Genomic DNA, 410,155 nt, shown 5'->3' on the forward strand with positions numbered 1-410,155 from the left:
GTAACACACACCGCCACGGGCGTGAAGCCAAATACCCGCTCCGGCGAGCTGGGCAGCGTGGTTACGGGGTGGGAGAACGTGAGGGCCGGGGGGCTGGCAGCAGGAGAGATGCTGGGCTCGAGGAGGGCACATCTCAGCAGGAGCTCAGGGTCGGGCGGGGGTCCTGGAGCTCAGACTGCTCGGGGGGCTCAGTAGCACCCTGATGGCTCTGCCCCAGTGCAAGGCTCCCAGCACCCATGCCGGGGAGCTGGGGATGCTCCGCTGGCACGGGATAGATATGTGGGCTTCAGAAATCCCTGCTTGGGGGTGTCTGAGGGACAGACGCATGCTGCCATGCCCCTTCCTCTGGGCTGTCATGGGCAGGAGGGAGCAGGAGTGTCCTACCTGCCAGCTATCGCAGCTGAGCTGGATGTCAGCAGAAATCCATCTCTGAATTCCTTCAGTTCGCTTGCCCTGAGCCTAACCCTAACCCCGGCCTGAACCTGGCCCTAATGCTAATGGCAACCCCAACCCCCATTCAAACCCTCCTGTTCATATGGTCCTGAACCCTCAGCACTAGTCCTAACCCCAGTCCTAAATCTGACCGTAGCCCTAACTGTGAGTCTAATGCTAACCCCAGCTCTAACCCCAACCCTAACCTCTTATGCTAACCCCAACCTTAGTCCTGCTTCTAATCTCAGCCCTAACCCTAACTCTAACCCTAAACCCAGCCCTAACCCTAATGCTAACCCCAACCCTAGTCCTACTTCTAATCTCAACCCTAAACCGAATGCTAACCCTAACTCTAACCCTAAGCCTAATGCTGACCCTAAGGTTAACCCTGACCCTGATGTTAATGCTGACAGTAATGCCAACCTGCACCCCAACTCTAGGCTGCAGCAGAGCCCTGGGGTTCCCCTCTAAACTCCAGCCACGGCTGATTTCACCCCAACAAAGCCAGGCCGAGGCCAGCGAGCCTGTGGCGCTGCTGGGCTGCCCTCCTCGACAGCCCCAGCCCCACTGGAGAGCCAGACCCCAGCACTGAAGTCAAAGCTGTCCCTTCTCCTGGGAGACTTTCCCACGCTTAGCAAATGCACGGGATTAGCCTCATCCTGCACGCCTGCATGCCGGGGAGCCCCGGAGCCTGGCTGGCCATGGGGGGAGCCAGGAACCACCGGTACTGTGACAGCCACCGCCTGGCCCCAGCATCTTCTGGCCCTGTGACATGAAAGGCCCCAAAGCCTCTGATGTGCAGAGAAGGAAGGGAAGGGAGAGGCTGGTGCCAGTGCCAAGGGGAAACTTTCCTACTGCTTGGTCTCAGCCAGGGGAAAAAACAACAAACACACAGGCACGCGCCGCAGATAAATCCCAGCGAGCTCAGGAGCGCGGCTGTGAGTGAGCGGGGCAGAACCGGACCACCAGCGTCTCGTCCCTGCAGCCTGCGTGGCTGGAGCCAGCCCCAGCACAATGCTCCTCATCCTGCTGCCAGCCTGGCTGGCCCTGGGCATCCTCCAGCTGCCCCTCGGCAGCACCCAGGTAAGGACCCTTGTGCCCCCCCCTCCAGCCCCCTTGCAGACTGGGGACTTCTAAGAACCCACGTCTCACACCCCAGCACCCTGAGGAGGGGAGGGTACAGCGTGGCCATGGCACTCATGGAGCTGCGCAGGGCCAGAAGGGACGGTTGTGGGGCTTTTCCCCTGCAGCAGCAAGATGATGCTAAACTCACTCAGGGCGTCCGAGCTGCTCCTTGGCATCCAAATGCTGGGGCAGGACCGAGCGGAGGGGCTGAGGCTGGAGCAGATACAGGGGCAGGGGTAGACCCCGCACTGGGGTGGGGAGGAAAGGGCTCTGCCCAGGGCAGGGCATCCAAACCAATTCCAACCCTTGGAAGAGTCCCCTTGGGCTGCGGCAGGGTGGCGGGGGAGCCAGGCCAGTGACAGGGATGTCCTTGTGTGCCCCCAGGAGTGCCTGAGCCCACAGCAGGTGCTCAACGTGGTGCGGCAGATGCAGAGGCTACTGGCGGCACAGGAGACTGCCCACCTGCAGGGCACGCGTGGTCTCCGGCAGCAGCTCTCTGTCCTCCAGAGCCGCCTCCAGAGACAGACCACCAAACGCAATGGTAAACCTGGCTGGGTCACTGCCGGGGGGGTGACACCCCCACGGGGCCACCTTGGACCCCCAGAACTCCAGCAAGCAGCGTGAGCAAGGGACCCCCTGCTCCTCACCGGGGCTGGGGTCAGATCCAGTTTGGCGATGTCTGTCCTCACCTGTGTCTGTCCGCAGAGACCTGTCCGCAGCCGGTGGTGCCCCTGAACGGGCGGATGCTGGGCCGGAGCACACGAGTGGGCCACGACGTTCACTTCATCTGCAACGCCGGCTTCCGGCTGGTGGGCTCGGAGACGCGCGCCTGCCGGCATGACCGCACGTGGAGCGGCACCCAGCCCTTCTGCAGAAGTGAAGTGGAGCAGGGTCGGGGCGTCAGGGGCTCAGCCCTGCCTGGGGGCTTCTCCACCACCCCGAGCTGCAGGGTCCCATCGCTCTGCTCCCCTGGCTGCAGGGAGAGCAGCCCAGAGGCTGCAGCAATGGGCACCGAGGCTGGGCAGCAGGATGGGGTGAGGATGCGCCTCTCCAGCTGGTGTTCATGAGCTCCTTCTCCCTAGGTATTGATGACTGTTCCAGCAATCCATGTGCCAACAGCGGGACCTGTGTGGATGGCAACCAGAGCTACACGTGCCTCTGCCCCCGGGGCTGGTCAGGCCCCAGCTGCCAGAGCCCCATCTATGCCTGTAGGTGCCTGGGTTTGTGCTGCAGAGGATGGGGATGCTCAGGGGGTCAGCACCTGGCCATGCGGCACATGTCTCCTGCTTCCCTGGCAGCCCCCTGGGACCTCAGCCCTCACCCATCTCCCTGTGCCCCCCACACCAGTGGTGACACCTGTTTCCCCCTGCAGACTGGGTGACATTGAGCAACGCCTCCTTCAGCCGCCAGCCCCGCTGTGCCGAGGGCCGCGCAGGTTCCCGGCGCTGCAGCTGTGACACTGGCTTCCAGATGCGAGCCAGCGGCGTGTGCCATGGTAAAAGGGGGTATGAAGATGGTGGGGAGGGGGAAAACTGAGACTCAGCGGTGACGGGACCCCCAGCCATGCCCCACTCTGTCCCCCCAGACGTGGACGAGTGCCAGCTTTTCCAGTCCAGCCCCCAGACACGGCTTTGCCTCTATGACTGCCTCAACCTCCCTGGCTCCTACCGTTGCCTCTGCCCCCCTGGCTACGTGCTCCGTGCTGACCGCAACACCTGTGAGGGTAAGAGTGGTGGGTGCAGGGCACGGAGCATCCCACAGGACCAGGGGTGCGGTGGGGAGCAGCAGGGACGGCCCTGCTCACCCTATGCCACCTCCGCAGACGTGAATGAGTGCACTGGGAAGCAGCACAACTGCACCCAGGGTGACCTCTGCATCAACACCTTTGGGGGCCACCGCTGCCTGCGCCCCAAGTGCCCTCCACCGCGCCACAACACCAGCTACATCAAGACCTCTGCCTTGTGAGTACTGCGCATGGCTTGGGCTGCGTCACGCTCTGTCCTCCAGGTGAAGTGTCCTACAGTGCCCTGGGGACCATATCGTGTCACCCGCGGGCAGCAGGGAGCGTGCCAGCCAGCACTGGTAGCAAACTGCCATGTGGGGTGACTGGGTGGGCTCAGCATACTCTCTGATGGTCTCAGGATGCTGGTGGCTGGGAGTGCAGGTGAGAGCACCCCAATACATGGGCTTTATCCAGGACCCCGTCCCCGCAGAGCCCCAGCCTGAAGGGAATGATGCTGTCTCCCCTCCACTGCACATCCATGCAGTCCTGTCGACTGCCATTCAGCAGGCAAAACCCCCTTGGTCCCACTCTTGAGACTAAACTGTGGCCAAGCACAAGCCACTGAAGCAGAGGAGCATCCCTGCTCCAGACAAGTTCCTCTGTGAAAGCACATCTGAGCCTGCTTCCATCCCTGGCCTCCAGCTGGAACTGTGGCACCCCCAGTCCCAGCCTCAGAGCGTGACCCAGAGCAGTGTCCCTGCAAGGCATCTGCCTGGCAGAGGCAGGGATGGGAGAGAAATCTGCTGCTGCACACACTCGGATGTGGCTGCCTTGGGTTACTCTGCCACAAGACAGACACTGGGACTGGAGATGCTGTCTGCAGCACAGGCTAGGCTTGTTTTCAAGGATGTGGGCAGCTCCCTGAGAGCCAAACCACGGCACTGAGTGGTGGTACCCCTTCTCTCCTGGCAGCCAGTGCGAGAGGAACCCCTGCCCCATGGAGAGCCGAGCCTGTCGCCTGGCCGCCACCTCCATCTCCTTCCACTACCTGCCGCTCCAGGCCAACCGCACCGTGCCCCGTGTCCTTTTCAAGATGTCCACCACCCGCTTCGTGGGCGACAGCCTACGCTTCGCCATCATGGGCGGCCGGGGACAGGGCGTCTTCGCCGTGCGGCGCTCTGACCGGCAGATGGGAGAGCTGGTGCTCACCAGCCCTGTGGTGGGGCCAGTCACACTGGAGGTGGACCTGGAGATGAGTGAGTTCTCCCGCAAGGTCCTCTTGGGCAAGCACATCTTCAAGGTCACAGTCTTTGTGTCCCCATATGAGTTTTGATCGCCTTTGGAGGTGGGTGTGCGGCTAAGCCAGGGTCTCTCCTGAGGAGTGATGGTACGGTTTCAGCTCAGCAGTTGCAGTTCTTGTCCCATTGGAGACATCCCTCTCCTGTAACGCTTGCTCATGGTTGGTAGGGCAAAGCCACCGCAGCAGAAACAGTGCCCGTCACAAAGGGTGCAAGGAAAACCCTGCAGGCAAGGAGGGGACCAGCCTGGGTGTGCCTGCCTCTGTCAGCCCCCCTCCTCTCTGCCCACACGGCACACGGAGGGGCACGGCAGAGTGAGCTGACGGCATGTGGTGTGCAGGTCCAGCTCCTTGTATCTTATTAACCTCTAATAAAAGAAAAGTGGCTGTAGGAAGGGTGTCCTCCTTGCTCTATGCCCGCTGTGTGGGAGCAGCCCTGTGCTCCTGTGACAAGGCTGCTGGGGAGAGCTGGGGGCTGTGGTCACAGCAGGGTCCCCTTGCAGAGCTCGGGGTGTCAGAAGAGCTGCCAAGTCCACAAAGGATCGCACAGTGTCCATGAGCATCCCAGCACCACTGTTCCTGGGGACCACGCTGAAGAGCTCCCCAGTGCAGGACAGGGAGATGGGCTGAACACGCTGTCCTGTGCATCCTGCACAGCCAAGGCTTGTCCCCAGCCCTTTGGCAGGTGCCAGGAAAGCACAGCGGGGCTCCCTGGCACCAGGTGAGCAGGGGACGCTGCCCAGGGGCTGTGCTTCCCTGAGGCCAGGAGACTTCCCTCTGCAACAGCTCTGACAGGAGCCAAACGCATGGGCGGTCAAAGCTGCAGCTCCGCAGCTGGCTGAGCACTCCAGCTGCTCCCCAGCTCCCGCTTTGAGGGAAGGTGGGCAGGGAGGATAAAAGAGGTGCAGCCCTCCACGGTCCTTGGGCACCACCAGCACAGCCAGACCCCTGCGCAGGGAGAGCTGCCAGCAGCTGGAGGTGAAAAGGTGATGAGGGCCTTTGGGGACAGCGAGTGAAGGACATGCTGCTCCCAGGACAACCTTCCCTCTGCACACAGAAGCCTTCTTAGGTGAGTGTCTGGCTGCCCCGTGCCAGTGCCCCTTGCACAAAGCAGCCGCTGTGCAGAGAGTGCAGGCGGCTCATAAAGACCTCCTTATGCACCCGCAGCCAGCACCGGAGGGGGAAAAGCCTCCCCAGGGGCAGGAGAGCTGTGGGCTGGGCTGGCCATGCTGCGTCACAAAAATCCACAGCTGGCCAGTGCCGACCGAGGAGAGAGGCTGGGATGCAAAGTAGAGAATTACAAGGGTAAATATTTATTCCTGCACATGAGGTGTCCCAGCCAAACTGGGCACCCCAAATGTGTTTTTTTACAGGTTTCTTATACCTTTCGAACCTTCAGGTACAACATGACTTGACTAATCACTAACACCCACGTTACTTATTACTAATCATAGTAAAACTTTGCAAAGCAACAATATTTTTCCACCTTTCTTGCTGCTTGATCCAGACGTCCCAGGAGTCAGTCTTGCTGGAGTTACTAATCTGTGACACCAGACAACGCTGGGACATGTCAGAGGGGCTGAGATGCTGGCATTATCTTGGTTTCCAAGGACTATCCTTTATATTTCATGGAGAAAGGTTCCATGAAGCAAGGTCCTTATTTCCAGGGCTGGGCTGTCCTTTAGTTTAAGCACAAATAATACTGAAGTCTCCAGTAAAATTCCACTACCTCATTACATCACAGTGTATAATCTGAACTGATATATATATTGACAAAATTAATACATTGTCATACTATAAAGATTGGTTGATATAATAGTTAGGGAAGGGAATTTTCCTAACAGCTTCTGGGGAGCGGGAGGGCTGGCTCCAGCTCACAACCAGCCTCCCACCCTTCCACCGTCTGCTCCCAGAGCCTCTCCAGCCTCTGCCACCTGCAAAGTATAGGGTGTTTTCAGAAAAACACAGCCAGCCCTACCAGTAACACTTCACAGGTGGCTTTGCAGGGCGGACACAAAGGGAAACACAGGCACCCTCCTCTCCTCCCATGGAGGCCTTTTGAAGGGTCATGACTTTTCTGGCCTTACCCGCTCCCGGGAGGATTCGCCACCTCCCTTAGCAATGAAAGGCCGGGACAGAGGAACGGTGCGGGTCTTTCCAATCCAAATTACCCAGTGCTAGCAGTTATAAAGCCCTTAGCTTGTAAAACCCCTGCCTCCACCTCAAGCCAGGCAGAAGGGTTTGTCCTCGCGGGGGGGGGGGGCGGGCGGGAGGAAGGCTTCCCCTCAGACAGCTGGTGCAGTAGCCAGGCTTTCCCCCGGGTGTGGGGTGAGGCCCCGCTCCTTCTTTCCCCGCCCCGCGGAGCGGCCGACTGGCGCCCGGCACTTTTTGTCCCCTGCGCCCCGCCGTAGCCCCGTCGGTTGCCATGGCGACGGGCCCAGCGGCCTGAGCCCGCGGGAGGCGCCGGGAGCCGCCGCGCCGGCCTCAGAGCGGGGCCCCGTTACCCGCCCGGGCATGAGGCGGGTACGGGGCCGCTCTCAGCCGCCTCTGCGGGGAGAAGGTGAGGAAAGGGCGGTGGCGGAGCCGCGGGAGGGGTCTGACCGGCCCTCCCCAGAGCGGCTGCCCGGGACCCCGTTGGCCCGGCCCGGTCTCCGGTGCGGCCCGTTGCGTGCTCCCTCCCGCGGGCCGGCGCTCGGCTCTCCTGGGGTTGAGCATCCGAAGGGGGTGAGCCTGATAACTCCCGGCTGACTTACAGTTAACTAATATAGTTAACCAGCGTCAACTCAGTTACCTCTCCTCTGTCTACGGCTTACTCTGACTAGTCAGAGTAAGCCCTGATGGTGACTTTGTGCCCTGTTTTTTATATTCGGTGTTTTCTGTAGCTGAGTAGAACGGAGTGCCGGGTGTACCCACAGCACGGGGCACTGCACCGGGAAGGGGAGATTGCTGTATACTTAATTCTCTTTACATATAGCTTTGTTTTTCATCAGTCTTGGCAGATAATCGGTGTGTCAACTGCAAGAGAAGCCATCGAGTTGTAAGGGACAGGCAAGGGAACTTCACTTCTGAAATGGGGCAGATGAAACGTTACAGGCGACTTTCTTCCTTCATGAGAGATTGTTACCAGACAGACACTGCTGTGGGATGATGCTGTGGGCCTTAGCTTTAGGAGTAGCTTACGCTAGCTTTCACCACGTAAAAAATTCTGTTGAGTTGTACTGAAGTTTTTGATATTAACATAATGTTAAAACCATCTGGTGTTACAAAACAGCACAATCTTGCAGCAAAACAGGGATTCCAGGGTCTGGGCGGGCCTGGCTCCCCTGGCCAGGGTCTGATTAGGAGAAAGGAGAAACCTGGGAATTTCTTAAAGTAATCTGAGTGGTTTTCATAACAGGTAGCTCAGAGTGATGTGCAAGCAACCTAATGCTAAAAGTGTCACATGATTAGTAACTGTTGCTCATGGTTGAAGAGCCGGTTGCCATGTAGCAATTTAATGCAGGTGGATACTGCTAATTTCTTCAAAGGCTGAAGTTAGGATTTTTTTTTTTTTTTCAGTCTGCTTGTTGATAAGATTGTGCCAATGAGCATAAATGACATTCTTTTGTATTCTTACCTACTACTTCTCTACCAGTTAACCACAAAAGACATTTCCAGCCCTTTGCCTGGGACTGAGGCAGGACCACTAGTGTACCAAGATCTGAATCATTCCGCTCGCTCTTTCGGCATGTTGGCATGCTTGCTGTATGTTGGCATGCTTGCTGTCTTCCAGCCTTTTGGCACTTTTCTGGTACTGGTACTGTTATCAAAAATAGCACAAGTGAGCTAGAGACCTCCTGCTATTCTTTCAGCACGCTCATGTGCAGGTTAATCAGACTAATTGAAGTTGCTTATCCCTGTTGGATGTTAATTTAACATCCCCTTTAGTTACTAAGGAACAGTGAGCATGGTGCAGAGGTACCTTGAGTCAGCTCAGCTCCAGCAGAGCTTTGTAGTGCTGATTTTGCAGCGCTACCCCTGACCTGCTGCCAGTATTGTACTCCCTAGTATCTGTTGCACCCAGGTTTTCCATGAAGCAGAGTAGCTCTGTTAAAAGCTCATCCTGGTTCCGTAGCAAGCGAAAAGCAACAACTAATAATCCAACACGAATTGAAAAAAGAAGAAATTGTTTCTGGGCTCGTAGCTGTGCAAAGAGGAATCGTAAACATCAGGAACTTTCCATGTTATGGTTCGTAACTCATCTTTGCAGCTAAATCTTGCTTTCTCCTGCCAGGAGTCCAGACATTGTAGGACAGCTGAATAATCAAGCTGCTTCCTGCATGAATGGCCTGCATATGTAACTTTCTGTTCTGTTCTTCTAGGAACAGTCTGCTTTATACTTATGTTGCAGAGTAACTCCTGCTTCTTTTCCCTTTTTTGTCGTTAAAGTTCACTTTTTCAACTTCTACTCTTTCCACTTCCTTTGTTGCTGACAAAGGAGTCTCTGTTTTCTTGGATGCTGCGCAATGCTAAACTGCGGTTCCAGACCACGTGCTCCAGTGGGGCCACCCGCTCTCACTACACTTCTCTGCACTAACTGGAAGAAAAACATGGCATATCTGAGACAGGTGAAAGCCTTTGTTCTGCAGTCATCCATGACAGTGTTCTGACATGAACACATCCCCAGACCAGAGCATATACTCCATCTCCAGACTGCCACCAAAATGCCCTTTTTTCTCTTTTTACTCAACTGAGGTCTAGATCCATTTAAAGACTGGCAAAACCTGCAAGTTTCCCATAGCTGAAAGTTTGGGACATTGTTGTTTCATGCAGACATCAACACTTGCTTTTAGAGCGTGTAATTGTTTTTTCCCTTTTGTCACTATGGATGATAAATCCCCTTTGCAGAGAGAAGTCTCTCCTCAGATGTGTCATCGTTTTAGTTTCTCCAACTTTCTATCGACCTTGAAGCATATCTCCAGGACCGTGGCTCAGTCACAATATTTTTGTATCACATGTTTTTTGTTTTCCATTTTTGATTTCTGTAGATGAATATCTGCAATAAACCTCCTAATAAGACAGCTCCAGAGAATTTGGGTGAAGCTGTTCCTGAGGTGCAGGTCCAACGCGCTCGAAGGAATGGCTGGAGCTGGCCTCTACACCTTTTCCAGATTACTGCCTGGTTGCTGTACCTCTTCTTTGCGCTGGTTGGCTTTGGAATCCTGGTTCCTCTCCTGCCCCGCCATTGGCTGCCTGCTGGCTATATCGTATCCTTTGGTCAAGAGGAGAACATGGACTGTAATAAACTGTCATTGGGAATTTAAAAAAATAGTTGTTAGGTAGCATAGAAAGCATAGGAGAAAGCAGCTCAGCCAGAATCTTTTTGTGAACTATAACCATAATCTTGATCTTCTCCTGCCTACAAAAAACAGTTATTTTGAATCCTCTCTGCCCTTCAGCGTTAGGTAGGTCACTAATGTTCTGTTTGTCTTCATCATCTCTCTCTGCCTCTGAGTCTCTTCTGCTTTCTACTTCTGCCTATGTGTCTCCTTTGCTTTATATATTCTTCTACAAGTATGCTGCAGGATTTGAGGGGAGTCATACTAAAAAAGCCTCTCCTGAAACATCCTTGCCGCGATGGGCAGCCATCTTGCTTGACTGACTGAGTCCTGGAAGGCAGCTTTATATGTTTATGATTATGCGGTGTGGTTGCTTGTGATAGCTGACCACTGATCTTCTCCCAGGGCCCTCCCCTGTCCTCTGTAGAAAATCTGTGAGTGAAAGACAAGGTGGTGTAGTGTGAACTTCAGAGGAGTACTCTATCGTGGGACAGTCTTGAGCAGCAGTTTAATACATGTCTAATTGTCCTGTAAATGTAGGCAGTATCAGAAGATGATGGTGCTTATACTGCATAGGCATCTTGGCTTGTGTGCTGCCCAGCAAAGCCTAACTCAGACCAGCCCTATGTGTTTTCTACCTCCTGTCCTCAACCCACCTCCTTAGAGCTGCATGTGCTTGCTGCTCCTGGAAGGAGAGGTACCAGAGATGGGATGTGCTGGGGAGCAATCCCAGTGCTCCCAGTGCCACCTTGTACTGTCATCTGTGCCCAGGGAAGGAACTTCCTCAAGGCCAGGTCCTGGCTTCTGGTGGACTAGATTGTCTGGGGAGTGACAGACTGGAAGTGTGTATCTTGAGATAGAATTTAGTATTTAACAATCTGCTGAGGGTTTATAAGTTGTGAGCAAGTGTTTGCTTTTGTCATCTCTCTGGTGACATCTTCCTGGTGAAAATAAAATGGTTCAGTGCCACTTACTGCTTTCTTAGCAGAATCAGATAACCAAGAAATATTATAGAGAGAGTCTTGGGAAAAGTTCTGAAGAGATGGGATATGCACTTACATCATTTATACATCTGATTTATGTATGTCCTTGGAGCCTTTGATATGTTTGGTATGCTTTTGCTTGTCATTGTTTTCGTTACACCTGGATGATTTAGGCATTAATATCATTAGCTCACAGTAGTCTTGCATCTACTTATTTTACCCAAATCCTTGGTATTATCACAGTTCAAACCTTGTCTACCAAATATCTTCATAACTCAATCTAAAGTCAGTCTAATTCAACAGATTAATGTATCCCAAAGTTTTACTACCAGTTAGTAAAGTACTAATGTCTCTTTTGTGTCAAAGGCAAATCCCTTCCTGTAGTGCTACACCAGTCATGAGAACTCCAGTCAGCTAGACCTCTCAAAGACCTTTTCAAAGACCTCTTTTTTTTTTCCCTTAGTACACTGCCCTGTTTTCCACGGGCCTTAGTATGATCAATGACATGCACATCTGTGTGTATAACAAATAAACTGGAAGGTTGATTTTTGCATGCAGGCTCATTCAGTTGCAGTATATTGAGAGGCAAACTTTCAAGCGCAGTGCTACTCCAGGCACACAGGGTTGCTGCTTTGTATTTATATATTCTTACATATTAGTATATTCTTTCCAAATATCAGCAGTTACTTCAGGTGTCTGATCAAAAGTCCTGCTAAAGTGTATCTGCTACTGTAAGAATCCAAACATAATATTTCAAGAAACAATGTTAAATCCTGGATACTGTCTGTAAGTTGTGTAGGAGCCTTCTTTAAAGGGGTGATCCTCTTCCTTGGGATTCTGACTAAGGAAAGCAAGGTGATGAGTACTAATTCCTTGATGTGACTTTTTTTTTTCTTTCTTGGAAGTTTGTTCTTGTGAAGGGGCGTGTGCACAGCCTTAACTGACTGTTCCTTTCCAAGGAGTCTGTATGGACTAAGAAACGTGGACCTGTGTCAATAGTCTGCACGTGAGGTCAGATTCTGGTAAGTTAAGGTAATTTTTAAAAACTCCTGTGGTAGGAAGGACATTTCTGTGAGGCAGAGTTGTATGAAATAAGAAGAGTTGTTCCTGGAGATATAGTTATCTTGTTCTAGAGGATATTTATTACAGCACAAATGTCTCCATTAATAAAGTTCAGATTAATGTGCTGCAATCCATAATATAGTGATTTCTAATTCTAAGCCTGTATTTCTTATCTGTGGGCTTTGTGTCTTAAGGATAAAAATATACACATTAAATCACTCATACAATCCTTAACTGTGTACTTCAGTGTCCAGGAGTGTGTTTTATCTACCATTTAGTTGTTCATCTTACTGCAGTCTCCATTGATCCTGCGGATGCAAATGTGCGAGAAAAAAACTATCTAGGGCCTCTGGCCACCTTCAATCGTAATCAACATGCACATGTCATTGAAAACCATCATTGCCATGTCTGTGATGTAGATGTGTAAGTATCTCCTCTTTTCTTTCTACTACTGTGTCTTCTTCACTGTTACACTTCACCATTACTCTTTAATGTTAGGCTGCAAGGCTGACGTTGAGCCTGAAGCTCTATAGCACAAGTTAAACTTCATCCTGTGGCAGGGTTCAGTTAGCTGGGTAGGTGCCTGCTGTCAAATGTGTGCATGGTTCTGTGTTGTGTTTAATTGCTCCTGTGTTGTGTGGAGAGGACCATGCTGTTCCGTGTTACCTGGATGTTGGTGTTTGACCTAATGACGTGTAGCTTGTGCGTGTGTGCCTGTATCTGGCTAGATGCTAATATGGTAGTAGGAAATACTTGGAGGGCAGACATTAAGATCCAGCTTTGTAGAACTGCTGAAGAGTTTCAAGTAAGAAATTGGTGATCTCCAAATTAGAAATCATGCAGTGCATTGAAAGGCAAATTTTGCAGTGGTTGGGATTGTGGTGCAGCGATGGCCAATATGGCTGATATGTTTGGGTGTTGAAGTATTCCTGATGTAGAAGGTTTTCTTACTCTTACTAGGATCTCTACTGCTGTGTCCCCCTGGATTTGTGTCACTGGGAAGTCGTGGTAATGAGCTGGTGCTGCCGTGCTAACGCCACCCTTTCTTTGGCAGGGGTGCCAAGTCAAAGCACTGTGGAACTTGCAACAAGTGTGTGTGTGGCTTTGATCACCACTGCAAATGGCTCAACAACTGTGTAGGAGAGAGAAATTACTGGTAAGAGCCTGGCATTGTGACAGGAGCGCAACACGGCTTTAATAATGTCACCCCTTCTCCTCCCAAGATTCTCCTGCGTCTCAGTCCGGTCTGTACTCAGACACACAGAACCACTTTTGTTTTAGACCCTGGCTGAATAAAACCAGTCATGAGAAAACTAGACAGAAAATGCAAGCATGATTATGTCATTCAAATAATCAGGGATAAAAATTTTACACTTAGAATTTTGTAGCTGAACATCTACGAGTAAATACAGAGAACATAATCTTATTATTTGGTATTAGGAAAAGCTTATGAGATGTTAATTGTGTGTTCTTAATGCTTCTGTGAGCTGGAGCAGGAATAGAACCATGATCCTGCTGTTCCTGTCTCTGAAACAACCTGCATCTAGATTGCATGCTTTCCCTACAAGACTTGCCAACTGGCAAGAATTATAGCAGCATATAGGTATACCTCTAATCTGTGCCAGGTTTAAGATAAAGTATAAGGAGGGTATCACTGACTATTGTTTCTCAGTTTACTTTCCTTCATGAAAACCACACGGAAAGCAAAGAGTTGTTACTGTTGGGTGCCATGTTACAGTGCCTTCAGATTTTGTGTGGGGAGCTCTTTGTCTGTCCAGATATACTTGATTGTTTTGTACCCACAGTTGCTCTAAAGGGTCACATTTTAGTCAAGGTGACAAATCAAAAGTAAGACTGTTAACCAGTGTCGTAAGTGTAAGGAAACGTCACAGGAATTTGTGATAGCTGTCTGCGTCTCTGTCTTTATTAGAGGTCGGGATTTTGAATTTGTTGTGTGATGTTATTGAAGATACTCAGACTTCTCACCTTCTTGGCAGGCTCTTTTTGAATAGCGTGCTGTCTGCCATTCTGGGCCTTGGGCTTCTGCTGCTGGTTGCTTGCTACGTCTTTGTGGAGTTCTTCATCGACCCCACGATGCTTCGCTCCGACCAGCACTTCGATGGTACTAGCAGTGCTTCAGTTGAGCATCCTGTGAATCAGCCAGCGTATCTTGATATGGGGTTGGATTCTGTTAGCTCTCCCACTGAGGAGCAACTCCATTCCTTACTCCTTTAATTTCATATTTCTGCAAGGGTATCTCTGCTCAGCTGGACGGAATGTCTTTTCTTACAGAGCTAACTGCTCTTCCTAAAGACCTTGCAGACGCAAGATTTCTGTGGCCTCCAGTGCATAATGGGTCTGCAGCTACTTTTAAGTTAGCCATATTTCCAGCTGTAGAGCTTAGAGAAATTTAATACCTGGATAATCTACTTACCTCCAACTCTTTTTGTTTTCAGCTCTAGAGAACCACACAGACCGCTGGTTTGTGTTTCTTCCTGCAGCTCCTGTTGAGACTCGGGCATCTGCCATTTTGGTCACAGCTGGGATTTTTATTCTTCTGAGCCTACTGACCGTGATCCTGCTAGGCCACCTCTTGACCTTTCACATCTATCTTAGTAGGTATTATGTTCTTGTCATCTGCATCCCCATTTCATTTTCACTTCTACTCGTTCTGCATTCACTGTGTGTTTACCCATGTGACAAATGTACACACGTTGTACAAGATTGCTGTTGAAAAGGTGGAAAACTTGTTTTCCCGCCAGTACCAGATAGGCTTATCACTGCATGTGCAATATGGGGCTTATGTTGGGCCTGTGCATTCATGTGTCTAAGCTGTTATCCTGGAACTTAAAGCATGTGGGAGAGTGGTAGAGAGGCCAGGTGGGATGAACTAATTAATTCCAGCTCAATGCCAGCAATGGCACATTCAGACTGGCTCCTCATACGGGCTTTTGTGAGTCTCTTCACTGTGCTCCTCAGTACTTCTGTTGTGTGAGAGAGCCTGTTTCTTTGTTACCCCATAGAAATGTGCATGATAATGAGCTAAATTTCTAATAGGAGGCCTGACGTCCAGGTCAAGGTCCCTTTATGGAAGTTGTACTGTATCTGTGCAAAAAGACTTGTGGAATTCAGAGGAGGAGGTTTTCAGAAAGGCTCCTACTTGTTGCTCAGTCAAGAAGGGATATTTATGATTGTTTGTGTACAGATGGGCATCAAAAACCTTTTTTCAGCCATCGTTTAAAACAGAGCCAATGCTATTTGGCTGCCTGACGTAAATCATGATGAGAAAAGATCTTACACTTGCAGTAGTCAGTGGTGCCAAAACTAGGAAAGAAGGGATGTGTGGAAGAGAAATGAGGACGGCAGTTACAGAGGATCCTTGGATGGATTTTTGGTGTCAGTTAACAGCGATGCAGATGCCAACACAAACTAGGTCAGCACAAACCAGTGCAGCTCCAGAAGCAAAACAGTTGCACTGCTGAAGTGTAGCATTTTGTGGGTGAGTGTTCCTCAGCTGGCATTAACGTTATGGTCAGTGAGGTCATTGACTGTTGTTTTCCTTTTACAGTCTCGTTGAGTTTAACCTTAAATTTGGTCACGCTGCAATTTTGCTTTCTTGGTGGAACTGAAAGTTGGTTTTGCTGGGGTTAATGGCGATGCCTGGAGATTCCAACGGTCGATCTAGTACTCTAGAACGACTGAAAGCATAACAAAGCTGGGGCCGCTCCAAGATCTCTTTTGGATAAAAAAGAAAGGATTGTTTGGTTTAGTACTGAGCGGTATTTATCCCGTCTTTGTGTACAACTTCCACAAGAGGGTGCTCCCTCCTTGGGATAAAGACATGCTTTCTCTTGTCAAACAGAAACATGCACGTGTCACACTAGTTCTGGTCTGGGTTTGGGGGATTTTTTGTTGGTTGTCTTGGGTTGATTTTTTTTTTTCCTCTTTCAGAATAAATTTCCAGCCAAATTAACTTTTATTTCCGGCACAATTTTAGATCTTTATGGCTGACATGGAAACAGAATTTAATTATTGTTAATTTTTGCTTACGTTTTATTACATTAAAATCTGCTACTCTATTGAAACTGGTTCCAGCTGTGCAGAAGTGTGGTGTGTAAGTCTTTGCTTAAAAGGAGCAATGTTACCATATTGAAGCCTATACATATGAGTATCCAATTTAGAACTGGGATTCAGGGAGATAGACAGAGTATGTCTGGTTTAAATTTCTCTTATTTCACAGCTGTAATTGTCAATAGTCTCATCTGAATGCTTTAAGACAGTCAGTGTTGGAATGAACTGTCTATAACCTCTTCTGGGACTAGTTTACCAATTAAAATATAGTCATGAGTATTTCTTCATAAAACTTTTTTCTTTAAAATAATTAAATTGCAGAAAGAAAAAAGTGTTATTGACTTTCAGCTTCACATAAAAAAACCTGGCTTAAGTCAGGTATAACTATGAAAATTTTAGAATCTGGTTTTGTTACAAGCACAGTGAAATTTTCAGAATTACTGCCCTCATTTTAATTACTCACTGCTGTCACTCAAAAGGAAGGAAGTAGGTTATTCTCAAAATAGTATATCCATGTATTCAAAATAACCAGTCCTGATTGAGACCCAGTTCTAGAGTCATTCAGTGAAGCATGGCACTTCATAAATTTGGAGGGAGGATTTATTTTTTTTCTTCAATACTGAGAGGCCAATAGTAAGCAGCATAAAAAGGAAAAAATAGTAGGGAGTATAGGAAAGGAATATAGGAAAGCATATGGGCTCTCCACAAACTATGATTATATATTGCACAGTATGTGCTGCAGTGTGATCTGGCCAGACAAATGCAGTATTTTTTAGCTAAATAGCTCTATTAAAATACTTTAAAAGTTACACTGTTAAGTATTCAGAAACCAGCAAACTCTAAATTAGAAATGATTCATAGGCCTTTGCTTATGAAGCAATGTTCTGTTTCTCAAATAAAGCACATGGTACCATTCTAGGAGCATTTGCCAGCACCCTGCACTGTCCCTGTTAAGTGCATTCACCATTCACTTGGCTGCAGACTCATTTTCATTTTTATGCTCTGTCTTCCTGGCCAAATGGATCTTGAATTCTTATTTCTTCATAAGGTCATTGCTTTAGCAGAAGGGGCACCTTCTCTGCTCTCTCCCACTTCCTTGTGAAGTAATCCCGTGTTTAGGGCATGGTTTTGAGAGGTAGTGTTTTACTCGTACAAATGTCTTCAGGCAGAGGAAGGACTTTAGTCAAAATGTTCCACATCCTAGGCATCTGCTTTGACTACTATGAGTCTGTAAAAAGGAAGAATGACTACCAGGCTGTGCACTAATAACCTTCAGCATCCATTTCTGGGTTTTGTGCTCGAAAAATACCTACCATAACAGGATCACTGTGGGAGGAATGTCTGAGTTTTGGATCCTTGTAATGTTTTCGGTCTTAGGAAGAAACCAAGCTGCTCAGAAATGTCACATTGCTTTTGGTCATTCATGGGAGCAGATGTGTTTGTGTGTGTGACCTTATGAGCACATGCACTCAGGCACATATAAACTCTGGGCATATCTGTTTGGCATGAGGCAAGCTGTGCATTTGATGCTCACTGTTTTGGACATTTAAGTGTCTCAATCTCCTCTACAGGACACACTTAACCTGCTGATTTTCTTTTCTCTGTTTAGCATCACATACCTTCTGACTACTCACTGAGCTTTCTGTACAATGCAGATCTTACCCTTACTGGGTGTGAATAATGGATTTGCTCTGAAATGAGATGAAGAAATTACTACAGTATAGAAGGCTGTGCCATGTATGACTGTAGAAGAGTAGTAGGACTAAGAAAAAGTGTTGTGACGATGACAATAAAGGATATAGTAAGATGTACAGTGCAAAGGTACTTTTGGCTCAGAGTATCAGTCTTTTCATGTTTATAGTTACTATCTGATTGTATAGTTATTGAGACTGTTTGTGTAAGTGTAATCAGGGAGTGGCCTTTCCTGCACTGACGGCTCTTTCTTTCCTCCCAGTGTGGAACAAATTGACTACGTACGAGTATATCCTGCAGCAGCGTCCCCAGCAAGAGGCGAAAGAGGTAGACAAGCAACTGGAGTCTTGTCCCTCTCCAGTGAGACCCAGTCAGGTACTTGTACTTTCAGTCCATTTCTCAAAACCAGCCTTGCTTATCCTCAGTGTAGTTTGCTTCACTTTTGTGAGCTCCAGATTTAAAGGCAATTGCTGAAGATAAGACTTTAGAAGTACTTTGGTGGAGTTGAGTAGGATGTCAGAGAGCGTAAGGTCTGTAATTTGATGAACACTTTAGGCATAAGCAAGTGCTGCTTTCAAAGGAACCAATCCCACCTACTCTCTTCCTCCACCACTTGTTTTGGGCCCTGCACTATCTGTTCCTCTCTGCCAGCACATCTGTTTGTTACAGTCACGCAGTGAACGGGGTGGGGGAACTCATCTGGGTAAGAATATTTAAAAAAAAATAGTTGAACTCGTGTTTAGCTGGCCCAGCTCCCTCCCATTTGGTTCACCAAGCAGTCACATAAATGCCTGTGTCAGCACAGACAAGGATGACTGAAGAGTGGGAAGTCCCTTCCAGGGACAGGACCATCTCTTTCAGTGGCAGTGCACGTCTGGCTGGCTTTATGTGAGCGGTATCGCAGGTCCTGACTAAAAGTGAGACGGGCTCTAAGGCTGGAGAAGCTGGGGCTAATCATGGAGCAGCTAATCATACCAAATAGTTTAAGCATCTTGAAAAGGAAAAGGACACCAATCGTGTTCAGAAATGACCCAGATATCTGCTTTTCTTTGAACTGAGTCTACATAGTGACAAGGGTTCTTGTGATTACTGTGATATTGAGCTGTATCTCTGTAAGAAGAGCTCTACAAGCTCTTTAGGGCTTGTTACACTCTGCAGTGGCATATATATTCCACTGTGAATTGAGAGGTTCAGTCTAATTTATTTTGGTGCAAGTCAACTCTATCCTCTGGAGTTACTCAAAATTTGACTGGACAAATTCTGTACTGGCTTTGACAGGGGATTGGACTAGAAACTTCCAGAAATTTTTCCCAGTCTAAATTATTGTGTGATTCTGCGATCTCATGTAACTTTTAGTTTTATGCAAGTAAGTTACCTACTATACAAGCAGTTTGATATTTCATAAGAAATTAATTAAATCCAAGCTTTGTCCAGGTATTCTGTGTAGAGGTACTGGGATCTCTCTGGACTCATTCAGTTTTTCCCTATCAAAGCCAAGGGGAAAGTGAGCTAATTCCGTTCCATATAATATGGAGACCCCAGCTTTTCATATACATTTTTTAACTGTCTTGGAAAAGTTGAGCTTTCAGTTTAAACAGAGGTTTCCATAACAACAAAAATATTTGGCACTTTGTGTCATAGAGCTTTGCTTACTATGAAAATTAAAACAATAATAAAGCATTAACTCTAATCATTTCCTAGTTACTGAATTTTGCTTGATACTGAAAATATATTTGAAGAGGGGTGGACTCTCTGTGTATGCACATTTGGGATGTTGCCATTCAGTGATGTTCTCCTATCTGTGCTGGTGCTTATCTAGATGTGTGTGAATATGGTTAATTTGAAGCAGCAAACCTGCAAGAAGCAGGGTGAAAAGGAGTTCTGTGTTTCAGTTCTGTCTGCAGTTAGTACCTTGGGGAACAAGAAAGACTGGATGATGCCGGGTAACATTGTCAAGAAAAATGTTAACCCACCAGATTTTCCTTGTTTCTTACATAGCAACCAGAGATAAACACAAACAAATAGATTGGAGTAGGAGTACACCAAGTGACTTGCCTTTTGTAAGCTCTGTTGACTACAGCCTTCTTTAGCTTGAACACAGAAATCCTTTGTAATGGATCCAAGATATTGCAAGCATAAAATGGGAATCATCCTCTTCCCACTTTTGTCTTAAGTGTTCATTCAATATAGGGAGTAAGAAGAAACATGCATTTCCCCTTTAATCCTTGTTTTTGAGCCTTACTCAAGCTTGGGTGTTGGTTTTGGCTTCAGTTTTCCATGTTTGTCTGTGCTTAAGTCTTTGGCTATGTTCAGGTTAAAAGATTCTTGTTCAGGTTAAAAGATTCTTATGTGCTTGTAAAATCCTTCTCAGGACATGCACAAAGTAAAAGCCCTAATTTTGCCCACTTGAATGGTTTGTATGTCACAAAAAATGCAAAACAGTTGGACATATACAGCCTTTGCCTCTATTACTATACCCAAAATGGCATGTGCAAGTAACAGGCTTTTTCTGTAGGTGGTTGCATAGCAGTCCAAAGAAATATAAACTAAACCAAAAATGATGCTTTATTCTATAATTGCATTCATACCAGGGAGCTGGCTTTCATACTGAGGCCAGCTGGGATGTGATTTTTTTTTTTTTCCATGTTCCTGAAGCTTTGAACTTGCTTTGATTCAGGTTGATGAGGTTTGATTTTAAATAATAAACATGGATTTTACTCAGCTTCCCTCACATTTCAATATTGCTTCTCTCTTCCAATGTCTGGTTAAAATGAACCTAGTCTTCACTCTCAGCCTCAACACATGCAACAGACTCACTTTCCCTGGGACAAACGCCATTTTTTTCTGTTACATTCTGCCTCCTTTCCAGCCAGGCAACATTTTAGGGCACTTGCTGTCACTGAAGTGGATGCTAAGAGCTGCTGCAGCAGGCAATGGAGCTGAATTCACCCCAAAGTTGTAACCATGAATCTTGGGGTGGATACAACTGGTATTCAGCCTCTAGAGGAGGTCGGAGCATGCCCAGGATTTGCAAGGTGGCAGTGAACTTGGGTGGGCTGTCGATTGAGCAGTCTGTTTTCAGCAAGAGTGAGAGCTGAATCCTAACAACCCGATGCAAAGGTTGGCTTTGTCTTGCTGTTGCAGTTGAATGATGCTGGCAGTCCTGCTAACGGCTGTAGGCGTGGAGGGAGGCTGGGACTTTGTGCTGTGGTTGTAGTTTTGTCACACTGAGAGAACATTGTATTTTCTATTGATTGAGACTTCTTTCATTTGTCTCTGCTAGTCAGCTCTAATAGTTTCTTTTATGTAGCTGCTTTGGTTATACATAATTTATAGAAGGCTGAAATGAACAAAATGGATTTTAAAAAGCTCTTTCACTCCTTGCTTGGAAAGAAGCTGTTCGTGTTATTCTCAAGATGTATCATTTATTAATCTCATTTGACATTCCAGTCCTGCAGTCCTGTTTGTATGCTGTGGACACTGAATCCTGATCGTTTTCGGTTACTCAGCATCACAGTTTCACAATTACTCCACACAGTCTTACGAGGATGTCTGCTGTTGCAGCTCATTTCAGCAACGGTGTGATTTCCTCTGAAAGGACCTATCACCTGTGTGCTTACAGTGACACGAATTTGTCACTGATCTACTTCATTTGTGATGCAGGTGCATGAGGCTTGAATGTACATGTTAAGAATTCGGTCCCCGAGGAGATGTGAGGAAACATTTATGTACATTTGGTGTTCAGCTGATGATGAGCAATGATCTGACTTGAGTTACATGTTCTATTTGAAATATATGTGGTCAACTTCTGCGGGTTATTAGTCCTGCACTTGAATAAACCCTGCCTATAATAGCTCCAAATAGCATAATTCTCAAATCAGAAAGTTCTAATGTTTAGGACTGCTAAACCAATTCCCTTTAAATTTTATGTTACCACCTATAAAACAGCTACAAATTCCTCTCTGCCTTTTTTTTCCTTTACAAGACCAATGAAACCTAGAGCATGTCACAAAATGCAACAGTCCTGAAGTCTTTCCAGTTTGGCACTCTCTTATCTAACAGTCACACATTCTGTTAGATGGTGAGTTCTGAGACTCTGGACGTTGATGTCAAGATATTCAAAAGCAGCTAGTAATTTTGGAAGTATCTCTTCTGGCATGTAGAGAAGGCCAGCCAAAGTTGATCAGGCCAGTGTGCTGACTGTGACACTGGCCAGTTGCGGATGCTGAGAGAGAGCAGGAGCTGTACTCCCCAGTACCCTCTCCCAGCACTTGGTGATATGTGTCAGGGGCTTCTGGAGCACAAAGCTTCACATGGCTTTGTGTTTGCTGTTTTTTCACACAAAGTTTTCTCATTTCTTCTTGAATCCATGTAACATTTAGCACCTGCAAGCATTCTATGGCAGAGAGTGCTACAGCATATTTCCATGCTGTGTCAGAAATGAAGCTTTTCTTCTGTTTCTTTTGAAACTACTACCTGATTTTTTTTTATTTGATGCTCCCTAAATGTTGTGTTAGAGAGATGGTAAACGATTATTCCCCATTTACTTTGTCCACTCAAACCCACCCTGAGTATTTCCTCTCCTGACTGAAGAACCCTGACCCATTACACTCTTTCTTGCACAGAAACTGCTGCATGGCTTTCATTGGTCCTGTCACTCTTCTCTGTACCTTCTTCCAGGTCTTCTGTGGGGAAGATGCTGGAACACTATAGAGAATCCAGCGTCCAGGCTGCTGCTGAATTTGCTGAATTTATTCAGTAATATAAAACTATTTTTTTTGTTGTTGTTGTTTTTCCCTTTTCAGTCCTATCATCTGAAATGATTTCTTGGCTGCCACTGAATGTACAGCTCCATGAGTTCTTTTCTAATTCAGAGACCGTTGCTTTGTATGTGAAGTTTATGCTACTTTTCCCACGTGCATCACTTTACATCTAGCAGTACTGATGTTTGTGTGCCTTTTTATCACCCCGTAATTCAATATTTCAAGAATCTTCTGCAAGTCTTTGTGATTGGCTTTCATTTTTATTGCCTTACGTGAGGAGTTATCATCACCAGACTTCATCTTACTGTTCTGCTCTTTTGTCAATTGTTTATGAATTTGTTGAAGTGCAGAGGCCCTGGGTCTCTCAGGAACCCATTTGTGGGATGTCCAATTTTGACTTCATTTTCCCAAGTTTGCTGTTCAGGCTGTTCAGATGAATAGGTCTTCCTGAGTTTGTTTAGTTTTTGGAAGCTAATACCTATTGCATTTAAAATCTGTCTGTCTTTACCACCTAAAAGTCGCCTTAAAATGTTTATATGTCTTTATAGTCACTGCACACTAAAATGTTTAAGAGGAAGTTGTCTTGCTAAGTATTCAAGTTTAAGAGCAGCTGAAAAGTAGTGTCAAGGTTCTCCTGAGCAGGGTTTATCCTTTTTGACAATAGGGCTTCATACCCTGCATCCCTTGGTGCTCTGACCATCTTAACTGTGTCCTTTTGAGGGAAAACTGGGAGCCCTTTTCTGTAATGCAGACACTTGGATTTAGGAGATTTATTCACTGAGTCTTCTTATGTTTATGAAAGTATGGAATTTTAAAGTTCAGGATAGCATTACTTTGAATTCAGCTATACCTGAGGCAAATGAGCAATATATCACATTCTTTTTGAAGAGCAGCATGTATTATCCATACAGGATTCACTCAAGAAGCAGAAAATACATTATGTTTTTCTTGTATGTTGCATGTTTTCATTTTCCTCACCACCATTTTGAATTCAAAAGTTTCTTACATTCACGCTTAGCTCTTATGGTTGAACTGTATAACTGATGAGGGCTTTAAGTGATACTTTGAATGTGGTCCCAAGAAATGATTAAGCTGGTCTCCATAAGTGTGCTCTGATTTGATTTTGAGTCATATGAAATACTGTATGGACTAAATGAATGAATCAGGGACTTCTAATTGTCTCAGTCTTGGTTTTCCATCTTCCTAAGAAGCAGACTCCTGCTGAGTTTCAGCTGTGGTAGCTGTAAGGACAGAAAATATCTGGCATGTGGTTGAGGAAGGAGGAAGAAGACATCTCTGTAGTGAAAATCCCTCTTGTCCACTCTGTGTCGATACTGGTCTGAAAATGTTACTTTTTTGGGTTTTGTTTTTTCAGGAAGCAGAAGTTTTTTCAGGGAACCCTGGCTATACAGACCCTGGTATTCAAGTAGAGGAATTCTCAACAGTAACTTCAGGAAAAGGGTGAGTAAAGTTGTAGATAGCAGTCTCCCAGCAGCATGTATGGTGAACGGGAAATTGTCATCAAAGTCACTGATGGACCCTCAGACAAAAGTACTTAGAAGGATAGGGAGCACCAATGTTTTGACCAAGGCATGGTGAAATCTTAGAGTTTCAGGAGGGTAAATATCTGCAGAAGTACTTGCCTCCCCTCCCCTGGGAAAATATCTTTTCTAGAATACTCTGTTTAGGCTGTTTCATATTAAAATTACTGCCTGATTTGTCCTGTAATTCCTGTACTGAGCTCATTATAGTTATATGATTTCAGTTTGTCAAAACGTGAATCACAACAGCAAAGTTTTTAACACAGGCAAGCACTCATGGGAAAACAGCATCCTTGTGTCTTAATTAATCCTTGCCTATTAATGTATGTTCCTGGGGAAGGGAGAGGAAATCCTTCATATTTTGCACAGTTGTGCAGGAAAAGTTACCCTTTTTCTGGAAGTGCTGTGCAAGGCAGGGAATGCTTCGGTCAGGCTGGTGTCTATGCGCAAGCAAAGTAGGCAGCAAAGTCGTGTCTAAGAGAAGGATCTTGTATATCTGCCGTGTGTTTTAGCTTTTCAAAGCTCTATGTCCGCAATGACGAAGCTGACCCTGAGCAGAGCTCCTCTCCTGACCTCCCATCTCTTCACTTTGCAGTCCCTTCTCAGGTAAGCAGGAGATCTCTGCTGCTGACAGTTCACCACGGTGCGTGGGTGCACGCTCACTGTAGTGCAGACTCTGCTCACCCCCTTCCTGTCCTCGGCGTGTACCTGCAGGTATGGCCATGCCCTGCAGTCGCTGCATCCATGTAACGCGTGTCTCGGCTCACACATGCCATCAGATATATTCTGCAGTTCCCTCGTGAGCTCATGGCTCAGCTGTAATACAGCTGCAGTACAATGTCTTGCTGCTCCAGTGCCGTTCAGTGACTGTATCTATACTACGTTGTTGATGTAACAGGCTGTGCATGTTTCTGTCGAGCAAAATCCACCAGTTTATACATTCAGATATGGATGCAAAAGCATCTGCCCAGGGAAAGATGGTGTGTGTGGATATGAAGCTTGAGTGTATGAAACAGCCGTCCAGTCAAGTTTTCTGTGCTCTTGATATTCATGCAAATCCACATTATATATATCTATCTATATATTATATATATTATATATTTCATATATATATATTCATACATCCAGATACTCTCCCACCCTGCTCAAATGGCAGGTGGTGGTGCTCTCCCCCTTTTCTCCAAGTTTATTAATTAAAGTTCTTACCATCTAGATGGTAAGAAAAATTCCATTTCAACTATACTTGTATTTTGGACAAGAGCTGTCTCTCTCTTGGCATATCCTGTGTTATGTGACTTTTAGTCCCCACTTCTAGTTTGGCTCAAATGGATTTGTCCACCAGTATCTCATACATCTTGGAGCTGTATGAGACAACAGCTTAAAGGTACCTACACCCAGAGGATCACTGTATGCAAATAATTGTGTGCATTAAATACCCGTTCTCTATCATTGCTTTATAGTAACTCACATTGTAGAATATTCTTGGTCTTTGGTCATACCCAATGCTCATTATTAAAAATAGGAGGAATTAAAAAGAGGTAGCAATCAAAAAAACCTGTCTGTCTCATTACTTCGGTCTGATGAAGTGACTTCCCTTCTCTTGGGCCACTTGCTTTCACAGCAACAGAAAAAAAGAAGAAAGAAGACGCATAAAGCTTCTTCCTCAGCAATGGAGAGCAGGTCTAAACCACACCCTAGACCTTGGCCCTCTTTCCCAGACCCCCAGTCAGGTGAGAGTGCATCAGTCAGCTTCTGTGCTTCTGGACTGCAGTTCTGGTTGCTGGCACACAGAAAAGTGTGTCATGAAAACCCAGCAGTGACAGAAAATTAACTTGCCTAAGAAGGGAAAATGAGTTCTTGGAGATACTCTAAAATGATCAGAATTAGGTGCACTGCTGAATGTAGAATTCTGTACATTTTCATATCTATTTTGCATAAATAAATGTATGATTTTCTTTAGCAGTAGTGGATCAGCCATATCAGAGTTCCTGGGCTTGTTGATGTCTTTGTGGGGCTGAGGGATCTGTCCCTCTCTCTCCTTAAGCTTTCTTCTCCCTTTCTTTCCATCTGTAGACTTCCCAGCCACGGCTGCTGCCACCTCATCTTCCCACAGCCTTCGCCTCTCAGTGCCAGCCTTTCCTCTGAGAGCTGCTGTGCCCCCCGGCAGCATCGGCCCCATCCAGGCAGCGGGTCCCCCAGTTGACTATCACTCAGAGTCCGCCGAGTCCATGGATGAGATTCCTGTCACTCAGACTCGCCTTGGGAGCACGGCCCTTCGTGGGCCTCCTAAGAATAACTTGAGCAACTCTCAACACTATCCCTTGTCCACAGACAATCCCAGAGATAACAGGAAGAAGAATCTTTATTCTGGGCACAAGGTAAAAAGGAAAAGCTACCAGCAAGACAGATGTGCGGAACAAGACCTGGAACTTTTTTCTAAGATTCCTGCTGTGAGTAAGAGCAGTGGAGAACCTCATGTCTCTCAGCCCCAGCCCAGGGAGAGCACATCCGAGCCACACCACAGAAAATGCACCAGCAAGCAGCATGTGGGCAGACATGATCCATGCTTTAAGGACATAAGGACAAACACCACAGTGGCCTAGTGATCAGCTTTCCAAAGCCATAGCCTCTGGGGACAAGGCAAGAGGTTCTCTTTATATTTGTATGTTGTGTTCAAAGATCCTGACTCGAGTGGCTTGTCTTTTTCCCTGGAGGTAGCAGCGTCACCTTTACCTGATGCTGTCCATCTTCCAGCAGAACCAGCTGAGAGGCAGTAAAAACCCTGCTGCATCATTGTTTCTGTCTCTTGCTAAGCCAGGAGTGCCCCTGCACCCAGTTCCATTCTCCTTGTCAAGGAGGAACAGTTTTCCCTGAGAGGGATGTGTCCAGGGCTGCCGCTGGTTAAGGACTGCAGTGTTAGGACTCTGTGGAGTGCTGAGGGGACTCATCCCTGCACTGTGTGCTTGCTGTCAGACTGAGACATTTCTTGCTACCCAACCAAAGAGAGGTGACAATAATGGCAAACCTGAGGTAGGCATGTTGCTAGAGAACACTCGAGTGCTTTCCATAGGAAAGGGCTGTACCTTCCTGGCAGCCTGCACATCAGTACTGCAGTAACTTTCTGGGAGAGCCTGTGGGGAAGAACAAGGCTGTGTCTCTGCTGTTCCCTGCACCCTGAAAACTAAATTTCCCATCTGCCTACATCCTGTCAGTCTTTGAATCATGCCCAGGGGCTTCAGCAGGTGGTCAGGGAGTAACCTCAGGATTGCCCTGTCCCTGTAGAGCTTCCCACTGCGCACCCTCAAGCCAAGTCCACCACCAGCCTGTACTCTGTAAGACGGCGTAGTTTGACCTGCTCCTCCTTCCCAGCAGCCTGGGGTGCCCCCAGCACAGCTTTCCCATCAGGAGCGCTGGGATGCGGCATGTCCTGAAACCTTTCCATTCCCTGGGTTGCCAGATCCACGTTAGTCCACAGCACAGTCTCCTGAGAGCAGAAAAATCCTGTAGTAGACACTGGGGCACATAGCCAGTGCCTGGAGTCACAGCACCCTGCGCTGGTGGTGAGGGGCAGAGAGCTGTCTGGGCCGCCGTGCTGCAGCGCCTCGCCTTTCCCTGCCCTCGGGGATGATCCAGATTCCTGGCTGAGCGCTGAGGCCGGGGCTGCCAGCCAGCCCAGATCTGCCTAGCAGCCAGCTAACCTCAGAGCCCAGGATAGGAGCCACACACACGTCCTGACAGGCCTCGCCACCAAAGCGGACGTCCCTGACACCATTTGTCACTTGGCAGTCGTGGCACCTGCGCAGCCACTGCCTCCCTGGCGTGGCCGGTGCCCTGAGCGGTGGCGCCTGCCTTGGCCCCTCGCACCGGTTTGGGACAGGTCCCTGACACTGCACACTGCTGGTGTGCACCAGCAGAGGAGAGGAAGCCTGGGAAGTCTTTATCCCCCTACCAGATGTTTTGATGTATAGAAACCAGAACCAACTCTTTCTCCAGACTACGGTGGGTGCAGGTTAGGGGAGGACAAGACGAAGCGGTGTACTATGTGGGTGAAGCTAAGCTGTTCCTTCCCTTGCCTATCTCAGACTAGGAGCATTCATTAGGAATGGTTCAGGACAGGACAGGACAAATGCCCCCTGGGCACAGCCAACATGGGGCAGGCAGGCTGGACTCCCAGGTTTGATGTGCACACTTCCCAGCCTGGCTGTTGCCCGTCATCTCAGCACTCACTGGCTTCTGTGCTGCTCTGAGGTCCACGCAAAGTCCACTTCCCCTGGAGCTTTAGGCCCAGACAGATTTCCTTCTGGAGAGCTCATGTCAACAGAAAGGCAGGAGGGTGGCTGCTGTATGTTGAAAGCCTCAGCCCATTCCAGGAGCACCCCTGAGTGCTGGTAGCTGGCCCAGCTCCCTCAGCAAACACACCAGCACCGTCACCTGGCCAACACCACGCTGTGTGGGGCTTATGCAGTAGACATTTCAAGTAGCTCTTGCCTTCAGGGAGAAGAAAAAGTGCTGTGGCTGCTCCTGAAAATACATGATCCTCGCAGAGATGAAGTTGGAGCCCTCCCTTTGCTGAAGGGTTTATGGGGTAAGTGTGGCTTAGAGCCAGGACCATCCAGGCCAAGCCCTCCCTGGGATAGTCCTTGGGAAATTCTGATGAGGCAGGGTAGAGACAATCACTGACCCTGGACTTCTTTAAAGGGCTCTCTTACCATCCTTTTCTGTTGTCTGATTTTCGACTCCTGACAGAGCTGGAATGAGGAGCCTTGACTCTTCATCAAATTACATGAGCCATTGATCTGCAGAAGTGAAGTCTCCTGTTGAGGTCATTGTCTCGATTTGCAGGAAGGGTTGGCCTGTGGTCACACTCCTTGCAGCTTCCCTTGCTGCTGTGGCCAGTGGTACCCGCTGGCAGTGTGACCCTTTGGAAAAGGGTCCAGCCCTTGTGGGCCAGCAGATGTGGCACCACTTGTCTGCAGAGACCAGGGCATCTGCTTGCTGATGGATCCCACTTAGACAAAATCTGTCCCGTTGTTTTTCCTCACGTCTACTGTCATCCGAGGAAACTACACCCTGCAGTCATGCTGGGCTCGGGGTTTTCAGCAGCCAGCTGTGCCCCCACCAAGCAGCCACTGGTAAATTCTCTCCAGTCCCTCATGTGTTTTCTTACCCTTTGTCCATGCAGAACCAGTCCCAAAGTCATGTATGGAGCTCTTTAGTAGCTCTATCCACAATAAAATTTTCTACGCCCTTTGCTAAATTGTTTCCTTCTTTTATGCAGTCATTAATTTATCTGCCCAGTTACAGGATCACAGAATCATCTCGGTTGGAAAAGCCCTCGAAGCTTCTCCAGCCCAACCATGACCCTCCCCCTGAGCGTTCCCAGCTCCACCAGATCCCTCAGCGCTGGGTCAGCCCGACTCTTCAACCCCTCCAGGGATCCCGGGGACTCCCCCCCTGCCCTGGGCAGCCCATTCCAACACCCAACAGCCCCTTCTGCACAGAAATCCTTCCTCAGAGCCAGCCTGACCCTGCCCTGGCACAGCTTGAGGCCATTGCCCCTTGTCCTATGTTGATGGTCCCTACACTTTTCCCTGCCCCTCTGGTGTCCCACCTGGGCTTAGCACCTTAACGTGTGCAGGGGTGACAGCGGTCCCACTCCGCAGGGGGATGTTAGATGGGAGTGCCTTCCCCAAGGTTCTGGAGGGGGCACTGCCTTCTCCCAGAGGTGCGTAAATCCGTTGGTTTCGGTGCGGCAGTGGGGTGAGCACACAGGGAGGAGGCTGGTCCAGCTGCGCACCGGGCTGCAGGAAGGCTGCTGTGCTCTTTGGGGCGAGTGGAGCCAGGTTTCCTGGTCTCAGATGTCCAGGGAGAGAAAAGTCTGGCATGTCCTGAGGTAGCAGGTTCTGAGCACAAGCTGGGAAGGAAGGGAATGTCCTACAGTTTACTGGGACATGACCCTGTCCAGGAGCACAGGGCTCACCCTCAGGTTCAGCATGTAGTTGTCCTCCCCTTCCCAGGCTGTGCTCACCTGCTCGTTGTCCTACTGAGAACGGCCTGTAAGCCCCAAATTCCCCTGCCATGCACACAGGCACCCACCCGAGAAGGGTTTCTGCCCCCGAGTCCTCAACAACCAGTGCAGAGCCCCATGTGCTGCTGGGCTGTACTAGTTCTGTCCTGCCCTGCAGCCTTCTCCACAAGGAGCAGGAGCCCATATTTTTTTTGGAGGCCAACAGGACGACCTGGGGACCCTGATTTGGGTGTTTCTCTGGGTAGGGGAGACATCCTTCTGCTGCCTTCAGATGAGACACGGAACATTTCCTCCACTACATCAATCGCTGGAGGAGGCAGAATAAATCCGGTCTGCAAAACGTGCAATGCCTTGTCGGTGTGTTGGGGAGCTGGGCGGAGAGCCGGGCCCCAGCAAGACGGGCTTCCAGTGCTGCAAGTGTTGGACTCTGATCCCCTGAAGCTCACGGACGGCAGGCAGGATTGTGTATGCCACATGGTGTTTGATTTTGGCTGGGTTTTAAGTTTTCACATTAAAGGACTGTTGAAGATGCATACTGGGCACCCAAGAGTGAAAATGATGGGGCTGAGAGGGTTTTAGCTCCTGGGCGAACTGCTCTGCCCCAGATCAGCTCCCAGCAAGGATGAACCTTTTCAAGTGCTGTTCAGCATCTCAGCTGAGCTGCTTCATGCCGGGAGGGCCTTTTGCAGAGACCATTTTGCAATATACACATGCCCTCAGGACCCTGGCTTTGGGTGCTGTGTGGGACCCCACAAAGCTGTGGAAGTTTTCCATGGCAGACAGTCGGTACCCTTCCAGAATGGTCACAGCAGGGGCAGGCATAGCCTGGGCCCTCTCCTTCCCCACCTTGTTTCTGTCCTTTTGGGATCCTAATGCTGATACCCTGCGGGTTCAGGTGCCAAGCGCGTTTCTGCTGCCCTGGATGAAGGTCTGTAGCTGAGTGGTGGCAAACAAAAGGAAGGAATCGCATCAGGGTACTGTTGCAGAGGCCAGCATGCGGGCAGAGCAGTCCTCTGGCACAGAAGACTGCAGTGACCATGAGCTAAGCCCTTGCTACAGCCCAAGACCATCAGAGAGCTGGGTTAAGGTGACAGTAGGAGTCCTGACACCTTCAGCTCCCCACTGCTGCAGAAACATTGAGGCCTGGCATTCCCTCATAAAATGTTTTTGCCAGGGCATGAACTCTGCCATCAGCAGGAGGCAGTGCCATGGACCGGTCATTTCCACCATGAGATACTGTGGCTTTTTATTAGGAAGAAGCAATGCAGCTGCTGGATGGTGACAGCTTTCCAAAGTCCTCTAAAATCATAAATCACAGTCCCTGGCCACTCATCAGCAGCTGTGCCAGGCCCTGCAGTGCCTGCTGTAAGCCTCTCAGCCTTGGTGTGGGATGTAGGCCCTGCTTGCTTTCATCTTTGGGCCTGACTCAAGTTTCTTCCTTTTCTCTCTGAAGTCAAGGGAATTTTCCTTTGGGAAATGATTTTTGGTGAGTCTATTCCTGGGCTCAGCTTTTGGCACATCTTGAGAGCGTCTCAAGGGAGTGCCTTGAATTGCAGGGGAGGGAAAGGAAGCTCCTGCCAGAAGACAAAACTTTTTTTCCCTCCTCCTCTGTGCCTGGTGCTGTGCATCGCAGCTGGGACCCCATCTTGAGCAGCAGATCCCCCTTGGCTCTGCACGCCGCTGGCACAGCCGGCACGCACACCCGCACGCCGCGACCTCGCCGCTCATCAGCCACAGCTAAGCCCCGTTAATGCCTTGTGGACACGCTGTTGCTGGGGTTACCGTATACATATTGCACAACCTCTGAAACACTTCCCTCTGTTTTGTAGCAACTCGTGCTAGAGAAGCAGCTAGCCCACATAACCTCATCCCACCCCAGATGCGGCTGAGCCAGCAACTCATTCCCGAAACAAGATGACTCCAGGGAGCCTGTGGTGCCCAGCCCCAGGGGAGGCAAGAGGCAAAGAGGACGGAGGGTGAGCACAGAGGGTGCTCCGAGGTTGTGCTTGTGCTCTCATGCATGCTCTGAGCCGCACCCTGGAGCTATCGCAGGGCGCAAGGACTCTGCGTGAAGATGGGGAGATAGGCACGGTCCTAGCAGGGACCAGCCCCTCCTCCGGAGCTGTGTCTCGGTGACACTGAGCTGCGAGCCACGGTGAGCGCTGGAGTTAGGCAGGTCATTAAAAGCTCCCTGGGGCGGAAGACAGCCTGGGAACATCCTGGCCTTTACTGGAAATCACAAGAAGGGAAAGGTCCCTGGGGAGCAGAGTAGTGAGCCGTGTCCCTGCTCCTCCACGACATCACAGGACCTGTGCAACCTCCTGCTCAGCTCCTGCCCATGCCACGGGCTCCAGACCAAGTCCCAGCCTCCTCCCGGGCTTCCTTTTCCGGGCTGCGTGAGGAACATCAGGAGCTGGCCAAGGACCGTGCTCCGTCCCAACAGGGCTGTCATGGTGACAACAAATGCACAACAAACCCCAGCCCTTAGGAACCAAAACCTGACCTACTCAACCTGACCCTGTGGGGCAACTCGCCAGCCCTGGCTTGGTGCCCCCACTCGCCTGGCTCTCCCTGTGTGCTGCCTCTTGTCTCATTGGGCCCTGCAGCCCCCCGGCACCGGCTGGAGCTTTGGCAGAAGAGCTACCAACATGCCCAGCTCCAGCTCAGCTCCTGCCTGCTGCCAGCTCCGTGAATCTGGGCTCTCGTGCCGCCTGCTGCTGCCAAGCCCTGCCAGAGCTGCTGCCGGCTGGATGCTCCAGCCAGTGTTACCTGGGCTCCTTTCCGGAGCTGTCGGCTGGAAACAAAACCAGAGACACCTGCTTCTGTGGGGAGGTGCAGGGCAAGCTAAGGACAAGGCAGTACCTTCCTCAAGACTTAACCACTCTCCTCAATACGGCAGCCCCAATTATTGCCCTCTCCTTAAAGCAGAGAGCAGGCGAGCAGCTCTTCCCCCCTTTCTGCAGGATGGGATGACAGCCTGGGTCCTTGCTGGCCCAGGGGGAGGCTGGTTTAAGTTCCCACTTCACAGCCAGCCACTGTAACCTCCGAGCCTCTGCATTTTGGGACCTGCTTTCACATTTTATGAAGAAAGGGAAGCCTGTGTGTTCAGGACTGAGTCCTGCTGGTGCCAACTCCTCCATGCAGCGCCCAAGCTCTCTGGCCATGTCCAAGCTCTACCAGGATGAGCTGGACAGAGAAGAAATGTTCGTTGGTGAGGTCTGCCTGGACTCTGGCATCAGGCTGGTCCAGCCCGACTAGGTGAGGCTCCACACCTGTCCTGCTCACCCTTGACTGTCCCCTCCAGGATGTCCTTGCCACCTGGCAGCCATGGGTTGCCACTCTGCCTCTAGATGGCTGTGAAACAGCAGCTTCTGCCGATGGAGGGGTCACAAGGCTGGTTGGGGGACATGACAAAGTGGGGTCCTTCATGGAGCTGTGAGCATCTGGGGCTACCAAAAGCAGCCAGGTGCTGTGGCATGCCTGTGGCCTCTGGCACCAGCCCCTGGCACTCACCTCCAAGATGGGAGGTAAAGGTAGTGATCCCAAATCACAGACTTGTAGAGTTAGCTGGTGGTCACCTCTGAAGGTCTCTAGACCCTGCTCCAAGCCAGGATCAGTATGAGCAGGTTGCTCAGGGCTTTGTCCAGTCAAGAATTGGCAACAAAGTCCCAGGAAAGAAAATGTGTCCCTCAGCCAAGAGCGGGAGGTTTTCACTTTTCACCGCAAAGGGCTCTGGGTGCAAGAGCAGGACTGAGATGTCCATCCTTGCCCTGCAGCTCCTCTGCACAGGGACCATGGCAGACAGAGACCACAGGGTGCCAAAAGCTGCCTGTGTTGTTCGAGCTGCTGCCCAGCTCCCCGAGCTGCTGATCTACCCGCAGGACCCTTCACGGCAGCAGCAAACCACACTCTGTAACATCGTGTGAAGAATTCCTGGTGATGCTGCAGCGAGGATGGGGAGTGCCAGGGGAGCGCCGAGGCCAGAGCGGGCCCTGGGCAAACAGCTGAGGTGGGGCCGTGAGTAAGTGATGTGGGTTGTGTCAGGACTCCATGGCAACCACAATATTTGGGTGCTGTTTCAGCCTGCAGCGCCCGCCAGGAGCCCCAGTGTGGTCGGGCTCTGGGTGGGGGAAGCCAGCAGCCACGATGGGCAGCGGTGGCATGTGGCGGGTTGCTCCCAGGGTGTCTCACTGGGCCGTGCAGAGGGTCAGGCACTCGCTGTGGTACCCAGCATGCCAGGACGGTTGGCAGTGGCCTTCGGTCCATGCCACAGCCTGGGCAGTGGCCTTTGATCTGTGATGTCACCCACTGAGAGGGGCCAGTTCCTCTACGGAGGGGCACGCTGGCTGGCTGGTGCGGGGGACAGGGCTGCGGGGCAGAGCCAGGGGGTGCTGCCAGGGGGGACCCTGCAGTGACAGGGTGGTGCAGACACCTCGTGGGGTGATGGGGCCTTGCGGGGTGGAGGAAAGACCTTGTGGGGTGATGGTGGGTCCCCGTGGGGCGGCGGTAGGGACCAATGGGGAGGTAGACGGGCTTCAAGAGGTGGCGGAGAGGCTTCGTGGGGTGGCAGAGGGTGTCCCAGAGGTGGTCTGGGACGGCTGCCCGGGCTCCGTCTCCCCGCCCCGAGGGCGCTCCCCGCCGCGCCGCGGCCGGGGGAGGCGGGAGGGGGCGGCCCGGAGCCCCGTGCGGGCGCGGCCCGCGGCCCCTCCCGTCGCCATGGCGGCGCCTTAAACAGGCGGCTGCGGCCGCCCCCCCCGCCTCAGAGCGCGGCGCCGGGAGGTGAGTGAGCGCGGCCGCGGCTCTCGGGACCCCCCACACCCCCCCGTCCCCCGTCCTCGCCTAGCCCCGGGGAGCGGCGGCAGCGGGACCCCCTGGACCCCCGGCTCCGGCCGCTGCCCGTCCCGGGGTCGGTGTCCGGGGTGGGGCGGGCGGGGGCCGCCGCTGCCCCGGCATCCCCCGGCCGCCAGCGGCGGCGGCCCCCTGGCGGGGAGGGCCCCGGCTCCGTGCTGCAGGGCCCGGCGGCGGCGGGTGTCCCGCGGGAGCCCCGGGCCGGGCGGGGACAGGCGGGGACCAGCGGCTTCCCCGCCCCGATGCTCCTCCCTAGCGACGGTCGCCAGGCAACGCCGCTCCTCCCTAGCGACGGTCGCCGGGCAGCACAAGGGCCGGCGGCGCAGCAGCCGAGTCTCCCTTTTCTCCTTCGTGTCCGCTCTCCCGCTCCCGCCAAGGCCCGGGGGGGGGCCCACCCTGCCCCGGGCACCGGGCGGGGTACCCGCTCTGCGCCTCGGGGTGCTGGAGCCCCGGGCCGGGTGTGCTGCGGCGCCCGGTCCTGGCCGAGGTGCTGTGGGTGCTGAGCTCGTGGCGAGGGATGCTGAGCTGGCAGGGCGAGGCTGGCGAGGCGACGGCAGGCGGGGAGCCGGGATGGGGCCGTGGCTGCAGCGCTGTGGGGGGTGCAGAGGCCTATCTGCCCCTTGGCACCCCAGCGCTGCTGGCTGCGGGGCACCGTGTTCGGCCCAGCCCTGGGGGGCAGGTCGCAGAGCGGGGGCGCGGCCGTGGGCAGAGCCAGCGGGCAGGGGGCGGTGGGTCTGGAGGCAGGCAGCGGTGCCATTTCTCATGATCAGCAAGGGGGAGGAAGGCGGCCGCATTGCGTCATTCCCGGAGAGTGTTCCCGAGGGGACAGGCTGATGCTCTCACTCCTCGCCCGGCCCTGGAGCAAACAGCCTCGCTGCTGTCAGCTCTTCATCGGGAGCCTCCATCCCCCAAGACACGTCTCGGCTGTTGGCCTCGGGGCTTGTCCAGGCGGCTGCCAGCCCTTGCCCCACGCCCGCAGGCTCTGCTGACACCCTGCTCCTGCTGCAGCCCCTGCACCCTCGCAGCCCTCGCAGAGCTGCGAGGAGAGCCGGCTGAGCTCCGCCGGCAGTAACAGGCCCCTCTGCCCCCGATCCCGCAGCCCCATGGCTGGCAGCACTGAGATGGCATCCCTGGAGGAGAGTTTCCGCAAATTTGCCATCTATGGCGACACCAAGGCTACGGGGCAAGAAATGAATGGGAAGAACTGGGCCAAGCTGTGCAAAGACTGCAAAGTCACCGACGGCAAAAGCATCACCAGCACGGACGTGGACATTGTCTTCTCCAAGGTGAAGTAAGTGACTCAGCTTTTCTGGGCCTCCAGTTGCCCAGAGGGTGGGGATGCCCTTGCGGTGCGGGCAGGGTGGTGGTGCTGGGGTGTGGTGGTGCCCGGGGACATGTGGTACCCCAGCTGCATGCCCAGGCTGTCCATTCTTGTCTTGCTCTGGGCATGGAGCAGCAGGTGCCACCCTGCCGTGTCCTGCCTTCAGAGAGTTTGTATGGCTGCTTCTGCAAGACCTAATAAGGAATTAATCCAAACATGGAGGGTGGGAGACAGATTTTGGTGCTCCCAGGCATTGGGGTGGGCCCATCCAGTTCTGCCAGGCTCCTGTCTGGCAAGAAGGTGCTGCAGGGAGCAGAGGAGGGTGTGCAGGGGTTGTTCCCCGTGTGATGTGGCACAGCCCATCCCTGGGCCTGGCCAGCCCACCCCTGAGCTTGGAAAGGACACTGGTCCTTGGAGGCCATAGGGCCAGCTGAAGAGTTGAAGGTGCCTGGGGCTGGTTTTGGGGTCCCTGAGGACATGGTGCAGGACCAAGGATGAATAGAGAACCTGCTCCCTCCACACCCTCTCTCCAGGCATCCCCTTGTTCCTGGTGAGGAAAGAAGGGTCTGAGCACCGGGAAGTTTTTGGCACATGGGAGGGTGGATTGTTGTGCCGCCCCAGAGATGAGGACCAGGAGAGATGTGGGAGAGATGCTCTGTGGAAATTCTTCTGAATCTGACCAGAAAAGGACATGCCTGCTAGGGGAGAGAGGGCACGGGGCATCCCAGGCGTGCTGGGAGCAGCGGGAGTGGACGCTTGTCCCCTCCTGCCACCAGCACCCAACTCCCAGGACATTTCCATGTAGGGGTGGGGTTTTGGCACCAGGGACTCTAACAGTATGTGGCTGAAAAACTCCTGGGGCTCAGCACTGGCTGTGCCCAGCCCAACCCATTCAGCCGGGATTGCCCAGGCCGTAGCTGCTTTTGGAGGTGGGCAGGAGGCCTGAATCTGGTGGAGGACAAAGCTGGGGTCTCCCTGATGCAGCTCATCCTGTTGCAGCCCCATTTGGAGGCCCAACCTGAAATGTGCTGACGGCAGCCTGGGTTTTGTGCTTGCAGAGGAAAGACAGCCCGCGTCATCAACTACGAGGAGTTCAAGAAGGCGCTGGAGGAGCTGGCCCCCAAGAGATTTAAGGACAAGAGCAAAGAGGAGGCATATGAAGCCATCTGCCAGTTGGTGGCAGGGAAGGAGCCCATTAACGTGGGTGTCACGGTGAGTGAGGGGTCCCTTGGCTGCTGGGAGCAGGGGGAATGGTTGGGAGGGGAGGACGGAGCTCTGCCCATGGTGCAAATGCTTTCTGGGGGACCCCATGGCCTGGGGGTTGCATAGGTCTGCATGGGCATGGGGGGCATGGCAGGGCCTTCAGCGGGCGTCAGGAGCTTGCATGGGGCAAGGGACAAAGGGGATGGGGCATGTTCTTGACACCCATGTCCTCTGTCCCCACTGCAGAAAGCCAAGACGGTGGGGGCCGTCGAGAGGCTGACGGACACCTCCAAGTACACAGGCTCCCACAAGGAACGCTTCGACGAGAGCGGCAAGGGCAAGGGCAAGAGCGGGCGGGAGAACATCGTGGACACCAGCGGCTATGTCAGTGCCTACAAGAACGCGGGCACCTACGACGCCAAAGTGAAAAAGTAGGGACGGGTGCCTGTGGCACCCACCGCCCCGGTCCCTGCGCGTCGGCCGCGGGGCCGGCGCTCACGTCAGCCTTGGGACATGCCCGTGTGACATGGGGCCCAGAAGGCTGCGCTGGGGCCAGCCCCAGGCTGGCGGGATGTCGTTCGCCCCGCGCTGATGTGATTGGGAAAGTCACCGGGCCATGTGCTCTGCCCCAGCACTGTCTGTGTCCCCCCTCCCTGTGCTGTGACCCCCCGGCCTCTCCTGTCCCCCCCCCCTCCCCGTGCTGTCCTCCCCAGCCCCCTGCCACTAGCAGCACCCACTGTACTAACAGCACTGCTCCTCAGGGCTCCCTGCCCCGCTGGCACCCAGAACTTCCCTACCTCAGCCCTGGCTTTCGGGGCACCCTCCCTGCCAGTCCCATGAGGGACCACAGCCCATCTTCCCTGCAGACCTGCCTTAACCCTACGCCCATTACACCACAGCCGCCTCCTTCCTTCCCCACTCGTGCCCTTGCCACAGGGCTGCCTGGCTTTGCCGCTTGCCCACCACGGCAAGAAGCTCAGACCCTGCGGTGCCATCAGTCTCAGAGCTGCCGGGACACTCCTGGCCCAGCCCTGGGATTCACCTCCCGAGACCTTGGTGTTGCCTGGCCATCAGCAAAGGGCTCTGACCTGAACCCCCAGCAGCCTCCCGCTGCCTTTGTGAAGCCCAAACCAAAGGATGCTGCAGACCCGCGCTGTAACCCGGCTCTGCAATAAAACCCTGTCCGCACTGATGCCCCCGGTCTGGTTGTGTTCAGTGGGACTGAGCAGTGAGACAGCGAGAGCCCCTTGGCCCGCCCGCCCAGGCGGGCAGCGGGAGGCCTGGCTGGCTGTGCTACCCCAGAGCAGCCGTGCTGTGGGCTCGGCCTTGGCCGTGGATGGTTTTGGCAGCTCCTGGCTGGCCCCGAGTTGCCTGAGCAACCACAGACACACAAACACGAGCGCCTGGCTCCCGCTCCTGCTCTGTTTGCAACCAAACACATGAGCTCCTGGTAACGATCCCTGGGAACAGGCTGGGCTCCAGGGTGGGACGGCAGCTCCGGGATGGGATCGCCGCTCCGGCGGGTGTTCGGGTGCACGAGGCTGATCCCAGGCACAGGCAGAGCCTGTTGCAGCGTTGCTTGAGTGGCAGTGCCAAGCTTTCCAGCTCGATATCTGCCTCCATGGTCATCTCTTTGGAGCTGGGCTCCCGAAATAACCCACAGGGGTTATTTTGCAGGTGCCTCAGCTGTGGCACTGGCACTGCCCACCCCACGAGGGATGTGCTGGGGGCACTCCTGGTGCTTGGGCAGGCTTGCTCCCTGCCCATGTACAGCACTGCACCTTCTGCATCCTAGCCACCTGCTTTTTAAAACACAGGAGAAGGAAGAGGTTGTCTTCTAGGTTGGTTTCAGCCTCACCCTCAGTGAGGGATCTACCAATAAGTGTCTACCAGGGGCAGGTTGGGGGTGAGGGCTGGAGGGATATTAGACCTCCTTTGAGCAGATCAGAGGGAGTTCATGGCTGTCTGTGCCCTGAATGCTCTTTCTGAGATCCAGTGTTCCTCCTTCCAAAAGGTGTTGCTGGGGACCCCAGCTGCAAAAATGAGTTGCAAAATTTGCAGGGCAAGGCTGTCCTGCATTGCCTCGCAGTCTGTGGAGGTGCCATCCATGGCCCCATCCTTATGCAGACTTGGAGGTTTTGTGAAGGGAGAACATTCTGTGAAGAGGTGAGCAGGACAGGTCTTGTGGGACTCATCGCCTGCCTGTATGTGGCTCTGGTCAGGGCCTGGTGGTGGAGCAAAGGGAGGGTACCTGTGTTGGGGCAGCTCTGAAGGGAAGCTGTCATGCTTTTGATACTGGGAAACCAAGACTGGAAGGGGATTTCTGCCTGGTTTTAAGCTTGCATGTGACAAGAGCAGCAGCTCTGGCATCCCCATGTCCAGCAGCAGAGCACAGTGTTCAGGAGCAGCAGTTGTTCCTCGCCCAGCTGCTCACCCCAGCTCTGCCTCTGCGGCTGGGGACTTCAGCAGCTCAGCTGTCCACGTAGCAGCTGCTGAACGCCCACTGCCTGTGAGTCTGTAAGGAGGGTGGATGGCTCCTCTCTTGGCGTCACCTCTGTAAATTCATCTAGAAACAGGGGGAGCTGAGCTGCCACTGCTCAGGCAAGGCAACGCAGCAGCCAGCGCAGGGTCTGCGGCACCTCCCCTGGAGAGCCAGCCTGGCCGAGCCGTACCATCAGTAAGTTGCTCCCTGTTCTGAACCCTGAACAGAAGCAGCTTCTTTGCAGCCTGTGAAGCCATGGCAGAGGTCATGCAGTGGCTAGCAGTTCCCATGCACTGCCAAACCACCCAGCCTAAAAGTGCTTCTTATCTGCTCCAGTCCCTTTTCATGTTCTCCACTGCTTACTCCACAGCTTACACGGGACTTTCCCCCTCTGATCATCCTTGTTCCAAGGAGGCAGCTACAGCACATCCTGTTCTCTGCATGTGGACAGGGCTGGGTGGTGAGGCTAGCAATGGCCAGACCACTCTGGCCAGGCTGGTTAGCACCACCTAGTCTGTTATCTTGGTCCTGTCAAATCAGGCCCAGAAGAATTAGTGTCAGTAAAGACCCAACAGGGCCTAATGGCTGCAAAGTGCCTAAGAACAACCAGAAAAGAAGTCACTTCCCCTGAAGTGATGGGAACAGCTTCCTGGGAACTACAAGATGTTGATCTGGGTCTTCACCAGAAGTGGAAATCTTTCTAAATACCAGTGTAGTGATTTCCTGGGGAGCTGCTGGCTGTGTATATGTGTACAAGGCTGGCCCTGTTCATCCTCCTAGGAGGTTGTGAAAATCCTTTTAGAAAAAGCACCCAAAGCACTGTGGCTGTGATCTGCATTACAGATACATCACACAACCCCTGTGCGTGGTCAGAGACAGGTGGAGACTTGGCCTCGCGGGGAAGTGCATGCCAAGAATACAGCCTTTAAACATCAGTCTTCATGACAAATGTGGACAGTGGAAACGAGTCCCCAGGACAGCTGGCACTGGAGCACAGGACTGACAAGGAGAGGCCATGTTGGGGTGCTCAGCCCTCAAGAAGACCATAACCTGAAGGAACTTACACAGGACCAGCAGCTCCAGCTGTTTTCCCAGTGAAGTTTGAAGTGGTGCCCCAGGCTGCTGAGACAGCAGAGACCTTAAAATATTAATCGCAGAACAACTTTCTGTGATAAAAAGTCACACAGCCCAAACAAAAGAGCTTGCAACCATTTCCCCTGTGCTAATGAATTTGCTCTGGCCAAGCATTTGCTTGAGGTTGGTTCCACACCAGCTCAAGAAAGACATTTTTGCAGCCAGTGTGTAATTCCCTCGCAGTGGAGAAGCCAGCAGGCGGAAGGTATCTCAGCCAGTATTTATGTTGTTTGCATTGATCCAAGCCCCAGACATGAAGCTTTTTTCTCCTTCCCATTTGTTTCTTACCCTTGGCCGCTCTCCGGCCCCACTCTCGCAGCAGAGGGGCATGCCAGAGCTCATCCCCAACCCTGCCACCACAAACGCTCACCTGCTCCAGCGTTTTGGACAAACCCAGACTCTCTAACAGGCTAATGTCTCAGCTCACCAGTGAGCCGTGCAGCCCAGAAGGCTCAGCTGAGTGGTTATGATGAATTTAGCTGTAAAATGTGTTCTCTGCCCCCAGGGTAATTTCTCTAGAGAGTTTCCAAAATCATCTTTGATTTTTCACACACTTTGACAGCAAGTTGTGTGCCTGGGATGAGGGATCTGGCTCCTCTGAGAGGTCATTTTTTTCTGGGATGAGTGGTTTGACCAGAGATACTGATAAGGACTGATCACTGTTCCTCAGGGACATAAATTCATTCCCAGAAGAGCAAGACAGTGGATGACAATAAGCCCAGCAAAGTCTTACCCTTTCTGTCCCTGTGTAGGAGCACCAGGAAGAGCTCACAGATGTTGCTGTTCCAAAAAACTGCTCCACCCATGAGCATCCTTCCATGGAGTGGGTTGTGCAGGTCCTTGGTTTCAGGCCAGGGAAAACAGCTTCTCCACTGAGCTGTACCTGTGCTGCCTTCCTCAGTACTTTTCCATTTCACTGCTAGTCTGACGGACAACCATTTCCAAAATACACAGATGAGGCTGTAAATCATGTTCAGACAAGATTCAGAGAGCAGCTTGTATCCTGGTGCGTCAGGCACTTTTTCAGACATATAAATCTAAACCTGGGACTAGAATTTCAAATCCTTGCAGTCAGTGCCCTGAGATATTGGTTTGACCATGAATGCAATACTTTATTTCCAGCTATGTGTTGCTAGCACTATGCTGGAATATTGATTAGGTACCATTTTAGAGGGAATTCAATTAACTAAATTACTGTCTTCCCAGCATGGCATGGTTTCAGATAAAATGTTATTATACAGGAGTCATCCCCACTTTTTGTTAATATAACAACTGTGACAGAAGCATAAGAACACGGGAAGATAGATGCAGGAAGATGCAGAGAAACATAAAAAAAAAAAAAAAGAAGCGTGGATTAGATTCACCAGCTTTAAATGCAGCATGAGATTTCATACAAGATAGAACTGAATGCAATCCCTATTTAATGTCTATTTTCTTCCCTGTACAGAGGACAATTGCATAATAATTGCTCTGAACTGCAGTACTGACCAGAGCCATGTGCTGATGGTACAGATGCAGTTCTTCCTAGTGGGGATGGTATCTCATGACTGGTGCATGTCTCAGCTGGAAGAAGTTTTGTGAACAGTGTGGCTGCTCTCTTTAGCCAACTGCTGCAGCAGGGTAGTTTGTGGACACCAAAGACCCGGGCAAGATTGTTGGAGAAAAAAAAAAATAAACTATGAGCATGCATTCAGGACAGTGAACCTGCTGTAAATTTTTTCCAGAACTGATATGCTGATTTCCATTCATTCAAAATCACATTTTAAAACATTTGTACTTAGAGCTCTAAGTTTGTAGCTTCAGGCTCTATATTTCAAGACGACTATAACTACAGCTATGATTAATTTCAAGATTTCGTGCATAGCTGGCTTACAATGGTTAATAACTGATAGAAACCATTCAAAGGGATTGGTAGCACAAGCTAAGACAGCTGGAAGCACATCAGTGGGGTGCTCTGGTTGCAAAAGACAAGTCTCCTTTTGACCTGAGATACGTTTTCTAAAAAAAGCAGTTTAATCACACGCAGAATATTCCTGACCTTCTGCTCACCAAACTGGCATTTTCGTATCTTGGCTTGAAAGTCTGTAACCAGTTCCAGCCCTCCGAAGCATACAATGTATGAAAAGGATCACCAAAATAGCTCGCTCATGTGTCAAAGCCCTGAATTCATCCATTTGCCATCAGCGCAGGGCTGTGACAAGAGGCATACATGACTTAGGACCGGAGGAGTTCTGCTGAGACAGAGGTGCCACCTCCTGCCCTGACAGACGAGGTGTGTACCCTGCCTGTGACCAGCCATACCTCTGGCTGTCCTGCAGAAGAGCCCTGGTCTTCTGAAGTCTGGTAAGTTTTTCAGTTCCTGTCTTAGAAATTCCACATGGGAACTCAGGCGGTCATTCTTCCAAAACAACCCATCTGAAGGAAACACGGGGAGAAGGCTGAGCTTACAAGTACTGCTGTACTGAGCATCTTCTAACAGGCGGGGCTGCTCTGAGAGACAAACGGGGACTGTGGGATCCAGCAGCTGGAAGTTATGCTCAGCAAGAAGTCTTCAGAGCTGCCTGTGAGGGGTTGTGGAACATTCTTTGTTATGTGAAGTCTTTAAAACTCAGGGCTGTAGGAGTGGCTAAAGCCCACCCTGCAGTTCCGTGCCACCTTCTCGACCCTGCAGCATCCAGGGCACAGCTCTGCTCCGGGGCAGGTCGGAGGAGATGCCCGACCCTCCTTGGCCATCCAACCCGTGAGGCTATCTCAGATTACACTGCTCCTCTTATATACCGGGATTGAAGTGTGCTGGACAAAGGGTGATGAAGGTTTGGATTGCTGTCAGTTTGCCTGAGGGCAAGAACAGACTGAAAATACCTGATAAACACATTCAGTTTGTAGGAAAGCTTGTTTTGGTCCTTCAGCTGTTCAGAAATCCGTCCTGTGATGTTACCATTACAGGATGCACCAGATAATCCATTTGTGATGAGACAAGACAAAAAAACAAAATAAAAACCCCCAAATCACAGAGGCTCATGAAGGTTAAGAGAAATTAATCACTTTTCTAGAGTTTTGCTAGTGCCTGGTTAGTCCCTAGGAGCCTTTCCAATGATGCTGGTGAGCCATCTGAAGAGTGATAAATGACAGTGAGTGCAACATGGGGTGAGTTTAAGCAAACCCTTATGACACTGCTTTAAAGTATTTGTTTGAAACACACTTATAAAGGGGAAAAAAAAAAAAAAGACATTTTCAAAGCATTACTGCATAGGTGTGTAAAAAATTAACCTAAACAAACAGCAAAAGCTGAAGCACAAAAAGATATTCAGGCATTTTGGCAGCAAGCTTAGGTGATGCCAGAAAACAAATCTAAACAGAAATGTTTCTATGGATTTTATTTTTTTTTTCCTGAGTCCTAATTGGAAACAGATTTTAGCTTTGGATTTAAACATTTCCCTGCATCATCTGCAGTGCTATCCCTACATTAGGCATTTTAGTCTCAAGGAGCACAAATATGAAGCTGTTGAGCAGAAGAGGGAAAAAGCCAGCATCCTCCTGCTCACAGTATTGCTACAGGTTTAGCCAGCGGTCTTGGGAAAGTCATGAAACCTGAATCTCCTGGGATTCTTACCCAGTAGACTTCAGGATAAATTACAAAATCAAGAGACCCCCCCCTTCCACTGATCTCTGCCTTTCTGCCCTCATAAATCCAGCATTTCTTGCTCCACTGCGACAGAGATATGAGAAGAATGAGTTGCTCAGGGTGGGTTAACATCACAACTGGAGCAGCTTGGGCTCTTCTCTAGGTGGACCGTGTAGACTTCGAACTCCTCTCAGGATGGGCATCTCATTCAGCCCACATATCTCATTTCCTGACTGAGTGTGTTAGAGAAAGATCCACTGAGAAAAAGATGATCATGTTTCCACTGGATCAAGAGTCTGATCAGATGTGAAGCGCTCCACAGCCATGAGTTTGTTGAACCCAACCTGAGGAAGGGAACAGGAGCACAGCTGGAGGCAGCATAGGGGACCAGGACCTGTGACAGGCTGTAGTGTGATCATATCAAATAAAACATAAAACCACAGCCCAAATGCACATGCAACTTCTGGGAAACACAAATATTTGAAGAATTATGGCACTTGGCCCTGAAGGTCATCTAGAGGATGACAAGTGCTGCTATAAGTCTTACTCTGGAGTGGAGAGACCCAGGTCTTCCCAGGGCTGGACATGATACAAAATCACTACAGCAGAGGCCAGCAGATGAGTGTTTGCTGTTTGCTTGTTTTCCTGGGAACCAGGAGAGGCCAACTGACAGCTGAGCAGCTCCCCTGCCTGGCAGCTGCCTGGCCAGCACGGATGGGCAGCAGGGGATTTTAGTGTGAAACATTTAGCTGAATGTAGATAGAACTCCACAGGCACCGTTTAAAGATAGGAGCTGTCTGACAGCAAAGCTTTTGAACTGTCAATGGGTTCACACTGTACAGGCAGAAGACGTCAACAGTGACCATCCATTTGTTTATGCAGTATTTATTTATCAATGGCATAATAAAATTATCCTTGTTTTATGTTTCATTTATCAGAAAACAAACTCTCCCCTTTCCGCCTTATGTCAAAATATAGTCCAGCAGCCCTTTTTTCACCCTCCCTAACAGATCTGTCATCTAAGAGCATCCAACAGTGCTTCCATATCAATGTAACATTTTTGCAGGCAAGTCTACTAGGATAGGACGGCAGAGAAACCAGCAACTGAAATCAAGAACCTAACACAAAAGCTCGCCTCATAGCAGCCTCCAAATGGCTGACTGGGAAGATTATTCATGAAACAATTAAATAAAGTTGTCTTCATGTCAGCTGAGACTTCCAGTAATAACATACAGAGCTGATAATGGGTGAATATTCACCTGAGTGATATTAAATCCCATCAGTGAGGTGTGACACCATCCCTGAATGCAGTTATTATTTTACACATTTATTTATATATTAACATTTACTATATATATTAATGTGTGGATTTAGCCTGCATTCATATCGATGCTCTTTCTTTTTTAAATGCTGACCTTGTCCCCAGAGAAACTTAAAAATATCGATCACTCCTATATCTTTATGTAAAGCCCTCCTTAAATTATTATTTTTTAAAACTAAAAATCCTGCATGATAACAATGATTGGTCAAGTAATGAGCTATCATATTCCAGATTTCCTTGGTGGTTTTTATTCCTTGGGTCTTGCTTCTCACCTCTTTCCTATTTTATCTAAAGGAAATTATACAAACAGCATCTAATTAACAAACCCTTTCACATTACCGTTGTGTTAATTGACTTTTTAAATAAATTGCAACTGCACCCTTTCCCTGGGGGTTTTGAGAGGCTCAGCCCTTGCAGGGATGCTTATTTGGGAGTTCCCTGGTCCTAGAGCTATCTCAAAACCCTCAAGTGCAGATAAAATAAAGTAACTCATGGTGAGGGGATTTTTAAAACCAAGCCTCTCCACAGCACTGTCAGCTTTATATTAAAAGAGTGGCACTATGCTGTTTATAACTAAAAGATTGATTTTTTTTAAATGGAGTCTGATCACCAGGTGTAGAAGCAATGTGCTATGATTTCACTGAGAGGTATAAAACTGAGGATCTTTTCTCTCACTGGATCACTTCTGAAATAGGAATTATTTTTTTTTAATTGTCTTGAAGTTTATTTCAGTCAGCTGTAGATCCAGGCATGTGCTTGTCCTCCTCCTGCCTGCAGGTGGTCACCTATTCCAACATCTGGGCTGGGAAGGTGAGCCAAAACCAGCCATGCTTGACCATACATCCACTTCATGCCATCAACTTGCAAAGTCACGCACAACGAGAAGTGGTAACCACCTTTTACCTTTTGCTGTGCCGCACAGGACCAAAGTGCAGATCAATGAATTCAGGAGGAAGGCTTAATTATAAAGCCACCAGAAAAAATACTGATGTTCTCACCACTATTTTCAGCAACGACAGAAGAAATGAAAAGCCAAGCTGAGGTGTGGTTCCTGTAAGATTCCTCCTTTATATTTCACAGCTTGTCCTGTTGAGTTTTGTGTTCTGTTGTCTAATTTACTGGGTGAAATAAGATGTTACCCCTTTTGCTGTTGTTGAGGCATCTCAGAGAGACAGTGGCAACTGGTCCTGGCACATATTTTAACTAATCTTCATAGCTGTAACCTGTGTTTGATCAGAAGCCACTGAGACAGTAAAAAAAAAAAAAAAAAAAAAAATCCCTTTGGTGTTATTTTATGGTTTTTTGTGTTTTCTTGTGGTTTGTATTACAAGGAGTACTTTCAAGATCTTTGAGTAAGCACTCATAGTGATGACACACTTTTATGGTGAGTTGCTTGGTAGCAGTAACAACAGGATTATCACCAGCTTTTTGTTAAAGTGCTGGCTCACAAAAGCCCGATTAATCTATGTCCTGAAGATGGGAAGTATATGAAGCTGAAGCTAGGAGTACTGAAACTGGAAGGAATTCACCTTCTCTGGCCTCAACTGCCAAGGTGGGCACCTACCTCCACTCTGCAAATGAATGCAGCTAATGACCCCTCCACCGGCCTTCCCACAGCAGGTAGGTGCTCCTGAGAAAAGCTTAATGATAATTTGTTAATCCTGTTATCACAGCATCCTCGGGGTGTGCAAGCAGCCTCCGCTCCAGCTTTAAATCCATCTCTGGTGGACAGGTAACCTTGGCAAGCTCATGTGCCCCTCGTCACCCCAAGCCCCTCAGCTGCCCACCACCCCCCTACCCCAACCACCGGGCTCCTGTCACCCACCACCCCTGATTTGTCACCCTCATCACACCTGGGTGACCCCCCTGGGCCTTTTGCCCATAGCCTAGCGATGCTGCCATGCACTGCACAGTGGTGGGCTGCTAGCTTGAGGCTGATACCTGTCAAATGGCAGCCTGAGTTGCATGAATTGCCTCGAGCAAGTCTGGAAGTAGTTTTCTTGGAGCAGTGGTATTGATGAGTGGGTTTTGGTGGTGCTGGCTCTCTTCCTCTGGCCCCCCAAACTGGAAGGAACCTTAGAAATATCAAGATTTTAGTATCCTGTCATCTTTCTTTTGAATTTTTTCATCTTTCTTGCTTGACCAGGGTGTTGGGTTTTTTTCATTTATTTCATGTGTTGTATTCAAATATTTAATTTGTTTTGAAACTGCTGGTTAGTATCAGCTGATGATGAGAATATCTATGAAAAAGTCTTGGCTAAGCATACTTTGTGGGTAACGTAATTGTGATTCTCTATCATCAGTTTTGATTATGAGAGCTCTCTAGAAGCTACTAAGTTCGATTCTCGCATTCGTTAAGAGTGGGTGGTTTTCCCATCCTTTTCCAGATTTCCTTTCGCCTCCCTTTTCTGTAACCACATATATGAGAAATAGCCTAAAAACATCCAAGACATCAGGTATTACCTTCCACCACATTTTTTTCTGCTGTAAGGATTGTGTTATCCATCTGTCTCCTTGGCTCTAGGAGGCAGCTGCTGTGGTGAAGGCAGGCAGGCTGTTTTCATTTTCAGGCTTGAATTGACTTTTCTGCCCATTTCAGTAGGGCGCAGACTAATCCATATCTCAGTGTGGTACAATAACATGAAAAAATTGTCTACAGGCCTTAACTGCGTGTTCTTGTCCTGCTTCAGGTGAATTTTCTCTCTGCTTAGCTCGCAGCCACGTATGTGCTTATCAAACATGCTTTCACTGTGAGCAATTATTTTCTTTCCTGTCTTGTCAAAAGAATTGTGACCCACATAGTAATAAATATCTGCACCTTAAGATAGTAACTAATGTTATAGAATGGTGTGTCCATAGGTAACAGGTTCTCTGAGAGGTTATGCCACATTTATTTTCATTTTATTACTTTTATTTGTATATTTAAGGCAGACATTTGTCAGGTTTCATTTGCTGTTCTGTGTAACAAACTCAGTACACAAGTACACCAGGTTGTTCCAAGATTTAACTATACGTATTACGCTATGTGAAACCTTGCAATTTGCTGATTTGTCGTGATCCTTGACCATAAACTCATATTAACTAAGGAATATGCATGCACAAGTGAACAGGAAGGTAATGCTCTAGGTGATTTGTCCCATGCTTTATTTTTTGTCAAGCTACCGCAGAATGAAAAATAAAATGCAAAGTCCAATGTAGTTTTAAAATAATATTGTTTCAGAGTTTACAGGCTCATTCTTGCCTCTTGATATGCTTTTCTCTTCTGCTTGAAGGAACCAGACGGTGTCACGGAATCTGCAGAAGAAGAGTTAATTAATTTTAATGTTGGTGGCTGATATTTCTCAATTCCCAGAAATAAAGTCGCGCAGTTTCCTGAATCTCTGTTGTGGGAAGAAGCTTCTGTACAAGATCAGTCTGAAAATCTAAGATTATTCACTGACCAAGAGGATTTTGTATTTAGGCACCCTCATTATTACATGCAGACTTCAAAGTTATTTTTTTCAGCTGTGCTAAATTGAATCTATTGTTCGAGCAAGCATTAATTTTGCAGCTGACACCTTTAATACAGGTGAAGTGGGCTATTCTATGTGGCTTTACCAGCATTCTTTTTTCATTCTTAGAAAATACTGTCTGTAGAAGGATGTCAAAGACTTTGTGAATATAGCTTTATCAATGCTGGTGATAGGTATCCAAACAAATAACTCATCTGCTTCAGTTGATGAGTACAGAAAATGTTACAAATTTCACGCTTGACCTTTCTGTAAGAGCTCGTTCAACAGTCACTACTTGCTTTTTTTAACTAAAGCTAAAGCAAGCAGAGGCTTTCATCTGCCAGCTGTTGTGTCATTATACTGCCCGATCTTGTTTCACATCAACCTTCTAATCTGAAGGGGGTGGGGCTGCCCTTTCTGTTGTTCCCTGAGAAGGTTCAGTCTGTGTGTGAAAACAAATTCATCCTAACAGGACATCACTGAATGTACTGTCATGTGAAACGGGGAAATGACAATTCTTCCTCTCCCCCTATTCAACAGCTGCATAAACAGAAATGTTAAATGGATATCTGCAATGAATATTTAATTTAGATACAAGTATTTTTTATTGTAATTACACTGTAGTTTTGTATTGTGCCCAGTGACAGTTGAGTACACACTTCCTGGCTGGATGGAATGTGTGGTTTTGTACATTACTATTTGCATTTCCTCTGAGTTTAATCTAAACTCTGAGTTTCTTTTGGTTTCTAACACTTTTTTTTTTTTTTTTGTGGAATTGTCTCAAAAATGCTATGACACATGTTATTTTTAACTCAAAATATTAACATTTTGCATTTAACGTGAACACTTTTGGATTTTCTTTTAGGACTGTGTTGAAAGATGTAACATCCCCAAATAGGTCAGGAGAGGAAGACCACCAAACTTCAGTATTCTGTTATATTAACAAACTGAACGTGATCACGTTTAACATGGACCTGTTGTGGTATGGCCAGGAACACATTCCACTGAGCTGGACTTCTTGCCTTTTCTGGCTTTTAAGTGATTGTCAGTGTAACCTTATTAATTCATGAAGCTATTTTATGCGTGTTCTTTAGATGTCATAACTATGGCTCTAAATTTAATATCCTACAGCAGTATGTAACCATTCGTTCCAAGTTTAAAATAATCTGTTCATCATTCAGTAAAATATTGGGAAATACAGACTTAATCATTCCTATCACTGAGACAAACATCAATTCCTCTTTCTAATGATCATTCATAGAGTTTATTGTAAAGATGTTATTAAAAAGAGCCCGAAAGGTCTTTCAGGCTTTGTGTTGGGCTCTTGGCTATATCTACTGTTGTATACTTTTACATATGCCAGTGTGATGTCTTGAATTCCAGAGCCAGAATACAAGGAAGTGCCATTAAAGTCAGACATTGAAAAACAGTTAGCTTTTTTTGAATATACAGACGGCTGTCATTTTATTACAAGTTCTTATAAATATTCTCCGCAAGTTCACTCCAGTCACCTTAAGGTACCTAAAACTTAGGAATCTAATATATGTTTGTTCTTGTCTGTACACAGTATTCCCTGGCATATTTTAGTAGATGTGAAGTGCAACATAGCATGGCTTAGACTCTTTCCCATGGCTGCTTTTGATTTTTGTATTAATTATTTGAATTCAAGTTAGTAAATAGAAAAACTTTGTGCCTTGACAGATTTTAGATAATTTGAAGGAGGAGAAATATAATTTACCTGTCCAGCCTGCAGATACACCAGTAGCTGGCACATCCTTTCTGAATTACTGGAGAACACAAGAATGTGCCAGCAAGCCATCAGAGATTCCTCCAACAGCCCTGCATTCACAGGTAAGTGTCCCAAATGGACAAGTTTTTTCCCCACCCTTAGGAATGTCCACAGTCTGTTGTCAGTTGTTGCAGGCCAGGAATGTTTTAAGAGTCTTGCAAAAAAAATTTTGTGATTTTTTTTTTATTGTTAGTTATCTTTATTTAAAAATAGGGAACCCCATGCAAATGCTTATTCATTTGTGCTGGGCTGTAAGACTTTACCCCTTGGGGAACATTAAATTTTGCACAAGATAAATACACTTTTACTGGCTTTGCTGTACTAGTCAGCTCTCCAAAGTGTATATCTGAGTTCCACTTTTCTTTACTTAATCCTTGAATTTTCTCTGATTTTATTTTCCTAGGGTTACACGAAAGAACTCCCCTAGGGCTAGTGGATACACACTTACTAGATACAGAACATGAGGCCAGTTAATGGTTTTTGCCACTAGATTTGTTGGCATATCTTGTACTAGTTAATGATGTCAATTTGCTGTGGCTGCTTGAGAATGCAGCCCTGATCAAGTGCAAGTGCAGTGAGTTTCGTTTCACACATAACTGCTCTTTTTTATTATTATGCTGACATGTCTAAATATTTTTTTATATTAAACTGTTTCTGTCTATCTTTGATAATACTTCTTTAAAGATCAGAATCTTTTAATCTTTTGGTTTGGTTTTGCTGTCTGCCAGCTGTACTGCCCTGTTTATCAGTCAAGAAACAGAGCCTCTAGAGGGTGGCTTCCAGAGTACATGTACCTACATTTACCCACTTATGGCCCTACTTGTTTGGGTTTTATCAATCCACTGTTTTTCTGAACTAAAATGCATTAATGACATCAGGTACCAGAACGAGTATTAACAATCAGTAATTAAGTTAGACAAAGCTTACATGGTGACTCTAAATATCTACCCAATCTTCTATCTTCTCATTAGTAAAAAATCATGTTTCATTCATTAAGTAATCTTCCAGCTTCAAAAGAAGACAAGTACTTTTCAAAAGTATGGCAGGATCACCTGCCTCCTCCATCACCATAGTTATCCTCTGTGAACTTAGTTAAGATGAAGTAGACAATGGAGTCACTACAGTTTTGCTCTGCCAGTCCTCTGATGCTAGCATATGGGAAAACACATTTAAATGCACAGTGGGATGGACTGTGCCTAGGGGAGAAAAAAGCAGCCAGACAAATAGGAAACCTCTTACATGAATCCCTCAGGATGCTGTGATAAAACTGACCTAATGCTGTATCTAGTCTCCTCTAGCATAAACCTCGGGTTTAGGATTGTGTTTTCAAAGACAAAGTGTTCCCTGCTGTCCATTTACCCACTGTGCATGTGTATGTGAATAATAATGCTGAAGGAATTAAGAGCCTATTGTTGCTAGATCTGAGCAGTGGACGGAAGATGTCAACACACACTTCCTATGTTTTATTTTTATTTTCGAGTTAATTTTCTTCGCTCAGAGAAGATGTTGTTGCCTGATAACTTCTCTGACATAGGTGCCTTGGGGGAAGAAGTTTTAATTCTGGGAATTTCTGTGTTTATGGATGCTGTGAAGATCTATAGAGGTAATAGAATGTACATAGCTATGTATTTTCTTCCTTATATGCATTGGTTTTAATGTTATTTTGTGAAATTGGGTGTTTGAAATGGAAATTATATTAATATGATCAAGACTGAGCTGAGTAGTCTTGGCAACTCATTTTCATAAATGTTGAGAACAGTGGACAATATGTCAGTGATTATTAAGCACTGACCTTCTGGGGCGCAGTCTCGACCTCCTCTTCTTGCAGGCAACTGCTCCACAGGGGATGGGGGACGGTGGGGGGCAGCAGAAGTGGGGTCCCCACTGCAGTCACCACTCCATGCCATGGCACTGGGGCTGCTGGCCAACCGCCCGGAGTCGGCTCTGGGACAGCACCCAGCTGTGTGGGCAGCAAGTGGGCAGGAGCTGCCTGCGCCTCTCCGCCAACAGCGTCCTCTTCCAGCACACCAGGCACCCACCCTGCCTTCACACCAGACAACATCAGTATAACTTTCTAAAGAATGATAAGCTATCTAATGTGTTTGAAGTTGAAAAGGAGCCCTGTTCTCAGCAGCTTGTCCTTTAGTATTTGCAGTATTCATTTTCAGCAAAACTTGCAGATAACTATGGAAGCTGGCAGTCTTCTATTCTGTTGTTAGCTGGTAAGCCTAAAATGCCAAAGTAATATATGTAAATATTTTAATAGTCACATGCTCTTAAGATTTACCATGCATTTAAAAACGTTTTCAAAAGCATCTAAATACCTGTGGGTACGAGTTTCTCTGAAGTCATAGAAAAGTCACACTGCTGTGCCTAGTCCAAGAAGGGATGTAGACTTCTGAATACTGGGTTTGAGCTCGGTTCTTTGAGACCTACTTCTCCTGAGTCTCTTTAATCAAGTAATAAGTGATAGAACAAGAGAGAATGGCCTCAAGTAGTGCCAGGGAAGGTTTAGACTAGATATTAGGAAGTATTTCTTTGCAGAAGGGGTTCTTGGGTATTGAAATGGGCTGCCCAGGGAGGTGGTGGTGTCCCCCTCCCTGGAGGGGTTCAAGAGTAGGGTCGACACATTGCTGAGGGATCTGGTGGAGTTGGGCACTGTCAATGTTGGGTTGATAGTTAGACTGGATGATCTTCAAGGTCTTTTCCTACCTAAACAATTCTGTGATTCTGTGATATTAGCATTATTACTCAGACTTACCATATCAGTGTACAGGTTTAAAAAAAGCCCTGTCATAGAGGAAAATGAATCAGTGAATCATTCACCTGCTTGTTGTGATTTGAATTAAGAAAAGTAAACTAAAAGAAATCACAATGAATCAGTTGGTTGCGATTCAAGCCTGACATGCAATGAGATGCTCAGCCACACATTTTTCCATTCAGCCACAGATTGAAAAACTTCCTGCACCTTTTAACCAAGTTTAAATCTCGCACAAACACACAATATCCAGTCTGTAAAGGATGATAGCATCTTGTCTGCACTTGCTGTTGGCACTAGTGAATGATCCAGTGTAGGAGAAATACCATATTAAAAGCTTTATTCAAAACTATTACAGATTATTATTTGATGGCTCCAGTGCAGTAGCTTTATTTGCTGATGTTGGATTGTTCAGGGTTCTCAAACAAAACTGATGTGGTAAGTTGCAAGTAAAGCTCAGTAGGTGCAAAAATACATTTTTAGGGGAATTCGTATTTCCTGACTTGTACTCAGGAATTATTAAAAATAAGCAGTAAAAATATTTTTTTGATAAAAAGTTTAGTGATTTCCTCTTCTTTGGATAGGAATTTGGATATCATCCTTTCGGACAGGAATTGGCTGGGAACTGGCCGACTTCCTCTCACTGAAAATATTTCTGAAATCCAAGAGCTCTGTGCTTATTTCAACCAAAGGGACACCGCATATAAGCCAATGAAGGATGCTTTATAAAGCTATCTGAAACAACAGATGCCAGCAGAGCGCAGAGATTTCTTTCATTTTAAAGTAGAATGAGCAGTGTTGCCTGAACACAATCAGTCAATGATCTACATTGGCTTTTGAGGGATTGTTACAGTACAAAAATAACCTAAAGGTCTCGCTGACTGACAGTGCTGGTTTTCCTAAGATCTACTGCTACCCTGTTGCTTTATTACCTGGCTGTTGCTGACCAGTGAACACTAGAGTAGTACATTAGGTTCTAGGTGAAATATAGAGCAAGTCTTCACTGGATTTAGGTAGTACTATTCATGGTTTTGAATAATTTTACTTGCTAAACTTGCCAGTCTTATTCATCACTGAATTAATTTGCTGAATCCAGTTCCTTCGAGCTTAGACCATCCAAGTTACTTTAAGCAGAATATGTTCTTCCTTAAAAATATGACGTTTCTTTTGCTCCCATTCTTCTGGTGTGGGACTGTTCTTACAACTCTTGCTATTGAACTAAGGAATCTATTTCTAAATTCCAGCCTAAGTGCATTCACAGCCACATTTAGCTCTAGCTAAAACACCTCTAACTTAAATGCTTCCACTTTGGCTTATCCCCTCTTCTCCTCTAATGCATTTATAGAAAAATCATGACGTTTTATATCAGCCCTTATTGTGGCTTCTTAACAAGAGTTAATATGGTTCCCCATATAACCTAGGGATTTTTCTTTTCACCTATCCCAGTTTCCCCATATTCACAGAATTTAGACCAGAAGAGATCTTTGGAGGTCTTTTAGTCCAACTGTCTGCTCAGAGCAGGGTCAAGTAGGTCGAGTTGCTCAGGACCTTGCCAGGAGAAGCTTTGTGTATCTCCAAGAATGGAGATCCTGCAGCCTTTCTGGACTCCTGTTCCAATAGTTGACTATTTTTCTGCTAAATAAAGTCATACACGGAATTTCCTGTGTTCCAACTTTTTTCTGTTGCCTCTTGGCCTAGCACATTGTACCTCCAAAACCAATATGTCTCTGTCTTTCTTAAACCTTCCTTGCTGTAGACAATAAGATCTTCCTCTAACCTGTTCTTCCTAAGCCAGTTCTTTCCACCTTTTCTATTATGCCATGTGCTCCAGAAAACAGAAATATAATCACCCTTTGTACAAGGTAATCCAGTTGAAACCTCCCCAGTATTTTAGATTATGCTGCTACTAATTCTACTGGAGTCAGCTTCCTCGGTACATCCAACAGTCTCATTTGCAGTTCCCCATTCCATTTGTGACAAACAACCACTTTGTGATCAATGAGTGCAGATATCCCTTTTCCCCATCCAAGCACAAGCTTCTTGGTTCAGACTTCAGCTTGTAGGATCCTAAATGTAATCTCTGTAGCTAATTTGCAAGTCTGTCTTCTTATTTTGTAGTAGTGACCTTACTTCTAGTTTAGTCCACCCTCAGGGTCCTCTGAGGCTTTCTGTAGGGGATGATTACCCTTCCTTTTTTGGGCCATCAGCATATTTCACAAGAACAAGGTGAAGGGGCTGATGTTCAAAGTATTCTTCCCTGTCCCATGTGAAAAGTGTGTATGCAGAAAGGAGTGAATCTTATCAATTCTTAGATAGAATTATAACCCTTGAGAAAGAAGGATTTGATCTTAAATTGCAGCAGCAGTTAATGAAGTCTGTCATTATTGTGTAGGCTGGTGGATAACACATGCTAGAAAAAGTAACTGTGTGACTCAAATGTCTTAGCAGTAAATGATGTCTCGGTGGTACATATGTTACGGAAGATGGATCATCCCATTATAGTAGCTACATCAGACGGGCATATGCTTGTTGGCTCATTGTTTAGAGATAGTAGAATCTATTTATATCACTATCCATAGCCCTATAAATGATTCCTTTAAGAGTGTGATTTGTCTGTATTCTGTAAAGGCCTGCGAAGGTTATTGTAAGAAACACAATTCTGCAATCTGGACCCCCTTCCAAAGTTGGCTGTGTTTTGGGGTTCTGTTAAACAATTCTTTTGACTGCAAATGTATTTTGATTTTCCTAAAACAGTGTCCCAGAACTTACGGACAGTAAATAGTAATGCGATCTATGCTATTAAAGATTTCAACAGAAACTTTCCTAGATCTTTGTTGCTGCACTGAGGTAAGACGTGGGCTGAACCCAGACTAAAATACATCCAAAGCTGTTGCGCTATATCTGCTCTTTGCGCATAAGAGCTCTCTGAGGCTTGCCCCTGCCCTGATACTGTCACCTTCAAGGGAAATAATGAAGTGGGACTCCTTGCGAAGATGGGAAATGATGGCAAAAAAGATTGCCCTGGAATTCCGCCAACTTTACACTTGCTGACAAGTTGAATCTTCACTTTCAAAGACCTTTCAGATTTTTTCCCCTTATTTCCATTACTTTGGAAATAAACTATTTATATCTCTGGAATGTAACAGCGTACTTAGATTCACCTGGTTTACGTGACATAAATGATCAAACATGACTGTGCTACTGCATATGGCCCTCTGGATATTATTTTAAACCTATTGAGGCGAGGTGGTTCGGCTGCAGCATGGATGGACCAGGTTGCCCATACTCTGACCTTACATCCTGACTTCCCTTTTGCTCACAGTTGCATATGACCACTAAACAAAACAGAAGAGTTCCAGCTCTGTGTGCACAGAGTGCGCTCTGTTAATTCACTATCTCGAAGAATTATTATTTGCAATATTTTGATGTAAAATCCAATATAATCTTAGCATAGTATTTGTAACAAAATAATTACCACTTGCAGTTATTTTAGTTGTCATCTTTCTATTTGTTACTCCATCCCTAGATGCAGACTGGACAGCAGAAGTATCCGTATGCTCACTCCATCAGACTGTATAAATTTATGTAGGAAGTAACTGGTATGAAACTTATTTACAGACTTTATTGAAGGTGTGGGTGATTAATTGTCTTTGCCTTGCCTTCACATGAACCTTCCTACACAGAATTTATAATTCTACAGACTAGAATTTATATTTCTAGTAGTAAGAATTATCAGAATGGTTTTGACAGGAAATCTTGGAATTATCAGAGCTTCACATGTAGACTGAGCATTTTATACTAGGAAGTATGCTCAAGTGCCATGGGGAAATAAATCTTGGACCTCCCAAGAAAGTACTTTCTGGGCTAATAATGTAAGTATTCTGACTAATTATATAAATAGACTTGATGAAACTGGTTTAATTCTTTTACTGAGAAAGGAAAAATCCTGTTTGGATTCTTTCTCCCTATAACTAATGCCAGAAATCTGGTCTTAATGTATTTTTATTTCTGTAGTACCCAGAACTGCTGTCAAATGACAGGAAAGTTTGTTGGATCACATGTTGTCAAACTCTTCTGATCTATGGAGATGGGCAAATGTTTTGGCAAATTTTCAACTTCCTAAGACTTGGGAAATTCATTTTGCCAAATGAATTTGTGTAAGCAGAGTGAATTACTGTGCTTCTTTCATATGATTAGGTGGTTGCAGAGTAAGTAAGCATGAGAGTTTGTCTTCTGATTTTTTGTAGAGGTATTGTGCAAAAGAATTAAGACTTTTATTTTTTAGTCCTGAAGTAAACTGTTCTATCTAAACATAAAATATTGAGATTTAGAGATTGTGAGATGTTTTTATTTCAGTGTGTATGTCTTTATTTTAATGATCAATACACCAGGCAGTTGTACTGCAGGGCGTATCACAGATTGGTGTATTGTGTGCACAACTTTAGCAAAAAGGAAAATGTTTTTACTGATGGCACCGTTGAATCCATCTTCAGATTTTTGTCTTTTTATATGCAGGGACGGCAAAGTCTGGCTAGCCCAGCTGAAAAATACTCCATCTGCCCCCTCTACTGGTATCTCTGCTCTAGTGCTGAAAAATACATATTCCACAACTGCAGTGGTACAGGAATGGATAAACATGGGGTGCCTACAAAGAAGAGAGCACTCTCCCTCCGTATACATATCAGTCTACTAGGTTTCTAAATTGTATCAAACATCAGAAATTGAGATGTCTTAAAACACCAGTTTCCTAAGCATATTCCTTCAACGTGTTTCACCATCCCTTTGGTGCTATGGCTTCTTGATGCAGTGTCCCTGCTGCTTCTGCCACCACGACACGTTACAGCTCTTTCGCATTCAGCACTGAAGGTCTGCCTGGCAGCAGCAGATCTTTTGGTCTTTTCAGTCCCTGAAGCCCTTGTTTGCTGGATTGTTTCTAGTAGGCAGAATATCTTCACCACAGATCACCAGCTGATGTAATCATTTTTAGCACATTTAGCTGTATCCAAGAGGAGTATGTTTTTTCATTCTTTTCCCCAAAGTCAATGGAAATGTTACACCAGTGGCTTCTTTGATATAATGGCCACTGGTTGCTTTCATGTCTGTCATCAAAGGCATAGGAGGCCAGATGTCAGACACTGCAGTTACATACACCAGCAAACTAAATACGTCTGGGAATGTTTCTGGTCAATGAGGCCAGCTGCCTTTCTTCTACTGATCTTCTTTAAGCTCCCAAAGATGGTGGCTTCACTCTTCCTGTCCACTGCAAAGAGTCCCAGGAACATGTGAATGGCCAAAACATGTCTGGGAATTGTTGGAGGGAGTGTGAATTGGGTAGCACCAAGCACAACGCTAATAGCTTACTAGCAGAGATGATCGTGTTCTAGGGCTAAGAATATTTCTGGGAATGGTGGATGTCCTAGTAGCCCATCAAACCCATGAACCTTCTTTATGGGATTCCCTAAAGAAAATGCCGTGGTGAATTTTCCACATGAGAAAAGGGTCATGAGTGTCACAGTGCAGAGTAGGATTCCTGCTTTTCAGTATCAGCTTTTATCATCAATACCCATGGTTAATTAAAGAAGAAAAGAAAAAAAAAAAAAAAAAAGAAGGAACAGAAGTTTTCACTTAACTAGAAAGGCAAAAGCTGGAGAAAGTATTGAAATTAGCAAGTTTCACAAAGATTCAGAAGGGTGCTGCTGAACACCTCTGCTTTAGGAACTTGTTTATTTTGGTTATGCCTTAAAAATTGTGTTACCTAATTTTGGATTCCCGACATAAAATTCAGATTCTGTGAAAGTCAATGGTAGTCGATAGGAAGATTTCTATTTACGTCAGTAAAACCAGATATTTTTTTTTCTCGTTGTTTGAATGACAGATATGAAACAGCAAAAAAAAACGCTAAAACTGGTTTGAAAAAAATGGCTTGAGTATTTTTCGTTATTTAAAATGATAGGCTATTTATCTGTTAAAAGAAAAATCACTTGTGTGAATGCTTCTTTCATTCTGGGTAGTGACTGCTTCAGCTTCCAAAATTAATATATATTTATAAAAGATAATCTGGTAAGATTGATTTTTAGTGATTTTTCAGTTCAGTTTATTTGCAATTTACAGAGAATGGCCTCCCTTTGGTTAAGAAGCAGAGGAGTACCAGATCCCTTCTCTGTTAGAGGCTCTTTATCACTCTGATGCATACAGGTAGATAAAAATTCTTTTCTTTCTTTTTCTTTTCTATCATATAACATCCTTTCATCTGACCTAGCAGTGTCTGTCCTCTGAAAGGAGCACAATTGGCTCCCTTCCTTCTGAAATGCAGCCACTGGAGGATGACAAATTCCACTCTTTTGGGCAACATTTTTTGCCATCAGTTATTTGGGTTCTGGAACAGTAACAGAGTAATCCTCGGCCAGCTCTCCAGTAACCAAGGAAAATGGCAACTGACCTCCTAAGTCCAGATACTGAGAATATTGCAATGCACGCTGGAAATCACTGTACAGAGACACCAGACTGAGCAGAAACACTCTGATTTATCACCTTTGGCTTGGCCCTGGCTTTGCCAAGCCCCAGCTGGTTTCTGCAGACCCGCTGGAGGATTCACCAGCACTGCAGAGTGGAATGGCTCGTGTTCGATGCAGCATCACAGAAGAAGATTGAGATGAGCTGGAATTTAAATCTAGACAAATTAATGTTGAAAACAAACCATAACTTTTTTGTATAATAATTCATCATTGAACATTTTCTCAGAGACTTATTTCTTCGCCGCTGACAGCTTTAAAAATGAGATGGGCTGGTTTTCTAAAAGATATTTAGCTATTAAAACAGAAATTGGCATTTGGTGTTACTGAAGACTTCATAATTGCAGTGGTCTTCTCTGGCCTTATAAAATCTGTGAATCTGCAAACACTAGTGTTTTATTCTCTACTGTGCTCATTAGAGGGACAGACAAAACGTTAAAATGTAGACCTTTTGGAAGGCCCACAGAACTGAGACATTTCAACTCCTGAATGCAGAGTACTTTAGAAGATGACCTCGCATGGCCTTCTCTTCAGTATTTTTCTAACAGAGCTCTGGAAGTCTGTGTATTCTTACTTAGGCTACTCACAGGCGGTTTAGGCATTTTAAAGTGAAAATATATCCATTAAAATCTTCCCAAAAGACCATGAGTCACTACAGCAGGTTCTGAAATACCAATGTCATGGTCTGTTTGCATCAGGATTTTCAACCTTGTTGTACCGCCATGGGCAGTAGTAGGACACACTAGTGGCAGCTACCAGTATGCCATCAGTGGTGACAGCAGGTCCTAGATTTTATTGCAGATGTCTATGAAAAAGAAATCCTAAATGTTATTCCTCCACTTCCTCATCCCAGTGCAGGAACCTCATGTTCCTATACCTGTAGAGCAAGGGGAGGATGTCAGAGGAACTCTGAAGCACTCTAGATGTGAATGGCAAAATTCTATATTCCCTAGGAGGTTTTAGCTAAGGATCAGTGCTACTCTAACATAGACTCTTCCACTGCTCATTGGTGCTTTCCCATCAGGGAAGGTGTCAGCATCTCTATCATACACACCAAAGGCCTCTAACAAAGTAACCCAAGGGGGTTTGATTCCTGGAGTTCTTTGCCAGGTCATCTGTCAGCTCCACAGGCAAGATTAGCACATCTCTGTCTATAGGAGACAGAGAGCAGCAGCTACTCTGTGCTTCCAGAGTTATTTCACCATTTCAGAAACTGCTGTGTAGCTCAGGCAGTCACTGTCAGGACTCGAGTTCCTTGAGTGGACTCAAAATTCAATTCTGAAATGTTGAATGTAGGTGGTTAACCTGAATCTGAGTAACTTGCTCCCCAAAGTATCTAGAACCTCTTCATAAAAAAGAGAGAAAAAACTCAAAATCTGATGTCAGGTAGACATGGCTTACGTAAATCTATTGGTCAAGGTTTTGTGGATACTGGAAGAGATACAAGAAATAATTTTTACCTTCTGTGTACATGCAGCATCACATTTCAGAAATTCTCATCACAGGAGGTGATGGAAACTCCTGGTCCTTTGCTACCCTCATATTGTGTACTAGTGATAACTGAACTCTTTCCATTCTCAGTAGTTTAAAAGTAACTCGTAATAATAATGCGTGTGATATCCACAGATCTGATGGTGACTGGAAGTCCTGGCAGCTCCTTTTACAGGTTGACTGGATGTCACCCCGGAAAAAGTCTTGTAATCATTGTAATTATTCATTTTCTAGATTATGGATCCAAGACAATTAATGTACAAAGAATTTTCTTTTCCATGTAGAAGACTAAGTATCATGTCTTGGAATGAAGAGCATGAGTTCAGCAAAGACCCAGAAGAAGTAAGATTTGGTTGTCAAAATACATTGGCGTAAGGCATTTCTAAAAGCAATTTGAACTAGAAAAGTGCCGAATTTAAATTTGCCAGTACCATCTTGCCTTTTTTTTTTTTTTTTTTCTCTCCAAAATAATCTACAAAATTAGTCTTGGAAATCTCTCTCTCTAAAAAAAATAACATCTTCATTTTAAAAAGCTGGGCTTTAAGCATCAAGAGGGAACAGAGAACAGCAATAGACATTCTGTTTGCATGTCACAAATCACGAGAGAGCTCCTTCTATAAAGAGATAACTTAAGTGGAGAACCACACTTAATTTCCCAGTGGATTTCAAGGCAGGGTCCCTAGCTGAGTGCTGGGCTTTTATTTCTGTTTTTATCCAATGACTGTATACTGTAAAGTCATGCAGTCCAAAGCATAAGGTCAAGATCCTCTGGTCTGTGTTAGCTTGGTTTAAACCTCACAAGGCCACAGTCTTTTGGAGCCTCCTTTTGGTCTTGTGATTCACATTCCTGGTGACTTAAGCAGTCCCTGTCACCAAAGAGTGGGAAGAGCTTTCATGCAGACTGCAGTGTGGTTTGGAAACCAGGACACTTTGCCTGGTCACGGGAGATAAAGGTTCTGATCCTGCTGGGCAGGGAGGACCTAGAAGGCAGATCTCCTGGTTCCTAGGTGGTAAAGATGGCAGCAGCAAGCTTGAGCAGTGCACTCAGGCAATTTAACATCCTGTAGAATCTTTATCTAGTCTTTGGAGTCAGTGGAAGAGAGAAAAGTTCTTCCTGATCAAGTCTTTGAATAGTTTTAGTCCTTGGTTGGACACCAGCAGCTGAAAGTTGCCTTCAGTCTTCTAAAGAAAGGAGAAATTAAGGTGCTATCTCTGTAACATTCACATCTGCTAACAAACTGGTCCACCCTGTAGCTTAGCACTGGTGTTCGTGTGGTGGAGTGGTTGCACAGCTTGCTTTAACTTGTCAGACCATCTTTCTTGTACAGAATATGCTGCTGTCGGGTCAGATAACCACAATTATCTTAGCTGTAGCATTAGCAGGGATGTTGAGGTGCTGCTTGTGTGCCTTGGCCACGCCAGTGTCCATCTTCAGGCTCAGCAAAATTCAGTGCTAGGAACTGAGGTGATTGAGGACACCAGCACTGAATTCTCGTGGCTGGGTTTGGGGAGCCTTAAGGCCCCACAGCCAGCACAAAAGTGAGAATGCATTTTCCAGGATTAAGAACTCAGTCCTTAAATACTTGTATTATAATGAGTAAAATACCTCAGTTATTAGGAAAGGCAAAACTTACACTTCCTTCCTTCTCAATTAGAAATAACATTTCACTGTATCTTTAGGTGTACTCATGTGCAGCTGTGGATTCCACAAAATGCTGTATTAATATGTGGAGTAATACAAAAGACCTGAAGCGAAAGCAAGAGACCAGTGTGGTGAAGTATTCCGAAATGTTTTTGCAGGTTAAAGGGATAAAGCGGAGGAATCCACTTGGAGGATACGACACGTGCTTGGACAGGCTGGTAAACTCCAGCTTTTACAAACATTTGGGAAGCCCTTTGAGGAAGAGAGGAATGAGAAGCAGTTTAACAGAGAAAGTAGAAAGTAAAGACTCTGCAAGTCACATCCAGAAATTAATTTCCCTGGTAAAGGGATGGGACACGGTGAGCTTCAAAAGGTGTGATTTTCGGCATGTGAGAACATCTGACAGTGGTATCACAGGGAGTGTATCTCAGTGCAACACTCCTGAAAAGGACAGAGGTGTCAGAGCTCCTGTTGCCCCTGCTCCTGGAAAAATAAGCTTTACAATTCAAGGGAATGATCACATTACCCAATGTGAAGTCGGGGCTGAAGGAGAGAGGCTGGAGAAGTACGTGTTCACACAGTTTGCCAGTTACTCCAAGGGCTGGAACGCATCAATGCAGCACCATAAAAACTACTCCTGCAGTAGGAAACGATGCAGAGAATGTAAACAGGGAGCAACCAGAAGGTAGATGAATGCTTGGTGATTATTGTTTTCAAAAATGATGTGAGTAATTAACTAAATGACTTGCATAAATAAGTTACTTTGATTGTGCTGATGAATTTCAGTGAACAGTCTCAGCCCTTTTCTTGTTCTTCTGCTCATAGGAAGTTTTTCCAGTGAAGGAAGAAAAAAAAAACCTTGCAAATGAAACTCATCCTTCTAAAGACAGTGAGTTGATTGCCGGATGCTAAGTAGGGGATGGATTTTACCGCTTGTTTATGCAGAGTTTAATACTAAAAGTGTGCTTGCCAGAAAGGTGGAGCAGCTTTTAGCTTCACTGGCATGAATGAGTTGTTCTTTCACTGCCTCCTGTTACTCTGCCTTTAGAGGTGTGCTTGTTTGATGTGCTTAAGTGATCCAGTTAGGTACAGAAATCTCTAATTTAGAAACCCAGAAGATTCCACAGGCACATGTAGGAGTTAAAAAAAATTACTCAATTAGACAAGATACTAAGTGCAAACTCAAGAAAATGCAGTGAAAAATCTCAGTCCTAGACTAATTCTGACACTCTGAGAAGGATGTGATTTACCCTGTACCAGTGCCACCGTGGGTAGCATGGCAGGTTTGCACAGAATTGTTGGCAAAGCAAAATGTATTAATAACAATTGTGGATGGTTTTGTTACTCTAGCAGTGCAAGCCAGGTTATTATTTTCCTAGGAAAAAACCCTCTTTCACATTCCATGAAAGAATCCTGGACTGAATTATGCTTGGGTTCCTCTAAGCAGTACGTAATTGTTACTCTGTCTGGATTTTCCACGTGAAAGAGGGAAGTAGAGAAGACGTGTAACGTTGTACCTAAGATTGTAAATTATTTGGTGCAAAGATTGTCATTTGCTGTCTAGTGGTGTTTCACCTTTCCTGGCAAAACATCACAACAGAATGAAGACAGAATGAGGCATAACACATAGGGATCTGGTGTAGTTGGGAACTCTTAATGTTGGGTTGATGGTTGGACTGGGTGATCTTCAAGGTCTTTTCCAGCCTAGACAATTCTGTGATTCTGTGATAACTTTGAAGAGAAGATGGCAATACTAGGTTGGTACTTAAAAATGGACAAATGTGTTTGTCCCATGACTACTGATAGAGGCCTAGGTGTAAAATTCCAACTGTATACCTTCACAGAAATAAAGGATAGCAAACAAACCGTCCTTGCTCTGGCATACCACAGAAACATAGGACTGATTCTTAAACATCCTCTGGTTGTATAAACAGTGAAGAGAGTGTTGTTTGCAGCGCTCAGCTGGCTGGCAGCCAGCTGGATGCTCCAGCCCATCAAGCACTGCCCAAAGGTAAGGAACTGTAAACTAGCTCTAGGATCTTGCTGCAGAGCTTTTGTCATGAAAACCATTCTCTCTGTCATGGTTTGTTAGTTCTGACTAGCTGTGTAACTAAGGTTATCGCAGCTGAACTGCTGCTTACATCTAATTCTTCAAAACAGCTGGACAGCAGCTGCCTAACCTAGCAGGGGCCTTGAATATTTGCCGGTGGAGCTCTTCAGTGCATCAGGAAAGATGCAATGATCTGAAATCCATATTCATTTTTTATTCAGGCAAACTCTTATGCTGAGCTGAGATTTGAACACCGGCTGTTAGGACTCAGGTGCAGAAAAACCTTGGACAGGAAAGGCATTAAGAAGGCCAAAGGCTGGATAACTGAAATGGTGAATGTTGAAACCACCTTTTTTTTTTTTTTTTTCCCCCTAATGCATTTGTGTTCTTTCAACTCTTCCTTGGAGATACAGTTTTTCTTACCTTTGCTGTCTCGCATGAGGACATATTCTATGCCAGGAAGAGCCACTTTTTCCTGACTGATGTCAGTAAGCTAAAAGGATCCCAAAGAAATCTCAGCCAAAGTTAGGACCCTTGTGACCAGGCTGTGGGTAGGTACAAGTTTCTAACAGCCTGGATGGGCTGTGGCTGCTTGGCTTCCCCAGGCCATCATCGGGGTGGCAGAAGTTAGAAACTGGGCTCATCCCCTTCGGCACTAACCACCCTGCTGCTCCGGTGGCCACGGCTGTCACTACGCTGGTGTCACACAGATCAGATCTGTCGTGATCTCAACCTTTCGGGCCCCACGTTGGGAGCCACAAAGGACTGTCGTGGTTTGAACTCAGCCAGCAGCCAAACACCACGCAGCTGCTTGCTCACACTCCTCACACCCGGGGGATGGGGAGGTGCTGATTTGGAGGTATAAAGGGAGACTCATAGGTTGAGATAAAACCAGTTATTGTAATAAAATAGACCAATAATAGACAGTACAAATGGGTAATGCACAGTGCAACTGCTCACCACCCACTGACTGATACCCAGCCTGTTCCTGGTTAGTGAGCCTGAAAACCCAAGATACTGGAATAGCAATCCTGGAAGAGAGGGAGACACCCCCCCCACCCCCCACCCCCCACCCCCCCTTCCTACACTGAGCATGACATTACATTCCACTGGCTAACTTGGGTTGGTGCTCTGGCTGTGCCCCCTCCCAGCTTCTTGTACACCTGTGCATGGATGGGATGGGGGGGTGGAGAGACCTCGACCTCTTAACAACAACCGTAACCATCGGTGCGTTATCAATCAGCGTTCTTCTCACACCCAATCCCACACTGAATCCAAAACACAGCACTGTTCTAGCTGCTAAGAAGAAAAATTAACTCTATCCCAGCCAAAACCAGGACAGCTGGGCAGCTGCAGGCCCCAAGGGAGCACGGGGCGGCTCAGCACAAGGGGTGGGTGCAGCAGCAGGTACCAGGAGTCTTTCCAGGTCCCCTTTTTAAAACCAAGGGTAACCCCTGAAGCAAAGGACTGGAGTGCCAGCCTCAGGCAGTCTAGCAACACACCCCAGGGGCAATGGGGAGCTTTGGCCTCCAGTCACTTCTGCAGCAATGAAGAAATAAATAGAAGTGCTGCACTGTGGAGTTTTGGCAGAAATAAAGGGCTGATCCCAAGGGGCCCAGAATTTCAGGGTTTTTAAATTTGCATTAGAAGTAACTGATCTCCCCCATAGCCCCTCCCAAGCAGTCCTGCTTTATGTGGCTCCAACCAGAAACATTTTTCTTCTCCCCTGGAAGAGGGGTGACAGGTGTATGGAGAGGGACTTGGGAGAGCGTGCCCTCCAGTTTTCCTCTGCTAGTGGGTGTATGCATGTGCACTTGACTGATTCCAGCCCTGTTACCTCACACCAACCCTTTTAACAATTAACCCTGACCAAGGCTGCACTGGGAACTTCTCCAGCCAGCAGGTAATTTCGTGCTCGCTGGTAGGAGCTGGGCACTCGCAAGCCCACACATGTTGTGTTCTGTATTTCAGACTCAGCAGCTCACACCCAGGGAGTTTGTGGCTGATTTACTCAACACGCAGTATTTTAAAGAGAACATAAATGTTCCCAGAGAGCTACTTCAGTGGGTGGAAGTAAGTAGCCCTTTGCCACCAGGTGATGCCGTATGGCTGAGCCTCTTTTCTTCCAAATGCCCTTGGCTTTGTGTAAACTCGTTCACTGTCCCCAGGTTGGTTTGCAGAGTGAGTTAGGGGAGGAGGGGCATTTTATAGCACAGACTGACTAATGACATGTATAGCCTCAACAAAAGTTTAAAATTCTGCTGCTCATTTAGAAAATGCCCACAAAAAGGGGGCCAAAGATTTCTAGGGTTGCTAAGAAACAGAAAGAGTCGGGGATGCTGCTGTGATTTGAGGGTGGGCGCAGGTTTGTGCTTTTTCAGTTCACCCTGGCCTGGAAATGCAGCCGCTGCCTCGACTGTTGGTCTGCAGAGGGTTTGCTAGATCGGTTTCATACCTTGCCTTGAAAACATAAGTTCACAGACCATTAATAAAAATTTGAGCCAGCTGCTTTTTTGAAATGTTTTTATGTTCCTGTGTCAGGGGAGGGTGCACACCTCACCTGCCACTTAAGGAAAAGCTTTTTTGCTCAACTTTCTTTTAACTTCGAACAGCGACCTTGTTTAGTCAAAGATTTTTGTAGTAGCTGCCACCTTCTGTCTCATTTCTTACACTTTTATTAGTGAGCTGTGGGGTTTATTTAAGAAAAGATGACGCTTTCACACGACCAGGCTGCAGCTCTGTCCCCAAGCACCCGCACAGCTGCTGCCCCTCCCTCTGCCTGCCTGGCCAGGCCAGTTTTCCACCCATGACCCAGGGTTCATCCCACTCCTGACTGGTGTTGCAGATGAACCCTCGCCCTCAGATGATGATTCCCTGGGAGAAAATTAGAAAACGCTGGGCCAGCAGCAGGGCAAAAGCTTGTCCCTTCTCTGGGGCCTCATTTAGCCAAAATGAACAAAAGAATCCCTTCATTCTGCTAACAGATTTGTTAATATTATTTGCTTGATAAAATCAGAAAAATAATCAGGGGTCTTCATGTTTTATTTTAAGCCCTTTGTGCAGACACAGCCCTTTGCTATTCCTGTTTTCACATCCCTGCAGCCCACCGTGTGAAGGAGGGTGAGACACCACCAATTTCAGCCCAACAGCCTAGTTTAGGTGCCCAGGGACAACCCAATCCCTCCTCTGCAGCCCAGGACCCCCTGCTGAAATCAAGATGCAACGCCAGCAAGATTCATATAAAGAAAATAACCTTTATTAGACAAATCAATCAAACCCTGAAAAAAACAGTATCAGGTAAACATTACTAAAGGTTTTTCCAGCAATGTAGAAACCTTTGAAACATGTTCCTCTTGTTGCATTAGTAAATTCTCTCCCTCGTGACATGAGCTAGTGCTGTCTCAACAGCCCCAAAATCTTGCATTAACTCAGCAATTATTTAAAAATAGTAACTTCTAAAATCTTCCCTGTGCAACTGTTCCCCACACAATTTTGTACATAGGTGTCAAACTGCATTCTCTTTGCTGTCTAAAAAAAAGAGCATCCAGCTTATTAAACAAGTATTTTATGTACAGTACAGGAATTCCCAACTCGGAGGAGCATGGTCTGTGTGTTGAGGGGAGCTCAGGGGGGTGAGGTCTGACATCCGAGACTAGAGCACCGCACTGGCAATGGCCAGGCAGCTCCCCCCCCCCCCCCCTCACAGCGAGTTACTGCTCCATCATCTTCCTCAGGCTAAACGTGACACCACCACGCTCACATCTGGGGGAGCTGCATTTACAGCACTTCATCAACCACGAGTAAACAGGAGCTTGGCAGCAAGTAACTACAGTTTCCAGAAATGCTAATTTTAATTTCCTCTGAGAAGAGGGAGGGTGTCACAGGCCCAGTGAGCTTTGATGTTACTCACGAGGACGCAGCCTTGGAGCACAGTGCACGTTTGTCCCCCAGTTACGCTGTGCTACTTCAGACAACGTGCATTTAAGATTCAGCATTATAATCAACCCATTACACTCAAAACCTGTCAGTCTCGGATGCCACCACCAGCCAAAGCTCCTCAGATGAGCCACAGGGGTGGGACTGAAGTACCTGGAGGGGTGCTGAGGCAGAGGCAAAGCAAAGAGCCAGGCCCTGTCACCCCAGAATGCAGGGCGCCGCCACGACAGGGCACACTGGGGTCTAACAGGGCACACCGGGGTCTAACTTTGCAACTGGAACTGGGCCCAACGGGGACAGAGACCTGCCATGGGGACAGCGGCTGTGTGGGGAGTGGTGGAAATTAGAGCCAGGGGCTTGGGTGACTCGTGCCTTCTGACCTGCCAGCTCCTGCCTCCTCCTCACTCCCAGCACCGTCTGTCTCCACCCAGGGAGAACACCCTTGGGATTTACACCATTTAGCTGGCAGGGGATTAGTGCAGAAATTGCACAGGGAGAGCACAAGAGCTGACAGATGGTTAAGACAGAGATAAGCTCAGCACTGAGGCCCTGGAAGAATCATCTGTAGAAATGATTCACTGTAACAATGGAATTGCTTTTATTAAAACAGAAGTGTTAAGCCAAGAAAATAAATTATTGCTATGATAGACATATTTAGGACATAAGGAAGGACGTTAAATCTTGAGCTCCAGGTCAATATAACCCTGAAACAGAAAGTTACACTACTTTTCTTAAATACCTCAGTTTCTCTTCATGCCCTTCCAAAAACTTTATAAAATGTGCAGCTTACAGAACAAATAGTAACAGAGTCACTCGTAACAAAAATCTGTACAGCTCATAGCTTTAAAAATAATACTTTTTCTTTTTTTTCAAACTGCTATGTTACTTATTACTCATAAATATAGGGCTAACAAGTTTTGAATGCCCAAGGTCCCATCCAACACCAAAGCTATTATGTGTCATTGACAGAAACTTTCTTGGGACTGCCCCCCCAGCCAGAGGTCAGGTTTGAAGCTGTTTGAAAGCGCCTGATTATGCGTAAAAAAAAAAAAAAAAATGTATCTTCACGGGTGAAGACTGTCTCCTTCTGCTGGTCAGAGGCCTGGGGTCTTCAGTGAGTTTGAAATGGCAATCAAACCTGGAACACAGCACCGTGCAATGAGTTAGACTGGCTGCACTCCTGCGATGTGGCAGGATCCCACAGGTCCCTCTGTCCGGGCCAGCAGTGATTTTGCAAAACATCTGAAAACCACTGTTTGTCAGAGGTGCATTTTGGTGGAGAAAGAATGTTTTAATGAAGAGCTTTCACAGGGGAAGCATGGCTCCTCCCCAATGCAGGGGGCTGCCTCTGCACCCCAGGCCTCACCCAAAGACTCTGTGAAGCCATTTCCAAAGTCTTGTCTGTGACCCCCCCACCAAAAGGGGCTCTGGACCTTCAGTTTTAACCTTGGCTCATTCTGTCTGCCTGGTTACAAACTCCTGTACCTGCAGCTCTCAAGTCATGTGCTTGTAACACCCCCCCAGCACCAAACCTCCTCACCACCCTGTGCCTTGGCCATTCCAGCCCTAGTCCTTCCTCTCACGTTCATACCCCTCTGCTCCCTAGGAAAAAGGGGGCTCAGTCCCAAGGCCAGAGAGGAAAACGCCGAGTCTGAGTGAGCCATGACATGACTTCCCAAGGGCTGCCACCCACACGTGGGATGCCCTGCTGTGAGCCTTGCAGGGCTCAGCCCTGCTCAGATCAAGAGCGATTTCCTCACAGACGAGGCACCCTCCAGAAATCAGTAAGTGAAGTACAGGAGCAACATCCAGCAGCTCCCTCCGGACATCCAGACCCTAATCTAGCAGGTTCCTCCTCCTGGCAATGTGCAGTTTCCTTTGGAGGTTCAAAGGAAACAGTGGGGTAAGTCCAGCTTGGGGAGAACACCATGGATTCCCCAAAGCAGTTCAGAGAAACTAAGAGCAGGATTTCAGCAAACAGCCACAAGAAACAGATTAGTGGTTAGACAGCTGGGCGGCATTTGGGGGGAAGCAGCTCATCTGAACACCGACGACTGGGTGGTGCTCAAGACTCAACTACCTGAAATGACTTCGCTTCTTCAAACCAGGGAGGCGTCAGAGCGGCCGTTTAAGGTGACTCCACAGGAGCCGCCCCTGTGGGAGCTGGTCTGCTCTCACTTGCTGAATGAGAGCCCCAGAGACCCGTCGGGAACACATGGAAAACTTCTCATCGAGAAGCAGAGGGTGAGGTTCTCCTGACTCAGCGCTACTGACAAACCTGACCAGCACTCAGAGCTGCTGGAAAATCCCCCGCAGGGGCTACTTACAACAACTCCACTTCCTTAGGCGGTATACGTGTGCAGAGGGGCTCACACTATTGTCGAGGGACTTATGGTGACCTGGCCTGCTTTCTGCAGAGGAGAGAAGCCAGCATTAGTACAGGGTTAGAGGACAACAGCATCAGGACACGATCTAGCGGGAAGGGAAGCAGCTGAGAGCTCTCAGGAACGTAAGAGGAGACACACTGACACCTCGGAGAAACAGGCTCCCACTCCTCCATCTCATCGCTCCCGGAAGGCCCAAACCTCCCAGGAAAGGAGCTCAGCAGCATCGGCAGCAGAGCTCCACCCATCCCGGGAGGTTACAAATGTACCCCAGCCCCTGACAGCATTACAGCTCGTGTGTGTGCATCCCCTCCTGGTGTAGCCTCCAGCACTGCAGGTCCTTCCCAGGACACCTCCTCAGGGCCACCCCTGGGGAGGCTCTCTCAAGAGAGGGGCTTCCGCCCACCCCAGAGGTGGCGAGTCTCTGCGAGAGGAATGGTCACTTCCCCACAGTGACTCCTAGCCCGAAAGCAGCATCTTCAGCCCCACCATTAGAGGCAGCAGCTTGAACCAGGGAGGCAGTTGCAGGAACAGGCAAAGCGAAGAGAGTATTTTGGCTGCTTGCACTTACTGCAGAAATGTACTGGCTGTTTGTGAACCTGGGTTTCTCCTCCATTGCAGAGCTGTGTTGGGAGCCTAGGGGCATGTAGGAGGGTGAGCCCATCTCTTCACAGAAGCTTTCTTGGGGGATGCTGGAGACACAGCCACTGTCGGAGCCACTGGAGCCGCTGCCTGACATGCAGTGCGATGACTCTGAGCTCTCTGTTGCTGAGGGAAGAGAGGAATTTGGTTTACGTGACTGAGCCACATACATTTGTTAACTTATCTGTTTGCAGAGGCACTGGCCACACAAGCCCCCAGAAAAGCCACCCTCCTGTCTAGGCCTCTTTAAATCCATAAGCAACAAAATAACCCAAGGAAGTGCAGCAAATGATGCTGGAGATTGGTGTAGCCTGGCCATGGAAGTTCACACAGGGGAAGCCAAGGGGTCACTGGACTATGTTGGAAAGAGGGAAGGACAGAGTGCCTCGTACCAGAGGGGCAGAGACACGAGCACTGGTCTCCAAGGCCAACAGCAGCCCCAGTTTGCAGCACCAAGCCTGCCACGGGGATGGCCGCGGATCAGCGGGCACTTCGTCAATGCATCTGAGCTAAACTCCCGCCATGAAAGCTGAGACAGAGCCGGCATGGAAGGACAGGGCCCTCCCTGCCCCAGTCTGGGTACAGGACAGGGACTGCGGCGACGCCAGCGAGGCGGGCCTGGCTGCGCAGCGCAGGGTGTGGGGACGAGCCTGTACGTACTCAGCGACGGCTGGCTGCTCGTCTCATGCTCCAGCTCGTCTTCCTCGATGCAGGTGCCGATGTCAAAGGGGCGGCTGGGGGCCAGGACACCTGGCAGCAGAGCCTGGTCCAGGTACATGTGGAGGTTGAGGGGCCCCAGCAGGGAGGAGGAGGAGGAAGGGCTGTAGGCTGCGGGGGTGCTGCCAGCAGAGAGCTGCGCCTGTGTCCTCTTGTACGGGTTGGAATGGTCAAACAGAGACACAGCGATCGATGCTCTGGTCCTGGCGCCTGATGGAAAACATACCAAAACCCTCAGCAGCAGTTCTGCCCAGCTCACGTGGAGCAAGGGGGCAGGCAGGGCCGGCACTTACCTCTGCCTTTCATGATGTAATCAATGGCACGGTCATTGATAGCTGCCTCGCTGGGCTTGATATCCAGGAAGGGCTTGTTGCCCACGCCCATGGAGACCATCTCCTGCATACGGATTTCTGGAGAGGAAGAGACCCAGAGCCACATTGTGAGGTTGACCCAACCCTCCCCACAGACACTATGCAGCCCCAGGCCAGAGCACTCCCGGGCTACTGAGATTAGATCTGTTCTCCCCTTGCTCTCCAGTCCTGAGGAGTCGCCAGGGATAAGCAGTCATGCCCTGCTCTGGCCATGCCACCTGTAAGAGTCCTGCCAAGCGGGAAGCCTGGGGTGGAGAGGAGTGACTCAGGCAGCCACCACTCCAGTAGTGGCCTAGATCACTGAGAGAGGAGTGAACCTTTGAGGAGCAGAGCCCATGCTCACAGGGCAGGGAACCCTGTGCTAGTATCTCCCATTTCTCTCACGGAGTCCAGGCAAGTGCCTACAGTCACACAGAGCTTGGGCTGGCCAAGTTCCCTGGGGATGAAAGGCAGGGAAGGGACATGCCCAGCCAAGCCCAGCACATGCTCCCGAGGCTGCATGCTGGCACACAGCTGCTCACGGCACAGAGCTGCCTGTAACAGGCTCCAAACCTACTCGGGACAGCACGAGCTGAACAGGGCTCCCGCACCTTTTGCGGCACAGACGCCCCAGGAAGGAATCACACCTTTATTGCGGGCTGCCTGCTGCCACAGGATCTTGGCAATGTCACTGGTCCAGGCCTGCTTAGTCTCAGCTGAGCTGGCCTGGAGTATGTAGGTGTCACTGGACTTTCGCCTTCGGAACCAGATCTCAAAGCGCAGGCCACTGTCTCCAGAGTTCTCTGTCAGACCAATGTCTGCAGTCTGCCAGAAAAAGGAAGAGCAAAGCATCAACTGGGGCTCCACCAGGAGCAGAAAGGGTAAACTCTCCTTGCATCCTATGCTAGAGCTAACCCCAGCTCAGCAGTCCCAAGGGGAAGAGGAGCTCCAGAGAGAAGCAGGTACAGTCTGGACCCAGCTGAGCAGAGACAGCCCAGGCAATTCCCAGTGCTTCATACAGAGTCAGCAGCACCTCCCTGCCACACACTCTGCATCCCTCAGCAGACCTTGGCCTCACATCTCACAGCATGGAGGGGGTTCAGGCACTAATGTGCAAAGTATTCCCTTCTGGCTTCACTGCTTGCCTTGGAAATGGCTTAGTGGTGGTGGGAGCAGTTCTGCTGAAAGTGCTTCAGCTCCCACTCCCATTTCAGAGCTGCCCTTACCTTGAAGGAACGCTTGTAGATATACACATCAAAGCCACCCTCGATCCTCTTGGGCTTGCTGAACAGGATCAGGTCCTCAAAAAGGAAAACGTGTCGCTGGCACTTCCTACGGCCCAGCCAGATGGTGAACTCATCCTGTCGCACCAGTTGCCCCTGCTCCTTCAGGTTCACCTGGACACAGGGAACATCCTGGTAAGACCCCAGCAGGATCAGGTCCAGGCAGCCCCAGTCCCATATGGCTGTGGCCCAGGTGGTGAAGGAGTGGCAGCCACCCGTCATCTCCAGAGGGCTCTTGAAGAGTCGCTGTGTGGCACTGCCAGGGGCCGCATGAGGCTGAAACAACTAGCCCAAAGCTCGGGGGAGAGCTGCACCTCTCTCCTAGGCATAGCACACAGATGTGTGCTATCACCCTGTGCAGATCTGTGACAAACCTCTGGGCTGGCAACTGGAAGCAGCAGCCAGAGCATTATCTTAGGGGGAAGAGGAGAGCTGAAGAGGAAAGGAGCTCCATCAAACTGCCAGAAGCACATCTGGGTCAGAAGGTCAATCCCTCAGTTCTTCCTGCCCCAAATCCATCTTCCTCCCTCCTGAGCCCTTTGGTTTCTCCTCCCCCAGTGCTGCACTTCACATGCCTCTCCTTCAAATCCTACCTAGATGATTTCGGCCTACCCCTGGCATCAGCATCAGTTTGAATTCCTCTTGCAAACTCTGCCTGATCCTCTTCTCACCAGCTCAAAAGAGATGAAAGGGCTGAAGGCAGCCTGCAGGACATCATCTGCAAGGACTGTCAGGCTGTCTCACATCACCAGTACGCACCTGGGAGTGTGTTTATGACAAGCAGCTGGCCCAGCACAAGTAACAGCATCTAGACTGTCTGTCCTAGAGGATCAAGAGACCCTGCTCTGTGCTGGCAGACGGCACCCTGATCGCTGTGGGAATTTGTGGGGAGGCTCACCATACAATCCAAAGACCCCAAGTTTAGAGAAGGGGAAGAAGTGTGGCTCTGCTCCCCCAGACAGGGGAGGACACCAGAACGTACGTCACAGTCACGGATGGCATCCATGGCCAGCAGGTCATTTCCATGGCGGAGCTGAAACTTCACCATCTCCTCAGCCGCACGGAGGTAGCCCAGCTCCTGCTCTTGTGCCTCGCTGCACTCCTTGATCAGGTCCTTCAGGAGCAAGGCGTATTTGCTCATTCGCTGGATGGGTTTCAGCAGGTAGGAGGCCAGGTCCATCTTGTCCCCAAGCTGCACCTGCTTGAACTGAGAAATACAGCAGAGAGTGAGGGCAGTAGCTTCCCATGGAGTGCCCTGTGTCCCCAAGTAGGCACTGACACCCACAGCTTTCCTGACTGGGTACTCTGCTCTGCAGGGAAATTCAAGGCCCTAGGACTAATGCTGCTGAGTACTAGGCTCCTTCCCAAAGCATTCACTCCGCCCCACACACACTTGTGCAGCGTGCCATGTCAGGAAGGCAGAGGTAGTGCTGAGTGTGCCTTAATCAGAAAAGCTGGGCTTGTTTAAACAGAGCAGTGACCCAAACACCAACAGTAATCATGATGCAAGTAGTGGAATTTACCTTGAAGAAGGTATTCCCATGGCTGGCCAGCAGCGAGTCTGACTTCGGCTTGTTCTTGCTGTACAACGCATACATCCCAAACTGGTCTTTCTGCAAAAGAGCCCTCATGTGAGACCAACACACACCCAGGATGCACCAGAGCCTCCTACCATATCAGGAATGACTCTGCTTCAAGTTCACTAAGACCCAGGGAATGTTCTTGTCTTTTCTAATCCCAAAGTAGCTATGATTTTTTAAACCATTATCCTGTTGCCCCTTACATACCCCAGCAGATACCAGTCACCCGGTAGCAGCAAACATGCATGGGGCAGCTGAGCTTAAGACCAGTGTGCCCCCTGCTTCTCCCTAGCAGCCCTTTCCAACAAGAGCAGCAGGTCTGTAACTTCCTGCTCACTGAATTCATTCCACACTGACACCAGGTGGGAGACAGGGTAAGAGATGCTCCTGCGAAAGCAGGTGGGTTTTAAGCAGATATTTTGCTTCCCCAGCAGAGTCTTTTGGTAGCAAAGAGCTACAGGAAAGGCAAAGAGCATCCGCTGCTGCTTGGGCTCAGCCTTGCAGAGCCATCCCAGTCCAACCTAGCATCTGAGCTGGCAGGGGACAAGCCAACTCAGCACAGGGCAGTCCTCCCACTCCCAAAGAGCCACATGGGAGCGTAGCCAAACATAAAGGCACAGGAGCCAAGCACACGTCCAGAGGAGCCTGGCCCCAGGGGGAAGGTGCTGATGCCTTACGTGTCGGAGGAAGCAGTGGCTGACCCGCAGCGGGTGGTTGCAGCAGCTCTCGAGCTCTCGCAGGAAGTACTGGCTGTGGAAGTCGTAGAGTTTTTCCAGGTTCCCAAAAATGACGCTGCGCTTCCCACGCAGGTCCTGGGGAAGGTCAAGGCGCTCCATCTCAGGGAAGTAGCTATCGATGATGTAGCAAAGCGACCTCACGTATTCCCGCTCTGTAGTTACCATCTCATCAATGATGTGCCGCAGCTTGCTGCAATAGGAAACACTCAGCCTTGAAGCGACCCAGACTGCAGCAGGGTGCAGCAGGCAGAGTGCCTGCAAAGCCCTGCCCTACCCCTAGGGAAGCTCTCCCTGAGACCCAGCACAGATGAGATGATCCCTTAGCACCATCCAGACTCAGATTCACAACTGTTCATGACAGCTCTGAGCATGAGCACTAACAAAGCTCATGCCTGATCCGAGGAACTCTGTCAGCTTTTCTGTTCAGAAAGGACGAGCTCCAAGATGACTGTGGTCCTGACCCAACCTCAGCAGGACACATGCCCCTGGGCCCACCCAGCCTCTGCTCTGGACTCAACAGGCTGCTCTGCAAATGGCTGCACTCCTGAAACAACAGGGATGGCAAGAAGTCACGATAACTTCTGTGAGGAGGAGTCAGCCTGATACCTGGATGCTGTAGGAGGCATTGTTAATCCTTGGAGAACACAAGCTCTGGGCCCAGCAGAAATGAGATGGGGAACAAACCTTGTATCACTTCATCAGCAAAAGGCAGTTCCTAGTACGGGTTGCTCCGATCTGAAAGAATCGCTCTTAGGTACTCGAAGTTTCCACTGCGAGGCAGTGCAGCACCAAATATTAACTACTCTGACCGTGTCTCTGCATTCCCTGCCTCTCAGCTTACCCCCAGGCCAACTCCTGGCTGTTCAGAGGACTGAACATCAGGACTGGCTCAGCGTGCATGGACAGGAGTTCTGCTGCAACCCTCCCCTGAGAAGCAAAGCAGTTCACTTCCTATCTGCTGGTGTTCATCCCCTGCCATGAGCCTTCCTCACACAAGGTAGGATACCAGAGGCCCTTTCCAGAAGATTTCACGGTCCCCAGTCATCCCATCCAGAGCAGAAGCAGTGGAGGAGCTCTGTGGTCCCTCTGCATCCAGCGCTCGTTTCTCATCTCTACCACCAACCTTTTTTTTTTTTTTTAAATCTTTTCCAGTGAGAGCAGCAGAAAGACCTGCCTGGTGAGTCCCTTTCAAGAACAGCTCCCATCCCTGGGGTTTCCATAGCCTAGGCATGTTGCAGTATGACAACAAAGTTAAGTTGAGATCCTCAAGAACAGAGGAGGGAAAGAAGAGAACAAAAGCCAACTGTTGGTACGCAGAGATTTGCCCCAAAGGGCAAATACAAACAACTTCTTACAAAATTACAAAAAAAACCTTCTGTGAGGCTGCTGTCACAGGGTACTGGAAATGCCTCCCCACCAGTCTGGGTACAGCACCCCCCAAAAGCATGCAGGATGGTGCACTGTGCTTCTGCTCTCCCACTGCACCTGTACGACTGGTTTGCTAGGTCCCCAAATACTGTGTTTCTGCAAACTCTTGTCCTCCAATGCCAGCAATGTTCAGATATTCCGTCTCCTGCCTGGGAACTGCCCTTTCCCTCTTACAGGGGCATCATGCTGTGGAAGAAGAGCAACAGATCCCATTTCCCTGCCTCCCCCAGAGATAGGTGCCAGGCTGTGTGGGGACATCCCTGTGGGTCCACACATGGGTGCGTAGGGAAGCCAGAGCTCCATCTCCATCTATCTGCCCTGTACCTACTGCCAAAGTAACTGTCACTGCAGAGCTCTTCACACCTTTTCCGGCTGCCTTTTCACCACCCTGAGGACTGGAGCATTGAGTGTCACAGCCACTTACCTGCCCCAGCTCTTGGCTTCCGAGGCAGAGAGACAGCCCCTCTGTCCCTCCAGCAGGCAGTCCGCAGCCCAGCTGTGAGCTGCTTGCTGCCGCAGGGCAAAAGTCCGGTCCACCAGCTCAGTGCTGCTCACCTCCAGTCCCTTAATAAAGACGCCGGTGTTGCCGTATCTGGCCGGCTCACTCAGCGTCCTCTGGCAGCCTGACCACAGGCTCTCACCACACGGGAGGTCAAAGCTCTGGGCTTTCCGGAGCATCCTCCTGGGAGGCAGCTTCCCAGAGGCTGAAGTGGACGTGCATGATGGCTTCACCTCCAAGGTTTCTAATATGCTCTCCAGGTTTGGCTTTTCTTCAGGCAGTTTAGGAGACTTGGAGGCACCGCTGGCAAAAGAAACTCTGCCTGAGTGAGGACCAGGGCTCAGAGCAGCTTGGCAGGCAAATTCTTCCCCAGCATTGACATCGCCAGGGCAGCTCAGGGAGGGTGAGGGAGCTTTCTCCTTAGTCCACCCCGGAGAGCAGTTGGGCCTGTTGTAGCCGTGGGATGTGCTGTAAGTCCTGTCCCAGTGGGACCCAGAGGTGGCCCCCTCGGAGTGCCTCCGGTGGGACAGACTGCCAGCCTCACTGTCAGCCCGGGGCTGCTCCCCAGCAGCTGCTTTGCGGTCTGACAGCAGAGACCTCCTTGTTCTCAAAGCTGCTTCGAGTTTCTTCTCAAAAACCAGCTTGGTCTCCTGGCATTTGGACCATGCGAATTTCCACTGTTTGAGCCCCTTGTCGCTCTTCAGCTCACAGGCCAACTCCTTCATCTCCTGGAACCGGGCATCGCTGATGTCGGGGTGCTGCCCCTTATAACTCTCCAGGCACTTGATCACACCTGCACAGTGTTCAGCAGAGCTGCAGTCCTCCATGCTGATGCAGGCAAGGTGTCGCATCCCTTCCAAGGCCCACTCGTACGCCTACAGAGCATGAGAACAAAAGGCAACAGCCAGTCAAAGGGATTCAGGGAAGAATAACCCTAATTTGGTGCCTGAAGACAAGAGAAAGGATCAGTGTGTGGCCACCACAGTTCCTCAAGTGAGAGAGGAGAGTGGGGGCTGCTATTTGTCAATGGGGCTTAACAATTCAGCAAAACAAACAGCTCCTTATGCAGAGGGCTTCAGCTGTGCTGGCTGCTCTGCCACAGCTCCACCTCCCCACCAGGTCCCTGCCACACTGGGCACGTTTGTCCTCTCTGGGCAGGAGGGCCCAGGGGAAGCTGCTGCAAATCTGCAGGAATTCACACCTCAGCATGACCCTGCTCTACATGTAGCCTAGAACTTGCCCTCCTCCTTTGCCCAGCCATTCTCACCACTACCATGCAGGATGAGGTCAAGGGGGCATCACCAAGCTGCAAGGAACGGGACTGCTGCTCCCCATGCCGTTTCCCCAGAGATGACAGCACAAAGAGGCCTGGAGCTCAATTGGAGCTGGGCTCTGTGATCACCCCCAAGTGCTCTGACACATCCTTGCAGCAAGTAGGAATCTGAGCCCATGCAAGTCCAGCTACAGCTTGTGCATTTTCTGTGACCGCTGGCACCTGCGCAGTGTGCTGTGCACTGCCTGGCCCTGCTTGCTAGGGCACTATATGCCTGTGCTGGTTAGTCGAATACTGAGCTCAGCAGTTTATTTCTAATACTCCAGGAATGCTGGAAGCAGTTTCATGGGGCTTAACTCTAGCAGTGGTGCATACGCTGGCCTTGCTAAAACAGCTCTGGCATATCAGTCAGAGAAGAGGAGTGGGACAAAATATGGTCCAGTGTGACGGATGCAAGGTAAGAGTGCCTTACCACCAGGGCAGGAAAGGGGCTAATGAAGCACTGTGCACTAAGACCTGTCATTGACAAAAATGAGAGGAAAGGCAAACACCTGAATTACTCAGGCTCATAAGCCACTACTTTCTCTATAAAGCAGGAATGATGACAAGGTTTAACTATAGAGTGAGATGTGACCAGCTGCCATAGGCCTGGCCAGGGACCTTCACTGCTCATCAGTGAAAACAGAGAGTTATTTGTTAAAATCAGATGCACAAGGCAGGGAAAACATCCAGGACAGGCCTGCCTGGCACCTTCTACCAACTGCCCAAGACCCATGGATGTGTGGAAACATCACAAGCTGCCCTTGAAGTGAGCCAAACCATCTCTAACACTCGACCTGTCAGGCTCTATGTACCTGCTGTGTTTCTGCAGAGATGCAACACACATGCTTAGTGCCAAAGTGCAAGCCTTAGATCATTTCCCACCTGCTGAACAGCCTTTACTGCAACAGTCTTCACTCAGAGAGCTTAAAGTACTTATTTTTATGCAGAATAGAGCCTTAAGACACCAAGAAAATCCCCCCAACCTTTATGCAGACATGGAGCAGACACTGCATCCCCATGAGGGACGTGGTGGTCAAACAGATCAGGTGTCAGCTCACTCTGCTGGTGACAAAGGTTGGCAGGGCAGGAGGGGCTTTGCTGCCGTGCTGCCCAGCTCCTGGATGGGGACAGCTCCGACAGCCAAGTGCTGTTGTTTGTACAAGAGCTGAATGCCAGCACACGAGTGGTAGCCTGCAGACTGAGCAGTCTCTCCAGGGACAGATTCCACAGGAGCTCCCACAGCCGTCCACATTGCCGTTTTGAGCTGCAGCTGCACGGCGTGCGTGCAGCCAGCGCCATCACTCACGCAGAGCAAGGAGCCGCTTCAGAAATACCAGCAGCTGCCCGGGGAAAAGGCTTCTCAAACAGCCCCATGCAACCACAGCACAGGACAATCGAAAGAGCTGCAGTCCCCTCTCCTCCCATCACCCTGCCTAGCACAGCAACAGGCCCCTGACCTGCCTCTCTCTTGATCCAGACTTTATGCTCTAGACTTGCCCACTGCTGCGGGCCAGGAGGGGCGTGCAGAGGCAGAGGAAATGCCAGACACTGGTGAGAATCTGCATTTATCAGTGATGTGGAGGGTCTTTTATTCCCTGGAGGCAGAAGCACATCAAGGCGAGGTGAAACGCTGAGTGCAGTGGAGCCCATCAGATCCACACGGCAGTGACAGATGGCCTATTTTACTGTGGTTTTTTGAGCTGCTCCCTCCAGCTGTACGCAAACCAACACCAGCCCCTTCCAGCTCTGCCCTGAGCAAGGGCTGGTTGTCAGCGTGGGTGAAGGGCAAGTCTCACCTCTCTGGTTGCAAAGGTCAATGGGGGATCCTGACCGAAGGCTGCATGCTGGCTCCCATTCCATTCACTGCTAGGAAAAGCTGAGCTCTGAAAGAGGGTTCTGAGAGCAATGAGGAGGAGAGGCACAGCCAGCAGGCCACTCTGGCCTTTACAGCAGCCAGGCGAGAAGGCAGCCGCCCTGTGAAGGTCTTCTCTGAGGCTGGGGACCTCACTTCCTTGTACAGATGGGAGATAGAGAGAGAAAAGAGGCTTCTTTTATTTCTAGGAAACACTGCGGATCTGCATGAAGCCACAGCAAGGAGGAATCAGTGCTGCAAACCACACAGGGAGGCAGCCCGCCACCTCTCATCTTCATATGGTATCTGTCTGTTCTTGGTGAGGGCTGTGCAGAAATTACTCTAAATCTCGATGGCATCTCTTCCATCCCCAGTGCCTGCCACAGGCCAGTGAATAGCTCAGCTTTGTTCCCTACACAATGGGAGCAGCCCTCCACACCCTGCAGCTTGCTTGGTAACAAGCTAAGTGGCCACCAAGGCTTTCTCCAGTCACATCATCCGCTTCAACTGCCCCTTTTAGCACATGAAATGGCAGCCCTCTGCAGGGACCAAGTGTGCCCCGGCACCCAGGAGGGAACACCCTCATGCAGGCAGGGATAATGTCATCATCTGCGTCCTGGTAAGGTTACAAACAACACTCAGCCAAGCCAGGATACTGCTCTCCAGCTGTGGGGCTTTTGGGGAGCCTTAAAGCTTCTCAGCAAAGCTGCAAGAGTCGCTCATATGTAAGAGGTGGCACCTGTGCACAGGGAAGCTGAATCTTCCCAACCACGTCTGGAACCAGGCAGGAAGGAGCCTGTACCTGAGCTTTTGATCTTTACAGACAAGCTGTTACTGAAACTCTCAATTACAGGATTAAAGATGTATGCTTCCTGCACACTCAGGGCTGACCTATCCAGCAGCTTCACAAGGAGTCAGCAACAGGTTGGTCCTGCCAGGCTGCCCAGGGGGCTCTTGGGGACTGGCTGTGCCCTAAGGAAGAGCCAGGGACTTCACTGGAGCACGGCGCAACCCTCAAGCCTGTGTTGGTCCCTGCTCATTTCATCATGGGCAAGGCTTGCAGTGCGTCGAGGACAAAAGCCCCTGGAGTATCTTGGTTTTGGCACCACTGAAGTGCCATCTGCAAATACAGGCCAAGAGAAGCTTCTTGGCCCTGGCTCAGGGCACATTGCCAGCACTGCACAGAAAACTTTCCAAGCATCCCCAATCCTCACCTGAGCCACCACTCAGATACTACACCTCCACAGCCCAAAGCTATCACAGACCCACCAGATTCCTCTCACACTCAAGGTCCAGTGATCTTTAAGACACTTTCTGGGTAGGCAAGACAGGAGACAGACACTGTGCATCTGCAGACATATGACAAGAAGGGCAATTTCAAGGGGGCCTTGCTTTGACTAAACATTCTCTTTTGTCTCTTCTTGCAGGGAGATGATGATTATAACTGCATTTTTCTTGTCACAGGGAACTGGGTGTCTGAAAAGGCAGAGGTAGGTGGAGTAGGCAGATTACAAACCCTCCAACTTTCTGCAGAAGAAAAATGCATCTAGGTGGGTGACTAACTCTGCTGCGAGAAGGTTTCCTTCTGAACTCAAAGTGCCTGCGCAGGGGAGCTGAGTTGGGGGTGATGAAAAGCCAAGACTGATGCTAGTGGGAGCAACAATACAGGCAGGGATGCAGTACGGCTGTGGGTAGGATGACTGAAGCACGACAACAAGATAGACCAAGTCCCCCATCCTTCTGTGGAGATGTCCCAGGATTGGAAGTACCTCACTCTCTTGTTTTCTACAGCAGAGGAATAAGCACACAACAGCTGGGAACATTGCCAACGAAAAAGAAACAGACATAATCCAACAAGCCCTGATTGAGCTTTCGTGCTGCTCCTGTATGCAAGCTGCGCTTCGCTCTGCTGTTTGTTAGTGAGACACGACTAACTGCAGGTCTTTTGTGGCAAGAAACAACTGCACAAACTCCCCATTTAACAAGACCTCCTCTCCTCACTGTGTTCGCTCTAAGTGCCCTTAACTTCTGCCATGAGTTTGGAGAGCAAGATAAGGTTGGCTTGCAGCAAAGCAGACAGAACCGATACAGCCAGAAAAGGACAAAGCATCACAGGTACCATTGTGAACTGAGCCAAGCATTTCCCAACAGCTATAAATGGTGCCACGTAGGCACTGACTCCTGCAGCTGCCCTGCTCTGCCAGCAGCCCAAGGTCTTGGCACTGAACCCTGCAGAGTTGAGACACCAGTCACAGCACAAGAGTTAAGAGTGACAGTGCACTTAACACAAGTCCAAAGTAAATGCTGCTTTCTGGTATGAAAGTGCCTGCTCCGAGGTGTTCTCCTCATTACAGATGCTCATTTGGGCTTATTCCCTTTGAAGTCCAACATGGCTTTTAGGCCGCTTTGAGAACTGACTCCTGCTAACAACACTGATGTGTCCCTTGTCACAGGCTGCTGCACACACAGCATTAGCAGGGATCTGTGGCCAGGGACTGCCTTGTATGCTGACAGTTCAGAAACACCACAGTTAAAAAGTCATTTTACATCAAAATTTTATTGAAAGCAAAATTATCCAGGCTAAAACCTTACTGTCATACAAGAGCTGTCAGCTGACAAACAATGACAAGCCTGTTTCTCTGCTTACTCAGAGGCCAAGTAACAGAAAGTGCTCACCTATAGCAGAAAGCTCACCACTCGCTTGGATCCGTTTTGTGCTTTCCTCAGACTCCCACCCACCGATACTAACAGCACCCATGAAGGGAGAAACAGGGAAGGAGCAAGACTTCAGGACCCTGACAAGTCGATTAACCGGATAAAAACAGACCTCATCCTACCTTCCCATCTGTACAGAGGGGGTCCATATCCCGGCTGCGCCCAGCTCAGTGCTGTACATCACCATCCCCTATGGCTGGACTGAGGCAGGGCCACTGCTTCAGTGCATCATCTCAGCTCTGGCTATTCACAAGCAAATGCTGCTAGCCTAAATACCAGATTGAGGAGCCCTGGTAACCAGAGACAAGGCGGAGGGGGAAGGGGCCATGCTTCACACGAGAACTACTGAAGTGTGCGGAGAACATGCCGACTGGGCACAAGCCAGATCCTCTTTCTTTCACAGTGCAAAAACCAGGGAGAGAAAAGATCCCAAGCAACCCCAGGTTCAAGCAAAATTTAAAGCCAGCCACCACCTGACAAGAGCTTTGGAGAAACGAGTGATCCCTCCTAGACACTGCGATGTTTTTTTCACATCTCTGAAAGCCGAAGCCCCTTGCTCACTTCTAGCAAGATTTGTGGCTCTGTAAGCAGGCAGCTACACTTGGAAGTACAAGAAACCATGTAATTTCAGAGCACAAGCATTTCAGCAAAACTAACAAGTAGAAGTAATCTCCTCTATACGCAGAGGATCGCTGTAACCTCTCTTCCCTCCCCATAGTATCTGACTTTTCCAAACTCCATTTGAAGCTCTGCCTGGGATTCATTAGCAGCAAAAAACAAACTAATCAAAACTGTGTCCTACATGGGATGTAGGTGGTAAAAGCTCAGCTTTAAACACCAAGAAAAGGACTCACCCTCTTGAAATAAAAAGCTAAACCATTTCTGAGTTGCTGTGTAGCTCACAGTGCCTCCCCTCCTCTCTCCAAGGGAGGCGAGACCACTAAAATCACCAGCTTGCCTAAAAGCAGCTGCTGTAGCTGCTAAGGAAAACAAACTTTAAATCCTGTATTTGCATTTCCGCCTGTTACCAAGTGCCAGATGCTGCACAAACACTGTGGGAGAGCAAAGGATGAGAGACAAGCACAGACTACAAACTCCTTGGATTTAAGCATACAAAAGGAGAACAAGTAGATGCCCACAGCTGGGCCGGAAAACAGAACAAGGGGTCAGGGAAGCAACACTGGTCAGGGCTGGTCTCAGCACACCACAGCCCAAGCACCATCAAAGGGTGCTCATTAGAACAACATGCTTGGAAATCCTTTCGCAGCAGCACTCTGGGTGAACACGAAGAGAGCTCAAAATTCCCTTCGTTTCCCCTCTAGGCAGCCAGGCTTCACAAGTCCAGGAGAGTCTAATTACAGGAGACTATAACTAGATAAAATAGGATTGCACATGATTTCTGCTCTCTTGACGACAGCACGAGGACCCAAAGGGCAAATGTGGCTTGTTGTGCTGGAGCTGGCATGCAGGACACGTGCTTGCCCTTCTTTTCCCTAACTGCTGCAACTGCCAGGCAACACCTAGGGTAGCTCCATTAGGGACAGGCTGACTCAACTAATGAATCACAACATGCTACAATAACCCCTGCTTCAGTACAATTCAGAACTTCCACGGAGCAGCCTGTACCAGTTTCACTAAATATCTATATACAGACACACACGTATGCAGATGTATTTATATGTGTATGCACGTATAAAGTGACTCCCTAGGAAGCTGGGCAGCAAGTGTCTGAGATTTGCACTTCCCACAGCTTCCACTGCTCTGCAGGTGCAGAAAACCTCCCAAAAGCTGACAATGTGCAGTTTTCCCTCAGTTTTTCCTTTTTGCTCCACAGACTCTCATGACCTGGCACCCTTGGGTAGATTCTGCAGTGATTTTTCTCCCTGTTTTTCGGTCTCACTAAGGGTATTTTCTCAACATTTAAAAGCTCCTGAGTCTAAAGGACTAGGGGCTGAGTCTGCTCCCAGTAAAAACAGAAATTTTAATGTTTGCCTTTTCTGCAAGCCACCCTCTTAATGTCTGAGGTGCTGCCCATTTTTTCAGCAGCTTTATGCAACCACAGCAAAGCTTTTCTGTCAGCGAAATTCTGCTTGCAATCCCTTACCACCAGAAAAAGAAGAGACGTTGTTTCACTGTCTTGGTGAGTATTATCTGCTCTCCCTTCTGATGCTTCACTGGTTACAAACCCAAACTGCACGCTAAAGTCTCCTTTGGCCACTGTCCTTCTCTCTGTCAGCCCCTAACACTGGAACCTGGTGGCTGGTCCTTCATTTGTCTACAGCCTACATCAGTCACCACAAAGTCATGAAACCATCTGAAGACTGACTTGAAATGAGTTACACATGTTGAATGTAACTCACTGACGGTTGAGAAAGCAGAAGACATGAAGGAGTGAGCATGTATTTGTGGATGTACAACCACTGCCTAGAGGAGGAGGAAAAGGGCAGCATGTTCTCAGGCTTCTTTTAGTTAAGGGGAGCACTCCTCTCTTTGTAGAGCACCAAGAGCCTCACGTTACCAGCTAGATTCAAGACCAAGCCACAGCAAGATACACGAGTCACCGTAGCTGGCAATCTGCACAACAGCAACAAATCACTCTGTTCAGAGACTAACGTCACCTCCAGAGGTTTTTTTGCATGCTTTGCTTTTACATCTGTCCTGACAGACACATGATTATGCTGTACAAATACCCTGCTGTAATAGTACACCACAGGCCAGTGAGGACAGACTGGACTGTGGTAGGTGTCTACTGTCTGCTCCAAGCTGGCTCCCTTCTAATGAGGTCCTCCGTGCCCAGCTGAGGATTGCAAAACCTCCAGTATGCCCTCGGGCCTGGATGGGGGAGCCTCGATGCTTTCTCTACAGTTTTCAATTTGCATCATTTCCCCTGTGACAAACTGAGCCAAACACCACTTAATTATTCAGTGATGTGCTGGGATCTCTCTGTACTGCACTGCAGGTGCTTGTGCCTTGGGAGATGTGGAGCTGAAACCGAACCCAGACACCCAGCACATCTTTTGGGCCTCCCTTCTTCAGGGTAGCTGACAATGCTAGAAATAGCTCCCTGGTTTAAGAGCACGCTAAGATGTACACAGAGGATGAAAGCTCCCGTGGAGCAGCTAAAGGAGCCTGATCAGAGGCAGCGGGTACTTGGGAGAACCCTGTCCATATGTCCAGGGCTTTGATATGCAGATGGGAGCCATTGTGAGCTTCAGCCCCATCTGTACACTGAGGGGAGCTTCATGTCCAGATTGCTTGAACAGATCTATTTAACTCCCGTGACTAGAGGGAATTCCAGCCTCCAAGGAGGATCCGAGCATCCAGATGGATGCCAGCACACAAACATCCAGAAAATCTGTCACCCTGTGCAGCTCCCATCCCAAGATCAGAGTGACAAGAAGCACCCAAACTCATTTTGCACACATGAACAAGGCTGGGGTCAAGTGAGGAAAGATCTCTGCTAGTATCAAATCTTACGCCTCAAGTGTGGGGAACTGGCTGACAGGCTGCACCCAGAGCGTGGTGGTAAATAACTCTATTTCAAACTGGCAACCTGTCACACGTGGGGTTCCTCAGGGATCGCTATTGGGCCCAATGCTGTTTAATACCTTCATAAGTGATCTGGATGATGGGATCAAGTGTACCCTGATGAAGTTTGCTGATGATACCAGAGTGAGGAAGTGAACACTTCAGAAGGGAGAGCCACCCTGCAGGCTAACAAGAACCTTATGAAGTTCAACAAGAAAAAAAGTTCTTGCACCTGGGAAAACATAATCCAGGAGTGCAGCACAGGCTGGGACCTACCTGGCTGGGGAGCAGCTCTGTGGAAAGGAACCTGGGGGTCCTGGTGGACATGAGTGAACAGGGTGCTGTAGCAGCAGAGAAAGGCAACAGGATGCTGGGCTGCATCAAAAGGGTATCAGCAGATGAGGTATCACGAGATGAGAAGTCATCATCACACTCTACTCAGCGCTTGTCAGGCCACACCTGGAATACTGTGTTCAGTTTTGGTCCCTGCTGTACAAAAAAAAGATGTGGAAGGCTAGAAAGGGTCCACAGGAGAGTCACAAAGGTGATCAAAAGACTGGGTAGTTGTATGAGGAAAGGCTGAGAGAGTTGGGTTTAGTCAGTCTTAAGAAGAAAAGGCTTAGGGCAGACCTTATCACCATGTTCCACTATTTAAAGGGTGGCTATAAAGAAGATGGAGACTCCCTATTTACAAGGAGTCACAGGATGATGTGGAATGGGACAAGTTACTCCTTGGGAGTAACTGGGACACAAGAAGAAAATGTTTCACAATGAGAATAATCAGCCACTGGAATAATCTCCCCACGGAAGTGGTGGATTCCCCCAGCATTGGACACTTTTAAGATTCATCTGCACAGGGTGCTGGGCCATTTTGTCTAGACAATGCTCTTGCCAAGAAAGACTGGATCAGATGATCCTTGAGGTCCCTTCCAACATGGTGTTCTACAAATCTATGAAGTGTAATGTGCTCTCCTTGCAGCTCAGCTGCAACATGAGCTGGGAAAACCCTAAATCTGCTGGGAGGAAATGCTGCTTCCCTGCCATTACTGACTGGCTACTGGTGTTGTGATCCTGCAGATTTCATCCCATCTGACCTGGAGAAGGGGAGCCCCAGACTTTCAGACAATCATCAGTTTATGCTCACAGGCAGCCAAGGACATAGAGGAATATTTACACAGAGGTGCTCTGGTGATCAAGGATGAAGGCAGAAGGTGCTTTCAGCATGTCAAGCACTGACCCCTTACATACACAGCACTGGCAGAACACATTGGCACTCCTGGGATCAGGGAAGGCAGTCGTGGGGTGCGCAGCCTTCCAAAAGATGCTTACACACTGGCTGGCTCCCCCAGCCTCTTCTTCCTTTTGTGCCCTCCAGTGAAGGGGAGGATTCAGCCAGCACAGCAGGAGGGGGGACCACCCCAGACAGATCAAGGCTTCTCCCCCCTTGCATATGCCACAGACACATCACACATCTCATACTGCACTACAGCAGAGCCTGAGGCGCTGGGACAGGTGCTCAAAAGCATCTGAACCCAAGAACCCCTCACCTCCAACTGTGAATTGTGCTTGGATTTAGCACATGAAAAAACCTAATTAATTCACTGCTACCTGTAACAGAGGGACAGACTTATGTACCAGTCTCACACCAGTGTTGTGTAACCTGAAAGGAACACCTAGTGCTGGTGCTAACTAGCACTTAAGCAGCAATTCACCTACTGCCACACAGCTTGTGGGAGCTAGGGGCACTGGCTTCGAAACCAATTTAGCAATAAAGTAATTGATGAAACACAGGAGAAAATAGGCCGGGCACCAGTAGATCTAGCAGTGAATTACCAGAGAATTTGTAAGGCAGAACAGTTTCCAAATCACTAATTTTGCAAGATGGAAAAATACAGGGGAGCTGTAGCAGATCAGATTTAATGTTCAGGACTTCTTGTTCGTGCAAAGTGGGCTATCTCAAACTCCAAGGCAAAGCAGAAACTTTCTGATACACAAATGGGCTTTGATGGGAAAGTAAACATTAGAGGCTTATTAACCTTGCAAGAAGATTTCTCCCAGCAAAACCCTGTCGGGAAGAAGGGTGAGATTTCATGCATTAACCTTGCATGAACTCTGCCAGAGGATCGATTTTCTAACCTCGAGGCTCATTCCCCCAACCACTTCAGGCTGCACATGAAAAGGGACACCCCTGAAACAGAAGAACAAATCAGACTAGATGTCTGTCTAGGGGCACGACTTTACAAGCATAACTGAGGAAGGAGAGAGAGAAAAGAGAAAGGGAGATGAGACAGCTGCTGTGAGAATGCTGCTACCAGACAACAGAGGCTTCCCCTAGAACAGCTTCACAGCATCAGGAAGACACAGTAGATAATTCCTCTGTTGTGCTACTTTGTTCTTCCTTCACCATTTTCACTACCTGCACCAGTAACCAGATGAAAGCTGTCATTTGGGAATTTCATGCAGCAAGTCCCCAGAAAAGTAAAGCCAATCTCTGCACAGAGGTAGAGAGAGAACAGTGCGTGTTAAGCCTCTCCCAGAAACTTCATTACAAACCATGGCACAAACCTCATTTGCTCAGAGGTGCTGGGGGCCAAAGTCACGTTCTGACCTGTGCAGGACTACTAGTAAGAGACAAGCATCGTGGCACGGCAACCTGCCGGTATGTCCATAATAAGTATGCTACAGGAATGACACATCAAATGCCTCTTTTTCCACTTTGGTGCTAAATTGTGCTCCCCACTTCTCCTCCAAGCACACTCCCAGAGCAGGGAACTGTAACACCCTTTCAGTAAAATTAACTCTCAAACTGCGCCAAACAGCCTGCAATAGAAAAATCACGCTTTTAGGTCGCAGCTACCAGGATTCTTTCCAGCATCCCATAGATCAGCATTCACAAACCCATCTTTCCTCATCAAAGGCTAAGTAAAAAGAAACATCTATAATTTACTGTCTGAAGGGTACTCGATTTTTTTTTTCCCCTCAAAACCATCATCTGTGACATTGTATCTGGTACATTATCAGAAACCAAGCATGGCAGAAAACAAGATACAGGTCGCTGTTCTGAATCTTTTGGGGAAAAGTGAGAAGTAATGATGCCTTCGAAAGTCAGCTGATTTATCATTCTCTGGATTTCTGCTGTCACATCTGAGATCAGCTCTCTCTTGAAGCTAGGAACACGGTGCCAGCAGGTCTCAGTTGCTCACAGGACAGGAGCCCAGCAAACTGTGGAGCAGTCGAGGAGAGCAGCCCCCTCCCTCCTGCGCTGTCCCAACCTTTAACAGAAGTCCATGCAGATCGAAAGGTACCACCTGCCCTGTGTGTACATCCAGCTAGGCTGGAGGCATGCAATCCCAGCATGGATTTCTTCTAGTTGCAGTTAAATTATGCCCACTGAAATGATCATGCAATAACCTCTAATAAAGAGAAAGATGGGCCAGGCACTGCTGTACTACAGACAGCACAACCCTGGCGTTCCACTCGGAGCGACCATTCAAAGATGCACAGAGCCCACAGGGCTCTGTCCGAGCACACAAAAGACATACACAAAGCACTCTGATTCATGCTAGATGCACACAGACGCGCACAAGCAAGCGAGTGAAAAGCCTTCTCTACATTGTTTCCAAACAATCTCACTACAACTCACACGTCAGCCGGGGCGCCGCACACTTGGTACTTACAAGAGGGTTTGCTGTGTTCGTCTGCTGCCGGAGTCAGGAGGGGGTGTAAGAGACTCGGAGGGAAGGTGCATGGAGATGTGCAGAGAGGTTCTCCTGACAGGGGGGGGGCCTGGAGGGATGGGAAGAAGGGCCCCAGCCCCTCTTTGGGCCCCAGAGGCAGCAACACTTGTTCACAGGATGGAGCGCAAAAAGGCTGGCATTCCTACAGCAGCAAGGACAATGGGAAGGGATGAGGAGGCGCTGCCATAATCAAATGCAGGCCAGCTGGCCCTCCCCCAGGAAGGGCAGGCACCTCCTTCACTTGCCAAAGGCTTTGTTTTCTAAGCCACAAAGAACAAAGTGGCTGAGGAGGCGAGCCAGAGGAGGAGGAGTGCAGAGGAAAACCTGCTGTGGGGGCAGATCCACACGTGAGTGCAGGTAACCCACTCCACAAGAGATGTCAACACAGATGGAGAGGGGTTGTGCAGCGCTCTCTACCCACTCCAAACAGAGCTCGGAAGCAGCAGCAAATTGTGTGCAGCAGAAAGAAGCCAGGGACAGCTGGAGATCGCTACTGAGGAACCAGAAGCAGCACACCCTGATAGGGTCCTTTGAGGGAAGGGATCCAAGGGTGGCAGACAGCGAACACCCCTGAAGGAACAGCTCATGGAGCCCCAAGAAATCCCAACGAGAAACGCTACTATTTCTCAACCGTCCTCACACCAATAACCCTGAGCACCAGGCCTCTAAATTTACTTCTCTCAGAAAGGAAATGCAAGGCAAAGGCCCACGCTGCACCAGGCTCCCAGGCCACAGCAGAGCAATGCCCATACTTTCCCTGAGCACCAACATCCCAACAAGTAGGAAAAAACCCCTGGGGCTGCCTCAAGCCCTCCTGTAATGATAAAGGCAATTCCGCTGCCAGGCTCTGAGCGCCACACACTGCAGGGTATGCAGGTGCTCAGCTGGTATGAGGGGACTTTGCCCTTTCTGGTTGGGCCAGTGCTTTCCTCCAGAGTGACTTTTGCCAGCAAGTATCATGTGCCTTTGCTACCGACCTTCTGCAGGACTGGTTGTCGTCCCGGGGCTGGCAGAGACTGTGCTGTGTGCTCCAGTTCATTAGACATGCCACTGCGAGTTAGGTAGCTGCGGTCCTGGCAGGGCACACAGCTCTCACATGGGCCACTTCAAGCCCACGGTCCAGGCAGTTGGGCACTTTGCTTATGAGCCAAGAGCATGCAGAGACCTGGAATGTAAGAGTCACCTGGGAAATAATTTCACCCAAAGGAAGCCTGAGAAAGGGAAAAGTGTGTAGGCTAACACAGTAAGCAAGGAGAGGGAGACTTGCTCTAGATCCTTCTGCTAACGATGGTGTTACTGTAAAGCCAGAAGAGGCAGTTGGGGAGCAGGGTACTGGGGGCCACCCTTGCAGGCATCCCAGAACAAAGCAGACATCAGTGCTTTTGGTACAACATACACACCCTTGCTTGCTCAGCTTCCCAATTCTCCCCCAAAGAACTGTGTAGTGCCAGATCCCCACACAGTCATGGAATTGAGTAAACAAGGGACAGTGGTCAGACCAGGCTTGAAACCACAGAAAGATGGCAGGTCCTTGAGTATGCCCACACTGAGTCTGTGGTACTGAAAAACAATCCTCTGCCTGCAATCAGAGACGGAAAAGGCAGCTTCCTTCACCATTCCTCCTGCGCCAGCCCAGCCATTATCCAGCCCTTGTCAGGCACCAAGAGCTCCTGCCGCAAAGGAAGCAAGGACAAATGGAAACATCCAGCTTGGCACCAGTCATGGCTTTGGGGAGAGAACCCTGCCAGCCCATGTGTAAGCTCCATGTGGTCTGGCCCAGCTAAGCCTGCCTCATCGCAGGGAGCTCTGACAGGCCATCAGGAACTGCCAAGCAATGAAAAACACAGTACAGCGCCTTGGCGGACCATGCGGGGTTGTGCCGTTCTGTCCCATGGCCTGTCCAGCAGTCACAGGCAGCACCCTATTAAACACTTGCCCACCACACGCAGAAGAATGGCCAGCAGAACCGAGCCTCCCACTCCTAGCAGGAGACGAGGTACGTGAGGGATGGATACCATGATCCCCATGGTGGGTGCTCCACTCCCTTGGCACATGCTGAGATGTCTGGAGAGATCTAAGCTTGCCAGCTCATTACCATAGTGTACATTGCTTACGCATCCTCAGGCTTCTTCCCCAAATCCTGGGGCCTGGCACGCTGCAGGCTCTTTACAAGAAGAAAAAAAAAAAGTCAAGGACGTTGCTTAGTGTAGACTCCTGCTGTTGATATCCTCTCAGTTACAAAGGAAGAGAGAAGGGGGTTAGGCAGGCACTGACAAGGTCACTGCAGGAAGGTCAAAGCAGCTCAGCATCAGAAGAGAGCGAAATCAGTTTAGATAAAATCTTCTGCTTTCCCCCCCACCTCTCAGATCACACCACTGACTTTGCTTTGGGAAGGCAGAAAGCATTCTGGAGATCAAGATCAACATAACAGGCACTGAAAGAACTCTCATGCTGTGGAGTGATTTCTGCACTCATCCTACAGCTACAGTATGTATCCCCCCCACACCCCTGGTTTCAGTTGGCCACCAGTTCACAATACACATGTTATATTTACAATACCAGCATTGTTTACAGTTCTACTGAAAACAGCAAGATCAAAACCCTTCTCCCTCACTAAGCGAGATACATCTCCACACCAAAGCAGTGTGCAAACACACTGTGCCACTATCACTCGGTTTTCATTAAGGCTATGCAGCATGAAAGGCACAACCAAGAGGGATGATGCCACTGCTGCCAAGGACTGCATCCCCCAGTTGTCAGCCACCAAAAGAAGCTGTATGAGTGGTGCTATGATGCTCTAAGAAAATAAATGGGCCATCACTGGGGCCTGTGTAACATTTGTGCCCCTACAAATGGCCCAGGCTTTGAAAGGCTTTGAAGCTGTGGAAGAACATCTATTGCTGTTGAGTCATGTCTGACTACCCTGGCAGCTCAAGAGCTACTACTGCAATGTAGATTCCACGCCTGAATGGAGCAGTCATCACATGCTACAGTCCTTGTCTGTGCTCCAGAGATCTCCAACTTTGGCTGGGTGGGTTCATACAGGACCAATGTCTAGCTTGGTCACAGAATTGACAATAAGCCCAGCAAGGCACGGCACCTTTGTGTGCCTCAGTTTATCAGAAGAAAGAGAAAGCCATCCTCCCCAGATCCTTCCCAGGATCCCTCATGAAGGCAAGGGGTGTTCAGGGACCAGAGCAGCCCCTGAAAATCTGTGCTCAGTGAGTGAGCAGACTATGGGTTCTTGCCATTCTCCTATGGCACAGGAAGCACTTGTCTAAAAAAAGGAAAGACACATTCCCACAGCAAACTGCATAGATGAGCTAGAGCAGACCTGCAGAGCATCAAACTCAAGCCTCACATGTCCTGACAGCAAAGCTCTGGGCTGCCTTCCTCACTTTCCTCCCTCATACAGGATGCTTTTCAGTGTTTTCATGTTTAGCTGAATTTCCTCCCCCCTCCTCTGAGCACTTTTAGCTGCCAAGGCAGCTCAGAGACAGCAACTAAGTGGCACCTACATCTGGTACAGCTTAACTTTTAGTGTCTATTCTTTCTGGAATTTGAGAACTTCAATACCCAATGTTTGTACAAGTGTGGAATAAATGGAGCACAGGCTCCCTGGCCTTCTGTGCTTGCCAAAGCCGTATTTTAAAATGCACTTAAAAAATCCTACTGTTTATTCATCTGCAACTTTAGAAATTAAAGTACACCAAATCCAACTGCAGGTCTGCTAAATGGGTGCATGTGCATTAAACCAGACAGGTGAAAAGGCCAGATGCTCAGCACAGTCACCCACACACATCCTCTTCTGCTTCCCAGACAGCTGGGCCAATGCACTCGCTGTCTTCTCTCAGCCACACTTCCCAGCATCCCATTCTGGTGCTCTGTTCCCTCATGCAGGCCTCCACAAGAAAGGAGCTGAGCTATATTTAGGGCTGAATAGCAGGGTGCTACTCCTGACGTGTCAAAAGGCAGAATTTACCAGCACGTAAGGATACAGCGTGAACAAAATGCAGACAGCCCACCCTGGCATGGTGGTCAAGACTGGAACCAAGCAGCCAATCTCTTGGCTCTTGTTGTTGGAGTCAGCACTGCCATGATCCTTCTGCACACTGAGGCCATGAGAGGGGCCTAAAAGCTACAGCTCAGACAGCAGAAGACTTCTGTTCTTAACTGATGTGGCCATTTTCTTGAACACACACCCACCTCTTCTTCCACATACTGACTTGAAAAAAATCACTGCAGACACATGAGCAAGTAGGGGCTTTTGCAGATCATAGACCCCGTTAGTGCACACACACTGTTTCACATCTTTCATAAACAACCAAGCTCTGAACTGAGTCCAAGCAGGTTTTTTTATGCTCTCCTCCATGCAGCAGATGTCTTGTCTTACCTTGTCAAAGAATTCATACAGCCTGACTGTCTCACAGATTCGGTGCCTATTCTCATCCAGTTGAGTGCAGAACTCCTCCAGTTGATCTCTGTAGGTCTGCAGCTTTACCCTGTAAGAATGTACATCCACAGAGGAAAAGTCTTCCCATCGATCCATCTTCTTTAGTGCTTCCTGCCCCCTTCTGCAATATTCCTGCAAGCAAAATGGGATTGCGTATGAGGATAGAGACCTGACACGGATAGTAGATAGTCTTCAAGCTCATTAACAGCTAGGGCTAATTAGACTGGGTTTTAAGGTTCAAATCACATGAGCAGGGCTATACTTGTTTACAGTAGAATTCTAGAGCCCTGACCTCTTTTATGATTTGTATTAGCCACGCAGCAGCTTGTAAATTCCTACACAGCAAGGCCATGGGTCAATTAGGATACAAAAAAAAGGCAGTGTTACAAGCATATCAAGGGAGTAACAAAAAAAAAATATCCATCTTCCATCACTAGTTATTTTCCTTAGGACTGGCAAATACCATTTACTAAGGTGCTGAGCTGGTGGCTTTGTCCAGAAGAGGAGAGAAGGGAAGCTAAGTAGTGTGAAGGAACAACACACACCTTGGTGATGAACCCTTTATCAATGCCACCTTAGCATCACAGTTTTGGTTGAACATGTACAAGGCACCAAGTCAGACTCTGGAAAATATATTTTGCCCATTGGACAACACTTACACTGGCAACAAGATCAAACTCCCTGAACTGCTTTTGTGCTTGAAGCAGCATCTCCAAAGAATCATCCAAGTTGATTGTTTCCTTTAGCCGTTTTCTGCCAACATTCTCAATCCAACTGCTGACCTAGGAGAAAAGGGAAAAGCATCATTATTAGTCACCCTGTGCTACTCACCAAGGTAGGCCTTTATGTGGAAAGAGCAAGGAACTGCTCTCATAATACTGGTCATTTCATTACTGGAAAGAATGTGCGTGTACACTTCTCCCCCCATCCTGGCATTTCAGTCTGAGCCTCCTGCTAGGAGTTTTTCCACTTCAGGTTACCAAGTAATTGCAAAGCTCTGCTATTGCTCACTAGCCTTAGGCATAAACAGGGCAAGTAGCTGTTTGGGCTCTGTTTCAGGTGAGCCATGGTCTAATGCAATCTCTGCAACCTGCAGGCTGGCCTGATTTTCCTATTATTGTTACCCCCAAGTGGGGTAAAATCTCCCTGCTGCCAGATTTCCTATGTAACTTCCCTTTTCTGACTGGCAGGACATGAAACACGTCAGTGTGAACGTACTGACGGATTCCCCCCATCTGCAATGTTTCATGGTTCTCTGGGACTCTCAGCTGCAGGTATTCTGAAGGCAGCTCGCCACAAAGCCCTGCAGTAACTGCAGGCTCCTCAAAAGAGCACAGCCACTGCCACAGTTATAAACCTATATCCTCTAACATGAGTAGAGAACTAACAAGAGTGTCTTAAAAGCAAAGCAGACGCAGGAGGCCAGGCAGGATAACACAGCATCTCCATCAACTGGGTTTTAAAAACAGGTTAGTACACTTGTCTGCAGTGCTTCAGGCATAGCTGCACCTGGGGCAGGGGATAGACTGAATGTTTCCTAATGCTCACACACCCTGACTTCCTCTATCATCTAAACTCATATCCCAACTCAACCCCACAATTAAGGACAAAATCCTAGTCTTGTGGACTGAGAGAGTCTGTGCTCATGGAACAAGCCCATTGGCAAGAGGATGAGATGGGGACAGGTTCCCAGGCTGTGACCCATACTGCAGAGGGGCACACTGCCGCTGCCTAGAGCTCCTAGGGCTGCTGCTGCCATCATTGGTGATCTGCAAGCAAAGTAAAGATGGGAGCGGTCAGTTTTGCTCAATTCAATCAAAAAAAGTTCAACTTAAAGCAGGACAGGTTGCAGAGTTGGTGCCTTTTTTCATTTCTGTTTGGTGTTAGGAACCTGTGTGTTTAAGGGAGTCTTTACTAGGTTCTTGCATCACACTTCTTGTCTTGAACACATAGTGTATGGCGCCGAGTGTCTACCTCCAAATGGGAAGTCATTAAAACTCTCAGATCCACTCTGGCCTATGAAAACAGTAGGTAGGCTACAGCCTCCTTTGCAAATCCAGTTCTCTCCAGAGGAGAAGAGCCCAGATCCTAGAAGATCAACAGTGAAACTAGCCCTAGTACTGATCTTTAAGGATGCAGATTGCTAAGGTGAGCTCCAAACAGCACACAACCCTTCACACACAGGGTAATAGGTGATATAAAAAAACTTGTCATTGTTGACGAGTTACAGCAAAGGAGACTACCTGACTCCATAATCTCGAGGTCAAGTTCAGGCTTAGGGAGCACATCTGGGATCTGCAGCACTGAAAGAACTGATCAGATCTTGTAGGACAGTCAGACAGCCTGAGCTACTTTATGACTTTTTAAGGTTCTCTATGCGACTACAGGTTTCAAGGTCTTTCTGAGAGCCAGTACCTGTTTGCTTCAGTTATCCCACAGCTGTAAAGAGTTTCAGTAAGCACCACATAAAGGGGAATTTTAAGCTCCTACAGAAGTGCAGGGGGGGGAGGTGTGTGTTGATCATAGCTCTTGGACTAAGGACAAGAGGCTGTTCCCCTGCTTGCAGACTGTATACAGGGCTGCAGCCAGAAGCAAAAGGAGTGTGCTTGGGGCTTATCAGATAGAAGGGACCTGAGCACCACACAGGAATCTGAACAACAGAGTGCACAGAACAGACAGACAGTGAGCATGGGGTATGTGATGTGGCTCATTCAGCAGCAGGATGTAGGCAAACCCTGCAGGATCTCCAGCCCAGAGGGGACACGCAGACTCACAGTCAGCTTATTGCCATTGCTCTGCTGCTTCTCAAGGTAGAGCATGAAGAATGGATCCTCAACAGTCTTGCTGAGAGAGTACTTTTGCTGACTAGTGTGAAAAGACACCCCACCTCCAAGTGTACTGCTTTCCAATGAACCACTGCACTGTCGTCTTTAAGTATGGAAAAAACACCACAAGATGTTTATGGGGTTTGACTGATCCACACGTAGAAAGCAGCCAGGAAACTTTTACCTGGCACTAGAAGATACCAGGCATAACAGTGGCTTGGTTCTCAGCATATCTGAAGAATGTCTCTCAAATTCTTATGTTCAGTTGTTCTTTTTAAGGCTCTACAGGCATCATTCTACATCTTCACACAAAAGATCAACAGGCCCAGTACCTGCTGTGGGACACACAGTCAGAGGGTGGCAGTAGGCAGTCACTGGAACTGACACACAGGCCTTACCTCCTTAAAACACTCTTCCACTTTCTCGAACTCCATCACCAGCTCCAGTTCCTGGATTCGTTTGTTTGACAGCATCACCAGTCGGTGCACGCCCTCATCAACTCGATTATAAAGCACACTGGCAGCATCAAGTGCGTCTCTGGAAGGGGACACAAGCCTGGTCAGGAGTTTTGCATTGGGGCCTTCCCCCAGCACTTCATACCAAAGCGACCTGGCTAACAGCAGCACTGAGGTCATCCTGTGGAACCGTGACAGCCATCTCTGTATGGAGAACAGAAGGAGAATAATGCTGCTCCCTGCACGCTCTGGTGATTCATCACTCTGATCCCAGTGCAGACAACCTGGCAGGAAGGACAAGAGCATCTCCTTCCAGCTAGGCTCCTTGCAAAATCTACTGTACTTGTCAGATAGGATACTGAGCTTTTCATGAATGCAGATTATTGCATCAATGGGCTTTCACAAAACACAGGGTCAGGCAGTCTCAGCGTCTAAAACCACCATTTGAATTTCATTTAAATAATAAGTAATCAGTATGAAGCCAATCTCTCCTGACTAACAACAATATATAGCACCTGATGCCCCACACTTAGGATTTCCACCAGCCAAACAAAAATGCAAAGCGTACAGCACCCCAGCACCAAGAGAAATTGAATTTTACAATGTGGTGCTGGAAAGATTTGGAGACAGAGCTCCCTGTCTTCCACAGGCAGCTGTGCTATCAAAGCCCAACAGGCAACACCAGGCAGCACTCTCCCTGCCAGCCTGGGCACAGCAGAAGTTAACCTCCTCCAGGCACAGGCAGGGATAGAGGTGTTCACGCTGGAGCCCAGTGCCCTTGGATGGGTGGAGCCAGGGACTCAGCACATCCTGGCAAGATGAATGTTAGCAAGATCCTTTCAGATGTGTGCAACACCTCTCCAGCACAGCTTCAGGTGAATTATAGACAAAATCCAGGAGACAGAATAACCCTGAATGTTATTCTTTCTCATATTCGTTCTGCTTCTAGATTTCCTCTTCTTTTACAAGTACAGACTCAATGGACACCTGCAACAAAATACTACAGCCTCCTTCAGATGTGCTCTACACCAGCATGTTCAGCTGCCTGAGCATCTCCTGTACTCACCCTAAACCAGCTTTCATTTTGCAATTGTCTTACCACCTTCTGGCTTAAAAGAGCATGGATTTTTAAATCATATTATTAAAATTATTCAAAGCACTTGTGAAATAGGTAGCTAATAAAACTCTGAAAGCTTTACTCCTGAAAATTAATACAAGCAATTCAGCATTCACGTTTATTTCTTCTTTGGGTTACAGGCAATCTTGAACCTGTGAAATGCAACCAAATATGAGCATTTAGTGGCAACCATCCTGTAGTTTTTAGAAAGTATTTAATTGACATGAGGTAGTGCAATAGGTCTGGACAACTAGCTCTGCATAGCAGAAATCCACAGGATTTTTCCATTCAGATTTCCACCCAGTGTGCAACAGCCAACTTCTCAAACCTCAGGCTCTTAGATACTTTTGTTTTTCCTCCTCAAAATGCCATTAGACCGAATCAATTTCTCCAAAGTGCAGCCAAAAAAACCCCGAATTGTTTCTGGTTTAAGATCAGTATTACTGCAGTGGAGACAGGTTCTCTACAGAGAATCTGCAGGCTTCAATGGAAAGATCTGAGCTGTAACACTGCTCCCGCGTTTCCCCAAACTGCCATAAACAAACAGTGATGATCTGAGCCTTCTCTTTTGCAATGCTTTCCTAGGGACAGACTCAGATCCAGCCTAGGAGACTTGCAGCAGCAGAGCCATAATCACTGCCCAAGCTGAGCTCTGGGAAGTGTGTTTACAGAGCAGGTTGTGAAGGCCAGTTCCCGTCAGCAGCAGTGACACAGCTAGGACAGCTAATGAGAAACAGTTCGGAAGATGGCTGGAAGTTATATTTGGCAACAACATTAACACTGTTGGGTTTTGTGCAGCGGAGCAAATCTGTCAGGCCCTAGTTTCTGCATAAAGCTCCAGCAAAATACAATACTGATGGCCAGACAGGCAGATACCCTTGTGTCTTACTCCCATGGATCTGAAGTCCCTGCTGGCATGAACGCTCTCATCCACTCAGGAAAGCACACCAACACATCAAATGCTCTTCCTCCCACCGGTGCAGACAAGTGAGCACCTATAACTTTCGGCATTACAGACTGTTACATAGAAACATTCACAATTTTCCTGTCATGAGGCAAAATATTTTTCCAACATTTCCCTAAGCTTCCATGGAAATTACTTTGGTGTTGATAGTGCTTCCTGCAGTTCTTTCTGTAATGGAAGTCCTTGTGTCCACCCAAGCCCATGAGAAAGTAAGCATGCATTGTTTCAATGCTTAACAAGGTATTGTAAGATGGTAACCTTATGGCTTTGCAACTGGCAACATGTTACAGCTCTTGAGCTGGCTGACCTAGCACAGAATGGGATCTGATATAGGGGAAGGAACACAGGAAGTCCCACTCCACTTCTTTCCATACCTAATAGAGGAAAAGGGACTCCAGTTATCTCAAATTTGAGCTATTTTTCTTGATAGGAGTCAGTCACAGCCTGGGCTGCAAGGTTCTAAATACTACAGACTCCCACGTAGCAGTCAGCACATTTCCCAAAGTCACAAAACACAGGCTTTCCTGAAGACAGCACTGTGACTATGGGAAAAATCACCCTCAAGGTAGAGGGATAGGAAGCAATTACAAAACAAACATGTTTTAAGTATTTTTTTATAAACAGAAATTGTAAGGTCACTGTGCAAAAGCGAATTCACCATGCCATCAATGACAAGACCAGTCTCTTTGAACATGCTTGGGATAAGTATCAGCCTTATGACCAGCAAACCACACTAGGGAAAGGAAGGATCAAAAATGCAGCAATAAAATACTACTTCTGGCCCACCCGCCAAGCCCTGAGGAGCCCAACTTTAGGAGAAGAGAAGGTGCTTGGGTGAACTGCTTGCTGCTAAGATGAAAGACTGAAAAAAAATTCACCCCAAAGAGCGCTCTTCTGGCCCTACACATCTTCCTTCCACATAAAGAATTAGCCCAGATTACCGGCAATATTAGAAAAATAAAGAGCCATACTCCGAAGATCTCAGTAAAACCAAGCCTGCATTGCATTTGCAGAAAGTGGTAGAGAAGAACCAAGCTAGAGCCTCCAGTTTGGAAGTGAGCACTCATCCCTCTGAGCCATCTGATGTAATCCACGTCCAGGCAAATAACATGACAGCTACACACATCTACAGATACTCAGTCATCCCCCCTCTAAGTCAGCTGATTCAATAGAAATAAAATGACACCCTGTTGCTGAATGTATACAGGTAAAAACCTTTGCTTTACTGATCCACTTATCTCAGTCTAGGATACATTTGGGAGTTTATACCATAAGCAGGAACTGGACAGAGAATTCATTTCAGGTAAGAGGGCTGGAAATTAGCTCTTGTTTTTATTTAAATCAGGCTGTTTAGGGTATATATCATGATCTAAAACCCCCTTGCTCTTGTCATTTAAGTCACTTCGTCTTTTGTAGATGCTTGCAGCTGGCTGTTGATACACTTGTTAGGGCACAACCCAACACCCTAAGGCTGCTCCTTCCCTTGGTCCTGCCAGTGGTGTGCTGACTGCACATGAGCCACCCAGAAAAAAAAAATGTTTCCAAATGGCTCCTCTGGGCTCAGAGCCCCAGAGGGACTTCAGGTGTGGCCTTACACCATCCCTCCTCCTCTGCCGAGTTCCTCCAGCATCTCAGTCCTTTGTTTCAAGGTCCAGCCGTGCTGTTTTCACACGTTCTGCCTTGCTTGGCAGGCATTTGTTAAAACCTCAACGTCTAGTTGTTGGTTTTCCATTGCATCTCCAAGGTAACTCCATTCATACACTGTCAGCTCTTGACAGTTCATTTTTACTAGCTCGACAGGCTCTCTGACTAACATCCATCTTCTACTCTCTTACACAGAGGAAAAATATAACCCTTTCCACCCTGTAATATAAAGTAAGTAGGCAAACTAAGCCAAACAAAGGAATTGCTCACAGCTCATGGGAAAGTTTGGTTTTTTGATTCACTTGTGTACTTCCACTGCTCACAGAATGTATCCATTGGGCATTAAGCACGCTCTCCCAAATCCCTGTACATCTGTTTACCTATTTACACATACCCATTCATTTGCAGATCCACACCTTAAAAAATTCCTAAATAATTTTTAGTATACTAGTAAACTCAACGATACCCTGCAACAGGAAGTTTCATGGGAAAAATAATACCTTGGCATAAATAACTATTTCTTTTTCAGAGGAGTTTTTCATTCCTGTCATTCATTGGAGTAAAGAAACCAAATATTGAGAATTTGGTTGAAGAAGAAAAAGGGACTTCCATCCTGCCACACAAAAGGAAAACACCTGGTTGTTAAGCACCTTAAAGATATTTTAATAGTGGCCTGTGCAGCTCTGAGGAAGGAAAGCAGAGAGTTCTTTGAAGTCAGTGGAAAGTCTTGTCTAAGCTTAGATTTGTTTGGATGCATTGCAATTTCCCTTCACATGCGAGTGTGGTAGCAAGAGTCTTTCACTACATTCTTCCATAGTCAAATCATCCAAAGTAATTTTGCAATAGTGCAGAGTCAATATAATTTATAGCAAAAAGGAGTAGCTTGATGTCAGTTTATGTTTCCCCAAATCCTGTTTTCATTGGGCAATTATCGTTTCAGTGGAAAAGGTTCCAAACATCTTCAGTTTTCTGGAGAAGCGCCAAGCAGTTGTATAATGGTAGGGTAATTTTAAACCTATAATTTAGAAAGACCATTTCTGTCTGAATCCATCTTTCGAAAAATCTAGCCTTGGAGAGTTACACTTTAGATTTCAAAGCAAAATACCCAATTAATTTTCAAAAAAAAAAATATCAATGGCCACAGAAGAGGCATCCAGCAGGCTTACAAAAGCAGGTGCTGCACGAGCCACGCCTGCTGATGCCAGGGAGACACAAATAGAAGAGCACAGGGAGGAGGGAAGCAAAAGAACCATTGCTGCTCTGCAACTTATTGTCTGTCCCTTATGAAACTGCTCTAGCCAACAGCAAGAGGAACAGTTAAAGTGAAGGCTAAAACCAGAACTCATCCTCCACTAACCTGGGTCAATTTTAAAATAGCAAAAATTTGTGGATGGAAAGTACATGAGACACACTGCCTTTTTCTAGTGTATTTGGTGGGGTTTAGGCAAATATATTGCAGCTAACTTGCCCTGGGGAAATCAGATGTCCCTGATCATTCTGCAATTTAGAATCAGCATGGTCAGATGTTACAACATTAGCCTCATCTAGTCTTCCACTCCTGGTGCTGAACTCCCCTTGTGGATGTCTCTACAGGTTTTGGCAGAAAGGGAATAGGATCTGGCAACTAGGACATTAAAGGATGGCTTGGTCCAAGGACATCACCCAGATCACTTGTGCAGATACCTTGGCTACAAAACATTTACACATCCTGAGCAATGCTTTAGGAACAAATCCTTCCAGCTTAGCAGGGAAAGTCCTGTGTGCCTGAGGGCTGTTTCACAGGAAGAGAAATAAATGCATTAGAGCCACTGTCAATCATGAATGCATTTTGGTAGCAGCCTACATGACTGCCATATTTGTAATGAACCCATAAAAGGAGGTCAACCTCAAATGCATGCTCCTGCTCTTCAAGCTGAAAACTGCACATGCAGCTGAGGTTCAAATTCAAACTGGTCATGGTGAAGCTAACGCAGATATTGCTAAATAAATTGTAATTACTCTCTGCAGCACACAAACAGCCACAGTGGTTTTAATTACCTAATGAAAGTATTTGAGGAACTGGGTACAGTTTTTAGAACCCCAAATTGTCCTTAGAAAGGCACAGAGGTCAAAACACCAAGTTTGGGGTTGCCTGTGAGATTCCTTCCATCCATAACAGAACATCAGATCTGGCTGAGACCACAGACCTGACTGAATCCCTCCTCACTGGTTACCTGACAAGCACATGCACTGGGAACAACCCATCCAATTAATACAACACACCACAGACCATAATTGCCCAGAGAATTCTATTCTGAGCACAGTTCATTTAAACATGTTTTTAGCAGAAATATACACTGAAGTCCTTTTAAAAGAGAAGGGATTGATGCATACAGTTAAAGAAGTGTCCAAGTGCAGTCCCAAGCTGCGACCTTTGATTCTTTTCTCAGCCTGGCTTGCATTCAGTTACAATAAAACTTGTGTTCAGTCTCTGGTCGATTTTAAAGCCCAGTAAGATTCATAAAACTGGCTGGAAAAAAACAACATTATAAGAAATACCAGACTAAGTAGCAGCCTACTTACAGGGAAAGCTCACCCTGCAGTGGAGCCTGAGATAGGATGTGGAAACACCATTCTGGGAACACCAAGCATCACGCTGTGGTTTTCTAACAGTCATAAAAAACTTCTACCCCCAAACCTTGTCCCATGCACATTAACCTGTTTATGTTTATACTCATTACCTAGGTCGACTGCACTAGTCTAACAGCTGTGGAGTTAGGACCACCAGGGTTTTAAGATGCCCTGCTCAAATATATACCTGCTGTTACTAAAGTCACACACCTATCTCCCTGATACGTCCTCCGATTGCACACTCCCAGCGTTTATGATACATATAATAGTGGCAACTGTGCTACTAATTACCCCAGCAACAGAAACATTTACCCCAATTCAGCCACAAAAACTGGTGCTTGTGGGATGGTCTGGGCTGAGCCAGGAACTTCAGGCAGTTCAGCTAACATCCTATACTGGAAACTTTTTGCAATTTGTTCCATAATATTTTTAAACAGATAAAAGGCACAGTGTGTCATTAATTACCTAATACCCTGTTGGCATGACAAATATCGCAAACAAGAACAAGCAAAACTAGAGCCTTCTGGGTAAATTCCCACTGAATCCAGGAAGATTTGGGACATAAGACAGCAGAAAATAAATAACAGAAAGGGAGCTGAGGGGAATCATCTGATGAAAAGCCTAAAAGAACAATTAAAACTTACCTAGACAGAACTCTGCAGTCTTTTACCTCTCTGCAAATGCCACAACTGGCTTCACACAGCACTTCATACAATCAGAATGACAACGGCTCCACGCTCCCTTATGTGCAGAGCAACGAGGTTTGTTTAATGCGAGCGTAAGTGCTTTTTACCAGGCTAAAACCACCACGCAACAGAGGGAACAGGTTAGACTGTAACGAAAATGAATACCAAGCAGCACAGTATGTGTTTGGAGAGAAGTGTTGCTGTGTGCTCCTCCCTCCACCTGACACAAACAAGACAGACCATGGAAGAGCACTGCCACCCATGCACTGCTAAGGGCCAAAGATTTAGTGTTTGTCAGCATCTTCCATGTCACCAGCAACAGCACAAAGGTGCCTCATGGCAGAAAGATGCCAATCTTTGAGGCCAGGATTTAAGCACATTTTTTCATCTTGCCTCAAGGTGTACCGAGAGCTTGTCCTAACCAAGAGATGAAGGTTTTAGGATTAGGTCCACAGGAAAAACAAGCAAAGGACACCTGTCAATGAAAGGTGCCTCTTGCAGACCTTGTCAGGCATATGCACTATGGCAAGTGGCAGCATGAGAGGTCCTCAAAGCTCCAGAGAGGCAGGAAGATGAGCAAACACTAGTTAAGGAAACGAGGAAAATGGCATCCGTGAAAGCGACACAAGCACTGCCTTCTTTTGAAGCATGTACGAACACATCAGAGTAGCAACCATCAAACTGGCCACAGCACAGACAGAAACAAACACATCTCTAAAGCAGAAAGGGGATGGTAGAAGACAATATCTCCATGAAGGATTTCCCATGTAGGTTGCCTGGCTATGACCACCAGCATATGGCAGCAGCTGTCAGCTTGCAGATGCACACTCCATTTACCTTCCAAACCAAGAATGTCAGGCAGCCCCATCTCCCCACACTGGGACCAACACACCAGATACCTGTCTTCTCTCTACCCTTGCCCCTAACTTGTCCCATGTTTGGATGACCAGCTTAGTCTCTCTGCCTCTACCCTAGACAGAGCTTCAGATGGTGCTTGTGCAGGCCTCAGCAGGCCCTCCTGGAGCCCATGAGAGCTTGTACATTATCCAAGTTTACTCCTGCTTGTACACCACTCTGCAGAGCGGCACATGCCTGCCTTGGAGCATCCCATGAGTTGCTACTAACAAGCTAAAGACCCACAGACATGAACTCCTACAGCACCACCCAGCTATAACCCAGTGCTTCATCAACAGCAGACACCCCTGCGTTAACTGGCCACAGCTTCAAGCAGACCTAGTGCCTCAATACTGTGTGTGGAAGCCAGGCACAAGAACTGTGGAGGCTGTTAGCCATAAGATCACCCTCTCTGTTGCTGCAATTGAGTCAGGTCCAGCATCGGGAACCTGGCAGTTGCTGCTCAGGAAGCCTGCTCTGTACTGCCCATTACCTCTGCTCAGTCAGGTCCCCACCCAGGGCTTCCAACCAGATCACCAAGCCACACTAAAAATAGCCAGCTCACAAAACCAGCTCTTGGCTCTAGCCACTCCACCCTCAAAGTACAGAGACTAACTATACTGCCTTCTGCAAACAAAAGGAGAATTCACTCCTCCGTCTATTTATAATCTGCTTATTCACAGCTTGCAAGCACAAATTCTTTTCAGATGAGGAGCTTGGGGGAAGAGATTATGCTTTTGCTGGTTCCATGTTGCACACAGCCCAGCACCTAACCTGGTCATTCCATTACCTTCTGAGGTTTTTCCTCTTTCTTTCAGCTCTCAAATCTAGTCTTGTGGCTATCTTGCCCACCAACATGCGGAGCATGATGCAATCCCACTCCCATGCCACACTGAGAACACACCTGGCTGGTAGAGCCAGGCATGTGCCAGGTGTGTTCTGGTTCAACTAGCATAAAGCATCTTTATATTAATATAAAATGTTTGTATCTTCATCACTCCACTTCTGACTCATAGCGTATCTAGAGGACAAAAGGCATCACTGGACACTTTGTCTAGGCAAGTATTCCCAGCTCTTGGCTATGCTGGAAGAGCAGCAATAATGAGAACAACAGTGGAAAACGTCTGGCTAAAGACCAGGTTAAAAGTCTCCCTGTCTTGCTGCCCAGCCCCACACAACTGCCTCACTTTATTAAGAGCTCCCACTGCTGCTGTCTGTCTTCTGGCAGCTTCTCTGACATTTCCATCATAAGCCTGGAGAAGTCTTCAAAATCCACCACAAAATAAGCGATGCATTAGTCCACCTTCCACAACTGGCTTAGTGAGTTGCCTGCGAACCACAGATTGGTTGATCAATACATTAGATATCCAGCAGCCAAAGACAGACCTGCTAGCCAACTCTATGTAACTTATTAAAAAGACTGTTCATTAAAAATTTCCTGTGCAAAAGTAAGTATTAGTAGCATTAAAGTAATGGATGTCTCTGTGGTATTCACACTTACTGACAGGAACTTCAGCTAGGCTTACAGATCTGCGTTTCAATGCTCAAAAAGACTGAGACAGCAACACCTGGAAGCTTTCAGCTAACAGACCTGGAGAAGCACTGAGCCTTCAGCGCAGCAGATGGTGTGAAGGCAAATGTTCTGGCTTTAAAGCCAGCCAGCTCCACCAACAATGAATAAGTGACAATGCCACCTTCAGCAGTCCACCTGCACCTTTGGGTGGCCAGCCTGTGCTGAAACTATCATTACAGCACTTAAAGAGGCGCCACAAAGATACTGGTTCATCAGTACCACACCCACACCAACTCCAGGCCAAATTCAGCCTGGTCTTCCTGGAGGTAGGAGGGTGGTGTGGGACCAGCTGAGCACACCACATCCCCTTAGCCAACTCCCTGTGATGGGCTGCCTGCAGGATACGTGTTCTGGTGACAGAGCTCCTCCTTTCTAAGCTGGGAAAAAGCTGAAATCCAGAAAGACTGCTTGGAGACATCTTTCTTCCCCTTTGTTGAGAAGTGGCTAGATAGGTAATGCTAGCTTTTACAGCAGTACTTGCTAGAGAAAGTAGTGCAGAGACTCTTGGTCAGCTCACACTGGGAACAGAAAGTGAATAGTGTTACCAGTCAAAGACACTGCTGTGGTGCTACAGCATCTCTCAGGATAAGACCATCCAGGAAGGACTACCAGAGGCTCAAAGCATCTGCCAGAGAAACAACTGGATGTACCACAATGTATCTCTCCTGCACGACCACATCTCTCATGGGATGAGTTCAATTTCTCCAGGAGAGGAGCCATGTCACTGGCTTAGCAAACCCTCACAAAGCCTGGGTCAGACCTGAGCAGCTATGAGATCAAACCGCTCCGTGTCACAAAACATTCCAAAGGGCATCTCGGCTCTCCAGGAGGGAAGAGCGGGGAAATATGCCAAAACCCAACCCCAACAGAAGGGTTTCATTACTAAAGAAAGACTAAAGCAAGTCTTGTTTGCTATGTGCTCCAGAAAGGTATTTGGCAGATAACATCTCACTGCACAGAGCACAAGCCGGCTTCCTTGCCTGTTTTAGCATACTATCTCCAACCTGCAGTCAAGTGTTTTCAGACAGGTCTGTCCACCTCTATTCTTACCATCTCCTGCTCTTCGTTTCGTTACATGAAGCTAGCAAGAAAGACAGCCGTGAGAGCTAGCAAAACATATCCCCTGCAAAAAAAGCAAGTCAATCTCTTGCTTGTTTAATCCCAAGGTGACAGTGCAGCTGGGCTTACTTTCTTTACACCTCTTAAGAAAATCGCATGTTTTTACCTTTAGCTCTGCACTTTTGGTTGGCATATTTTAATTAAGTGGAGCTGAGTCCAGAAAACTGCTCTTAAATTTTCTTCCTCTATTTATATGCAACTCTTGCACATTTTCAGTTACTTGATCACAGCTGGTATCGACTTCTGACCAAGAAGTCTTGGCAGTCATGACCCTCTGCTTGATCAGGCTTTTGAACCACAGGAGAGAAGATAAAACAGTGGGACACATGATTAACACAAGAGCCAAAAGGTGGCTCAGAAGGGTAAAGCCATTTGACTTGCTTTTGTAAATAATTTGATTTCAAGTATTGGGAGAGTAGGTGTAGAATTAAAGACTGTTAAGCATTGATCAAGATGTTACAAGTCAAAATTCAGAAAAGCAGTACAACAGGCCCTGCTGAGTGCACAGACACAACCAGTCCTGTTCCATTTTCACACATCACCAGGCAAAATTCTAGTACTGGGCCCACACAGATCAACAGCCACTTCATGCTAGTTTAGTAGGCCAACTACAATATTTTGTCTCTACCCTGCTTTGATCCTACCTGTTAAAGAAGCCTTTGAAAATTATAACCATAGGAGTCTTTATAGGGTTAGCAGAACTCAGAACTTTTAGTATCTGCACACTGGTTTGAAGAGAAGGAGCAAGTACAGAGCCATGGAGGCTCCACCAACAGTGCCTCAGAGTTCTCTGGCCAAGTCATAGAGCTTCTTCCCCATTTAAAATGATCATGAAAGAGGGAAGAGTTGACTTCTTTAGTCCTCTGCCCCGAGTTACATGATGAGCAGGTATTTCCTCAATTAAAATAGTGCATGGATTTTAGTTTCTGCAACTACTCCACAAGCTAGAAGAGAAGTAACTTTCTCCCACTATATTCATTTACACTCCTCAGGCTAGAGACAGTCACATATATTTGACCTGTAGCATACACTCTCCATTCATACCAGCAGGCAACAAATATAATTTCAGTCAGAGAACATGCTACACATCCTTGGCACTCAGACACTGTGCAGACAAAGAATTGTGTGTGTATCCCCTGCCCCTGCCCTTGCTAAAATAATCAAAGCAGTAAATTATCCTTAGGGGCTCTGTCAGATCAGGTTTCAAAGTTGATCATTTCCCTGCACGAGAACACAGGCCCAGCTTAAAACCAAAACAAAACATAAAGAGCATGCACATCCATTCTCCTAAGACTCTAAAGTTGCTGTGTGCTGCTTAAAAAAAACCAAAACAACCCACATCATCTGTGCTTCTCACATCATGGCAGAATAAAAAGGCTATACTGTGCTAATTCTTCCCAAAATTGCATCAGGAGTACTTCACTAGTTCAGCAAGAGAACTGTGTCTGCACAGCTGGCCAGAGCTGCTGACAGGAGTCACAGCAAGCAGGGAAAAGAAACAGTTACACCTGTCCCCACACTCCCTCTCACTCAGCACCAAAATGCTGACCCCCATCTCTCAGTGACAGGCAGCAACTTGCACTGTCATCCATTTGCTGAATTTTCAAAGAGAAACGTAGTTCTTTTCCCCTGTTTGGGTGGGATAAACCTGCAAGCTATTTTGTTATCTTCTCTCTGTTCCCTCCCTTAAAACCTCCCAGCTTGTGATGGCAACAGGGAGTTTAACCAGAGCAAGGCTGCGGTTGTGTGGAGGCATTCCACGCCTCCTTGCCATCCGCTACGCCCTTGTCTGCACCCACACGCCAGCATTTATCTCCCACTCTGGCTGGAAGCCCCTGGGTGCAAGGGCTGTCTTTCTACCTTGCTGTTTGCACAGCACATAGCAGAGAGGCCTTCACACGCTGATAGGCTTCAGGTGTTTTAACAGTACAAACAGGAGTTGTGCAATGCCCTGGGGATTTCAAACAGCTGGTGTCTCTCAGCCCCTGCTTCTCATACCAATTCTGCAAATGGGCAGTGAATATTTGTTTGTGCAAACCGTACCAATGTGCGAGGAGATCAGAGCTTGCTTCAGCCAGAAAGCATTCCTCACAGTTAAGGTCCTTGGAAATCCCCTTGCATAAGGAGTGCCTTGGCAAATCACACAGCAATAATGCCCCGGACCTAAACATTCATCACTGGCATTGTGAATTAAGGCTTGTGTTTTGGAGGTGCACAAAATATCCAGCCCACTCTCCCCTACAGAAAAAAAGTCTGATTTGGCTTGGAAAAGGAAAAGGAACTTCAACCATCTAAGTGAATCCACCCAGACAAGTTTTTGGACTGGGGAAGAGGCAGCCAGCATGAAATTCATTACACTTTCCACCTTTGCTGTTTCCAACAAAAGGCCTTGCTACACGAAGCTGCTCTCTAGCCTGCAGCAACAATGGATCATCTCACAGAGCCTCTCAGTACCTGCTTTTTGCCCATCTCCACCTCCCCTTCCACTCTTGGGACTCACCTGTAGTCATGGGTGAGGGTGACACAAGATTCCTCTTTCTTCAGTCTGGCCAGGAGCGCTCCACCCTCCAGCTGCAGCCTGACCAGCCGTACATCTTCAAGAACGTTCTTCATCAACTGTCTGTAATTCCTCAGCAGCACAGCTGCCTCCTGGAGGGATTGCAAGAGTGAGATGAGCAGTTACTGCAACCTACAGGTAACAAGGGAATGGGCAAAAAGCAGCGCCCAACCCAAAACACACACACCCCAGATCTCACCTTGGCCCACCCTAGGAAAGAGGGAGATTGATTCCCACAGCTGCTTCCCTCAAGCCTGCCAATTTCAAAGTGATAAAGAGTGCTCCTTACACTCTTCATAGTTTCCTCATCAGGCTAAAACTGAAACCCAATTCCTATCATTGTCCATACTCGATTGGCTGGGCATAGAAAGAATAAGCTTCCCAGCCTCACTTTTCACTCACAGCTAGCTCCAACTGTTCTTTGAGCCTGAACCTGCACGGCTCCAAGTAGTGGGACAAGATGCACATGAAGGTGTGTGGCTGCATATCCAGAATGGGGATGTACACCCCAGAAGGACCACTGTGATATCTTCCATCATTCTACTGTTGGGACCCTCAGTGCAGAGCTGTCAGCAACTTCCTATAATATAATGCTGGCAGCAACACAGGCTCAGTCTTTGTACCCTCCAAACTTCGCTTCTGGAGGCAGCAAAGCTGGAACCACAGCACAGCTTTGGCCTGGTGAACACAGTCTGTATTGTCACTCAACTTTACTCCAGGCCATTCAAGCCAACCTGGTGTGGCACAGACTGAAGCAGCTGCTCAGGACTAGAGACACCAAAGCTAGGACCAGCTACGGAGCTGTGGAGCTGCTAGGAATGCATTCCAATGCTGGAGCAAGCACCCACCAGCAATAAGCACTGCTGAAGAAGAGGTCTCCTGGGTGACACCAAGGGATCAGAGAAACAGCTTCTACACCCAGTGGAGCCTCTACCACTTCATTTGGATTAGCTTCTACTAGTCCCACTGTCCTGACAGCTCCGCAGTGACACAAGCATGCTGAATACCCTGCTACTACAACTTGCAAATTCAAAGCTACAGCTTTTCTGTAGCTATCCAGCCTCCTGCTCTCTTCTGTCTCAGGCCCACCTCTGATACAAGGTGAGGGACATGCCTACCTCAGCTCTATCTGGTAATTTTCCAGGTTCCACTTTATGAATAGCTCCTTGGAGGAAGGCACAAGCACCTTGGCATCCTTGTAGCAGGTGTTCCAGCTTCTACAAGAAGAAAGGACCAAGGCAGAGATTATTATTTAATGTCCTTTCAGCTTGAAGGAGGTTAAAAGTACAGAAATCAGGAGAGGATCAAACACATTAATCCAAGGGTTCAATTCAGTGAAGCAAAGCCATCAGAAAGCTTTAGATGCATCATGCTATACCAAGGCCTCTATGCAGACCTTACAAACTTACATACTCTTGGCTCATATGGGTCATGCTTTGCAGGAAAAAAAAAATTAGTCCACTTATGTCCCACATTCTTCTACTATTAGAATTTCTTGTAACTTCCCACCAAGATGAATCACTATGCATGAATTTTGGAGGAACAGCACATAGAACAAGTATTCGGAATTTATCTACTTTACATAATTTCTCTTCATATTAAAAGTAGTGTAAATTAAAGATTAGGAAATCAGAAAGCTTCCACAATTAAGCACCCTAAACTACCAATGAATTTGAAATCCCTTCTCTCTTTGTGGGGGAACAGAAAAAACTCCTCAAACCCCCCCACATTTCACAGGGGTTCATGAGACAGTACTTTTTAGAAAAGTCAGTGATATAAAGCCTAAATACTGTCAGATGCCACCCTCTAGCCACTGAAATCAGAGAAGGGAGAAACAGCGATTCCAAAACAGCCATGCTCAAAACAAAACAAAAAAGCAGCTGTTTGAATCTTTACTGAGTTGAACTCCTCCTCCCTGGAGTGCTGGAACAGCCCCAGCAGTGACAGATTAGCAAGCAGGATGCAGGTGAGATCACCCAGACAGGAAATAAATGCTGTTTGCCACATAGCTGCAGATCTAAAGGGCTTGAGCATACAGGTCATTATCACACATAATACATCGTATATTTAGGCAACCCATACAGATTGATTCCTACACTTACTCCCTCTGGTAACATTTTGCATGTTAAGATGCAAGACACAAACAAGAAGTAGTCTGATATCATGCTCTTTCCTTCAAGAATTATCCTTCCGCACAGAGCACCTCAACTTGCAAGCTTTTCTCAATTCTGTTCAGAAAACTAATTCACAGCCTCTTGCAAAGCTTCTCTGCTTCCTCACTGCCAAATAAATCTCCAATTCTCAAATTCAGTTCTAGGCACCAAGACCAGGCTTCTGTACCTCTACTGCATCAGCACACGTTCATGCAAGTACTTTTAGATGTTAATTTTAAAAATAGGTTCTAAAATACGTTGGAAAAGTTAAGTTAGCATGTGCCAAATGTTAAGCCTAACTGCTGAAGCTTGCCACCAGCAACACAGTGGTATTATCAATGATATCTTGACCTGCTTCAAATGCTGCCAGGTGCCACAGAGCACTCTGGGCCATGAGGTCAGAGCCAAAACACCACTGAATCTTTTGGAAGCAGAGGTGACCAGAGTGAGGGAAACACTCACCAGGGTGAGCAGTATGAAGACAGCCAGTTTGCATGCAGAGTTACAGATTTCATTCTGTCTAGTCTCAGTGTGCCAACGCAGCTTTTAAAGATTCAACAAGCACATGATCCACAGGACTTATGCTCCCTCCACAGCATGAGTGTACACGTGGGGGTATTGGTGCCACAGATGCTACTTTCGCAGAGTTCTGGCAGTCTGCACATACCCTGCTGCATGGCCAGCAACACCGGCAGTCCCGCCACAGATCAATGGTGTGTGCTGCACTGGTGGCTGCAGCACTCCTTATCAGTGCCTGCAGCACACTTTGCCAGGGCAACCTTCCTTACAAACTTTGGATGCTGCAGTTTCAGCCCTTCTACCTCTGAGGCTTAACCTGGGCCAGGTCAAACATTTCCACAGAGTGGTCAGCCTCCCTGCACCCTGGGCTGGCTCTAATCCAACACCTGGGTACAGTTCACTGTAGATCCCTTGGGCCACAGTTTTTCTGGAGAAAAGCACACAGGTCAGACAGGCTCATGGTAGCAAGGTGTACTCAAAGTAGTCAAACAACAGGGAGAAGGAACATAGTGCTGGTACTGCCTCCTGCTGTTACCTTGGCCCTAAGTCTCACTGAATGGAATCTGCATGGGGAAGCTTTTGTTTGCTCACCTCGTGTGGCCAGCGCTCAAGGAGGAATACAATGCTCCCCCTGGATTAACCTTCTCTGTATTTTTAGTTTAGATGCTTTCTAAAGAGTTCTTGATGACAACTTTGGTAAATAAGTGAACTACATCTAAAGGAGGAAAAAGATGTTCCTAGAAATATGTGAACTAGTTATCAGGAACTTCCAAGTTTCACTCCTGCAAGGACTGCAGCTTTTACTAAAGGAGCTCTTAGGCTGGTCTGGGGAACTTGCTCCAAAACCAAGATTCAACTATTTTTATTATGCACAAGTTCCTGACTGTTACTTCAATGACAACATGATACTAACATCTTCTCCTGAGATTGGTTTAAGAAGTATCTGCCTTTAAGCCTCCAAATATAACAGAAGTGCCACTGTATATCACAACAAAACAGGATTCTGTTTCAGATTTGACCATATTTTGAAGGGAAGGAAGAATTAATGTAATTCAAACAGATGAGTTAAAAACTAAAATGTTACTTCCTGCAGTCATGCCAATAGGCCACAGTGTGCACCCGTTTTATGAAAACAGTATTAGTATTCTTTTGATAACAGAAATTCATTCACATACATAGCTATTACAGGAACCATTATCTTTTAATGCTTGTAGGTTCAGCTGTTGACAGGCTCCTCTTGCTTCAGCTCTATTACCATGCCATTTCTTCTCTTGGATACCAAAGAATCCAGGACATGCTACTCACCATGCGGAAGCTTAACCAGTCCCGGTGGCAATAAGGGAAGGTCCCATCCAGTTCTAGAGGCAGCTGTGAGCTGTCTATGTGCTTATGGAGGGATTTCATGGAGGTGAGAAGTTCAAACTGCATGGGAATAGAAGAAATAAAAGCACATTTGCATTAAGGTGTGAGTATTAGAGGAAGAAGGGGGGAAAGTTAATGAAAGACAGTATCCTTTATTTCTGTATTAATCTTGCACAGAAACAAGGCACACAGTGTATATCTGCAACATGACTACAATATGAAAGAAAAAAAACCCAACAATCTTAGAGCAGCTTGCTGTACAGCTTAGTGGGCGAACCCTGAGGGAATGCAGGCCACAACATGCTGTTTCACCAAGCAGAACATCTGTGATGGAAGTCTGGCAGCAGCCAGCCTTCTCCAGAGCCAGTACCTCCTAGTATAAGCAGAGCAACTCCCTCACATGTTCCCACACCCCACATTGTGCTGCAATTTGCACTTGCTTGGAGAGTCTGAGAGGTTAAATCCAGCCCCCAGCTTCCCATCTCGCTTCCTGGAAAAAACAGTCTAACGGACTCACCTCTGCCCTACCCTCAACTCTCCACTCATCACAGCAGCTATTTGCTCCAAGTGTTTCCTGGATCTTGACACAGATATCCTACAGACTGGCAGAAGACAAGTTCTCAGAGCATTTTTATACTCACCAGAGAAACAACTGCTCCTGCAGATACATGGAAGCCAGCCCAGACACAGAAACTCAGGTGCAGACATTTAATCCCCCCAACACACATTGTGAAGTTTCCACCTCCTCCCAAAATAGTGATGATGCTTCTGATTCCTCCTGCATGCCTGTGCCTTTATTAGCCTTTGCCCTGTTCCCTCCTACACACTCTGGATTTGTTCGACGTGTTTAATGTCTTTTGTTAGCTCTCCTTGAATGCACACACCTGCAGCCCCCTTCCTGACTTCAAATTCTTCCACATGAGGGCAATGAGGAAAGAGTCTAACAGCATTTGTTATTCCTTAGCCTTTTGGAGCAGCACACCACACACACAGCAAACCTGATGCTATTCACAGTGTCTTTATTCACAGGAGCCAAAAGGGAGGTCGTGGCCTACTCTGAAGTCTACAGGGTTTTGGCAGGCACAGAATTTCAGTCCACTCTTGTAGGTTGTAACAGTCTTAAAGCAGAGGGAGATGACTAAGATGCAGTCTGATACTCTTCATCCACCACAGAGTGGCTGGGAGCCTACATTTCTCATACCAAGGCAGATTTACTTCTAGTGGGGGTGTTCAGTGATGCTGTGATGATTTTCCCTCCTCCATTAGCACCTCCTGTTAATCTTCCCAGACACTTCAGCTGCAAAGGGAACCTCACACACATACCCATCTCCTCTTCCCCCTCTTGCAGAAGTCTCTCAGCCACTGACAGCAGCAGTTATGACAAGAGGAAACATGAGATATGCAAAATCTAGGAAAGCAACAAGTAACTTCAACAGATGGAGTGCGGGATTTAGCCTAACGTGATCTCTTCCTGACCAAGGATTTCCTCCCTTGTTAACAGTGGAATGTGAAAATCATCTCTATGACTGTTGGGTGTGCAGGGCCCCTCCATACAGCTATCCATGGTCCCAGCAAACCTTCTGTGTCTTGAGGGCCCCAGCAGACTGACATAATTACAGCACAAATGTCACCGATGGACTCAGCAATAAACAGAGCATGACAGAGATGTGTTCAGCTCACAAACTTTACAACCCTATAAATACCACACCCATAAGAGACCACAAGCATAAAATACAGAGAACAACTACAGAGGTTTCATGTGAGAATAAACATACATCAGTGGACAGAGAACTTGCTGTTTGGAGAATTAAATAAAGGCTATCAGGAGCTCCCCAGCAGCCCCTGCATGAACGGTTCCATTACCTGTCCTGCTGGTGGCTTCTCCATCCGAAAGGTCAGATCTCTTTCAACCAGAAGCAGTACTCCATGAATACAATGAGGATCTATGTCCTACAACAGAACAGAGCGCAGATCCATTACCAACCTGTCTGGGATGCTAAAGAGAATGTACCACACCAGGTTTGTACAGGAGATAGCAATTTATTCTTCAAAGGTATTTATGAAGCCTGAAAGGTAGACACCAGGTATAGGGAAGGCCATTCTTCAGAGCACCAAGGCTGTATCCTTCAGACCAACAAGTCCTGAAGTATTTAAGGAAGCAATGAAAGAGGTCAGGTCTTGGCTGTACTAAAAAAGCCTCTGCCTTCTACAGACGGAAATGTGTCAGGAGGTAAAAAAAAAAACCAAAACAAAACACCAACCAAACAAAACCCACTATGTTCAATGTCCAAGTTTTTTCTTGATAACTTTTCTGTTCACTTCTCCTAACTGAAAGGAAGTTTTTTTCTCCTCCACAGTGCCAAAAACATCATCTTGTCTTTACTTACTGCCAACTCACAATCAAGGACTTGCATCCTGTTTCTACTGTTAATCCAACAGAAATTCCAAATACAATGGATGTCTGGCTGCTGTAGTTCAAACTCTGTGATCCGGGAGCAGCTCTCCCATTATAGAAGCACTCTACAGGGAAGTGAGAAACAGGCACAAAGAGCAACTGCAGGAAGAGGGAAATGTAGCAGAAAGATCCAAACCATGGAGACAGGGCCCACTATATACATCATGCCTGGATCAGGAGAGCAAGGAGAACTGCCTGTCATTCCACATGGTTAAAAAGAAGAGCCATCCCATCTAGATGTCTCCTAGATGGTCTTTGTCTCTGGAAACATCTCTGACACTGTCAAGCAACAAATCCTTTCTGGTATTGCTCAAGCTGCAAAGAACCTGCCATACAACAGGCCATGACAGCAGGAAAACTCTATTTAAATAAATAGCTCCGGCAGTTTAGGGTTAAATACCCGACACTAGCAGCAGAGCCAGTACAGAGGCAAGAGGACCAGCAGATACTGAGCCACTTAACCTGACACTGGGTCCAGTGGAGCAATTAAGAAACAATACCAACACAAGCAGACCCAATTCTGCAAGTGAAAGCAGCAGCTGAGATTCCAGAGCAGAGGAAAAGACTTTTCTCTCATCTAGTCCTAAAACAGGATCCTTTTGAACAGGCAGGAAAAAAAATCCCAACTGAAACACCTTCCAAAACCATGCGAGGTTAAGTCTTCTCAGAGCAGCTTCTCCAAAGCAAATTATTAACACTTTCCCTGTTACTCAAACAGTGATCAAAAGGCCAAAAAGAATTTATTGCATAATTAGGCTGTATAAGTTAAATACTGAAGCTCATCTGAAGAGAGGATGGGGAGGTATTACAGCCATATCAGCAACTCTGAATTTGTCTGCTAGGAAGTACTGAAGGATGAAGACTAGCCACAGTTTCATGACAGATCATGGCACTAAAAAGTTATTCTTTCCCAACCCCTCTTCCCTCCAATAGTCATGAGATGTGCAATCTGAGTGAGGGATAAAGGTAGTGATGGTGTAACACAAGGTTACAACAGTCAAACCACTCACTCATTACTCCTGAAAATAGAAACTGAAAAACAATTCACAATTAAAGCTGTCAGGGGAGAAGTTCAGGGTTTTCCAACCCAAGAAGCAGTAACACCTCCAGAGAAATCAAGTATTTTTTGCCATATTTTTGTCTTTAAACAGTTGAAGATAAGTCAGTCTCATCCAGCACTGATGGAGCAATCCAAACTGACTAAAGCAGTTTACAGGAGCACCTCAGGAGACAGGCAGAGCTGGAAGCAGCAAGATGCTACTGGAGGAAGCTTTCCTGCAGCTTTCTGCAATCTCTTACCACCTTTGTTAAGAAAACCAGCTAACCGGAAGCAAAGAAACAGAGTCACACACATGTAAGTGAACTCCTCACCTTCCAAAAGAGTCACAGTGGGGACAGTATAGAATAGAGGGGCATCAACAGGGGCTTGGAAAGCACCAGGTAAACACCCATCCTTTTAATTCTTCTTTAAAAAACAGAATTAGATATTTTCTTAGATCTTTCTCAGACTGAAGTTTCAAACAGTATTCTGGCTTCCTGACCCAGTGGAAGCCCATGGCCAGACTTAACACTGGCACAGTTTGAAGCACAGGCTGCCAGGAATGCCTGTGCAGATGGGAGAGTCCCCAGGTACCATGGTCAGTCTCAAAGTGACCACTTGTAATGGAGTAATAGGAGGTCTCTGGTCTTTAACATCCAACCAAGGTCCTTCATACTTCCATAGTAACAGGGCATGCAAATATACCTCTTGAACACAAAGCTCTGTGCAGAACTTTTCTGCTTTTAACGGCTACTATGCTACCTCTTTGCCTTCAGGAACAGACTTTTCCCTTCCCAACCCACTCACAGATGCAGCAGAGTACAGGATTAGGTGTTCACACTGATGCAAAATCTAAAAATCTCACTCTTAAAGACTCAGGTAGAGGGAAATCCCAGATACTTGTTCACTGAAGGCCAGCACACACATTCCACGTATGTTCATGCCCTGCCTGCTCACCAACCAGCACTACTGAGCAGTAAAGTTCCTCTGAACAGGTCCCACAGCACAGAACTTACTGGTGACAACCTGTGACCAAACATCACAGCAGCATTTACCTCTGCAAAAATCCTTGCTCCAAAGCATCATTATGCAGCTTCCCACAAGATCAGGCATGATCTATTCTTGCAGCATGTATGTACTGCACGTTTCCCTTCTCCTCCGTGCAGAGCTGCCAGAGTTCCTCCTTGCTCCTTCCGGAGTTAGCTCTGCTGCAGCGCTTTCTGCCCCTGCTCCCAGTGCTGTCTGGGACAGAAGGATTTCCCAGTCACCCATAGTCTAAAAAGGAAGGAGGAAGAAAGTCTTGCAGAACACAACTCCCCCCACCCTGAAGGCAGAGAGGGTGAGAAGCTTTCACCACTTTTCAAGGTGGCTATTAGACAGCAGTCTCCCAGTGTTGCAGGGAAAGCCACCTGCTAGCACCAGAAGTTGTCTATTAGCACTTAAGTCTGTTCACACATTTCTTCTGGAAGGATGGAAGAGTGAAGTATTTCCTCAGACTGACAGATCTTGAACCAGAAACCTGTGGGATCCAAGTTCCCTCCTTAGGGAGGTTCTCTAGGGTTAACAGATCCAAGCACTGCAGCAGGAAGGGACTCCGCACTAGGGCATCCGATCTGTGCTTACCTACTGCGAGGCAGCACTCCTCACTGCTTGCAGGAAAAATGTCCCTTCAAAATTGAACAAGCAACACTGGATCTCAATGCTGAACAGATTCTACACACATTATCATAGCAGGCTTCACAAAAGCCATGTAAATATAATACTGTTGAAGTAAAGAGCAGAACAGCAGAGAAAGGAGCTCCAAAAGACAGTCTGCCAGAGATAAGAGACGCTGGGAGATGTGTCAGGGATTTCAGAAAGGACCCCAAGGAGATGATCTGTTCTGTGACCTTTGAGGCATAGCATACAATCTGTGCTTCTGCATCCACTGGCCAGCAAACGTTGCTATGCTCTAGAAAGCTCAGCTTGCCTCACTGTCGTTACAGGCAGTTTTCTGTATTTCTCTGTCCTCGTTTCAGAGCAGATGAGAGTACTGCCATGGGATCAGAGGCAAACACTAAGGATCTCCAAAAGGCTCAGAGAAGCCAGGGGATTATTCCTGTGCCATAACCAGATGATGAGCTAGCTGAACAGGTCTCGTTTATAGAGTCTGCAGAAGAGTCAGGGTAAGGATCCAAAAACCACAAGCAGAGTAATCAAGCCTCTGTCAGTCACTGTTACCTGGAGCACACACTCAACTCTAGCAGCACATTAATCCCTGTTAACTAACTGTTGCACCACCCTGATAACAAGCTGCTCAGAGCCAAACAGCCCTCACAGAAGGATGTTACAGAGGCACTGCAAAGAGCTCGCCTCACCAACACCCCGTCTAGTTTCAGAGGGTAGGAAATTTAAGGTTAGCATGGCTTTATTCCTGGCATGCTTGTATGAGACTGAGAACTCAAAAAGCACATTGTGTCTCAATGCATTGCTGATTTCCAAATCATTGGAAGATTAGAGACAACTGTGCAACCATGGGCAACAAAGTACTCAAAATCTTTAGCAAGCCCACTGCCGTGTGGGCACAGCATAAAAGAGAAGGTAACTTGTTTGTTGCCTCTGCAGAACCAAGCAGGGCACCAGATTACTCCCTCATCACAGAGAAGGGGCACGTTGATAGAGCTCACAGCTCCACCCAGCCCAGGAAGCAGGAGGACAGACCTCTGACTCAGCCCCAACTCTCAGATGTGGCACTGAAGCACGTAAACCACAGAGACACCAACTTCATTAAAACATTAATCATAGACTGGTTTGGGTTGGAAGGGACCTTAAAGATCATCCAGTTCCAACCCCCCTGCCATAGGCAGGGACACCTTCCACCAGCCCAGGTTGCCCAAAGCCCCGTCCAACCTGGTCTTGAACCCTGCCAGGGAAGGGGCAGCCACAGCTTCTCTGGGCAGTCTGTGCCAGTGTCTCACCCCCCTCACAGTGAAGAATTTCTTCATTAGATCTAATCTAAACCTCCCCTCTTTCAGTTTCAAACTGTTGCCCCCTGCTGCCACCACCTCAAGAGACAGCTCAGCCAGCATGGCCTCTCCAGCACAGCCAACCCCTGACAGCACCCCTGGGCAGTGGCAGCCCCCCAGGCAACCATGTGGCAATGGACCAGGGCACCTCCCCATGTGGTCTGGACATCTCCCTGGCCACCGATGTCCACACGGAGGAGGACGCTGGCCAGGGTCACAACATCTTCCTGGCGACCGATGTCCACATGGAGGAGGACACTGGCCAGGGTCTCGACATCTCCCCAGCCACCAATGTCCACATGGAGAAGGACACTGGCCAGGGTCTCGACATCTCCCTGGCCACCGAGGTCCCCACGGAGGAGGACTCCTTGCCAGTGTTTGACATCTCCCTGGCAAGTGAGGGCATCTCACTCTGCCCCTCCTCTGCCCTCCATGTCCGAGCCTCCAGGGACCCTGTGGGGATTCCAGCCGGCAACGTTGTGCTGCCTGGGGTGCTGCTGGAAGAGGCCAGGGGGAGCTTGGATTGCTCCCTGGGGACAGTGGGGACTGGCCAGCACCATCCCAGCAGTGTCCCAAAACCCAGGGACAGCAGGGAATCAGGATGAGGTCTGAGGAGCCACAGCAAGATGTGGGGACACTCCTGCCACTACCCCAGGGCAGCATGGCCCAGCACGACATCAGGCTGGAAAAGCATGGGAAACAGCAGCGGAATGGTGGCAAGCGCAAGGCCCCTGCAGCCAGTGCTGGGACAGGAGGGAGGGATTATGCTGTTGTAGGGATTGGGAGGTTCTGGGGAGGGTGGGAACAGGGGTTCTGATAATCATCTATCTTTTCATGATCATTTTGTTCTTTATTTTTCATTAAAAGCCCTTTATCCAGACCCTCTCTGTGCCTGCGTGGGATGGGGGGAGCACAGGGGGCAGTGGGAAATGGCACCCAAGAGGTGCAAAAGCATCGCTGAGCCCCAGAACAGACCCACCAAGCCCCAAAGGGCACTGAACCGTCCCCAGGGCTGAGGCAGCACCAGCAGTGCAGGCAATCAGAGCGGGACTCCCCTGTCCCTTCCCCAGGGGAAGCAGCCCTTTGGTGGGGTAGCCAGGACAGATGGCTCTCTGCAAGACTCACAGACACGGCCCTGTGCAGAAAGCAGCTCTGAGCCCCACAACCCTGGGCACCACCCTCCCACCCTGGGGCTTTCGAGGGCTGCTGTACCTTCTCCCAGCCACCCCACCCTGTTTCCAGGCAGCCACTGCAGCCCCACAGGTGGCTCCTCCAGGCTGCCCCAGGCCAGTAGCCAACAGGGGCAAGAAGCCACAGGCTCTGCCTGCTCTCAGCAAGAGGGAAGAACTTTGTGGGGCACCACAGCTCAGGCCTCCTCACACAGCTCCAGGCAGATGACATCCATGTCTCTTACCTCCTCCACTCAGGCCACACCTCCAGCAAGCAAGGCCACTGCAGCAATCGGCCACCACTTGCCCTTGGGGAAGCCATGCTGGCTGTCTCTAAAGGGGTGCAGTGGCTCTGTTGCCCTGTTCCAGTTTGCAGAGTTTGAGTCCTAAGAGACCTAAGCTCTGATTTAAAAGGAACACCTGCTTAAACAAGATTAGTCACAGCTACAACCCAGCATCTCCTTGGCTTTCTAACAGCAGCAGATAGCTTCTATCTGGGAGCGGGGGAAACACAATCCACTTGCTTTCCAAGTGACTGATATGAAAGCCTTTGACCTGAAGCAATATAGAGTTACAGCACATCCGATTCCAATCATTCACCAACAGCCACATCAACAGCTGCATGGGCTCTTCCACCTGGCATGACAAGCAGCGTCCTTTCCTCCCCTCAGTAGCAGGCAGAGGCCCCTCTTCCTCTCTTCTCTGTGGTGGGCAAAAATCCCTGCATATTTCACACAGCCTCTCTGTGCCGGGGACAACAGCTCTGAGCACACAATAATTCATGACTGACTTGGGTACGTGCTGTTCTCAGCACAGAGAGGGAAGCAAATTTGGAGGGGTGGGGAGGGGTGTTCTCCCCTAACTCAGACTGGCTTAGGTGTTCTGCTTTGTCCGCAGTCTGGCAAGTCCAGGTCATTCTCCTAAAACAGGGCTGGGTACATAACTCCACCTACCAAAGCCAACTGAAAGCCAGGTGGCAGATGGAGACATAAGCAGCAGATGGAGATGTAACATGCAACCAAGATGGCAAGCCAACTAGTGCTCCTTTGCCCAAGCTCAAGGCTCACCTGCAATATGCTGAATGCCTTGAAGAGAGCAGGAACTGGTGAACAGCGACGAGCATCCACAAGAACAGTCAGACCCAAAGCCTGACATTCTGGTCTGCAAGAACAGAGAAAAAGAGGTCATGTTTGACAGCAATGCAAATCAACAAAACTCTGGAAACCGAGCCCATAGTCATGACAAGGTGAAAAACCCCCACTACATTACAGCTCTGTGAGGACACTGTCCACCTTCCCCTAACCAAAATATATACAATGAAAACCATCACCTGGATTACTCAGTTTTTACCTTTGCTATTTCCACCTGAGCTTTCAATTTCTCCAATTCCTCCATCTCCCTGATTGCAAAGGTGCGGATACCCACTTTGTATAATCCACACAGGAAAACCAGTCCTTCCTAATTGCATTCAGGGACAAGCTTGGCCTTAGCCACACTGCTTCCCAAGAACAGCCATTCTGGATTAGATCCAGCGACTATCTTGCCCAGAATCAGATTTGAAGGGAGAAGCATAACAACCAAAGCACAAATACCAGAAGCTTTCTCATGGATTAAGCCTGCTCCCTTTATCGATGGTTTAAAAGCTTCAAAACAATCACTGACAGGGAGTTAGCTTTACCTCTTATTATTTTAATCATCTAAAAGAAAAACAGTCTCAGTAGAGCCTGAGATGATCTGGGGGGTAAGAATGTCACAGTGACAGGAAGAGTAATGCAGCAAACTCCAGCCTGCAAACTCCAAAAACTCAGTCAGACATCAAGGCAGATTTTCTCAACCCTTGCAGATCCTCCCTCCCTCTCAGCTTGGAGGCCTGGCCCTAAAATATCATGTCACAACCCTATATCACAGAGCTGCTGCATGACTACGCCATCATAGCTCCCAAATCCCACTTTGAGCTAGTGAAGGATAGTAAGAATAGCCCGGATTCATGGCAATGCATGAAAACCTTTGGTACATACCCAATTTTATCACACCACATGCACAAGGCACATACAGAATAGCCAAAGTGCTTACTGAACACGAGCCTGTTCACCCTAGCAGGACATCCCCATCTGTACAGTTTCAGGACTTGTCTGGACCAGGTTCCTAGGCCAATAAAGTCAACCTGTTCCACTCACTGCCTTGGCTTTCACCCCTCTGAAAGGCAAACTGGACACGGGAGCAGCTGTCAGCCCAAGAGCATCACAAACCTTGGGATGCTATGCAAGTACAGAAGAAGGCGTACAAGCTCAGTGGTATTGCAGTGAGGGTTTAACCAGGCTGTGTTCCGTGTTGTTATTATGGCCACTGCACGTCCTGATTTATCTCTGGTACCTGTAGAAAGAGGTGGGGGGGAAAAGTCACACAAGGAAGTCAGAGCCTGGTTCCAGGTCAGTATGCCTCATACTCCCCTACTACCACCCCCCCACCTTCCTGGAAATGCTCCACAGATCTTGATATAGTGCATGCTGCAGATTGCTGTAGGCTATAAACACACTCCCAAAGTCCCCAAATGCTCCTGCAGAGTGAAGTAGCTGAGCTCTGCTTGTCTTTTTCTTATGGTAGTGTCAAATTTGGACTACTCTCTTCTACCCAAGCACACATTCTTCATAAAATACAGATGAAGTAGGCTAATGATAACACAACCTTGTGAGAAAAGCAAGAATCTCAAACTCAAATAATCTCATCTCCACTTATGTTACCATATTGACCCCGCTGTAAGACAAGAGAACGCAGACAGGTTTGCAGAACAACATGCGCAACCTAATGAGACCAGACACGCACACTACAGGCTGATCCTAGCATGGAACCAGACACCTCCTGGGAGCAAAGCCCTGGAGCAGGAGCCCAGAGCTGCTCCTCAGAGCGGACAGCCCCGGAGCACACTCTTGCCTGCCTACAGCTCTGACAAGGGCAGAGTCAGTTCCAGGCTTTCATTAGCTTAGAGCTTGCTCAGTGCGTAGGGAATACATAAGGCACAGTATGGACAGCACAGCTGAGTTGTGATACTTTGAGGAAGGAAGAAATCCCTCTGCTTCAGTTAGCCAGAACAACAGTTCTCTGCTCCCAGCTTTCCAAAAGTCCAGAGACATAGCTCATCACAGGAAACAAGCCTGCTCTATGAGCTCCTAAAAGTAAACGATAATCTGGCTTTAACCACAACATGCACCAAGAACTCTGAAGAGAAGGACAAAACAGTGCCGTTTCTGGAATCATGTCCAGCCTCCTCTCCAGATGCAAAGGAGAGGTAAAGAGCAGGTAGACACCCCACTTTGGAGACCTAGAGCTGCCTCTGCCATTGGAAAGCAGGTAGTGCCCATGGAGTCAGCCTGCTCAAAGCGACCAGCGCTCTGCACTCGTGCATGGTCACCAGGCAGGTAAGTGACTGGGAGAACAGTAGGGACTACACCTCTGTTGTGTGAAAAGTAATTCATAAGAACAGGAGTCATTTCCTGTCATACAAATTGTATGAGAGAAGGGGGAAAAAACCTCAGGCACAAGACAAATCTAGAGGCTTAGGGAAAGCTATGTCTTTCTGTCTCTTCTGAACTTTATTGCTACCACAGGAGATACTGTCCCGGACCACCTGTCTTCCCATCCCAGGGACAGGCACGTGAACTGACAGGTAAAACAGATACAGATGGATAGCCCCAAGCACAGAAAACCGTGGTGTGATCTCAATCTGTCACTAGGACATGATTTGAGTAAGGGCCACAGACACAGATGGGCATCATTTAGAAGCAGGGCTTTCTCCCTCCCAGGGACCAGAACTGTGACACAGACTTTCTCCTGCTAACAGCAGGAACAAAATCTTTCATCATCTATGTGATTAAGTAGGAGTTTTATTACTCCTGAAATACTGTATTCTGGACACTATATAATCAAAGAGCTGGAGAGAAATTAGAAAAAGCTTATTAATATGCCTTGCTTCACAGGCTAAGGGGATCATCAGAAAACAAGCAAAAGCAAAGCACTCAGTCACTGGAAAAAATGGCTCAATAACCAGGCTCAGTAAAAAAAAAAAAAAAAAAAAATCTTACTCTGAAGCAACATCTTTTGTCCATCAGGGAGGTTGGGCATCACCAGAACTGGATTAAACCTTGAACTTCCATATGGGAGCCTGGGAATTGCCTGACCAGGTCAAAAAAGCAACCTCAGCCACCAGGGCTAGGTCTTCAACAGTGGCCTAACCAGATGATTCAAGAAGCAGAATACAGGACCGAAACCCTCCTGAAAGGAAAATTTCTTCCTAACTTCATCAGCTACTAGTTTATGAATTAGCTGTTACACACTATTCATTATAGAAGTTATCCTGATGTATTTATTCTATCATTACCAATGTCTAACACAAAGCATTTATGAGTGCATTCCCTCCAGTGTGAGGATTGCCCACTGAAATCCAAAAGGAGACACATGAGGGAAGAGATGTCAGTCAAATCCAACACTACTTCTACAGCAAATGCTATTCCTCCCTTAGACAAAAACTCTCTTGGAAGTGGTACCAAACCCACTTGAAGGTACCCATTTGAAGGCATTTCAAGGGCACATCCCTTCATCCCATACTCACGTGCATTTGCCTCGTTTAGCACTTGTATATTACAATAGGAATTTGTGACAAAGGAAACTACTAGAGCTGACACAGCCAAGCTTCTACAATAGCATGGACTATGAGCTTCTCAAAGACCTCTCTCAAACTCTGTAATTTTTTCGGCCGTTGTACACATCCTAAAATGTCCAACCTGATCAGCAGATCATATTAGAAATCCTCCTTTGGAATTTGTTCTAGCAATTTACCTCCCAATGCAAAGTTACATGTCTGAATGTAACATAACTCTGCCTTGCACTCGGTTTCTCATTTCACCTTCCAGAATACTGGAAAAGTCTTATTTCCCTTTCCTCCTTCCCTGCACAAAGGTGTTTTCATCTCATTCTCAATCATTTTACAAGGTAAACAACCTTCCAGTCTCTTGTCATAAGACATCCAATTCAGTTACGACGACTGTCACCCTTTCCTGCACCATCTCCAATATTCACCATTTCCTTTTAGAACAAAGGCATCAGAACAGCCCAGACTATTTGAGAGGCATCACCAACAAGTACGCAGAGGTAAAATGACTTTCTGAATCCGGCTAGTCAGCCCCTCTCCTTTACCCATCTGAGGTCAAAATTAGTCTTGCAGCCCCAGCACTGAGTGGGAAATCACTGTGCTGCCTTTCTGGTCTCCTTCCCACTTTCTCGACACTGTGCAGGTCTACCTGATCTCTTCGCTGCTCTCTGTCCAATTTTCAACTCATACATGCCTCCAGAACTGATTGAGAACTGTCCTACCCCACACTGGACAATCCTCTCACTGGCTATGGAAGGAAACAAGCCCACAGAGGCTGCTTACACAGACACTGCCAAACAACTGTTTTGAACTGGAGAGGTAGCTCTGACTTCCTCTACTTTACTTCATATTTGGTTGAACACAAAGACCTCTTGTGTGGCCCCTGCACACCAAGCGATCCTGGCTGCTCTGTCCAACAGCCTCAGCTTTGTTTAACACTCTGCCAATATTTGTCCCATGCAGAAGTTTTATCTGCAGCAACTTGATACTTGCTGCTGTATCAGATGCAAACACTGAATAACATTTGACCTACAACTGATCTCAGCAGAACAATTCTGGAAGTCCTCCCTTGATAGCTAGTTCTGTCATCTGCTATTTAGCCACACTATCATTCATCCCATGTGTTGCTCATCCACACTTCATTGGGATACTCCTTTCAACACTGTGTGTCACAAAATCAAATGTTTTCTAAAAATCTGTTATATCTAGGCAGCTACATTTAATCAACCAAACTTCTAATTACCAAGAATAAAACTGGTTTTACAAGGGCACTGTCAAATAGGACCTTCTAAACTCCTGTCCTTTAATTAACTACCAAGTGAATCAAGTTCCTGTTCTTTTGACCAGGCCTGATGTCAGGCCCACCAGCCCATTATTAGCTGCACCCTCACTCTTTTCTTTTTGAGCTACTGGTATGAGACCACAGATTTGGTATTTCTGACTCATATGCGCTTGGTTAACATTTTGAGACTCCTGGGAGCAAGTTAACATTACTTTCATGAGAGGGAAGTTCTACTTCCTGTCCTTCCCATCCAGAAACTTTAAAGGATTCAAGAAACATTGCTTCTGGAGAGGTTTGGGGTGAAAGAAATGGAATTGACACCAGTCTGCAGTGCTGCAAACAGAGACTTATCTCCCCCGCCCTCCTACAAACCATGTTTCCCAGACACATTCTGGCTCAGCTACTCACCTGGCAGGCAGGCAACTCCGCTCCTGAGCACTTCTGGGTTCACATCCTTGACTATGGTAGGTGCAGAGCGACCACCCCAGGCAGTCACAGAAGCTGGGGACGTTGGAGGAGTGATAGGTGTTGAGGTTTCCTCCAGGGCACTGACTTTACTCACTGGTTTCAACACATCTGTGCCAGTTGCTTCTTTTCTTGTCTCTGACACCATCCCTGTAAGAAAGTAGTAGTCAGAAGCTCAAGCAGAGCTCCACCCAAGAGGTCCCAGGTAAGTACCAGACTGGGGAGGGACACGTCTCCAGCCTCAGCACTCTGCAACTCCTCCAGTCTCTGTGCCAGTAGCGTGCATGTTCCAAAACTGGTTACAGCATTAATACTACTGTAATTCTAAAAAAATAAAGCAATTTATTATGAAGTTTGCAAATTACAAAAACACAATTCAGATTAGGATTACTCTAGTCAAAGTCACTTTTAAAGGTAACAGTATCAAGCAGTACACGTCTGTTCACGGCATGAAAGTCTGGCACAGTGCAAGTCCCTGGCTCAGGTCCAGCAGCCTGAGCACGCTGAGTGATAAACCAGTTTCTGACAGGGCGAGCTGCTCCATCAGAGCAGAATTACCCCCCCCAACACTACTTTCAGACTAGTTCCTGAAAATATGAAGTCAACTCGAGGCCTACAAATCAGCTGGAAATTAGCCAAAGAGACCTTGTTCTGCTCATCCAAACTTTTTTAATTAACAGTTAATGCAAAAGTCAGAAACCTAAGTTAAAACCCTGAAGAACAGGATGATTACACCAATCAGCTCTGAGAACTGGAGAAATGCTTCCTTTGCCCGACATCTCAGCTCTGAAGCACAAGTTAGAATCAGTTATTTCTAAAATTAAGTATCTTAGCTACTACACGGAAATGAATGCTAGTTTTATCAAGTTTCAGTTTTCATGTAAAAGTAGCTGGCAAGAAGAAAAAAAAATACCTAATGCATAAGAAATATTATTCCCCAGTTACCAACATTATAAGAATTAGAAGCCAACAATACATCTTCAACAATACATCTTTAGCATCCTAAGTACACAGCTAGGCCATCCCACTGTTCAGCAGAAAGATATCCTAAAGAAAAGGCTACACTTTGCTACAAATCCTGATACTTCAGTATCTACCAACAAATAAATCAAACTTTATTTAGGAAAATAAGAGAGTGGAGTATTTATTTGCTTGGTATGAAGTCAGACGTTTTAATTGCTATTTAAAATTTACTTCAACCATCCTACCTTCCTGCTGCATCAACAATGCTGACACTTGACTCAGTTTATTTACTAACAGACTCTAATACTTCATTAAAGAGCAGGACCAGGAACAAAGCAGTCCTTGAAGTGGCTTTCAATACAAGTTTTAGCCGTGAAGGAGACTTACAGGTTGAGGCTCAGCCCAAACTGCTTTCAAAATTGCTAAAGTGGGTGAGAGAAGTGCCCTGAGCAGCATGCCTCACTGCACAAAATTATCCAAGAGTGGGGGGAAACTAGGAGGGGCTCTAGAGCTCTGCACCATCGAGGCCATGATGGACTAGCTGCTCATTACTCCTTGGTAACACCCCTCTTGAGGGGTGCCCAGCCTGGTATCTGCTGCACTTAGCCACGTAAGCACCCACAACGGCTTCAGGGCTCTGCACGGTTCTGGGATGCATCAGAGCTCAGTTCTGTTCCCAGTACTACCTCAGCCTCCATTTTCCAGTGAATGAAGAGGTCATTCACTTTGGGCAATGCTGCTAGATCTTCCTGTAAGAGGCGTTTTAGAGGGGCACTGATCTCCCGTAGATGGGGTATCTTGAAGATCAGAATCATGTAAGTCATGTCCCAAAGGTTACACGTTAAGGACTGACAGACTTTCTAGGAAAACTAGAATCATCTTCTCAAGGAGCTGTAAGGCCTGGCAACAAGCAGAACCACACAGCTGATAGTAAAGGAATCTGCAAGAAATGAAGAAAGCCTGCAAAGAGGACCAAAAGATGGCATTTAAAGAAAACATTACTATATTGAAGGTACCATAGCAGGGCAAGGCAGACAAACATACATGGCAGCCCTCTTTGGATATTGCTTAGGAATGAGGTAGCAGCTCCCAAAAGGGAGAGGAGCAGCATTTTGCTCAGCCCACCAGACACAGTCCTGGTACTGGGGCTTTTCAGCCCCAGGGAAACCTCACTGGAGTTGTGCAGCCTCCAGACTACATACATCTTGCCCAACCAGACTCTTCCACAAGTTCCTCGGGTTCAGTTCAGATTAGCAGACCCCATCTCTCTCCAAACAGGCCCAAGCACACTGTTTGTCATTTGCAATCTTGGGTGGAGGCACTTACTAAAGCGGAAATTGTAGAATGCGGAGGATTACATCAAAAACCAAATTGAGAACGGAGACATCTGAATTTGCCGTGTTTGCAGGTTCCACCTTTCCCTGAGGTTAAGGAAGTGGTAGAAGAGGATTTGCTTGTGTGCATTTCAAAGAGACATTAGCATTTTTCCTGCAAAGTGCCCCGGCACCAGTATCATCTATGCTAACATCATGTAGTAACAAGGAATGGAACGCCCTAACAGGTGCTGCTGAATATGCCCCAGCGTGACTTTTCAGCCGATTTCCTGAACAAGGTATTTTCCACTCCCAAAATGTAGGAATTGTTCCCAGACCTGCAGAGTTTCAAAATTCACTTTCACTTAGTCATTACGGAAAAACAGCAGTCACATTATCTGTGAATGGAACCAGTGTAAATTTTAAGTCACTGACTCAAAACAACTTATATTTCACTCAAAATCTAAGTTAGATCTGATTTGTGCAGAAAATAAGCTTGCTGGGAGTGAGAGGAAGGGGAGAGAGTTAAGGGACAAGGAAAAACCTGCAGACACAAACTCAGGTGCCCCAGTTCTGAATATGTCTTGACATAATCTACAATGTCTGCCATAACAAGCCAGCTCCTCCACCTCACACAGAGCAAATTGTGCATCTGCCCACTACCGCTGAGGCGTGAACTGCAGATCTGAATTGGCCCAGTAAAGCTTAAACTTTGTTGTTATTTATAGTTTAGGCAAGATATCCACAGTTTCCAATCATAGGAGCAAAATGACCCCAACAAGAAACAGTTACATTTAGCTCGCCTACTGACTGTCTGGAAAAGTCCATTTGTAGGACTGAATGTAGGACATTTGCTTCACTTTGTAATTTTATCTCTGAATTATCTTATTATTTTATCTCTGAGGGTTTAAGGGGGCTAGATAAGGAGGTGGCTTGTTTGGATATCAAAGCAATCAAATGTAATTGCATGGATTAAGCTTATTATAGTTCCAGCTATAGTGTTTAAGAAACACTCCTGGCATTAACAGATATTTGAGCTGCCCCATGGCCTTAAAGGGTTTGGTTGGTTGGTTTGGGGAGGTTTCCTGGTGATTTAGGTTTTTCCTTCTGCTTTACAAACTCTGAGACAACAGGGCTGGGTTTTTTTAACTGCAACGGGAAAGTTTAACATAATCAGAACTGGACTGCAAATGTCACTTATTTCAGCCAAATCCCCAGAAACACTTAAAATTGTCTTTCATTGTAACAAACCTCACACATACACCAGAGGGGTCCATCATTACTGACATCTGTAGCAGCAGCCAAGATTCATTCTGTGGAGCTACAAGAACATCACACTTATTATCTCGTACACGAGCTGGACCTGGCTAATTTTAGACAGACGAGATGGGAACACTGACCAAGCAGCCACTGGAGTCATGAGGAAAGTGTACACCCAGCACTCAACACAGCCTAGGTTTTCTAAGGTAGGGTCCTGTGCAAACATGAAGTCAAGCCAGGTTCAGCTCCGTCAGAGGACTAGATACTCGTGGCATGATTATTTCCTGGCATACATCCCCCACGAGCTACAGATAGACAGAAGGTGACCTCTTTTCTCCTGCTTATGGTGGCAGACACTCAGAGAGATGCACACACAGAAGCTTTTGAGCTGATCCCCTCCATTTCACAGAAGAGAAATGCTTGACACTCCAAAACTATCCAGAAGCCTGGCAACTGTGGGTTTGTCTAATTATGGAATTAAAATACTTTGGTGCGGGTACTAATGAAATTTCATTTTAATCAATGGACGCTTTAGCTCCATTAGGAGGTCACACTAAGGCATCAGGTAAAATGTGACTTTTAGACACTTGAGATCAAGAACAGCGTTTGCAGCCAACTGGAGCAGCACTGCAGTGGTGATGTAGGCTCTTCTCCACACAGCTGAGGGCCAGCGTGTTACACTGGCAGCCTGACCCAAGACAACCAGCTCTCGATCTGTTTCTCCACAGGGTCAGACATGCTCTAGCAATGTGGGTCTGTACCTCTGGCCCTTTCAAGAGTTCTCAATCTAATATTTCAAGCCAGGTGATTTTCCTAGCCAGGGGTCTCAGGGAAGGAGAGCTGTTGAACTGGAAAGGCATGTTTCACCCGCCCCCGCTACACACACGCTCCTCAATGTGATCTGCATATCTCACTACAGCTTTCAGACTCAGCAGAGCTAGGCAAATCCAACATCGTGTCCATGCAGTTACACACTGCCTGCCCACAGTCTGGCACAGAAGGCAGAGAGGTCTGGATTTCCCGTTCAATGCCTTCTGAAGGAGCACAGCTCCAGCACAGCAACCCAGGCATCAAGAAGTCTGGGCAATACCTGGTGAACATACCGTTTGAGTTAGATACTTAATTTCTCTGTGCTCTCCCACTCAAGCTAAACAGCTTCTACTTGAAACATAACCAAGCTGAAGAAAGCATGCTGGAGGCGAAGGGAGGGAAGAGAGGGGGAATCCATCTACTCCACAGTTTGCTCCTTAAATCAGTTACCAGCACACACATTTGTTGATCTTCAGGTCATGTTACACAGCTAGTATTTTGCTGTTGCATCCACTGGTGCTTCTTCTTACCACAACTATTTTCCCAAAGCCAATTTTCAACTATGGAAGACTTGTACAATTAGACATTCTCTTCTCAAGCATTCCTACTGCATGCACCCATAATGCGCACACAATGAATTCAACAGGTGGAGATAACCAGCAATGATACAAACTGAAATTAAAAGTCTCTTACACTGGAACTCTGTTCTGTACTGATGTAAATTTGCAAAGAACTATTGAACAAAATACTTACGACAAACCCACCTGTGAAGAGAAAGATAATTTTAAGCCACAAAATGACAACTTAATCACTTTCCTGTAGTTTGTGTGATTAACCCAAAGCCTCCCAGACACACTTGCCAGCAATACCTCTTGAGGACTTTTATTTCAATCCATGTTATCAAACAGATAAACACACAAACATCCGATTGCTGTACCTTTAGGAGATGATGCTCTAGAAGTTGCCTCTTGGTGGGAGTGCAGAGCAGTGGGCTCTATATGCCCCTCAGTGACTCCCGAGGACAGTGGTCCAACCTCCAGTTCCTCTTCAATGGATTCCAGTGTTTTTAAGGCTATAGTCTTTGACTTTTCCCCATAAGAAAACCTCCCCTGGTTCTCCTCTCCTCCCTGCAAGTCCTGCACTGCAATACGCTCTGGGTTCAGCACAGCGTTCTCTTCACTTTTACCATCCTGGTTTTCTGCCAGTCTTTGTGGTTCCTCACATGGCTCTCCAGACCTCTGGGTTCTGAATGGACTTGAGCTTTCTGCTTGTGCATCAGGGCCCATCAAAGAGTCACTGTTATTCAAATGTTCTGCTGTCTGATCATTCTCTGCTGACAGACCAGCTTCTTCAGCTTTCTTATGTTGACAGGCAGAGACTTTTTGCTCTTCACCATCTGACAAGAGTCCATTGGTAGGAGCTTTGACAGAACAGTGATTATGACTAGTCTGATTGTCATTTACAGTCAATATTTGTTCAATCTCTTTGACTTCCTCTGGGCTGTCCCTTCTTCCCAGCTCGAATGCATCTACTTCTCCTTGGCTCTGTTCTGGAGGATTTAATGGAAAACTAAGATTTACTTCCTGATCACCACAGAGAGCACTGACTGCTCCTACGGCTGCCATGCTCCCTGAGGAAGAGCCTCTCTCCACATCTACCTCCGAACTCTCAGGTGTGATAAACAATGGAGTGGCCTGGTCTGGCACAACACTTTCACTGACACTCTGGCAAGAAACATCAGAACCTTCCTTCAGTGTGCAACATGGTCCCAAAGGCCCTAGGACAGACATAGGAGAGGCATCCATCTGTGTCACCTCATTTTGACCCTCGGTCAGTGGTTCTCCATGTACTCTCAGCATCTCCTCCTCTTTAGCAGCAGCAGCAGCATCTAGAACTGTTTCTAGGCTCTGCTCCAACATTCCAACACCAGGATTTCCGCTAGGACCATCACTTTCTCCTTCCATGTTTCCAGGAACACCAGGCATTTGTGCTTTGCAGTTGACACCATCTCCAGCACCCACGTCACTGTAGCTGCACAGTGCATATCGCCAATCGATTGAGTGTTCGCTGCGGGTCTCCTGCTCTGCAGATGAATCCTCTGCACTGCAGGCAGGAGAATCAGCCATCGGAAAGCTATTCCCCATGTTTCCAGGACCACCTGGTATCAGCTCACCTTCTGGAGACAGCTCTTCATGTACCATCATTTTGTCACTTTCCAATGGAATTACATTTTTGAGAACTTCTGTAGAAGAAGTCCTCAGAGTGCCCATTTGACAGTGCTCCTTCTGCATAAGTGCTGACTGAATTAAGTTCTTGGAGTAGGTACTGTCTTGAATGACAATAAACCTGTGCTTGCCTTTAGATGCATTCACTCGTGTTCTGGGCTGAGTTAGATAATTTAAAGCTAGTGACTCGGTTAGAGAGCCTGTTTGTGGCCCAAACCTGCGCAGTGACACCTCTGTCAGCTCAACGTACTCCCCTTCAAGGTCACTTTTCAAGTTCTCTTGAGGCACAGGACTTGTACAAACACCATTGACAGGAGCTTCACTTAACTGTGGAACTGTGCTGCTAATGACCGGGTTGTCTTGATTTGGACTTTGTTCCTGTAGATACTGAGATCCTAGATCTGATGAACTGCACTCAGCATGGTCCATGGAGAGGCACAAAACTGAATGTTCCTCTATTATTTCTGGAGAGATGATATTGTTTTCAACTATTTTTGGTTTATTTATAAATTCAGGGTTAACCACTTTATCCCAGGGGACACGAAATATTTTATCATTAGTGGTTAGTAAACAATTTTCCAGTGCTATACCCATCCGCTCTCCATTGAAAGTACTCAACCATTCCAGAGTAAAAATAGAGGTATAGGAAACTTCTGGAATCACGACTTCCTCTACATTATGCTTGTCTTTTGCCAGACACTTCAATACAATCCGTGGAGACTTCTTCAGATAGGGGACCACCTGCAGGTAGAAGTCACCAGGCTTCAAGATTCGCCAGTCAATGGAAGCCAGCTGGACTACAATCTTCTCGTGAATACACAGGGGCCAGCCCTCATGGCGAAACAGCAAGCCACAGTACTGAACCTATGGAGAAAAGAGAAAAGTGTTTTCAGCATCAGGATGCAATCTTAGCTCAAGCTTTTGGACAAGAGAGATCAATGCTTCTCTTTCACAGCTGCAGCAACAGAACAGTTGAATTTAGGGTCTTTGGTTATTAGTGTAAGGGAGTTTTCCTACTGAGGTCTTCTCTTTAAAAAGCAGAAACAAGAAAAGCTACCAACACAAATCATCAGCATCTGAGAATCTGAATATGAACCAACAAGCTGTCAGAAGTCTCAGCCCTGTTTTAAAGCACAGACAGGCAGAGGTCTAAGCCCCAGAATCCCAGTGTACAGAAATCAGTTCTCACCTCCCAGGCAACGTCAGGCAACTAGACCCTGTCTCTACCTCATGCCTGACTCATTAGGACCACCTGGACTAAGAAAGTGAAAGTTCAGATGCTGGAAATACAGCATCCCTAACCAAGTTCCATTAGGGAGAGGCAGGCAAGCAGCAGTCTGCTTACAACGCACAGACAAAACCCACTGTCCCCAACTAAAGACCATCCACAGCCTTAAGACAAACGGTGGCAAATAATACACACCACTTCCAGAACATCCACAGTTGTAGCAGGTATATTTGATACCAAGCTCCAGCTCCAGAAAGAGGCTGTAGATGCAGAAACCTCATTGCACAGGATGCCACTAGTCAGCCTGGCACCACAAAATGTCTTGTCTCTGGTGAAGCAGTGTTGGATCTTTAGACTGAGATCTGGGGGAAGGGAGGTAATGAAAAGCTTTGCTGATGAGGGAATGAAAATGCTAAGGTCTGTCTGAGGTCTTGCTTTTATTCCCTAGTGCTCTCTGCTGGAGTATGCAGCATGACCAACTAATTTCAGTTAAGCCAAAATGAAGAGCATGGATCCAGGTAAAAAGCATCACTCAGCTGGTACTATCCAGAGCCTATGCAAGACAGGTGGAGACAAGTTACATGGGATGCAGCAGTAAGGGATGGCTGCAACCTACCAGTGAACAGGAGGAGATACTGAGAGACAAAGCAGGAGAAAGGAGGCAGCAAATGAGGAAAGCATCGCAGCACCACAGAGAAAGAAGGCAGCAAGCCCCATCAGCAAGCTGCAAGGAACTGCACTGAGCATACCAGGGACTTCCTCATTCCCAAACTGTAGCAGCACTCAGGACATGTCTCAGACAAATCCCAACCAAATAAAAGAACTGAAGTTCCATGGCTGAACTGACTTGACTCAATTATTTACACATTTATCACAACTTCAAAAAACAAAAATCAGTGCTTTGAACTTGATTCTGTCTGGGTAAAGCAAGATTTAAATTGAGCCATGACACAAGCCAACAGTTTGATGATTAATTTAATCTTTCTCTTTCAGGACAAGGGTTTAGATAGGATTCACCTTTATCAGATGCAATACTTAAATTAGAAAGCTGTCATCTGGAAGTGCAAAGACTTAGTATTGGCAGCATTAGACTTCAGACATTTTATCTTGTTTCTCTTATAAAAATGCTGTATTCTGCAGGCCAGACAGATGAAAAGGAAAAAAAAAAAAAAAAAAACAACCAACAAAACAACACCACACTTTAATTCAAATATTTTGCCATTTAGCAGAGAAACCACAGAATTGGAAGAAACCTCCTGGATCCTCATACACCTTGAAACAACAGGTAATACCTTCGGCCCAGCCAGATTTCTTATCCTCACTGCACCTGATGCAGTTGTTCAGAGGCTTGAAAGCTCAAATTAGATTCAGTGATTCCTCCTTCTCAACCCTGGAGCTTATTCTCCTGATGTGTTCCCATTATTAAAATTATTAAGACATGTCACATCACCTTAGCACATCTCCCTTGATCATCGCATAGGCCTGCCTGAAGTAACTTCTTGGTGATGCTTTTTTATTTTTAAAAAAAACCCCACATTTCTCTGTTGTACTTTTTCATTGTGCGGAGCATTGCAAAACACTGCACCAACACTTCCCAACTGTGCTAGAAGCATCTCTTAAAGCTCACACTTGTCTTTCAGACATGTCCCTACAGTAACCCAGTCACCTGCTAGTTTTTCTTTCCAAGCTGATGAACCCCAGTTCACAACAGAAATTGTGCCTATTACTTTGTGGATGCACATGCTTGTCCTGAGTCTACCATTATAAAAACTTAAGTCCAAAGTTTTAGAGCTCATCTTGTGCAATACATTTATCACTCTTTTAGGTTATTGCTCATGTCTCCCAGATTGGTTTCATTACAAGTATCTGTCATACGCATACTCTAACTTTTTGTGCCAAGGTCATGGGTAAGCAGTAATGTGTGTCTCGTGACTTCTGCCTCCAATTTACTTTTCACTGCACTACAAACACCCTCCCTCTCACCAGTTTGTTCCCCATCTTGCAATACTCGCACAAACCTCCATCCCTTTGACACAGTAATTAATTTTCCATATGGCTCCATACTAAATGCTTTATGGAAGAGATTAGACAAAAAAATTTTTCTCTCTAGAGAGAGCATGTTTATGAAAAAGGTTAGTCTTACACTACCTGCCATGGAACAAGCCACATGAAAAAGTGTTATCCAGTTTTTAATGGGTCAGTTAATTCAGTCCTTGCTCAGTGCATGTTGTTGTATACTCAGCTTGTTCTCTGTATTTTGTTAGTATCCCTGACTTAACAGATTCAATAAAAAACCCTGTTATCAGACATTCAGCATTACATGGTAACTTCTTCCATATTCCAGGATGGAGATGAGCCAGGCCCTTTTCCTCACCACAGTCAATTCCATATACATTTCAGTAGCGGCAGTTTTATTTCTGTTCATTCAGTGCAACTGCCTTACTGTTGTACCTACATGCTGTATTACTACCAAGCTGAACCTTAGTTTTCATTTGTTTGAAGGATCATATTAATATTACCTTTATACTCTAACCTTGAACTTGGAGCAGACCCACCTCCCTTTCTCTTCTCTCAGAGTTTAAAAAGCCCTACAACCTGACACACAGTAACTTGTACTTCCCTCAAAGGCAGTCTTATGTTCTTATGCTTTCTGATCCAAAACACAGATGCCTCTGCCAGCTAGTTCCTTTCTTACACAGCACAGTTAAATTTAGCAAACCAAGACAGCAGCTCACAGTTTGCAGAACTTGCTACTGGCTTCAGCAAATTTCAGGCTATACATACTTCACTGACTTTTCCATCAAGCTCAAGACTCAGAGCACCTCAGTCAATGTAGCTTGTATCTCATATCTCTTACAGTAAGTGCCCAAGACAAATATTTTGTACACAAGGTTTTAAACAAAACCAATGTTCTATTTTTTCAGAAGAGACTATACCACTGCACCCTACACCAGACCACATCAACTCTTCTGCTGCCATTAGAATATCTTCTAGTAGGTACATTAAGGCCATCCGTACCAAGGGCCTGGGGGGGGGGGGGGGGGGGGGGCAAGGGGAAGAAGACACACACACACAAAAAAAGATTAGTTCCCAAACTACTACAAATAGTTTATATGACTGAGAAGTGAAACACAATCAGTAGTAAACAGAGCTGAATTCCATCTGCACCTACCTAACACTGAGTTTCTGTTAAAACCTGGATGCAGAGTAACCTATTTGGGGGCCATTCATACATCAATAAATCCAAAAAACAAACCTCACCATTTAGACAACCTGTCTGCCTACTGACTGACAAGTGGACGTAAACTCAGCAATAAAACCACCAAAACCAAAATGCAGAATGCATTGAATTTCCTGAAAAATGCTACAAAGTCCCAGTCTAAACTGCAGCAAGAGCTAGAGTAATGTCCAAGCAGGAATGTAAGTCGTTCAATAGTCTAAACATTTCAGAACTTTAAAAGTGGAGCATCCTCATGCTGTTCCTGCTCCAAAAAGGACCTTCAAAGGGAAGATTACATGAAGAGGCTCATTTCAGTTGTTTTCATATTTCACTCTGAGGCTCCAGTATGTGCTCTTCTCATGTCCAATTGCTACCGAGCCAAACCAGGCTGAGAGGAGTGCCAGGAACAGACTCTACGCCCAGTGGTTGCAGCCAGGAATAAATCTGCCTCTGAGGGAAGAGCTGGGCACCAACAACAAAGATGGCACAGAGGTGGTAGCTCCTAGAGCTCTGGGGATGGCTGGGCTGGAACAGATCAATGGTCCGTTTAGCTCAGGATCTCACCTGAAGGCCAAGGCCAAAACCTGGTTTCTTACTCTGTGCTGACTAGAGAAGACCCCTTGGCACACCCCTCAACACAGTCCTCTCCAGCCCCTGGGGATCACATACAGGCTACTGATTTTAATAGACCGAGGTGAAGCCCATGACCTTTTCTAATACCTCATGAAGCTGCTTTACACCTCTGTCACTGCAGAATCTGAGAAAAAGATTTAGCACTCTCAAGATTTCCTACAGTAGCCATTCAGACAGGAGTTACTCCCCTCCCCCCTTAGAAAAAGTTCACATGTACTAGCTGAATTACAAACTAAGGAGGAAACATTGCTTTTGTTTAGACTCTCTAAAAAGCAGACAAAACTTTTAAAGAATGAGTAACAAGAAACAGTCCCGTGATTTCAGACACTGAGGGCAAAAGAAGGGGCACACAGTGGGTTGGGGAAGAAGAGTCCACAACAAATTAAAGAAATAACTTTCAGCAATAAAAATTCAAATAAGCGGACTTCTAAATGAAATACAGATAGCCTAGGCCCACCTCTAAAGACAGTACAAGGTACCCAGAGCTTCCCTTGGTCTCCCTGTATTGTCACTCTGGAAGTAAAAAATCATGAGTCAGGGCCAGAAGGGGTCACAAGCAAGCAGGAAAGGCTCAGGGCATCCGGCTGTGCTCTTTGAGAGGCCTGTGCCTGCACTCTGCCTCTTGCCACCCACTCTCCCAGACATGTCACACCTCAAAGATCCCTGATCCTTAATGTTGAGTCCTGGGCACCCCTCACAGGCGGTGGCTGCCCCACCATCCCCACTAGCCCTGCACTTTGTGGCTCCTGGGCAGGCCAGAGAGTGCCCCGGCCTGCCCCCATTCCTGGACCTGTAACAGGAGGGTAGCTCCAAGCTCCTGCCCCTGCACACCCTCCTCAAACAGTGCTGCATGTGTAGGACAGCCCCACCACACTGGTTCCCCCCTCCAAAGGAGGCAGCCACCACCAGCCCCCTTGCCTCCAGGCCAGCCTGGGGGACCGTCAGCACCCTGAGCTACTCGAGGGCCCACAGCCCTCACACCTCTCCCGGCTCAGGGCCCCCCAGCACCCACCACCCTCACACCTCTCCCGGCTCAGGGCCCCCCAGCACCCACCACCCTCACACCTCTCCCAGCTCAGGGCCCCCCAGCACCCTCCACCCTCACACCTCTCCCGGCTCAGGGCCCCCCAGCACCCACCACCCTCACACCTCTCCCGGCTCAGGGCCCCCCAGCACCCTCCACCCTCACACCTCTCCCGGCTCAGGGCCCCCCAGCACCCACCACCCTCACACCTCTCCCGGCTCAGGGCCCCCCAGCACCCACCACCCTCACACCTCTCCCAGCTCAGGGCCCCCCAGCACCCTCCACCCTCACACCTCTCCCGGCTCAGGGCCCCCCAGCACCCTCCACCCTCACACCTCTCCCGGCTCAGGGCCCCCCAGCACCCTCCACCCTCACACCTCTCCCGGCTCAGGGCCCCCCCCCACCTCAGCACCTCCTGCTGCGACAGCCCGCAGCTCAGCCAAAGCCACTCTGCCCATCAAAGCAGCCCCACACTCCTATTGGCTGCCGCAGCCTCGCCTGTCCTTTCATTGGCTGCTAGGCAGCACAAAGCCCTCCCTGCCCCCACACCCCTGTCCCACAGGGGCCCGGGCCCGAGGGCAGCCATGGCCGGTGGTGCGTGTGTGGCCTCACCAGCCCCTGCCCGGCCGCCCAGGGAGAGCCAGCCCCCTCACTGCACCCTTCCTGCGGGTCGCCCGGCCACTGCCCTGAACACCTCCCCTTTGGGAGAGCAGCACTACAGGCCCAGCACCCCCAAGGCATATGGGGGCAGAGGCCGCACGGAGCAAGTGGGCTCCACTCAGAGGCAGTCTCCTTCCCTCCCTCCCCTCCTCTCCGCCGCCTCACCTGCCCAGGGCACCGCCAGGCGCTTGGAAGCTGCTGAGATCTCAGGGCGTGGGGAAATTGCTACCTTGTCTCCTTCAGGGAGGAAGGCGGTTTGGGGAAAGCCGTGAAACGTCTTGCAATAATTACCAGTTTGTACAAGCTAAAAGCCTTTTGTTTCTTTAAAGGGGAAAAACATGCTATGCACCATCGAATTAGAAACTTCAGCTACATACACCAATGGAATAATTCCTAGTCGAGTGTTCAGGGTGAGAGCACAGCTCCCCAAAGTCCTTATGCACAACCTTGGATCTTCCCAGGTTTACAAAGCTGGCACCAAAAACTGGAGACTGGAGAGAGCACAGCAGGACAAAGACTGCACCAAAGCACTTGCAAGGTGACCAGCTCCCAGGGGTTGTTACTTGGATCCATCATATGTGACAAGTCTTTCCCCTCAGCATTTCACCTCCTTGAGGCAAACGAGTAACTAACTATTTCAACTTCTATTTAGTATTTTTCCTCCTCCCAGAAGTCCCTTGTCCTCCACCATGAGGGCTTCTATCAAAAGCCCGGCCACACGCACACTCTAGGTTCAGAGACAAAAAGGCTAGCACGAACCCTAGTTTTAGGTTGTTGGGGTTGGGTTTTTTTCATCTTGCAGCCTTTGCGCCAAGTTTGTGATGGAGGCATTTGACTCATCGTTTCTAACATTTTAGACTCCCAACAGTAAAGCACGTTAATCTTGGACTCGTTCTGGCAGTAAATGTAACGTGACTCCTCGGGGCTACTGAGCCTTGCGACCGTTCCAGCAACCATCAAAGGGGAGCTGGAGTTCTGGGAAAAACACTGACTGGCAGCATTTCGCCCCGCACGTCCTGCTGCCAGCGGTGGGAGCCCAGCAGCTCCATCCACAGGGCCAGGGAATGGCTGGGGTTAGAAGCGACCCGAGTCAGCCATATCCAGCAAACACTTCTCTAAACCTCTTCTTCTGAATCCCTTAAGTTCAGTGTTCCTGGTTATGGAAGACGAGGGCACCGCTCCACATCTGATCTCTGCATGGTTAAGTTTCAATAACAATTTCTCAACTGTTTCCTAATTGTCTGCCTACCCTCCCACCTAGGCTGCCGTACACATGCAAGCACTTTTTGCCAGCCGTTTTACATACGGGAGAAGAAAAGCTCTCCAAGAAAGCCTTTGCAGGCCTTAGAGAGCATGATGTACTCACACAGGCATCCTGCTGAATGCACTGCAGGATGTGCTTGGCTGGAATCAGGAAGTCTATGAGGTAGCGCAGTCCATCCCCACGGTACGTCTTCTCCACCACATCAAAAACTTGGCACAGAACAGTGGCTGCGGTAGCCTCAAACGGAGGGTAGAGTGCTGATAACGTACTCTGAATGCAACCGTCCAGCGACTCCGAGTCCTGCCAAGAGAGAAAGCGTTAGCGGTACCACAGCCCAATACACCCTGGTGCCCTGATGAGCCCTACACCCAAGAGCGCAGCCATCTCCAAATGCAGGAGGAGAGAAGATCAAAGGGACAAACTTGTCTCCTTTCTAGCTTCTTTTGGCACCAGCAATCCCAGGTAAACACAAAAAAGCTCTCCCAAAACGCAAGTGGAGCGCTCGCAGAGTGCTGTGCACAGCGGCGAGATTTCCCAGCTTTTGCTTACGCAGCAAGTCCTTCTCCTGACTGCGCTGGGTGGGGCTGCTATTAAACCATTACCGCAGCACGTGAGTGCGTGCGAGCGAGCGAGAGTATCATGGGGTGGACGGATCAGCAGGCCCCATGTTTCGGATACCCAGGCCTGGAGATGCTGGCCAGCACTTGGGTACATTAAAAGCCCTGTGTTATGCTCCTCAGTGGGGTAAGGGGAGTTGCAGGAACAATAGTTGGCTAGAAGCTCCTCTGCCTGCTGTGCTCTGAAGTCCCTGCACAGGATAAGCTGCTGGAGCCGTTTGGTACTGGGGAAAGCTGTTCACCAGTGCAATTCCTCATTATTCAAAGCTGTTTGCCTCTCAGGAAAGGTTCACTCCAGGAGCCAGGAATTTTCTGCAGCAAAAGATGCCTCACAACAGAATCCACAGACTGCGTGTGAACCGGGTGGCTTTTGGTGCCTGAGCATGCACATCAATATGTAGGATGCTCATTTCCTGCGTGGGGATCAGAGGCGATGGCTTCCCCGCTTCCACCTTCATTCGGGAGAGCCTGCCAGCCAGAGCCTGCCCACAGTGTCAGCACCAATTCCAGTGCTAGAAGCCAAAATCTGATCTATCATATGGGTGTAAATCAAGAGAACTCGCCAAAAAATAATAATTCAAAAATAAATCTGTACACATCTGGAGAGAGGATCAGGATCCTTCCTTTCCTTCTATTTTAGAGAGGACCCCTCTGACTAAATTACAGCCAGTGGGAGGGAGTTTTGCTACAAAACCAAATGAAAGTTTACTCAGGTGTCTGGCCAGATCCTCATCTGATCTAACTCCACCTCCCTTCACTAGAGACAAGAAAAGCATTTCAGCCGCTGGCCCAGAAGTCCGACAGCCTCCCGCAAAACAGGAACAGCTGCATGGACATGCCTGAAAACATACCTCAGTCCCACAGCAAGATTGAGAGAGAAGGTTAAACAAAGCAGCACCACAACAGCTTACACCACCACCAGGGAACGGTAGGATGAAGGGATCAGGAGGAAGCAAACCGTTTTGATTCTTCCAGTCCAATGGAGCACATATTCATCACTCCAGATACCTCTGCTGGCTTGAGAAAACATGACAGTCTCAGAGCAAGCCTGAACTGACCTGCAGCCAGAGCAGAGATGATGCTCTTCACACAAGCCTTCACATCTCTCCAGCTCAACAGTCTTTAAATTCCTCCTTTAGAGGTTTGGGTGTTTTAAGCACAACATAAACTCACTGCTCTGTTGTAAAGCCTTCTTGTAAGACAGCCTACAGGATTGCACAGGAGAGATGAGGACACCCAGGCAAGGCTTCCACAATCCCTGTCTACCCTGAGCTGGCAGAACGTGGGTGACAGGCAACCCACACACTGCCCGTGGCACAGCACTGCTTCATTACTTCTGCTGTTTCTCCCGATGTCAGCAACAAGCAAGGCTAAATGGCAGCAGGCTCCTAAAGTGTTTGTAACTCTTCTGAGAGACCAGCTGCCTCCTGGAATACCCCTCAAGGTCAACGCAACCAGATAAACAGAGGTTAAGGAGCTATTTTTCATATTCTTAACCCAAGGACTCAAAGCAGGAGGCCTATGTGCACACTTCCAAGCGGTGAATGCTAGGACCAAGCATTTAACCGCAATCCTAAATGGGAGGAGAAGGCTGTTTTAAACAGGCTTCTTTACACTCAGAAAAGAATGATAGCAAACCCTGACTTTTGTTCCATTAATTGAAATGGGAAGTCTGGAAGTTCCCAGGCACTTCCTTCTCTGCAGGAACAGGTCTTCAGAGAAAGTCTTCCACTAGATATTGTGGAGGTCAAGAGAAAACTGCCACGAGATGACTGCTCTCCACACAGTTCTGATCAAGGCCATTCCCACACAGGGTACAAGGGGAGAACCCAGCAGAGTTCAGGAAAGATAAGAAGAGAAAGTGGACTGATAGAAACTGTGGGATGAGTTGTACAGACCCAAGAAACAGCCTAAATAAGAAATGTTCCCTTTACATAGTATTCTGGACCTGCTAAAAAAAGGCATGGAGGGGGTTCTGGGGTAGGGAAACTGGTACCAAGCCAATGAAGCATCTTACAACTGGACGTATTAATATTGCTAAACATTGATATAACACTGAACATTACACATTGTTCCTCTCCCACGCTCTTGTGAAATAACAGAGAGAGGCCAAGAACAGCCCACTGAAGGCAAGTGCACCTCCAGTAACCTCTGCTGACAGCAACCTGTCCCAGCAAGCATCTGTGCCCTTGTCAGATAAAACTGGCCTTGACACAGGTGCTCTCCCAGCCAGCACCAGCCACCCCAGAGAAACCAGCCAAGTGCTTGGGCTCTGTCACGGTAGCAATTCTGCTGGTAGTATCTGACAACAATTTCCCTCTGATCCTCCACAGTCTGAAAATATCAGTCAAAACCAGCTGGGGTTGGTTCTGTGTCATCTTCTGCCCCTGTACCGTGCTTGAGCAAAATTCTTTCAGATATCAGTCCCTCCTAAATGAAATTTGTTACATTTAGTATTTCAAATAAAACAAAGAAGTCAAAATATTTGCACATGAGTCAGTACATCACTCTAAGGTTCTCACACCATTCCTGCTGCCTTAGCAAAGCCTTCACAAGATAATTATTAACATTGGCACTGAATCAAAAATCCTTTATATGGTTAAAATAAACCAAGTCATATATTATCCTTCCTTTAGTAAAACCCAGAATAACCATAGCCTGTAGCCATTGCACAGTTTAGTCTTAACAGTGCACTCTGCCACAGAGGCTTTATCTCGCTCTGGCTAGACTATACCATGAAGCCATGATAGCTGTGTAGGCTTTGAAGGGACAGAGAGAAGGCTTCAACCCCTACTTTTCGGTAGGAAGAGGAGACATTTTCACCAGTCTCTGCTAATTTCACATGAAAAGCCCCCAACATGGGAGCAAATTCATACATCCCATCATGCTGCATGTGATCATAGCATCTTTGGGCAGCTACAGAACAAGGATAGACACAGCCTCCGTGTGCTCCAGATGAACATGGAGACAACAGTGCTTTTCAGTGCTCCCACCCACCCACAGTGGTGGCCTCCCAGGGATGGGTCCTGCCTGGGTGGAGAGTGAAGTATGGCTGAGCCTCAGGGGCTCAGAAGCCACCTTGAAACATGGAGGGTCACACAAGGCAGAGCTTGGAGCCTGCAACAGCAGCAGATTTGCCTCCAATCATGGGCTCATTAAACCAACTTACAATCCTAGGGATGGGGCTGCTTATTTGTATTAACTTCTCAGATTGCAGAGTGGCCCTCAACAAGGGCTGCAAGAGGCGTGTGGTCCTGTTTAGTGCTGGAGTGCAGATGGCCAGACTCACACATCTAGCCTGCAGGCAGTGTCTGCTGCCACAGGCATGGAGGAGCCCTGGTCTGGAGGTACAGGGAACCCATACAAACCAGCTTGAGACAGCAAGAGAAGGTGATAGCATCCTGTGCTCCAGAGGCTGTAAACCTGAAATCTAGAGCCCATCCTACCTACAAACCACATCCTTCATCTCAAGCAGGCGATACAAACCCCAGCAGGCATAAGGAAAAACCCCTGTGACCCAGGTTGAGGGGACAGTGCCTGGAGAGGCGGAGAACAAGCTAAACCCAGCAAGGATTCAAGGAGAGGGCACTCCTGCCCTGGCACACTTCCACAGCTGGCAGAGCCCAGCAGAGGAGTCTCCTGGAGGAAGCGGCCTCCTCCAGGGCTGCAAGTTTCAGGCTTCCCAGCCTCCAACAGTATTGACTCATCCCCCTCACGGGAAGGGTCCTGGACACCTGCTCCTTTTCAGCCACCCAGCACAAACATTAACAGGAGTGCTTTCCAAGCAGGCCAGAGAGCATCTCCCCAAACAAAAAGGTGCCTTGGGACTCAAATGCTTCTTTATTAATAGCACAGGAGAATCTATGAACTCCATCTCACTGCCACCACTCCACTACATGCTCACCACACCTCCCAAAAGAGAAACACTCTTAAAATAAAACTCCTCTATAAATCAAGAAGCTAAATAAAGCCCAGGTTAAGGTCATGTCCGGCCATACCGGCTTTCACAGCTCCTCAGCTGGGAGCTGGCTGCCAGTTTGGAGCACAGCAAGGGAAGAGGAAAGAGCACGTGAGGATAGGATGGGCTCCATGGGCAAAGCAGTGTAATGGGAACAACCTAGCACAATCCTACCCAGAATGGCAGGGGAGCAGGGAGACCCCAGGAGGGCTTCACAACTGGCAGAGGGCTTGGATCTGAACAAGCAGAGATGTGTAGGGTGGGATGGGCTGCCCTTCCTCCCCTGCACATAACAGGAGCCACTGATGCAGTGAAATGAATAGAGTAATGAAGACAGTTGTGGCAAAGCTCTGCTGCTCAGCCGTAAGACTTCTCCCCCATCACAAACTGCAGCAAGAACCAGGAGTCAGGGAGATATGAGGTTACAAGTGTCTGGGCAGAAGCCCCAAGCCAGGACTAACAAGCAGGCAGCAGGAAGAGGAGCCTAGGATCAGTTACAACCCTGCTCAGGGGACACATCTACCTCTCCTGGTGCAAGCAGACACTGCAAGATGGGAGAGGAGCCTGCCAAGAGGCATCTGGAGTAACCAGGCGCTTCTTGAGCTTTTCTAGGTGCACCAACTGATTTTTCTGCCTACCTCTGTGGGCACAGAGAGCGCTGCGTAGCTGCTCCAGCCACTGCTAATTCCTGCCATTTCTTTCTGACTTAGGACTCAACTTCTTCTTCTTTGGGACCTGCTGCTCACCAGTTAAGTCTGAATCCTGGAGAGCCTCCTATGGGTTTGGAGAACAAGAAGTCAGCCTGCCAGAGGAGCAGAAAGAAGATCCCCAGGGCTACACACCTTGCACAGCATCAAAACACCTGTGCTCTCCTAGCAAGCGCCTAGGACAGCAACCCAAGTGTCTCAGAACAACACAAATTGGTGCTGCAATGCTGCTGGACCCATCTGGGCCACAAAGCTTTGGCACCATTTTCCCGACAACTCACCCAAGCACCTTGCTAAGAAGTCAATATCTCACTCAAGAATTCTGCCTACGAAAAGCTGAGTCTTCGTCAGGAGAACTTGAAGAGACACAGATCTTCCCTGCCGACAGCCCAGTCTTTAGCTGTCTGAAGACTCCTAAAAACCATCAGTATGGTGAGACCAGACTAACTGCCATGACTTACGGCAGACAGCACTCCTTTCTAGCAGGCTGGACTGGCCCATGTGACATGCTGAGGATCCATCAGCTGCAAGAAACCTAGACCCCTGTCTAAGTAGCCAAAAAATGAAACTACATATCCCAACGTGCACCAGTTAAATCCAGCGCTTGCCGTGGCTTGGCAGGGTGAGAAGCATAGCTGGGCGGTGGAGCAGAGCCAGGAGAGGCTGCGAGCACAGCGAGTGGTGCCGTGGTATGCCCAGCTCTGAGTCACTGAGCGGTTCGGCTCCCACTCAGCGGGGAGGCCTTGCCAGGAGCTCCCGCAACTTTGCCCTCCTTCTGCCGGCTGCCCAGAGCCTGGCCACGTCCTGCACGCACCCACTTTCTCCCCTCTTGCCCAGGTACCCACGGACGGTGTGAAGGCAGAACAGAGGAGACCAGAGTCTGCAAAGGTGAGGGGAAGAAACAACCCAACCCTCCCACACCCCTGAACTGGAAAGTATAAATAAGAGCAAAACTGGGAAGAGGCAGAGCTCCAAGCATTGCAGCGCAGGGCCTGCCCGTGGCCCCCAGCCAGCTTTGGGACTGGGGGAAAAGGAGTACACAGCAGGCGCTGAGCAGGACGGGGTTAGCTGGTCCCTCTGCCAGCAAAGGCTGCTGTGCTGCGCCGCTTGGCTGGGGCTGCTCAGCTCTGAGCTGATGTGAGAAACCTCATTTCCAGTAAAAACAGACCTCTGGGCTTTCCACGAAGCCTTTCCACTTTCTGATACAAAGCCGAAAGCCAGGCTGCTTTGCCTTTAAATATGAGACATTTCTCTGTTCAAAAAGGTCCTTGGCTAAAAACAAGGCTTGTTTTTCTGACAAAATTTGAGATTTCCCACTCCATTTCTGCAGGGAGGAGAACTCTCCCAGACCCATTTCCTGAGCCACTCTAATCACACAGCAGCAATGAGTTCAAGAGCAAAAAAATCTTCCCAGAGCAAGTGCCAGCTCCCCCCTCTGCTGCTCAGTCGGAGGCTCAGGGGGAGGCTCGGAGGAGGGTGCCTGCCTTCGGCGCCCTGCCTGCCTCTGGGTGTTTTCACTAAAATAACGTATTATTAAGTGTTGCAGCTATAGAGGTAGGCACTCACACTGCTGTAATCACACCACCTTCCTGTGAGATAACCAGGAATGGCTCTACCTGCTCTTTGGTCTATTGTTTTAGCATTTCAGGGAGGAAAGCACAGCACCCAGTTCCACTTGGGAGGAAAGTGTTTGCAGTTTCACCCAGGCCAGCTTCACCCATGGGCTGTGCCTCTGAAAACGAGCTGCCTTCTGCACTCCACCGTGGGATCCCTTGTGCTGGTCACGGCTGTAGCCTGGCTCGGCTCCCCGGCTGCTGGGGCAGGCAGGACAGCTCTGCAGCCTGTGGATAAACCAGCTCCTACAGCCTTGCAGGGAGTGGTGCTCTGCAGATGGAGCTCAGAGAATCATTTCCAGATGCCTCCCTCTGTTCCCCCGGCCCTTCTCCGGACTAACGCGGCTGCGGCAGCCAAAGCAGCTCCTACTGGGCAACACGCAGGATTATCATTCCAGGCACTGCAGGAAAACAAGCGCTTGGAAGCGATTAACTCATGATCTCTCATTTAATTAAACAAAGGGAAAAATGATGTATTTGCTTTTCAGCTCTGAGGTCCCGCTTCTGCGCATGCTGTAGGTCTGGGTGTGTTCAGCCAGTGAAAGGCATGCCCAAAGCTGGGTCAAGGGGGACATCCCAGATCGCTCTGAAAGCAAAGCGTGACCCCTTGCAAGCCTCGAGCTTGCATCATCAATGCAAAGCATCAACTACATCAATGCTGTCTTCATAGCAGGGCAAAAATGCAGGCAGCAGTGGAGGGCAGAGACAACCTGGTACAGGTAGCGTGACTGTACCATGCATGCTTCAGGTGGCCAAATGCAGACAATGGCACATGGCAACAGGGCCAGCAACAGTCACCCGAGCCTGTTCCCTCGGCCAATACCCCCTGCAGGATGTTGTACGGGTCTATTACAGCAACACAAGAATCAAACCTGCTCTTAAGCATACTCTAACTTCAATGTTCACCCTTGCCAAAGACACACTCTGGTGCAGCTCTTGGGAAAGCAAAGCCCATGCACCTGGAGAAGCAAGGCCGTCCCCAGCCCTCTGCTTAATCGTGCCCCCGAGAGAAGCCAGACGCACGGGGCAGCTTGCACAGCAAGCTCTCTGTTGTTCGAGCATCACCTGACCAAACCCTACTCTCCAAAGCAAATGGCATCACGTGCATTCAGACACAGCAGTCTGGCACCTCTTCCCACCAGAGCTCTCTATTCACGCTACTCCTCTCTACCCTTTCCTTTAGGTTTTCATACTCCAGCTTCTCTGAAACAGCATCTGTAACTTTCTGCTCTGTCTGCGCAACACCCAACACATTAGGAAAGTTGCTGAGAACTGCTGAACAGATTGAAGAGGCCAAAGTGGGGATGAAACACTGACCCACAAGCCAAGAAATCCATCTTCTAGCCAGAGAGAAACAGAACTGGGAATTGGAGAGAAGCCTTTCCTCCCAGGGACGTGCACTGAGGTCTCAGTGAACTGAGCAGAAGGTGTGTCTTATCCAGAGCAAGGAATGAGCCCCTGCTCCCAAAGGCCTGTTACTTTCTATTAGCAATAAATCTGGCAGATGATACAGGTGTTTAGAGCGTGTGTGAGAAAACAGTTGAAAGCCCTGTCCTTAAACAGACGTCTTCCTGATGGAGGGAAGGGCCTGCAAGTGGATGAGAAGATCTGTGTATAAAACACCATCCTACAGCTGGAGACCAGCTCATTTGGGTTTAGTTTAATCAAGGGATTAAGTCCTTAATCTGAAATAACTGTCTAAGCACAGATATTTTTCAGGTATCATTGGCATAGATCTAACCATGCAATTAATTAGCTAAATTGTACTCTGTGTGATGCAAAGCTTTGGGTACTTTTAGAACACCCTTCCCAGCAACAGACTCATGCTAGAAGAGCAGAGCACATGGTGGCTGTGGTTTCACTGCCCAGAACTAGCCACACATGCCTCTCCACCTCCTCAAGATCACACAGGGCTCTCCACTCCTACTGCCCGACTGCACAGGCTGCTCTGGCTTGGTACCATAGACCACAGTCCAGCCAGGGATCTCCATGTTCAGAGTGTCATGTTCCAACAACAGGCTCAGACAAGACTTGCTAAATCCTGTTAGATATCGCAGACGGAGCCAAGAATTTCCCAGGCCACATCTACACAACACAAGTCCTGGGACATTATAGCAAACTCCCTTTCTTTACAGGGCTCTTCTTGCAAATGCATTAAAAACCTTTCTCTGTGCTACCCAACAGAAGAAATTGCTTGAGCTCATTCACCTTACTATTAGTTACAGTATTTGTTTCAGTCTCAACTTCAGATGTTGTCATCCATCTGGCAAACCAACCTGAGCAGTAGCATCTTGTACCCCTTACCATTTGTGCCTAACACCTACCAAGTAACAGAGCAGTCTAGGCAGATGAAAGATTTGTTTATACCAGCCAGCTATAAAATACCCTGCGTAAGTTCTTAGCCAAACAGGTCAGCTCATTTTAACACCTTTTAGTCAGAGGCATTAAGCCATAGCCAACACCTTGTGTTCAGACACCCATCTGGGGACTTCTTACAACAGATGGGCAGCCTCCTGTGCTCAAAGGAAAAATGATAATCCTTCAGCAGGACAGCTGACGAGTGCCAGAAACAATCTTCACAGGGTCAGCATTTAGATTATTACTTATGGGCCAGCTTTGCACGTGTTCTGAGCTCAAGGCTGTGTCTGGATCACATTCAGATCCCACTCCTTCCTCTTCAAGGTGCACAAGCTGCTCGACAGACTCCCATGGGGACTGGTGGATTCTCCATCTCTTGCAGCCTCCATGAGTGTGGATGCCACTAAGAAAAGATCATGTTTTAGTTAAAAGAGAGCTCCCAGACTCAGGGTGGAAGCTAGGTAGCACTCTGTGGTCCCAGTATCCCATAACAGATGAGCCATAGTTCCTTTTGGCCTTAAACACTCCGTATTACCACATGTTCATGAAATACAAGTCCTGCTACATCAACAGGGAACAGAAACTGCTCTGAAGCCGAGTAGCACTTCCAGGAGGGGCTGGCTGACCGCATGAGAAAACAGTAAGCACACATGGAGCCTTCCTCGAAGCAGCACATCCCTGCATGTCTTTGATATGAGAAAACAGCTGGCAACAGCCATCAGATGCCAGCACACACCTCACCGTGAACAAGAGGCTGTGAGGAAGGATCAGTCAGAAGGACAGAGCAGGCAGCCCAGAGATGGCCATGGCTATGCCAGCTCAGGCCTGGGCCACCACAAGAATCATCAGTCCGTGCCCCACAGGGAGAAGTGCTCCTGGTCAGAGGAACCCAGCTTTGCTCCAAGACTCTCCGAGCTCACTGGAGAACAGACACACATGTGCTCAAGCTCTCCTGCCCCTGAGCAGCCAAGCCTGGGACTTGCAGTCAGATGAAAACATTTCCCCTATATTCAGATACAACGCTAAATGCATGCCTCCCAGAAAGCTAAGTAAATCAGTCATAAATTCAGTGCATTGCTTTTACTAAACTCCTGAGTTAGAAAGAACTAAACACAGGCTTTTAAATCTACTCCCTTTATAGCTTTTTTTCCAAACAGAAGACAGTCTCACGTGTCCCATTATTTCCATACATATCAAAGGAGGGTGGAGATTTAACTAGCGATTTCTAAAAGACATCTTTGTGCACAGAAGGGATGTATGCCAAAACGTGGGTGGTTATAAGCGCAAACACAAAGAAGAATACATCCACAGGCATTTTTCCCCTTGATCCATTAACGGGTCTGCATACCAGCCTCCTGAGCATATGAGAAGGACCTTGTTCAAAAGGTAAATGTATTCAGAAAGATGACAACAGACAGCAAATAATCCACATGCTTTAACTATGTCGAAGGCTCAGCAGCACTAGGTTTTTGTTGGGAGGCACTGAAATTTGACAGGCAGCCTCAGGGAAGGTATCCTCCTGAAGGAACCTGCTCAGGAAGCCTCACAACTCAGTCTCCTTCGAATGCTGCCACACCTAACACAGGCTGTGAAGCTCAAGGTGGACACCTAGCTCAGCTCTCCAGAACTCCTGCAGCTTTTCTCTGCACCGCCCAGCCACAGCATTGCATCCCATTGGGGGCAACCATAAGGCCTCATGGGGGCTCTCCTCTCCTGCATCCACCAATGCCCAGGAGGAGCACATGCAGCAGTCTTCATCTGGTCCCCATTTCTCTTCCACTGAGCCATTTGATTCCATTCAAATCAATGGCTGGTTTCACCAGCTGGAACAAGGGTTCATCCTGGGCATCCCAGCCTGATGCCAGGATGGTAAATTTGAGCAGACAAAGACTTTCAGATTCATTCTGTGCTACTTTGATCTTGGAAGTTTCAGCTTGGTGTCCAGCGATGCAAGAAATGGGATACATATGAAACCAGCCAGGAGCATTTACCACAAGAAAGGCCCTTTTTTTTTTTTGTTCATTTTTTAATGAAAGACTAGGCCAGCCAACAGAAGCGAGGCACTCTGTGCAGCAGAGAGGTATTAGCATGGTCAAACCTTTAGAGTCAACAAGGGCACGTCCATACACTTCTGAGTCACAACTCAGTATCACAAGTGGTGCAGAAAGCACAGATCATCCCACCACCAGAACTGGGCAGATTACCCTAGCAGGCTACCCTTGCTTTTCATTGCTCTTCAGTCAGCAGCACGTTCAAACCTTGTGCTACTACATGCTTTTTCAGACTTTGGCTGCACTGAGCTCTGCAGAACAGGAACAGGGGGCTCCCTCATGGGTGGAAAGGCAGGAAAAGGAACAAAAAGTGCTATGATATTGAGTGCCCACAGGTGGATTAAGTTTATAGCACCTGCAGAAGACACCTTGACTGTTTTAACAGAGATTTTTCAGCACTTCGGTACTAAAGGGACCTGTAGCCTCTGTGTCTGTGGCTTCCACCCACACTAAACACCGATGCTCAGGTTTAGGCTGTGCCCACAGTCCGTAGGATGGTTCAGTTTTGCACAGATTGGTTGCAGACAGGATTATGTTTGAGGTGAAGCTAAAAAAATTAGGCTCTGGGAGCTGAGCGGCTCTGACTGTGCTCTAGTATTTAGAAGCAGACATGCCGGCTATCTTTTCTGAAATGACCATCAGCAAGATGCTCACAAGGCTCTCACATTATGATCTCTTCTGCTAGCATGGTACACCCTCAGAGCTGACTGCACACACAGGTGGATGGCCAGCAGCACAGTCAGAGATGGTTATGCTACTGGATGCTGATTTTCAGAAATTAAGCACTGATGCTCAGCGTACAGTCCTCCCTGGACATCTGCAGCATCTCCCTATAAACATTTGGTATCTTCATTCCCACCTGGTACTAGAACACATTTGGTGATCGCTGGGCAGAGATACATGGATGCAGCTGGCCCATCACCTGCATTTTACCTTTTTTTTTTTTTTAATTGCTACAATGAACAGCATGTTCACCTGCCCAGTGTTTTTGGAAAGAAGCTGAGCAAAATGCACAAGTTGTCATCCTTGTTACCCCTGAGAAGATGTTCTCAGACCATTTCTATGTGCTCAGGATTACGTCTCTGGGCTTTGTCTGTGTTCCAACATCTTGCTCATGGCTTTGGCACAGAAATAAAGAAAGAAGATCCCCAATGCTTAATGCCAGACTCATTTCCTTCCCACCCCAAGAGAAGACATAACCGGAGGATAAAAAAAAAGGACTATGTTTTCTGCTGAAACCCATCCTCTCTCCTGCCAGCATAGAGGTGCCACCTGAGCTTCTCTGCAGGAAGACACCTGCATTTGCACCTTTTGTGATACACACAGGCTCTACTCTACACACCTGCGCAATGACTGGAGACTTGGAGCCTGCCACCGTATGAGAGGAGCAGCCCAGGCAAGTCCAAGGCACACAGTTGCAGGAGCCTCACTGAATTCACATGCTGGGTCCACAGTGCCCCAGCTACCATTGAAGAGCAGCAGCAATCACCCTAGCAAGGGTGGAAAAGCAGCCCTGGGCTCCCCACCCCAGCCAGCCACGGCAGCTTGAGCAACTTCCCAGAGAGGAAAAGGTCCCTCACAATCTGGGGATAGAGCCTGGGAACCCGACCTCCACACTGCGCAGTGGAGGAGCAGGGCTGTTGCTCTCTTTGCCTCCAGCCAAACCACCCAAGAGCACAGGATTTTACATCTGCTTGGGTGGAAGGTGTTCCTCAAGTGGGGCACACTATGGTCTGGCCATATGCCCTGAGTATCTCCTGTGCCCCATGCAGCAGCAGGCACCAGGCAAGGTGAAGCCAGCTCCCTCTCTCATGGAGGAGAAATCCCTACCAGGGAACGAGGGCAGATCCCCAGCCATGAAAGCCATGACGGGACGACCAGGGTAGACAGAGCCCAGCCAGGCTCCTGCCTTGCTCACACCATGGGGTTTTCGCAGATGCAAAAGTCAGTTCTAATGGAATTGGGCTACTTTGGCCTACTGCATCTTAAACGTTTGGTGCTTTAGCCATCCTCCAGCTGCAACATCCCTATGCACCCATACACACACCACATCATCCCTAACACTGAAACATGACTGGCACCCCATGAAGAGGACTCCCCTGCCTCACACAGAACAGGGCAGCCAGCGGCTGCACAGTGCCAGATCTCCATCGGGAGCCAAGCCTCTGAGAGGTTTGCAGACTGCCTGAGGCCATGGGGAAGCCCCATGCAGGCCAGACTGACCCACATTCACTTAGATCCAAATCTTTTGCCTGCAGCATTTGGTTGATTCACCAGGACACCAAAAACTCAAGTCAAACAGAACAGCTTGGAGCTACAGTCACAACTCAGCTGCTCACAGAAAGGCACCTCCCAAAATGCAGACTGGTCCACCACGGCACTGAGAATGGACACTGGCCATGGACCACAGGTGTCTGCAGCGTGACTAGTGCCCATCGCTGGATCTGTGGCAGCTTGGCCCCTCGTTCTTGCTCCTTGCAGCTGCCAGGCCTGAGCTCAGCACCTAGGAAACACATGGGCCCCCTCAGCAGCAATGCAGGGTCCCTGTATGCCCACAACCCACCATGGCACCACCCTGCACAAAGGCCCCTGCTTCAGACAGCTTTTGCATCACGCATTAGAAAGAGGTGAAGGGGGACCTGAACTGGGGATGAAGCACTTGGGAATCAGAAAGTCAGGAGCAGAGTAGCAGCAGCTAGTCTCTGCCTCAGGCCTCCCAGAGCAGGAGCTTCACAAGCACTGCTCCAGTCCCTATGGCAAAAGGGAGCCCATGGGGCTGCAAGAGATAGCACCCACCCTGCACAGCCCCAAACAGTGCTCTCCCTTGATTTCAACTTCATACAATAACCAGCACAGACCAAAAGTTACCAAGAACACACTAGACATGGGGTAAGGGGAAAAGGTCTCCCAGCTGGGGTGTAAAAGTGGAAGTAGCGAGATGCCCGCAGGCCTTTACAGCAGGATGGGAGAGGAGAGCACAGCACAGCTCTGACATAGCCACACGAGGGTAGAGAGCCACGGGGTCCTCGGCAGGGGAGCTGGAGGGGGGAAAAAGGGAAGAGACATGGGTCCATGAGCTTAGCTCAGGTTGCAGAAACCCAAAATTGGACAATTCATCCTTCAGTGAAAGCCAAGCTTCTTCAAGCCCAGAAGCTGAACTTTAAGAAAAAAAAAGCAACTCACTGCCAGGCACAGCAGCAATGCAAGCCTCTTGTCCCCCTCACGGACTTTGTTCCCTCTGCTGCCGAGAAGCAGCCCATGACACAGCAGGACACGTCCAGGAGATTTAGGGCTGCTGGGCACACAGATCCCAGCCTGAGCACAAGAACCAGAAGCCAGAGTGGTGCTCAGTGGGTGCTATGGGGCTAGCAATCCCCCCAGCCTCTGCCACCCCAGGGCTGGGCACCTGTGTTTGCAGGGCAGCGCCAGTGTGGCTGGGCAAGGGGACTGCCCTGCAGCCACTCCCAGGGAGCCAGGGTGCTCTGCTGCCCGCCTGGGCTCGCCAGTCTCTCCCCTCCCCAAACAAGGATCCCCACGTGCAAACTTGACATTGAAAGGGAAGGACCCCTGCCCAGCTTCAGGAGTTTCTCTGAGCCCCTGGATGCTCCCCCTGGGCAGGAGAAGAAAGGCTGATGCTCTCCCCATCTCCAGGATCTGCAAGGTAGCAGTGCCCACAGCCCCAGAGCAGGACTAGCAAAGGGCAAGGGCAGGAGAGCCCAACATCCAGGCAGCCTGAAAGACAGGGTCCTGCCTGACCTGCCCCATCCCAGCTCCTCGCTCCAGGGCTGCACCCCCACAGGCACCCTGTGAGGGGGTCAGTGCCAACAGGAGTGCCATGTCCCTGCTGCCACCACCCGGGGCTGGCACCAAGGGTACGGTGCTCCATCCAAGTAACGGGAAGTGCCAGAAGGGCCGTTTCCCACTCCCAGCATTAGCACCGTGCATTGGCTCCAGGCAGGCTGCCCGGATAGCGGCTCCATCCCGCACAGCCCTGCTCGTGCCCAGGGCAAGAGCCCTTCGCAGAGATTTCCTTACCATGTTCCCGGCCTTCTTTATTCCCCCTCACTTCCGAAGGCAGCGTTTTTTCTCTTTTTCCTCCATGTGTGCGGCGGGGCGTCTCCTCTCCCCTCCGACGTGAAGCACCGAAGCACTTTGAGTTCTGGACTGTAATCCAAGCCCTCACCGCCCCCAGCACAGCTCCAACTAATCTAACTCATGACACTACCGGGGCTGAGGAGGGGACCTCGAAGGTTTCTCTGACAGCCAACTCCAGTGCTAGACGGTGGAGGGGCATAGCGAGCGCAGGGTGCTGTGTTCCCCAGCCCTGCGGGGACCTTACAGACACAGGCAGAGCCAGCAACGCTCGAAGGCTGCTCGTTACAGCACCGCTGCTGTCTGCGTCCCTCAGAGCACGCCTGTCCCTCCTCACGGACCTGCTTAATGCGGATGCTTTGTGGCGGAGAGCTGCCTTTGCCCGGGAAGATCTGAATAACTGCTAGAGGAGAACAAGCCCACGGCAGGCATCCCGAGAAGGTCTCCAGCTTCCCAAAGAGGTTTCCAGCAAAATCCTCCCCCTGCCTTCTCTTGGCTTGCTTTTCTCTAAGTCCAGAGAAGTTTCTCCACGAGATCCTGAGGCAGCGCTGCAGGTTAAGCAAAACACTGAGAAATACAAAAAAGAGTGCTCTGAAATATTGTTTTTCTAACTTCTACAAGGAAAACAGAGAGGCAGTGACCGCTTCAGGCAACAGCAACAAACTGCATTGGTATCAGGCAAGAGATGTGGAGACCTCACCCTCTCCCAAAGGAGGAAGTAATTTAACATGGCAAGTTTCTCCACCCCTCCATTAATTGTTTAAGATGGCCGGGGGCCAAAATACTGCCTGAGCAGTGGGATCAGCGGGGAAGGTCACAGAACAGCCAGGCAGCAGCCTACAGAAGTGACAACGGAAAAAGGGCAGAGCCACAGAGGCGGAGAGGGAGGGGAGAGGCAGGTGCCGCAGGGCATCCCAGGATCTGCTGACACAAAGGCTTTGTGTAACGGGAAGCAGGCGGGAAGTGACACACAGGCGAAGTCTCTGAGCCCTGGGCACGAGGTGCAGGGCCTGGCACCAGGGCTTTGGACCACAAGCTGCCTCCCCACCTTTGGCCAAGCAGCGCATGGTCTCGGCAGCCTCAGCAGACACTGACCCTCCATCAGGGGTGGTGCTGGTACCTGGCTGTCCCTGCTTCTGGGAGATGGCACACAAACCAATCCACGTCAAGAGGAAGGCTGACTCAGGCAGGACATGAGGACCTACAACAGGAGGGAAGACATCCCCTCACATGGACAAGCTCAGCAGATGAGCACAGAGTACTTGCAAACACAAGTGGTGTTTGCTGCTGCCCTGGCTCAAGGGATAGGCCCCCACAGCCTTCCCAAGCCCTGCTCCACTCGGCCAGCAGCAGAGCCCACGCGGGCCGGTCCAGCTCCAGAACACCTTCAGACACACTTCTTCCTGGAAGGACTGCCAACAGTTGTCCCTAAAATCCATCACACATGATGGCCTCATGGCATGTTTTCAGACATAACCAGCAAACAAGGGTTTGAGCAGTCCCAAAGCCAACCATTCAATACACCAGCTGCCTGATGTACTGTTGTGTTTCCTACAGGCAGCAAGGATGGATGACAGTCCTGCAGGGTTGCAGTTCACCTTCCTTAAACTAAAAAAAGACATCCTCCTAAAAGGGGATGCAACATTGACAGTGGAAGACCAGAGCCAAGCAGCTGCCTCACAGTTCAGCACTTCATTTTCAAACAGCCCTTGCTTGCAGAGGCTCCCCCACAGCCCCTAACAGTTAGGTGCCTTGTCCCTCCTGCAGTGCACCATAGAACCGAGCACCTCCAGCCTGCCTCAGGCAAGATCAGGTGATAATCCCAAACTGGGTGATGGAGAGCATCCCTGCTAATGCAGAGGCACTACCTAGTTGTTGCCATCTGCAACAGCTAAAGCAATTTGTGATCTTGTCTGTGGATGCAGGAGAGCCCTTCTTTCTACCTCACATTTATGGCAGGAGGATGGGAAACCTGGCATACTTCCCCAGCAGAGCCTCTGAGCACAGATGTGAAATCTGCACAAGCCTGCATTTGCAAAATACCTTTGCCCTTCAACTGTTCCCCAAACACATCTCCCAGCCCACAGATGTGGCTACTCCTTTGCAACATCCTCCTGCAGGTGCTGGGACTCTCCCTATGGACTGCACCTCTCAGAGAGGGAGCACAGAAAGCAACATACCTCCAGCACGCACATGGCATGGAGGTGGCCATGACAAACCTCGTGCTATCAGAGGTGCCGAGCTATTTCTGTTGGAAGCATGGCCCCCACGGCAGAATAAAGGAGGTAGAAGAGATCCACCAGGCCTCTCATGCCCAGATGTTTTATAGAAACTTCCTTGCTGTTTGTTCAACTGCAGCAATTACATGAGGGTTTCCTGTCAGGAGGCCACAGCTGCCCAGGGGTAACCCAGATCCTTGCACACGACTATTTTTATCCAGCAAACAGGGCTCTGCAATTACCCTGGGGTCTGCAGGGGGACCAGCCTCTGAGCAGAGATCTGAAGCCTCCAAGCAGTCTGGGTAGTCAGGGCTATGCTAGCATCCAGCCAAAGCCCTAAACAGTTGCATACGGCCCGTTCAAAAGCCTGCTGTGGGTCTGAAAGGGGCCCCACAGGCTCCTGCACAAACCAGGACCTACCTCACCTTTTGAAACAAAAATGTGTACTCCCCAGGCATGAAGGGCAATGCAGACCCAGGTAGGGCTGGGGCAACCCAAGAGCCCATGGGGACAAAGGGGAGGGAGCAGAGAACCTGCTCCCACACTGTCACTGAACCGGTCAGGTCTCCTGCACCCAGGCCTCTGGCAGCAGCTCCAGGGTGAGAGCAGCTTTCCTCACCCCTTCAGGTGGCTTGTGCAGTCCTGGGAGCACAAGGTTGCCTTCTCCTTTGGCTCTGAGTTAGCAGCAGAATAAGACACTGTCCCACCCAATTTCAGCTCTTCGAGGGCCAGAAAAAGCAGTGCTTTCAGGGGCTGGTGTAAAAGCTTGCAGCACCCCCATAAACACAGATGAGGAGGGCACCATATAAGCACACACAACCCAGATCTGGTTCCTATCCCATTTTCCACCCCAGTGACAGAGCCAGGTGCTCGCCAGACCACACAGCCAACTCTCACTATATCCAGGTCCTACTCAAACCATATTAGCATTAGTAACATGACTTTCCGGTGCAGCAGCCAGCTCAGTTGTGGAGATGACAACTGAAAGCTCTCTGCAAGTCCCCAAACCAACACCACACAGGACAATGCAGGAAGGTTGATGACTGCAGGTATTTATTTATCAAAGCAGAGGGGAAATGGGTTGTCTAACACAAGAGAAGCTTAGAGCCAATCTCACATCTCTTCCCTTTTCTACGCATTGCTCAAAGCTCAGCACCACCTTCCCCCAGCTAGGATTTCCAGGCTGAAAAGCCCAAGTTCAGCTCACCCCCTTCCCAGCTGGAGGCAGTGACGTTATTTCCTGTGCCGTGGCACTCCACTAAGGGGAACATCGTACTGCTGTTTACTCATGGCTGGATCCTAATATAGCTTGTCTTTTTTTTTTTTTTTAAATTGCAAAGCAGTCTTTCCCTCCTCTCCTGCATTGTAGGTCCATTTCCCACACAAGCACATGGGAGACAGCTGTAGCCAGCACTTCAGTGGGTGTTAAAAAGCCCTTCTTGACTGAGGCTGACAACAATGCTGCACTTGTTCCGCAACACAGTCTCTCACTGTCTCCTCACAGGAGCAGCTCCTCACTCTTGCACAAGGCCTGCGCTTTCCTCTGGGTTCGTTTAATTGCTGAAGCAACTGCAAAAGGCTGCTGTCATCTAGCTCTGCCAGCAGTGATCTGTGTGCTCCAGCTTCCCTTCCAGCAGAGCCAGGAACCCTGCATGGACCAATGGGCAATTTTACCTTCAGGCAACTGCTTTGGTACCCGGCTGTGGTGGCTGCTAAGCTGTCCCAGAGGTGAAGTATGGCAAAAGGCAGCAAACACTGACATTAGGAAGGATGAGGAGCCAAACTTTGAAGGCTGTGGGGCCTCCCTAAAGTTGAAAGAGGAGGAGGTGGGAGAGGGGTCAGCACACCAACTGCTCTGAAACTTGAGGAATCATAACTTCAGACCCATGTCTCTTTCCCCCCCAAGCCCCCTTCCCCTTGTTGGATCTGGTTTCTGGAGCTGCAGTATTTCTCAAGTGCCTGCTGAAGCTGCACTTCAACTGCAACCTAGAGCTCCGTAAGAGCTGGGAGAGAGCACAGGCAAAGGTAGGAGGCAGGCAAAAGACCTCTGCTTTTGAGTCAATGCTAGCAGAGTTCTGCTTTTTTTCAGTTGTGCAAATCAGGGAAAGCTCAAGGCTTTTACCAGTAGGACCCAACTGTGCTGGAAGAAACACAGGACAGATGTTTTACATGCTAGATAAGGACATCTTCTGACCTAGGAAAAGTTGTGCAATATGCATGCTAGCTAGACAACTGCACTACAGCAGCCAACAGCTCTTAGGAAAACATCTCCCACACTCCGTGTTAGTATCGCATGAGCACTGGTGTAGTCCTCAGCCCAGTAAAGGGAACCTCCTATGTCTACAGGGACTTCCAAGGGAAAGGAAAGCCTGGGAGCAGGCTGTGGCAGAGTGGTACACCAGGACCTACGGCCCCTGCTAACCCACTGATCAATGGATGCCTCTGAATCTACTTCCAGGCATCTTCTCATCACCAGACTGGGGCTCTCCACCACCTCCCATGTCCACACACATGGCTGTGCAGATGCCCCATGGATTAGGCTGTGTCCTGAAAGAAAGTACAGGTTCAAGAAAGGTACATTACAATCCCACTAATATACAAACTGTGAACCCCATTCCCCCTCCACTTAGCAGCCTATAAAAACATGAGAAGCCACCAAGAAGCAGTGTTAGACCCCACTCAGCACAAGCAGGTGCCTTAACACCAGCGATAGATGCTTGCTTGAAACAGGTTTTGTCAAAAAAAAAAAAAGCAGCAAGTGCTGCATCAAGTAGAGCTGCAAGCAGCCCTTTGTATCAACAACAGCATTTCAGGAAAGAATTAGTTCTTTCCCCATTAGGGAGACAAGAGTAGGTTGTATACAGTTTAATAATATTTAAACCTTTATTTGAGATCACAAGTAAAGGAGGCCTTGGCTTCACAAAAACACATCTCGGTTTAACTAATTAATTTGATAATCCCCTACTTGCAATCCTCAGGAGACATTGGGCTTCTAAAGTAAGTAATTACCACTAAGTGGCAACCTCTTTGTGAGGCCCAGTCTGATTAGGGAAAAAATTTGTTAAGCCAGAAATATAATCATGGTGTGCTTTCCCAGAAGGACTGGAAGGGAGACTACATAACAACAGCCAGTCATGCTCACCATGTGAAGGAACAGGAGCAACTCAATTACCAGGTCTCCAGCTACACTTCAAGATGTTGTGCAGTGCCATGTGCAAACCTGGCGTGCAGTTAACCATCAGGAAGCTTTACAGATGTTTTATTGGTACAGAAGTCATAAAGGTGCCACTTAGGGCTCTCAAGTACCCATATGTGACATAGGGTGGGGAAAATTTGGAAAAATAAATAAATACTGCATGTCAGGCCTGCTGCAGCACATATGCAGTCCCACGGAGAAGCAATCCAAGCAGGGGAATGCCAGCCTCAGCCTCTCTGCACAGATAGCAAGGCACACCCTGATGACACACAGTGTCTTCCCCAGACAAGCCAGTTGGACTCAGTACATGCAGAGCACTTGCTAGGCTAATGCCTGCTCCAGGCATCCCCGTGTCCAGGGTCTCAGCTCAACAACAGCCCAGCACTAGCATCGAGCACTTCCAGAGCCCACAGGTCAAAGGCTGCTTTTGCATATGCCTAAGACACCTGTCTCAGGCTGAGCAGCTCTGGGCACCTTTAACTTTGTGAAGTTCTTGTGGGGGGACGGGGTGGTCCTCAGGCCTTGCAAAGTGGCCATGCTGCACGCTGCTCTTGGGTTAACGCCTCCACAGTGGCATCCTCCAGAGACTTCTTATGTGAAAGTCATGAACGCAGACAGTGCAGGTAGGAGCAGGGCTTGGATGGAAACCAGGCATCTTCCCAATAGGCACATTTTCTCTACAGCACACACCCTAAAATGTTACCTCACTGGGGTAGACTCCCCTGCTTGGGTGCTGGGTCTCAGCATGCCGGTGCTCTGAGCTCTAGGCAGCTGCACTGGTTGGCAGGATGTGACCACTGTGGAGAGAAGGCTGAAAACACCCTGAGAGCCTGAAACCTCCTGAGAGGCCTGTAGGACACAGACCCAGGCAGGGGCATGCCTCTGTGGATGCAGACCCAGTTAAGAGAGCTTAAATCCTTTAAGAGGAGCTGCTTGTCTCCCTAGAGTTTAGGCACTGCTTGCCTTTCCTGAGGACAAAGTGCTCTTGGCTTCGAAGTCTAGCTGTGGTTTCAGGACTGCTGCTTCAAAACTCACCACCATCTCTGAACAGAAGAGCAGATTAGCTTTCTGTGAAGAGTCACCTAAACCCAACCCATCTCTCTCCAGATCCCACACATTTAATGGCACAAGACAGTCATATGTTTACCTTCCCTGCCGGCAGTGATGTTGCATGCTATTTAGCCCCAGCAGCACATATTTACTATACTCTCTGAGACAGCATGCTCACCTCCAAGCTAGACATGCCAGCGGGCACCTACGCCCTTCCTGCCCCAGCCCAGTGGCCACCTCCCCAGCCCTTCTCCCACTGACAAGGGAGACATGGAGCACAGGGTGCCACAGCTACTGCAAATGCCTCCCTCAGTTGCAGCTGCCAGAGCCTGCTCCTCCTTCCAGGTCTGCTTGACAGAGCAAGGGTTATGAGGACAGACAGACACACACCCCCTCCATATCTCTGCACTATCAGAAGCCCCCCACTTGTGTCACTGCTCTGTAATCAGCTCACACCTGAGCAACCAGCAGCCACAAGATATCTGCCAAGCCCAAGCCAAGAGAAGCAGATACAACTCTCAGCAGATGCCCTGAGTAGGTACTAAGCATCAACCGTTACCAAACAAGGGCTGGGACACAATTCTGAGCTGGAGACCTACCCCTTCTCTTCCCAAAAGCAACTTAAATCCAACCATGTTCTGCTAGGAGGGAGGGCTGACAGCTCTCACCACCCCAGGGGAGCAGGGACACCCCCCCCTCTGACCTCTGGCTGCAGCCTCTGCCCCACAGTATGCAGAGCCAGGGCCAGCACCCAGGTCCTTCCTGGGGTAGCAGCCAGGGACCACAGCACCTCCTTCTCTCTCTGCTCCAGGAGCTCTGACCCCCAGGATTACCATTCCCTCTGGGCACACACTCTGCCAAGCCCCCATCCAGCCCCCTCAGCCCCTCACAAACCCCACACTTACAGCCAGCACTTGCAGAGCTTGCACCCAGCAGATCCCAGCAGATCCTGCAAACCATTCTCCCATGGCAGAGTCTCTCCAGAGAGAAGGAAAGCTCTCACCTGCCTACAGTTCCCTGCTCCAGATCAAGCAGAGAAGCAGCTGGGTTAGCTCAGCACTCACTGGGGCAGAGCAATAGCCCTGAGGTGCAGCTCCAGCTGTGGGCATGCAATCAGTGCTTTATACAGCCACATGGGCGTGCCCTGGGACCAGCTATCATGTTGCCTGTAGCAGCTGGGCTGTGTTGCCCACTGAACCCGGGCAATCCCACTGTGGGGCCTCCAGGTGCTCCTCAAAGTACTATTAATCCTGCTGGCATTTTCAGCAGGGGAATAGCAACCTGCTCAGAGCTGAGCAAGTCTCCCCTGGTACAGGAGATACCTGCTTTGCCCCCCTCCAGCCTTGCCCAGCTGGTAGCAAAAGGGAAAGATCTGGTTCCTCCACCTCAGCCTCAACAGAGCAGCTTGCTTCACAAGGCTCCACGCTGAGGTTCAAGTCACTCTGCAGTGGGCAGGCAGCAGTTTGGGTTAGGGTCTTCTCCCCAGGGATGTCTGGAGCCAACTCTGCTGACTGCAGATCCAGAGCAAAGGAGGTGATGGATCCTCAAATGCCCCTAGGAGAGGCTGGTTTGATGGGATAGGAGCAGTCTACCACAGGACATCTGTAGCTGAGGAGTGAACCTCAAGGAATGCCTACAGCAAGGATGCCAGGCAGAAACACAGAGGGGGTGGGACACGGGGCACAGTGGGTTCCTGGAGGAGGTGGCATGGTGTAGATCACGGGTTCTGCACCAGGGACCCTTAGTGCCCAATGCAGGTTGGAAGGAGAGGAACCTGTCCCGGGCAGGAGTACATGACAGGCGAGCTGTGAGCGTGGTGCCAGTGGGGGTGGGCATCTTCTCTCCATGGCACCAGGGCTGGAGAGCACCAGCAGGAAATAGGGTGATTTAATCCCAACAGCAGCAATAACAATGTGTCTCCTAAAGGAGATGAGCCGCTTCCTCTTCAGACAGGTAGGGGCAGAGGGCTCTTGCCTCCTGTCATTGGTCTCTCCTGCTTTCCTCTCACTCACCCTTCTTCCACCACTGCTGTTGTTCTGCTCCCCCTTGCAGAGGGATCTCTGCTCCCAAATCAAGACAGGGTAACACCAGCTACAGAGCAACCATGGGAAGGGACCAGGAGGCTTAGACCCCTCTAGAATTCATCTGGGACTGTGCTGGTCCCATTGTTAGACTGGGATCACGTGCCTCTGGAGGAGCTCGGCAGTAAGTGGGAGAAGCAGGTCAAGAGCTGTGGGACGGATATTCTGGCTATCCCTGGAATATCCTCTCTGGGTACACTGCTCCATATATTCCTGGAAGCGCAGGGAGTTCGGCAGCCCAGCTGGAGCCAGCAGTCCTCAGCCCTCTGACTCCAGGCAGCAACTCTCTCACCACTACTGAGTCCATACAGGCCCAGGTGTGTGTTCTTTACCGCTTTTTTTTTTTCTTTAAAAAAGGCTTTGGGTTTGGGTCATACACTGACAAGGCAGTCCCTGCCTGCATTTTCTGCTGGGTGAGATGAAGACGTCTGAGGAAGAGCGTCAGCTAGAGGCTCACCAAGAGCACTGGCCACCCGCAATTGTGCAGCAGGGCCTTAATAGGCAGGGGCAGGCAGCTGCCTGCACATCCCAACTGCCCATCGGCAGGGCACAGCAGGGACGCGCACCGAAAGACACCCCAAACTACCACATGTATATTTATTCATTTTTCCCCTTAAGACTACGCCTTCGTGGAAACGCGGGGCCTTTGGCACGTCTCGCTGAGCGCAGCCGCACCAGCCCCCCCCGCCCGCCCGGAGGGGCCGGGAGCGGCGCGGGAGGCCCCTGTGGGGAGCGCGGCCGCCATCTTGGCGGCGGGCGGGCCGGGGCGAGGCCTCGGCGCGGGGCGACACCTGCCGGCCGCGCTGGGCAGCGGGAGCGACCCCCCCCCCGGCCCGCTCCCGCAGGCGCCCGGCGAGGCCCGGACGGACCGGCCCGCGTTCGGTCGTTCCTTACCGGGGGCTCCGCCAGCACAGCCGGGCTCCAGCCCCACAGCGGCACTGCCAGCGGCCGCCCCTCCTCCGGCCCGTAAACCCTCGGTGCGTCACCCTCACCGGAGGGGAGATGCTCTCCTCACGGCCAGGCCTCCTGAGGCAACAGGCCTTCAGCTCCGCAGGGCCGAGGGGGGCACAGGCCCCCCGATTTCTAGCAGTTCGGGGGCAGTTTGGTTGCCTTTGGTCAAGCAACACCCCACATGGAACTGGATGATTTGGAGACAAATCCAAGCGCTGCGAGGTAGCTGCTAGACTTGGTTCACTCTTTATTGCACTCTTTAGTCTCTGTAATTTCCTGTTTGCTTCAAAAGCTATTTTTGCTAAGGGAAAAAAAAATAAATCAAACATAACAACTCTGTCTCTTCCTTAGCAGGAGAAAACAAAGATTGGAGTGAGCCTAGCAGGGGTCACCAATTAACTACCTGGCAACCGCCTGGCTCACCTGCTCGCTCAACAGTCCTTCAGTCCCATCAAACACAAGCTCTGCTCCTCCACCAGCCGGCTCCCATCAGCCAGCCCCACACCATGGCATGTGAAAACATAATAGTTCTTGGCCTTCATAGTAGGTTTTTTTTGGGGGGGTGTGGGGTTGTCTTTATGGGATACCTTTGCAAAGCTTTTGCCAGTTTTCTTCATAAACAGGCAAGGATAGAGATGCCTACTGAAAATATGTGTATCTACATGCATGTATGTGGTAGACAAGAAAATATCCTGGCCCTGGGAGATGGGGCTTTCCAAGAAAGCAGGCAGGACCCTAAGCGTGCAGGAGAAATCTGGAGGGGGTGACCCCTGTGCAAGTGATGCTGGCGTGGTCCCAGCACCAGCCGTGCCTAGAGGAGGGCTCTCAGGGCAGCTCTGAGCCCACAGTTCATGCCTCAGAGCCCCAAAACCGCTGAGGACCCACACACAGTGAGGCCCCGGGTGTGTGCGCAGCCCAGAAGCCAGCCTCCCCCCAGTCGGCCAAGGAGCCAAAGCAAAGCTTTAACTGGCTCTCCAACTTTAACAGTCTTAGCTGGGCTCCAGGAGGCAAAGCTTGTGCACAGGAAAAGGTCACCCGGCATCACTATGAGAGAGGGAAAGCACAAATACAGCAGACCTGTCTACAGGGTCTGGTCTCCACCAGGATGCCACGACAAGGAGATGGGGCACCCTGGCCTCTCCAAGCCCTTCTTCATGGGCTGTCCACAAGCTTGGGACAACTTGTGGTCTGATGTAGACCAAACCCAGTTGGGCTGGTGGCCACCTCCCCAGAGTGTCCTCAGCACCCTCCCTCTCCAACTAACCCACCACAGGTTTCAGTTACCTTCAGGGCAGCCTGGCTGTGCAGCAGCAGATGCCAGGAGAAGGTGAGGCGAGAGGAGCGAATCCCATCCTTCTTCAGGGATCTTTGCCTTCCCTGCAGCTGCGAGGAACAGATCTGGCTGACTGCGGGGAAGATCACAACTCTAGGATCTGGGGTACTCGTAAAATCAAAGCCCCCACCATGTCAACATCCATCCTGGCGGTTCTGCAAGAGTCCCTGGGAGCAGCAGGCTGGCCACACAGTCCTCCAGGGCAGGGAGTCTCACAGCCGCACTTGCTCCTCCAGGGAAAAGCAGGGAAATCTGAACCATGAAGGGGGGGTGTGGATCACCCCACCCAGCTCCTGCTGACCTAAAGATCCCACTGATCTTGTCTGTCCTCAACCCGCCCACACTGCAGCTTGTTCCCCCGCGCAGCTGGGGTGCAGGGAAAGCCTCCTGGCCAGTCCTGCAGGCTGGCGGGTGGCACAGCTGCTGGAGAGGGTCTCCAGCTCTGCGGGGAGCCGGGGACACTCAGCGCCAGCAGACGGCGAGGAGACACAGGCGAGCCGAGGAGTTGGCTCGACACGCGCCGGAGGGGTGCAGCGCGAAGCACAAAGGCTCTCCCATCCTGGCTGCTCTGCCCTGGAACGCAGCATGGGAACTGCTGCCCAGCACAAATCTGTTCCTCATTATCCGCCCCGTCTGCCGACTGGTCCCGGCTCCGTCACCAGCCGCTCGCATCCCATCAGCAGAGCAACTTCTGCACGACTTCGCTAACCAGCACAGCGGGGCAAACTGGGACCACTGCTGGCATCCACCCCTCCGGAGGTGATTCTGGAGCGAAATTTATTTGTTCCCTCCACCAACAGGCAGAGGAGGCTTCCAGTGAAAGCAGGGAGCAGGGACGGCTGCTTCATGTGTGGAGAGCAGGAAGGCAAGTGCAGTAGAATTCAGGACTGGTGTTCAGACTGATTTTACGAGGGTGAGATGGGTGCCAGGACAGACAGACAGGAGCAGAAAGGAGCAAAGAATGGACTGATGTGTTTCCAAAATGTGTGTACCCAGGTGTGATCAGACTGAACTCCTGAATGCTCCTGCATTTGCCTCCCTGCTGTTTGTGAAAACATGAGCATGGCCAAAGCCTCTGCCACGCTTTGTGCTTGCTGGGGCCAAGTGGGAGGTGAGAAGCTGGGCTCCCATTCACTAGCTTCCCACTGCTTGTGCCTGTATAGGCCATCGTGAAAACATCACACGAGGGCGTCAGAAGTGCTCCAGAAATAGAGCAGAATGAAAAATCATGCAAGGTTGCCCGTGAGTCAACAGCACCCTTGCTGCAATGGAGAACATGAAGCTGGCAGGTTTAAGGGAATGATTATTCCTCTTGACTTGGTACCTGTGAGACACAACTGGGTACTAGCTCCAATTTGGGGCTCCCCAGAACAATATATATATCAGAGAGAACCAGCTTTAGGAAGACAAGGCGAAGAGGGGAGCTACCTACAAGGGGGCACAGAGAAATCAGAGCCCAACTCTTCTCAGGGACGCACCTGGAAGGACAAGAGGCAATGGGGACAAGCTGCGCCAGGGGAAATTCTTGAGAACATAAGGAGAAAATCATTATATGGAAGAATAGTGCAGCCACGGTGTGGCTCTGGGACAGGCTGACATCTCCACATTCAGGGACTTTCCAAGCCCAACTAGACAAGGCTCTGAGCTACTTGCTGTGGCTTTGCCACCAGCCCTGCATGGAGCCAGAGTTGGACCACAGATCTCCTAAGCCCCTTCCAGCCTCAAATCTACCTGATGCTCCAACATGCATTGTGCGATGGTGAGGTGGTAATTTTAAGACATGCTGTTGCTTAGCTGACTTGGGAGATAGCCAACACCATCACCCACAGTTTGGATCTTCCATCCAGCTGATGCCCCTGTTACCAGAGCTGCCTTACCTCCTCTGCTGACTTCACAAGTTCTGGTACCACAGAGAAACTGGAGGAGCTGAGCACTGGAGAAAGTAAATCACCGTGGAAAAAATGTGCAGATTTAATGGCAGGCTCTAAGGAGAAGGCTGCGTGCAAAATAATAGGTCTGTGATAGTCAGGCAGCTCTGGGATGGGGTTGCTTATAGTAACAGTGAGAGGGTTGCATGTTCTGGGTTACAGTCTGAAAAGCAACTCCTTTGGTTATGCCTTACTTTGTCCTGGGGAAACAGAGGTTTGGGCACATGTGTTCATGGTTTGGCTCAGTTCTTGTGTTTTTCCACTGAAGCACTTGAGTATTTTTAGGCTGAAAGAGCTGGCTCTATACTATGCTGGAAAGATCGGAGCAGTCCTGTGCAGGCAGGAGACTGCCTGCTATCTCTCCCTGTAAAGTGAAATACAGAGATTGGAGTATGAATACTGATAAAACCCTGTGAAGAAGGGTACAGTAGGAGCCACCATGCCTGGTCACAGCATGGCTGGGGTTGAGGGTGGCAAGAGGGGGCTCCAAGCTCACCAGCTGCTGGCTCAGATAACCGTGTGAGACAGCAGCAGCCAGCCCCAGCGTTTCCCAGAGTTGGGATATCTGCTTTTCTTCCTCTGAAGACCCGAATGCAGTAGACCCACCGCTTCCAGGAAAACAACCTGGACTGCACAACCTGTTGCACTGCCAAAGCGATCGTGTCTGCAGAAGACACTGGCACAGAGGTCCAGCATACAGAGCACGGCTCAGCCAGCATTGCTGGGTAGTGGGACGTGAGGAAGATGGGAAGCGTCAGGAGGAGCAAGAACTTCCCAGGGGACCAGTGCAAAGCTCTCGAGGCTAGGAGCTGCGTAGAGACCCTGCCAAAAAGGACCTGAGGGTGACGGTAGATGCCAGGTTCAATATAAGCCAAACATCCATCTTATGAATTAAGAAAACCACATTTACTCTGCTTTAGGAAAAGTGGAGCCAGTAGATTGAGGGAAGAGCAAAGCCAGCACACACCAATGCAGGAAGTTCCTGTGAACCAGAATACCCTGAAACAGACCCATATTTTTGGCAAATAAAGAGGAAGCACAGCCATGGGAAGATCTGGGCTCCCAGCACTCTGCTGCTGTGCAGGCAGCCATGACAGCGGGCAGCAAGGGCCCCGGCTGCCTGCTGGCCTCTTGCTGGCTGCTCCCCGAGGCATGGTCTAATGACGGCTGCAGGCAAGCCTCTGTTTGGAAAGAATTTCACATTTTCCACAGACATTATAGAAACTAGGAAATCCAGTTAGGCTCATTGAGTCTGAGAGGGCAGCTGTGGCCTCAGTGGAGAAGAACAGAGGCCCAGGGCTATGGTGCCTGTGAGGGAGAACTGAGCCAGGAGCTGCAAGAACCAGGATGTGCAGAGGTTCCCAGACAGCAGAGAGACCAGACTGTGACATCTGCTCCAGCTCCAATTTATTGACCATTACAAAATACTCTGCATATATTTTCACATTAAAACAATATTCTTGCAAATAAGACAGTAAGTCTTGAGTCATTTGTGGTGCCCATGGCTACAGAAAACACTGACCCAGCTAGAGATTTAGTATGGCCCAATATCAGAAATCAAAACCAGAATAAGGCATACCAGAAATGCAAAACTATATAAAAATCTTTTAAAAACCTCATGCTTGTCTGGTGGGACAGGTACAGAGCAGAATGGCCTTTGCTGAGCCTTGCTAACAGTACTGGGGGTACTGCCAGCTTGCTTGCCCCACATTGTGCATCTTAGGTGTCCTCTTGACACCTGCTGTCTCAGCACACCCACGTAGCTGGAACAGGCAGTTATTTACCCACTTTGGGGCATTAACAACCCAAGTCCCCATTCCGTAAGAGGAGCATCCCCAACCCTCCTGCATTGCTGGTGCCCTGTGCTGAGCTTTTGCATGCCAAGCAGTTCTTGGGGAGCAATTCTCAGCCCTTGGGAGTCTCACCAGGAATAATTCACCGTGTGGGCCATTGCCACCAGGTCTCACCACGCTGTCATGAGGGACCAGGGGTGGTTGGGAGTGGGGACAGACCTTTGAAGATGCACTCAGCTCTCGCTCATTACCCCTCTTCCTGATGTACATTCATACCTGCTGCTCACTCCACTCCTTGCACCATGATCAGCCCTCCCAGCTGATGGGCCCCAGGCAACTGGAAGGACTGGGATGTGGGCAGGGTGAATGCCAAGAATGCTGTGCGGGACAGCTGCCTCCTAGCCAAGCCAGAAAGCTGAACACCACAGCTATTGGGAACACATCCAGACAACAGGTGTGAGGCTGGCACAGCAGGTTGGCTGCTAGAGGAGTCCCTGTGCATACACATTCACTAGTCCGGCTCCTGGTGGAGCCAAACCCCAGGAGCACTGCTCCCAGTCCTGAGAAGGTCATGGCCTCGCCTCTGTGGTACCTCCATAACCTGGGGAACGCAGAGCTCTCTGGCCTCCTGGCTGAGCTCCATGCATGCTGTGAGGAACCAGCCCTGTAATCACCTTGAAGTCAATGGCTCGGTCACTGGGTGTGGATGGGCTCTTGTGCATTGGCCACCACTCCCAGCCCCCTCCAGAGGTCTCCTACCCACAGTCAGGCTGGAGATCAGCTCATGCTCCTACACCTGCGAGCAGTCACGGCCTGTTAGCCAGCACCCACACAGCTCAGGGCGGCACAGCTGTGACACGACTGAGTTCGGCTGGGATCCCAGCCCTGGGAGGAACATCTCTGGCCTCCCAGTGCTGTGAAGATGTGTAGCAACCAGAGAGGAAGAAAGAGGTTTGGGGTCTGTGCCTCTCTGGGTGGACAGGGGTTGGTACCTGCTGCTGCAGCATGAAGCCCAGTTATCGACCAGTTTTGCATCAATAGGTGCATGGGCAAAGCCCACCCTGGAGTGCAGCTCCAGGATGAGTACTGGGCTCTCCTGCCACTCCTGGAGTTTGTGGAGACACACACAAGCTTTACAACGCAAGAGAGCACAGCGGTCAGCAGGTTGCAGCCCGTCCACAGCCCCCAGCCCCTTCCCAATCCAGGGTCTGCCTCAGAGGTGGCTTGCTCTGTTGAACATCAGCCACCTGGGCTCTGCGGTGGGCAGCATCCTGCCCTGCTCCTCCATGGCCATCAAAGGCTGCAGCTCCTGCTGCTCAGCGCCATCCGGGCTGCTGTCACTCTGTGACCGGCTGCTCTTAGAGATGTGGCTGGGGAACTGGAAGCAGGAGCTTTGCTCTGGCATCGCCTGGCTCGCAGAATGGGGCTGCTCCTCCAGCACAGGGCAGGCGAATCTCCTGTGCTGAGGTCCGCTCTCGATGCCTGGAGGGGAAGCAATGCTTTCCAGGGAGGAGATGCTTTGGTTCCATGCCTTCTGCATATCCACTGGCACAATTTTGGTGGTCTCTGATGAGACGTAAACAGCCAGATCAGCCTGGTCTCCTTTCCACGGCAGCTCCTTCTCTGCCAAGGTGGGTGATGGCGGGATGATGCAGGGGCTGGGGCAGACGTCCAGGCTGCCTGGGGATGCAGGAGAAGGGACAGTGAGAGGGATCTTTCACAGTTCTTTCTCTCTCCCTGGGCCCTTGCAAACATTGCAGAACCAACCACTGCCATACAACCAGCTGGCCCAGGGATGGAGTATCCACCAGGGAAGCTCTGCCGTGCCTCCAGAGCCACAGAGAACAGTGATTCTCCCATTCATGCTCTGCTGACTTTGATTTTGCCCAGGTCAAGGCAACTTTGCTCCCCAGGTGGAGGAAGGACAAGCTACCCAACGGCAGCTGCCCTGGTATGAGAGCATCAATGCCTACCAGGAGTTGTCTTTCCCTGAAGGACTTCATCAGTGGCTCGAGCGATGAACACAATCCCTTCATCATCCTCTCTCTCTGTCTCTGAGCTATCGCTCTCCTCCTCCTCTGAGCTGACCATCACCAGGACAGGAGCTGCAGCCAGATGGAGGGAGTAGGTTTGGAGGATGGGGCACCCTGTGGGGGAAGGACTGCACTCATGGGAGAAGGACTTGGTGCTAGCACAACCCCGGGTGCTGTCATGCCACCAAGCTGGCAGTGGGCAGGCACAGCCAGCTGCTCCCATCCTAGCACCTCAGGTCCCCTTACTAGGACCTGCAACCCTCACCTGCCACCAGCCTTACCTGCCTCCTGCCAGGGGACGTTTCTGTGTGTCTTCCCATTGGGCGCCTCGCTGGTCAGAGAGATGTTCTTCTGTGAAGGAAGAGGGACCAGCTGGGACCTGCCCCATGCAAACCCCTAACCATAACCCAGGTGGCCCTGCAAGCCAGGGTAGCCCTGGGGACATAGATTCCCACCCCAGCGAGGAGGCAGCTGGCAGTCAGTGCTTCCTAGCCCTTAGGCATTGTGTCTTCATGGCCCTACAACAAACAGCTCAGCTGCAACAGTGTCAAAAGCCTCCAAACAAGAGAAGACACCTAAGGCTTGATTTAAAGTGTAGTGCCACACTTCTGAGCCTGGATCTGCACTGATGTTCAGGCTACTTTACGCTGAGTGCTCCTGGAAAACAAATATGGGGCTCCTCCAGGGCTTGGGACCACTTTGCCTGGGAAGAGCCACCCCACGGCAGTGTTGGTGTGGTGGGGACACATGGACATGCAGCACCCGCGTGCTCACACGCAGCATACGCAGGACTGAGATGAGATGAGCTGCTTTCCCCGCTGGCTCTGGAGCTGCCAATGCCCTGCAGCACCTCACCTACACCCCGCTCACTGCCTGCAATCTGGGGGAGGCCAAATCTCAGAGCTAGGAAAGGAGCAGGAGGTTGGGGAGCGCTTGCCTTTTTCCTGCCCTTCTCCTTCAGCCTGGCCTTGCTCTTGGAGGAGCAGACGTTATGCTTTGTGGACTTGAAGGTCTCCAGCCGCCTCTTCATGTTCTGCCGGAAGATTTCTTTATCTTGGCGCTCTTGTTTATCTGGAGAGATGAAGTGACGGCTGTAGCTGGCCTTGTACTGGCCGAGGGAGAGGCAAAGAGACAAGGGTGAGCAGCTGGCCACACAGAGCGTCCTCCATCCCTGCTCCACTTGCAGGTGCTGCTACCCTCGGGGTCAGCCGCACACCTCGACCAGGGAATGCTCACCCGCCGGCGAGGCTTGTAGAGGCTCCCTCGCAGCACGTGGTGCATGGCGGCATCTTCCTTGTCCCGGCGGCTCCGCACTGTGTCAATGACCTGCAGGTCCAGGCACGCGCCACTCCCGCTCTCCCTCCTGGGGGGCAGATGGAGATGGAGGGAGATGGAGAAGGTGGGGCTGGGCTCCCTGCCTGCATCCTGCCAGCCTCCTGCCAGCCCTGCCACAACCCACCCACCCCCAGGGAAGAAAGCAGCGGTGGGGGTCCATCAAGGTCTGCCCAGGGACACTCGTACTCACAGGAGGTTTGTGACCGACGACTCCGACATGGACGTACGGCTGGGCATGGAGGGCAGCGCCAGTTTGGCAGCTGAGAGCACGTGGCCACCCTGGGAAGTGGGAGGGCAAGGCTGGCATCAGGGCAGCAAGGACCCAGGTGGGCTGGGGGGGTCCCCACTGCCTGAAGAGGGCACACATGTACATGGTGGGGACTGCCAGCCCAGGTCAGCCAGCTCTTGTCGGGGTCGTCCTGCTGCCCGGCCTCCACCACAGGCCCCTACCTGGTCGACAAAGCTGATAGCATCACGGATGTTCAGCTTGTAGTAAACGTCCCAGATCTCATCGCGCAGCCTGTAGGCAGATTTCCGCATCAGGAGCTGGCTCAGGTACTTCTTGTCAAACTGTTCCCACCTGCCATGAGATGAAGACATGGGCGGTTTAGCTCCCATGGGGTACCACGGCCAGGGACCCCCTGCCCATGTAAGTTTGAGAGTGTCCAAAGCATGGTGAAAGCAGGCTGGGCATGCAGGACCTGGCTGTGCCCAGGGACACGCTGCCAGGGACAGCTGGAGGGAACACACTGACCCTTCGTCCCCACTCAAGGGGAAAACAGACACCAGTGGGTCTGTGGGAGGCGGTGGGAGGGGGGACTGGGGCTAGCATGGCTGCCCCAGTGGAGAACTTCCCTCCAGGAAACAGGCTTTTAAGATCCTTTTCCTGTTGCTCTGCTGCAGATAAACACTGCCTGGGTTTTAACGGGGGTTTTCCTTCCTCGACGCCCAGCACAGCTCCATCCATGGTGAGGCACAGGGTCCTCGCCACCACCATGGACACCCCACAGCCCCCCAGCAGCTCTGGCACAGGCAAGGAATGCCAGCTCCCACAGCATCCCCAACCGCACCCGCCCGGCCTCTCTCTGCGGTGCTTTTGGGACCTTGGTCTGCTGCACAACAGCAGTCAGATGGTCCCCTTCCAGACGGACTGACGGACAGACATACAGCCTTCCTGCTGCAGGGGTGTCCTCCAGTGCAATGTCCTCATGGCTGCCACGTGTCCCCCATCCACCTGAGAATCCTGGCTAACACTCACTTGTCCCGCCAGTAATGGTAGCCGTGGTGTCCCACGATGTCCTCCACCGCTGCCAGGATGTGGTCAAAGGCCTTGAGTGAGGAGAAGAGGGTGAGAGCCGCAGCAAGGCTGTGGGTGCCCCAGGGGTGCCGAGGCTGTGCATCGCCCTGGCAGTGTGGGGAGATGGGCAGCCTCCGTCACCAGCACCTACGTGCTCGTGCAGCTCCTCGTTCAGTGTGGGCTTGTGGTGGTCACTGCGCTTCACCTTCAGCCACGTCACCAGGGGTTTGATGGTGAGGCCCTGGAATGGGAGGAGAAGGCAAGGGAAAGACTGGGAGGGCAAGAGGGTGCATGGCTGGGGCACAGGGAGCAGAAGCAGCACGAAGTGACCAGGGACAGCAGCTGTTCCAACCGTGTGTGCACCTTCCAACCCGACCCCCTGTGCCTGGGTCCTGTGAACCGACATGCAGGAACCATGTCATACCCCTCCAGTCCCCCTGCCCCTAGGCTTCCATCCCCTTCTTGGGGTGCAGGAACTCCAAATCCAGGGGCCATCAGCAGCGCTGTAAAGAGAACAGCCTGTCCAGGCACATGCTGGTGCTGCTCTTGGAGCCAGTCCCAGAACAAGAGGCTGACAGGGAAACGACATGGGCCATGGCCCCACTGTCACAACAGTTGCCACAGCAGTCCTGCACACCAGCCTGGTGATGGATGGGGTGCCAGGAGGCACCGAGGACCAAAGGCCACTTGAAAAGAGGTCTTTGCCCCAAGCACATGTCCATGAGCACCCGCCTGGTGCCCTAGGCCAGCTCTGAAGCAAGAAGGCAGCACTGGAGGAGGGCATGGTGCCCATCCTCACCTGCACAATGACAGTGAAGAACACCACCACGATGGTCGTTGCCACAAAGTAGTCCTTGGCTTTCACCTTTGCCCTGTCCAGCAGGATGACCAGGGCAAAGGCCACGGCCCCGCGGAGGCCACCATATGACATGACCACCTGGTCGATCCTGTCCAGGGGGATGAGGCGGAAGCGGTTGAGCACGTAGGTCTGGAGGACAACACCTAGGGAAGAAGGAGGAGAGCCTGGGATGCCAGCAGATGTCTGCTCCTCGAGACAGGGTAAAACCCCAGCCAGGAGCCATGGCTGGTCTCATGCCCCAGCCTTCCTTAGGGGACACCACTTTTTGGTGTGAAAAGACTGACCCACAGCTCTGAAGAGCAGGATAAAGAACAGGGTGCCCAGCACCAGTGCTGTGTCCCATGCCCACTTGGAGGTGTCCACAGCCGAAATGCCCAGAAACATGAAGATGATGGTCTCTGAGCTGCTGGCCAGTGTCTTCATGGTGTACTTGACTGTGGTGCGGGATTTCTGGGAGATGTTGGCTTCCACGTACTTCTTGCAGCAGATCCCACAGAAGGTAACTCTGCAGAGGGGCAGAAGGAGCTGGCATGACCCTACAGCAGGATGAGGAATGGGTCTGCTCATCGCCTCCTGCTGCTCAGCACTGCAACCCCTGATTTCCTGGATCCGCCCAGGGAACACCCCGGTACTCACGCCAGGATGGAGGAGAGCGAGACCATCTCGGCAGCAAGGTACGCGACGTAGGCCAGGAGGAAGACAAAGAGCGGCTCGATGATGCGCACGCGCTTGGTGAACCGCGTGATCAGGGCCAGGAGGAAGGCGAAGAGCAGCCCCACGGCCGTGCCCCCCAGGCTCACCAGGAAGAAGGAGACTGGTGGGGGAAGAAGACTCCTTTGCACCATAAGCAAGCGAGCCCAGCTCCTGTGCCCCACAGCCATACCACACTGGGCTGGCCAAGCCCTGTGTTCCCACCCAGCTCCCCACAAAGCATCCCATGATGATGGCTGGCATGTGACCACTGGGATGGAGATGACAGAGCTGTGGTGCTCTGTGCCCACTCTACAGCACAACAGCACCTGTGCTTGCCCCCCACACTTCCACGCTGGAAGAAGAGGCAGAGGGCTGGTGGGGCACATACTCACCTACCCCCTTCACGTAGTCCGTGGCATGGATATGCGCTGGGCCCAGCTCCACAAAAGAGTTGAAGACCTTGTACAGCACCTGCAGGCAAGGCAAATCCCTTGGGGAAGGCAGGGTACTGCCCTGCCTTGAGAGGGGCAGCACCTGCAGGCAGGATGAACCCTGCAGAAGAGGCATCGCCTGCCCCAAATCTGCCAGGCAACACAGCTCATCTCAGCAGGCAAAGGAAAGAGGAAAGACCAAGAAGCATGGCATGGGTCTGACCCTGGCTTGGGGATGTCATCCTCTGCCCATCCTGGGGGACTCCAGTGCCCTGGCCCATGTTGGGCTCCACATTAAGGTCCCCCAAGATCCAACTCACCACAGTGACAGCATCATTCAGGAGAGACTCGCCAAACACGATAATGAAGAGAGTCTCATTTACATGGACCTCTTCGAAGACGGCCAGCACTGCCACAGGGTCCACAGCTGAGATGAGGCTGCCGAAGAGCAGAAAATCCATCAGCCCAGCTTCGACGCCTGGATCTGTTAGGACAGAAGGACCAAGCTCAGGCAGACCGTCTGCCCCAGAGCCCCTCGTGCCAGGCTGAAACAAGCCTGGCCCTCATCTGCTCCCAGTGACTTGGCTGCAGCATCCCAACTTGGAGTGCAGTGGGCTGAGCCCGGGAGTGCTCCCAGAAGTGGGGCTCAGCACGTCCTTGCTGCAACATGACGGGAGCAGGGCTTGGCTGTCCTCCTGGGCACCCACATGCGTCACTGCCCCTCTGGCAGGTATGCACCAAAGGAGGCTCAGCAGCCCCACCTCGGGTCCATGCATTAAGTGATTCCTCGGGAGTCAGGACAGCTCAAAACACAGCCCAGGCCAGCCAGGGCCAGTGGCTTCAGCCAAGGACAGGGAACATGTCGGTGAGCCAGCAAGGCTAGCCAAGGTCGGCAACAAAAATAGCAAAGACATGAGTCAGCTCAGTGCTGAGCAGGGGCCATTTGTCCTGCATGCTTGACAGTCCTGCCAGAGCACCATTCCCAGGATGTCAGGACCTTGCTCCTGATAGAATTCCTGGGAATCTACAGCAGGGCCGGGCAGTGGGCTCTGAACTTGGGGGTGCGTTGCACCCCCATCCCATCTTCTGGGGATGTGGCCCAAGCTGGGCAGCCCTGTGCACCCACCCATGAGCCCAGCTCGGTGCAGCCCCCAGAGTGCAGCACCAGTGGTGAAGGAGTTCCAGAGCGTGCCCACCACTGCGTAGGTGAGGATGGCACCAATGTTGTCGAAGAACAGACGGCTGGGCATGAAGTAGCCCGAGTCTAGGACGATGGGGGGCAGAAGGAAGAGGAAGAACATGTTGGGCTCCAGCTGGTACTCGGCTTTCTTTGCCACAGCCAACACAATGCCCCCGAGGCCCAGCCCCAGCAGGATGAGGAGGCAGCTCTCTGGGACGATGGACGTCACCTTCCTTGACAGGTGGAAAACTAGAAGGATAGGAAGAATGAGAGCATCAGCCAAACCGGCACATGGACAGAGCATCCCCAATCCACAAGCCCCACAGAAGGGTTGGCTGATTCATGACGGACCCTGGGGAGGACAAGCGAGCAGCTAAGGCTGCTTCGTGGCCACATGTGCACAGAAAGCCTTCCAGCTAGCTCCCAGGTCAGGATTCCAGGTCCCTGACTCTTTGGGATCTCTCTCTCCTCCTCAGCCACTGTCTAATAAGCCAAACAGCCAGGCATTTTGATTTTCTTGGCCTCTGGTATCTGCACTTAAAGGATAAAAGCAGCCAGCAAACACATTCACAGTGTCACAAGCAATGCTGGCTGCTGTTCGAGTGAAGGCATCGTGGTTCACCGGGACACACTACCCCACTCAGAGAGGAGGATGCTCAGCCCTGGTGACGGGGTGACCTTGTTTGCAGCCGTCTGAGCAAGCAGATGGAGCAGCACGCAAACCACTGCAGCACAAGTCAGTCGGCCAGTCTCTGTGCCAGAGCACAACCTTCCTCAGCACCAACTAACCCACCTGCATGCAAAAAACAGGCACACAGGAGCTGCAGATTCAGAGATGCTTTGAATAATCAGTTTATTCCATGAGAGGTCTGGACCAAATCTTAAAATGCTGTGAAACAGGATATATTTTTTAAAGCGAGCAGAGTATGCCCAGGTATTCATCCATCAGCAATATGGCAGTGAGCCTGCAGCTCAGGCACAAGCCAGTGGGACGTCATACCAGCCAGCACAGGGGACTTGCTCCTTGAGGCAGCCTTGTCCCCAAGGCCAGGGTAATCCCAAATTATTCCAGCTTGCATGTGGGCAACCCACCATCCCTCCAAATTTCTTCTCCCTAGCGCATGGTGCTGTGTTCTTGCTACCCCCCAAAGGGCAGTGCTTGGGGAAAGGCTGTGGAGGTTCACGGTGGTTTTACCCCCCTATCGCTCAGCTCTGCCATTGTTTGTGACATCCAGCCCAGCTCTATTGCACAACTTGGCCATCAGGTGAAGAAACCTTCTCCTGGGGAGTGGGTTCCTCCAGACACTTCCAGAGGCACCTCTGTCCTTGAGCACCCAGCAGGTACAAGGGACTTCAGGGCAGCCTCTGAGCCATCACTTGACTGCAAGCCCAGCCCTGCTGCCAACCCAAACCTGTCTCTAAAGCGGTTTAGCTGGATTAAAGGTGCCCATTGTTTGTGCCAAGTCATGCCACCAGAAGGAAAGCTGTGCTGTGGTCACACATCAACCCTAGGTCACTTGGATTCCTCCCTCCTTAGAAACCCCCATGGACAGACCATGAGGTCCTGTCTCCAGTGGCACAGACCTGGAGAGGAGGCAGTGATTCATCAGTAGGCTTCCGTGTCTCTGTGCCCTTGTCATTGCCCTCTGAACCTGTTCCAGTCCTGCTCTAACCTTTCTGGAGTGGGTACCAGTGTCTGCAGACACCCTAGGAACTGAGGTCGTGGCCTCCTGATGTTCTTTCTTTTTCCTTTCCTAACAGCTCTTAGTTGATTTGCTTTCCTTCGCTGCAGCTGAGCGCTGAATTAGAGGAGATAATTCAGCGTCAAAAATCTGGTTCCTAACCAGAGACAACATCTTGGAGCCCAACACTGAACGTGCAGGTTAAGGGACGCTTCTCCTGTTGTTGAGACCTTCACAGCAACCTGTGCTGCTCCTCAGCACGATAAGCCCTGTCTGTGCCATCCCAGTGAGCCCCGGCACTGCTCCCCTGACATAATGTGCCAGGAACACTGCTGCAGCCGGCAAGGGCAGAGTAGGGAGAACAGGGCAGCACGCTCTGCAGCTCCATCAACAACCACCTCAAGGAGAAAGAGCTGCAGAGCACCCAGGGCCAAGCCTATGCCATAGCTCTGCAGCCAAGCACCCCGGCCATGGAGCCCAGGGCACCCACCCTCACCCCAGCTGCCTCCGGTCGCTGCCAGGGGCTGAGATTCAGCCATGGAGGCAGTGGCAATACGGACGGACACTACAGCCCTCGAAGCAAACCCACAGCTCAGAGAAGGGCTGGCTGAGCTCCAGCCCAGTCGAATTCCTGCTAAATGACCGCACAAGCCATGGCAGAGCCCTGTTCACCCCATGCGAGCCCAGTGAAGGCAGCGCCGGTGGGCGAACGGCGCTCGCTCAGCGCCTGCAGCAGGCTGTAAAACCACTTCCCGCCCACGGGAACAAAGCTCTGAAGTTTTCAAGAAGGGAACAAGGCGTCCAGCCCCTTTCTGCACACTCGGGAGCATTGCCAAGATCCAAGATCCCTGCTCCCCGCTCCTGCAACCAATCTGCACTCTCCGTGCTGCAGAGATATGCCCTGGCTGGCTGGAGAGACCCAGGAGAGCCCGCAGAGGTGCTGGGGGGACATGGGGACGTGGCTCCTGGCTGTCATCCGTCGTTCTTTCCCCCAAGCCAAAAACTTGGGGAAAGAAGGGAGCAGCATCGATGGGAAAGACCCTGCTTGTTCAAAAATCCCCTGGCTGAGGGGGGATGCTGCCACCTGCCTGAGCAAATGGCAGCACATGAGGTCCTCTGCGCCACAGGGAGCAGCCAGCGGGGACGGGTGGAACAAGCTCTAATTTTACACACGCTAGTCAAGGATTTCAGCATTAAAGGTTCCCACAGCAACAGTAACTTAGCCACATGTGAATTAACTTCATAGCCATAATCCACACTCAGGCATCCATAATACAGGATCTGCCATTGGGAGGACTTGGGGCCAAAACCTGTTCCGCTCCTCCGGTGCTTGGGAAACAGTGCAACACCCAAACCAAGACACAAGCAGCTGGGGACAAAGGTGATGGTGCAAGGAGAGAGGGTTGCAACCGATGGGGATGCTGTTGAGTAGAAAAACCTCCATCTGCTGGCAAAATCCCTGCCCATGGGGCAGCCGTGGGTGAGGAGCATGTGTGGGGCAATGCTCACCACTTCCCTCATCCCCACATCCTGTTCAAGCAGATCTGTACAGAAAAGGCAGCAAAACCCAGATGATGTCTCGCAGTGCAGGAAGGCAACACCCAAGCCACTTTTTCCCCGCCCCGGGTGTTTGCTGTCTCGGGGCACCCTGGCATCGTGACCGTCTCCGAGAACAGAGCCCGCAGTGTCATTTCCCCATCACCCAGGCGCAGGGCCACTTCCTCCCCTGCAGTCACAGGGCTGTGAGCTGGCAGCCCAGCACAACCACCGCGGCTCCTCTGCGCCAGCCTACGCCTGGCGTCCACGGCCACCGCAGCCCCCTCCACTCCCCAACATCCTCCACCCCAGCTCCATCTCCTCCGTGGGCTCCTGTGCACCCTGGGGACCATATGTGAGTGGAGTCGCGTGTCACCTCTGGGGACACCCCTGCCAGGGTGCTGCTGCAGCCCTGCCTCCAGGTCTGGCTGTCACTCCTGGCTCCAGGCTCTGAATATCCATCAGACCCATCGGATGTGCTGAGCCAGGCAACCTGGAGCTACTGACCACCGGGAACGTGTCTCCAAGATTGAGAAGACAATGGTCATCTGCTCACCTCAGGCCTGGAAGACTGTGGTGGGGCTGGGAGCTTGGAAATGACCCCAGCTCAGGCCCCCCCACACCCACCGGCACTGCTGGGGCAAAGGCAAGGGTGGTGAGGGGAGCACATCAAGGGAAATCCGCACAGGGAGTAGCTCCAGGGAGACGTTTGAGAGAAGAAAATAAGAGCCAGGGAAAGGAATTGTCTCTTTGATCTTCTGCAGGTAGGAGGGACGTGCTCAGCAGCTGGAGGTAGCACAGCTGCAGACAGAGGGTTGTATTTTTAAGCTCACGACGCCTTTTAATTAATTCCTCGCGATGCTTTATGTCTCCCTTGTGAGAAGGCAAGGAAAGAGAGGAATGTGAGGTCCACAGCAGTGGTGTCGATGATGGGACAGGCAGAGGCCAGCTGATAGTTACAGCCTGTCTCCTGCATACCAAGAGCTGCTGCTGGTCCCTGCCTGTTTGGAGACTCCCCTAAATCTGAACCCACATTTCCTGAGCTGTCTCCAAACTGAGAGGATGCCCATGCCCCCACCACAGGGGTTGTGCCCACAGTGTGGACCCCAAGGAGGAAACCTGCCTCAAGGTCACAGTCTCATCCCCTGGGCCCAGCACAGCAGGCAGGGGCACTGGGGGGACCAGCCCCCTACTCGGCACCCACACTTGGCCGTCCCCTCCCCCAGCACGCAGGGTGGTGTGGTGGGGGGCACAGCCCTGCAGCAGCTCACACACACCCTCCTTGCACCTTCCCACACAGCCTCTCGCAGCGGAGCCTCCCCCTGGGCTGCATGGACCTGTGCAGGGGAGTACGAGAGCCCGAGGCCACGCGGGTCTGGAGTGACCCACCGGAGGGGACCACAGGCACGGACCCGTCCCCAGGCTGCCGGTGACACATTTTGCCCAATACTGGCACCACCGAGCCCTTCCCGGGGCTGGGGGGGATCAAACGGCCTCCAGCTCTGCTGCTGGCACGTGCTGTGCCAGCCTCTGAGGCGTGGGACATCCTTTGGGGCATCATCTCTGCTCAGCTCCCCTTCTCCTGAACCCTCCCTCCTCTGTGCCCCCCCCTCCAGGCCCAGGCCCCGCGTTGTCCCTCGGGCTGTACCTCACCTTGTCGCCATCCCACGGGAGGGGACGGAGGCCGTGGCGCGGGGCCGCGGCGTGGGGTCGTGGCACGGCACCGCAACCCAGCCGATGGTGGTGACCTGCCGGGCTCTGGCCATTTGTCCCCATGACCCGTGTCCCGATGTGCGGTGACACCCCTGGCCCCGGCTGCCCCCGCGCCCACCGGGGATGCCGCATCCCACCCCGCCTGCCCCGGGGGGCGGGCGCAGCTGCTCCGGGGGTCCGGCGCCGGGCGGGGGGGGTGGGGGGACACACGACACGACAGCGGGGACGGACACTCACCGATCTTGGCCAGGCTGGCCACCAGGATCCAGGCGGCCACCAGGCAGGGCGCCTGCACCTCCCGCCACTGCCACCGCAGCAGCTCGGCGCCCGCCGTGGCGGCGGGGCCGGGGGAGGCCGCCGGGGGCTGCATGGCCCCGCGCCGCTCCCCGCCGCTCCGCCGCGCTCCCGGCCCCCGCCCGCGTCACGCGCACGTGGGGCCGCGCCGAGCCGGCCCCCCACGCCCCACGCCACGGGCTCCGCCCGCCGCTCCCCGCCCCGCCCGGGCCGGGACCGCCCCGGCCTCCCCCCACCCCCCCGGTACCGCGCCGGGTCCCCTGCACCTGCCCCGAGGCCCGGCACCGCCCGTGCCTCCCCCTCCAGCCCAGCTCAGCTGCGCCCTCCTGGTGCCCCCCGCCCCACCTCGGTCCCCCCTGCGTCACCCCAGATGCCCCCTGCCCCGGGCCAGTCCCCCTGCACTTTCCCCGGACCCTCGCATCACTGGTGCCCCTGCACCTGTCCTGGTGTCCCTTGACCCATGCCAGCCCCCCTGCACCTGCCCCAGTGCCCCACAGCGGCCCCCCCTGCCCTTAACCCTGCCGCCCCTGCCCCATACCAGACCCCCGCACTTGCCCTAGTCCTCCCTGGGTCTGCCTCAGTGCCACCTGTGTGACGCCAGTGCCCCTGCCCCGTGCCAGTCCCCCTGCCCCTACCCTGGTCCCCCGTGCCCTCCCCTGGTGCCCCTGCTCTGCTCGAGTCCCCTCACCCTGGCTCAGTCCTCCTGTACCCACCAGACTCCCAATCCCCCCACCCCACCCGATCCCCCTCCCAGCCCAGCCCCTTCTGCTGCCAGCTGAGGCCACCCATCCCTGCCCAGCCGCTGCCTGAACACCAGCTTGGGAGCACCCCTGGGGGAACCCCCATGGTTCCTGGCTCCCCCCTCACTTTCCCAGTCCCTCTCAGACACCCATGAAAGCTCCCACTTGCCTGCCTACCCTGGGCCATCCCCCCTGCTCCAGGAGGTGCCCAATCTCCTGCATCCCATCCCTATGGCTCCCAGATGGAGGGTCCCATGTCCTGGGTGGGCAGCGAGGGATGCCCAGGCAGCCCAGGATGCCACCTGACAGGGGGCAGGCAGGGAAGCTGGCAGCGTCCTTCATAGAGAGCCAGCTCTCAGCTGTGTCCGTGAATCCCCAGAGTGAGGACAGAAGGACACATTGGCCAGGCCGAGCCCTTTGGCTGGTACTGCTTATGGCACGGGCACTCTCAGACGCTACGTGCCAGGCAGGGCCCGCTGGCCAGGGGGCAAAAGGCTGCAGGATGCCTCGGCAGTGTCACCTCCTTCCACCTCCCTGACCCTGCACAAATGTGCAGCAAATGTTGGGCAGCAGAAGCAAACAGCTGGGGAAAGCAGCCTGGTGCTGCCTCCCCCTGCCAGACAGCTCCTGCCAGGAATGGCCTCGCCAGGGCTGCCACAGAGAATTTCCCTTTTTCAGTTGTCAAAGGCATCATTAAATCCCTGCTTTGCTTTGCCTGCCCCAGGCTGGGGGTGCCCTGCTGCCCTGGCCTCTTGGATCCAGCCTCTGTGACTGCTTGGGCATCTCTGCTGAGCTCCCCACTCCCCGTCTGCTCACGCCTCGCTCCTACTGGGAGCCCAGGCTGGGGCCACGAGCAAGGGGAAGGCTCCATCGCGTTGGGCCCCCATCACTGCCCGGGTAATCAGTCGAGAAGAAAATAAAATCGCCTTTGTGAAAGCTTGGTCTTGCCGGGTTGTGCTCAGCGTGCCCAGCGATGCTTCATGCCAAGTCCGAGGGCGATGAGACCTCCCCGTGTCCCCAGTCCCCCTACCAGTGCAGCCGTGGTACCCCCGGGGTTCTGCCGGGGGTCCCGGCTCCCCCCGCGGTCAGGGGCACGACGTGATCCATCTCGGACGCCCTCGTCAGCACCAACACCGGCCTCGGAGCCCGCCCCACTGCCGGGCTGGCACCGCTGCACGCCGGGCTGCCCGGGGCACGGCAGCTCAGCCCTCCGCCGCTTTCCCCCCGCCCCGGAGCGGCCCCAGCGGGCACCCCGCGGGCCTGGAGCATCCGTGACGGCGGAGCACCCCGGCGGAGCGGCGTCCCCCCGGGGCGGGCGGGCGGGCAGCCCCCTCTGGGCCTCCCGCGGGAGGGCGCGCCGGGCTCCGGGCGGCCGCGACCGGGGGGGGCGGGCCCCGGGCGGGCGTGGCCAACGAGGGGGCGTGGTCGGAGAGGGCCGTGGTCCGTGTGGCCCCGCCCCGTCGGGCGGCGCGGCGCGGGCGGCGGCGCTGCCATGGCGGAGGCGGCGGTCCCGTGCCGGCTCCAGTACCTGGAGGACGCGGATCCCTTCGGCTGCGGCAGCTTCCCGGAGCCGCGGAGAGCCCCGGTTTACGCCGTGGCGGAGGCGCTGGCCCTGGGGGTGCAGCTGCCCGCCCTGCACCGCCTGCTTGGGGCCCCGCTGCCGGTGAGGGGGAGCCGGGGGCGGGCGGGGAAGGCGCCGGGCGGGGAGCGGCGGCGGGAGGGGGTGTCGGCTGGAAGGAGCGGGACGGGGCGGCGTGTCCCTGCCGGAGCACGGGCAGCGCTCCCGGGGTGAGTCACGGTGGAATCCGGGAGCCCCTGCGGGAGATGCCAGCGCTCGGCCGGCCCCGGATGAGTCGGCGGGGAGGAAGAGGATGTGCCCGCTCCGAGCAGGCAGGAGCCCGGGCAGGGGGAGGCAGGACGAGGGCAGGCGCCCATCCCCGCGCCGTCGGGGCTGAGCCAGGCAGCAGCTCCCGCCCCGGCACTCCCTTTCCACGCCGGCTACCGGGAGCGGGGCTGAGCCTCGGCGGGAGCGCACCGGCTCCCCCGCAGCGGGGCCCCGGCCGACGGCCCCGCTCGCTGCCGCCCGTGGGCCTCGGGGAGGAGGTGGCGGTGGAGCCGGAGGCTCGCCAGCCCCGCGCCCCTCCGGTTCGGCGGCAGCTTTGCCGCCAAAGAGCGGCGCGGAAATTCGTGTTGAGCAATTTCCTCCGGCCAGGAGGAAGGCAGGAGGCTGAAGCTCAAGTGAGGCGCCGTGTCGTGCTTCTGTTCCCTCAGGCCTGATCCGGGCTGGGAAATAGCAGACGGGGGGACCCTCCCTCCTGGGTACCCTCAGTTGGCGCGGTGCTTTCAGAGCATCCTTTACAGGATGGGGACGGGCTTGTCTTCATCCTTGTGGACGCGAGACCCAGCAGAACTTTGGCAATGGCTTGAGCATCTCTGTCTCGCAGCACTGCTGGAGCACAGACAAGGGAGCCAGAAACCCAGGCAGGCAGCGGGAGTGTGCCCTGTCTGGAGCTGGACAGGAGAGATGGGGGCAGCAGGAGGGGGAAATGGGCCCGGTGTGCCTGGACTGAGCTTGCTGGCCTGCCAGGGGAGAGGTCTCGACCTTTTCCTGCACCAAAAAATCCTCCCTTTTATCCGCTTTTTCATTTTTCTTGGAGCAAAGAAACAGTGCCCCATGTTGTCACCGTCATGGGATTTTTAGGTGGTGACTAAACAGAGTTTGTTTGGGAACAAACAGCCCTGAGACATGACGAATGGAGCAAACTCAAATTTCAGACGTGCCCTCCTCCCGGGGCAGGAGCTGGCTGTAATGGGATCGCCAGCCTGGGGTGCTGCCGTGGTGGCATGGGGGGGGCTGGATGTGGCTTTCCTGAGGGCAGGAGCATTGCAAGGAAGTCCTGTGCCCAGCAGAGGCTTGTTGATCCTGAGATTCCAGGCTCTGTTCTCTGCCTAAGTCAAGCTCTGGATATTTTTTTCTGTAGTTTCCCTGCATCACCCCATGACCCTTGGTAAAATTGCAGGCAAAGTGACTAGGACCCTGCGCTGGGCTTATAAACCAGGAATCTGGTTTATACAGTTATATATAGTTATACAGATTATAAACCACACTGCCTTTATTACAAGAGCTTTCTGAGCCAGTGAGGGCTGCGATACATCCTGGTCTGACAAGCTGGGACACTGTCTGGGGTTTGCATGAGCTGATGTCTTTGTCTGGAGCCTCCTGCAGCAAGATTTGCACCCTGCGGAGTGAAGTTGGTCTCCTGAACCACCTGGTTCAGTCCAAATTTGGAGCTGTCACCCAGGACCCAACAGACATCGTTACCCTGACACGACCAGCCGAAACCTCCCTTGGTGCCCTTTGTGCCAGGTAGCGCTCGGCTCTATTACTCAGTGACCTAAAATTAGTAAATGAACAGTCGGATTTTTCCCAAGGAACTGGCTGTAAAAAAATTCAGCTGGGGATGCCCGGTGCCAGGCTTGTCCTGCTGGGCAGTGTGCCCAGAGCTGCAAAGCACTGGGAGGAGGATGCAGTGGCTGTGAGGGAGCTGGAGCTGTGGGTCCCCACATCATCAGAGCAGAACCAAACCGCAGGCGTCCAGGGGATGAGCTGCCATGGGGGACCAGCTGGGTTCTGCCCTCCCTGGGGGTAAGAAAGGTGCTCCCTGGGCTGGGAACAGCCTAGAGATGATGAACAGGAGGTTTCTTGTGCCGGCATCACTGCCTTGAACCGCCTGTCCTGCCCCGTGACACCCTCAGTGCTTCCTCTCCCTGAGTGTGACCTGCTGATGATGACTTTTCCGTGTGCTCCGGAAAGCTTCTTTGTGCTTGAAAATACCTTCCCGCTTTGTTTGCCGCCATCGCATTGTTCAGCTCCAGGCCGATACTATCTTCTCCTGCTTTCCAGCATTTTTCTAGTACCCTTGGGTGATGCTTGCACTGGGTGTGGGGTTTTCTGAATGTCTGCAGGCAGGTTTTGCAGGGCAGATTTTTTTTTTGGCTGTCACCTCAGTCCCCAAAGGCCACTGCACTCCCTTGCCTCCGGCACGATCTCACCTCTCAATCTAGGGATTTTTCCAAACAATTGCAAAACCCATCGGGCTGGAGCTTTGCTTTCCAATTCCTCCCTGGAAACCTGGGGACCGCCTCAGTGCCATAAGCTCTCCGCAAGCTCTAGGGCTTGATAGACAAGAACCATTGAGGTGATGTTGGTGCACGCATGAAGTGCACAAGCCCCATGCCACCAGCCCTGCTTGTCCTCTGTTTCCTAACCAGCTCAAGGGGAGCTTCACTGAGGGTCTTTGCCCCTCAGTGCCTTTGGCAGGCACGAAAGTGATGAGACAGGGTTGTTGGCGGTGCTGCCATCCCCTCGACTTAACCGCCTTGATTCTTGCTGAACGCTTGGAGTTGTCAGTGCTCCCCGTCTCTTGGCACAGTCCTTGCACAGGTCCTGGGACAGGAGCTGTGGCCAGGTGTTTGTGCTGCGGCTTTGCTGGGACACCAACAGCTCACCAGGGCTCGGGTCCTCCTGCTGCTGCTGACAAACAAGGGATGTGTTGGTGAGCAGCAAGCCTGGCTGGGGGAGCTTTGAGAGGGACGTGTGCGAGCGAGTGTGCAATTCTGGGCCAGCTCTGGGTGACCTCTCCTGGCCTAGGGTATTTTTTTTTTTTTTTTATCCCCTGTGATAAGGCAGTGGCAGGGCTCCCATCCACTTGCTGCCATCCATCAGGCAGGAGCAGGCAGGAGCCAGTGACCAATTGCCCTGGCAATAAACGCCTCTCTTTGCTGTGAAACCAGATTGTGGTGAGCATGCTTGGTTGCCGGCTGCGGTTGCTCCTGCGGCATAGCTCTATAAACCATCAATCCACATGTATTTTGGGAGGGTGAGCAGAGGCTTCGGTGCTGGGCATTTCTGACCTGCTGGTGCCTTATGTTTAATTGCTGCCTCCAGTTCTGCCTCAGCTGGAGCAAATAACACTTCTTTTTTTTTTCTTCGTAATTTCCCCATAGCCTTCCTAGAAGAGCCGCAGTGATGTTGGGAAATTGTGGTTACTACAAAAATAAAGTATCAGAGAGGGGAGGAAAAGTGTTTCCTCTGCTGGCAGATAAAGAGAATACTCGCTGCCTGGCCTCAGAGTATCCTCCCTAGTGGGAATGCCATGATAGGGGTGAGCAGGAAGATGTGATTCTGTGGTGGGTGGTGTGAGTTCAGCTGTGGGTCCAGGATGTCTCCATCTCACCCCCGTGGTTTGGGGGGCAACAGTCCCACTCCAGGGGGAGCTGGCTTTCCCTGGGGGCTCCCTTGCCTGGCACGTGTGTCCTTGCTGAGCTTTGAAGCCAGCCATGGCTGATGTTGTTGGTAGGATCAGGGAGATGCATGTGTTTCCACCTTTCCCATGTCTCAGGTTTGAGGCATCAGTGGTTTTTAACATGGGCAGGAAAACCTTCTCCAGGCCATGGGGTCCTTGTCCCCCACTGGTGCTGGCATCAGCATCTTGTCCTCAGCAAGACCCCAAACCCTCCCCACATGGTGCATGAAGGACGTCGGTGCTGCTGCCGGGTGGCTGGGGCTCCCAAGAGCCGTGGGCTGGAGGTGGGAGCGTGGGACCCTCTCCTCCCCCAGCTCCACTCTGCCTGCGAGTCCCCATGACCCTCAAAGCCCAGATAATTTTAAAATGGTTTTACAAGGCAGGAGGTGGATGGATCACGGCCGCCCTGCACCAAGAGTACCCCGTGACCCCAGTGTGCCATCCTCAGCAGCACAGTTCCAGGGTCCTGGCTCAGATCCTGCATGGTGCAAAACCCTCATCCAAATAACCAGAGTAACCCCAGCTCCGGGGCAGTCAGTGCTCCCTGGTGTGGAAGTGCTGCCCTGGGATTTTTGGCAGGGCAGCTCGAGCCTGGAACAGGCCTGTCTCCATCCCCGGGGGCTGGTGCTCACCAGGGAACTTGCAGCCAAACCCGGGCCCAGTGCTGGGAGCATCCCTTGTGGGGAGCACTGCCAAGCTCACACGGGAAACATGCTGGGTCGAGTCCCAGGGGCTTGGCCTCCCCCACCAGCTGGGACATGTCACATCTCCGGTAGGAGCTGGGGATGTTAACTCCGGCTTGCCGGGGCTCTGGCAAAGCCCAGAGGAGGCAAAGCTTTTGGGCTGGAGCTGTGAGATGCTCTTTGCTGTGTTTGAGTGCCCGGGAGGATGTAGGGATGCTTGGGCAGATGCAGGGATGCCTGAGGGGCTGCCCAGGAGGATGCAGGAGGGGATGCCCGAGTGGATGTAGGGCTGCCCAGGAGACCCTGTGGGGGAATTGAAACTTTCCCCAGCTATCAAACCCTGCATGGGGTCAGTGCTAGTGACACCCACAGCAGGAGCAGAGCTGGCAGCCAGGAGCGCTTGCCCGGTGCCAGCAGTCTGTTTGGTGCACGTTGCCATGGCCGGCTGGCGTGGCCAGCAACCACAGGAGGAGGAGCAGGGCACTAACAACATAACTGCTGCGTCCAACCCAACGGCAGTGCCCTGCCAAATTACCCGTTATCCTGAGGCTTAGTCAGGATCATTAGTTATTTAAAGCATGTGGCATTTTTTCTTTGCCTCTTTAAACGTCATGCCTGTGGTGAAGTCATACATGTGAGCTCTTGCACAATCTTGTGACTCAAGGAGATAGGGCTTTCATGGAAAGCAACCTCAGTGAGGTGCAGGAGCCATACCCAGTCATTGCTGTGGGTCACCAGCCTGCCCCAGGGTGGCCAGGGCAGGGGTTTTTAATGGGGTTTTATCCCCCATCCTAAGCTCCATAGGTGGTTACACAGCACTCTGTGCAGATTTGGAAAGGAGAATCAGTTCCTCAGAGGTGAGATGAGCTAGGAGGGGGGGCTGCAGACACTTTAGGAACAGGTCCAGAGATGCTGGGGTGACAGGGGTGCAGGCAAGACCAGGCAGGCACTGCCCTCCCTCTGCCTCTACTCACACCTTGAGGGCAAATTGTCCTGTCCCATCCAGAGCTCACCCAGGAGACCTGCCTGGGTGCTGTGGGGTGCTGCTGGGCCCCAGGTGGCTCAGGTCGTTTGTGAGTGCTGTGCCTGGAGCACCTCTGGGTGCCATGCTCACTGGCTGGGGTGCATCGTGGGTGCTATATTTGGACTTCTGGGGAAGGTGCCCTCAGGCTGTGCTTTTCCTCATCCTGCTGGAAGATGCCACAAAGGCTAGAAGGCTACAGGCTGAGTCAGAAGCTGTGTCAGCTGGAGGACATTCCTGTGGGATTTGCTCTTGTTTGGGGTGTTCCTGACTGGGCTGGGTGCCTTGGCACTTCCTGCAGACCCAGTCCCTGCAGATAGAGGCAATTTATCTGCCCAGGTGAAGCGACCAGCCCTGGGAGGAGGCAAATCCTGCCCCGGTCAACAACCCAGCTGATTAATGGGAGCCCCAGGGAGCAGATCAGCCTCTTGCCGTGGCTCCTACCCAGGGGATTGCTGAGGAGCCTGGTGGCCTTCACTCTGCCTTTTCCCAACCTGAGGCTCCAGTGTTTCTCCCCAGGCTGGGGTGGAGGGTGCCAGGGCATCTTCTCACGGGGCCAGCACTTGGGGACAGGGTGGGACCTGCCACCCTGCTCCAGGATGTGGCTGCTTGGTGGGTTTGGTGTGGGCAGGAGGGTGACCTGGGGATATTGCATCCTCCGGGAGCGGGGAGGGATGTGGTAGGCACAGGGGCTCAGCCAGGCTGTCTGCATCCCCAGCTGGAGGACTGCACGCTGCAGGTCTCACCCTCTGGACACTACCTGGACCTCGACTTGTCTCTGCTGGAACAGAAGGATGACCTGGAGGGTTTCTACGAGGAGGTCAGGTGAGGCACACGGGGTGCCTGAGCCCTCTAGAGATGGGACATGGGGACCCACGTGCGTGTGAGCGCTGTGTCGGGGGGTGAGGGGCCGTGGTGGTCCTGCTGCAGGCATTCACACAGCGTTTCCTCCCGCCCTAGGAAGGGGAGACGGCCAACGCTGATCCTGCGCACACAGCTCTCTGTCAGAGTCCACGCCATCATCGGTGAGTCAGGGCTGTTCCCTTCTCCAGGCTGGTGCATGTCCAGTGGCTTTTTGTGATGGAGGGAGGGAGTGGTACAGCCCAGGGCAGCTCCTGCCCCATAACCCCTCCCGGAGGTGCAGGGGACATGGGCCCCATGAGACTCGTGTGGACTCACTGGGTTAATCCCCTCCATCCTCAGAGATCAGGACTTTTGCCTCTTCTGCTGGGAGCCCACCGCCGCTGCACATATTCTGGGTCATTCAAGCAAGCTCTAAATATAGTTTTGCAGGATACAAATAGCTCTTGCACAGCAGAAAGTGCTGCCACAGCTTTGGGAAGCCTGCTCAGAGGTCCTGCAAAATATTCAGGAGTCTTCAGCCTTTTTTCTCCCTAGTAGGGGAGAAGACAAGCACTGAGCAGAGCAATGCTGGCCAGGCATCAGCTGGCCATGCCGGGCTGCAGCTGAGTGATGCGGGAAAGGGGCAGGAAGGCCGGGGTCGGGGTCATGCTCTTTGCCAGCGGTTCCCAGGCTCCGGCTGAGCCCTGGGATGCTCTGCTTTCCCTCTCAGCTGCTCTGACAAGCCGATAAGTGAGTGGAGGAGGCTGCTGGGACCTCGTGTTTTACAGAGCCTTCATCAGCATGTCTGGAGGGCTCTTTGGACAGCTCACTTTTGGCTTCTTAGAGCTTTAAGACTGGCCCAAATAGCTCAGGATGCTCAGATAACTCAGTTTTTGGATGCGGGAAGTGCTGGCTCTCGATGCCTTTGGTCTTCACTCGTTGGAGCAGGGCTTTCTGACTGCTCTGTGCTGGCTTCTGCCTGCAGGCACTGTCCCCAGGAGCACGTAGTCTCCATCCAGCCTTCAGCCCAGTGACCGTGCTTTTGTCCCTGAGCAGCTGGTGTCATGCTGCCATCCTTCCCGTCCCCATCCTGCATTTCTTCACAAGCCACGGGGCTGCCTGGGACTCCAGGACCGTGCCAGGTCTGTGCCTGTGAAGGGATGGCTAAAAGTAGCTCAGCCTCCTGCTCAGTTCCTGTTTCATTTCTGCACAGGAAACCAGAGGGGATATTTATGTCATTGCTGGGCAGAAAAAAAAAAAAAAGGCAAAAAAAAGGAAATAGGAAAGTGGCAGATCTGGAATAAATAGTTGTGGAGCTGCAGCTGCTTCCGCCCTGCATGTCCCACAGCCGGGGACAACGCTGGTGTCCTGAGGTGACAGCACAGGGGTAGAGCAGTGATGTGGGGCTTTCCCAGACAGACGGGAGCATGTCAGAGCCCCGCGTCAGCAGTGAGCCCCAGCAGGTCAGGCCATCACGCTGCCTCTCTCCTTTCCTTCCAGAGAAGCTGTACAACTCGCAGGGGCCGGAGCTGCGGCGATCCCTCTTCTCCCTCAAGCAGCTCTTTCAGGTACAGTGATGCTGGCAGGGTGAGGAGCTCGGGGGGGCTCCCCTGGGGCTGGCTGCCCACCCTGCCCCGCCACGCTGCAGTAATGCCTGGCCTTCACCCCGCAGGAGGACAAGGACCTGGTGCCGGAGTTCGTGAACCTGGATGGGCTGACATGCCTCATCAAAGTGGGGGCAGAGGCCGACCAGAACTACCAGAATTACATTCTGCGGGGTTGGTATTTGGGAACAGGGCACCTCCCATCCCTGGGGAGGAAGGCTGGCACTCAGCGGGTGCGAGCCAGCGTGTTTGCCTCATCTGCCATGCGGGCAGCTGCCAGACCTTGCCCTTGGTGTGGTAATGCTGCACAGGGATGGGAAAGCCCTACCCTTGCTGCAGCCCTGCCTGCTGTGCCATGACCCTGCCTGCACTCTGCCTTACAGCCCTGAGCCAGATCATGCTCTTCGTGGATGGGATGCAGGGTGTCATCAACCACAATGAGACCGTCCAGTGGCTGTACACACTGTCGGGAAGCCTGGTAAGCCCCTGCTACCCTTGGGGGGCTGCCTGTGCCCCTGGCTGCACCCCTGCCTGGGGCTGTCCCCTTGCACCATCCTTCAGGAGCTTTACCCCACCATCAGGCTTAGTGCCTTGGTATCTTTGGGTGTGTCAGGTCCTGCTCCCACCCATTTGGAAGTCACCCAGGGTCCCCAGAGCTCCCTGTCCTTATGTGACTGTGCTTCTGGGCACAGAGCTTGAGTAAGGGGGTCCCTGGTTCCCTTCCCGGTGCCCCTTGGTCATCAGCATCACAGCTGCAGACTGGTCCCTGGCCCCATGGCAAAGCCCCCAGCCTTGGGGCATGAGCACAGACACCCCCTCGGTGCCCTGGTGTGGTGCTGGCATCTCCCTGCCACCGCTGCCATCCCAGTCACTGTCCCTTGCCCCAGTTTCGCCTGGTGGTGAAGATGGCGCTGAAGCTGCTGCTGGTGTTTGTGGAGTACACAGAGCCCAACGCCCTGCTCCTCATCCATGCCATCAACACCGTGGACCGTGCAAGAGGTGGGTGCAGCTCCTGTCCCCCATGAAGTCCCCGCTGGGGATGGCATGTCCCCCCAGCCCATGTGTGGTTCCCCCCGGCCCACGTGTCACTGGCACACGCTGCCTTTCCCAGGCGCCTGTCCGTGGTCCAACCTGATGGCCATCCTGGAGCAACGCAACGGGGCCGATACGGAGCTGCTGGTGTTCACCATGACGCTGATCAACAAGGTCTGGGGGTAGGGGGGTGGCAGGATGTCCCCGCGATGCCACGCTGGCGGGGCTCGGCGTGGGTCACACCGGTGCCAGCAGTGTCCCTCTGGTCCCGCTCAGACGCTGGCAGCCCTCCCGGACCAGGACACCTTCTATGACGTGACGGACTGCCTGGAGCAGCAGGGCATGGAGCGCGTGGTGCAGCAGTACCTGGGCAGCAAGGGCACCGACCTCGACTTGAAGCAGCAGTTTGCGCTCTATGAAGTGAGCGGGGCTCCTGTGGGACCCAGCCACACGCCACGTCCCGTGGCAGCAGGGAGGGTGGGTGTGTGGGGTGGCAGGGGTGCCGTGCCCGGTGCTATGCCTCCCCCCAACCCCTTTGCAGAGCGCTCTCAAGCTGGAGGATGGTGTGGAAGAGCCACCCTCAGGGGGCCGCAAGGAGCGGAGGAGGACAGATGAGAGCCGGCACGGGTGGCGATCCCAGGGCAGCTGCCAGGAGCCTGGCCCTGAGTCCCCTGGCACCCCAAAGGAGCCCCCCACCGAGGACACCCCAGCTGTCCCCATGCCGAGCAGCCCAGCAGAGTAAGTGTGGCTGAAGGTGGCCCTCAGTGGGAATGCCTCCAGGATAGTCAAGATGTTGAGATGTGATGTGAGCAGCACTTGGGTCCGTTCCCGGTGCAGGGGCAGAGGGCAGCTCTGCAGGACCTGCTCTCAGTCCCTGTCACCTCTTCTTGCAGACCATGTCCCATCAGCGTGTACAACAGCGCGTCCAGTGTGCGGCTAGCCCTGGCCTCCCCCCTGGCTGAGAAGGAGCAGCCCCCAGGCCTGGGCGAGCGCAGCATCTACAAGTAAGCAGCCAGGAGGGGCTGGGTGCGGGGGGGGTCCCCCTGGGGTGGCAGTGGATGGATGCCCCAGGAGTGTGGGGTGCACCGTGCACCTGGGGGAAACAGGGTCTGGGCAGGCACTGGGACTGGAGAGAAGTGTGATGGGGGAGCAGGTATCTGAGGGGGTCTGGCCAGGGGCTCCAGGGCATCTTTTGGGCGCACACAGCTCTGCTCCAGCTCCTCTTCACTCCTTTCTGCCCACGCTTGCCCTCTCCTCTGCCCACTCTTTCTATCTTTCCTTTTGCAGGCTGCACCAAACTGCCCCTGTCTGGTAAGTGCCTGGGCTCTGCACGTGTGTGCTCCCTCCCAGGGTGATGCTCCAGTGGGAGCGGGCACTGTCCTGCCCCACTTGCTGCCCCTTGCACCCACCTTGCTGCCCCCAGTCCCTTTCGCTCCCCTCCAAGCCCTGCCTGCAGGACCCCAGCCCTCACCTACCACCACGCACCCCCCATGGGGTGATGACACCCTCTGATACCCCACTTCTGGGGTGAGGTGTCCCTGCTGGGGGTGGCACAGCCCACCCTGCAGCTGACAGGGTGCTGGCATCACCATCCTGGTGGCAAACTGGGTGGCTCTGGTTGGAGGCGGACAGTGCCCCATTTCACCAGCACCCAATGCCATGTAGTGCCAGGGCAAGAGGAGACTTGCTGGGGCTCTTCTGGCTCCCCATGAATCCCAGGACCTTGGGGTGATGGTGGGACGTGGGTCCCATGCTGGAGGGCTTCCAGGCAGGTGCATGCAGGAAGCACGAGCCCCGGGGGGCTGCCACCAGTGGGGGCTAACCCCTGTTTTCCCTCAGGCGGGAGGATGCCCCCTCCTTGCATGGGGACAAGCCTATTTTGAGGAAGTTTGAGTAAGTAAAGGCATGCGTGTGTCTCCAGGCATGCGCTTCCTTGGGCCAGTGCCTGGCTGGAGACATCTGGGCTCCAGCCACGCAGGGCATGAGGAGCAGGAGGGTCCCTGCGAGTCTCTGCCTGGGCATCCTCCTGGGTTTTGCAGCTTTTGGACAAGGTTGCAGTGAGCACCAGGTCCCTTGGGACCAGCAGGTGATGGTGGCACCCTGATGGCACGAGTCTTTGGTTCCCATGGGGCTGCAGCATCCCTGTTCCCAAGCCGTGGTGGCATCACCTGTCTGCAGGACTCGGAGGAGGTTGAATCCTCCGGGTCCCCGCTGTGGTGTGGTCAGAGCAGGGGGTTTCCGTTGCGGGGCTGACTGTGCAGTGTGGCCTGGCTTCGTTTGCCCACTGTCCCCACCCCTGCCTTGCTCCTGGTCAACGTCCTCCCCTGTCTCGCAGAGCTCGCTTCTTGGAGAACCTGGCTGCAGCTCAGAAGGAGAAAATCTCTTCCATGGCCAAGGGACGGCACGATGTCCTCAGTGATGCTGCGCTGGAGCATCCTGCTGCTCTCGTGTGGGAGAGGGACATCAAACCCCCTGAGCCTGGGATGGAGCCACCCAGCATAAGTAGGTGCTGCTGGGGTGTGTGTTCCCAGCTCTGGGCTCATCATGGTCCCTGGGGTGGATGTTCATGGCCCCTCTGCCCCCACCCCCATGCCTGTGACACCCAGAGCCATAGAAGAGCTGGGTGGCATCTCCCCATCCCCCTCCAAACGCCAGCATCCAAGCACACCCCACCAGGGAGCAGGACCCCAACTCTACATGCAGCCCAGCAGCACTTGCTCCCTGCAAGCAGGCTGCCCCAGCCTCTCCCCCTCTCCCTGCAGGGTCTCGCCTGGCTCGGCCGGACACCACCGACTCCTGCAGCACCATCTCCTCTGACACCAAATTTATGCTGGACATGCTTTATGCCAAGGGCTCTTCAGAGCCAGGGAGGGAGAAGGTTTTCCCCGAGGTCCCGTTGTCCCCCTTGGTCCAGGGTGAGGTGGAGATGGACGCCGAGGGAGGTAGCAGCCAGGAGCAGGAGGGTGCCTGGCTCCGTAGCAGGGCTCCAGATGGGCCAGTGGCCAGTGCCCATGCCAAGCTGGCACGTGCCATGTCCAGCGTAGATGCCGAGACACACACACAGAAGCTGGAGAACACCAGGATGATGCCCATCAAGAAGGACGTGGAGCTGACGTGGGAGCGCCTGGAGGGCAGCCCCATGCAGCTGAAGATCAAGGACCTGGACTTCACTGATTTGGCCGAAGAAGAAGACTTTGACATCCTGGACACAGGGCCTGTGGCCAACGGCTCCTTCCTCCCTCCTGCTATCGAAGCAACGAGGGCTGGAGCTCTCATGGTTCCCCCTCCACCTCCTGGAGTCCCTGGCTGCCCACCACCTCCCCCACCACCTCCTGGAGTCCCTGGCTGCCCACCACCTCCCCCACCACCTCCTGGAGTCCCTGGCTGCCCACCACCTCCCCCCCCACCTCCTGGAGTCCCTGGCTGCCCACCCCCACCAGGGCCGCTAGGCCTCTCAGCAATGGATGGCCCCTCCCAGGCCAAGAAGAAGAGGACAGTGAAGCTCTTCTGGAAGGAGCTGAAGCAGCTGGATGGCACTGTGGGACTGAGCAGGTTCGGTCAGGCAACACTGTGGGCATCCCTGCAGAATGTTGAGGTCAATGCTGCCAAGCTGGAACATCTCTTTGAGTCACGGTCAAAGGAAGTTCCAACTTCAAAGGTACCAGTGGGCTGGCACTCATTAGCCAAGGGGACTTGAGGTGTGGGAGGAAGGTTGTTGGTTCCTCTGGGGACCCTAGGCATGAACTGTCACCCCTACCCTATGCTGAAGATGGGTACGTTCAGCCCGAAGGCCTGGTGGGGATGTTGATGGTTTGGCTCACCCTGATCAGCTCCCCATTTCCATGGTGTTTTCATGACGGTGAGCCCTTTGCCTGGCTGTCCCCATCCATCCTGTCCTCTTTGCAGAAAGCCATTGATGGGAAGAAGGTGGTGGTGGTGCTGGACCCCAAGAGGAGCAATGCCATCAACATTGGCCTCACGGTGCTGCCACCCATGCACATCATCAAGACAGCCGTGCTCAACTTTGATGAATTTGCGGTCAATAAGGAAGGGATTGAGGTGGGCATGAGGGAAGCTTGGCCTCTTTGAGGTTCTCGTATGGGTTGTTTCCCCTGGCCAGGAGGCCTCCATGGACTGCCGGTCAGTCCTGGGGTGACACAGCCCATGGCGACATGTCTGGAGTCTGACACATCCCTCTCTGCCTGCTCCAGAAAATCCTGACGATGGTCCCAACCGAGGAGGAGAAGCAGAAGATCCAGGAGGCCCAACTGGCCAACCCTGATGTGCCCTTGGGCTCTGCAGAGCAGTTCCTGCTCGCCCTGTCTTCTATCAGTGACCTCACAGCCAGGCTCCAGCTCTGGGCCTTCAAGCTGGACTATGAGAGCCTGGAGCAGGTACCTGTGTACCGCTTCTGCCCCCTGCCCTCCCTCTGCTGCCAGTCCCAGCAATGCTGGGCCAAGTATGTTCCTGGTGGGGACCAGCCATGTCCACTTACAGGAAGTGCCATCCTGGCTGGGGACAGGCTGCAGGTCACCAAGGCAAGCATTGGCTTGGGTTGACCATGAGGTGGTTTTCCTCAAGGGCAAGGCCGAATGCTGAAGGTCCCAAGGGAGAGGGTGGCCAAGGGGTCTCACTGCCTCTCTCCTTACCCAGGAGATTGCAGAGCCGCTCTTTGATCTGAAGGTGGGCATGGAGCAGCTGGCCAGAAATCACACCTTCAAGTGCATCCTGGCCACGCTGCTGGCCATGGGCAACTTCTTGAACGGCTCCCAGGTGAGGAGCAGGGTGTGGGGGGATGTGGCCTGTCTTGAGCGCTGCAAGGACAGGACCAGCCATGGTACATGGGTACCCAAGAGGGACCATGGAAAGCCTGAGGTGGCACCTGAGGCCGGGTGGTGCTGGTGGGGTCTGCGGACTGAAGTTCTGCTGGAGGAGGGATGGAGAGACCCTGCTGAGTTCGTTGGGGTTTCAGAGCAGAGGCTTTGATCTGGGCTACTTGGAGAAGGTCTCGGAAGTGAAGGACACAGTGCACCGGCAGTCCCTGCTCCACCATCTCTGCCAGATGGTGGTAGAGAAGTTCCCAGAAACCACTGACCTCTACTCAGAGATTGCCTCCATCGCCCGCTCCGCCAAGGTGAGACAAGGCAGATGACACCTGGGCAACACAAGGGTGTGGGTGCCATGACTGCCCAGCTCCACCAGTGTGACCGAGGGCTGACATCTTTCTCTTCCAGGTTGACTTTGATGAGCTGGCCAACAGCCTGATGCAGCTGGAGCGGAGGTGCAGGACCTCCTGGGACAACCTGAAGGTGATTGCCAAGCATGAGACCAAGCCAGTGCTGAAGAGCAAGCTGACGGACTTCCTCAAGGACAGCACCCAGCGCATTATCGTCTTGAAGGTGGTGCACAGGCGCGTCCTCAACAGGTTGGTGGCTCGAGGTCCTGGGGATGCAGTGAGAAGGCTGTGGTCCTGTTGATGGCACACTGTGACCAATGTCCCTGCAGGTTTCACTCCTTCCTGCTGTACCTGGGGTATCCGGCGAGCACGGTGCGGGATGTGAAAGTGACTCCCATCTGCAAGCTTCTGCGGGAGTTCGCCCTAGAGTACCGCACCTGCTGGGAGCGCGTCCTGCAGCAGCAGAAGAAACGGGCCGCCCACCGTGAGCGCAACAAGACCCGGGGTCGGCTCATCACTGAGGTACAGGGACGCTCAGCTAGCTGCCACCCCCAGGTGATGTCCCCCAGGGTCCCTGATGCCCACTTCCTCCCACTGCAGACCGAGAAGTTCTCTAGCATTGCTGAGAGCACTTCGTCCCCTGCTGTGGTGTCCACCAGCCCTGAGGAGCAGATGGAAGCAGGTCATGAGAGCATGAAGAGCCTGCTGACCTCCCCCACGGATGCCCCTGCCCGCCGCAGCCGGGCCAGCCGGGGTAGGAGCGGGGTGGCAGAGGCACTCAAGGCATGCCTGGCTGGCTGGGCATGGCAGATGCCAGCATGCCTGTTGTCACCATGCAGGGACAGGGCATGCCACTCCAGCACAGGGCTCTCCAGCCCAGGAGGATGTTCCCAGCTCCCCAGATGATGCTTCAGATGAAATCATGGACCAGCTGGTGAAATCGGTGACTCACAACACCAACCCTCGGCCCTGCGCCAACAAGGAGCGCAGGAGGTCCCGTGGCAATAGGAAGTCCTGTAAGACCCATCCCTGTCCCTGTGCCTTGGCCCATCTCTGTCCCCATGCTCTGCCCCTGTCCCTGTATTCTCTCCCAGCTCTGTGGCCCCGCTCCCATGCCCTGTCTCTGTACTCTGTCCCATCTCCGTGTCCCTGTCCCCATGCCCTGTTGCATCTCCATCTTCCCATGCTCTGCCCAGTCCCTGTACTCAGTCCTATCTCAGTGTCCCTGACCCCATACACTGTCCCACCTCTGTGGCCCTGTCCCTGTACTCTGTCCTGTGGCCCTGCCCAGATGCTCTTTCCCATCTTTGTGTCCCTGTCTCATCTCTGTCCCTGTGTCCTGTCCCATCTCTGTTCCCATGCTCTGTCCCCATGCCTTGTCTCACTTCTGTGTCTTTGTCCACATGCCCTGCCTGGCTCCTTCCCCCTGACCACCTCCCTTGTTGAGCCCACCAGGCCACAGCAGGTTCCCTGAGACCAGACCATGCCACAGCACCCCACTGCCACCCCTTCCCTCCCCAGCATGCCAGGGTCACTGTGTCTGGGTAGGCCACCAATGCATGGGGACGCTGGCAGCCAGCCCTGCTCATGCTGCCAGTGCCACCCTCTCTTCTTCCCGCAGTGAGACGAACACTGAAGAGTGGGCTCAGCGATGACCTGGTGCAGGCGCTGGGCCTGGGGCGGGCACCCGGCATGGAGGTTTGAGGGGTGAAGGGGGCTCGTGCTGCTCCCCACTGCCGGGCAGCCCCCAGGGCAGGATGTGGCAGCAGCTCCTGCTCCAGGACTGGCACACTCTGCACCCTCAGTCTTGCCTTGCTTTTCCTTGCTGGCCTCCAGCTCCCGGAGGTGCAGGCAGCAGGATGGGAGTGATGTCCCAGAGCTGCTCCATGATGGCTGGGATGGAGGATGCTCAGCGCCCATGTGTGGGTGTGGAGGCTTGGGGTTCACCTTGTCAACAGTATTAGAGGGGTCAAGGGGCTGGACCCAGACCACCTCCGGGAACTGGGTCTGGCCCGTGGCCTCTGTGGCAATAAAGCAATCTGACACACTGCTGGTGTCCCTCGTCCCTGCACCTGGGTCACCTTGCTGCTGGGCTGGGATGCTGGAGGCTCTTGATGCTGTGGGCTGGAGCAGGCAGTGCCAGGGGTGGTGGCAAGAGGGAAGGGATGATGGTCCCTCCAGCATCCCTGGGGAAACCCTTGCCATGGTCCTGAGCAGGACCTGCCTGCTGCTGCAGCTGTCCTAGGGTTGACTGTGCTTGGGGAGCTCAGTATCCCCATCCCCTGCAGATCCCCAGAGGCTGGGGTGCTGTGGTACTCCTCCCTGGGCCAAGCCAGCATTCCCCTTGCTGCCTCCCCAGCCCTGCTGCCCAGAGCAAGCACGTGGCTGCAGCAGCCAGCCCTGTGACTTAAGGGCATCATCATCCCTCCCAGGGACAGCGCGATCCCCTCTGTACTGGGACACCCGGGAGGACCCTGCCAGAAGGAGCAAGGACTGCTGCCAGGCTCAAGGCTGCATGCTCAAGGGCAGGAGCCACAGCACAGTAAAATCAAAGAGGATGTGCCCGGCCTCACCTCTCCCTTACAAACCTCTCCTGGGGGGTTTTAGCCAGACCCAAACCTGGGTCTGAGGCAGGGTTCCTCTCCCAATGTGGGTCCAGGGGTTTCCTGCAAACCTGGCCCTAGCCAAGTTGCAAGCTTTGGCAACATCTCCCTGTGCTTGGCAGAGATGGGCTGCCTCATGGTGGAAATACAGCAAGGGCAGCATCTGCTTGTCCCGCTGGGAGATGTCCAGGCAGGAACATGCTACCTCCTGGCCCAGTGTGGCTCATGCCAGCATGGGCATGGGTTAAAACCCACGCTGGGTGCTGGCTGCAATGCTCCCTGTGGGTGCTAGATGGTGGGTGGGTACCATTTCTGAGCATCCCCCTCTGCCAAGCTGCAGTGCTTTGGGCACCATCACCCATGGCAGAGGCTTTTGAGAACTGTGTCACATCATCCATCACGGCAGCTCCACCTTGGTGCTGCCTCTAGCCCTGAATCCCACGCAGCAGGTCTCTGGCTTTCAAGGAATGAAGAAAAACTCCACCGAGCAGGGAAGCTTCACCCTCCCAGCTAACCTCTGCACAGGGTTGTCCCTCTCCCGCAAGGCTGGACCCACCAGTGGCCTCAGAGGACCTGGGCAGTGCCAGCCTGCCACAGCTTTTGAGGTGCCTGCGATGGCCCCAGGGTGGCTTTGGGGACAGTGGGATGCCAGGTCAAAAGCTGCAGGTGTTCCAGAGATGCCCCAAGACATGATCTGCCTCTTGTCCCCTCGGGGTGCTTGACTTGGGTCCCCAAAGAGAGGATGAAAAGGTCATGAAAGATGACACTGAGCTGCTTGGATGCACAGCAGGAAGGAGAAAAGGGTAGAAAAGCATCTGCCTGACCCCTTCCACCTGCTCCAGGTACCCGAAGTGACATTATACTTGTGATAACCCTGGGACTGTCACTCCTGAGGGATCACTGGGTAAACCTGAGGCAGGATACCAGTGAATTCCCCCCCCCAACCCCGCACTGTTTGGTGGCACTTGGGACAGTTGTGTCCCCAGTGAAGGCCTCCGCCAAGCTGTTTATTTTTTTCCAGCTCGGGTTTGGTTTTTTTTGCAGCCTTGGTGATATTTCCAGGATTCCCGGCCTGGCCCCGGGCACACGCTGCCCTTGAGCGGCGCCTGAAGTGCTTGGCTTGGCTGTCGCACAAATGACTTACGCCAAAACACCACCAGGCCGGGGCGGCCTCCCCGGGAAGGAGAGGGGTGGCAGGATGCCGGGGGGCCTCTTAGCGAGCGGAGGCAGGTCCGTGGGCTGCTGGGTGGTGGGGACCCGGGGCACGGGTGGCCCCGCGGGCAGTGTCAGCAGACCTGGGGCGCTGCACCCCCAGGAGGATGCTGGCGGTGGGATGAGGTGACCCTGCCGGGATACTCCGCGGCACCTCCATCCCTGTCCACGCCCGGGCCCAGCCCCGGCGTGCGGCTCCCGGCCACGCCAGCCCGGGGCCACCAGCTGTGTCCTGCTGCCACGAGGGGGCACGGCGGCCACGCGCATGGCGAGGCCACCCGAAACGACGCTTCAGGCGCTGGCCCGCGGCCCTTCGGTTCTCTGGTCTCCCCTCCCCGGCACCCAGGGGGCCTGCACCCTGCTCCCCCCCGCGGCGGGACGTCCTGCCATGCCTCCGTGGCCCCGGTGAGATGACAGCCGTGTCCTTGGTCCCGCCGTCTGGCTGGCTGGCGGGGACAGGCTCCCGGCCCCCCGCACTTGGCTGTCTCTCCAGCCCTCGGCCCTGGCCCCCAGCTCACCCTGGCCCCCTTCCAGGCAGGGGCGGGGGGAGCTGGGGGCAGCGGGGACGAGCCCGGCTTCACTTGCTGTCACATCTACCCTCTTCTGTAGCACTTTGGTGGTGGAGACCCACTCCTACCCCCTCCAGTGCCTGTGCTGGAAGATGTCCCCTGCCCCTTCATCCCACCCTGTCAGCCCTTTCCACAGGACTGTCCCAGCTCTGGGTCTTCTTTGCTGCCACGCTCCAAGGTTGGCTCCAGCCTCGTGCTACATGGGCATGTCCCCACTGACATCAGTGGGGACCACCTGTGGTCCTGGGCTCATGGTTGCCACGAAGCCCCACCACCTCACACGAGAAGCACCGTTCCCACCAGGGATAGCACAACCCCACCTTTGTTCATGAGTTGGAGCCATCCAGAGCGCGTCTTGCAAGCGCCGGTGTGCCCTGGTCACCTTCCAGTAGCATCATGATGATCTGCCCCACTCCAAATTCCTCTTGCTGTCTCAGCTGGAGGACTCCTCCTCCACCTCCTGGCCCCAACCCTCTTGAGCAACCCCAGGCTGGCAACATGCTCTGTTCTGCAAGCTCCTTCCCCAGCAGGATGGAAACACAGGACAGGAACCAGGTCACAGCCGCTGTGACCTACTGCCCTCTCCCCTGGGGGAAGAGGCGGCAGGATGTCACCTGGACCGTGGCCCAGTTGGATTCCCCTGAGATCTGTCTTGTGGCCAAGGAGGAGCAACATTTCCTTTGTCCCTATCACCCTAATATCGAGGTAGAAACCCTGTGATGAGCACAGGAGAGACAGGCGATGGGAGGGTGATGCTGGCCTGGCAAAGCAAGCCTGGCACGGGCACCACACATGCCCAGGGAGACTGGGGATGCAGAACACCAGGCATCAGAAGAGCTGGGAGCACTTTGGAGGGTCACCAAAGGAGCAAGGTCCCTGCAGCCCAAAAGCAGCTCTTGTTTGGAGAACTGTGGTGCAAAAAGGCTGGCTGGCAGAAGGGGATGCCAAGGCTGTGTGGGTGAGTGGGCACAGTGACATGGGTCCTCACCGGGGAGGAAAACCTCAAGGTCAGGCTGGGGAGCAGCTTCCCAGAAGGTGAAACCTCTCCTGAAGCCATGAATGTGGCTGGAAGCAGAGCTGTGTTTTGTAAATACCTGGGGATCCTGCGCAGCCTGAAAAAAACAAGTCAGAGGCAGGAATTTTCCAAAGACAAGGAGATTTGTAAAGAGCCAGATCTGGGGTCAGGGCTTGGCTGGATGCTCCATGCTGCCAGCAATGCTGTCCTGAGGAGCAGCTCTGGTACTACCTGAAGGAGCTGCTCCAGCCACAGCACCCCGGGAGCAGAGAGGCCCTGCCAGGAGCTGGGGAGCGGTTTGGGCTGTGCCCACCATCCAGCCGAGGTGCGTGGAACCCCCCGGCAGATGGAGGATCGAAGCCTGGGACTCAGGCTGATCCCACCAACATGGCATCAGATGCATAGGATGATGGGCACAAGTTATTGCCTGTGTTTTACAGCAGCAAAACATAAGGCAATCCCCCCAAAAAAGTCCTTGGCCGTGGCCCAAAGTGAGTTGGGAACAAAGGGATGGAAAATCCTGGGGGCAGAAGGGGAAGAAGAACCGAGCACAAGGAGTTAAGGTGGCCCCTTGGGTGGCTGTGGCTCAGGTTGACCATGCCATGGGAGGTGCCCCCAGGCTGAGCTTTGGTAGACCCAGTTTCTGTGCCCTCGTCTTGGGGAAGGATCACGGGGACATTAAAGTGTTGGGTGTAGGAAAGGCTCCCTGGAGCTTAACTGAATCACAGCCATCTGAGTTTCTGCCCTCCCCAGAGCAGAAAGCCACAATAACAGAGAGCTCCCACTCCGGCAGCAAAGTCCAACCAGAACCAGTAGAACAGCACAAGTTCAGTGGCAGGACACAAATATTTGATGCTGGGAGTAATTAGTCACTGTCCTCTGCAAGACACTTTGGGTCAAAATGAGAGTTAATTCCATTATAAATGAGAGTGCAATGACCTTTGTCACCCCTGAACTGTCTCTGGCCCCAGATGCCAACAGGGTCTAGTGTCCCACCTCTTCACCGCAAAGAAGGATGGACCCAGGTCCATTCCAAGGGCTCTTTGAGGACATGGTGTGGGAGAGAAGGACCCCCACCTGCTTTAGCTAGCAAGGGACATTTCCAGCATCCCCTGTCCTGTGGGCTCAGTGGCCCACGGTAGGTATGCAGCCCATAAATGACATCCAAGGGGGTCCCAGCCCCATGGTCCCCTCTCCTGAGACAACTGTTCCCAAGGAAAGACTATACCCTGTGGCCTGTGTGAGGAAGCAAGTGCTGGCACAAGCCTCTGTCAGCACTGAACAGACAAAAGTCCCCTGTTAGGCACTTGCCTGGGTGGTGTTTCCTAAGGAGATAATAGCCGTGGAAGAAGGACTTGCTGTTTTGGAGAAGATTAAGTACCTGTGGGAACAGTGTGGATGAATCACATCCCTCATGGGCTTAGAGCCCCTGGTAATGGCTTATGGCACTTCGAAAACAATGTCATGAATCTTCTGCAGATGAGATTATGGAGTAGAACAATTATCTCAAAACCTGTTAGTCATGGGAGGCTCCACAGAGCTGGAGGAACAGCCTAGGGCAAGGGGAGCACTAGGAAGATGTGGTGTGTCCCCCAGGAACCTGAGTGACCAACCCCAGGAAGGGTGTGGGGGGTGGCCGTGGTCAAACCAGCCCCGCTTCCCCTGACAAAGGTGAGCTGTAATTAGCAGAACGGGTACAGAAGAGCTCAAGTAGGTCAAAAGGTAATGGGGCTATCACCAGTCGGCTGGGAGGCACCCTTCGGTGTTGAGCAATGGGAATATGAACAAAGCCAGACACTGTCTTCAAAGGAATAGCCACCAAGGTCACCCTAACCGCATTCTGGCCTTTTGGAGAAGAGCTGGGGAACAGCCAGGGCCAGCAAAGTGTCCTGGTGGTCCAGTTGCATGCCACTGGACCTCTTGGTGAGGACATCCATGGAAAGCCCTGCCTGCAGCTGCCAGAGCACACCACGGTTATCTACAACACCTCTTGAGGTGTCCCACAAGCAGGGCATCCTGAGACCATGCGTGAGGAACTCTGGAAGGGACAGATGAATGACACCTCTCAAGAGGATGCATGAATTCAGGTTGCAGTTTTGGGAATGGCCACATCTACCCTTTGTGAAACACCGTCATCAGTACAGACTCCACATCCTGGCTGTCCCTTTAAAACCCCCTATCCCTGACCCCTCTCCCTTGCACATCCCGGCAGCTCTGGCTTAGCCGGTGCAGTGAGAGATGCTCTCTCAGGAGGCCGTATCTTTGGAAAACAACCTTTCTCCAACGGGATTTTTCAAACCCTGTTGAAGTGATGAAGTAAAGAAGTTTAACAGGGTCCTCTTCAGAGCCCAAGTCCCCCCAGGCTCTGCCCTGCGGCCACCTCCATTGTTTTCACTGAGTTCAGTAGTCCAGTGCCACAAGTGAGAGGATTCCTGCAGGACAGCCTGCGGCCACACTGTTGGGAACATCCCTCCTCCTCCTCTACCTGGCCAGCATTCCCCTGCCTGGAAGAGCTGGGCTGTGAACCCAGCCGGGTCCCATCACCGCACCCTGGCAAAACCACCCCAGCCTGTTTGACATTGCACTTCTGCAGTGCTGCCGCCACTGTCACCGCTGATGAAATGTGTTTTTCTGCTGGTCCCACAGGTTGCTGGTTTCCAAGAAGGATGGCACAGGCATCTGCCACCGCTGTGCCGGGGCCAGCAGGGTCTGGCAGGGGTGGCCAGCACTGACGGCAGCCTGGCAGGCTCCTCTGGGATCGGGGGCCAGTGTTGATCCTGGCCCACAACAGCCTCTCGCCCTCCATGCAGAGGGCACCAAGGGTCAGGCCCACGGCAGGGACGCACAAAGGATCACCGAGTACAGAGACTTGGTGAAATATTAAAGCAGGTACTTAATAAAGTGAGCCCAGCGGCAGCAATTACCCTATGTAATAAACCTGGAAAGGAGAGGACTTTGTCCCCCTGGCCGGGGCGGTGCAGGGTACTCCTGCCGGTGCTTGCCGGAGGTGGCACGGTCCTGGCGCCCAGCGCGGCACGGCAGCGCTTCCCTCGAGCATCGTGGCACTGGCCGGGGCGAGCCAAGAGCTGACCTTGCCGTGCCGCAGCCCCAGAATAACGTGGGTAGCCAGGTGCCTGCTCTAGGCGGCAAACAAAGAACGGGGTGCTGAGGAATGGTTTGGGATCACCCAGGGGTCATTAGACCCACACTGTAGGGAGCAGCTGGGGAGGGGTTCACAGCTTCCCCGCCCGCTCTGGGCACCAGCAGAAACCTGAGCGCGGCTGGCCAAGGCGCCAGGACCCAGGTGGCATGTGGCCAGCGCCCCTACGGTGCTCCCCCGGAAGACAGGCAGGTCCTGGGGACACCACCCTCCCTGGGGGGAGGCTGCGCCCTGGGGTCCCGCTGCCCGTGGGATGGGGGCACTGGGGACGCTGCTTCTGGCTCTGGCAGCGGGCAGGGGAGCCACTCTCCTGACAACGGGGCTGAACGCTCTGCTTGACATGGGCACTGAGCCAAGCCAGGCTGGGCTGAACCAAGCCAAGCTGAGCTGTGCCAAGCAATGCCATGCTGAGCTGAGCTGAGCTGAGCTGAGCTAAGTTCAACCAAGCTGAGCTGAGCTGTGCCTACCTAGGTGGCATGATGTCCCGAGCCATGCTGGACTGACACGAGCCAAACCAAGCTGTCAAACTGAGCTGCGCCAAGCTGAGTCGAGCTGAGCTGTGCCTACGTAGGTGGCTGATGTCCTGAGCCATGCTGAGCTGAGCCAAGCCAAGCTGTGCTGAGCTGAGCTGTGCCTACCCAGGTGGCATCATGTCCTGAGCTGTCCTGAACCAAGATGAGCTGAGCTGAGACAGGCTGCAGGTGGCATGATGTCCTGAGACATGCTGAGCTGAGCTGAGCTGAGCTGAGCTGTGCCAAGCTGAGCTGTCCCTGCCTGGGTGGCATGAGCTGTCCTGAGCTGTGCTGAGCCGAGCTGAGCCGAGCCGAGCCTTGCTTACCTAGGCAGCACAATGTCCCGAGCCGGGCTGAGCTGAGCAGTGCTGAGCCGAGTCACCGGTGTCACCGCGTCCTGCTGGGTTCTGGGCTGCCGGTGCCAGCCCCACTCCCCCAGCGTGTGCCAGCGGGGTGCCGGGGGGATGGGTGCGGGGGGATGGGTGCCTGGGGGGTGCCGGTGGGTTGGGTGCCGGCGGGACGAGCGGGTGCCTGGGGGTGCCTGGGGGTGCCGGGCCGCTCCCGGCGGTGCCCGGTGCCCCGGCGCGGGCCCGCCCGTCTCCCATTGGCGGGGGCGGGAGCTGCCCCGCCCCTTTCCCCCCGCCTGGGCGGTTATAAACGGGCGCGGCGGGGCCGGGCGCGGCGGCAGCGGCGGGGCCGGGGCCCGGGATGGAGCCGGGGCTGGAGCGCTGGGCGTACGGCGCGCTGTGGGCGGCGCTGGCCGGCAGCCTGGCGCTGCGGGCGGCCCGGCGGGCCCTGGGCCCGGGCCGGGGGCTGGTGCTGCCCCTGGCGCTGCTGGCCGGGCTGCAGAGCCTCTGCCGCGCCTGCCTGCCGCTGCCCCTGGGGCTCGCCCTGGCCGCCGCCGCCGCCGGGCTGCTGCTGTGGCGGGCATCGCCCCGCAGGCTGCTGCCGGTGGCGGGCAGAGCCGTCCTCGTCACAGGTGAGTGCGGGGACACGGCCTCGACGCCCCGACGGCCCCGGCGTGGGCTCGGTGGGGAGCAGGCGCCCGGCCGGTACCGCGACCTGAGTGCTGCCCCGCGCCCCGGGGCGGAGCGGTGGCACGGCCACGGGCTTCCCTGCGCATCCCTCCTCCTCCTCCACGTCCAAGCAGAACTAGCCGGGCTGTACCTGCTGTTGCCCTTGCCCCGGAGCCGGGAGGCTTGAGGGAGCGGCGTTGGCCCCCACAAGCAGCTCCTTGGCTCGAGCGTCGACCACCCATTGCAGCGCGATGCCGGGAGCTGCTTCCTCCAAAGGCTGGGACATGGGATTGGACATGTGGCGGGGCTGGCGCAGAGCCGGACCACTGCTTTGGGAGCACCTCGGCTGGCCCAAGGGCTGGCCTCCCCTCCCCTCTGGAGCCACGCTCGTTCTTAGAAAGCTTCTCGGGACATCTCTAGAGGCTACAATGAAGCTGGCTACCCGGGGCTGAGCACCACTGCTTCATCCAGAGCTCTGTCCTAGGAGCTGCTGTGTGCAAGTGAGGCTGTTCCCCCTTTTTGCAGGGGTATCCCTGGGAAGTGCTGCTCAGCTGCTGCCCACCCTGTCTTTGGGCTGCCAGGCACAGAGCCCCTCTGCGGGGAAGGTGGCTCTGCAGGGGCTGTGCTCCCTGCTTGGGCTTTGCACAGCTCTGCCTTGGCGGCTGAATCTCTTTAGGCTATCTCAGTACACAAGTGCTTTTCCCACTCCTTCCTCCTGGCAGTGGGACCGGAGGATGATGAAGGTAGCAGGGGCCAGCAGGTGCTTTGCTGTGATGATGGTGGCAGTGACCGGGTGAGGAGGAAGCCCTGGGGCCAGGGTGTTGTTGCTGCAGGTGTGCTGGGAGGGTGCTGCTGGCTCCGTGTGGATATAGAGAGGAGGGAAACCCGTGGGCATGACCTTGGTGGTGTTCCCAAGGACAGGAGCCTGCATCCTGGTGGGAATGTCTGGGCTGGGCTTGGAGATCCCCAAGTTGGAGAAGGTGCTTTGTGTGTTTCCTGAAAAACTGAGTCTTGTGATGAGAAGAAGAGGTGAGAGCTGGGTCCCCCATCCAGCTCGAAGGGCTCTGCGGTGCCAATGGGAAGCAGAGGAAGGCCTCTCTGGAGGAGGAAGCTTGGAAGAGCAAGGCAGCAGATGAACAAATGATTCAACCCAGTGAAGGTCAAAGCTGTGGTGCGGCAGGGTTGCCTGGGGAGGAGATGTCTGACAGCCATGTGCTAGCAGGTGCCCTGTGGCACGCCAGGTCAAGCCAGCCCTGGCGCTGTGGCATTGCCTATATAATTAGTGAGTCAGTGGCTGGAACAAGGTGTTCTTGCCCTGGTGCGTTGAGGTGACACCTCTGCAGCTCTGGTGTGTTTGCTCTTGGCTGTAAATACTTTGTGGTTTTACAGGTTCGAGGTGCAGCCTGCGGTGCGGGATTGGTGTTTCCTTACTGTTGTGCCAGCAGATGCCTGCCAAGGGGCAGATGGGAGGGCTGCTCTGCCTGGGATGGCATCCCTTGATTGGGTATTTGCATAGTAATTAGCCTGATTCTTTTGCAGATTAATTCCAGACACCTCCTGGCAACTGGGTATTGAGTTGCTGCTGGTGTCTCCTGTGGGAGCAGGCAGGGAGGATCAGTGCAGGAGTGAGCTCTTGGACAAAGGCAGCCTGGCCTTCCTCTTCTTGCCCAGGGCAAGTGAAACACAGCAGAGGGAGAAGCACAGAGTTGGGTGTCTGGGGATGCTGGGCATCAGTGAAGGTGTGTGAGGTTGGGGACAGGCCTTCTGCCACACTGGGTGTTGTGCCTGGACCCTGCAGGTCAGCAAAGAAATGCAACAAAGTCCCCTCCTGATGCCTGCCCTGGAGCAGCGTAGGTCCCACCTCAAAAAAGCTTTGGGCATCATTTCCTCTTATATACACTTGGCTGCTAGCTTAATCCTGTGGCAGGGAGTTTGCACAGGTTCAGTGATGCTTACCTGGAGCAAGGGAAGGTGGCTGCAGTGCTGTTCTATCTCCTGGTTGAGGTGTCCCAGCAATTCCAGCTTCCCACTCTCCCAGGACCCCTGGGAACACCCCCAAATCGAGCCCTGCATGTGATGCTCCAGCCCCATGTGCTGGTCTGGACATTGCTGGCTGATCAAAACTTAGTTTATGGGAAGGGTTGAAGAAAAACTAACTGTGCAGCTCAGTGGGAAAGTAGCAGAACAGATGTGGAGCTGTTGCAGAGCAAAGCTGCTGACCCTGCGATAGCAGCAGGGACTAGAAACTTGTGGTGTTTCCCATCTGTTGCAGGTTTGCATTTCAGGGTTTGGCTGGAGCAGGGATGGGCTGCCAGAGAGCGAGGAATGCTGTGGTCTCCCATGGTGCATCCCCTGGGCTAGCAAAGTAGGTGGCCACTAGTCCCTTCAGTGCTGTGTTTATCCATGGCTGTGACCTCAGGGCTCTTGCTCTGCATCCCGATGGTCCCCCCTCTCCAGGAGCACAGCTTTGGCGTACACAGCCTGGCAGGAGGTGAGGAAAGCGTTAATCCTGCCTTCCTAGGGGAGGTCACAGCTGTTTGCAGTGAGGAGGAGAATGCCCTCCTGTGCAGTGTGGGCTGGGAGAGGTCAGCCCTGGGAGCTGGGGGGGGATGAGAAGGGGAGTGGAGATCAGCTGCTCTGGCCCAGGGCTGGGAGGGAGACAGCAGCCATCTCCATGTTGTTCTGAGCCCAAACCTGCCTTGAAGATGAGTCCACAGTCTGTCATGGGCTTTGGCCAAGCATGGGAAGCTGCAGGGACCCCAGCATGCCTGCAGTGTGGGCAGGCTGAGTACAGGCAGCTGCCTGACCTGAGGCTGACCCACCCCTGGCAAGCTGCAACGCAGCCAATACCTGGTGTTCCTTGCCACCGGTGTGGGCTCAGGGTCCCCGGGGGGTGCTGATGCTGGTGGTTGGCACCAGTGGTGCAGGTGCGTGCCAGTGGCTCACTGGGAGTAGCTTTGCCCTGAGTGTCAAACAGCTGAATTCTGTGTCTGTGCCTCTTCCCGAATCTGAAAACAGCACTGTTGGAGTCCTCGGAGCTGTGTGAGCAAAGAGGAGGGGTGTTGCTTGTATCCCTTATCTCCTTCCTATCGGGAATCAGTATAACAAGTGTTCCAGCCTCTGTAGCCTGTGCAAGGATGATGCTCTGAGAGCAGCCTTGGAGGGAGATGATCAACTGCCATTGCTTGGCCTCTCCAGATCCAGGCTGACAGCAGTGCAAGGTTTGGTTTTGACCTGGGGGAGTTTAAATGAGAGCCCAGATAATCCTTTGGTCCCTGTGGTCTTAGTGGATGCCTGTGAAATTTGGTGAGTCCATGGAAACTGCCCAGCACAGCTGGGTTTAGTGTCTGGAGGTGGTGGAGGGCCGGCTGTGAGCATGCTGCGGCTCTGCTGTGAGCCCCTTGCTGTTGTGTAGCTCTGCTGTGTGTGACTGCTTGGTGTGGTTTTTCGGACAGTAGCTAATTGCCTGATTTATGCAGATGCTTGGAAAGGACTAAACACAAACCAGCCTGTAGACCCTGCATACCTTCAGGGCTTTGCCGCAGCAGGGGGAAGACATGGATTGTGTAGCAAGGTATTGATCCTTGCACTTCAGCTTGGATGAGAAGTTGAACACAGTGAATCGTTGCTCTGTCTGTGAAGGTTTCTCCTGAATTACACAGCTCTGAAATAACCTAAAGGCATAGGGCAGCTGCCTGGGGGAGGTGGTTTGGATCCCTTTTATCCTTGCTCCTCCTTGGTTTAGCCTACAAAGGCAGGAGGCACCTGCAGACTGGCCTGTCCCCCAACAAATCATCTTTGTGAACAAAGCCAGTTGGCAGGTCAGACTGCTCCAGACCCAGATCTGCCATGTTTTCCTCTTTTTCACCTCCTCTCTCACTGAGGGGAAACTCTGTTTTCCTGGTGAGGCTCTCTTGTTACAACTGCATGCCCCATTAATAATCTGAAATGGGTCAGAGCTTCAGATCGTGTTCAAGGTTAACAGAGGTTTTGCAACTTGATCGTAGTTAAGTGGAGCTTTGTTTCCCATGGACTCAACAGATGTTGAAGCATCTGGTGACTGTGGCAGGATGGAGTGATTCAGTCCAGATGTCAGGACTCTCACTGTTCTGCTGTGAAGGTAAATCACTTTTCTTTGGTAGAAGAGCAGCATTTGATGATGTTTCTTAGACCCATTTTCCAGATAAACTGGGTGACTGAGAGATGTCGGGGCTGTCATGCTGGCTCCGGGATGGGCACCTCTGCTCCAGGGCATGGCTGGAGCACCGGCACAGCACGCTGGCAGCCTGGGTTTGGTGCTGAGTCTGCCGGCAGCCTTGCAATGAGAAGAGCTTCATACAGACACTATAGCTCTCCATAAGCAACTTCCACTCGGTGTCCAGAGCTGGTGAGCCAGCTCAGAGACACCCGGGGTCTTCCCCAGGCTTAAGTGCAGCCTGAAAATCAGCTTGTTCCCTGGAACTGCTCTGGGTTTTCCAGGATCTATTAAATATTAACAGCAGAGACAACTGCCCCTCCAAGCTGAGGTGGGGGGACAGGACCAAAACCAAACACCCAAATTCCAACCCTGGTATAAAAAAAGCAATACTTTGCATATTTTTTTTTTTTAAAAAGACAGCATTTAACTCTCTAGTTGCAGGTTTTGCTGCCCGTTTCTGGGAGCAGAGCAGAAAACCTTCTTTCTCTGCCTCTCTTTGCAGGGCTGAAGCTCTCCCCCTGCTTTGTCAGCAGCCCTCCACTTTTAGGATTCTTCTTCACCTCTCTAGGTTTCTTCAGAAATAGATACCTATCCCTGCTCACCACAGACATGTAGATATATACACTCAGCTTTTTCTCACTTATCTATGAAATAAGCGCTTTTGAAGTCTGCTAATGACACAGACCTATTGGGGTGGGTTTTTTTAGCACTGTTAACCAAAAATGATGAGCACAGCTAATTAGGAGGAAAAGCACATAGAAGTTGCACACTGTGGGAGAGCAGAGTTGGTAGAGAAACCCAAGCTGGCTTGATTAACGCTCGGGGTTATGTGGGGACATGAGAGCAACAAAGCCGAGACTTCCCTGCAGAAATGAGATTGTCAGATGGGAACGGATGCTTCAGAAGAAGTGTAGGCAGTTGCTGCCCTCTAGTCCAGTGAGCAGCACATCTTTAATGAGGTCTGGGATTGTGTTACCCACGGAGTCTAGCTCCCCTCAAGCCAGGATCTGGTTACAGGAGAGCTATGCTGCTTTTACTACTGGTAGCAAGGGGTGGTGGACTTGCCCAGCCAGGGTTTCATGTGAGTGGGGATGGGATGGAGGGGGTCTTCAAGGTACCTCCACCAAGCCTGGGCAAGCATTTCCCTTTTCCCTGTAGTCTTCTTTCAGTGCTGGTCCAAAACCCCAGCTGGAGCACCTCTGCTTCCCCAGCTGAGCTGTGTGGGAGCAAAGGCTGCCAGGTCTGAAAAGGTCTGAAGCCTTTTCACCTCCCAGTGTCCCTCCTGAGATCTCAGATCTGAGACACTGCTGTGGAGCTTGTGAGGTGGAAAATGCCCAGACCATTGGCCTCGTGCTCGGTGTGTTGCTGTAGGTATAGTTTGGGACTTGTTTTTTAAACCTTGCTCAGCATATGCGTGTTACCTCCTTCTCTGGTTCCCCCTGGCTGCTAGGGCACATCCACAGTCTCCAATCCCTAGTCTTCTGTCCCAGCCTGTGCATGCTTCCATGTGCAACATATCACTTCTGCTTCCTTCTTCCCTGGAGAGCTGCCAGCCCCTCAGCTTTATCAACTTCCCTGTTGGGAGCTGGCTTCCCCGTCATGCTGCTGTCCCGGGATTTGCTGGCTCTAAGGCCATAATCTTGAAAAGCAGTTTTCAGCTTTACAGGCTTTGTGGTGGCGCAGCCTCTTGCTGGGTGGTTGACCTTGGGGAGCCAGATGGTGGGTGCTCCTCAGGCAGGCTGGGGATGGAGGGGAGGGATGGGCTGGTAAGCCAAGGTCCTGGAGGAGGTACCTGCCCTGATATTGTCTGTGGATGCTTTGAATGTTTGGCTGCCTCTTTCAAGCCTTTCTCTCTTTCTTCTGATGGTGGTTACCTTTTCATGCTGGGTCTCTTGGCTTCCACCAGATATACCCTTGATCAGATTTGTGAGCCCTCCCTACCCTGTTACTCCACTCTGGTCATGCTCCAGTTTAGCATAACCATCACACCATGCTTCTTGTGACTGTGTCCAGTGACACTAGGACCAGTGCTTGTTCCTCTTCAGGGTCCCTGTTACCAGGTGGGGACAAGCTCTCTAACCTGGGGTGTGCAGCAGTCCTGTGGGAAATTCTGTCCCCCCCTTCAGAGCTTCAGTGGGCTCTGCCTGTGCTGTCCCAAGCCAAAGGGCACGTCTGGGTGTTGCCCTGTGCATTGCCATTCAGCCTGGGTCCAAGCATATCACCCTGGAGGGCCACTTTCATGTGTGTTGTGAAAATGCACCAAAATACTTTGTCTTGTGATGCTCGAACTCTGGCTCTGAAGAGCTGATGGGAGCTGCAGGTGGAGGGTGAGGATGGGATAACTTAAAACAGGTGCAGAAGGGGCTGGTGTGGCTTGAGGTGGCCATGGGGGTCCAGCTCTTGGCTTGGGGGCCTAAACAGCTCAATGTATTTCAAAAGCTGTCTTGGCTGAAGCTCAGTTGATGTTCAAGTGTTTTGCTCAGTTTCTTGAAAAAAAAAAAAAAAACAACCATGAGCTCCACAGGGATCTGGAAGTTGCAAGAGAAAATACAGTTGGTGCAACTGTGGAGCCCATCAGGATGTGGGGATGGGCAGGGCTTGCACCGTTTTTTTCTGCTTGCCTGGGCTTGTGGCATATGGTGGGCATTTATTCTTGTGACAAGAGGAGTGATGAGCTTACAATCAAGGTGGAATTTCATCACGAAAATACCCCTGAACTCATATAATTCCATTGAAGCCTTTATTGTGGTGCTACAAACCCTGAGCTGCTTAACATTGTGATCCCTTGGGCTCGCTCTGGAGTGACTGTGTTGGCTGGCACTGCCCCAGCCTGGCTTCATCCTTGCCAGCACTGCCTGTCCCATCCCCTGTGACTTGTCCACCTCCATGGTGCAGTGGGTGCAATAGCACCTTGTCCTGTGTGGTGGTTCAGGGCTCTCCCTCAGCTGACCTGACCCACACTGTGGCCAGAGGTTCTCCTGGTCCTGCAGTGGCTGTGGTGCTTTGCTGTCCTGGCTAGAAACACCTTCCCTGAGATGTTCCAGGGTGGTGATGGCTCATGGTGGTCCATGTAGAAGAGATGGTCTTCCCTCCTGCTGCTTGTGGATGGGTTAGCCATTGCTCGAAGGCACGACCCTCTGTCTCTCCTTGCTGGCTCCTGGGGCCTGACTGGTTATCACATGTTAGACATGGATGTGGGGCTTGGCTGGTGTTTCTCCAGCCTCTGGAAGTTCCTGGGGAACCCTTTTGCAGCCCAGGGATGCTCCCCAGACATGGCTTTACTGCCACCACCTTGTTCCCCAGGAGCATCTTCAGTGCCACATCCCAGCCATAGCTGGTGGAGCTTTCTGGCTTCCCAGCCTGGCTCCCACCCGGCCTCTCCCTCTCCAAGAGCCCAGGCAGACAAGTGCCGGCTTGGCATTGGCGCTGATCTGGTCAAGCTGTCCCTGGGTGTCCTTCCCAGTGACAGCTCTTGCTGATGGATGACTTTCGTGGCTCACCAGCTCAGTGTTCCTGGTTCGCTGTGTTCCCTCTGAAGGTGATTATTAACCTGGTTATCGCCGCAGCTCTTCACAGCTTCCTCTTCTTGGGGGGACATCCATCCATCCCAGATTAGCTCTGATGTATAGGCTGTGCTTTTTGCAGCAACATCCATGCTGCTGTCTTCTCCTGCTCCTCCCTTCCTGCAGCAACACTCCCTTCCTCCTTGAACACAGGAGTCCAGTGGCTCCTTTTGTGGGGATGATCTCCCCTTGGTGGAGATGGTGGCTGCTGAAAGATCCCATTGGGGCCTGGGATGTGGTGAGCATCCGCTTCTAGGAAATTCCCTGCACCCTTTTTCTGTGAAACCCCAAAGCGCCACAGCGTTGCTGGGAGGAGAGGCACTTCCTCTGCCCCACCTGTTTGCGAGCCCTGGCTCGGTCCTTGCCAGCAGCACCATCAATGCTGTGCCAGAGCTGAGTTATCTCCTGGGCTGTCCTGTGCCTGCTGCTCCTGCACCTGAGGAAGACTCCAGTGCTTTTGCATCTGTTGGCCCTGCTGGTGCAAGCCTTTAGACTGAGCTTAGTGGGTGTGGGTGCCCAGATGTCCCTCTGAGAGCTTAAAGCCTGCTCTAAGGCTGACTGAACTCATGGATGGATCCTAATCTCCTTGAGCATCTCACCAGGCCTTGTGCAGGGGAAGGTGGCTGGGCTGGTTTCTGCCCTGGCTGCACCAGGGACATGTGCAATGTAACGAGCTCCTGGCTTTGTTAGCCCTGCCGGCTGCAAGCAGCATCTGTTGCCCACAGCTTTGGGCGGGGGGTGGGGGATAAGGCGTCTGGGTGGCTTTTAGTGACAGTGGCAGGGAGGGCAGTGGCTCTGACACTGATTTATCTCATGTTGGTTGGGTCCCCAATACTGACGCAGTGGAGCCAACACCTGCTCCTGAGAAATAGGCTTTAATTCAGGAGCTGTGGGCTCATCCACACCAGCCTCGGGGCTCTTCATCATCTCTGCCCGGCTGCTTCAGGTTGTCTAGGCAGAAAATCAGATTTCCCCCTTCTCTTTTGTTTGTTAAGTGAAAGATATCTTGCTGGGTGGGTGGAGGTGATGGCGTGTGAGGCTTCAGAAACACTTGGCTAATCCGTTGTAATTCATACCATCTGGCCCTTGTCCCCAGTGCAGGGAGGGGGTTGGGTCATCCTGTACCCCCTGTAGTGATGGGCATCCCCAGCTCTGCCCCGACCCCTAGGACCTCCTGCAGGCGTGCAGATGTGGCAGTTCTTCACCCCAGGCTGTGGGAGCTGCTGGTACCCCAGCTGGTAATTGCCTTCTGATTGCTGGTGCTGGGCTGGGTGTCCCTGGGGAGAGGTGGGCAGCGCCTGCTCCACCCCTAGCCAGGAGGCTGAGGCTTTGCAGTGGCACCCAGGCTGCTTGGGGGGGGGGGGGCTTGTGCACTGTTCCCTCACTGGGTGTTTAGGGATGGGATTTGGGTCATCCCTGAAGGCATCTCTCTGAGTTTAGTTTAATTCATTTAGGCTCGTAGCTTCCTGAAACCGGGTGCTCAGGACCAGCAGCAGCATCACTGGGGCTGCTGCCACCTCCTGCCATGCCATCCGCATGGGCACAGGGGCTGCTCCGTGGGGGCTCTGTGGGGAGTGGGGACACCCTGCTGCCAGCACTGCATGCTGCTGTGAGAGCCGCCGGCCAAGGTGTGGTTTCCTGTTGACAGTGATGCCACCAGCTGGGGTGGGGTGGGGGCTGCTGGTGCCCCTGCCCAGCCACGCTCCCCTGGCAGGACCTCAGGTGTGGGCAGGTGATGGGCAATGGCTGGCTGGGGAGGCTGGAGCTGGGGGGTGGCTGTGGCAGCTCAGCTGCCATGGGCACAGGTGTTCCTGCTGTCCCCTCCCTCCCCACTGCCCTGCCAAGAATTTGTTCCCTCTTGCCCAGGGCTGACATCACACCTTTATCGCTCCTTGCTCCAAATGTGGGCGGCATCCGGGAGGTGTTGGCCACAGGGCCCTGCCCATGCCAGCTTTTGCTTTGTGATTCCTCCCACCTGGACCTTCCCCATGCAGGGGACCCCCTCCCCAAGTCACTTTTGGGATGTCCTATCCCATTCGATGCCACCTCGCCCTGGGCTTTCTCCTCCACAGGGCCCCTGTGGGCTCCCAGGATGGAGCCGGGATGACCACCCCCAAGCAGCTGGGCCAGGACCGGTTCCTGCTGCACCCACTTGGGTGCCCAGGTCTCCTTGTGGTGCGGCCGGGCTCAACCCCATCCCACGCCTGGAGGAGCTGGATCTGAGGCGGCGGCAGTGAATCCTGCCAGGGCCAGAAGGCAACACCTCTGAGCAAAATGTCAACCGTGTTTAGCTTGGCATCACAGGCAGGATTTGAGCTTGAGCCTATGGAAACAAGCAGCTCAGTGTGTTAATCCACTCGGCCTTGGCGCCCCGGCTCCCCTCCAGCTGACAGTGTCGTTGAGCCCCGCACCATCCCAGGGCTGGGAGGCTGGTGACAGTGGTGACAGCCCCGTCTAGGCAAGGCGTCTTGGGGAGGGTGGTGAGCCACACGGCCCAGAGGCTCTGGGTTAGAGGTGGGACTAATCTCCTGGGGTTTAGGGAGGGGTAGCAGAGCGGTGGGGGAGCACATGGGGCACCCAGGTGATGACCTGCAGAGCTGGGGAGGGGGTGATGCTGTGTTGGGTGCCCAACCCAGCTGCCTCTGGGCTGGTGAAAGATGGAGTATCCTCAAGGGCTGCTCCGCTGCCCGCCCTCGTTGGGTGCCTGGGGAGCAGCCCCTGGGGCTGCTGGCTGCCCACGTTGCTGGGGCTAACCCGGGGGGAGCTGCTCCATCGGGGGGAGGTGTGGGGTGGTGGTGTGTGCTCAGCCCTGGGGCAACCCCTTTCCAGCCTCCATGCTGGGCTCCCAGGCAGGGGTGGCTGTGGAGGGGGAGCTGCCACTGCACCCGCCAGGCTTTGGGCAGCTTTGCAGCCACACAGGGCTTCTTCAGCCAAGCTGCATTTCTGACCACTAAGGTTTTTCAGGTCTGTGTTGGCCCTCTCCCATCATGTGTGGCTTGCGGATGAGGATGTACAGCTTGTGGTTGGGGGATGCTTGCAGCTCAGGGATGAAGATGCGTGGCTTTGCAGCTCCACAGCTTGGGGGTGAGGACGCTTGGCTCGTGGTTCAGAGATGAGGCTGCACAGCTTGTGTCTTGGGGATGAGGATGCTCAGCTTGTGGCTCAAGGATGAGGGTGTTTGGCTTGTGGTTCAGGGATGAGTCTGCATAGTTTATGGCTCAGGGATGAGGCTGCACAGCTTGTGGCTTGCAGATGAGGGTGTTTGGCTTGCAGCCTCATGGCTCAGGGATGAGGCTGCACAGCTCGCAGCTCAGGTGGGGAAGCCGCTCCTGCGTTGCATCGGGGTGAGTGCTGCGGACCTGTGCCACCAGCCCTCCATCACCTACCGTGCCGGCGGTGGGCGCAGGGGCTGGGGGGATGATTGTGATTTGCCAGCTCCCGGGCAGGAGCCGTGCTATCGCCCATCTCAGCTCTGCTCGGTAAATTGCAGCATTGATTTTGAGCACATGTCCGTGTGCAGCGGCCTTGGTGCTGGCTGCAGGAGTGGCCCGAATATCTGAGACAGCAAAAAGGCAGCGCTGTGCCATGCCTGACTCACCTGAAAGAAATGTGCCCGCACCAAACCGGGACCGCGGCTTCAGCCAGCGGCGCGTGAGCCCAGCCTGGCTGCCGGCAGCAAGGAAGAATGAGCCGTGCTCACCTCTGCCATGGCCAGGCAGCGGAGGCTGCAGGCAGGCTGGCCAGGAGCTCCTCGCTGGGACAGCTCAACCCCGCCAGTAGCTCTGCTTTCACCAGCGAGGGGCATCTCTGCGCGATGGGCGGCGTGTGGTCCGTCCTCTTCATCCTCCCCGAGTGGGTGGGAGGGCACCCCAACGGTGATGCCTGAGGCCAAACCTTTTTGCTTGCTCAAGTTAGGTAAAGCTGGGGCTCGTTGTGCCAAAATCCCAGCAGAGGCCAGCGTGCCCCGCGCCTGGGGAGCCACTGCAGCGGCTGCAGCTTCTGCAAAGTCCCCAGGAATCGCTGCCGACCCACTGCTCCGGCAAAAGGTCAGCTGAGACTGTGGAGCTCTGCTGGATTTTGCAACCCAGGCTCTGGCTCTGCTCCTGCTGCAGCAAAAGCCTCTGGCTGCTGGCCCAGGGCCTGTGGGGGGGATGCGATGGGGGCTTCACGCTGCCTGCTCTTCTCTGCTGCGCTCCCTATGCCGGTCTTGTCCGCTCGGTCCGAGCGCGGTCCCTCCCGCCAGCACGGATGTAAAACTGGTTGGCGAGCTGGGAGCCGGGGCGGGGGGAGCTGGCGCCGGCATCTCCTCGTGATGCAGCATCGCCCAGCGCCAGCCTCGCCGGGGCCGCACAGACTGGCCGGCTCCAGCACTCCCGGTGGGGCCAAGCCAGCAGCAGCGGCTCCCACGCCAAGGCCCGGTGTGGCCGGCAGTTCGTGTGCTGGTAGCCACAGGGAACGAGCATGGCCTTGGGGGAGCTGCTGTGCTTGGAGGCCGTGTTACAGTCCCGGCGGGTTTAATTCTCCCTCCCTGTGTTCTTGGCTGTGCCTGAGTGCGGTGGCTGGGAAGCTGAGCAGCGCCGGAGACCTTAAATAACACCAGAGCATCCTCGCCCTCCTGGCCCTGGGCCTCCCGCCAGCCTCCCAGGCGTTCCTTTTTTTTTTTTTTAGGGTTGGTTTGTTTTTTTTTTTGTGTGTGTGTGTGAATATATTAAAACTTCCGAAACAAACCTTCCGACTGCCCCACTCCTCCAAGGCAAAACAAACCCTGCCTGGCTGGGATGGCACGTGGCCGTGTTTGCTCCCTCCTTGACAGGCTTGCCCAAAACAAGCCAGCAAACCAGTATCTCTCGTGTTTTTTTTGGATGTTTCCTGGTGTTTTGAGGCTCGGGAGGTGATAGGGAGCTTTGTGTTTGGACTGGAAGCTTTTCTTGCCAGCTGGGGTGGGAGCAGCGCAGGTAACCCTGTCCCCGCAGTGGTGGCAGGCAGGGTGCTGGCTGCGGCACAGTGAGGCTGTGTCCGCGAGCACTTTTATTTTTAAACCTTATCTTTATTGCAGTTTTCTCCTGCCCTGTTGGGAAAGGTGAAATGCACCTTATCTGGCCGTCTGCTGGCAGCACGACCTGTTCCTGCAAAGGGGAGAGGTGGATGCGCCGTGCCAGGCAGCCACAGCACCTTCAGCATCCCCTGGGCACTGGGGATGGTACTGGGGGTGATGGTGAGCCCAGCACGCACCCATGATAGGTGCTGGGTGGGAAAGGGGGGTCCCTGCAGCACCTTCCTACCTGCTGAGCACCTCCGGGGTGTGTTATCGCATTGGCTTCTGGCCAGGGGCTTTATTAGGGGTTTCTGACACAGCAATAAAGCAAAGCCAAGCTGGGGACCCGCCCGTGGACGTGGAGCTGAGGACGGTTTAGCCGGCACCCTGAGAGCTGGAGCCAGCAGCGCCTCAGTCCCAGCCTAGGCTGCAGGAGCAGGGAGCTGAGGGGGGCAGCTGGTCCCCATGTCCAGCCCAGGGCTGGCGGGAAGGGTGCTGGGTGGGATCTGGGGTGTCATGGGGGGACGGGTGGAGCGAGTGGGAGTGCCTGGAGCTGCCGTTGTGCCCATCCGGGGGAAGCTCCAGGTGGTGGATAGGTCTTTTTCTCAGGGATGTCCTAAGGGGCGCCCAAGGGTGCCAGGCAGGAGGGTGCAGGTGCCGCGGGGCTGCCTCTGCAGCGCTCCCCTGTTAATGGTTAATGCGGCGGCGGCGCGGGCTCCCTCCGAGCTATCAGCGCTGCCATCGGCCCCGGGAACAGGCTGTACCTTGCTGCCGCTGTTTGTTTGCATCCTGGCCGCTCTGCCCCAGGCACCCGACTGCGGGCGGCAGCGTCACCTGCGGTGTCCCTGTGCCAACCCAGATGGAGGAGATGAGGCTGGGACCAGGCGCGGCAGCACCCAGTGCTCTCCCGCATGGGACGCCCCAGTCAGCTTCTCCCTTGAAGGATGCAGGGTAGCAGGAGTACACAGGACTCACTTTTTTTTTTTTTTTTTTTCCTCCCCCCCCTTTTTTATCCCCTCAGCACCCCAGCCAGGCAAGGGGGTGCTGCGCCTCTTGGCCATTTCTGTGAGGCAAAAAGCATTTGGGGAAAGGCAGTGTTTCCCACGGAGCCATGTGCCAGCTCCAAATGGCCCAGCGGAGCTTTTGGAGGCTATTTTGTGGGTTGATGGCTCCTGCACCACATTGCTGCAGAGCTCTGGGCTGTCCTGGTGCCTCAGCGTGCCTGTGGTTTTACCTGCACCTCGCATCTGAAACACGCTTGGGGTGATGGGGTTGCAGATAAGGGAGTGTTTTCTTCCTCCTACGCATGTGCTAGAGAGAAAACAGCAGCTCCGTGACCTGCATACGCTCCAGGGCAAGGTCATGTCCCCAGCTGGTCGGGGAGCTGGAGCAGTGTGATGAGCCAGAGTGGTCCTGAGGTGGTGATGAGCAGGTTTGGTCCCTGGGGATGTAGAGGCAGAGTTGGAGGGGTCTGGGGACCACTGGCCAGCGGCTGTCACCAGCCACTGCAGGGCTCCTCTTGGCTCTTGCAGGCTGTGACTCGGGCTTTGGGCAGGCGACGGCACGGCACTTGGACGCCATGGGCTTTCGGGTGTTCGCCAGCGTGCTGGACCCGCAGGGTGCCGGTGCGCAGGAGCTGCGCAGGAGCTGCTCACCGAGGCTGACGCTGCTGCAGATGGACCTGACCAAGCCGGAGGACATCCAGCGTGTCCTGCAGCATGTCCAGGCCCACACCAACAGCACAGGTAGGAGCCCACAGCACCCCCGGGGGACCCCAGGCAGCTCCCCGGGACCTCAGCTTGCAGCCAGTGTGACAGTGCCAAGGCTTGTGGCCCTCGCTGTGGGCTGCACCCCTGCGGGCACCCATCACAACAGCCTCTGCTAACAGGGCTTGTCCCAGGGCTCCCTGCAATTCCCCTGCAGGATCCCCATGATCCAGGGAGCTGCTGGGATCTCCAGGGTGGGGATCCCCCCTTCAGGTCACCTCTTTTAGCATCCCATCCCCGCAGGGCTCTGGGGCCTGGTGAACAACGCTGGCTTCAATGACACCATCGCTGACGCCGAGCTCTCGCCACTGGGCAAGTTTCGCACCTGCATGGAGGTGAACTTCTTTGGCTCACTGGAGCTCACCAAGGGGCTACTGCCTCTGCTCCGCTCCGCCAGTGGCCGCATCGTCACCGTTAGCAGCCCCGCGGGTAAGCAGCCTGCCTGCAGCACGGCCCACCAGACCCCGGCACCCTGAACCCACCCCTGGGGTGTGGGTCGAGCATCCCACTCCCCCAGGCACCTCTGCTTCCCCAGCCAGCCGCATCAGGCTGGCACCCTAAGCCTTTTCCTCGTGCAGTGGCCAGGAGCGCAGCCCTACATGAGCCCTCCTGGTCCCTGCCTGTCCCTGGCCATGCAGGCAGCTGCCTGAAAGCCTGCTCATTCATCCTTTCACTCCTGCAAGGTGACCTGCCCTTCCCCTGCCTGGCAGCCTACGGGGCCTCGAAGGCAGCCCTCAGCCTGCTCATGGACACCTTCCGCAGTGAGCTCCAGCCCTGGGGCGTCAAAGTCAGCCTTATCCTGCCTGGCTACTACAAAACAGGTAAGCGTCGGTGCCCGCTTGCTGCCTGCACCTGCAGGCAAAGGGCAGGCACCCCAGGGAGGCAGACGATGGAGCAATGGCCGGAGCAGCCCATGGTGCAGGATGCAGCTTCTGAGCATCCCCAGCTACCTCCCTGTGGCCAGTGGCCATCCTGTGGCCTTTGGGCTCCACTTGGAGAGAGACAAGGTCAGGGTTAAGGCCTACCAGCAGATCCTCTGCCACTGGGACTGGCTGAACCAGCTCACCACATTTGTGGTGGCACTGTCCCCACTGGAGGCAGAGTTCAAGACCTCTGGTCCAGTCCTGGGCTACCAAGAGCCACCATGGTGCTCGCACTGTGCTTCCCCCATGGCAGATCTCTGCCAGGGTTTCAGCAGCACCTTCCTGGGAGGCTGGGCGGGGACCCATGGCAGGGGGGCTAGAAGAGGTGGGGCGCCATGAAGCTCACAGTGGGGACCATGTCCTTGCAGGGACGACATGCGACCCTGCCTTCTGGAACCTGCAGAAGCAGCGGCTGGTGGCCAGCCTGCCCCAGGAGCTGCTGCAGGCCTATGGCGAGGACTACGTGGAGGAGATCAACCGCCAGTTCATCCAGTTCATGAAGGTGGCGGTGGAGGACCTCAGCGCAGTGGTGAACAGCATCACGGACGGGCTCCTGGCTGCCAACCCAGCCGTGCGCTATTACCCAGGGCAGGGCCTTGGGCTCATGTATTTCATACACCGCTACCTGCCCTACTTTGTCCGAGACTTGTTCTTGAAAGGATTCTTCATCAACCCCAAGCTGCCCCGAGCACTGCGGCGAGAGCACCACATGGATGGAAAGAAGGCCTGACCTCGGCCCGCATGCGGTCGCGGGGCAGGAGCAAGCCTTCTCCCAGGAGTTCCAGGCACACCAGCCCCCGAGCGCGTGCGCAGTCGCTGGCATCGCCCTCCTGCACTGCGGGGGAACAATCAGCACTAGACGTTAAAAACTAAATTGCTTTCCCAAATCAGGCAGATCTATTTTCTATTGTGCAAGAATCAACATTTTCTAGAGACATTGTTTTTGTATTTTTTCTAAACGTGCATCCTCCAAGGGGGCCACCCCTGCCTGACTCAGCGGCTTTGCACCACGGGCTGGGATGTACCTCAGGCATTTCTCAGCCACCCGACATCTTCCTCACTGCTGTCGGAGCTGCGTTTGTCTCCACCACCTCTTGGCTAGGTCCAGCCTGGGAGCCTGTGGCCACTGCCCTGCTAGCCCCTGCCTCCTTGCTGTTCATTACACACTCCACATGCTCCCGGCAGGCACAGGGGCCAGTGCCGCAGGGCTCTTCACGAGATGAACTACACGATTGTCACTTTTTAAATAAATCTGTTCTTGATATGCCACCAGGCTCTGGCAGTATCCTTTGATGGTGCAGCACTGCAAGGCTTGGCAAGGGATGCCCTGCCCACAGGCTGAGCTGCGCTGGGTCACCCAGCACCGTGGCAGGAGCCTGGCATGGGACAGCCTCAGAGAAGGGCTGAGCCTGCTGGGAAGAGCTTGCACCTGCTCCCTGCCCCTTCCCACCCTTACCCTAAACACTTGCTTTTGCTCTAACCGCATAGCCCTGCCAGGGTGAGGATGGAAGGGGTGGAAGGCCAGGCAGAGGGGGACAAGGCTGCACCTCCCAGACACCCCTCAGCTCAGCACCCCCCTGCACCCACAGACCAGGCACCAGCTTGGGCTGGAGTGAGCACCCAGGGCCCCCTGGGGTGGTACAACCACCCCATGCAGGAGTGGCACCAGCCTCACTACCACAACTATGAGATTCCCTTGGTAAGAGGCCCTGGGGCTGAAGGAGGCTCCTCCTCAGTGCCCAAGTAAGCAGGGAGCGCACAGTGCAGTAGGCAGATATTTATTGGTGTAGAAAGGGGATCACAGGGTTACAAACACTGCAGAAGTGACCACAGCACAAGCTGGGACAGAGCCACCCTCCCAGCAGCAGCACCGAGCACATGTTTCCTACCAGTGAGGTTTCCCTGGACCCTGGGGCAGCTCCCAAGGCTCGAGGGCAAGTGGGAGCTAGCCTGGACACAGGAGCAGCACACGCAGGGCTGCCACACCATGCCCAGGGCTTGGCTCCCACCCTGTAACCACAGCCTGGACAGGCATCTCTGCCAACAGCTGCTCTCTGCACTCCTCAGGGTGACCCAAGGGTGCTATGCCCAGGGCCCAGCTATGCCCGTACGGCTCCACAGCACAACGGCCTCCGCAGGGGAGGAGGCTGCGCTGGCCTGGATGTGGCTGCAGGGGTCTAGCACCAGCCACAGAGCCAAAAGGAGCCCTGACTCTTGCGTGGCTGTGACAGTAAAGTCCAAACCATGCCTCTTCAGGGGAGGAGGAAGGAGCTCTGAAAGGCTTCCTCAAGCTGACTAAGTGCAGGGCAGGAAGGAGGCTGAGGACAACTGCTTCTGAGGACACAGCGAGGCTGCACTAGTGCAAACACTGCCCGAAGAGGGAGGAGTGTGCTCCACCAGCACTCTGGCTCTGCCCTCGCCTTCCCCCAGGCTCCATCCCAGTCCCGGCCAGGGCTGCTCGGCCTCTCCTAGGTCAGGGTTAGCTACAGAGGGACGCAGGGATATCACAGCAGCATGGGCTACGCTACAAAGCACACAAACTAAATCTCACAGGAACAACACTGACTAGGAGGCGTGCAGAGCACTGACAGAGAGAACCCCCAGCCATGGCAGAGCCGATGTGTTCCTCCACAGCTGTGGGAAGCCCTGGGAGGCAGCAACCCCCCAGCTGGTGCTTTCTCTATGAGTGGAAGTGCATACAGCAGGTTAGTATGGTAACATGAGGACTAAGATACACAACAGGAGTCGTCCCTCCTGCTGCACAGGGCCAAGCCTGTGCCACTGGTCCCTCTGGACCTCTCACAGCACATACAACTCAAACTTCAGCTTGTGAATAATTTAACTAGCAACTGTACAGTTTCCTCATCTGAGCCAGTTCCACAGATGGGACCTCCCTGGAGTCAGGGCAAGGGATAACTCAGGGAGTTAAGACAGGTATCCCTCCGGACTCCAGGGGCAGGAGGGCTGGACAGGAACAGAGCTGGGTTAGAAGATGGGAATGTAGTTGTCAATCTTGGTCCTGTGCCGCTGGGCAATGCACTCTGCTATCCACACAATGTTGCGACACTCCTGCTCCTTCAGCTTCACGAAGGCGTAGAAGACTCCAAAGTGGAACTGGTTGAGGAAGGCCAGTTTGTTCAGCTTCACCTGGGGAAAGCCCAGAGAAGGACATGTCACTTGCCACCTCGGATGGGAAGAGCTGGTCAAGGGAAACGTAGAGCAGCTTGGGAGGTCCATGACTTCCCCAGCGGGCTGGAAGGCTCAGCACAGGTATCCTGCTCTGCACCTCTCTAGGTTCTCAGGACAGCTCTAACCTACAGAACATGGCTCAGGGACAGGCTCTCACATTTGAAGGCGGAAATATTTATACCCTCAGGTACTGTGAAAATCCTTTACCATGTAATTATACTCTGGTTTGCTATCGATGGACCAAACAACCACCAGCAGCCCCAGACTTGCCTCCCACGCTGCTCTAATCTGCCCGGGTGAGAACACGGACAGCATTCCTTCACTGGAGCAGAGGGGTAGCAGCCCTTTCCTTCCCCCAAACTGTTCACCCACAGCACTGCTGACAGGGCAGCAGACGAGCTTGCTGCTACCCTGAGCTTTGCAAATGGCACAGGTAGGTACGTGCTGAGAAGTGTCACGGGGCTCACTCACCTCATGCTCAAAGAACCTGTCTTCAAGGGTCTTATCTCCAGGGTTGCTGCCAGCCCCTTCAAATAGCAGCTTGTACTCCTGCAGGAAGACATTATGAGAAGATACACCCAAACCCCAAAGCCCCCAGAGTTCAGCAGTGTTTGGGAGCCCCGTGCATCAGAGACGCCAGCCACCACATCAAGTCAGCAGAGGATACAGAAAAGCCAAGAGTCTGCCCTGTGCACACAGGAACATTGGCAATGGGATGCTGCCGAGGCCACACTGCACACACACCAGCGGAAGGCAATCCCCAGAAAGGCAGAGAAAGCCTTTATTTCATCTGTGAGCTTGTGCAGCCAGAAATCCTACCCCTTCTCTGAAATGTGCAGTTCTCAAAGTCGTATTTCACTTTGAGCCTGCAGGGAGGATGCATTCAGGTACAGAACCCTCCATGCACAGGCTCCTATCCCCACAAACACTGGCGCATGCCCTGGCTGCTTCAGTAAGGGGACACTGAGCTCTCAGACTCCAAACAGGTCCCCAGCCACACACAAGAGCAGCTTAAGGAATGCAGACACATCCAAACGTGTCCTCCTAGGTCAGTGTCTCCCCTGTGAGTGAACCAGAGCTCAGGGTGACCCACTAGAGCTGGAGATGCAGCACACCGCATCTCACTGGACACATTTCCACCCCCAATCAACAAAGAGAGACTGTCATTGCCACCACACCGATACCTTAAGGGTTTGGTGGTGAGGGCAGCCCCACATCCCAGATAAAGACACAGGGCATGTCTGGTCTCCCTGTCACCACTGCAATCATCCATAACTAATTGACTAATAAGCAAACAGCATCCCAGGCAACCCAACACCATCTCAGCCAAGCAGGGCACAGGACCAACAGCAGCAGCAGAAGACAGGTACCCCCCTCCCCAGGCTGTTAATCCACAGGTTCCCCCAGATCCCTGAGCAGCTCTGATTCAGAGCAGGTCCTTGCACCAGTCCCCACAGCCCTCACCCCAAAGCACTCACAGGGTAGTAGTCAGCAACATTTTTGACTTGTTCATAGTCATCTGCTCTGGCCAGCTGGGCCAGGCCCTCAGGGTAGAGCTTGCCACAGTGCGGGAACAGCTTTGCTCGGTCCTCCTTGGACAGCTCAGTACCAAAGGAGTTAATGGTGATAATGAAGGCCCGCCGGTCCGCTTCAAACTGTGGGAGAAGAGCAGTTCACTTTGGGATGCAGCATCTGCCAGAGGTCAGCAAGAACCAAGGCTGCTCTGAACAGAGCCACATTAGAGGGCAGCAGGAGCAGGCTGCCTGCAAGGCAATAAAGCTATCCAGTGTTCGGCCAGAGCTGGCTGCGCATGCAGGCTCCCAGTATGCCCAGTAGCTGATGCCTGGGGAGCAGTCAGGTGAGGAAATCCCCCATCCCAGGCACAAGCCAAATTACTAAGCAGAACTCTGCCTAGCTCAAGGAGCACTTAGTGCCCCTGAGCCCTGCACACCCCACAGCTAGCCTTGGCCTGGAGACAGGCCGTGCACTGAACAGCTCTGGTTGTTCTCCTTACCCACGTGAGAGGATGCAGATGTTGCCACAGATGTGTCAGCACCTGGCAAGATCAGGACCAGGGAACCAAACCTGTCCAAAGTTATGTGCAGTTTTCTGAGGCGTCCCAGTGAGCAGGCAGAGTGTGCATGGGGATGCTAAAGAATATCTCGAGGATTCTTAATGCTGGCAAGCAAGCTGGCCCTGAGCACAGAGCAGTGACTATCTCTGCAATACTGTCCAGCTATGGGGGTGTCCAGACCTACCTCCAGAATGGGGCACATGGCATCTGCCGTTGTACCTCCCAGCACCTTGCAGAACTTGTAGAAGGACTCCAGGTAAGCCTGGAAGAGAGAGGGCAGGTGAGCATGCTTCTACACAGCTTCAGATTCCGTCCCACAGGGCCATTCAGCAGAGGACAGGCAGCAAGCAGGGATGCTCCCAGACGCTTTGTAATACAGCACAGGCACTCTCACCCCCTGTGAACTTGGATGCCAAGCCCACACAAGGGACAGTGCTTCCCCAGGAGCTGGAAACATGAAGGGCTGTGGTTGGGTTTGTTCGAGTGACTGCATGAGCTTACTGCAAGATCCCCAGGCAGCAAGGTTAAAAGCCTGTTTTGCTCCTTTTTGAGCTGTCTAACTCCAAAGCATTTACTGAAGTCTTACGTGGTTTCCTGACCCCACTCTGGCCTCCACAAACGTGCCAAGCCACACAACTATAGCTGCAAGACCTACGCTCAGAAAGTACCGCTGTGTAAGCAGAGTCAAGAGATGAGACAGGACATCTGTGAAGGAAGCTAGCCATGCTCTGTAATTCTCTTTTCACACTGTGGCCGCTTGGTCTCCACCCCAACTGGAGCACTGCAGAAAACATATAAGGCTGGGCACAGCTATGCTGCCTCCAGGAAACGTAATCCTTTGTGGAGATGTACCGTAATCCAGCTGGAAGATGACTGTATCTCCCAGAGGGAGCCTGTGAAGGCTGTGCATGGCTAAAAGTGCTGTTCAGCAAAAAACTTTCTCAGAAGTCATCATGTGATAAAATACCTCCCTGGACAGAGAGCTGCAACCAGTATCGCTTAAAAGGGATTGAATAAAATGATGCTGAGACATCACAAATTTCTGCTTTGTCACAACAACTCCAAGACTCAAGATGGACCGAGAATGCACGTGTTGGACACCCTCAGCCTCTGCACTAGGAAAGCACCTGGATTACTGTGTTCTGTAAATATTTGTTACCACACAGTGCAAGAGGACATTGCTGGGGCTGGGTGAGCATCACACATCAAAGAAACATCATCTCCAGTACCTGCCACTGTCAAGTGCAGGAGAGCACAGAGCAGTCTGCAGAGTTACCACAGGAACAAGGACATGGATAATGGACTTTGCTTGAGGCTGACAGAAGAGAGAACCTGGGTAAGAGGTTCAGTCACTACCTCTGCTCTTCTTAGAGTTCATGCACAAACTTAAGGCTTTAGAAGCAAAGCCAGGTGAACTCAAATAACCAGCACTGAATGAGGATCCAGTACCACAGACCCAATGGAAAACAGACTGTAAAACAGCCACAGTGGGCACCCTCCCCTATGGACCCCTCCACAGATGACAACAATTTACAGACACTCTCCAGTGTCCTGAAACCGTTATCGCAGAAAAGGTGGTGTCTTTGGATTTAATAATCCTTAATGGACTTTCATGAACCCACATGTTTACCCTCTGCCTGCTCCTAGCCTCATTTGTCACATTCAGCCTAAAGGGAGACCTGTGGCCTGTCCATCCATGTCGACTTTTCCAACACTATCTGTGGTTACCACCACAGCTTGGATTCACTCCTCTTCCAAGTGAGGAATCCTAAGCTTTTTTTGTAGTTTCGCACACAGAACTCACTGTACCCAAACCTTTAAGTGGGTCCTCCTTAGCAGCCTCTCCTGTTCTGCTGTTCATATTCAGAGAGAATAGGAATGAGACAGTGTTCATGACAAACACACTAGAGATACACACAGCAGCACAGTGATATCTGTGCAGTTCTCTTCTACTGTTAGGAACAGATTACCTTGTAGAGACGCACTTGCTTAGGCCAGTTGTAACCCAAGATTTCACTTAGCAGCAGAAAGGAACAAGAGACCCTCACTGTACAGGCAGAGTTAGGATTAGCTCCTTACCTCTCCCATACATCACCCCACGTTTATCCACTGCTATATTTTATTATCAGTCACAAAGCTCCTTCAGCTGGTTCCTACAAGAAAGTCACCAGCAAAGGCCAGCCATCAGCCAGCTTCACTTCAACATATCCATTAAAGATGTAGAAAAAAGGGACTAAGCACTGAAGATAACAGAGGTGTGCTGGCATTGTTGCAGGACTCCACTGCTGACTGCCCTTCAACAGAGCTGACCACTTACTTTTACCCTCTGCTCCCCATCTTAACCATATTTCCATTCAAGAAACTCCTCACTTGTCACTGCTAACAAGAAACCTTTGTAATAGCTTTTGTCCTATGAATCCTCCTCAAACCTTCTGTCTACATGCTCACAGATTCCTCCAGAAAACCTCCAGTAGTTCTGGGAGGTAGCTCTTCCCCTTCCCTGCCAACTCCTCCAGCACGCAGGCATCCACCCTAGGCACCCGCCCGCTGTGTTCCTCAGAGGAGCTCTCTGCAGATTTCAGACTGGATTTTATTTCCCTCATTTGCCTTTGAAGACCATTTGCATTATATTATACATTTTCCAGTCCCTGGGGAAAGAGGTGGCTTCAAGTGAGAGTGTGTTAAGCGGCAGTTTCCTTTTCCACCCTTGTATCCCCATGATTTGTTACTGACAGAGCCCTTATGTTCCCCAGGGGCTGCTCATCAGCAGGAACCAGTCCCGCACACGCCATGGGATACCAGGCATCTACGCTTCAATTTGGGAGTAGGAAGAGCAGAATGCAAAGCAGTATAAGGCCTCAAAAAGAAGATGGGAAAGGACATGGCATCTGAGACTCAAGGAGATACCCCCCACAGCCCCCCCTGCTCCATTTGCCCTGCGCTCACTCTGCTCCCTGCCTTCCTCCATCCACCTCATCTCAACATGGAGGTCTGCACCCCGCAAGGTGCAGGTGTTTATGCATACAGGCATACCTGCCCCTGTTACAGCAAAAGACCAGTACATGCCAGAGGCCACGTGCACCTGGGCATGACTGCCGACATGCAGGTTCCTTCTCCCCTCCCTTTGCCTCCTTCCCTTCACGCCTGAGCTGTTCTCTGCCTCTCCAAACAGGCCACAGCTTCCTTGGGAAGCAGAGGTCACACTGACTGCAGGCTGGCTGTGACCAGTCAAAACAAGGTTGGCAGATACAATCTGCATCCCACCCTAAATCCAGAGAGGTGAGATGGAGCGATAGCCACAGCCTGCACATAAACATACATGCTCTGATACTGCCAGCTAAAACCAGACGGGGCCTGCCGAGGAGACAACAGCTCCCCAAGCAGGCTCAGGATAAGGAGATCTTTAGCCCCTCCACATCTCTGTGCCAATACTCTTCAAAGCCTGCGGGACTCCTCCATCCTGGCTGCACCTTTTTACACTGCTCTGCCAAGAGCATCTAACCCCAACCAGAGCCACTGAAGGCTTGAGCAGATTGTCAGAGGCTCTAATGAAAGAGCTCAAGAGAGAGAGAGCCAAGCCCATGGAAGTCCTTCAACCAAGTTTAAGATCTAGCCACTTTAGTCCTTTGAATGCAGTTATCTACATGACTGAACACATGTGGTTAAGGAGCAGACTTCTCCTGCCTGCCTGGGGCCTGAGAAAATTTATTCAAAGGTATAACTTCTGTGAAATCTCTTGCACAGACTCTTGACAGCCTGACAGCTCCAAAAACCACCACTCTGCCTAGCTCTGGTGCCCTGACTCTACAGAGCTGGGTGGTCAGATGTCAGGCCCCTCCAAGAGCACTATCTTTACTCTCCAATGGATGCAACTAGTTCATGGTCATATTTACTCTATCACCACTCCAGGGAAGAAAAGGAGTGAGAAAGCAAAATGATTTTTAAGTCTACTCCAAGAAGAAAATATCTGTTCTCTGGTTGAAGAAAGCTTGGGTTGGAGCTCCTGACCCAAGAAAGAGCTGTAGTCACACCAGAAATAAACAGGGAAGTTAACACCTCTTTCCCTTCCCAGAGACTCACTTACCTTATACAGCGTGTTTCGAATTATTTCGATGTTCATTTCATCCAGGTCCTGTTCAGATATGCAGTCTTGAAAGAAAGCAGCTGAAACAGAGCCACAGAGTTAGCATTGCCCACCAGCCATGCCCAGCACTTTCCAGAGTCCTCAACAATGTCAGGCAGAAGCATACCCTACACTGAGCTTGTCCCTCCTAGGCCTGGCCCTTAACTTCAGCAGCCACCAAACTGCCATGACTCAAAACCTCAGGCTTCACCATGGTTCCCCAGGCCACAACCTTTTTTGGGACTCTCATATGAAAATCTTTCTTCACCCCTTAGTCCTATGATTTACTTAACAGCCTATTCTCAGCAGAAATTCTCAGCTCTAGCCCCCAGCATCAGTGTCAGAGCAGCCTGTGTTTAAAAATAAGCAAAACCCAAACTGTTCCCAGATGCAGGTGCTCAGAGGTGACAAGACAGCTTCCGAATTGGCTGCTACAGCATGGCAGCAGTGCTTAAGCATCTGTGAGACAGCAGCTAATGAATCCTGAGGAAGCTGGTGCTTCTCCCTCCTTCTCCAATATCTCTGCTGGATTAAGAAGGTATGCGGACGCCACAGCTCCTACAGTCCATGACATTCCATGGCTGGAGTCAGGAGCTGTTTCCCCTGGTCAGTTCTATCAGTCCTATTTTCCACTTCTTCTGAGGACTTTTATTCCTCTAGCTGGAGCTAAGCAACAGGAGACAGGATAAAGTGGTGGTTGTTGGTAGGATGCTCAGCCCAGAGATACTTTGCCAGAGTATCTCTGGGAGGAAGTTTGAGAAGTTGTTGCCACTTAAAGAACACAGATTTCAGACCTAGCAGAGAGTACTGCAAGCTGCAGATAAAGATGAGTCTTGTACAGGTAGTGTAACATAAGGCTGTTGTACCAGTCTTGCCTGTTAGCAAGAGCACAGTCAAACCCATTGACAGGACTTTCATGACTTCAACTCTCACTCAATCAGCTTTGCTGAATTTGCTACACAGAAATATGATCTTTCTCATCTTATGCAGTCCAGCTGCGGGTAAAGGACACTGCACTCATGCTGAGAACTGACCAGTGTTCTGCTCTGTGTGACAAACCAGGTACAACCCAAGCTCATGCCTTTGGTGTGCATCACTTTTTTTTTTTATAGCATGAACTCCCTGGCATGGACAGCAGCCACACCGTGGGTCTAGAGAATCCTGAACAGGGGTTAACCCCACAGAGGTTTTTTTGCGACAGCATCAGAGACCAGTGCCACGTAGCTGGAGAAGCACTGCTCCCTACGGCTGGCAAAAATGAAAACAGTGTGTGCCAGGACTGGTTTTCACTGCAGAACTCACTGGCTAGCCTAGATAACTAAGCAGTGGCTACTTCAGAGTAGCAGAGGAATGAGAACACAGCTATTTCAGTTCTTGGCCCTCCGATATCCCAAATTAGGCTAACGGCAAGTCTTATTTTGCCCTGCTAACCTATGAAAGCCATTTGGGGTTAGGCATTTCTACCCAGCCACGTAGCTACTCAAGTACTTTTAGGAGACAGAGCTGCTGTTTCTTCGCGTGTGGTCACTGGAAAGAGTGCAAGTTAAACAACTGGATCCTGCATGCCTGCTTGTTTAGGCAACACAGCTACTCCCCATGTTCTCCTGCTGAAGAAATGCCACACTAGATGGTACACAGCCTCAAGGGCATGGCCAGGGCAAAGGTCTGAAGCAGAAGTCAGCCTAGCCAGGGCAGAAGCAGACAAAACTGACTCATGTACACGTACATGAACACAAGAGGCAAAGACCCTCAACTGCCAGTCACATTCTCCAGTACCACCTCACCAGCATTACAGGGTATTTTCACTCCATACACAGCTGGAAGCTTTAAGGTCTCTGAGAGCTAATGTGTTTGAAATACTCTGGTCTCTCTTATTCCCAAAATGGGAACTCCTACTCCTGAGGAGATTTTTCTTCCCATATATCATCCCTACAGCAGGCTCAACTCAGCTGTATGCAGAACTTCAGTTCTCCTGCTGAGCTGCTGCTCTACCTTGCAACCCAGATCTCAAGACATGTTTTCCCTCCTCTGCAGGGCTCTATCTGGCAAGTCATTTTTCCATGACAACTACTTCACTTGCCCCATTATTACACAGAGCCTTTGCAAAAGCACTTTCAGTTCCAAAACTATTTCTATCAAAGACAATATGATGACTTAGACTGTTTTGTTCTTCCTACCAACCCCAAAAGAATGACTAATCACTGACTCAGGCATATCTCACTACATTTTTGCCCACAGAGGCTAAACTAGCAAGTCTCCTGTGACTACCTCTCTTACTACTGCAAAAAGACTTCCATATTTTCTCCAGAACCACTTCCTACACCTTTTATCTTTAAAGAACATATCTGCCTGACTAACTGTTCATAAGACACCTGGTTTTAGTGTTATGGGCCTCCTGATCAAGCCCTGAGACAGTATACCTCAGTGCAGGATCCTGCTATACAATGAGTTTACATAGGCTTATGGAGATGTGGAGGTTTTGCAGTTGTTGTTTAGGGGTTTTCTGGTATATAAAGAGCTTTCCTTAATCTAGACCTATTTTTTTTCAGGCTCAGAACAAAGACTAGGCATGTGCAGATCTCTATAATTACCTACAAAAATTGCTTACAAGAAATTGCCCAATGGTCCAACTAAAAGTGCTGGAAATTAAGTGATAGACCTTTGCTAAGAAAGCACTTGTGCCATGTGTCCCAGGACAATTATTAAACAGACCACATTGTCTAAGACCTCTCAAGCTTTCTCCTTCCTGCCTAAATTCAGGTTACAATTCCCAGAAGAGCTAGTAAATGGACGTAACTAGCAGATCAGATCCAACTACACCTGTACTGCCATGACAGCTCAAGGCCTGGCTCACACAAACTGAACTCCCCAGCAGTCTCCACTACCAGTGTGCTGGTTTGGACATTTGTTGAAAGGTAGAAAGAGCTAGCTGGTCCTCTAGAGGAAAAACTGGCATAGGACAGACATAAACCCAAACTCAAGCCCAGCCACCACAGGCAGTACAGCCACAGCTGTACATCACCCACCGCTTTGTCTTCCTGGACCACAACTTAGGCTTAGTTGGACCTAGTTAGACTGGGAGGAAAAAAGGGAAATCTGCTCCACACACAGCCGAGAGGTATTTTGAAAGGTTCCACTCACCCAGGGGTGTGTCTACCAGGATTGCATTGTAGAGCTCTGCAGGCGTCTGAGCAATGTTCACAGCTTCCATCTGCTCAAAACTTCCCAGAGGATGGCACTTGGGCACCAGTTCAGAGATGGAACGCTGGTGCAGAGTCCCAGTGATCAGCAGAATGACGTTGTCAATCATGTAGCTGTACCTGGAGGAATGCAAGAGGCAGCCTGTCACGATACATAAATACAAAAAACAGCACCTGGCACCAGTCCATGTGAACATCTCCAGAAAGATGCACCCTTCCCATGACAAACTAGGAAGGCACCTTCTTAATGTCTCCTTATCATGACAGCCTAGGAAAAGGGAGTCAAACATAGCCCCAGGCTGCGATTTATGCTATAAGCTGAACCACACCATCTGTGTGTCTCCTACCTACCACTGAAGAGTATTAGACTGGAAGGGACTTCTGGAGGTCTCTGGCCCAGTGTCCTGCTCCGAGCATGGCCAGCTCCAGCTGCTGGGGGCTTTATACAGCTGAACTTTGATTTACTTGCAAGGATGTGTATCTCAACCTCTCTGGGGCTCTGCTTCAGCGTCTGACCACACTCACAACGAAAAGCCTTTTCCTAACAGCTAATCAGAATTTCCCTCATGGCCATTTGTCTACTGTCTCTCATCCTAACCCCACACACCTTCAAGAGGAGCCTGGCTCCAGCTTCCCCACACCCTACCACAAGGTAGCGGGGAACACTTGTCCTTGCAGCATTCCCACTGCTCTGTAGAGAGCATGTACAAAAGGTAGGACACCAGCAAAGGGGAATCTGCAGGTAGCTTCACTCAAGCTCAGCTTCAGTGCCAGCACTGCTCCATCTTGCGCAAACTACAAAGAATAGGTCAGGTTTCTGCAGCCCCACTCCCTTCCAAAAACAACAGGGCTGGCAGCTTTGGCACAACCTTCATTCACACCCTCATGAAACTGCACACATGGTTTTACACCTCTACAATCAAAACCTACAAACTTCTTTTCATTAGCCCACATTATGATGTCCCTAACCAAGTTTTCTACCTGGTTATACAGGATTAGCAGATTCAGCCTTTGGCACTCAGCACAAGTTCCACCAACACAAGCCCTCTGTAGCCCTTCTCTCCAGTATGTCCTTGTTTCTCTTGCACTGAGAAGCCCAGAACTGGGCACAGCACTCCAGGTGAGGCCTCCACCAGCACCAAGCAGAGAGGAAAGATCACCTCTCAGTTCTCCCAGTCCAGCCAGAGAAGGAAGACACAGATGGCCTGAAGACTGGGAATACAAGAAAGGCTGGTGGCCTTCTCCAAGTAGAAGGTTCAAGCAAGGCATCATCTAAATACAAGGAGCTGAGAGGAAAAGTGTTCCCAGCAAGAACAGGAGTGGTGCTCTAGGCACCTTCATTACTAGCTGAGCTATAAGCCAACCACGCTGAGAACCTGAAAAAGTCAAGTGAGATAAGGGTTTTTTCAGTCAGCAGAAGGTGCCTTCACAAATGTCCCTCAGCAGCACAGGGAAGGGACACAGATGCTGGAAGAGAAGGATATTTGGGATTTTACACTCCCTTGCTCTCATTACTAGAGCTCTAACTCTAAAAACTTAGATGATGCAAAAGGTCTGAAGAAGCTCCTTGGCAGGAGCTGCTCCAAAACAAATTGAGATCAGCCTAGCTAGAATGGCAGAAGGAGCTGTGCATGCCTGGAGTTGGAGCTCTGCTGCAGTTCAGGCTTCCCACGTGTACTTGAGTACTGAAGAAAGGGAACTTAAGGCCAGCACTCCTAGACTGGGGCAAGGGCAGGGACAGTAAGGCTCTGCACACATTTGTCAGATGGGCATTATGGATGCTGCTGGTCTTTGTATTTGAGCTAACAAGGAGGACATAATGCAGGCCTGTGTTTCCCTTTGCACCACATCAAATGCAGATAAGCAGAGCCAGTCAAAGGCAGATTTCAGTAGTTTTTATTAGATGGGCTTACTGCCTCTCAAATATGCTCAAAGGTCCATGAACAAATCCACACCTTAGTTCCTGAAACAGGTGCTGCTTTTTTCTCTGCACTGCGGGCTGGGTAACACACCTTCTGGTCCTACTATTTTTGCAGAGAGCCTTCCTGTGTTTGCAGCCTACCCTTCCAGGGACGTTCAATCTAGAACCAGGACAATCAGCACAAGCTTCATGTACTAGGAAACCTCCTTTTGCCCTTTAATCCACAACGTCATTATCCTCCCTTCTGTTTGTGCAACTCTCACCATGGAGATGATTGCAATCTCCAGGACAGCAAGAAGGGCCTGTTTATGAGAACCGAGGGTAAGGCCCTTGCAGTAAGCAGCTGGTTCCTGGTAAATACAAGCATCTGCACCCTAACACAAATGCATCTCAGAGATGTGCCAGATCATTTCCCAGCTCCACCATCTGCCCTCAAACATGCAAGTTTGCTTAGTGCAACTCAGTAGCTTTGAGGAAAGACCACATGCAGGACTACTCTCACCAAAGCAAGACAACAACATCAAACCAGACCAAAACTGTTTCTTCAACTCAGTGTACAATGAAGGAACAGGCAAGGAAATACAGTTATTGCACAGTGCACCTCTTTCTTACTCCCATTTTACCACAGATCTTGCTCTCTACAAGACATTTGCAACTTGCAAGGAGCCTGGCCAAAGTCAACCATACAAGAGGAACTGAGGGAAAATACCTGGAGCCTTTTCCATTCACAGGTCTTTAGAGCAGCTTAGCTCCTGGCTTACGAGTCACACCAAGCTCATCCATGCCCTGCCAGGCCAGCTCACCATGAAACCCACAGCCAGGTTTGGGGAGAACAGCCCAAGTCTGACCCTCTTCACATGTGAGAAGCTTTTGCTTTCAGACTGATGGTCCCAGGAAAAACAAGCCACCTGGTTTACACTGTCAGAGTGCAAAGCATGGCTCTCCCTATTTCATTTATACCCTTTAACTTGCTTGTTTCCTCATCCTTCAGGGAAGTCTGGGGAAATGCACAGTCTATAGACCAAATGTCAAGGCCTCTAAGGAGGCCCAACACCAACTTTTTGAAAGAGTACTTTACCTACTGAGGCTACTTAAATCTTGCTATCACAGAAGGATTCATCCCTGCAGGACGAAGAATTACAATGCATAAGATAGAGGGGAAATTTCACTGCAACAGCATTTCAAACCCTTATGATAGCAAGAGAGCAAAGGTTGTCTTGTAACCACTGAGGCCAGGCAGACACCATCACCACTACCTAATCCTTCCTGATAGCTCTCATTTCCATCCAGCAAGCCCAGACCACTTATCAGCGCTCAGTTCCTCCTTCATCCCAGAAAAAGCAGTCACAGCTTAGTCAATCATGACTACAAGGCAAGTCTTCTAGTGTCAAGGCAGCTGGAAAAGCCTCTTCTCATCTGTGGAAGGGGCAACACTTGCTTTTATGTGCCAGTCCAACAAGAACACATCTGCCTCTGTTAGCACAGCTGTACTAAGACCACAGCAGAGGTCCTGGCTACGCTGGCATTTCCTCCCAGGCCCAAAGGATTAGATTTATTACAGTGGCAGCGGTTTTCCTAGGAACCTCCAACTACTTATTTAATAAAGCAGCTTTTGCCATCATCCTCTTTACCTCTCCTACCAGGTTCTGACCAGCTTCAAATGTTTCAGCTTTTATGCTCAGACCCCTCCAAGATCATATTAACCTTCACTAGCTCTCAGTGCAGTTAATAAGAGGACCAGACTATATCTGGGATAGAATTAATTTTCTTCATAGTGGCTAGTATGGGACTATGTTTTAGATTTGTGCTGAAACCAGTGTTGATAACAGGTGTTTTTGTTACTGCTGAGCAGTGCGCACACAGAGTCAGGGATTTTTCTACAGCCCACTTGGCATGGAAAAGAGATTAGGACACAGGATGGTCTGGTGAGAGACTGGAAACAGGCAGAAAGACTGACAAGCTCCTTGGTGAGGACAAGCCTCTGCATTAGCTCCCTGGGAACACTCAGTAGTTTTCAGAGGAGAAAGCACTGCATGGAGGCTCTATATAACCTACAGCCGGTGACAGGGGGTGGCAGTGTTTTAATTAAGTGGTAAAATGGCACCTTACCTCAAGACCCCAACCTCACCTCCACAAAGACCACAGCAAAACTCTCCTGGGCAAGAATGTGTTTGACACTCCTGCTTTGAGCTGCTATCCGCCCACACAGGGAGCTGGACACAAAAAGAGTGGCTGTTTAGACAGGGTTTCACATGCACAGTTACACCCTCCTTCACTCTTCCTGTCACCCACTGAATTGAGGTGTGGTATATTCCAGAAATTCACATTCACAAAAATACAATTTTAGTTGATACTGAGAAGCATCAGCAATGTCTCACAGAAGCGTTCTTAATTTCTTAAAGGGCAGGGAAGAGTCAGCAAGTATAGAAATATCATCCAGAGCAGGAGAGAGATGTTGGCTTCCTGAAGTCTGTGACAACTGGGGCCAGTATTTTCACTCTTCCAGCGACACCCAGTTCAGCACAACAGGAGCTGGGCAACACTCACATAAAGCGAGCAAAGCCAGGCTAGGATATGCCTAGAAAAACCTAAAGTTGCAGGGGGGGAATGTTCCTTCCAGCAGCAGCAGGTCAGAGAGCTCATTCTCACTACTGGTTTTGGGAGGTATGGTCAAGACAGACACAGCAGAGGAAACAAGAAAACAGGAGAGCCAGGCCCCAGCAGCTAACTTCTGGGATAGCCATTAAGCAGAATCAAGGAGAGCGCACACACAAAAGTCATGTACAGGTACTTGTATGTCTTCCTCCTTTTGGGGTTACTTAAGTACAGCCACAGATAAACAAGACATGCAAGAAAGATTGCAATGACCTGCTGAATATTGGGAACTGGTTTTTATCAGGGGAGTACATAAAATGCATGAAAGTTCATCACATGGGGTGTTTACAACTTGGCCTGAAGGCACTCAGGCATTGCCCCCAAGACAGTTAAACCTCCTCTCCCTCTCCCATTTACTAATCTAATCTCATCTCATCTAATCATAAAGAGTCATTGTCCTATGGCAGATAGGTGGGTTTTTTATTGCTTTCTGCTCCAGGATACTAAAGAAACCATAAACAATAGCGCAAGTGGTCACAAAGCATGAATAATGACAGAACATTGCATGACCTGAGTTTCTCAGGAATCCTCCAAAAGCCTTGCCAAACTGTAGCTTAACAGCTGCTCTGCAAGGGGTCATGAGGACAGCCCTCCCTGTCAGCAGCAAACCCAGAGAGCAGCAGCTGATGCACGAGTGCGTAGCAGGGAAGAACCGTGCTGCGGCTCAGGGGTTTTGCTGGGATGTGTTAAGGTATTGCATTGCTCAGACAACTTTAATGCTTTCCAAAAGCAGCATTAGACTTTAATGCAGACTAATGCTAGCAAGGCAAAGGTCCCTATGTGACTGCATCGGGCAGTTACTCAGGTTATTGTAAAAGCATGTGTTTATTTTGGGATGAAAAAAGGAAATCTCCAGTGGGATCAGAGCGGTGCTCTGAACTTGGCATGAATTCTAGACACAGCTTTAAATGATGATGAAGTTGTTTTGAATATAGTCACTTTAGCATCTAGTGCTTCCCTCTTGTAGCTCATCCAGTTCATGCACTCAGGTGCTGGTGGGAGAAGTAACCTAAGGAAAAAATTCTGGGCTGGTTGTACTGCTGCTTCCGTGGGTTTGTGCGTAAGCACACAGACTTATCTCTATGGCCCACTGGGTTCGAGACCTGAGCAAAGGTGCTGGTATGCCAAGCCACTTGTCAGAACTCTCAAGATCCAAATATAAGCAAGTCATGGGGGAAAGCAATGCACAGACTTCAAAGCAGAAAAGAGCAGTAGCTGACACTAAGAATAGTGCCAACAGCCAAGCTGTTTGTATCAGGAGTGTCATTTTAAGATCATTAGTAAATAACTGTACAGCTGTCCTGAACTGGAAAGGGGAGGGATGTTGCTCATGAGGAAGACCTCAGTGCCTCACTGAGGCTTGTTCAAGTAAGTGGATGAACTGAGTCAAATCCTTAAATCAGTTTTTTAGCTCAGACTAGAACAAGTCAGCCCAGGAGCTTGGGCCAGGAGCAGTTCCACCCGCTGCCTGCAGCTGAAGCTCAGGCAGTCCAGGGAACACCAAGAGTAGATGCAGCATGTGATGGTCTCTTCCTATCTTTGCACACTGTCTTTCCCAGAGTCACACCAATAAAAAAAAAAAAAACAAAACAAAACAAAAAAACCAAACCACACTTAAGTGATAGGTTCATGAACCTGCCAAAGAGAAAACTGAGAATTTCATGGTTGCCACCACAAACCAAGGGCACTCAGCCAATAAGTGGGTGCCCTGCTAAACTTAGATCAACAAGACCATTTCACAGCAAAGACTTGTAAGTTCACAGTACTACAGAGGCTGTGGCAGCCTTTCAAATCCAAGTATCCAGGAATGTTCTCAGCATTAATCTATATTTAGCTGCATCTCCACATGATTTTTACCATCTTCCAGTGAGCCTAGGTCTCTTGAGATACTGACCTCAGTTTTCCAGTGGTATCATCCAGTAACTTATAAGTAGTCATACAGTGTCAGCTGCATTAAAGGCTAATGAGAAAAAAGCTAGAAGTACTTCTAATTTTGAAGCTTTATGAATATGATGTTGTGTTCTAGATTAACAAAACCCCCTTGAAACACCAGGGAATGCTTTGAACACCTTGCAGCCTCATGCAAGACTCTCTGATTGCTTAAACCTGATGAGAGACTTAAAGCTTGAGAAACAGTAGGCTGGTATGCAAGGCTAAGTCCTGGCACCCTGTGCTGAGCAGACTTCAGCGCTAACTACATTTTAAATATTGACCCAAAACATCTAATCATGCTTCTTTCACACAGACCAGCTGCAAAAGCCTAACTTGCATATAGTGTCTTCTTACCTTCCTTACCTGTAAAGCAGATGAGGCTGTCTATAGACAGGTAGGAGCAGCCTCACATTCACAAGCCCTGGTTGTCATGGGGGACTTCAACCACCCCAGTATCTGCTGGAGGGACAACACAGCTGGGCATAAGCAATCCAGGAGGTTCCTGGAATGCCGTGTTGGTAACTTCCTTCTCCTAGTGACAGAGGAGCCAACAAGAAGTGCTGTGCTGCACCATGTTCTCACCAAACTCAAGGGCAGCCTTGGCTGCAATCACCATGAAATAGAGGAGATCGAGAACTTTATGGCAACAAGGAGGGCATGCAGCAAGCTCCCTACTTCAGGGGAGCAGACTTTGGCCTCTTCAGGGATCTGCCTGGCAGTAGCATAGGATAAAAAGCTGGAGGGATGAAGGACCCAAGAAAGCTGCTTGATATTCAAGGATCACCCCCTCCAAGCTCAGGAGCGATGCATCCCAACAGAACACCAGGAGGCCTGAAGGGATGAACAAGCAGCTCCTGGACAAGGTCAAGCAAGGTTCAAGACCATCTAAGGAACCTGAAGGTGCACCAGTCCATGGCACCTGATGAGATGCATCTGCAAGTCTCAAGGGAACTGACAGATGAAGTGGCTAAGCCACTAGCCATCATATTTGATAAGTTGTGGCACTGTGGTGAAGTTCCCGCTGACTGGAAAAGGGGAAACTTAACACCCATTTCTAAAAAGGGAAACAAAAAAGACCCTGGTAACTACAGGCCAGTCAGTCTCGCCCCTGTGCCCAGCAAGATCATAGAGCAGATCCTCCTGGAAACTCTGCTAGGGCACATGCAAAATAAGGAGGTGATTGGTGACAGGCAACATGGCTTCACTAAGGGAAAATCTTGCCTGATGAATCTGGGGGCCTTCTACAAGGTTACACTGTTTGTGGATAAGGGAAGAGCAACTGACATCATCTATCTGGACCCATGCAAAGCAGTTGTCCCACATGACATCCTTGGCTCAAAATTGGAGAGACGTGGATTTGATGGATGGACCAGTCAGGGGAAAAGGAATTGCCTCGATGGTCACACTCAGAGTTGTGGTCAACCGCTCGATGTCCAAGTGGAGAGCAGTGACGAGTGGCGTGCCTCGGGTCAGTGCTGGGACCGGCGCTGCTTAACACCTTTGTCAGTGACACTGACAGTGGGACTGAGGCACCCTCAGCAAGTTTGCAATGACACCGAGCTGTGTGGTGTGGTTGACACGCTGGAGGGAAGGGATGTGCCATCCAGAGGGACCTGGACAGGCTGGAGAGGTGGGACTGTGCAAACCTCATGGAGTTCAACAGGGCCAAGGGCAAGGTCCTGCCCATGGGTTGGGGCAATCCCAAACACAAATACAGGCTGGGGGATGAACGGATGGAGAGCAGCCCCAGGGAGAAGGACTTGGGGGTATTAGTGGATGGAAGACTATGAGCCAGCAATGTGTGCTCACAGCCCAGAAAGCCAACGGTATCCTGGGCTGCACCAAGAGCAGTGTGGCCAGCAGGTTGAGGGAGGGGATTCTCCCCCTCTACTCTGCTCTGGTGAGGACCCCCCTGCAGTGCTGTGTCCAGCTCTGGGGCCCCCAATGCCAGAAGGACATCGACCTACTCAAGAGGCCATGAGGATGATCCCTCTGGCTGGAGCACTTCCCCTGTGAGGACAGGCTGAGAGAGTTGGGGGTGTTCAGAGAAGGCTCTGGAGAGACCTTATTGAGGCCTTCCAGTACTTAAAAGGGGCTACAGGAAAGTTGGGGAGGGACTCTGATCAGGGATTGTAGAGATAGGATGAGGAGTAACGGCTTTAAACCGGAAGAGGGAAGATTTAGTTTAGCTGTAAGGAAGAAATTCCTTCCTGTGAGGGTGGTGAGGCCCTGGCACAGGTTGCCCAGAGCAGCTGTGGCTGCCCCTTCCCTGGAAGGGTTCAAGGCCAGGTTGGACGGGGCTTTGGGCAACCTGGGCTGGTGGAAGGTGTTCCTGCCTGTGGCAGGGGGGTGGGACTAGATGATGCTTAAGGTCTCTTACAACCCAAACCATTCTATGATTCTGTGACATGCAGTAAACCACGTGGGGTAGACACAAGATTTTGCTTGGCCTCTAAATATTGCAGTACTTTGCAGTATTTACACAAAGCTCTAAGTATTTTCTAGACTTAAAGCTAGCATACAGAATGGATCTGGAAAAGGGGACTAGGACCCAAGACGCCTTCAAGAAGTCTTCAGAAGAGTGCCTTCAGCCTCCAGGCCTTCTCTGGGCTGAACTTGCCAGCTTAGAGCACTGGGTGAGGCAAACTGATGGAAAGGTAAAAGACAAATGAAGACTGCTAAGATCCAGCAGCAGAAGACCTTGAGAAAGGTTTCAATCAAGCAGTGAAGCATGTTATATGGGAACAGAAGTCATCAGTGAACATTTATCCAACCGAAGGCACTGCACACAGGTTGTCCTCTGGAAAAGTTGCACCCACACAGAAATTGATCAGATGAGCACTGATAACCTCCTAACATACTCCTTCCCTCCCTATTTTATGCCTCTGTTTAGCCTGTAAAGATTTGTGAGCAGAAACATGAAGGAAGTGGAAGTTCCTGCAAACTGCAGAATCATCAGAGGGATTCAGCTTTAAACAAAGCCCAAGATGACAGTTAAGTACACACACTGCCTCTGAATAAAACAGCACCAGCTTGGACTGGGATGTTATCCAGGGGCAAGGCATTCTCACCTAATCACCCACAGCTTGCATGCTAGAGCGCCTTCTCAGGGCTGCAGAGTTTCATTAAAGATAGATCTTTCTTAGTGAAACACAGGCCTACATCTGGACCTCATCACTTGCTTCTTGCTACATCTTTCCTGCCCTGATAGCATTTTCCTAGCTCTTCCAATCATTACCGTGGCTCAGTGTGTTTGCTAGGCACCATGCTAACACCTTCCAAGCGCAGAACAGTGCTCGTCAGCGGGAGAAGGGTTATGCTGTTGCAGTGCAAATCCAATGGCCAAATAAAGTGTTTTCCAGGCACTAGAGGTTTGGGAAAAACATATTACACAGTGAAATCCACCTTTCAAAGGCTCCCTTTCTCAAGTGGGCACCTGTGGTCACACCATTTTGAAAGATGACTTCCACAGCCACCACCCAGGCATGCAACCCAATCCATTTTCACATAGACATTGGTTTTGGGAAACTGGTATGAGACCTCTGTCCTTCGGTTATGCAGGAGCACAGATACAGTTCTGATGCTACCATCCAAAGGACACAAGCCTGTGATCATTTCCAGACCATTAGTTACATGCCCTCTTATTTTGTATATTGCATAATCCCTCCAAGAACTTGGCTTATCAGTTCAACTTTGCACTCCCTGTAAACAGGGAAGCTGTTTGTCAGAAACCTGTGCTTCTCTGCCAAAACTGTCTCTGCCAGAAAAGGCTTGTAAACCTTTTATTGCAGGATCCCCAGACACTATGGTACTTTTTGCTTTCCAATCCCACTACCACCAAAGAGTCAAAAACTAACTGAAAATAGTATATAGTGCAGTTTTAACCACAGCAGCATTAGCAAAGATCCTTCAGATTGTTGCATTTGCCCAAATAAACTGCAAGTGACTGTAACATAAAGCATTTGGAGTTTTTTCTTCTGCGAGAAAGGACTTCAAAAGGATGTAGTCATATTCTGTAACCTCTGCAGTTATGTCAGGATGCACACTCCAGTATATTTAGAAGGCAGGCAACTTCCTACTCCAGAGAAGAGTATTATTGCTCTTCAGCTCAAGTAGCAATTGAAACAATTTGGCTCCAGAGAAACCACTGCTGTAAGATTAAGTTTGAACTCGAAGTTGCGCAGCAGAAACTAGATCTATCCAGCACAGGGGAGAGGCAGAGCAGGACTAGGTCAGAGAGAAGGTAATAGAGGGAAGTGTCAGCTAAGAAAGGGCATGCACAAGGGGAAAAAGGTACATGCAGCCTCATCAAAAACACATCTTGTGACCACAAAAACATACCGAAAGCCAAGTTCCCAGCTGCATCCTCAGGGCAACACAGAACCCAGTTCCCAGCCCTAGCAGAGTGGTAAAGACAGAAGACAATCTAGTCTGTCCTCTTGATGACTGACGTGATCACAGATTTGGAAAATGTGTTTAGACTCAGCTCACCCCCAGACCTCACCCCTACAGCAGATTCCAGTTTCTGTACAGTTACCAGCAGCTCCCCCACCTGAACACAAGATTGAACCCTGAATACAAGGGCTCAGCGGACCCAGCAGCTGCCAGAGCCCTGCATGGCAGGCTGCTGTGAAACCAGACTTTCCAGAGCAGGGAAGAGACTGTTCTGAAGCAAGGGCACAAAAATCCCCTTATTTTTGCCCCTGGAAAAATATTAAAGCTGACAATATAACCAGGCTACAGCAGGCTAGAGTCAGGAGTGACACCACAATAAAGAATCCTGCCTAAACCATATACAGGAACATGGAAGGAAGGAGGGACAGCACATGGCACTGTCAGGCTAACACAAAGAAGAAAGCCTTTACAGAAAGGCAGGGCAGCACATCGAGAAGCAGCTAAAACCCACTTCCATCCCACAAGTCAGTATGTGCTTGTTGAATTCAGGAAGTGGGTTTTGCTGTTTCAAGTACACTTAATACCTGTTTGTTGCTGCCCTACAGAACATCGCTGCATTCCCTCAGCCAAACAGCCGATCATTTGTGTTGAAGCTGAGACGTTAACAGCCAACTTGTGCCTATCAGTTAGAATCTACTATGATCAGCTAAAGGACACGGGAAAGCACCAGCGGTCCTCCAGCAAGGAGCTGCATGGCAGGACACAGAACTAGCAAATGTTTTATAGAGACTGTAGCAGGCTCAAAAAGTTGAGCTTTTCCTTGCCACAATACGCAGTGGCAGAGGCCACCAGCTACAGCTACCACTATATAAAAAAAAAAAAAAAAAAGGGGGGGGGGGTGGAAATCGGCCAATTTCCTCAATATTTTGGTACTAACAATGCAACACTTGCCACAGAAGAGTTCCTGGAAAGGACCAGAGCCAGGAAAGAGTCAGTGTGGTGCCAGGAGGGGAGCACAACTGGACACAAAAAAAAAAAAAAAAAAAAAAAAAAAAAATCAGTGGCAGCACGTGACTTAGGGAACAAAGACCTTGCTTTGGCGTTGCTGCCCAGCTATGTTCTTGGGTCAGTTTCGTTCCTGTACTTTTAAACACTGCCCTTTCCCTAAGCTCAGGAGACAAATTAACTCCTGCCCATCTCCGCAGGTGACCACTCTTACCTAGAGCAGAGCACCTGGGGACAGGCACCCACGGGGCTGGAGTGCCACCTCCCGGCAAGTCACAGGCAGCGCAGCCCCATCCCCCTGGCGCTGGGCAAGGAGAGCACACCGGGAACACAGTCTCCTGGTGCTCCAGAGCCCCCAGTTCTTGCTTCTCCTTCCCGTGGCCTCACCTAGTTCACGGGCCACTTCCTAGAGGCAAGAGAAATGACATCGCATAATCCCACGCAGGGACGAATGACATGGCTTGGCTGTGGAGCAGTCAGAGGGGACAAGGACTACAGCTGCCTCAAAGATGATCAGACACTTCCCCAGATCTTCTCAGCAACGTGTCCCCTGGGTCAAGATCCAAGCACCCTCCAAAACCAAGCACAACAGTCACCTGCTGATCAACTCAAAACCACCTCAGAGGTCCAGCAGGACATTCATGAAGGAGAAAGCCTGACTGGTTTTTAAATGCTTGATTCACCTCCTGGCACCAGCCAGCTATACCCCGGCCACTCTGAGGAGGTACCCAAGTGTTTAACAGGCCTTGATGGGCCTGTCTAGTGTGAGGTTACCCAGTATTCTTAGGGCAGCCAAAAATTTAAGTACATACAAAGGCATCCAGCAGCAGTGAGTTTCAGAGCTGAACTGAACAGGCTACAAAATATTTCCTTCCATTTTAAGCCAGACACACCTACAATCCCACTTGATTTAAAAAAAAAAAAAAAATATCTGTTTGCAACCCAATGCCTCTCTTGAGAGTCCCAGTGAACTCAAGTTTTCCTCCTGCAGAAAGCAGCCTCACTAAAACTTTCCATATCTTTCTACCATCTTCTATTTCAATTCAGCCTGTAAAGTTCAGCACATGGACACATTAAGTTGAGTACAATTTCTTCTCCTGACCACCTGGTGCCTCACTTGCCTGGAGCTGTCTACCAGGAGCAGTCTTTACCATTTCCTGCTCAAGTTTCATTAACTAACGTAAAAGAAATGAGTGGGAAATGGTCATGTTCAAAAGGCAAAGATAAATCACCCCATTACACCTATCTGTGTGTCCAGCCAGAGTGGAAGATCAAGTGGCACAGGCTCGTCCCAGTGTCATCCAGGTAGGCAGGATGACACATTATCTCTGTGTGCACAAGCACAACGTTCCCAGCACTGCCAACATCCTTTGGCTGAACATCACTGAGACACTGCCCACAGTGTCAGGCTACTGGCACAAGTACATGCTGCCAGCCTCTGAACAGAGCTGTTCTCCACTCCAACTATTGGGGACATGCATGAGAAGCTTCACACTGTCAGCAGACAGAATCTCTGAAACTTCTGCCCCAAACCAAGGCCTACTACAAGCCACAGGACAGTTTTGGGGAAAAAAACACAGCCTGAAAGGCAGCCCAAGTAGTCCTATCTATCCTACCCTCCTTTCTACTAGCATTGCTACTAAATATATTAGGATTATCAACAGAAAACATTAAGACCCACTGGGCATAAACAGCACAGCTTGTGTTTCACAGTCCTCATTCTTCTGTTATAACTTGTCCATAGTGTCATTAGAAGTTATTAGAACTGATAATGCTGATAGTGACTCCCACCTTGGGCCAGCTGAAGCTGGTAACACCTTCTCTATTCACCAATACTCCACTGGTGTGATGAGTGCAGACCCAGAGGAGACTCCTCCATCAGTGGTGCAGCAGAACCACAACAAAACAAAACTAAACACTTGGACTCCTTGCCCAAAAAGATTTGTAAAAGAGTGGAGACAATTCATGTAGCAAACAGCTTTTTTCCCGCTTCACCTTCCTATAGGCAGCACTGCAAACAGTGGCACTGAAGTAAATCTTGTGGGTAAAAAGGAAGAGGTAAGAGTAAAGACAACTCAAAGAAGAAATCCTGTGCTGAATGGGACCAATATATTCAAAACAAGATTATGCAGTAAGCAAGAGATAGAGATATCTGCACAGAACTGTTTTTTGGTATAGAAAACTCATCAAAATCAGAGACAGAAGCAGAACAAGATCAAAGTTAAATCAAGTTAAGGGCAAAACACTAGTTTTAAAATTAAGTCATTCAAACAGCCGCAAGAACTGGCCTATCGGATTACACAAGATATTTAAGGTCTTCTGCACAATTCCAGCTGGATGTAGACACTGGATAAAGGTCAACAGGACTGGTGTAACAGGAAACTGGATTTCCACAGCTATCCGCAGCCTTCCGACCAAGTCATGCAGTGTGTAATCAGGGCAGGCATGGCCTGAGACCTTTCAGTTCATCTTTTCCACGCACTGATTTTCAAAGTAGAACAGTTAGGGAACAGCAAAGTTTTAAAGTCTGCAGGATACTCATGTGTCCTGCCCAGACTATTGCCTTTAAACAGATATGACTTAAGCTAAGACACCATTAGTGATTACTTCAACACTCCCACAGAGATCAGACATTTCCATAAGCCTGTAGGGCAGCAAAGAAAAAGCATCAGTGGAGGACAAACTACCTAATACGGCCAGGCTCAAGCAGTACTGATGTCTTTACACCAAATTAAAATTGAACAAAGACATAAGTTAAGTTTAAGAGAATAGAAGAGATTCTAGGATCACGAGCTAGAAACTGCTTCATCCATTGAAAAGTACTGCTGCAAAATGGGGGCTTGGTCATGCCTTGCTCCGTATCTGGAGCCAAATATGAAAACTCCATGAGCTTTAGTGACAGGCATATAAGAAAAAAATACTTATTAGAAAACAGGAAAGGCTTAAAAGACAGGCAGCTTTAGCACAGTGACCCAAAAAATAACAGATATGAGCCCCTGGGTTTGAAAAATGAGATAGTGCTACTGTCTAGATATAGAAACAACAGAACAGGAAGGAATACAGCAGAGACGGGTCTTTAATCAACATCTGCACATACAGGAGATACCACATACAGGTCAAAATCTAAACATCTTTGAATGGACCAAAGGCCTTTCCACATCAGCCTACACCAGGTGGCAAGCAAGATAACGCATATAAAACTACCAAAAATGCAAGATTAATCACCACTTGCCAGAGTACCTGCAAAGCTCACGGTACCAAATAAGTGAATACTGATGTATCAGCTATCTGACTCGAGAACAGAATACAATCTTGGTCTCAGTGGTGCAAGTCAAAGCCATGTTCTACTGAACCAGAAATTCACTTCTATCCATGACATATCTCCTTAATGGTTAGAAAAGGTCACTAGCTATTCAGTTTCCAAGCCAAACTAGAGCTTATAGGAATATAGACTAAGAAAAAAGGCAGTTTTACTTCCATGTTTCAGATGCAAACTAGCACAACTGATATCTCACCAAGGCTAACAACTTCATTTTATTCCCGATTAAAACAAACGCAGTGTGCAGGGAAGCAGAGGGTTGTGCAGAACTGCTAGCAACTTACTCGCTTCCTTGCAAGTAAGAACACTGTGCTGTTTCAAGCTTTTCCCATCAGCTGAACCTGCTGTGGAAGCACACCCCCCTGTGTCTTTTCATGCACTGACAGACACACTGAGGCTGCTGCAGACCTGTCTTTCCCTGCTGTACATTTTAGGCTCTCCCTTCCCCCAGCGCCAGCGTTTGTTAGATCCTACTAAGCTGGCTAAGAAAAACACTTCAGTCAAAAGATTAACCCCAAAAGGGAAAAGTTGTTCAATTTTTTGGTCAGCTCAACTCCCTGAACCAGTTTGTGGGGTCAGAGAAAGGCCTACAGCCCCTGGGTGGGATGGTAGGATCACGGTAGCCCCGACAAAAGCTGATCAACCTCAGTGGGTCAGAACTAGCAGGCAACTGCTGGCATGCACATATGTTTTGCAGCAGGATCACATATTTGAAGACCCAGGATCATTTAACACAAGGGACAAGGGTAAGTGACAGCTCTAATAGAGACTAAACCAATTCTGCAGTGGAAGGCAGCTGTGCCAATGAAGCATACATACACCTTGGGAGCAGAAGCCTTTTACAACCTAGCGACACTGTCCTGCTGGTTTGAGACCTCCAGATACAACCAAACCAGTTTCATTCCAGAAGCTGCAGAAAACACAGCAACTACAGGGCTGAGCATGGAAAGCTGGTCTGAGAGGCCTCAAGTCTGGAAGAACACCAACATTTCAAATGCTGTTCTCAAACAGTTGGTACTCACGTGATGAAGTCCAGAAAACTTGCTAGGGGCTCATATGCATGGTTCCTCATGTGACGAAACTCCACCACCATCTTCTCCTTCAGCTTGTCATCTATGACGGAAACGGTGAGCGGGGAGGCTTCATTGGCCAGGAAGTTCCCATAGTCTGTGCTTTGTAGGTGCAGTTTCAAGTCTGAAAAAGAAAGAATAATTCTACTTTACAGCGTTTGTGTTGGGTTTGGATTTTTTTTTTTTGAGCATAGCCAGGCAAGCTCAGCACTTCTTCCAAGAATCCTCTTCTCTGAAGATCACCTAGACAAAACCCATGTGTTAAGTCATACACTTGTGTTCAGTTTTATCATCAATCCAAACTCAGGAAAAGATTAGTGTTTCACCATACCAGCCTTGTGCCATCTTAAAAACTGTGACACTATCTGTGTAACTCAGCACACATATGCACCAGCTGTCCACTGTGCTTGATCAAGGTGGAAGGTTATCAGTCTTCTCGGAAGTATTTTCTAGAAATCTAGAAAAAAGCACAACAACTTAAGCACTTCCTCTAGCCAAAAGGGCTCTGGCTGCAGGCTTCTCTGAAGCAATCATGACCAAGAACCTATGTGCACCCACAAGCAAGTTTCCTCAGATACTAGTGATGTAGAGGCATCTGAAAAGCTTTCAAAGGCAAAAAGACACTAACAGCAACCTTGAAATTATAAAGCAGCTAGGTATTACACCATCAAGCCAGTTCAGCTAATTGCGTTGTTGAAGAGAGGTCAGGCATTAAGAGGCAGAGAGGGGCTAGTGAAGAAAGTGGCCATTTAAATCCATCTCGTATGGTAGGCAACCCCTGCCCAGGATGGAGGAACATGCTCAGAAGCCCTCCCCTCCTCCAGTTTCAAGCAGAGGAAACCTTTGTTTCCTCTGTTAACCTTGCTGCAGGTCAGGTGCCCAACCAAGCTGCAGTCCTGGCCAACAAGCAACCACAACTTGCTGAGCTCTGTCAAGATAAAACTCTATTTGAGCCAAAAGTATCTCTATGGAAAAACTGAATCCAGAGCTGAGGAATGTCATATAATCCTACTCCTCAAAGGTCTACTACTTGCACTGGTACATAATGTTCACCTCACTTCAGCTTCACCTCAGAAGGCCAGTTAGGCAAGCACCCCCCCAGGGATACAAGACCTTTATGGGGAAAGGAGTAGCTGGAGGAGTTTAGTCAAACCAGATGTGAACACACTATCCAGAGAAAACAAAAAAGACAGCATTTCTCCCTGGTTTCTCTGAAGCAGAAGCACTGAGGCAGCCCCTCCCTTCCACTGAACCGTATGAGCCCGCAGCATTACGGTATGAGCATCCACAGCACCAGGGTTAAAGCAAGGACTCAGTCTAGCTTGAGGAGGTTTATCTTTTGACATTAAACGCAGCTACAGGAACAAGCTGGAGAGCATCCTCCACATCGGGCTCCATACAGAGCTCGTACTGTACAGTGCGATACTCTCCTCAGCCCAAAGAATGGAGGGGTCAAACAGCTTTCAAGCTGACTTGAACTCTTCTGGGTATTACCAAGGGGTTCTAGCAAAGGTGGTTTTGACCCAGTACTTTTTATTTACAAAGATGTTACCACTGCTAAGTCTCTCAGAAAACAGATGTTGGTTATAGAGAACAGAAAAAAAGGCCAGAGATGTAAACAGCACCCAGGTTCTGTGATGTTTCTTGGTGATTTACAGGAGAGTTTGGCAGTATTTTTAATTTTAGTAAGGAATCCTGGATGCAGCAAAGAGAGCTATTTGCCCAACAACATGCATCATGGCTGAAACAAAGCAGAAACTACACCTAGATTTCTGTGCCCCAGACTACGCTGCAGCTAAACAGCTGTGTTTTATTCTACCAAAACATTAAGAACTTACGCTCACATTTTCGAGGTGGGAAAACATGGTCCAGATAATTCATGACAGTGGAGTTTTCAACATGACCCCTGTCAAACACCAGATTGTGCCAAAACTCAGAAAGCCCCTCACCTCTATGCAGCCTGTATAGGATTGTTACTAATAATTGCTTCCTAAACCCTGTAAAAAGCCCAGCTCACAGGCAGCACCCTGCATGCAGAGTTCTCACCCATCTATTTTGAAATTTCTGGGGTTTTTTAAAAGCTAAGACACAGTTAGAGGGGAAATCTACTGGAACTACATCTTAATGAGTTTCAGTTCCCTTGTCTGAAAGCTCTTGGATGATGAGCTTTGGAGTCTGAGTGGAAATTAAGTTCCACTGTCAGATCAGGGCTTTACTAGTTTGCTTTTAGAGGAGGCTGGAGAAAGCATGGAGAAAATTCAACAGTTACTCAATGAATATGAGAGAAATGGTCCTGCTTAGAGTATTGCATCCATAAAATCAGACTGCAAGGGAAGGCACAGGGGACTGCTACGCTCATGTACCTCCTACTTTCAGTTCTCTAATGGTACAGAGCTCTAATGAAAACTAAGCCTGCCCTAAGAGGCCTGTAATGTTATTTCACAGCTATACAGGACCTTGGAGAGGAAGCACCTATTGCATACCCTACCATGTCTTACTTCTGTAGGGAAGCTTCCAAAGCTTTCAGCTTGTTTTCCCAACTCCAACTCTGCTACAGCAAAACCATTGGTTCCTTTTGGTGTCATCATGACATGCAACTCCACACTTACTTTTGAGGCTGCAAGAAGTTGCCTTGCTATCAGGTCATTTGATAATAGAGACCCATTGACACAAAAAGTAGAGTTTGCTGGGCCATCCACTTCCAACAGGTCAGAGCTGCATCGCGTTTAGACCAGAGCCACACAAGCTGCACACTCAGCCTTCCAGTCTCACCCTCAACAGCTCTGAGTAAGCTCCCATGAGCTGCTTGGCCAGAGCATATTGTCCTGCTCGATGTGGGGGTTGCCCCCCCAATTCCACAGCACAAGAGCCAGCACAACACTATGTTGCAACTGGAATAAGGGCCATGTTTATATAACACTTGGAATTAATTTTTATGGGGAAGGCCAGCCACAAACTGCAGGAACTAAACTCTTCTGAATCTCTTAGCATCCAAGCAGACAGAACAGAACATATTTTCCAAAAACTGGACTGGATTTATAAACCTAGATTCAATGCATCCCACAGTGTACCAGTGCCTTACATGAGCCTGTCTTTCTTCAGCCAGTGAGCCAGTCACCAAGCCTCAGCCAAGGGGGTTTGGGAGTTTTTAAGAGGACTATTCACATGTCACGCTTCTCAGTTCAGAACAGACTAATCCCGTGGTTTCACAAGTCCCCTGCCAGAAGAGCTGTCCCAGTAGCACTGTGACTAGTAAGCAGACCCACTGCTGAGCAAACCCCAGGCTCTCCAGAAGTTCAAGTTCCTATTTCCTAACACAAGTGCAAACCAAACTGGAGTCTGCCTCCAGCAGTAACAGCAGCACCTCGCCAGGAGCAGCTGCCAGAGATCCCACACACTGCATGTCAAGGAGATGCTGGCTGCGTGTCTTCTGCCGTGCCTCTTCCCCAGCTGCCTGCTGAAAAGGAGAGTGCCCTGCACCTAGAGCCCAGCCACTCCGATGAGCTCCTCCAGATGCTGACTGACAGCAGCACACAGCCTCAATCCGTCGGCTGCTTTCAAGAGGTACGTTTGCCTGTTTTGGCATTTTTCCAAGCAGTTCACACACTTTAAGAAACAGACCGAGCCAGCATCTGGCAAGGGAGCACTTGAATTACCACAACACTTTTGTTCTCTTTCCTCCCCCGCAAAAGCTAGTAAATTATGGCCAGGTCTCAGTTCCCAGAAAGCTGCCTCGTGCAAGAACACAACAGCTTGTCAGAACGACAGCCTTTTTCTGCTGAGTACTCAAGTAGGGTAGCGCTCAAGAATACCATGACATGTACTTGCAGCCACCTTCTTTCAACTCTTGGATCAGGCCCTCTGGCTTCAGCGCAGCTGGCTGTACCTGAGGCATAAACACAACTGAAGCTCAATTCAACACACCACTGTGCAAACACCACACCTCGACATTTCAGATGACATTTTCTTGAGAGACTTTGGATCCACAGTAATACTACTATCCTCTCCTGCAAGTTAGCTTTGTCATAACAAGGAATCAAGCAATTACTCAGTCCTTCAGACATCTGTCAGTCAAGTCTGTCTGAATAGGGCTTATAGGACAGAGAGATCCACAGCCCCACCAGCTCATACTTCAACCTCTTCCTTCTTCAGCATCCTCCCATCATTACACTGCAGAACTCTGAATCAAGTTAAGGGCTCAAACACTTCCAAGCAAGGACCAATTTGTCTTCTCATGCACAGGCGTGGAATTGGCTTTCACAACTTCCAAGCTGAACTGATGTTTCCAAACAATTGTCTGCTGTAACCCCAGCATCTCACTCCAAAGTACCCAGGGCCATCACTGCATATATAAAAATTAAAATACCATTTCCCATCTCTCAGGCCTGAGGCAGTAAAGTAGCTGAGGGATTACGCAGCAGTCTGCAGATCAGCTACATTGCCCACATCTTCCACAATGCAGTCATTACCATTTGGCTTGTTGTTGCCTGTTTGGCCTGTTTATAGCCACCTCAGACACTCCTGAAGCTGATTCTCTGGAATCTCACTTGAGAAGCACCCAGAGACCCTTCATTCCCTGAATAGTTTAAGACCTTTTCTCTGGTTACACACCACCAGCAGTGCCATGTCACCTTGCCCCTGCTGTCAGGCAACAAATTCCTTTGCGCCACCACTGGACAAACAGAAGTGCTTTCTCTGGCCCTTTCTGCCCATCAGTGTCTCACACCTAGCTCTTCACCTCTGTGTTTAAGATGTTTTCAGCACCAAACTGCAGCCTGTGCTTCGAAGCCCAGCCCTTCCTGGGGTTGAACTCACCACCTGCAGAGCTTCCAACCCAGCACAGCCAGGTCTTGTTTCCTTAGGAGCCCATTAACCAGGCAGTCCTCTCCTGATCCTTCCAAAAGGCGAGGTAACCCCTCCTAATCTGCCTGCATCTCCAATAAATTCACCCCTACGTACCCTTTTTTGCCCTCTCTAAAAGGACACTGCACTAAGTCACAGCTGTAAACTCAGAGGTCCAGTACACTAACAGGACATCAGCCTGGCACCTGGTGCAGCAGCAGTTTAAGGGAGAGGCAACAAATCATTCAGAAGCTAAAAGAAACAGGGCAGAGAGTCTCACGTGGCAGGAGCTGACAGCAGAGAAAAAACAACAAGACAAAAGCACGGACAGGCTGCCGAGGGGTAATACTTGCCAGGAAACCCAGACACCATCCTCCTCTAACGAGGGGCAGGACCTAAACAAGGGCTGAAGCTGCACCAATGCTGAGAAGCTGATCTCAGCTGCTCCTTGAAGTTTCACTAGGAGAAGCTCTGAAGCAGGTCTCTGCCCGGTAACGGAGGCCAGAACAAACAGCAAAAAGCCTCTGCTGAACCCTGCAGGAAGCCAGAGACCACAGTGTTTATTTGCCACTATGATTTAGCAGGCTGTGGAAGTGACATCTTTCTTCCAATAAATAATGTTTTCCTTGAGTTCGTTTTAACAGGACAGCTAATTAACCAGCCACAGGCAGTGGTTACACTGGAGGATGCAGTACAAAGCCCCAAGATTAGCAGGACAGCCTTTCGGCTACTGCTCTGCTGCTGCATGAGCAGCCCGCACTCACGGGACAGGAATGGTCTATACCCTCTCCTCAGGTCTCACCGTTCCCATGTGCTCTGTCTCATCTGACAGATGTGTTTTGCTGATTAAGGTTACCAATTAAACTCAGACGCAAGAGTGAAAAGAGTAAGCATATTTTACTGGAAATAACTAACATAACAGAATAATATAGAAAGCATACAGTAAGAAAAGACAGACTAGTGCACTTAAATAGGAAAATACAGGGTAATGCATCAAATCATTACCACCAGAGAGAGAGGGAACAGTGATTAAGAAAGATCCATCCCCACTTGCACCCGTTCCCATCACCCAGACCCGCAGGCGCTGGGCAGCCCTGGTTACAGCGAGGGTTTGGAGAGCCCGTCCCGGCGAGTGGGAAATCCTGCACGGTGCCTCCACCCACAGCTGAGGCATCCAAAGTCACTGCAAGAGGGTCCAGCCTTATATACCAAAAATCAGCAAGCCAGAATAGCTGGCACCTTTGTTTTGAGCAGAAATATCTGGTTTCAATCTCACATTAGATTCCCCCAGAGCCTGGACAGGGCTCAGGAAAGAAGCTATGGGAGTTTCTCTGCTTATCTAATTGGATTACGTGCAAGGTCTCATCAGACCACAGTGGCAGACGACTGTCTCCATGACCCTGTTATTTTATCCACACACAAAGAAAGATAAATATACAATCAAGATAGCTATATCTTCCATACATATTTCACTAATGATTACATACTGAGTTAGTTAGCAGCATTGGCTCAGGGCCTGTTGCTCAGGCTTCAATACTTCCACTTTTTACATCAGAATAGGTGGTTTGTTATAACTTAGTACAATACCCACTAGCACAATGGTTATCAGTTATAAAATATACAGGATTCACCTATAGGTCAACTCTGGCTTGGGCCTGTTGTCCAAGCCTTAGCACTTCAAGACAAGCTCTTGAGATAGGGCCAGGCCTCCTGCACAGTCCCAGCAAGCAAGGGTCAGCTTTTCACAAAGGGCTCCTAGATATCAGGACACAGACAGCATTGTTATTGTGCTTTCGAAAGGTCCCTACCACATTATGGCTTGGCTTCTACACCCACAAAATTCAGGGTTCAGACTGAACCATTCTCAGAGTTCAGGATGGATCCAAGCACAGCCACATTTCAGGACCATCAAGTGGCCTCTCCCTGCTTGGCTGTACAGCAAAGGAGGACAGGAAAGGATTGATCCTGTTCCCCTGACACCCAGGAGAACACCATGAACTCCACGATGGACCGAGGGGGCAAAGGCACTCTTGGAGGTAGTCTGTAGCTCTAGTAGCAATGCAACTTCTCTACACAAGAGAGGACACACTGCCCATGCAGTTAAGCTGAAAGAAAAAACAGCTCCAGCCTTCTGGGGCCCAAATTCCAAGATCACAGTGATAAAATGGAAGGAAGAAGAGTAGCACAGCCTCTCCCACTCTTCTCTCAGCAAAAGGAGATGTGGCAGACATTCAGTATGTAACACCCTAAAGCAAAGGCAGCCTCCTGGGGGAGAGGAAAGATCCTTGGGACTATGAAAACAAAAGCACACCCCTCACTCAGCAGAAGCATAGCACACAGAGGACATGCTCCCCAACATCCATTTGTGGGAGGCAAGAGCCCACAGCTCTGCTCAGGCAGGCCTTTGCTTCAGTGCATCTAGCTATCCTGCAGTTAGACAATGGGAAGACAGACACACTTCACTCCACAGCAGCTCAGTACTTTTCCATATATTTCATCACCTCTCCTCTGCGTGGAGAAAGAGGGAAGAGGAGAGAGGGGAAGAAGTGGATGTCTTTACATTGAAGAGACATTTAGACTGCAAGCCTTTGGCAATCCACTCCCAAGCTGACCAAAAGCACTTCTAGGCAGTGAGCACTATGCAGAGCAACCCTGGAAATACTCTTCAAGACTCAAAAACCAACCAACCTGTCCAGTCTTGGTTTATTCCCCACTATCCAGCCCTCTATCAAGACTTTAGCACTTACTATGTATTGCTACAGATGCACTGGAGAGGAAACAGGGCTCCAGCAGGTGTGAGGATATGTCCAGGCAGACCACTGTGCCCTCCAGCTGGCGTGGAGCCAGGCTGTCTAGGACAAGTGTGACCTACTTGCTTCAATCTCTCCAATTTCACTGTTGGTTCGCATGCATCCTAGACCAAACTGAGGAAATGAGAGAGAACTGCAGTCTTGGAAATCCTTTCTTTCTAACTGAATCACATTTATTTTCTTCTCCTAGCCATCCTTTGCCTCTCAGATACATCTCTGCAGCTCAGGTGGTTACTCTGTTCTTCCCCAAGCTGATGTGACACGACACCACTACCTTGGAGTCATGAAGAGTGAAAACCCAAAAGTTTTCACAGGAAATGTGCATAGCAGACTGATAAATTGCAGGCCGAGATGCACAAATAAAACATGACCCCTGGAGGTGCATGAGACTAGTTCACACACAGCTTAAGCCTCAGACAGGACAGATCCCATCCCTCCATGTGCACACCACTGTTTCCATAACACACACAAGTTCCCAGCTGAGCCAACAGAAGCACAAGCACCCCAGAGAAATGGTGGTGGTGGAAACATGCAGCAAAGGCCCACACTAAGCAGCTTGAGCCAACTACCTGCCACTTCTCAGATGGCCATTTCACAGCCTCCTTACCCAGCTAGGTAACACATGCTGTTGCTGGATTTCAGCACATCAATCACCTTTGTAACACTGGCAGGTCAGAAAGAAAAGTGTCTCCTACACTGTCACTTTGGAAGCAAGAGGAATATTAGCAATAGGAGGCTCGTGAACACTGACTTAAAGGTAAAGAAATTGCTGTTTCTAGAGAAGATGCTTTTGTGCACTTCCCAGGCTCCATATACATTTTGCAGACCAACAGTAAAGTCAGTCAATAACCTACATTCCAATTCCAGAGTGAACTCTGCCTCTTAAAAGCAACACTGCTGTCCAACTGCATCAACAGCTTTTTATTCTCCAGAGATGACAGGCTACTTCAGCTTTCAGGAGCTGGAGACAGCTCACCATCCTTTTGACACTACAAATCTGGGTGACTCATAAGTTTGGTTATCCAAGACAGATTTGACACAAGAACAAATCCATGCTTACGCCACTGAAGCAAAGGAAAGCGGCTCCAAGTCCTTCACTGACACCTTGTGTCAGAAGCAGGAATTGGCTCCAGCAGAGAGGGCCAATCAAGTTGTTCCAAGCCATATCCAGCACAGGTGTACAGCACACAAGGCTCTCTGGCTGAGAAACAAAGTGCCAGGACTTTTGGAGCCGAAAGAAGGGATTAAACATATTATTGCAGAGGGTTTCAAGAGAAAGCTTAAGAGAAAACAGCTCTCACACCCTCCCCTCAATCCTTATCATGTTTCTTGAACCTTCTTAATGCCAGCTCAGGAGCCTGTCTGACCACAGTGAGCCTGTTTGTCTCTCTGTTTCTAACTCATCAAGAAGCAAGAGCTTGAATCAGCTTACTCTGTGATCAGATAGGCAGAAACAACAGAGGATCATGCAGAAAAGCATGATTTCCTCCTTCCAGCAGCACTCAGCTGTCAGCCCAAGTCCTGAAGCAGAAGAGTCAATTCCTTTGTGCTTCCAGACCGATCCAAGCACACAAGAGGGAGCAACATTTCAGACCTGGAAGCACAACATCCTCCAAGCAACATCAATACCAGTGACAAGCCAGATATCCAATGCCCAGGGCCAGCCCCAGACCAGCCTTCGTCCTTCAGGATTTCTCCATGGCCAAGGTGATCACTTGCTCCAAGACTGGGACTACCTGCAGAGCCAGACTCAACACAAGAGACAGCAGCAGAGTCAAAACAGAAACAGTAGAGAAGCACATACGAGTATTTTATGCCCAGGTACTTATTTTGGCTGCTAATAAGCTAGCCACTGCCTGGATTTAGTGCAGAGAAGCATCTCAGAGAGAAAGAATGCAAGTTAAAAGCCTGTAGAGCACAGAAAACAGGTATCAAAATGGAAAAATCAGAACCAAAGGGACAGAGGAAAGAAACGGTCTGACCACAGATGTATATAAGTGATCAAGAGCAACATGCCTTTGAAGGAAAATCCCTCTAGGAGAACACACTAGAGATGAACACAGAAAGCCAAGTGGAGGAGGAATGAGATTGGCAGTGAACTTGGAACAGCCTTCAGGCTCTGAAGGAAGCTTGACAAGGAGCACAGCAGCAGCTGCCACCACAGAGCTGTCAGGGACAGGACAGTAACAATACCAAGACAAACATATGGGAACTCCAAACCAACACATGCCAAATACAGCAAACACTGCTCCAAGGGGGAGCTAAGTTTATGCAACTTGGTTCAGAAGGCAAGGAAAGGAGAAAAAGAGATGTTGTAATTATAAAAAGACTCCAAAGAGGAAGTTATCTGCAGGGAAGGTGATAAAGTGATAGTTTAGGGCACGCTGAGACTTCTGACTAGAAAGAGAGCAGGAATACCTCCCACTGCCCTCTCTGAGGCCTTGGGCTCCACAGTAAGAATGACAAAGAGCTGAAAAAAAGTCTAGCTGAAAAGCGGCTTCTATCTTAAGTAAAAATACCCTGGGTATTTTTTAAGGTAGAGAACAAGGCACGCCACAGCACTCTGTTCCCATTCTGTTGTTTAACATTTGAGTTAGCAGCTCCCTGTAACTTGCATCCAGGGTTCAGCTGGCCAAGGATCCCTCTAGATAATAATTTCAATTGCTCAGCAACAATCATCAAGAGAAAGCTGATGTTTAACTGGTATTTTTAGAAGAAAGACTGATCCAATAATTATAGTCCCATTGATCAAAACATCTGACATCTCTGGATGTTTCTAGCCTATTTCAATAGAGACCTGGTTTTGATCTTAGTGATTTGTGATCCAGGTTCTGGACACCAACGAGTGAAAACCATTAAGCAGGTCACAGATACAGAGAAATACTTCAGCACTGACTAATTAACATGATAAGCTGACCACAGGTGATGTGTAACAGTAAAACTTTCACAGCTCTCCAGGTTTGTACACACTGATCTAGAAAAAAAGATGATGGCTGCAAGTCAGAATTAACCTCAAAAGAGAACTCAAGATTACAGGTGAAAGGTGATTCACCAGTGAACTTATTAAGACCTGCACTGGATTTTTTTCCACTAGCAATCCTTCAATAACAGCAGGTACTTTCCTAGGCAATCTGGTCTCCTTGAAAACTGATCATGGGTATCAGAGATTAAGATAGATTACCCTAATAATCTTATATCTGGCTTTAAAAAGGTTTCCTGTACTGCCTGACATTTAGGAAGCAAAACCACAAAAACAAGACTCATCAGCAAAGCCTGACAAACCTGCCAGGCTCCCAACAACTGCAGAACATGTACCAGAGCTATACAGCCACCTCAAGAAAGCACTGTGAGCTCAAGCTTCCTCAAATCATCGTATCAGCTGTTGCAATCACACGGCCGGCTGACCGGGACACTGAGTCAGCTGAGCTCGAAGCGAGCAGCCGAGGCGGGGTGGGGAGGACCAAGAGCCTGTTCAGCCAAGCAGCGAAGAGGGAACAACGCCTCAGAAACGCCGCTGTCGGCTCTTTTTCCCACTACCACGCAGCCCCTCGCCTTCCCACCAGACCTCCACCCTCGCATCAGCCGAGCTTCCCCCCCAGCCCACCGGCCGGGCCTTTCCCCTCAGTATCGGGGGTCCTCCGAGCGCCTCAGAGCCCCACTGCCACTCACCCTCCAGGCTCTCACACTGCACCAGGTTCACGTAGTCACCTTGCCGGAGCACCCCCGCCTTAAAACCACGCACCAAACCTTCCAGGTACCCGTTATCCACGTTGAAATACAGCTCGGGGAAAGACGACATGGCGGCGAGCGACGAGACGGGAGCGCTACCCCCGGCGCCTCACGTGACCCTGCGCTCACGTGACGCGCGTGCGTGCGTGTTCCCGCCCCCTTCCCGGCAGGCTGTGCGAGTGGCGGGAAGTCCCTGAGGAGATGGCGGGTGGGGGCGGGATGGCGGCGGGACCGCCGGCTCCGCCGGCTGCCTGTCCCCGCACTCCCCTGTGAGGTTTTCTCCCTCCCCAAGGAGCAAGGTTGAAGCCCTCCCTCAACCCTGTCTTCACCCAGCACTAGGCCTCAGCTTCGCCTCCAGCACCGATCTGTGGGTTTTTCAGGCTTTTCACAGACGCCTTTTTCCCCCTGAATGCACCTTAATGGTGGAGGAGGTGATGGTGCATGTCCAGACTGCGGGTGGCACCTTGGTTGCTGATTCTTTGGGCTTGACAGCTTGCAGGGTCCCTGGATGTTAAGCACCCTGGGTCACTACGAGAAGAACACAAGTGAAGCTCCCAGTGCAACTGGAATGTCACCTCCTGGGGCACCCCCTCCCTTGCTGACAGACCACTCCTCTAGCCAGGAATGGGCCTGCAGGAGCTGCTCTGGAAAAAAAAAAAAATCACATTTTGCTTGACGTGGAGGTGCCCTGGACTCTTGGCTGTGTGGACAAGATGCCCACCTGGGTGCAGGTACCCTCACATTGCTGCTGCCCCTCTTCCCCAAGATCCCAATCGGACGCATTGAACCATTCCCGTTCAGCAACAGCTTTTGCTAACGACTGGTTTATTAGAGCTGCAGAAGACAAGACAGCACGCATGGGCAAGGAGCAGGCAGCCCTGTGGCACGGGTGCTAGTTCTTGCCACAGGGGAAACTGGTGCTGATTTTTCTGCAGTAGCAAAAAGCATTGAAGAACCGGCAGTAGCAGGTGGCACAAGGGTCACAGCAGGGGACCTGATGCCCGAGGCAGGACTCCAGGAGACGGACACAGCGGCGGGGGGAGCGCTCTTCGCGGCCCGCAGCTTGCAGTTCTGTGGACGAAGCCTGCTAGAGAGAGAAGAGGAAGAGGAGGGAAAGAGTTGATGCTGAACCACTGTGCCAGAAATAAAAAACTGCGTGGGGGAGAGCCAAGAGTGGCTGCTGAAACCTGCCACTGCCAGCAGCAGAGAGCGCTGTCGTGCTCAACTCCAGGCTCGGTCTGTTAGCAATCACTGCTGAGCCCGGTGGGCTCTCTGTGGGAGTCCGTGCCTCGTCCACTATGTCTCAAGACCTTTATGCACACATTTATTTTGAAGCGCAGCCTTGACTTTAATGAAGGGTGCGGTGCCTGCTGCCCGAACAGAGGCACCAGGGGTCGAGCCAGGCAAGACACTGCACTGCCCACTGAGCTCTTGTTCTGCGGAGGCTTCCTGGACTGCCCTTCAGGTTCATTAAATGGCTTGCGGGAGTACGGGCTTGGATCACCCTCCTTTGAGTGCCAGAGCCACTTGCAGCTCTGAGCAGCCTCAGCTCATCCCAGTCCTGGCTGCTCCACAGCAGGCAATGAAGAGATACTCCCCAGACAGCACCATGTTGGGCTCCAAACCAGCCCTGGCCCCAGGGGCACAGAGAAGTCTGACATGGCCCAAGGCCACCTCACAATTTGGGGTGTCTGTAAGAAAGCTCAGGAAGCCTTACCTGAGGTTCCAGTGCACTGCCTCTCTGCACAAGGTCACTGTTAGCTTCTTGGACCTCCAGGGCCATCTGCTCAAACCCCAGCCTGGGGAGAGCTCCTGCAAGATACAGAGAGGCTGGACAAGGAGGCTGCTGGGGGCAGTCAGCTGTGATTCCGCTCTCCGTGGTCCCCACATAAAAGCCCCTCACTCTCTGTGGCTGACAGCTGCTCTCACTAGCCAGTGGTAGGAGAAGCTGTGCTGCTTTAAGGGGATCCTCTGCATCTGAGCCTGGGCGTGGGATCCCCAGTTCAATTTTGGGGCTCTGGGTATGCCAGTGAGCAGCAGGGGGTGGGGGGTGGGGAGGAGAGAGGGGGCCACAGGACTCACCCGCCGGCTCCGCAGACACCTCCTTGACTTTCCGTAGCAGGCTGGAGTAGCGGGCTCTGTCCGTCCCCTCCAGCCCACCGCTCACCTTCTGCAGGGGGCCGCAGCTGAGGTCGGCAGTGAGGATGGCCTGGATCCCCTGCAGCAGCCCGCAGCACAGCAGCAGCATGTTCAGCATGGTCCTGGGGGACAACCTGCACAGAGGGGTCCCGGCCAGCGTCAGCCTACCCGCTGGCAGCCTGGCTTGGCTCCTGTGCCTGCCCTGCCACCAGCACTGCCTCCACGCCCAGCTGTTTGCTCTCTTGGACCTGAGAGCCTTTCTTGGGCCACCACACGCCTGGGAGCTTCACGTGGACCCTCCAGAGCTGACACACGTGTGATCGGGCACCCCACATGTGGGCACGTTCATGATCTCGCTGCAGAGGGGATGAGCAGCAGAGGATGGACTGAGATTTGGTCTTTTTTGCAGTGCTTCAGGGTCTCCCCTTCAGCAGCCACCAGACCATCACAGCACCATGCACTCAGCGCCTGCATGAGCATGGAATGTGGCCAAAACATCCAGCACAGCTCCTGCCAGGCACTTGTGTTCACAGATTGTGAAAACTCCACTAGTTTTAAAGACCAGAAGCTAGTATTTACCACCTGATCTACATCTGCAACCAGGACTTTGCAGACAACAGCCAGCACTGGGGTCTCACAAGGTCCCCAAGTACCACCACAGAGGTAGCCGTGTACTCACCAGCAGCTTTTTCCATGGCAGTGCTGAGGGCAGCACGACTCATGACCCAGCACCTCCCTACTTCTTGCCCAGCCTCCCTCTCCCAGTCCTGCTTTCTCCCTCGGCGCTCCAGCTGCCAGCCCTTGAGCCATGTTTCTGCACCCAGCCATACGGGCAGGTTTGCAGCGTGGCAGGCAGGAGCCCGGGGAACAGGCAGGGGCAACATGACGTGGTTGAAACATGAGAGACCTCCTGCACGTTGCAGCTGGAGCAGCTGCAACAGAAATCTCCCCAAAAGTCCCTGGGAAATGAAAACTGCTTTGCTACAACTCCTTTTATAACCAAATCACAAGGTTTGGCACAATAAACAAACGTCAGGCTTTGAGAAGCTGAAGTGTAATGTGGAGGCTGGCAGAGAGCACAGACATGGATGAGGTTTTGCTTAAGGACAGCAGTGATGGGCTAGATGTCCCAGCCAAGACCCTCACAGGGGGCTCCATCCCCTCCGTGCCACCCAGTTACCTGAAGTTACACTGGTGCCCGGCTGCACGGCTTCAATGCGAGAAGCGTTTGGATGCAAAACCTCCTCTGCTTGGGACATGGACACTGTCATCAGGACACGTCTCCTGGTTGGACCAGCCTGAGGTTTTTACCTGCTCCCCACAGAGTTTGCTTCCCCCTCCCTGCTCATGGGGGGATCCAGCAGAAGGGAGGAAGGTGAAGGTATAATGCTGGAAAGAGGGTGAGGCTGGGCTGGAGGGGCTCGGCAGGGAGGAGGATCCACCCCAGGTGCAACTGTGGGAAGGATTGGGTGAGCTGAGCTGGAGGGGAGCAGATGCTGCAGGGTCAGGCTGTGGGCTTTGGGGGTCTGAAGGCTGTAAACAGCAGGGGTGCTCTTAGGGAGTGAAAGAAAAAGGGCAGGGAGGGGGACCCCCAGTCACTGTCAGCAGCCGAGTCCTGCGAAAGCCAGCACCTGCTGCTTTGGCAGCCTCAGGGCTTCAGCTCTGGCTCCAGTAGACCAGAGCTCTGCCAGCCGCTCCTCACCTCCCCATCCCCACAAAACTGCCCAGCTGTTTGCCGGGACAGACCCCTCCGTGCCATGGGGAGCCCCACAGCCGGGGGTATCGCGCCCTGAAAGCCCCCACACCCTTCCCGTTGTAAGCACTGACCTCTCCGAGCAGAGAGGGGCTCGCTGCTTGCTGCTTCACCGAGCTCGCTGGGAGCGCCGCTACCGCTCTCTGCCTCGATGTCCTCCTTCCCACATGCTTACTGGAATTTATATCGGCTTTTTATTAATTAAGTGCCACAGCCACATGACTCTGCTAACTACCAGGTAGGTGGGCTTCTCTGGAAACCAGGCTTTGTCTGGACAGGGAGGCAGCCAGCGGGGCGATGCGTGGGAGGGGGGACTCCTTCTTTGCGCCCCGCACGGCTGCAGGAGGAACAGATCCTCACTGGCCCCAAACTCCCAAGTTTCCTGGGAGCGATCCCCACCGCCCTTCCAGCCACTTCCCTTTCCAGTCGTGCCTGAGCAGCTCCGAGGCTGCAGCCCGAGGACATCTCGTTCCCAGCTAGAGAAATACCAGGGCTCCAGGCCAAAGACACGCGGAGCTCTCGACTGGTTTTCAAAGGGAATATTGCCCACCCATAGCTCCTGGCAGGCACCCAGCCACAGTCCAGAGCCTCCAGAAGTCCTCCAACTCCTGACCACTTGCCATCTGCAGATTCTTCAGTCTCCCACCTCTGCTAACTGTCTCTCACTCAGGTATCATTTGGAAAGCCTGCAGTTCCCCGGAGCTAGGTGCTCTCAGAGGAGCACATCCCAGGCTCAGCTCCGCCATGGGAAGGAAAGAATCAGCTTCTCTGTTCTCCCCTGCCCTGACACTGGCTTTCACAGCCATCATACATAGTTCCTTGAGCTTCTCGGTGCAGAGACTTTTGAGGGCCACTCCAAAACCCAGAGGGAGCTGCAGCCAGTGTGGTGTGGCCTCAGTCACAGGCACCGGTGGAGGTGGCACCTCTGCAGCCTCTCACCAACCAGTGCTGCAGGGGATGTGTGTTATGGATGCAGCATCCAGCACACCACGTGCCTGTTCTCGCTGTTTCAGCTGAGGGCTTCAGAGCAGTGTTGGCATGTGTACAACAGGCAATTGTGCAAAAGGATACGGACCTGCAGCTTGGGTGCAGGAGAATCCCAGAATCATCTCGGTTGGAAAAGCCCTTGAAGCTCCTCCAGTCCAACCATGAATCTCACACTGACCGTTCCCAACTCCCCCAGATCCCTCAGCGCTGGCTCAGCCCGACTCTTCAACCCCTCCAGGGATGGGGACTCCCCCCCTGCCCTGGGCAGCCCATTCCAACGCCCAACAGCCCCTTCTGCACAGAAATACTTCCTCGGAGCCAGCCTGACCCTGCCCTGGCGCAGCTTGAGGCCATTCCCTCGGGGCCTGGCGCTGGTTCCTTGGCTTCAGAGACTCATCCCCCCTCTCTGCACCCTCCTGTCAGGGAGCTGTAGAGGGCCAGGAGGTCTCCCCTCAGCCTCTTCTTCTCCAGACTAAACCCCCCCAGTTCCCTCGGCCGCTCCCCATCAGACCTGTGCTCCAGACCCTGCACCAGCTCCGTTGCCCTTCTCTGGACACGCTCGAGTCATTCAATGGTCTTTTTGTAGTGAGGAGCCCAAAACTGAACACAGTCATCAAGGTGCGGCCTCACCAGTGCTGAGCACAGGGGTAAAGAGAAGGACCCAACCCCGACACACGGGGGTCTTGCACTAGTGGAGAGGAACCAGGAGCGAAAGGTCAGCCCAAAGAGGTGGTGGGAGCTCACGGAGCCTCCACAGTCCCCCCTGTACCAACAGCAGCAGATCTGAGAGCTGTTTGCTAGAAACCTGGGTGCCAGAAGCCAGAAAGGAATCAGCTTTCCATTGGAAACCCAGCTGCACACACATAGGGTGGCTAATGGTCCCCGTGCCCAGCACCCCAGGGGCTGACAACTCCTCTGCTTCCCCGCCAGCGTCTCCCTCACCACCCTGCAGACTGCCCGCTCCCAGGGGAGCAGCTCAGCTGGGCTCCTTTCGGAAGCGCCCGTGGCCTTGGGTGGCTTCAGTCCTGCAAGGAAATGGGGGGATAAGGCATGAGTGGGGTTCAGTGGGCTGTGACGTACTCAGCAAAGGGGGCTGATGGCCTGGGCCCTGCCCTTGCCAGGCTGCTCCCAGCCCCGCATGACCAGGAATGGTCTCCCAGGCCTCCAGCATGTCCCCAGCAGAGCGTGAGCCACCACTCCTGGCTGCAGCACCAGCCCTGGGGCTCTTTTCAAGCCCCCCTCTGCCCCCCACACACCCTGTCCCGACCAGGCTGGCTCGGAGGGGACAGGCACAGCACTGGGGAAGGGCTCCTCTGCCGTGCTGTGCCCCTTCTCCTCCGGCTGCAGAGGCTGCTGGAAACACTCCGCACCCACCTGGGTCCCCCTAGTGCACAGCACCCAGCCAGGCCCCCCCTGCACAGCACCCCCCTGCACCCCCCACACCTGGACAAAGACTCAATTTGGCTTAGAGGCAGCTTTGGCAGCCCCCCTCTTCCCATTCCCAGTCCCCTTCCCATTCCCTAAGCCCAGGTGGGTGCTGAGTGCCCCATCCAGCCCCATTCCTGTGGCAGGAGCTGGTGGGCACCTCCATCCTCCCGGCTCCCCCATCCCCAGCCCCGGGGGGATGGGGTCCCCGCTCTGTGCTGCCCCCGGCCCCCCGCTGACGCCAGCCTCGGAGCGGGGCCTTCGGCCCAGCTCATTAGGGCCTGTTTGCAGCCTGCGGGCCGCGGGTGGGGGACTTCTGGGAAGGCATTAGCGGTAGCGAGGGCGGCCGTGCTGAGAGCTTTTTAATCTGCAGGAGACTCGTCTGCTTTGTGTGCATCCCTACGACCAGTAACGAGCTAAATGAGGCAGCCGGCCGCTCGCTGGGCCACTTCCAGGAAAAGAGGGCTCACAGCGAAGGGGGAGGAAATGGGGGCCAGGGCTGCGCTCCCAGCCCCGGCTCAGTGCTCCCAGCCCCGAGCGAGGGTGGGAGCGGGCGATGGAGCGGGTTGGTGACACAGCAGAGATGCCCGTGAGCGGCCCCCCGGGCAGGAGGGCAGCAGGGCGGGAGCCCCTCCCACAGTGGGACCCTCAAGAGACAACATTTAGCTCGTTACCAGCCCTCGTTACCGCTAGCGCCGGTCCAGGCCCCGCCACCCCAAACGGGCACCCATAGGCCGCGCCGAGGGCCATGCCCAGGGGCTGCCACCGGGCACGGGCAGCGCTGCCCGGGGCCCGCGCTTCGGGAGGTGCGATGAGCATCGCGCCGGCCTCAGCCCCGGCGGGAGGGGCACCGGCCCTTTAAGGCGCGAGCCCGGAGCTGCCCTGACGTCAGCGGGGCGGGCGCGCCCGGGCAGCCGCAGCCCCGGCGGCCGCAGCTCCGCCGCCCGGTGAGTGCGGCTCCAGCGGGGCGCACCGGGGCGCCCGCGGCCTGGGGTGCTGCGGGGGGGTGCGCAGGCTGCTGGAGGGTGGGTACTGGGGTGCCCGGAGAGCCGCGGCGATGGGGGCAGGAGGTGGGGCATGGGGGTGCCCAGGGTGCTGGGGTCACGGGGCACCTGGAGGTAGGGGTATGGAGGAGCCTGGGTTGATGGGGGATTGGGGTGCCCAGGGTGCTGAGGAGTGGAGGTGAGCGTATTGAGGCGCCCCGGGGTGCTGGAGACCTGGAGGTAGGGGTATGGGGGTGCACAGGGTACTGGGCACCTGGGCACGGGGGTATTGGGGTGCCCTAGGGTGATGGGGGATTAGGGTGCCCAGGGTGTCAGGGAGTGGAGGTGAGTGTATTGGGGTACCCTGGGTGCTGGAGACCTGGAGGTTGGCAATATGGGGATGCCCAGGGTACTGGGGTCTGGAGGTGGGAATAGGGGGGTGATGAGGGTGCTGGAGACCTGGAGGTAGCGGTATGGGGGTGCCCAGGGTGCTCAGGAGTGGAGGTGAAGGTATTGGGGTACCCAGCGTGCTGGGGTCATAGGGTATCTGGAGGTAGGGGTATGGAGGAGCTTGGGGTGATGGGGGATTGGGGTGCCCAGGACGCTGGGGAGTGGAGGTGTGGGTATTGGGGTACCCTGGGTGCTGGAGACCTGGAGGTCAGCAATATGGGGATGCCCAGGGTGCTGGGCACCTGGACACAGGGGTGTTGGGGTGCCCTAGGGTGCTGAGGAGTGAAGGTGGGAGTATCGGGATGTCCTGGGTGCTGAGGACTGGAGGTCCAGGCTGCTGGAGACTCGGGGATCCTGGTCTTTGGGGTGCTGGGGGACCTGGTATTTGGGGGTGCCCTGTCTCCCACCCTGCATTGCTCAGCGGCTCCCCCATCCCTGCAGCACCCGATGTCCATTCCCGCCTGACACCGCCACCATGGCCGGGGCGCAGGGCTGCGGTGAGGGGAAGATCGCGGGGCTGTACGACCTGGAGCGCACGCTGGGCAAGGGCCACTTTGCGGTGGTGAAGCTGGCGCGGCACGTCTTCACCGGGCAGCGTGTGGCCGTCAAGGTGATCGATAAGAGCAAGCTGGCAGGGGAGGCGGCGGGGCAGCTCCTGCAAGAGGTGCGCTGCATGAAACTGGTCCAGCACCCCAACGTGGTGCGTCTCTACGAGGTCATCGACACCCACGCCAAGCTCTACCTCATCCTGGAGCTGGGCGATGGCGGGGACATGTTCGACCACATCATGCGGCACGAGGGCGGGCTGGCCGAGGCACGGGCCAAGCACTACTTCGCCCAGATCGTCCACGCCATCTCCTACTGCCACAAGCTCCACGTGGTGCACCGCGACCTCAAACCCGAAAACGTGGTCTTCTTCCAGGAGCAGGGGGTGGTCAAGCTCACTGACTTTGGCTTCAGCAACCACTTCCAACCCGGCAAGATGCTCACTACCAGCTGCGGCTCGCTGGCCTACTCGGCGCCCGAGATCCTGCTCGGGGATGAGTATGACGCCCCGGCTGTCGGTAAGGGCAGTGGGGCACAGCCATGGACCTGCCTCCCTTGTGTCCCTTGCCAGGAGCATGGTCCTGTCACCTGGGTACCACCTTGCTTTCGGCCCCTCACGCTGGGAGCGCCCATAGCCCGGTGCACTGCTGTCTCCATGGGGAGCTGAGGGCACTGGGGGGATTTAGTCCGGAGAAGAGGAGGCTGAGGGGAGACCTCCTGGCCCTCTACAGCTCCCTGAAAGGAGGGTGCAGAGAGGGGGGATGAGTCTCTGAAGCCAAGGAACCAGCGCCAGGCCAAGAGGGAATGGCCTCAAGCTGCGCTAGGGCAGGGTCAGGCTGGCTCTGAGGAAGGATTTCTGTGCAGAAGGGGCTGTTGGGCGTTGGAATGGGCTGCCCAGGGCAGGGGGGAGTCCCCATCCCTGGAGGGGTTGAAGAGTCGGGCTGAGCCAGCGCTGAGGGATCTGGTGGAGTTGGGAACGGTCAGGGTGAGGTTCATGGTTGGACTGGAGGAGCTTCAAGGGCTTTTCCAACCGAGATGATTCTGTGATTCTCCTGCACCTGAGCTGCAGGTCCGTATCCTTTTGCATAATTGCCTGTTGTACACATGCCCTGGCATAGGGTGGTCCTCCCTGCAGAGACTGTCCCCATTCCCACTGAGATCCCACAGAGCAATGGCTCATGCCAAGGAGGGGAAAAAGCCCAAGCAGGCTGTGAGCCCACCGTGGCATCTGCTGGGGCTTGGGAGGAGTAGTGTGAGGGCACAGCCACCGGTAAGCCAGCGCTAGCGGTTATTTTTGGGGGTGATACAGGAAGGAAACCTGCTAGGGATGATGCTGTTTGGGTGGAGGAGCTCTGAAAGTTTCCTTTGCTCTATCCCCACCCTGAAAACCACTTCCTCTCCGTGGCTCCTGGCACCCTTCCTCCCCTGGCCAGGGTGCAGGGAGGCTGAGGAGACCATCCCAGGGTGCAAGGAACAAGGCTGGGGGCACCGAGAGGCTCTGCGGGGACAGAGGGGCTGTGGGAGGGAAGCAGGACCCAAGCCAGCTCCGCTGGAATTTGGGGCAGGAGGATTTAGCAAAACAAAACATGAGCCCTTAAAGGAGAAAGCCCAGTTTTGGCTCAGGGAAAAGTGGCTCCAGATTTAAGAACAGGGTTAGCTGGAGGACACGGTAGGAAAATAAGCTGGTGGCTCTGCAAAGGAAAATGAAAGGAGAAAACTGGTGCAGATGAGAAATTTTCAAACGTAGGCACTTAAGAAGCTGAAGGTATTAACAGAGAGCTCTGGGGCGTGCTCAGCATCCTCAAAAAGTGCTTTTGCAGAGAACTTGTGTGCTCGTCAGGCCAGGTGAGGATGCCGCTGGCTCCATCCCTGTCCCCAGGGCAGGGCAGCGATCCCACTCTGGCTGGTGCCCCCGCTGCCGTAGGCAGCTGGAGAGCCCGGGTCGGTGCCATGTCCCTGTCCCATCGCTGTGGTGTCCCCTCCAGCACAGCCCAGTGCTGCGATGGTCCTGGTGGGGTCTGTTTGGGAATGAGGAGACTGAGTAATGACATGAAATGGTGCTGTGGGTGCTCATGCTGGCTTCCCTGTCCCCACCTGGGAAAGGGTGTAACACCTCACCTGCTTTGGTGAAGTCCCCTGAGACCTGCCTTGATCTACGGGGGTGAGGAAGGTCCTTCCCCACTCTGGGGTGGGACTGTGGTTCCCCCCATCCGTGGGGCAGGCCCTGGAAGCCATTACCTCCAAAGAGCATCCCAGTGAACACTGGTCTCTGCTGGATCAGCACTGGGGGCTGGTGGGGTGGCCCCCGCAGGGTCCCTGGGAGTCAGGACTCTCTCCTGAGCCATGGTGGGTACAACCTGAACTGCTGCTGCTTCTTGCAGACATCTGGAGCCTGGGGGTCATCCTCTACATGCTGGTGTGTGGCCACCCCCCCTTCCAGGAGGCCAACGACAGCGAGACCCTCACCATGATCATGGACTGTCGCTACACCATCCCCCCGCACATCTCGGCACAGTGCTCTGAGTAAGCACCGATCCCCACCCCCGAACCCCCTGCACCCCGACTCACTGCCCCCAGGAGACGCCTGGGAGCTGAGGCAGGAAAAGGGGGTAAATCTGCTGAGTTTGGGGTTGGCGTGCTGCTGCAGGATTGCGGCGTCTCCCCTTTCCTCCGCAGTCTCATCTCCAGGATGCTGCAGCGGGACCCGAAGCAACGAGCTTCCCTGGAGCAGATCGAGGGCCACGCGTGGCTGCAGGGGGTGGACCCGTCCCCGGCCAGCCGCTGCCTCCTGCCCCTCACCTCCCACAAGCGAGTGTCCGAGGAGGAGCACGAAATTATCCTCCAGGCTATGACGTGCGGGAACATCGCGGATCGGGACACCATCCAGGAGTGAGTGGTGGGGCGGGGTGCCGAGGCAGGAGTCCCCTGACAAGGGTCCCGGGGGTCCCTCCGAGCACATCTGTCCCATGCTGACGCGGGTCCCTCGGTCCCACCCAGGGCGCTGGAGGCCGACCGCTACAACCACATCACGGCCACCTATTTCCTGCTGGCGGAGAGGATGCTGCGGGAGAAGCAGAAGAAGCAGGGTCACCGCCTCAGCCTCGTCTACAACCTGGCCAAGGAGGTGCAGAGCAGGTGAGCCCCCCCGCTGCCCCCCATCCCACATCCCCCCCATCCCACACCACCGCCGGGTCCCCGGGGCAGGGTCCCAGCCAGTTCCTTGTCCTCTCACCGTGGCCCTCGCAGTGCCCAGCTGGGTGCTGACACCTCCATCCTGCCCCTTTCTCAGGACCAACTTATCGGATACGTTGGGCCCCATGGGCAGCGCTGGCAGCCTCTCACCCTTCACGGAGGTGCCAGGTGGCCTCGCCACAGGCTCCCGGCTGCCCTCCCTGCCCACCGGCGGGGACATCGGTGGCCGGCAGCCCCCCGGGAGCCTGCTGAAGGTCCCTGCTGTTGACACCACCATCACTAAGAGCACACCAGCCCTGCAACAGATCTGCGAGGAGGAAGAGGAGGAGGAGGAGGAGGAGGAGGGGAGGCCCAGCGCCATGGAGAGGAAGAGCAGCTCGCTGAACCAGGAGCAGATGCGAGCTTTCCTGTGCACCCGCCGCCCGCCTGGCCGCGGGGAGGTGTGGGGACCAAGCACAGAACTGGGGGGCTGGGGCGGTCGCCCGGGGGCAGCCTGGGCTGGGAAGGGAGGGACTGGGGGCCGGGGTCCCCTGGCAATGCGGGGATTCGGAGCTGAGCCCCCTAGGAGGGGGGAGGACACAGAGCCTGGGGGCTCCTCCGCAGAGCCCCCCGGAGAAAGGGGAGCTCTCTCATCACTCTGGAGCAGTTCTGTGGGTGTCCCCCAGGTGCCGGGGGCAGAGACAACCCCCGCCACCCTCCCCAGCCCCACGGACAAGTCTCCAGGGCAGGGGGCACCCGCCAGCCCGGCCCGGCGGTCAGTGGAGAACTCAGGCCTGGGGGGCAGCGAGGGGGGTGCGGAGAGCGTGATCAAGCTGGACCCGGGCAAGAGCAAGGGGGGCAGCCTGCGGGACAGGCTCCTGCAGTTCCCGCTCTGCGAGAAAGCTCTGGCCTTCAAAATCCGGCCGGGCCCCAAGGAGAGCCTCCTCTCGCTGGGGCAGTTCAACTGCTGCCACGTTATTTAAGCCCCCGGGGCGAGGGTCCTCGAGGGTCCCCTCTCCCCGGCCTCTGGCCTGCCTGTGCCCGCAGAGCAGTGGCCGTGAGGCTCTCAGGGGCACGGTGCCCCTGCCCTGTCACCTGCAGTGGCCACCCCGCTAACACCTCCCCCGGACACCTGCTGCAACAGCCCCCCCACCCCGAGACGGGACTGCCTGGAGGTGAGGTGGCCTGGGGTGTCTGTCCCTGCACTGGCCAGTGTGTCCCCACACCCCCGGGGCTGCCGGGGCAGCTCTGTGGCCCCATGGGGTTTGGGTGAACCACAACACGTTTTTTTAACTACTAGAAATAATTTTTTTAAATAGTCTATTTTAATGTAATTAAAAAGAGATTGCTATATCCCCCCTCCCCAGCCCGCAACGTGCACTCCCCGGGGCCAGGCTGTCCTGCCCGCAGCGGCCGTGGGGGCAATCGCTTGCCTGCCTGCAGCAGCCCCCCCCCCCCCGCCATCCCCCGGCCGGGCCAGGCGCGGCCCTGCCCGCGGCTGCACGTGACCCGGGCTGTCCCCTGGGCCTCCCCTGCAAATAAGCTTCCTATTTATTATCTCTTTGTTTTCTTGCTGGCAAGAAATGAATGATGACTGAGGCAGGGGCCGGAGCTCGGCCCGAGCGCTGTGGTGCGCATCTGGAAGGGATCGGAGCCGCTGGGAAGCAAAGTTCATCGGGCCAATAAAATAAGCTTGTGGGTTGATGCGGGTGCCTCCTTGCAAAACACGGCCCGTGCTCCGGCCCTGCAAAGGCACCGGGAGCACCTGCCTGAGCCGAGGTGGGCAGTGGGGGGGCTGGGCACGGGGTGCAGTGATTTTCCCTGCGTAGGGGCTGTTCTGGCACTGCCTGGGGCAAGCGGCCGCTGTTGCAGGAACAGGGAGGTTGGGGGGAGCGTGGCCACAGCTGGCCCACAAGGCCAAGTGAGGTGTCAGTCTGCACCGGAATGGGGCCCAAAATGCAGCTCTTGGGGGGCGGGGGGGGAGGCGGGCACAAAGGGAATCAGGACAGGGAAGGGAAACACCCAAAGGTGCAAGGAGGGCTTGGGGCATGCAGGGGGTACCATACGCCTCCAGCGAGGCTTGAGGTTCACCCACACTCAGCCCCAAGGGCCCCCCCAATAGCTGTCCACCCCCTAAGCCTTGGGGGGGGGGGCACAGGCCACCCCTGAGCCCCCAGTCCAGCCCTGGCTTTCTTCTCTCCAGCTCTGCTGTGTCTTTCCTCCCTTCCATCCATCCTATTTCTCCTTTCATATCACCCTCTGGGTGTACCTCCGAACACCCTTCCCTCTCCCCATTATCTGGCACAGGAACCCCTCTCTGCAGCATTGGGTGGCTGAAGAGCGTGGAGCTGTGTGGGGATGGAGCCGGCCCCAAACAGGCCCTTGGGGAGGGAGGGCCTAGTGGTGGGAAAAGAAGCAGGGGGTGCCCCAGGCAACAGGAGAAGGTGCGCCTGGGCTCCTGAAGGATAAAGCCTTCGCCTGAACAGGGGTTTGAACCCTGGACCCTCAGATTAAAAGTCTGATGCTCTCCCAGCTGAGCTATCCAGGCCCGCCCGCGGGGTCGGGGTGCCCGCACAGGCACGGGGACCCCACTGCGCTCCGTCACCGCAGGGACAGGAGGGGACTCCCCGCCGCCCCCGCCAGGACACGGCGGCGGAGGGCGGCCCCCAGGAGGGGACCCAGGGCCGGGACCTCTGCCCCGGGCCGGGAAGGGTCGCTCGGGGAAGGGGAGGCCCAGCCGGCGGGTTTATCCTCCCGGCACCGCCAAAACCCGGACCGGCGAAGCGGCGGCGCAGCCCGCCGAGGGCCGCCTCGAAAACGACCCCCCGGCAGCGGGGGCTCTGAACTCGCCGTCGCGGGGCCCGGCGCCCGCTCCGCAGCCCGCTCCGCCGCTCCTGGGCACGGCCCGGGCCGGCCCCCTCCCCCCGGGGCGCGGAGCCCGGCGCCGGGACGCGGCCCGGGAAAGTGCCGGTGCCGCGGGGCTGCGGCCGGACTCGGGGCGCGGGGTCCCCGCCCGGCGGCCGTGACCGGGAGCGGCCGGGGCTCTGCGCTGCGGCCGCGGCCGCCTCGGCTCGGCCGCGAGTCACGGCGACGCTTCTGCCGGCGGCGGCAGCCGGGGCTCGGGAAGGCCGGGCCGGGGGCGGGAGGGCGGCGGGTTGCGAAGGCGCCTCGGGGGGGCCACGGGCCCGGGCGGGCTCCTAAAGGCCACCCGCATTTTCTCCTGCCCTTCCGCCCGGTTCTGCGGGAAGGGGCCCCTCTGCTCCGTGGGGCTGGAGGGGATTAAAGACGCCCACAAATGCTCACGGGGTGGGCGCGGGCCGCAGAGAACCTCGTGGGGCCTCTTCAAACACCTCATTTGCACTAATTGGCTGCGTTAAGAGGAAGCAGTGAGGGCATCTGCCCTCCCTCTTGCTGGGCCTGGGGACAGGATGAATCAGCCGCGGGAGCGGAGGGGCCACCGTGTGCCCTGGGGAGGGCTCTGCAGGGAGAGCAGAGCCTGGCACCGACAGTCAGCGGGACTCGGCGGTGTTGACTGAATAAAGCCACGAGCTTAATTATCCTTATTAATTAGAGCCTGTTGCTCTTAACCCACGTCTGGTGGAGTGACCCTGCCGGGGACGGGTTCGCGGCACCCACAGAGGCACCAGGACCCCCTGAGGTGCGCCAGGACCTGGGCGGGGACACCAGGGTGTCGGGGAAAAGCCCCCGGAGCTCCCAGGGAGGCGCAGAGAGGCCCTGTGAGGCCCCCACACCACACCTGCGGAGGTCCCCGGGCCTCACGGAGAGGCGCCGTGAGCCCCCCACCCCTCCCGGAGAGGCCCCCCCAGGCCCCCCCGAGGCACACGGAGCGCCCCGGGCCCCCAGGGAGGAAGCGGCTGCTGGGCGGGGCCGCCCGGTGCGACTCCGCCGCCCGCCCGCCCCGACTGACCCTCGGCGGCCGCCGTCAGCCCGTCCCGCCTACCCGGAAGAGGCCGGCGGCGACTATGCGGTGGCGGGTCACGTGGTGGCAGACACGTGGGGGCAGCGTCATGGCGTCGGCGCCCAAGAGGCCCAAGGTAGCGGGGCAAGGGGGCAGGGACCGGCTCCGCGGGTGCCCCCGGCAGCGCGTCCCCCCCACCCCGCGTGTGCCGGGGCCCGAGTGCAGCCGCGGGGGGGGGGGGGGGGGGGTGGGTGGGTCAGAGCTGGCCCCGGCCCGCGGCGGGGGCGCTCCGGGAGAGGCCCCGCCGCTCCCTCCCGCTCGAGTGCCCCCGTGTTGTTCCCCGCAGGCGGCCGCCGGCAGCAGCGCCCGAGGGAGGGGCAGCGCCGATCCCCTCTCCGGCTTCCTGGCGTGGTGCGGGCGGGCCGGGGTGCAGCTCAGCCCCAAGGTGAGGCAGCACGGGGCGGGGGGGCAGGCCGGGCCGTCCTGAGCCCCCGCCCCAGCTCCCCTCACCGGGCCCGGCTCCCCTCTCGCCCAAGGTCCGCCTGAGCAGGGAGGGGGCGGTGGCGGGGTACGGGCTGTTGGCCGCCGCGGAGCTGGAGGAGGGAGAGGTTCTCTTCAGCGTCCCTCGCAGCGCCGTGCTGTCCCAGCACACCAGCTCCATCCAGGCCCTGCTGCAGGAAGGTGAGCACCGCCGCCGACCTCTGCTTTCCCCAGAGAAGGGGGCCGGGAGGAAGCCCAGGGACCGTTCCTGCTTTGTGGAGCAGGGATGCCAGCCACGGAGTGGGAAGGGGAGGCTGGATCCAGGCCGGGCAGTAAGAAAATCCCGTTACTGCCCTCGCTCTGGTCTTTCAGCAACAACCACCCCTACGATGCTGCTTTTGTTAAGGCCCAGACAGACACTGCCAGGGAAAAAGAACGGCACCTTTCTTGCTGAATGCAGGAAAACGGTTCCTTTCTTGCTGAAGGGGGGAGTAGGGCCTGGCGCTGCTCATCCATTGCTCCAGAGCAGCAGCTTCTGGTTCTGTGTCAGCTCAGGCCAAACCCAAGGCTGGAGCAGGCTGATGGACTAAAAGCATAAGTCCACACCCCAGGGTAAAGCCAGTCAAGGAGAGCTGTAGGATCAAGCTTTGGTTTTTAGAAGATATGTTCTCAGAGGAAAGGACAAAAACCTCAGGTAACTTCCCTTTTCTCTCTGGTTCTTTAGCCCAGGAGGCCCTGCAGAGCCAGTCAGGGTGGGTGCCGCTCCTGCTGGCCCTGCTGTATGAGTACACAGCCAGCGACTCGCCCTGGCAGCCTTATTTCTCCCTCTGGCAGGACTTCAGGAGCCTGGATCACCCCATGTTCTGGTAAGCAGGTGTGGCTGTGGGGTGGCCACTGTCTGGGAGGCAGAGCTTGGGGGTATGGGGTAACTCCAGCCCTCAGTGCTAACCCTGTTCTGTCAAGGGCAGGAGCCTGAGGGACCCCCCCTACCTGGTCTTGGAGCTAACCAAAACTCCAGAATTGGGGGAGAAAAGAAAGCTGAGATTATGAAGGAGAAAGGAGTTTAAAGACCCCTCTCCCTGGGGCAGATGGAGATAAGCATGCTGTTTTTCTTGCAACAGGCCTGAAGAAGAGCGAACAAGGTTGCTGCAGGGCACGGGCATCCCAGAAGCTGTGGACAAGGACCTGGCTAACATCCACCTGGAGTACAGCTCCATCATCCTGCCTTTCATGAAGTCCCACCCCAGTATCTTTGACCCCAAGCTGCACACGCTGGACTTGTACAAGCAGCTGGTGGCATTTGTCATGGCCTACAGGTGAGAGGTGAGGGCTGTGCTCTGACGAAGAGCAAGGACAAAGAGCAGGAGCACAGGAAACATCAGAGGCTGTGTTACTTAAAAGGCTGCAGTTGCACAAGAACGCAAGTGTAAGGTGAGACTTGCCCTGTGCTGCAGGGTGTAAAACTGGCCTGCCTCCATGTCTCTCGTCTTAGCTTTCAGGAGCCTTTGGAGGAGGAAGATGAAGATGAGAAGGGGCCCAATCCTCCAATGATGGTGCCTGTAGCAGATATTTTGAATCATGTGGCCAACCACAATGCCAACCTGGAATACTCCCCTGTGAGTGCAAAGCCACTGCGCCAGGCATCAGCACAGTTCCTCTTCCCTGCAAGGCCTCTGGGAGTAGCAGCACAGCAAGGCTGCCTCCCTGAACCTGGGGCAGCAAGTCAGGCCTGCATCTCGTTAAAACGAAGCTATTTTGCTCATACTGCATGCTTGAGCTTTAGCTAGGAAGAGCTTAGGGTCCTCCGAGCCTCTTTGAAACACCTTGTTTCGGATGGTAGGATCACAGCAGCTCTGAGCAGCTCTTGTCTCCCTGCCTGCAGCAGTGTTTACGAATGGTTACAACACAGCCCATCAGCAAGGGCCAAGAGATCTTCAACACCTATGGGCAGATGGCCAACTGGCAGCTCCTGCACATGTACGGCTTCGCAGAGCCCTACCCCGGCAACACCAACGACACGGCTGACATCCAGATGGTGACAGTGCGCGAGGCAGCGCTGCAGCGTGAGTGGCACCCGCAGCCACCAGGGCACGGACGGGGCAGGGATCTCTTAAATAGGCCTGAGACAGGGATCAGGGGTGACACCAGAGATATGCCTGTTCCGCAGCATTTCAGGTGGTTTTTTTTCATTTCTGGTTCCTGTTTGCCCTTCCCCTTTCCCCTCCCTGGTGGGTTTGCAGCTCTGCTCTCTTCCAAGCAGGCGCCAGAGGGGAAGCACAGCAGCAGCTGGTCTCCGAGCAGTGGGACTTCTTGTGCCAGCTGGAGATGGTGGGGGAGGAGGGCGCCTTTGTGCTTGGCTGGCACGAGGTGCTGACAGAGGAAGAGCTGTCCACGACCCTGAAGGTAAGCACTGCCCCGAGGTGGAGGAGTACAGCCGTGCAAACCAGCACACAGGAAGGGGGACAAGTGGTAGGGGGTGTGGTTGCCTAGCTTCCAGGCTTCAGGCGCTGTTAAATCACCTTCCCTTCCTGAAGTAGCCACCCACAAGTGCTAACATACCAGTCTTAAATGGCTCCCTGGCTGCTTTGCACCCTTGTAGGCAGCAGCTGAGATGCCCTTTAGTAAGACTGTTACCAACACCCAGGTTTGCTGTTTGAATGTTCTTCTAACCCACAAGTTACTTCTGATTAGGTACTTAAGCCTACTCTCTCCCCTTTAGTGCAGCTGAGGAATAATTCACCTGCTCCAAAAATGGGCCCTAAAACCCCATTTCTGTAGAGCAGAAAGCCCAGTGTACTCACTGCCAGTGCCTTGTCTCACTGCCTGGGTCGTTACAGGTGCTGTGCATGTCAGAAGAAGAATTCAGGGAGTATAAGGAAAAAGATGGCTGGGAAGATGACAGTGAGGAAGAGGAGAACTCTACCCTTTCCAACGAGGCTCTCTCCAGACTTAAAGCCCCTTGCAAGAAGCTGCTTTATGACAGCGTGCTGCTGACCCTGGAGTCCTACGGGTCAGACTTGAAAGCAGAGCAGGACTTGCTAAATAACAAAGAGGCTTATGAGAAACTGAGTCGAAGGGAGCAGCAAGCTTTGCACGTGCGCTATGGACAGAAGAGGATCTTGCATCAGCTGCTAGAGCTGGTACACTAGAAACCTCACTGCCTCTACAAGCGAACTGCCTGGAACTGTGCTGGGGAGGGGCAGGCCAGCCTTCAGCCATCTCCTCTACAGCAGCCAGAACAGATGGCAGGTGGAATACGGGCCCACTTGTCCCTCACATGGCAGCTTTTTAGCTACCTCGACATAAACAGAGTATCTTTCACAGCATGGAAGTGGGTTTGGTTTGGGTGGCCTCATCTTAGGATGGGAGCTCTGGAGCACAACTACCACCTTCTTCTAGAGGACTTAACACTGATGGCTGTTTTGGGAAGGCAGACATACACTGTCAGAGCAGCAAGTGGGTTCCTTCATTTAGCATCAGAAGTTTAAGGCAAGAACTGTTTGTCTAGATGAAGAGGGCACAAATCCATCTGGTAGCTGTTACAGAGGTTCAGAGTAAACATCTGGCAGGTGGAGATGCTGACAGCAGTGAACTCTTCACCTACACTTAGTTAATACTGAGCATTTTAAAGAGTACAAGCCCATCCATCTGGTTTTCATGCAGGCTCAGTAGAGCAAGGTATTTCCTTTTACCTCTATAAAAGGCATCTCTGTACAGGCTTGAGACTCCTCTAAAGGAGCACTGTCACAGCTCTGCAGCTGCTGTAGGCTAAGCATTTGATACACACCCTCCAGTGATACGGTTCTTCCCAGAACTCCAGCATTGCTCTGCATCATGTTTTTTCCCCTCAGCAGTTTTTGCGTGACAAAACCCTGGAGGTTTGCAGGCCAAGCTGTATTTAATAAAGACAATGTTCCTTACCCAGCCAATGCTGCCTACTTCGACAGGGTGCAAAGCCCCATCTATGAGGGGGGATCTTTGCTGCTTCTGCAGTTACAAGTACTGCAAAAAAGCAAAACCCAGGCTGTACACACAGAGATAAAGGTCAGCTACAGCACTACCTGCACTGCTGGGGGCCAGGGTGGTTTTAACACTACCTAGGGAGCTTTTTAGTTTCCCTTTTACAGTGGTGTAATGCAGTGGCTGTTTAAGAGTCCGGTTTGCCATCCTGGTACTTTTGTCCCTGCAGCAGACTAGATTTCAGGCATACAGTGGTTCAGAAGGTTACCCATCATTCCTTAAACATGAAGGGTGTTATACCCAGGGGCACTGCTGGCAAGGACACATAATCCTTGGGGAGCTGACACCAGTACTATTTACTTTGACAGTACCAGCTGCAGGTTCCTCACTGTCAAGAGAGGATTATGAAGCGCAGTGGCCTCCATCCTACTCAGCCAGATCTTGGCTGAGTCCTGTCCCCCTTCCACCCCCTCTTTACACCAGCCTAACAGTTCTTAAAGCCTAAAGGAAACAAGCCATGTACAGCAGCATTAGTACAGAACCAGAGAGACCTTTGAGCTTTGAGTCATTAGAACAAGTCAATAAGTTCTGCATGGAGTTAAATGGCAGAAAAAAAAATCCCATGGCACGTGGACTAGATAAAGAAAAACTGGTTGCTGGTAATTCTCTGTATCCTAACCTAATACAGAAGGAAGATTAAGCTGGAGTTGCAAAACCAGGGCCAAAAAATTCCAACTTCAAAAGGCTCAGTTTCAGCACAACTGCTGACCCGCCAAAGTGCCAGGAAATTATAGGAACTGGCAAGACATTACTCCCTGACACAGCTGACTGAACTGCCCAGAAACAGGTCACAGAACTCCCTCTGAGCTGCAGTCACTGGCACTGCTGGCTCAGTGGTCCCTTGGAGCTAGTTTTTGTTCTCTGCAGCAAGAGCACAGCCAGGTACACAGTCCCTTAAACGTGAGCAGGAAATCCTGACCTCTCTACCCATACAACAGCAGTCAGCTAGCTTTAACAAACCAAACTAGTAACATTACCTAAAAAAAACATTGAAGCACTATTTCTAGTATCTCCTAGGTTGCAAAAGGCTAAAAGACTTTGTAGTGTTAGCAGCACTGAAGCTACCTATCCTTATTACAACTAGCAACCTTGCACAGATCCTTGCTGAAGGGAATATGGTAGCAGGGTGCAAGTTGTTGGAAGTGAAGCGGGTCTGCTGTCTGTGCTCTGTACCCCTCCACTGCAAGCAGTCTCCTTTCTAGCACAACCCTGTCAGGGACAAACTCTGCTCATGAAATCACAACTGAAGTTATTTCTATCTCCACACAACTGTCCTGTCCTGCGCTTCAAAACAAGGCCCTGTCTAGTCCCAACAATTCTCCCCTCTGAGCTTATATGAGAAAAGAAACCCAGGTGTTTTCAGTAAGGCAACACCCAAAACACACTGGAAAACTGCAGGCTTTGGATGGAACAGGCTTTGAAAGACATCAACTGGCCAGGCAGGATGGAACTGGAGAGAAGAAGCACAGTGGCACGTGCTGCATGTCATGACTTTAATGTGTAACTACAGTATGCATACATACAAGAAGTGGGAGAACTAAAGCCCAAGAACTAGAAAGGTTACAAAATACAACACAGGGACCAATACTTTACAAAACATTCAAAATCCTTACAAAATGGGCTGTATTGGTCCTTTGGGTTTTTGTTTTGTTTTTGTTTTTTTTCTTTTGGTTTTTTTTTTGTTCTTTTTTTACAAACTTATACTGTGTGGTCAAGGGTGGGGGGCCAGGAAAGGCCTAGATTTAACCCCCCACCTTCCAAAATTTACAAGTGTCAAGAAAAAAAAAAAGCTATAGGCCTGGTCTCTGGTTTCTTTACTAAAAACAGCTGACCCTCTCCCAAAGGGCCTGAGGTGTCTTCTCCAAGAGGAAGGAGACATTCTCTGACTGCCTCCACTTGCTGTCTGTCAGCATTGGATGTGGGTGGGGGGAAAGCAATGCTGAACCTTAACCCCTCCCTCACCCCTCCCATGCTCCATAGTATTCCCATATTCCAAACACATCCACCTTTTTTTTTTTGTAAAACAACTTAGTGATTTAAAGGTCCCCCATCCACATAAAGAAAAATAAGTTACATAATATTATAACTGGCTTTTCAATATTCTTTGGGAGTCTGGGAATGCCAGGACAAGGAGGTCTGCCCCAGACAAGTGCTTGGCATCAGCAGCTGCCCCTTTATTACAAGCTGGACAGGCACCAGTTACCCACCTGCCTCTTACACAATTTGCACAAACCCAAAAGTCCAGACAAACGTTTCTGTTCCTTGTATTTACACTAGTTCAAAATGATATTCACAGCATCTTCTGAATTTTGGCCAAAAGTCAAAAATTTGTTTCAAACTTTGGAACGTGCCCACATAGACTTTCACCCAGGGTCTGTTGTGTCTACCCAATCAAGGGGGCTGGGAAGGTCAGGAGGAGCCTTACAGAGTCTTCTGTCAGTCGATGGGACAGGGACCTCCAGGCAGGCACGCTTGCAACGCAAGATGCAGCTCATCTAACTGGCACCAGTCCCTTCCATTACTTGCTGGGCCTGCTTCTGCCCCATGCAGCACTGTGCAACCGACTGGAACAACCTGAACACAGAAGCAAAGCAGCATTAGGTGCGTTCAGGGCAGGAAACAGCACTTCTGCTACAAAGTGCCAAAAACGCAAGGTGCAACTCAGCCCCTGCTTCAGATAAATTGTTTTAGTGATTTTTGTGGTTGATTTATACTCACTTCTCAATTTCTGGAGCACAGTGAACAAACTCATGGTTCCAGAACTTAAATGCTGGATTTTTTATCAGCTCAATGAAAGTAATAAGGAGACCCCAGGGATGAGGCCTATTTACAATCAGTCGTTCCAAGAGTACCCTGAAATCCAAAAGTAAAACCAGTCAGAGCTAGAAGATCCAAAAGACAGAAGGAAGGAAAGTGAAAAGCTGCACGCTGGGAAGTTAAATGCCTTCCCTCTCACCTAGTGATCTGCTCCTGGATAGCCTCAGTGTTGGCCTCTGCAAACAGGTACAACATGGTGCAACTGAAGTAGTGGGTGTGACTGTTGGGATATCGCAGCTGATTGGCAATAGCATTCAAGAAAAGGTACCGGCCTGCAGGAAAGGAACAATGAGTACACAGTTTCACTTACACACACACAAAAAGGAATAAAGCAGCAACTAGCATAGCTTAAGATTAAGGTTTCTGAGCCTGCCTTATGAAGGTACAAGAAACAAAAACTGAAGATATGAAAAAGTCTGATGAAGCCAAGCTGAGGGGGGCAGTAAGAATTCAGTTCCTCCTTATTAATCTTATTTCTCATTCCCTTGAATACCCTGAACATTTGGTTTTAATATTGCTCCTGTATCCTGTTTAATATTCTAACATAGCATTAATTACTGTGAATTTACTAACAGCTACACAAAGTGATCTCTGTGTTTCTCATAGCTCAAGCAATCTGCTGTTAAATTCAATATTGTTGAACTAGAAGCATTTCCAGCTCACCTTCAGTGTCCAGGTCTACTGCCAAATTCTGGAAGATGTCCATGTGAGCTGAGTGGGTAATGGTGCTCATAGAGGGTGTGCTGCCTTTGTTGTGAATGTGCGCAATAGCTTGAGTACCTACGTAGAGCACCAGTGCATTAATCAGCTGGATGTTGTAGCGGTTGCCAGGTTCATTTGATACCTAATAGCAAAGATATAAAAAGCATTAACATTCTATATTCCTCCAGCAATCAAAGGTACAGCATGTACAACAACAGCATCCAAATATCTTCTTGATTATACAGAAGACAACACACACTGACATCCACAAATTCAATCTGGCATTTACCCTTTTGTAATATAGCAGTTTAGATATAAATATATATATATTTTCAAAAGCATCAGCAAAGTGTGGACAGACCCAACAGACAATTTTTGCTCCCTACCTAAAAAAAAAAAAAAAAAATATATAAAGGCAATCTGAATACACCAGTGCCAGAGGCTGGCTGAAATGGAGATCACCTGTGTGAATGCATCAGTCTGAGCAATTTTCTGAGAAAGTCCAACTTCAGTCCTGATGTCTGCTGCAAGCCAAGCCATGTGACGTACAAAATGGTGCTGGCTAACAATTCTGAACTGGGCTTTAGCTAATTTACCTTTTTACCCCTAAAACATTAGCATGCAGATCCACAGATTTCTGTAACAATGAATCCCTTTGGAGTAAAAATTTAATCAGATTCTAAAAAACTGCAATAAAGTTCAATAAAACCCACTGAAACTCAGACAATCCCTGGGTAAACAGTGCTGAGTCGGTGATGGAAGCCACAAGACACTCCATCACCCAATGGTTGAGGACAAAAAGAAGCAAGCTCGATGTAATCCGCTCTAACTACATTCTTCACTAAAGATTTGCAAGATTATGCACTAGAGACATGCCAGCAGAAGAGTCAAAGTTTTGGATAATCTTTCCTTTTTCAGTATGAGCATTTGGCAGCTCACATAGATAAAACCAACTACTTTTAAACTGAATCACTTTAAGGCCATTAAAGTAAACATTCCTCTTTCCTTAAATTCCACTTGGCTGAAGCTACTTAACACACATTTAAACTGCTATGGAGTGGTAGAAGAATTATTCAGAGAAGCATGCATTTTCACAGGCTTTTCTACCGTCTGGAACACATGCTTGCTACACACCAAAATTCCTGCAAGAAATAAGGGCAACTCAGCCAGCAAGATCATTTGTCCCACATTTTAAATACATCATCTTCTGAAACCAGCGACTCACTTGTAGGTTGCTGCGCAAGTCAGACAAAAAAGTGACTGGAGAACGGGTTTTGAGATAGGAATCCAAGTCTTTCTTGAACTGAGGTGGCATCACTCCAGTGAAGTTTGTGAGTATTCTTGGAGCAATGTTAATCTCACTTAACATGTCCACCTGTTGAGAGAAAACATTCAGCTAGGCTGTAAGTACTCTCTAAAGGAAGAAATGGCAAAAGCAGCTCTGTAAGTGATCATTACATCAACTACTGCTGTCGATCACTTCACCTACCAGCAATGAAAAGGAAACACTAGACTTCTGCAGATTTCAGAAGAAACTTGGTCTCTAATGTGCAAACTTATTAGATGACTGTCTCAAAGAATTGAGAGTAGAGGATAAAAAAATTCAAGGGTGAAGGCCGCAGGGGAATTCACTCACCACCTTTGAAGTATCTCTATTTACACTCAAGACAGTTTGGTAGTTAAAGTGCAAACATCCACGCAAGTCAAGAACAGCCTTCTTCAGTCTCAAGAAGTGCTAACTGAATGAGTATTCCAGCTTTATTCCCATCACCCTGCACAGCTCAGGCAAGGGAGAATAATAGGACAATACCTTAGCAGTGTGAGAAAGGTTCTAATCATTCTCCCATCAGGAGACTGGCATATGCCCAAAGATTTAGTTAGGTAACATTAACACTTTTCAAAGTCTCTCCCCATTATGCAAGAGGCTTGCTTCAGAATGGTAGTTTATCTAATTATTTGCAAGATAAGATGGTGCCCGTGGTTTCTCATCAAAAAGTATTTACAATGCCATAGCGCTCAGACACCAGGTCTTCTGACCTTCTGACTTCTGAACTCCAGTCACCAGCATCCTGCAGAGCACAAACTATACAATCCAACACTGTGTGGGAGTCGGATCTAGGGACACCATCAAGTCAGCCTCCCTTTGGAAAAAGAAAAGCCCTCCAGTTTTCCATGCAGAAGCTTGGTTCTCGACGCAGTTGTCAAGTAACACAGCTCCCGACAGCCTGTCCTGTCAGGTTGAACCTGAACAGACCTCGCAAGCTCAGTATCTACAGGTGCCAATGAAGCCATCCAGTCCAGAGGCAAGCTTTATGCTTCCAACTCCAACAAACTTCATACAGGACAAGGATTGTATCCCGCTCAGTATGGAAACTGTCAAACATTGAGCACTACAAACATAACTGAAACCTATCTGCTTTAAAAATGCTGTTCTGCTAGCTACTATGCCACTTAAATTGCGTGTCCCCCAGGGCTCGGTGTTGGGGCCACTCCTGTTTAACATCTTTATTGATGATCTAGACAAGGGAATTGAGTGCACCCTCAGTCAGTTTGCAGATGACACCCAGTTGGGTGGGAGTGTTGATGTGCTCGAGGGCAGGGAGGCTCTGCAGAGAGACCTGGACAGGCTGGAGCCAGCTGGAGGAGTTTCAATAAGGCCAAATGCCGGGGGCTGCCCTTGGGCCACAACAACCCCCAGCAGCGCTACAGGCTTGGGGAGGAGTGGCTGGAGAGCTGCCAGTCAGAGAGGGACCTGGGGATGCTGATTGACAGCCGGCTGAACAGGAGCCAGCAGTGTGCCCAGGTGGCCAAGAAGGCCAATGGCATCCTGGCTTGTGTCAGCAATAGCGTGGCCAGCAGGGGCAGGGGAAGGATCTGACCCCTGTACTCAGTACTGGTGAGGCCGCACCTCGATTCCTGTGTTCCTGTGTTTTTGGCCCCTCACTAAAAAAAGGCCATTGAATGACTCGAATGTGTCTAGAGAAGGGCAACGGAGCTGGTGCAGGGTCTGGAGCACAGGTCTGCTGGGGAGCGGCTGAGGGAACTGGGGGGGTTTAGTCTGGAGAAGAGGAGGCTGAGGGGAGACCTCCTGGCCCTCTACAGCTCCCTGAAAGGAGGGTGCAGAGAGGGGGGATGAGTCTCTAACCAAGGAACAAGCAACAGGACAAGAGGGAATGGCCTCAAGCTGCACCAGGGAAGGTTTAGACTGGATATTAGGAAGCATTTCTTTACAGAACAGGTTGTTGGGCATTGGAATGGGCTGCCCAGGGCAGTGGTGGAGTCCTCATCCCTGGAGGGGTTGAAGAGTAGAGCTGACATAGCACTGAGGGATCTGGGGGAGTTGGGAACTGTCACTGTGAGGCTCATGGTTGGACTGGATCTTCAAGGTCTTTTCCAACTTAGATGATTCTGTGAATTACCTGTTAACTTTTGAACGGTTGCATGAATTCAATTATCAGTTAAACTGTTCCCAGATTTCCAGTCTCAGCCAAAAAAACCTGGGTAAGGAGTATGTTCATCATTAAAGCTCTTCAAACTCATGAATGTAAGTCCTACCTTTAGATTGGGGGTGAAAGGGTCTGGAAGCCTCATGTTCCGTGGGAAGGCACTCAGGATCAGATTTCTTAGCTGAATACAGTTAGGTGGGATCACATCACAGAACCCGTAGTGGTAATCACAGAGAAATTCTGGGAAATCATGCAACAAGACCAGCAACACACGCAGAGTGCCCTATGAAATAAAATAGAAAAGAGGTGTGTAAGTGTTGAAACTGCCACCAAGACCTTGTAGAGCTATCCTTCTATGTCATGTGGTTAACATTAACAGGAAGAAATTAATCTGGGAAGGTTGCTTGTTTCTGTCCCACACCAGATTTGCATTTAACTTTAAGATATAAAAGAACAGTAAATTGTATTTTGCTACCAGAACACCTCTACTTTCAGACAACTTTGGTTGGAAGTAGCATCAATTAGCTGACACATTTTTTACCTTGTAAAGAATTTGCATAGGTTTGGTGAGTTCCACATTTCTAAGGAAAGGAGCCAAGTACTTGAAGAGATCGATCAATAACTGGGCATACATAGGCCAACCCTGTCAAGAAAAAAACAGCAGGTGGAAAAAATGCAATGAAGATCAGTTATTTTAATTTCAAAACTATTAATTAGATTGCTCTTCATATAAACCTGGGACAAAGTTACGTCCTACTGTTAGCTCTAGCAGTTGAGAGCAGAACAGCTTGTTTCACAAGGCCTTCAGCTGCACATCATATGCTGTGGGTGTTTCCAGAACATTCAACATGCCATACTGAGCCAACAGTATTTGGTCTAGACTACAGCTTTTCCAGACTTTGACAAAGGCATGTTTTTAAATTCAGTTCACCCTATATTCCACAGTTTATTGACACAAATACTCTCCTCCATGCAGTTAGGTTACTGTGAATATGGAAGACAACAAAAACAGAACAGCCATGCTACTAGTGCACTTCAAGATGTGAAACAGCACCACAACAGATAAGCATCCGTGTGAGCTTTTTAATTCAGAAGAGATAAACTGCAGCCACACCTTCTGCTGTGGTGTATGTGCCAGCATTCTTGCAATAAATATCCGATGGGAGATCAGTTCCAGCCAGGCATAAACAAAACCTGGAGCTTTTGTAGGCCTCAGGATGTGAAATGTGTTACTGAAAGAAAAGTTAGAGCAGGTTAGAAGTGCACAGCAATAAGACTGCTTTTCATAACATTGAGGGGAAACATACAAAGCAAGGCATTTCAGCATCTTGAGTTTTACCAGTCATCCTTCTTAAAACAAGCAAGTGGACAGTCTATAGGAGAACCAGTTATTCTGAATGTGATTAAGCCACCACAAAGGAACAGTCAAGATAGCCTTTAGATGAAAAATCTAGATCCTACCAGGAAAGCATCGTGGCCAATCTCTAATACATACCAGAAAGCTGTGAGTGTTTGGAAGTTGATGGTCTCCAGCACATGCTCAGGAGCATTTAATTCCAACAGCAACATGATGAAAATGCGATGGTAAGGAAGTTGCTGAAACTCACTCTGCCGAACATCATGGTCTTGCAGAAGAACTCCCACCACAATACCTAGAACCTAAAGATATCAAGACATTTCAGCAAGAATTACTTTAGAAGTCAGCCTACAGATAATACTTCAACCATCAGTAAAAAAACCCAGGTGATTCTAACGAAAACCAAGAAATCTAGTTATTGGAAGCATTACAATATAATCTGTATCAGCAACTCCCAACCACTATACTTGGCTCTCCCTGTCCCACAGATCACAGTCACAATGACCGACCTGGCAGTGTTGGAAGGTCTTAACTCAAGACCACCTAGCCATAAACCAAGCGGTGTAAGAACATAGACAAGGCCCTCACAAAATCAAGGCAGACACCCAGGATCACCAACCCTAAACCACACTCTCTAATGAAGCTTTTTCATTTCAAGGCACAAAGTGGGTTTCAGGTTTGATATGGAATTTTTGTGAACAAGAAAGGCACTTAGCATCCTGACACTACACTCCACATTTTACCATTTTGGTGACCAACCCATTAAAGTCCTCATCTGATACTTCAGCAGTAGCCTGCATTAAGACTGTATTTTACATTTATCAGCAAAGGTACACCCAATTATGGACTTTAAATGCCATGAGTACAAAAAGGGTTCCCAACCTTATTCAGGAGGTTGATCTTTGTAACTGTGTTGGTTGCCTCCCCAGAGTGCTTCACAAGCAGAGCAATAAGTCGCACAAAAGCATCCAGGTTGTGGTAGCATTTGGCTCGAATCATAGTGGGGTTGGCAGCAGGATTATGCTGTTGCTCAGCCTGAGCACGATAGCTGATTTCAACACACATTTCAGTGCAAAGACGGAAAAAACGGGTGATCAGGTCATCTGTTTTCAGAATTCCTTGCTGGTGCATCTATCCAGGAAAGGAAAAAAGCCTTAGAACCATAACCACAGGAAGTTAATTTTACAACTTATTTCAAACAACACACACTTTATAAAGTCCCCACCTTGCCTGGCACAATTAATTTGTATCACACTCTCAAGAGACAGGTAGCAAGGCATCTCTGCTACTTCTCCCCAAGATGAGTATTTTCAAGTTGAGGATGGCAACACCATTTTAGCACAGAGATTTCCTCCCAAATAGTCTTTTTGATCCCAATTCTTTTCAAACCATCAGCATAGATGAGGAGCCTGTTTCACTATCAGTTCTGCCACCAGCACTCAACCTTGCATGAAGGACAGCAAAAGGCAGCAGCAGTTCAGTCTGTCAGGCCTTTAGGAGCCCACACAGGGTGTACAAGCTCTGCAGACTTCAGCTGCTAGCTCAGGAACCATCACTGCTGTGCAGCAACATTCTGTATAAGCAAACTGCACTGGGAAAGTGAATTCTCCTTATGGGGACATTACATGCAGAGAAAGACTGCGTGGGCTTCTTTTGTTTTGCATTGGGGTTGTTTTTAATAACATACATAAAAAAGAGATCTCCTTTTATTTGTTACCCACAGTATTAAATCCATCAAAAAGAAACAAGTTATACTGCAGGAAACCTCTGGGTTTTAAAGAAAGCATGTTACTTCTAAACTGCACAGACATGAAACTATATGAACAGCATAATTGCTAACTCTTGGCGAACTTCTGGAGAAACTTTTTTTTAAAAAAGGAATTCATGTATCTGTCCTCAAAGTTCTATGCTCCTTGTTCTACAGATTAGTTGAACGGAAGCAACACTTAATTTAAGCAGCCAAAATTATGGTCATTTAAGTTCAGTAATAAAACCTTGCTTAATGCAGTTATTACAAAATACTCCTTTAAAACCCACAGCTAAAGCCTGTAAGGAAGAAATTATATATAAACACTGCACTTTGATATATTTCAATTGCTATTTCAAATCTGATCAAATACATACAAGAGGTAAGCAAACAAGTGTGATAAAAGGGTGAAGCAGGAGAAAAGTGCATTGAATATTAGAGTATACTATACAGAAGTAGGCTTTATAAGCATACTTTAAGGTGTAAGAAGAGTGGGGTCACATGAAAAGGTGAATATATTTTTTTTAAATAGTGGGTTTAACAAAAGACTTATTAAAAACATTCAAAAAATGATGCTATGCAGTAGAAGTCAGACCAACAGAAAGCTGGCTACAGGCCAGTTCAGGACACTAAAGTCGCATGAAAAAAATCACTGCATCAGTCAAGGTCTTTATGCATATTTCATAGCTTGAACTTCTCATTAGTAGCGGCAAAACCTGTGGCATTTCTGCAAACAGATTAAGTCAGGGGGCTCCTTGCAGCTGCAGTCAAGGAGCTGCCAGGAGCACAGTTTTAGGAAGATGACTGCAGATGTACAGGGAGTTTGTGACCACACATGTTGGGCTACTGAGGGCATCTCCCTTCTCAGCCACACCTGGAAGGCAGACGTGGGCTGTTCATCACACCTGTTAAGTTGCCCTGGAGCAAAATGTTGGAGGCTGTTTAAATTTAGGTATCACTTTAGCTAATGAAGTTTCACATTTTTCCTCACTCTAATGATTCTAGCTAGAAAAGGGATTCCCTTGTTCACATGGTCTGAAACAATTCACCCACATGTCTGTCTATTAGCAGTTTCCTTCTGTAGGCTGTCAGTGCTTTTACTGTCACCCATAAGGAGCAAGACTAGTCAAGCTTCATTACACAGAGCATGTCAGAACTGTTCCCAACAGCTATCTTAGCTGAAGTTTGTTTCCTACCAGACTTATCCCAAAACTCATGCTCTGAACTGACAGCTTGTTGCTACAGTATCTGAAGAACACGATTTGGCAAAGAGCGGGCATTTGTAAAGAACTTTACCATCAAAAACAGACAAAATTTTGATAGTCAACTGCCATACACCTGAAAATTTCAAAAGGATGCCTAACATGGGTTATAACACTGCTTTAAAATGGAGGGCATCACACCCTACTTATGTTGAATAAAAAGCACCTTTCTTTCCAAAAGCTCTACCTGTCCAACAAACGCAGAGAATGCTTTGGTACTGTCACGGCCCGCTGCCGCTGAATGGTAGAGGTTCACCCACTCCCTCAGCAGGTATTCTGCCTTCTCCCTCAGACCTGGTGGATCATCATACTCAGAGGCTTGGGAAATTCCCGAATGCATCATGAAATTTGGACCTCCGTGAGCGCGGTCAATCATTGCTTCATAGTTTGATCGGACCACTTCCATCAGCTGGGGTAATCTAATGCAACAGACCAGAGCAAGAGCTGGGTTAGAACTTCTCCTCCCCCAGGACATGTGGGAACTGGAAGCAGATTCAAATATAGTTGAAAGAAAGCAAATTATTTCTTATACTAAATCTTTGTATCTTCCAGTCCTCCCTGGAATAGCCAAAATAAGTCATGAAAGCAGATACATTTATGATGAAAGAAAGAATACTGAAGTCATGCAAGCTTTGAAGTTCCTCTAATTCATACAGCAGTGTGTTGCAACAAAGCACGACTACTAGAAATAGCTTCATTTTTGCAGACTTTGGAAGCCCTAAAATGCTCCAAGATAGTGACATGTCAGTGCTAAACAGCCTGACTGGGACACTAAATCTGGCTACAGTGAAAGTCAGACAAAGACACTCTACCCACACCAACTGTAAACAGAAGGACTTTTCTTTTGGGACCTCCCACTACCAGTTGTGTTAGTTGTGGCAGCCACTGCCACCACCACCAGCCAGCTGCTAGTTACTCTCATGGCAATCCAGAATTCTCCAAGCTGCAATCCAAGTCTCCCAAACCCAGCAGCAACTGCTTCCACCTTAATAACAGGAGGCCTGCAAGTCCCACAGGTATTTCCAGAGGCTGTGGCAACATTTGCTGCCGTTATCTGCTGCTGGATACACAAGCCATGTGAGATTGGTGGATGATTGGTTTGTAGACTCTAAACAAAACTGTCTATAGAAAAGATTGTCTAATCTCATTAATTGCTTGTGAGTAACAAATTAACATTAACACCTAGATATTTAAGATTTAAACAGGTAAGAAAATTGCCTAAATTTGAGATAAAGCAGGAATTCAAGGAAGTTTCTCACAGTACCATGGTATTTTGGAGCACAGTGCATAGAAAGATTCTTCTGCTCAAGCATTCGGTTTGACATGATGCTGCAACTGCCTCGATTTTGACACAGAATCAGTACAATTACATTAGAGTAACAGTTTAACACAGGACTGCAGCCCTAAAGAAAGTTAAAAGCTGTATGACTGAACGATGAGACACTGCCTATATAACATACAAATCATAAATAAGCATGAGAGAAGTAATATATTACACAGTATTTCAATCTCACCCTTCTGGGGCATTTCCTCTGGAATGAGCATTAATCCTCATGAGGGTTTCAATTGTGTGAAAGAGATCTGCCTCTGTTATGTGGGCAACACTTCTCTCATCCACCAACAGGATCTTCACCAACTGCATGGCAAATGCCACAGCCATGTAGTTCAAGCCATTCTCCATTGACTGTCAACGTGAAAAAGGTAATTTAAGTTTAACCACAAATCTTAGAGTGGCCTGACCATAACCCTTCTCCTCCAAAAGAGCAGGTTCCCTTTACCTGAGCCAAGTGAAGGTCATACTGCTGCATGTTAACAAGGTGATTGCGGATTAGCAGCTCCACAGCTTCCACATTGTACTTGTACTCATCTCTGCATTCAATCAGGCACCTGAAGAATTGGACTTTTTAAAAGTGTACTTAAACACAGTTTAAGCAAAGCAACTAAAATCTAATACTTCAGAAACTGTGTCGTTCACTGTGATTCATTACTCGGCTCCAAATAAAGCCTCTTCTAGAGCATTCTCTAAGGTAATGTTTGAGTTCAGAAGAGTCATCAGCCTCAAGCATTTGTTGCCCTGCACAACTGGTCACAACAGCCCTTCAAGAGCTTCAGTTTATTCAGCATAAGAAGCCTCTCAAGGACAAAGTGGTACATCTGTCTAGCTGAAGCACTAGTGCTTCTGCTGTAGGCATATACCATGTCACAGTTTGTGACAGCATATAGAGAAATTCTCTATAATAGAGGAAAAAAACCCCAAAGCATCTCTGATGCTTAATTCCATTAATGATTCCCATCATGTTCTAGGATAAAGCAGCATTATGAGAAGATCTAGTTACTTCTGACAAAAAAGCTAGCTAATTTTGTCTGTCCAAATTGCAGCAATGCATAATATTAAGAGGCAAGTGATTCAGAATAACACAGTAACTCTCAAAAGATGATGAAAGCTATATCAACATCGCTGCTGTCTCATAACTGACCTAGTAATTTGTTTATTACACCACGGAGATCCATATGCACGGCCATCCTGCAGAGCCTTCAGCACAAGCAGATGACACTCACGATAGCGAAGCAGAAGGTCAGCGTCTGCCCCACTGGTGGCATCCAGTAAGCCCTCTACAGCCTAGAATAGATGCAACCTGTTAGCAGAGGAAAAAACAAGTCCTCTTCCAAATCTTCCACAAATTACATCAACAGGAGTTATCACCAGAAGACTTGGCAGACATGTGAAAACCAACTTAGTCATCATGCTGACCCCTTGATAAGACCATGTCAGATTTTACCAGCTACTGTGGCATCTACACATTCACTGTACACAGCTGTCCTACTACAAACAAGCCTACAGTCTCTCTATGCCCCACTGGCTTTATATATGCACCAAATATTATGAAAGACCACACTAGTTTGTGCTACAGCTTCCGTAAGTCAATGCCTCCTCACGAGCAATTCTGCATATGGTTCATAAAAAACTATAACAAAGAATATTTACAGAACCTGCCAGAAGTCAGCTATCAGGTTCTTGGTGCTGCAAGAGCTGCAGCACTCAGAGATGCATCTGTGCTAGTCTATAGCAAACAGAAGATGAGTCCTACAGGGGCAGCACAGTTTACCTGCTCAAGTCAGGACTAGATCCTTTAACAGGTACAAGCACTGTCAGTCAAGAGCAGAGTTTCCCTCCATGCTTCAGTTACTTTTGTTTTGCCACTGTTCTCAGATCCTCATGCAGAGAGCTCAGAGTCCTTCCACTGCACTCAAATTTGACTTCTCTCTACATTTGTCACTATGCTCTGTGCTACTACACAGGCACTGACGTGGCTCACCTCAGAGCTCACGGCAACACTTCTCACCTGGTACAGTCTACTAGTTCTTGCTAGGATGGAGTTAATCTTCTTCAGAGCTGCCCATATAGTGCTGTGCTTTGGATATGTGCTGAAAACAGTCTTGTCAACACATCAGTGTTTTGACAGTTGTTGAACAGAACTTGCACACTTTCCCACTCTGCCTCTCCCACCAGAGGGTAGACTGAGGATGGGCAAGTGTTTGGGAAGCAACAGTCAGGACAGCTGACCCAAAGGGATATCCCACACCGTATGACATCATGCTCAGCAATAAAAGCTCAGGGAAAGGAGGATGAAGGGGAGCATTCACGTGTTTGCCTTCCCAAGGCAACGTTACATGCACTGAAGCCCTGCTTTTCTAGGGGTGGCCACACATCAGCCTGCTAATAGGAAGTAGTGATTTTTAATTTTTTGTTTTGTTTATGCACACAGCTTTTGCTTTCCCTAGTAAACTGCCATAATCTGAATGAACAAGTCATCTTGCCTTCCCTTTATTTTCTCCCGGTCCTGCAGGACAGTGGCAGGAGCAAGCAGCTGGATGGATGCTTGGCTGTTGGCCAGGGTCACCCCACCACACACTCATTGATCAGTTACTGGAAAACACAATACCCAAGTGTGCCACTATAAATCCAGTACCGTGTTCAATACTATCCACCTACAAAGGCAGTTTGAATATTTTCTTTGCTTCCAAATCATCCTGAAATCAAAGACTACTCTGGAGTGCAAGAGCTCTCTACTTATATTTGAACAAACCTCCCCTAAGTCTCAGGATTCTGTACCTGCTTCTTTACCCAGCAGCCTGGCTACCACGTGTTCAATACACCAAGTGAACACCATGGTCCTTTTCCAATTTTATTTACTGAATTTACAAGACAGCAGTTTGGTGTTGCTCACCAAGTAAGTTCCACAGGATGAATCAAGATACAGTCACCAACAAGACAATCCACAAGCCAGGTGAATAATAAACTCTAGGTGAGTTCTTACAGGAGAAGGCTTGTTAACACTCACCTTCTGCAGTAGTCCAAGTGCAGCAATAGCATCACGGGAGTTACGAGCCACTACGACAGCCTCCAAGAGGCTGCGCAACGCTTGAGCTTGAGGATTCATGGCCAGGGTGTGTGGGATGGACTGCAGGTGCTGCTCCAGTTCTGTCATGCATTTGTCATAGATTTGTGCTACATCGTCTGTAGCCCAAGCTTGCTGCTTAAGAGAAAGGGGGAATGAGCGATTTTTGCAAGGACTGTATTTGTGAAACTCAAAATACTGATTGGCTATGCTGCTTCAGAAATTAGAACATCCAGAATTTAGACCTCTACAATACCATGGTTAGTTATGTTGGCATTTTAAATGCACAAATATGAGCAAATTAAGTTGCAGAAATAACTAACAAAGCACTCTAACAGTCCTTGAGACCAAGTATGCATACATAAACCTGTTCTTTTTCTCAAAATCCATGCTTGCCATCCATGATCTTCCCCCAAAAGTAACCCGAGATGTGAATAAAATGTTTCACTGCTACTAAGATAGTAATTGTAACTTTCAGATCTTGTCCCAATTTGGGTTACTAACCCCTAAGACAGGATGTAAGTTTTACACTGCCATTAGTTTAACACTAAAATTAATGCACCTTTCAACAATTCCCAATACAAACACCTGACTCTTTCTAGTCTTCTAGCAAGGGACCCAAATTCTGCAACATTTACCAAAAGGGCTACAGTACTCTCAAGCCGCTTAGTTCAGAAATCTCTACCTTCATAGGCTGAGCCAAGAATCCTGTAGGCTGAGTTAAGTCATTGGTAGGCAAGAAGCCAGGGACATTGCGTGCAAACTCCTCATAAACAGCCAGCTGTTTTGGGTCCACACCTCCAACCTTTGCAAGGAAAAAAACCCAGGCATTAACCTCATTGTTAAGCAGTGTAGCAGTAAGAAGTGAGGGCAGTTTGTGTAACAGGTAGCTACTCAGTCACATTATTAAATGGAGTGGCCTAGACATCAAGCAGCAGGATCAAGCTGCTTTGTGCCAAGGTCCTGTCTCTGCAGCCACACATCCTGACAGGAGGATTTTGCTCTACAACCACAACTCATACTCCCAGATACAGGAATAACTGAATACTGGCTTCATGTGTGTCTGAGGCACCAGAGAAATGCTCTGCTGAGAGCACATGACCCTTTAAGGGAAGCAAATATAAAGGGGACAAGACAATGAAACAGACTAATCACCTTTCAGTGAAAGGGACAGCACCGACCAAGAGACAGGACTTTTAATGTCCTCGAGGTATTGAAGACATTATATGAACACTCATTTTGGAACAACAGATTCATGTGTTTCCATTACTAGTCAAGCTAATAGTAGTTGCACTATAAGGCAAGACTAACAAATACACAGGATTGCTCAGCTGAAGCTGTGCCATCCACTTTTCATTACTAGGAGGGGGAGAAGAGCAGCATCAGAACATAGCTCAGTTAACATCCTCACCTTCAACCTGATCTGTTCTGGCATCCGCTCAGCCTGGTAAGTTAACACAACAGGATCACAGTACCGACGACCCTCTTGTCTAGCATGTTTTCTGAGCTCAAATTCCTAAGAAAAAACCCCAAACATCACTCTGAATTTTAGACACTGAGTCTGGATGTATATAAGCACACATAATACTTTTAAGAGACGGCAGTCCCATACTTACAGTTGCGAGCCTCTTGTCCATCTCAGGGCCTGCCTTTTCCACAGCCGTTTTCTGGATAAAGCAGCATGCTAGCTCACAGTTGTCCTGTGCTAACTGAGCAGCTGCTTGCTCCATCATGTCCCTCTGTTGTGGGGAGGCTGCCTATTGAAAACCACAATAACTGGTGAAAGTTGTAAACTTTTCCTTTATATTACTAGTCTTAAAATTTGCACCACAGCCTATACAGAAAACCAGCAAGAAACGCTCTTAAGACTGCATTCTTTCTGCATAGAATACACAGTAATAATTTTCCATAGCTTTGAATAAAACATGTAAGCAAGACGACAGTAAAGGCTTTCAACAAGGAACAAAACCGCAGGAGGTGCTCCCCCAACCTATCTCCAGTGCACAGAAATAAAGTCCTGCTTTATACTGATGCACATGCAACAGATGCTGCTAATGCAGGAAAAGCAAGCCTCACATCACAGCCTAAAAGTTTTTCCACTTCTTAGGTTATATCTTAGAAGATATAAGTGTGCATCACTAATAATGTGAAACAGTGGTACTAAAGCCTTTTTCACTGGGTTCCCTTTCTGATACAAATTTTCTTCTCTTCTCAGGAGTCTGCTTTAAAAGAACCCTTAAAGATGGACTTATTTTCCAGGGTACAAAGCAGCAACCCCCACTGGAAGTGGAATACACATAGAAACGGAAACAGTCCAGTCTACTTGGATTTCACTGTCCATTAAGATCTACCCCTATTTCATTAATTCCTGAAAACTACACTGATTCTTTCAAATAACAGAAGTTCTTGCTTGTTAAACCCACCTCACAGACAATAGGCCAGATGTGAATTTTTGATGGCTTGCACAGTACTTTCTTCTGCAACACAATGTTTTGTAGCATTACTACTTAAGAAAACCTCCTTGATTACAACTGGCCCAGTATCAATTTCATACATCTTCAGGGAAAAAACTACACTTGAATACTATGTTGCTACATTTTCACACCATTATTGACATTCTCACAAACACCACAATACACTAGCACTAAGCCTTCCACAAAACCTGAATTACTTTTGCCTACACATGTTCTTCAGTGACACATCATGCCTGGTAGATATTCACAGCTGTAACACCAGTCTGCGTTCCTGCCTCCCCAGCTTCAGCATCTGATCTTTACCTTCTTGTACCACCCAAGAGATTACCAGCATTTCTCCAATCACCTCCCTATCTGGGCTGTAGGTACATTTGATGAAGCATAGCAAGACTGCACACCAGAGAAATATTTGTGTCCCTCTTACCCAGAGGACAACAGTGTTTTCTCTTGCAGTTACTAGCTTGATACACAAACTCTGAATCATAATTAGCACAGCTGCTAAAAGCAGTCACTGTCTCAGCTCACATGTTAACAAAGCCACGGTAGAACAGTTTACTCCCATCCTTAACTTGTTTAAGATGGATGGAACAAAATTAATTTGTATGCTTTTCCTGCTCTTCATATCAGCAATCAAGTTATTTCAAGTTCTGCACATGAAGGGTCAGTGTTTGAGGCCTGGGAGTCACACCACAGACTATCCATCCAGTACCTGCAGATGCAATGCTTGCTAACATTTTGTACTCTCTTCAAACCATTAAATCCTGTGCTCTTGAGCCAGTTACCATGCAAGAGAGCAACCCCATTGCAAAAGGGTCTTTGCACTGTCACTCCCCACCAGATGGGAAATAGTAACGTGCCCTTAAGCAAAATGTAAGCAGCACTTTGTCTTCTTGTTTTTTTAAATCCCTGAAAGGATAGCAATGCCTTGATCTTTTCAAAATCCTTATGCTTGTGTGTTGCCGACACTGACAGTAAGCACAGCAAGTGTTCTGAGTAGCAGCTGTTCTGGCCAGCAGTTCATGAACTGTTCTACTTAGCCAAGAAGGGGAGGTTTGCACTGCAGCTCAAATTTTGTTCATGAAGAGAGCTGAAAATATCCTCTAGAAAACCCAATGTAATGAGCCAGGCAGAAAAATCTTAATTATGTATCTGCTAACAGCACAAGTAAATGAAATCTGCCCAAAACATACATCCTTGCTAAGACAATCCAAGACATCACCAGAAATTTCCAGAATCAATTTAGTTCTCCCCACTCTAGCTTTTCTACCTCAAAATCCACAGAAAGATAAAGCACTTCAAAGCTTCTGTGATGTGATTAAACACACTGGGGCAAAATAAAAAGGTACTCAGGAAGTTTGTGTGCAACATAATAAGATCCATCTTACAGGCTTAAGAGCATTTGACATGAGCAGTAATCTCGGCATAGTTTTTTCACTTTAATTCCACAAGAGTCATGAGACTTTTGTCCACTAAATTAATCTTCACACTAGTTAAGCCACATAATTAATCAACACGTCTACAGTGTGGAAAACCAATTTGCTCATGCTGGATGTCTACAGTCCCATAAATTGGAAATAAGCTTCAGATGATGCGACTCTTACCCTCAGTGCAGTAGCAAAACTGTTTTTCAAGTTGGTAGCTATGCTCATCAGCAAAGGTTCCCTGCAGGTAATCATGGCCATCCCAGCAGTCAGGTTCCGCATCATATGGTGTGCAGCCACACGCATCCGTGACTCCTCTGAATCCAGCGCAAAGTCCTTCCTGACTATCTGCTCACAAGTAGTCATGGCAATCTTAATGGATCGATCGACCACCGGGTGGACGAGCTCTTGCACTGCTCGCTCTATCGCCTGCCGCACACACTGCTTCAACTGCGGGTGGGCTTGGAACAGCGGGATCTGGAGGAGGATCAGGAAAGTTAAGTGACAATAAAGTAAACTAGAGTCCCATCTACCCTAGACAGTCACATTTCCCGAACAACTTAAGGTTACTGTCATAGCTCGTCTACAGTGCAGCACTCCTGTGTTCCACACACAGCTATTACAATATCTGCTCGATAATTCTGAAACTGGGACATCTGACCATTTCTCTGCCAAAGTCACAGCCAAGCACAATGCAAAGACTAACATAAGAGCTAAGTTGCTCTTAAGGAGTGCTGAAGCTCCTTTTAAGCTTAAGTCCTGTTAACAACTATCCCAACTGACACTTATTGCCAGAAATAAATTGGATATTAACGTCACAGTGAAAGATCACTTGACCATCTAAGATTGCTAATGCAACTACTAACCACCACTGAAGTTCTCCATTTGACTACCTGTTAGCATTCACCCTCCCCATTACTTCCGAGAAGTGAATCTCCAATATCTTTAACTTACAAAATGCTGCTCCTGCCAGCTGAGATCTGTGGCAACGCTGGTAGTAAGAATTCTTTTAGCAAACCAAGTTAGCTCTAAAACTTACTGTTGGATTTAAGGTAATATGTGGAGCCAACCCTCCTAAAGAATAGACGTTGATGTCGTGGTAACTGTACTGGGGCTGTGGAGGAACCGTGGCTGTACAAGTGGTGCTGGTAGCAGGAGTTGTAGAAGCAGCTATAGAATACAAGAATGTTTGTATTGAACCATTAAGAAAAGCAAATGCTTATAATGGAAGTAAATACTTCTCATTTAAACCAGCAAGTGACCAAGAAACAAAAGTTTCAGTTTGATCATGAAGCCTCCTGAGGTTATCAAGCAATTTTTATTCTCCATTTTCCCAATGATTAGTACCAAACTAGCTTCAGCACATTTTAACAGAGCTGTTTGTTACAACACAGTTTAGCCCTTAATGTATTGTTAATAGCTCATCCTGCTTCACTCCCTTCCAAGGAGTAGCTACACACAACACACGCAGAATTAAGTCTTCAGGATGCTTCAATTCTCTTCCTGTCTCCAAACTCTGTACACCCACTTCTATTACAAAACTATTCAAGTGCTCCCAAGCATTCAGCAATGTTACAGTAGCATACACAGCTTCACATTTTTCTTTGCAACAGCATAACCTGCCTTATTAAAGCTTCTATAGTGTGGTTCTGGATTCCATATGAAAGGTACTTACTAGTTGTTGTGATGGGTGGTAGCTCTTCTGGCTGCTTCACATCCTTCTTTGGAGCAGACAGCTGCTCATCCAGATTTTTCAGACGATCCTTATCTTTCAGGAGACTTCCAGGTTTCAGCTCATTGATGTCTAGTGCAAGATTCTTGCAGAGCACCTCAATCTCAAACTTCAGATTCAACTGCACAACAATTCTAGTTTAGGTTATGTCACAAGGAAAATACCCGAAACGTTTACTGGGCCACTGGACTCCCAAGCTTCCCATTCTAACCCCATGCCTTTTAGAGACTTTTAATAGTGACCGAGGATTAGACAAATATCTTGCATGCTGACCTCACAGGAGAAGAGTTTCATCCAAGTTCTACCAAATTAAGCAATGCCCAATTCTCCCCATGCTAAAGCAGCGAGAAGTGAAATTTGGTCCTTCACATCCTTCTTGACTGGTATGTCAAGAAAAGCTCACACTCAGTAGGTATAGGAAAGAAAAACAGAAGTTTACTTTTAGATCATGTTCTTGATGTAGCTCAGCTAAAACATTCATAATGGCCATTGTCCACGGGTTTGGAGGCCTGAAGACCTACAAGAGAAAGAGGAGAGCAGTATTATACAAGCTTCTTGAATTACTTGGATAACATAACTGGAAATTTTTGAAATGTGAACACATATGCATACAGCCATGGAAAAGTTTGTACAGCTGCAGTTACAGCTGAATTTAGTATTCTGTTTGACTGGAACTATATTAGGAAGCTAGTTGAACATTAAACTGGAAACACAATGACTTGGTCCTTGTAAAAGATCCGTTCTGTCAAGCAGAACTTACAAGAGCTGATCAGGGTCAAAAGTGGGCAGGGGGAAAATAAAAAAAAAAATCCTAGATCCGCTCCAATGGCATTCTTCCATTTCTGAAGAGAGTTCTGTTCAGGGATACCACAGTAGAGTTCAGCTAATACCACCTATTTAGACTGCAAAAATGCACAGGTCATCTACTTTCCCTCAAGTGAGAATATCTTCAGTTTAAGCCCTTATATCCCTTTTCTTTCTGTCCATGAAATTCAGTTTTCACTTTGAAAAAATCTAATTACTTTCTGCAATACTTATTTTGCCACTTGAGCAATAACTCTGTCAGCACAAAGCACTTACCACACTCCTGACACTGGATTCTAAGACTTTGGCAACAAATGGTACTACATAAAGCAATTCCTGCTGTCCCTTAACGTACGCTTCAAGTAGTAGTGATTTCACATCCAAATCCTGAAAAATACCATCAACAATTGAAAAGCAGAAGAAGGTGGAGAAACCAGCAAGCACACTGCAAAAATTCCACTTACGTGCTATTTCTTTATAGGACATATTGGCAAGGCTGAGTCAAAACAGTCCTTGAATTTTACAGCTCGCTAAGCAGCAGTTACTTTTTGAACAAAGATTTACAAATACACGTTTTTACATGGGATTAATTGATTTTGGCAAGAACTTAACTACCAACTTTTCAGATATAAGAAAATATTTAGAAGTCTTAAATAACCAACTGTGGAATCATACTCTGTACTTGGCGCACAGAAAAGAGGCACCAGTTATGTGGTAAGATTTCCCAAACAGCTTATGTTACTGCATAACAGCACACCAATTCATGCTAAACAAATCTGTAAAGACAGAAGCTCACCGTGTGCAAGATGGGTTTATTTTTAGCCAGTGTAATCATTCCCAGCCAGTGACCAAGGTTCTTTAACAAGGAACGGTCTGAGAAGTTGGCTGCAGCTTTATCTGATGTCAGTAGCACCTAGTGAAAAAAAAGCAACTCAACCAACAACTGGAAGATAATCAGACTCAAACCCAAATCCCAACAGCTGATCTGACTTAAGACAGAGTTTTAGAACATTAAGTTCTGAGCTTCGGTCACATTACAGAGATACTCAAGAAAGCCTTCAAGGCAGCACCCCCTAAATCTGCCCTGTAATGATTTCAAAAATCCTTTCTTTCAAGAGGATCAAAAAGTGGATTACACTTTTCCAGACCTTACCACTTACTCTGTCAAGACTGTTAGGACTACTCACTTTGTGAAGTATAACCTGTGAATGCAATGCTTCCTCTTAATGCTTCATCACAGACCTGAAAGGCTACAGTTCACACTTCTTGGGAAAGCATTTAATCCTCATTTCAAGACTTAAATCATGTCACAAGTATCCTGCTGCTAGTTCTGTTCCTTAGCTTCAGGAGAGCAGCAGCTGAACAGAGCAAGGTCAGCTATGCTCTAAAGAGCCAGGAGATTCTTTTGCACTACAGCGTAACCCATGGTGGTCAGGAAATTCCACCAACAGGTTTAAAAATAGTGCTTGCTTGATAAACTTGTTTCATCCACTCATCTATTCTGGGCTACTGCTTCTCCCTCCTCCTCCCTGTCACATTATCCTGGACCTCTAGTAAATTTTCATTGTTACACCCTCACTTTCTAAACCTTCCCTTTTCCCTTTTATTTTTCTTTGACCAAAACAGCAGAGTGTGGTTTCTTATCTTTATACTTTCTCAGCACAAAAGAAAGATCATAAACAATTCTCCCTTAGGTTATAATTTGCAAGCCTCACAGAAACTCAGAGCCCACCTACATAAATGAATTTAAATGCAGATTTGCCCTTTCATGATACAATCTGAATTAAGTCTTTGCTACATTCCTGACTGAAAACAGAAGAATCCTAGTATTCACAAAGGTAACCTGTTAGTTGAATTATAATCTAGCAAGTAGGTTTTTGAATGATATTCCATATTTGAAGATCAGCAACACAGTAAAACATCCTGAGAACACCACACTTCTAAATCTTTAAACTTGTACTACTCACCTTGATATTTCTGTAGGTTTCATTCAGAACCATTTTATTAAACTCTGGATTCTTAAGTGTGTCAAGGAAGTTTGAATATAAGCTGTGAAAGTTAGGCTCAATACTGACTCTCTTCATCACAAGATACTGTGATACCCAAGGCATGAACTCTTCTTTCACCGTTTCCTTCAACTCTTCAACCTGTCTCCACACCAAAGAGAAAGCACACCACAGAATATATGAGACGACCAAAAACTTCTGGGGTCAGCTCTGACACACAGTCATGGTCAGTCAGTTGCTTTTAACACTAAAGTTGTTGGGGTTTTGGGGGATTTTTTGTGGTTTTTGGTTGGTTGGGTTTTTTGTTGTTTTTTGTTGTTTGTTTTTTTTTTTTTTTTTAAAGAAGTGTGCTAGCTAAAAGCTTTGAAACCAGTGTCTCATTATCCAAAGATCTGGTCAACCAGTAAGGACTTAATCATAAAAATCAGCAAAGCATAATAGTTTACCTCTCACCCACTTCTCATCTTTTTTACCAGTTAACTGCAAAAAAAGTCAGCATCTTACTTTAAAGCCATCTGTCCACAAGACAGATTGCACAGGTGGCAGCAGTACTGCAGATTTCTACTAGTTAGGAAAAAGTCCCTGCATTTCAGCTTGAAATACAGGAGTCCAACAACTTAACTTCGCAATATTAAATGGTACCCAGCCTATTTATGATGTGAGTGTTTATTCAAACTTACACTGGTGTTTTTCAGAAACTTGCATTAGTGTTTTTCAGTTTTTTCAAATGATAAAGACTATCCAACAATTACTCTGGGAATCTACTAGAAGTGATTTCCTAAACCCAAAGCATTACTGATATATAATGCTTTAGTACAAAGGATCTGGCTATGCAGCACCAAGGAAATTTGTAGGCAAAAAGCAAGATTAAGAATAGCTATATTTTATCCATCTCTCCTTTCCCTGAAAAATTACATCTCCAAAGAGGTTCAAGCAGAAGGTGCTGAAAACTACTATTTCTTTACAGAGTGCTCCCTCCTAATCTTTTGCAAGTTGGAATTTTTGTAGTAACGTCATCACCCACCACTTTAGAATAGATTTCCAGAAACGTATAAAAGAACAGTTTTACTAGCGTTCTTCCATACTTGCCTTCTGTGTCATATTTGACTGAGACAGATTATTGAAGATGAAAGCAATTTTTTCCTGGACATTCTCTGGAGGTTCCACAATTCTCTCAGTTTGATCTGTGGCTACTAACAGTGTATCAATGTTGGTAGTATTAATGGAAGGCTGGAGGGAGAACAAGAAATTAAGAACAGATAATACCCAGAGGCAACATCAGAAGTAACTTTCGTTCTTCTGTCAAGTGAAAAAATAATTGAGCTTTGTCAGGTGGCATCTACTGTCTCAGATTCATTTTCAGCAGCACTCTAATGGAGCCAAGAATTTTTTTACTCTACGAACGATGATCAATACTGAGCAGAAGAATGCTGCTGTATAAAAAACTTACAGCATTTACATTCATATATAATAGGTGCCACTGCAATGTCACCCATTAGGCTAACAGCTTGCATGCACTGTCAGCCTGGAGAAAAATCATAGTACAATAGTGAGCAGTACTTAATACAACAGTGAACCTCCAGGACCACTTTAGTGCTGAATCAGGAAGGAGAAGTCCCAGAGGTTCATTTATGAGCAAGCACGCCATGGGTCACATTCTGTTGACTTACATGTCCCTACAGCTGCAGGTCTAAACCCAACAGCTTCAGCATGTGGTACACTGCAATTAAGGGGAAAGGAGATAGTTTTAAACATCAGTCATGACTTGGGAGTTTAAAATTGGGCAACACAGATACCTCAAAATAACAATTATCTACATGACATAATCATGTGTGAAAGACTGATAGCTACATATGAACCATCCTCCAAAAGTTGTTCACAACTTTTGCCTCTTTTAAGAGCTTCTTTTAAGAGACCTATACACACACAGTACCAGGAAGCAAGCCAGACTTCACTTTACAGTGCAACAGCTCTACACCTCCTCAGTGTTCATGTGGGACCAAGTGTGCCCCAACACCTTCTGTGTAATAGCCAATACTATCAGTCTGCCAACCCTGTAATAACTGACTAGTGTTCGGAGGTTTGTTTACGCAAGTGAGTAAAAATCTGAAAAGCCTCATGCAGTTAAAACTGCTAGGTCAAATGTGATTTAGTGTGCACTAAGTGTTCTCAAGCCCCAAGCAGAATAACAGCTGCCAACTATTTCAAGAATCCTACTGCAAGTCATTAACAGAAACAATGGTTCTGTAATTGTCTTGATAATTAAAGCCTCAAACACAATTTCTATGTGACATCACAGTAATTCTATACTTTCATGATCGAATAATGCCTTCTCTGCAAAAATGCTGATCATGCTGAAAAGGTTATATGCTTCAGACATAAAATACTGATCACAGTTTGAAAACTTGTACTACAGAAACTAAATCAGATTTTGTCTCCATGTACTCAACACAGATCAGCAACTTAACTCCTTTGCTTCTCCAGTAAGGGCACTGGAGTGACAGAATGCTTACCGGTACGTCTTTCTTGAAGCTGACTCCAGTGGGCCGGGTGATTGTAATGGTTTTTGCAACAGTGGTGGTGGTTGAGGTGGTTACTATAGTGCTGACTTGGCCAGCAAGAGGAGCTTTTGCTGGAACTTGGGCCTGGGCCTGAGCCTGGGCAAGTGCAATACTTCCAGGAGTGGTGATTGAACCCTGCATCTTCACAGGAGGATCTCTGGATTGCTGTCCATATTCTATGTACTACAATAGGGTAAACAAGTACGTAAGTTTTCAGCCCGTAGATACGTTGTTGCCTGTGTTTTAGCATGAGCAACATAAAAGTTTGCCAACAATCTTTAAAACACTTGACACTAGTGCCATTAAGGGAATCTGCAAGATATAACTGAACACCCTTAAAAAGCACATCTTGTCACTATTTACTTTCTTACTGGAGAAGAGCCTCAAGCTCTACCTCTGACCTCAACAGGTTGATGCCAAGTGTCAAGAGACTCTACATCCTTAAAACTTCAGTGCACTACCCAGAAACCCCCATCCCTGCAGGCCAGGGATAGCAGAGCAAAAGAGGGGAAAGAGCATAAGAGAAATGTGTATCAAGAAACTTGCTTCAAAGCAGGTAAGACGTCTTCCCTAAGGACTCCTACAGCTACACAGCAATGGTCAAGTCTGAAATTCACAGTGAGTAGGCAAAACCAGTTCTCAAGTCTCCAACTATGTTTTTACTTCCTCTAAAGTAGCTCCACAGTAGAAAATAAGTCTCTTCCCCATTGCAATACATTTACCCAGATATTTCTAACATCAGACTTGTCATTTAAGGGATACAGTCTGAAATCTGTTGGTGAAACACACTGCTATTGGACTTTGCAGCTTTGGGTAAATGGCCTCTCTACCTTAATGTCAGAGCTGAACGTTTTTCCTTATTTAGATTATGCTCTCAAGCTCTGCCACTGGAATTAGCTTTTCTGTATTTGTACCAGTGAAAGCACCTTTGAGGCAGACACTATATCACCAACACTGCTTTTACTCCTTGGATTACAGGGTATTTTCATTACTCTGATCAGACTTCAGGAATGAAATTTTTACCATATTTATCTGGATTACTTTAGCAGGTCTGAGTATGAAACTGTATAAACCCAGCTGAATGTCCCCCCTCTTCCAGAAAAACCACCAAATCCCTAAGGGACTGGAACATGAATCCACTGAAGGCCTCTAAAACCTTTGGGCACGGCCCATGTGCACTGGTCAATCCTGCCGTTATATTCAGGCAGTTATTTCAACAGAATCAACACAAACAGTTTTATGGAAACAGAAGAGATAACCACTGTCATCTGCCCACACCATCCTGTGGCAAAATTTTTAAGAAAAGATATTTGATTCTGTGGATGTACGCTATCTGAAATTGTGACAGCTCAGACTATTTTTCCAAAGGAAAACAGGAATTTGCTCAAAAGAATTTAAAACCATAGAAAGCTAGTGTGCTAATACAAACACACTCACCTCCTGTAAATGATGTGGGAACTGTATAAAGTGACTAATAGAAGCCAAGTGCTGACAATACTGGGGATAGTCCTTCAATCTATCAGACAAAATACACGTTAGTCAGCAACATAAGCCCAGATCAAAACCAGTGTAACAGACACACACAAATTAACACTGGTATGTCATTCCCAAACTGCACCACAGAATTATTTATGGACTGCTTATAGCAGCTGTACTATAAACAAAGCATTCCCCACAAAGTACTTTTTGTTGCAAAACCCATTTGAAATTAATACATTTAACAGCAAAACACAAGATTTATTCACAGCAACTCATCTTATCCTACATCTCAGTACTACTGACTAAGCACACAGTTGCATTTATATATGCAATGCCTGCAATATCATTAGATAGGTAACTTGTAGTCTGGCTCAGGGCATTTTAAACAGCAAACCAAAGTGCCCCCAACACAGAAGCTTCACCCATGCAAACCAATTACAGTTCTATTGATGAATGCCAGACACTGCTGCTACTCATTGAGAGTAAAATCTTTAGGTCTTGCTTAAAATGGTTCTTAAGAAGAGGAAGATGGTGGCTAAGTCTCAGGTATGTCAGCCTTAAGTGCCTTTATTCATTCTGTTCAGCTAACTCCACCAAACAATATCCAACCATGAATGCTGCAAGCAACAGCTTTTATTACAGATTAAATACTGCAGGGTGGATGAACTATAAAAAGGAGAATAAGGACAGAAGATAATGTGCTCCTTACTTATGAGTCCACACTCCAAATCCACACATTTCTAGTCATTAAATAATTGCAGGAAGCTTTCTAATACTTTTCAAGTTCAAGTATCTTCTTCCAGAATGGAGATTTCCCCATGGGTGTACAATCCTGACTACTTTGGCAGCCTGCCTTGAAATTTTCCCCTCTCTGCAATCCATTAAAAGCTTTGAGAAAGGTGTTGGGGTTTTTTTGAGATACACAGACATCTCAAGTATGGCAAAAAGCAAACCCAAAGTCCTAGAGCTTAGCTCCTAGCCAGTCTTTCACTAATGAACACTGCAAATAGCACTCCCTTAGAATGCACCTGTGAAAAGTAATTACATTCACTCTAACAAGCTGACAATTTCATCTAACTCAACATTTCACTGAATTGTTTTCATAAACAGAGTCCAGCATCTCTGTTTGTCCCACCTTTTTAGAGGTAGGGCATTGAACATTTTGATTTTTTTAAAGTTACCCCAGAGCAAGTTCAAGGTTAACAAGACATTACATGTACTGTCACGAGTATTACCAAAACCCACACTCACCTATTTTTAAATCTATCTAGTGCAGCAATACCAAAATAGTACATTTTGGATGCAAAAGGCTTTCGTAAGGCTTCAAGAACATAGCGCAGGGCCAGGCCCAATGCCATATAAGTAACCAGTCCTTTCTCTATTATCCCACCAAAGAGGCAGGCTGTTATGTGCAGCTCTTTATCTGGGTACTGGGGAAAGAAACGGTATTCCTCAAACAAGTTCCTCAGCATACAGTTAAACACTTCTCGTTCCCGTTTAATATTGGAGTCCTTAAACCTCTGCAGCATTTCCAAGACCTGCAAAGAAATTGCAAATTGTTACCAAGAGATTTGCTTTACTTCAGCCCTTCTGCATCTTCAGGTTTCAAGACTGCTCACAACTATTAAATTGCAGTACCACAAGCTATACTATAAAGTACCTGTTGCAAGAAAACCTTATTTTAACCAGTAGACACTACATCACTACAACAACAAGCTTCCTCCTCAGACTTTAGGTTTGTTCCCCTTTCTTCTAAGTAACTGTCTTCACATAAGATTTTCTGACCACCCACTCCACTGCTTCAAAATTAGAAAAATGAAAATTAATGTTCAGTGTCTTCCATAATTTATAATCACACAAATAAATTAAAGTAAATTTTAAGTACTTCAAAGAGCCAGTACATCAGACTGATAATTACTCTCATAGAGACTAACCAAAATAATTCTCAAAGCTCAGGAGGCAGAACTCAGGACACCTTTATATTTGGATGCTGTACCCATTTTTAGATACTTTAAAAACAAATATATTCAAGTATAGTTTATACAGACTGTTTAAAGGCATGCTTTAGCACTTATTTTGAACACACAAGCTTCCACTCCACACCGAGCTTATCTCACTTAGCATCATTTTAGGAGTGTTAGACATCTGAAGTCTTCAGACCACAGAATTCAAAGGTGAATGTAATGATAGACCACAAGCTTACTGTGAAAGCATGCTGTCTTAGAAATACCAAGCAGAAGAGCAATGCTGCCAGCATCTACCACTAGCCTTTTATTATTTTTCACTTAAACTAATACATGAAGAAATAATTACTATGAACTTCATAGCAAGTCTCTGGACAAGTCATGCAACTGCTACAGAAGGGAACTCACCTCATCTACAGACATGGTGGGATGTGGTGGATGGTTGTAAATACGCTGGAAGTAGCTGTTTGCCTCATCATCTATTTCTTTGCTAAAGTGCTGATTAGCCTCTGGCCACACCTGAGATAAGTCAGCTGTTAAAAAAGGGACAGGTATGCTCAGAACAACTCCAGCAACCAGTATTTCATCTAGTCCTTTTCAACTCTTCCACCAACCTACACAGAACCTGCTAGTGCTCGAGAAGCAGGATATCTAACTTTTCCAGTAGACAGGAATTATTTAAAAATCTGTTTTGTTATATTTATGCAAAAGAACTGAATTCTAAAGATAGAATTAACCTCATACTGTTGTAGTCCTAGAACCCACTGCATCCCAAGCTAACCTCAACTGATATCTAAACTAAATGAAAACAAAACAGACTAGAATAAAGCATGCTACACAACACTAACATGCAGACAAGCTTTCACACAAACTTTCAGGCCAGCCAGTGAGCTTCAAGCAAGTTTATACTGAATGTTCAAGACCAAAAATATAAACCAGTGGTCACTACAGCCACCCCCACTGTACATCTCTAGAGACTGGCAACTTTGATAGCTCCTCCATAAAAGCAAAGAGTTGTATGTAAAAACAGTAACATGGAAAGTTTAGCATATGGCAGTGCTTCCTAAAGGCAACATTGCTTAAACATTTCTTTGTGAGCATACTTCGGAGTCATAAATGAGTGAAGGATAATGGTTCAGTGTTAGGAACCAAATTATTCCTTCCAAAAACCACCTTCCCATCAACTTAAGTCTTATTTGCATCCAATGTTGCAGTCTAATTTACTGCTTCACCTGTCAAGTTCTCCGCTGCAACAGGACCTTACCCAGGTAGCTTTGTTTAACCTTGTTACAAACAAAACAAAACCCACCCTCTCAGATGCATACAATTCTCTACAAAGAGCAGGACAACATTTTTTTTTCAAAACACGGCACAAAAAAACCCCACAAACACACCGTTCATGCAAATCTGTAACATGTTGTATTTTTATGCTAACAGGTTGTTTTAATCCACCCCTCCCCAGCCACCGGGCAAGCTTTTAGTATACAAGTTTAGGAGCACCTTCTCCAGACTAATAGCATAATACAAGAGCCACATTTCTAACATTTACCACCTACAGATCCAAGCCTCCCCTGAAGGAAATGCAGATTAACTGCAGACCACAGTCACACTTCACAGCCACAGACAACACTACCACTTACAAGGTTTCATCTTACTCTGCTGGAATGTAGGCTGGTTCAGTCCAGATGTGCTCAGCTTCCTTTGCACGAATGGGTCATTGTTCACCGCAGGAAGGCCCAGGGCTCCAGTTCCTATGCCAGTCAGACTACCCGTAGTAAGACCACCTACTGAAAAGAAAACCTGTAGTAAGACTACGTAGCACTGAAAAGCAAACAACGGTGCACCTTTCACAGTATGCGCCTACACCCAGCACCTGCCACTTCCAAGAACTCAGAGCTACGTAGCCTCATAACTGTCTAATATCAAGCAGTTTTATCTCAAGCAGCTCTTTATCTCTGTCCCAACTTACAATAACGCCGCTAAAATCTGTCAAAGCACTCACCCTCCTGACAAACTTTTTACCTACTGCAGTTGCAACATTCTGAAGTGCTGTTTCAGCAATGACCTAGGAGCAAGGAGTGTGTAACTCCCTCCCACATGACACACAGATGTTTGTTCAGTTTTTCTGACCAGGGCAATGACAGTGCCTTAGCTCTGTTATGTCAAAAATACAAACCACTCCACCCAGATAGCAGTACCTGGAAGCTGTGAAGAGAGTCCTCCGATGCCACTGAAACCTGTTGTCTGGTTTTGGGTGGAAAGAGGGGGGAATGCTTTTGCTGGTGACTGAGGAGTACTGAATGCAGAGCCCAAGTTTGGAGGGAAGCCTTGCATGCTCTGGGTGTGAGGAGCAGCTGAGCCACCTAAACTAAGAGATGCCATTCCTGCAAGCGAGTCGATCTGAATGAAGAAAGGAAGATTATACACAGATATCGATAAACTGCAATCAAGCTGATTTTTGGCAGGTTTGACAGCTACATATCGTAACATTCCCGAGAAGAGCTTTTCCGCATGGTTACTTTAAATTCTGAAGTCATCCAGATAACCCCAAAATATTAGTTTGTCTACAGAATGCAATTTCACTTTTCTCCTACAATCCCATAAAATCCTGTTCTATCAGAGGTTTTACAGAAAGGTGGGTTGTTTCATAGTCTCTAGTTAAGTGTAACACAACAGTAAATGCTTATAAGCAGCAGCACATAAATTTTTATACTAGTTTATGCTCTGCAGTCTGCAACTCACATCTCACCTCAAAGCTCACAAAAGCTATTCCATATCAAGCTTACAGAGTATTTTTGACTGTCTGAAGGATCTCACTCTGCCCACTTTTCACAGCTAAATACCTGAATGCAGTCTTCAATAAAAAGCATTAAGACCTGGGTGATGAGTAGGAGGGAAGGCACAGTAACAGCTGACAAAGCAGTAAGTTAAGAGCTCCTGACTAGGAACAGCAGAAAAGTTATCTACCCAAGAGACAGCACAACTGCAGACTAACATCTGCTGCTCTGTTTGTTCACATCAGTTATTTGCAGCAGGTTGCCAAGATACTTGGTACATCTGATGAGCAACTTCAATAAAGCAACAATTTACAAGGAAACTGCTCTCTGTATTTAGTTTACATAATCTACTGATGCTTCAGACGTTCTTAAATGCTGAATTGCCACTATTTCATGCGAAAAACTTGTCACCACTTTAAAATCTGCCATTGAATGTAATTGCTAGAAGCAAAACCTGTCTGTAATGTGTTGCTCCCAGAGGAGGAAGGGATGATGAGTGGCAGGGAGTAACTTAAATGTACCTTGTTTTTAAAAGAGCAGTTCAGTTGAGAGCTGAAGAGCCCCAGTTATAACAAGTCCTTATGCTCTAGCACTGTTGCTTGGCCCGTGAAGCTACAAACAAGACACATCAGGTTCAAAGGCAGTGCTTAATTCTCAAGAGTCTTAGTAAATTTTAGCACTTTAAAAGAAACCCTCAGTTATTTTAAATAAACCAAATCTCTATCCCTCTTCAGTGCTCCCATCCTGCTATACTTCCATTACTTCTTACAGACATTTGTGAAGTGAAAAACAGTTCTGAACTACAACCCTCAGGCATTATTCTGTAGTTACAACCAAATTATCTAGACATGCAAGCATAAAACTAAGGGAGCCAGATGATGTTTTACTTAGTCCTGCTGGAAGAGCTCATAGTGCACCAGAACTAACGTTAAATCAACACCGCCTTCTAAGAATGCAGCACGTTGTTTGTCTACCTGTACAGGAGAGATGGCATCCAAGCTGCTAGCACTGGGTGGGCGTCCTTTCGGCATGACTCCAGGTGGAGGCTGTCTAGCCTTGTTCATGACATTACTGCAGTTAGCTACCATGGTGAGGATCGTCTCTGACAGCTCCTGAGAAACACTCCTAGAACAGAGAAGTAGGGTAGTGAGCCACGTAACAGTCATGAAATTAAGGCCCCTAACTTATTTGTCTTTCCTACAGAAATGGGGCCACATTTCACAAACAGAAGTTGAAAAACAACTCCAGCAGAAGCTACATTTGTTATATGCAAAACTTGCATTATAGAGCACGTCCCGAGAGAAACGGCTATACTTAAATAGAAAATTTTCAACTGTAGTTCTAAAAGTTAACCTCCAATAGAATATTTCATTAATTCAAATACTGCTTTACAGTTACCCCACCAAGTAACAACTTACAGAAAGCTGGGATATTTACCCACATGGCTCCAACAGTCCATGGGAAGAGCAGACTATCTACAACAGTCTTTGTCTGTTGTTGTTCACATTATGGACTATACATAGCTCAGCCTCATGAATTAAAAACACACAATAACCGATGCTATGGTCCCTTGTTCAAATGCACTTCTCAAGGCTCCTTCCTGTCCCCAGACTTAACCATTCATGATTATTCCCATTCTGAATCTTGTAACACACAAGGTGTCTCCAAAAGAGGAAATAAAACATGATTAAAGCTTGGGCTACACATCTGGAAGACAAAAACGGCTGAGAGGTAAGTACCACTATACCACCACCTGCTTCATTAAAATTCATCTGTCTATAAACTGAAAGACATGCTTCATGCACCAACATTAAACCAAAACAGAGACAAAAAGCCTAACTATTCAAGGAAATTATAATCAAAAGCTAACAGAAAACTCAAACTTAGGTATGAGGCACTGCACAAGAGAGAGCAGTCAGTACCTCTTTCCAAAGTATCCCATGTCTGACTGCCAGGTTCCCAAACTGAAAGGAAAGCCAGCTCTGCTGCTGACACACCTAGCCACAAACATACTAACAAAACACTAACATTTTCCTTTTGGAAAATATAGCCAATTATTTACAGCTTTCCTGAACTTTAGTTTTACCATTTTGGTGGAGACAGCTGAAGCAGCAGATTCCTTCCTGTAATGGGGCAACTATACTAACACAGCTTTGCTGCTTTGTTAACTTTGGAGATTCCTCATTTTAACTCCGTTTTCACAAGCTTTTACTGCACAGCTGTTGGGACAAGGGGAAAAAAGAAAGAGGAACCATCCTGATGGTTAAGGCAGGAAAACAAAGTGCAGATCAGTCCCCAGCTTTGGCAAGTATCCCATTGCAGGGTACACAGAGTTAAGGGCTTCCAGTTGCTCTCCAAAACCAGTGATCCACTATGCAGTATGGGAAGAAGCTCACCCAAGACTAACAGGGGAACCTGGGGAGATATCACGGGTCAGCAGATTTCCATATGGCACAAACATTTGATCAGCCAAGCCAGTTATTCCTTTAGATGCTTTAACATCTCAACAAGGCCTAGTGTCACAGACTTTAAAAGCAAGGGGCTTGGGAGGTTTGTATCAAAAAGTGATCAGAAACCTATCTTCAAAAAAACCCAAAGGGACTTCTGTTTTGAGAAAGTGCAACCAGACCTGAAAACAGAGCTCTGAGCATGGCACACAGATTCAGTATCTACAATATATATTTGTCTACACGCCAATGCCACAGTCTCAGAAATCTCAACATTTCAAAGTATGTATAACCAATTAACAGGCAGCACACACTTTGATTTCTGATGTGGGAGGCATTCCAAGATCTCACAGCACTGCAAGGGAATGGGACAGGGAACTGAAAAGACAAGTTCACACATGGTTACTGCCCTCAATCTTTTGCCCTCTGCTTTTTTTTGTAGCAGTTAAATTTTGAGTCTTCATGCTTAAATAATATAGCATGCTTTAGTAAAATAAATTCCAATCTGCTGTAGATAACATGGCAGCCCACAATAAAGACAAAAACAGGCTTACAATCCTTTAATTTGATACTTATGGTGACCAGTTAGGCCATTCCTGCTTTGGAATGAACCACTAACATTACATCTTCCCATCTAGACAGACTGAAGGTTAACTATCATGTCAAAAGGCAGACTGGCGTAACAAGATGCAACCATCACAGTATTTTTAGGGAGCACAAAGCTGCAGGTTTTCACCAAAAAAAACCCCTGAATTTGAGACAAATGATATGAAGAGGTAAGTAGGTGGGCATGACTTGATAACTAGACCTTAAAGAAAGTGTTCCTATTTCCAAGTTCTACGTAAAAACATATTCAGGCATCTAACCTTATCCGTGCTATTCCCAGAAGAGAACTAGGAGAAAACTGCAGGAAGGAGAGCTTTGAAACACAAATAAGGAGGAGAGTCAGGGGCCACAGTCAGCCAGCTTTAGAGGAACAAAACTGGCAGCTTAAGGGGGAGCTCCAGCTTGCTGGAATAACAAGTTCACATCTCTTACTGGTTTGTTGTCTCCCCCCCCCATTTTTACAAAGCAAGGAAAGGCCTTTTCATTCTCCTGGGCACAGGTAGCCAGAAACCTCTTCCCTCCTTGAGGCAGAGACTGAGAAGGAATGACCATTCCCAATGTTGACACACTCTGGACACAGCTGCATGGAGGAGGCACTGCTGCCACTCTCAACTCACTGCAGCTCCTTGAGAGGATGACTTCTCATAAGCAGCTTGTTACCAAATCACATGCTTGGTCAGCCTGTGGTTCCTGCAGCCACCTGACTTCCATTTTAAAAACACTCAGAAATAAAAGGACCATTCAGTTCCTTTTGAAGTCATGATGCCACAACTGCAGTGCTCACTAGTGATAAACATGTTACACCAAAAATAAAGTGTCTCAGAACACACAAGAGTCCTGGGGGCTAAGAAAAGTGTCTCCCTGGACACAAAACAGGACACAAAATAACTACAGCCTAACTAAAGGAGCAGATTCCTAAATTAGGAGGGAGCAGACTTCAGCTACTGAAATGGAACTACCCTCTCAAATTTAATATTTACTGTGATTTTAATCTTCTAGTCTTCACAAAGCCTGCTTCCATTTGTGACAAACCTAAGTTAATCAAAGCAATTGCTTCATGAAAGAAATCCAAGCATTTTCTTCTTAAAGCTCAAAGAGAATACCTAATGGAAAATGACTGCAAGTAGGTCACATTCTTGCATGAAAGGGAATACAAGTATCTATAAAAAGAAACCAAAAGCTGAGAGAATTGTGCCAGTAGAGAACCAGTGGCTTTTGGAATTAATTGAATAAATAAAACTTAGTAACACATTAAGATTCAGAACACAGTGACATTAGATGCAAGTCCAGCCTACAGCTAGCTATTAAACCTCTAAAATCTGGACACGATAGCATGCAAAATAATGAATGTAAGTTAATTTGTGAACTATAGTCTCAGAGGATGCTTTTTTGAGTTGAAAAATAACAGCCATCTCTTCAGTCCAAGAGGTGTGCTAGATCATTGTATTTCAGAAACAGTATTTCAGCAGCATTTTGAAATTTAATTGTACAGGTCCCAGTAGAAATCAGGAGAATCCTTTTACCTAAAATCTTACAGGTACCTCAAATTCCCTTCCAGTTCAAATACCCACTGTGACAATTCTGTGTTGATACACATTTCCTAGCATCTACATGAGAGCTATGAATCATCCTGGATACCTTTAAAGATGTTTCTTATATCTTTTACGACAACACTGGCTAAGCCAAAGGACACATATAAGCCTTAGATCAGGTAACACACACTTGGACATGCCAGCCTCTTTTGATGTCAAAATCTGACACCAGCTTTCAGTCTCTGGCTCATATGTCACACTATGCTATGCCTAGTTATCTATGAAATACTGCTGCAGTTAAAACACCTTCCTGATCTGACAGCATTAAGAAGTGACACGACAAATATTTTACAATAGTCAGTCATTTTTACTAAATGTGAATACACTATTTAAAAGCTGATTTGTCCCATTTCCATTAGCCTTTTTGTAGTCTACGCTCCCCTCTAGCAGGTAAAACATCTCTCTAGGACCCACATTTTTTTCCTTCTGGACTTTTAGCTAAACAATCTGATCTCCACGAGATCTTGGATATTTTCCATCCTTTGACTACTCCAAGATTGTCTCAAATGAAGACAGACAAGAAGTTACATGTCTAGTTTCAGTCTCAATGACATTACAATTACCACTCACCACTTTTCTCCTACCCATAACTGCATTAGCCCTTTCTGCTAGGGCAGTAACCACACAGAGGCATTTGCTTAATGCAATAACAAAATCCTTTATACCGTCACTGTTTTCCAAGATGCTGTCCCATTCTGTAGCTGTGGCCCGTATTCCTTTTTGTCCCCATTATAGCCCGGTATCAAGTCATTAACAACCCAGGATCTGACTAACCAGTCATCCCCCAGTTACCAAGATCATTTCACCTGTTTGATTATAAAGACAAGAACACGCCTTTCAAGCTCCTGACACCCAACCTACAACAGAAGTTTCAGTGCAAAAATACACATACTCCTGGATCTATCCCTGAAAGCTTATGCACTCATTAACCCCATTCTCCACATGAAATTCCAAACCAGCTGTGACCACGCGCCAAACAAGTCGCAAACAGATTACACATTCAGTGTAAGCAGTATAATCCTTACCCAGCACAAGCTTGCAGACATGCCAACATAGTTGCCAAGGTTTCTGGAGGAAGCTGAGCACTTTTGGGCTGATCTTTTTCTGGAGCAAGGCCACCCAGGATAGATGGACATCTTCTCTTTAAGAAAGTCATACAGGCCTGGATGAAGGGCTCCTGAGGAAAAAAAAAGTTATTTTAATCTCTCAAACTGTATCCAAGCCACTATTTCAAACTTGGCAATTGCACTGTGGAAAGAATTGCACTAAGCTATTATAGTTCAGTGAAAATGTTGAACTATCAGACCATGGACACTTTCCACAACTTTAAAGCTACTGATAAAATTGTTAAAGTGACTTAAGTTAGTCACTGATAGAGTGCAGAAATAAAAAGAAAAATCCTGCTTTACCCCATGCTCCCGAATTTTATCTGTGAGCCATTTGTCAAGTTTGAGGTATTCCCGTCGAGAGGCAAGTGCAGCAAGGTCAATAACAAAGGCAAATGGAGTACCATTTAGCAGCATTGACAAGGCCTAAAGAAAAAAAATCAGAAGACTACTAGTGAAGACACAAGGATACCCTTTCTCCTTTCTTTTCTAATCCCCACATACTTTTTAGTAAAGAAATCTTTCTATCACATGCTGCTATGCTTTCTTTGTCAATAAAAAGATTGGTACTATCAGTTTCACTCACTTATAGCTCGCTCGTGAGACAAATAAGAGCTCTCCTTTGAAATCATGACCCTACCTTCTTTGAAGCGACCTTGTGCTGACAGTTTTAAATTCCTCTATATGAAAATCCACCAGCAAGTGGCTGAGAACTACCAAGTTGATATTGCAGCAAAATTAATCAGAAGAGCCTACAATCTCCCTGCAAACAGACCTCAATCCCTTCAGAGCCACTTTGAATGTATCTGCTCAGAGTGTTCATCTCTGAACACAGTAACTGCTACAACAAAATTGACTTCAAGCAGCAGTTGGTGCTTTGTGACACCCAATTATTTTGCACCTAACTCTATAAAGCAATGAAGGCCTCAAAGAAGTCAGTCACAACTTCCAGTCTTTCATGAATATGTAAACAACTGAAAAGTAGTACTATTCTTAAGAAATCCCTGTTCCATTAAGGTTAGCAGTGGCACCTTCACACAAATACCTGAAGGGTATTTTCTACTTTCCCATTTCAATGGTATTCAAGGTTAAAACACTCAAAGCTCTTCCTGGATTTACAGTACATTCACATAGCAAGCAGTTCTATTATACTGCTTCCCAAGCTAAGTCATGATAACCAGCTCTACTGCAAACAAGTAAAACACCTTGGGTTCACAACTGGACAGGCTAGAAAGCATCTGCAGTCAGATACCACAACTCAGCTGAAAAGTACTTAAAGTCACATGAACATAGGCTGGGTTTTTTGGGGTTTTTTAAGATGAGGTACAGCAGCAACAAATGAATTCAGACATACTTAAACAAAGTAATCCTTACTAAATCAGTCACATCTAAATTAAGCTTAGCCTTTACAAGATGAGCAAGTCTGCATAAGACACCAGACAGAAAATAATGGTAGTGTTTTGCAAAACTCACCTTCAAGTCTTGCGCCACATCAAGAATACGTGACAATTTTGCCTGGTCATACTGTTCCCCTCTCATGTACCATTCTGCCATTGCATGCATGATAAGCTGACGAATCGAAGGAGACTGACCCTAAGGAGAATTAAATTAGGATTGTACTTCATGCCTCTAGGAAAAGGAGCAACTGTGTGAATGTTAAGTAGGATATTTAACTCTAAACCTTAACAAGCAAACATATTTACTCCTCAGCTTCAGAGTTGAGCTCTTTTTGTGCAATAATAAACTATCCAGGAGCTACAAGTAAAAGATGTAGAATGACTACAAATGGTAACTATGTACATTTCCATCTTTCCAACTATTGTGCAGGTCTAATTCCTCTCAACTGCAGAGAAACTGCTTTTGGAATATGCAAATCATTTACAAAATGTTATGCTGGACCATGTCCTGCAGGGAGAATTGCAGTGTCACACCTTAACATGGAAAACACAGTATCTAGCTCTTTGCTCACACAGGGGCAATTTTAAACTACAACACAACTAAGATTTTGATGGAAGTATGGGTTTTGCTTGAAGGTTTCTTCCATCTGGAGAAGTGAAACATCCTCAAGTTGTGGAATGGCACCACATCACATGGCAGCCATCATTTTACACTTTATTCTGAGTCTACCCTTTTGGAAAAATTGCATATACTGTTAGTTCAAGACCTTAGGCAAAAAGCACATCACTTCTATCCTACTCGCCCATTCTTCAATTTGAAGACTTTTATCAGGAAAAATATAAAACACTCACAGCACTTTATCTAGAAAATAGTCATAATTCTGCAGTGAATGTGGACCGAGACCTCAAAGGTCAAGCTTCTTACCATTAACTCCACTTTACTTGAACAGGGCAAGATGTTTCCTAATGCAGATTCCCTTCTACCCCAGAGACTTCCTCTGCCTTAAGTTTTTTCTTATGACTCCTACTTGCTTAACTACCAGTGATCAAAATGATGAAGGCCATACCAAAAGGCAAATCCATGAAAGCCTACTTGTTTGACCATTACAAGCATGGGGTTTGCATACATAGTTACCTTACCTCTACATGGAAGGTCTCCTTGAAAAAGGTCAGCAGCCAGTCCTAAGTTTTCAGAAAACACCCTAGACTCTTAAGGCTTATGGTGTTAAGTAGTTTCTTTGTACCCAGACTAGCCTCCATCTTTTAGCAAGTACAATTGAGATTATTTTGGTTTAAACTTCCTCACCTCTTACTGCTTCAAGTTTCTACACTTCAAGTGTGTGAGGTTGAGAGTTTGGGGGTGGGGTGGGGGGTGTTGCTGTTGAGATTTTTGGTGTTATTTCATTCTGGTTTTTAAAAATCAAACTTTGGTTAAAACTGAAAGGTTAAAAAAGTCAAACTTAACTTTGGTGTCTCAACTTCTCCAGGAATATTTTCTCAGTGAACATAATTTCTTTGTTCTGAATATATTTCCCCCAAGAAAATCAAATCACAATGGTTTGCTTCAATATGGGGAGGAGACAACTCGTATTACTTTGCATAAACTACTGATAATTTACCCCTTGGTTTTTAAATTATTCAGTTCATAAACCAATACAAGCAGCGTTGTTCTAACTGTTCAATACATTTAAGAAGCTTTCAGTTACATGAACAAATTACAGACACTTCAATGTAAATACTTACCTGTCCATGCCATGCATAGTGCAAAATGATAGCAGAGTTGGGATGGTTACCAAGGAAAATTGGCATGAGTGTGGAGATGAGCTCGTGGCGCAAGGTATGCCAGGACGTGTTGATCTGCAGTAAGGCCAATACCAACATATCTGGACAATGCTTGATAGGAAAACTGAAGAGCTGCTTAACCTGCTCATACTGTCCCACTTCTGCCAATCGTAACAGAGATTCAATCAAATCCAGGCTCTTCCTAACAAAAGAAAACAGACAGACAAGACAACCCCCAGGCAAAAGTTATGGAGTAGCTTACAGCGTCTTGGATTCAAGCATTTTGTAGCAACAACTGTTAAGTCAATATAAAGCAATGCCCACTGCAAACAACTTGATACTGCAGCTCTAATCACATACAAAATTAAGTCTATAAGACTTCATGTAAAAACTTTTTTTTCCTACAAGCTAATCTGAAAGCTTAAGAGCTTCTGATTCTGTTAGGGAAGGGGAAGAACTGAAAGCTGATGTTGAAAAAAATTCAGCCTGAGGTGGGTCACTTGAATAATTTAGCTTGCAACATACTTCCAGAAATGGGATACAATTCTTTAAAGTGAAACCTAGTGAAGATATTCAATTTGTTTTGTCTGCTTTACAGACAAATAATCACTGCCACCTTCCTCAATTTACCCCAATTCCCCACCCTCCAATTCCTTATTTTGGGCCATACAATGGAAATAGAAGCAAATATCTTCACTGAAATCAGCTACACAGCTATATCAAAAGAAGGGATGTAAAAGTCAGCTCAGAATGTCACACTAGTCAGCTTTTTGCAATAACTCAGCAATAGCTATAAAATTTACTATTTAAATCCCAGGACTTCTTTCATACAAGTTTCTCTAATGCCTTCCTGGGAAAGGGAGATTTAAATTCATACCTCCTCTATTCCCTCCTCTTAGCTCACAGTATCTGTCAAAATACATCAGCAGAAATTTCTAGACAACCAGAAGACTCCAATAAAAGCAAGAACTGGCAGTACATTTTCAGATGTTATGGAAGTACACAGGGAGTTCTGAACATATGATAACTTTCACCAACCAAACACAGAACAAATACTAGTGGCTGATCTGTTGGGACGTACAGACAGCTGCAAATAAACCTGGCTGCATGAAAATAAAGCCACATTTGACCAGACAGGTAACTTTAACTCTAGGTATGAAAAACAGTTCAGAGCAGTTTACCATGTAGCAATTTCTCGATTGTCATCCTCTGGTGGTGCTTTCAGGATGTCTGTGGCAACAGTATGACAAGGGTAGTCAGCAAAACAGAAGATGTCAGGGTTTATGAGGGAATGTTGAATGAAGGAGAGCTGGAATAAAAGACATCAAAAATAGTTTAGCTATTCAGAATTTCAGGTTCCTTCCACTCTATCAACTACCACATTTCTAAGAATGAAACAAATCAACAAAGCAGTAGAGATGAGCCAAGATTTACTATCAGTTTATTTTACATAGACTGAACCTCACACTTCTCCCAGGATTTCTGAAAGTTAGATACAGGTTTGCTGAGGGCATTTGTTTGCACAAAGCTGTAGCCTTTTTGTGTAACCAGGTAAAAGCCTTAGAGCAGCCATGCAGTAATGGTTCTACACTCAGCTGCATTATGCATCAGAACTCTGCTAAAACCAAAGGGGTTGTCACACATGTACAGCAAGTGACCATCTTTTCCCAAACAATGCAGACACTGTTCAAGTAACAGACTGTACTTCAGTAACATACTCGAGGCCTATGCCTTACAGGCCTAGTTCTCAAGTGTGGCTTGTCTAAAAATTCACATTACCAATCCACATTTGCCATTCAAGAAATTCAGGAACTTGCCAAGTGTTGTACAGATACAGCAGAAACATTGGTAACCCTACCTGGCCCTCTGCATGCTTCCAAGGTCTGTATATGGCATTAACTGGAAAAACTTCCATGCCCAGCCCTCTCTGGATGCCAAACACTACAATATGCAGGCCCTTGCTGTCACGAATCTGAAATCCTGGATGGTCCAATTCATAGGTTACTACTTTGAAGTCCAGGCTAGGATTCTGCAACCAGAAAAACAAGACAGCAGTCAGCCTTGAACATTACTATCTTCACTATTGTCTTATAAGAACCCCTCTTCATCAGTATTTTATCCAGCTTAACATCCATCCAACTTCTACTTGAAAGCAAAGTTTTTGATTTAAAAAGAACAGGAATTAATATAGTTGCAAGAATTTGATGCAAGTTAATGTTTGAAACTAGCAGGTGAGACTGCACTTCCCTCAACACTACAGGCAGTAGCTGCCTATCCCTCCAAATATTTCATTAACAAGTCTTCAAAACAAAAAACAAACCCCAAACCAAGCCCAAACACATAGCTCCTTTCCTAATATGCTAGCTCATTCCTTTTGTAGACTTCCACACACCCTCCAATGAAAGGCAGAAGGGTCTAACATGCTGGCAAGCAGAACTTGCTTTTGCTTTTGAAGAATGTACACTGCAAGTACTTGAAGAGCACCTATTAGATTTTCAGCAACAGCAAGAAACCATAAGGATGAGGGATCTTGGAGGGAACTATGGCCATTGTGAAACACAGACAGCTCATTTCAAAGATAGGCAAGCACCAAAGACAAAGCTAGTTGTACATTCCAAGGTTTATAAAACCAAAACTGTAACTCCTGCATGGATTAGAGCATACAGGAAAAAAAAATTCAGAACGTAAGGCAGACAAAGGAAATGGTACTCAAGTTTCACTGAATTAATTACAAAAATTGCTGCTTGAAGTGGTGGAAAAACTTTCCTATTTATGAAGCGTTATCATAGACAAAAAGCATTTAGTTTCGGAATGAGTAGCTACAAAAATATTCTGTGTCATTTTCATCATTAATGCCTACAGTGAGAAGCTTTTCAAAACAAGGTACCTGATGCACAACAGTTTCCACTGTCAGAAATAAGTTCAAACACAAAAACCCTCAGAGAACACATACTGAAGTATGTGGGAGCAGTTTGGAATAAATGTCAAGTTGCACACAAGTCAACCACTCAGGCAGTTTTTATTTCCCACAATTCCTCAAAATATTCTTTTTCATGAGGAAAACCAACACCAATCATTTAAGTACAGCAGCACAATTACATTAACGAGGTTCAAAGCCACTCAGGCTGCTAGGAGCCTAAAAAGCTTTATATTCACACTGAGACATGCCCTTCTTTCAGATATTCTGCATAAAAGACCAAGATGCTGACAAAACTTACCAGCTCTTTAAGAACATCAATTAAGACCTCCACATTCCAGGTATGGGCTTGTGCTCCATCGCTTTTATCTTTCCCATCACTCCAAATCCCACTGCCAGGAGCCGAAATAGACTGCAAGTTAAATACACTCAATTAAATAATAATGAAAAATAAAGCAGTCTCAAAAGCCACTAGCTACAGAACTCCCTGCACTATGAAAGCAGGCAGAAATTCAGACCAGTAATAACACCAGTTGCACACATCTGAAAATCTGTCATTCAAGAATGTATTATAGACATTTACAGCAAAACAGAAGTGTTGCATAATAAAAGCAATTATTAAATTACTAGAGGCTAGCATTTTAACTCCTCATTTTCTGCTGATTAAACTACATAAAATCCCCACCCCGCTAGGCCACTCACTTGTAATGGAATACCATCCGTCAACCCCGAATGAGTTCGAGCCATCATCCCCAAAACCCTGGCAACCTGGGCAGCCGTGACCTCCCGAACACCAAACTGCATGATTATGTTGCGACATTCTTCGACACTAAGATGCAACAAAACAGAGATCTTAATATGAAAGCAGGTTTCACTGTGGCACAACGTAAGACAGACAGACCAAAACAAGAGCTGTGAATACAGCTGGGACAGCACTCAGGTTGTTGGCAGAAAGTAACTGCAGGCTGTAAAATATGACCAATGATCCAACGTAACAAATTCTAGGACAAGCAAGAAGAGTAATTCAGTAGAAAGTCCATGCAATTATTTCCACAAAACATACTGTGCCATGTATTTAGTTCAAAGCTAGGTCTACTTCAGTGACAGTGAGAGATGTTTCACAGGCTGTGCTCTGTCAAAGTAAAAGCACCAGGTAGGTTTAGCACTTTTTTCTGTTTAAGCGCTTCCACATACTGACCTGTGATACAGAGCTTCAAAGACTGAAGTTTTCTGCTTGCCAAAAGTGAAACAAAGGCTTTGAGAATGCACGTTTCAAAATGATGATGTGCACTGTTCAAAAGGTAAGCTGTGAAAGCAGCCCTTTTAGCCTGACGCAAGCCATGGCATCTCTCAGGGGTCACTAGGAAAAACCTTTCAGGAGCCAAAACAGCAAACAATGAGCTGATGCTTAAGTTTCAATTTCAGAACTGAAGGTCTTTTTACCATTTTTGTTTCATGTTGTGAACACTTCATAATTAGGCCAATAAGATTTGTAAAGCATCAGTACAGACATACACAATGTTCTATTAACAAGCATGTGTTAATCAAGGAAAATAATTTTCAGTATCTTCCAACACATTTATAGTTTCCTTACTTCAATGTTTAAACAGAAACTTATGTTAATATCTTTGAGACTTGATCACATCCCCAAAGTAGCCAATAGTCTTTCTTTTAGAATAATCATTTACTTCTCTTCACTCATACTTCTTAATGAATCTTCCTTTAAAAAAAACACATTAGTTTTACGCCTCAGTATGAACCTAAAGTGCCCTTTAAAACCAGCCACATACTTGATGACTCCCATTGTCACTACTAGTATTAGAGCACTAGCCTAAATCCTTAAGAATTACATTCTAAATCCGAGATGGATTTGTGCAGATAGCAGATATACAGCTGGAAATACATCTCTAATATACTCAAATTAACTCTTCAGTAGACAGCTTCTGACTAAAGGCTAGCTTCTCCTTCCACTCTTCTATTCCAATTCACAGATGTATATAGACAAATAGTCCACATAATGCAATACTTGTGCTAGGTGCTATCAGCCAAGACCTTCAGTCCCACTGACATCACTGTGGCAAGCCCACGCAGCTCTGGGGATGACAGCCCATTTCACATGGCTCCAGCAAGTCACAGTAACAGAGCTGCCCACCTAACGTTTCAGACTAGGGACAAAGAGCAAATATTATGGAAGCTACTGAAGATGTGGGTAACGCATGTCTTTGAATATACACACAAACCCAGTGCAAGTTGAAGACACATGTACTTTTACCAAAATAAGCCTAAGCAGGCAAAGACTGATGCAGCTGTCAAGTAATTCACTATCATAATTAGATCCTACAGCTACATATCATCTCAATCATACTGCGTACCACACTGAGCAAAACCCAACAGAGAAAGCTGCTGCTGCTGCTGGTCAGCTCTCTTGAAGTGCGACTACTGCCTTCAGTTCTTCTGCAACCTATTTTATGCAAACAGCGAGCTAACAGGAGTCTGTCAGAAGAGCAAAGTTCTTCCAAAGATCTAGTAGGATTTATTTGGAATTACGCCTACGTAGTCCTTTTGGTTTTACTTAAAGGGTGATGACCAAATTTCTATAAAACCTTCCCAGGGAATATTAATTCCTTTACCTAGCACTTCTTTACCATGACAAAATTTTACACAATCTCAACAGACATGCTATACACATTAGAAGAAAGCAAGATATAAAACAGGAATCGAAACAAATTACCTCATAATACTTAATGAGATTTAGTTATTTTAGTAGTTTACCTTTTGCCTCAAGAATCAAGAAGGAAAACCACTGCCACCCAAGATGCTTGAAAATTACACTTTCTTACAAACCTTGCACAAAAGCCATAGCCAACTTCTTGCATGAAATCTGCCAGAGAACTCTCCATCATGGTTTTGGCTATCCCTCCAGAATCAGGCAGGATCCTGTCCATTAGAATGTCCCGTTTTTCAGGGTATAGAAGTGGTGCAAGCACCACAGGGCAACGCTCCTGGGGAAAATCTAAGGCAAGAGTAACAAAAAAAAGCATCAAAAACACCACAACATCAGCTGCACATAAGTGACTATTCAAAATAACTGCTACAGTTTCCCTGCTGCTGCAGAAATCAAGAGGGACTCATGCAGCATCCCTCCATCCCACCTCGCAGTTCTCTACTGGCACTTGGATATTCACAGAGAACAAGAATGTAGAATAGACGAGGTTCATACAGGCTCACTGTAGCTTCCTAAAGGGCTAGCAGCTGTGCTTGTGGTACATTTAGAGCTAGATTGTCACTAACAGCAGTCACCCAAAAAAGCACAGAGCAGGAAACAATAATAGCAGTGCAGCAAATCCTCTCCTCAAAGTATTAGGAAACAAGTGATCTGCTATTGAGTCTAAGAAGTCCAGCACATCTAAACCAGACACTTGGGCATGAAAATAGGAAATACTCCCTTCTTTCCAGGGAAGCAAAGTTTAACAGACAGTAATGAGAGGATCAGATGCGTGGACAGGAGCTCTGCTCACACTGGAAAGCAGCCAAGACACCTTATGGGTGGGTCTTCCTGAGACAGCATTGTCTTTAAGATAGTGCATAATGTCTCCATACCCTTAGGGGCCATTCAGGGAATGGATCACAGTTTCACAAAGAAAAATGAGGGGAATTACAGAAGCTAGTCTTCATTAAATAAGTATAAACTAAGATGTTATACTGAAACAGAACAAATATTTTGCTCTTGTGTAAAGGGTGCCTTCCTCTAGGTTTGTGCAGAACCAAGGAGTTGGCTGAGTTAAACTCAGCTTCCCTAGTCCAAATCCTCCTTATTCTGATGGGTTTACAGCAAACACTGTTTTGGAACATCCCCTGCTGCCACACAAGGCCTATGAACCAGTCCAAGCACTACAAACCAGAAAAAAAATGAACCAGTTTTATTCAAAAGCACTTCCCTCATGTGCTAGCATTTCCTCATAGATCTGCACCAAATAGAAACAACCCAGTGCTTAAAATCTACCTGTTTGAAATAGTAATTTATGTCCCTTATACTGTAAAAGGAGTTCAAGTTTTCAACTACAGTGCACTGAGTTACTTTAAATTCACAAATACAACCCCACACAAGTAAGCAAACACAGACTTGATTATCCCCCACTTAATGCTTATTTACCACAACTTTTCAAAAAAACCAAACATAAGACCACATTACTGCTCATGGAAAGAAAAACAGTACACTGTGACCCAATGTCAGAACAGTGGTATTTTTCTGTCAGTTTTAGAGTTATGAAAATTTACTGAGTTCTACATCACCAAGCTCCCCACCATTTCTGCAGAAGTCTACACTGACAGTAAGTTACAAAAAGCCATTTCAAAGTTTGCATTTAGTCAGGCTTCCTGAACACCACCACACTTACCTCTACGCAATGTTTTGAGGAAAGCGTCAATCTGTTCCTGTCCTACCCCAAAGGCTCCCTTCTGCCCAAAAAGGAGATGGGAGAGGAGAAGGTGCAGGACCTCTATGGCAATATCTTGGAAGCCACCTTCTTGATTTCCACTGACGTCCGCGTCAATGTAAGAGCGCAAAAGATCCGGGAGTTTCTGTTTGATAAACTGGGCAGCTTTTGAAAACAAGAGGCCAGAATCAAAATCTGAAATTTCATTTTCATATGAAGACTCTTTAGCAAGGTACCATTCTCTTAATCAGAGTTTGCTTACCACAAGCCACAACAGTTCAGATTTAAATAGACATTTCACAATCCATACTGCAGAACTCAAGTATTAATGGACAACTAAAAGTTAAGAGATCACAGTATCTCAACTGATTCATTATCTAGCAAGTCATCCATGGGGAGGGCCCTTCAACTTCATATAAGACAAGATAACTGTGCTATCCACTGCCCCTCTCAAAACTGTGGCACCACTAATTACAAGGTTTTGCATTACTCGGGTCACACAGGCACACATCTACCCATCTAGAAAGCCCACTGCTTAAAAAAGGTGTCCCTGTTGCAGTACTTTGGAAGCTTCACTTACCAAAACCTCGTAGATCTGAGCTGAAAGAGTTCAGTAAAGCGAGACCAAAAATCACCTACAAACAAGAACAAACATCACAGTAAGGGGACATGACAAGCTTAGTCAAAAACCATGAAAATATTTATGAAATAAGTGTTCACCTACCTCTTGAACTTTACTTAATTTGATGACTTTACTCAATTGGGCAAATAAATGGGGTGAAGGCTTTAGACTCTGAAACAGGTAAGAAGAGTTAAATGGAAGCTGTTACGGGATCAGTCTCATTTGTAAAGTGGCAGACTACCTAGAGTCCATTTGCAGGTCTGGAATATCAGTAACTATTCTGCTGCAGGTTAACACAAAGCTTATATGGCTAAACAAACATCTTTGAAACTATTCTTGAGTACATCTAAACTAATAATTTCTTCTACGTGTTCCACTTTCACTATTAAACCACTATCACAGCTTTCATATTGAAAGAAACAGGAGCACTGATGACTTACTTTGGTTCTGTTTGCCACAAACAAGCTATAAAGTACTAACATTAGATTAAGCTTTATAATTGGTTTGCAGTCAGAGTGAATAACTCGCTCAGTTTAACAAAACAACCCCCACCCAACTTCTGGGCAAGCTCAATTTTTGAAGCCTTTAGTACAACTAATCTTAGCCATAAAAAATAAAAAACCAAAAAACCAGCTGGTTTCCTACAGAGCAATTCACTGCAGTTTCTGACACAGGGAGCCCCTTCAAGAAGCATACAAACCTTCTGATAGTGCAACGGATTGTCAATGGCGTAGGACAGCGTCGAGATAAAGTTTGGTTTTGTAATCAGCGACGCACACTCCTGGATCAGAAATTGAGTCTGGAAAGAACAAGATAACTTGAACACTCATTGTTTTGTAACAGGACAATAAAACAAAACTTCCACCATGTGCACTAAAGCTAAACAAAGATAAGGTACTTAAGTCTTGTAAGAGCCCGAATTCTCATTAACTAGTTTGTTTTCAGGTTTAGTTTGGTTCTTCTCTTAACACTAAGAAAACATTCTCTATCGTATGTACAACATGACATTTTCAGCAAACATCCTCACACATCACAATAGACAATCTAAGAACATTTGATTCCTGTTTATGAGCTAAGAAGTCTGTGGCAAAATTACTTCAGGATGAAAACACTCCTGAGAATAGACATAACCAGCACCAGAAGTGCCAGTTGGTGGATTTGGACAGTTTTAAAAGACAAAGAAAAGCTTTCAAAATAGAGCACTGCATGCAGTAGAAAGAGCAATTGTACTGAAGCTATCTGTTTTTCCAGGTCAAGCAATTTTAAGAGTCAGATATCAACAATGTGCTGTCTTCTGACTTGAGAACTGGCAAAAGGTGCTTGCAATTGAAAGGTCATATACCAGAAGTGTGCTTGAAGCTACTACCTCTAACTTGCCTTTGTGCTTAGAAATGATGAAATCCTATTGCAGATTTTTAACAACCAAAACTAATGAACAGATGCCTTGGTGCAAACAGTACCTGATGAAAATCTTTGCCACTGCTTTTACCATCGCCACTGAAATCCACGTGCGAGAATAGACAGCGTAGTAAATGCCTGTCTGCCTCGGGACCGTGCCTATTCACAATCTGGAAAAAAAAAATCCAATAAACTTGGTAGCAGTCATTACAGAGCAACACCTGGGCTAGTACCACGGATACAGCAGTACTTCTAGTGGTCAACTACAGTTTCAGCAAAACTGCTAAGAATGTTCCTTTTTAATCAGTAACCTAGAAATCAAATCATTAACCCTATTTGCAAATGAAATGTATAAAGAAGAGAAACTAGACACAAGTCATTGACACAGAAGTCATGTATTTCATGAGTAGTATTCTTAAAAAGCTAAGTAAAAAGGGGTTTTCAAGTCACCTAGAGAATGATTTCAAGATTCTCTGCCACCACAGCAGTCGAGTCCACAGCGCCATGGCCTCAATTCTGCACACAGCCTAACCCTGCAAGAGTACAGCCTTGGGACAAACGCCACCTCTGCACTATGCCCATGCAGCAGGAATTTATCCCGGAGATGAGCATATACATATACAGCATCTTCACTTATCTTGCAGGCAGCTTCTGTGTTGTCTCCAGGTCATGACTAACATTACTCCAGGGTCTTTTAGGATACAAGGGGATACTATACAGGAAGTGTTTTCCCACCATCTAAAGAAAAAAGTTCATCTCAAGCTTGCTCATTAACAAGCTTTAAAATTAAATACCACATGCTGAACACCTGCAACTAAGACCTTTCATCAAGTCTTTCCCCTGTCATTAGAGCCCATTTGTCTGAATTCTGTATCTCAGTCATAAATACATGATCTGCATTTGTTAATTTGCAACACCTATCACTCATTACATTTTTGTTAGAAACCCCTATCATTTGCCTTAAGTTTAACTCTTGGCTACAGATCAGTTCATCAGCTTGTGGTCTGAAGTACCATCAGATTGTTTCAGTTCTTAACTGGGCAGTATTACTTTATAATAAAATGCATACTGGCAGAAATTTGAAGCCACTTAATCACCAGTAGCTTGCCTCTTTTGCCCAAATAGTAGCAGCTAACATCAAATCCAACCTTCAGCTATTGGCAAAGGTTTTGCCATTGTTTCTCCCTTTCTAGCTGCAGGACAGACAAACATGCCAGTACAAACCAGCAGCTCTGCCTGTGCTCCAACTGCCTCCGCCAAGCCCACTGCTTCACCCCATCATAAATATCTTTGTTTGCTGGTAGCTTCTTTGTGCAAAAAGACAAACAGCATTGCTTTAGGCTGTGTCTGCTCTGGCTCTGCTGTTTCTGATTGTTCTCATCTCAATTCTTCTACCACTATCTGACACTGTGCTTCCCTTTTCCTTACAGCCTGCTTATTCCAGTGGCTGCCAAGTTTTGTTCTGCTGGAAAGAAACATCCAACTCAGACATAGCTCTGCTTCTTGACCAGAGGCTAGAATATATGTGCTCATGGTATGTCAGTCCAGAGTAAACAGCCCACTCCAGTTATGTTGACAGCACCATCTTTGAAGGCAGCCACCCCCCATGATAAGATAGGAAGATGCTCAGATTGGTGCAAAACGGAGAAAAATTGAATTGACAGCAAGTTCTACTAGTTAGCTCAGGCTTCAGAAAGCAGGCAATTCATTTAGACAATCCCAATTAAATACGTAGATTTAGATTGTGGTAACAAGACCGGCATGAAGCTTGATCAATCTCTTAGTGAACTATTTGGTCCTATGATCAAGATGAACTCAACAAAGCAGATAGATGCAGAAGAAAACTGTATGTACTAATACCATCAACACAACTTCTCTGCAGCAGAATCAGATTTCTTCCTTGCTTAGAAGCATCTTCAAAAGGTTAATAATTTGAAAATTTAACATATGGAGAGGTAGGGAAGAGTGAACACCAGAAGTGCATTGTAGCATCTTTGAACTCTTAAGTACATTCACATAAAAGCTTCCCCAGGAAACAGGGAATGAGAATTGCTAGTTTGCCTGTAGAAAGAGCTGAAAGCAGCCTTCTTGTACATCTACAAGACAGTATACCCAATCATGAACTAATCTGGACAGACTGACTTTTTTTTAGTTTTTTTACCATGAGTGTGATCAAGCACTGGCACAGGCTGCCCAGCGAAGTTGCAGAGTCTCGATCACAGAGGTACTCAAAAGCTGTCTAGACATATTCCTGGTCAACCAGGCTCTAGGTGACCCTGTTTGAGCAGAAGGTTGGCCCAGATGACCTTCAGAGGACCCTTCCAACCTCAACCAGTCTGTGACTCAGGATAAAGTTGGAGACACCCATATCTGGATTTATCATACAGAGACAAGTTGGATTTTGTTTAGGCAAACACAGAGTTAGATCAAAAAATCACTTTGCTTTTCTAGATCCAGAAAGTTTTACTTTCCTAGATTATTCTGTCTGCAGAGTCCTTCCCTCCTCTCCAACCAGGCTCTCGTTACCAATGATTTAGAAAAAGGAGACCACAAAACTTCGTTTCAGAGTAAGCCACTCCTTAGAAAGTCTGACAAATGCATGAAAGTTGAAGGTTTTTTAACATATATTCTATTCTTTTAAAGCAGTCTTAAAGCATGTTAAATGACTACTGAAAGCATGTTTAAGGAGAAATTAGCTGCTCAATCTTTGCTACAGCTATGCTTGTGAGTGATGTATTTAAATGCAAGTGTCATTTTGGTCAGTCGTGACAAGAACAACTTCAAGTATGGTTTTATATAAGCTTTGTAAAATTGAATGAATTATGCCAAGAATTTACATCAAGTAGTCTACTGAGAGACAAAGAGAATTAAAGCATGCACATATAATCTCTTCAACTATCTAGGGAAAAATATAGTACTAGCAACCACAAAAGTAAAGTAATACCAGGAAGTTTAAAAAAGACAAGGGATCATGGAGATTTGGGGAATTTAGTCTTGAAATCCTAGATCTGTCCTATAACAACATACACAAACCAGCCATTTCCACAGACCAGTTTCCAGCTCTCACCACAGTAAATCTAGGAGGCCTGCTGTGAAGGTTAAGGAACAATCTGTCCCCGTTCTAGAGATCTATATTCTGAATGGCAGATCAACCATATCTTCTCTCAGATCAAATAAATTTTTATTATCCTTTACATAAGTGTTCATTACAGATCTGCAAGTCATGCCTCAATCACATCTTCCTGCAAAAAACTGTCTGTCAAAACCAACAGTGATCGAAAGGACAGCATGATCTCAGATGAACCCACTACAAGAACTGAACCTGCAGAAACATGGAAACGTTACCAAAGTTATGAGAGCTATTCCATTTCCATGGCTTAAGAGATCATTTTAAGCTGTGAATACTGCTGAAATCACCCCCTCTCACCCCAATGAATGTACTTTTAAAGAAGTCACCTGTTACCAGCAACTCACTCCACTGAAGCCCTCTGGCCTTCTAATCTGATACAAATCAGTGCAGGATTGCACTAGTCTAAGGAAAAAAAAAAATTAACTGGCCCAGCTGTCTGCTAGGAACTGAACTAAACCGGTTTCTAAAACTGGCTCAGTAACGTTCACTTCCTCCTAAGCACTTCCCTGTGGATAATGCTTTTCAGTCCATCCTGCTAGTCAGAGCTATTTTTAAAGGGTCAGTTAAACCAGAATTCTTGCCCAGATCTTACATATTTCTGTTTCAATCTGCAGTTACTCTGCCTGCCTTCAGAAAACCCCAGGACCAAGGAAGTCAGCTCAGTTTCACCATCAAGCCACACTTCATTGAACGAGGAACAAAAAATTTTCATCCAAGGTAAGTGAAACCATTCAGATGTACATAAGCACACATTTGTGCTTTCAGTGCAACAACTCTGAACAGTAAATGCTCTTTTGTTCTTCCTCTCCCAGTGTTCTATGGAATGTCCAAAAGTTGAAAGATTTAACCTGAAGGAGTTGGGAAAGCTTTGCATGCCACCCTCCAACAGCAGCAGCAGTTAATCCTAATATTCCACTACAAAGGTAATACTGGTCTCAGTTCTGAGTTGACACATTCCATGACCTGACAGATGAAGCCAACAGGAATATCAGAGACACAAGCTGTGATTCTCAACACCACAGAAAGCAGTACACAGTACTGCACACGAGAGAACCGCAGGGTACAATTCCAATGAGACGAGAAACTCCACTGGACACTCCAAATTTTTCTTCCCAAAATTTCTTTTGTAGTATCATTAGTTTACTTACATGCTGTATTTCCTGCTGGCTGGCTCGGTAGTTTTTCTTGGTTAAATTGTCCACCAGGTAGCTGATTTGAGACAAGGCCAGCGAGAGCGAGTCAAGATTCATTGCTGGTTGGGGCGGAAGCAGGCGGCCGAGCCCGGCGCAAAATCACCATTATTCCCCTTTAGTCACCTCAGAGACAGGTTAAGTTTTTTTCCCCCAATTAGCCTGTATCTGGTTCTGTGTTACTTTCTTCAGCTCTTTTTTCTCAGTTGTCTTCCTCTGTTCTGAAACATGGCACCTGAAAGACAGTATTACATAAGCTTTAAGTTCTGTAGCAACTCACAAGTATGTTTTAGACACTGCTGTTAACTTGCTATGGAACACCACAAATTTATTTAAGTAAGTTTTTGGATTTGGGTCTTTTTTTAATTTAAAAAAATATTTAAGCTTAAGTTTGTATAGTATTAAAAACAGTTAGTGGCTTTTCTGTGTTTTCTACTTCCACCAGAACATTACAGGGTGGAAAATTAAATGGAAGAACTCAGCATTACGCCTCAGAGCTTCTTTTATTTTTTTGCTTACAAGCTCACTTGGTAAAACAAGAAAAATAAAGCTGAACAAAAAAATTGATAATACAGACATGTTTGATAGCTTAACTTACATAACTATGTCCACAAGAAAAAGTAGTACTCTGAAGTTTTCACAACACAAGCTTAGTTGTTGTTCCAGTACCCAATCACATTTATTCATTTCTGCATTTTACCAGTCTGAAAAAACTAGCAAACAGTTCAGTCAGAGGAATGACTACCCTTTCAGCACTGCGAGAAAGAAGGAGATGCGTAATGAATTAGATACCACACAGCAACAGAGGTCAGAATCATTCAAAGCATCAATTACAAGTTTATATCAAAGAGTGCTTTTTAACCATCTCTGCAATATTTTGCCTCACTACCATCCAAGTAGTATTGCACTCAACCATACACACCAAAACAAGCAATTGTGAATGAGCAACACACACAAAGAACTGCAATAAACTAACCTTAACATTTGGCTTATACTGCAACAGCTTTCCAGTGAGCTACAACAGCAGAGCTTGCCAGCTTAATAAATTTCTATGACAACACAAAACTTGGCACTTGACATCTCATCTGTTAAATTACAGATTGCCAATGTGATAAAATTGCATCCCAAAGCAAGTCCTGCATAACCAACAGGCTGAGGAGTCTCAAAGGAAGCCGTAAGTTGCTCTGAGAAGCAGCACTGTAATTTGTCAAAGGTGGAATCAAGCTGAAGAGTCACTGTTTTGAAGTTCTACTTGATCAAAACACAAAGGTCACTAGGCTTTGTGCCAAGACTATGAAGATCTCTTTCAGAATAAAAACTACTGCTTTACTGTTGGCTATATGGCCAAAACCACCAGTACACAACCCCTGCCTCATCATTGAGATGAATCGCACAGGTGATGTGTTAACTTGGCACATTTAACACTTAGGGCAAATCTGTTCAGAAAGCAGCCCCTGCAGCAGCACAGCTCCATGTGTTGGCCACGCTTCTGCAAGAACTGAACAGGAACAGCACAGAGGCAAACTGAAAAGGCTGTGCTGGGTGGCAGTAGAACTCTTCCCCCCTCTCCCTTTATACCAAGGTTTTCACTCACACTTGGAACTACAGCTGCCTACACTTTAAAACATCACGAGCAACAAATTCTATGATGGTGATGAAGACCATTCTGCTCTTTGGAAAAAGTTCATTAAATGAAAATGTGGGTAAACTATTTGTAGGGAAAGTCAAATCATCAACCAACTTCCAGACTTTCATCATGCCGCAGAAAATGCTGCGTACTACTAGAAACTATGTCAGATCCTACTTCAACTAGAAAACTTACATCTCTTGAAAAAGAAATTTTCAAGCAATATTGAAAGCATTCTTCAAATGACAAGGCAGTTGTTCTATGAAAGAATTTCAGAGCATGTTTAAAACTGCAGCAAAAAGAACTACAGAAAACTTCCAATTTTTCTCTTCTGTACATCTGACAGGCTATCATTCATTACCTTTATTTACAGATTTAAAAGCCCACTGCCTGTGAAACAGCTTTGTAGGAAAGGGGATAGGTACAAAAGTTCAAGATTTCTCAGTAGCACAGTACCTGATTGTTTGGGGGTTTTTTAAGTAACTCAATTCTGGTTTTGAAATAATCCAGAAAGCGTCACTGGGCATGGCAAGTACATGCTTCCCAAGACACTCTTACTGGCAAGGTTTCACATTCTGGACCAAAACAAAGCTTCTGAAAAATGTTTGTTAATAATCAAGCAGACAAGACCACCATGCCACAGTACTTAACACCCACAAAAGCCACAACGAACAGCTAGCAAGGGGAATTCAGTCCCTATCAGAGCACTAGATTTCAGCAACCAGCCTGAAGAACTCAAGACCTGCTTGAACCCAGGACTCAAAAACAGGACCTAAACCAAAACTCCAACTCAAACTCATTTTTAAGGCAATATCAAAAGTTTCTAAGTTAGCCTTTCAGGCCCCTATGACAAAAAACCACATTTCTCTGGGTAATAACAATTTCTCAGCCCAATACAAACAGCACAGCAATTGCACCTATTCCACACAAAAGTCAAGCTTTTAGGTACTGGACTCGAGCAGGGCTCGGTCATAAATCTGATCCTCCCTGCTGCCACACAATGCCCTGCAGAGCGCTGACACTGACCATCCCATCCCACTACTCGCATCACTGCTTCCTCCCAAGAAAAGCAGGGACCACTATCTCAATATGCTTTAATTGACGAAAGCACAACAAGCTTTACCACTTCCTAACTGCAAAATCTGACAGTGCCACCAGAGAACCCAAGATGGGGTCAAAATGGGATTCTCCCTTTCAAGGGGGCAGAACAAGAGCCTGAGCAGACACTGCAGCTCAAGGGCAGAACACAATAGCTGAAAGAAGCAGCTTCCTATTTATGTTCTAAATATATGGTTTGCACAGTATGTATTCTGACACACAGAAAAAACCTGACAGCTCTCACAAGCACCAGACTAAGACAATTTCAGAGGTTCAAACAGTGCAACCTAACTAACAGTATATAAAATCAGAGTAATTAAGAGAGCCCTGCAGAGAAAGCAGAAGTGCAGAGGTACCTCTCTGGTCATTCAATGCAAGGCTAAAATTCAATTTCTACAGCACTGATTAAGAAAGCTATGAATGCTATGCAAAGCAGACTTTATTTTTAGATGCTTATATTAGTGGGAATGAAACTCCCTATACCAGCCTCAACAACTGAAGAAGCTTTCAGTCAACGGGGCAAACCTGCCATCTTAACAGGTTCAGAAAAGTCAGGCCTCAGCCAGAGAATGTTTAACAAAAAATTTAGATTTGCTGACAAAAATAGCTACTTTCAATTATAAAGCCTGTGAGACAGTAATAGATTAAATCTATCAGACACAGGAGCTGTTACAGTATTACCATTTTATATTGTGCAACAGAGCTGATTTTTAAGAGGTAGACAATATTTACCAACATCTACAGGATTACATAGCTTGAACACTTTCTAAAGAAATCAACATGCCATCAGTAAGACATCTGGCATCTATTTCAGTAGATTCTTTTCAATGACAGAGTTCTGTTGGGTTATTAAACCATAAATATGATACCATTTCAAAAATCCAAAAATCGCAAAATAGAGAGGGCCAAGATGTAACCAGCAGTCAGGTTTGACAAAACCACTCTCTACTAGCCTGAAGCAGATCACTTAACCTTGCTGCTGAAGATGACAAATTTCCACAAATTTGGAAACTGTCTTACAAAGAAAGTAATTTCAAAATTACTTTAAGCCGAACTTCAGATTTTTTCAGTATTTTGCAGAGGTAAGTCAACTACTCCCACTGGGTTTCAAGAGCTGTAAAGATTTTGGGCCATGTATGCTGCATATGGAAGATAAAACAGAGCATGGTCTCTTACCAACTTAAGCTCAAGCACAAGCTGAGCATAGAAAAGAGCAGCACACCTCACAGAAGCCCCACACAAGAAGCACTCCAAGGGGGAAAAGGAGGTTTTGAATCATACCATAGTTAAGTTAGATTTCAAGAGGTCTATAATTTTGAAATCTACAGAGAAAAACCTTACAGTTTAAGTCACATGAACAGTAAAATAAACTCCTGATTAATTCGACTGGTTCAAATTTAGGTGTTTACGCATAGAAAAGCCACCTGAACACTCTATGTACTGGAAAACTGCACACAATTCCAGTCAACTGGAAGCCACGATGCTGATTAGACACGGTAACTTTAGTTTACAGCGGGCAGCTGAACTAAGCACCTGTTTGTTCTGATACCGTAAGGCCAGTTAAGTGTCAGGTTTGGAACCTACCTCAGATATATCAGGCATGCATCAGTCATGACATGGCCACTTCAGGCATTTTCACATCTAGGATAGTTTACAAAAAAACCCCAACTCTCACTTCCCACCTTCCCTTCAGGCAAACACTGAAGGATAAAGTTTCTGTTGGAAGGAAATGAAGGAAATTCAGGGACCTGTTCTCAAAGACTTAATGCTGTTTTCCCATGCCAAGTGTTTTAGAACAGTTAAATGCTATTTCAAAAGGCAAAACCAGTATTCATAATAGTAGGGATGGTTATAGAACAGAAATCTGGCTAAAATAGTGATGTACTCAGCCATGATTCTTAGTAATAAGAATTCTTAACACTATTTAGTAATGACCCATCATGGGGTCACAAAACATCACTGTCCACTTTTCATAAGTTACATTTGCACACTCTTCCACTTATTCAATTGAACATCAACAGTAACCATTTCAGCATCAGTTAAAAATGAACTAAATATCGAGGAGCACTATGCTAAGAAGGATAAACAGGATCAGGCACTTCTTTAAAGAGGAGAGACAGGTAGATAGCAAGCTCGCTCTAAGTTTGGTTTGGGGACACCAGGCCAATAGGACCAACAGCAAACTTAAAAGCAAAAGGGCAGAAAAAACAAGACAAGTCTAGAAAGGCCAAACAAACCTATCGCCAACTAAGTTTGTTTCCTGTTTTTAAGGCCAGTCACCTCACCCAGACTCATCATGCCTATAATTTTAGTCAATGCCAATTTAGTTACCTTAGAAACAGGAAACAAGTTGTGTGCACTGAGAATGACTTGTCAGGTGTCATACCTGTTCTGCTACCCGCTTAAAAAAAATGTTCCATGGAGACCAGATGACAAGCTTCCTTCTAACAAGTGGGATTCAGAAACGGACAGACTGAGCTCCTGACATATCAACAGAGAATCACCTCACTTCTGTCATAAATACAGTCCAAACTGTTTGTGGTTTGTTGAAATTAAACTATGATTGCTCATGACTGAAGAGAACATGATACTACTCTGAGTTAGAGAACTATTTCAAAGGAACTATTGCTAACAATACAGCATCTGTCAAAACAGCCAACTGTTGCTATTTCTAGTTTTGAAATAAGCAAGTCCATTTTACTGGGCAGCGTGTTCTTAACTGGAGTACAGCATTGAGAAGCATTTCTTCCATGTGGTCTGCAGGAAGGTTATGTCACCGCCTTATTTACTATAGCTCATTGTTTACAGGTTTCTTGTTTTCTTTGGGTAAGTCATAACAACGCCGATCTTCCAAAGAGGCCACCGAGCCACGCTCAGAGGTAGGCCCAGCACCGGCCACTTTCCGAGTCTCTCAGAGCTCCACCTGTCACGATCAACGCTACAAAAGCAGACGGGGAAGAGTAATGAAAACAGCTCAAAACCTGAAGACTTCCATGCCACCTCAAAACGACCACGGTGCAGCCTGCCGCCGCCGGAGCCTTCCTCCCTGCACCGAGAGCCGCAGGCGGCAATCCACGGACCTGAAAGCACTCACGGCTCCCGCCCCGAGCCGTGACCGGCCCGCACCGAGGCAAAGCCTTTCAAAGTTTGCTCGGCTGCTCCTCCTGTCGATCGGACGCCGACTGAAAAAACAGGCGACGGCGAAGAGGTGAGGGCCGGGCCGGGGAGCGGCGCAGGCCTGTCCGGGCCGCGGGGGCTCCGCAGGCGGCCCCACACGCACCCCGGAAACGGCGGGCCCGGCGGGCTCCCTCTACCGGCCCCGCCACCTCCTGCCCCCCCCCCCCCCCCGGCGCCCGGCCCGCCGCGGCCTGCACCCCCGCCCGCCAGCCCCACGGCCAGACCGTGGCCGCAACCCCCGCCGCCCCGGAGGCTTTGGTGCTCCTACAGCCCCCCTCCCCCCGCAGCCCACCGGCGGGGCGGTCGGGGTGCGGGCCGGGGCTCTGCCCGGCACGGCGGGTGGCGCTCACCTCAAGGGGCGTAGGAAAGGCGGAGCGGGACGCCGGGCTCGGGCCGCTCGCGCTTTTATCCTCTCGCCTCCGCCGTTTCGCTACAAAATGGCGGACGGGGTCGCGCGCTCACGTCGCGGCCTTTCCCCTCCCCCGTCCCCTCGCGGCACGCCAGCGGGGGGGGGCAGCGGGGGCGCGGGGGGGCGGGGCGCCCGCCGAGCCTCCCGTCCCCTTGGCGTGGCGCTCCCCCAATCGGAGCGCAGAGCCGCGCGCGACCTGCCCAATCAGCGCGGCGCGACCTCTGGGAGACGCTCTGCCGTCCTCCCCCCGCCCTTGCCCGGGAGCCAGCGCCGCGTGCCCATTGGTCGAGAGCAGCCGAAGTCCTTCCCACCTCTTTGACCAATCAGCTCTTGGCAAGAGCTCTGGCTCTACGCATGTGCACCAGCGGCCAACCCGGCCGGCCAATCAGCGCGGGGCGCTGCGCTGAGGCGGGGCGGGAAGGGGAAGTGGCGGGGAGCGCCAAAGGGCTCGCGGAGTCATGGCGGGGCGGGTGCGCCCCTCCCCGAGTGGTTCGGTCCGCCCCGCCGGGCTGCTCCCCCCGTTCTTCCCGGCAGTGGTACGCGCCCAGGCGCTGTATCGAGTTTCCCCCGCACTGTCTTAGTACGGACCGGAGCGCTGCCGGTGCCTCCCCCCCTTCCCAGGGCGGTGGTACGGCCCCGGGTGCTGCATCACCGCAACATGGCGGCGCGTCCTCTGGAGCGCTGCAGGGCCGGGGGGTGCGGGGTGTGGAGCCCCAGCCTGCCCCCAAGCCGCCGCAGGCACCATTTCGCCTCAAAATCCCCCCTCCATTTACACGCTCCCGACTTGCCGGCCTCGGCCCTGGAGAGGAAACTCCTGGACCCCCTCGGCACCCCCCCCCACCCCCCGCAGCCGGGGTCGCCACTCTGGCCCCAAAACCTCAGAGCGGCCCCTTCCCGCCCGCCTCAGCCACCCCGCTCCTGCATTCCAACCACAGGGTAACAACGCTGGGATCGGGACCCCAGGACCTCCCCTGACCTGGATGCGACCGGGCTGTGAGGGCCTGAGGAAGACCTTTAGCAGGGGACTCGCCACCAGCCACCCTGGGGTTAGCGCCAAAACCTACACCCGTCTGCCTCACAGAGTGCGGGGCTGGTGTTTCGGGACACAGCTTTGTCCCCATGTCCCACACGGGAGCAGCTCCTGCCCTCAGCCCCACAGAAACCACCTTGTGCCAGCCCGGCGCACGCACCACAATGTCACTTTTATTGTATCAAGGTCCCACTGCTTTCTGCACGTAGAAAATACATTTAAAAAGGCCAGTATTTGTAAACAGTCAGGGGAGCGGTAAGGCAAACAGAGAAACGGCCACAGCACCTCTGCACCCTGCCTGCCCTCAGCCACGTGGACCCCCTGGGGTGGGGGGATCAAAAGAGCCCAGCAGCTCCCTGGGTGACAACCAAAGATGTGGGACACTGAGTTTGCCTCCACTTTGGCCGTGGGATCTCCTCGGGCCCAGCGCATCTTTGGGAAAGCCAGAGCCACAAAACCTACCGGGTACCAAACCCCTCTCCGTCTTGAAAGGGGATGGGCACTGAAAGGCATCTCGGTGTTGGCATCTGCTGAGCCTTCGGCGTCTCTGCTGGGCTCCATGGGAGGTGGCTCTGTGCTCCCCACATCCAGAACCGGTCTGCAGGGTTGGGTGGTGGTGGGGTGAGCAGCCTCTTCTTTATGGCAAGGGGTCCCCCCAGCTCCAGTGCCTGCTTCCAGGCAAGAGCCAGGCAAAGGGGCTCAGGAGGCAGCTGTTGCCATATGAATGGAGGGTTTGCTGGAGCCTGTTTTTGTCAAAAGTCAAGGGCAGGGAGGTTGGAGGTACTTTGGGGAGGAGGCAGGAGGGACTCATGCCTTCACAGAGTCCCTCAAACGTTCATGCTGTGCTTTTCCTCCTCCTTCTTCACCAAGGTCTCTCATCCTGAGGAGCATCAGGGAGGTCCCTATTTACCCAGAGCAGGTGTTGGTAGGGAAAGACCAAATGCTTCCACGTGGGGAGGTGCCCACGTGCTGTCCTCCCACCCAGTGGTCACAGAGGGAGAGAGCCACGAGAGACTTACAGAAGCAAACCGTGGTTCACCTTCCCAGCATGACAGCCTGGGCTGCTTCTAGAAGATGCAGAAGGAGCAAAGCCAGGTAGTGCACAAGGCTGGGCTGGACCCTCATCACCAAAGCAGCCATAGATACACATGAATTCCTCCCTCCCCCAGGGTTTTAGAAGCCAAACAAGGAACAAGGGAACTCAAAGACTGAACAAGAGCAGTTTGCTCTTGAGCTTTAAATCCCCCAACCGAATCTGCAGCTGGGGGAACTGTTCAACCCAGAGAAAACAAAAGTGAAACTATCATCCAGACGGGCAACTGAGGGACAGCCCAGAGCAACACTAGCCACAGACCCTTAAAACCTACACCTGGCCCAGTGCCGTTCCCTGGACACCTCCTGGAGGAACAGGATTGGAAACTGGGGGAAAAGCTTTTCTTTAGCTTAGTGTCTCCAGTAGGTTGATGCAGTCACAGCACCTTCTCTAGTAAATGAGCAACTCCTGGCAGGGGAAACATTGCACTGGAGTGTCCCTACATCGGGGTTGTCCTGATCCTCCCAAAAAAAACCCAACTGAAACAGGCTGAAGGTGACGGTCCCACTTTGTAACAGAAAGTCCAACCCAGGCAGAGGGAGGTATAAGGGCAGGAGACCGGCGAGATGAGCCACAGGAAAGCAGAGTTCTAACAAAAGCAAACAATGACACAGAAGAGGACTACGGGGATGTCACCCTGCCTTGATAAACACGATTACTAGTTTCCTTTATGTAAGACATATTGTCTTCCTTCAACATTGGGAGAAGGAGTTTAACTATGGAGAGGAGCTGCACCAGCACAGGGGTACACAGGTGAGAGCAGCATGCCTTCGCAAACCCCAGCCACGACCCCTTAGTGATGTCTAAGGTAGTGTTGTCTACCCCAGAAGGGCAAAAAGGGCTTGACCTGGACTACAAGATCCCTTGTAGAGATGCTCTGGCTTCACCAGGAAGTCAGGGCTGAGAGGAGAAGCCTGACTGCCTGGTACGTTAAGACAATGAGATACAAACCACCATGGGGCTCTTCAGCCAAGCCCCAGATTACAACGCTCCTCTTGGATCTTCCCAACACACCAATGTGTTTTCTTCCCACTTCCCTTTGGTCCTAGGGGAAATCTGTATCCCCTCAGCAGCAGCAGTGCAGTCCAGCCCGGAGGAGGAGTCAGGCTGTGAGATCCACAAAGATGGCGTTGGCAGTGGTCTGTCCAAAGATGAAGGCTCCGAGGGTGACCATGAACACCCCGTAGCTGACCTGGGCCCACCAGCTGTGGATGCGGGAGGACAGGGTGTGTTTAGAGGGGACCTTCACTCCAATATCCACAGGCGAAGGGGTGAGAGAGGAAGATGTTTCAGTTACCTGATTGCTCTGGTTTCTTGGATCTCGGAGAGCTTGGCTTGAATCAGGCAGAGCCCTGAAAGGCAGGGGAGGCAAGTCAGACCCAGATGTGGACTGTCCCCTGGGGACTGAGCAGACACCCCACAGGCCAGGGAGCCACACTCCCTGTTACGGACCAGAGAGTGCAGTCAAATAGTTGGGTTGCTGACCAACCTCACACCACACTTTTGTCCTTTTCTAAAGGCCTCCTGGTCCCTGCAGCTCCATCCTGCTCCCTCCCTCTTCAAGACACAAGGCCAAGATAGCTCCACCAGCTCCTGAGCCCTACCTGGGAAGACGAAGATGAAGCAGGCGGCCAAGCCCCCAATGACAGAGATGACTTTGCCGATGTCAGGGATGAAGAGAGCCAGGAGGAGGGTCAGGAGGAACCAGCTGATGGTCTGAAGCAGGCGCCTCCTCCGCTCCCGAACCACGTCTTCCTCCACTGTCACCCCGGTGTAGCGAAGCCAGAGGCCCTCCAAGACAGCCCTGTGGGCAACAGATGCAGGGCAGGGGGGGGGTCTCCCTGCGCTGCCCCTCCTGCCCACACCAGCCCCTGCCTCCTCCCAGCACTCGCCGGCCGCAGAAGTGCAGGATGGGGTAGGATGTCAGCACACAGAGGATGATGAAGGCCCGAGCAAGGGCAACAGGGATGTCGTTGGAGGGGTAGGATAGCAAGACGTCCTGCTCCACACCGGCCCCAAAGGTCAGGAAGCCGCAGACACCTGCCAGAAGGGAAGCAGTCAGCAGGGGATGGGGACAAGCCTCCTGCATGTGTGTTTGAGGGACTTGACTTGATTATGGCACAGGGCACATTGCAGCAGGGGTTAGATAGACTCCCCTCCCTTCCCGCTCTGTCCCTCTGCTGACTGGAGGGTCCCTGCACTCCTGAAGCTCACAGCCCCTCTGAGGACCATGCCACACTCACACAGTGTCCCCTCACTCACCAGTGCCTGTGTAGACGAAGAGAGCGATCACCATGGCCGCCGTCACCACTGCCCCCCAGGTCTTCACCTCCGGCTGCTTCATGCTGTTGAAGACGGGCACACTGCTCACGTGGCACTGCCGGGGACACAGAGATAGGCAGGGACATGCGATGGGCTGAGCCAGAGTCACGGAGACCCATGTGGGATGTCACACATGATATCACAGAATCATCTCAGTTGGAAAAGACCTTGAAGCTCCTCCAGTCCAACCACGAACCTCACCCTGACCATTCTCAACTCCACCAGATCCCTCAGCGCTGGGTCAGCCCGACTCTTCAACCCCTCCAGGGATGGGGACTCCCCCCCTGCCCTGGGCACCCCTAGGTTTGTCATAAGATCATGATCCCCCAGGTTTGTTGCTGGAGAAGAAAAGCAGGTGGGGGACAGGCTGCCGTGGACTTCCCAGCTGGGGCAAAATTGATCCGTCTCCATTCAGGGCTGGTGAGACATTAAACTGGCTTCCACCCCCTCGCAAAGCCATGCGGTGAGCACACAGGGAGGGTTCTGACAGAATACCCAGGGGAGCATCCCTGGACCACGCTGGTTCCCCACCCAGGTGGCTGTAAGGCAGGAAGGGGAGCACCAGGCTCGTGGCCTTACCTGGAACCCAAAGCAGATGGTGGGCATGGCATTGAAGACGGCTGTCCAGGTGGAGGGGCTGGCAGGAGAGAAACACCCACCTGTCACACCAGGGCCCCCCGTGGCCCCCACCCAGTGCCCTGGGGGAGGATGAGCTGGGGGTACTCAGTGATAGGCTCTCTCCTCTGCTGTTACCACGTCCCCCCACCCAGGACAATACCTTTGCACAGAGCGAGGTTTTCCTGGGACCTGGCACTCCCTGAAGCCTTTCACCGAGACAGAACCAACCAAAATTGAGGACTTACAAAAATAAAAGTATCAGTAAAAAAATAAAAATCTACTTGAACAGTGCCCCAAACCAGTTTAAACTTTGCTCTGCCCTAAAATTCCTGCAACTGGGTCCATAAACGTCCCCAAATTGTGAGGGACAGGGTAAGCCACAGGGGCTGTGCTGGCCAAAATCATCTTGAAATAGATGTAGTCCTGGTTGCTGAGGGAGCACAAACACTGCACGGGGAACCCTGGGCCAAGCTGTGTCAGAGCTGAAAGTCAATCACCTCTCCTCAAAACCTGCGATGGAGCCATGGGGACCTCCAGGAGGTCTTTTTCAACTCCTTTACCACCTACTCCTCTGAAACGTGCAGAGATGCAGCCACTTGGGAGCTTCTGGCAGCAACACACAGTGTCCCCAGCCCCAGGGATAGGACTCGTGAAGGATTTGTCCACAGCCTTTGCAGCCCCTGCTCCCACACCCCTGCCTGGCACCGCAGTGCTGTGATGGCCACCGTCAGCATCGTGTCTCCTGCACTCACCTGGTGGGGATCTCCACAGGCACCAGCTCCTTGTCAGGCCAGATGTACTTGATGATAATGACTGCAGTGACATACCAGGTGCCAATCACGCTTAGAGAGCTGCAAGAGGGGACAGGAGACCATCAGAGTGCTGCCTTCCTGCTCCGTGAGGAGTTTCCTCCCAGCCTCTCCAGCCCCATCTTCCTTCCTGCACAGTCCAGGCTACCCCACTCCTCCCTGTCAGGATCACCCCTGCTCTCCCTTCCCACGGGAATATGCCAGGCACTGACACCTGCTGTCCTCAGAGCAGATGCCAACACAATACCACTGTGCTCTGTGAGTGGCAGACCTGCCAGCAAGGGGATGGGCTGGGGTTTGGGCAGGAGAAAGAGGTGAGTGTTCAAAAAGTGACACTCCTTGGTAGCCCTGGTCCAGCTTCAGCAGCCAGGTTACAGCAGGACACTTGGTGGAGCAGGGCTGGCCTGCAGACTACCTGGCCCTGGGACCCTTCCTGGCTCTCTGCCAGGTGGTCGACTCCAAAGACAGGGGACAACACAGCTGAAAGTAGCTCTCCCTGCTTCCTCCAGTGAGCAGAAGGGAGGGACACAAGCCCCAGAGTTTGACACTGTGGCTGCACAGTGCTGAGCAGCTCCTCTGCTTCCCAGATGGGGAAAATGAGGCACGGGAAGGCAAAGGAGGAGATGTCCAATCCCTCAGGGGTAAGCAGGCAGATATGGTGCTAGAACCATGGCGTTTCCACTCCCCATCCCCTGGGACTGTCCTTAGGTGGGTGCTGGCTGGCCCACCCTGGCTCCCAGCCCCCGAGGGCTCTCCCCACCCACCTGGCGTATTTTTGGAAGCCGATCTCCTTGGGGATGGATAGGGGCAGGATAAGGAGGAAGGCGGTCATGCTGATGGTGAACTTGCGGTCCGTGTACCAGCGGCTGCTCCCAGCTTCCTCAGGCTCCGTCACCAGAGCAGCAATGACTGTGGGGACAACCCGGGCCGTCAGGTTGTCCTCTTCCAGCCAAAGGGACAGCAACTGGTTAATTTTTCCCCTGTGGGACACACTTACTTTTGTCCTCCTGGTCTCCGATGATGATGAGAAAAGCGATGCAGGTGCCAAAGGTGTAGATGGCAATGGCCACCTCGCACAGCACACCAGGCACCTTCCCGCAGACAGCCCACACAACCTCCTGGTAGGTCCGCTCGTTGCTGGCCTGCGAGCAGTACGCCAGGATGACCAAGCCTCCGATGATGAAGATCAACATGCACTGGGGTGGGGAAGAGACAAGGAGGGAACACTGAGGCAACAGGGTGATGAGGTCCCCAAAGCCACCCTGGGCAGCCTTCCCTGAACTCACTGAGTGCATCACACCCAGCAGAGCTTCTTCCCAGGAGCTCACCATGTCCCCCCTGCTGTGCCCCCTCCCAGGGTGGGGCAAGGGACTGTCCCTTCCCCACTCTCTCACCATCTGTAGTGCGATGCCCGCAGCCACGCCACCAGCCATGCTGAAGGCAGCGGGGAAGTTGAGCAGCCCAGCCCCGAGGGCAGCGTTGACCACGATGAAGACAGCTCCCAAAGCCGACGTGGCCCCCAGGCCGTTTCCTTGGCTCTCTCCACTCTTCGGCACCGTCTCCACGCTGGGGCTTTGCAGGAGCCTGGCCCGTTCTCCGGCATCGGCGCTCCACTCCCAGTCCTTGTCGCTGTTGATGCTTCCGGCGCCCTGAGCCATCGTCCCTCCTAGGGTGGCACCCGCCACCATCCACGTCCCACTAGCGCTCCTGCACCTGCCTCAGCCGGCTGCCTCGAGGAGGGACCTCTGCCAGAACTGGCTCCATCAGGCTGGGACTGCAGCAGCACGGGGGTCTGGCACGTCACGGCTCCTAGAAGAAGGACATGTGTTAATTAAGGTACGTTAACAAGGGACAACCTGGGCATCATATGGGGGCAGAGAGGAAATGAGTTCCCCAGGTCTCAGCTTGGGGGTCACAGCACGCAGGTGTCCTCACGCCAGCAGAGATATGGAAGAACTCGCCTCTCGTGCCCCGAATCCAGGGCGAGGTCACCGCTGCCGTTGGACGGGGGCTGGGGAGCTCAGCCTCACGGCAGGACTCGCCTGTCTGCAGGCACAAGACCCAAGCGTCACGGCTCGCTTCCTGATTTCCGACCCCAATTCCTGCAAGCTCTGCAAGAGCCGCTGTGCACGTGCTCCCGGGTAAAGGTCAGGACTGGGCTCAACGGGAACGACCCACACGCGCAGCAGAAACACTGTGTTCCCGGGAAAAGCAGGACCGGCCCCTTGCAGTGCATCCCCAGGGCGAGCACCAGCACAGGATGTCTCAGAAGCTCTTGGACCTGAAGACCTGGTGTTTCCAGCACTGCAGCCCTTGCAGGTTGGACAACCCAGATCTCATGCCAGTGCCTCCGAGCTGAAGGAGATCAACCCTGGCAACCTGGCAGGGCTTCGCAGGGACCTGCACAGCCAAGGGAAATATTTTTTCAAGGGAAATACCTTTTTTTCCCTAGATGACATCTCCAGAGACTCTTCCTGCCTAGCACACCCTTTGCTTCTAGGCTGTTTAAACCCCGTGCTTGTGCTATGAATCCTCCTCCGAGATTTCTGGGGGAGGGGAAAAATCCCGCAGGGCTGCAGAGGGGAAGAGGAAGGGCAGCCCTCTGCCCCGGGGGTCGGAGCGCGGAGGGGACAGGTCCCACGTTCCCAGGCCGGTGGGTCGGCTTTGGCCGAAGCCCCCGCCCGGCCGCGGGAGGGGGTCGATGCTTCTCTCCCATGGCCAGCGGAGGATGCCGCAGAGTTCCCCGCTGTCCCTTCACGCCAGGCAAAGCCACCACGCCGGTGACAACCAGAGGCCCCGAGAGCAGCCGCTTCTCCCAGGGTGACTCGACAGACCCGCGGCCCCACGCCCGCCCCGCTCCCGGGGCAGCAAGGCCCGGAGCTGGTGACAGTCACCCCGCGTTGGCCGCGGTACGCCGTTGGCCCCCCCCCCTCCGCCCCGTGTCCCCGCTGCGTCCCGGCCCCACTCACCGGGCGGCGGGAGCCCCGTTCCGCTCCGGCCCTGGCCCCGGGCCCGGCTCGGCGGCGGCGCGGCGGCGGCACCGCCCTGCCCGCTGCACGCCGGGGGTTGTAGTCCGCCCCCGGCCCGCCCCGCCGCCCCTGCCCGCGTCTCGGCCGGGAAGCGACGCCCAGCCCCGAGAAAGCGACGCCCAGCCCAGGGGAAACGATGCCCATCCCCGGGGAAGCGATGCCCAGCCCGGGTGAAACGATTCCCAGCCCGGGTGAAACGATTCCCAGCCCCGGGGAAGCGATGCCCAGCCCGGGTGAAACGATTCCCAGCCCGGGGAAGCGATGCCCAGCCCCGGGGAAGCGATGCCCAGCCCGGGTGAAACGATTCCCAGCCCGGGTGAAACGATTCCCAGCCCCGGGGAAGCGATGCCCAGCCCGGGTGAAACGATTCCCAGCCCGGGGAAGCGATGCCCAGCCCCGGGGAAGCGATGCCCAGCCCGGGTGAAACGATTCCCAGCCCCGGGGAAGCGATGCTCAGCCCCGGGAAGCGGCTCCCCCTGCGGGAGGACCGGCCCTGCGCACCCCCACCCCTCCGCGCCGCAGCCCGAGCCGGAGGTACCGGCGGGCAGGGACAGGGGTGGAAGGCAGGGCTGTGCTCCAGCTCTACTTTTACTGTAACAGAGAAGGTGTTGGGGAAGGCAGCGGGTCTGCTGCCAACTTGACTGAGGAGGAGTTTGACCTTCACAAGACACCGGTGTAGCCTTGAGAGGAGGAACTTTCCTGAGTAAATAATGTATGAGGAATTGCTGACCATGAAGCAGGATGAAAGAACTGCAACAGCAACATGCGGTAAGGAAGGTGGAAGAAAGTAAACGTTAACCAATAACAAAGTTAAAAACAAGCTTTGTAACCAATCATGTAGATACACGATATAACAATGTTAATATAAAAGCAACTGTTTGCTAGAGAATAGATTCTTCTTGACTGACTAAATTGTCGTGTCTCAACAACAGATGATGACCCCGATGTGATTTTGACAAAGACAGGATTGGAGAAATTCTGTGTGGGCTGCAGGATGATGTGCAGCGGAGACAGAGCCTGGTGAAGCTGAAAGCAGAGGGAGTCTGCCTAGCCCGGACCTGAGCTTCGACACCCGATAAGGTGAGCCACCGGGAATGGGATATAGTTATGGGCCAACAAATTACAAAAGAGGAAGAAACAATACTGTCCACTTGGAAGGCCCTATTAAAAAGAAAGGGTGTAAAAACCACTTATCAAGTTTTAAGTCAAAGTGGAGTGTGATGGAAGGATTCGAAGCTACGGCAGCCACTGCATTCAGTGTGTCTGCCTGGCAGGAAGTAGGGCAAAAACTATGGGATGCGATTTCAAAGGGGGAGGATGCAGCAGAACTAGCTACTACATGGTGGCTGCTAAGTGAGACTTTGAAAGAATGGAAAGCAGGATGTGAGGAAAAGGAAAAAATCATTAATGAAGGGGAAAGAGACTAATGATGAACTCCGTATTGCTCACGGCAAAAGGGGGTTGCTCTGCCTTGTCTGCGGTTGCTGGAAAGAAACCTTGTACAGGGACAGTTAAACCTTGCTCCCGGCCCCCTCCCTGACCTGTCCCTAGTAAATATCAAACTCCTACCCAACAGTCACAACAAATGAAGCAAGCTCAGAGTGGTGCTGAACTTACGGCACCTCCCTTGGAAGAACAAGGGACAATAGACACTTTACAAATGCCGCTATCCTCTGAGGGGAGCAGCGAAGGAGAAGGAGAGGAGGATGAGGACAAGGAAGAGGTTTTAAATGCAGCTATGGAGTCACTGCATATCGCTAGCCCAAAGGGTAGTGTCAAGTGTGTCCAGCCATGGACTTTACCCCCTGCTACTGTAACTGTTATGCTTCACTCCCCCGACTGATTCTGGGCACAAGTTAGAAAGCAAGCAGCTGAAGTGGGAAACTGGGATCTAGCAGAAAGGCTTGGTTCATGTCACTGTTCACCACCTCCTCAAAATGAGAGTCCCGGTACTTCTCCCATGTATAAGGCTGTAGCAGGCACTCAGCAGCATCATGAGCAGAGCATAATAAACTGGATGGTGGTACAGGATTTACAAAATAGAGCAGCAAAATTTGGAATTAACTCTCCCAAAGTAGCGCAACTTATTAGAATTAATAGTATGGACCTTTTATATCCCTATGATATTTCTCATCTGGTGCAAGTACTATTTCAACCAATACAACTCCAGGTATTTCAATCTACATGGAGACAAATGGCCTGTACGGCAGCACAAAATAATCGAGGGTTGGCGCAGGGTGACCCCAGATTAGGGGTTGGAGAAGATATGTTGCTTGGTGAGGGACCATTTAGTAATCCCCAACTACAAGTGACATGGCATCCCCTTATATTGGAACAATCTCAACAAATAAGAATTAATGCTCTAAAAAGGACAATGGAGTTAGTGGCACAAAAAAAAAAAAAAAAAAAAAAAAAAAGGATGTTGCTATTTGCCAGGGTCCTAGAGAAGCCTTTTTTGCAGTTTGTAGAGAAAATTTCAGCGACTTTGGAAAAGCATGTAGAAGATGATGGATTAAGACAAATGTTATGCAAACAATGGCTAAAGATGATGCTAATCAGGATTGTCAAAAAATTATTGAAGCGCTGCCAGGGGATCCCTCCATGCCAGACATGGTTGCTGCCTGTTCAAAAGTGGGCACTGTAGAATATAAAATGTCAGCATTGGCTACAGCGATGAAGAGTAAAGCGTCTCCTAAGTGTTATGGATGTGGTCAGGATGGGCATGTTAAGGCCAATTGTCTAAGTAAACATGGAACACAGACAGGTATAACTTGCAATAAATGTGGCAAACTAGGACATTTTGCAAAGCAGTGTCGCTCTAAATTTCATGCCAATGGGCAATTGCTCCAGGGAAACAGCAAGACGCGTGCGAGAGGGTGTGCAAAGACACAAAATCCCCCTGTACCCATGGCAGCTTGGCCCCACTTTGTAAACAACTGTGCCACAACCACCGGCTCTGCAGGGTTGGATGTATCCACCACTGTGAAATGCTGGGGTTTCAACCCCAAGCCCCAAATTAAGGTTGACATATGGGTGATTCCCACAGCCCTTCCCAAAGGGGGGTGAGTTTCCCTTTAGGCTTCCCTCCAGAGTGGTGCCGGCCTGGCAGGGAGAGCCATTGGGTAAAGGAACCCCGGGTGTCCTGCATTAAGTAAGCAAGGGTCAGGTGTCCCACTGAGGGATAAAAGCTGGGACCCCTTGCAGGAGGGGCAGTGTCTGTCTGTGAGGTGGATGCCCTGTGCAGAGTTCCCTGTTGGGGAAGGACCTCCTGCCTCCCTGGGACTGGGCTCCAGTCAGGTCTGGCTTTTGTAAACGTGGGCTGTGTAGAGATTCATGTGGCTTCCTTGGTCTTATGTGTTTGGCTTGTTGACTCAGTTGTCTCCCATCCCTTCTGAGAGACTGCATTTCACCATTTATTCTACCCGTTGTTGGTTGTGCGGTGTTGTTGTTGGGGTCAGTGGGATTGATTGCGATTATGTATAATCTGACTGACTTGTTTGTACCCCCAGAGCTTGCCCATGTACTGACCCTTTTGTATCAAGTAAAATTTGGTTATTGGTTCATCTTTATGCTGGCTGTGTCCTTTATGCTAGGCCTGATAATTGGCAAAACATGCTGACACAGTAACTATAGTGACAAAAGACATTGTTAAGGTCCCACTTGATGTGAAAGGGCCTACAGGCCAAGGACTGAGTATGCTATTAGTCAGGAGATCTAGCAGCATCTTAAATGGATTCATCGTGCACGTGGGAATTATTGATGCCAATTTTACTGGGCAAATTTGTGCTATGATTTCTATTCCTTACCCACCAGTCATCACTCCCAAAGGCACTTGCATTGCTCAACTTGTCCCTTTTTTGAGTTGTGTTCCTAAAACAGAACAACAGTTGTGACATGATGGAGGATTCAGCTCTACAGGACCTCTGCAAGTCTTCTGGTCACAGACTGTTTCATCATCAAGACCACAGATGGTGTGTACGCTATCCAGCAGAGGACAATTGACAGCAACAGTGAAACTTGCAGGACTTCTAGACACAGGAGCTGATGTAACTATTATATCTTGGTATTTGTGGCCATCCACTTGGCCAACAGTAAATACAGGAATGAGAGTGGTGGGACTGGGAGGGTCAACACATTCTGATCACCAATCCTGAGGGTCAACAGGCAACTGTCAAACCCTATGTGATGATGGCCCCCCTGAATCTGTGGGGAAGGGACTGTTTTGTCACAGTGGGGAGTGAAAATTACTACAGATTTTTGATGGCGGCTGCAGGGTGTAAAACAACCCACAAGTTGTGTTGACCTGGTTAACAAATAACCCTGTGTGAGTGGATCAGTGGCCCCTGCCAACTGAGAAATCAAAGGTCCTGCAGGAGCTGGTAGCAGGACAGCTAACTACTGGACATACTGAGCCTTCCCATAGCCCATGGAATACCCCGGTGTTTGCAATTAAAAAGAAATTGGGAAAATGGCAATTTTTACATGACCTACAGCAAATTAACACTATTATGGCTATGATGGGAGCCCTACAACCAGGCCTACCCTCACCTGCCATGATCCCTATAGACTGGGAAATTATTATGATGGATTTAAAGGACTGGTTTTTTACTATCCCACTGGCCTCCCAAGATAAAGAAACATTTGCATTTTCTGTGCCTTCTTTAAATCATGCGGAACCTTCAAACAGGTATCAATGGAAGGTTTTGCCACAAGGCATGAAAAGTTCACCAACAATTTGCCAATGTATTGTAGCCCAAGCTTTGTCACCTGTAAGGGAAAAATTTCCTACTAGTTATTGTTACCATTACGTGGATGACATCCTGTTAGCATCAAACAGCAAGGAGCAGTTGAACAACATGGAGAATTTAGCCAGATTCATTACAACAATATAGATTAGTTATTGCCCCTGAAAAGGTACAAAAGATAGAACCCTGGAAATATTTGGGAATGACAGTTACAAGCAAGCAGGTTGTGCCCCAACCTGTGAAACTCAACCTTGACGTTAAGACACTCAATGATGTACAGAAACTGATGGGGTCCTTAAGTTGGATAAGGCCCTATCTTGGACTGTCCCATTCGCAGCTACAACCATTACTGGAATTATTAAAAAACTAATGACCTAAACAGAACCCAGAATATTAAATAAGGAAGCATTAAGCGTAATTCACATGGTAGAGCAATCTATACACAAGAAATTTGTTTCTCAAATAGATCTGTCTCAATTAGTACAATTCTTTGTACTAACTGACAAAACTGTACCATTTAGTGCTTTAGTGCAATGGAACCCTGAATAGGACGACCCATTACGTATTTTAGAATGGATGTTTTTGTCATTCTGGCTATGTAAAACTACTCCTGGACTGTTTGAGCTTATTGCTGATGTAATTGTAAAAGCCAGAAAACGATGTTTAGAACTAACAGGGCATGGTCCAGCTACGATTGTTTTACCTGTACAAAATTTGTATTTTGAATGGTGTCTGGCAAATAATTGCGAGCTGCAAGCAGCCATGGTGGGTTTTCAAGGGCAGATATCGTATCATCTACCATCACACCTGCTACTGAAATTTGCTCAAGAAGTACCATTTGGTCAAAAAAATTTAAGCCAACCAGAACCTGTAAAAAGCCCCACTGTTTTTACAGATGGCTCAGGAAAACCAGGTAAAGCAGCAATAGTGTGGTATGAAAACAACAACTGGAAAAACAAGGTAGTATATCTAAAAGGTTCTCCACAAGTAGTGGAGCTGCGTGCCATGGCTGCTGTTTTTTCTATTTTTTCTACTTCTGTAAATATTGTGACTAACTCGGCATATGTAGCTAACCTAGTTGCTTGACTAGACAAAGTGGTCTTGACTATGTCAGACAATCAAGTATTATTTGATGTGCTTTTGGAACTCTGGAAGAGTATTCAACTATGCACAGAACCTTATTTTATCATACACATCTGTAGTCAGTCCACTTTACCAGGGTTTTATATGGAAGGTAAAGTCAGAGCAGATGCTCTTGTTTTTGCTATATGGCTCCAAGTCCTGTTCCTAACATGAAGCAACAAGCTTTATTATCCCATGAATTTTTCCATCAAGGTTTTCGAGCTTTACGACAGCAGTTTGGTCTGTCCCATACTGAAACTAGCTCTGTTGTAGCTGCCTGCCCCGATTGTCAGGGAACTCACACTCCAGTGTAATTTGGTACTAACCAGAGATACGCAGGCCTTACAGATTTAGCAAACTGATGTTACTCATATAAATTAGTTTGGCAGACAAAAATACGTTCATGTTGCTATTGACACGTATTCTCATGCCTTGGTGGCAACAGCACATAATGGAAAAACAGGAAAAAACATGATTCAACATTTGCAGGCGGCCTGTATTATGCTTGAGGTACCACACCAAATTAAACCAGACAGTGGCCCAGCATATGTCTCAGAGTTCAAATATTTCTTAATTTGTGGGGTGTTTCTCATATTACGGGTATTCCCCATTCCCCAATGGGACAAGTAATTGTTGAAAGTACACATGGCATGTTGACGCAACAGCTTCAAAAACAAAAAGGGGGAATGATTGGGGAACCACCCCAGGCATGTTTAGATAAAGCAGTTTATGTTCTTAACTTTCTCCATTATGGGGATAAATCTTCTCTACCTCATCTTTTTCAACATTTTTCTTTTCTTTTTTTCAAAACAGAATTTGCAAAAGGGCGTCAAAGTACCTGTTGATGATTTAGTTGCTGGCCAGTGGAGTGGCCCATGTGAGTTATTAACCTGGGGCAGGGCTATGCTTGTGTCTCTGTAGATGCCAGCCCTCCCTGGGTTCCTGCTCAGGGTGTTCGGCCTGTGCTGGAACCTCTATCAGGGAGAAGGATGGGTAGTTCGACAAGCCAAGCACAATGTCTGGGTAACTTTGGCAAACGTGACACATCAAGAAGCCTCGTGCCTCTCTACTGTGAGCCCTGAAAATCCATTCTCCACGTGCTTGGTGGGATTGCCAGTAGACACCTGGCCTAACCCACTGCCCTGTGTGGATCTTTGCAATTCTCAAAAAAATTGTACAAATAACTGAGATGGTATATATAGTAACCTTCCAAAGGTTACACAAGAACCCCAGGAGCTAGAATTGTTAGGTTCTGTTATAATGGATGCTTGTGTGTTTTTTAATTATTCTTATAATAACACTGCACGATGTGGGCAAAATGTTAATGCAACTAAAGTTATTTATCGTAACTCAACCGCTTGGTGTAATTATACCTCACCTAACATTTCACAGTCTTTTGCTGTTCCTCTTGCATTACCTCCTCGTGTCTTTTTAATTTGTGGAGATTGAGCATGGGAGGTATTCCCTCCAAATTGAATGGAGGTCCATGCAGCCTTGGCGGACTCACCCTTTTAACACCAAATGCAATGATGATACTGAATATGACTAGGCATCAGAGATGAATATGGAGGGCTGCTCACCAGTTTACCTCAGGCTGTGATGATGAAGTAACATTTTGGAATCCAGAACAATTATTGCATCCTCCTTATTTTGCGCCAGGAGTTGCTGCTGCAGCTGCTTTAAAAAAAATTAACAAATTTAGGGTGTTGCCTTAGTAAACAAACTAATGCCACTTTGTTGGCCCTTAGTGGCCTTTTAACTGATGTTGGTAGTGTTAGACATGCTACTTTGCAAAACAGAGCTGCTATTGATTTTTTGCTTTTGGCACAAGGACATGGGTGTGAGGATTTTGAAGGAATGTGTTGTATGACTTTATCAGACCACTCAGAATCTATTTTTAAGAGCATACAACAGTTAAAAGATGGTGTTAAGTGTTTGAAAGAGGATGAGACTTTAGATTGGCTAATGAAATTATTTAGAGGTTGGGGGTTATCTGGATGGTTAATATCTTTGGTCAAAACTGTGGGGGTAGTTATCCTCATAGTTGTGGTTGTGCTATTAATGTTGCCTTGCCTCGTTGGTCCTTTGCAAAGGGCCCCACAGAAGATTGTACACGCGATATTTCCAGCACAAATATAAAAAGGGGGAACTGTTGGGGAAGGCAGCGGGTCTGCTGCCAACTTGATTGAGAAGTAGTTTGACCTTCGTAAGATCCCAGTGTAGCCTTGAGAGGAGGAACTTTCCTGAGTAAACCACATAGGAGGAACTGCTGACCATGAAGCAGGATGTAAGAACTGCAACAGCAACATGCAGTAAGGAAGGTGGAGGAAAGTAAATGTAAAAACAAGCTTTGTAACCAATCATGTAGATACACGATATAACAATGTTAATATAAAAGCAACTGTTTGCTAGATAATAAAGAGATTCTTCTTGACTGAATAAATTGTCGTGTCTGTCTCAACAACGACAAGAAGGGGCAGTAGAAAGGCCTAGTGTGAGGTGAAAAGGCTGCCCGCAGCCAGGAGAGCGGGGAGGAGGCAGCTCCAGAGCCACGCACAACCAGGGACCACAGCACCCATGGTGGCAGGAGCAGCGTGGAAAGCAGTTGATTGCACAGATCGGAGCAAGCAGTGGCAGCAGGCCCTGTAAAAAACTGGTGTAGTTCAAGCGCAAACCATCTTGTCGGGGAGCAGCAAGAGGTTCCAGCCCACCTCGGCCAGCGCAAGCAGCTCCTTCTCTGCCGGCAAGCCGCGGCCACAGGCCTGTCCCGGCTCCCGGGACATGGCTGCTTTGGGAAGAAACGAGGACCGCTCTGTGAAATGCCCTGGGACAGCTGCGAAGGGGAAAGCTCCCCCAGACTCAGGGGTGACCTCCCCCCCAAGGTCCCCCTGGGGAGACACCTTTGCTTGGTGCAAGGAGAAACACTGCTGGGCTCCAGTGGCCGGGCACAGGGGCTTGGGGAACTTGTACACTCCCAGCGACACCAACATTCAACCCCCAAGGCTTCATTTTCAGCTCTGTGACACCGAGTCCTACCCTGGGCAGCCTCAGCCCACACCCACCCATGCTCTTGGGCCCATTCTGTGTGGGATTCTCAGATTTAGGGTTTCACTGTCCATGCAAGTTCCCCTGTGATGGCACGTCCCTGAGTAGGAACGTTTGGGGCATGGAAGGGACAGGATGAAGCTGTGTGATGACAAGAGGAAGTCCCCAGCTCAACACAGCCACACACCAGTTCATGTGGATTAAAAACCAGAGTCCAGACTCTCAGTTTAGGACAGAATGTTTTTTGAGTCATCAGTTCTCAGACTTTCCCTCCCATTTTCTAGTGTCACCAGAAATTCAGCTGAACAGAAGCAGATGAGAGGGACACCCCGCACCCCCACGTGAGCTTATGACTTTGGGACACCCACAGAGGGAGGGCTGCTGGAGTTGGTACAGGAACAGGCAGAGACCAACAGAGCACTTTTCAGAGGTTCTTATTGGGGTAGTGAGAAATGGTTTCACCTCAGGGCACAGGAGTGACGTCAGGAGAATGAGGCAGGTTTAGAGGAGGGATGTGGATCCACCCCACACACCAATGCCACTGTGAATTACACCTGAAAGGAGACTCCCAGATGGAAAGAGCGAAGCCAACAATGGAGCGGATTTTAGTAGCGAGAAGTCCTCCGAGCTGGTTGGAGGGCAGCCTTGGCGCTGCCCAGTCCCACAGGGTGGAGGATGGAGCCTGCTGGCAGCAGGGCCCCGCTGAGAAGGCAGCAGGGGTACACCTGAGCAGCCCTCCCACCCAGCTTCTCGCCCGCTGCCACTTAGGCTAGCAGCCAACAGCCTCAACAAAAGCCTTTTCATGGAGAAACGAGTGTGAGGAAGGCTTTGGTGCCTATGCTGGTAGGATGGCAGCGCGAAGCATTTGCTCCCTCCAGCGCAGATGGGTGCTGGGGCGGATGGATAAAGGATGGACAGCAGGGCAGAACGGCTGTGACGAGCAGGAGCCAGCAATGACGTCCCCGCTCCACAACACAGGGCGGTTTTGACTAGGCTTCTACAACAACTCATCTACAAGATACATTCAGCAGCGGCGTCAAGTGTTGTGGTTGGAAATATTCTGTTTGTTTCCTTTCCCTCCCCATCTTCGACCGGTGGGGAGGGGAAAGCCACCAGCTTCAGAGCACACCTTTGTCTTTACTTTGTGACTTGATGGATGGCATGAGCCAGGTAACCTACATTGCCCGATGTAACTCCTGCCACAGAGATTCGTCCGTCCTTTGTCATATAGATGGAGAACTCCTTGATCAGCCGCTCCACCTGGGGTGAAAGAGCAGAGTTCAAACTGCAGGCCAACCTCCACTCTTGTTAGCAGAGTGCAAATTTAACCAGCTTGCCAGAACTGAAAGCAAACTGGGTGCCAGCAGACATGGCATCCTGCTCCCTGTGGAGCCAGCAGTGCACCCTGTGAACCCCGAGATGCCGCTCAGCTCTTGGGTGACACAAAAACACTGCAGATCTCCAGCCAGGAGTCACCTCACTTGAGCTGACCTTCAAGGTCACCCCAGAACAGCACCAAGTGACTGCTTCCTTTGACAGATAATCAGGCTAGGTCTGCTTTCAACCTCTACAAGCACAGCAGGGAACAGAGCAAGACCTGGGTCCCCACGATGCTCCAGTGCTGAGGGCTTGGGGGATGTTCCTCCTGGAGGAAGAACTGCTGACGAGGGCTCATTTTGGCCCCTGTAGTTGAGCTCTTACTGACAAGGACTGTGAATGACACCTCGAGACCACAGGAACTATGTTTACCTGCTCAGGCTTCAGCCCCGTGAAGCAGAACATGCCGATCTGGTCAGTGATGTGCTGCCAGTTGTGGGAGGATCCCTCTTTCTTGAGGTTGGACACCAGCTGATTCCGCATGCTGATGATCCGGTCAGCCATGCCCTTCACCTCCACGAGCCTGAGAAGTCAACCCAGTAACTGCTCAGAGCAGGCACGCACACACCAGTGCTGCTTCCTGCCCCACAACTACCAGGAAGCAACCTCTCCACCTGGAAGGGCCTCATACCCCCAAAACACAGGGCAAGCAGATGAGCAAAGGCCAGAGAATGTGAACCTGGAGCAGCTGGGGAGCTGCTTCTTTCTCCTCGTACCAGAAGGTGACTTATTTATGCCATAAGTGTCGGACACTACTACAAGAGTATCAGCATCTCTCACTTCTGAAAGCCATGGGTGAGTAGGAGGCCTCATGGCAGCACTGCCCAAACCCAGATAAAATAATCTTTGCAGATAAATGAAGAGTGCAGGGGTACTCCCAGCACAGGCAGACATCCCTGCTCCAGGGCGGCACAGCTAGGAGACGTCTCTGCTGGGCCCTGGATCAGGCACAAGGGCCAGCCTGCCGAAGGAACAGCTCCCGGCAAAGCCACAACACACAGCCAAGCTTTGTTCTGCCAGGCCAGCTGTCGGCAGGGACTCGACACCCAGGGGCTGGGAGAGCAGCACAGGCTGACACCAGGAAGCAGGCTTAGGGCATAAGGGTTGCATTCCTGGGTCTTATTCCCAGGGGGCTTATGCTTCCACTGCCCCCACGTGAGACATGCTACACGGCTACAATAACTCAAGTCAGCCTTTTCCACTCCTTGGATAGGCAGCTCCTGCAGCCCTCAGTGCTAGGGGAGCTTTATCCCCTCCTTTACAGTGTTTTTTGCCTTGGTAACACAAGGGAAACCTGCTTGTGTCAGGCTGGACCAATACCAGCTGATGCCAAGACACGAGCAGGGATTTCTCCACAGGAAAGGGGTGGCACATGGTTCTGACTGCAGCCCCAAAGCTAAGAGCTGCCCACAACAGCAGCAGGCAGTAAGCAGAGCACAGGGCTGCCACAGAGACCTTGCATCTTGCTGTTGTGAACATTAGGGGTTCCCTCTTACCACTCCTTCCGTAGGTCAGGGGTGTTGAGGATGATAGAGGCAATGCGGGCTCCGTTCAGGGGTGGGTTGGAGTACATGGGGCGGATGAGGATCTTCAGCTGTGACTCGACCCTCTTGGCTTCCTCTGCATCACTGCAGATCACCGTGAAGGCACCCGCACGCTCCCCTGAAAGGCAGGCAATCAGGTGTATGCAGTATGCAAGCCTCTGCCCTTGCATACCCAGGGCTGGGGCAGGACTTGTCCCAAAGCCACATCTTTTTAGCGTGGCGCTGGTCCCTAGGAGGGTCTCCACCAGCTCCCAGCAGGTTCTCTCTTGTGCCCCGATCAGCACTGCAGGATCAACTCAGGCAGCACAAAGACACAGGCTGCTAAACCCCAGAGTCCCTCCAAGAGCCCGGATGAAACCACTTCCACACCACCTGCCCTACTCACCATACAGCCCCATGTTCTTGGCGTAGGACTGTGACAAGACGACGTTGATGCCCTGCTCGATGAAATACCGCACAGCCCAGGCGTCCCGGTTGATGTCCCCGCTGGCAAAGCCCTGGTAGGCCATGTCAAAGTACACGAGGAGGTTTCGTTTCTACCAGCAAAGAGGGGAGAATGTCACAGGAGCTGAACACCCCTCCAGGAATCAGGGCAGAAGGCTGAAAGAAGCCACTGCAGGCAGCAGCCTGCTCACCTGCAAACTGTGCTCCTCCAGAAGTAGAGCTGTTCCCCTTCATTTGCCACATGAGAGGCAGCCCAAAACCCACAGCTACCCACCACACATCAAAACAGCAGGTCAAGACCCTCCTAGCGCATTTATGGGATGTGAGGTCTGGCCCAGAAGGCAGAATTAGGTTCAGCAGTAATAAACTGCTCCATTTCAGGGTCTCCTGTATTATTGGTTTCCAGGAAAACCACCTGGGAACCCTCTGGGCAGGTGCCAGCCCTCACAATGCCTCCAGGCAGATAACCCAGCCACACTGCCCCTCGATCAGGAGACCCGCAGCCATCTGCAGGCCCCAGAGCCCACCTTGGCATCTACCAGTTCTCATGACACTACTAAGGCCAAGCATCCTCAAGCCAAATTTCACTGGCTACAGCTTGGAGGAGGAACAGGGAGAAAGAGGAGAAAGATGAAGGAAGTACCTGCACCTATCTGTTTACAGATGAAGCTGGTGAGAAGACAGCAGGCACATGAAAGACCTTCCAGCATTTTTAACACACAAGTACTAGGAGCCCCCCTCCAGCTATCACAGCTCACTCTTTCGACCCTGCTGCTCTCCTTTCAGGTCTCCCTACCCCAGCTTCCTGGGAAGGTGCCAGCAGAAAGTCTGATGGCCAGCTAGAAGCTTTATGGGTGCATCTGTCTGGCTCGTGTCTTCAGTACTCCTGTACGTGACACCCATCCTGGCCTCAGAGAAGGGAGTAACCTTTAGCGCAGTGAAGCCCAGAAGCCATCCATGAAAGCTCAGAGGTGTGGTTTTTCCAGGAACAGTACAGTACCCCTGGGACACTACTGCTCACCTTCACCATAGCTGCCAATTCCTTCCATTGCTCCTGCCGGGGATCCACCCCGGTGGGGTTGTGAGCACAAGCATGCAAGAGGATGATGCTCTTCTCTGGAATTTTCTAAGGAAGATGTTACAGAGAATGAATTATTAATGACATCTGAGCACTCTCCTCAGCAGCTGAGATGAGTATTTTGCCCTAGAAAGCTTAGATGAGCTCTGCAAGGCCTCTAGCCTTGATTTGGTGACCTCAGGCATCATATTTAGGCTAAAGCAAGAAGATCACCCGTCTGCCCACATCACCCCTCTGCTTCCAGGCATGAAAGGCAACTCACGGAAATGTCATCCATGGCTCCAGAAAAGTCAAGGCTGCACGTCTTGGGGTCATAGTAGCGGTAAGCCTGAAGCTGCAAGCCAGCGTCACGGAAAATGGGTGTGTGATTGCCCCAGGATGGTTTGGGTAGATATACATCACGGCTAGACTTGAAGAACCGTTGCTGATCAAGAGAAAGACAGAATGTTCAAAGAGGTTGACCAGATTCAAGCAGTTAGAAAACTCCGAAGAGTCAGCTGCAATCAAAGTACATCTTTTCCTTCCATCACCAGCCAGGGACTCACCAAAAAGTTGGCTCCGATTCGCAGAGATCCAGTCCCAGAAATACCCTGCACAGTCACGTACTGCAAGGACAGAAACAAGTAGATGAGCCTGAGCAGCCAGGGTATGATACAGGGAAAGCCCAGTCACTATGACAGCACTGGCAGAAGCACAGTAAAATGGGAACATGGGGCTGGAGGAGACTGCATGGGTTTGTGTCTCCAGTTGCAGGGAGTTGGGACCCGCCACAAGATCAAATCTGCTCCTTGGGAAGGGCTGTTTCACCCCAGCCTTCAGAGGAAGCAGTTATCCTTGGGCCTGGCAGGCCGGCACCTCAGAGGCATGAGTACCCCTGCCAGTTCTCCCACTTTTGCTGTGCACTCAGGTAACTAACCGTGCATCAGACAGCACTGCCCACCCCCTGCTTCCCAGCCTGCTCCTTACCCGGCCACTCTTGAAAGCCTCACTGTTTTCACCCAGAGCCAGTTCTGCAGATGCCCGGGTGAAATCCGCTAGCCCTGCAATGGGCAAGTACTCCTTGTCCATCTTCTTGGATGCTATAATGGCCTCCGCCTGGGAAGGAGGACACACATTCAGCAAGGAAGGCATCCCCATGGAGAGGATGGTGGACAGCTCAAGGTCACTTCACATTCACTCGCTCAAAAGGGGAAAAGGTTGGTTTACAGAAGCTTCCTTGCAGAGATCAGGGCTCCTTCCAAGCAAGGGGCAGCAGTAAACATTTCAGGTGAAACCCTGCTTTTACCATGGGGCACAGTGCCCAGCAGCTGTGCCCAGCAGCCACCATAGCCCTCAGTGGGTGCTACCATCAGTCAAGCAGAGCCAGGAAACCTGATGCTAAAGGAGAACACCACTTCCACTCCATTACAAGTCCACACTGCTGCACAAGGACACACGTTTCTTTGCCCAAGCAGGAACTGTCCTGCAGAAAGGCAAGAGTTGACTTTACTGAAAGGCAGAGATTGTCTCTACACAGGGAGACACCCCCAAACCAGGTAGGGTAGCAAGCCCTTTGTAGGGAGTGTTATTGAACTAGATGGAGCAGGTTAAAAAAAAAAAAAAAATCCAGAAACTCTGGCCAATTTTGAGAGCAGCCTGTGCAAAAGGTAGCTCACCCAAACCTGAAACATGGCTCCCCCCAGCTTTGCTGATCTCTACTTCTTTCAAGCAAATCTCACATCAGAAACTGGTCCAAGTTCTTACCTAACACAGGATCAGAGAGTGGAAGCAAGAGCAGCAGACAAGGAGCCATGCTCAGGAAAAATGTAGTGATGGGGAGATCTGGAGCACTCTGGGAACCCTACCTGTGCTCCCAGAGCAGTGAGACAGACCCTGGCAGCATTCACATACCACCAGGAAACTTTTTGTGACAGCATCCAGGCTCCTGGTTGTGACCCAGCAGCAATACATGCTGACACAAGGAGAGTGAGGGCAAGGGATGGCTTTAAACCCCACACGGATGCACAACGTATCCTCCCTACACCAAAGGAGCCAGTCAATACACGTGTTAGCCACCAGCTATTTAACAGCTTGCTTCTATGCTTACAGCCCTGAAAGGCTCTGTAATCCCCTCAAGGGCAGTGTCTACATCCAGCTCCCTGGGCTGGAGTTTCAGACTGGCTTATGGAGAAACTGGTAACCATGGCTCAGCAGAATTTTTAAGACTAATCGATCAAGGGGACAACGTCAGCTCTTTCCTCTCATGTTGGCTGGCCCAGGGAACATCAGCCTATTCAAGAAACACCTTGAAGTTCAGAGGACAGTGGCGTTGGAGGGCTCATGGAAGTCAGCAATAAATTAAGATTTACTCAGATGGAAACAGGACACATACTCCCTGTTTTACCTCCTACTACTCAACAGGTCTGTTGTGTCTCAAAAGCATTAGAACTGCTGTGGGAAACATCCAGGAACACTGTCCTGCTCTATTAGAGACAAAGCTTGTTCTAAGGACCAAATCTTGCTTAGAAGCCTTCCCCCTCCCTGGCCTCGGCCCTACCCAGCAGCCAGCATCAGGCTCACCTTGCGAACACAGTTCAGGACGAACGGCTTCCCATTGTCATCCCGGTACGCCCCCACACCCAGATTCATCTTCTTGGAGTTGGTGTCACGCTTGAAAGCTTCTGTCACCCCCAGGATAGGGTCGGGGGGACCCATCTCCACATGGGACCACCATGAGCTGAAAGGAAAAAAAAAAGCCGCTAAGAATTGGGCTTCTGAAATGGGCAGACACACACACTAACATGGCTAGAGAGAAAACCTGAAGGAAATCTTGTCTTTAAACCACTGAAAAAGATACCAGCAGCGCTGAGAATGATTCAGGGGAAAAAAAGTTCAAGTCCTTTATGCTTCATGATCTGGCACTTCATTTTACATTGCAGAATGGGCAAAGAGCCTCAGTTCACTGTGGCTGAAGGTAACTGACTCCCTCCAAGTCATTAACATATAGAAATGACTCTGCTTGCCTTATTGTGCTGACACCAGAAGGCCCCAGGAAACAGAAGTCTTAAACCCTTATGCTCTGGCTAGATGCCATCTCTTCTCAGCCTACAGGCAGGATCGCGTAGGTTAGTCCCCTCCAGGGAACCTCAGCCAAACTCAGGCAATTGCACGGAGTATGAGCACAGAACCTCTTCCAAACTCCTGGCTCTTGTGCATGAGAACAGATCTGCTTTTCCTGCAACACCGTCTGACCTAACAAAGATATTTCCCTTCCCTGCCCTACAAACTCTGCCTCACTTGAAGAGGGATGTTGCAGCCAAATGCCGTTCTCCTGGAAATTGCAGAGGGCAATTTCTTCCCAGTGTGACAAGCTTCAGCATGAAGGCCCCTTCCCTTGCTGTCAAGCACAAAACCTCCTTGTGTCAGGAGGTGTTTTGTGCCCCACTCCCCAGCAGCCGCTCTACAAACCACCTGCCTCTGCCCTGTTGGCAGAACATCCTGGAGACGGAGAGGCTTTCTTAATGTCAAGGGCAGACCAGACCATGCTATAAAAAGTAACCCGTTATTCTCTCTTTGGCCACAGCCCCTGCCCAGTCCCACATCCAGGCTTTGCAGGTTTGTAGATAGCACAAGAGAAGCGATGTTGTGGTTTTTAACCTGCCTGGCAGAGGGCTACAGCTGTAACAGCCCCCTCCTGAAGACAGGATTGCTAAAGAAGATGACTCCACGCAGCTCCGAGCATCCTGACTCACAGCATCACACTGGCCCTTACCCAGACCCCTGAGCTGGGTGGGGGACAAAGCATGCAGCACGAGTTAATTGGGTTTATACCTTCTGGGGCAGGATTCAGTCCTGATTGCTAAAGGAGAAGCTCCCACAGCTAATGCTGCCACATATCAGCTTTACAAAGCTTTGTAGCCCGGGGAAGGCCACCTCACATGAAGATAACAGGCTTTCGCAACACAGGGACACTGTCCCTCGGGCTGGATCCTGCCCCAGACCTCACATCAGCCTGGAGCCACCCCCGGGGGGGGGGGGGGGGGGGGGGGGAGCAGACCTCCTGCTGAGTGTGTGATGACAGGCACAGCACATCTGAAGGCAGCAGGACCAGGGTCAAGGAAGGTCTAACACTTTCCTCTCCACTTCGTCCTTGCTTTGGGTCTATTTAGACCCAGTTTACTCACTCCACAAACATACTTTGAGCTAACATATGTATATAGATTGAATATCATGGAGCCCTAAACATCATTTGTCCTCCTGACTTAACTGCTCTTCCCATCAGCACAGTACTTCAAAAAAAAAAAAAAAAAAAATCTCTGTTTCTCCTCTTGAGAGACTCTGTAGAAAAAAGGGCAGCCAACATGTACAAGGCAGACCCACCTTGGGTAGTTTAAAAATGGAAGATGTGCTTAGCATTTTCTAGACCACTAACAAGTCTTAATTACCTCTTGGGTAAATACAGGATCAACTTAGGAGGATGAGTCAGTCATGCAACACACACCCTCCAGAGAGGGCCACTGGCTGCAGCCTCGCAGAGCCAACCTGAGCAGGACATGCCGAGGGGGCTAACGGGGCAAAGCCCTACTGCAGGTTCAGGCAGCACGCAACGCTGCTTTGGAAAAGCCCTCCCGGCAATGGAGGGACAGGGGAAGACACACTCTGCGCAGGGGTGCATCCCTTCGCAGTTCACTTGGTCTAGGATGATTTTGGTATGGAGCGCTGCAGGAGCCCAGTCACCTGTTTTAAAGAGTGCTGCTTCTGAGATGGTGACAGCACCTTCTTTCTGCCGGGCTTATCACCAACCAGCTTACAGTTTTGGGTATTTAGGTCTTGATCCTGCAAACCCTTAAGCAGGGCACTGGGCTCTAATATACTACTGCTGCAATTAACGCTGATCCTGAGGGCATTTAACTAAGCTGCAGCACTCTGGAGAGTTAAGTACTTTCATTCTGAGTTGGTCTTCCTATCGGCTTAAGGCAGCAAAGGGACTGATTTTAGGACTGATCTTCTGGTTCTCAGCCTGAAGGTTTTGAAGTGAAGTCCACAGACTCCTCTGCCATTTCCCAGGACATGAGCTTTCAGAGACAGAAGAAAAAAGTCCAGGCACACACCAGGATACCCAAGAGATCACAGAGGCAAAGCTTTCTAGACAGGGGTTTGAGAAAAGAGATCTACTGGGGATCTGAGGCCACAAGTCCTAGCACACTGCTGCTCTATGTTAATGTTGTCTCTGCACTACGTTATATTTTGAGCAATTAAAAGAGCATTGGTCATGAATAAAGGTCAAAGTTATAAACTGCACATCCTCTTTGCCAGGCTGGAAATATTTCAGTGTGGAAAACTAAACAAAGGTAAGTTTAAGTTGGGGTTGAACTACCTGAGGGGTACCTGATGTAAGCCAAAGAAAACATGTTTTCCAGCTATGGGACTTGAACAGAGGCGGCTTGAGTTGGAGTTTAGATGCTGAGCAGACCTGGTGTTCAAGTAATCTCTGTACTTTTCAGACAGGCTGGTCTTCTGAGCTTAACGTAAGAGCAGTGTGACAAATGGGAGAGAGAAAGAGAGTAGAAAAATGCACCAGAACTGTGTAAACCAGCAACACCCTTTAAAAATGTATGTGGAACTCACAGCCCAAGCTGCAGAGACCTAAGAGAGTGCTTATGGACTCAAGCCAAGCCCAGAAAGCAAGTTTTCCTCTTGGTAAGCAAGCATTTACAAGTCCAGTGAAGGTTTCCATTGTGAAGAGGCCAATTCATGTTCCCTGAGGTACAGCCACATAAGATACTGGATTTCAAAACCTCTGCCAAAGCCCCTGCAGCAGTTCTGCAAGCAGGAGCAGAGCAGAGGGGCCAAAGGTGATGCTGTCTGGATACCACAGCTAAAGCAAATATTTACACAAGAACAATGCCAACAGGCTGCTCTAGCTACTACTGTCCTTTCAAGCCTAAAATTTCATTGCCCCAGTCAGCTGCTGCAAGCTTCCCACCAAGCAAAGCATTTAAAATAGCTATCTCCTTATGCATCAGAGCAGCAGACTGAGTTATCACCTTAATTAGCATTTGTGTGTCAAGGGAGCCATTTTAATCAATTCATATCTCTGCATCTCTGTCCTGATCTCACAAAGACCATTCTCAGCACAGAGCAATGGTAACTGCTCCAAGCACCAGGCAAAGTTGCTGAAGATAAAGAAACAAAAACTGCTAATCACTGTTTGGCATCCCCTGTCAGGGGATAAAGAGCCACTCTTTGGGCACAACAGGGGCTGTGCACAAAGGCTCTTTATAAAAGGGACAACCTGCATCTCTTTTAGGTGACCTTAATTCAATTTGGTAATTTATAGTTTGCTGTGTAACAAGCTTAAGAAAAGCAAAGCTATTGGCAGTGGGCTTGCAGACCTTTCAGAGGCTCACTACAGTCCAAGTGCAGAAAGCACAAGTTCTAGATAGCTGTTCCCCAGCATGTGCTGAGAAGAGCCAGCAGGCTACCTCAGAAGCAGCAAAGGCTGGGAGCATTCCCCTCACAGGGCAGCGAGGGGCCATGTTTTACAGAACAGGGTTAATCAATATCTAATTGCCTCCTCTATCTGCTGGGATGGGAAAATAAAACCCTACTGCTTTCCTGCTCTGACAAGGACTGGGAACTGTTCCTTAAAGCTTCCTGAGCCAATATGGGTCAGGAGTCAACAGGCTCTGGAGAGCAGCAAGGCCTTGCCCAGACCCCTCAGCACACTCTGCTCCTTGGCCTGCTGATCATGGTGGTGTTCCCTGCCAGTGCCCGATGTCTCTCGGGTCAGCTGTACTTCGTGGAGCTGTTCTGGGGCTCCAGCTGCACCCTGTGTCCTTCCACCCATCCCTCTGCTGGCTTCAGTGACAGCGGAGCCCAGAGCTGCCAGTGCAGAAGCGATCCCCCCAGAAACACCCTCGCTCCCACCCATCCGGCTCACGCCAGGTTTTGCACACCTGAAGGCAGGGCTCTGGCGCAGGCAGTGCTGCACACCGGCAGCCCCATTTCACCGTGCAGGGCTCCCTCCACTCCCACTACACGGTGCACGCCAGGCAGTAGCACCCCAGCCCCATTTCACAGTGCGTGGGGTCCCCTTGGCTGCATCGCTCCACGCACCCCAACAGCAGCGCCCCTGCCCCGTTTCACAGCACGTGGGGCCCTTCATGCCCTGTTGCACAGCGCACCCCTCAGCAGCACCGCGGTCCCAATTCTTGGTGCAGAGGGTCCCCCCAACCCCACTGCATCCCTCCAGCAGCACCCCAGCCCCATTTCTCGGTGCAGAGGGTCTCCACGGCCCCGCTGGACCCCGGCCCCGATGCTGGCCGCGGAGGGCGCCCCCGGCCCCGATGCGCGCACACACGCGCGCGCCCTCCACGGCGGCTCCTCAAGGACAGGCCGGGGGGCGCCGGGCCCGGCCGCGGCCAATCAGAGCGTGAGGAGGCGCCGCGCGCCCCCCGACTCGCTGCGCGCCCCAGCCAATCCGCGCGCCGTCCCCCCGGCAACCCCCTGCCCCACCGCGACGTCACCGGCGGCGTCTACAGGCTCCGCGGAGGGACACGCTTCCGCACGGCACCCCCCCCCCCCCCCCCCCCGCCAGCCTCACAGGTGCGCCCGGCCCCGGGCCCGGCGGCAGGAAGGCCCTTCCGCCGGCACCGGCGGGCGGTAAGGGCGGCCGCGGGGGCTGAGCCGCCCCTCAGCCCTCACCTGGCGCGGGCGGCGGCGGCGAGGCGCGGGGCGGTGAGGAGCCAGCGGGTGTGCAGCAGAGCCATGGCGGCGGCGGGCGGGCTGGCGAGCGGACACCTCACGTAGCGGCCGCCGGCCTCGCGCCCCGCCCCGCGCATGCGCCGGGCCGCGTCGACACCCGCCCCCTGGCGGCCGGGAGGCCTCGCTGCAACCGCGCTGCCCGCCCGCTCCTGCGATGTATTGGGCTGTGCTGGGCTGTGCTGGGCAGTACTGGGCTGTGCTGGGCTGTGCTGGGTGGGATACCAAGGGGTCGACTGGGGTGCGGTGAGCCGCACTGGGCTGTTACTGGGCTATCTTGTACCAGGTTGTACTGGACCATGCTGGGACACAGAGGACTGTACCGCACCACAGTAGGCTGTACAGCGCTGTACTGGGCTGTGCTTCACTGTGTAGGACTCTACAGCACTGTATGGGGCCATACAGGTCTGTACAGGGTGGTGTTGGGTCACACTGCCTGTACCAGGCTATACAGGACTGTAATGGACCATACTGGGCTGTACTTGGCCATGAAGTATTGGGCCATACTGGATTGTATGTGGCTGTACTTGGCCATATAAGACTGCGCTGTTCCATACTGGCCTGTACTGAGCCATATAGGGCTGTACAGGGCACGGGGCTGTACTGGGCTGTACTTAGCTGCATAGGACTGTACAGCACCATGTGGAGTGACAGGGAGTGGTATTGGACCACACTGGTCTATACTGAACCGTGCAGGGCTGTATTGAGTGATACTGGGCTCTTTCAGGCTGCACTTGACTGTATAGGACTGCAGTGCACCCCACTGGGCTGTACAGGGCCATACAGGACTGTACTGTGCCATACTGGGCTGTACATGGCCATAAAGAACTGCACTGCACCATACCGGGCTGTATAGGGCTGAACTGGGCCATACTGGGCAGTAGAGGGGCTGCCCCTCCCTCACCCCTGCCAGCACCGCACTCGCCCCACGGCCACAGCCCCTACTCGCCCACACTTGCACCCTGCTCCCACTGATGCTGCTGACACCCATGGGGTCTCAGCCTGGAGGCCAGCACCTCCCGCACCTCCCCAGCACCCACCACCACCGGGATAGGTGGCACTGGGACTCCACCAGCATTGCCACCTTGGGACTTGTTTCTTAAACTGGGCAGGAGATGACACACAACCCTTGGGATACCCCTGCCTGGCTGGGAGGGGGAACTGGGAGTTGCTGGGCAGTGTGCTGTCCCGGATGTCACCGAGCTGGGGACATCAGTGTCCCCATCCTGCCTGCACTCTGCACCCCAGGGGATTTTGCAACATTTCTCCCCGCCCCCCCCCCCCCCCCCCCCAATCTATAGAGGCTTTCCAAAAGCTCCAGCCGTCTTCCCTACCCGGCAACTGTGTCCCAGTGGGGCTGGGGTGGGGGGGTCTCACCTCTCCCTGCCCCACCGTGGGACAAGGAAAGAGGGGCTTGGGTCTAGCAGTACTTGAATTTATTTGTAAACTGTTCTTTGGTAAATGATAAAAACTCAGGAAGAGACCAAATGAACAAAAATGACACACACACACCCCACCCCCCCCACCCTCCCCCAAAGAAAATTAAACCAACCAGGCGGATGGGGTAAAAAAAAAAAAAAAAGAGTTTTCCCCCAAGGTGGGATTTTAATGACCTACAACAAACCCAATAGTTGCTGAGGGAGTGTTGGCAGGGGGCACAGGGGGTGTGTGTGGGGGGGGCCCTCTTCCCCCCGTGCCCCCTGCCGGCACTGCAGTGGTGGGTGCTCCCCATTGCACTTGTTTTCAGGGAGGAGGAGGAGTGGGGAGGGGTCCTACATGGGGGGCTCGTTGCAGAGCACGATCTCCAGCTCCTTGCGGTAGAGTTTGCCCCCGTCGGAGAGGTTCATGATGCTCTTCCTGTAGTTGGTGAGCTGCTGGATGCTCATCTCCTGCAAGGAATGGAGGCGTGACAGGAGTGTGCACCCTGTTTCTCCCTGGGGGGCACCCCCAGGTTGGGGGACACCCCCCACCCCCCCCAAGCTCCGGCACAGCCTCTTATGGGGACACAGGATTGGCAACTGGACCAGCATCTCTCCTGGTCCCCAAGGAGCAGGGACACAGGGGGTGGAAGATGCTGCTGGGAGAGGGGAGAAGGCCCACGGGAGGCCGGGGGGGGGGCTCCCCCACTTACCCTCCCCCACTTACTTTCTTATTCTTCTCATACAGGTCTTTTAAAAGCGCATCCAGCTCGTTCTCATCAATGAAGCCGCTCCCATCCTGGGCAACGAGGGAGGGATGTCAGCAGGGGGAAGGACGTGAGCCCCCCTGCTCATGGTTGTGGGGGGCACCCCCAGACCCTGACCCACCACAGCCACGGCCAAACCCAGCACTCGCACCCCAAAACAGAGTGGGCAACGGGCCCAACCAAAACCTTGTAGTTTTGGGGTTGCTGGTTTTTTTTTGACAAGTTCTATTTATTCAGGGCAGTTTCCTGGGAGCCGGCTCCCTACCTTGTCATAGAAGGCAAAGATGGCATTGAACTCCTCCGAGGACAGCTTCATCCCCTGGGCAGCAGCAAGGGACACCGGGGTGTGAGGGAGGGGACAGAAGCACAAGCAGGGAACAGGAATGTTTGCTTTTTTAAAAAGTATTGTTTTTATTTTACCTTAAACTTCAGAAGGAAGTTTTCTTGCACAGGCAAAAGTCTGAAAAACAACAAAGGCAGGGATGAATGGGAAGCAGCCAGAAAAAGACACTTTTTAAAACCAAAATGGCTTTTCGCTCAGAAACATGAGCAAATTAAAGAGGTAAATAGTTTTCCTCGGAAGCTGGAGCAGACTCTTCCTGAAGTGGGTGTTTCGGGGTGTCTTTCCCTCCCCACCACTTCCTTCTGGCTGCCTGTGACCTTACCGGGACATCTCCGACAGTCCCAGCTTTCCGTCGCCATTCATGTCGAACATCCGCAGCTGGCGGGACACAAGCAGCACCCGGTCACCCACTGCCTCCTTCTCCCCTCCCTCCCACCCACTGCGGGGTGGTGAGACCCCCGGGGGGGGTGGGGGGGGTGTTCTTGGTCCCTGCCCTGTCCCGGGAGAGTCATGGTCCCCCGGGACCAGCCTGGAGGTCCCACTTACGATGGTCTGCGTGTACTCCTGCAACTTGGGCTCGTCGTAGGGCCGGTTCGCTTTCTTCAGCAGGTCCGACAAGAAGCCCTGGAAGGAGAAGGTGTTGCTGGCTGTCCCCAGCTGTCCCAGGGGGCTGCCCCACCGGTGGGGATCCGGCTCAGCCCACCCCATGCCTGCAGCCCACCTTGAGCTCATTGGCTTCGATGTAGCCGCTGCGGTCTGTGTCGTACCTGCGCCAAGCCTGTGAAGCAGCCACTGCAAATGTCACCACGGGCTCATGTCCCACATTTCCCCCACCCCCAACACGTTTGTGCCCCCATAACCCCCTGACTGGAGCATCCCCCACCACCCTTGCAGAGACGGGGTCCGCTCACGGCTCCCGATCTCGGCTCATGGTGGCCTCACTGGTGCCACATGCTCTCCCTTGGGGCTGGATGCTTTTGTTCAGCCCCGTGCCAAGAGTTCAAGCACTATTACCCTTGCTTCGGTGTGCAAGGCCAGGCTTTAATATTTGATTGCATCCCCCAATTAAACCATAGTGCCCGTTTACCCACCCCCCCATGCTGCAGGGTGCTTCACTTTCAGCTGTCACCTCCACCCTGGGATCATTTTCCAAGCACAAGCTCTCCCCACCCAGGAAGCTGCACTTCCCCCTCCAGCCCCAGCCACGTTTCAGACCCCATTGGAATTTCCATCCCACCCTGCAGATAGGTTCACCCCGTGTAAGGGCATGGCGAGGTTTTGGGGTGGCCCAGAGCAGTGTTTTCTGCTTCAGCATATCCCTTGGGCACTAAGGACCAACTAAGAAGGGGGAATTTACAGAAACAGCTCCAAATCCCCACAGCTCACCTCACCTGGAGACCGGGACGAGGTGCTCTGCTGCCCGAAAGATGCCCAAGGGGCTCTGAGGGCTGGGAAAACTCACCACACTCCTGCTCTCCCCCCAGACCAGCACCACCGCCCAATGCTGAGCTCAAGCCAAGAGTTTGGGGGAACTCTTGGGGGGAACTGGGGGAAGGGGGGGACTTGGGTAATGCAAGCTCCCAGTTGTTTCTCTGGGAGACTGAATGCCACAGGGAGTCCCGGCACAGCCTGCCCTCCTCACCTCCATGAACTCCGAGCTGGAGCCCACGTGCTGGCGGAAACACAACAGGAAATTCTCCTCCGTGGGCAGGATCTGGGCCAGCTGCAGGGAACATGAGCATTAGGGGGGGAACATGAGTGTCAGGGGAGGACCGTGAGCATCCCCGGGATCCGCAGGGCCAGCACCACTCACCTCCGCCATCTCGATTTTGCCGTCAGCGTTTTTGTCATACTTGTGCATAAACTCCTTCATCTTGTCACCCAAGTTGTCATTCTTGGAGTCCTGCCGGCAAGGAGGAGGGGATGGGAGTGTTTACCCTCCCACCCTGTGCCGGTGTCCCCCTGCTCTCCTCGCTGCTGGGAGCTGGCAAAACTTGAGCTGCCCCAGTCCCACTTGTTGGTGCCATTCCTAAACCGGGCTGACTTGAGCCTGAACCCTCGGGCAGGAGGGAAAGGGGGAAGCATGGGGTGAAATGAGGAGAGGCCCTTACCACACCCGCCCCCTTCCTTGCACTTTCCAGCTCCTGGAAGAAGTTTTCCAGCTCTTTGCCTTCAATGTAGCCATTTCCTAGGGAAGGAAAAAATTGCAGTAAGACACACACACCCCCCCTCCCACACCCCCCCCGCGGTGTCAGAGCGCAGGAGGCAAGGGAGCGATGCTCCCAGGGGATACAGCACTTGTCCCCCTCCGCACAGGGACACGGCTTCAAGGCAGCTGTGGCAGTAAAGAAACACCAGTTGATGCTGAGTGTTACACAAACCCGGCAATGCTCGAATTTGCAGAGAGATGGAGCCCTGTGTGTTGTAGCCTGGAATGGGGACGTGGCCCCAGGCTTGTCCCCTGCACCTGCCCGTAGGGAGCAGGGGGCTTCGTCCCCATCCCACTGTATGATGCATTTTCTGCATCTGATGCTGTAAGTGGATGGTTTAATTAAACCTTTCCTTCCTGAGCACCCCCAGCCAGGACTGTGAGGGCCAGCAAAGGGCAAGCAGGGAGCTGAGGGAAGGCACCTGCCACAGCGTCACCCCACAAATGCAGGACCAGTCCCAGGATGATGGAGTCAGCCCAGCACCGGTCTCTGAGGAGGCCAAGGGCTCAGAAAGGTCTCTGTCCCATGGACTCTCACCCCTCACTGCTGATATCTGTGCTGAGATGTGTTTCCTACCAAACCTGGGGTATCCACAGCCCTTCCCACCCGCAGGATGCTCAGTGGCAGGACGGCTCAGCCACGACCCACCCATGCATCGCTCCCTTGGTAGTGACCCTTGGTGGCTCTGAGGGGGTGACGTGCCAGAGGACCGCAGCAAGGACACCGGCTCTGCAGTGCTGCCACCACCCTGCCAGAAATCCTCTCTCCTGGCAAAGTCTGGACCCAGCTGGAGGATGCTGCCCTTTCCTCCAAAGTGCCTGACTGAGGTCTAACCAGGGCTCTTCTTTGTGGGCATCTGCCCCCCAAACCCTCCCCATTTCATCTTCCGGAGGCTTGGACCGCGGCACCCTATCCTGTGCCACCTTAGGCATCATCACCCACAGGCTCCCCAGCAGCATCTTCTCCCTGCTGCAATGTGGTGGCTGGGAATAACCCATCCACATCCTGGCTGGAAGCGCCTCGGGGAGTCCCGGGGCACCTTCCTCTTTGACGGCCACATCCCGATGGCTGAGTAGCATCCCTCCCAGGAGGGGATGAGGGGCTTGGGCGATGTCGGGGTGCCGGTGTGAGCTGCTGATGGGCTTGGCTTTCCACTGCCCTTCCCAGAGGCTTTACTTTTGCAGGTGTGGGAGAGCCCCAGGCTCCTTTGAAATCAGTTAGGAAAAAAAAATGAGCAAGAGTTTTGAGCCAGGAAAAGGAATAATGCCAAGAAATGCCATGGCTGGTAGCTTGGTTTCCCCCAAGCAGCAGCTTGGAGAGGTCTGATCCATGTCTGCAGAACGGTGGGGTGTGGAGTGACACAGAAAATCCCCTCTTGGAGAGCCACGGCCAGTCCATGAACCTGCACTTTGGAGCCTCCCTGCGCTGCGGAGCCACAGGACAGCTGTGGCTGGCAAAGCGAGGATGTCAAAGACACCCAAGGGGACATCTCTGGGGCATGAGGAGCCTCAAGGGGAAGTGGGTGAAAACCCATTGGTGGGATTTGAGAGCAGGAAAGAGCTTGGGGAAGACAGCTCTGTCCACAGGGGGAGGAACCCTGGGCCCCTCCAGCATCCCGTGCCCATCGGCAGAGGGAAGCGGCCTGGGCTGTTGGAGCTCCCGCCTGCAGCGGCTGAGCATCATCCTCGTCAAGGCCACCATCTCCCTGACGCCCGAGTCCCTCCTCTCCTGGGCACCCGCCGTGCCACAGCCCGACAGCTTTACCCTGCCCGGGGGCCGCAGCCCAAGCTGGATCCGTGCCTGCCTCTGTGTTTTGGAGATGCCGGAGCACATCCAAACGCACAGCGGGACGTGCTGCAGGGGGGCAGCTGGACACCCACACCGGGAGCTGCCCACTCCCGCTGGGGTCCCGCTGTCCCACCTTCCCCAGGCCCTCGGCTGCTCCAGTGCCAGCTCCAGCGGTGACTGGGACGGTGGTGTCGGTGTCCCCGGCGCTGTGGGGGTTGCAGGAGGGACCCCGACGGCGTGGCCGGGAGGGCACCCAGCACAGCCTGAGCTCCCGCTTCAGCAGCGCAGCCGGGGACGCGGCGTGACGCAGTTTCCAGGAGGGTTTTCGTCCCCAAATCTCCCCGCAGGGACGGGAGACCCAGGGAAAGGCAAGAGCTTTCCCTGGGCTGTTCGCCCCAGCGGGCTGAGCCTCCACAGCACCACGGAGCTGAAATAAAGTATTTTCCCACCAAAACGATGCTGCTTTTTGCATTTTCTGTCTGCTTTTTGGGGCTGGCAGCAACGGGCACCCGGGGTGGCATGTCCAGCTGTGACTCCGTGGGGAGGTGACATCCCCGTTGGGGACACGGCCACTGCACAGCATCCCCGGGAGAGGTTCTGCGGGGCTGGGGAGCAGGTGGGGAGGGATGGAGCACCCCAGCCACGGAGGGGCCACTCCTTCACCCTGCTCCTGGCAAGGGACACCCCCTCTGTCACCCCCTGCTTCCAGGGTAAGGGGGTGGCCCTGGGACCAGGATGGTGGCTGTGTGACCCCCCAAACCCAGGAGCCAAGGATGGGGCATCACAGCGGCAGGGGGAATGAAGGGGCAGAGGAGTGGGCAAGGGTTTCCTGGAGGGTGCACCCCGGGAAGGGAAGAACTCCCCAGCCAGCACCCAGAGGTGACACCAGCCCTGAGCGAGCCCCCACTCTCGGGGAACCTGGCACCTGGGGGACGGGCAAAGGAAACCCGGGGTACCCCGGGCTCATGTCCACGGGCTCCTGGTGGGCTCCGGTGCCGGGGGTCCCCATCCTTTCCCGACGGAGAGGTCCTGGGAGGCCGATCGTCTCCACGATCCCGGAGTTCCCCCCGACGGGGCTGCGCCCCGGGGGCTGCCCACCATCCCGGGGGACTCCCCATCGTGCCGGGTGCTCCCCGTTCTCCCCGTGGCTGCGGCGGCGGAGGAATCTCCTCTGGGCTCCCCGCGACGGGATGTCCGGGGACTCTCCAACGTCCCCCCTCGCCCCACGCTCCCGGGGATGCTCAGCCCGGTGCCCTCCCCGCCGGTTTTGGAGGAGGTGACGGCGGGTCCCCCGCGCCCCGGGACTGACCGTCCGTGTCGAAATGTCGCCAGACGTCGAGGAACTGGGAGGCGGTGAGCTCGGCCAGGTGGAGGTGCGGGGCCTGCTGCGGGCCGGCCATCTCCCGCTGCCGTCGCCGCCGCCGCTGCCGCCGCCGCCCGCCCGCCGCCGCCTTTTATACCCGCCGCCGCCGGCGCCGCCCGCCGCCGCCAGGGGGCGCCGCTGCCCCGGGACACCGGCCGGGCACGGGGGGCAGCGGGACACCGGCACTGCAGGGGGGGCGGGACACGGACACACCGGGACACCCGGACAGCAGCACCGCGGAGGGGGAGGGACCGGGACACCCGGACACCGGGACACCGGACACCGGCACCGCCACGGGAGCGGGCACCGGGACACCTGAACACCGGGACACCCGGACATCGGGACACCTGGACAGCGGCATCGTGGGGGTCGGGGACCGGGGCACCGGGAACTACGGGGGCAGCCCGTGCCCTGCCACTTGTCCCTGCCTTGTCACCCATCCCTGTTCTATGTCACCTGCCCTGCCCAATGTCACCTACCCCTGCCCCATCACCTATCCCTGCCTTATGTCACCTACCTTTGCCCTATGTCACCTACCCCTGCCCTGACACCTAGCCCTGCCTTCTCACCCTGTCCTGGACTGCCACCTCCTCCTGCCTGTCACTCCACCCCTTCCCAGGCTCCTGCGTCCCTTCGTGTGCCACCCAGCCCTCAGCCACGTCACCCAGCCCTACCCCTGTCACTGTGTCCCTGTCCTGTGTCACCGCATCTGTGCGCCTTGTCGCTGCCCCCCTGCCTTGCTGGGCTCCTGATGGCAGCTCCATTCCTCAGGACATGCTGGTCCTGGCGCGAGGAGCAGGGCGGAGGCAGTTCCAGTGCCACCGCCACCGAGGGACCACGCACTGGCCGCAGCAGGGCAGTCACCCGCAACCCATGGCTTGGGGCAAGGATGAGAAATCCAGACCCTGCTCCCATTTTTTTTGAGGAAAACTCAAGGAATCCTCAGATCAAGGCTTTGCCATCCCTGCTGAAGGGGGTCTTCTTGGAGGGATGGGAGTGGTGCTCAGCCCAAAAAGCAATGTTTCTCACACTGATGCCACTTGCTGGTTGCCAGCTCGTCAGGGGATTTTCTTTTCTCAAGTTTTCTTTTCTCAAGTTTTCCCAAATGGCAGGGAAATTTCCAGGCCCAAACAAACAGCCACACTTGGGGTTTGTCACTGGCTCCAGCGCAGCCTGCCCAGGGGAAGTGTTGCTATGGCTACGGGGAAAAAAATAATATAATTCAGATCCAGCGAGAAGGCTCGGCCGATAGAAGTGCTTAATTAAAGATGAGAAGAAGGCAGGAAACTTCAGACGTGCGCAGAGCAGGGATGTAATCAGCAGCAGGCAGCTGCGGGCAGCTATCAGGGGGACTGCCCATCCTGCCGGGTGCTGGTGCCTCTTGTTTTTTGTCTCTTGGCTGGGAGAAAAGGGGGTGCGATGTGATTCCCCCAAATCACAGAGCCCACGGCCCGTTTGGGAGCAGGCTTAAGGACTGGGAAATGGCTCCAAGCCTGGCTTTAATGCCGTGGGGAGCTGGGGCAGGGCAGGATGCTGACTCTGGGCATGGCAAGGGAAATGCTGCACCAGCATCCCACAGGGAGAGCCAGGCTGGGACAGAGCAGCGGAGTGGCCTTCTCCTCCTCCCTGCTGCTCCACGCAGCCTTCAAGCACGCACAGAGATGCTGAAGGGTGTCCCAGGTACCCAGTTCACATTTCCTGCAGTCTGGCATGAAGATGAGCTGCAAAAAAAGTTTCCTTTTCCCGTTTTTTGGAGCACAATTTTCCCCAGCAGAGCTCATTGCTTTTCTGTCCCCCTCCCTTCAGAGCAAAGTTTTCCTGGGGGCTGAGAGCAGACACCCGCTGCCTCCACGGGGCTCAGGGATGTGTCCCCAAGCGTCCCCAGGCTGGGGAGAGAAGGGGCACAGGAGAATGTTGGGTCCCCAACACTGCTCCATCATCTGCTCTGTGGGGAGCAGAGCCCCAGCCCACAGCAGGGATGGCTCTGGGTCAGCATCCCAGCATGGTCACGCTTCTCTCCACTGACAAGGAACCAAGGTTGCTCCAGGCTGGCACCTGGCAACAAAATCTGGGCTCTGGCAGTGCCCTGACTCTGCTCCCTGCTATCCCTGGGGAAATGCTTCCTCCAGCTGCCCCTGTGAAGCATCCGGCAGGGCAAGGAGGGTTCATGACCTGAGAAGAGGTCTGCTAAGATTGAGAAAGAGTTTTAGAGAGGGTTGTGAAGCTTTGGGCAAGGAAAGCAAGTGGGGGTTGTTTAAAGTCAGCTCCCAGAATGGGTGCCTGGGCGCAGCTGGTGGCAGGAGGCGTTGTCTCCTCTGCAGGATAAAAGGCTGGATGGTTCCCTCCAGCCTTCACCCATGTCCTAGCTCTTAAACCATCTCTTATCTGAAAGTGCCATCACACTGGAAATAACAGACCATCACACTGCTTACAGAGTCAGGCTTTAATTCAGCAACAAACTGAGATCAGCCCACTGCCATGACCCGCACCGCATCGCTCCCCCTTGCTCCACATACTCAGTGTGGCAGGGAAGAGTTTAATTCTTTTCAGCATATGAAATCCTTGCAGTGAAGACTTAAAGCTTTTGGAAAAAAAAAAATCCAACTCACCACTACAGCAGAAACCCCTTAATTCAACTGCAGGTTTTCAGTAAAGAGAAACATCTAAGGGAATTTTGATAACTTGAAGGCAAAGCATACGTTCGGCTGCTGAGCTGAGAAAGACAGAACATTTCTAAAAAAGTTTTCTGCTTTCCTTTTATGTAGAAAAGAGTGCAAACAGCAAATCTCATGTAAAAGAAGAGTCTAGGAAACCAAGCCTTGCAAAGGAAACAGGATGGATCACACAATCAGATATTTTTGGCGAGGTTGCAGGGTTGTTTCTCAGATAACAGCAGAGATTTCCACTTAAAAACTCATGATATGGTCCAGGCAAAGGTTGTATCAGAGATTTCTCCCCTTGACATCGGGCTTTTATATGAATCACACACGAGGGCATCAATATAAAGTCTTAATCTCCAGGGGGCTGGAAGCAGCAGGATCCCATGACCTGGAAAGTTTTCTCTGGACTGATGAGCAAAGAAAAGGAAAGGGCTGACACAGAGGATGGGCTAGACCAGCTCATGAAACCATGGCTGAGAGAGAGCAAAGGGCTGAGAGAGCTGTGCAGCTCTGCCCTGCACCAGCACAGGTCTCCCACCAGTCCCCTGCCACAGGTCCAGCAGCATGGGACAGCCTGTGCTGGTGGCATTCACTAAGCAGGCAGCACCTGAGCTGATTGCTAACCATAGCACTGAAAAATCCAGGATCAGTCATGCAATTTGGGGTTCTTCTTCCACTGAGAAGGTTTTTTATTTTTTCATGCATCTGCCAGCTTATCCCTATGGCTATAGCAGCCTGAATTCAGACATAGGTAAGTGGCAAAACACATGAATGAAAGCAAGCTGTGGTTGCCTTACAATCTAGTCCTTTCAGCCATGGATGTTGCTGGAAAGCTCTAAGTGCACTAAATAAAAGGCACAGCATCAAGGAAACCACGTCCTGCCTCCAGCACAGATGACTTGCTGCACTGGCACCACCACAGCCCATCATACCTGTCAGCTGCTCGAGAGGTAGTTGAGGTCCTTTGGTTTTTGGTATTTTTTCCGAGAATTCCTCAGCCCAGTGGGATCAGTAAGAAATACCTGTGCAAAGTGCTGGGCAAATGTTGGTCCTGATTATCCTGAGCTTTAAGTGCTGGTGCTCTGGTACCCCAGGGCTGTCCTCCAGCCTGGGGGGGGGTCGGATGCAGGGTGTACAGCTAAGCCACTCCTTCCTTTCTAACCCGTGGTATTGGCACAGCAAACAAAACCACTGTTTTCAGGATCACAACAGGTTTTATTTCTTCCCAGTTTCTTCCCCACACATTCCTCCCCTTGCATCACTGTATTTCAGACTTTTAAAACTCAGCAGCAGTGAAGAAAAAAAAAAAAAAGGGAACAAAAGCATCTCTAAAACCAGATGAACCTACTCCTTAATTGTATTCCGCTTCTCTCTCCCAAAGCATGAGCAAGATCCTTTCTAAAGTGACCAGGGCATCTTCCTTCTTGCATTTACAGGGATAAAAATCAGGGTGTTCATGCAGAGTTTGAGCCATCCAAGTCAGCCCTTGGACAGCAAAAAGAAGAGCCTCTAGATGTTTAAGGGCTCAAATGCTATTTAGGAAATATTTATTTTAAAATGGACATAATTTGCCAAATATTTAGTTGCACAGTGATTTTCCAATGAAATTTTATGTTGTATTGAAGTTGTATTCAGACACAAGTGCGTGGTATGGGTTTCACGCTCTGCCTCTGGCACAGCTGGAGAGAGGAGCAGACCCAGCCTACTGGAAGCAGGTGCTGCTGCCAAGCTCCTCATCATCTGAAGCCTGGCTTGAGAAGTACCAGCACAACAGCAGTTTTTTTGGATGCTTCTCTTCACACTGCAGTCAAGCCTGACTCTGATTAATTAATGGAGTCTGCTGAAATCCCAGCCTTAGTTACTCTGGCTGCTCTCTAGCTACAGCTAGCTGCACAGCTGTCTTCCACTCACACTTGAGAGACTTTGTATTTACCAAGTATTAATTAGCTGAATGTGAAGCGCCATTTTCTAGGCAGGGGAAATTATCTGCTCTCTCCCTGCCCTGTAACAAGCCCATACTGGGACAAGTCTGAAAAGGGAGCAGGTAAAAGTGGTTCCTTCTTGCTCTGCACATCTGCCACTTTTCATATTCCACTGCTTTTGCTGCCACTGTTGACAAGCACTTGACTCCTCCTAGACCTGAAAAGGCAACAGGAAGGAGGAGCTGGAGTCTCTTTCCCTTTTGCATATTACCACCAGAGCGGGTCCCTAAAGCTGTGTTGAGTCAAATCCACCAAATGGAAAGAGCGGCTGTCTCGGAGGGCTCCTCCAAGTGCCAGGATCTGCTGAACAGGTTACTTGGTGGGTAGAGCACAGGCAACGAATCCTTCCACTCCAGAAGTTCTCAAGACCAGGCTGGGCAGATATTTGCCAGGATGACCACAGGTATTCCTGCCCAGGAGAAGAGAAGGGGACAGGATGGCCATCCCAAGGTGGCCTATACCTGAAGGGCTACCGTTTCGTGGTAAACATGCATGGCACAACTCTGTTCCTCCTGGTGGCAACATCTGCACCATTAATACATCAGGTGACACCAGTAATTGCAGCATGAAGGGCTGATGCATGAATGGATGATGTTTTTCCCATCCGGAAAAAAATCACCAGGCTATAATGTCCTTTTTTGCCCAGAGCTGAAGAAAAGTCATGGAAGGCTGAATGCTGTGATGGAAGGCGAGTGTCAATGGTAAACAACTGATCAGCTAAATTTAGGAAGGCAGATTGGGAGGTCTCCATGAGCTGTTGGATGTCTTCAGTTCAGACCACTGTGTCAACCGAAAGCATTTAGGTATGACAGTGATGGGCTTTATAGAGAACTCCAAGATAAATGAAGGGAAAAAGGTTACCTAATAATTACAGGCACTGTTTCACATGCAGCTGCATCCATAGCTCAGCTTGACCTTTGGGGAACAATGAATAATGCACCATTGTGGTGAATATTCACCCTTCCTTGATAGAACATCAGGTAAAAGAGAGCATGGTGACATTTCCTCTTTACTCACTGCAGCTCAATTTCTTCATGTAAGAGGACCAGGGAAGTCAGAAAAATATCATACCTGTTCTAAAATAATTTTCACTGTAATTTCACTTCACTGAACTCCACAAACCATTGGTGCTCCAACATGTGCTGCAGGCACTGCAGCAGAGCAAAGCTGGTGTGAAACAATGGATCAAACTGATCTCTGTCTCGGGACACCAAAAGGTCTCCAGTGCAAGTGGCTGATCTCAGACATCCAGAAACAGAAGGAACAAAATGAGGCATAGCTGGACTGGATCCTGTTTCCAGCTTGGCCACTTCTACACCGTGCACAGACAAGTCATGTCTCTGAGCTGCACTTTCACCGCTTGTTAAATAGGGCAACAGTGATTCAAAGCTGGAAAGAGACTGGAGAGGTGTGAGAGGGTGCTGGGGGCATGCTGCATTCTGGACAGCTACTGAACTCTGCAGCTGGTCATGAAGAGCCAAGAAATAAGCAAAGAGAGGGCTTTCTGGAGACATCTGCTGGGATGGGAAGGGAACACAACCCCATGCATGGGGATGCAGTGGTTTTCCAAGCTGTAAAATCAATTGCAATTCACCTGCTCTGCAGCATTGCTTGTTCCAGACAGATCTCATCTTTAGCCTAGCCCATTTTATGTATCCAGTTCCTCACCCAAAACTTTTTGTGGCTTCAGACACGGCTTTTTGTGGCTTTCCACTGCCTTCAGATCAGGCCCTACTGAAGCATGCCCAGCAGGCACCAACCCCTGCAAGCAGCTCTGGAGCTGGCTCATGGCGTAGGGGCTCCGTGCAATGGGGCAGCAGGGTGCTGCACTGAGAGAGGCTCTGCAGCAGAGCGAGGGGGAGCTGGAGCTCACAGTACCCAGGGGCTCACTGCTGACATAAGGGTTTGGGAATCTGCCAGAGGTCAGACCCCGTTTAATTGCCTGAAAGCTGTTTTTGTCACTGGCTGCCAACAAGGGGATCATTCTGGGAAAATTCAAAGCAAACCTGTGCACCTGACCAGCTAAAGCACAGGGACAAAACTCAAAGGGTCTGTTCAAAATCAGGAGAGCAGAAGGGGACAGTCTCACCGCCGGCTCTCCCCTGGCACTTGCTAGTATTCACACGTTACAATATAAATGATAGATGTCAGGAGGTCATGGGGAGTTTGTGCTTTCCCCCAGCTTGCCAAGGATGTGTGAGACCAGTTTCTGCAGGGCTTCAGCCCGGACCACCGAGATGCGCAGCACTTCCTCGTGGTTGGCTTTCTCCTGACTGTTGTAGCTCATCACTACTTTGTTGGTGATGAGGGAGATCCCAAGGACTCGGAGGCCACAATGCCTGGCTACAATTACTTCTGGTACAGTGCTCATGCCTATGGTAGGAGAGGAAAGGACCAGGATGAGTCAGGATTTACACCAAAAGATCTCTCCAAGGCTGCAAGCTGCAATCCTACCTTCAGTGCACGCCCTTGTCTCATTCCCCAATAGCTCTCTAGTTCTGAGCCATGTTATAGTTAAAGGCTGTGATACTTGTAAGGTTCTAATAGCTGTAGCACTAAAGTTACAACCCTGTTCAGCACAATAAACCTCCCACATTTGATTCCTGTGCGCTACGTCTCTCTCCCCAAGATGTGTCAGACTGCTTGCAGCCTTGCTAAGAGAAGTACTGATGTGCTGTGTCATTTAGCTCTTCTCTTCCTTGGCTAAAAAAGCTATCGCAGAGAAAAATGCCTTTGTGGGAAGCTGAACTCCTTTCCCCACACACAGTGAATCTATAGATATTAATGAGACTTCCACAAGCCAGGGGTCAAGCTGGAGGAATCATACGGATCATGATGCTCACCCTCCTCATACACAGTTGGGAAGGTAGCTGTGATTGCCATCCCTAAACAATCAAGACTCTTATGGAGGGCTGAGTGAGAGTCACTTGTCTCCCTCATCTGAGCAGGATGTGACAGCTGCTTTGCAGGGAAGAGGCAAGTGAAAATCCTTACAGTGTCAGAATTTTAAAGATAATAGAAAAGGACTTTGTTTCTGGCTGGGCCCCATTCAGCCCTGCTGAAGTTGAGCCATCTTCATGTAGGAGATTTGTGTTTGGGAAATGAACACAATACTGTGGGGGAACCCTATCCTGGACAGCCATAAGCACAGAGACTTTGTGCAGATCTGTCCTAGGACCTGCAGTAAGCTACTGCGAAACGAAGCAGAAATGCACAGAGCTTGTTTCTCTAGGCCCAAGAGACTTAAACAGACAGTCAAAGACTGAATAACATCAGCCTTGAAGAGAATTAACTGTTTAATCCATGTGCCCAACCAACCCTACTAGCCCAGCCCATGCAGCTTACCCACAGCATCCGCTCCCAGCGCCTGCAGCAGGCGGCACTCGGCGATGGTTTCATAGCAGGGGCCAGCCAGCAGGCAGTACACACCCTCCTGGGTGAAGCTCAGGAAGCCCAGCTCCTGTGCGCTCTCCATCGCCAGGCTAAGCAGATCTTGTTCATAAGCATCTGACATGCAGGGAAATCTCACTCCAAACCTGCAAGGCAGTAAAGGGCTCAGCCCTCCTGATATTGCTACTGCTACCCTCCCTCCATCAGAGTTCAGGGATGCTCATCCTTTGGAGAAAAGGGCAATGTTAAGGGCAGACCTGCCACAGATGCAACCTCTGGCCTCATCAGATAGTTCTGCCATCATGATGTTCCTGTCAGATCCTCAGCATGCAGAGTTTCTGGCTGTTGGGAGGTCTGGCACTGCTTTCCTACTGCACAAACCCTTCTGGAATGGTCTTTCCAAGGACTCCTGTCTCCAGAGAGCACTGATGGCCAGTTCTATCTCTCCCCAATAAGTGCCCTTGCTAACTTTTAAACACTGTCCATCAGAGAGATCCCACCTTTTGCTTCTCCTGCACAACAGCTTGCAGACAGGCTCCCTGTGGCATCAAGTCACAGAATCACAGAATCATTCAGGTTGGAAAAGCCCCCTGGGATCATTGAGTCCAACCATTAGCCTGACTCTACAAAGTTCTCCCCTACCCCACATTCCCCAACAACTCATCCAAACTACCCTTAAACACATCCAGGGATGGTGACTACACCCCACCCCACCACCCACCACCCCGGGCAGGCTGTTCCCACTCTCTGACCACTCTTTCTGTGAACAATTTTTTCCTCATGTCCAGTCTGACCCTCCCCTGTTGCAGTTTAAAGCCGTTCCCCCTTGTTCTGTCACTAATCACCTGGGAGCAGAGCCCAGCACCAGCCTCTCTGCAATGTCCTGTCAGGAGCTGCAGAGAGTGATGAGGTCTCCCCTCAGCCTCCTCCTCCTCACACTGAACACTCCCAGCTCCTTCAACGGCTCCTCACAGGATTTACTCTCCAGGCCCTTCCCCAGCCTCGTTGCCCTCCTCTGCCCTCGCTCCAGCCCCTCGAGATCTCTCTCGTATTGAGGTGCCCAAAACCGGACACAACACTCAAGTCCCAGCAACCATTCCAGTGAGGTGGTTTGAGCAAGGCCTGGGGGAGCATTGGTCACTACATTTAAGGCTCATCGCAGCAGGCAACTACTAAACCAGGCTCAGGGCCAGGGGATGCCCTGTGCCACAACAGCAAGGGCTTTCCTATCCCCACATTGACACCTGCATGCTTGAAACAGAAACAGAGTTGGATGCACTGGAAAAATCACGCACAGTTTGAGTCTTTGCCCTTTTACTGTCTATATAACACCAGTTTGAAGGGCCTCAAGGAATGACTTTCTTGGGAAAGCAGATGAACAAAGATTGCTGGGCAGAAAATACCTCCCAGGAAAAAGCATCCAGTTCTGTATTTGGCCCTGGCAAGCAAGATCACCCCAAGCACAAGCTAGGAGACTCTTCCAGGTCAGAAGTGCAATTTGGTTGCCCATTTGAGAGGCCTCAGTAATTTCTGCCTGCCCCTCAAGCTGCCTGTCCAGAGCACACCCCCACCCCCACCCCCGTAGGTTTTATATTGCATCTGCCAGCCCCAGAGAATGAGTATTGGACGCTCAGCAGTGTCAGATGGTATTATGTGTATGTTTAGGCAATGGCATCCCATTCCAGGTGTCCTCCTTTGCAGAGAAATGGGGAGAGTAGCAGATGTTGGAGCTCCATGGCCATATTTTAGGTAGCTTTCATCCCATGCTTCAAGGCTGGGTTTCTTGCTGGCTTTGGGTCTTAAGACAACAGCTCGGTACTGCTCCTGAGTGAGAGAATTCTACTATTGACTCAAGAAGAGCAGAAGTAGATGGCAAAGGCTGGTATGCTGCCACTGAGGAAATCTGGAAAATAAACTCCCAGCCCTGTTCACCAACTCACTTCATCCTTCATCTGGGCTACTAAAACTCCTGCTTGTTTACATGTTCTTTCAGCTGAATGTTTAGGGTAGTAGGTGGCTTATTTTTTGTTTATAAACACTTAATATTATGTAAAGAAAACCCAAACTTTCCCATCTGGTCTAAAGTAATAAGTATTCATCATCATGAAAATTACTTCTTTTTCCTGAAGGATGGCCAGCAATGCGGAAGCCAATCTCTAATTTAACTTCAGTCCTCAGATTCTTGCAGTATATTCCCTTTCCACATCACTTCATTGCCTCTAGTTTTACTCTGTTCTTAGATAAATCCTTCCTTGTGGCTGAGCTAGACTGGATTTTAGGAGGAGTTTGCTCAGCTAAAGCTCTGCAATACTTTGAAAGCTGATCCATAAAGACCTTTTGCCCATGTTGATGCCTTGGTCAGCAGTACAAAAGTCACCTCCCAGAGCACTGCAGTCTTTGCTGGGAAGCTGCTCTTGGGAGGCAATGAGACAGCTATGCTGCCTTTGAATGTTGTCCAGATGCAGTTATTGTTTGATTAGCATTCCTCCTCCTGTTCCAGAGCAATTATGCAAGTCCAGAGAGCTTTAAACACTCTGCCATGTAGCTTCTGTGCTTTTGATCATGCTTTCCTCCAATCCACACCAATACCTATGAAGATGTAAAGATGTTCTGCTTCAGGTGGGTACTGGTGTCTTGACACTTGAATAGCAAAACAGCATTTGTTTCTCCTGAGGCATTTCTCCTTCAGATTTCTTCAGAAGCAGGAGCTAGGTCTGGCGTTACATCAGGATGGAAATAACTTTAACTGAAAGCCAGACAGACCACCTTACTCTCAGACAGAACTTTCTTTTTGGGAAGTCCAGGTGCCTGCCTTGCATACGTGTCCTTTTTTCAAGATGAAGGTAACAACCCAACAATGAATTTAACCATCTCGTCACCTAAACTCACTCTTTGCTCACAAACTACCACCTCCTTCACCACTTCCATTGTCTGTCCTCTGGCTTCACACACTTAGCTTTCATCTGGCTTCTCTCCTGACAGCTTGGTTAGGAAATAATTCCTGCTACTGTTATTTCCTTATCACAATCCAGCCTCCTTCTTTCCTGCCATAAGGCTCTGATAGCCGTGGATCTTTACTGCTTCCATGCTGACTTTCCTGACATCAGATGTCTCTCCTTTGCTCAGCCTCAGACTCCAGTGGATGTGCCCTCACACTCTTTTTAGCCCCACTTGAGAGCCAAGGGGCTTATTTTTTAAACACTGATCCATTTGGCATGTCCCCTCTCAGTGCTATGACCTTGCTAGTGCTGGTTGCCTTCCACCCCACCAGGCTGATAGTGACTTGGAAGCATTTTAGGATCCTTGATTAATTCAGGTTGAAAGGCACCTTGAGGTCATCTAGTCCAACCTCCTGCTCAAAGCTCTATGTCTGGTGGCAACTGCAATTGAGGGGTGAGGATGTGTTACAAGCTCCTCTGTGCACTGCCCATAGGATGAAGATCCTGCTACACAGCTAGTATTGGAAACCTGATTTCCCAGCTAAACCAGCGGCAGGTCACTCTTGTAGACCTGGAGGTCTCCCAAAAGGCTGCCAAGACAACTACCTCTGATCAGACTCATGCCTTCAGTGAATACATGATGCTAACAAAGGCACCCCAGTTTAATGACCTGGATACAAGGGTGGTTATCAGGGGATTTAGAGGTTTTATCTTTGCTCTTCTATCAACCTACTGCCTGGCTGCTGTCATATCAGTTCCATCACACCAGAAATGGCTGTTGATAAATGCAGGCTGGAGACACGGCAGTTCACCAGATTGCTCAATTAAGAGGAACTTGCAGAGAGAGAGACTGACAAGAAGAGACAGCAGCGAGTCTCTTTAGCAGACGGTACACTTGGCCACGTCAGCAGAAGGATCAGAAGCCTACTTTTATAAAACAAAATCTTCTGGAGGTTTGCATATAAACTCCTTACAGGCTTGAAAAAGTAAGCGACAGCCAAGGAAGGGTGCTTGGGGAAGGCAGGGCAGGTGGCACAAGCACACACAGCTATTGCTTTAACATTTCTCTTGTGGCTACCTGGAGCCAAACTCTCAGTAAATATTTGCCAGCAGGCACTACTGGCAATCCTAGCCTGCGGCTGGAGGAAGAAAGGATTAATTGGTAACGTGGAACTGATGCCTTCTTACCTTTCATCGTTTGGTCCCCGCAGTGGATTCTGCCCTCCCAGTCCAAACATGCTGATGTGATCTCTAATGAACATGATGTCACCCACTTGGAAGTGGGGATTCAGTCCCCCAGCAGCATTTGTGACAATCAAGATCTCCACCCCCAGGAGAAAGAAGACCCTGATGGGAAAGGTTACCTGCAAGAAACAAAGGCATACATGCAACGAATATTACAGTTAGTAGACAGCTACTAATACTATATTTGTAGTATTGCAATTTGTGGACAGCTTACATGATGCAGAGAAAGGCCTATATGAGGCTGTAAGGAGACAAAACAGCCTTTTCTCTAATTTTAAATATTCCTCTAATTTAAATAGAAAGAATTGTAATGGTTTTTAACCATATTAAAACCTAATCTTGAAACGAATACCATTAAAATTCAAGTTCATATTTCCTACAGTTGCACTAAGGTCAAATAAATGCAGCACAAAAAGAATATGCAGATAATTTTTCCCCGCTGCCAAGGTCTTGCAGAGATTAAACCACTGTGCTGATTGAAGTAACTACTTATGCACATGGACTTGGAGTGTAATTGATAAACCAGCTTTTTACAGCAATGATGCATTTTACAGAAGCACAGAGATTACTTTATTCATTTCATTTTATTCATAGTAGTTCATTTCAGTGACCTGCTTATCCAAAGTTAAGGAACAATTGGCAACTGGAAAAAATATTTAAGAAGTTTGTTTCTGAGGAGTCAAGAAGGAATCAGGATGATACTGCTACCTCTAAAATACTAAAGAAGCGCAAGTAGAAAATTTCCTAAATATGGACATAAATTCTTTAAGAAATGAGTTAATCTGAATAGACAAACATGTCTTGACAAACCTCATTTTGTATCAAGTGCATTTAAAATACTTTTTCTATAAGAAGTTGAGTGATGCCAAGTATTACAGTTTATATCCAAAAGCAAACAGACCTCAGCCACCATTAAATCCTCAAAGCTATCCAAACAAAAAAGAACATACAAAACTATGAGCCAGTAAATAAGAAATATTACTGGTGTTTCCAACAAATGTACACACATGTATGTTAGGTAGTACTTGATTGACGTATTTCTGTAGGTTAACCAGGAGAGCATACCACTAGCCAGTGTTTCCTGATTGCTGATTTAAATCGTGACTTAAATGACAGAATTGAACTATGTAAATCAATTTGCTTTGTATGATGCACTATTTTGCCCTGCAAGCATAGCAGGGCTAAACACTTTGTATGGCTGCACAGCATCAGCTTCACCTAGCAGAAGCTGACTACCTCTCGATTTGAACTCCCAATTTTGTTTTTTGGGGAAGAAATCTAAAATCTAAGCAAGATTCATTGCAAGAGCGATGTAAGTTCACTGCAAGAGCTAGCCTCCTGCAGCTAGGTATCAAAGCAAGCAGTCACTTCTACATCTTTTACAACATATCTCCCACTATGTGAATGATTTTCTTAAGGAGAACTCACCGTGCTGACAGAATATCCTTCGTAATAGTGGAAACGTCCCTGCATACAAACGCAGGGCTGTCCATTCAGCTCCCCAAACACCAATCTGCCAAGATGCCCTGCAACTGGAAATTAATAGAGTGTCATTTTAGTTACAGGTCTCAAGGTCTTTGACTTTAGAGGGATTTGTCAGTTGATTATGCATTACAGTGGGGCCAAGTGCTGCGAAACCAGGAGCTGAAAGTCAAATAAATATCATAGGACCAAAACATGTTGTGGGGCTTTTTTTGTACTGAGAACACACACTTCACCACTGAGGTACTGGCTTGCAGACCAGTGCCAAAGTGATACATGTTGACTGGAGCTATCTCACTGGAAGGCTGTTGATGGATGGGTTGCTGATGCCCAGAGTTGTGCTAACCTGTGCTCTGTGGGAAATGAGGGATGTCCTCATACAGGAAGACGGTCTTGTTATCCAACACATCGGCCAGACCTCCCAGTCCAGATCCACAGATGATGGCAGTCTTTGGGCGCTGGACAGTGTGGGCAAGTAACCAATCTGCTGTTTCCTTATACACCTCGTAGCTATTTCTGCAGAAGGAGAACATGTCAGTGAGGCTATCAACCATCCAGAGAACAAGCTTCAAAGGATAAAAGTCCTGAAAAGGTGCAAAGAAAAAAAAATGTCATTAAAACTAAAATAATAGGAGCTTTTATTGAAGCTGTTTCACTTTTAAATTCATATTTTACCCCTGGCCACGGGCAAATCACTTGAATCCTCTTTGCTGGTTTAATTCTATAGTGGAAGAATGGCTAATGATACCTAGATCACAGAAAAGTCACAAGGCATAACCACTCCTGCTTCTGATGGGCTCTGCTCTCTCCTGAGTTACTGAAGGAATGCAAAAGCACAGTTAGACTGAGAAATCGCAACCTATATGTGTGTGCACGGGGATATCCAGCCTGTGATGGGGAAATACAGGAGGACGGAAGTCCAAGGGCACCTGTACAGCACAGCTGGGATGCTGTGTGGATGAAGGAGTCGACACTCTCCTCTGCAATAAGTAGACTACTGGGACATTAAGTGTCATCTACATGGATGGAGAACCCAGTCTCCGTAAGCGATGAGTACCATCAGCTCCCAGTGCTTCCTTCTGAGGCTGGTAACCCATCTCAAACATCCACCTTCTCAGTACCTTGTGGTTACAGTACAGGAGGCTAAACATGGAGAACTCAGTCACCCTCTCCTCTCCCACAGGGTGGGCAGTGGGTCACACAGACAGTCTAGTCCTAGGCAAGAGGCCTGATGACATCAGTCTACATCAAAACAGAAATAAAACCCAGGAATTTGGACTCCTGGGCTTATGCTGTCTGATCTAAGTGGGGGACTGCTCACATACCTTGGCAAAAAATATGTCTTATCCAGCACTGAGGCACACTGCTAGAAGGTGAGACAGAAGCTGGCATTACATCGCCCATTGTGTATCTGTCTTGTGGGAAGAGAGAGGACTTAATTTTTTAGGCCTGCCAGTCCAGTATTCATCAGATGCATTAATAACAGTTTTGAAACACAATCAATATCAAAATAATCCCATAATCCTGTTTCCAATAGGACAATGCCGATATCTTCTGAAAGTCAATATCAATGTTGATTGGAAACTCTCTTCAAAAGCAAGGGTACTGATAGCGTTCTTGACAGCAACTCAGTCGTTACCATTAATGAGTAGAATTAGACTATATATGATAGAATACCGGGTCATGGAGTGAACCAATGCAGGTAGAGGCAGCAGGTTCTCTATATGAAAAGCTGAGCTGCTTATTAAGGGGTGAGAGAATCCAATACTACAAGATGATATAAAATTGACTGGATATGCTGATAAGCAGTCACTGTCTGCTTCAACAATGGTTTTTTTTGTTTTTTTTTTTTTTTTTAAATCAAGTCTCTTGTTTGCAGATGTGCAAATCTTAGCCATGTTGTGATTCTGCTGTCTGCAGACTTAGAGGATATAAAAAAAAAGCTTTCAAAGTGGTGGTCTACACTCCAGGAGGTCTTGGGCCATCGATGAAGAGAATCTGAGTGTCAGTGTACAACTGACTTCTTTAACTACAGAATCAGATACTCAAATAAAGGATCTCAGTTCTATGTTTTTTCTTTCTTTATACTGACAAGGTAAGTAGTTATTGCACAGGTATCTTCTCTGAGCTTTTCCATCTCCCAGCTGTTCAGCTCTTGCTAAAAGTCCTGTCCAATGTCTGTTACATCACACTTATGTTCCTAGTTACAAATTGTAATGTCAAAAATACCTGAGTATGCCACATTAACCTGCAATCCAATGAGAAGAAATATCTTCCATATTCATGCATTAAAAAGAAGAGTCATTTAGCTGAAACACTTTTCAAAGGAAAAGTCTGGAAATTAGAAAGACTTTATTTGCCATAACATATTGTTGCATTTTTCAAGTGTACCATGAGCTCCTGAAATAAGCAAAAGCTATGAAAGCGACATTAATGAAGCCTACACTTGACTGACTATATTATCCCTTGCTTCCAGAGAAAAGCTTTAAAAGTGCTTTACATACATTAATGAATGATTCCCCTCCAATTTCTCTTTGAATAACTGTAATCCCTGTTTAGAAATCAGAGGGAACCAAGAGAATTTAAATGTAATACCCAAGCTTTTGACGTACCTGTGGCAGGCATGAGAAAAGAATGAGGTCACCAGGATTTACAACTCTTCTTGACCACTAATCCCCCTTTTTTTTTTTTCCAGTAATTTTTTTTAAAGGTGTATACACCCTTGCAAAATAACATTAAAGAATGGATATTATTCCTATATCCCAGAAATTTTAGATGTGAGATGAATCCCATTCAATGTCTGCTGAAGATATTGGGACTGACGTGTGCAGAGTTTGAGGGGAATTTTTTTCCTTCTGAACAGAAGATGTTAAAACATTTCTTATCCAAAGATGTAAAACTCCAGCACTGCGTAACTCTCCTTGTCTGAAAGGAGCTTCAGCAGGTTGCAGGGGCCTTGCAGAGCCTTCTCCATCCCAAAGGCTTTGGGCACATCAGAGCTGTCCCCAGTGCTGAGAGCACAATGATGCCAAAAATAATCTGCAGTGCCCTGCTTGCAATATTTAGTTTTCAGAAATTTTCTGGATGCACAGCATCAAAGGGGACCAGCAGGCACAGATAACTTCTGAATATGAAGGAGATACCTGCTCAGCGGGAGTGGAGGGGGAGTTTGACCTCTGGGTCACCAAATGCAACGTTTAGCCTGGAACTGCATGAGCCTGAGGTCTGTGCAAGCTTTTTGACAGCCTGAATTAATACATGTAGCACAAAGCCCTCTATAGCTACTCCATCTCCAACAATGCACACCTAAAAATAGTGCTCAGTAGCATCGCTTTGGATTAAATCACAGGATCAGCTGAAAACACAATCCCCTTTATTGTGATTGCTGTCATCCACTGGAGAAACGCATCTGTTGCAAAACACAAGACTGTCACCAATGACAGATGTTTTATGGCATACCCCCCCCCGCCCCTCAACCTCATTATGCTTCTTGGTTGGTTGAAAGCAAATCCATGTAAAAAGCAGACATATCCCAGTAAACAGACAAAGCATTACATTTCAGAGGTCATACCACCTGCAGTGTATGCCTCTCCACACCATGATATTTGCCTCTTCTGGCCTATAATCTCTGCCAAGGTCACCTGCTCGTTGCCATATTTCATAATACCAGCACTTGACACAGGCAGATTGCCAGATTGCTCTTCAGTAATAAGATGTTTACTTCTGAGCAGCCCTTGTCTGACATTTATTGAGTGCCCAGTAGGAAAAAAAAAGAGGAAAACAAGGTGAGGAAAAGCGATGCAATTTCGCTAGCCCCTTCCAGCTTGGGATGTCTGTGCATCCCCTATTTCACAGCATCTTACCTGTCTTCCTCAGCATAGGCCATCCTCCTCCTCCTCTCTGGTTAACCAAAAGAAGGGGATGGTTGCTGGAAATGGAGCTGCAGGGTTTTATTTGACCAAAGAGCAGAGGCCCACAAAACCTGCAGAAGCTGCTGCTGTCTGGTGGTGAGTCAGGGAGGTGTGTCCCAGCTTCTCTCTGCTCTCCCCTGAGCATCTCTAATCCCCGAGTAGGAGGGGCATGTTCAGGACATCTGCTTTTCTGGTCTCACCCCCCATGACACATATGCTCTAGAGCTCTGCAGAAAGCTTACATGCACACACACACACACACTTTATAATGCAGATTAAGCCTAGAAAGTTCATGCGCGCGCACACAACTTTTCAGCAGCCACCCAGAGAGGAGCAGCTGACAACGGATCTGCATAGATTTGCACGCTCTTGCGTCAACTGGGAACCAGCTAGCAGCTGGAGTCATCTGCTCCTTTGCAATTCAAACCCCTGGAGCACGGCATGAGCTCACTGGGTGTGTGCACACTCTGCAAGATGACCTGCACCGCTCACTCCTGCAACAACCAACAAAACTTTTCCATACCTCACACCATTCTCTCCCCATTCTTTCATGGCAACCAGAGGCCATGTCCCTTTAGCTCCCCACAGGTTTTTTTTCTCGCATTTAATTGCCTCACCCACCTCAAAAGGAAATACCGCCTTGAGATATGCTAAACCTCTGTTCAGCTGATTATATTATGGAAGACACAGGAAAAACATTGGGGGCCCCACCATCTGCCCCTCTAATTTTAGCTTTGTTTTATATGGAAATAAAGCCTAAAACAACCTTGCCATATGTGTCTGTCTGTGCAACAGTGCCTGATCCCAACAACTGATGGGAACCACATTTTACAGAGCCATAGATGTTTCCAAGACAATTGAATAGCAAAATAAATTTATGAAAATTGGTGAGGAGTAGAGACTTTACATGCCCCAGGCGAAAGGCTACAGTGCTACAATAGGCACTCATACATTACTAGATCCAGAAAGGCCACATGGGAATGGAATTTATAAATATCCCAAGAAGGGAGAAAACCTCAATCAGAGCTTGTCAATTCCTAGACAAATCAGCCAGACAAAAAAACAACTTAGAAAACTGGGCTACGCCACTTTCAGATCTCACAATATCTCTTGTTACTTGTTATTATTCTTATTAATAATATTTATTATTAATCATGTTTTCTTGTTGGTCTTGAAGACCCCACATCAAACATCCCCTTTGTTGCCCCAGGAAACTTAGGGAACTTCAAAGTCAATAAATGTAAATACAGCCAGAAAAGCCTGGGCATTTCTACAGAGAGAGATCCTTCATGTTGGAAATCAGAAACCCACAGTGTTCCCCCCAATTCCAGCACAGGCTGCGAGTCCATAACAGCCAGCAGGATGTAGACATCATGTGTAGCAGCAAGTTCTCTTGATAACAGGTATTTGTTGAGATACACTTGGCACTGAAGAGACAGAAAATGGATCTGAACAGAAACCAGAATTGCCTTTTGCCCTCAAGTTCTTAAACTTCTCTCTTTCTCTTGTCCTCACTTACACTTCTTATTTACCTCCTCTTAGAAAACTTAAAATGCCTCTTCTACAAAGGTCAGTGGCTATGTGTGCTGCCACTTCAGGAGCCAGTGGTATATTGCTGCACTGGCATGGTGCACCCTGCTCTCAATTTGCTAGGTGCAATGGAGA

The 410,155-nt window shown here is 50.1% G+C and overlaps 17 protein-coding genes and 3 non-coding genes across 44 annotated transcripts; 8 read left to right on the forward strand and 12 right to left on the reverse strand.

Annotated features, from left to right (window-relative positions):
- Positions 1–1,446: 1,446 nt before the first annotated feature.
- On the forward strand, positions 1,447–4,613 carry LOC141963954 (fibulin-7-like). The gene is made up of 8 exons (XM_074913699.1): positions 1,447–1,515; positions 1,942–2,098; positions 2,263–2,433; positions 2,640–2,765; positions 2,930–3,052; positions 3,143–3,280; positions 3,380–3,518; positions 4,253–4,613. The coding sequence occupies exons 1-8, from the start codon at positions 1,447–1,449 to the stop codon at positions 4,611–4,613; spliced, it is 1,284 nt and encodes a 427-aa protein (XP_074769800.1).
- Positions 4,614–7,012: 2,399 nt separating this feature from the next.
- ZDHHC1 (zDHHC palmitoyltransferase 1) lies at positions 7,013–26,698 on the forward strand. Of its 2 annotated transcripts, none has more exons than XM_074913474.1 (11): positions 7,013–7,137; positions 9,605–9,823; positions 12,188–12,363; positions 12,995–13,096; positions 13,938–14,062; positions 14,397–14,555; positions 17,966–18,078; positions 23,842–23,927; positions 24,520–24,721; positions 25,629–25,737; positions 26,081–26,698. In XM_074913474.1, the coding sequence occupies exons 2-11, from the start codon at positions 9,605–9,607 to the stop codon at positions 26,608–26,610; spliced, it is 1,821 nt and encodes a 606-aa protein (XP_074769575.1). In that variant the 5' UTR covers positions 7,013–7,137; the 3' UTR covers positions 26,611–26,698. The 2 variants fall into 2 exon arrangements, with proteins under 2 accessions (XP_074769575.1, XP_074769576.1); XM_074913475.1 differs by having other exon boundaries at positions 24,520–24,613.
- Positions 26,699–34,724: 8,026 nt separating this feature from the next.
- On the forward strand, positions 34,725–38,599 carry TPPP3 (tubulin polymerization promoting protein family member 3). The gene is made up of 4 exons (XM_074913160.1): positions 34,725–34,814; positions 35,983–36,174; positions 37,263–37,416; positions 37,654–38,599. The coding sequence occupies exons 2-4, from the start codon at positions 35,987–35,989 to the stop codon at positions 37,840–37,842; spliced, it is 531 nt and encodes a 176-aa protein (XP_074769261.1). The 5' UTR covers positions 34,725–34,814; positions 35,983–35,986; the 3' UTR covers positions 37,843–38,599.
- A 10,460-nt stretch (positions 38,600–49,059) lies between these two features.
- Positions 49,060–68,175, forward strand: KCTD19 (potassium channel tetramerization domain containing 19). Its single transcript, XM_074913658.1, is given in 22 exon segments — positions 49,060–49,083; positions 49,242–49,461; positions 49,464–49,537; positions 51,162–51,291; positions 51,294–51,311; positions 51,653–51,839; positions 52,728–52,852; positions 53,078–53,202; positions 53,204–53,280; positions 54,619–54,774; positions 57,529–57,637; positions 58,022–58,164; positions 60,119–60,202; positions 62,245–62,261; positions 62,264–62,352; positions 63,691–64,223; positions 64,225–64,337; positions 66,110–66,185; positions 66,187–66,253; positions 67,674–67,775; positions 68,084–68,114; positions 68,117–68,175. Coding segments are annotated over 22 exon segments (2,559 nt in total).
- Positions 68,176–68,936: 761 nt separating this feature from the next.
- PLEKHG4 (pleckstrin homology and RhoGEF domain containing G4) lies at positions 68,937–161,895 on the reverse strand. Of its 4 annotated transcripts, XM_074912911.1 has the most exons (24): positions 161,336–161,894; positions 146,099–146,296; positions 136,680–138,831; positions 131,340–131,546; positions 127,254–127,377; positions 126,072–126,165; positions 119,200–119,286; positions 117,280–117,396; positions 114,421–114,519; positions 113,246–113,394; positions 100,082–100,220; positions 97,518–97,640; positions 96,799–96,990; positions 79,184–80,133; positions 77,272–77,521; positions 76,538–76,627; positions 75,997–76,221; positions 74,958–75,128; positions 74,379–74,556; positions 73,675–73,791; positions 73,325–73,591; positions 72,594–72,790; positions 71,966–72,049; positions 68,937–70,776 (listed from the first exon to the last, which is right to left on the reverse strand). In XM_074912911.1, the coding sequence occupies exons 1-23, from the start codon at positions 161,336–161,338 to the stop codon at positions 72,008–72,010; spliced, it is 6,171 nt and encodes a 2,056-aa protein (XP_074769012.1). In that variant the 5' UTR covers positions 161,339–161,894; the 3' UTR covers positions 68,937–70,776; positions 71,966–72,007. The 4 variants fall into 4 exon arrangements, with proteins under 4 accessions (XP_074769012.1, XP_074769013.1, XP_074769010.1 ...); XM_074912912.1 differs by lacking the exon at positions 71,966–72,049 and having other exon boundaries at positions 161,336–161,892; XM_074912909.1 differs by having other exon boundaries at positions 68,937–72,790; positions 74,343–74,556; positions 161,336–161,895.
- A 13,651-nt stretch (positions 161,896–175,546) lies between these two features.
- On the reverse strand, positions 175,547–189,084 carry SLC9A5 (solute carrier family 9 member A5). Of its 6 annotated transcripts, none has more exons than XM_074913417.1 (16): positions 188,940–189,084; positions 183,718–184,020; positions 182,912–183,075; positions 182,553–182,631; positions 182,104–182,281; positions 181,752–181,972; positions 181,408–181,610; positions 180,760–180,849; positions 180,570–180,640; positions 179,762–179,891; positions 179,502–179,590; positions 179,213–179,339; positions 178,914–179,084; positions 178,258–178,324; positions 177,917–178,048; positions 175,547–177,623 (listed from the first exon to the last, which is right to left on the reverse strand). In XM_074913417.1, the coding sequence occupies exons 1-16, from the start codon at positions 189,070–189,072 to the stop codon at positions 177,157–177,159; spliced, it is 2,625 nt and encodes an 874-aa protein (XP_074769518.1). In that variant the 5' UTR covers positions 189,073–189,084; the 3' UTR covers positions 175,547–177,156. The 6 variants fall into 6 exon arrangements, with proteins under 6 accessions (XP_074769518.1, XP_074769517.1, XP_074769516.1 ...); XM_074913416.1 differs by having other exon boundaries at positions 178,258–178,327; XM_074913415.1 differs by having other exon boundaries at positions 178,258–178,327; positions 180,760–180,903.
- Positions 189,085–191,219: 2,135 nt separating this feature from the next.
- FHOD1 (formin homology 2 domain containing 1) lies at positions 191,220–207,440 on the forward strand. The gene is made up of 22 exons (XM_074913484.1): positions 191,220–191,399; positions 197,465–197,571; positions 197,707–197,771; positions 199,090–199,157; positions 199,262–199,367; positions 199,577–199,671; positions 200,081–200,192; positions 200,305–200,399; positions 200,502–200,645; positions 200,767–200,963; positions 201,119–201,229; positions 202,561–202,727; positions 202,988–203,883; positions 204,132–204,284; positions 204,437–204,619; positions 204,879–204,998; positions 205,198–205,359; positions 205,460–205,650; positions 205,731–205,923; positions 206,002–206,155; positions 206,241–206,417; positions 207,023–207,440. The coding sequence occupies exons 1-22, from the start codon at positions 191,229–191,231 to the stop codon at positions 207,103–207,105; spliced, it is 3,750 nt and encodes a 1,249-aa protein (XP_074769585.1). The 5' UTR covers positions 191,220–191,228; the 3' UTR covers positions 207,106–207,440.
- A 7,740-nt stretch (positions 207,441–215,180) lies between these two features.
- Positions 215,181–231,703, forward strand: HSD11B2 (hydroxysteroid 11-beta dehydrogenase 2). Its single transcript, XM_074913659.1, has 5 exons — positions 215,181–215,451; positions 229,817–230,029; positions 230,294–230,479; positions 230,734–230,871; positions 231,342–231,703. Exons 1-5 carry the CDS (start codon positions 215,181–215,183, stop codon positions 231,701–231,703), a joined length of 1,170 nt encoding a protein of 389 aa, XP_074769760.1.
- Positions 231,704–232,735: 1,032 nt separating this feature from the next.
- On the reverse strand, positions 232,736–271,373 carry ATP6V0D1 (ATPase H+ transporting V0 subunit d1). The gene is made up of 8 exons (XM_074913439.1): positions 271,178–271,373; positions 259,809–259,980; positions 243,501–243,679; positions 240,321–240,400; positions 236,421–236,498; positions 235,641–235,817; positions 234,634–234,711; positions 232,736–234,120 (listed from the first exon to the last, which is right to left on the reverse strand). Exons 1-8 carry the CDS (start codon positions 271,305–271,307, stop codon positions 233,959–233,961), a joined length of 1,056 nt encoding a protein of 351 aa, XP_074769540.1. The 5' UTR covers positions 271,308–271,373; the 3' UTR covers positions 232,736–233,958.
- Positions 271,374–272,045: 672 nt separating this feature from the next.
- Positions 272,046–275,549, reverse strand: AGRP (agouti related neuropeptide). 2 transcript variants are annotated; one of them, XM_074913314.1, is made up of 4 exons: positions 275,204–275,549; positions 273,320–273,510; positions 272,955–273,049; positions 272,046–272,321 (listed from the first exon to the last, which is right to left on the reverse strand). In XM_074913314.1, the coding sequence occupies exons 2-4, from the start codon at positions 273,492–273,494 to the stop codon at positions 272,130–272,132; spliced, it is 462 nt and encodes a 153-aa protein (XP_074769415.1). In that variant the 5' UTR covers positions 273,495–273,510; positions 275,204–275,549; the 3' UTR covers positions 272,046–272,129. The 2 variants fall into 2 exon arrangements, with proteins under 2 accessions (XP_074769415.1, XP_074769414.1); XM_074913313.1 differs by having other exon boundaries at positions 272,046–272,324.
- A 2,882-nt stretch (positions 275,550–278,431) lies between these two features.
- Positions 278,432–284,385, forward strand: LOC141963597 (SNF-related serine/threonine-protein kinase-like). Of its 2 annotated transcripts, none has more exons than XM_074913063.1 (6): positions 278,432–278,488; positions 279,416–280,038; positions 281,902–282,043; positions 282,197–282,409; positions 282,518–282,655; positions 282,810–284,385. In XM_074913063.1, exons 2-6 carry the CDS (start codon positions 279,450–279,452, stop codon positions 283,672–283,674), a joined length of 1,947 nt encoding a protein of 648 aa, XP_074769164.1. In that variant the 5' UTR covers positions 278,432–278,488; positions 279,416–279,449; the 3' UTR covers positions 283,675–284,385. The 2 variants fall into 2 exon arrangements, with proteins under 2 accessions (XP_074769164.1, XP_074769163.1); XM_074913062.1 differs by having other exon boundaries at positions 278,445–278,566.
- A 781-nt stretch (positions 284,386–285,166) lies between these two features.
- Positions 285,167–285,239, reverse strand: TRNAK-UUU (transfer RNA lysine (anticodon UUU)). The gene has a single exon. It is a non-coding gene; the product is annotated as a tRNA-Lys (tRNA).
- Positions 285,240–286,713: 1,474 nt separating this feature from the next.
- Positions 286,714–291,010, forward strand: SETD6 (SET domain containing 6, protein lysine methyltransferase). Of its 3 annotated transcripts, none has more exons than XM_074913103.1 (9): positions 286,714–286,746; positions 286,957–287,055; positions 287,147–287,291; positions 287,815–287,956; positions 288,212–288,406; positions 288,583–288,706; positions 288,973–289,153; positions 289,351–289,493; positions 289,928–291,010. In XM_074913103.1, the coding sequence occupies exons 1-9, from the start codon at positions 286,720–286,722 to the stop codon at positions 290,237–290,239; spliced, it is 1,368 nt and encodes a 455-aa protein (XP_074769204.1). In that variant the 5' UTR covers positions 286,714–286,719; the 3' UTR covers positions 290,240–291,010. The 3 variants fall into 3 exon arrangements, with proteins under 3 accessions (XP_074769204.1, XP_074769205.1, XP_074769206.1); XM_074913104.1 differs by having other exon boundaries at positions 288,976–289,153; XM_074913105.1 differs by having other exon boundaries at positions 288,973–289,265; positions 289,928–290,095.
- Positions 291,011–292,589: 1,579 nt separating this feature from the next.
- CNOT1 (CCR4-NOT transcription complex subunit 1) lies at positions 292,590–353,062 on the reverse strand. Of its 9 annotated transcripts, none has more exons than XM_074912856.1 (49): positions 352,935–353,062; positions 346,641–346,917; positions 342,425–342,532; positions 341,665–341,763; positions 341,067–341,135; positions 340,923–340,977; positions 340,304–340,507; positions 338,751–338,919; positions 336,609–336,735; positions 336,208–336,318; positions 334,848–335,018; positions 334,171–334,298; positions 332,951–333,191; positions 331,284–331,403; positions 330,114–330,236; positions 329,730–329,881; positions 325,034–325,184; positions 323,481–323,682; positions 322,938–323,066; positions 321,691–321,815; positions 320,570–320,856; positions 319,277–319,355; positions 317,792–318,022; positions 316,368–316,508; positions 315,240–315,419; positions 314,069–314,185; positions 313,549–313,659; positions 312,908–312,985; positions 312,412–312,589; positions 311,776–311,906; positions 310,917–311,213; positions 308,458–308,598; positions 308,253–308,357; positions 307,527–307,646; positions 306,785–306,976; positions 304,919–305,061; positions 304,220–304,328; positions 303,956–304,125; positions 302,608–302,860; positions 300,315–300,563; positions 299,571–299,734; positions 299,190–299,307; positions 298,617–298,718; positions 298,185–298,358; positions 295,855–296,004; positions 294,591–294,771; positions 294,067–294,199; positions 293,829–293,963; positions 292,590–293,684 (listed from the first exon to the last, which is right to left on the reverse strand). In XM_074912856.1, the coding sequence occupies exons 2-49, from the start codon at positions 346,740–346,742 to the stop codon at positions 293,606–293,608; spliced, it is 7,134 nt and encodes a 2,377-aa protein (XP_074768957.1). In that variant the 5' UTR covers positions 346,743–346,917; positions 352,935–353,062; the 3' UTR covers positions 292,590–293,605. The 9 variants fall into 9 exon arrangements, with proteins under 9 accessions (XP_074768957.1, XP_074768959.1, XP_074768954.1 ...); XM_074912858.1 differs by having other exon boundaries at positions 302,629–302,860; positions 322,923–323,066; XM_074912853.1 differs by having other exon boundaries at positions 322,923–323,066.
- On the reverse strand, positions 314,601–314,739 carry LOC141963985 (small nucleolar RNA SNORA46). The gene has a single exon (XR_012634247.1). It is a non-coding gene; the product is annotated as a small nucleolar RNA SNORA46 (small nucleolar RNA).
- On the reverse strand, positions 324,573–324,708 carry LOC141963986 (small nucleolar RNA SNORA50). Its single transcript, XR_012634248.1, has one exon. It is a non-coding gene; the product is annotated as a small nucleolar RNA SNORA50 (small nucleolar RNA).
- A 1,114-nt stretch (positions 353,063–354,176) lies between the features above and the next one.
- On the reverse strand, positions 354,177–361,928 carry SLC38A7 (solute carrier family 38 member 7). Of its 2 annotated transcripts, XR_012634215.1 has the most exons (12): positions 361,835–361,928; positions 360,260–360,674; positions 359,863–360,061; positions 359,630–359,774; positions 358,809–358,907; positions 358,018–358,075; positions 357,379–357,493; positions 357,009–357,156; positions 356,721–356,920; positions 356,414–356,468; positions 355,043–356,321; positions 354,177–354,925 (listed from the first exon to the last, which is right to left on the reverse strand). XR_012634215.1 is itself a non-coding variant. In XM_074913488.1 (11 exons), exons 2-11 carry the CDS (start codon positions 360,551–360,553, stop codon positions 356,219–356,221), a joined length of 1,416 nt encoding a protein of 471 aa, XP_074769589.1. In that variant the 5' UTR covers positions 360,554–360,674; positions 361,835–361,928; the 3' UTR covers positions 354,177–356,218. The 2 variants fall into 2 exon arrangements, 1 of the variants encoding a protein (XP_074769589.1); XM_074913488.1 differs by having other exon boundaries at positions 354,177–356,321.
- A 9,453-nt stretch (positions 361,929–371,381) lies between these two features.
- Positions 371,382–383,060, reverse strand: GOT2 (glutamic-oxaloacetic transaminase 2). Of its 2 annotated transcripts, XM_074913433.1 has the most exons (10): positions 382,936–383,060; positions 377,809–377,965; positions 376,216–376,344; positions 375,795–375,854; positions 375,512–375,673; positions 375,193–375,297; positions 374,113–374,263; positions 373,680–373,845; positions 372,556–372,706; positions 371,382–372,066 (listed from the first exon to the last, which is right to left on the reverse strand). In XM_074913433.1, exons 1-10 carry the CDS (start codon positions 382,998–383,000, stop codon positions 371,944–371,946), a joined length of 1,269 nt encoding a protein of 422 aa, XP_074769534.1. In that variant the 5' UTR covers positions 383,001–383,060; the 3' UTR covers positions 371,382–371,943. The 2 variants fall into 2 exon arrangements, with proteins under 2 accessions (XP_074769534.1, XP_074769535.1); XM_074913434.1 differs by lacking the exon at positions 376,216–376,344.
- Positions 383,061–384,533: 1,473 nt separating this feature from the next.
- Positions 384,534–390,962, reverse strand: CALB2 (calbindin 2). Of its 2 annotated transcripts, XM_074913548.1 has the most exons (11): positions 390,828–390,961; positions 387,632–387,708; positions 387,334–387,423; positions 387,163–387,243; positions 386,242–386,298; positions 386,067–386,144; positions 385,843–385,898; positions 385,598–385,637; positions 385,443–385,496; positions 385,138–385,209; positions 384,537–384,881 (listed from the first exon to the last, which is right to left on the reverse strand). In XM_074913548.1, exons 1-11 carry the CDS (start codon positions 390,916–390,918, stop codon positions 384,765–384,767), a joined length of 813 nt encoding a protein of 270 aa, XP_074769649.1. In that variant the 5' UTR covers positions 390,919–390,961; the 3' UTR covers positions 384,537–384,764. The 2 variants fall into 2 exon arrangements, with proteins under 2 accessions (XP_074769651.1, XP_074769649.1); XM_074913550.1 differs by lacking the exon at positions 387,334–387,423 and having other exon boundaries at positions 384,534–384,881; positions 390,828–390,962.
- A 2,282-nt stretch (positions 390,963–393,244) lies between these two features.
- LOC141963881 (purine nucleoside phosphorylase-like) lies at positions 393,245–408,609 on the reverse strand. The gene is made up of 6 exons (XM_074913593.1): positions 408,443–408,609; positions 404,926–405,095; positions 404,526–404,629; positions 403,041–403,216; positions 398,869–399,059; positions 393,245–397,896 (listed from the first exon to the last, which is right to left on the reverse strand). Exons 1-6 carry the CDS (start codon positions 408,463–408,465, stop codon positions 397,679–397,681), a joined length of 882 nt encoding a protein of 293 aa, XP_074769694.1. The 5' UTR covers positions 408,466–408,609; the 3' UTR covers positions 393,245–397,678.
- Between the last annotated feature and the right edge of the window lie 1,546 nt (positions 408,610–410,155).

The sequence above is a fragment of the Athene noctua genome, chromosome 9, assembly GCF_965140245.1.
Source record: "Athene noctua chromosome 9, bAthNoc1.hap1.1, whole genome shotgun sequence".
NCBI lineage: Eukaryota > Metazoa > Chordata > Aves > Strigiformes > Strigidae > Athene > Athene noctua.

What these genes read in the sequence shown, in the direction of transcription:
- LOC141963954 (XM_074913699.1), top strand. Translation starts at nt 1,447, where the DNA reads ATGCTCCTCATCCTGCTGCCAGCCTGGCTGGCCCTGGGCATCCTCCAG. An exon ending in AGCCAGCGGCGTGTGCCATG is followed by an intron (nt 3,053 to 3,142) that starts GTAAAAGGGGGT and finishes CTGTCCCCCCAG; the next exon opens with ACGTGGACGAGTGCCAGCTT. An exon ending in TACATCAAGACCTCTGCCTT is followed by an intron (nt 3,519 to 4,252) that starts GTGAGTACTGCG and finishes CTCTCCTGGCAG; the next exon opens with CCAGTGCGAGAGGAACCCCT.
- ZDHHC1 (XM_074913474.1), top strand. Translation starts at nt 9,605, where the DNA reads ATGAATATCTGCAATAAACCTCCTAATAAGACAGCTCCAGAGAATTTG. An exon ending in GACCTTTCACATCTATCTTA is followed by an intron (nt 14,556 to 17,965) that starts GTAGGTATTATG and finishes CTTTCCTCCCAG; the next exon opens with TGTGGAACAAATTGACTACG. An exon ending in CTCCAGTGAGACCCAGTCAG is followed by an intron (nt 18,079 to 23,841) that starts GTACTTGTACTT and finishes TTGTTTTTTCAG; the next exon opens with GAAGCAGAAGTTTTTTCAGG.
- TPPP3 (XM_074913160.1), top strand. Translation starts at nt 35,987, where the DNA reads ATGGCTGGCAGCACTGAGATGGCATCCCTGGAGGAGAGTTTCCGCAAA. An exon ending in ATTGTCTTCTCCAAGGTGAA is followed by an intron (nt 36,175 to 37,262) that starts GTAAGTGACTCA and finishes TTGTGCTTGCAG; the next exon opens with AGGAAAGACAGCCCGCGTCA. An exon ending in CCATTAACGTGGGTGTCACG is followed by an intron (nt 37,417 to 37,653) that starts GTGAGTGAGGGG and finishes TCCCCACTGCAG; the next exon opens with AAAGCCAAGACGGTGGGGGC.
- PLEKHG4 (XM_074912909.1), bottom strand. An exon ending in CGGAGTTGCCTGCCTGCCAG is followed by an intron (nt 127,378 to 131,339) that starts GTGAGTAGCTGA and finishes CTCTTTCTACAG; the next exon opens with GTACCAGAGATAAATCAGGA. An exon ending in ATGGGAATACCTTCTTCAAG is followed by an intron (nt 76,222 to 76,537) that starts GTAAATTCCACT and finishes TGTATTTCTCAG; the next exon opens with TTCAAGCAGGTGCAGCTTGG.
- SLC9A5 (XM_074913414.1), bottom strand. Translation starts at nt 189,072, where the DNA reads ATGCAGCCCCCGGCGGCCTCCCCCGGCCCCGCCGCCACGGCGGGCGCC. An exon ending in TCTACAAGCCTCGCCGGCGG is followed by an intron (nt 179,085 to 179,212) that starts GTGAGCATTCCC and finishes TCCCTCGGCCAG; the next exon opens with TACAAGGCCAGCTACAGCCG. An exon ending in CGTCCCCTGGCAGGAGGCAG is followed by an intron (nt 178,091 to 178,257) that starts GTAAGGCTGGTG and finishes CTTCCCCCACAG; the next exon opens with GGTGCCCCATCCTCCAAACC.
- FHOD1 (XM_074913484.1), top strand. Translation starts at nt 191,229, where the DNA reads ATGGCGGAGGCGGCGGTCCCGTGCCGGCTCCAGTACCTGGAGGACGCG. An exon ending in GGTTTCTACGAGGAGGTCAG is followed by an intron (nt 197,572 to 197,706) that starts GTGAGGCACACG and finishes CTCCCGCCCTAG; the next exon opens with GAAGGGGAGACGGCCAACGC. An exon ending in CAGAGTCCACGCCATCATCG is followed by an intron (nt 197,772 to 199,089) that starts GTGAGTCAGGGC and finishes CTTTCCTTCCAG; the next exon opens with AGAAGCTGTACAACTCGCAG.
- HSD11B2 (XM_074913659.1), top strand. Translation starts at nt 215,181, where the DNA reads ATGGAGCCGGGGCTGGAGCGCTGGGCGTACGGCGCGCTGTGGGCGGCG. An exon ending in CAGAGCCGTCCTCGTCACAG is followed by an intron (nt 215,452 to 229,816) that starts GTGAGTGCGGGG and finishes TGGCTCTTGCAG; the next exon opens with GCTGTGACTCGGGCTTTGGG. An exon ending in GGCCCACACCAACAGCACAG is followed by an intron (nt 230,030 to 230,293) that starts GTAGGAGCCCAC and finishes CCATCCCCGCAG; the next exon opens with GGCTCTGGGGCCTGGTGAAC.
- ATP6V0D1 (XM_074913439.1), bottom strand. Translation starts at nt 271,307, where the DNA reads ATGTCGTCTTTCCCCGAGCTGTATTTCAACGTGGATAACGGGTACCTG. An exon ending in CCTGGTAGACACACCCCTGG is followed by an intron (nt 240,401 to 243,500) that starts GTGAGTGGAACC and finishes GCTCTGTTTCAG; the next exon opens with CTGCTTTCTTTCAAGACTGC. An exon ending in TTCGAAACACGCTGTATAAG is followed by an intron (nt 236,499 to 240,320) that starts GTAAGTGAGTCT and finishes TCTCTCTTCCAG; the next exon opens with GCTTACCTGGAGTCCTTCTA.
- AGRP (XM_074913313.1), bottom strand. Translation starts at nt 273,494, where the DNA reads ATGCTGAACATGCTGCTGCTGTGCTGCGGGCTGCTGCAGGGGATCCAG. An exon ending in GGTGTCTGCGGAGCCGGCGG is followed by an intron (nt 273,050 to 273,319) that starts GTGAGTCCTGTG and finishes TGTATCTTGCAG; the next exon opens with GAGCTCTCCCCAGGCTGGGG. An exon ending in GCAGTGCACTGGAACCTCAG is followed by an intron (nt 272,325 to 272,954) that starts GTAAGGCTTCCT and finishes TTCTCTCTCTAG; the next exon opens with CAGGCTTCGTCCACAGAACT.
- LOC141963597 (XM_074913063.1), top strand. Translation starts at nt 279,450, where the DNA reads ATGGCCGGGGCGCAGGGCTGCGGTGAGGGGAAGATCGCGGGGCTGTAC. An exon ending in ATCTCGGCACAGTGCTCTGA is followed by an intron (nt 282,044 to 282,196) that starts GTAAGCACCGAT and finishes TTTCCTCCGCAG; the next exon opens with TCTCATCTCCAGGATGCTGC. An exon ending in GATCGGGACACCATCCAGGA is followed by an intron (nt 282,410 to 282,517) that starts GTGAGTGGTGGG and finishes GGTCCCACCCAG; the next exon opens with GGCGCTGGAGGCCGACCGCT.
- SETD6 (XM_074913103.1), top strand. Translation starts at nt 286,720, where the DNA reads ATGGCGTCGGCGCCCAAGAGGCCCAAG. An exon ending in CCAACCTGGAATACTCCCCT is followed by an intron (nt 288,707 to 288,972) that starts GTGAGTGCAAAG and finishes CCCTGCCTGCAG; the next exon opens with CAGTGTTTACGAATGGTTAC. An exon ending in AGCTGTCCACGACCCTGAAG is followed by an intron (nt 289,494 to 289,927) that starts GTAAGCACTGCC and finishes GGGTCGTTACAG; the next exon opens with GTGCTGTGCATGTCAGAAGA.
- CNOT1 (XM_074912855.1), bottom strand. Translation starts at nt 346,742, where the DNA reads ATGAATCTTGACTCGCTCTCGCTGGCCTTGTCTCAAATCAGCTACCTG. An exon ending in GGAAGCATGCAGAGGGCCAG is followed by an intron (nt 334,299 to 334,847) that starts GTAGGGTTACCA and finishes CTTTTATTCCAG; the next exon opens with CTCTCCTTCATTCAACATTC. An exon ending in CTATGCAAATTCTTTACAAG is followed by an intron (nt 298,359 to 298,616) that starts GTAAAAAATGTG and finishes TTTATTTCATAG; the next exon opens with GGCACTCTGCGTGTGTTGCT.
- SLC38A7 (XM_074913488.1), bottom strand. Translation starts at nt 360,553, where the DNA reads ATGGTGGCGGGTGCCACCCTAGGAGGGACGATGGCTCAGGGCGCCGGA. An exon ending in CGGGCATCGCACTACAGATG is followed by an intron (nt 360,062 to 360,259) that starts GTGAGAGAGTGG and finishes TCCCCACCCCAG; the next exon opens with TGCATGTTGATCTTCATCAT. An exon ending in ATCCTGCACTTCTGCGGCCG is followed by an intron (nt 356,921 to 357,008) that starts GCGAGTGCTGGG and finishes TGTTGCCCACAG; the next exon opens with GGCTGTCTTGGAGGGCCTCT.
- GOT2 (XM_074913433.1), bottom strand. Translation starts at nt 383,000, where the DNA reads ATGGCTCTGCTGCACACCCGCTGGCTCCTCACCGCCCCGCGCCTCGCC. An exon ending in AGGCTTTCAAGAGTGGCCGG is followed by an intron (nt 375,855 to 376,215) that starts GTAAGGAGCAGG and finishes CTGTCCTTGCAG; the next exon opens with TACGTGACTGTGCAGGGTAT. An exon ending in GAGCCATGGATGACATTTCC is followed by an intron (nt 375,298 to 375,511) that starts GTGAGTTGCCTT and finishes CATCTTCCTTAG; the next exon opens with AAAATTCCAGAGAAGAGCAT.
- CALB2 (XM_074913548.1), bottom strand. Translation starts at nt 390,918, where the DNA reads ATGGCCGGCCCGCAGCAGGCCCCGCACCTCCACCTGGCCGAGCTCACC. An exon ending in GCAAAATCGAGATGGCGGAG is followed by an intron (nt 387,244 to 387,333) that starts GTGAGTGGTGCT and finishes TGTTCCCTGCAG; the next exon opens with CTGGCCCAGATCCTGCCCAC. An exon ending in TGTATGAGAAGAATAAGAAA is followed by an intron (nt 384,882 to 385,137) that starts GTAAGTGGGGGA and finishes CATTCCTTGCAG; the next exon opens with GAGATGAGCATCCAGCAGCT.
- LOC141963881 (XM_074913593.1), bottom strand. Translation starts at nt 408,465, where the DNA reads ATGGCCTATGCTGAGGAAGACAG. An exon ending in TCATTTCCCACAGAGCACAG is followed by an intron (nt 404,630 to 404,925) that starts GTTAGCACAACT and finishes ATTAATTTCCAG; the next exon opens with TTGCAGGGCATCTTGGCAGA. An exon ending in AAGGATATTCTGTCAGCACG is followed by an intron (nt 403,217 to 404,525) that starts GTGAGTTCTCCT and finishes TGTTTCTTGCAG; the next exon opens with GTAACCTTTCCCATCAGGGT.